Source organism: Atractosteus spatula, chromosome 5, assembly GCF_055471065.1.
Source record: "Atractosteus spatula isolate fAtrSpa1 chromosome 5, fAtrSpa1.hap1, whole genome shotgun sequence".
Lineage (NCBI taxonomy): Eukaryota > Metazoa > Chordata > Actinopteri > Semionotiformes > Lepisosteidae > Atractosteus > Atractosteus spatula.
In genome coordinates this window covers 34,514,145-35,090,860 of record NC_142710.1, presented here as the reverse complement: position 1 = coordinate 35,090,860, position 576,716 = coordinate 34,514,145, and the positions used below count along the sequence as shown (strand labels likewise).

Genomic DNA, 576,716 nt, shown 5'->3' with positions numbered 1-576,716 from the left:
CATGGTCAGAATATAGAGAATTAAGGAAAACTGCTGGAATAGCCATAAACACTGATACAAGTCAAGTAGCTGCATTTCTGTTATGTTTTACAAATAAGGACCCATAGCAGTTAAGACACTGCTTTAAATAACCAGTGTATATTTTGTGTACATCATGTGTACACAATATATTAAATGCATGTATATCAGTAAACACATATGTTACTTATTTTGAAAAATACTTCCTTGATGCACTTCCTTGATGCTTTGAATGTAATTTACAGTATATTAAACTAAATTTCATCTGGTCTTCAAGGCATGGTTACAAATTTCGTCTTGTCTTCCAAAGCGAGTTTTGAAGGTAAAGCAGAAATTTGGAAGAAAAAAACTTGTTTGTCCAAATATCCACAACTCTTACTCCTCCTCTTAATTTCCATTTCTGACACATCAATCACCAAGCAAATAAATGTAAGATAACCTTATTGTAATATACTCTAGTATTTCCAGACTTCAGAGTCTGTATAACGGAATACTGTCAACATTGCAATGTAATATTAGGGGTTAAAATAATATTGTGATACGCAGTATCTGTCACATATTATTGATTTGAGGGGTGTTACTCATTTGCTGCCTCAGTGTCACACCTAGAGAAAGACATTGTGCTGTAGAATAAGTTATGTTGGTACATTTCATCATGTTACTAACTTGCCACTTTAATTTACAAGGGAAGATAAATTGGTTTCAACTGACACCACAGAAGTATAGAGTACAACTGCTTGATTTAACTACTGTGGAAATGTGCAGATGTTCACATACACAAATACATTTATGGGCATGGTAGACTAAACAGTTTTCTATGGGGGAAATCAGACCTGAACTAAGATTCAATTGACAGTGCGTAATAATATACACATACAGTACGTGCGTGAATATTGCAATCGTTTATCTCTGCCCCGTGACGCATAAAAGTGCAAAAATACACAATAGCAGATTGTGGCTTTAATCTCTTATAATCTACTTCTTTAGCTAGGTGGATGTGGATTAGAGGTTCTACAAGGTTTTGGAACAAAGATTAAAATCACTGTCCAGTAACATATCTGAATAAATTTGAAATTGCAAAAACAGAACAAAAATGTCAGAGATTTAACTCAGTTTAAGAGGAATTTTGATATTTTACCAATAGCAATACATAATTAAAAAACAAACTAAGATCCGTTAATGAATACGATCACATTATAAAAACAAACTGGGTAGTTTTATTCAGCAAAGTCCAGAGGCTGCTATTTAGTATATGGTATATTTAGTAACTGATGGTTGAACTGATGTTTCTTTTTTTTATGTCATCCATAACTCTTTCATAGCTCTTTTGTGTCCATGTGTAAACCAGCTGAGCATTCCATTAATGTTAGTTTCACAAACTCATTTAGAAACATCTAGCACAAAGCACATTTACAAGCTGTCCGATCTGTCTCAAATAACTGAAACAAGCACAGCCCCAATTACGTGAGAAACGAGTGAAGTTGCATAAAATAATATGTATAATAAGGATTTATTTTTATGCTCATTTTCACTTGTGGTTTTGTTTACCTTGTTGTAACAGACAATTACGTCCTGGACCTCAAGATGAAGTTTAAACAACTGAGTTTATTGCATGCAAGGAACAATAAGATAATAATAATAATAACATCACTTTATTAACCCAATACAATTTCTTGCCTTAGGAATTTGTCTTTTCACATACCCCAGCTTGCTCTCCATGAGACACACAGACAGGGAGAGAGCCTGGGGTCAGAGCGCAGGGTCAGCCATTTATATGGCACCCCTGGAGCAGTTGGGGTTAAGGGCTTTCCTCAGGGGCCCAACGAAGTAGGATTCCTCTGCCAGCTGCAGAATTTGAACCGGCAACCTTCCAGCCACTAGCGCAGATCCTTAGCCACAGAGCCACCGCTCCGCCCGGATTAAAGAATTATAGGTACAAAACTTCCAGTTTATATAGCAAACTTCAGCCGTTTCTGACGCAAATTGTTACCATGGTAATGGAGGGAGGTCACCTGTGTTCGGACATTCCCAAGACCTTGAACACTTTGAATGGCCGGTCTTATCTTTCCTTAGTTAGGGAGTCTCTATCTTGCACTTGGAATCTCTTATCAGTTAACTCTCATCCCTGCCATACTGTACCTAACTCAAAAAGTGCTTAAGCATGGAATGTCTTTGTGCAGAAAGAAATCAGTTAACCCTTTTTTTCCACATCTTACTGTATATCTTTTTTCAACCTACTGAATAATTCTACTTTTGACAGAAAAAAAAATAATGTGAGAAATATTCTAATTCATACAAGGAAGAGGTTTCAGGACTTAACACGGAACATTTTGGAATGGAAATTACTTTTTCTGTGTATTCTGGGGTGTGTGGTTACTTTAAAATGAACAGAAGAATTCTTTCTCAACAACAGTCCAAATCCAAATGAATGTTAACCTAGGTTATACATTTATAGTGTAAGCATATTGCTCTGCAAATTATGATAGTTTTTCAACCACTCCATTAAGCTAAAGTAATATATAAAACATCATTCAAACTCACTGAAAATGCAGGAGTATATGTACATACTGTACCAGCTGAGGCAGCTTTTTAAAGTGAAGTTGCACATAAGCATTTGGCAATTTTTAAATAAAAATTAAAATATAGAATCACATTGTCTTTCAATAATCTTTAAAATTAATTTAAATGTTCATGGGTTTTTTAAATCTCTTTACAATTTATACCATAAGCTTGTGTGTATCATTTTTATTAATGAAAGAAATCTACACTTGTGACAAACATTACAATGGCATGGCAAATGAACACATTTAACACTTTGGTGAGATTATTTCATTTAGAAGTGGTGGTGATTTAAGAATATTTGGATTTAGATTATATCTACTGTTTTGTCAAGTTTCAATATTATAAGTACCCTTTCTTTAATCATTCTAAATAGCTGTATTTATACCTACCTTTGGTGGCACTGTTGCTGGCTTTAATGGTTGACTACATGCTGCACTGTATGATGACAGTCATTGTCAGGATGTCCTGCTGTCTAAATCTTATCAACACTTCCTTGGGCTGGCTCTAGCATAAGTCCCACATTTTAAGGACTAAGATGTTTTTAAGGACTGAGGTGGATAAAGGGTGCATGTTTGGACAGCATGTTTCTCTGCCATTAGAGAAAACAGAAATACAACTCTTGATAAAACATCCCTGACAGAAAAAAAAAAATGTTCTTGAACTTGCTAAGGATGAATTCTTGAGTATTTATTGCTCACGCATTTTTGGGCTGGGGATTTCAATTCATAATGAAAAAATAAATAGATATTTACACTGTAGCACATTTCATATTTGGCACAGAAAATTCAATTTAAATTTGTAGCTGTGAAGGAAACAATCACTGCTTTTCTGAACAAAAATTCCAAATACAGAAGCATTTCTGCAAAAAAAATGAAAACCTTACAAATTCTCCTGCGTAGAAAATGACTTTTCCAGATGAATATGCACATCTGTGAAGATTATTGTAGCAGACATAATAGAAAAGGAGACAGAGAAACAGATAGGCATTTTTGACTGCACATAAGATAGCAGCATACTCCAAATGTTGACCTGAAATTGTAACCATTGTAACCTTTGAGAAGTCTAAAACATAAACCTGTTCTAAATCTTATTTAAATGCATTGAGGTGGTCTTAGGTCTGAAATTAGTTTCTCTACTGTTATTCTGTTGAAACACAAGACTTTTTTTTCTCTCCCTCCTTCTGTAAAGGTTTTCATTGTTTAATTGATATCTGTCACACAAAATTTTGGTTATTATGGCTGCTTCCTTGTCATTCTTGGACATCAGGTAAATTAAAGCACTTACTGTAATCTTGTGTTGTGCTATTTTCACTCAACTTTAGCATTCAGGGAAAAAAAATCCAGAATAACAACAAACTGTCTTGCAGAGTTCCTTAACATATATCAGCCCACATATCATACACCAGTAATGAATAAGGATCCTTTTAAATGTTGTAAATGATGTGAGCTCCTATTCCTTAATGATTTAATAAATATACTGTTCATATGTATAACTCATTATAGAAGGTTAAGAAAATCTTAATAGCACCTCAAGATGCAAAAAAACTTTCAGAAATATGATTACGAAATTCCACATATAGTTTTAGCTGAAATGTACTTTATTTTGTGTGATGAGCCCTCTTCTCATCTTTAGTCAACAAAATCTCCTTTTAAATGTTAGGTGGAGCTTCTAAAAAGGCTATTGCAGAGCATGGTGCTGGTGATTACAAGAAGACATACTGTACATGTACTGTATGGCAAAATGTAAAGGGTTATCCTATCTTTTAGTTCACAGTCACTATTTATTTATACAGTATACTGAATTAGTGGCTAATACACTGCTGTCACACTGTACTGGCTACTCTAGCTATTCTGTTTCCAGTCACACATTTCACTGCTCAGCACATTTGCAACACATTAAAAACTGCTTAGAGTTCCTTAGTGTTAAACCACACTCAATATGTTTCTAATGTGCTGTACTGTATATCATAAGAGATATCCATTAGTCTCCAATGCTCCTATACTTAGCAGTATTTTTATTTAAGACAACATTTTTTTTGCTACAGGTTAGGCAAATAGAATGATTATTCTTGTTCGATAACAGTTTCAAAGTTTGAACAAAAAAATATTTACGTGAAAAAACTTGTCCGTGCCACAACTGAAGATTGAGGGCTGCAATGCATATAATGTACAATAAATATAGAATTGTTACAAATTGCAATTTGTTTATCCTAACCTAATGAGCTGCAATGTAGTAAAGTGCTAAATGTCAAAACTGAAAATGTATTCAGCAGAAACCCTGTCAGAAACTTGGCAAAGGGGGGGGGGGGGGGGAGAGCAAACATTTCACAACAACAGTGTACATGGAAAAGGAATAAAGAAAAACAATGCATATATTAAGAGTGTGATATACAAACAAATACTCCTGCCTCACATGAGCAAGCAATCCTTGTGTTGATCCATGGGGTGTTTCCCAGTAGGCGAACAAGGCGGTGATGTGGAACATTAGTGAGAGTGAGAGATAACAGGTTTTAATTTTGCTCGTTGTGTTTGGTGATGCCATGCTTGTCATGCACGGATTACTGTCTCTCTCCAGCTCGGGGTGAGGGGCAGGGGTTGCAAGTGTTACAGAATTATTTGCTACTCTGAATCTCTGTGGGCTCTTGGTTTTACAGTGCTGCATCAATGATGCTTATATTATCATAATCAAAATGATCACACCCTGTTTTCCAGTTATGTGTAAATGATGATCACCTTCATTAAGATGGATACAACTGAACCGAGCCATTAAGGCTGGGAAGCATAATTTGATGGTAGACACTTCTTTAATACTCAGATTCATTTATGTAATGAACTTCATGTCTCCTATTCATTTTTCACACTACTTCCCAGGCAGGGAATTGGATTCGAAAAAGAGCACTGATCCCCTACTACTGAATATGCAATGTCACTCATGACAAACCTGTGCATTAGATTTCGGGGAAAAAAAATGATCATTCACAACAGCATGTGAAAATGGGTCACTGAGCTGGGATGCTTCTAACTTACCCAGACCAACTCCTTCCCAGGTGAGAAGCAGTAACTAGGCTCCAGCACAGAATCCCATTTGTACCATCAACTGTCTGAATCCAGATCTTGTTAGCTGCTACACATCAGTGAACCTGGCAAAGCGAATGCACACGGCAGTACCAGGCACTTTAATGACCATCAAACAGTCGACCCTAACCAGAATCAAGAAGTAGGGGCATTCTTGATGTCATTAAACAAATTCTACTTGTTCACTGAGTGGCTCTTTTAGTTTATGGAGACAGGAGGCACTGTCTGATGAGGGAGTTTAACATGTGTAATACACGTATGTGTTGCACAGAAAAATGTTGAGAGTCTCACACTGAATTCTATTTTTTCATTTCCTATTAAAATGTTAAATTTTTCACTTTTCTGCATCCATTGTTTTTATATATTTGTCATTAGCCTTATTATGCATAGAGAATTTGTTGTTCACAACACTGGCTCAAATAAAGCACAATAAAACTTTTGTCTTTGAAAACATGCTTGAAAATGACATCTGATAACTATTAGCATTATTAGATGTCAGTAGCAGCTTTTAAGGGGAAGAACTGCAACTTCGTCCATACAGAACCTCAACCTGAATTTCTGAGGAGGTGAGATTTTTTAAAACTTTTTTTTACACAAAGTAGTTGATTCAGAATACATACTGTACCTTGTGATTGTCTAGGCCAAGTGTGACATTATTCCACTATAATGCTGTGTGTGATAGACGACTGATCAGAAAGAAAAAATCATCTGCAAAGGGTTATTTCAGCATGATCTAGCTGCATTTTCAAAAAGGTTCCTTCTCTAATAAACCATGCAGTAATTCTGGAGTGCTGCCCTACCTCACCCTGTCCAAAAAGCCCAGATTGCAAACCATCTTTAATGTGCTTATCAATTCAATTAAATTTGACTGCATCAAACAACTTTGTAGAAATTGGGGGCACATCTGGAAAACAATAAAATAATGTTATTGGTATTTTAGGAAGGAAGATTCACAAAATACAGAACTTCATCATGTATTGTTTCTTCATGAATCTGAAATTTCATTTCTTCTCCCATCAGTCGTCATTGACTATCCCTGGTTCCATGAAATTGAACCTAGAAATTATATTTGCATACTACAGCCATGAATGCGTGCATTTGAAGTTTGTTGTGCTGTGCAAAGACTTTTTTATTTTGCTCGCAATGGAAAATGATTCATTGTTCTTGTCTGTTTGTTCTGTTGTTGTTTTTTCTTATCTTCTTGTTCAGTTGGTCCTATTACAGCTAGCTAAAAAACAGTGACAGGAAAATATATTTCTTGACAGTGTTCGTTACTGCCACCAGAACAAAACAAAAACCATCTGTTAACAAAGTCAAACTGTGTGACCCACTTAGAAATGGATTCTAATAGGCCTTCATTCCCTACCCACATCAGGGAATATAAGTAATATTATATGACTAACGACCTTATTAATAAGACACAAAAATATATATTATCTCAGATCAGCTAATATTCCATGGCATCCAAGAATATTACACAGAACATTTTTTTAAAGCTTACTCTTCTAACATGGAGTTAACATAGATTTAAAACACTGAATTTCTTAGTGCTTAAACTGAAGAGTGTTGAGATGTGTGTGATTGCTTAGGTCAATACAATAAACCCCTGAATGAAGAACTTTATTCAACATCAAAATGGAAAATGTATCGCTTATCCTAGCTCTGAAACTGTAATTTAATATGATCTCCCAGTCTGGAGATGGGAAAGGCAGCTGCTTGTAAAACACAAAGAAAAAAAAACTGCTTTGGAAATAGATTAAAAATGCCCTCTTTTCATTGCACACTGCAAGGTTTCCTCAGTTTACAGGGTTTAGAAATCTCTAAGCACCATGCTTGTTGTTGACAATCCTTGTGACTAAAATTAATTTCTTACACCTTTATGCATTCAAGAGCATTATAAAGAGTTATATTATGAAACAGTGTTTCGTGTCTGAACTTTATCTTTTGCTTGATCAAATCATGAACAAGATTCCTGGAATGTTGTAAAAGTCTGGAAAGACACCACAATATTAATATGCAAGCATAGCAAAAAAATCAGAGAGAAACAAAGAAAAAAATGCAAAATTTGTGTCAACTAGAAAACTGATTGCTAAATAATTCCTAAAATAATTTTCTGTAATTTTTTGTTAAAGGTGTTTTGAGCCAGGCACTCACCTAAAAAGCCACCTGTTGAAAAGTAAAGAATTACAAATCAAGGCTTTAATGGGACCAGACTATTGTTATTAATATACAGCAATGTATGTTGTACAGTATGTACAGATAAAACCAAGAAATGCACAAACAGGTGTCATTATGTACTATATAGTGTGAAATGTGAATATGACTTATATAACAATGTGTTATACTTGAGATCTTGCTGCAAGTTAATTAAAGTAAAATGTTGGTATCAATAATTTTTTATCTTCATACACATACACTTGTAATTTTAAAACAGAGATTTCATGTTCTTTATCCAAAAGCAAATAACACTGAGACACAACATGAGCATTACTACTTTTAGATTTTTTTATCCAAAGTGTTAAGAATTAGCAACATAAAATTATCCAAGCAACAACATTTTTAAAAATACAGTATACAAAGAAACTGGTGGTGTCTGTTTTTCCAAGTAGTCAGAATTTATTATTTCATATTTAAATGTAATGATTATATAAATTACATTACAAATACAATAAAATGTTTTCATAGATAAGGTGTTGTCTGACTGTTAATTAAAAATTATCATTGATTTACTAACAACATCATTACCAAATTCTAATTTAATCTTGTCAGATATTAGAAGGAAGAAGGAAGATTGAGTAGGTCAGTAGTGGAATGGAAAACTACCAAAGAAAACCAGGTTACTGCTGTGTATATGGTATATGGTATATCGTGTATACAATAATAGTGGTATATATACATGTACACTTGTAATACAAAGAACAGTATATGTATATTCCACTTGTCATCAATGTTTCAGACAATTTGTCTATATTGTAAATGAGTAATTTACATTCAAAAATCATAATATCACTGATGCATATAGTAGTTATTATTTCATGAAAGTAGGCTTTGAATTAAAACAGTGAAAAAATGTTGTTGGGGTCTAAGACACAACTCAAAAAAGGGCAAACAAACAGGACTACTAAACCAGACTATGAGATATTAACCCACAATGCAATATTACATGGCTGAGATCATTACATTTGGAAGTCAGAATTTAGAAAATACTGCACTTCATTAGATAATACATTACAATTCCCTCGTTTGTGTATGCAGAAAGGCTACAAGCATATTACAAAAGTGTCCAAAATAAACAGAAGACAAAATAAGATTATTAAAAAGATGAGCAGATTATAAAAGATGCATTTGAAGGAAAGAAGAATATAAATTGAAAATATTAATGCAAACCATTGCTTTGTAATCCGTAAAAGGTTTAATAAATGTGAAGTGGCAAGTGCTGTTAATGTGATCTCCTAGGACCACACCATCACTTTTGTGATCTTCCTTCAATGCAAGGTGTGATTTTTTGCTGTTCAATACCATGTGGAATTCTCCTTCTGTTACTTCTCCAGTCTCTTTAACAAATAACAACAAAAAAATCAATAATTTTGTACCTTTGGCTTCATTGTAGCAGATCCTATTTTAAATCAGCTCTCTGGCAATGGGCCCAGTCTGTCGTCTCAGGTAATGTTGAAAGCCATCTCGTCTCTTCACTCTCGCTCTTTGGATAAAAGGAAAGCAAGCAATTCCATACTGATGACAGCCGTCTCACACAGCTGGTAGGTAAAGATCGCACTTTTTTAATGGACCAACCCTGCCAAGGATGTGCAAAGAGCAAAAAAAGATGTCACCCACATCTTAGGATGCTTTGAGTTATTTTAATCTAAAACCCTGTAACAGGACACACCATGCATTTTACAAGTCAATGAAAAGCGCTAACGATATTGGTTATTTTCTAACTACAATATCCCAAAGACTTAAAAACTAATGTCATGCTTTTTTCAAAGTTGTAAAAATGCAGACGTTATTACTGTAAAACTGGGCATGAGAATGTTTTGGAGAATAAGTCACCTGTGATTTAAATTTCTGTTGTAATACACAAAAAATGATTAGATTAACCATGTGTAATAGCCTTTATTAGGAAAATATATGATTCAGCAGATTTTCAAACAATGACAAAGCAATAAGGTATTTAAAGTGTCTTCGGTTCTTCAGACTGAGTTTAATCCCATAGGATAGTTTTGTTAAACATCCACAGACCATCACTTCACTTTTCTACCTTCACTGAAGCAGATTCAATCCAAAAATATGTTTACACATGACCCAAAATCTATTTTAAAACAATAAATTGTATAAATAATGACTCATACAACCATGTTTTTAATTGGGATAATAAACCCTTGTTAAGAATAGCAAGTGCATTTTAATAAAATGTGTTAAGATGGAATTTGTATATTTTGTATGCAGCTTTTACAAGTAGGATCAGGATCATATACTGTAGTAATCGTAAAATTCAAAAGTTCCACACTTTACATACTCTAAAAGTCACATTTTTCTCTTAATAAATGGATATCATTGAATGAAAGTTTGGAGGGAGGGTAGTCTTTTTCTTAGCAGTCACTGGCTCTATGATATAAACATGGTGCTCTAAATCACATATACTATTTTACTTACACTCCTTCAATCCCCAACTCTACCACCAATGGATTCCACCTTCTTTGTCCTATACTTTACTACTTCACATACTGTAGATGAGTGAGTTTTAAGATTAAACTACATAATCTCTGCATAATTAAACTCACCCATGTAATGATAAGACAACAGCAAAAGTTATTCCTAGTTTTACTATTATGGTATTAGTAATTATTTCACAGTGTGAAACATAAAGCAGTGTTTACTTCAGAGGTTAAATGAAAATTATACACCATAATCATAAATATAAAATGTTTCAGTATATCAGTGTTTTTATTGTGTATTTTCCACCAAACAGTTCAAATGTTCATAAGGTAACTCAAAATTGTTAATAACTTCTGTGTTCATCAGTGTCATAACAATATTGAGAAAGCAAAACATGTACTATATGCATGAGGGACTGATGTTGCAAACTTAAGTTGGTGTTTAAATGACTTCTGACAATTTCATACATTTTGCACAATGTTTTGTACATAATCCTCTAAAAGTGTTACAAATTGTGTTTTTCACACAAACGTATCAATGTAGGGTTTGTAATATATCGTATAGAAAATCTGTTCTTATGGGGACTCTTATACTAAATACAAACCTAAAATTAACATTCTCGTTTATGTTTTTGGTTCAGAGGTTTGGCTTTAAATTAAATATGTTTACATAGGGATAAAAAAGGGAAAATAAGCTGCATGTGTAAACAGAATGTACCTATTAGTCTGACAAAAAGAAGCATAGGTTTTGAACTGTGCTGCATAAAGAATAATGTAGTCCTAAGCAGATAGGAGAAATGTAAAGGACACCTGTCCCAGAAAACAATAAACTGTGGGACCCCAGGCCACAAAACGAGTCAGAAGACATTAATGTTTTATAACTGTTTGTCACTTTAAACAGCAATTATTAGTTTTGCTGATGAGAAACATCTTCAATTATTCAGAACGAATTCTGATTTCCCTGTCTAGTGAATTGGTTATCTACTTAAAGTACTGTTATTGTGAAATATTGGATTTCTTTCTTTTTTAAAACTAATAAAGCAGATAAATATGAGTGAAACACGTCAAGGAATTATTTGAAAGAAAAAAAAAATCATTCCTTCTGGAAAGCCCTTGGATCACCCAGGTTTCCCAGCCAAATCTGCAACAGTGCATAAAGACTTACATATGAGACCTGCCTGCAAAGAGACATTTTGAATCTGGATCCTTGAAGCAGATAATTTAAAATTCTCAAACACTTGGAGGGAAGCCTGCTGTGCCGATCAGACCTGATCAGACCTGAAAAGGAGCTGTAATCCTGTTTGCGCTCTTCCTTTGGTGTAAAAGTAAATAAAAAACACACACACACACACAAAACACATCAGCAGCACTTCAGCTGTAAAGGGACTTTTTCGTTTGTGGTGAGACATTTAAGCACATTCTTTACAAAGAAGAAAAAATTAGAATTTGCATATGCTCATCACATTACTTCATTTGTGTAGATAACAGAGGGATCGGTTTATTTTGACAGAAACGGCGGGATCACAGGCACAAAGCACAGGTTCTGCTCGTTCTATGCTGTTATTTTCCCAGGCTGCTTGAGGCTGAAGCCTCCCCCAGTGAAGCGCGGGCCCTCACTACGCTGAGGCTGAATTAAAGGCTGTCCCACCTGAGCCAGGCTTCTCTCTTTCTCCCTGCAAAAACAGAAGGAAAAAGAAATACATGCCCGTTTCAGTGGATTCTGGCTCCAGAAAAGTAATATTTTCTAAACAAAACATTGAGTTTGCAGTTAAGCAGCTGTTATAAACAGAAAGGCCCTTCCACATACAGTACATTACACAGTGTAACTATATTACTTGATTTGGTTCATAAGACTGCTTAAATATACAATGATTTTTCATGCATTTACATATAACTTGGTTACAAAGCAATTTGGTCCTAGTCAAAATGCATATTATAATTTCATATAACAGTAAAACTAAATACTATATTTATGTAGCTTTGTAATGTATCTCTTCACTTTCACTTTCAAAAATATCTTAAGCAATCCTGGCTTATATTTTAGTAATAAAGACATTATTTTCTTGTTCAGACATAATCACAAATAGGTACTAATTAAAAGAAAAAGGCCTTGTTGAAAAACTGGTGTTAATGTGTAACAAAAGCCATGTAAATATCTCTGAAATGTTACCCTGAAGTTTATCCAATATATTTATAACAGCTATTTATTATGTAGACACAGCAATGCATTCTCTCTTTATGTGTTCATTTAATAAATAAATGAAATATATATATTTTAAACAGTTCTGTCAATGAAGAAATATAAATATTTTTGTCTCAAAAGTTTGCCTACTCGAGATTAATTTTATTAATCAAGTCACTAGAGCATTACTGCATTCCTTCACTGTAGTAAAGAAGAACATTTTAATGCCAGTATTTTACACTGATCTTCAAATGTATCTTCTTATGTCTTTATCTAGAGGTGGTGTTGACAAAACTCTTACTTAAACAATAATTAAAGAAAAAAACATTTTGCTTGCAGTTTATAATGGATATCCACCCACTCTCACAGGTAAATCAACAGTCTATGAACATTTGATTATCTTTACTAATTATCTACTAAGCAATTTAAGATGCTAAATGTATTACTAAATTCTACATTTATGATATGTTGATACATTTGTAATGAAATGACATTTTAATCTGTACACAGTTTTGTGTGTATTTTAACTATTTTATTTTAAAATGGTGTCCTACAAATGGAGGAGAAAACTGGTGAATAACTGGGATAGCGCATGTTCAAAATTATTGCTTAATGTGTACTTATGTATTCCAGTCAGCTGAGGCTGTTTACAGTTTTTTATTAAAAATGTATAAGGTCATTGAAACAGTTTACCAAAGTAACACCATGATTGTTACATGGCAAAGACATGTCCCGTGTTGAAGCTATTTCTTTACCTACAGTATTTTGCCTATGCAAGTGGTATTGAAACAGCAAGAGTGAAATTGATCTTGAAATAAAATGTGAATATTATTGCTTATTAATCACTAGAGAAACAGCATTATGGATAACTGCTGAACAAAACAGAGTTCACATCTGTCACATATTCATTTTTTTTGGTTATTTCTATACTGTATACACATACAGTACGGTACTTCTGGTTAAAGTATATCCAAATTATAAAGACAGTATTATGTGTTTGATACTGTAAGTATCAAAGATGTTCATAGATCTCATTTTGTTTGCCTTTATTTTTATGTACTTCAGCATTGAATCGCTGTCACATTCTCTGAAACATCACTTAGCATTTACTTGTTGTTATGGCTTTTTCACTTATTTTGTACAATCTCCTTTCATTTTCAGTGCTACCGCTTGCTGACACAGCACTACCTTTTGCAGTTTCCACAGAAAACCATGTTTCACTCTGCAGTACTAAATGTTTACATGACAAGTGTGTCCTATGATTGTGATTGGGTTGCTATTTTCACAGAAATTGTTGCTCATGAAAATCTGCTGCCAGAAACAGCTGGAAGGTGAAATGGAAATCATTACACATGGCAGACACACAAGTCCTTTTTCTTTTCTCCACTGCAGACATGAAATAAAACATCCTGATTATAATACAAAAATGAAAAGAGATGCTAATATTCGGATAAACTCTCTTGGGCGCTTTGTGTGTATATCAGGAGAATAAAGAAAGGCAATCAATCAAGGAACAAAAGCAATTATACATGGGCTGGGATCCTGTAACTTTTAATTTACACATTCTGAACTAACTTCATAACCTCTAATCCATGATGTAAAATGATACCTGCTTTTCAGTTACTTATCCAAGCAAAAGCAGCCCTAAAGAGGATCGTCGTCTGATCTGCCAGCTGTCTGTAATGGAAGGTGGTATTAAACCTTTAAGCCCTAATTACATTATGAGAGAGGGAATTGGAAAGATAAAACATACTGTAACTCTAATGTGCAGACCATATACCAGAATGATAGTTCGTGATGATGGATGAAGTTAATGAATTTCAAAGAAACCTGGACATTCATACTGTTGTATCTACTCATTTTTGTTAACAGAGATACACAGTTTTAAAAAGTAAACCCATTTTTTTCTCTTACATTTTTATAAACTAATTTCTGTTTCTTTTTGAACGTCCTTGGTGCTGAAATATTTTTTTACATAATGTTTCTATTTAGGTACTTAAATCAAATTTAACCTGAATAGTAGGCAGATACAAAGCTCCCTGGATCCTGCAACAAATTGTGTACTCTTTTTCTTTACAAATCAGCAAAAACACCTTACATTTGATTACTGTACTTCACCATGACATAGCCTTTGTGGTGTTCTGGTGCTTTTACTAAAACTTGATGTTCCTACATGGAAAGGTGTAGGTTTTGTTTATCACACCTCCTACATCTGAGTGTTGTTTCAAGAATCTTATCTGAAGATGACAGATGTATAAGGCGGAGATTATTCTTTTTGGAGTGGTGATTTAAGTTATGCTTGATCACCTCTCACTACTTATTTGTGTTTGCACCACAGTCTTTAAAGAAGGCCAAAGCTGGGGTTGATGCCAAATGAAGAAACCCATGGTCTAATTTCCATACAATTTATTGAGCACTTGTCAACTCTTGCTTTTATCTTCTTGTCTCTCTCCTTCTCTGCCTATGATAGCAGCTAGCTGATATTACTGTAAGTGTTACAGCATCCTTGGAGTCACATTCGCATGTATTCACAGAATCCATAAAAAATGTATGATGCTTTTTAATGCCACCTCAAAAAGGGCATCAGAGCAAAGCCTGCTGCTCTTAGATGGAAACAGGGCCTTTCCAGATAAACACTAAGACATCTAGCATATTAACCACTCTACATTCATATATCTTTTTCACACTACTGTATGTCTTCATGGATGGTTCCTCAGGTAACTGGTTGGCCTACAGAAAATAAATAAAGCTGTTCTAACAGTGTGTTGCTCCTGAGGACACTGTTTCAAAACAAAATATAATCTATTGATCCTTTTTAACTGAATTTAAAGTTTTTAGGATGCAATTTTAAACTTCTGCTTTTAAAATATTTTATTTGTAGTCTACATTGTATTTATGGCTCTGAATTAAAAGTTGAAAATGTTCTGCAGTGATAAAAACAGAGAGAAATATTTTTTTTCAGCACTAATGAGTTCACAGTAGTTATTACAGAAAGACGCCTGTGCACTAAACACCAATTTATTCATGCAATGGCAAAATGATCTCTTAGATACATTCTGTGAAACACTGGACTGTCACTGATAATTATCCATCCAATCCCTGCATTATTTGTACTGTCCTTTTAAATTCAGTACAAGTGTTTAATCTAATCTAAAAGCTGTCATTAGCTATTGATTTTACTGTAATTGGGCTTTAAAACTCCAGGCTTTTGTGCCCAGTGATTACAAATGTAGCAACCACTGCCAGTTGCTAACGTATGTTAATAATATTATGTATCCGATTTACAAAACCAGCTACCCACACATTTTATCCTAGGTTTGTCTGACAATCTATCCCTGATTTATTGATGATATAAATGCCAAAAAAAAGAAAATGATTCAATGATGATCGTGATAAATGCCATGTCAATTCTAACCATGATAGCCATTACCAAAAACTAATATTAAGGATGACACCGATTCAGGCTGAGGGCCCTAAATTCAATTAAAATATTTAAAAACAGTAATATGAAGTTACTTTTCAATATAAGACAAAAACAAACCACATTAGAAATCTTTATAATGTGGTAATAATACCATGAAATGATAGTCCCCCTTGTATTCAGTATAATGTGCTGTAAAACAATACAAAAGATGATGGGACAGACTAATTGGTTGTTCTTTAAGTTATATTTCATCAAGTGGGTACCATAAAGATGGCTGCATTTCACTTACTTGTATTGTAGGACTCCAGGGACAATTTAAGTAGACAAGATCAACTTAGGAACCACCAAATAAGACCAAATCAGGCATTGTTATTAAAAAAAACACACTATTTTAATAAATGTCTGTGAAATAAGCAAACTTCATTCATGCAGTAGCAATGTGATCTTTGTAGAACATTGGGTATTCACTGGTAATTTTGTAGCTAGCACAGCACTAAAGATTTGAAAATATGTAGTCTTATATGATGAACACACTATTATTGCGAGCTACACTCTCCATGTGAATTCACTCGTGTTTGTCTGTCAAAGAACCAATTGCATGTCTGTCTTAAAGGGCAGCAAGCTCAATTAAAAAAAATATTGATACAGGCTGAGGTACTGTAGATGACAATGGAGGTCTACCAAAGAATCAAGACCCAATGGGTTATACCTAACTGGTGTCAATATTTCCACATCCTAGAGATTCAAACGAATTGAATGTTTATTTAGCACTGCTGGGTGTGAGAAACACTGATCAAAAGAATCTTCTGGTTTAATTGAGTTTTTAATGAAAGTTCGGGAGGAATGAAAGCAGCCGAGCTCATTCGACACAGCTGCTGCAATTCTCACTAATCCTGACGTAAGCAACCGGTCTCCATATATATCAAACGTCACCCTCTCCTCTTCCTCGTTCGTTTTCTGCATCCCTCCTCCACCCCCTCTCCACCTTTGCAGCTACCCAATTGGTCACATGGGGGTCCTATCCTCCCCATCCGACGGCCGGGAGGTTGGCCCTCAGCCAAGCGGGTTACGCCAAATCTCCACATCCCAATAAACAATTCTAATTTCTCCCAAGCTTTACACTGCCGTCATTCCTCGTGAGCCTTAGTCAATTCAATTCTGGGAAAATGATTGAGTATCAATCAACAGTCCAGAAAGAGAACATACTGTATAAGATCAGATCAAGATAGAGGGAAAAAAAGGAGAAAAGGGAAAAAGAAGGTTTTCCAGAGAGAAAGGAGACAGAAATAGTCCCTTCTTCATGATCATCCGGAAAAAAAAAAACTTGATTGGAGCTAAGTATTCGACTCTTGCTAAGAGAGCTTGCTATTCTGTAGCTTTTAGGGAACTTGGTAGCAGCCTGGGGTTTTCTTGGTGGTCCAGATGAAGGTCTCTGAAAGATCTTGTCTATAAATTTGTAAATACAGTACCTTGTGTATTGTATGTGTTTATGTTGTGTGTAGTGTGTGTTTATTGTGCCTGAATTATTACTCTTTTCACCAAAGCTGTTCCACAGGACAAAGAAATCACATGCCTCTAATTATACCAACTGCTCAGGTATATTCTTAGAAAACTAGGTTACAAGTAGAGGGTTATATGTAACATATATTAGTTATTGACTGCGCAATTCCTGATATCCATCATTTTTGTAACCCCACCATTTGTAACAATATTTTTTTTTATATGTCCTCTTGTGTTCATCTGAAAAAAATCATTTTATTGTAACTCTAATTAGCAACCTCTACCAAAATTAAGTCTCTTATCACAGGCTTTAAGAATGCTGAATCATGCTTCAAGAAGTATCATATCAATACTTCTGGTGAAGTGATACAGAGAAAAATGAAATTCCTCATATGGAATTAAGCCTCACATGTGGCAAGGTGTCATTACTTTTCATCAGGTCAATGTTTATAAATTGTGCCCATTAACAATATTGATTTGGGATTTTGTGCAAATACTGTACATTGGCGATTAGTGCTGTGTTCATGACTGCAGTAAAATGTCAAGACATTTTCATCAAAAAAGATGATAAACTGACAATAGAAACTGTTCAAAGAAACATTTCTATATTCTAAAAAAAGGTTAAAAGACAGCAATCAAGGGCTATCATTTTGATCACAATGCATTCTAAAATTTGTTTCACATAAATCATCCCTCTGAACAGTGCTGGTTAATATTAACATGTTTTTTAACAGCTATGATACATCATATATGTGTTTGTACTGTATATGTAATGTGACTGATGTAAAGTGAATGATCCTGCTTGGTAGGCACAAAATATTGGCAATTGTACAGGTTATATTCCAAAACATTGTGGAATATATTAATCGGGTTATGATCTGTAACAATATAGGTTGTATAAGGAGACTTTGTTTTGGAGAGGGGTTAAACTTCTCAGAGTTCTAAGCTGTAAATATGACAGAAATTGAAAGTAAAAATTACACATGCTTTACTTGTGTGCTGTCCACAATACATAGGAACATCCATCCATTAATGTATTCATTTTCAAACCACTTTATCCAATGCAGGGTCACAGAGGAGCTGGAGCCTAACCCAGCAAGCAAAAGGCACAAGGCAGGACAGGACCTAGATAGGACACCAGTTCAGCACATACACCACACACACCCACACACACCAGGGCCATTTATCCCAGAAGCCAGTTAACATACCAATATGTTTTTGGACTATGTGTGGAAACCACAGCACCTGGAGGAAACCCAGGCAAACACGGATAGAACAGAAAAACTCCACACAGATAGCATCCCAGGAATTGAACCAAGGTCCCAGTGCTACAAGGCAGCAATGCTAACCACTGCGCTACTGTGCCACCCCCCATAAAATCCCATATTTTTAGAAACACTGATTAATACCTTATATTACGTCACAAAGGGGCACTGTTGGTCCATGATAACCAACATTTTATTTACAGCTGTTGGGGAAACTTCTTCCCAGTATCACGTATTCTCCTCTGAAAGTAGTACTGTAACACACCCCCCTCATTGGGGAAACTCAAGGACACAAGGTGTACTACAGTATGTCATCAGGGAAAACCTCTGCATAGTTTTCTTTCTCATTCCATCTAAGCAAGAACCTACTAAGGAACCTTCGGTATCCCAGGCTCAGAGACCTGTACGCCAAGTACTGTACACCACTCCTGGTGGCATGACATAATCACTGGTCCTATCTCTTTTCATGCTTTGATCCTATCTTTCCTGACCTCCTCCCAGGTCATGTTCAAGGTCCTAACTAAACACCACTGAGACCTTGGCTCACAGTATCTCTGGCTAGGTGAACCATACACATCTTGGTCTTGGTTCTCCTGTCCCTGTTGGAAACTAGCAGTGGAAATCCCTTACCCAATCATTCTCTTTTAGTTTAACTGCCCTACCACCTTCTTTACCGTACCGGCAGTTTGACACATCAATGACAGAGGCTGCTACTATTGTGTAGCCTTCCCTTGCTCCTTGATAGACTATCTCTCAGAGCCCAAGCACCTTGCAGTTCACTCACTGCATCGCCGTTGCCGTACACAAGCAAACAGACCTGCTCACCCCTAAACACACACAGGCACCTGACACACTCCTGCTCGGCCATATCTACTGCCTCGCCCCCCATTAGCTGGGTGAACTACTCCCAGCATGAACTTACTACTTGGGAGATGCGCTTTTGCTTCTGCTGTGTACTGAGGTTAGCTTAGCCTGACATCCCTGTCTCACTCTGACTGCAGTGAAGTACACATCTGTAATACCGACCTCAGCTGTAGCTCATCAAATCACGTACTTCTTCGGCATTACTGCCTCAAGCAGCATTACTCGTATAAAACTTTACATATAGACTTCCATAGACACAATCCTAAAAGGGTGTATTAAAGTCATTGTTCTCATTAGAACTGATGGTCAAATGGGGAAATTTAAAATATTGTATATACTATTTTATAGAATGCTGCTTTCAGTTTTACAGAATTCCATTTGGAATGGCCTTGCCATTAGCCAGAAGAACAACAGGCTTTATTACATTATCATACTTGTATGACAGTAGCTCATGAACAACCAAAAGCTTTTAATATCCAGTCCAGAGTCTGAATCCTTTCCAATGGAACATCCTGTGAAGTTGAAGAAAGCTAAAGAAAGGAAAATTTACACATTATTTCACCAGATGGCTAAACTGTGTCAGTTATATGGTGCAAGCTGTTATCTTTTTCAAAGATGGACCTACTGTATGCACCACACTGATGAAATTCTACTTTCAATATTAATCTTTTAAACATATTATTTTTTAAATTTGATGAATTTCAGTTGCATTTCTTTAAATATGAGAATTCTTAATTAGTATTCTCATCAAAATATGACAGAGAACTCAGATACTGTAGCTTTTTTTGAAGAAGCAATAATAGCAGTAATAGCAATACCATTTTAGAACATACTATCACAAATGGCATGATAAAACTCAAAAAAACATTATAATGACTAATTACTAAATGTGAAGAGGGATGCACATTCCAGATCCCGCTCTATAAAAAAAAACTCTAATGATTGCTACAAATTAACTCTTACTGTTTCTCACTATATAATTAGAGCTCTCTCTTTAATGATGAACAAACTACAATTTGTACCCTCCAGCAAGCTGATAAAAAGGCAAATATTAGATTTTGTGACTCATATTATTTTAGTTTTATAGCATACGAACTAGTTTTACATTTTAATAGCCTACGAATTTTTTCTACTTTGCCATGTTGCTTAGTTGTATTAAATAAACATACTGTATCACGTTTTAAAATTCAAATTCCAAAATTTGTTGTTTCTAAGCAAAATTCACTCATTTACAAATATAAAGCTAACAAGAAAATTAAGGTCCAAAAAATTGCAAAAAATGTATTTTTTACATGAAAACGTTTTTGAAATTTTGACCATTTTATTTGGAGTTTATGTGGAGAAGCAACGCAAATTTTGGTATCAATGAGTACTAAAGATTTTTTTCTGATCACAGTACGCAGCTCTGAGCAAAGTACTTGTTTTTCTTATAAAGTTGCGAAGAAAGAATAAGAATGGTCTCAGAAATGTTTGGCTTATTGGATGGGACAGGGTTTAGAGCTTTTCAAGCACACGACTACATGAAAGGCAGTTTAGACACCATCTAAAAATACATAATGCAGCTACATTCTATTAACAGTAAGGAGATACAGAGTAATGCGTTATATAAATAAATAAACACAATCCCTGCCGAGTTTGAACCCCTGAATTAAATTATCCTTGTTTGCAGACTCCAGTTGGTAATAGAACTGTAAAATATTATTCCACAAAACCCCATCAATGACAGTGTATTATAAAGTCATAAGTAGAATATATTAAATGGGTCTGCATTATTTATTTTATTGTAATTTGCCATATTTTCAGAAGATTACTTGTCAAGTTTACCCATATGGAAAGGAAGTATGGGCAGGAATTCTCAGTAGGTGATATTTTACTTGGACAGAATTCAAAGTCATTGCTTTTCTGGCTGCCCTCGCCATTTTTTTTTTTTACTTCCAGCACCTTGTGGTGGGACAGAGCTACGACTACAGCTGGCTGAGTTTATTAACGGATATAAAATAATCCAATCAAAGAACGATGTACAAACAGAAATAAAAGTGCATTTTGTGTATTTATTTTTCTACATCCCCTCCCTAGATTTTATTTATAAACTCAACAGTCCTGAATCAAAGAAGAAAAGGCCCCAATGGCACTTTTATACAGTTCTTTACGGTCTGCCTTCCTCATCCCACTGAATTCTTTCATTTCTGCATGTCAAAAGTCCTCCCACATGGATACTCATTGTAGACATCAAAGGTCACTGTCAAGTTAAAGCATATCATACACAAACTCAGTTCCCTGCAGCCCAACTACACTTCAATAAGGTTAGTTTAAACCCCTTGAAAGATCATGTTTCAGTATGCGTTAAAAGGCTCTTACCTGGACTGCTGTTCCTTGCGCTTCTGAGTGAGATACTTTTTCTTGACATTTTGCAGCTCATGAGCCAATCTCTCAATCTCATATTTGTAATCCTGAGTTTGAGACTCATACATGTTCAGCTCTGACGATAAAGCCTAAAAATGAATCGGTACACAAGTTATAGGATTAAAGGCTGTCCACTTTGGAAAAAAATCTTTTATTTTTGTTTAATACCACCTTTCTACTGTCCTTCCTTTCTCAATATAGTTTTCAAGTGACATGTCCAAAAATATCTTGTAGCAAACCAAAGGTTTTCAAACATCCAAATCATGGATATCTGATTTTAATGTTATACAGTACTTACTTGATAATACAATACTAGATGGATAGTATCTGCTGGTATAAAAAGGCATTTAATTTTTTTTTTAAATTGATAATTATTATATATCTCCCTCATACAAATACTGTATGATGATAATCTGAAGCAATTTCTCTGTAAAGCTGGAGAGTTGAGAATAAGAATGTCAAACAGATTTGAATGAAGGGGACTGTTCATTGGAACTGTGGTGCTGAAATACTGCAAAAGGCAGAAATTCCATAAACTGAAATTGTATTTGAACTAATCTTTTCCTTTCCATTAAACATTTATTTTATGCTTGTCCACCCATAAGGGACACAAGACTGAACTGCCTATTTTTAACATTTAAATCAGATCAATTTGAATCTCAGCTTGAATAAAAAAATAAGCCTGGCTTTCAAAGGCTATAATAAAGTCACACTACCCAGGTGGTCCTGATCTTGCATGCAACTTTGATTTGTTAGTGTGTGTGTGCACATGGATAAATGTGTAATGTCTGTTTCTTTTATTTTAGACCATTTTGAATAATCATTTAAATAAAAACATTGCACTATGTAGCCATGCAAATGCCAATGTTAACCTGCTTTCTAAATATTTTATCATGTGGATAGTTCCAATGTTTGAATACTATAGCAAGCTGAATAATTAATTCATGCATTAATTCATTTAAAAAACCTACAGATAAGTTAAGGGCACATCTATTCCAGGCAGAAAAGGCCCCTGGATGCCTGGGGTAAAAAAAGGATAATCTTTTTCAAAAAAGGGATATATCTTTTATGTTTATTAGTGAATAATCTAATTAGAACAAGGGAGTGCAAAGTTATGCCTGTAGTGTACTTGAGCATCTTGTATTGTGTGAAGTAATACTATGCATATTACGAAGTGTTTTCTAGACACATTGTTGGTGCAATGATAAACACTTGAGCTTATCCTAAGCAGGATCAGCTACAACACAATTTTTTCCCACTTTCAAAAAATGTATATGTGCCAGAATTTGAGTATTGTACTTTTATTTAGAATAATTATTCCTGATATATGTATCAGTATACACTGAAATAATGTTTTTGCAGGTGTTGCAGAAAAATGTACAAAAATCAATTGCACTGCAATATCTTTGGCTATATTTTGAAATGGAAATTGTATTGCGGTCTCTTTATGTGAAAAGAGAAAACACTATGAAGATCATTTTCAAATTCATAGATTTTAATTTGTGTGCTGCAGTGTGTTTGTGAAAAGACATTTGGAAAACACATTTACAGTATATAGTTAGGCATCAGTAATTCCTGTTGCACTCTTTGCCTGTTTAGTTAAACCTGTGCCACTGGTGCCTGAGGTACAGCTAAATAAAGCAGGACTTAACTTGAAATGGCTTTTACTTATCTTTAATAGTAATATGCATAGAAAAATTGTGTTGTATTGTATTCAAAAGAATCATTCTTTCTGCATAAGTAATTTGTTAATTAACCAATTTAAACTGAAGGGTGGCACAGCTGAATGATATAAATATCTTACTGTATGTCAACTCTTTGGGTTCTGGGTTGAATTCTGCTCCAGAGAACCTACTGTGTAGAGTATACAGTATATGACCCCCCCACCCCCCCCCGTACACATATTTTTAGTTTAGGGGCTCTGGATTCCTACCACTTTCTTAAAGATGTGTTGGCTAAATTACAGGTAAATTATTCTTTTCTTACACCTTTGATGGACTGGTTGGAGTTGCCCTGACCCTTACCAGGAAGTATCAGTTTTCTGATAATGAATGGAAGATTTCAAGAGTAGTATTTTTTTTTAGAATATTCACATTCACTATACTGACAACAAAAAGGTTTCCTGGGGGTTAAATACATTACTACACATGAATTAGTTCTGGAGCCCTCAACAGCAATTGTTTGCTTGGAGCGTATTTAACGATACTGCAATAGTGCTACTTCCACATGAGCTGTTAGAGTGAATAAGTGGATATTAAATGAAAAAAATGAAAGAAAAGATGTGGAGCTAAAGCAGACCTTAAGCTGTTTAGTCTTGTCTCTCAGTGTCTGCTGATAAATCTGCAACTGTTCTGCTGCTTCAGGTCCAGGTTGTCTTGCAAGGATGTGCTTCAGTTCTACATACAACTTCTCTTTCTCCTGTGGATGAACAAATAAACATCAGAGAAAAATCCTCTCTACAGCACGTTTGCTGAATTACAAACAAAAAGGTGATTTTTGTACACCAGAACACCATGTTCTTCCTTTTCCTAAGAGGTTGTAAGACTATAGTATTGATCTGGAATCAATGATAGGCTGTATTTAGAGAAGGAGTAGAACAAATTTTGCACTAGAGTAAAAAAAATATTTCTCCCTGTTAGCCTTTTTTTTTTAACTTGGGAAGCCCTGTTCCTCATTACCTAATTTAAAAGTTATTTTTAGAAAATAAAGTATTTCAAATAAAAAAAATTTTTTACAAAAATGTCCCCCAAAATGTACACATTAAAACATTATCTTCCACTGATGTGGTCTAAAAATAGCTAAAAAAGGTTACAATTCCACAGATAATTTAAGTAGGCTACACATAAGGGATGTATTCGGACAAGTAATTATTCCTGAGGGAATCCTTTAAAATAACATGCATGGGAGCACCATTATAACTACTGTACAGGTCATTATTGATACAGGCTACAGTGTTATATTGAAACAACACCATTTCTTTTACATGGACAGTTTCACTGCAGTAAGCGAATAGAGATGGTGTATTCCAGTGCATTTCACATAAGTAAAAGTTACAAATGTTGGCAAAATAATAGGGAAATGGTAGCACTTACTGATAAAAACGCACTTTTCTAATTTCATCAACAGGTTTTAATTTAAACAAAACAATCATTTCTTACTGATGTATATACAATATCATGGGTCAAAATATGGTGTCTTCTTCACAGTGTATTGAATATACTGTACAACATTTTCAAGGGAAACTAAACTACAGTACTGTAAGTATTGTAAATGTAAGTGTGCACACTTGAATCTCATTCACAGATCTTTGCAACAAATAGCACAGCACAGTGTGTATGATAGTAACTCACAGGTTAAAGAAATTGTTTATTTTATGTACACAATCTTATATGTGGGTATATGGGTGCATATTTCTGAATGCCCACAACTGGATGGGTAAGGACAAAGGTAGACATTTGTGGAAAAAGGAGGAAGAGGACTATAGGCTATACAGTAGGGCTTATTACAGTATGTTTCCTGAGAAAGCTCCTTTACTTGTTGAACCACTTTGGGCAAGATAAAAGATGTTTTATTTGTTAAAAATTATTCTAGCAAAATAAATTAATGAAAGACTGTCAATTAAACCGTTGATGAAGGAGTTCATAGAGGGAGAAAGTTCAGCATCTCATAACAAGCAAAAAAGTTCTAAAAAAAACACCTAAAAATACTGTCGGAACAGTCAACAGGGCAAGTAGCTAAGGAAGCAAAAGCAGTTGCACAAAGGAAATAGGCAATAAATGAAAAATGAGAGACCAAGTAAATGCAAATACTGTTTGCATTTTTCTCAAATGCAAAATTAAATCTTAAATCCAACATAGCTATCCTATGGGCTTTTCACTGAATCCACAGCATTATTATAAATAAAAACAATAATCTGTGCTCTATTTACATTATGAAATAAAGGAAAGAAAACATTTTGACCCCAAGCACAAAACAACACTTTCATGTTATATAGAATATGCAATAACATAGATGAGAAAACAAGCAAACAATTGTTCAGCGAGAGATTAGGTTTGCAATAATTGCAAGATGAAAAGAACAAAAGCAATCCTTAGGGTAAAATGACTTCCTTATGGGGTTTTCCCATTAGCCAGGGCTGTTCATATGTGACTAGAGGAGAGAAACAGCCCCAAGAGTAGCCTTCCCTTCAATTGTCTCCTAATTTCTGAAATCATTTTCTATTCAACAGCATCTGAAATGATTTATCACAGTGAGCAGTGTCTTTGTTTGAGGTTTAATGTGATTGTCTACTGGTTCAATAAGAGGTAAACTGTTCCACAGAGAATAGTCTGTGCTTCAAATCTGTTCTGTGGCTCCATAATCCATTTATGTCCTACATCTTGCTGCCACATATATGTAGACTCAGATGTACATGATATACGTTCCTGAAACCGGCAGGTTACAGGTTATAACTCTTGACTAAACTATTATATATCTTTCTACATGTGTGTCTTTCGATAGTCTTGAAGATTCGGATTTCACTCTAAAACCAAATACACAAGAATAAAGATAAAGTCTATCCCAGAGCCACAACAGCTCATCAGACAAGAGCTCATCCAGGTTTCTATAACATTAAGTGTACAGTACTAAAGAGCAAGTGACTCCTTGGGTGGTTAGGGATGCTGGTCCACTGCAGGGATTGCAAAACTGGTCCCCATTAATATAGATGGGTGGACTCAAGCAGATGGGGTAAAGTACCTTATTCTAGGGTAGAACAGCAGTGTCTGCAGCAGGAACTTAAGCCCAAAGCTTTATACACCTAGCTATACTTTTTGAAAAACATAAGAAATACACACACACAAAATAACCCAGAAGTCCAAAAAAACAACAACAAAGTAAGCAGTGTTTCTGAAAAACTGGTTAGTATAATCAAGTTTTGTAAAGGAAAATATTATATTGTTCACCATTTTAACTATATAGCTTAATAAAAAAAATAATAAAGCCACTAGTAGAAGAAATGTTGACCAGAGAAAACTGGTCATAAGGTTTCAAAGAATTTAATTTTTTGTTTTTAATAAAATGTAATCCATAGCTATGAGGTGCCATGTAGGCCATTATTCAAACTTTTCCTCCCATACACACACACATTGCTCTCACATACTGTACACACAAAATGCTCTCACACTCTCCATTTTACCTCTCACACAGAAAACGCTGTCACATTCACTAGTTTTACCTCACATATAAACACAGAAAGCTCTCACATTCACTAGTTTTACCTCTCAAATACACAGAAAACGCTCTCACATTCACTATTGAGTGAATTCTCATACTTGAACTTCATACAAAGCAACATTATTACATTTGTTGGTATTTCCTCTGTTACATTCACAGCATAGACTTATTGAGCCACAAGGTTCTTCTGGAATTAAAAAGAAAGATAAATCTTGGAAAGGAAGTATCCTTGTTCAAATACACCCAGCAGCATTCACTTAAAAAGTTATCAAGGGTGCACTGTCAAGTCCTTTAATTTATGTATTTCTTCATGTAGAAAAGAATGAGCTCATGAGATTGTAAAGCTATCACTGTTTGATATGATGCTAAAAAATTAAAGACCTATGTAACCAAATCTAAATATCAAAGCTAGTTCACTTTCCTTTTCAATTTGGCCTTCCTTTACATGTACAAATAAAGTGCTCAGTAATATGCCTCACTGTATCTGAATATTACAATTCAACAAATACAAACATGTAAATATATTTGTATAATTAGAATTCTAATTCAAAGAACATGGGTTTGGGGTTTGGGGCTATGAAAAGAGGTTGCCAAGATAAGGACACAAGGAATATTAAGTATTCTCGACAATTACGAGTCAGCAAAAAAGGTACGGACTCCAGCCAAAAACACATAAAGCAGTAGATAACATGAGATTCTGTTAATAGGCCAGAGCTGCTTAAACAAATCAGGAATGATTGCATGCAAATGCAGCAGGCCTTTGCCTTCTTTGGTGAGTCATTATGCATTAAATGAAAAATGTTACTCCTGTTCCTATGCCAAAATTTCTAAACACAACAGCTTTAATATACAGTATATTTTTTATCATTTATATAAAGGGATTATGTGTCTATTGTAGATTCTTTCTGATCATAAAATAACTAGGTTCTGCCAAAATCTAAGGGAACACAAGCTGTTAAACACCTGAAACAACATTTTAGTAGGATAATTATCTATCCAAAGCAGTTGTTTCAAAACATTTGTAAGCTTCTCTAGTAAATTTTAATATTGTATTCAAAAGATGAGGTACCAAATTAAAGCAGGGAACATTCAGACCTCATTTACTCATATGTACTGTAAAATGTCTGTGTTGATTAATAAGAATTTTTTTTAAAAGTGACAAAATAAATAATAAATTAGTAGATTTTAAATTATAAACGATACTGTATATACAATACTGTATATATACCTGTATACACTAGTGATTTGCCTTAGAAAGTAACCAGGCTACCTTTTCAATAACACTATAGACGTTACACTAGTACAGTAGGTGTTCAAATAATTATGCCAGTGTTAATTAACAAAATTGTTGTGCTGCATTGATTTTGGCATTTTCAATAGCTTGTTATGTATATTTCACTACAAAGAAATCTTGCTAATCTAATAAACAATCTCCCATATTTGCAACAATTTAATGTTATGTGGGAATCAGTGATTTTAACACAATTATTAATGTGCTCATGGAAAAAGGTGTTTTGAAGTAACAAAATGATATACATGTATACAGTATACTGTAACTGGTCTTGAGACAACACTCTGTGCATCAACTCGAAAGACAAACATAATAATTTATTGACAGAGCAGCACATTTTTACTTCTGTTAAATTCTGCAGTAAGATCTTGAGTCTCCTACAAAAAAAGGTTATAGTTCATATACACTAGGTGTGTCTACCAATGTCCTGATCTTTTGCGGCATTTCAGACATCCACAGATCACTTCATATGACTCAGTCAATCTACCATCTCTGCTGCTATCCAGCTGAGTGGATGCTCTTACAGAAAGGGTTAACCACTATGTGAGTATCCAACTGATTCAGTAGTAGCAACAACATATAAAAAAGCCAGTTATACTGTATATCTGAATTTCCCGGAGTAATCACAGGTACAGTATTAGTGCACTCAAAGCATCCGTAGATTACATGAGTACAGTACATACAGTATGTAAACAGAAAGGGGTTCTAATCTCTAAATATACAGTGTCTTGCAAAAGTATTCACCTCCTTGGACCTTTTCACATTTTATTGTGTTAACAGCATGGAACCATAATGTATTTAACTGACTCATCAGCACAAAGTACTGTATAATGTCAAAGTGAAAAAATAATCCAGACATTTTACTAAATTAATTAAAAATAAAAAACAGAAAATAATTGAATGCATAAATATTCAACCCCTTGCTTTGACACACCTAAATTACCTCTGAAGTAACCAACTCTCTTCTCCAAGTCGCATAATTACTTGACTGGAGTCCACCTGTGTGCAAAGTACATTTGTGTCTGGCAGCTTCTTCACTTAGTTAGTGCATTTCCAAGGAAACACTACACCATGGAGACCAAGGAACATTCCAACCAGATCCAAGATAAGGTTCTTGAAAAATACCAGTCAGGGCAAAGGTGTAAGAAAATTTCCAAAGCATTGAATATACTGTACCCCAAAGCACAGTGAAGTCCATCACTAAAAAGGTGAGAAAATATAGAACAACCATGAATCTGCCCAAAACTGGCTGTCCTCCAAAACTGAGTGTCCAGGCAAGAAGAGCCATAGTAAGGGAGGCCACCTAGAGGCTTATGGCAGTTTTAAAGGAGTTACAGTCCTCTATGACAGAGATGGGAGAAACTGTGCGTGAGACAACAATATCATGCACACTTCATAAATCTGGCTTGTATGGAAGGGTGGCAAGAAGAAAGCCTTCACTGAAAAAATGATTGCAATTAAAAATATATGTACTGTATGTTCTACAGTTAGGCATTATAAATTCCTTTTCTTTATTTTCAAAAATGCTCCACAGTTTTGTTTTGTTTTAAATGTAATATTTCTATACTAAAAGAATGCAACAATAGATATAATTACCTAAACTTTGGATTTATTCACTGTGACCTCATCTGTATATTTTTGTTTGAATTTAAAATAGATTTACATTTAAACATTGGTCCTGGAAATTACATTCTTATTCTAGTTATTAAAATGTGACAGAACATTTGATTAAACAATAGAGGACTGTGTTAGCTAGTTATATCAAGTTTACGTAAACCATAAGAATTAGGATGTCAGTTTTGTCAACCCTATTATTCAAAATATATGTAATTATAACAATTACAGGAATGAAAACTGTATTTACAGATCATTTAGAGATTACTGCAAATCTGAAGTTCGCTTTTGGCTTTTAGCACAACATAATCCGTGCTCACAGTGAGAAAGGTTTTGCCAAGAATATGATCAACTGATGAACCTGCTACGTTGTCAGCAAGAGATCTTTGATGTATGTTTTGTGACCTCATTTGTGAGGTCACTTATATACACATACCCCACATTTGTTGCATATAAATGTGAATGCAATTATTATTCATTAGCAACTTTTAATAATGTTCAGTTTATATATCACAGCAGTCCAGCTGAGCTGAGCATAAGAGAAAGCCCTTTCAACAGGATCAGAAGTATTTACCAACATTAAAAACCCCTTATTAATACAGTTGTTGACAAATGGAATGTAAGATACCTCAATGAGCTGTTTTCAAAGCATCATTGAACTGTATTGATTAAAAAAACTATTTTTTTCTATTTTAAGTATTTCTAAATTCTTTATTTCTAAAGTTGTCATTTCTATATTATAAAAACAGAATTTATATAATAAACTTAGTTTTATAAAATCCCCCTCTATGAGTGTCATTATTTTTAAGAAAAAAGGAGGTGAAAGCCTTCATCATTTTAGAAATAGTCCATCTGATGTTGAGGAATTTGTAAATGCTTATACCAATTTATGTTTTATGCTTTCCCCTTATTCTGCTGTTATACCATAAATATGACTACTCAGGTTTCTAAATACAGTGTCCTCCAGAATTATTGGCACCCTTGGTAAAGATGAGTAAAATGGCTATGAAAAATAGCCTATGAAAATAGTTCATGAGGCTATGAAAAAATTGTTTCGCCCTATCTCCAACTTACCCTTTCTTGCAAAAATTCTAGAACGTGCTGTCACATTTCAGTTACATTACCACCTCATGACAAATAACCTTTTCGAACCCCTCAAATCAGGCTCCTGTCAACTTCACAGCACACAAACTGCCCTGGTCAAAGTCACTAATGATCTTCTAATAGCTTCTGATTCTGGTTCTCTTTCTATACTCATCGTTCTTGATCTCAGTGCTGCTGTTGACCATTTGGAGTTTCTGACACTGCTCTCAAATGGTTCAAGTCTTACCTCACTGATCACTGTCACTTTGTCTCTCTTAATGGGTATAGGTCTGAAATTGGCCTTGTTAAGTCTGTTGTTCCTCAGGGCTCAATACTGGGCCCCTTGCATTTGAGCATTTACTGTACATGTTTCCACTTGGTCAGCTTTTAAGATCACATGGCCTCAGCTATCATTTCTACGCTGATGATTCTCAAATATACATCCATACCAAACTGGACACTGATGTGGCAGTCTCTGTTCTATCTGATTGCATCTCTGACATAAAAACCTGGATGACTCTAAATTTCCTTCATCTTAACTGTGACAAGACTGAAGTCATGCTTATTGGCACCCCCCATCAACTTCGTAAAGCTAATCCTGTAACCCTATCTGTAGATGGTTCTGTACTTGAGCTTCAGTGTAAATTGAAAAACCTTGGGGTGATATTTGACCCACATGTGCAGCATATTGTCAAAACATCTTTTTTTCACCTCAGAAATATCTCTAGACTACACCCTATGCTATCACTAACTGTGGCTGAAACGCTGATCAGCACATTTGTGTTCCCTCGAATTGACTACTGTAATGCTCTACTTGCTGGGGTAAACTCCAGTATGTCCAAAATTCAGCACCCAGAATCCTGACCAGGTCTAGTGCAAGTGATCACATTACTCCTATCCTGGAAGCACTGTCTTCCTCTCAAATTCTGTGTGGACTTTAAAATTCTCATGCTCACCTATAAGGCTCTGCATGGCTTGGCACCTCAGCACCTGTCTGAACTATAATCGCCCTACTCCCCATCTCGCAACCTTCGCTCTTCTAATTTGGTCTCCTAACTGTCCCCCAAGCCCATCTACATTGTATGGGTGACAGGGCCTTCTCTTGTAATGCCCCCAAGCTCTGGAACTCTCTGCCCAAGGATATCAGAGAGCCACCTTCTCTAAACTCCTTCAAATCCAGACTCCAAACCTTATTCTTTAGAAAAGCCTTTACTTAACTGGTATCACGGTCTCCTCTGTATATTGTAATTGTGTTTTTCTCTTGTGTATTCTTTTTATTTATTGTTGTTGTCATTCTGTAAAGTGCTTTGAGAAGCCACCTTTAAAGGCGCTATATAAAATAAAGTTCATTATTATTATTATTATTATTTAAAAAATATCTTTGTTGTTTATCAGCTTGAAAATATGAGAACTGAACCTTTCAGTGAGGTAAAATTATTCAAAGAAAAAAAATCCTTATAAAAAATATAAACATTTTTCTCAAAAACACAGGTGTCACAATTATTGGCGCCCTTAGAAATTCCTATGAACAAAATCTAATTGACATATATTCCCATTCATATTTGACCTTTTTTAAGCACACCTGAGACTTTAGGAACTCTTAAGTGGTCATCCATGACTTCCTATTTCACTGGAGTAAAAACACAAGATGACATGCAGGCCAAACACCCTTAGTCATCCATCAACATGGGGAAGATCAGAGAATACAAAAATAAAATGAGTCAAAAGGTTGTTGACCTTCCTAAAACAGGCAATGGCTATAAAAAAAAGCTTCACACCTGAAAATACCCATCTCCACTATTAGGGCAATAATTAAGAAGTTTCAAACAACTGGAGCTGTTGTGAACCTGCCTGGAAGTGGACGCAAGTGTATTTTGCCCCCATGCACAGTGAGGAAGATGGTTCGAGAGGTAAAACTTTCTCCAAAGATTAAAGTTCGACAGTTGCAGGAGTTGGTTGCATCCTGGGGTCACCAAGTCTCCACAACTACAATAAGACCCCATCTGGGTCATGGTTGGATCTTCCAACATGACAATGGTCCAAAGCATACCTCCAAATCCACACAGAAATGGTTCACCAACCACAAAATCAAGCTTTTTCAGTGGCCATCCCAGTCCCCTTACGTAAAACCCATTGAATACCTGTGGGGTGAGCTTAAGAGGAGAGTCTACAAGCAAGGACCAAGGACTCTGAAGGATCTGGAGAGATTTTGTATGGAGGAATGGTCTCAGATCCCTTTATATGTGTTCTCCCACCTCATCCAGCATTATAAGAGAAGACTCAGTGCTGTTAGCTTGGCAAAGGAAGGGTGCACAAAGTACTAAATGTAGGGGTGCCAATTATTGTGACACCTGTGTTTTTGAGAACAATGTTTGTTTTATAAGGATTTTTTTCTTTAAATAACTTTACCTCACTGAAAGCTTAGATTTCTCTCATATTTTCAGTGTAAGATCAAGCTGATAAACAACAAAGATTTTTTCTTAGCCTTTTTTGCTCATCTTCACCAAGGCTGCCAATAATTCTAGAGGGCACTGTACCTATTTAACTTAAGGATAGTTTAAACCATGAAGATATACAAATCACAAGCAAAGTAAACATAATTGACTTCATTGATCAACAGGCCATTAGAAGTCAAAATGGCTAAAAGAGGATCAGCTCAAGATTTTTTTCCCCCCAAACTCATGAATAACACCCACAATCAAGACTTTTGTACAGTGGCACACATTTCAATGCTGGGTACACTGCTTGCATGATATAATTCAATATGTCAGAATATTGTGGTTCATTCTTCAATACTAATAAATATTTGTTATGAATAAAGCACAAAAAAGGAACTTTGGATCTTGAACTTTCTAACAATCAAAACTCTGCCAGGTAAATAACTTATTCATACTCATTCATCAATATTAATACTAAGAGATATATCAGCAGGAAGCATGACTGAGCATCATTTAATACATTAATCTATAGAATGACAAGAAGATGCAAGAAATAGCAAAAATAAAATAGATTTTCTGGATTTACGTCTGCCATGTTTTTACCTCCTTAGAGAACTACAATTATCCGTTCAAAATTAAATAATTAGTGAGTAAGTTAAAAAACAATTACCAAGGAAATAAAACAGTAACACAGTAACACTCCAGTACCCTACATGGTTTTCTGCCCTGGCAGTCTGGCGCCATCTACAGATCTTTCAATTCAGTTCATCTGTAAATTAGTTTCATGACTTCCTTTAGTATTCACTTTATAGGGTGCATTATAAATCCAGGGTTGTCTATCACATAAAGTATATCATGTCCCAGTGTACTGGCAAAAATTTTAGAGATAAATTCATTAAAAAATAATACTAAGACACATCTACTGTGTGCTTGATTCTGTAAATCTAAATTGTCTGGTATATAATAATAGAATAAGAGTGTGTATCAGATATCCTCTTAACAATACTTTGCAATCATACTTTGTAGCCTTGAGAAAATTACAGAAAATGTGTGGATGTATGTATGTAAATAGTTCTGGATAATGTTGTGAAAGTCCAAAAGGTATTTATAAAAAATAAATTCTTATGGAGTCCAATGAAACTTTTTGACATATGACATACAGTAACAACACAGATGTTTGCAGTATAAATTAGATTTTTCTGATGTCAGCTTGCTTTTAGATATCTTGGCACTCCATATACACAGAATGCCTCTCAACAATACTGGTATCTTATATAATCTCTCTGATGAGCTGATGGTCTGTGCATGAGTGAAGGTATGTGCCAGATAAACCTGCACTAGGAAAGGTATGTGAAGAAAATAACATGGTACAGTACATACAATATAAGGAGGTTTTGACCTATACAGACTGCTTAAATAGATAAAAGTATTTGTATTGCACAAATATAAAAATATCAATATTTATATAACTTGGAAAATATTCACACATATCAAGTTAATAATAAATATGCTAAAATTTTAAAATACTGTATACACTGCCTATATAGGCCAAATATTATATAGAATCCAGAGGATATTATACAAATATATTTAGTACAACAAAGGAAACAAGTGCATTTGTGTGTATTCTTCTTAATAAAAAATCAAACAATTCATTTCTAACTACTTCAACATCTAAATATTATATAAACTCATGACATACAATTTACTTCTTTCCAATTTTGTTAAATTCCCCACAATAGGTCTTACAATAACATGCATACTTTAGTTATAATAATCATGTGTATCATAATGCAGTTTGCAGTAGCATTTTCTGCAGTGTCTACTATTCTTGATTTGCTGCATTATTTACAGGTATTAGTATATTGTCTTTTAGTGTCAAACATAGCAGCAGTACATGTAGAAAGTTCAAAGACTATATACAGTATACTCAAAGTGCTATTCAATGTAGAGACAATCATAATATGAATGGCAATCAATAATGTTTTGTCTACCCTTTTCCAAGTTTCAGACACATTTAATACACCACAATAAGAAATAGGTGAGCTGAAGTGATCCAAATCACTGAAACTAGGCAAGACATACTTGTTTACACTCCACTGAATCAGCTAAAAAAAAAAGGGCAACAGCTTATGGATAAGAACGCATAATAATTCACAAAGCACTTCTAATATGAGCTTGAAATAAAATGCCTAAGGAAAAACAAAATTAGTTGTGTAAATGTCATCACAAGTTGACGGATAACTGAATTACAGATGTTTATGATAACGTAGAACACCCCTTGATATACTGTACCAATCCTTTTCAAAATAGTGGTGGTTTGAAACATTTCTCCATTAATATACATACCAACAGCAACCAAACAGAGGATGTTGTTCACAGGAAAAGGGAAAGAATATTTATGTTTACAAGAGTACAAAAACACTCAAATAAATTATAGAAAATGCAGGAAGAAAGGAACATTTATAGGATAAACTGTTGCAGTGATAATTACTAAATTACAAGCTAGACAATTACTGACTGCCTAATTAAACATTGATGTCTCAGAATCCTTAAATAATAATAATAATAATTGCTTACACTTATATAACGCTTTTCTGGACACTCCACTCAAAGTGCTTTACAGGTAATGGGGACTCCCTTCCACCACCACCAGTGTGCAGCCCCACCTGGATGATGCGACAGCAGCCAGAGTGCGCCAGAACGCTCACCACACATCAGCTATCAGTGGGGAGGAGAGCAGAGTAATGAAGCCAATTCATAGATGGGGATTATTAGGAGGCCATGATTGGTAAGGGCCAATGGGAAATTTGGCCAGGACGCCGGGGTTACAACACTACTCTTTTCGAGAAACGCCCTGGGATTTTTAATGACCACAGAGAGTCAGGACCTCAGTTTTACGTCTCATCCGAAGGACGGCGCCTGTTTACAGTATAGTGTCCCCATCACTATACTGGGGCATTAGGACCCACATGGACTGCAGGGTGAGAGCCCCGTGCTGGCCCCACTAACACCTCTTCCAGCAGCAACCAACGCTTTTCCCAGGAGGTCTCCCATCCAGGTACTGACCAGGCTCACACCTGCTTAGCTTCAGTGGGTTGCCAGTTGTGAGTTGTAGGGTGATATGGCTGATATGGTGATATGGCATATAAATGCCGATTGATAGGACTCGATCTATGACTTTTTGAGATCTGATATACTTTATTATAACATCATGGAGAGGAGAGATGCAAATGTATCCGTCATTTGGGAAAAAATACATCTGCATCGTCCTTCCCTGTCTGCTCATCTTGCAATCAGGTCCAATAAAGCCAGATAAAAAGGATTGTCTGTTGCTGTGGTATGCAGGTTAGAAAGGACACAGACAAGTCAGCCAGAAGAAAAGAGAGTATGGAAGATGAGCAGGTTGAAAGGGACTGAGGAGATTTCAGTACCATCCATCCAGGATTGAAGATGATGAAAGCTGGAAAATGGTACTGAGTGAGAGAAGAGACTGTGCCCACCCAACTTGTGACTCCCCAGCTGGAAGGGACATCTGGGCTATTGTTAAGCAGGGCTGGCTCTCTCTTTTCTCTCACTCAAACTCACTTCCCAGCTTTTCTGTCTTCAGCTCCCCAATGATGATGCAGAATGTTACATGCAGGTAGCAGAAACATAAACAGAGTTAAAACAGGAAACACTGAACTTAAAGAAGCTAAGAAAAGACCTACAGTATACTGCATGGTCATGTTGATAGATCATTTATATCTTCTAGACATTGTAAGGAAGAAAAACTGCAAACAGAAAGTTAAAATCAAAAGATCTAATAATAAAATATTAAAAGGCACTAGCAAAACTTACTTTAGAATATTGTATACAATTTTCTAAAGAAAAAGGATACTTCTGCTCTGGAACCAGTCCTGTATTTGCCACTATGTATGTGGCTCAAGGGAGTGCCCCATTCTAACAGACTAAATGAACTAAAACTTTTTAGTCTTCTGCTAAGAAGACTTCAAAGGGATGTGATTCAAGTATTGGAAATATAAGCCTCCACACAAACGAGAGGACACACAACAAAAAGACAGAGTGGAAAGTATGAGGTACAGTAGTGCATTTTTAGCTGGAGGCACATTTTTATACAATTGGTTGTCGGAGTCAGGAAATTCAGCCAAGATGTTAAATCTGATACCCTGGCTTCTTTCACGAAACAACTAGATGATATCTAGATAACCTAGATACTAGTAACCTAAAGATCTAGATGGTACACATAGTCTCTGAAGGGTTTGAACATCATGTAACAGGCATCACTGCAACACAGACACATACTGTAAACTTGTTTTGTAGTACCACAAAGAACATCTGTTATGTGTTGATATCATCTTTAAAAAATACAGAAAAAACAAATGTAGCAGTGATGAAAGTCAAGAGAGAAATCATGGACAACCTTGTAAGGTTTACGGGGTGGAAAATAAATGGGTTGAGCTTGGAAGAGCTGCATCGATCCCTGCAGTGACCCAAACCTAAATTGTTTACAATTACTCCAGTGAGCAACTGGTGTTAAGGGGTCTATAGGACCAGACAGATGAATCTCTCACCAAAGTGTTTACCTGTAATAACAACTCCTTTTCCACTACCTCCTCAGTCTTTGTAATCAGTCGCTTCTGTAAAGTGTGAATCTTCTGGATCAGCTCGTAGGTGCTTGGGTCGCTTGCCTGAGGAAAGTCATTTAAAAGTGTTAATATAGCCAAGGGATAGAAAACCAAATCCCTAACCCTCTAAAGCATTGACAGTAATTTGCAGTTCTTTAGTTCACTAGCAGACCAACTACTGATGGCTCTAAAAAGAGACTGCAAAGACAAAAAATAGGTCTGATTAATAAAACAGCTTATTATACTGGCATGTACCCAAGACTCTCAGTTATTATTTCATTTTAGAGTTGCAACTCACATACAAATTTTCTACACAAATTCAGCCTCCTTCGGTTAACAATTGTATTCTGTACCTTAGCAAATGGAGATTATATTGAATGTTTTGGAGGAGGACAAGCCCCAGTTCCTGCCAATCACTGGCTCTGGTGTATAAGGGACTGGGACTCAAGATAACTACTACCCAGTATTTGTCGTACTAACACTCCTTCATCACCAATGTAGCAACCTCTTGGTTTATTGATGGTGGGGATGTGGATTCCAACTTTCTCATCCATATAGTCAGTTGCATGATCCTCATAGCTAGTGGGTTAAAATCAAAATATCACTACTCTTTCCAAAATTGCATTATAAAGTGTTTTCTGTATCTGTATTTTTTACGCTTTTGTATTGAATTGATTGATATTTTTCTAAATAAAAATAAACTATTGAAGGACACAGGTAAGATTTCTAAAATAGTTTTTCAACAATTGCTTTCCTTAAGAAAGGCGATTTTTTAGTGTCCAAATCTCCAGACAGGTACACAAACTTTACAAAACATACTTCTAACTTTCTCCATCGATGGACATTCATAGGGTTTTCCAGTTCTTCCTCTAAAGCCCTGCACCTGGTCCGTTCTTTCAGGAGTTCCCTTTGCATGTGATAAACCTCTCGTCTGCAACAAAACCATCCAAATTAAAGAGAGAAAAGACAAAATCCTGTAAATAGCACTGTGACATTTAGAAAATCATTGACAGCTTCATTTTACCTTGTGCTGTTTAATAGCTATTTTGTATTTTTACATTTCCCTTTAAACTGAACCATTTTTTATACCAATTCAGACAAGCTATCTGTTTTTATGGATTATATGAAAACAGTTATGACTCACAGAGTACAACAGTAACAATATCTCAGTTACAGCATTCAAAATATCCTCCATTAAAAAAACAGTTAATCTGAATTCTTCTGTTCTGTTATGTCACTTGAAACTAGTTGCTCTGAACTTGTTGATAGATTGATCTTTTCTAGTCCAAAGGAAAACACTGTCATTTAAGCTCAGATTGCAGAGGGAAAAAATGCTTCCATCTTTGGGTTTAAATGAAATGTAAAACAGTGAGTAAGTCAAAGAAATACTGTAACAGTGAAAGCAGAAACAAAATATCTTTTTAAAATATGTTTTCTGCAAGTTACCCAACAACATTTGATAGAATACTAGATGATACTTTGACAGACTATCCAAGAATCCTATTAATCCAATTTGTGTTTGAGTGATAGGTTGGTTTGACCTGCTACTTTGCAAACTTGATTCTAAAATAAACATCTTTAAAGCTCCATCTGCTATCTTATTAACATCATGACTTGGCAACACTTGGAAAAGCACAGAACACAATGCTTTTCAAAAACTAGCTTGAAGCATGCAAACACATTTACCCCATAAAAGCAGAATGAAAGCAGAAAACAAACTGGAGAACCAAAGAACTAGTTTATGATTCACTACAAGGTCTCCTAAATGAAGTGAATACAGTAGCTAAATATCATTTAAAAGCTACCTTGCAAATATTATCTTTTTCCAAAGTTATCTTTAAGTGGTTGTATGGTAGCAGTCATCTTTTTAATACTTAATAATTTTACCACTTAGTAAATAGGAAAATATAACAAAATTGGAGGAACATAATTCTTTAGGTTCAGTGTACAATTTTTTTACATTCTCGTCCTTGGTTCAAAACAAAGAATAGAATCAATGGTTATGGTACATGGCTACTTAAACGGTTACTATAAAAATAAAAAATATACAATATTAATCCACCTAAGTATAGTCTTGTTATATGCATAAACAACACAACTTATTCTGACACAGTAAGAGCTGTCTGTAATGATGTGAAGCATCACAAAAATACTATATTCTGTATATTCTCTATTCTGCAAGTCACATGACTTTACGTCCATAAAATACTTCTATCATGAAATTGTGAAATTGCACCTGTAGAAGGGTCTTAGTAAATATCCACTAAACACATCTGTTATGCAACACACAACAGTAGTTTTAATATATCTTAATCTTAATATATTTATGAAAAGATTGCATTTCATATGTGTCGGCAATAATTCCTTAATAGCGTAAGACCAATGTCAAAATGTAGATGTTACTGTTCATTAAGTTGAAAATACATTTTTAAAATATAATAACTGGTGTTATAGTTAAACTTGTGCAGATGCATATAATAAATTATTTTGTTTAGTCTGGGATTTACAAGTACAATGAAATCTCATCTGCTAAGACCTTTGTCATGTAGCACGTTAGTATCATCTGCATTCGTCTTGAAAAGGTCCATCATTTTCTCACACTTAAAAGAGCATAAAATATCACCTGGGCATGTGGAATCATGATATTACTTCAGTATAAGGTTGTTTGGTTCAAGGTTTAGCAAGGTTCTATAAAAATCGTCACCTCATTGGTGATGACTGCATTCCTTTTCAGGAACTAAGGTTGTGAAAATCACCCATCATACTGTATGTACTGTACTGTACTGTACTGTATATAGTGATATCAATAATTAACCATCAGCAAGCAATGCAAACACTAATCACATTTATTTTATATAAAAAATATAGTGTAAAACCTACTGATACTGTTTTTGTATCTCCTGTATATAAAAGCAAATTTACAGTATGTAAAGCTAATAGTTCTAATTGTTTCTTTGAATTCTGCTAGTTAAATACCAAACCTACAGCTTACCAAAATGGTTAACACAGTGCTGTCAAAATGTTTGATATTTGATGTGAATTTCATTTGCTAATACTCTTTTTTAAAGACAGACCTAAACAGACAACAGTTCTCTAACACACTATTCAATTAAACAAAGGAAAAATGTTTCTTAAATGAAAATCTCTTAGACGTTTCCACCTGTACAGATTTTGTTATTAGCTTTTTTCTTTTAAAGGTTTATGCATTAAAATTCAGTGGCAGTAAAGAAGCCGATGCAAGCAAGGATTGATTCATTCATGATGGCAGGGTTGATATCCCTGCCTTAAAGTTTAATCAACACCTTCAGCCAGCCCAGACAAGATCAGCTCATTCAGCCTTTTCAATTTCCATGCTTCTGCTCTGGTTTTGTGTGCTGCTAAAACACTGCCATTTTTAAAATTGTCCCAAACCTTTCTGAACTTCCACAACCAGAGAAAAAATCACCCAACTGCCAGTTCTTATATAGTCCCTTGTCACAGAAAGGAAAACATCAATTAGATCCATGTGAAGGCTTTTAAAACCATAGCAGAACAAATAAAATGAGATTTAAATTATATCAAAATGCTGGAACTTGGTCAGGAAAAATTAAAGAAAAATCCATGTTTCTCAGACAGAGGCTTAGAATATAAGCAATACAAATCCTGAAAATTGACATCAGCAGGGTGAAAGTTTTCTGTACTTTGAAGATCAAACATCAGAATGTGTCGAAATGATATGTCTACTAAAAAGCAGATGGAAGGAAGCTTCAAAAAGAGTGCAGTGTTGGTAAACCAATGCAAATCAAGGAGAGTAAGAAAATAATCCATAAATTGTGAAATAAATTCTGACCACAGTCATACTACTGATACTATAGACTAAGCAGAGATTTACCTATCTTTCACAAAACATTTCAATGCTTCCAAGACACAGATAACTTGCAGGTACTTAATAAGCAGCTTTTCAAAATGACATACTGTATATACTGTACATTCTGTGTGGCCCAACTCTGATTGCTAGAGGACAATATTATAATACATACTGTAGTATAAACAGTAGTAATAGCGATATATCAGGCAGCTAATACTTATTAAAGCCATTTTAAAATTACTGTAATTTAAAATCACTGTGCTAGGAAGCATAGGAAACAGTTTTAGAAACTGCAAAAGCAGCTTTCAATCACCAGCACAGGTTTGCATTAGCATACCATTTTTGAACAAAAGTACAGTATAAACAGCATAGTCTAAAACTGTAGTAGAAGGGCATTTGAAAACACTCACCTATTTGAAGATGTTTAGGCAAGGTTTTATGGGGTTTGCAAAGAATGGAAAAATGGCTTTAGGGCTTTTACTTAAAAATGTGCATTTGGATGAGACAGATGAACAAAGATTGTTGAGAAATATTTGCACCACTTAAAAAACTCCAATAAGATAAGGCAAAAATGATAAAGTGCTTGATAAGTCCAATTGTGTGCATGTGTATTGCCTGTGGTAAAAATTAGATGATGTATCTCAAAGGTAAGCAAAAAATACATACATAACGCCATGAAACTTAGAATAAACCGAAAAAATATCGACTTTCATATTGCTGTATTACCCATACCCAATTTACTTAAGGTCACACCATCCTGCGCAACATTAAAATTAATAAGATTATCAAGAACTTGGTATTTCAATTCCAAAATGTATGTCAGAGGCCACCATAAATATTTAATTTCAGTTGTGATTCATTAAAAGGGAAAATCCTCAGATTTACCTTTTCAGGACTAACTTCAAATACATTTTGAGAAATTCAGTCACTCCAGATTGTTTTACAACTTAAAATATAATGACTACTGTATTTATAACGTGCTGTGTTTGTTTTTTCTCTGTTTTGTTTGATCAAAATTTTGTTTCTGAGTCTGTAATAAAACAAAATGAACATTAACTTGAATAGTTTTAGAAAAAAAATATATCAGCTGTTTATAAAAACAAGTTTGTAAATTTGTAACACAATCTTTAGCTTTGTTTACTCAAACCAAGCCATGTCTGTTACACCAGGGTGGGAGGTCGCTGCCCTCGGTTCTCACAGGAGACCACAACATTCCCAAGAGTGTCCGCATTCATTCCTATGCCATCTGAACACGATCAGGTAATCTATCAGTGTCCCATCATCCAATTATTCTTCTATTTTAATTCTCCCTATTTAAAACCTGTTACACCACTGGAACTGTGCTCTGACACTGAGATACCCGCAGCAGCACTACAGCTCTCTCTGAGATCAAAGAGATGCTGCAGCCCGAAACTTGAACCCTGAAAACCTGAAACTTGCAAACCTGAACCGTGTTGATTCAGCAGTGTCAATCTACATTGTTCACCATTTAAACACTCTGACTCCCGTCCACCATTATTCATCGCCATCTCTGTTTCCTTTCCATCTGTCTCTGGCAAGTCTGAGCTCCTAGAACTTTGCTTTTCTCCACCAGCAATTGAAAATGACCCAGTCCCTGCCTTTGGATTCCTGCCTGCCAGTCACTTGTGGCTGCCAGCTTCAGCCAGCCACAGGTTAACAATATGTCTCACACCCGAAGAAGGCCCCATAGCCGAAACTTTGTTTTCTTTTTTCTTTTTTTCAGCATGGAATAAACCTATTACTTGTTCCATTACATAAAAATTACATGTTCACAATCAATGCAACTTAAAAAAAAATACATGATTTTTTACAAATTATATAGATCTAACTTTTTTTTAAATATTTTATCTGTTCTGAAAACCTCATGAAGCCATGTATATTCCTGTACATTAGTGTCCAAAATCACAGGCTGTAGAACCAGGTATATGGACAATAACAAGTAATGTTGTTTAACTAGTAAATTTAGCAAATCTAAATTTAAAAAAGCAATGTTACTAAAACTATTTTATTGCCACTTTAATTCTGGATAACTTTCTATAGAGATTATACCAAAATCTATTACAGCATAATTCCATTGCCTTCTTATCTTGAAGCACACTTTTCTTAATGTTAAATTCAAAAAATGACCAAACTTGCTAAAAACTTACATTTTAAATTCATCTTTCTGTATTTTTCAATTTCATGCTCCCCATTTTAATTTGCAGGGTTACACCAGAATATGAACCTATCAGATAACATTTTAACAAGATTAAATTCAGACCATAAATTTAGTTCTCAATCGTAAAATCTGCATTATATCAAAAAAACCTCAGTAGCTGAGTTTTCATTTGATGTGATACCCATTTTTTTCTGTATGTGTAAAGCAGAGATTGATATGGACTTCACTTTTGCTCAATGCATATTTACCTAGGAGACTATTTTGTATCTCCTAGAAATATCATTTGAAATAATCTTTAACAAAAAGGTCAACCAATTAAATTTGAAATGCAAAGTTCATGCTAATTCTCCTTTTAAGGGAAGGGGAAAAATCATTTCTGCAGTTTGTGTATCAAAGGAAGAAGAGAATGTGCTTTTGCTTTGACATGTCTGCTTTTAACAAATATCTATGAACACATTAACCAAATATAATGCAGCATTTTAATGGCATACCCAATCTATCATGTGCTAAAACTAATGCAAAAGTAGGTCATTGTGGCTTAGATTTAAGACTCTGAGCAAAAGGAATATGCTAATGTATATCAGAACTGAATAATTGGTTATGTAGAAAAGAGTATTTTTTTAAAATAAAAAGCAGTGTGACTGAAGTACACAGACATATTCTTCATGCCCTCTTCCCTCATGTGTGCTTTATTTCCCTCACAGCACTGATTCTGCTTTGGTTTTTTGCTCAACCAGACTAGGTTTTTGGTAATTCTGTAGTAAAGACAGAAAAACTGCATACATTTAACTGTTGTTAAATCCAGGATTTACAGGTACAAGACATTTGTTAAATGTGCTAAACTGCCATTTTAAATGCTTTTTTTTCAAAGGGTTTATTTAGTTATTCTGTAGCACGCACTAATAAAAACAAAAAAGCCTTTTGTTAAAATGACATGTAAGATGGAAAATTAAATTTAGTTTAAAAAAAAGCATTTTGAAAGATTAACAATTCTACCAGTTTCACCTTGAGAACATTTTCTGTACATTTATATCAGTAAAGACACTTGTATTCAGGTTTTTTTTCATCGTGTTGGCAGTGAACTAAGAAAATACTCAGTGCCCAAGCCACAACATTAAGTCTCCAGTGAGACTTCACTACTCTCTAAAATGAGTCATTCCAGGATAGTGCTGTACAACATCTATTAGTTAAAGCACAGTTGAGCTGTTGGCTAAAAATACGCTATACTGGAAGAGTAGGGTTGGTGACCTTTAGTAATTGCTTCAACTTATTGGACAGATACCTGCTAAGAAAAGCCTTGACCACACAGACAAACTTTACCATAAAATTCCAGATTAGAGAGAAAATCTGAATGAGTCCCAGCCAAAATAGTACCATACATTTTGGATTATGAGAACCAAATGTTTTGTGCTTTAACTGATAAGTACATTTAAAAATTAATATTTCGGTAATTATCTGAACAACAGCAGTTATAAAATAGTGTTCTCCAAATGTATCATTCTGCTGCTGCCGCCATCACCAGTAAAGATGAGTGAGACACCTAATTTACAGAAGTTTACAGAAAAATTTTGTCTGCTGATGTAGAAGAAAATATTTCTTTACTTATTGGATGGCACTTCACCATGTAGCATGACAATAACCCAAAATGTATGTCCAATGAAAGTGAACAGGTCATCAGGAGAAAACTGAAAATCTTAGATAATAAATCTCCAGATTTAAATTTAATTGATCATGCATTTTACTTGTTAAATAAAAACATGAAGGCAGGAAACAATATGAATAGGGAAGTATTCAAAGTGACTTTAGAAAATAATCTCAAAGAATTAAGAAAATTGATAAAGAAAATCTTCACGTATATCCTCAAAGCAAAACTGTAAAGCAAATACTAATACTAATAATAATTAGCTACAGTTATTTCAAGTACACAGACTAGAAAGGCAACAGGAAAACATAATGTTACCAATGTTTTTTCCATTCTCAATATCAGGTGTTTATGGAATGGTAATTAATTTACATTTATAAAAGATTTTTAACAAAGAAATTGAGTAGAAAAAATAATAAGCTCTAATCTCTTCTATGCTGAATGAAAAACTGGACATTTTCTTTTATGTCTTAGATTATGCTCTATTTGTGTTCTATGCACATAAGCATTGCTCAAGGTAGTAGTGTTGACTCTGGTCTAGGGTTACCCTAAAATAATTAAATAATTTAAGAATGAACAAATATCATTTGCAGATAGTACAATATGTGGGTCACATTTGGTGCATTGTTATATGAAATCCATAGAGTTGGAACAATCAATGTAAAACTTAAAAATTGTATGAGGGATGAAGAGCTGTTACCTAAGATCTTCCACATTGGCTACGGTCTTGGCCAAGATGCCCTTCTCACGTCTCAACTTCTTAATCTCCATCTTGAGTAGCCGGATGTCTTCAACCCTTTGGTTATACTGGATCTCTCCCTTGTTCAGCATTGACTGCTGGATCTTAATCTTCTCATACAGGAGTGCCAGTTCATCATTGCGCCGCACTAGCTGCGTGCCCAGAATATCACGCTCGCTGATTACCTAAACAAAAAAGAGTGTTCCACACTTCTGAAACCTGCTTTGCCCTTTAAAATATAATGTGACAACATAAACCAGCTCTGCTTCAGTATTACATACAGTAGTTACCACTTTAATATTATAAATCACTATTCTCATGGTGCACCTTATGAATTGACCTAGAATTATTTTTGGTAAAAAGAACAAGATTGCACCTATTTTCAGTTCTCTGGAGATCTGAGAAAATGTGTAGTAAAATTACATACATTTTTAATCTGTGTGGTGACTTTACTGTATATGTCTTAAATGTAACATTACAATACATTGTGGCCGTTCAACACTATGAGAAAAGTCAAGAAATATGCCATTAAGAAGAATGCAGGAACAAAACAAATGTATGAGAAATTAAAAACTTTGACACATTTTGAAAGAAAACTGACGTTTGACTAAAACAAAGAGTTACTAAGTGAACAATGTATGGATCATTCCTGTTTGCTGCAAATCACGATTTTTGAGAAAGGTGCTCTACTCCATTTTAGCACAGAGTACAGCTGTAAACCACTGAAGGATCACTTCATCTTATCAAATCCTGGGTGTCGAGTACATTTTAAAAAAGACCACTTCAATTGTTTTTGTACCATTTAAGAGGCCAGTAGCTTCTGCTTCAACTACAGACAGGCTTGCCCTATGGGTTTAATGAACCTGGATTCCGACCAAGCTGTGCCCTTTTATCCTACTGCCAACAATGAGCTCATTGAAGCAGGAACCCTTTCCCTACCTGATCCAATTCCTTCTTCTGTCGGAGCCTTTCAGCATCAGCATCAGCTATGATCTTGAGCAGCTTTCTCTCTTCTGCCTCCTGATTGTCAATGAACTGCTTTGTCTCCTGAGCCTGCTGTTTCATCTTTTGCAGTTCAGCCTGTGGAAAGGGAGCATGTTTTGGTCTGCATGTGCAAGTATAATGAAAAAGGACTGCATTTGTTTTTTTTGCATCTTGACATTGCTGATAGACAAACCTCTTTTGGTATGAGTCAATAGTAACAGAGAACATCATTTGGCATTCCTTGTTCATTCTCTTGACCTCCTCTTATTTGAGAAGATTTGTTTAAAAGCTTGGTGAAAAGTGTCAAACTGATAAGAGACAGAGGCTAAAGTTCTTCATCTATACACAGGTCAGGTACAGGCGAGCTGGCTTCACTCCCAGAATACCCCAGAATGCTAAACCTTTGTAAGTTTGTTGACATTTTAGCAAAATGAACTCATGAATTCATTAGTTCATAAATAGTAGGTTTATGCACAAAGCGTAGGACCTTCATTTAATGGTAATGTAAATATGCTAGTATTTCCCATAGGTCTTCATTACTAAGCAGAACTATTTATAACTGCTGTTTAATTTTGTTATAAAAATATAACACAAACTTGGCTCAACAGTGTGCTTTGTCATGCTAATGGTACGCTGGAAACCCATAAGCCTTCATTCAATTCACTATTCAGATGCGGTATTAAAGGTTGAAAGAGAATGTGTATGAAATTCCACATGTTCTCATCTCCCAGCAAGGAGGCAGCCAACCAACAGCCAAAAGGCAACCTTCTGCAACTGTTAGTCTCTAACTCTGATCCCTTAATGTCAAGGATTGTTTTAAATAGTGCTGTATTTGTTTTAAGAAAGTTTTTATTAATTCAATAACAAACCTTTGGAGACAGGAGACGAAGCATGTAATAAGATTTCTTCAGAATCAATGCGGGCTTGTTACTACCTAATAATCAGCCAAACCTCTATTGTAAGAGCCCATAGGAACCAAATGCTATAGTTCTTACTATCCATGACCATGTTTTGTATGATTGGAGGTTTTATACCATTCATTAAAATGCTAATCAGTCCTTGGGAAACCAAGTAATTGTTTTCTTCTACAGAACGGAAGGGGTGGGAAAGGGGTGGAAAGGAGAAGGCGGTTCTAAGCAGTTTGTGAATTAATGGATGTTATTTCTACATATTCTACAAGCATCTACATTGTATTACACAAAACACAAAAAGAAAACACACAGGGCCGGGAAAAATTACATACAAAAAGGAGTTGGCCTAATAATTAAAACATACAAATTGAGTTGAGGTTTTAAAATACACTGTACATTATGTTATCTCATCTCACAACATAAATTTCATTCAGAATATAACACTAGCATTTTAATTTTCAGAAGTACTGTATTAATATTGCAGAGAAAGCTGAGTAAAAAAATAAATAAGAAAGATTTACTTCTGTAGACAGCAAATAATTGTTTTCCTATCAAGAAAAAAAGATGCCATTCAGCCCACAGAGTTTTTATTTAACACTGTGGATAGTCATGAGCACCAACTTTACTGTTTGATGAAGCAAAGGTAAAAGTGTGACCTTTGAAAATTATTTTTAGCGTTTACTTTAAGTATATACTGTATTCTAAAAAAAAAACTGCTGTCACTTCAGTCCCTTAGTCATGCATTAGTTACATGTAAATATGTAAATACATGTAATTTATACATATAAAATGTATACAGTACTCTCTTAAAATTAAAGTGTGTGATATTCGAAAGTAATCTGCTGTAACATGTTTGATATTATACTGCTCCATAAAAATGTATTTCCTACAGTTTTTTGTTTAATATGTCAGCCTACAAATCAGAAGCATAGAAGAAGGATTACTATTTGCACATTCAAGAACCAGCTTACATTATACTGTACATCTTAAATTATTTTTGTGATTAGATTAAATGTTTTGTTTTCCCAAGTATATTCAGTTTCACATTTTCAGTTTTTTACAAGAAGAATAGGCACAAAATTATGTACAAAGCTGGTAAAGACTTATACAAGAAGACTCATGAATGTAATATGTGCCAAAGGTGCCTCTACCAAATATTGACTCAAGGGAGGCAAATTCATAAGCAAACAGTTATTTTCTGTTTTATATTTTTAATTCCTTAAAGAGGGTCTGCAAAATGTTGTTTTCAATTTTACATTAGAGAGTGTTTTGTATCAATGGCAAAAAATTAAATGCATTATGATTCCAATTGTCACGGGAGCCAGTTCTGACTCCCGTGGAGTGCGTTCTTAAAGACCCTATGCGGGACAGAATAATCTGGAAAAGGACATCAGGGGAAGATACAGCATGCTTAGGATGGGATGACAGACAGGGGTGGTGACTGTAGTGATCCGGTGCACAGGGCGAAATGCGGAAGCAACCAAGTCCAGGGAAGTCGGGGCGCAGTCCGTTATCCAAAGGCCGGGAGATCCATCCAAGACAAATACACTTAAAATCCCCAGGAAGGGGAACCGAGACCAGGAACACAAAGAACTAAAAGCATAACGGGACCAGGTGCTCCAAGCCCCGGACCCAGATGGTCAGGATGCCAGAGAATATGGCCTGCACTTGGGCTACCCACGAGCCCGGGGAATAGGCAAGCCTTGTGGTGTCCATCTTCCAATACTGGGCCAGGAACTGCAGAGACGCTAGGCTTTTAACCAAAGTACAAACAAGACACACCACGAAATAATAAAAACTAATCATAACAGAAAAGGGAAGGAGCGTTCTCTAGAGGAGGGATGTGGAATGTTACACCAATAAAATGTGAAAAAGTCCAATGGGGTGAATACTTTTGATAGCCACTGTAAGACTCAGAAGCCATCTGTCCTGCAAAGGAAGCTATAGTCTCACAATAAAAGAATATTTGTATCATATACTGTATTTCTTTAGTTTCTATGACACCTAGAATGTCTAGAGTTGAATGCAGAATCATCTAATCAGTTTCATATATCTCCCTCGTGTCTCCACATGTATCATCTCTTCAGGTGTGTGTTAACTTTTAAGTGGCTCAATATAAAAAAAAAACAACAAGACTGAAAGGTTGGCTTAGGATAGAAAACATATTAATAAGGATATTTCAGGATAAAAATGTGCACAGCTGTAGACACATTCATCTCTGCTGCATTAATCTTTTGTTAACACAGGAAACAGGGTGCCTTTCCAAGAATAGGAAACAAATAGAAAAAAGGCACTATTCAGTTTCTTACGTATTTTATTCCATACAGTGCCATATTTTGGGGTTTTATCAATTATGACAGATACATCCTTACTAAAAATTCAACATGGCAAGGATTTACAGTTTAGAAAGCACAGAATAAACATGGGGACTTAAGACTTGCAATAACTTTTTTTTAATGATAATGCACCTGTTAAATATGTTTCCAGAATGTGAAACTGTACAACTAAAACAGTAAGGGATTCATATATAGTGTACAGGTAAGCAATTTACCATGCGATGTTTCACTTAGAATGCTTTAAAAAATCTCCTTCAGTAGTATCAACTTGTTTTTGCAGGAAAGCACAGTGGTCTGGAGGTTAACCCAGGCACAAGTGAGTGATACTTTACACTGCAAATAGAGTAATATCTTTTCAGGATAATTATAAAATGAGTTAAGAATCCTCTTTATGATTTTTCACAAAAAAAAGATCCTTTTCACACAGAAAGAATGGTTCATACTGCAGATACAGTATATTGTAAATTTGCACTTAGTGTACATGATAAAGTCCAAAATTAGATATTAGTGCATTACTAACCAGACATTACATTACATACCCAATGTAAAAGACACAGACAATACGTATGCACAGGTAGGTAAATAAGATGTCAAGTACTGTATCTATTTTATGACTTGCATCCAGGACTAAAAAAGAAACTTTTATGTATGACTGATTTGGAAATAATAGACAAGTCTTTGCAGCAATCAGTGAAAATGCAGCAACTCTTGATATGAGACAGGAGGCTTCCAGGGCACAAAACTCTGTGACTAATATCACATCAACCTGTGGGGCGACCTCACTGTGGAATAATTGAGTAGGTGCAGCAGTGAAGCGTTCAAAGATGCCATCTGAATGATAGTGGATGATGCTAAAGCACTCTGACAGAATGGAGGTAGTACACTGAAAATTAGACAGCAAAAGGATAATCAAAAGATGATATGACAGCTTTATGTCATGTTCATAGACAAGTCCAAATTTGCCACCAATTTCCCAAGGAGCTATTGACATCCTGACAAAGGCTTAATCTGTTGACAATGGCTACAGTAAATACTGTGGTAGTTGACAGATCATGGCTGAAAAATTAATGGAAATGGTTATGGAGCTGGAAGTCTTTTTTTTCTTTAATGTTCACTTAAGAGAAGGGTGGCCTTTTAAAGACAAGATTTTTAACTGCGGACCCTAATTTTCAAATCAAATCAAATTGATCATTGTTATTTACAACTGAAATTAGGCAAGGAAAAGTTGGTGTGCTTGGGAGACTTGTCAGATAATGAAATAGCAGTTTGGCTTCAATTCAGCTCAAAACCCAAGGTCTCAACAAGTTCCTTCTGTCTGTATTGCTCAGTCTTAATTATAGTACAAAAGTTTTTTTGTTTCTATTAACAGTCATACACTTTAGGAGGCCCAACTGCATCAACCACAAAAGATTGATAATGGGTATCTTTAACTTAGTATAATCCAGAAAGGAAAATAAATTTTCCTTTTAGCTTTTACTTAAACTGAATAAACAGAATACATTCTGGACAGCTTTTACAATATCATAGAAAACCAATGATAAGTACTGTATCTTGCATATATATACAGTACTGCATATCACATACTAATGCATATGACTATTGACTTCTATTTCTTCACAAAATCTTAAAATTCAGCAACAAATTGGTTGCATCTTATATTTCCTCTAAGTCTCTATCTTAATGTGCAAGACAGATTCTCTTTGCCCAATAATATTCATGATATTGAGTTAATATCCAGGTTATAAAACTTAGAACAAATATTAAAAATATTGAAGCACTCTCTGCAGAGCCAATTGGCTATTCATGCTTTGACAGAAATGGTAATAAACATGGGGAGAATGATCCCTGTGGGACAGGAACTGGGGGCACCTAGCAGACACAAGAAAATAGAAGCAGAAAAATAAGCATGATAAGGGGGTCTGACACTTTTACAATAGAGAAAGAAATTTCATTTTCAAGGACAGAGATTTGAGTCTTAATGCCAAGTGCCCCTTGCCCACTGCTTAGAAACCATACCAGCCTCATGTCTAGAAAGTATCAGTAAAGCAGATGCGAGAGCTTTCGCCATGTTAAAATAAGAAGTGTATTGAAAAAAAAACAGCTTTACCTCTCAATTTCATTCTCCAAAACAAAGTCTTAACAAATCTACCTCAAGATGAGAAATGAGAAGCCTCACAACTGCAGCAAGGCTGGGTCCAATCAGGGAGTAGATGTACCTGCTTTCTACACCTAAATGGAACCCAAATTCAATATGTTTATAGTACTATAAAGATCCAGTCATCCAGAATGCACACTGGATAATGCAACACATTGCACCACACACACACTTCAAGTAACTGTAACACACTCCCCGTTTTTTAAAAACATTCTGTTGTGGGACTGCACTAATTTGTAAAACTGCCAGGTGGAGCAGTGAATCTTTAATGTGCTGTGTGGAAGCACTTGGGCTGTCGGCAGAAAATGTCTGCTTTTAAAATCCCGGTCAAAGCTGAGCCCCTTGAGACAATCTTTTTCCAAATATAAAATTTAAGTTCTACTGTATACTATTTAGACTTTTATTAGTTTCAAACTGTGTATTATAGAATGTTAAATATTAAATTGATTAAAAAAGGAAGTAGAGCTATTTTACTAAACAAAATTAATATATACAGCATGTGAAAAACAAATGTTGGGCAAGAACTATTACTGTTTCTAAACTTTACATAAAGTTTAGTGTTAAAAATGTTCAAGTACTAGCAGAATTCTAACCCTTAAACTAGCTGGGGTTTAAATTTTGCAATTCTGTAATGTGCCTCTGAAGCCCTCCATTTAACACATTTAAAAATGGTCCTCAAACTAAAAAATAGGAACTTAAACAATCAAATCCCTTCATAAAATCTCTTGTAAAGCCATCTTCTTCAATAATGAACTGACTCTGAGTATTTTGTTTTTCACTCGAAACAATCTTTTATAATGGTATTGAAATGAGGATGCAGTTGAGGCCAGACTGGGGTTAGGTTTACGAGACCAATCCAATTCTTACATCAATTATACTGCTTTTCCCACTTGAAATGACAAAATTGAGAGAATTTACCCAATATAATTGATTTTCTTTACACTTTTATTTTGACGTAGTTTTGTACGACAATTCCTGTACTGTCTAATTCAGCACTAATCCAGCTTTAAGTACAGTACTGTATATATAAAAGTAGTTTAGTTATACTCTAGCTTGTGAAAACAATGTGCTTCTTTCAGGTTTCCATCTGTATTGAGATAATCTATATTTTGTCTTAATGTATATTTCAGCTGCAGGTACTCAGGAAAGAATTTAACTTTAAATTTTGAGCATAAAACTATTTCACACATATTGTACTGTAGTGACTTTAAAATCATACAGTACAGTATCATACTGTATGTACTGTGTATATAATGTATTTTATATATTGATTATATCATACTACAGTTGATTACTGCACAGTACACAGTACGATATAATGTACAGTCCAAAGACATACTGGGAGGTTAATTGTTTCTTAGAAAATTGACTCTGGCGTGAGTGTGTGTATCTCTATAAGTTGTTATAAGTGATGGTTTCGTTATTAAAGTGGGGTTTTCTGTAAGCTGAAGAGTTATAGTTTCTCTTGTGACCTGCATGCTTCATTTTAATGAACAGTAGATTAATTCTTGAAAATCTGAAAAGAAAAGTTACATAACTTTCAGCCTGGAACTAAACTTCACTTGTTCCTTTGCAGCCTATGCATGCAAAACAGCTCCCTACTCAAACTTCTTTAACAAATATTACAGTATGTATACCTACCACTGTGTTTGTTATTTTGAATAGGCAGTTTTGCTTGGGTGGTAGGGCTGAATTTACTGTTTTTTACAGTTTATTCTTCATTGTTTTTTGTGCTTTAACATACAGTAAGGCAATCAGCCATCAAATGGCCTTTTCTATAAAAACACCCATTTTTTCCTGTACTGTAGTTTTAAAACGTGAACAAAGACTACGTTCCCGACATGTCACATGCATGAATCACATGAGGTTTTATTCATAGATATACCAAATCGATAGCATACAATTAACTGAGGGTATACTATATAAATATACTGTATATAAAAGAAATACAGCTTGATGCCAGAATTTAAAGCCAATAAGAAACTTATTTGCAGTGAATATTTCAAAAATTAAAAATCTTCATATTTTGGAAATGTAATGATTGTTACACAAGAGAGGGAAACTTGACAAACTGTTACAGTTATGATATTTAATTAATTTAATTTTTCCAGTGTCCTAATCAGGAGAAAAAAAGGTTAATTTTTATTTTTTTATTTGTAGCTGCTGCAGTTCACAGCACCTTTTGCAATGACTGGATAATTAATGTTTCCAAATTACTCTGTCAGTCCTGGGGGGTTGTGGGGCTATCTCCTTGATATCTGATACTCCTCAGTACGTTTAAGTGATCATGAATGTAAAGTGAATATTTAATATTCTGTGACATACAGTATAAAATTAATAAAAGCATCAATGTAATCGTCATTATATATTTACAATTGACAATGTCATTTTATTTACAATTGGTTTAATTTGCAATTGCATTTCAAAGTTGCATCACAAAAAAATTAAAAATGGTTGTAAACTGCTCCAAAGCCTTCTTCAGACACAAACCAAAGAGTGCAAATTCAATTGTAGCCTAAACCTTCCACCACACACCCTTTCTCCAATGCGATTTGGCAACGCACAAAGAAAACTCTAAGGGACAACTTGTTAAAAGTATACTGTAATTTACATTTGGCTGGGATTACAGACACTGGCTGGGATTAAATACCATTTCATTTTAAGGCATGTTTTTACTCCTGCCATTGGCATTATTCACATTTGCTAACTCATTCATGTTCATTCAATATTAATATTATAAATAATGTATTGTGTATTGCATTTAAATCGGAATGTTCTTACAAGTATAAATGAACCAATCCATCTATTTTTTGTAACTGCTTTATCCCCCCCCCCCCGCCATTGTGAGGACACCCTCAAGGCAAGAAACACCCTCCAGTACTACATCAGAAAAGTTAAGATGAAATAGGTGATATGCCCCACAAGTGCAATTTTGTTCTTCTTACATACAGTACTTGAACTACTAGGAATAAAAAGGGGAGCAAAAAATGTCTAAAAACAAAAATGTATGTTTTAAATTTGATAATTTAAGGATATACACATTGGCATTAAAATTTGCATTTAAATCGAAATGCTGTATACTGTACATGTGAAAACTCAATTGAGATTTCTGTTTAAAGGCATTTTTAAATTCTCTTGCTGTTTCTGAGGAACCTCAAGATTGTTGGTCTGTTGGTCCGGAGGTACATTCATGTTATTACCTAATCAGAAATGTGAATATAGTTTACAAATGATTTTATTGTCAGAGAGTGATTATTATGCCCAAGGAATATTTGTTAAGAAATATAACCTCAGGTTGGAGTTGGAATCAAATCCAGACCCTTTTGCATGATAGCACAAATCCTACTGTAGCACCAATGGATTTGAAGGAGTACTGTACATCTCCAAAGTAACCACAGCAAGTGACTGAGTTAAAGAATTTGATGCAGAAAATGTTTATGAAGAAAGTGAAATATTAATGTGTACCTTATTTTTTTATTTCTAACTACAGTATATATAGATTCATCCATGATACTACATAGTGTGCAGGTAAAGTCTCATTTTAAACTGGCTTTGAAAAGGTACTGTAGGTGTGCAACCTACAGTATTATGGTACTTTTTAAAAATATTCGACTGACTTCAGAACACTTTGACTGATGTGTAAAAAAATGTAACATAATGATTGGTATGGTGAAAAAGCTATAGAGCACAGAACATCTTTTCTCCTGTCAAAATAATTGCATATGTAGTTAATTCTTTTCTGTGTAAAAACAGAAAACACAGAAGGGGTTTCAAATTAAAAAGAGATTGAACCCAATGAGTTTTCATTATTCTGCTCTATATGGTCAAGTTCTTTGCTTTTGAATAGTAATTCTCACATTATGAACTCACTTACATCAGGGATCTGCTTTATTCAAACTTAGGTTTCTAAAAATGGAACCAGGTACTAGATGTTTATTTTAATAAAAACTGTGATTTTTTTCACAAATCACAATCTTTAAAATGCCTGTGGTTTGAAGACTCTGTGCCATTTATTCACAAAGCTATTTTTTGACACAACTCAAACATTGTGTTTCAAAAATGGGCATTTTAATAAGAAAGTGAAGGTTGTGAAAACAGTGACAAATCACCTTAAACTATATACAGTACAAGCAGTTCGAATAATAATAAATATTGTTAATAATGATCATAGATGTTATTATACTTTGGTTTCAGTGGTCATTTTAATACCACTTTGTTATTTTAGATTATAATTATAATATATATGATTTTAAGCTTGTTGCAAACAAGTAGAACTGGTTTTTACTCCCACCGTTGACTGTATTCACGCGCGTTAACTCATTAATGATTTTAATTTATTAATATCATTTTAATATTTAACACATTGTGATATTTAAAAACAATAAAAATGTCAATATAGTGTACATCTAATTCACTATTTTATTTTTAGAGAAGGAGTCCTTATTTGTTAAAAATAAAATTGATGCCCTGTCCTGATATTGAACATGGTACCTTCTGGGAGATCGGCATGCACTTTTCCCACTATACCAAAGCATCACTAAATTTCATAGCTAAAATGGAGATTTAAAAATGTTTTCAAAATAATCAAAAGTAAACGAGTCAAAAAAATTGATGCAGATGTTTACAAAGAAAGTGGAATACGGTACCACTACCAGCTATATAAATATTATATAAATACTACTGTATATAAAAATACTGTTGTGTATTTTTTTAATTTTTAGCTACCACTACCAGCAATATGAAATATGTATAATATATTTATATTCCTAAATTAATATTGGTTATGACATTCAGAGATTTTACGCTTCTGTTATTTTTATGCTCATCTACCAAAATGTCCCTTTATTTGGCAAATTCCATACTAATATTCCATATTAAGTGGATGTTAACATACATGTACACAGTAGAGAAACAGATTAAATTAAGCAATTGTTTCACTAACATCTAATGCATCACAAGTGTCACCTGTCGATCTTCTTTGGCCAGTGAATTACATAATGCAATGCGCCACATTACAGGAACCACAATTGGAAGAAATACCTCATATTCTGAGTGGCTGCATCTGTGCAACTGTTTTGATTAATAACACAGTGTAAGAATGTAAGTGCAGTAAAATAAGCATTTTATTTCCAATTCTATGGAAGTCACACAACTTTTGCAGAGCAACATAATTTTCACAAAAATGCTTAAGAATCGTTAAGAATTACCGAGGTTGTAAAGATATCTCAACTTTGATGAACCTGAAATATATATATTATTAGAATTATACAATTACACTTAAGATTATTTTTAGAATAGAATACCTTATGATATGCTGTAAAATTCTAAAAAAACAGCTACAATTAAAAAGAGTACTTAAACATTTTTTAAGAATTGGCAGTAATATCCTTTATATAGTACAGCATATCAAATTGGTCAGTGTGATTTAGATCTAACATGTTTTTAGTGAGCAGATAAATATACAAAACTAATAAAGGCCTCTTATATGATTATTAGAAAGCAATGACAAGCCTGAGAAATTTCAATTAAAACAGACTGAAAAAAATCACTAAATTAATAGTCAAGCAGTAGACATGATGATGCTATAAAAGCTAAAAATCCTGATGATAAACTATACAATTAGTTTTACATGCATGACAAAAGTGATTGAAGTTAAAAATTCAAGCTGCCTGAAAATGTGCTACTACTTGAATTAAAAATCCGAAGTTGTTAATGTTCAAAGAAAACACAACAATTCTTCTGGATTTTTGTGTAAGGACAGACAGTTACAGTATGTCTTTGTTATCATGACATATTTTTCAATATAAAAAGATGAGCAACATTAATATATTTAAATAAAAATTCAGATCACTTTTCTTCTTTTATTATTTTGTATATTCAGTAAGGCATGCACAGATATCATAGTCAAACATCAAGGCATATTGATTTATAGACTTAGAAAAATGAATAATATACTAAAGAAGCACAGAAGCTGAGCTTCAATGAAATGTACTTCTGCGAGATAAAAAGCACTAAGAGACTTTTCCCATTTACAGGGGTGTCCTGTCAGCCTGTCTAGAGATGGTACAATTGATAGAGAATAAATGAAGAGGAATGGAAAAAGTGGCATATTGAAGAAAAACTGGCCTCATTCTAACTCTTGCCACTGCACACACATGAAAATAAAATTACTCAAAGGCAGTGACAAGAGATAAATGGAGACCTGATTTGTCAGGAACAAAAGAGTGAAATAAAACTGAAGCTTTTGACAGCAGATCTTTTGAACATTAAACCAAAAGGTGAAGACAGCAGTAGAGGATCGAACGAGGAACAAAAATCCAGACTATCTAGTAACCTAGTAACAGTATATTTCCTTTTAATCTGCTATTTGCTGGGCAATATCATATCCCTTGACTCCCTGGAAAATAAGAACATATTTTCTTTTTTTTTTTTGCTTTTTAAAAATGGATATTCAAAATTTCACCAATATTATACATTGAAAAAACTCACAGACACAAGAAAGATAATCACTTATTTTCCTCAGAAAGGAGCCTTCATAAGATGTCTTCAATCACTCAAATAAAATAATTAATGCTGATTATGTAAAATACTACTGTATGTATTAAATACCAAATGGAATGGCTTAAGTTAGTAAAGTTACCACTTTGGACAGGCATGTCATGAAACTGAATGTTAAATAGATATAATAATATACAAATTTTATTTTAAAAGACATTTGCAGAGCACTTTATAGTAAAAGTAAAAAACAAGTTAAAACAAGAGAAAACGGTTAACAAAAATAGGACAGCACATAGCACAAATAAACACAAGTGATTAGAAATGCAGTTGAAGATGCAAGGAGCAGACACAGACACAAATTAAATAAAAGCCTTTCTGAAGGTTTTCAGTCTGGGTTTGAATGCGATTCTCTGATACCCTTTGAGTTAGAATTCCAGAACATAACAAGAGAAGGTTCTGTCAAAATAGAATGTAAATAGAGTCAAATGTAAAAGAGCTTGGGGGACAAAAAGGAGAACAGAATCAGATGAACGAAGGTTGCGAGGTGGGGAGTAGGATAATAATTAGTTAGATACTTTGGTTCCAAGCCACGTAGAACCTTATAGGTGAACATGAGGATTTTTAAGTTGACATGACACCCGATAGGAAGCCAGTGCAAGGATTCCAAAACAGAAGTAATGTGATCACTTGCACATGGCCTGGTCAGAATTCTGGCAGCCCAATTCTGGACATATTGAAGAATCTACAGTAGAACATGACCTAATGGATAAAAGTGGAAATTACAGGGAAATCAATGTAAAACATGAGACACTTACAGTATTTACACAAAGGTTGTAGGAGTATTGAACACGCCCCCCAGCCTTGTTGTGGAAGCTCATACCCTGGCTTCCTTTAAGAAATGGCTAAATGAGATCTTTACATACAGTATATTAGGTGCTGGCAGATGAACAAGCAAGATGGGCTGAATGATTTCCTGTCATTTGGAACCTTTTTTTATGTTTCTTATCCATCTACGTGATCTCTTCAGGCTAAAAAAGGCTAAAACACTGCTTGTACAACAGGAAGCACAAGTAGAGGATGGATAAGCCAGCATCTCATGAGCAGGCACTGATCTTATGAAACAAATCACCTTTTAGAACTAGAAAAAATGAAGACTGATGAATATTGTTTTACCTTTGCCAAAATCCCATTCTCTATAACAATCCCCTATTACCCCCGAGGGATGTCTCAGAGACTGCGAAATCTTTGATATATTGGCCATGCCTACCAATACAACCTAAACTAACTATACATTCACCATGCCCCTGCCTGTAATGTACTAAACTTTAAAAAGGAAAAAAAAAGTAGAATTATCTCTACCTTTCTCATTTGAAGGGATCACAAAGGTAATCCCTGCCAGCAGCCACATTACCCTGCAACTAACAACTGACAACACACTGAAGCTAAGCAGATGTGAGCCTTGTCAGTACCTGGATGGGAGATCTCCTGTGAAAAACTAGGTGTTTCTCGAAAAGAGTAGGGGTGTTACCCCGGCCTCCTAGCCAAATTTCCCATTGGTCTTTACCAATCATGGCCTCCTAATAATCCCTATCTATGAATTGGCTTCATTACTCTGTTCTCTTCCCCACTGATACCTGGTGTGTAGTGAGTGTACTGGCACACTATGACTGCCGTCGCATCATCCAGGTGGATGCTGCACATTGGTGATGGTGGAGGGGAGTCCCCATTACCTGAAGTGCTTTGATTGGAGTGTCCAGAAAAGTGCTATATACAGTAAATGTAAATTACAGCAATTAAAGCTAGCAAAATATCATTGACCATGGTCTAACAGTGTTCTATGCTCTTACTTTTTCTGTGTTCTTTTTTTAAATATTATTATATGAAAATAGTTCATGTCTTTATTTTCCCATCCTATATTTCTTATAATTTCTCCCCTAGGACAATTTGTAGTCTATGGTTATGCAAAACATAAAGTAATCTATCATTCCTGAAAAACAGAACAGAATTTTAATGATTTTTAATCATTTGTATTAAATTATCCTTTAAGAAATAACATACCACATGTTTAGCAAAAAGTCCAAAATACTAAAAAGTAACCACTCACAATCAACTTTTTGCTTTAGATATTTATAAACCCTAAAATGGAGGGCATGAAGACATCTAGAAAATTGCCTTGTGAAATGTTTAATTTACATTCTCAGTTTTGTACAGAAGCATGCAAATTATTTCTAAACAAAAATGATTCCCGAGAGAGGTCTATGAGTGAATAAAAAGTTAAATATTAGTGGTTTGGCTCTCGGCACTCTCAGACTCAGACACTCTGGTTGTATCGAGGGACTGTTAAATGCATGAGCAATTAATCAGCTACTCATCTTATTTAGTGCTCACTCTTTCACATGCAAATTACTTCATCTAACACTTCAAATGTATACAGTACTTCTATATTGAGTAATAGGGTAATATAGTATATTTTAATTATTTCAAAATATTGCATGTATAGTTTGTTTAGGGCAAACAAGCTATATGTCTGATAGCTTTAAAACAGTCTGAAATTAAAACAGATGAAATTCAGATTTGAGTGCAACAACAGAATCCACAAGTTTGCAGGTGTGTCAGGAGCTTTTAATTCAGTCATTAATGTCATACAAGTACTGTATGCAGTAAATAAACGAAGGACACTAATAAGAACATTGCTTAGATACAGCCCAATAAATTATGAATTGGATACTGCCATTACAAATAGAATATAATGCTAAATATCTTATAGCATTAAAAAAAATGATTGTTTATGAAAAGCCACTTGTTTGTCATTAAGCTTTATAATTCAAAAATCTGTTAAATCTGTTACATTTTTTCCATTTCAAGTGGACTGTTTGCTGTTTCTTATGTTTTCTGGTCTCACCATCAGTAATACAACAATGTATTGTAAATCACAACACTACCATCTCCATGGGAAATGAAACACAAAACAGTAGTACTGTAGTTTCAGTAGTGAAGACGTTTGACAGCTCTGAGGTTTGTGATACATGTGATTACTTAAATATAATTTAAACATAAAGTACTGTGTAATGCAAAAGTACCAAGTGCAAAGAAAGTGCTGGATTATTTTATGAAAATGTTTACCAAGAAAAATATAGCTCACTCCTTTTAATACATCCTCTGCTACTTGGCACTACTTGGATTAAATATAATCACAGGAAACAAGGCCTTCAGTGTTGGAAAAACAGAGCATGTAGTGCTCCATAATTCATTCATTTAGTAATCATACTAATGATTTGGGACCCTTCTGGTTCTCATTAAACAACTTGCACTTTACTCAGCTGCTGTCACTATGGTGTCTCCCAGAACAACTGCCAAGAAAATAGCTCAGCTGCGCTGGCCCCTATGGATAGTTATTCAAATCAGAAACTGTACAAATGTGTTTCAGTTAAGTGTGGGTGTGATTGATATATATCATGAAACTTATTCTCTGGAGATACTACAGAATACGAGGAAGCACTTCCTAAAACATCTAATGAACAAAATTCTATAAATTCTCAAATGCCTTGGAGGTAAATTTGAAATTCATAATGGTGATAATAACTTTCCTGTGATTTTTTTCATTTCCATGTGGTTTCATTAGGCATATATGTTTGATGCATTTAAAATATTACATAATTCTCATCAAATTAATAGCATATCTTCTAGCACATCTTTAAGATGAAAGCAGTAGCGTACAGTAATAATTATGTGTCTGGATATGTAACTGGAAAGTTGGATAGTTGTGGCTTCAACTCTTTTTGGCTTCAACACAAGACTTTCATAGAAACCAAGGCACAGAAAACATAATATGAAGCACTGCTGTTGTATGCTAGAGCAAGGTACTTCACTCAGGTTCCATCAGTGAAATACCCTCTTAGATACATGGATATTCTCCAAATTGTGAACCCAAAATAAGAATTTGATCTCAATTCCATCTACACATCCATTTTTAACCAGTTTATACAATAAAGGGTCCTGGGGAGCTTGGTAAGCAATGGATGAAAGGCAGGAAACCCAGGACGGGATGCCAGTGCATTGCAGGGCACAGAACGACACAAACATGCAGATATTCACATCAAAGCCAATTTTTCCCAGAAGCCAATTAACCTACCAGTATGACTCTGGATTGTGGCAGGAAACCAGTTCACCCAAAGGAAACCCAAGAAAACACAAGGAGTACATACTCCAAGCAGATAGCACCCCAGGAACTGAACCCAGGGCCTTAGTACTGTATGGCAGCAATGCTAACCACTGTGCCACCATTGATCTCAATTAACTTATCTGATTAAGTAAACGTCTGATGCCAAGTCTCACTAACTCAAAACAGTGTTATCCTGGAAATATGATAAGCTTGTGATCTCTTCTTATGAATGAAGAGTGTTCATAGCTTAGTGGTTATTGAAAGTGCAAAAATATGCAGACTCAAAACCACCACCTTTAGATCTAAAAAAATACAATATTAGGATTATGCATTGACCTTCTTTATTTTAAGACCGAACTATTCTTCAAAAAGGCTTTTTGCTAAAAATATATTTCTGTATCAAGTTACATTTATGGTTATTCATAAGCATATATCTCCAAATGTATGGCTCTTCACATAAAAAAAACCTGGCGATTATTAAGATCATTTTTTTTTTATTTTACACTGTGATAAATATGATTATATGATATTATAATATTATTTAAAAAGAGATTCAAAAAGTTAGGATTCAATTCATCCATTTAATTTGAACTTAATTTAATAGTTCCTACTTCATCTTGATTGAATGATACAAAGACCTAGCATGCTCATTTCTTTTCTTCCCATGCAAGCCCTTAAAAAAAGTACATCAGTAGTTTTCTGTATTTTAGCTCACTGTATTGTTCTGCCTTTGCTCTTTCCTATTTTATATGCAGAGATGAGCTGACAACTGCATTTGTATCTCATCCTGTCTTTCAAAATTAATGCAGAATACATTAAGCTGATGTAAGCTGCAATGTAAATGAAATTCCTATGAAGGTATTGACTATGTAGATAGTAACCTTTATATTAATTTATAAAAAAATCCATTTCTTTTTGTTATGAATTAAGGATTTCTGCAGTAAACAATATAATGATGCATCAGGGTTTTCCAGTGTTTGCTATGCAAGAAGGTCATCTGAGAGTGAATGGAGGCTGTGGTTTTCTCCCAGTAATTGCGTTCTGTGAACGTACCTCAATATCCACATTATCTGTGCAACTTCTTTGTTCTTTCAAATGCTGGGAAAGACAAGTCTAGACTTGAATTATATCAAAACTTTGACCCATCAGCATACCCAGTAGCTAACTGCTGTTTATTTGTTAAATTATCTTGGCTGTACCCAACAGTATGGCTTTGTCTGGTTCTGGGCTTTTAATTTCCAACTGGTAAATACTGTAGGTGCCTACCTTCTTCCTACTACCCTAGGTTTGATTAAATACCTTGAGAGCCTCTTTTTCTTTTTCCACACGTTGAAATTCCAGATGTTCTTTCACGAGAGCTGTTTCCTTCCCATTAATTTCCTCTTTGAGTTGGTCAATCTGATGGTTCATGATCTTCAACTTTTTCTTCATTTCAGTAATCTCATCCTGCACATAAAAAATAGTTTCAACACAACCCTTTCACAACCCTTTCACAGAAAAAAGGAGAAAAAAAACATTAAACATTGAGATATGTTTGTAGTTATTTATCATCCTTAGTGATAAGAATTAAAATAATAGAAAGTGTTCTCTAATTCTCAGACAAAAACATAAAAAGCATAAGAAAATGGCATCAAAGAATTGAATGGGGAAAATGAAGCAAAAAAGATGAAATAAAGAATGGAAAACAATTTTGTCAAAAACACAGTGCAGTTATTTGAAATGTACCAGATCAAAAACTGATATGATATGTCTTTTCATAACCAAAAAAGGCTTTTATCCCTGGAATTGTCTATGTTCTGAGACAGTGATGGGACGTTTGTAAGTGTACAGAATATGTAATGCAAGATAATGCCAAAATGTAGAAAGCTATGTCTTTTGTTGCTGGTCAATCTCATCCAGGCTAGGATTCATTTAATTTGTTTCTTGCATCTCCCAGTGGGTAGACACTCTTTATCTATTAAAACAATTATCGACTTTATCAGAAAGGTATAATGCATCAGCCACATGAACTTGTTATGCTAAAGCTTATATATTATAATTCTCTTTGCAATAGCCTGTAAAGTTTTTTTACACTGTTTGTACAGTATGTGTAATGTAATGCTTCTATATGAGTGTAATACTGAATTGAATGATAGACTACAACATGTGAAAAAAAGTCTTTGTGCACTCTGTGTCAAACAAATGAGCAACAGAAATATATATTTCCACAAGACTGTTAAGATTTAATGTTTTTTTCTATGAAATTGTTGATAACTCCAGAGTATACCTTCTGAAAAGTTTGCAAGAAAACATTGAAATTAATAAAGAAAAATATTTGAAAGGGAAAAATTTGAGAGTTCAAGAACAATTGAAGCAACAAACTGTCAGCAAGTTGCACACTGAGACATACTTGAGCTTCAATGAGGTTCTTGCTGTACAGGTTCCTGTCAGATCTGACTGCCTCATAAAGGTTCTGTTGCTGTTTGAGCTTTGTCTCTCCTTCTGCAATTTTCTTTTTGTAATCAAAAATCTGCATTTCCCTCACTTTAATATCTTCCATGTGCTGGAGGACCTGCAGAGGTAGATTAAACAAAAGGAATTCCAGAGTTCATTTAAATCTTAGCCAACCATGCAATTACATGTAACTTTATCTCCCAAACACCATTATACTTGAGCAGAAAACAACTTTGTTTACTATTCAAATTCAAATACACCACCATATTCTTTGAATAAACATATAATCAGCAATTTCTAAAATAAATGACTTCCAGTCTTATGAGTGGAATGGGTTAATATGCTCAATGGCAGGCAAACTTGTGGTAGTAGTTTAGCCACAGAAGTGGGAATCTAATTAATTGATTACACTCCTTGCAACACTGAAAGGGCATTTTTAGATCGATTGTGTCTAATTTTAGCATATTCTGTGGCTGTGCTTTAGATGCAGCACAGAGTGCCTCCATTTACTTCAGAACTGAAATGAACCTGCTTACCAGGCAATACGATTCCAGCTGCACTGAATGTAATCTGCTGTTTTAAAAACAGTCAGTACTAATAATTGTAATGGAAAATCAATCCATAATTATTTTTAAATACAGTTCACACAATGGATTATCAAGTTGCAAACTGAATAATGACTTTTATTATTAGGAAATAATTTTCTTCTTGCACATACATTTTTTTCATTGTATACATATTAGAAGTAGTGGTAGCAGCTGTTGCACCGATAGTAATTTATTTGATATTTATTCTGAAGTTGACATTTAATAGTAGAGGTACTGTAGAGCAGGGAGTTATAATGTGAATATTTTCAGTGAAAAGATTGTACTCTGTTTTAACACCCATCAAATCTTAACGTTTTCAAACCGAACCACAACTAATGGAAGTTATCCTGCTGGGCTGTCAGAGAATAACTTATAAATCAAAGATAAAAAGGAAGTTTTTTTTTGATGAACTGAAGACAGACACTTCCACTCTCCCTTCCAGTCATTTTTTTTCCTTTGTTCAAGCAAGTTTGATGTCTATGATATGTGCATGGTAATAATTTTTTTCCACTAATTCCTAATTTTGCTCAGGAATTACATCTCTTCACTGATTTTCTGACAAACTCAGAAAGACGAAGAAGAAGGAATATCATGAAAATCAGTTTTATGTTATAGAGAAGACACGTCTTTCTTCATAAGATTTCACACAGGTGAAAATACTGATGGGTGTTAATTTATCTATATTTCACGAGCTGAAGATTGCGTGACAGTAGAATCATTTATTGAATTTTGTGAAAAGCTGGCTTGGCTGAGGGCCAACCTTCCAGCCTTAGGATGAGGAAGCTAGGATCCCCACACTTGGTGAAAAGGTGACAAAGGGTTAGCTGGAAAGGTAGAGATGGGGTCTAAGAGGGATTCCAAAATGAGTGAGGAAGAGAAGGGGGTGCCGTCTCGTATATATATATGGGAACTGATGCAATTACATCAGGGTTAGTTGTGAGTTGTGGCAGCTGAGCTTAATTAATTCGGCTGCCTTCATCACTGCCAAAGTTTCGTTAGAACTCCATTTCTGTCTTGCACTGTTTGTAAGGTCTAAAGATGAAAACAAATTTGAAATGCTTGTTTTTAGACAGATTTACCAAATTTTCTCAAAATACATTATCGTGTACTAAAACATACTGGTGCAAATAATTAATTTAGAGATCAGCTAGAGTAAACTATATAACAGTTCAGCTCTCTAAGTCCCTTTGACATAAAGAATGAAAGGATTTCATTCTTCCGGTACAAATGTACAAGCCTTGCCTTATGAGTGAGATCACTCGCTTCATTAATGTAGCGATCTCTCTCCTTCTCCAGTTGGTAAATGATCTTTCTCTGTTTCTGAGCTTCTTCCTTGTAGTTTTGAATTTCCTGGTCAAGGTTCTTCTTTGACTGCTCATGGAGCTTCACCAAGCTCATCTGCTTCTGAGTAGCATTAGCGGCCTTTATCATGTTCTGCAAAAAGAAAAATGTTTTGTGCATAAGAATACTATCTGAGACATAACCATAATACATCACCAAGAATAAAAAGATACCTGTATTTACATGATTTACATTTGTCACAGTAAAAATGATATCCATGTTAAAAAAGTATTCCTAAAACAAATTTAAATGCTACAATAAGTTTTGACTCTTTGGTATGTTGCACTAGGAAAAATATGCATTTCTAGATAAATCATGTGTATTACTTATGGAAAAGTGCATACATTTGAAAACACATTTTTCACTATACAAGAAAACCAAATTGGTAGATTTCCTTTGCACATACTGTACATGTACAAAGCACTGTATAAATGATATTACCTGAACCATACAAGTTGTCATTACTACAGTATGTATGTGTGTCTCAGACTGTAGAAGGGTTAAATAATATTATTAAGTATATGAACTTGAACTTGAATTTTATTGCCATATGTAACCGGTACTGGTACAATGGAATTCTTACTTACAGAAAGTCTCTTGATTGTAAAACGAGTGTAAAAAACAAGACAAAGTGCAAACGGTGCATCAAGACAATGTACAAACAAACAATAGACAATGTGCAAGTAAACATGTAGACAGTTTGAATGTAAACAATACAGACATGTAAACAATGACTGGAGATGTGCAATAGATAAGAAATCATAAAGAGGTAGATGGTGATGGTGTAGGTGTGGTCCGAGGGGGATGGCTAAATGTGTTCGCCAGTCTCACTGCTTGTGGATAGAAGCTATTGAAGAATCTAGTGGTAAGTGTCCGTATGCTCTTATATCTCTTGCCTGAGGGCAGTGGGGTGAAGAGCTCATGCCCGGGGTGGTGACTGTCCTCTGTGATGGCCAGAATTCTACCACGGCAGCAGTCCTCATAGAGCTGTTTAATCTCGGTGAGACCGCAGCCAATGATCTTCTGGGCCATATTGACCATTCTCTGCAGTGCCTTTCTTTCTCGCGAAGAGGTGTTGCCATACCACACGGTGATCCCGTTGGTGAGGACGCTCTCGATGGTGCAGCGGTAGAAGTTCACCAACACATGTATTGGCATCCCCCATCGCTTGAGGCACCTCAAGAAATAAAGGCGCTGCTGAGCCTTCTTCATGATAGAGTCAGTGTTCACAGTCCAGGTTAGATCTTTAGAGATGTGAATTCCCAAAAACCTAAAGCTGGTGACTGTTTCCACTTCCGTTCCATCAATACTGAGTGGGCTGTGAGTGTATGGCCTGTGTCTCCGAAAGTCCACTATTAGCTCTTTTGTTTTCTTTATGTTCAAGTCCAGGTTATTGCTATGACACTCATACCAGGGTTAACATGGTTATAATGCGCATGTTTATATAAATGATTTATATTAGAAAATCTAATAATTTATTGTAAACCTACTTTGTTTAAAATGTCCCTTTCTCGCATCAGTTCTTCTATAGATTTCTTGTCAATCTCTGTCTGCTTTCTTGAAGCTTCCATCTCTAAAAAAAGTTATATTTTGAGAGAAGCACAATTTTATCCCCTTTTAACAGATCATTAATGGTGCGTTCCTTTATCTTTTGCATTAGCACCTGGAACAAATATGAATTTTTTTAACATTTTGAAATATAAAATGGGTTTGAAAGCCTATTATTTTCATGTCTTAACACACAGAAAAAAAAGATAACACAAAAGTACAATGCAGAATTCTGTCCATTGCTGTCAGCTGTGAATATATTGTGTCCTAATCTATGGCACCAAAAGACAAACACGTGGATGTACTAAATACCTCCTTCTATTGTACATTAATAATTTTGGAAACATTTTAATTTCCGACCAATGGGTTTTAGTTCATCCATATTATGTTATCATACTAATCGTAAAATTATTTATTACCTGTGCTTGGTGGTTCTTAAGTACTCTTCATCTGACTCTTTATCGCACATAATCATAAAGTACATTAAATTGAATCAATGACTCAAAAACTTATACAACACTTTCATGTGTCTGTTTTAGTTGGTTCTGATGAAGCAAGACTGAACTCCATAAAGAAATCGCCCTCCCCTACCGGATGGAATAATTAAAAAAACAATAGTTGATATTGAAAGTTGTTGTGGCATTTTTTAAAACTTTTTAAAATAAACTGAAAACTGAGAATGCTCTCACAAATTGCTGTTTTTTTAACATGTGCATCTATATCAAAGAAAGCGTTCTACAATGCAAGTGTGTGGGGGCCAACATACAGTCTAAGAAAACAAATGGAATTCCTTGCCTCTCTCCATCCCAGCGATCTGGTTTTTCAGCATGTCCCTCTGCTGCTCCACTTCCACTTTCTGATCTTCAATCTGACGCAATTTCCTCTGGGTGGCTTCTCTCATCTTAGTTAGTTTTGAGATCTCTTGACGCATCTGATTCACCTCTTCTTCCCTCACCTGTCGGGAATTTTTTTTAAGTTTACTTCTTTGGGTTTGTTTCTGACAGTATGCCACGTGCTACTGCTACTCAATTCCCTTTACCTACAATATTTCTTATAGGCAAAGCACAGTAGCCATTTTATTTCTCAGGAGGTACATTTTGTAATGGAAGTTGTTCCAGCAGAAATAGCCCAGGATATTAGGTAAATTGTGTTTCGTGTGAAATGTGAAATGAAAATCAACATAATCAATATTTTTTTTATATAAGGAGAAACTTGACGGACACTTCCTATTATAACCACAATCCTTATGGGTTCATAAATAACAGGATATTAAAGGTCTTCCAAAAATAAAAAAAAATAAATCTGTATAGAACACTGTAGTGGTTGTCAGGGTATATCAGGAAGAAGTGTAGTCTTTAAAATGAATACTATTTACTGTAGCTATTTTATTCTTAAGATACAAAGTCATATTTTAAAACAATATCTAAAACAAAATACTTATTTATATGAGTGTTACTGTTAGTAGCAACAGTAGTGACACTCATATTTATGATTGTTTCTCAAAAGAAAATAAAAAACAAAATGCTCTCCTTCAGACTGTCAGACATGAAAATAAAGCAATAACACTAGACAGGCCTAACAATTCTGTGTCTATATAGTGCCCCCTAGTGCTTTTCTAGTTAAATTGCAATAGATTTTATTAAGAGATTTGAGTCTTGTCTAATAAATTTACAGCAGGGATTGCATACTGCATACGCTCAGCATTTGAAACCCTAAATTTTCAGAACAATATGTTCTACTGGAAGATGAGTTGTGTCACTTTTTTCCTCCGGTGTTCTATAAATGGTATCTAAATTTGAAAGATCCTTGGAAAGATATTCAAAGATTAATAGCTCTAGTTCAGAAGTCCTTCCTCCTCTCCAGGGGATCATTTCTGTGCATAATTTAAGATGGACAGGAAAATTCAAAAGAAGACACAAACTGGCTTGGTCAGGCAAATTGTCTTGAGTTTTTTCTTCTTTTTTTGTGGTGTAACTTTTGTTTTGTTTTTTTTTTAACCCAGTTTCACTATGCTAAAGAATATCATACAGAATCAGACATTGACACTTCAAAGTCATAGAACTACCCACAACATTAATGCATGTTCCACACAGCATCTCAAAAGATTCTGAATTCAATGACCGTCTTGCTGCAAAATGTTCAGCATGCATCATTAATATAACAAGCTTTAAGAGCTTAGGGGCCTCCAAATCTAAACTTTTTTCTCCCACGAGCCTTGTTACACAAGGCCTTCTACAACAGGAGTTTTCATAAAGCCCTCCATGGCAAACGGGATTTATGTTAAACAAAATATGGATTTATATCGGGCACTATTGCCTTTTCTCAGATTACTTTGGGTGCTCCTACCTTAAGATCTGTAGCTCTTTGCTGATTCTCTTGGGCTAGCTGCTCCATATTCAGAGAGTTCTGCTCATTCTCCTGTTGGAGTTTTGTATTCCTAACGTGCATCTGCTCCAGCTCTTTTGTTGCTCGCTCATTGAGAATCTGTGATATTAGGAAGAATAATTTATATACAACATCTTGCACTGTGATGTGATACATACAGTACATACATACACTGTATCTTTGCTTCTCAGCATTGAATTACAAACTGTTACACACCATTACTCAAGGCTTCAAGCAACTGAGACAAATGTGAATGTAAGGAAAGAAAGAAAATATGTTGTTTTATGGGAGGCATGGTGGCACAGTGGTTAGCATTGCTGCCTCACAGGGCTGAGACCTGGGATCAATTCAGGACCTGGGGTGCTATCTGCGTGGAGTTTGTATGTTCTTGGATGCTCTGGTTTCCTCCCACAGTCCAAAAACATAGTGACAGGTTGACTCCTGGGAAGATTGGTCCTAGGTGTGAGTGTGTCTGTGTGCCTACCCTGAGATGGGCTAGAATCCCATCCAGGGTGTACCCTGCCTTGCAACGGCTCCCCCATGACTCTGAACTCCTTGTCTTTTCTCAGCCATTTACTGTATCAACTAAACATGTCAAACTTGCCATGGTGCAAAAATATAACTTGTTTTAAGGCTTCATGACAAAATATTTACTAGAAGATTGAATTTAAGAAAGAATTATTCAAAAGGGGGAAAACAGGCCTGTATAATACAAAGAATGACAGTATGTGCCCTCTAAAGCATCATGCATTTTCAGTCTGTGGATGCTTGGTACTGCTGATGCTGCCAACAGCCATGGTTGGAAAACCTGATAACTCCAAGCTGCAAGAAGGCCATTTCAACAGAGCAGGTCTTAGGAGTTCTCCCCACTAGGCCTACCTTCTGCTCCCGCAGCTGTTGCTCCAGCCTCTGCTGCTCCTCTTTGCTCCACTGGCTCTGCAGATTGAGCGATTTGATTTCCGACTGTTTGGCGTCCAGATCAGCCTGCAGCTGCTTCACTTCCTTCTCCAGCTTCTCCTTCCTCCGGGTCTCACGAGAACATTCATTCTGGCGAACCTGAATGTCCTGTTGGAGCTTTACATGCAAACAATAAACCGGGGCTCAGCTTTACATTAAAAGGAAGAAATGGGTTCAAAATATGCCCACAGTTTTTTTTCTATTTGATTTAACTAAGATAATTAGAGAATGATATAAGGATTGCATATAAATATGTCAACTAAATCTGCCGATTTTTTACAATAGGAGAGGATATAATAATGTTTCAGACTTTTGATTTTTTTTCATATCAGGTATTGAGCTATTAAGTTAAAGACATACTGTAAATTACTGAATGCTCATAAGGTTAACTCAGAATTAGTGGATATTTGATAATGAGCCAGATGCTGACATGAAAAGTTTCAATTATAGACTGAATTCGTACCCTCAGGATAAAGGATGTACTTGCATGTTTTTGAACTTACTATTGATGTAACTCCAAACACTGTAAAATGTTGCTGTTATGAGAGATCAAGAAATAATGTTAAGTGTTTAAGATAATTAATTTCCTAAATGAAAACTGTGAGGATAAAGGCAGTTTAAGGATTTTTTAAATAATACAATATAAAACAAGGTTTTGCAACACATTTGCATATATACATGTATTTCATTACCTGTGAGATAGTCTCAAAGGACTTTTCTTTCAAGGCCTCGATCTCTTGCTGCTTGGCAGTGGCCTTCGTAAGGCTTTCTCGCAAATTTACTACTTCAGTCAGGAGTTCATCTCTTTCCTTTGTGAGGTCTTCTTTGATTTTCAATAAATCATTCACACTAAAAAAGTCACACATACAGATAATCCAGGATAATACAAATTGAAGAAGATACAGTATTTTTTTACTAACGTTTGTTACCATTATGTTTTTAAACTCACAAAGATGTGAGTACAAATGTAATATTCTCACAATTCATTTTTTTAAAATTCATTTTCTATATCCATCCATCCATTTTCTAACTGGTTTATCAAATTCAGGGTCGCGGGGGAGCCAGACCCTATCCCGGCAAGCAACAGGCACAAGGCAGGATACACGCTGGATGGGACGCCAGACCACTGCAGGGCACACACACAGACAAACACAAGCACACTCTCATCATACCAGAGCCAATTTTCCAAGAAGCCAATTAACCTATCAGTATGTCTTTGGACTGTAGGAGGAAACTGGAGAACCCAGTGGAAACCCACATCAACAAGGGGAGAACAGACAAACTCCATGCAGATACTGTACATGTAGCAGCAACCCCAGGTTTGGAATTGAACTGAAGGCCCCAGCATTGCGATACAGCAATGCTAACCACTGGGATACTGTACTGCCCCATTTTCTATGTTAAATTCATATTTTGTGACTGTTTTTAGTACAATTTTATCAAACTAAGGAATAAACTTTTTTTCTGAATAAAAGCGAGAGACTTACATTCCATTTGGTGAGACATTTCTCTTTCAAGATTTAAAAATAGGGATACAGAGCATGGATCTTTCATCCTAGATACAAGGTTTACAACAATGCATTCTGCATTGTATATGAGTCATAAAGGTTTATATTAATATCTCTAGCTTCTTCAGGGTATCTCAATTCGTAGGTAAAAGATGAACGAAGACATAACACTCACCCGTGTTCCTGGCCTATTGACAAGCCAGCGCCTTGTTCAACAAGCTTTGTTAGGTTAGAAATCTCCTGTTTCAGTGAATGGATTGTTTCTTTTGCCCTTTGTTCTTTCTCGTGGGCTGCATCAACCATTTTCCAGGCTTTTTCTATCTCCTAAAAGAGCACCACAAATTTAAGTGAGAAGATCACAGAACTATTATATAAAGGGTCAACTTTTCTAAACCAGCTATTCAAACCAAAATCAAACCTCAGTTTTAGCCTCAAACTAAAATAGAAATATTTCTCTCTCTCTTTTAGGATACAAGTGTTTCAATTAAAAAATGGTTACACGGAGAAAACTAAGCACTGCTCACTCTCAACAGACTAATTCTGTGTTCAAAATGAATTGCTGGTTTTAGTATGAACGCCATGGAAAAAAAACATTACCTTTTTCAGAGATGTAATAGTCGTTTGATCTTCTTGAGACAACTTCAATGCTGTTGCAACTTTGACAGAGTTGGATACTATTTCCGCGTTTAACTCCCTGCATTTTGCCATAAGCCTTTTCTCACTCTCATGGGATTTCTTCAGGGCTTTATGGAGTTTCTCATATTCTGCCCGGAATTTTTCAAGGCTCTTATCTCCCATGAGCTCGTTAAGAACTTCCTGAAAGTCCTTTTCCAGTGTCTCAAAGACATTTTCTTCAGTTTCTAGCTTCTGAGCCTTTTCCTAGAAATAAAAAGGCAGGGATTGAAACAATGTTGTCTTATTGCCAGTGGAGGATAATACAGGTGATACAGAAGTTTGGCAGTGAACACCTGTCATATTTTATACATCTCATGATTCATTTGTTAAATCAGCAATCCTATTTTTTTCCAGAGCTATAGACAGGAAAACACACGGTCCAATAAAATACTGCTGCAGTGAACAAATTAATAAACATATTCCTAATTTATTAGGATGGATTGCAAATACAGTCTTTGAATGACTGTGGTTGCTACCCACAACTTTTGAATAAAAATTCACTTGGAAAATACGAAGATGAGATGAAAGCAAATCTACATGAAGGCACACTGTCAAGGCTACAGTAGTAGTGCAACTATTTTTCAGTGCTCAGTTCTACATTTGAATTTCTTTTGACTATAATATTCATGATGGAAGTCTTAAATCGACACCTCCACAATGGTAAAAGATAGAGAATGCACACAGCCACCTACTAAATAATTCCATGATTTATACATGTAACAGATTCGTTAAGGTGTAACTTTAGATATGGAATCAGATCATCCCTATAGGGAAATCAAATTCTGAAAATCAAATGATAAATTAATTAATCAAAAACTAAATCAGTTCTTGGTGTAACCTTTTCCAGGAGACTAGTCAGTAAAAAGGTAGATTGAGAACTCAAGAATAAAGGCCATTCTCAATTCAAAGTATAAGTTGTATATTTTGGATAACATATAATAAATGGTTATATCGCTATTTTCTGGGTTCCTAATAGATAAACGATGTTAGATGATTGATAACATTATTCATTTAATAATAAACAATTGCTGTTACTAATCACTACTCCGAAAAAAAATTAATCTCTAAGATTTTTCCAAATATTAATTTTCTCATATGAAACTACTAACATCGATATAAATACAACAATTTGTCCTTGAATTATTACAATCCAAAATGTCTCGATAATTCATCTGTTTGAGATGTTTAGCTTAAACTTACCTCCGTCATTTTTTTCACTTGTCCTGTTTAACAACTTATCCAGAAACTAAAGTTTGTAATTCGGGAACTACAGAAAGATTTTAAACATCAAAGAATGTATTTTTTAAAGACAAGAGTATTTTGCATAAAAACATTACTTTCGCGTCCATAACGTCTTAAATGTCCACGTTGTGTTGTTGTGGATTCTTTGGAAACCCGGCGCGTCCTTCTCGTCTCCAAGCAACCACGCCGCTCCTTCTTTTTACGTGATGACATCACTCAATTCTCCCATTCAGTAATTCCAAATTATAACTTTTGAGTTACTTTTCCATTCGTACATACTATGAAAATTACACAAAGTGGTACAGAAAAAATATAACCCTAATTTGAAACTAAGTAGGATATTTTTTGTGAGCTCCCTTATGTGTACTTTGTTGCATCGTAGTTTTGTTCTATTTCAAAATATAATCAAAATGTTCATAAGAGATACATCAATTATTAGCAAATGAGGTGACTTTTTTTTACATCAAACTACTCTTGAATATACAGCCATTTACTAGAATAAAAAAAGGCATGAATGTAAAAGGTTTAAATATCAGATTTAGACAATTAACTAACAAACCTAAAAAACAAATATTTCTATAACACCTAAACGTTTTAATACTATATCCAAAATTGTTGCAAGACAGCGTCAAACTTCAAGCTACCTTGAAATGAAATTTCAGAATTGATGTTACATTAATAGTAAAAATAAAATGTGTTTCAAAATTAGTGAAATTGCTTGATTGTGTAATCATATCAAGGCAAGTTCTCCATGTACTGTATGTGGAGTAAGCTTTGAAACCATTGAAACAAATTTAAAAAGTAATGCACATATACAGTACAATAACAGTGATACCAGATCCTTACAGTTGAAGTACTTTATGGAAAAAGAGGTCATGCAATGGATTCCTTTTTTTGTAAACATAAGACAGTAGTCATTTTATGATCCATTTTTTTCTCTAAGAATTCAATTAAAGCCATCATGTTTGAATAGTGGTGCATATCATCACATGCAGGAGAAAATATTTTATATTTCCTTACAGAAGGAAAGTCCGCCAATGCAGCAACTTACTTGATTTGAGACAAAAATGATTGTTGCAACAAACTGCTTAATGACTTCATGAAACCTAAAGAATCAAAGTAAAGCAAAACACATGAATGGTCACCAGGAATGTGTTTTTTTTTTATTTCATTACTTATCACTTGTATGACTTGAAGACAATTTAATCAGCAAGAGTTATTCACAAGAACTGCCAAACAATTATGTGATGTGATGCTAAATTTACTTTCTGCACTGATGACACTTCTCCGACAGCTTGCCGTTTTGAGTTTTTTTTTAATTAATTTCAGATTCTTGAGAAGAAAGGGAAATGAGACCATCCAGAAACTCTCTCAAAGTCACTTTGGTGTTAATCTTGAATTGTGCCAACTTAATGAACGCATTGTCTTTAACTTGAGCAACATCACCTAAAATTACAAGTTCATAAAGGGGATAATTAGTTGATTGTAAAACTCATTAATGGGACAAATTGTTGATTATTTGAAAGGCGTTATGTTCACAGGGTGCCTGGGAAGATTTAGAGTTCTCAAGGAATGTAAAAGGTTCGCAATATGTCTACAGCACTGCCATGTGAAAGGGAAACTAGACATTGCAGGCTTGAAATGTCCTACAAAGAGCATCTATAAACATTAGACAAGAAGAAATATCCTAATTGTTATTAATGTACAAGCGTATTACTCTACTACATGTTGTGTTAGTGAACGAAGAAGACATATGATGAATTATTTATTGCTGTATTCCGAAGATCCTGAATTCAAGACACTGAAGAAGTTCAATCCCTTAGATATTGAAATGCCATTACAATGAAATCCCTGTATTTCTTTATGTTTCTTTTTATGTGGGTCTTGAGACTTTTTATATTTCTTTCACTTTCAGGAAAGATAAAAATACTGCAGATTACCAAACGTTCGCTATGGGAATGTATTCATTTCACTGTTTAGTGAAACATGAGTGTTTAGAACCTTCCAGTATTGAAGGATGTTGGCCTCATCCATATTTCTTTTAACTGAAACAATGCTCACTTTTCTCTTTAAGGTGAATATTGTTTTCCTCACCCACACACCTGCAGGTGCCCAGGGAAAACTCAGTGGTTATTGAATCTCCAGAATCTTCAAGAGCCCATATTTGACTAATGCTGATGCTGCTCTCAGTGGTCAATTATGTGTCACCACTTGTAAAACAAGAAACAGTGAATGCAATGCATTTTTAGAATATCAGGGAGACAGAATGATTTAACTAACAAGAAATAAAAAACTAGGTGCGCAGCATCACCACACAGAATATCCTGAGCCTATCCTGGAAGCACAGGACACAAGGCAGGATGAGAATACACAACTGCTCTCCCCATATTGTAACCAGTCAGGTCCACAGAAAGAGAGACATACTGTAGCCTGAGCGTCTTTCAGAGCTGGGAGACTGCCAGGGTGCCTGACAAAAGCCAGCGCAAACCTGAGAGAAACACAAAAACTCCAAGAAGTCAGCATCAAACCCAGAACCCTGGAGTCAGGGCAACCCTGGCAGCTATTCTAACCAGCATGCTAACAAGTATTCTATAATATTCCTACAGGATCTAGTAATTTTCCATAATTCCTGAAAGCAAATAAATTAGTTTATTATAAACAGTCTTTCCTGAATGAATTTCATTATCTGATTATATTTATGGATCATCCCACTGGTGATGTGTGATTTTGCTACACTGCAGAATAAACACAAAATAATTATCTAGGCCTTAAGCGAGGTACAGTATACTCCTCATTGCACACTTTAATATCTTAAACTCATGGATTATCTACAGTGTGCTCTACTTGATAGGAAAAGCATGCACTATGGATTAAATATACACAGGGAACACTGCATGAGATTCTGTTATAATCACCACCATGCTGACTTTCTGGACATCAGGAGTTTTACGATCTTTAAAAAATTGAAATGTATTGTAATATACATATATATTATATATATACAGTATCACACTTAAACGTTTCAGAGCATTACTGGTTATTTCAGAGTTTTGGAAACAATAGTAATCGTTTTTTAACAGTTTATTGTTGATGTGATACAATTTTAAGTTTTAATAAATACCATTGCAGTAAAGCTTCTGCATATACAATCTGTCCTTTTCTGACTTGCACACTCTGGTGACACACTAAAGATTTTGTATTTGTGTTCCCCTAGGATTTCATGTCTCCTAAATCAAGATTTGTTACATTATGTATTCTATGAGCGGCTGCATTGAGCTGATATGTTCAGACAATACTTATTGTTCTGTTGATGCTGTGGTTTTGTTCTTCTGTTCATCTTATATCTGCATCCACTGTTAGTTCTGTGAGCAACAACACACGTTCTGTGAGCTCACATACCCTCCGTGGAACAAGGTGTGCTCCTTTATTTTTTGCAAATGAGAATGTATATCTATCAAAAGCTTCTGATAGAATAATGCTTCTTACTGTGATAAAATTGTGTACCTCTTGCAAAGACTATTCTGACTTTAAAGGTTGATCCCTCCTTGCAGTCATTTTCAATGTTTTTCATAATTTGTGAAACACTAAAACAAGAAAATAACAAATTCCTCCTCCCAAAAAATCAAATTGTTTCTGACTAAAATCCTTTCAACAAGGACCATAATCACTTGATTTAAGATTACACTGACAACAGTTGATGGAAATCAGTCTTTAAACATGTTGTGTACTCTCTAGTTATTGTACTGTAGTAACAGAGTTGGATTTTTCTCAAACAATTAACTAAAAACTAAAAAAACATGATTTTATGGATATTGAAAGATTGGGAGCTGTGGACATGTAAAATCGTGTTAGACATTGGAGACAGACAACAGGCTTTTGTTATCAATCTTTTAATTTCCATTTCCTTTCCCCCGTTATTATAATATTGATTATTGCATATCAGTTACGAGTAAGAATTGAATCTGCTTAGATTGTCACATTCCTACATTATTGACATATTAGGTATTCCAGTAGAACAGTGAATATGTGGTGAAGACACATGACATTGCTCAGCAAGTCATGTAACAAGACCTGTACATGTCATACAGTTCTTTCATGAACAAAACGTAATATTCAGATTGAAAAGGTGATATAGGATAAAAATATATCTTTGCTGGAAAACTTAGTTATAGAGTCACAGCATCTAATCAACTCTAAATAATCACCCGCAAAATATAAACAGCACATACTATCAGAGAATAGGGAATAATATTTCATAAAATGTGCACTACATTTTTTAGAATCCTGTTGGAAATACACAGACTAAAAGTTATTACCTGCAGGGTCTGCTTTACTTTCAGGATGCCTTTTCAGAGTGTTTCTTCTTCCAGTTGACCTCTATCTGAGCCTGTGGATAAAATGCACTTGAAGGGCCTGGCTAGATGCGATCCCTTCACTACTTCACAAAGCGACCTATTTTTAGACAGTTAAGACATTCGGTTCACAGAAAGGCCTGCTAGCTACTACCTCCCATTGACTTCAAGAGTTTGCACTGTCACATGAAGATAATGCAGAGGCGTCTCCTTGTCTCGGGGTGTCTAAGGGAGAATACATAATACACTGTTTCAATACAATATTACAAAAGAGAAAAATGGAGAGAGAATGAAACTATATAGACAGTGCAGATTTCCTCACTAACTTTAATTGAAAAATAAAAATACTGTCCTTTTCACAAATATATTATGTTGTATGGACTGGTCCATCCATTTTGTTCTTCTTACTTTTTCAGTACAGCATAACCAGTCAGAGGAATTATCCTCCCCTTCCAACAGGAATTAACTTGACCCTTTTGAATAAAATCGTGTAAAGCACTTTATGAAAAACTAAATCAATGCAGGAGACAAGCTGACATCTATGCAGCTATAAATGTTCCAGTAGCACCCCATTAGCTCTGGCCCCTGCAGCCTGTATGCAGTTTGAATTAGGGTTAACATTATGTATGGGGGTGTGCAGAAATATGTGGACACTCCAGTCAGTACTTAAGACTACACAGTGGATACTTTTAGGAGAAACTTTATTGTCATAACTTTGCAACCCTGGCACAGTCAGTTCAATAGCATTTAGAGAGAAGCAATACTTATCTGTAAAAGTGGCTTAAAGCAGTGGGTGTTTGCACTGACAGCATCCAAGAATTTATATGATATCCTTTCATTAGGAGCTGTTTAGCGATTTCTCAAGCTGGAGGTGACAACCTTGGCTTATCTCATTCCTTTCCCTTGCAAGTCTTTCTTTCCACTAATCCTCAAATATCCAGTTGATCTCGAGCTCCAGAGACAAGAAAATCTATCAGGGTCAATTAAGAGATTAAAACTGAGTCCTGATGCAAGTCCTGCAAAGACATGACTGCCCTTCTTTTAACTTGTAACTCTTTGTCCCAGAGTAGACCTACTGTAGCAACCACCTCAGGTTTTTGCATTCTTCAATTTGTTTTTATTAAATAACTCAATTAAATAATTTTACTTTCTCATAGCTCATAGTGAACAATTCACACTGTCACTTCCAATTCCTGATCACGTCAGTGTTTTAAAAGTAATATGAAGTTGGGTAAAATGTTAATAATAAAGATAAAAGTGCTGACTGGATAAAAAAAGGCCTGGTTTTCCAAGGACTGAAAAACTGCTTTAAAGTGAACAGGGACAAAGAATATCCACATTAGCCAATACGTCTTATCAATTGTAAAATAAGCAAACAATGGTATTCAATAAAAAGGTACTGTATTACTTGTATTGTTTACTGATTTGTTCTGTAAATCCAATAATTTTCACAATTCATACACTGGAAGGATTTAAATAAAGATATGCCATTGGACCTAATAGTAAATCACTGCTATAATTTGTATGATGTATCAGCTCCTCAGTCTTATTGGATAAATACAAGGTCTTTATGGAACTGAAATGTCAGTTTAATAAGACTTCCCAAGAGTAACAAGGTAATAAGAATTAAACAAAATTATTGTTTTGCAAGTGCATGTCAATGGAAATGGTTATGGAAATGTTGTTTACACATGTAATTTTAACAAGTGGAGTATTTAATCAACTTCACAAAATGAATAAATCAGTCCACCTTCAAGGCATTACTGTAAATTACAATTTTGGCAAAATATTTGATTTTTTGTATATATGGACTCCTGAGAGTCAACTAGAACTAATCCTTCAAAATATATATGCATATTTTCTCCTTCAGTAATAAAATAAACTACAGTATGCCTGAACCCCAGTAGCACTCCTCATGGAGCAGTAAATTATTTATTGTTTTTATTATTTTCTTTTAAAATTTGTTTGGCAGCTTCAAAACTGACTTTATGAGTCCAAAGGTGTTTCCAAACAAACCAAAAGATTAATAAACCATTTATTAAGCTATGTATTTAGGCACTGCAAGCGGATAATACTCTCAAGTGAAACTGGTTCAAAGAAACACATTTGAGAGATTTCAAACAACTGCTTCTGATGTTAACAAAAATTCTACTGTTGGTGTGGTGTGTTCAGTTGAACAGGAAATTTCTTTCACATTTGCAAGTCACAGAGCCCCATTTAAATGTCCCTAAGGCTGTGGTCACTGAGGCCTTTCACAATGTTCGGTCTACACAAGGTGTTTTTCAGTACATTTGGTGATAAGAGTGAACAAGTGAGCATGGGAAATTACAGTATACCAGTGTTAAATTAATGGGCTGGTCTCATTCTTTTGGCAATGAGCCTAATTTAGTTTTCAATTTTTGAACGCAAAAAAAAATTTAAGGATCCACTTTCACATTGGAAATCTCACCAAGCTTCTCTTTCAAAATCAAATAATGCAGAGTTTGTGGATCTTTAAATAAAAAATGTATTAATTCTTTTATTAATCAATTCCTCAAGTGTTCCAATTGTCCTATGTATTTCATTGATATTTCCTACTATTGCTTTCTTTCAGTGATTTCACTGAAATTGATGCCTTTTATCACATTTGTGTCATCTTGCTTAACATTCTCAATGTGTAGATCACAAAACAAAGTCCAAATACCCTCAGTATACTTTTCAATTGCACTCTTAGAATTAGTCCCACAATTGTGGAGGAGGGAGAGGGATGTAAGGAGAAGACCTTGACTTGCATCAAAGTGAATTTAGTCCCTTTACACTAATCGTCTTTTCTGTTTTAAAAAAAGTATATGAAGTAAACTTTGAAGTAAGGCATGAGATGATTTGACATAACCAAAAATAACATTAAGAGAGCAAAAATGTTCTTATTTCCGTATTCTGTTGAATCACAAATATCACGTTGGTCTTGCTTGGCTTCAGTGGCACAGAAATACATATTTTTTCAATGCCAACAACACCATAGAGTTTGTGTGTTCTCCTCATGTTCACGTGGGTTTCCTCTGGGTGCTCAGGTTTCCTCCCACAGTCCAAAAACACACTGGTAGGTAAATTGGCTTCTGGGAAAATTGTCCCTGCCTTGTGCCCATTCCTTGCCAGGATAGGCTCCAGCTCCCCTGCAACCCTGACATGGAAGAACAGTAAGAAAGTGGGTGGGTGGATAATGTAAGCATTTTACCAACTGATTTTTATCACTATTTACTGCCACAATGATTGAACCAGTTCGCCCACCCATTCATTATCAGAAAGCTGCTTATTCCTGGAAAGTGCTGCAGCAACCTGGAGCTCAGGCTGATAGCACAGGTCACAAAGCGGGACTGTCCTAACACAGGGCACACGTACTGTACATACAGTACACAGGGATAATTTAGCATCACCAACAAACATAGCCAAGCATGGGTTTGGGTGGTGGAAGGAACCTTCACAGTGCCTGGGAAAAACCCACACAAACATTGGAGAACATGCAGACTCCCCACAGAATGTGTACAATTGCAAACTCATGACCCAGGAGGTGGGAGGCAATAGTGGTACACTTTCAAATTAAATGGGGGAAAAAAACATGAGAATAGTGAAAGTGTAAAACAGTCTTACTAAAACTAAGCTCATTATGAACCATCAACTCATCGATGCACATTCCCTGCTGCGTGTACTAGACCAGGGTATTGAATAGTCATTCAGAACAGAGGGAATTCTTCTTTACGCAGCACAGAGAAGAGTGACCAGATTCAACCCTTGATTTAAAGGAATGTCTTTATTCTTCAGAATTAACAGTGAAACACAGACCACAGAATTAAAAAAGTAAGGGGAAATTTTGTTTAAAACAAAGAATGGAAGGCACCTCTTTATACAGCATATTGTTGATCTCTAGAACAAGCTACCCTGCGAAGTTATAAGTTAACCCCGGTTTCTTTCAAGAAATGGCTGATAGAGATCCTCTGATCAATTAGCTACTGTAATACCACCCAGACATGTTAAATATGCTGAATGATTTTCTCCATTTTTCTAAAACGTCTTATTTTTATTATGTAACAAATGAACTCTAAAATACATGTCCAAATGACTAGTGCACCATTCAGCTTGTTGACTGCTGAATGTAACATGTAATTATATCTAATTTTAGAAACTTTCTTTAAATTACATTTCCCAACGTTAAAACTGTTATTATTACCTCTCGTAAGAATGAACTGTGGTCCAATTCTGTCACTTACGTAATATATCATATATGTCCAGAAGGGGGAGCTCTGGGGTGGGAACCGCTTGGAAGTTTCTCCTTCAACGCACTTTTAAATAAAGATTATGATAAAAATAAGGCAACAAACATCGAAGAGCTATATCTTTTCTTTTTCTATTTTATGGCTAAGTTATCAAAACGTATACTTTGCATAACATACAGCACCACATGTTCCGAAATCAGCTGAATTTGATCGGCAAAATAAATTGCTGCTCCAGTACAATTTATTTTGCCATCATTAAATATCACATCTTTTTGAAACGAAGAGATAGGGCGGTAGGTGTTATTGAGGAGGTATTTTCAATAAAAAAAAACATGCTTGTGACCAGATCACTCACAATTTGCAACATACAGTGTCATACGTGATATGGTTATATACTGTAGAATGAAATTATTATGGATGATTATATAGTGGATATGTTTTGATTATATTTAAGTAAAACATAAAACTAAGTCGATACGTTTTATTTGCAGTATATTACAAAGGTGCGCTATCGAAAATACTTTAATGAGATGTATGTTTTTTTTGTTTGCTTATATTTTTTGTAAATTCCACAAGAGGGCGCCTTTACCACAGACGAATTCGTTTGCCCATGTGTCAAGACTTGCAAAATAATTATTCATAAAGAAATTATGGCAACGCGGACACTCCGAAGTCAGACATAAAAAAAAAATTCTGCCATTTGCATTGTTCCCAGATTCTTCTCTTTTCTATGCAAAAAAACTTCTTTCTGTAATATTTTTTTTAGTAAAGAAGGGTGTTGTGGGTAGCCGAACCCAAGGTAATAAGGCTACATTTTACACATCAGGTCATTGATATTTTAAAATAATTAACATCACAAGAGCCATCAAAAATAAGTCTGATTTTCAAAATTCATTAAGATATCGGACATTTTTATGTCTCTTAATATTAAGATTTATATGCGTTTGTTTTGACCCTTTTTTTGTGGAATGATATGGTCATACTATACTGATTTTGGGGCATACTGTACAGTCCTGATTCACTGTCTTGCAACTTATTAGATGTGACTTTAAATAATGGCACACCTATCCATCATCTGTCAATTTTCTAACTGTTTTATCCAATATATGGCAACAGGGGGCCTATCCCAGCAAGCAGCAGGCAATAGACAGGATAGGACCTGGACAGGGCGCCAGTCCATCATAGAGCAGACACAAACAGACACACAGACTGGGGCCAATTAACTTACCAGTCTGTGTTTGGAAGGTGGGAGGAAACCCATGTGAACATGGGGGAGAATGTATAAACTCCACACAGATAGCACCCCGGGAATTGTACCCAGGGCCTCAGCGCTCCAAGGCAGCAATGCTAACCACTGCACCACAAAGCCACCCCACTGACAGAACCATTTATGTCATTTTATTCATTCTTTGCAGTATGGGACCAAACAATTTCTCATTTTGTTTCATTTATATTCAGGTTTCACCTGCAGACTTGTGATAGTAGTGCAGGCTGTTTTAATATTGTAATATACATTGTCTAGAGCAGTTATATAGTTAAATAAATTGCTAAATGAATTGCCTTTTAACTCATCCTATAAGTATCTTCTGTCATACAATAGCTTAGCCTACTAGCTTCTTTGATTGGCCTAAGGTATTTTGAGTGAACATTAGTCACAGCCAGACTCCCATCTCTCTTAAATGAGATGACACAGCATGAAGTGTAATAGGTTATTTAAATTATCTGACTGTTTTAGTTCTATTTTTACATTTTGCTTTGACACCCGCACATACTTTAACAATTTACAGTGTTTCTTCAAAACTAAATTTGCAGTAGTTTATAACCTACAGTTTGGAATACAGGTCTACAAGAGATGACAAGTGTTAAACAGATTTTGTCCAGATAATATTTCTGGAATACTCCCCAAACACATTGACAGTTTCAAAGGAAAATGAGTACATTTCAGTAAAACATAAAACACTTACGGTACAGTATGAGTACCACAATTAATGAAATGGCCGTAAGAATAATACCCACATTCCAGTTCACAGTTATTATCCCTTTAATTAAAGACATACAGTAGGAAGAATTGTATATATAAAATGTCCCATCAAACATATGAATGTTTTTGTGCTTGTATTTATGCTATAATTTCTGTTGTAAACCTTATCCACATACAGTATACTGTACCTGTAGATTTAAACAAACTCTCAGTGGTATGTCTGTATATTTTTTTTCACAAAGATGTATTTCCTCAAACGATCAGTGAAACTAAGAAAGCTTATTAAAGCAAAATGATTCAGTTTAAACGTAGTGCTAATAAGCTTATATACTGAAACATTAAAAAAATGTATATTATTATGAATACATATATTGTATAATCACATATCACTCTTTCCAAAATTCCTTGGTTGTGAGTTTGGAATGTCAAAAGTTAGAATTCTGAGCTGGAACTGATCCCAATCATGATGGTTTTGTATCACTTGTACAGTATATTAATTATTTGCTCATCCAGATGCACATGTAACAGGGCTCACTTGGCATTGGATAACATCAAATTCTCTTGTGGGAAGAAGCCTGGTCTTTTGGCCTTATTCTTTGTGGAGTGGTTATGTGTGACTCTGAAGTCAGTGTTGCCCGTGAATGGGCCAGAGCACACTTACAGTATCACATTTTTGCCACGACTTAGATCACAGACACTGATACCCATGAGCTGCTACTGTATGGAAGAGATGGAGGAATTAGTGGGGTAGAACATAACAGATCACTGTGTGGCTCTACAGCAAGCTGAAAATGCTCAAGAGCAGGCAAGTTCAAATTCCTGTGGGAGCACACAGAGTGAAATCTGAACTGGGTAAAATTTCAAGATTTTCAAGTTGGATTATTGGATTGAAAACCCAAGGGGTATGGTATTCCACCTTGAACTTCAATATCTTGGGCCAGAAAGGAATGTTTGGTGTCTGCCAAGACAAGCAAACAGTTTATTGGATATTAAAATTCTGGATTACCTGGATGATGATTTGTTCTTTATACTATATAGAAGGAGAAGGGTGTATTTTTATGTAATACAGTATGTAAAAATAACTACTATTTGTTTATAATAAGAAAAACCTAATGTTTATTTTCATTCTGAAGTTTGCCAAAAGGCCTAAGTAATCTTTATTGCACTATCTTGCTGATAGCCACATGGGTCACAAAGTCAAAGAGGTCATATATTTTTATGGTAATGCTTTCCTCTGCAAAAACAAATACATATTTGTGCAGTGTACACACAGTATACAGACATTTGTATGTACTGTATTTACATATGCTTGGTCTTATTTAGCTAAATAATTCAAAGATTTAAGAAACCTGGTGGTAGTATTGTACACAGGGGTTGTGGGAATATACCTGACCAGGTTGCTGAAACAATTTCCCTGGGACCATTTGAGGTACAACTGGACAAGATCTCTGGATCATTAAGAAACTAGCAACCAAAACTAGCAACAATTACAAAATGGCTTCTTCTCATTTTAACTTTTTGATTTTATTAACTTTTAATCATTTTCCTGCATGGTCAAGTAGCAATTCGTCGTTATGGGGTTACAATTAGGCACAAAAAGTCGATGTTTGTGAAAAAAGTGAAAGCACTGCTCACACAGGATAGGAGCAACATCAAAAATTGGTATTAGCAGATTGTGGTGATTTTTTATTTTTTTTTAATATTATTTTTCATTACAAATTTTGGTGGGAATTTACCACATTGCCATACTGTATACTTTATACATATAGCAGATTTTAACAGATGCCAACATTTTTAATGCATGCATCAAACATTAGGATAACAAATATTGGTGGACAGGATATTAAAAAAAACCTGTTTTTCTTAATTAAAGCTCTCTCTTTGTCTCTCAGTCTCCATTCTTTCTCATATTCCTTTTTCACACAGAAATATGAGGTAAATATTTCTGGAAAGATTCCCTCATGTTCAACCAAAACTGTTTTACCCATCTGAAACAAAAGGAACCAGCTATTAATGCTGGATTTGGTTTTCACAAGACTAAGTATTCGTTAGTATTTCATTTAATAAGGAATGTTTACAAAGCAATCTGCAAAAGGACAAAGATTTATACTATAAGTGACCATATTCAAAAACATAATCAGTGTTGGAAGACAAACCACATCTTGTTATATTTTAGACAGAAATGACAAACCACAATCTAATTTCTTTTTAAAAATATATAAAATTAAACCTTTAAGTTAGTAAGTGTTAGTTCATATATGTTTTTCTGTAGAGTTCAGACATTTAATTGCCAAGCATACTAGAAATGTGGCAAATATTTATGCTTAGAAACAATCAAAAATTCATATTAGTCTTTATACCATGACAAATAATATTCTTTTTGTTTATTCTTTTGTTCCTTTATGTTGACTTAAAATATCTGCTTACAGTGTAGGTCAAGAATCATTAAATTGATTAAGTGCATTTTTTTATCACTTTCTGAAATCCTTTTAGTTTAGTTACTTGTGTGATCACTTCTACAGAAACCCTTTGATGTTGCTAGAAAAATTAAAACTTACTGTAGTTTTTCATCAGTATTTCATCTTGCATTTCCAGATACAGTACGTATGTGGCGTGTATTCAGTTTTGTACAGCTGAAAGAAGAAAAGAAGTAACGAATTCGCTTGAAATAGATAACATTCAAAACATCATAAACACAGATCCTTGTGAGAATTTAACAGCTGCATATTTCTCACAGAGGGACAGGATTGTAAAATGTCACAGCTCTGTTTGGTATCGTGGGTGTTTTTTATTGCGGAAACGACTATAAATCATAATGTTACCAGCTAATTTAAACATTTTGGTACCCCACGCCTTGTGCCGTGTCAAGTGATTCTGGCAAGGTTAAATAATTAACAGGCAGCTGTCACCATAGCAACCGAAATTACTGTGCGGGAGGGAGAGGCTGATGAGATAGGCAGGAAACCTAATCTTCTATATTCAGGCTGCGTTAGGATTGGACACAATGGAGTAACAGCTGCGATATACAGTTCTAGGCAAATGCTGTGTCCCTAAAAGGAATGCAATGCTGCACACGAATGCATTTTCAAATGCATTTTCAAAAGCGTAAATGTGTTTTGCACGTTTATTTTAAAGGTACATTTTTCTATATTAAACGACACTTAGTGCGTTTTTATTAGACTTTTATTAGTTCGTCCAAAGACAGGTCCGTGCGTCCTTTATAATAAACACCGATTAAAATTAAAAACAAAAAACGCTGCAGTTTTGGTCTTTCGTAACTGGAACTGTCGAAGGGATATTTTTGTATGAAGAGGTCGATTGCTAAAAGTGGACCAACTGGGTATAGTGCTGAATTTCGATTTGAAAGAGGTTTCTTTTAGCAGCTGAGAATCAGACGAATTCTCACTGAGGTAAGAAGAAAACAGCAAACTGTTGAAGACCAGGATCGAACATCTGGATTTTCTGTCTTTAGCCAAAGTCATGGGCAATAGTGTCTCGAGTATCCCGACTTTGCAAAGAGGACACCCCAACAGATTTCACAGACTTCCGAGCTCCCAGAAAGGTTAGTGGATATGAGTTTACTTTCGTAGGTATATCGAATACTTTATTTATTTATTCCTTGGGTATGGTGTCATGAATAAAAATGTTTTAGTCTAGTCTAACTAGTCAATATTAGTTACAGTAACTTTTAGAATTATTCTAAACATACAGACAAAAGTTTACATTTGATATATTTTCTGGTCTATATTTTTCCAATCAGGAAGGGCGGGGGACTATAGGTACAGTATATGTTTTTAATAAAATACCATATATTGAATTATGATTATAAATAATAAAGTTTCACTCCAAAAAAATACTTAAAATAACTTTAAAAATGACGAATCAGCCACATAGCACCTCTGTTACAGTAAACAGACGTCATCAAGAGACTGTACAAAAACGGTTTCTTATGTATGAAATCTTTATATTCACTGTAGATTATAATGTATTTAAAGGCTGTTTATTCCATAGATTGCTCTGTGAGACATACAGTAAATCCAGCGTAATCCTAGTATTTACCTCTTTGTCATTGCAGTCATCCAGGCGAGTGTCCGTGGTGCTGAAAGGACAGCGCCCCGTAGTTACATTTCAGGGCATACCAGAGGCAAAAGTTTGTCAAGTTTACTGCAGTTTTTTCTACTTACCACACTTCTAAAGTCTACTTTTCAAATAAAGCATAGCTGTTTATACGTTCAATTAAATGTGTATTAATTATAGAGCACTAAACAGCTACAGGCTGCAGTATTGTGAAAAAACTAATGCATGTCGTTCTAAAGTAACTTTAAAACAGTGTCATTATCTTCAACAATTAATTTTAGTTTTCTATTTGATAAATATACCGTAATTCAACAGAGAATTTGCTATAATAAACGTTCATTTGGGAGAGATACACCTGAAGTGTAAACTTATCATCGCAAGGTTTTTTACGATCAATCCTATAAATCATAAAATACCAACGTAAGCCCCTTATTTATATTCTGGTAGTATTTGTGTTTCCCTGATTCCATTTTTTGTTGCCTGGACCCAGAAGTAATTAGCATTGCAATGAGGATCATTTGCTTTTGGGGGTGTTCTTTCTTTTTATGACATACTAGGGAAAATCATTTAAAAATAATTCAGACTTTGTTTCAGATGTTAATTCATTTAAATGAGGCAGAAGTTTCCGTTTGGGTATTTTTACTATTGCTTAACATATTTCTAGTCATATCTATCATAACCTACATCTAAGCACTTACTTGTTTGTCTGACAAAGAAAATCTATGAATGTGAATGCCTTATTTACATTGTAAATCCTTAAAGTAACCTTCCTCCTGCATTGAAAAAAATTACAGTATTTACAGTAAAATATCAGATTGTGTAAGATGTATAATATTTACTTTAAAGATCTACATAAAACAATTTCTTTTGATAGATGTCTTATAAAATTACGTAAAAATGATACTTTTATGTAAAATATTTAGCAGTCCAAAAAGGCCTGTATGGCAATCAAAACTTATCATCTGTGTCAAATTATTTTCCATACCCCTTTATAACTAATTATATTTAATACAGCTTATTTTTCTGAAGAACAAATTTACAGTATGATAACAGTAGACCACTGAGAACATTTTTCTGTAATGGTGGACATGTTCTGAGATAGCAACTAAGATAACTACAGGGTGTGAAAATGCATGTCTAACTCTAGTAAAGAACATCTCACATAACAGTGAAGTTGATTTCAAAGACATTTCCAGGTGGAGAAATACACTGTAATTCCAAAAGAAGAGCTCCAGTCTCTTTTGATAAGTATGATATATCAATGCTTAAAAGAACCATAAAATTTACCTTAAAAGAATAAGAGATTTGTTTTGGTTTTTCAGGGAAAATATGTATGAAATTCCATATATTTCTGTTATAGTCGTCCATTTTAATGGCTATTTTTATATTCATACTAGAGCTACTTGTTCTCAAATAGTTTCAAAGTTATTTATTTATGTAGGAAAGTAGGGCAAACAAATCACTTTCAAGATATTCTTTTTTAGCAAGAAGACAATATTAGGGCAACATGTATCAATGTAAGCTAGGCTGATGTACAGTATTTAACTAAATAAAGGCACACAGAGAAAAACTAATTAAGTTTAAAAATGTTAAAGAAAAAGTGTTATTTTTTTTCTAATCACTTTCTACGCAATCAAAAGACTTCCAATCACCATTGCTTGAAGTTTGATGTTGCACATTAGATTATATTTATACACTTTTATTACAAATTATAGTCAATGCCATCTTAAAATAAAAAAATTAAAGCACTTTAATGTATTAAATATGTTATGTTATTACTGAAACAGAAACTATAATATTCAACATCTTAGAACTACACTATGCTAAAAGGCCTATCTTTTTTCTTTGAAAGATTTCTGGGTGAAGCCAAAAGATTAACAATAAACTCTTCCTTAACAGCTAATTTTGTTTGAATGGTGTAACAAATGCTCATGAAGAAACTTGAATTATATTGTTTAATTAGTGAGATTATGGGGTGGTGATTAAGTCATTTTCTTGTCCTTAAATCATAAACACTGTTCAAGGTTATACAATATTTGGATATTTTATGCAAAAAAAAATACCTATAATATAAAAACACCTAAATACTATGGCATGAATAGACCCAGATATAATCATCCTGTACCCCTATTTCCATTCATCGTGATTGTACGATTGCCATGATTTATTCCTCTGCAGCTGAGGATTTTTTTCCAATAAAAAGAGAGCTTCAAGGACAACTCATGTCAGCATGAACTGGATGCCTTAGTTGCAGCTTCATAATGTGTGATCCCTAATTAATCCACAAATGCTAAACACTCTTCCACAATACTGTCCATCAAGACAACTGTTTTTTGAGAATACTTTAAAATAGGATAAAACATACTGAAAATAGCTATCTAATGTATAAACTGGCACATACTGTACAGTACATACTGACCGCACATGGACTGTTCAGGGGTCTGAACAAAAGTTGGATCTACTGAATCATCTTGAAGAAAAGGAGACACTAGAAAAATACCACTTGAAACTGAAAATAGAAGAACAGACGTCAGCTATACTTAATGGCCAAGACACAGGCATTTACGTGTGTTTCTCCATTCCAGTAAATAGTAGTAGCACGTTGGCATCATGATGACAGCACTTACAGTAGCTCATGGTTCGGCTAGTGAATCACCATTCAAACTCCTACACTCTTGAATGGCTATATTTAGTGATTTCAGAAAATTTGCGTCTTTGATTTACACATGTAAAGGAAGGAAAACAGGGGGCGTGTCCATGGTGCACTGGTGTTCGGGGGGGTGAGTCCAAGGCAAACAGTCCAAAGAGTGTCCATAGGGAAATCATTGACATGGCAAATGTCCAGAGCCGGGTGGTCCATCCAAGACGAAGACAAACAGAGTTAAAAACTGGAGCGGGATCCGGTGGAGGGTCGGGGGGAAAAAGGGGGAATAGGACCAGGCGCTCCAGGTCCCGGATTTGGCTGGTACTGGAAACCAATGCAGAGCCTGGAACAGAGTGAGCGTCTCAAATCAACTCAAATGTGAAAGAGCCGGAGCGCCCTTAAGGGGGAGGGGCTACAATTGTGACAGTTCATAAATACCTAAGCAACTTTTCTTCAATGTTAGGCAAAGAGGAGAGATAAAATGACCTTTGAAAAGTTTCATCTGAATTTCAACATACCTCAAGCAGATTATGTAGACCTACCTCTTCTTCATATAATTTTTTAAATTGAACAATTTGCTATTACCAAGTAAGAGCACAGAGCACACATTTTATGGAGAATTTAATATTGTAGACTACAAATAATGACAAAAGCAAATGCAGGCAGCTAATAAATGTAAAATCATAAATCAGAGCCAAAACTTTCTTACAGAAGAAAACATTAAATGAATGAAGGATACTAATTTTTAATTAATATAGCCTTTGCCCTCCTTCTATTACTTAGTATCTTGCATTTGTAGCTACAGTATGTACAGTAGGACTACTCATGTACATTGTTCTGTATTTGTGCTTATTTAATATTACATTATGTGCTTTCAGAGCTTTTCCCTCAGACTAATTTCCCTTGGATGTATGGATTTGAATAGTGGATAATCCAAGCCACCAAAATAAAAATATAAAAACCCAGAATGGAATCTCGAAAAAGAGAGATTACAGTGCATAATTTTCTTTATCTTTATATAACTACATTACATTTCCACAAAATGCTACTATATATTAAATAGCTAAGTAGTTTTGGATTACTTACAATTTATTTACTATAACTATTATAGCATAAAGAATTATCCCCATAGGGAGAAAAACAGACCCTTTTCCTAATGGGTATCCTATTCCTACAAAAAGTTGGGATGACCAGCTGGCTGATTCCTCTGTAATAATGAGAACTACAGAGAAAGTACTATTTTACAGTACTTCACATCTTGTTAATAAATGCTCAAAGAAAAGGATGCTTTTATTTGGATCGATTGGTATTTTGGTAGAAGACTGGTCACCAAATGGGAGGAACAAAGTGTAATTACAGAAGTCAGGAACATACTGTACAAGAATCAATGAGGCAGAGATGGTCCTGAAAATGTAAGCTATCGGAAATTATCACTCTATCAATTATCTATAAATTATCAAGAATGTTTACATTTTAATCTAAGGCCAAGAAGCAGATTTTTTTTTTCACTTTTTCTGTCATAAATATACACTGACAATTTAAAGGTGGGCTGCATTCATGCAGTATGTGTATCACTAAAAGGAGAGATACTGTACCAGCATTTGACACACACTGAAACATAACAAGAAAGGACAAACAGAAATATTTACTAAACTCTCAATAGAAATGGAAATTCAAAATTTAGTTATGAGTTCTACTTGCCTCACACATGCTTGAATCTATATTATTTCATATTATTTAACCTGTATTTTCCATCTTATTTTTTCAATGTGTAGATATTTATCTTATTTATATTTTTCACTTTTGTTTCAAGCATCAATGCAAACCTTTAATGTAATACCTAAAATCAAATATACAGGACTTATAATACAGAGACTGAAGATCTGATTACATTACTGATCACATAAATAATGCATTACTGATCAAGAGTCTTTCATTGTCTTTGGCATTGACAAAAATCATTCACAAAACAATGCAACAATTTTGTAATAGAAATAAAAAATATCAGTAATTTTTAAGGTATTGCAGGTGCATTCCCCCTTCTAATGCTACAGAAAATGTTGATACTACTGTAATCAAGTGAGATTTGGCTTTTCATTGTAAAAATAGCTTTATTGTGTATTTCCTTAAATTATAAAATACTAATATTATTGTAATATTATTTTATTTAGAATACAATAGTGCAGATACCTTCTATGCTTAGAGGTCTTTTTTAATTAATGTAGCAGTAAGAATTAAAGGATATACTTCACTACTACTAGAACATCTGAATTCAAAAGAAGTATTTTTTCTTGCTGTTCATAAAATAAAACTCCAAAGGTGCAAGAACAGCTGCCAAAGTAATTTCATTCCCACAGCTGTGAAAAGTTGAAAAGAGTCTTTGGAAATACATGTGACTTCTTTCAAAGTACATACTGTATTAGTGATGGCAGTAAAGCAGTCATTGCTCTAAAAGATACAGTGGAACCAAAAGACCATTTCGGGGTTTGTAGGATTCTAAGAAATTGAAAATAGATGCAACTGTTAATGTAATCCAGAATCTTTATCATTATCTACTGTATTAAAAAAACCAATACGGCTGTTATTGCATCTAGAAGCTTGTCTTTAGCATAGCATTTTTAGAACTGAAAGTGAAAACAGATGTCTGAGAAGTAAATCTTTAATCAAACTGAGAGCTGAGCGACTGGGTTTTGGGACTGTTAAGAGTATGAAATGGGTTACAGTCACAGGTCTGCAGCAAAGCAAACACATTTATTCAAAGCTAAGGGAGAGTGCATCCTATTCAGCTGTGTCTCCTTGACAACAGAACATGAAATGTAAACGGTTTCCATGGAAATTGCTCCTGAGTGCTATCAGCAGAAGGAGGGATAATAATAGGCAGGCACTGAATGGGAGTAAATGTTGACCAGTAAAACTGAAGAAGAAAAGAGTTATGTTTTCAGTTTTCACCGTGTCTTTTTTCATGGGACTTAAATTCATTTTCCTTGTTTTTGTCAAAACTTTCAACAGTTGCACTTCACTGATTGTTTTTCAAAACAGTTCTGGTTATTGTTGCTGTGAAACTGCAAGACTGCCACACTGCAAGCCAAGGCAGATGCACTTGTTGATAAAAGTCTGTTTTTGATGAGGCCTGAATACATACAATTTTAAACAAGTTATGTACAGTACAAAGAATATATTGAATATATATATGTATCCCAAGTATATACATGTTAATGTACATGTTAAGTATCTCTGAAGTACAGCTTCCTGTATGTTGTAACTTTCTTGGCTACACATTTTCCCTTCACAAAACCTCCTCTTTCCACAAAGTGAGTAAGACCTAAAATTGCCAGAGATAAAAATTGCAGTCTGCTCCATCTGAGAGACAGCAATCAGTGGGTGGAGATGCACCTACACTCCTGCTGTCCCTAAGAGTACTGTGGAAAAACAGAAAGATTCTCAACTCTGCAAGCTTTGTTGGCACATCTTGAGCCCACCTCATCAGGTGACAGGGGGCAAAAAGAGCAGATTATTCCCAGCATAGAGCAGGCAGTGACACTTGTTCAATGTTGTGAATCTAGTTTCTTTCCAAAACAAAGACCTGTTTAAATTATTACCACTACATTCAGCATGGTGCTGTAGGCACTTGATCTATCCTATTGCAATCTATTCTTAAATACTGTACATAAATGCTTTCTTTTCCAAAAACACACTCCCCATCTGCAAGCATAGATCCCCAGCAAGACAGCCCCCATGGTAATTACAGAAGCGGTAGCTGTTGCCAGCTGTTACCTTTAAGATGTTGAATGTAAAATGCTAAATAAACACATACTGTAGTACAGTTTGGGAAATTTTCCCTGGCCTCCTGATTTCCACGAGTTGCACAGTATGTTACTTTTTCAGCATATCATCCATTGTTTCAAGGATGTTATGCTTAAAGTTCTTAAGGTTGGTTGCAAGTTTTTGAAAGCAGGGAAAGCTTAGTCTAAAAGTAATGAACAGTCTGGAATTTACATAATCAAACATTCATCTACTGTACATAAATATTTAATATATAGTCCTGTCTGTGTCTGCCAAGTCCCTGGGTCTGGCTTGCTGCAACCCTCTATAGGACGAAACGGCTATGTACTGTATAGTGAATGGTGGATAATGGATATAGTGTGTAACATGTTCAGACTCAGTTCTTCGGGATCTAACAAACATTGTATGCAGTTTTTTAGCCTTGTATACAATACTGAAAACTAGAAAAGGACCAGGAATCAATAAGCATGAGAATACAAAGTTTCTGATGGGAAAGAAGTGTAGAGGAAAGACTCATCCTCGGGGACATTGCATCACTGTTCATTTTTATTAGTGCCTACATACACACACAGTCATACACACATACGCACAAAACAGCCTAGAACATTCTGGCATGTGAAACAAGCTGTGGAACGATGCCCAAAGGGAAATAGTGCTTTAGTTCTGGTCCACTGGTGTCTGTTTTTGATCCAAGCAAAATAACAATAATCAGATAGATCTTTTTCTTGACTGATTTGTATGTTTTAAGCCAGATTGCTTATTTACCAAAGACTTTGCCAGCAGACATTTTATATCCTTGTTCATTTAGTCTCAGGGTTGTAAAGCACCACATTACTGCTCTTTCTACCTTGTACACTTTATTCCTCTTCTATTTGAAAACATATCCCTTGTTGTTCATTAGAGGAGACCTTAAGGCCTGAAGAAAGATTTATGAATGACAATTACTTGTGCTGTGTTTGTGATACTTCAATACTTCAACAATACAATAGTTAAAAAGAGTGAAAATTCAGCCAGCAGTTACAAGCAGAAATTATGTGTGATAAAGAATGAGGGAAAGCACCAGATGCAACATGCAATACTTAAAATTTAAAAGCATGTTGATTATTTGTAACATGAACACTTTTTGAATTTGCAGAGCATGGTACTGTACATCCTGTAAAAAGTAATCACTTGAATGCATAACTGTATGTGGTCTTGGAAAACTGTCACAGGTGATGTTTTGAACACGTTCTACTTATAAGCTTTGGAATACAATAATATCAACCATCAAAGGATGAATCATTGCACCAGCCAGTATTCTAAAGCACCAAAAGATCATATTTAAATGATTGCAGGAGTACAATTTACATAACTCTTAAACCCACATCATCCAGATTAGGATATACAGTTACTGTATGTGTGTAACATCTGTTTAGTTTAAGCAATGCAAATACTGATGAAGATACCTACTGTACTACAGTTCAAAATTTTACTCATTTGCATATGGGAATGTTGAAATTATATTCTAAAATGTTATGGTACCTATAAAACTAGTCTTTGATACTGTCACTTGCCATTCTCAAAGAGAAACTCACTTGCATGCTTTACTGATTTTTTCACAAAAGCTCAATATCTGCAATGCTGTATAAAATATATAAAATCGACAATAACCAAAAAACTTTATTAAACTAACTATATAGCCTTCTGATAGTCATTGCATTTTTTTTCCTTTTATGAGCCAGTTTTAGTTCAATGCCAAATTGGAAAAACGTAATTCTTAAAAGAATAAAACTCATATCAAGATAGGGAAGATCATAGATCAAGTCATCAATCAAAGGGCATTAAAAACACCAAATAGCTCTTGAGCAAAGAAAACTGTCTGACTGTACATGGATCCAAGCTTTCAAATAAATGTATGCTGTCTTGGCACATTTCAGTCACTTTCTCCTACGCAAAACAAAAACAAAGAAATTAACATTTAATTATTAAATGTTAGACTTTGTGACTAAATCACAGCTCCTAAACCATAGCTGCTCGAAGACTTACTGTACTTAATTTTTTTTTAATGCAAATGATTTTAATGAACTGTCTTGTCCGTTTACAATTCTCCCTTTTCTGCAGTGAAAGAACTGTATTATTAAAGTGTTTTTGTAATACTTTACACAAACCATCGCATATCCAATAGGAAAACAAATCCAGATGAACAGTGTAGTGTAAGTTTGTGACCATATACGAAAGGGCACATGCCTTAACATTCCTATGATAGTCCAGACACAATTGATTGCAAAGGTTGTGATTGAACAGTATAGTATGTTGCATCAATGTAGATATGGAGTGCAAACAACAATTATTAGACATCTTTGTATTGTTGCTGAGCTTTTTTACATTTAAAAATACGCTATAATTAATTTTAGCAACAACAACAGTATAAGACCAAGAAAACATTCACTATACTGCCACATTTCTATTATTTACTGTACTTGTGTTAACCTTACCTAATCAAAATTAACACAATTAGAACTTTTGCTTTTTTCTGTATTCTATTCACACGATGCAAAGTACAGCTTTGTCCTCCTACATCCCTGTAGTGTCTCTTGTTTTTAAGGTCTACACACCTTCTGTAAACATTGAAATAGAGACTCATAAACCAGGCAAATAAATATTGGGTATTTACTTCATTGACTTACACTGTTGATATGTTATTTTGTAAAATGTTCTGATAGAAATGAAACTGAGAAAATAAACACCTGAGTAACTTGACACCTACAAATTTAAGTAGTAAATAAAAATATAACAATAAGGAATGCAAATGCTTCAGATAGTGATTCAGTATAAAACCTGTACATTACAGTATATTACTTTTGCCCTCAGCAATGGAATTGTAAGTCAGACATTGCCTAAATTGGGTGAAGTTGGGAAATATTTTTGGTAAATTAAATTTGAAAATACATTTTTTCTAGCTTCATGCAACAGTTTATTGAGCTGTTGCAGGGTTTTACAAGTTAAAATTATCACGATATATTATAATAAACATGCCAATTACACACAAGCCTTTTATGAAAAATAATCCTCATCTTTTGCATTATTCACATCTCTCATGTCTTGTCAATATTAACTGTTCCTACAGCAGGTTTCAATTCCCAGACACATTGTTGACTATTAACAATTTATATTTTTAATTTCTGTTGAGAATGATTTGTTTCAAACCCCAGCTTCTACTTTTTTACTTACTTTTACTTGGCTTCTACTTTTTCTTTGTTTAACAAAACCATTTTTAGCATTCTACTAACTCTACGAGGTGTGTGTATATCATCACCATTTCATTATCTTAAAATGGCAGCATTTCAGCTCTGCTTATTGGGTCATATCAGTTCTCAGAAGTGAGAATGATTGGAATGATAAATTTAAAAGGGCTCATTGTCCCTAAGGGAGGCAGTAGTTCACATTCTCATCTCTTTAATTTGATCTTCAAACCAGAGCCTGAATGACCTCAAGGCTGAATGAGAGAGATCCTACTCAGTGCCTTCCTATACAGTATATGGGATGTGTCCCTACTGGCATTAGACCAGAATTTGGGCTAGCACAATGGTATGATACATTCCTTGAAGTTTTGAGAAGAGTAAAAGATCCAGTCTGTCTCTAGAATGGCTGTAAAGGCCACCATTTTAATATAATTCTTTAAGAACCAACATCCCACTTGTCTTTGAAGATCCCAAATTAGAGATACCATCTTAAGGCAACAGCTGAAGAGCTAAAAGTTGAAAAGAAAACTGCTCTCTTATGTCAGTGGCATTAAAAAGCATGTTAATTTTTGCTGTTCATTGGGATATTTGTTTTTGCTGGGACCACACCAGTTGTATTTGATATTGACAGCTTTAAATTAGAGAAGTGTTCTAGTGCTGAGTAAAAGCCAAACAATACCATTAATATGTATGGAGGCCTTCCAATTCAAGCCATGATAGATGGTTTAAAGCATATGATAAATTAAAGCATGAAACATTCTCTCCTTTTTTGTTGTTTTTTTTTTTGGGGGGGGGGGGATTTAAGGCCACCTTGAACATTTGTTGAGAGCACTATTTTTGTTCAGAGGAATGCATTTCCTGAGGAATCATGATGGACCAAAATTAAACTTGGTCTTGAAGAAAGTATTTGGACTGCAACTCTTTCTTTGACTTAAGGCATGGTAATTGCAAACCTAAATACTGCCAAATTGCAGGCAGTGATAGGAACGTAAAAATGACCAATAGGATTCTAAAGCAGAAACATCCAAATTATCTGGCTAAATGTAGTTGGGTTCAAACATGTTATTATCACAATTCTTCTTTAACATACACATCAAAAACATTTTAGATTTCACATACATCTGTTTGCTTATTGTTCCATTTTTACCTGAATACCCCTCTGTTATCATTATTTGAAAAGGAAATACACTTCTTTTAGTCTTTAATGTTACAAACTTCTATTACTTCAGAAAATTGTTTTGCTTCGGATGGCATCCGAAAGTGTATTAAGAAGGAAATTGAAACTGAATTATAAAGTAATAGAAGTACAAATCTTCTGGTAGACATCGCACTAATATTAAAACTACTTTCTCTCTCTAGTACAAACATAGGGTTTCTTAACTTGCTTCAGGTGTAAGCTACTTGGGACAGGTCCATTTTGGCCTTGAAAACAGTTCACCAGCCCAGACAAATTAATCAGACTCCTTTAGTCATAAGGGAACACTCATTACGGCAAATTCTGTTTGGTCCTTTATTTGATTAAATTGCCTCCAGTGGCCTTTAAACTACTAGCCTAAAAAATGCAAATTAAATTTTGTCTTAATGAGATTAAATAAGGGAATATGTTATTACAGGGTCTGTTGAATACAAATATCATTTCCCCAGTGAAAATGGACATGACTATCACAAATTATTACAAGTGTTATTGACTTTGTTGTTTGATGTTTATGCCATATAAAGAACAAAACAAAACATCCAAGTAATAAATGCATTGCCCATTGCTAAACCTTTTAGAGTGAATCAAAGCATTTACATAACAATATCATCTGGGAAATGTGAAACTTCCAAAATAGCAGCTTCTCTTGTAACAGGAAATAATCCAGATTTCCTGACAGTGTTTTTAAAATACAACCAATTCTTCATAATACTGTATCCCTGTAAAGATTTAGGAGTTGTCATAGACTGCATGTCTGCTACTCCTAAAACAGTAAGCAAATATGATTACTTCAGATCAAAGGAAGGGACTGTACAGTATCATGTTACCTAGCATACTGAACTTGCTGAACATTCTTAAACTTTGCTGTGTATGTTGCTCCTGGACATTACCTTAGACTGGCTGTCCAGTACTTAATTCATTTATACTGGTCTTGAAACATACACCTTGTTTCATGTGGTTGATTACTCTAAACACACTATACCAAGTGTCAGTGTTGCTTGGCACTGTGTTCAGAGTTCCTCGCAACTGCAGTACACTTGCATCTAGTCACTCAGGTGCATTCTGTATTTGCAGAGACATTACAAAATGCATCAGATGAGCTTTGTTACAGCATTTGTATCACTAATTCCTCACTCATTGTGTTTCTAATGAAGTCACCTCTTTGCTCAAAGGGTGGGGTAGAATGAAACAAGCTTCCATAATATTAAAGCTGATACAATGGCTTCTGATACAAGAAACAACTCGATGAGATCCCTGGATCAATTAGCTATCAATCAATTACTGTACTACCGATAGAGCCAGATGGGGCAAATAGCCGCATCTCGTTTGTAACTGTTATCAGCTATCTTATCATTATTATCACAGAAAAAGTAACTGCATATTAAGACAAAGACAGTCTAATGCTCAGCGTATCTTCCCTTAGTGACCAATAGCCAGAATTTCCTCCATGGAATAGAACAAACATTTCATATTTCGACTGAGTCACTTTTCTAAAAGGCATTTATCTTGGGTTGGCGGTTTAGCAATCAGTCGCATTTCACTGCTTCCCCGACCTGAAGCATTGTGTCTGCAATACTAGGATTGATGGCTCACATGGCTACAGGGGGTTTAAAATGCCGGGGTCAAACACAAACACATTGCAGGAAACCCCTTTTAACAAGGATCAGAGTTCAGTCCAGCTACTGCTCTTTCTGTCATGCGGGGCTGGGTTGATTTTACAGGAAAAGTGATGTCGATTAAAGCCGTTAGCTGAACCTGTCTGTCATGTTTTGTTTTTCCTTTTTTTAACAAGCTAAGGCAATAAGGAGAACATACTGTAATATTGGTAATAGAATGCAATAGCAGGTACAGTAGCAGTAATCATACTAGGTTCAGATAGTTAAATTAACATCACAAAGTATATTTCACCATGAATAACAAATTCTAAGAGTTAGATGTATTTGAAGATGGTTACTGTGTACTGTGATATAAAATTCTTTACTGTAGCTAAACCTGCTTGACTGAGGGTAGCCCCCTGGCTATGGGACAAGGAGGTGGGACCCCAATGCAGAGTGAGGAGTTAATTAAGGGGGAGGTGCAAAGGTAAATTTGGGGTGAAAAAGGGTTGTACAGTAGTAGAATATATATGATAGATATTGTGTTTGAGAAATGAGGTTAGGAAGTAATATAGCTTGGTTGTTGTAATCCCCCTCAAACTTAAGTTAAGAACTTACTGTACATTTAAGAGATGATGTAAAAAATCATTTGAATGCATCAAATGGAAGGATGATTACAAGATTTACCTAGGCAAAGGTTCTGTAGCATTTTTATAATTTTACCATACTTTTGCTGGGGATTCTCCTGCAGGCCATGTATTACTGCAGGAAATAACAGCCAAACTGTGGTAAAGGACAAGTGCAAACATGCAGTGTGAAATTACCAAAGTAAGTGTTCAGGAAAGTTGAAACATTTCAGTGTTTAAAGCATCTACAGTGCTGTTGTGGTTCAGCTGAGATTTGGAAGGACATAATACATTGCTGTAATAACCACCTCGACAGACGTTAGCTATATACACAGATAAATTACACGTCCTGTAAAATGAGCCAGAATGGCAGTTTGAGCTGTATAAAGGCAAGTGTTCCTACATTTTTTTCAGCACTTGTTACATGTACTGTAGATACCTTGAGTTCACAGAGTCTGATTGCACTGTTACACCATAGTGGATAACCACAATAAAAAAAGTTTATTGCCTGCTTTTGCCTTCTGTTTACAGCATAATCAGAGCATTTTATTGTATTCAGTTAAAAAAAAATATGATAGCCTTTCAACTGTAACATTTCTGTGATGATTTACATTTTACTTTCTGTGATTTAAGATGTATGACTTATTTATCAACAACCTTAAAATTATGTGAACTAAAACTTCCTCTTGTGAAGTATAAAAATGATCATGGCTTCCATGAAATATGTCGTGTTAATCGATAAAGCATTATTATTTGTACGGGTACTGTATGTCATGGAAGGAGAAATTCAATACACTTCCTATACATATACAGTATACAGTATATATATATTATATATTCCTATATATAAAATCAGAAGGAAAGCTAAACTAGAAAATATATAGAGTACATTTCTCAATATCAATATGCAATAGAATTATCTTAAAGGACTGTATTATAAACATAGTCCTGATTTGAAAACTGCATCAGAAAGTGTATTTGCAATAAGAACAGCTAGAAAGTTCATTTATTTGGGGCATTAAAAAATGCAGAATGGCAATGAAGCAAAGGCCAAAATCAGACTTTGTATGGTTTGCTAAGGAGTTAAAATTCCAAAGACTTGGGTGTTATTTCTTTCTGTGCTTTAAGTGTGGGTAATAGAATGTTAAATCAAATCTGTAGCAGATCGGAAAACGTACAGAAAGTGTATGTATTCTAAAGCATGGCTTGAAAACTAAGCAAATAAAGCATGAATGTCGTGTAATTTACAAACTATGTTAGTTCAGTGACGTTTCTATCCAAAAGTGGCTTACACATGGACCTACTCAAACAGTTGGGCATTCTACGGAAGCACTATGGTGGAAAAACCTTGCTTAAGGATGCAACAGCAGTGCTCCACCTGGGATTTAAATCCATAACCTGCTGATTACGAGTCCAGAGCCCTAAGCACTCCTCTACATGGCTGCCCCTGTTCAGTCTTCCGTTAAATGGAAGCATTAACTACTCTAGCTGTTACTGAGACCCTAGAGATAAAGCTTTTGCTCTGAGTTCTGCTATAGACAATTTTGAGACATGTAACACTTGACATCAGCAAGACATTAAAGCTGAAGAAGTGGTAATGTCACCAGGTTTTGCAGAAACCTGTGAATGTACACACTGTTTTAACAAATACAAATTACTTACTTAATTCAATTCAATTTTGATTCAATTCAACTTTATTTGTCATTATACTTACATAGTATACATAGTATAATGAAAAGTGTTTCTCATTAGTCTCTCAGGTGCAGTATATGCAGAACAGCAGACAAGACAATAGATAGTAAATACAATAACAATAACAATGTAAACAACAAGTACGGTACCAGTATGACAGTACCCATTTCTGTTCAAAAGAACACAAACAGAGCAAACAGTGCAAAATAATACAGCATCATAAAATAGTACAACTCAATCAAGTACAGTTTTAAGTTCAAGTTTAGCTTACATTCGATTGTTGGAAGTATAGTGTATGTAGTGGTGTAGGAGTGCAATTGTTGTGTGGTACAGGAAGAAGTAAGGAGAGATCATAGTTTGGTGGGTGGAAGTGGGGGGATCACCAGCTTGACGGCTCTGGGGAAGAAGCTGTTGTGGAGTCTTGTTGTGAGCGACTGGATCGTCCAGAACCTTCTACCAGATGGTAAGAGGACGAACAAGTTGTGACTGGGGTGAGTGGGGTCAGTCATAATTTTGGTGGCTTTTTTCCGACACCTGGTGTTGTAGATTTCCCGGATGGATGGTAAGGCATTGCCGATGATGTGTTGGGCAGTTATGACCACCCACTGCAGTGCCTTATGGTCGGATGCGGTGCAGTTGCCATACTAGACTATGATGCAGCTGGTCAGAATGCTCTCCACCGTACATCTGTAGAGGTTGGTGACGATCCATGGATGCAGGAGTATTTTCTTCAGTCTTCTCAGCCACTGTTGTGCATTCTTGATGAGACTGGAGGTGTTGAGTGCTCATGTAAAGTCATCGAAGATGTGAACACCTAGAAATTTGAAGTTGTTCACCATCTCCACCACAGTCCCTTTGTCCCTTTGATGTAGATGGGGGAGTGGAATTTTTCTTGTCTCCTGAAGTCAATGATTAACTCTTTTGTTCTGCTGATGTTGAAACATAGGTTGTTGATTCTGCACCAGTCTACTAGTTGTTTTATCTCCTCTCTGTAGGCAGTCTCGTTGTTGTCAGTGATCAGGCCCATGACTGTGGTATTGTCAGCATACTTGATGATAGGTTTTGTGCTGAACTTGGCAGTACAGGGAGTATAACAGTGGGCTGAGCACATAGCCTTGAGGGGGACCAGTGTTAAGGGTGAGTATGTTGAAGGTAAGGTTGCCAATCCTGACAGTCTGGGGTCTACTGATGAGGAAGTCCAGGATCCAGCTACAGAGGGTGGTACAGTATCTAGACCCAGAGCCCTGAGCTTGGAAGCAAGTTTTATGGGTATGATGGTGTTAAATGCTGAGCTAAAGTCAATGATCAGCATTCTTGTATAGGTGTTCTTTTTATCCAGGTGGGTTAGTGTGGTGTGTAAAGCTATAGAGATTGCATCCTGCGTGGAGCGGTTTGTGCGATAGGCAAACTGGAGAGAATCAAGTGTTTTTGGAAAACTGGCCTTAATGTGTGGTATAAGTAGTTTCTCAAAGCACTTCATCATGATGGAGGTGAGTGCAATAGGGCGGTAGTCATTCAGCCATGTTGGTGCAGATTTTTTTTGGTACTGGCACGATGGGGGTTGTCTTGAAGCAGCTAGGTACAGTAGCCTGGGCCAAGGACAGGTTGAAGATGTCAGTACGGACATCATCTATCTGCCAGGCACATGTTCTGAGTACCTGGCCAGGGATTCCATCAGGTCCAGCAGCTTTTCATGTGTTCACTCTTCTAGTGATTTCCAGACATCTAGCTTGGATAGTGTGGGGGGTGGGGTGGTAGGGGAGTTAGTGCTCCAGATGGTTGGTTCAGGGTTTTGAGCTTCAAAGTGTGCATAGAAGGTGTTAAGCTTGTTTGGAAAGGAGGAGTCAGTAGCGTTTACAGGGCTTGTTTTGTTCTTGTAGTTTATGATTGTATGTATGTCTTGCCACATGCGTCGTGGGTTAGCGTTGGTGTTGTAGTGTTGTAGTGGTGTTCTATCTGGGATTTGTACTCTTTCTTGGCAGATTTTATACCAGCCCTTAATTGTTTCCTTGCCACTCTCAGTTTTTCCTCATTACCAGATTTAAAGGCTGCATCACGGGCTTTGAGCAAGGAGCGGATCTCGGTGTTCATCCAGGGTTTTTGATTTGGGAGTTTGTGTATCTTTTTAACGCTCACAACCTAGTAGCAGTATATACAGTATAAAGAAAATAATGTCTGACTGGGTATAGAGCTCTGAGAAATACTTCAAGTACTTTTCACCAATCCTGTTAGTGCCATGAGTGTTTTCCATGAAGCAACTTACCAATGTGTGTGTCTAAACGAGGGAAGTGACAGTGGATTATTGTCATGTCTTCTTTCTTACTTTCCTACTGTATATCTTCAGACTTCACGAATTTCTCACCTATGGAACAGACAACACTTCATTTTGAGACTGAGTTCAGAGGGTACTGTTTTTGTTGAAGCCCAGAACTTGAGCTTTAATACAGTTCTTCATTTTTACAATGCAAATTTGAAGTCAGCAAATCTCACGGGACTCAGAAAATAACACAAATATGAAAAACATTAACACATTTTTCAACCCAATCTATTTTGTTAAAAAACTGATTTTCCATTTTGTAGGATATCTGTTTATCAAAACAGCAAGAAACTGCTTAAAAAATAGTAGCCTATATTCATCACACTCCAACTCTGATTTACAGTAGATTACTCTGTAATTTTGGAAAACAGATGTAGAAATAAACAATTCAGCTAAAATTAAAATGAATAAATTGAAAGGGTGAAAAGCAGGAAAAAGTGAAGCAAATTTGGGAAAAAGCCTTGTTTGTCCAACATATCAATTAGGGCCGTGTAATATTTCTGGGGGGAAAAAAACAAATGAACAATACCAGAGCACTTCCATCTAGCCTAAAGTTTCTCAATGTTTGAGATTTACAAGATGACATTACTACAAACAAAGCGACATAAAATTTAGAAGTAATTTCAAATTCATAAAAACTTTCTGTACTGGCTTTTTTTCAGCTTTACTGTAAACATAAGCAAGATCAAAACTGGTCTCAATAAAAGTCATAAAAATTGTGTGCTTTTGCCTGAATTTTGTATATTTAAGAAAAAGCACAAAATTTAATATTTCTTGTGCAAAGCCACAAGTTTAATTGTATCGATGCCTTTGTTTTGTTTTATTTTACATCAGAAAGAATGTATACAACTTTTTTCAAATTATTTAACGGAACCCTAGAAACTGTAATATACAAGGAAGTGCAACAGAAACAGAAATATTTCCTATAATTAGGGTTTAAACAATTAAGAGATAATTTTATATCCATCCATCCATTTTCTAAACTGCTTTATCCAATAAAGGGTTGCGGGAGGAGCAGGAGCCCAATCCTGCAAGCAATGGGTGCAAGGCAGGATACTCCCTGGACAGGACGCCAGTCCATTGCAGGGCACACACTGATGCAAACATAGGCAGGAGACACACCAGGGCCAGTTTTGCAGACGCTAATTAACCTTAATCAGTATGTCTTTGGAAACCAGAGCACCTGAAGAGAACATGCACACTCTATGCAGATAACACCTTAGGAACTGAACCCAGGGCCCTAGTGTAACGAGGCAGCTACTGTATGCTAACTGCTGACGGCTAACCATGCTGTCCTTATCACCGTGCTCAAATGTCATTAAAGAATTTTACTTCCAATCAGACAATCTAACAAAAAACAATGTTTCATTGCATGGGCCTACTGTGTTTTCTATTTCCATCCTTTAACTTTAAAATAGTTTATATACCATATACTATTCAGATCTTTTCCTGGTTTTACACAGTTTATAATATATTGTAATGTCTAGCCATTGATGTTATACAATTTGTATTTATATGTAAGTCCTATCCAAAGGTTAAGGCTTCGTGCAGTGTGAAATGCAATTAATCTTGTGTATAATTAAAAGTCTCTTATTTCTTTTGAATCTACTGACACTTCATGGAAAGTTGCTGTGTGATTTGTTTCCTTTCTTCTTTTCCACTATTTTTCTTGATGGAACTGGCTGTATCCTGTCTGGTCCAGCAGACTCCTTTCTTTATGGGTTATAAATGGCCTTCCACTGATATGTTACCCACGACTGTGGAGTTATATTATGTCTTCACTTTTCTGTTCTCCCATGTTTGTATGCTGTGAGTTCAGGTTTTTTGTTGTCTTCGTTTTGCAATATTGTACTACAATTAATGCAGTAATTTAATCTAAGGTCAAACAACTACCAAATGGAAAAAAGTAGATAAATCTATACTGTATATAATTTTCTGCAAATATCAGTTTCCTTTATGGCTTTTTATTTACAGTGTTTTATTTTATGTATACAGTATTCTAGCTCTACAGCAAAACACATTATTAATACGCAAGAAGAATGCCCTGTACTGCGCTCTGGCATATATTGTCAGTGAGTGTCTACAGTATGTAAAACTTCTGGGATGGCATTCCCTGAGGAAATGCAAATAACAACCATACCATCCTGCCAGAATTTACTAGTAACTAAAACTGTACAGTATGTACTGTATTATATGATAATGTCATACCACAGAAAATGGCTAGAAAAATAGTTATCAAATACATATAAGCACTCATGTATGTATTCATCATTTAAAGTCTGAAGGTTTTGCAGGATTTGTCATTAATAATTTCTAGTTAATTTATGGCAGTGATCTAAGGATCACGTGTTGACGTGTTTGGCTCTATTCAAATTAATTGATCAAGTAGGGTTTATATACGTTCAAAACCTGCAGAAAAATGCATTATACAATGCAAACCAGTTACAGTATATAATTCATTATTACACATTTTTATTTTCAATCAATTAGATATTAAGCAGCCCCAAAAAGAAAAAACAACAAAACTTTGAGACTGTTCACATTACGTTTTCCCCCTACACTTATGGGCCCATTGTATAAACAGAGCTGTGAAGCCTCAAACACAGATACAGTAAGTGAACTACCTTGTTATTTACAATAAATCAGCCCTTACACTAGCCCGTTCAGTCTTCAGAAAGACACCTCTATAAGTTCCACTGACATTTACCAATGCAAGTCTCCGCAAAAAATGATATGGCACTTGCCAAGAAGAGTTGCAAAATCAGGAAAAAATGTGTGTCTCATTACTTTCTCCCTCAAAAACATTCCCCTTTGATGTGGAATAAATGTGGCCAAAGAAAGTCAAACAGTATAGACTGAATAAAAAAGCCTCTTTTCAACTGCATTTGCACTTTTTGGCTTTTTTACAGTCCCAGTTTTAGTTTTTTTTTGTTTCTAAGATGTACAGTATAGTGCTGTGATCTCCCTTTGGATTTCGATCTGCGTTATGCTCAGGTTGACATCATTTTGGCAGACAGGCAAGTGTCCATCTGTTAAATTTCATTTTGGAGTATACATTTAAGTGATATGGAGAGAGTCTGATTACATATTCTGTGTTTTGAACATGAGAGCTGAGTGTGAGACTGAGAGGAGGTCTGTGAGCACCTATGCTGCCAACACAGACAGAACCTTGAAGAATTAGCAGTTTATTTCACTTTGCTTTGTTTTTCCAGATTAATGGTATAATTCAGGTCCCAGCCACAATGTCACAAAAGACACAACGGTTTAACACACACAGCAAAATGGTCCTGAAACGTTTTTTGTGGGACGTTAATGGAAAATGTGCGTACCAATGCATTCTGATTCCAAAGCAACATCAGCAATCATCATGAATAATTATCGTCCAACATCCTGAATATACAGTATTTATAATCAACACAAAGTTTGTCAGTAAATGTGATTATACAATTACAACTAAAATACCTCAAAATGTAACAAGGACGCAACAGTTCACAATTTATTGTGAAGGTTATTTTGTTTTGAGAAGATATACCGCATGAGTTTTAAATGAGGCACAATTCTAAAATTGATACACCAAAATAAGTACATGTTTTTCACCTTAACTCTGACATCTCTATTGCTTGTTGTTTTAATTCATAAAAATCTCATACCTCTTTGAGGCGATTTGCAAAATGAAATTAAAGAGATTAAAGTTATTAATCTTTTTTACATTCTCTGGCACTTTTTTCAGGGGCAGCGAAAACAGGCTTACGGTAAATTAGCCACATACTGTAGCTTTAAAGAAATTATTTTAAAAATATTTAAAAATCCCAGAAATACATACTGTACTTTACATGAATTTACTTGATATACTGTACTTTAGCAGAAAAGCAGTTCATTTATAGAAAAACTAGATAAGAATTGCTGATTTTTGTGAAGAGTTAATAGTGCTTATAAAAATTGTGTTTTATCCATCAGCAGCTTCTCTGTAAATGACATTAATCAGTATTTGAATATTAGAATAAGGGCCTAAGAAGAAAGTGGCAGTGCTGTATAGGAATGTAACATATCTTACCCGGCTATTATATCAATATGTAATAATATTTATAATAAGGAGCAAGCATGGTGTGTTATTCAGGTTACTTACTTTCAGGACAGTGTTCCTGGACTGAATGGAATGGAAACTGTTAATCACAATGCTTTTTTAAACAGTAGCAAACAGTCATTTTTCATGAAGTGCTTTCTTACTTCAATGAGTCAGCCAGGGCACCTCTGTAGTTTGGTCTTTGTGTGAATAAACGTCACAAGTCCTAAGAGGAAAAAAAAGGAGTTCAGAAAGAGTCATTTATGAGGTGTACTACAAGCTGAAGCTCTGTCTCATGCTTTGAATATTAACAGGGAACTGTTTTGGTGTTTTGTTCCATTTTTGACCTTTGTCCTTACAAAAAAAATCATCCAAAGTTTCATTTTATTTGCAATATTTAATATTTAATTTGCAATAAAAGCTTTAAAAATATATAATTAAAATATTGTATCTGTTGTATTGAACTACTCAAATCTTTTACCCTAATTAGTCTGTGCCTCTGAGGGCCAAAAAGTGAATGTTTTTTTATAAAAGTGAATTTTATATTTGTAGCAAAATCCATTAGAGGGTTTCTGTCTGAAATTCGTTTTACCTTAGATCTTCAGACAATTCTTTTTTTTTTACATTTATTAAATTACAGCAATTCCTTTTGAGGTTTCTCTTTATGTTGCATCGTTTTTATGGCCTGTTACTCATACAGTATATCGTTTTTATTAGTATCCATTGCAATGTTATTTCTGTATTATACTGTATGTATTTTATTTTGTCATGTGTTAACTGTTGTGGATCCACAATGTTGTCTTGTGCCAGAAGCAGTGTTACACAGAATCAGAGAAGAACATAATATATTCACTTCACAAGTGGGCCTGAGTCTTTTGCAAAGGAGTAATACATTCACATGCAAAGCTGGTGAGCGGGCAAGATTTGCTGCTTCCACAGAGCAAGAAGTCAGTAATGCTATGATTCAGAGAGAACCCAACACCACACTGGCAGAGGAAACAAATCCTTAAGCAGAACAAATGAATTTATATTATTTACAGAAGGGTGTCGTTTGTTTTCAACATGTGCTTCACCTTTCTGTGCTTATCAGTCTCTGGGTGAGTCTGTTTAAGAACTAAACTTGTATTCTGTCCAGCCACAGCATGTGGTCCCATTTGACATTGACCTTTTTTACATTGTCTTGCATCCCTCATACCCCAGATTTATGAGGTCAAACTCAAATGATGGTCTGGACATTGTATCCTGATGATGCCAGAGATTTTTGACGATTGTTACCCTTGGGTGTGAAAATGTCTTCCCAGAACACACATGAATTATTATTTATTTATAGTTTTTCCATTACAAATTTACACTTTTTTTTATTTTTAAACTCTTATCCCGGGAATCACTTAAAACACATAATGTTTAAAATGCATTAACTCATAATGCAACTCAGTTTTGTCTATATATACAGTAGTACATCATGCATGTGTTTATTTGAAATTTATACAACAGTGGTATTGCGTCAGTGTGCACAAGCTAAAATGTTTGTACTTTAGGAATCTTAAAACTTGTTTGTAAAGCTGTAAATGCAATAACTAAGTGCCATGAAAAGCATACACTACTGCTCCACAGTTTAGATGCTTTACTCTAACATACTACTCAAAGCAAAAAAAATAGGAATTGTTGGCATTTATTTTCCAAAACATTATCCATCTATTTTCAGTAAGCTGTTTATTCCTGGTCAGATTCATGGCAACATGGAGCCTATCCTAAAAGTGAAGGATTGCACAGGATTTAGAAACATAGCCAGTGTGTCTTTGTAAGATGGGAGAAAACAGTAGCATGCAGTGAACACTAATGCAAATGCATGAAAGAATATACAAACTCCACACATTGGGCACCATAGACAAGAACCCGGGACCCAAGAATTACAGTACATGGCACAACAATAACTGCCCTTCCCTGATATGTGCCATACTTCCAAGCACTATACTGTAATTACTCTAAATCAACAAATAAAATTCAAAATACTAAGAATTATCATAAGACAATGGAACAATAAGCTATCTCAATGTAAAGGTGTGGAATATCCAACATGAAAAATGAAATAGCAGCAAAATGCACAGCATATACTGTACAGTACTATAAATACAGTATACTATTAAAGTTCAAGTATTTTTGAAGGGCCACCACGTTTAGAGTCACTCTGCTGACAGAAGGCAATTCCTTAGCTTCATTCTTTGGCCACAGTTCAAAATAAAGTTACTAAATGGCACTCTAGCATAACTACTCTGTATGTGAAGAGTTGCCTAAAAGTGTCACACAGTTGCTGACCTTGGGTGTGCCACAGCTTAAGTGGGCCAACCGCTAAGCTTAACAATGTGTAGTAAACACATTAAGTGTGCAGTTTGACCCTGAGTCACTTTATATTACCTAGATCCCCAATGCTATTTTCTCAACTAAAAAAATGCCTTAACATGGGCAGAAATAGCCTTAAATATCAGATAAGGTCATGCACATTAATTTAAGATATTTTAACTCTTCAAAACGGTTTTGCTCAAAATTAATTCGTCACATATATTGCAAAACAGACTGTACAGAATTTTATACCTGCAGCCTTTGAAATATAGTACATAGGATTTTATGAGTTATTTGGATGACAATAACTAAATAATTTTCATTATACATTGAAAATACTGCAATAAAGCTGAAACAGATGCAAGTAGGACAGCACTGGATTGAAGACAAAGAGTCATAATTCAGATTTCAACTCACTCTCTAAAGCAGGACTGTCCAGCTCCATTCCTTAAGGTCACACTGCCCTTTGGTTTTCTATCCCCTCAAGTTCTTGACTACCTAAGTAAACTCTTTAGTGGCTTTGCTTAATCAATTTATAGCTATTTTATCTAAATAGGTTTTGGTTATTTAAAACATGGTGGTCAGCATCCATAGTGTAGTGCATCTTGCCTCTTCTATAAACTGGCACAAGGTTTGTTTGACCATGATAACCAAAAATGATATTTTTGTTTCCTGTCCTTGTTCTAATTCTAAAGCAATAATAAATCAAATAAATTTGAGGCTGAGGCCAAGGCCAAAAAACATCTTCCTTACCATGAAATTACTTTTTTCTTGAAAACAAAGCAAATTTCTGGCTTAATTCTAACTTGGAATTCTAATTCTAGCAGAAAACTACATGGTTCTCAGAAGAAATATATTTTAAGCTCTCACCACTGTCATGATGTCAACATTTTTAATAATTGACGAAGACAGATGTCAAAATGTTTGCAGCTGGGCTAAGTACATGTATCCACTATTTTCTTAGTGAATAAAAGCTTTCCTTTTTCCCCATGAAGAAACAGTTTATAAATTCTGAGTATTTCTATTAATTGATTTGACTTTGGTCTTTTGTGTAGCATTAAAAATGAAGAAATAAACAATAAGATACATCATAAAGTTATTGACATGGAGACAGAAGAAATAAATCAAACTTAATAAGATCTTGATCTGTTCTATGTACAGTAGCAGTGTTTCTTATTACCCAGTCTACAATGTACAGTATACTTACAGTTGGTTCCTTGGTCCCTTACCTTTCAGAAAACTGAATAATATACATTTTCAGTAACAACTGACACATTTTAGTCTGTCTATTTTTATTAAAGTACTCTGGTTTCTTAGAACACCACTCGATTAAGTAATTGAATCCCACAATTCCACTGCACTCAATGTTTTTTAGAGTAAGAGACTTCTTATAAGGTTTATAAACAAGTCCAGGAATGTTCCAGGAAAAGCAAAAAGCAAGAAGAAAAATAATAGTTATTCTGTAGAAATAATAGAACTGGCTCCTGTAAGCACTGCAAGCACAGGAAAGGAATCAATGAACTTGTCTCATCTAAGCGATTGATATGATAGTTTTCCATATCAATATGATTTCAAGGCAGAAAACCAGAAAGTATTTCTAACTCAGGTTAGTCAAACTCAGTCTGTGTCTTTGTTCTTTACTTTGTTACTTGTCTGCAAAGTAATATTCCTATTTTAGGACAGCATTTCTCAATCAATTTATGTCATAGGTCTACACATAGATTTTTCTTTGGAACCCTTGAGGCTATGATGTAAACTGTGGTTTGATTGTGATTAAACATATGATTTGATTTCAGTTTTTATCTGAAGGAAAGTCTTGCTATAATAAATTAATTTTGGGGGCACTTGGTATAAAAATACATTTTAACTCTTCTAAGATCTTTTCGATTGAATTTCCCAACAGCATTTTCAGCCCTACTTGTTACATCTCTTTATTGATTCCTACAGAACACTTTACAAACCAACCTCCAAATAACCACAGGGTTTGATTATGCTGATGGAACTCTCCAGGCCTAATGTATTAACTGCATGCTCCCTTTACATGGCTGCTTTAATGATTAAATGATTAAATTGGCATACAGTAGCAGACTACACTTATCAGGTTGTAGCTGATAGAGCTGGTTGTAGTTTTTAAGCTTTGTAATTGTAATTTTTTTCTTTCAGTTTGAACTACTTTCATTCAATTAGAAATCCTTTAATTGTTTTACTGTTTTATACATTTTGGTAAAATAAAAACGGCTTTGGACATGGCTGACTGCTTGTTTGTGTCAATGCATATTACAGTATGTTTGAACAGAAAGTTTATTTCATTTTGATTCTCATAAAGCTAAGCTTTTATTTGGACTAAAAGGCAGGTTGTAAAAACGACAAATTATTAACCTGGTATTCTCAACAGTCTCTGCCATGCAGAAAAGAAACAAAAGTGCTGAACAATGAAGCAGCTTTAGGTACAAATAAGCTGGGTCATTCTATGTGAGCTCAACCATGCGTGTAAACATGCCAGCCCAGAAATTGATGAAGCTTTGCAGCTCTCAGCCTCATTGCTTAAGATACAAAATAGCATTTGAACTGTTAATATTGACATCAGAACAACAATAGACTTTTCTGAAAATGCAAAAAATAGTTCTGAAAATATTCTTTTTCATCCCCCTAGAAAAAGGTAAAAAATACAAATAGCAAAATTAAATTAGGCATTAGCATATACTCTCTTTTGATTCTCCTGTGAGGTGGTCCTGTCAGATTAAGTGCTGTACCAACTGTGCCACATCTTCATTCTTGGCCATTAATGACATTAAGTAACAGGAGTAGTACAAGTAGGGAGCTGTGTCAGCATGTGTAGGCTGTAAAGGAACAAGTAAAAGTTTATTCCATGCTGAAAAGAGAAGCAAACACAACATTTCAGCTGTGGAGCCTTCTTTGGGTGGCCAAAACGTTGTGTCTCCTTTCTTCTCTTTTCAGCATGGAATAAACCTTTACTTGTTCCTAAGTAACAGGTTCTGGTTGACAATCGATCCTTCTTTACATAGAGATAAATGACACTGTGGTGTTCTGCTTTGTTTTTAATTGTTTCAATTTTATTTACCTTTCAAAACAAAAGTCTGAGTTTCCTTCCTAATATATAGAAAAAAATACATTCTTCCATATTCTGAACTTTTTTTCTGGGTTGAAAACAAATACTTTGCATAATTTTATACTTGTGTAATGTTGATTAAAGTAGTGGTAAAGTGGAACAATTGTTCCACCTATACTATATTCAAAACTGAGAAGTCAAAAATCTGATTAAATGGCAAATTGTTCTTTAATGTAAGTCCTTGGATGGGTTTACTCCAAATTCCAGCTTTTACAAATAATATCTGGCAGATGTGTTATGGAGGAGTATTATTATACACAGAGATCACAATACAGAACAAAAACACTTTTCTCTGTCATCATGCCTCCATCATGAACATTGGTTTTGTAACTTGTTTTTTTGTGGTATTGCCTGTGGGAAACAATGCAATTTTTTATTAATGTGAGAGCAGAAGTTATTTCTTTCATGTTGTAAAGGGATTTACAAAGGTAAAATCTAAAGGTAGATTGTTTAGATAATATGGATACTTAAACATTTCAGACTGAGTGTTCAGGCTTTGTCTTTATTTATTTTGCCCGACCTACACCTTTTCTGACAGCATCTGACCTGGACGTTTCAGCTCTTTCAGGCTTCTACATCCTCACCTTCACAAAATACTTTATGTGTGGGGGTGAGATAGAGCTGTCACAGTATACAAGGGAGATAGATCAGGTGATATTTTATTTTAGATCCAAATTAAATCCAAAAATAATGGCCTGTGATCATATACATTCAATATATACTTTAAAGAAAAATCAAAGCATGACACTTGCAGCAGTAGATATAGAATTAGTTATTGCAACTATTCTGCTGTCTTAGAAATGATGCACTGTTCCTTCATTTTCACACAATGTTTTTCTTTTTTTTCTTACTGTGTTATTATCATTATACAGTATGTGAAGATTTTTAGTCTAGCTTTTGTCGAGATCCAACTGAGAAAGAGAATTCATCTGAACCTCCATTAACCTCACAGTAAAGTTGCCCGTACACTATACAGACAATACTCTATCACATACAGTACTTCCCCACATCCTCACACATGCTCACAACTGCCCTCATGTACAGCCGTACTGATGAGATAATCCCTGCTACAGGCCTGAGCCCATGTGAGAAGCGGATTAGATTTTTATTTGGGGAATTTCATCCTGAGCTGCCATCTGTTACTCACATACAGCCTGCAGGCATCCGCAAAAGGAACTGAATCAGGCGGAGGTGTCCCCCTTCCTTGCCAGCCAGGCACAATGCTTGTGCAGATGAGTACACCTGCAGCTGTCTTATTTTACTCTGTTCTGTATGGCCAGCTCTCTCAGGATCTCCCACGCATTGAAAGAAGGAACTTTCAAGTGATACTATTGCCCTCTGATTGTCGTAGTGTATGTTCGTATGATTCCTTATACTGCCACTGAGCTAAGATATTTGAGTTCCGTGTTCTTTACGATCCTTTTATGACTAAATGTCAGGAGTTTCACAATGCATCCTATTAGCAAGAATGCTGCTTGCAGAGACAGAATTGCCTGGAGAAGCTTTTGGTTTTACACAACTGTGAAGGACAGTTCTCTAAAAAACATTTCTAATCACGTGACAGTGATGTTGTATTGTATAATGGTTATGAGATGCAGAAGCCCAGATGGACATTTATGATCATGCCTAGTAGAAACATTGACTTTGAAGAGACATCGAAGCATTGACTATACATTACTTTCCCCCCCAATCTCATATCTTGTACGAGAGATGACTAAAGTCCTTGAAGCAAAAAGTATACAGTATTGTCTTGTGAATCTTTTTACACATGATAGAATCCCTTGGGGTACAAAACCTAATGTATTTTCTTGTGTGCATGTGTTTGTGTCTGCTGTTTCTTGAAAACTGATATCTGTCTCAGATGTCTATCTCTGTAACAAGTGTGTAGACTAGGGTTATATTTCCCTAGGTATTTTATCTGTTACCCAAAACAGATGGTTTGGATACACTGTGTGCATCAGTTGATAATAGTCTCTAGGCTTTTAGGTTTGAATTTTCAAAAACTTTAAAAATATGCTACTGCAAAAAAATAACCCCTAGTGTCTTGTATTATATAATCATTTGCAGTTTTCAGGTGTAACTGCAATATCATATATTATAATACTTTAACATTTCAATGTCTACATGTGAATCTGAAAAGAAGGAATGTAGATTAACCCTTAAAAGTCTGTTATACACATTGGGTGTGCAAGAAGAATCAGTTAGGCACTTAGCAATCATCTTGGCAAGTACAGAAAAACAACTTTATACAACATACAATCTGCATGGGCCTTACAATTTTATCTTGATAGTGTTCTTTCCAAATGTGTTACCACAGATTTCAACCCACACTGCTCTACAAATAAAGTATTATAAAAACCTATTTCTGTTGTATTGGTGAACAAAGAGAAAAAAATTGATCACGTTAATAAATATCATAGTGTGTAGGTTATTGCATGCAGGTATTAAAACCATTCTGATAGTAAATGAGAAAAGCTGAAGTATAAAAAAGACAGGCACTTATTTTGACATAATTTACAATACATCTTTGAGACAATATGGGGAAGAAATTAAAAAGGCAAACAAAAAACTGTGATGTATAGTTAAAAGTATAGGATTGAAATCAAGAGATGTTATGTTAATATTATATAACTATATAACACACTAGCAAGACCTCTTTTAGAATGCTGTGTACAATTAGGGTCACCAAGATATAGAAAAGGTATTGCTGCTCTGAAATCTGTCCATAGAAGGACAGCCAGATACAGTACAGTACATTCCATGCTTTTCCAGAATGCCCTACACTGGCATGCTTAAGGAACAGAACCTTTTTAGTCTTGAACAGAGAAGATTATGAGGGGACCCAATACAAGTATTCCAAATCCTCAGAGGCATCGACAAAGTGAACCCAGTGGAGTTCTTCAGAATGAATTGCGAAACACGAACCTGAGGGCATCAGTGTAAACTGCTTGCAGGTGTATTTAAAACCAAGAACAGGCAGGAGGCACTTCCTTACCTGTAAAGTTTGTGAGAGTAAGGAACACGCTATCCAACCATGTTGTTGAAGCTAATACCCTGGTTTCTTTTAAGATAAGATAAATGGATCAATAAACTACTATCTACCAAATGGTCTAGATGGCCAAAATTGCCTCCTAGCATTTGTAATCTTTCTTAGGTTCTTATGTAGACCCATTTAGACAGAACGAGGAATCAAGCACACCATGAATGGATTGTACAGTATATACTGTACCCATAGTTCCATAATACACTATATATATATCAAGATAACACCTGCTTAATCCTACAAGAGAGTGGAAAGACCCTGTACTGGCCTCATTAGTCAAATACAGTATGTGCTTTTGGAAAACAATCATCCTTTGTCACAAAGGACAACCAATCTAATGAAATGAAACTAAATATGACAACAGCCCTTGAAGAATGTTATTGCAGGCCTCATTGCCATATCCTCCATTACTGTTACAATATGCGTAGTTGTCGATTTTACCCAAGGTGAGTTACATTCAAAACAATCGATGAGGATCAAAAGTCATGAATACAACAATACAACTTAATATAATAGCCTAAACCAAATAAAGTATGATATATTTGTACTTGGTATATTAGTAGAATACTGAGATGAATCACAGGCTCTAAAAATACAGCCTACAGTAACTGTAACAAAAACAGTTAGGTGAGTAGGTGTTGAGAAACTCTTAAAAATTGTTCAAGATACATCTAAGGCTTGATCAACCCTCAGTTCATGAAATTTACTGATGAAAATTATTTGCAGTATATTAACTTCAGGCTTCTGAGGGATTGACATTGCTTTTTGATTAAGGAAGAATGGTACAGTATATCGTTTTTTAAGGATGAGATCAAGTTACAATTAATCTTTTTCATTTTATTTTAACATTTGTTAGAAAACATATTAATAGTTGTGTAATAAAGAAAACATTTTAAAATGTTAAAAGAAAAAATGGTATTTGTTTTTTTTTAACCCTTATGGCAACTATTGGATTTTGGAAAAGCTTGGGATTGTCAGTGTATTAGAACATAAAAATAGCATGTACCTAAATTCCACAAATAAGTTAATGTAATTAATTGTTTCAGATGTTATATCAGCAATCATTTGTTCATGCTATGTTATATCAGCCATCACTGGATCATGCTCTAGTACAAATTGATCTGTGGATGTCAAATCAAAACCTAAAAAGCTCATTAAAAGTTGTTGTTTTTTCAACTAACAAAAACAAATTTCTTCACCTACTCAGCAAAACAAATCGATGGTAAGATTATGAAAATCCTACTGACTGCAAGTATAAAATTAGACATAAAATATTTAATTAAGCCCCTAAAATTCTAAAATAAAGCCACATACTGTCCAATGATTCACATTTCCCTTTAGCTAATTTTAGGCGGAGATCTGCCATGTTTCTCTAATATTTTCTACTGCTAGCTGTATTTCTGAATATGCTCCTTTGTGGAAGGGTAGTGGGGGGCATTATGAAAAAGAGAAATCTACTGTACAAGCTATGTGGTTTTATGGTTTCTTTGTGTGTTTCGGAGTGATTTTCCACCAGACTCTCAAGACAGAAATGAGAGCTGTACAGTATATTTTATGTCAGACTGGCTATAGATCATAGAGAGTTTTTTCTGTATGTATTGGCACTGCTACACATTTGCAGAAAGGAGTGTCCTTCATAATCTATTATTGTTTATGGGGTGTAACCCATACTGATAAAGAACTCTATAATCTTTCCCTGTTGCCCTACTCACCTTCAATACTTTACCAACCTTTTATGTTTGGCATGGCCATCTCCTTAACACAGAAAAGTAAAATACACTATGTCCCCTCTTACTTTGAAAAGAAAATCATCTGACCACCATATATTGGAGTGCACACAGCACCAAGGGAGGTGGTGCCCATTATTATTAACATATGTGAAAGTGTTTATAATTAGTATTTAAAAGTGGTCAGAAGAATGAGTACCACAGGAGAGAGAGAGATTGTACCACATACACACAATAAAGCCACTACACATGCTGAGAAATAAACACTGAATAACATAGATTATTATAGTATACAAGCACTAACTGTAGGTACAGTAATGTTCGTAGTATCAGGGAACACACTGACCAGTTTCTATCAGTCCCCAGAATCCCCTTATGCAAATAGCTGGTTAATTCCCAACAAATTGAAGTCCCATCATAAAGATGTCCTCACATAATTTTATATGCCTACTTTGGCAACAATCAAAAGTAGCCAGGTCTACAACCATGTTAACTGTCAAAGTCAAGGAAGTGCCTGATCTAAGTCACCCCCAGGGATCTAGTGACTCCTCATCTTCAGTAAGGTGAGCTATATTCAAGGTCTCTTCACACCCTAAGGATTAACCTCTGACAAAAGTATTCTACATATTGGTGACAACAACCATATCAAAAGTAGCACTGAAAACACAACAGCAACTGGGATGCCCTGTTCTGGCCTGATGGACTGCCCACAGCTGGCATTTATGCTTTCCTTTTCCTGTCACTCCATTTGATTCTTGAAGGTGGGAACTTTGTATTATGTACATAAATTGCACAATCCAAAGTTCACCTTTCCAACCTAAATTGTCACAGAGCTGAGAATTCATATAGTATACACTGCGTTAGTTTGCATGGGTTTTTATTGTGCTATGACATCATGCATGTGTGCTATTGTTGCTTTAGACTTTGGATCAGCACATATTAAAACATTGCATTTGTTTTCATCTTACAAGTAACAAATATGAATGAAATTTTCGGGACACGTGAAAACAGTGAGTTCTGTGGGTTTCCTCCGGGTATGTCTAAAGACATTCTGGTAATTTTATTGGCTTTTGGGAAAACTGACCCTAGTGTGAGTATAAACATTTACATCAGTTTGTTCCCTGCAATGGACTGGTGTCCTGTCCAAGGTATATCCCGCCTTGCACTTGTTACTTTCTGGGATAGATTCCAGTATCCCCCTGTCCCTGTACTGGATAAAGTGGTTAGAAAATGGATGAATAGATATTCAGAAATCATATCTACAGACATCAATTAAATATGTTTAGGTCACTGCTCACCTCTTTTAATCTTTATCTCTCATGGCATTATGTCAGGACAGCCAACCATTGCACATCAATATTGGATGTACAATTATTCAGTAGTACATACTATTGCTAATTATTCAGACAATTACAATTCTGCTTCCATCGGAGGGGGCTTTTAGTTACAACTAGAAATATGGGACTTAAATGCAGGTAACCAAAATTATTTAAACTAATCTGTGAGTTCCACGGGATGGTGGTCAATGTACTGTACTGTACTTGGGCACAAAAACATTGCCATTAAGGAATACCGCATGGCTATTTGAATAAAATGGCTGATTCTTACTCACATGGACTTACTGCCTTAGAGGGACTACACTGTTTAGTTAATGATTAAATATGCTGGGATTTTTCAGCAGTCTAAACATTTTTACATTATGGCCCGGATCCAGTTCTAGGCCTGGGTTAGTGGTTACCATGTAAGGAAATCCCTTGCTGTTCCGTCCACACTGTTGATCTAAAGGAGAATATTTATTTCAGCAATCGGTGCAATATCACACTGTTATTTCACATATTTATTGAGATCCCTGGCCAAGGAAACTATGCAGAAGTGTTTGGTGAAGGAATAACAGCTTTTTTTCCATGGTACAAAGAACGATCCATTTCATTATTTTAATCCAGGCCTGTCTTCTAGAAATTAAAGCAGACCGACAGATCTTATTATCACCTCTCCTGCTGTCCCTCATCATCCCTTAGCAGTTGAGCCTTGAAAGATACATAAGCTGTCTTAAACTCTTGCCCTGTATGCACAGCATCAGACCTTTGTCCTTGTGATATCCTTGTGGTGCCTCTAGATAAACACACAAGACCTGGTTTAAGGAATACAGGAAAGAGGAATTACACTACAAGCACAGAGTGATCAAATCCCATTGGCAGGCCAACTTCACTATTTTCTGTATGTGATGAAGGATCAGCTAAAAAACGAATTGAGATATTTTTAAGGTGGCAAAGAATTTGCATGAACAAAAATGACAGCTTTCCTGCCATAAAATAATTGCCAGATGCCATTCTTTTAAGAAAAGTTAGCCAGAATAAAATGATCATATTTGTCAGTAAGGAAACTAAAAACCATCAAGTTCCATTTAGCAATAAGGACAGCATGTTTAGTTTGCACTGCAATACACATCTATAATCTATTATTATATTATATTAGTTTATAATGTTACACAATGTTTGGAATTGTTCCATACTCCCATAGCTCGTACACAAAGAGTTATGAGAGTGTGGAAAAAGCTACCCAGCCATGCTGTTAAAGCCAAGTATCTGGCATCCTTCAAGAAACAGCTGGATGAGAACCTTGGGTCAATTAGCTAACCCTACCAAACTGGCTAGATGGGTTGAATGGCCTCCTCTTGTTTGGAAAAGACAAATGTTCTTAAAAATCTGCTGTTTCAGAAGTTTCCAAATATTTTTGTTGTTCATAGTAAAGGAGAATGCACAGTAAATGGGAACTGCTGTATTCTATGATGAGTTTGCATAAAGACCCACATCTGCATTCCTGATTTCACCTTAATCCACAGGCCTAAGAGTCTTAGCGTTGTCACACCTCCAAAATGTGTTCATTAAAAAAACTCATTCAACGATGGTAGGGTGGCACAGTGGACAGCACCATTGGGTTGGGCTCTAGCCTGCGGTACCTTCAGTGTAGAGTGAGCATGTTCTCCCCATATCGTGGATCTTCTCCAGGTGCTCCGGTTTTCACCTTCTTCCCAAAGACACGTTTTCTGGGATAACTTCTATCTCTCGATTGTCCTTATCTAATTGTGTGTGTGCACTGCTACTGTATGGTTTGGCATTCTATCAAAGATGTGATGCTGCAATTGTGTCCTTTGCTTTCAGGTTAGGCTGAAGGCTTTGTGTAGCCCTTATGACAAATAATCTGTTTTCAGAAAATAGTATTGTTCAGTATCTCATCATATTCTGTTCATCTGCTCGTGCTAGAGTTAGCCCTTGCTACAAAAAGCACTGATGACATAGAAATGTTTGCCTGTTTTCTTTACTTGTACCATGATTTTACAATGTAGACATTTCTTTGGTACTAGGGGCTATTTCTCATTTCTTATGTAGTTAGGCTTTTCATTTTGCCTCACAATTTGGCTGGAAGGCTATTGATATTTAACCTTCTTTCTCTGTCTTGGATCATATGATGTTCTTATGTTACTTTGTAATATTTTGCACATGGCTTTAGGGCTGAGATCCAAACCTGAGCTGAATGGAGTTTTTGTTAGCCACAGGCACTGCAAACAGGCACGCTGCTCTTTCAAACAATGCTGTCAAGACGTCCACAGGAGGCTCTTTCCAATGCACCCCTCTTGGCAGCTGCTCCCATATTTTATTTCACAAATAATCAACGAGAAGGTGGCAATTTCATTGCCAGATTCAGAAACACGACTGTTTCATTATGCAAGGTCTTGCTTCTTTTTTTTCTAGTTTCTCTGGGGTTTGTTTTTCCTTGGTGATGCCTTTCATTTCAAACATACCCTTCATGGAAATCATTATATTTCTCTCCCTTTTTTTACCACAGCGAGCCCAAGATAACAGTGGAGAAATAGATGCAGTGATCCAAAAGGCATATTCAGGCATTTCATTGCTTGGCAAATGCCTTCAGCTGTATTTTGTTTGTTTCTTTTGTGTCTTGCAATGCTTACTATACAACTTAAGTTTTAGTGCTATGCACTTTTACAGAACTATATGTTCAACAAGTACAGAAATATGTACACATGTACTTCTGTGAATTAAACAGATGTTTCCATAAAACTAACAGATGACACTATTGTTTAAAATTGTTTACATTAAAAGAGTTCAGCACGAACACTGATTGTAATTCACATATTCTTACTCCAGCAGGCCAGTAATCACTTACAAATTAGTTTTATATTTCTAGGAAGATTCCCTTACCATTTAGTTTTGGGAGAATGCAGATACTGGCATAATATGAATCTTTATATGCAGTATGAAGCCAGCTTGAGGCTAGAGCATAAATTAAAACACACAGTATCACAAATGTTCCAATATGTACATTATATAGTACATTACATTATACTGTATAGTCTTGATGCATACTTCTCTGTTCAAACACATAAATAAAAAAATACACTTAAAAATATTCTATTATTATTCTATTAGAAACCTTCTATTACGTTACTGCAGAACTAGGTGCAGTTTTCAATAAAGTAGGACAGTATGACTAATCCCGTCAGGCTTCTGTGCTGCCACAGACCCACATATTTACAGCTAGTTCCTCATCTTTTCATTATCACTCTAACAGCCCACTCATTGCTTTACGCAAAAGAAAAAAGAAAAACTTACAATAAAAACATTTTTGGAGAAGAATTTATGACATAAACTGAAGTTCTAATGACTGTTGTTGTTTTCTTACATCTGCATTGTCAATGTGATAGACTATGTCTATTCCTTCAGCTCTGCTACCTGGTATGACAATCCAAGGCAACATTATTACCTTAATCCAGTTCTTACTGCACATTTTGCTTGCCTGGTTGGAGGTGAGAGCTAGGAACTAGGGCTGCTGTACCTGTTGTTGATGACCCTTTTTTCCAAAAGTAGGAAAACTGCAATCTGGCAAGCTCCATATAGCCTCGGGCTTCCTTTCTATGGAATTATGGAGTTATAGGTCCAACAATGTATTAGGTTTTTTTCCATGTAGCACAACCAAACAAGACAAATAAATAATGATTATGACAGCCATGAGGTCTGATCTGACAAAGCAGTACCATCCATTAATTAAGCAGCACATTCTTCTTTGTAGTTTATTTAATATACAGTAAATGCCTCTGCCACACTAAAGACTCATACAATACAGCAGTTACAATCATAAATGGAGTTGCTTTTTTATTTTTGTAAGTTAAATGGTTTCGAAATAATCATAAATATAAAATTATTTGGCCATAAGTAGGAAAGGAAATTGCTAAATTCAACCCTTACACTTATTATGTACATTATTGTAAGGTCACCTTGAAAAGTTACTTTGAGCTGTTTTATTTGTTTATGCAGACACTATTTTGTTAAATCCCTATATTTGTGAGCAAAGCTGTAGCTATACATTCGTACCTGAATTAATGACTGACATATATTACATAATCCATAAAATAATCTATATCGTTTTCAGTCTGGCTGAGCTGGGGATTTCTACTTTGATAATGACACTGTTACGTAATGGGATGAGCAACAGAGCTTGAGTGCTTCCCTGCTGAGTGAGACAAGCTGTTAGACTAGGAGTGAGCACTGAAAGGCAGTGCCTATAGGGGCTCCCAGAGCCAATAGGAATGTACAGTGTATGAAGATACTTGACAGAACAGACTAATGCATCCAATACAAACCTGTACGGAAAACACTGTGGGACCAGTCTACATTATGGCATTAATCTGGTTGGAGATTCAATGGCTTCAAAGAAGGAAGAATATTTGTGACGTTCATCATTACAACATCAACCACATACAGTACAGTAAAACCCAAAACAGCATATTCCATATTACTCTGTATTGTATTTCATCTGAGCCCCTGATGCTACCACAGTCTCAAATGCAGTGACAAATATAATAGAAGACATGCTGGGATTCATCAAGTACAGTGTAATGTTTGCCAGAACATAAGTCATTGCATCATTTCATTTGCATTATGGCTATATTGATGAACAAACACATTTTAGAGAACTGTATCATCTTACATAGGAACGCAAGTCTCTACATAAGACTCTACAGGTCCAAAAAATGACTAAGGAAAGAAAATATGAGTTTCCAAGGTATAATATCAGAAACACATAAAGGTTTATTCTATGCTGAAAAGAGAAGAAAGGAACCACAAGGTTTTAGCTGTGGAGCCTTCTTTGGGTGCAGCTTTCTTCTCTTTTCAGCATGGAATAAACCTTTACTCATTCCTTTGCAGCCTACTCATGTACTACTGTACCTACCTACTTGAACTATATCAGAGACACTGTGACACATCATAGAAATGTTGTCAAATATTACTGGTCAATTCTCAGTCAACAATGGTGTAATTTTCTGAGTAAAAGAATGACAAAATGTATTCTTAATTTGGTGGGTCTGCACCAGGACATAGATTCTTTGCTGCTAAATTATCATTTAAGTAATACCGGTAGTTTTTATTAGTATTTCTTTTTGCTGTACCACTCCCCAGAAACTACAAAGTGAAGATGGACAGATAGAGGGATGGATGGCATTTTGTACTCCGGGTTTAAGAAGATTAAATTGGCTGGAGGGTATGGAAGAAAGGGGATGGAATATCTAACCATAGGAACGTTTTGGCCAACTATACAATTGCAAAGGCAAAGTAATCAAGTACAGTGTGTACCAAGTTAAACAAATATGGCAGAGAATATTGTGGTTAATCCTAGAAATTAAATATAGTAAAGGGTAAAGGAGCGGAAAAGGAACCTCCTCTGAATATTTGCTGCTCTGTAAAACCTTTTGACAGATCACTGTGTTGTCTTGGAAACCTCCAGTTGCGGGCCTCCAGCTGTTATTTGAAACCAAATAAGGCCTTACAGTAAAACGAACTTACTGGTGAAGGAGAAAGTGTTTGCTTTCATTCTCCAGGGCAGTTTTGAACCAGAAGCCACATTTGCCCTTGATTGATACTACAGTATATAGGCTAGACGTGGTCCAGCTTGCACCAGCTGTCTCTGCTGCACAAACTGAAAGCTTGAGGTGCTCAAGGCCATGATTACTCATATGCCCCAATGTCAAAAACTTTGCAATCATATGTTCTGTTTTCAGCCTTCAATCTGCCAAAAGCTTTGTTTTTCTAAAGTCAATACATATCACACATTTTTTAGTTGTTTTCTCTACCACAAACATAATACACACAGGTAAATGGTCACAGTTGTTAACAGACACTTTAGTAAACATCTAATCATGGCCCAGAGTAAATCAAAACTTTAACTACCTGGTAGTCCTAAATTCCAAAGGCAGTACTCTGTAATAGCTTTACATTGGGTGGAAATGCAAGGGGAAAAAAAGTACCGTCCTCTGAATTGAATTACATTTCCTTTTGATTGTTGAGCGGAGGTTTTTGATTTAGCCTGTTTTGATTTGGTCCTGTTTCAAGAAGAAAAAGTGTTGCAATAAAATGCACATGGAACAAAAAAAAATCATTCTGAAAATGAACCCTCACATATACTTCAGATTATACAGAACCAGTTTGTCCTTTGTGTGACATACTGTAGCACTCTCTCAGAGTAGACAGGCTCAAAAATATTGAAGATGAAATGAGAGAAGAGTTTTGCTTTCACATTTTACTGTACTGTATGTGCTCTTCAACAAACAAACCAATTAAAGCGAGAAATGAAGAGGTATGAATGAACCTAAACATTATTTATCTCATATTTCATTCTAATTGCACAACTAAAACATTGTGATACAAAATAGATAAAATGCACAACAAGCCAGATTTTGGGCAGAATGCCTTCTCCATACTTACGAAAGTTTAGAAAACAAAAGTAATTTGAGAGAAAACTCCCCAACTCTCCCTCCAACAACACATTCCCAAAGGGGGGCTGTAAGGGGATAATTGCAACCATTTTTGAAGATGTGTTTTCACAAACCTCATTGCAAGCACCTTCAGATTCATCCCTGCTCATCCTAGGGACAAAATCCATGCTGGCAACGTGTTCATTGTTGTCGAATTATGTATAATTTGACATTATTATGCCATAATATTTCACACATGGTACTGTTGTTTTGTCTCAGTTGCTTTCTCAATAGTCCTTTGTTTTTCGACTGCTGTTTGTTCTATTAAGCTCAATAGCTGTTGCTTTGTAGGTGTCCATAATACAGAGCCCCTGGCAAACTTAACATCACCCCCAGAATCTTGTTTAAAAGATCTGTGATCAATTAAATGAATTTAAAGCATGCTTCCCAATCTGATCACAATTCTTTTTTTGTGTTTAAATCATTTTTCTTAGCATCATGGACTTCATTTTTATAGATACAATACCTTTATTGTAATGAAGATTTAAGCCCCAACAGGCCTGATGGAATAAAATATTATTGAAATGTTTTTGAAATACAATGCACACACCATCCATTTTCCTTCAATATCCTGCTTATATACATAAAATTGGATATTGAAGTTTTCTTACCTTTAAAGGACAGTTACCTGCTCTGTTGTAATATTAAAATCCATAGGAGCAACTTAATATTACAGTAACACTATAATTTTATTTCTTCACCAGGGGTCTCCATCCCTGGTACTGGAGAGCCCCTATCCACTGAAAACCCTGCAATTTTTTTGGTGGTTATTTTGATTTTTGTTACACATGATCTCAATATTACTTTCTGTAATTTAATAAGTTAAGTTTTACACTTTATTGTGACAATGTGCAGACATTAAACAATAACAATGTCTCCCTTTCTTATATGCAATGTACTGTGTAAAAAAAAAGGAAAAACAAAGGAAGAGAAGGAACGGGAGGGCAAATAGAAAATCAGAATAACAGATGAAATTCTGATTGTCTGCTTCATTTCTTTTACATCCCCTTTTCCGGGAGATGCTACATTACTCCCAATTTATTTAACCATTGTTTTGCAAATATAGCTTGATGATTTCTCACTCTACAGGTTTCTTCATAGATGTATTTTATTCTTTGAGATTTTCCACATTCAAACACTAGGTTTAAATTACTTGTGGAACTAGTCAGAGTTATTTTTATTCCCAGGAATTTACATATTTATTTTAGTGGTTACCTACAGTATTTGATTGATGAAGTGGTTACCTATAACATCTACTGGATGGGAGCTATCCAGAATCAAGCGGAAGACCCCTACTCTATCCTGCTCTACACATAATGCCAGCTACAATGTCAAAATTGCAACTTGACATGAGTATTTCAGGTAAAGTACTTAATTTTTAAGAATTAAGAGATGTAGGGTGCCCAACAGAACACCTGTTACAGTAAGAATGTGTGCAAAATTCTACATTTCCTCCCTACATTTCTCTACCAGGTTTAACCATGCCAAAACAAAATATAAAAGCAACTTTTTATCAGTCAGATGCAAATGGAAGCACGTGAAACAATATAGTATCTAAACTCAAAACTTTTACAGTATTTTCCTGCAGAAAGTTTTTGAAATATTTGTTACCTAACCCGCAGCACTGAACCCATTTAAAATGCAATCAGACAAACCTATAACATAAAAACCATTGATAAATTAGAGGACTAACTATGGAGACAGCCATGAGAAATGGTTTGGTGTTTAGGGTTTAAATGGTAGGTCATTATTACAAATGGTTGAGGTGAGGTGCTGTTGTGGCCAGGAATGCCGTTTGTGATACATTTGTGAAGCTTTGTGCCACATCAGGGAATGAATCAGAGGTGGTTTGTTTATTTTGGGGGGTTTGGTGGTATGTTGTTTAACAACTCCGAAGTCCAGGAATGGACCCTATGCAGGTTCCAAGGTCAGGGTCGAGGTGAGTGAAAGTCCAAAGCCAGAAGACAATTTGAGTATCAAGTGCCATAAACACAATCCAAAAGCCAAGGTCAGAAATCCAGAAGTCAGGCAAAGAGTCCAGGAAGAATTCAGCAATGGCTAGATCCAGACCTCAAAGAGCTGACAACACTGAGCACAGCTTGACCAAAGAGCAGGGTTTAAATAGGTTTGGGTAGGGGAGACGTGTTGATGTAGAGACACTGGGCAAGCAGGGATTGGCCGTCTGCTTGATCTGCGCCACTGCTGCAAAGAGGTAGGCACTAGCGGTTGAGGTGTCCATCTGGTGGCGGGATGCTGGGACTGTAACACTTGGGATTGTAGTGTTAGTGAAGCGAAAAAAGAAAGGGGGACATGCAAGACTAGTGACTGTAGCATGGCATGAACTGGAATGCACACACCTTTGCCATTTTCACATGTGTTATTTCAATACATTTCAGGTACAATTCTTCCTTCTATCCATGAGGTAAATCTGAACTAGAGCAGGTCTAGTTGATAAAAAGTGGTATCAAGTGGTAAGTGGTAGTTGATAAAAAATGGATTTTCACCTCGTGGCTAGACATAAAGAAAACCGTATCTGAACACATTCAGAAAAATGGCACTTTTATTTACACTACTGTATTAAGTTTACACTAATACCTAAAACTTGGTCATTTTACTTTTTGAAGTCTAGGAGTTTATGTTTTCTTGCTGTCAACACACAAGATTGTACTAATCCCCAGATGTTACATGGTTTGGTTTAAAAAAAAGTTTTATTACACAACAATGCATTTAATCTAAATTAAAGTTGATTTATTCCCTGGCAACTATCTCAGGAATGAATTTTACTTGTCAGCATATCCAGAAAGATATACAATGTACATACATGTCTACCTTTGTGCTTCTCGAACACACATTTGTTTCTATTTGCTTACAGTGTTTGGAGTGTAGGAGTTCAATATATAATGGATAGTGACATATGTTATTGTAAAATTACCAATTCCAGAATGAAAAAAGTAAATTCGGTCTTCCGTGAAGTTCCAGTTGAAAACAACACATCCTGGATTCTTGTGCATCATTAGTATCAAAAAACAATACCACAACAAAAATCTAAAAAGCACGAACTGTCTGCACCTCTGGGCTGAATTCAGACCTGGATCTGGCTGGCTTTTCTCCAGCTCTAGCTTGAAGGCCTCTGACGCACAGCCCAGCTTAGTTATATCTCCCAGGCTCTGCACTCCCTGCTTCTGCTCATGGTGTCTATGCTTTCAGTGACAAAACTGCTCCATAGCTGATGCTGTCAGAAGGCATCTATGTTTTGCGTGGGTGAATAGGACCAAAGCTCACTCAGACTGTCTGTACCATGTGTGCCACGTCCATTCCTCAAACTAACTTCTGTGCTGAGATGGTGATTTCATGTGTTTATCCAAGGCATTGCTCGGTGCTGTGTATTTATTGTTGCTATCATTACTATTACTTAGAGAAGACTTAAGCATCAGTGGACGATTTTCGTCATAATTTGTAATTACATCATGTCCCTTTTGAAAGGATGGCTTGAAACCAGAAACCTGAAGCAAAGACGTAAAAGTGTCATATTGGTGTCATTCCTTTAATCCCTCAAATATTGAATAATTTTATGTACAAGAAAGCTTTGGGTTGAGGAACAGAAACTTTCAGAAGAAACATGGCTAAGATTTGGATAGCTATAGCGCCATTATCGTTACCATTAAAAATTACACAGCACATTGATTGTATCACCTTTTTATTAAACTAGGAAATGCAGAGTTTAAGTTTAAGCTCATTAACATCCTGAAAGATTTGTATCACTTTCCAAATTTTTTGTATTGGTTTAGAATTATAATTTATAAAACTATATAGTATATATAGCTTATATTAAACTTACATAGTTTTTTTAAGTTTAATGAAAACAGCCAGGTATGCTTGGCAACTGTCAGAAAGAGCTTTGATTATTATATTCATTGTTCAGTTCATACATATCCTATACTGAAAATTTCTGAAAGCAAGTTACACTGACTGCAGAATTCAAACTTACAGTATCAAGGCTGTATAATCGATACTCATGGTTCAGTTGCTCAAATTTGGCATTCAAATGAGTTAATGAAATGAAAATAATGAGGTGGTTCTTTGTTGCGAATATAACATAGAACAGAAGCAGAACTATGTAAATATTTGGTATGATCACACCAATCCATAATGTGGTTAGACTGGACAAAACACACACAAATACTAGGATGATAGGACAATAAAGGTTTTAATGATGATTCAAGGAGCTTATACTGTACAATGCTTTGAAAAACTAAATCCAAACTGCAAAAGATTTAGAAGAATAAACACTACTGTATATTTCAAAGCACCCTGTTAAATAAAAAGAGTCATTTCCTATATAATTAACCTTATCAATTCTTTAAGTCCTTGAAATTAAACACTGCAAGTTCTTTTTGCAACACTATAAAAGAAAAATGTTCTACTTCCATTTGTCTTTGGGAGTAAGCCAAAAACGTTCTGAAATCAGCACACTGTCCTAACACTCATTGCATGTGTTTGAATTATGGCCGTAAAGAAGCTCTGGACAAGTCATATCATTGCAGAAAATGACAAAAGTTAAAAACCATCGATGAGGGGTTATATTTGATGTTTGTAAAAAATCAGTCTTTTCTGTCCTTCTAGAAACTCTGGGTTCATAATTAAAAAAGAATGGACATAAATATGGGAGGGAAATAAGAAAGGTGATTCTATATATAGAAAAGAAATCTACAGTACTGTACTGTATAACTCGGAGACATTCCCTTAAACGGAAAAGAGTGCAAATTGCACCAGGAAGAAACATGGCTGCCAGAAGCCCTTCCAATGAGAATTAGACCCTGCCTACACTGAAAGGTAAGCCCTGTGTGACACACAAAGGACCAGAGAAGCCGCTAGGTCATCTTGGACAAGTGTTGACAGGCAAGGTCAAGCCCTGTGCTATTCAGGGTCACATAGTTCTCCTGCTAAAGGCACGTGCAAATTCAGGACATGAACGATGAGAGAGTTCGCCGAAGGGCGGAAGGTACAGAGTGCATTCACAGGCTTCCAGTGGTGCTAAGCGCCAGAAGCGACAAACAACAAAAACAAAAACCCTATATGAAACACAGCAACTGCATTAGACTAGAAAAGCCGTTAGCAGTTTGGCTGTGTTCCAGATATACAGTATGTAGCACAGCAACATTTATCAGAGCTGTGCCTTGTTAATCTATAACTTAAACAAGCTGAACTGCATCACTCTGAATGTCTGTGTAGGGGGTCGCTTGATGGTATAATACCTAGATAGATATCTCTATCTTCCACACTGTACCACAGCAGTGTTGGAAAAACTTTTGACTGAGGCCCCAGGGAGCCTTGTACACATAACCGCCCTCATGCTTTCAAAAACATTTTGATTCAAACCTCTTGGCATTAGACTGTTGAAAGATCTGCTTTCTGAAGTACCATTGAATGACCTATTCTGAAAATACTGATCACGTTAACAGACTTAAAATCTGGCTGAGGAAGCAACTTAAATGTCGAGTTGTTAATGCAGAACCTATTGATTGACATCAGACACTGCATAAAATAACATTCTCCCAGGGCCCTGAAACAAGATTTACATTTTCAGAATCATGCATTTATGGTTTCAGAGAATAAAGTGGTTTGTTGGTACAATTTATGCAAAACAATATCAAGTGACAACAGTATTTTTTTCTTTTATGGAGCCACAAAATCTCTTTACAACAAAGGATAAGGGTTATTCAAAAATCTTTTCCAAGATATGTGTACTGTCACTTGCCAAACCAGAGATGTTTCCATCATACCGCTGATGCTCAACTCCATGTACTGTACAACATTTTAGCAGAGACGTTACGTCTGGGCAAGCAATTATTAGAATTTAACATTAAATAAATTATAATTCCAAATGTAGCCCCATTAGTCTGAGGTCAAAACTGATATCAAGCATTTGCTGTTATTCAGTAGGTGTTTTGAAGGAAAAATATTTTTCCAGTATTATTAAAATGACCAACCTTTGCATTTGCATCCTTATTCTTGCTGTGTGAAATGAGTTTCTTGTCAATTAAATTCAGCTTCCTGGGAGTTAGAAAGTAGCTGTACTGGAATAATTCCAGCATCACTTTTTACTGTCAAATTATTCCAGTGAATGTAACCATATAAACATTTAATAGTCAAACAATGAATAAACCCCCCCAAAACTACTGGTACTGTATGCTTTCTTGCCAGGTAAAACAACTTTTTAAATTTACTCCCACAATCATTGCATCTGTGATCAGCTCTAATCATCACAGCCAGTGTAATTCTGGACCTGGAAGTATGATTGAAAAACCCATGCACCCATTTCCAGTCTGCATTTTAAATAAATAATGTATTTTGAAATATTATTTTTTTATTATTGCTCAGCATTCAGCATCCATCTTGTTATTTTGGAACTAAACAGATGCACATATCTTTAAAACCTCCTGAGATATAGTATAAATCTCTTTGCTGGTATTTAAAATGATTTAGTCATGATCTTAACCCTATTAAATACAGTAGAGTACATGCTCCTACAAGGGAGCAGGGACTAGTAATCAGTATGGCTATCATCACGATGATCGTGAGTCTCTGAAATGCAGAATGTATTCAGTTATGATAAAAGGTTAGACTGGGGGCTGTACTACTTTTCACAAAATAGCTTTCAAACACGTTTTTGTTTTGGAACAAATGGATCTTAAAAAGTAAACTTTTAAAATCTGTGTAATGTAAATATTCAAAAACTATGGGCTGCTCTGAAAAATGGAAAACTTCCATCCATTTTCTAACTGCTTTATTCAATTCAGGACCATAGGGGACAAGTCTGGGTATGCACTGGACAGGACACCAGGAGGGCAGACACACACAGGGCAGACACTACACACAAACTAACACCAGGGCCAACCTACCAGTATATCTTCAGACTGTGGGAGGAAACCCACGCAAAAATGGTGAGAACATACAAGCCCCATGCAGATAGCACCCCAGCAAATGAACAAAGTGCCCCAACGCTGCAAGGCAACAATGCTAACCACCGTGCCAATGTGCTGGTTATACAGTATATGGGCAGCATAATGTTTTAAAATTAATGCAGGCAAAAGTCTAATGAAATATCCTGAACCGAACTGTTTGACTTTACCTTCATGAATAGTGCCACCTGTTGACTGTCTAAGATTTAAATTGAGTTTATCTCAAATTGAGTTATCAGACACTGTGCATGTCTGGCTAGCAAAATTCACACTTTGCCTAATTGCAGACCTTGTAAATAAGGCACCCATAATTATCTAGTAGGCTTATATTTTATTATATTTTATTTAGGATAACATTTCAGCTTGGAATTATTCATTATCAATGAAACCTTGAAAAGAAACTACCAAAGTAAAACAAGTTTTTATTGCCTTTGTCTTCAGCTAGGTGTAAGTAGTCCTATATTTCTCAGTTTAAATATGGACATGACTATATTTCTATTTTGTTCCCGTGTGAAGAATGAGTCTAAGATTATGTGTAGCCTATCAGGTGTGAGTTAAATCTATACTGTATATCTGTACGCCTATACTGTACTGTATGTAAACATTCAGCATTGGGAATTGTATGTATTTACTGTCAACTGAAAACGCCTTCTGTTTAAAGGATGTGTACTGCATATTATATCTGTATTCAATATATAAATTGAATATATAAAATCAACATCAAATGCATTAGGTATCATTTGAATTAAACTAATTAAACAGTGTTTTAAAAATACATTGCAGCACCGCAATATCGGAAATATGTTCAGGACAGGTCATTGAAACGTGAAAAACTATCGTAAGATACGAGCGTGCAAGATGTATTGGAATATAATGTACTTCACAGTACATGGACAATACAGTTTTTGAAATAATGGTACAATACAGAAGTGATTTGTTATATTACATAACATCATACAGAAGCAAGCATTAAAAGTCTTGTGTTCAAACAGATTGTTGTCAACGAAACAGCTTTGCATGACCCTCGGGTCACTTTTAGTGAGACTTTATGCGTGTGGCAGCGATGGTGTTAAAACTGCCTGCATTAGCTCCACCTTTTATGTTAATAATCAATGTGGTTTTAGCTTGTGGCTGGACGCGTAAAGTGAATGGGGAGTACACGGCCCCTGCTAGTCTCGTTGTGTGACTATTTGTATCGGTGTGTCAGGAAAGAGAGGAAGCCGTGAATGTACAATATAATGCTGTTGGTGCGAAAAACTGCTCCGTAACAAGAGACAAAAAGAGGGGAGAGGAAAGGTACTCACCTTGAATTGTACCATGGGAGGCCAAATAACGCGAAACAGCTTGTACGGTAAGGAATTGGGATTAGGATCTTCAATTAAAAATGTAAACTGTGTATTGCATATATCAGAGTTGTATAAATTTGATGCATCACAGCTTAATAATGATGATGAATATGATAGTAGTAATGCAAGAATCAAGAATGCAAGATACCAGTAATACAACTAAGCAAACGGAAATTTGAAGGGATTCTGACACTAAACGTGGAGCACTGGTACTGCTGCATTTATTGAATAAGGTCTACTCTTTATTTTCCCTCACTACAGGTATATGTTACGTGAATCTCACATTAGTGCCGGTGAACGCTTTATCGAACACAGCCGAAGATGCAAAAATAGAGCTAGTAATGCTTTAAGAATCAAATCTGTCACAAAGAATGAGGTACAGTAAATCATTTGTATAAACAGGACGTGAGTAGGGATAATGAAAGTTTGAGTATTTGTTGAAATCTGAAAATAAAGCAATTTACATGGCGAAACTACTGTAACAAACTAATGTAGAAATCAATAACATTTGTTCTGTTAATACATATAAAATGTATTTAATTTTGGTCCTTCCAGATCTCAACCTACCGGTTGTTAAGACTTTATTTTTGTGTAATTCTCTGGTATTATTAGGGTAAGGATAATAAGGATTAAAAATCAATAATCAGTTGTTGGTTATTGTCTAACGACAGCAGATTAAAGCCGGTGCCTGGTATTTAAATTGGTTTACACACCGAGAATCTCCATTGTAGCGCTGTAGTTGGCAGGTGTTGAAAGATGATGTCATACTATTTAAAGCCCACATGATTTAACGTGTGGATGATGATGATGATGGTGGTGGTGATGATGATGATGATGATTCTGTTTTAGTATACAGTAATTATCAGGAAGGCCACTAAAATGCGTCTCTGTAACGTGGTCATGTCAAGTTGATATACTGTACAGTACATACAGTACAGTACTGTATTCTTGAATTTTCATTCAGGCGTTATTATGGTACAAACATCGTTATTACAGAATAGACATTTCCTATTGTTGTGCGAACAGAAACTTTACGAACGAAGTTTTTTTTGTAATCATGAAAATGTACTCGTGTGCATTTTGAGTCCTGATCAACAGTTACAGTATGAACTCTCAATTCAGTGGGTTGTGCAGACGACAGTGAGTTGTTAATGACAATCAGCTATACAGTATGCTTTCGTGTATATATCATGTATCCATGAGAATATATAAACCACATATAAATTATCATGAAATATGATTAATGTCCTTTATTGTGAGGCTGTGAATTACAGTACGCATGAAGTACCTTTTTCAAGACTTGAGATAGATTTGTGACTGTAGGATACGGTGGGTGACGTAAAGAACTGGATACACAGCTGCTATTTTTGGAGCGGTGCACGTAATGATCTGTAGCGCCCCTCTTGGCACTCGAGAACAACGGTGAGGTGCTCTGGGAGTCAGGATTTGGACAGGTTACTTATATTTTCTGTGCAATCATTAAATTTGGATACGATATCTTGCATTGGGGAAATAAAAACAAATTACAAGGGTTTAAATGTGAACGATTTGATCTTTAAAGGTCAACACTTACAGTTAACGTAAAAGCAACCGCCCTCATCATCCGTTTCACTCAAAAAAATCTACTTTTCTACTATTGGGGGAAGAAGATAAAAGCCTACAAAACCACCAAATCATAAGCACTCATTTTTTGTTTAAAATAAACCATATACAGTACGTTTACATGAGCAGCACTAAAAAGGGAAGCCATAAAATATTAATCATAATAATAGGCAAAAAGTAGCACTGTCTAGTAACAATAATTTTTGCATTGCAAAGGACCTGATGTAGATGCTTATATTTATGCCATGAGTGAAAAGTGGTCTCTAGCAAACCAGTCAATTCATTGATATTATGATCTGCTCTTTGTAATATGGCAGGACTCTGGAGGAAGGAATTACATTTAGGAATTTCTTTATCACACATATAAGAACAGCTCATTTAATCAAGGTCAATAACTATACAAATCGTGGTAAATCAGAATTTTAAATATGCCCCTCTTTTAATCCAGTTCCTAACCCATATACTGTAGAAATATACAGTATGTACTGTATGCCTCCACAGTTCTTATAGGAGATTGGAACCCACTGTTTCACTCAAAGCACTATGTCTTTTAAAAAGACAACTTTGAGAATAATTATATCCTCAAATATTTAATTTGAGAATTATCAATAATTATACATAATTATTTCACATTCTTGCATATTTGTTCATTGCAGTAGGATAGCAAAGAAACCTTTATGAATTGTATTTTGAAAGAGAATCATAATCATTTGCATTTGTTTCCTGCTTCCTTAAACATTCTGGGAAAATAAAAACAGACGTTTTCTCCCAGAATTTACCCTGCCTCCTCCCCAGGCAACATCAATGTAAACATACTTGTGAAAATGAAGCTTCCATAAATATGTACTCAAATATTAAATATTGTGCTAATGCACAAAGTGGAGTTTGTTCAACACCAATTCAAAACCACAGTATCAGAGTGAGAATGAAAGGAAGCTGATAACATCTAAATATTACTCAGGCTGGTGGAAATGTGGCTATGCTTGTTTTGTTTTTTTCTGTTTTTTTTAGTAATGACCCCTGCCTTAACAAGGAATGTAATATGATGTTCAACATTGAAAATGAAGCCAGAATCCAATTTTATCACCTAATTTGAAAGCAGAAACAGTCTTCAGAATAGCAAAACATAGAACATTTTCAGAAAATTGGAGCTTCCTAATCAACCAGTGTGCTGAAAATCTAGGTGGATTGGCAAAATGCATCATTTTTTCATTTACCCACTGGTAATTGGAAACACAAATAAGCTCATCATTTCTTACATAGCTACTGTAAATTAGTTTTTACTTTTCTTCTTGCATCGGTTTTTGTTATCCATTATTCCAAAGAAGCTCCTTGTTGTACAAGGCATGTACTGTACAGGAAAGAAAACATTAGCTTCCCAAGATTAATCTATCATTAGGGTCATTATGTCAACCTTATTTTGCTTTAACAGTGATTTGGCATGACAACAAGGGTTTTAAGCCAACCTAAAGAGGTTTATAAATGTTTCCCTGGGTGTTGTTTGATATTGCCTGCTAGAGGTGTCCGGAAATGCACAAATGCGTTAGATTATTGTGTGTCGTCTGTTGACTTGGGTGGTCAAGTGATAAAAAGAATGTCTGCCTTTGGTGATCATCTCAGATGACAACAATGAGCATGGTGTGCAGAGTGGCACTGACATGTTGGGAACTAAAAGGTTAACATCAGAACTGTTCCTCTTTTTATTTGTTTTGCTCCATTTAGGGTTAAATTTGACACACTCACAGGATCGCCTATAAGCGTGTTCCTTTCTGTAATCTGATATTTTTCTATGCTGTGTTATAGAGTTTTTTTGTTGGTAATTCCTTACTCATATTTCTTTGCAGAAATATTTTTACAGTAAACTCTCCCTGCTCTTTGTTAAAATGTATCTTTTGAATTTGCCTAGGATAAAGTCTGCCAAATACCATTTATACTGATAATAAAATTGAGATGGCTTGTTTTCTCTCAGGTATGTTTTGCTATCTGGTTCTTCCGTTAGAAGAATTTCTTTTGAAATTCCTTCAGACAAAGACAAAAATAATTTAAAAATAGATTATCAAAATACATTTGGGGTGTTTTTTTGTTTTTGTATGGGACTCAATAGAGTGGATTGTAGTATTGTCACCATTTTATGGGTGTTTTTTCTATTGCTTCTTAGCAACACACTATTTCTTGAGATAAAATGTTCATGTGACAGTATTCAATCGTAATTTTTTAACAATATAAAACAGTGTACATTTGACCTGTATTTGGGCAGAATAATATACATAAAGCATATTCAAGACAAGGTAGCATATATAAATGTAAATGTAGCAATAATATCATATTTATTTAGCTTGGATTCTGCATGCTGTAAGAGTTGTCTTTCCATGTTTGGTAGTCAGATTCAGTGCGTCATAAATCACCTGTAGTACAAAAGTTAAGGCTGTCTCTGTGTCAGCATGTATGAATTTTTAGTTAAAGGTCTTTTCTTGTAATAATAATTTTAGTCCATGTCTGCCTGCTACAAAATGAGATCCAGTGGGCAGCTCAAATAGGCAGCCTCTTCAGTAGCACACAAATTAAGCAGACAGTAAGTGAATGAGCACTAAGCAGGCAATTCAGTGAATGTGCAGCATTTTAATCTGGCATCAAGCTCACAGCAAGGGGCAAGTGCTTTATGAACTGGAGAAGCTGTGCAAGACAGCATATCTTTGACAAAACCTGATAGTTTAGTTATGTGTGTCAAATATGGCGTAATGCACATAGTACTGAGAATTAGCAAAATGTATGCCTGGATGTTAATTGAGAGGAAATGGGTAAAACTTTTCCCCATCTGTAAGAAGACATGTTCATTACATGTCTGTGTTACAGAAAAGAACATTTACTGTACATAGTATGAGTGGGACAGAATGCTGATTTGTAGAGGCAGAAATATTATGGCCTTCTACGGTAGCTTGCTCTTGGTAGATGCTAAACAAGGCCAGGCGTGGTCAGTAGTGGGATGGGAGACCTCCAAGGATACCAGTTTGCTGTTGTTGTGTTGGTGAGACCAGTAGGTGGCACTCTTCCTCTGGACCAAAATTTCAAAACCCCATATCCCAGTATGGGGACTGAGTACTCTACTAAAAGAGTATCATCCTTTGGATGAGAAATAAACCAAGATCCTGACCAAAGATCCATGGGCATTAACTCCAGTGTCAAGGCTTAATTCCACCTTGAACTTGCACAGTCTAGCGTTTCTAATGTCTCCCCTTAATTCACCTAGTGAAATATACTGATGGAAAAAAGAAACGCAGCATTTTCTGGAATGAGAATACTATAATTATAGCTTATCTACAGTACTTTAAAAAAAAGTTGTCCATTTGTTTTAAGTCCCTTGGCCAGCAATAAGACTTGTGCAGTGAGGCATTGCAACTTGCCAATCACACGAAAGCTCATACGGTGCACTTCTGCCAAACGAGGTCCAGGTGAAACAATGCCTGATCCTGTCACCTTTAAAAAGGCTTAGGTTACTGGAAGAAAAAGGCCACACTTAGTCAGGTTTCTGTGCATTCCATAATGCCTTGAATGTCAACAGAAGCAAGGAGAGGGCCATTGGCATGCTGCAGGCAGGCATGTCATATGCCAGCGGTGCCAGATGCTATGGAGTAAGCCACTCCACTGTGTCCCGACTGCAGAGAAAGTTTCAGCAGACCGGCAGGACAGATGACCATCCAAGATCTGGTGGCCCTCGAGTGACCACACCAGAGCAGGACTGACACATCAGACTGGCCCATCGGAGAGATCGTTTCAGATCTGCCACCTCTACTGCTCCTGAAACTGCCGGCAGACACGATGCCCGCATCAGTGACAGGACAGTGAGGTTCCATGCTGCTCACCTTAGAGCAAGGGGACCTGTCAGAGACCCTCTGCTCACACCTCCTAGACATCACACCCAACTGGCTTGAGCCAGACAGAGGCTGCGATTGACTCGTCAGCAGTGGCATCAGGTCCTCTTCACGGATGAGTCACTCTTCAGCCTGTTCCATGCAGACAAGAGGGCCAGAGTGTGGAGGAGGTGATGCGTTTCTTTGTTCCATCAGTACAATCTCCAACTTCTCTACCTAACCTCTTGTGTAGTGGGATTTCTGGCACCTCATGGCTGCCACGAACTGTACTTAAAAGGGGAATTCCTGTAAAACAGTCTAAACCAGATTTAGACATTTTTTCTACAGCCTTGCTTTCAAGTGATGAAATGTCCTGATAAAGAGTACTTCGCTGCTGGAGAATGAAAAGTGAAAACAGAAGTGATTTAAGGAAGCCATTGTTCAAGTCTAAGAGCACTGAAATCCTGAATAAATATTTAAGCACCTCAGATCTCAAAAGTACCTGTTTTCGTTTTACATTGGTTGTTTTCATTTGCACATCTTAGTTTAGTAATTTTATTCTGTGCATTATTTGTTATATCTAATAACTATGTGTTCTTGGATAATAATTTGATACAAAAAGTAGCAAAAACTAAACCTTTTTTTGTTTTTGTTGTTTTTAAACCTTAAAGGAAAAAAAAACAGTTGGTATTTCCACAGTGACAGTACAAGGAAAAGCAACAGGTGGTGTGCTTGAACTGCTGGAAAGTACAGTATTTACTTTTTTAAGTACATAGTAATCAGTGAAATGATACTGGGAATATTTCTTTATTAGTTTTATTTGCATTCTACTAGTTTATACAGTAGGTGTCATAAAAATTGGCCCCAAGACAGTTTCAAATTATTGCCTTGCCTTCTGTTGCTGACAGTTGTTAAATGCAGCACAATTAGAAAAAAACACACAAACCACGCACAAATAAGTTAATAACTACACACGTCCACTTAGGAGAACACAGAGCATATGGATTATATTTAGAGCATTCTCAGTCATGAGGACACTTAGCACTCAATAAGTACATTTGCAGACTTTAGTTGCTTTCCATGCTGTAAACTGTTTAGTGTTGGTAAAAATTTACATTTCCTGAAATTGTATTGCTTTGGCCTGCATTATTATGCAAATAAATTGCTTTTTCACTCACAATTAATTGGAAATGTATTAAAAGTATTGTGGTAAGAGCTCTTCATTAATATGATCCTTTTTCACTATTGATTTTGTATAGTGATCATATCAAGAAACCTCTAGTGGTTTAACTAACAGAATAAGAGAAAATAAAATGTGCTTGGCTTCAGTTGAAAGACAGGGAAAACTAACCTGCACCACCAGGATGCTTTTGGACTGTGGAAGAAAACTAGAGCACCCAAGAGAACACACTCCCACTACTAAAATAACTCAACCCCAGTTAACACCTCAAATCCTTATATAACAAACATACTCATTAACTCACCATGTGAGAATGTGACTTCCAAACCCTCCACCAATTATCCAGTTAACTAACTAATCAGCACCCAGTGAGACCATTTATAGTTAGACTTTTAACAGTCCTCTAAAAGACCAGCCTGATACAATATCAAACTGGCACATTATCATTAAGTACTGTTTTGGATCAGCTAGAAGCAGTGAAATTTGCCACAAACTATACTACAGTACAAGATCCAGCACTCCTGACTGTAAAACCACTAGCACTTACTGTAGGCAGAATAATTACTGATACACTAAAACTGCTTTACATGATGTCTTTCTAAAAACATAAAGATGCTCAACCAATCATGTTTACAGGTTTGTTTGTGTTGTGAACATGCTTATGAACCCATCAGTAAAATAATATCTGGACTACACTGTAACTGAATTTATACCACAGGTTCAGTCTAATTTTTTGGAAAAGAAAGCACTTATGTCTTTTTAATTTGATGAATCCTGGCCAAGAATCTGGGAGATCAGTACAAAAGAAATATTTTGAAGAGGAAAATGATGTTGGATTACTTTACATTAGCAAATGTTTAAAACAATGCCAATGTATGAAGTCATCATTACACTGAAAAATGAGAGACTTTGGGTTCTTTCAATATTTAGATCCATTAGGCTGCAAGATTATATTGCCCAATGCCAGTTGGTTTTTCTTGCTGTGCTTTCATTTTTTTAAGTCACTTATAAGTCTTTATTGATGTCTGTTAATTGTCATAGACAATTCTCAAGTTTTAGAATTCATCTTAATTAGAGCTGATCACTATGAAAGACATATATAAGATTATATTATGTTGTCCTGTTGCTAAGGAATATTGATACACACCCTGAAAAAAAAGCGCTTTATACTGTAAAAAGCAAATCGGCAATGTTATGACCTACTTTTAAAAACAGATGCTTCAAGTGCGGACAGTCCTCAGACTTCAAGATGCCCAAGTTTGAATGTTGAACTGGTTCTTCAATTTGACATCCTTGATTACGAACACCAGAAAAGGCTGTTGGATTGTCTAATATAACAGAATTAGCTAGGATGAAAAGGAAGAATAAAGCCAATCGCGAGATGAGAAAAACATAGTTGTATCAGGAGCTATATTTTATTGTTTTACCGCATCAAAAATTTCAAGTTAAGGATTAAGTCTGGGTGTAGCTGTTCCACTGCATAACGCAATCTAAATTAATAAGGGAAGATGCACAGTTGACACTGGTTGCATAATCAGTTTAAGGTAATTTTTTTTTGTTGGTTTGGTTTCATTACTATTAAACAAAATCTCCCTTGAATGTCCACTGTAATGGTTAGTTAACAAACTTGCCACTTCTTCATCCCAGTGGCTACAGGTCTCGGAGACCTAGCACAGTAATAAGAATCCTATGCACAGACAAAATGAAATCTTTACATTATTTGGATGACTCGAAAGAGTTACAAGGACATTCTGTCCATCTGTTTTCTACCTACATCGTCCGATTCAGGGTTGAGGGGGAGGTACAACCTTTCCTAGCACATACAGTAACAGGCCCAAGGAAAGAAACAATACAATCTCCACTCAGATAGGGGCCAGAATTGAACCCAGGGCTCCAGCACTGTGAGACAGCAATGCTAATCACTGTGCCACTGTGCTGTCTGATGGGCAATCCAAAAATCTGCATCTGACAGACTTGCTTGGAAGGGCTGTCTTCACTTATGACAGGAAGGGGTGGGAGTAGAACACACTCTGATGTGCTGCATTTGGGGGGAAAAAAAACTGCCATGGGTATAACAGCTGGGAGACTGGATTGACCCTTGGCTTTAACCTAAGACAGGGCACAAATTGTGCATACAAATTGTGTGTATTGCCAAGGGCCCGAAAGAGACACAGTCTTACACATGACTGGTTTTAAAAGTTTCTGTAACACCCGTAACATATTGCTTTAACTCTTATGAGGGATGCTTAAGGACAAGCCCATAACTATGCACGCTCTGTGGGTTATGATATCAGGGTTTCACTCCCTTCTGCTTTTAGAGGGATGTTTTCAGCACTGTCTGGAAAATGCAAGCCCATGCTTTCCAGTAGGACCTAGAAAGGAGTTAAACACACACACACCCATAAATGTGTATTTCTGTACTTGTGAGGACCTTTGATCAACACCTTACCTCTCCACTCCTGCTTTGAGTGGAAGCACAATCAAATAATTTTGGCACCTTTATATTTTTAATCTAAAAGATGTCTTTTAGTTTTTAAAATAAAACAAGTTCCCGTGTTGGTCTCTCTTAGGACATCTGCCCAAATTCAATTTAAATTCATTACAACTTTATGCAGGGTTAGATCAATTTAGTGGAGAAAAAGACTCACAGCATAATTACTGTATACAATCTGTTCATGGTACAGCTCAGTGGGTTCTAGGAAATATTTATTGATTTACATATACAAATCTGTGGATATAAAGAGAACTATTTTACATTCTTTTTCCAGGATCTAAGCCTGTCATGCAAAAATACAGTAGGAATTGTTTTCTGGTATTTTTTCACAGTGGAATCTGGAGATAGCATGAAGAAAAGCACTGGACCATTTCCTGTCTCATTAAATTAAAAGAAACATTTCCTTTCTTGTCCTTTAGGAAACTCTGAGACATTAGCTGTCTCTATTCTGTTTCATTCAGCCATACACCATTTACAGTATATTGTTATATAAATGCATGGCTAGCTAATAGTTTTTGATCTGTTTAGGCAGTATTATTAAAAGGCATTCCAAAGTTAAAAGGACATTATGAGGAATACCAAGAAAAATAATGAGCATGAAGCAATACAAGTGCTTACCGATTAACACACAACAAGAGTAATTTGTACCAGAAAGTATATCTACCCTGTCTTTGGTACTGTACAGTACATTTCAATATTCCACCCACCATAGACAGTTCGAGTGCCCTGAGTATTCTAAAGAGGTTTGACACTATACCCCACATAATAGCTGCATTACTGGCAGTGTACAAAGACTGTTGTTTTTACAGACATGTGTTTATGTTCCAGTCATAAAGACAGTCATACTGCTCATAGTGTTCCTTACAGCTTGCTATGATTAGTTAAACATAAGCCATATTAAGAGTTTTGGGTCCTTGTATATCATTATTAGTCTCCTCTGCTGTATGCTGTCTCATTTTCAGTTAGCATATTTCAATAACCTTTCAAATGTATACAGTATTTTGCAGTTGAAGGTGAATTGTATTTTGTCTAATCTTGAACATGCAATATTCCTCTGTCATAAACCAGAGAATAACCACATTAACAGCTACTGTAGTAATGCATTTTATTCTCTTTTCTTCATTCAGTAGGAGGTTATGTCAGATTGAATCAATGACTAACAATGAGCAGATCAATCAAGGGGCTGATGAAAGTAGACGGGCGGCCTACATAAGCCTGGAAACTTTTTTTTACCACAAAATGCTTTCAAAAATGCAAAACAGCAAGCTGTTTTTTCCTTAATATCCTTTTAGCATATAATAAAAAAGATGGGTTTCTTTTAAAGTATTTCACAGTTAGTAGTGGACAGTAAAGGGTCAAATTCTTCACAACATACAGTACAGTATATATCCTTACTTCCATCATTAACAAAACAACTGACCAGTATAATGAACTGCTGTACAGTATGTGTATTTGTTTGCATAGGACACCTAAAACCACTTTCTGTTTTTGCCTTTTATTCTACAGTGCTTGACAGTTTTGACAAGCTTTAAATTTGTGTTTCTTCTGTTTGTTTTGAGTGTTGTGCTTGTTCAAACATATTCCAGGAAACAGCTCCCCTCACCTTGTTTTTCATTGGACTAATATTTAAACATGCTTTTTATTACTGTATACTGTACCTGAGCAGTTGCAGCTCATGACAGAGCCCTCTCACTGGCTACAGCAACTGTATAAGTCAATTAAAATAACAATAATTAACCAACCATGGACAATCCTGCTTGAGGATGAAGATCTCAAAGATGGAATTATGAATGACTCATTAACCTGGCCACATGGGGTGGAATTTTGACTGACAGGGATCAAGCCCTGTATATTTAAATTATTAGCCTTATATACAGTACAGTACTCTATATCTGAAGTGCTAAAACCAAAACAACAAGTAAGATTTCAAACTTCAGAAAACTGTGAGGATTGCCTATCAACCTTGGCTATCAGCATAAATCATTTAATTTAGCTCTTATGAGAGGATACTATCTTGAGTAAGCAGTAAATCATGAAGCTTGAAGCTAAAGGCAGATTCTTGTTTATACTGTAGCTACTGTACATGGAATACTATTTATCAAAGTAGTCAGGTTATACAGTATGTATTTAAAGGGAAAGAGAAAAACATCATCCATGAGGAGATATCTGACCAATGTTTAAGCCTTTTACTAAGCTTCGGTTTAAATAGTTTTCAATTATTAATATCCTCAGACTGTATAAGAAAACACACTTCATATATATTGCCTGCAATTTAAGCATGGTATACAGTTAGAACTTCAATTTAATGTCTCTTATTAAGGTATGTGATCCCAGGAAAAGAGTACTGCTTTGTCTGAAGAAAATCTTAGCTAACAATCCTGTTAGAAAAGGACTAAGGGATTATATAAATATTTTCCAGCTCAAGGTTGAAGCAGGTATGAGCTACTGTACTGTACAATGCAGAGACGTATTTGTAAGAATTAAAAATGAAACAAAATAAAAAGATATTACCTCATTCCCTGATGTGTACCATTCTGTGGATGGAATTACTTGTTCTAAAAAGTGTTGTATTTCAATATTAAAGATAATTTAATCATTATTAATGATGTAGAATCTGGAGTTTGTTTGACACTTGTTTTCCAAATGAAATTTGAGAAACATGCATACAGTACCAGCACATAGGACTTTAAGATTAGTAAATATAAATGTAAAAAAAAAACAGAGAAAATAGAAAATAGTTTTCTGTTTTGTTGCTGAGAAACAAGGATGTAGTTAATGTATTTAAGTGAAATATAATATACAAGGTAGTGCTTATCATGGTGCCTAAATTTTTATTTCCTGACAAATTGTTATTTGATTTATTTTTAATGAGACAGAGAAGGACACGAAGAGATCTCCTAACTGAGTGCAAATACAATAAAAAAAAACAAAAATCATGTGTACAGAAGATCTATGATTTCACTGGGCATTTCTTTCATTTTTTTAAGGCCTTTCAAGTAAAAAAAAGTCCTGAACTTCACTGGTTCTGAAATTGACTTCTGAAGCAATCATGCTGCTTTAGTGCATGAGAGTATCAGAATGGGTTTTCTGTACTTGATTTTGGCCTAGTTTAAATCAAACCTTTATCCCACCCTCACAAATTAATCACAAATTAGAATCCCATTACTTGATGGCAGTTTTCCACTTGGTAGATGTAAGAAGCCTCTGGAAAAACAAAAAGCCCCCGTCAAGTTCTGGGTTAATGGTTTGCAATTTGTGGGTAGGTCGAGGTTTTGATTTAATCCAGGCCTTTGTCTGTAAACAGTGATGAAGATATGTATCTGGGAGCCTGAAATAAATCCATGTGTCCAACAATTCTGTATATGCATACTATACTAAGATGTTTCCGTGCACTTTTTAAAGCCGATGGTACAATCTTGTGTGACCGCTTGGAATGAACCATGAGCAGAACAAAACGAGATTGAAGAGGAACCTCGAGTTCCCAGATCTACAGAGGCAAAGAAGGTTGTTGCTTTCGCCTTGCATTTTGCTGTACGCTGATCTTTAACCCACAACCAGTCTGAGAGTGGACTACTCTGCCACTTCTTACTCTGACTTGTTTTGCTCCTTTTATCAAATGCCCATTGGTTCTTGGGTCCAATTTATACTCGTTGGAAAATATGACATATTGGAGATTTGCTCCCTTTCCACTACTTACAACACGAAAGCATTCCAATTGCCTGGCTGAGCACTGCTTTAATGGGGAAAAAAAGTGGCAAGGAAGCCCTACAGAAGAGAACTTCTTACTATTGCTTTGCTTTTTTTTCAGAAACCTTATGAAACTTTAAATACATAATAATAGATTACCAAAACTGGCTAGTTTATTTTTTGTGTGTTTTATGTACAGTAAGAACAAATAGTAATGATAAAATTAGATCTATAAAGATAAAAGCTTAGATTGATCTAGAAAGAAAGGATCAGGTCTTCATAAAGTGGGCAATATGTTAATTATGTCTCCAGTAGCAGTTCTTGACAGGGACAGTGTTACACAACTTCAACCTGAACATTTTCTTATTTAATAGAGTGTGAGATTTGAAATGTACTTTGGTTTAAAAATTACTTTTGAAGATCTCTATACCCGCACATCTTTTGCATTTCCGTAGAATACATATTTCATAAATTGTTCACATTCCAATCCTAACCAAGGCCAAATTGTCAAAGTGACAAAGACAAAAGACGGCAGTTTCTACAGTCACTGAACTGTACACAAGATTCACATTAATCCAAAAGGCTTTACAAACACTAGGCTATTGTACAGTATGCATTTTAAAAGTTCTGTTAGGAACATATATTTTCCATTGGGTAAAAATAACTAGTAATGTTTTAACTAAAACCAAAAAGGCCAAGGGCACCCTGCAGTCTGTTCTTTCAATTTACTTATGATTCATATTCAAGACCAGGATGAAGCAGATGAATACAAATTCCAACCTATAGAGTGTCACAAAGCAAAACTTGCGTTTTTCAACTGTGTTGATTTCAAATCATGTTAGATGTCTGTTACACAAGCCCAAAACAAAAGACAGCACTGAACATTTCATAACTAAATTAGAAAACCATATGCCTTCGTAAAATGACTTGAACTGATGATTTCTGGCAGGATTTGATTAGACACAGCAGTACACTAATGCATCTTTTTGAGGTTAAAATTGAGAGATTCGTGTTTATAGGTGATAATCTTACAAACATATACATTTCAAGCCTGGAAACGTTTCTCTTCTCTCCAGGATGTAGTGTTGCATGTCAAGTTCCTTCTCCTGCTTAAAAACAGCCCTTTAGAAAAATATGTTATAAGAAATACAGTTATGAAAGAGACATACTGTACTACCATTTGGATGTACTGTGTTGGAATGAACCAAGCATACAGTATAACACGTAAGTGCTAATCAAAGCCCTGTTCTCTCCCAGATTCTCTAGGTGGTCCATTTCCTGCCAACTCTCATCGATGTCACCACAAACCCAAGCGCTGCCTCCCCATACAGCAGTGTGGTGGGTTCCCCGTCAGCCCCCTGCTCTTCCACCCTAATGCCAAGGGCTCCCAGATTGTCATGGATCTGACACAGAAGGCAGTGAAGAGACAGGCCAGCTTCTGCAATGCCATCACCTTCAGTAACCGACCAGTGGTTCTTTACGAGCAGGTCAAACTAAAGGTATTTACCTGACTTTAATCCTTTAAAGAGATTTGTTTTCAACCCTGATGTTTGTACCCTCCATAGATTACCTAATCCTGTCTGTGATACAGGTGCTTCCACTCCAGACGTAAATTGAGCACTGATCGTACCCGGTGATCTGCTCCAAAGTGAAAGGCATGGGTTAACAATCATATGAACCACAGGGTGATTTCCCCCCAGCTCAACACCATGTGCTGGATTAGTGGCTTTTTAGTTTTAATGAGTTACACACTGTCTTTTACAACAACAGGAGCTAAGAGAAAAATACATATTCTGATTTATTAAGTAATAGATCTGTTTTTCTTTTCTCATGCATAATAATCAATTTATTTAGACGTATTTAAGATATTTCTGTAAGTCCACAATTTTATGGGTTTTTGAATTCCAGAATGCTGTTGCTTGTTTACATTTTAATTCTTTTTGAATTACCTTAGAAAAATAGTCTAGGTAGCTGCTTTGATTCATCCCCAGAGTTGTTTTATATAAACAAAAATCTCCAGGACACTACATTAAAAAACAACAGCTGATATTTTTTTGTGCTCTAGTCAAGTCAAAGGGGAACAGATGTACTGAATTACATCTTTTGCACAAGAAACAAGGCAGACACATTTTCATTCATGAACAGACTTCCAATGGAAGTTAAAAAAGACATTAAATAAAAACAAGCTTTTCAGTATTGGAATAATGATCTTCTACACTACCCAACAGTTTTAAATACACTATTTTAAAAACATATTCATGATACAGAAAACTCGATCATTTAAATAAGCAGCCTATAACCTAGAGGAAATGTTCATTTGCTTCACCATGCTTGAGACATACAGTATGCCCATATCATAAGCATCTGTGTAAGGCCCTGCATGATGCGCAAAGTCAGAGTTGTATCTGACTTGTCTCTTCTGTCTGATCCAATAATCTGTGTTGTTTGCAATTTCTTTCTCTACCATCACTATTTTGTTTTAATTATTGCAAGGCTCAGGATGTGGTTGGGGGCTCACACCAGTCATACTCGTGTGTATCTGCCTGCTTTCCTCTAGATCACAAAGAAGCAATGCTGCTGGAGTGGAGCTCTAAGGTTGGGCTTTACTGCCAAAGACCCATCTCGGATTAACCCAGACAGTCTACCTAAATACGCCTGCCCTGACCTGGTGTCCCAGAGTGGTTTCTGGGCAAAAGCTCTGCCAGAGGAGTTTGCCAATGAAGGCAACATCATTGCTTTTTGGGTGGACAAAAAGGGACGGGTGTTCTACAGGGTCAACGACTCCAGCCCCATGCTATTCTTCAGTGGAGTCCGAATCACCGAACCTCTCTGGGCCCTGATCGATGTGTATGGGCTGACTCGTGGGGTACAGTTGCTTGGTAAGTTAATGAAGGGTAACGGACCGACCAGCATCTGTGTTTCATGTAAGGGTGTTTGTATTGTCCTGTGCTCTTGCAGAGAAGATGCAGCAACTGTAGATGAATAACACTGACTCCCCGGTAGTATTACAAACTAAACACTAATTTAAGCACAATTTTCAATGACTTTTCAAAGAGTCATTATGGGGTTGCTGAATGTATTTGCAGATAGTGACCTATTAAGTGAACTAAAGAAGTTCTGTGTGTACAACTTCCTGTTAATACAACACTTGTACTCTTCTAATGCTCCACTGTTTTCAGTCTTAGAGGTTCCTCTTTCTTTGATGTGCTGTAGGTTGTCCTCTAGCAGATAATTATTGCCCGTGACATAATACCTTTTCTTCCTTTTTTCTAGTGTTTACAAAAGTATGATTGTCTAAGTTACTTTTGATTGTGTAGTGCTTTCAGCTTTGTATTTCTGTTGTAGGAGACACATTTCTGTGAAATGAGGCAGCAAACAAAGATCGGAATTGTTTCATGGTAACATTGCGTACGTTTGTTGGTACACAAAAAATAGCGTCTGCAGGTAGAATTCAGGGATTTGTAGAGACAATGCAACCGTTCTGAAAACTGGACAAACCTGTTTTTACATTGTTTCCACAGAAAACTGATCAGAGTGGGCGAAACCTTGTTTACCAGTAAATGGTATACACTGCATGTGTCACATATTGATTAGAACACCTACACGTAAAGAGAGATTGGTTTCTTGGTTAAAGTGATCAATGTGAAAATTGTAGAATTTCTAATTAAAAGGCTACAACTTGAAAACGTCCATTCTAGTGTAGAAATGAATCACTCTTTGCCTCCCAGGCTTACTGACAGGAATTTGGCACAATAGAAATTAAGCTTGAGTGCACAAGTGAAACTTTGTTACATGTCAGGAACCTGCAGTTGCCAAGATCTTAATACACTTCACTCTTCCCACCACTTGAAATGATCTGAAATAATTGTGTTATCTTTCAGACGCTCTTTGTTTAACTGGGCAAATCATTGTAACGGGGCATTAAAACATTGACTTCTTAAAAATTGTCACTTTTTAAAAAATAACCATTTTCTCTGCTTTAGATTCTGATTTTGTTAAATAACTTTTTCAGAACCTTTTCCCAATATCCAAGGTTAGGAAATATACAACCCAAAACACAGAAATGTGTGATCTGGAATTGCCTGTATACATTATTACTGGCAGTTTGCCATAGTCATACAGTACATAACCCTGGGGCAGTGTTTTCCAACTATTAATGGTATTACAAAGTTTATTCAAGCAATACCACACTGAAAGACATTAAAAAATCAACTTGTATTTTCATGTTCTCAGTATAATATATACTTTATGTGTACAGTATATACAGTATGCAGGACTGAACAACAATGCACCTAACTCTTAAAACAAAATTGACCAAATAATTTGCTGACTCTCTGTTATGGAATAGTTTTAAATCACACTTTCATTGTTCACTTGTGTAGCTGCTCCTCTATGCAGCACGTGACTCTCCATTCCAGCCCAGACTTTTCTATGGTTACCCACATTGGCAACAACCCAGCTGTTTGTTCCAAAAAAGAAATAAACACAATAGAACATGAATCATCTGGTAAAATAAATTCCATACCTTGTATTTTTAGAAAACACCTGTTCAGACTCTATTACAGTACTTGGAATACCTCCTACCCAAAGAACACTGGGGTTATTTACAGTAGGTTCGATTACAATGGACTGTATCAGTGCAAATAAAAAAATGAATATGATACATAATTAAATGCAGTTTAAAAAGGAGCTAGTATTACATAAAGACTATCCTCAAAAGACTTTGGATTGCATCTGACCCATGGGAGGAAGATGCTAGAAAGAAGTGGTACAACATGATTTAAACTGGTGTATTGAAGTCTGAGGTTAAATGTATTTGGCTATCCCAAGATAAATCCAGGTCATACCATCAGTGCATCATCCATAATGTACTTTATGGGTGGATGAAATTATCAAAATTAAATGGAGAGAAATTACAGACTATCTCGGTGATTATCATGAAAAGGGAAGGTACCAATTGTACAGAAGACCTCATAAAATACCAGTATGAATGTTATTGCCTCTCTACCGCTTTAAACCTTCCAGTGATAAAAGATGGAATACATTTACCGAGATAAACTAGACACACTCTCCTTACCAATTCAGGAGTCCTGTTCTCCTACTTTTTTCTGTATACATGTAGCCTATTGTCTTGTTTATACTATTTACATTTAGTGTTTGTAATTTGGAGTGGCGATATTTGTTCTAATAATAAAAATAATGACAATTAAAATTGCTCAGGAATGTTCTGGAACTATCCCAGTACTCTCTAGGGAATTCATGTTGTCATCCCTTTCATTAAAAATAGAACTTAGCCACTTGTTCTTTAGATAGCTTTATTTAACCTAATTTTAAGCTGTGCCAGTTGACAGTGGCGTCCTTCCTATCTTGTGGTGGGATATGCTGTGTGCAACACAGGACACGCTAAGTAAGACTATCTACAATTTACTAGCCTCTGAGGATAAAGTGGTGACAAGTACCGTAAAGCTTTTGTTCCTCGACAGACTGCTAAAGAAATGGGAGCCCTAAATTTGTACGGTGACATCACTGTATAAGGCAAAAAGGCTTTAATGTAGATTTAAACAAGAACTAAACAGAAAAAAATATTTGATAAATACCTATTTTGGTTCTAAACAGAGACAGAGTTCTGACAACAGGCTTCATGAGAATGAAATGGAAATCAGCTGTCTTGGTCTGCCCACATGGTTCTGCTTGTAGGACTTCTAATGGAGAAACCATGCTGTGGTGTTTTAACAACAACAGCGGCACAAGTTTAATCAATAATACCTCAGCCATTTACAAGCAGATCTCGCACGCTTGATCCAGCCTACTCAGGAGCACTATTAATCCCGTGGGTCCCACTGGCTGCCAGGTTACTAAAGCAGAACCCACATGATTTTGGAAAGGCATGGTGAATAAATTAAGTAACTATAACATGCTGTTCTTGTCACACTGTTGCTCTGGAGGGAGGAATATTCCAGTGTCATAAAATTAAAGTAAACTGGTTTTAGGAGGCCAGGTAATCTGTTGGTGAAGGAACAGAAAGTCTTTTCTGCCAGAAGGTTTCCAGTTCAAGGTGCAGTACTTTCACAGCCTCACGCTGCTCTGAGCCTGAAATGTAGAGCTGAGGTACTTTGGTGACTGACTGCAGCGGGACTTTTTGATTGATAGCTCTCCGTATCAACTGTGCAGATGTCATCATGTGGCATTTTATTCATTTTATCATATTGCTCAATATATCTAAATAAATTATATGAATTAAATACAATTAGTAAAATATAAATTGGACCTGGGCTGCTATCTGCATGCAGTTTGTATGTTCTCCAAGTGTCCGTGTGGGTTTCAGCTCAGTTTCCTCCCACATTCCCCAAAAACCTCATACTGGTAGTTTAATTGGCCTCTGGGAAAAATTACCTGTGTTGTGAGCATTGTTGTGTTTGTGTCTGTGTTGCCCTGTGATGGATTGGCATGCTGTCCAGGGTGTATCCTGCCTTGCGCTCATTAGGATATTCTGCCTGTATTGAATAAAGTTGTGACAAAATGAATGGATGGATAATATAAATTATATTTATATGGTTATTCTTATAATAACTATTAGCAGTAATGTTATACTGAACTATTGACTTTGTTACTATAGTGGTTTATTAGATGCAATCTCTAGATCACTCCATTTAGTAAATTAGTTACAGTTGGGTATAATGCAGTGGAATATTTTGTATATTTGGTCTGGGTTGATTCTAATTCTAATATACCCTGTGCAGCCTAATGCTACCATTTTTATTTTGTACCAAGTCTTTGAAATAACTATATTTGTGTTGTTGTGGGACTTCAGTTACTTCCTTCTTAATAATACAGATAATCAAAGCAATCTATTATTCTGCATTTTAAAACATTATATACTGTAGAAGTTATTTGCAGCTAGTATCCAGTGAGAGAAACCAGATGTGCAACTCTTATGGTTCTTATTTTAATGATAAGCGAGAAAACATTGTGTACATCCTGATCCTCTTTTATTTTTATTCAGGAAGAATGTGACAATAGTGTCTGGTATCTTAGTCTCAAAACTCAAAGTCTCAAAAAGCTTTCAGCTACAGCAGGGAAAATCTTACCGTCAGCTATTTTAGCATAACTTGGGAACATGACCATGGATGAATGGTCACACTCCTTCATAATATGCAAAGTTACCATTTGGGAGTGAGGGAAAAATATCTCTGTAACAGAGATTAAAGAGGCTCTATTGTATGCAAGCTTTTAAAGGACCCCATGTGTCAAAATCTAGCAAACGCTAAACTCTCAAGAACAGACGAAAAATGGAAAAAGCCAATACTTATTAATGCAAACAACACATGGAAATGTTACGTATACTTTAATAGTGCCAATGTATCACTGTACCACTGACTGCAATTAGCATAAACAAAAAAAAAGATTAATTTTTACAAAAAACATTGTTTTGCATTTTGACTTTTAGTTTCTCGGCTGTGCTGTTCAAAAAAGGAAAGATCGAAACAGCAGCGATTCAAGTTAAGACTTTCCATTATTGGGTAGTAATAGAGATAGAGTATCTGGTCACTTTTCCAAAGTGCCTGAAGCCCTAACAGCCTTCAGTTAATCAATTTGAGTCTTGTCAGATATAACTCAGATATATCTGAGCCAGGTTGTCATTAGAACCCACATGAAACAAATAGTGCTGTACCAGTGGAGACTCAGGCGGTGACATCCCTCTGAGCAAGAACCCACACTCTTCCAGTGCAGTGCTATTAAATCTGGCCAAGTATATTATTAATCTAAGAAAGAAATACTGAACATAGTGGCAGGGAGATGTTTTACTCCTCTTGATTAATCATAGATAGTCTTTTTCAATTGGAGCAGATTTTTTTATAAATGCTTTTCACTGGGGAACCTACAGATGTCCCCACATACAGTAAATGTATATATTCCTGAAGAAAAAAAAACAGAATAAAAGTTATCTAATGAATGTACAGTATTTATAGATAGTTGTAGATTTAACTAAATTTGTAAATTTTACAACATAAAAAAATATATTCTAAAAGAAAATACTGAATGCTTGCATTTGTGTGCAAGAATCTTATCATTGATTTATTAATATTAGGTAGGTTTAGAATTGGAGACATCATGCATGAATAGATACAGTTATAACAATATAATTTAGAGGCCACGTAAGTAGTGCAATTATATTAAAACATACAGCGCCTACTTTGCAATTTTCAATCATTGTATAACAAACTATTTCAACACACCTGCATAGAGGCAGACTGCCGAACATCCACTAAAATAAACATCATCAGTGCTGCTTTCAGACTTGCCTCTTGGTGGACTTCTAAATATTCTGATGCACAATAACACTGACACTGACTCTTGCCCAGTCAGATGTACAGTATACACTATAAAATGTCTCCAGAATTTTCCTAGTTTTTGTAAAAACGTGCTTTGCCAGTACAGGGAGGGGGATGAAGATCGAATAAAATTGTTTCATTGCAGAAAATGGATTAAAATCTTCCTTGGGAATTATTTTTTTGTGATTTTTCAAAATCTAACTTATTGTATAAAATCTAATTCAACGGCATGTAGTGAGCTCTTTAAAAGTAAAGCATGTCACTGCAGATCTGTTTATACTGTACTGTATATACTGTACAGTACCGTACATATCTAACAGGCATTAAAAATTCAACAAATACTGTAACTATTGGAAACAAAAGCATTTGCTGTGTTTTTATGCCTCTCTTTATATACAGTATATATAGGAAAAATAGAATTTGGTGAATTTGGTAGTAAAAAATAAAATAAAATTTAAGAAGAAAAAACAACATTTCAGCTGTGGAGTCTAAAGAAAATCAAAACCTACTGTTTTCTGTTTACAGTACAATATTAACGTTTATTTGTTTCTTTGAAGCTTTCACACTGCCACAGATCAGCCTTCAAGTATGGAAACATTCAGTGCTGTGTGGTTCAGAGCTCAGATGTTGTTAAGAGGTGGGGTTTGAATCCTCTCAGGGGACAAGCTGTGCACATCCCATATTCACACACACATACTCAATGTGTATTTGTAATATAAAAACATAGTTATTAAAACAAGATTGTTTTTTATTTAAACAGGAGATATACTTTAATAAATGCAATTAAGGTGTGGGTACCTCAGTAAGAAAAAAAGCAAATGAGAATCTGATCATTTGTAGCTCTGAGATTCTCTCCCACAGAGTCTATCAGTCTCCATAAAGGATTTCCCTTGGTGTTTACCCAGCAACAGAATGCTGTGTTATTTTAAAGATTTGCTTAATTTTATATTGCTTATTACATAAATGTCAATACAGGTTAGTTCTGTTTTACTAGTCATGAAGGGCAGTTATATTGTGGGACAGTAAATAAAACAAGAGTGTTCACAGAGTATGGTATAATAAAACAACTACAGATTTATGATCAATTAAATTAGAGTGTACCTTGTAAATTCCCAAAAAGAGTTCAAGTTTGCTGTGGGAGCCTTTTAGTTGCAAATCTATTGTGAGGAGCAGCAAAGAGCATTTTAAGCCTTTACACTGCTAAAGAAAAATCAGTGAGAGAGGCTGAGCAGGTTTATTCTGTCTGAGGAAGAAATGAAGTAAATGTTCCATGGCCAGGTCATAAAGAAATACTTATGTAACTGATATTGCCCTGTTATTCAATTTTACACTAACATAAAAAGAGTTTCTCTCTTTTCTCCCCTAATTTCTTCCTCTAAGAACACGTAAATGCTTTCTTATAGTTTTTTAGATAGAAGTATTTATTAGCATGGGACTGCAGAAGCAGACATACTGTATTTGTCTGGTGTGTATCAGGGGTGGTAATGGGCATGGCTGGCTTAGTTTCTTCTCACATAGACAGCTGTCAGGGAATACCACACATACTCCACGGTTGTGGAGCTGCTTCACAGAGTTCCATATTCAGTTATGCATAAGACTGCAGTGTTCCTGAGTATACAGAATGGTGACAGACACTTCCATTCTCTAACCTCCTAACAGAGCACATCTTTTACTGCACAAACCTTTTTCTGCTAGATTTATATGCTTGGGTGGTTAACAAACATAAATCATCCTATTCTTCTTAAAAACAAACCCCACACATTCAGAACATGTTTTCTTCAATGTTGTAGTACTTACAATAAATATTTTGATTCTTACTTAATATTAATGGAATGGTCAAATTAATTACAAATACAAAGGGGCCTTAACTGTGACACAAGTTAATACAGAAAGGATATCCACAACAGATTAAGAAACAGTTTCTGCTTTTCCTGAAACTACACAATGCTGAACCCAAGAAACATGCCATCATCAAGGCTGAGCACAGTATACAGCTTACACAGTTACATCAGTTATTAAGGTAGAAGCAACTGTTTTTATCAGATTTATTCAGATTATCTGAATTTTCCTGAGAAGTTATCTTATTTGTTGGATATAATTTATTCAAACAGCTTTAATGCTCAGCTTCAATGTTTCGACTGTCTGATTCATAGAAAGTATTTTTCAGAACATTTCTATAACCCTCCTTAGTTTCTTTGGTTTTCCCAGTCTATAGGGTATTTTAAAATCATGATTTATCATACAGTACCTCGCTCAGTAGTAAAACCTAGACACTTGTTAAAGTTAGTTCCGTGGCCATTTACTCTGAGGAGATTACGTGAATGAAAACACAATTATTGCTTTTATGACCTTGTAATTCTTGTATATGGCTTTTACTGTGGACTTCCTACAAAGAGGCAATATATATTGTTTCAAATCATTTCTCTTTTATTGAATGTTCTAGATTGGTAGATTCATCTTGTCACATAGATTGCTTAGAGGAGTTGTATTTCTTCTACTTTAAAGGTAGCTGTGTATCCTAAAGCAGTGATATGAGTCAGGTTTCCCCCCTTTTGCTTACATTCCTGTTTTTATCACTCTTTCTGATTTTCTCTTGGGGTAGATTTGTGGCCACTTCACTGGCAATATCGCCCATAAACAAATGTCATTTTGTTAAAAGCATGTATTGGGAAAAGGTCACTCAGTTGCAAGGCTACAATGAATATGAGATGGTTCAAACAGCTTGTAAAGGCAAGACCTTGTGCTGTGTCTTGTGCTTGTGCTTGTGTCTTGTTATATAATCAGGAAATCTACATTAATCTAGGCTAAATTAAACTGTCCCCAGGGCTTCAGTACCAATAACGCAACAATGCAGTTTAATAATTGTTGCACTGCTAGCTGTTTTTTATTACAAACACTGTTTGTATGTAAAGTTGTGAAACTATAACTTTTTTGTGGAGGAAGCTGGTGGTTTCAGCTTTACTTTTGTATAACAAGAATATCTAATACTAAGCTAAAGTGCTTAGAATTGACTATGACTGTTCCGAAATAAAACTTACCAGCAACTGCATCAGTATCTGCATCTTATTTGCAATAAATTGGAAATCTTGGTGCGTACTTGGTGCATACATGCTGTAAAATACTATCTAAGCAAAAGTTTAATGTTTACTATAGGTTTTCGCAAAATTCTTGCTAGCATTTGAATCTGTTATCTGGGAAGGTATTAGAAAAGAAACACAGCAGTTCCACTTTATTTTTCAATAATTATGCAATTTTAAGTATATCAAAAATTGTTACTTTTAGATTTATTTCAACCAAAGCTGCTTAAAATGAGAATTTGAGAGTTCCCCTCACAATATCCCTCTATATTTTAATGTAACATGGAAGCCCTATCTTTTAGGCCAAAGACATTATTTAAAATGATATACCGAACAATAAATTTGTTTTTGAGAATCAGCTCTCTGACAGTAATTCCTGTATCTGTACGGGAAACAGTAGATATGTGAAAACAGTCCAAGAAGGCGCTGCAAGGTCCCGAGAGAGTTAACACTGATTGGAGGTGTTGTTTACCTGAGACTGATGTCACTGCAAGCCTGATGGTACCTGCTCAGAGAGTCCTGACTGTTTAATCCCAGCCTTACCCAGATGGTGCCTAGCCAATCATGTGCTGCTGCTTAAGGAATCTCTCTGTCGGCTAGTAACAAGACACAGGGACGAACTTTGCAATGTCAGGATTACAGAGCTTGTAGAGCCCTATGCTTACTGCCTTAGCTCAATGAGCCACAGCCCCCTGACAGCTGAAACATAAAAAGTGAAGACACTTTTAAGGAACATCCACTGTAAAGGTAGATATTGCCCTCATTGATAACATGACTAATCCAAATATAAGTAAAACTACAATCTCGTTTTTTGAGTTCTGGTCTCACAGAAATGTTCCCAGGGAGGTAAGGAACACTAGAACTGATAGAGAAAGCATCATTTCTGTAAATGTTTTGCACTTCGACCTAAAACACATATAATTTCCCCTTCTTAAATTAGTAGTTTAATTTCCTTTCCACTTTTTGTTGGCACTGTTTGTTTTGTTTATTTATAGGACTAATCACAAATGATTGTGGAATGCCGGTTCTCTAGTTTCTCATACTGTAGGTGTGATGGCTTTGTTGCAGAAAAGAGAGTGCACTTTCGTGCAAATGTGAAAGCCATGCCAAGCTTGATGGATGAGGGATGTAGAGAGCTGAGGTTTTTGTTTATGTCTCTTCAGAGAGCGGTAGAAGGCTCACTTTATCACTGACAACATGCCAGTTGGGCTGTGTGCTGTCAATTAGAGACTCATAGAAAGTGTCAATTCAGTCAAAAGGGAAATATGAAACTTGCCAAAACAAATAAAAAAACATATGTGCCTAATCATGAGGCATGCCTGCATTTGGTTGAAGCCAGGTTGAGTGAAATTATATTTTCTTTAATCTACTCAATAAGTAGTTTTAAAGTACATCCTTTTTAGAGGGAGTACCAGAAGATGCTTCACACCCATTATTGAAAATAGTGAGCTTGATGTTAGAGTGCGTAGGTGAGACCTTTTCACCATTTTAAGCTTGAAAGGTGTACTTTTGCCAAGTCCTTGTTGTGCTACAGTAAAATTTGACAAACTCATCTGGTATTATTGTAAGTACAGTATACTTTGTAAAAAACATCTTAAAAGCAGTAAATGACTTGATTTTTTTTGTATTTTTCAGCTATAATGTGAACTTTGAAAGAAACAGAAGCTGTCAGGAATAAAAGATAAATATCATCTGATATTTATCAGACCACTAAAACAGTACAGTTGTTTCTTTCTTCTAGTAACAGAAGAAGAGCATAAAACCTCTGTGTCAATGCTAGTATACAGTATATGGTACTTGAGAAAGGCACATGAGAAAGGCGTGTCCAGCTACAGCTGTTTTAAATACAAAGACAGGAGAAATGGTGGTTGAAATACAAGTGCTAAACAGTGCCAAACTTGGTGTTCGCCAAGAACAGCCAGAAATGGGCAAAATGCTTACATAATGGTTGGGGCCACTGTGTTTGAACAGCAAGATCTGAGTACACCCTCTTAGATCTTAGAACTCCACTATTTGTATCTTAGAAGTCTGCAATATAATTAGAATTTGCTGTTTTGGTGATGCACATCTCATAGACCAAGTGTTTGATTATAGATACTCCAGGCCCGTGTGGCATTTAAACATGACAAACAGTTATATTGTATTATGAATGGAAAGAAATATCCAATTATACAGTATTCTTGCCATCCCTTTCTACAGCCATCGTGTTTCACATTCACTGTGATTTACCAGCCAGAAAGAGCTCGTGTTCAAATACAGTACCTTCTTAACTTTTTATTAGTGATCAATTTAATATAATTTATACCACCCAAAATCCAAAAATAAATATTATCTAATGTTGTTGAATACCCAATTATAAGCTGAAACCCTCTCACATAAAACATGTCAAGGCAGAAAGCAGAAGAATAAAATACATCTCTTTGAATGCTGAATGTATTTGAACACACTATACGTTGATTTTCAATAGTAATCTACAGAATTTCTTCAGGGAATAAGAATTGGTGAACATATTTTTAAATCATTTGAACAACTAGTCCATAGGATCACTTTCCTGCAGTATGTAACTCTATTGATATTTGTAGAAAGATTGATATAGAATATCAGACATTAAATAAGATCCCTCTCTTCACCTCCCCTACCTATTTACTGTACATATCACTTTGCTTCCAGCTATCTCTTTCATTCCTCCTCTCCCCTGGAGAAGGCTCCACAATCAAAATGTTTTTAGTTGTCTTTGTCTGTTTAATTTTCAGTGTAGTGTTAACCTCCACTTTTTTTTTTATTTTTGCAGCTCCATAGAGCATTGGGTGAAAATTACCTTACTAATAATTTTTTTAAGGGGGAGTTTCTAGCCTGTTGGGAAATATGTGTCTGGTTCCGTTTTATACAAAAGGAACACATGTAACAATTTATTCTGCGGTTATCACACTGGATATTCGTAATTCTGGCAATGGACATGACTCAGGACCTTTAAGTATCTTTCTTTAGAACATTTGTTATTCTTTAAAAAAAATAGAGACAGTTCCCTTATTCCTGCCACAAAGGTTTGACAAATGATGGTTCATGATGGGGCAGAAGCTTTGACTGCAAAAGCAAGCAATTCCTGCCTAATACTAGTATTTAAAGTAGTGATTCTAAGCAGAAAAAACGCTTGAAATAATAAATGAGAATGAGGAATAAGTAAAATAGCGTGCCAAAGCATCTGTGAAAATCCAATATTATGCTAGAAAGAAATGTACTGTATCATGTAGCAAAAGCAGGAGAAGGCTTAAGTGTCTCCATATTAGAACATTTTGTTAATCCATGGACCTGAGGTTGGCTAAGATTGTATGGGGCATTGATTTGTACAGATTATTTAACTGGCTGCTGTTGCCCAGATCGAAGGATTGCTGAGAAAAACCCATTAAAATAATCCATCTCCTCATTCTTGTAATGCGATATGGTTATTTAACTTAATTATACCTGTTATAGCTGGGTTTATGTTTTGTTTTGTGCATTACAAATGGCCATTAAAAAGCATACTGTAATTCCTGGATGCAATTATGAATCAACAATAGTTCAAGAACTACAATCTTGTATAGAAGCCGTGAAAAAATGTGAACGTAACCACACACATCCTACTGTACGTTCACTTTATGTTCACTTCAAATGTTTCTCATATTAAAAACATCAAACTATTTAAAATCAATATAAATATGGCGACTTGATTGTAGGCTGTATTTTATTTTAGGGATAATAATGTGGAGTTGCTATAAATGCATGACGTTGTTAACTGAGATATTTTTATAAATTATGATTATAAAATTAAATTTTTCAGCTCTCTATTAGTTTATTGATTATTACAAACTTAGAGTGGAATTTAGCTAACCTTCTAACTTTGCTAGTACAGTACCTCTAGCTAACCTACTGTAGCAGTCTCACCTGAAGGATGACTCTTCCAAGAGCATGGTATTCCCAATCAATGTAGTGGTGCGTAGACTTTGGAAATTCTAGACCTGAGAGAAGATCAGGTGAAGTCCCTAATGGTGTTTTCTCAAAACATCTTCCATCTTCTGCCAAAATAACATTCACACCTAATTCTTCCCTCACCAATGTTGGGATGGTTAAGCCAGATATATACAGTAGATGGTTTTATTTTTAGATGTAGACTTTTTTACAAGGAGTTGGTAATAGATGTGTACTGTATATTTGTGAAAGATTTATTACCACTGACCCCAACATATTTAACTGATTAGCAAAACATTGCCTGCACATAGCATTTCACATCTTCCTTGATTGCAGAAGTTGGTGATATCTTACAGAAACACGATTAAATAATCATTTACTGTAAATCATTAAACCTCTTGTCAGCCAGGAGTCAAGAGAGTTTCAATTGTACATTCTGGTTTAGGCATTCAAGAGAAAGAAAGTAATTGTTTTCATATGGATGGAAATATGCACTATCGATTGAAAGCTCAATGTGCAAAAGTTTCATGAGGGATTTTCTTTTTTTTTTCCCCTGAAACAAAACAGCACTGTAATTCACAAATTGTGTTTGTGATGTGAGAGAATCATTGGAGAGCTGAAAGTGTTCCTTACCACATAGCTCCAAATGTTGATAAATAGTGTTTATTTTTCCATGTAAGCAGAATAATTCAATTTTTGGATTCAAATAGCAAGAAGCATCATACGAGAATGCTACAAAAAGGCATTTTTATAATCAGATGGTCAAATGGATCTTTGTCAACAGGGACATTTGGAGAGGGTCATGTCTGCCCCAAGCAGAGGGGAGTGTTGCAGTTGTAGTGGCCGTGGGGCATGTCTCCACCCTCCTGCCTGTTCTTCACCAGTTGTTGGGGAGACAACAAGATACTCACAGCACCTGAATGCAATGAGAATTCGCATTGCATTAGGTGGGCTTAGTCCTGCTAAGTTTCTCCTCGGGAACTGGCATTGCATCACTCTGGAACCACCCATCAGCATTTCCCAGCAGAGTCGTCCCTGCTTTCTTCCTGTTCTGTGTTTGCCTGAATCGGTCCTGTAACTCACTTGATCCTGTTCCCCTTCTTACCTGGATTTTTCCCATCGCTTGCCTACTTCCGGACCCTCCTGGACTCTGCAATTTTGCTGTACGGCTGGGTCTCGGGCTGGTGGCAGCACTACACTTCTCTATGGAAGCAGGGGCAGGGGCCAGGTCCAGGGAACTGGTCCAATCAGAGGATATGCAGAAGGGCTGGCAGGCTGAGGCAGAGTCCATAGGCTGCTGCCTGTAGTCAGTACACTCACTTCTGTTTTTCCCCTGCATCTCATGAAGTGCTCGTGAAGGGCCCACGCCACACTGTATTTTTCCCAGGCGTGCTTGCTGGCTGTGAGGTCTACTGCTGTGTCGTAGTCACAGCCCTGGTGTAGTCCAGATGCTGGCTGGGGTAGCCTGGTGGCTCAGCCCTTTAACCCTGCTCCCTATATTACAGCACAGCTTCCGGCCCTGGTGGTTCTTCACTCCCTCAGCACTTCTGCACTGCAGCCCTGTTACCTGCCGACCTGCTCACTGCCCAGATACCAGCCTATGGCGTCTGCCTCAGCCTGCCAGGCCTTCTGCATATCCTCCGCCATGACCCTGGACCTGGCCCCTGCTTCATTCCCATTCCTGCACCAGTCCTGGAGGACCCAGCACTGGACCTGTTATTCCGTGGGCGCAGCGGGTCCTCTGTAGGTCCACCCTACATGCACCTGGCACGGCCCAGCCTCTGGACTAGGCCGCCCTGATAGTGTGAGCAAAGTTCAGTCTGGTCTCTAGTGCACCTCCTACATACCTCTCCGACAGTGCATCCCAAGTTCACCTCGGTCTCCAGAACAGACCGCCCTGATACTGTAGCACGTACCTAGCTTGGCCCAGTTCCTACCTAGTTCAGCCTGGTCTCCGGAGCAGACCATCCTGACAGAGTGCCCACCTCAGCCCGGTTCCTGGCACTCCTCCTGCAGACTGCCCCAATGATCTGTGTGCCTGTTTAGCCCAGCTCCAAATGCAGGCTGCCCATCCCAGTCCTGTCCCTGTGTCTCCTCCCTGCTCTCCTTCCTGTGACGCAGAGTTCATACTGAAGTACACCAGCCACTAGCCCCCCTGGACTGTGATACCCTTGCTCTTGGATCTGTAACTCAACCTTGTGCGCCCTTGCCATGGACATCATGTCATAAAACTTTAAAAACCTTAATATAGCTTATTAAATTACTGTTTGCAGTATGCCAATACAAGTGTTTTATGAAATACAATCAAAATCAGAAATATTCAATTATTTTTTACATTTGCCTTCTGGTGGTTAATATAATATCACATTAAATTGTACTGATGTTTCCAGGTTAGATCAGTACCTCAGAGCTCATACAGTAGGGCCAGATGGACAGCCAAATTCTGGAGAAACCTTGCTTGAATTTGCATTAGAATCATACATAGATTATCATGCTAATAGTATTTCAGCAGACAGAGATGATCGGAGTTTTGCTTAAAACTGTTGAAAGGAAATCCAATTTCTGAGCAACCAAGCTAACCAGGTAGATAAATATGCATTGGCCATCATCTTGTTCAGCTCTGACATGGAGATTTTGAACATCATCAATGAGGAAATGATGTTGCTTGTTAGTAACGTGAAGAAACAAAGAGTGTGCTGTTCTGAAGCAGCCCTCCTCCAGGGGCAGAATGGGTCAGATGTTTGTGCTTTCTGTTTCACTACCAAGAAACATTCGTAAAATATTGTTCTCAACTGCCTGCTGGGATTTATTCATGCTGGATTTCCAAGGATCATATGCCACACTTCATCAGAAAAAATGTGGCATCTATAATCGGGAATATCCCTGCTACAGACAAGTGGCTCCAGACTTTAACCTTATTCTGTTTTCAGTATATTGTAATGTCTAGTCTATATGTTGTTATTCACATTTCGTTTTCACATTATTTTATTATTTTCAGATTGCCTATAGATATTGAATGATTTGGCTTTTTTTGGTCCTCATCCTCGATAAAGTACTTTCTTATGGAATAAGAGAAAGTGTGAGGTGGGGTTTACATACTCAGCTTTAATAATTCCAAACTAAGAGGAAATCAAAGGGAAAATAGTTTCAGTGAACCTTTCAGGATTGTATCAAGACAGAAATGGCTAACAAACACCTGCAGTCATACTCGCACTGCATGTAATCCTTTAAATGTCATAATAGTGAGTCTGTAACTACAGGTGTTTTTGTAAGTGAAACAGCAGTGCAAAATTTTAATGAGTAATAACACCAACGCTTGGTGAGGGCTCAGAGTAGATTCATTTGATTTTAATATACTGTACAGCTTTGCTAGCAAGTACATTATGAAGACTAGTGGGCTCTGATATCTGTGTGTGGAAAAAAGAATTAAGTGAAACCTTAAAGCAAAAATAAAATACATGGGTAATAAGTTTATGTATACATGTAAAGTACTTACAAAGGAATTTATTATTTGTAGACGCAAAAAATACTCAATTTTCTTAAGGGAAATTACAAACATTTTTGTAGTAGATGCACTGATATTTTATTAAAGAGACACTACACAGGTGAATTTATTTTTCTGATTAACATTTGTCATCAGCAGGGCTGATCAACAGGGGCAGTACCGAGAAAGTCACAAGCTAGTAGAGTGTGGCTACAAATGTTCAATGGGGCTCAAGTCTGGCACATTGGAATGTCAGGTGGAGGCCACAGAGAGGGCAGCAAGTGAGGTCTTTGGACCTGATCAATGTAATGCCATGTAATCAAGTTATCATTAACCACTACAAGTGGAGTTCTGTAGTGACAAGACCATGGGTGACTTGTGGAGAACCACAATCTAGCGGGATTATAGGTCATGTAGGGTTCCCTTAAATCTGCAATTTGCAAAGAACACATAACATTTGATCAGTTTACTTTATTGGTTCAAGTAAGTAATGAAGTAAGTAATGAATAGCCATCTGATCACCTGAATATATGATAAAAATATTTTTTCCAACTGCTTTAAAACACAATGACTTAAAAGGTGACCAGACTATTGATCTTGTATAGGTGTGATGACTCCATGTCCCAGATTAGTGCATATTAATTTGACAGGCTGTCACTGGCTGTAACCTTGCCATGCTAGAAATTGCTGGCTGTGACCACACAGTGGCAACTGACAGTGCACTAGGTCCACTATCCAATATACTGTACCAATGGCATGAAGGCATTATTCTCTTGATCACATTGGTTTCTTGCCGGGCTTATCTTTCTTGATTTATACCACAATTGACATTAAACAGGTTAAATTACCACATCACCTGTGCCCAATCTCTCACTAATGAGGCGATTAATGTTTATTCCTTGATCAAAGTCATTTGAGTGTGTTATGATGAGTCAAAATGTTGGTGAAACATTTACTCAACATCCAAATGCTGTATTCTTTATTTTTCTAAAAACATGTGTAAACAGTGATACAGTTTAAGTTTATTTTCTTTATGCTATGAGCTATTATGCTAGAAATCAATATAAAGTAGGAAGCATTTAGCTGAAATGTCGGGCTTTTTTAGGTCTTCTTTTTTTAGGCAAAAGGATGTTGTGCATTGGGAAGGCTTCAAAGACTTCAAATAGAACAGATGATTGTTGATGAACGTTGACAGATGATTAACATTATGTTTTCATTGGAAATCATTAGTAATCTTGAAATCCTGTAAAGTAAACCAGACAAGCACTTTATCAATCAGCCAATGTTACCAACACAGAGCTAGAGTATGTATCTCATTGGACCTGTGTGGGGTCTTCAGAAAATTGATTTGTTTACTTACGCAGACGCTTTTGGTTTCTGCTTATGTAATTTTTTCTGTGGCACCTTAACTTGTTTTTTCCTCCCTGTGACTCCAAAACAAAAGAAGCACTGGAATTCATTTGAGCAAGTTGAACTCAGCAGGTCAGCTAATTCAGAAAGAAATCCAGAAAAATCATGTTGTCCAAAAGTGTTTAGCCTTAGCTTTTTTTTTTATTTCATTTGAAAATGCCCTGCAAGGTCTCTTTGAGTAATAATAGAAAAAAATGTTGACAGTAAAAGTTATTCTATTTAATTCTTATAAATGTGAATAATAAATGTATCTACTGTTTTCTTACTGTCGCCTTTTTTTGGCAATTTGCAATGAAGTAGTTAACTTGAAATCTACCTCAGTAAAAAGAAGATTAATGGACTAGTATATATACAAATAGTGCAGTTACTTTAGGGCTAGTTTGGAGACTGATAAACTGTTGTAAGGCTTGCATTGTTTTAACATCCCTTTACCTGCACCAGGTTCGTGATTCTGCAGTGTCAAAAAAGTGCTCTGTTCCTAGCTGAATTTTTACAACACATACAGTTTTTTAAGAGAGAGACTTTTCCTGACTGACCACAATGACTTGTCATACTGTAGAGGATGCTTGGCTGAATTCTGAACATTTGCTGACTCTCTGTCTTGCAGTCTTCCTAGTAAAAGCTTACACTAACAAGGTTGACTGGCAAAGAGCCAGCAGATACAACACCACACCTGACAAGTCTGATAGGTTCCATTTCTTACCTGCTCCCATGCTTTTCCACAAATTGCATGGTGCAGTGCAGCCACACCTGCAAAGCTCATAGGCATGGATTCTCCCCAGAAATGAACTCTGTGCCCAGTCAAGCATAGACTAGATTGTGCTGAGCCTTGAAAGCTAGGGAGACTTATCATAAATCCCCCTTTCTCATGAGGGTTGACCTTGTGTAGAGGTGACCCGACACTGACCTAAAGCTGTCAAAGCCAGCCAAACCCAGTTAAAAATGTGAAATAAACCAGACAAACCAAAGCAATGGTCATTATTTGTCCATAAATCTAGAAAAAAAACTAAAAATATTATCAGTTGTCATAACCATATGGATTTTATTCAGAAATTAAGTAGTTAGTGCCTAATACTGTTCCAGTGAAAACATATTTCAGATCATTTTGACAATTACTGTATAATGTCTACAAGGGTGTCTGCTCCAAATACTTTTGCTTTCTGTCCTTTTTTCACGTGTGAAATAAATCGTCGAATGTACCAAGTAGCCAAGAAGAAACGACGACTGCTTAGCACTGAGCTGAGATCTTCTCTAAGAGAAATTTGATCTAAATTATATTGCTGGTTTAGATGTAATGAAGAGTCAGGGCTGATTCTTTTAAGCGTTTGCTCATTTGAAAAGTGGACATGATATTTTAATGACAATAGATGTGTGAAACTCCAAATATCCCATCCACATACTGTAGATCTATTGAACACCTTTATTCTTTGTTTTCAAAAGCATTTGGTATAGAACACTTGCATGTGAGCTTGGCTTGTTTTGAATTTATAAATTAAAATGACAAATACTTAAAAGTACTGTAAGCCTTATAATGTCCAGTAAAGAGTGGGGTCTGCCTTAAAAACTTTCTTGTGAGTAATATCACAATGAAAGTATTAAAGAAATGAGTTGTGCCATACTAAATAATGAGCAGAGAACCTTTACACCCACTTTCATGTCCTCACTAAAAAAATAAATATTTGAATACAGCTTGTAGTTGCAAATTCAGAAGATTACACCTTGAGCATGCTGAATTTTTATTCCTTGAAGCTCTATTTCAATTGGTACTTAGTAATCGCAGTTTGACAGCCATCTTTCATGCACACTTTTCAGCTATGATAACTAAGGTTCTCTCCATGATTTCCTCCGTAACGTTCATCTTGTCCTCAACTTGTAAATAAAGGTATAGTCAAACAGACACCCAAAACACACCCGTGTGTTTTTCTGATCTTTTCTAGAGATTTTAAAATCTTTAATTGGATTTCATTCTGTAAATAAAAAAGTTGAATGCATTACACCTATTGCTCATAAGGATTGTGAAAATGTCGTTGCATATCTGGGAAAAGTATAAAGTATGAGTGCAAAAAAAATGAAGAATTCAATTAACCAGGAAATAGTAACGGAACAAATTAAAACATCATGCAAGACATCTCTCTCCAAAAATGTTTCCCCGCATAGCATTCCTCAATTACAGGATGTAGAACCATTGGAACAATAAGTCCAGCAAGTGATCATGCCAGCAGTATGCAATACTTAAGTCATAGTACAGTATGTACTGTATAATATTTAGACATACAGTACACATTCTCTTTCTTTGGATCATTAATGTATTAAGCAGGCCATTTTCCCAGTTTCAGCAGTTAGGAACATGATTTACCAGGTGTCAGTCTTGCTTAAACATGTGAGCATGTGATCTGATTAAAGAGAGAAAGATGACAAATATTCGAGGGATCATCTCTTCAGCCACAAATGACATGGTCTTGCAGCATACTCTCAGTTCCTTCCCATGGGGTCAGTTTAGATTAGTTCTTTCAGCTAGTGAAACCTTTATTGATCTTTTTCAAACATAACTGAGTATTTTGACCGTTTAGAACTGACCTGTCCCAGGAGAGTGCTCAGAGCTGGCTCTGATCGCGAACTCAATTTTCTCTCTTTTTTTCCCCGGCTATCTGAAATCAGGAAAATAACAATAAATGCACAATGTTAACAACATTTATCATTCTCCTTTGCTTGGAAATAATTCCAAAATCCGTTGCGGAAGAAGAAGAGTGTCCAGTGTGTTATAAATATTTTCAATTTAATTTTCTACAGTGACATACTATTTTCATGAAACAAATGAAAAAGTGTTGTTCTTATATTTTTATATAACTGAGAAATGTACAGTACATGTACATACACATACGCAAAATGCTGCTTAAACACATAAAATCTTTTGGGAAGAACATTTTGCTAAGAAAGCAAATTACCAGTAAGTAGACCAGTAACAACAAAACATAAGGTAATACATAACGTTTCCATAAAAATCAATGTATAAAAAAAAGAATTATGTTGTCTCAAGAGTGTTCTTCCTTAAAATATTTGTCCGTTTTCAAGAGGTAAAATTACTGTTTCATTTGCAAACCATACATTCTCCTGGCTTCTATGAGCTCTCCAGAGAAAAATAATTTTATGCTGCTTAAGCTTGTAAATGATGAGAATGTTTTTCAAGGAAAAGTAAATTAACTCACCATGGGAATGTGATTTGCTCACTTCAGCCCAGATTCCTGTACCATGAGAATTCCAGTCATTATCCCTGGGAAACCTGATAAAAAAGGAAAAGTTCAGGTTTAATAAGCATCAGTACATGGTCATTTTAGTGTACATGCTTTAGTTGTTTTTTTCATGTTATCTTGTGGTAGTGTGTGGTAGTTGTCTAACACAGAATATGATGCCTTTATTTTTTTCCCAAGCTTCTCAAACCATGTTTATCTTTAAGAACAAAGCAGCACTTTTGAAAGGGGAACTGGTGTTAATAATGAGCTTACCAAATATTGTTCTGGATTAAATAACATCTTCCACCCACTAAGCATCAGCTAATTCAGAAACACTTCACTGGGTGGTGGCGTTTGGATGGACAAAAGCTATTTCTATCTTAGGTGGAAATCTCCTTTTGAATTGTAGTTTTTGGAGCTTATGGTTGGTACATGGCCCATGTTTTGTTTGAATCTACGTTGCTACTAAAAAACATTCTCATTGATTTGATCAAGTCCAGCAGATACAGGAGGTATAACTGGGAAGCTTATATGTTTTTGTATTTTTATTTATTTGTTTTATTTTCTACGATGGACTAGTGTCCCATCCAGGGTGTATCCTGCTTTGCTCCCTTTGCTTGCTGGGAGAGGCTCCGGCTCTCCCACAGCCCTGTATTGGATTAAGCAGTTAGAAAATGGATGGATGGATGTTTTAATTTTGAAAACTTTTCCTCTATGTACATCTATAGAATCGATCAGAAGAGATGAGAATCATGCGTGATTTCTGTCACATTATGCACTGTCAGAACCTTCAGAGCCATGCACATCCACAGCCATGCACAGTACCCACAGCAGAATTGACACTGACTGCTCTCACTGACATCACTACAAGCTCACAAGTATTTGACTAATTCCAGAGAACAGAGGATATTCTGGTTGACTCAAGCCCACTAAACCACAGTAGCTCAAAACGTATTGTATAGAACTGCTTGTTGATGCTGTATTCCCTCTCCAGGCTGTACAGTGTTTTTAATTGAACTAAAGTTGCATGGGGGTCTGTTGACCCATATGTTTTGCTGTATTTTTGAGTGTGTTCCTGCATTTTGTAAAGTTTCAGGGTTGAATTTAAATTAGATTAGGTCTTTATCAGTTAGTCCCAGAACAGACGAAACAGAAGTTTAGAAGAGCATCAATGGAGTAAATCTGTACCTGTCTGAGACAGCCTGTCATTTTAATGGGAGCAGAGTAACGCATTAGGCTGTCATTCTCTACGGTCAACAGAAAAAAAGCTTACCACAATACCAAAATAAAGTTGTTGCTCATTTCTGTTTAAGATTTAGGATCTTTGTATTTATCCAGCAGTATTCATGACATTGGTGGTGGAAGGCATTGGTCTGAAAATGAAACGGGAGAGGAGTAAATGCTAAAAATAGTTTGGGTCTCTTTGTAAAGGTCCTTCCAGCTAGCATCTGCAAGTTTCCCATACAAAACATGCTCTCAAATTACAGACAGGCTGCTAGCACCAATTTAATTTAAACAACATACTGTACTGTAAGTACTATCATTTGTACAGATCGCATTACATGGACAACACAGAAACATGGGATAAAGGGAGTCTGTTACCGTATGAGCATGAGCTGGATAGCTCATGTTTCCAGATCACTTAGTAGGGTCTGATTCATCATACAAAAATACAGAAAAATACAGCTAGGTAAGACACGAAAGACTTTTCTACAAACTGCTATCAGATTTGTGACTTTTATTATGCCCTGTTGATATCTGTTACAAAAATACTTGTTTGGTTATGTAATAACTACAGTAAACGTCTTACTTCCTGGTAAGGTTGGGCATGAAAGTAATAAAAAGGGCTATCCATCTTTTACAGTGAAAGTGGGAGATACATTTACTATATCTGCTGCATTGAGTGGACTGTAAGTGCGAATACACTTCATGATTACAGTGTATAAGCTACAGTTGGAGGTGCAGTAGATCTTAAAAAAATAATTTTCTGTACTGTATAAAGCCACAACTCTTTTTACAACTTACAGAGATGACTGGGACGTCAAATATACAGTACCTGTATATTGCTTACAGTGGAAATGCATAAGATATCTCTATATATTTATATTTAGATACATAGTGCAGACATCCACTACAGTATTATGTGTTTCAGACTAAATAAGCAGTAATGCAGATCTGGATAGTTCATTAATAATTCTTATGGTAGGTTAATGATATTAAGCTTAGATGTGTTTCCAAAACACATGGTTAAATATAGCCAGTGCCTGCCAATTCAAACACCCCCTGCATAGCTATATTGTGGAATACCAACAGCCTGTAAAGTTTGTTGTAAACGAATCTCCTTGGTGACCACCATGAGGATGATCCTAAGATTTTCCAGAGCTTTATGTAAGAAGCATCATGACCAGTATCGACCTGTCCTGACAGCACTTCCCCTCTGAAGGCTTTGTTTCCATCAGCAGTTGATTAAAGGTGCATGTGTGGCCCACTTGGATGAGTTACAAATGTATTGACTTGTTTACTTAAAGTGGAAACAAACCTTTTGTGACCAGGGTCTTAGAAACACAAGGTCCCTCAACCGTAAAGTTGTTGTGAATATGACTGAGTTTTATGGTAATATGTAACATCGTTGAATGCCATTCCAGAAGCATGCCTTAAAAACAGACAGCTAAAGGAGCACTTAAACGTACTGTACTGTAGCTTAGCTAATCAAGAACCGCACACAAAAAAATGCTCAGCAGTTTTGAAAATAAGGAATCATATCTAGCATTGTGAAAATCTACAGGTTTTGAGAAATCATATGTTTTGTTGTAAACTTGTACTGGATGCAGTGTGATCCAGTACATCCAATGCAATAGAGTGCATCAGAATGATGTATAAAAAATGGTCTTACTTCTTAAATATTACCTCTTACTTCTTTACTGCACATCCCAGCCCATGCTTTTTCTGGGATTTGGATCACCACATCTATCCATGTTCTAACCCCTTTGTTCCATACAGGGTCATAGTGGAGCCGGACCCTGTCCCAGGCACAAGGCAGGATACACCCTGGACAGGATGCTAGTCCATCGCAGAGCACACACAGACGCGCACACACTCACACCAGGGCCAGTTTTTCCCAGAAGTCAATTAACCTACTTGTATGATTCTGGACTATGTGAGGAAGCTAGAGCACCTGGAGCAAACCCATGCGAACATAGTAAGAAAATACAAACTCCACACAGATATCACCCCAGGTCCAGATTTGAACCCAGAGCCCCAGCGCTGCGATGCAGCAGTACTAAATTATTACTTAATTATGTGGTTGAAAAAAAAAACCTTGACTGGAGTGGATTGGAATGTCCAATGGTATGGAAGATCATCCAGCCATTTTTAAGACACAGTTTACTGCTGTGCCGTTGTTAGTAATCCATTATTACAGTAAATAAGTCTAATTATAGCAGTTTCAGTTCCATTTATAAATGCTGCTCCTTATCCGAGAGGTGATGCAATGTAAATAGCTGACCTCTGACTTCTGTAGGATATTGCCTTGCTAGAATAGAACAGGGCATCTGTCTCTTGGAAAGAAGGCTGCACTCTCCCTCTGCAATCCTGACACTTCTTTCTGCTGAACGCTGATCTCTGATGTCAAGTTAATTTTAGCACCTCAATGGAGTTAAAATTAACCCATATGGGGCTCTGATCTTCTAGGTGCGCAAAAGTCAGAACACAACAATGTTTGTTAGTTTTTTTTCATGTACATGTCTGCTTTCTGCGACAGCATTGCCTTCACAACCCCAGCACACTGTCCACCTAATCACCTAATTTAGTTACGAGGAGCTTTTTTTAGCAAGCTATAAATGGGAAAGGGAAAGGGGATACTGCAATCTCGTGGAAAGGCCATCCCTTTCTTGGTCGGGAGTGAAATATATTTAAACAGTGGTAACAAATGTGTTTCACTTGGCTACGCTGCATGCATCCCTGCTGTCATATACATCTAGTCATATAGTCCACTAGCTAATCAAGGACTGTACATAGTTTCACTTGGGTAAATATAGCTGTTTATTTATATATATGGTGTATATATATACTGTATGAGTGGAGCTTTGAGTCCTGTTGTATGCTGCTAGAGTTTTTAAACTACATTCCTGCATAATGGGAACCCAATACAGCCGGCTAAGTACACAGATGTTACCACGTTTGTTTGACTAAATGGAAACGTGGAATCAAACTTTGAGTTTATCCGTAATTTCAGTCATTCTTTTTAATCCTGGCAAAAATACTGACTTTTTTCACATAAATAGCAGATTAACAGCACAGAATTCTTGGCCCATGCAGTACACTGTAGGTCAATGTTTAGAACCTCTTACTGACTCCCCCTTTGAAAGTGTATAAATGTCACAGTACTGTACAGAATTAAAAATATAATGATAGGAGGCATAAATGACAGTTACAGACCATTTATATTAAGGTATATTTTAAAAGAATTCCATGTTACATTTTGAACAATGTTAACAAAATAGTTAAATTTTAGAACAATGCCTTTTAACATTCCCATTAGTGACATCAAACACCAGTGACGTCTATGGTGTAGCCCAAGCTGTTTTTCAGACAGTTTAGGACAACCCAACTGTGTTCAAACAGTGATTTTCAATTTACTGAGGAAATAGTACTTAAATATACAGTAGGCCTCCTTCCACTAAAGCCTTCATTCGTTACTGTAGCTGCCTTAAAATGGATTCAAAACTGACAACTATCCTTTGCAGAGATGTGAACACTGGTGTAAATTGTTCAGATAAATGAGCACATGAGTAATCTAGCATCTGCATTCTGAATTTGCATTGTATGTTTTTATTGCAGGCATTGTCCTTGATTCTTTATTTGAGGGTCTTCATTAAACTAATAATAATTAGCTTTAGTTACCTGTAGTCATTAAACATTTAAGTACTGCTACTGGAAACACAATCAGCTAGTATTCCAGCACTCACACACTTCTGTCAGTCTGCTTGTGGCCTGATGCCTTTCTCTTTCTCCACCTCTTGCAGACAGTGAGATTGTGCCACCAGACTGCCTGCGCCCACGCTCCTTCACTGCTGTGCGGAGGTCTTCTCTGCGCAGAGAGGCAGATGAGGCCCGGCTCTCAGTCAGTCTCTGTGACCTCAACCTTCAAGAGGAGCATCTGCAGCTGACTTCGGCCGCATGCCCGATTCCACAGAATTCTCTCAACTCCCAGCAGTCCCACCTGCTGCCCTCTCACCTGGACAGTGACCTGCACTTCCACCAGCTGCGGGGAGCTCACATAAAGACCCTGGACGAGCAAACAGTGGCGCGCTCTGAGCACACCCGCGAGGAGAGGACTCTGGTGTTCACCAATCGCCCGCTCCACATAGGGGAGACCATCTTCATCAAAATCGCCAAATCCAATATGGCTCGTTCTGGCTCACTGTCCTATGGGGTTACCTCCTGCGACCCTAGTGTCCTGCGGCCCAGCGACCTGCCCTACAACCCCGAGTCCCTGGTAGACCGCAAGGAATTCTGGGCTGTCTGCAGAGTACCCACCCCCCTCCATAATAGCGACATTCTTGGCTTCTTGGTTAACCAAGAGGGCGAGGTCATTCTTAGCCATAACGGCACAAACGCTGGTATGCAAGTCTGCGTGGATAACTCCCGTCCACTCTGGATGTTCTTTGGGCTTCATGGTGCAGTAGCACAGCTGAAGATTTTGGGTAAGTCTGATGAGGTCTCTATTTATGCATTTAAAAGCTCAAAAACTTCAAAAATTTCATAATCGTCTGCAAAAATCATAATTTGTGTGCAACCATTTGTAGTCTGATAAAGCTGTTTACAACATTAGAACATTTATTTTTCTTAATTCCTGAATGAGTGATCATGGCATTACTGGAAATAAGTCAGGAAGTGGAGGGGAGGAGGGGTTGGTACTGTGGCTAGGAATCAAGTTTTTCATTTGATTTCCATGCCTTTTTAAACGCCATAATCTACAAAAGCAGCATTTCAGGTTTTATTTTTACATTGGGCTGCTGTACACTGGCTCCATTGTTTTTATTAATTTGAATTGAAGCAATGTGGTGATGTATAAAACACAACTGACTATCTACCGAACTTCAAATTGCTAGTTTGAAAACGTAAGGCTTTTAAATTATTAGCACGTGCATTTTATTGTGCTAAAAGCTGGATAAACAAGACTATGAAGAATTCAAAGTGTCTATCCTTGTGTCTATCCTTTTATGGCTGTTTCAGCGCCAAAAATCATTGCACTGTTTGGCTAATGCAGAAAAACAGTTTGCCTAATGACAGTCCATTTTTGACTGTTTAATATAAGCAGTGCCTCATGACTTACTGAAACAGCTTAAAACCAGTTTAATGCTTGAACATTTGCTGAAGGGGAGAGTGAGTCAGCGCTCAGGGTGCGGAGGGAATTTTCAAGAACAAAATGCAGACTGACTTTTTAGTAAATACTGTATTATCAATATTTTAAATATTGCTATACATCCATTATCAAAAGTGGAAAGCAATTATATTTACATTTGTACCAGTCCGTGACAAGGAATAACAGGACATCTAACCTTTAAAAATCAAAGTGGAAGACAAGATTTTGGCCTAAGCCTCAAGGGACTCCACACCAACTTCCAAGGGTTGATGACAATCTGTAAATAAGAATTGCTCTCTACACTCACCTTCTGACCTCTGGCATAATGCTTTTTGCTAGTATAACAACAAAGTCACCAACACAGGTCAAACCACTTAGTGGTACTGACATCTTCCCCTCTAGTGCTGCCACGCAAGCATGTTATAGATATTCCAGCAGACAGGCCTTTTATTAATGTCACTGGCAACCTCACTGACTCTGATCTACATCCACATTTGCATCAGTATAAATGTCAGTTGTGGGTGGAAGACCTGGCCATATAATTGACAGATTGTCACCATTGGCAACAGAAACAAAAGAAAGCACTTTAAACCCCCTTTTTGACCCACGGTTTTGCATGAATCAGGTTACTTAGGCTAAAATTCCACTTTCACCTTTAATGAGATTATTGTATAGTCAGCACATTTTTTCTTGTGCCTGTTCATGGTTTCCTTTATTGTCTACATTTAGTCAGCAATGAAGTTAATCTAAGCATAAAAAACATTTTTTTATTACTGTAATAGAAATATTTTATTTCCTCCAAAACCTTATCTTAGTCATTGTATGCAAAGTGTCCTTGCTAGTTTACTGTCCTTTATCCATTTCCTAATTTCTGAAACTTAAATTGGGAAGCATCCTAACGACTGATTTCTTAAGAAAAATGTAGCTACAGTACTTGAGAAGAAAAATCATCACGTTTGTTATTTAAATCTTCATCCACTTTACAATCCTCTGCCTGTCTATTGAAACTAAGCTAAAACTACCGTTCTCAAAGGCAGGTACTATTGCATATAGAAAATGTGTCTTCTCTATAAGTTCATGATTTAAGGAAAACATGTAGTAACCACCTTTTACACCCTTTAAATGTTTAAATGGTAAAAGGTTTAAAATTAGAACCCTGAAAAACAGACTTTTCTTGATTATAGGAGCCCATTGATGTGAAGCTCATCAGGGTCACATTTTTGAGTAGCTCAAGGTGCTGGTCACAGTACTCCAATACTGTTACGGGAATCTGAGGTGTTTCAAGAATTTGATATCAGCAAAAAGGTAAAGTTAGCCCCTATGAATGATACAACAGGAGCATACTTAGAAATATGCTTAAAATGTTTCCAGAAATAATTAATAAAATCACCTGAGATCCTCACCATTAACATGTACTCTACTGTACATACACAGGCACACATGTACAGTAGATATAATACATAACTGGAATCCATGGAATCAACTGAATTGCAGTGTAGATAAGTAGTTCAAGTAGGTAGCTACATCAGCATGCGTAGACCTCAAAGGAACAAGTAAAGGTTTATTCCATGCTGAAAAGAGACGAAAAGAAAGACAATATTTCATCTGTGGAGCCTTCTTTGGGTGTCGGGTGCAAGAAAACCTTGTTTCTTTTCTTCTCTTTTCAGCATGGAATAAACCTTTACATGTTCTTTTTTAGATACTGTATGTAGTGCCTGTATGAAGGAACCAGCCTGGCTGTGGCTACACTCTGATAAATTAAGAGTGTGGAGGTTTTGTCCCCTGATGGTGATAAATATGCTAGAATCTGATGTCCAAAACTCTTGTGTGTGCCAAGGAGCACAATGTCATTCATTGGGAAGAAAGTGTCTAAAGTCACCCCTATAGAGCCTCAAAACATATGTTGTGTGTTGCAAATACTGTAGGACCAGTATGTCTACAGTGTCACAGCACTACATCAGGTACATCTACTGCCCTTTACTTTTAGGATGAGCATTTGTTCTGTTATTAAACCTTTTTAATAAAGATGCTCTTGGACCAATAATAAAGTCAACCCTGTCAATTCACTCATATTGTTAAGTGAAGTGTTTTAAGAAGACTTGATATACAGTACCCAGTAAATGTCAGAAAGGTCATTTTATTTGCCATTTTATGCCAGAAATGGGGAAACTGCATTCTGGTGATCTAAAATCACTTACACACAGAGATTAAGTTATTTAAAGTGAATTGGAAGGTTTTCCATACATGCTGTATTGGACAAGAAAATAGCATTGTTGTTAATTCCAAAGTGACAGTGTTTGCCTTTTTAGTAGGCTTCATGATCCTGTTAGCGAGATGTGCAGTAAGAATTCTAGGGCATGATGAAGCCAGTCAGTGTGTTTAGTGGAGTGCAGCAATGTAAGCTTCAGCTCCTTCAACCATGCATATTCACAACTACTGTACAGTAAATCTTTTCCCTGGTTGGTTCACTGAACTTTGAAGGTCGCCTCATACACACCCACAACCTGCACTTCATTTGTTTTGAATCTGAAACTGGCTCTTCTCGTTCTGCTCCTGAGCTGGTACTGCGGGTTAATCTTGTGAAGGGTGAAACGTGGAACCTGATGGAAACCCATGACAAAAAGCATCACACAATCTTTTTTGCTGAGACAAGTCTTTCTAGGTGCAGTATATTGTACTTTAGGACCTCTACAGGTTCGATAAGCTCTTTCTGTAAAGTATGTCATAAACAACATTCAAGAACTCAAAAATCTCTGAGTTTCTCAGGATTTGGAAACATTAGTGTGATAAATGTTTGTTTTGTCACATTTGCTCGGGCTTTATTGTTTTACATTGTGGACTCATATGTAATATTAGCATTAAAAACTGTTAGCAGTAGGTACTGTACAGTATTTGTTTCAGATAAACCACAGGTCTAAATCAGATTCCCCTGAGTTCAATCAAAAACTGACAGAGGCTTCCACACTTCTCCTTTTTCCTAAGGTTTCTTCCCCGTGTCACCCAGAGGAATCCAACTGACCTATTGAAAAAAGCTTGGTGTCTGAAGTCTACATTTTGCTAATGGAGGTTCCTATCAGGGACTCCAGTAGTCACCTTTTTGTTAACTGTTCATCTACTCTGCCTTTGCATTTCAGATTTCCAAATTATGAGGTAGGCCTGTGGTTTATGATATAGGAGGGATGCTATGCAAATGGTAAGAACACACATTATTTGAAACTCAAAACCAGTTAATTTGGGGCATGGCTTTTGTGGAGAGGATTTACACTTCTGTCTTGTATCTGGCGTCGGTAATATATCACAACACTGGAGGCAATTAACATTCAATTTGTCTAATGATTTCCCATTCAGCAAAGCTAAAGGGAAATGGCAAGAGATGAACCATTTCCAGGCTGCAAAAAAATGAACCTTCTCGAAAGCTTGTGCGTTAATTGACGCCAGATTCCTTTATTTGATTAAAAAGCTAGCATTGTAACTGTTGAGTATGGATGAGCACAGTCTGCTTGGAACACATCCATGATAAAGACAAATATTAAAGTAAATAAAATCAAAGACTAGAAAAAATTGACAATAGGCGTTATTGTTGAAGCCTATGTATTGCCAGTATGTTCATATCAAATGGTCAATTAACTGTAGAGCAGCTGTAGAGTGGCAGTGTTGAGGCCTCCTTACATTTGCTGGGCCTTGTACCAATTATTGTTGTTAACACTGTGGTCAGGCACACTTGGCTTCCTGAGACTGCTCAGTCTTAAGGGGAATATTGCACAGTATTAGTACAGTAGCTGTGTCAGCATGTGTAGACTACAAATGAACAGGTAAAGGTTTTTTCTGTGCTGAAAGGAAAAGAAAAGAGACAAAACAGTTCAGCCTTGGAGCCTTCTTTGGCTCCGCAGCCAAAAGGTTGTGTGTCTTTTCTTTTCAGGCAGTGTCATATCTCCTCAACCTGATAATAATAATAAAATTGCTTAAACTTACTGTATGAAGGCTTTTCTGGACACTCCACTCAAAGCTCTTTATACAGTAGGTAATTGGGACTCCCCTCCATCACCACCAATGTACAGCACCTGGATGATGCAACGGAAGCTGTAGTACACCAGTATGCTCACCACACATCAGCTATTAATGGCAAGAAGAACAGAATGATGAAGGCAACTCATAGATGGGCATTATTAGGAGGCCATGACTGGTAAAGACCAATGGGAAATTTGGCCAGGACACTGGGTTTAACACTCTTTCCAAGAAACACCCTGGAATTTTTAATGGCCACAGAGAGTCAGGGACACAGTTTTACATCTCATCCATAGGATGGCACCTTTTTATAGTATAGTGTCCCCATCACTATAGTGTGGCCTTAGGGCCCACACAGACCAAAGGGTGAGCACCCCCTGCTGGCCCCACTAACACCTCTTCCAGCAGCAACCTTAGTTTTTCCCAGGAGGTCTCCCATCCAGGTACTGACAAGGCTCACTCCTGCTGAGCTTCAGTGGGTTACTAGTTGTGAGTTGCAGGGTGATATAGCTGTTCTTTGTCCTGTTTCAGAGTTGAGCTCATTACATTTACTACATAAACCACTGTAGTGCTTAAAACATACAGTACAGTATATCACCACTATTTCATGCAAACCTGTTTATCATAGAAGCAACTTTAGCATATAGCCTGTAGCGCTATACATATTATCCATATATTGTTCCATCCACAAAACAACAAAATTACTTGTAACTTAAAAATATATATATATATTTAACATGGGTATTTTACTTTCTTATGCCTTCTTTATTTATTTTTGTTCTGAATTGTTAAGTTGAAGGTCCTGGCTAGTGTTTTAAACCTTATCTCAGCATGATTTTTTAGTACAAAGATTGCTGTGAGGTCTCTAACAGTTATCCTTTACTTGTAAGAAATAAGTTTTCCAGATTCATTAGACATCTAACTAAAATGTAATTTCATCAAAAAAGAGTAATGGCTGAGTTTAACTTTTTAATTGTGTCTCATAATAATACAGTAAGTGCAATGAACATGTGATTCTGCAATTTCAGTGATATGGGACAAAAAGTGTTTTGACCTTATAAAACCATAAAAAAAAACAATTAATTAGCTCATACGCTGTTGGTATAGTCAATAAGGAAAGCTTTGAAATTTTGCAGACATCACTTTTCATTGCTATTCACAGGATTTGTGTGAAACTATCAATTAACACACAGAAGTATACTTGGAGTGAGATAGTAAATGTGTTTTTTAGCCGTAAAGCACCCACTGACCTTTACAGCTTTTATTGAGATACAAGAATGTTCCCTTTTAATTTGGTCTTTTTGAATTACCCTGCTTTTTCAATCTTTGTTTTGACAAATACTGAGATAAGAAAAATTCTCATAGGGTTTTCTTCTAAACAGTGCCAATCTTTTCGTTTTGATGTTCCTTAAACATTATCTCAAGAAAAAAGAAATCATTGACAATATCCACTATGGAACATCATTAAAGGTACTTCAAAGGTCTTCATCGCCCTCAATCTCAGGCCACTAGGCTGCAGAGTTTATATCTGGGCTGCAGGGGAGGTGAGGCAAGTTTTTTACGAGGTCTTCATGGGTGCATTATGTATTCCAATCATCTTTGACACTGTCCATGCTCACTCTGCCACCTACATCTGCTCCAGAACTTAGAGCTTGTCTTACTACCTTCAGTTTTGCATCTTCGCCCACATCTCCTCGACAGCTTTGCTCTGCTCTATCCTGCACTGCGGGGGAGTTGAAGACAAGTGTGCGCCTGCTTGGCTTCCTGTGTGGAGATGCACAGCAGCACACACAAGCCCTGACTCACGTTTTCTTCGCGCTGAGATCCACTTTCACAGATTGATTCTTAAATGAAGATTAATGGGCCTGGATGACATATGAGATAAGGCTTCTAAAAATATACTAGAGGCTCTCTTGTTGATGTAAATTATGACCTTGTATTTCCAGAGTTAAATGCAGCTACAAATCAAGATGGAAAGTCCACATTTTTATTGGGCTTTCAATGGTCAAGTCCAGCTTGTGATAGTCAATTATTTGCCAAGTGTATTTAGGCATAAGTTAGGTGCCTAAAGAGATTTACAGGACTAGATCAAACTGTATTGATCAAAGTCTTGTAAATTAGGATGATGTGATGTATCTATGGCAAAAAGACTACTGAAAAGGCACATTCCTCTACAAATGGAATAGGACAAAATCTCATAAGACTGCATCTGCACCCTGGTGTAGGCCATATGTTGTGGCTGTACAGTAGAACTTGTACAGTATCATTTCCATCAGTGGCCACACATGCTACTAGCCTGTGATGTTCAGTACTTTGTAACAGATATTGTTTTTCATTGCACTGTATTTACATTGACTTTGAAAAATTGACAACATAGAATTAGGAGCCAAGTAGTTTGGGACCTTGATTTGAGAAGCCAGGACTTGATTTTGTTTCTGCCCAACACCAGAAAAGTGAGAAGGTTAGGAAATAGGAATGCTTATGCATAAAATGCAGAAGCACAAGTCAGGATTTTTTTTTAGATCTGACCAATTGCAATCACAGGGGACAGAGAAAAAGCCATGCAGCTTTGAAAGCAGCTGTGTCATGGGTACAAATTATCTGGTACATGGTCCAGAATTTGCTTGTGTCTAAGGGGCACTGTGTGGGTAGTTGTACTCGTGTGTAGATGATTGTTGGAAAGAAAAGCCCTACAGTGTTGTGACACACAGCACGCCACACCTAAAACTCGAGCTGTGCTCAAGCTTGTGTTGACAGTTTATGTTCTATGTACTGTATTTTTTAGCCTTTGGGAATGGTTACAACTTGGCAGTTAAATCCATCTCTGGCAAAGGAGTGAAAGTCTTCCAATAAAATGCCTTTAGTACATAATGGAGAAAGGGAAAGATGATACGGGGGGGATTATAACTGAAAAGAAGCATCCCAATCCAATCTAGGCAGCGGGATTTTGTTGCAAGCTTTGAGAGAGAGCCAAGGTCCCTTCAGGGCTTACATACTGTAGACCAACAGATGAATGTAGAAAAGGCTGTCAGAAGAGGACAAAGGGTAGTCACCTGAACACTAGCACTGTTTTCAAAACGTTCAAAAAAGTACCATGTGATCCCATGTTCAGCTTAGTATGCAGTTAGTGTACCCGCAAATTTCATAAATAAGTCTTCTGACACAATCCATTGGGGCATAGCACCCTAAAAACCGACCATTGGGTCTTATTAGTTAATGAGTCAATCTGGTTGCCACATGACATTTTTTACACAAGTAGCCATTAATTGTATATTATGACTAAAACAGAGACCAATCAGGTAACTAAACAAATCAGCAATACTCGTATAATAACATGTAATATGTTGGGGCATATTGGAGTGGCACAGTGGAGCAGTGGTTAGTATTGCTGCCAAGCATTTCAATCCCAGACCTGGAGTGCTATCTGAATGGAGTTTGTACGTTCTCCCTGTGTTCATGTGAGTTTCCTCCAGGTGCTCCAGTTTCCTCCAACAGTCCAAAGACATACAGTACAGTACTGGTAGGTTAATTGGCTTCTGGGAAAACTAGCCCTGGTGTGTGTATGTGTATACACTGTGATGGACTGGCATCCAGGCTGGGGTGTGTCCTTTCTTGTGCCTGTCGCTTGCTGGCATAGGCTCTGGCTCCCCTGCTACCTTGTATTGGATAAAGCGGTTAGAAAAAGAATGGATGTAACATTATAAGCAATAGCAATATAAAACATGAATACAGATTCTGCACTAGAAGACTTTGTTGTGCTGTATAGCTGCCTCTTGTTTCTGTGGAAAGCAGATGTTTAAAACTACTGTTAATTATTGAGGAATATATGTATAAGGTACAGTTTCCATCTCATGTTTTTAAAAGTTATGCTCATTTTTTTTTGCCTTTTCGTAAACAATTTAGGTAAAATGAGGGAACTTCCATCATCTGAGGTTTCAAGATTCAACAAGACAGAGCTTACCAAGTCAGTTTACTATTGATTTTAATTTGTTGTTTTGGTACTTTCATGTCCATTAGTCCAAAATAGAAAAGTTATTGTCTGAAGTTAGATGTGAGCTCTCTTTTGGGGAAACAGGAGAACATTTAGAAACAAAAAAGCCAGACAGTCTCTTACAGACTCCTGACTGTTACTAGGATCCCCTATCCTAAATCTGTGTATCAAAGCAACAAAGACAGCAAATATTGCTGTTGCATCCCCGAGTGTCAGCTGGTGTCTTGTGGGGAATGAGCTCAGCCATCTCTAAAAATATCATGGAGCCAAACTGTTTAGGTTTTTGATTTGATCAATCAAATCAAAGGCAACAAAAGCCACATCATCCATTTGACAAAAAATGGCCATATCTTTAAATTCCTACAAGAAAGTTGTTTTTGTTGTCTGCAAACCTTTATTTTTAAAGTCTCTTTCCATTGGAGAACAAGGGTTTCTATGGGAAACATTCAGGAGAAAGAAAAATGTCACCTGTGGGTTAATGCATTAAAACACAAAAAATAGCTTCAGCCCAGAAGATAATAAATTATTAACTGCAAATCTTGCTTACGGCATGCTCTCAACACATAATATTTGTGCACTCGCATGCTAATAAATAGATTATACAGCCATCTTAGTCCTCTTTGATTCTTGTGTTTTAGATTGGCTGGGAGCCACTTCCTGACTGGCTCAGTGTTGCCTTTTCTCAGGTTTGAGTGTTCACGAAATGAAACGACAGCTGTAGGCTGACCTAATTGAGGTCACCTTTGTTGGCCAGGATTAGGACAAGGCCTAGTGTAAAAATGAATACAAAAACCGCATTCAGATACAATTTTATAGTTATCATGTTACCAGAACAAGCCACATATTACCATAGGTAACAAGCCACACCCTGACTCGGCAGCAGTCAAGAAATATAAACAAAAGCACTGTTGCACTTGGAAGGTACTGTAATACCTCTAAGGGGATTACTGTATGTTCAGGAAGGACAGGAGTAGTTTACCACTTAAACTGTTCACTTGCAACTTTTCCATTAAAACTTAGAAGGCACCAACAATGTGCCCCCTAAGAGTTTGTAACACAAGGAAGCAGTCATTAATTATTGAGAAAAACATGGAATTTCTTTTTTATTATGAAGGGAAAACAGTTTGGCAAATATTTCCTGTGTTCTGTCCACCGATTATTAAAAATGAATGAATTGACAGTACCAAAAAATGAGGTAGGTTGGATAAGGGAAAGAGGCCAGTAAACCACAGTTAACTTCAAGCCCTTGAAGATACTTGAGTGACTTTTTCAAGTTATTATAGTACTATATAAATTATAGTATAAATGGTGTTGCAAGGAATGAACCATCTATCTGGTTCATTAAAAGTCTTCTCAACTTATTCTGTCCCATCATTATACCATTCAGTATTTATTATACATGTTTACTGTACATCACATTTACATTCATGCAGTTTGCCAAAACTTTAGGTGGCTTTCAGTCAAGTGAAAACACACTATACTTCAAAACTGTAAGATAATCTATGCATTGGATAAACCTACTGTATTTATTTCTTCTGTAGTTTTGAAGTCTGTCTTCAGTACGTTTTTTTATACTGTATATTTTCTTTCTGTAGGAAACACAATTGGGGGATAGAAAACCTCACCAGCAGGTTAATGCATTAAAGAAAACAGTTTAAGAGGCCAAAACATAGTGAATTATTAGTTACTAATCTTGCACACAGGGGGCTTACACTCTGAACACAACGATATTACCACATTTGTATGCTAATGAATGAGCTACACAGTAGTAGGTTAAGGTTTTTGTGGCATTTGCACACTGTTGAAAATTTGGAAACTGTGCAGTTTTGATCCATACTTATCTCGGCTCATCACTTTTAGAATAAGGATACATGTAAAATTGGCCTCATCTTTCAAAATGCCCTCAAACACATTCTACCTTAGGCACCTACTGTATGCTGTATGTATTCTTCTAACAACAAATACTTTTTCTCACCAATGGTCAATCCCTATTCAGAATGCACCTTGATGGATGTTCATAGCTCTGTGCTCCAAGTTGGACCATAAACTACTTTTTATTCCAATTTCAACTAGAAAGAAAAAAAAAACATTTTTAGGTGTATTCTAAAAAAATAGTTTTTATTTTATTTATGTAGTGTAGTGTAGTGACAGTGTTCAAACAATGTACTGTATTTGCTAAACAAAACTGTGAAACTGCCTTGCAGATCTGCACTGTGTAGCTTGAATTCAGTGGAAATGAAAGAACTGAGCATTTATTCACATACTGTAACTCTTTATCTGCTTGCAGAGCCCAGTATCAGTTTTGCTTGGAATGCTATCACACAAGGAATCCTTCATTAATTAAATCTTGTCACAATTCCAATTCATTTTATGAATATAACCGTTTATCCCCAATCAGCCTGAAAGTGCTCCGTGGTAACTTCTCCATGGTAAGACAGTTTGATCAGTCTTACGTTTCCTTTCATTTGAAGATCTATGATTCTTAGTTGACTGCCAAAGCTAAATTATACAGTAACTTCAAATAGTCATGGTCAGTTTTTCTTGTTTCACTCATACTGCACCTTAAACAACATGTAAAACTTACCCAGTGTTCTAAAATAGGCTCTTCATCGATTCTTACATTTGTGTCTTTTAGCAGTTCTATCTCATTTATTCCATTAAAATGCTCTTACTGTATAAAGTCAGGATATTTACAAGAACAAACCTGACAATCAAACACATCTGGACTGTTTTTATTGGATTAGGTGGTAGCTATCAGAGAGAGAATACTGTAGGAACTGAAAAACAATTCTGTCATTAAAGGCTAGTGCCTGAATTCCTTCTGCAAAACAAGATTAAGTTACCTTCTAATTTCCTCATATTTTCCAAAAGTAATTTAGGCAGCAGTCATGTGTCAGAGAATTGTTTCATTTCTTCAAAATCCTGCAAAATGCTACAGTGGTTGAGTAATACATAGACATACTGTATCTAAGGGTCAGCTCCTTTTCAGTCATAAAGTGCACTACGTGTGAAGGTGTTTACAAGCATGTTTATGCCAAGCCCTAGAGGCACTGCTACACAGTATTCTGCCTGTGTCAAAAAAAGACGACATGTTCCTTTGCAGAAGCCAGCAATGACTACATCCCTCTTTAATTTTACCAGGAGCTTGTAGAGAAAAGCAAGTGACTGCTTACTACATACTGTGTAAAGAACATGGCAAATAAAGTCAAGATTACATCTGCAGAAATTTGCAGGTCTGTCATACAGGAGATATACTGGGTGGATTAGAACATTCTTTATGTAGACAGAACATCTAGACTTCAGCTCTATTTCACTTTGGAGACCTTCAACTGATGTACACCACAAACCAGTACTTCCTTTTTTTATGCATTTTAAAAGAAAACGCAAATCAACTCCGTTGGACTGCTCCTCTTGGACATTGTAGCTTTATTGTACAAAATAAGGAAAGCACTACGTTCTTCAAATGTTGAACACGCAAAAAACAAATCCTTGACTCAAAGAACATTTGAACCGTGACCAAGTATAACATGAATTCAGGTTAACACACTGTATTATGGAGTGCAGAACATTGGGTTAGTGTGTAAGGCTAATTCTACATTGATGTGCTGCATTTGTGCTTCCAGGTTCTACACACTTACCTGATCCACGAGGCCCCTCAGCTCCCAGCTCCCCTTCCTCCACTCCTAACACCCCCACAGGGCTATGCAGTGGCAACTCAGACCCCACCCTCAATGCCAGTGGCTCTGGCGCCCTCTGCAGCTCCACAGGAGGTAAGTACAGCTGGTTCTCCATTTGGCATTTAGGAGGTTTTCATTCAGGTGAAGCATCAATGTCTGTAACAAGGTCATGAGTGGAAACGAGACTGATCCATGTAAGTCAAGACATGATACGTGTCACTTCTATTTTTTACTTGCATCTCTTTTTCTCTATGCTTGCCTATGATTTGCCCTTAGGGGCGAAGTTTTCTGTACACCCCAAGCGCAGTCAGATGGATTTCAGGGGCAGAACAAACCTTTTAGGTTATTATACAAACATTTAGCTGTAGAGCCACACAGTGTTAGTATCGGGAACCAGGATTTGACTGTTACGCAAGAATTACTTTTCTGGTCCATTACAAGTTCAGCTATCAAAAGTCTTTAACCTCAGTTCAATTTTCTTCACAGACTGTACTTGACTCCTCATAGATGCTGCTATAATGAATCTTGTCCCCAGTATCTGATGTGCATTTTGTCTATGGGATGCTATAGGTAACTTTTTTCACATGTTTTGGGAGATACGGTAATGTTTTAGAAACATTTACTCGTGGTTTCTTCTTCATCTGCTAGTCTAAACAAAGCTATTTTTTGCTCTCACCTAGTACACTAACCAAATGATAACTCTTCATGCAGCAAGAGAAAGATCTGGTTGACTGATCTTACTGCTGTTAAAAAGATCCCCTCCCCTGACATAATTGGATCACTCCTTATCGCAGCATTGTTCATGTGGAACATGCTACTGCTCAGATCCTAGAGTGCTGCTGTTGACACTGTCAGATCGTTATTGCACATACTCCTACAGTACTATAGCTGTCTATTTTAGGATTCCCTTTGTTTCCAGAGGGCTATCGTTGTATTGTTCTGCTATGTTTTTAGAAAATTAATCAAAATTGCTTTACAGAAAATACACTTTTTTCAGACTAAGAAACAGGATCCAAATTCTTATGGTTCTTATAACATTGTCACAATCTCCTTGAGAGTTATCAGTAGATAACTGTACTACTTATATTGTACTACAGTACATCGCTTTAAAAGATGTCCCACTGCAACAAAAAACACACTAATACACACATATAACACATTATAAATTGACAAGCACTTATAATACATAAGAATATCAAAGGGTACGAACAAAACAGCAGTACAATATTATATGTATATCAAAACAAACAAAAATTAGTGGGTGACACCCCTGGATTGTCACTTTTAAAAGAAATATCTTGATCTGAGCTGGGTTAATTCTCTGAAATGGATTGTATTGCTCCCTTACATGCCTGCCTACACATGGTATTTAGCATTTTCCTGGTAAATTATGACCAGAAGGGATCTTAAAGGATTGTGGCAATATGTTCAGTCCAATGTGTGATGTCATGATGTCGGGGTGTTTTCCAAGATCTCTTTAAAACACTTTACAGACCAGTTTCGCTAGAAAGAAAACTGGCTTAAAGGATTTGAGGACTTCTACATCAACCAGCTGAAACAAATTATGGAACAGCTCAATTTTAAGGATCACCAGATATTTTGTTTCTTAGACACTGATGTTTTTTTCAGTACCAATGCAGCAGAAAAACCTTTATGTCATTTACAGTTTTGCTAATGCTTTTGTTTTTGTAATCAGCAAAAAGGAAAGTGGTACACTAATAACACCTTTAAGCAAAAAAAATACTAACCTTTACTTTGAAACCAAAATGAAAGATATCCTACAAAAGAATAAAACAATTTGTCAGGAAAAAATGAGTAACATTTATGTATCCAAAAAGTTTTTCCAGGGTTTTTCTGTTGGTCATGATATTATTTTTGATGATTGGCATCCCAGGTACACCTATTTTGCTGGAATGCTGTCCTTAACATTTCAGAATCCTGATTTTAAAGATTTATTGTGTTTCCTAACCCTGTAGGTACAACTCCAAGCTCCCCCATCAGTCTCCCAGAGTCCCCAACCTTCCCATCAAGCTCCGGATCCTGGACTGATGAGTGCACCATCTGCTATGAGAACATGGTTGACACTGTGATCTATGCCTGTGGGCACATGTGTCTCTGCTACACCTGTGGGTTAAAGTTGAAGAAAATGTCCAACGCCTGCTGTCCAATATGCAGGAGGAGCATCAAAGACATCATAAAGACCTACCGAAGCACATAGATGTACATCACTATACATTCAGAAAGCAAGATAGAGAGAAAGACCTGTATGTTAAAGGAACACTCATCTGGTACAAGATGAGCCATTTCAGTTACTGATTTATTATTAAGGAAAATGTTCTGGGTTTGATAAGATAAAGTAAGGAATCCACTAAGGTCCTTAATTTCAGTAAGATTCAATTTCTTTGGTTCTCTATATGTTATGACCTGGAAGATCTTGGGACAGAAATGCATCCTCTTATGAATACCACCATTACTGAGGGTACTTAGTGCTTCAGAGACACTAACCAGGAGTATCCTGGTGTTGAAATGTTTATTGGTTATGCCTGGGCTGGGTGAGCTGGACAGTGGCTCTTCATCTGGAAATAGCTGCATTCTTCAGTAGGCATAAATGTTTGTGAATTCCAATGAAGTATGGATGAAGAAGAAACATTATTTTAATTCCTTTACTGAGCTATGTGCGTCCCTCCACACCAGTCTATGGAATATAAACGGAGTCTCACAGAGAAAAGGAGCTAATTGGTCAACTTCTCAGCCGCAAAGGGATACTGCCATCTTATAACAGAACTTCTGTTCTTGTGCAGTTTTGGACAGTTCCACTTAAGCAGCAATTTGGAAAGCAACAAACATTATAGCAAAGTGGGTAATACTCAACACTAAACAAATAGACAAGAGTGCTACGAATAATGTTACTTAAACAGTCACTGTACTATAGGTGTCCATAGGGTTCTGCAGAGATATTATGCCAGCTATTGTAAGATTCATAAAGAGTTGGTTTGCCTTTCATACAGCTGCCTGAGAGTGGCTTGCCATTGAATGGCACCACTGTTCATTATGGCATATCACAATGTGGCAATTAAACCTTCCTGAGTGTACCACTGCTTCCAACATTATCTGCAAGTCACCGCCAACCATCCATCCATTTTCTACATACATCATCCACTTCAGGATCTTGAGGAAGCCTGTCTTTGCAAGAAAAAGGTGCAAGGTGGGGTACACCCTGGGCAGGACACCAGTCCATCACAGGGCACACACAGACACAGAAAGACTCACACACTCACAACCAGTCTGGCCCAGCACTTCGAGGCAGGATTGCTAACCACTGCATCACTGTGCTTCTCTAAGCCACCATCTGTTGTACTGTATATCAATTTAAGACAATGCAAGCTTGTCTGTCTTGATAACATTCACCCACCCCCTAAATCTGGGAGGTTATATAATGCCTAAATGAAATGAAACCTTAGAGTCTGAATTTAAGGCCATTTTAGATCTCAGTTATTCTAAAACATTAAATAATGCAACTTTTATCCTTCACATGAGAAATGTTCATCATGGTCAAAAAGGGAACTTACTGTCATGAGAGTCTGAGTCTGAAGTGCTATGATTACACATAGACTGTGAGTGATGTGGTGAATAGACATGATGCATTGTCTGAACTCTGAATTTCTTTTTTTTCCTGTTGGAAATACATTTCTTCCATGTACAAACTGAACGTGAGCAGTTTTAAAAAAGGTTTGAAGTGCAAATCATAACAACGCTGAAGTGGACAGGCAAGTATAAAAGAACTGAAAGGAATGATAGCCAATTGACTTAAACTAAGGTGCATTTTCCTCTCCCTGCATTTACCATCTCCCATATGCTATATTCATATATATTCATTGCTTATTTTACTATTAGTGAGCTATTAAATTCATTATTCTATGATCACTCTATGGAGGCCTACTGTACTGCACATACAGTAACAATTATTTCAGAAAGTGTTGTAGTAACACAACTGGACTGTTGGAAATATATTCAAAATGTTTAGGGGCTGAAATAATCCTGATTCATTAGTGTCTAATGAGCATGTTGCAGGTTTAGGCAGTACACCATGTATTTCCAATCCTGAATTGGATCCATGCTGTAGTTTGAATGACTGACACCGAAGACTATTGCACCATAAGTCGTCTTAAAATCTGTTTCTGCCTGTATTAGACATACCCAATGAAGTCAGTCAGTGCTGAAGATTCCGGAGTGGTCTTCAAACACTCCAAGCACCCAAACAAACAATATGGTTCAGTATCTACTCTGAGTATTCCTTGCGTACTGTTCACTCCCACCTTTTCTATTAGAACATAGATGGCACCATTTATTTTTTTAATTATTGTAAAAAGGAAAAAATAATATTGAGAACCCTTTCTGAACTTGTAACATGGGGAAACAGCAATTGTTGATTAAGCCGGAAGTGTGGAATGTTTCTGTGCAATGTTTCTTTTCTTTTTATGAAGGGAAAACATTTTGCAGAATGTTTTCAGTATTGCGTTATCCAAAGTTAAAATGTATGAGTGAGTAATTATCTAGCAATTATGTTTTTAAGGGAAACATAAAAATGCTTCATATTTTACTCTAAAGTTCCATTAGGCTTGTTTTTGTCTGAAAGAAAAAAATATGATGGTCCATTACAAAACACAAACCTTGTAGCTTGATTACTTTGGTATTATGAAGATATTATTTTAAGCAAATAGGTCCCAAGGCAGCCTGGATTAAAAGCTTGATTAATTACTTTTTTTCTTGCAGATGTCTAATTATTTCAGAAAAAATAACAAAATCTCTCTTCTGATATTCTAAAGGTAGGTAATGGGCATATAGACACTGGCTTTTGGAAAAGCTTTGGTTAAAGGATTTTAATATGGTATGAATTAATTGGATTTTTAAGCACAATCTAAACTAATGTTTTACTCATAAATAGTAATAGTAATAACATCTGGAAATCTTTCTGTGTACTGTATATGTAGACTATAGAAATAATGATAATAATATCTGCAGGTGAATATACTGTATATAGAGGTGGATTTAATGCCTCTAAGTATATAATGAAAAGGACTATTGACATACATAAAATATAATGTGTGTACAGGGAACACAAATATACTCACAGGCAGTAATCACTTTTCATAGTATCTACAGTGCTGATACAAAGACATGCTTCTGCAATGTAAAAAAAGGTCAGGTTTCAGATTTCAAGCTTTTAAAATTATTTTCATTTCTGCAAAAGTTTTTTAAGTTTTGGAAGCTCCACAATCAGTGAAATATTTTCTGTGGTAAGTGCTGGTTATTTTGTCTGAAGCTCTACAATCCCTTGCCCAGCTTTATCATAATTTGTGTTTGAACGTTCTTGTCTAGACATCAGATTTTTCCACTATGAATCTGAGACAATTTGCTGTGCTTTTACAATGGCCATCAAAGTTTGATTACACCTTCAATAAATGGTTTAGTAGACCTTCAATTACTGTATGTCTCAGATTGGCTGTCACTAACGTGTAAATCAAAAGTCAATTGATAAGCAACATCTAATAGACATAGACACTCCTGGGTTGCATGTCCATTGACTATTATCTACTGTACATGTTATTGAATAGCCATTTACAGTCAATTGAATGTGTATTAAACCTTTTTCTGGGATAAGGTAAACATTAGGAGGGATAACTACAGTAGCTTATTGTATTGTATGCTGTTGAAAAGCTTTTGATTTCAATTTGCGCTGCTGAAGTTTTCACTGTCTTCACAGTAACCGATCTTCATTCATGTTCCTAAGGTTAAATAATAAAAACACAAATCTGCTATTGTGTATGTTATTTATTTGTAGTAGAATTATAATTTATGTTTAATTTTGAAGTTTTGTTTTCAATTTAAGCAGCTGCAGTGTCAGAAACTGTGTGTTCTGTAAACTTGCTTTAAATGTCTATATATTATTTGTAAAAACATGCTTAGACTATCATTTTGTAAGTGTATTACAGATTCATAGAACTCAGATAAACATACATCGATCATCTCATACCTCCTTTCATGACAATAGAATGGGAGGTCTTTTGCTTTAAAATGAATATGTAAAGAAAATTGAAACTATTTTTATATAAATATATTGTGCCTTTGGGCAGTTCTTTAAGTCTGTTGGATTATTGTACTAACACATCATGCTGGAACCTGTGGGAAATGTTGGAAACACTGATATTTGTCCAAAAGAATTGTCATTCCAATTACAATGCTTATGGTTAGAGAATATGACATTAGCTCTGATGGTTATTATACTGTACTGCCCTTGGTACAATACGAATAACCTCAGTATTTCAAACAGGTACTGTATCTTCCTGCGGTCCAGCCCACCCGAATGAGTTTTCTATTTTTTTTAGGACTCTTTAAGGGTCAACTTTCCAGCTTCTTGCCTAATTAATTTTTTAAAACCTCAAAGGTAAACCTCAACAATCCAGGACCAGCTGATCCAAAGCTGCCTGTCTTGTGTAAATGATGCCAAGTCACAACAATTCTTTAATTCATACAAACCATTTAGAAAATTATTCTTACCATGCTGGAATTAGATGATTTCTAAAGTATAGTCACATATTATCTATTAGTTCTCCATTATCTTTGATATCTGGTTGTCTAATTTATTATTTCCTTGCAATATTCCAGCTTCCTAAAGCGTAATCATTTCTCTACATGCCAGAGGGTGCTATATTGGCTCAGTGTGTAAGTTACTCATTTCCATGATGATCTGGTTGTCAGGTGGGTGGATACTGGTTATGCCAATAGCTCTCTTATCAATCAATATCCATATCACCCCTTTCAATATGTCATTCCTCCACAGCACAGATTCACAGTACAGTTATTTGACTAGGCCAAATGAATTCATAAGCACCCTTTGGTTTAATGATTTAACACAAAAAAAGCTGTCTGAGAAATTAGCAAGAGCATGATACTGCAGATATGGAAAGTTGTCTTTTCAAAGTGGTATAGTTTCTTTTAAGAACATTAAGTGGTCATTTTTTTGTCTCTGTAGTAATTTACTTAATCAGAATTGAGACCTTGTTCATGTACACGTTTTTTAGATGAGATTTACAGGACTTTTTTCAGAATATGACTTATATTGCCCTTCTCAGAAATCATCTAATACTGTTTACAGATGAAAAATGTTGTAAGCTTGACAATCTGTAATGTAAAAAAAAAAAACTTTTTTTAAAAAAGCCCCTACATACCCCGCCCTGCTGTTAGTTCCAATTTAGTTAATTGTTCATACAATCTGGAAAAAAGATGGGACCAAAACAGGATTAAGCCACCAGTGCTGTAGGCAGCACTTACATTGTGTGTTAGAGATTCTTTTCCTTTAAAAGTAAGGTGAATGTTTTTTTTCTTGTCTCATATTTTAGAATACTGTTTAGCTTGTGTTTATTTATGATTAGTTGTAAGTGATCTGTAAACTCTGTTCATTGTGCAAGTCCGATGACTGTGGCTGTCAATAAACTTTTAAGATGTGTTTCCATTATGTCAGTTTTATGCGAGTGTTTTTCTGTTGCACTTGAAGTTTCATTATGAAATATTAGTTTCAAGCATTGGACGAGAGGTTCTTCTTGATACTCTGGATGTGCAGTGTAATGGTATTAATAGTATGATTTCACCCTATACAATCTGTTTACAGCCTATATCTTGAAAGGTTGAAGCTGAAGCTGAAATAAGAAAGTGAAGGACATTGTTTGCACCAATTAGCAGAAAACCTAGCCTTCTTGTCTGCTTACAGGAAAGAATTGTACTCACATACTGTATGATAACATAGCTTTGGATCCAAAAAGATAACATGAACTATGACTGTTTAATGGCCCACGAGTTTCAGTGTCAAATTCTGAGAATTATGCTTGATTAGATAAACTTTTGAATACTCTATACTGTGCCTAGAATGAAACTGAAAGGAAGTCCTAGTAACTTGTTGGAAGCTAGGGAGCACCACCTCATGGAAATAAGTGGAATAACAGGCAACCTCTGGATTTTCACCCTAGAATAAATCCTGACACTTTCTTTGTTTTTGTAGATTTTGTAGTCAAAAAGCACCTTATAAAATATTTTTTTCTTAGCAGATTTTGAAACTACTAGGACCCTGTGCTTATATATGTAAGAACTGTGGCCACTTCACTTCACTTGAGTTTATTTGTGATTAGCACACTTTTTGTGCAAAGAAGCACACAAATGTAACAAGTCTTAAGAACTAGGAAAATGTTACAAGGATAAATGAGGAAAAGTTTCAACTTCATCAGCATGGACAGTATTTCTTGCATTTATATAGTACTTTTTATACTATCCATTTTCTAACCCCTTTATCCTATACAGGGTCACCGAAAGATCCAAAAGCACTATACGTACAGGAGGGTACTTTATCCACCATTGAATACCTACTGAGGAATGCATGGCAGCAATTATGTGCCAGTAGGAACACATACAATACTGTTACAACACAGGCTGAGAAATGAGAAATTGCCCCAGGCAAGTTAGAGTGGGGTTACTATCCCTACTCTTGACTGTAAGTGGTTTTCATCCAAAGGACAGCACTTCTTATAGCCCTTGGTCACCATGCTGGACAGTCCTGGTTCAGAGGGAAGAGGGTCATTAGTGGTCTACTTGCAGCTGCCTGCTGGTTTTTCCTTGGAGGTCTCCCATCTGAGGACTGGCAAAGACTTTGCTTAACTTCTGAGATCAGGAAATAAAGCAATCTCCCTGCTGCCAAAGTACTTAAGCAATATATTATCAAACTGAATATCAAAAATATATCAAACCGAATACCAGAAAAAGATGTCCCTCCTATTAAAAAATATCATTGTCCCCAAAACCAGAATTATGTCATAAGTATATCTGGGACAAATAAATCATAGGTATTGGTAAGGACCATTATTTGTCTCCAACACATTTCGGTAGGCAGCTTGGATATCTAATTGCATTCTGCATTATCTAGTTGAAACTGGAAGATAAATGAGTGAGATATGCTCCTCAAGGGAGCCAAAAATTAGATTGTTGGGTACTGAGCTTAATATGGTGTCCTACAGATATAATGAATGGGAAATGCATCCCATAATTGAATTGAGCACCTTCTTGTTCAGGGATTCAGGGACTGTTTGCTTATCAATGTATTATTTTCATTTAAGTGTCAGTCGAGAACTGCTTGTTAAGCCACTCTGCCAAAATACAATGTAATGAAAGTTTTGAGTTTACACTGCGTGCCGACATGGACACCGATATTCAGTGTTAAAGCAGCCAGTGACTGTCAAGCCACCATGCAAATGTCTGCTCCAGCAACTGTGTGTAATAAAATATGTGACATGAAATCATGACATCATACCTGTTCACATTCCTGGAGGGTTATGGTGTTTGTGGTTCTGATTTTCACCTAAGAATAATGTCTGACACTTTGTGACACTGTGTGAGCACAAGGAAAGTCATTCTGGTGAAGCAGAGTGAGGGATAAACTGGTGGAATAGAGCTTAAGCACAAGAGGGACTTAATAAAAGAGGTACTGTATCTTCACCTGATTGAACTCTACACTATTCAATGGTTTCATACAGGAGAACTATCCAGGCTATTTGATAATGAGTACACTTCTAGAATCATGTTGAATAAGTCAACATCATGCTTCAACCTCGTATATAAATGGTGATTGTATGCAGTTCTTTTTACTCTGTCAAGGTCTCGATGGATAAAAAATAATTCTAAACAACCATTTAGGTAACTCTACACTGGATTTACAAAACCACCCTTGAAAATAAAAGACATAAAAGTAGAAGTTACCATTTTTTTCACGATGTCTAAAATGTAGCCCCATTAAGAAAATAACGTTCAAATCCTGATTTCCAATTACTGGAAACCATAGCAACAAGACAAAAAGATGGAAATAAACTACCATGACAGCCATACATTTTATAGTGTTTTTCATTAGGGCAATGCAAGATACAATGTAAACATTAACAAAATATAAAAAAGAATTAAAAACAAAACAAAACAAAAAGATTTACCAAAGCAAATGAAAAATGCAGCACACTGTTTGCAATAGAAAACCTTCCTTTTCTTGACCATTAACTAACTAATTAATGTTCAATCTACCCATCATTCACATACCCAGGAGAACCAAGAACATAATTACAGTATCAGGATTAACATTAACCAAAATTATATTGAAGTGTTACTAGGGTAACAAATGAAAGCAAAGGCTCCCTTCAAATGCACTGATTTGTACCCATGCCCACTGCAAGCCTTGAATGAAGAGAGGCTTGAGTGAAGTGTTCACATAACTTAAAATGTCAGCTCATGCTTGTGAGATGTTCACATGCGATTTTGACATTATTTATTGAATGGGGTGTTGTTTTTGGCCTCTTTTGGCAGTCTTTAATTTTTTTCTTCTTGGACTTTCTCTTAGAAACAGATGCTGCACATTTAACAAAACATTGCATAAGCATAGTCAAAAACTTGAAACATTTCTTGTCATACAAATATGATAGCACCACATTTGGTCCGCCTTGAGTCACATTGCACGATGGTATATGGAGCTGACAAGCTGGGGAAGACCACCATGAAAAATGTTTTGTTTTGATTGAGAGTGAGACCTGTGCTAGTCAGGTTTTGACCTTGGTTTCTGATTAAGAGTAACTGAGACTAACTGTACTAAGAGTAACGGAGGCTAAAAAGGCACCACTCCTACAAACAATCTGGTGTTCACATTGCATTTTCAAGAGAATTCATTTTTATTAAAAAATGGATATACTGTATGAAATGTCTAACTTGATGACTAATTGATAAAAAAAAACTTGACTGACCGCTGTAATGTTTTTCAAGAAGCATACTGTAAATGAATTATGAAAGTCTACTGAAAAGGAAAGGTAATGGTTGTCTAACTAAAATATACTTTTCAGAGGATTGGTAGTCCTTTTTTGGCATTAGTTTACAGTTGAGAAAACAAAAATAGTAACCACAGAATGAACACGAATCCCTTCTAAGACTAAAATGAAACGAAAATTAATCTTGCCACACAATGTTTTGTAACTTTAAATTATCTAGATAGTTGTGACTCAGTCACACAGAAAAAGCAGCCTAATAACAGCAAATCTGTCAGTACTGCTCAGGACAAGAAGTTAGCCTAACCACCATATTCCTTTGCTTAGCCTCACACAGTCAACATACTTTCCATTTGCAATTGTTTAAATTCAAACAGCTTAGCACAGTTACATTCCAGCGACAACTTTTTAAAACAATAGCGCTCATTTAAGCTTTCTGTCATCTTTCTTACTTCTTTCAACAATTACCAAATCCCCTCAACAGCTAAAATAGAAACCTGCAAATTCCCTCATGCATCTACGACTACAGCCAGACTTACTATAAACTTTCTACTTACAGTACTCCCTCCTACTGCCTGTCTCTACAGACACTTGCTATCCTTACACACTTCAAATAACTAGGATAGAAATTTCAAATTACAAAAGGCACATAAGAATTTTGAGATGAGCACACATTTACACTACTTAAACTTTGTCAAGCAGGCATAAAACCTTTAATTTAGTAAGCTATAATTGAGTTATTTCCAGAAAACAATGCATTTAAAAAAGCTCTGCCTTAGGTATTAGTCTAAATGTTTTAATTGTGGGACTACTAAACTATGTTACTGCATGCATTACTTCCAAGTGGGTTTTCTTCTTTTAAATGAATGCCCACTCCCCACTAAATATATTTTTGCATATCATTTGCACAACACATCATCAAAAAGCCTGTCTCTTCTCAGAATCAGCACACAAACCATCATTTCACACTCTCAGACCACTGCCTCATACACAGTCTCTCTGAATCTTTTCCACTCTCTAAAAGGAGCAACTTGTGTGCATGGATTAAATGACTAAGCACATACATTATGTGGTTTTCACAAAGGAACATGGTAGCATAAAGCACAGGAACTTCAGAAACTACTAGGCAAATGTAATTTGAAGCCAACTGAACTTCTACAGTAGAATATTACCTAAAAGAAGAAACCATGACATATACTGTACTGTATAATGGTGTTAAATGAATTTTGTGTCTGGCAAGATCTTTAACCTACAGTTTGCTGTGCAAAAACATGGTTACTAGCAATATTTTTAGGATCAATTGGCAGAACCTTGCAGTTTTTCAAAATGAGTAATTTATCATTCAAACAGTTTCTTTGAAGTATCTGTGACTTCATATGGCCCAGTGCACATATGACAAGTCCTCAAAGAATTTGTCAAAATAAACCAAAGTCAAAACCTTTCATCAAGGGCACAGTTTGTAATACAAGGTTTTCCTCTTGATTGTTCAGCTTAAATAATAGAAGGCACATACAATCTAGCCCATCTCAGTCTGGCTTCTGGGCAAAATTGCAAGAACTTAATGAGAGACACTAAAAAACTTTCTATAACAGAGTTACTGGGAATCAAGTCTACTATTTATAAAGTATGTTTCATATGCCTCACCCTACACTATGTGAGCTTATTTCCATCAGTCCCATTTTTGATGAGACTCATCAGTTACTTGAAATTCCTCACATTTGAAGTGAAGTTGGAATTATACACACAAGGTCAGGACTGATCAGGCAACAACTTCACACAGAATCTAATTTCCTGCTACAGGTTTGCACATGGTTATCTCACCCCAGCTGTACAGTAATACCAAGAAACCAAATATTCATGTTGAACAGCTAGAAATCTCACCATTGGGTAGTACTGGCTTCTGAGCACTACGGAACTAAAGTACACTCTTGTCAAAAGTTGAAATAGGAATTGTTTGGGAATGTTTTGGAGCTTTTATACTAAAAGAGAAAAGGATAGCTGGATCTAACTATTAGTATACTGTCTACTCCATTTTGATAGTTAGCTCTACCCCAATTACTATTGCTTGACATTAGTACCCATACATTTTGCTTTTAAATTTAGCATTTTTGTCTTTAGTAGATGTGTTCTGCAATTCTAACAAATTTTAAAATATTTATTTTAAAGACTCCAAGAATCTCTTTAAGATACAAGATATGTGGTGACTTTCCGTTATGCACAAAAATATACATATACTGTGTCAGCAACACAATACATTTTTCCAGAAAAATGTTTCTCGTTCAGTGTTTGGGCAATCGTAAGTGCCTTTGTTCTGCAAGTTCAAGCTTTCCTATTTTACCTTTTTAAGTTTAATTGAAAAGACAGACATATTGTCCAGGAATATGTGATACAAGGATATTATTTTTCAAAATATATATTAGAGTAATCTTAAAGAGACTTAAAATCATGGGAATTTACACTGGTGTGTTGTGTTCAAGAAATCCAGTCATTTTCTTTTCCAAGAAGCCAGTGCTCATGTTGTGTTGAGAAGCCAGTTTCCTATTGCACATTTCCTCATCCCTATGACTTGTGGATTATGTACATTACAAAGGGGAAAAAAAGTAACATATTGTGATAATGCATCAGAGAAAACTCAATTAAGAAAAAAAATCACTACCACTACATTATAACTAAATAGTATGAAAATGTCTAGCATGACTACTTACTATAATTCCCTTGTGATCTTAGAGATGCAAATAAGCAAGTGTTTTATTTAATTAACAAAAGCAATGTAATTACCATTAATATGTGCTGTACTAAAAGAGTGATTTAACACTTTTACATAATGCCTTCGTCTGGATATCAGGGGACAGGGAGTGGAGGCAGAAACAACAATTTTTAAAACAAAAGTAATCCCTTATAAAACACTGTGAATACACACCGTGTAGATTAATTTGGAACCAGAAGACTTTTGGGAGAGTCTTCCAAATTCCACTTGTAGGAATGCTCCATGGTAGTCTTGCACATTTCCGGTTTCTCCTCAGTTTTCAAATATTAAAAGCTTTGTGCAATCTTCTTGTTGTTGTTGTTGTTGTTTTGCAATGCCTGTTTCACAATCGAATTTTTCTTTTATAAAAATCATTGCTCATTAGTGGAAAGGGAGGATTTAGAAGATGGAAAATGATTGTCTAAACCAAGTCTCATTTCTGTTATAAAAAAGTATACATATCAGGCATTATATAAGTCCCAATAACGACATAGGAAGTGTCCATTATTGTTAAAGTTGCAGTATACAGCATTAGAACAGTAATTTCATGTTTTAAGGTGAAAAAATAAACTTCTTGTTACATGGTCGCCAAATCAAAATATACAATATTTGTAATAATTATAAAACTAATAACGATAATTTAATTGCATTGCCATTTGGAAAACATACAATTTCTGTACAGTTGTTTTGTTACAGTTTTTTTGTTTTGTTTTGTTTTTCAATGGAAACACCATCAGGGAAATTACAAGCTGCAGTAACAGCTGTCTATCACAAGAGGCCACTTTTGCTAAGAATTACAGCAACAGATAAAGATGTCAAGATTCAGAACAGCACCAATGAGCAGCTTTTATCCAATTGTATTTGAGGTCGTGACCAATTGGTTGTACAATCATTATATTTAAAAATTGTGGACATTGTATCTCAGCCCTAAGCAAAACGCCTATTCACTAATGCTCTCACAGCACACATGCTTCTCTTGTGACGGACAGTGCTATAATTCTGTATAACAGGTAGACGAAAAATGTATTTAAATAACTATAAATAAAAAAAGATTTTTTACTTCAATAAATAATGTGCTGATTTAGAGTTATACTGCATCTTTAAGTAATGCACTCAGGTAAAAAAAAAGTTTTAAAGTGCATTAATTCACAAAAATGAACCACTTCATTCATCATTATTGTTCACGTGTTATCACACCACAAAAACTACTTTCTGCTAAATATAATATAACTGCAATCTAGCAGGTACTTCTTTTACTAATACTACATGTAATACTGTCCAGCAGAAATTATAACAAAAGTTAGTGCTTAACCCAGTTGCAGAGCTCACACTGTTCGTTAGAAAAATATTTCAGCAGTCTTGAACATCAGCCATTTGAAGTAGTGAATGCTGTTCGGTACCTTGGCAGAAGGCATGCCACTCTTGAGAAAAACACATCTTTTATGAAAGCTTTCGACCTGGCTTCAGTGGGGCTCTGTTAAAAGCAAACCAGTGAAACCAGACTCCAGTTGATACCAGTATAAGTCCAGTTTAAAGCAGCTTTTACTGGAGTCTTCTGGACCTTTCAATCTCAGTAAGGGCAAGAACTGGCTACTTTTTTAGAATCAAGAAAAAGTGTGCCATCAAAGTAATATCAATAAAATAAAATTAAAAAAAACTTCCCTGGTCTGAAAATTCAACTAAAAAATAATACTGCGCAGCAATATTATTAGTTGTCTTGAAATGAACCCTGTGCGACAACATGTGCTTTTATTTGTCTAGGGGTAAGAATATCAAGTGCTTTCAGATATCAATACTACAGCAATCTTTTTTATAATTATACCTTTTCTTTCCTACAATTGCCAATTGCATTTGGATATTGGAATGAACAAGTTCCATGTACCCTCCAATTAAATACAAAAGCTATTACAGCATTTCCTTTACAATGGCATTCATCTCTTTGGTTTAATCACATTTAGGGCTTAATGCTATACAGCTACATCCCTGGGTTTTGTCGGCAGTTATCAAGCCTTTTTTTTCCAGTATGGTTTTGTTTTCCTGGAAAACTAATTCCCACTATCCTTCCCCACTGCATCAGCAGATGGGTGTTAGGAGAACACATAAAGCAGCAATATATACAAATGTATTTTTTTTTTTTATCTGGAACTACTTATAAAAAAAAATAAAGTCTTTTATACACTGTAAACCAATCACTGCCCAAGGGTAGAGAAAGCTCAGATTAATTTCACCAAGGGACTAAAATTACTATCCCCAATGTTCTCCATGAGAATTTGTCTTTTGTTTAGAAAATTTGAGATGAAAGAATTTCAAGTTTTTCAGACAGATTTATTCAACTGGATTTGACACTGAATTTTTAAAACATATGCACTGAAAGAAATGAGATAAATGGCAAAAACGTAAGCCAATTGTGACTTTCTTTGCTGCAAATTTTTCATAACAGAAAATCTGCCAGAGGGGCTAAATAACTTCAGGCTGACAATGCAGAATGGATGTCACAAGACTAGAGCAGAAATACATCTCTAAGGAAGTCATGAAAATAACATACAGACAAAACGTACAAGAATTAAGAGGAAAAAAATCTAAGGTGTTTTTTCTGATCTCAATGGGTGATCACTGAGTCACTAATACCCTTTTGTCATTGTTGTGTTTTCTTAATGTAAGTTTTAAGAACCCAAGGCTTATTTATAACTCCTTTACTTACTTGTTTGGGTCACTTCTTTTCCTTTGAATTATTATTGAAACACAGCTTGGATGCTGTTACATACTCATATTCCTATGGCACCAAATTGAATAGGCTGTGATTTTTTTCCTTCTTTTGTTTATTTTTAAAACCATCTCGAAAGGCATTCTTTCGGCAAACCCAAACAGTTGGGTGAACGGGAGTGATGGACAAAAGTGACAGAAAAGGCCCGCACATTTTTACCCCTTTCACAAGATGCAATCATCTTCTTTCTCTTTTTATCAAAATTATCAAAATAAAACCCAAATGTTGTTTAAGACACTGGGGTGGCCACCCCAAATCTCTTGCCAATGTTATTTTTTTTAATCGTAACATATCACTGACAATTTATACTGTCTTAATGTATTTCTTTTGTTTTAGCAAACCAGCACTAAAAGTGTCTCGTTCATAATACTACATTGCATTTAGATGTCTTTAAAAAACTGTTTTATACAAACAGGTACAATGCTAGTTCTTCCTTTCCAAGTAATTAGAGGGCACCCAGCCCTTTTGGGGTCGCCCACTGTCAAGCACCTGACAGTACCACCACCCATTGGGGTTCCTTTCAAGAACTTCCAAGTTTGTCCCTTCTGGGAATCCCATGGTCTCTTCATCGCCATGGTAATCAGCTATGGAAACATAAACTTCTCTGAGGTTGTTCTGTATCAGCTGAGATTTCTCAATGGGTTTGGGTTTGACTGTGGAGACCGGGATCCCATTTCTTTGAGAGACCCTTCCCAAAGCTTCCGTGCTGCCCATTCCCACTTTATCTGGCTGCCTCAGTTTGCTGTCAACCTGCGGCCTCACGGAGCTGAAGGAGGAGTTACGGCGGACTGTCACTCCAGATCTCAACTGGTCAGTGGAGTTAAGGGATTCATTTCTACGCAAGGACCCTGAGAGAAGGTTGGTGTCTTTGACAGGTGCTGAAACAAAGACCGACTGAGGTCTCACTGCTAACTGGCGCACCCCATTCCTCATTTTCACAGAGCCATTCACCATTCCTGTTGGTTTAGAGAAGCCACCAGGAGGCTTTGATGGAATTGGGGGAGTAGTCTTTTTCATACTCTGGTTGATGCTGTTCAGGGCTAGAACTCTCTGTTCATTCTTCTCTAAGCTGTTGGATTTACTTCCACTGCTCTGTTTGGACATGATACCTTCAGACTCTGATCCTGCTCCATCTCCCTGCTTCACAGGCTCCAGGTAATAAGTTGGAGCCCAGCCTTCAGCATCTCCACACTTGATGTACCACCATCCACTTTCCTGCTTCTCCACCACTTCTACTTCCACTCCAGCAGCAAAGCTGATCTCAGAATCTTGCACTTTTTCATAGCTGTCTGTGGTCCTGTAGATGGTGGTTTCAAAGTCTGAGTCTCCTCGGCTGCCCTTGGAATAGATGCTGGAGAGATCTGAGGTGCTTCGAGAGGACACCGAGTCCTCTGATGAGATCACAGAGGCAGTTTCTGAATCCTCGCCTTTGGAGGCCTTTAGCCCATGCTTCAGCTGTCCTGTTGGTCTCAGCTGACGCCTCAGGGTACTGATATCCATCTTTTCAGGGCTCTGAGGCTCCGATTTGGTCAGCAAAGGCTTGGGTCTTACCAGGGGTTTGGGTTTGGTAGAAGGGCTTTGTCCAATTCTCTGCTCTACTTCTTTCCTAAGGCCTAGCTGTTTACTTACTCCCTGGGTGGCATCTGAAGAAGACCTCAGCTTGGTGTCTTCAGTTTTGGTAAGAGACTGGCTTCTGGCTAGTTCTGGCTGGACTTTTTTCACAGTCCTTGTGTTTCCCAGAGATGACCTGGAGGATGAAACTTTGTGGGCCGTTGACAGGGTGTTGCTCTTTGGAGAGTCTGAGTCACCACTCGACTCTTTGCTGGATGCCGTATCTTCACAGTAAGGCCTGAAGCCATCGTTCTCGTATATAGTTTCCTCTTCCTGAGCAACGTCGTCAGTAAACTCCCCCACCTTGAATGAGGCTCTCTGGAGGGAAGAAACAGGAGAGGGCTTGGAAGACTGCTGGGAGCTTTTCCCAGAGGATGCATCATCATTCTTACTATCAACAGACGTTTCTCGCTTGACATGGTCTGGCTCTGGCTCCAAATCAAAACCAATGGCAGGGACATCATATTCTGGCTCCTCATACTTGGGCTTTTGAGGGGAGTCTGTGGCTTCAGCTGGAAGGGTGCTGCTTGTAGGGCCAGCCTCTTCTTGATCTTGCTTTTTGGTTGGTGGAGCTGGGGGAGGGATCTTTGGCCTAGTCAGAGTGCTGGTTCTTCGGTTTAGATTGGGTTTCTTCCTTTTGTCAATGTAGGAACAAGGTGCCCAGCCTTCCTTTTCCCCAATCTGGACATACCACCATCCGCCAGAGTTCTTTTCAATGACCTAGGAGTAAAGAAAACTGGATTAGACAACTTTGTATCTGTTTAATGTTGAATGATCTCCCTCTTTCTTAAATTAGAACATCATTTTTAAGTCATACCAAATATTAAGATTTAAAAAAAAGGTATAGGTCCAAATAGTCCTTCAATATAATTTATAATATTATCTAGACCAGTGGTTCTCAAACTGTGGTACGCGTACCGGGAGTGGTACATGGAGTGCCGCCAGGTGGTACGCCATATGACCCTGGAACTGTGTTGTGTGCGCTGAAAAAACGGGACGGGTTTTCATATTTTCTATTTTAATACGTGTCGAATACGCAGCCTACGTACTACGGTACAGCGCGTGCTAATATTTGAGTGGACAGAGTTACGATGTAATTCTATACCACTCTATAGGAATGCATGCTATGAAGTAAGTGACCAATTGTATTTAAAAAAAGCTATCTCCAGCAAATAGGGAGGAAGGAGAACGTGCGTGATCTTGGAACACCGCCAATCTTGTAAGCGTGGGAAAGTATAGAAATGCATGCTACGAACTTAAGTGACCAATTGTATTTAAAAAAAGCTATCTCCAGCAAATAGGAGGTAGAAGAACGTGCGTGATCTTGGAACACCGCCAATCTTGTAAGCGTGGGAAAGTATAGAAATGCATGCTACGAACTTAAGTGACCAATTGTATTTAAAAAAAGCTATCTCCAGCAAATAGGAAGGTGGGAGAATGTGCGTGATCTTGGAACACGCCAATCTTGTAAGCATGGGAAAGCGTGATAGATAACAGAAAAATATTTAAGGACTGTTCTGGGTTAGTTTGAGAAAAATACATCAAGTATCTCTGTTTCGCATCCATGCGCATGAAAGAAAAACTTCTGAGACGGACTTTTGACTGCCTTTAAAGGGGAAACGGGAAATATTTCTCCAACAGCGCCACATTCGTCAACAATTGATTGAAAATGAATACCTCGCAAAAATCAAGTATTATGTCCTGGCTGAAAGGAATAGACACCAAGAATAACGATGCCAGATCCGACAGATCACGCACACCTGTTGAGATTGAGGAGGATTATACATCGGCCACCGACACAAACTCTGCTGCTGAACCTGCTAGTGTTAGCAAGCGTCGGAAGATGGCTACAAAGCGGTACGATCCAAATTATCTAAATTTTGGATTTACTTACACCGGTACAGAGGAAGAGCCAAGACCACAGTGTGTCGTGTGCTGTGAGATTCTCAGCAATGAAAGCATGAAGCCAGCACATTTAAGGCGGCACTTTACCACGAAGCATGCGCTCTTGAAGGATAAGCCTGTTGATTTTTTTCAAAGGAAACTTAAAGATCTGAAGCAGCGCAAGTCCACCATAAGGAACAGTGCCACTCCAATTTCCAAAGCCCAAGAAGCATCTTACTACGCAAGCTTGTGGATTGCTAAAGCAGGTGAGCCCCGCACTATCGGTGAAGAACTTTGTTTACCGTTGGCAAAAGAGCTGATACTTATTATGTGTGGAGAAAAAGCTGCTAAACAGCTCGACCTGGTGGCCCTTTCGAATGACACAGTCACTCGTAGAATTATTGATATGGCGGATGATGTCAAAAGTACGCTGATAGAGCGCATTAAGATGAGCAGATGCTTTTCACTGCAATTAGATGAGTCTGTAGATGTCATCAATTTGGCAAATTTTCTTGTTTACGTTAGATATGAGTTTGAGGGCATGTCGCATGAGGACTTTCTGTTCTGCAAGCCGCTACCAACAAGAACTACAGGAGAGCACATATTTCAGCTTCTGAATGAATTTATCGAAGAGAAAGGCATTGACTGGAAAAAATGCGTCGGAGTTTGTACAGACGGTGCTAGAGCGATGACAGGCAGACACAGAGGTGTAGTCGCACGAATTAGAGAGGTTGCTCCAGATATGAAGTGGACCCACTGCAGCATCCACTGAGAGGCCTTGGCAGCCAAGAAAATGCCTGAGGATTTGAAATCAGTGTTAGACTCTGCTGTCAGAGTTGTGAATTTTATCAAGGCTCGACCAATGAATTCACGCCTGTTCAGTTTGCTTTGTAATGAAATGGGCAGCGAACATGTGCAGGTTTTGCTATATACTGAAGTGAGATGGTTATCAAGGGGCAGAGTGCTCACGAGGCTCTTTGAGCTGCACTCTGAGGTACAGATGTTTTTGCATGACCAGCAATCTCCCTTGACAAAATCTATTTGATGATCCAGTGTGGCTGGTAAAATTGGCCTACCTGGCTGATATATTCTCACGCTTGAATGAGCTGAATATGGCACTGCAGGGGCTCTCTTTAACAATTTTTGATGTGTCTGACAAGATCACTGCTATGAAGAAAAAGCTGCAACTTTTTGTTAATAAAATCAACGCAGGTGATAAACAATGTTATCTCCAACTGGTGGCCAAAGAAATATTCCAAATAAAGGAATTAAAGGTCAAATATATATATATAATCTATATATGGGTCATAACCCATTGGTGATTGGGATTCAGTGAGTATTTGTCCAGAACTATTTCAGCATGGCCAGGCTCAAGTGGTTTCCAGTGAGCCTCATTGTGCTTAGCTTGCTGTGGAAAAGCAACTAAAAATTTTTTGGATGATCTTGAGGTATTGTTAGTGAGTTACACATCTTTAGATGCTAACTCTGCTGTTGGTGCTGTGGGACTTTTAGCAAGTCAGACTCTAATGCTGCAGATTCTGGAGGAAAGTATAAACCATTCTCACCACTCCCATAATGAGAGTGACAGCAGTAAAACTATGTTCATCAAAACTAACCAATTCCAATTTCCAGACATTTCCAGACATAGTCTACAACATTAACTAACTAAAACATCTGACAAGGGATATTAGTTTCACTTTGTCAGTCCTGAGGTGCAGGGCAAAGCAGTTAATATTTCTAAGTTAACATGTTTTGGTTCTTTCCTCAAAAATATTGATTTATATAAATTAAGATTAATTCATATCCAGGATGGTTCTGTTATAATAAAAAACGGGAAAATTGAACTAATGTAGATAATTCAGCAGATTTTCAGGGTGGCACAGTGGCGCAGTGATTAGAATTGCTGCCTCGCAGTGCTGTGACCCTCAGTTCAATTCCCTCACTTTGTAATGACCTGTTTCTTGTTTGACATTTTTTTTTCAGTAATAAAAGGGTTCATTTGTTAGAGACATAATGGTTTCTTGAGTCATGACAGGAGGAAAAAAAATGACTTTTCTAATAATTGTCAACTGCTTCATTCAAAAATGGTAAAAAATAGCTGGAATGTGCAAAACATAGATGGTTTAAAAAACTTACATCAGCCTTCTGTCCTCCACGGAAACTGATTCCATCTGATATACATGACTGGAACTCTGCTATGGTGTAGTATTCAACTTCAACAGTAGGGGGCTCAGGAGGCTTTGGCAACTGGAATCCCTGAGAAGGAGGAGGATAATTGAAGATTCAGGAGCCCATTATGGAATCTACAAGGCTTACTAAAATGTAAAATTAATTTGCTTTTGTAAAATATTCAGAAACTAATTAACCATAAATGGATTTATTACTATTTGGTTGTTGACTTTCTCCAAAGCAACTTACACTAGTACATTCATACCCGTTTATAAAACTGGGAATTTTACTGCAGCAATCTGAGTGAACTACCTTGCTCAAGGGTTCAACAATAGTGCCCCACCAGGATTTAAATATGCTGCTTCCGGTTGAGTGTCCAGAACCCTGACCAATTTCCCACACCTTATTTAAAGGGTGAAGTTAACATTCTTCTGCGTGTAACTCTTTAGAAACAAATGACGGTAACAGATATTTTATGTAAATAAATCCTGACCTTTAACATGTTCCTCTCACAAATATACACAAACAATTTTAAGTAAATATCAAAACACTTATAAGAAAAGCACTTCCAATCCAATGCTAGAAAGTATCACCAGATGTAACTTGATTATTTCCACACAAGCAGCTTGCGTAAGGCATTGTGTTTTTTACCAGAATCCACATGACTCGATATTGCCGAGTCTTTCTTCACAGTAACATGGAACTGATGAACTACAGTGGAAATGAGTGGAATGGAATGCCATGTTGTGACAAATGGAGGGTAAAAAGAATACTGTAAGTAACACTAACCAGGCTGGCCTCTCTCCTAGGTGGGGGTTTCTGTCTCAGGTTAGGAGAACCTAGGAAGGAGAAAGACAACTATGTTTGCACTATACAGTATATTAGCACTTTGCATGTGTATCATGTGAGAGCCTAAAAACCTTCTGTACATAACAAGCAATCACAGCATGTTAAAATATGTTAAAATCGTACAACACTCTAAATGAAGCATTTCAAATTTAGTTGCAAGCAGAAAAACAGAAAAGAAGCATTATACAGTATCGTGTTTACTGATGGCTGATTTTTTTATGAAAGGGTGATGAAATTAAGCATATATCAAATATTCACTTCATTCTTTCTTTGTAGAAATGAAGTCTGGCAATATTATTTCAAACCAGGGTTATTCATTCTCAAAGCCTGGCACAGGGGCATGGAAGATACCACTGATGCCTCACAGTTCTAAAGTGCCAGGTTCAATTGTGGCTTGGAGCACCTTCTATGTGAAGTTTGCAGATCCTCCTGGTGCTCCAGTTTCCTGCCAAAGTGCAGAACATGTTGTCTCTACAGGTTAATTGTCATTTCCAAAGTGCACCCTGCATGCATGTATGAGTGGTGTGTTCTGCAATGGGCTGGCATTCTGTCCTGGGCGTAGTCCTGTTTTGCACCCTGTGCCACACACCAGGCATTTTTATATGTACAGACTTTATCTCGGTGATAATCATTTATGGATTTTGTTTTAATTGAAAAGGATATGGAATACTTTTCCAGTGTAACTAGTTATATAAGTAGTCTAAGAATATAAATACACTGTAACAGTTACCAAGCCATTGACAGCTGGTACACTGGTACACTGAAGGTTTGACATTAGCACCCATATTCAAGAGGTCCTTATTAACATCTTTAAAAAGAGTTTTTAAATTCCTTTCCCAAAAAATCGCCCGTATTGAATTTTGATTTGAAACTTCATCAATCTGTGCTATTGTTCCATAAGTATAATGAACTCATTATGCCAGTTGAAACTGCTAGGGAGTTATATGTAATGAAACCAGTCCCAAATCCTTTGAACCCAAAACCCTAAACAATGAAGCCTGTGATGTTGATTTATTAAAGGGAGGGGAATTAACTTGGTTTAAAAGCCATTATCAATCAAGCTTTTCTATCTAAATGGGATTTTGGCACACTTCAACACAAATCATTATGTATGCAAGGTTTAAACATGCTGAAGTTTAAATGTATATTAGTTTATAGATGAGAAACTTTATTACTGACAACATTTTAGAATAGTATTCCATAAAAGAAATACATAAAGTGTACCTTAACAGAGATACAGGAAAAGACACAGGCACTGACTGCATTAATTCATAATTCCAGTCAAAACTATATAGTATGAGCAAAGTAAGCATATATAAAAGGATTTATAAGCCTCTAATAGGTCTTCTTATAAAGGTAGTCATTTTCAAATGACTTTTGTAGCTTTGACACTAATTGTCAGTAATACAAGGTATTATTATAGCTCACAGACTTCCTTAAAAACTACAAATAATGGGTACAAAATGTCAAAATATAGAACTTTATAATTTACTAACTCTTAACATCAAAATAAAAATTGAAAACTTAATGTGTTCCGAAACTGTGGAAACTTGGAAATAGAAATAATGAGCTAAAGGTACTGGAGGACAATTCTGATCATGCAGGGAAATAATCTAGTCCAGGGATACTCAATCTGTGGTCATTCCAATCCTCTTCCAAACCCATTACAAAATTTCAATACAACCAACTTACGAATTCCTGAACTGATAATTAGCAAAGTGAATACACCAATTAAGTAGATGTTAGCCTCCATGTACTGCAATGGTGCAGATTGACAGGGCTGCAAGGTGAGGTAACCATAAAAGAATTTTACTAGGTCTTTGAAATTCCCTTAAGTCATCATCTAGATAGACAAGTAAACAATTTCACTGTAGACTAATGTGGTAAATCACAGGCTTGGTCATGTAACTGAGCCCTTAATTCTTGAAATAAAACCAAAAGACAACGAGGTTGTCAGGGACTAGCCAGAGAGGTCACAAGAGGCAACCATAACATTGTAAAGAATCTGGGACCCGAACAATGGCTGTTAGGCAGACTCACCGATCTCTGCTCTCTGTGGGGCGATCCTGGCCACAGCCGGAGAGCCCTGCTCCGTTTTTCCCTTGCTGTCCTGCAGGGTGACGCTGCTTCTCCTTTCATCGCAGGGGATGGGCAAGCTGATCTCCTTCTTGGCCATGTGGAGCTCCTCGGGCTCGTTGTCAGTCTGGACGTCCTTCTCGCTCACTGCTTTTTTGTTGAGGAGGTTGCTGATCTCCATGATGTTCCCAATGATCTCCACAGGGCCGGTCAGGGTTTTCTTGCGAGGGGAGAAGTCGTCTTTGGCCTTCTTCAGGTATGACGCAGGAGCCCAGCCTTCTTTGCCCAGGTACCTAGAAGAGGAACCAAAGCCAACTAGTTAGTCAGTGGACATCAAGCTGCAATCAATGTAAGCAAGCATTTCCTCAGAGAAAGTGGATGTAAGAGCCCACTTTAAAACCAAAGAAAAACGGCTGCATCAGCTTTTGTACTTGTACAGGACTAATATTTATATGAGCAGAACAACCAATTCTAGTGAAACTATTTTTTTCCACTTCATGTTAGTACTTACGAAAACTTTTATTTCTGCTGCAACTAAGGCAACATGTTTCCAAAAATGGTTTTCATACGTGCTGTGTGTATGTTTTTAACACGATTTAATATTGACAACAGAGAATATACAAAGAAGAGAAATGTGTCTATACAATATATACATGTATAGGCCATGAACAATGAATAGTAAATGTCTATTGTTTCCTATGTTTTACATTTACACACATTGCACAGTGTTTTAACACTGGAAAATCCAGAAGTCATCCCTTCTGCACATTTTCTACAAAGCCAATGTCCTTGCAACCCCAGCAATGTAATGCTGCAACACAATGTATGACAATCACTTCCTCTGTCAGACCCATGTAAGATACAGTAATAAGCAATCTGCACCACACCTGCATCAACAGCTCAAATACAGTAGGTGCCATGTATCATATACAGTATACTGAGAAGCAAAGAGAGGTCTGTATGCTTCTCTGTATATGCTATATGTGACAAGTATGCTTATTTTACTTTTACAATGCACTGTAAGTTTAAAGAAGCAGAATGTTGATGTTTGTTGCAGATCTCATCAAAAGAAAAACTGTTGTGGAGCAAAAGAAGTGAGGTGACCTAAAGGGGAATATTTCATGAAAGAGAAGAAACAGGAAAATATTCTCCATTTGATCATCTACACTGATTACGATCTACATCTGTTTTTTAATTCTACATCTTTGGAGATACTCCAGGGATGAGCAAACTGAGGAGAGAAAGCATACATGAAGGAAAGGAAATGAGGGCTCATTTCAAAGTAGGTATCTGGGGAGACAACAATGCAGAAGGAATCATGATTATGGTTAAGGAGAAGCGAAATTTTCTATCAGCTAATGGGCATGTGCACTAGAATCTTATGAGCTGATTTTTGGAATAAATGTCCTTTTGTTTATCTCAGCTTTAAATATTTAGGATCTCGAAGGGTGTAAAAAGCTACACTGTCAATATAATGTATTTTCGGTTTTGTAATTTGTCTCCTAAGCACAACCACCACACAGAAAAAATTCCCGTACTCAGTATCACATTCCAGAAAACAAAGTGAGATTTGTGCAATTTCTAACAGACAAAAAGCAAATTTAGTTTGGCAAAGCTAAAACACTGCAACACATAAGCAGAGGCTTAACATCAGCATAAAGTATGCAATAATACAATTTTTATAAATGTTTCTTTTTATAATACTCTGATACAAATTAATACTTAAACAAAAACTCTTCTAATAAACAAATGTTTCACATAATACCCAATATAACTTTATCCTTTCATGAAGAAATGACAACTTAGTGCTGAGCCCTGAGACTGACACTTGCTGTAGAAGTAAAAGTCAGTATTGTGATGCACTGCTTCTTTCTGTTTTCATTCCTTTAGCTGAGACAGTGAAAAGTGAAAATCAAAATGAATACTGTGGTGTGTTTGGGGATATTTTCTTTCAAATGTTTTGTGACTCCAGGCGCATACATTTCATCCTGGTTTGCTGAGACATAGTGGATGGTGTGCAGGAGAATTTCTGCAGAAATGAAAGGGCTACAGAACCATGTCACACATATCATGAACTATAAAGCCCACAGCCGTACAGATAAAAAAAGTGACTGGGAACGTCTACAAGGACTGATCTGAAGGACGCCTCACCTGATGTACCACCAACCTTCCAGGTTCTTTTGGATTACCTCCACGGTGACCCCTTTCTCGAACCCAATCTCGTCCTTGCCTTGGCTGGTGTATGGCTGCACTGTGATGTATTTCTCCTCTTTTGCCAGAAAGAGAAAGGTAAAAAGAATATTATTACTGACTGCAATTGCTGTATAGCAACTTTCCCTTACTCCTTTCTTCAAATCAATCACCTGTTAGCATTCAAATTAGAAACTGCCATATATGAATTTGCCCAAAAAGCAGCATTTACATCCATTTCTCACACCTCGTATGGTATGTTTTATGTAATATGCATGAGTGGTACAGTACATGAATCCAAAGCATTATGGTAATGCAAAAAACATCTTGTGGTTAACTTAGGTCAGCAGTAATGTGAAGTAGAGGTTAGGGTTCTGGATCAACAGCAAAATCTAAATTGATCTAAAATATTTTACCAAACTGCTCCAGTAAAATACACAACTGCATAATAAAGTAAATGTAATTTACTTTGCATAAAGGTTTAAGTCAAATAAATTAGTGATAACTACCCTGTTCTACCTCATCAAGTGAGGCTGCTTTTTAGAGTGGCACTGTTTAATGTTGATCCTTCTGTTTGACTTACAGTATATTGGTGTGGTAATTGCATAATGCATTTGACAAACCTACAGACAAACAATCATGACAATTGTCCCTACAGTACATCTTGGGTAGTTCTTGTAAGTACTTTTTTCTTTGCCTACTGAGCAGTTACTGCAGCTACAACCCTAAAAGCACATTTCCTGAAGGCAGACATAAGCAGATCTCTATCTTTCCAGAAGCCAGGCTAGTTTTTACAAAGGTGCTGTGAAGAAAATTCTGAACAATTTCAAATAAAATCCAATCTAGAGAACCTATAGTAGCTGTTACACATACTGTACATACAGAGAATACTCATAAAGCTAGTTACAATATTTTTGCTGACTATACTCCTTACATAAGCACTGACCAGATGCTAAAAATCAAGAGAAAAAAATCATTGTGTCTTCATTAGTATGATGAAAAACATATGAAGCAAACTAAAATATTGTGACTAATAACTAAGATCTATGATCTCCTGTGTTTCTTTTGATACCTGGCCAGCAATGTATTGTGAAGGTAGGTTTGAATAAGTTAAACATTTGCATGAATCCTTGTCGTGTACTCAAGGGTGGAGAAGACTGCTGGACACTGGGGCACAAGTAAAATATTATTAGATTTCAAAGTAATACATCACATGGCTTCGGAAGGCTGTCACATTATGTCACAGGGAAGATGCATGGTGGGGAGGGTAGTTCTTTACTCAGATTAAAGTTAAGGAGTGGCCAGATTTCTAATCTCCCTGAAGACCAGACAGAGCCAGCATTCGTCCACCTGCCAGTTTAAGGAAACTGAAGGAAATTATTTGTGGCTGAAAAACATGGACAAAGCCCACTTGACAACGCAGGATGGAAAAACATTGGTATCTGCTTAAGTTCAGCTCAGCCAAAGAGCATACTAACAAATTGTCATACTGTATATCAAATTATTAATCAGAAAACCAATGCAGAGTGAAGAGAAGGAAAAGCAAAGGGGAAAAGAGAGCAGCGAGAACAAGCACACTTGCATCATGCTGTTGGAATCATATGGTAAAAAGTCTTAGCAAACATACTACCTGATAGCACCGTCAGAAACTATTCTGCACCTGTTCCAACAAGCTCAGCAGACATGGCCATGGCATCACAACATTTTTTAATCACTAAGATGATGTGCTCACAATCTATAAAACACTTGTCTAACTCAAAATGGCTGATTGGAAACTAGGTAGGTGATATCCTTCTTAAAAAAACAACTGCCATTTCATTTAAAAATAATCTAAGAAACATAAATGACAAAAAAGTTACAAAAAATAATGTAATTAAATTACAATACAATACCATATGTCTAAAGGCTAGGGATAGAAGTATTACAGGATAAAATCCCTATATACAGTAAAACAGCAACTTCAAGAAAACAAGTCTACATTTTTGGCCAACGATTTACCGAAATGCATTCTTAACTAATTTATGTTGATATGTTGATAATTGTAAGGAAATTCATTAAGTTCCCTAGCTTTATTGAGACCTTTCTTGGATTAATCTACCAATGACTGTTGTAACAACTAAACAAAATGTCAATTCCTAACACAGTGTACAAATTTTTGTAACTAATTGGCTAGGTTAAAATTATTTTGGTCTCATTTCTTAAAACAATTAAAAAGCACCAAAGTAGTGGAAAGACCTTATGTTTTACAAGTATTAGTCAAAAGAACAGTTCCAAATTCTGTATTTGTAACTTCATTTGACTGTGGCATATGCTTATTCCCTGCAAGGATACCTACAGTACACAGTGTAATATAACAACTTGTGATGTTCACCCATCCAGTTTCGATTTCGCTGTTTTGCTTCACTTGTCTGGTCTGAGGTGTCATTCAGCTTTATCACCTTCCTCTTTATTCAAAGAAATCAAATGGTGATATCAAGAAATGGCATGCACCACTACCAAGAATTAAACTAGAAAATAGTAAGATTTCTAATATTGTATAATATGAGGCACCTAGAACCTCCCTGCAGATTTTAAATTTTTTTGTGAAAGAAAAATGTGCAAAAATGAGACCAAGTTCACTTAAACACAACATCTCTATCATCAACCCTGTACTCATCTAACATTTCATCATTCATGTATTCCCTACTCCATGAAAGACAGTTTAGTTTGAGACTTAAAAGTCTGAAAGCAAGAAAATGAACAATCATTAAAATCTGAATTACAAAAGAATATCTACCAATCTGATGCTACTGCAGAGGAAAAAATCAAATACTGCATATGTAAGAACCAGCACCCTGTAACTGATCACATTGTCTGAATGATAAGTATTCGGTTAATTTATTGATTGGTCATAGAAAGCTTTTTTAAAGATCATTGGACATTAATTCTAGAAAGTGGTAGATGAAATGTCCAAATGAATAATTTTTAAGTCACAGGTTGTTAGGATGTTTGCAACTTACAAAAAAAATTCAAAATTGCAACAAACTGCAAGTATGAGCACCTGTTGCAATTAATAAACTGGTGAATAAACATGTAATACCCCAAAAATTATTTGTAAATAGTAAAGATAGGGGAAATGTTGTTATTCTAGGGGAAAGGTTGTTATAGTTTCTTCAACCTCTATTTATGCTGTTCCTGTGCGGTTTTAAATTCAACCCTGTAATATACAAGCTATCATCCCTTATCTCCACAGTTTGCAGAAATAAATGCCTTTGAAAAAATACAGCAAAGGCAGATATAACAATATTTACTTTTTACTCCCTCTCAGGAAGATCTGTATCTGGTGCTGCACTTTGTGTCATGTCACGACAGTAATGAGTTACAGCCACACCAAAGCGTTATCTACATCAAACAAAATGAGGCCTGGGAGGAGACTTTATATAGTATCTGTACTTTCCTGTAATTTAATTCCACAATTGTTGCATATCCCATTATAGATGTGGTATAATTTTCTCTTGTTTTTGTCTGCCTAGATGTCATTTTTGCTTTATGCTAACCATTGCAGTTAAAACAGCTAATGAAAAAGACATTTCAAATCTCATCACCATGAAACACATAGACAATGCACTTAAAAGCTAAAACCCCCACTGTTCTTAGCACAGCACTGCAATGATTGGACATGTTTAATTCCTACCCAATTTATGATTGCCAATTGTTTCTGTGTCTCAGCTCATATAGCATCAACTCCTGCATTGCACAGGAAGAAGCCATTTACATTATCGGTGCAATGTGAAATGCTGAAAGATCAATGTATTTCTGACTGACTTCCCTACAAGTCCACAGACACCTGTGAAGTCACAGGGGCTGGAAAGCCAAGAGCCAGCTGGCTATCTAATCCAGCCCTGTCCTGGCAGCACTTTGCCAACTGCGTGCTGTCACTTGGGGTGTCCTGGTCACAGTCAGCTTGTGATGTACAGTAACTTCCTCAAGGGCCTGGATCACTAGCTATACAGTATGAGGCTGGTGACCAAGGCTCTAACACAAATCTCAACCTGCAATTGAACCAGGTACCTTTCGGGATGCCCTTTTTTCCATTTTCTTCCAAATTCTATTAATTCTTCATTAAATTGGATAGTTTTGTGTGAGATAATATTGGACAACTAAAATACTAAAGTAAATTACAGTAGTGTACTCATTTCTTACTGGCACAACAGGTTATATATTGTAACGCATACGGCCATCAGGGTGTGTAAGAGCCGGCTTACCAGAGCAGGTGACGTCACCGCCCTTCCCTGTGATAGCAGGACTACAGCTACTGGGCTGTGGAGAGCTCTCTCTTTAGCTCACCGGGCTGGGTCCCTGTTGAGTGACGTGGGAATCCCCGGTTCGAGCCCCCGACAGTGGGGGGCCGACCTAATGCGGCAAGGGCACCCACCTGAACCCACGTTGCATTACAATATATATCTATCTATAAAGCTTTTCCTCCCCCTATTATTTCACAAAAGAGACTTTAGATTAACCAAGGAGCACAGTTTGACCTTGGAATCCCTGTGCTTTCAGTTTTGCCTTGTCTTTTTAGGAATGTTTTCCAAAGGGGAAATTCTGAATAGGTTTCATGTTAAGACGAAACATGCTTGAACTGGCACATAGCAAACTTTCTCATCTTCTTGACCGCAAGACAGAAAAAAGAGGAAAGAAATCCTGTATAAATAATTTTCCGAACATCAGCAGTATTTTCATGGTTGGATTATTTTCTATGGTGGAAAATGTCTCTTACATCCAGAAGACATTTGTTTTCATACTCTGTGGTCAAAGTTGCCAGCAGCAACTGTGAGCTGGAATTGAAATGTCTTCACTTCCCCGTCTGTTTTATCTGCCTCCTTGAAAAAAAATAGTATTTTACAACTTAGCTAACTACAGGAGTTAAGAACGTGTATAAACAAACACTTTTCCCTTTGGTTTCTTAACTGGATGCATCACACCATGTGATATTCCAAGGAATTTATTGGGGTCGCCAGTCAAGAAATGGCAGCTACCTTTCCACACCTCTCTTCATTATCATTGTAAAGCTCCTAAAAATCTCTAGTCTGAACATTATTACAAATTTGTACCAGCTGTTTCTCTCTCATTCGCTCAAGATATGTGCCCTATAAACTTTAGACACTTTTAAATAGACTTCAGAGCACCAAAACTGCTGATTTTTCTCCTTTTTAATAAAGGGTAATGCCTGTTATGTGACGCATTCAAGCAGATTCAACAGTAATGAAACATAAGTTTTATGTCCCTCCAGTCAGAAGATCACAGAAATCTGTGGACTTTCCACCACTCGGTTCCAATGGCACATCATTAGCTCATGAAAACTTTGCTGGGCGTTTTGTGAAAATGAACAAATGCCTTGCCCTACTATATCTTTGCCAGAGTGTATTTAAACACCAGGGAATTAGACTTAAAGATCAGAAGAGAAAAACATTAGTTGTTTCTGCTTTACTTCAGAATTTGGCTTTTAAACAATGTTATTATTGTGATTATTCTCTAACAGCAAATTGAAAAAATCATTTTTATGTTTAGCTATATTTGAAAGGGGTAAAGATGGACATTTCGAAATACTCCATTAATCCCTGCCAGTATGTTTTCATAGAAAATAGTAAACAACACATACAGTAACACATATGAATGCCACCTGGAGCTTGACATGCTGATTTAAAACAGCCATAGCAAATTATCTTACTGGGTATTACAAACTCCATGCATTTACTAAGCATGCTTTTTCCCAAATGTCTATGACCTGTTTGATTTGCGAGTTCTGCATTGTGCCAGACTGATTATGCAGGGCTGTATTCTAAGTTTCAAATTAGTTAGGTAATGCTTTCAACTCTTATTCTACTTTCACTTGTTCCAACAAAGCAGAAGCAAACCACCGGAAACTCAATTTCCTAACAAGCTAAAAAGGGCAGAGGAATGAGGTTGTTCTTGTTCATATTACAGGGAAACAAAACTACATCTCAAAAACTACCTGTTATAAAAGCTAATGTTACTCAAAAGGGCAATGATTCTTTGCAAATTTGTAAGCCCATTGCATTAATCTATTTTTAATGTGTGCATAATGCAAACATGGCCTTTTTATTTTATGTGTCTTTTTATTACTTATGAATTTTAAAGTCTTGTGAAAAAGATCTTTGGGGGTTACAGTATATGTCAAGTTTTTTTTTTACTTTTCAGGGACCACCTGCTTTTTACTCAAAGCCAGGCAAAGAAGAAAAAATGTGTGTGTGTGGGGGGGGGGGGGGGGGGCACATTTAAATTAGCCATGTGTACTGACCCAGTGGGATTCCTGTGCAGTATACTGTGAAAGCCCCCAATCTGTTCACATGTAAAGAGAACCACTTTAAGAGAGATAATCCGTGTGTCCTCAGGTTTGACGTAAATGGATAATGCATAAAGCTCTTGTTTACAGATGGACTGTGCCTGTTTTTTTAATGCTCTCTTAAAATGCTGTCACTCACACTAGCTCATATAACAGTTATTTAAATACAGGCGCTCTTACTATCTGCTTTCCATACTCCAAATGTTGAAACCTGTATTTGTATATTAAAACCTGCAAATAAATCTAATAAAGCTTTATCCATCCATCCATTTTCTAACTGCTTTATCTAGGGTGGGTACACCCTACACGGGATGACAGTCCATTGCAGGGCAGACGGACACAAACACAGACACGCACACAATTTACCTGGAAGCCAATTGACCTACTAGTATGTGTTCGGACTGTGGGAGGAAACTGGAGTACCCAGAGGAAACCCAAGTGAACATGGGGAGAACTTACAAACTCCACATAGATAGCACCCCAGGAATAGCCCCCAAGCTCCCAGCCCTGTGTGGCAGTAATGCGAACCACTGCTCCGCCATGATGTCCCATTAAGGCTTTATATTAATTTAAAATAAATTGTGTCAAGTACATGCCCCTCTCCCCAGAAAGCAATGAGCAACTGGATCAAATCATTAGTTTGGATATTCTCAGCTACTTGTAATCATTTCACATATTTTTGGCAAGAAATAAACCTGAATGTGAGAGGAATTTAGGTCAACTGCATAATAACTGACAAAATTCAAATACAAAATTAACGTAGCTGCCATTTCCAAGTTAATTGTGGCTTCAGGGGAGCCACTTGTCCATGTTCGTTCATTAACATTTTTAGCTACAAGCGTTGTTTTTAAATTAGGTGGGTAGAGGTCTTACGAACATTCTCCTGAATCTGATTTGACAAAGCAAATTTTCTTCTTTCTATCCCTTTTCCCTGAGTTTTCCTTTTACTTTTTACAGATCTTTCTGTGCATGCAACTGCTTTCTATAAAATAAAATCTAGGCCAGTGCTAAAAAGTAGACCCGGTCATTTGATGTTCTCTAGCTCTCACAAGAGTGGTCCCCTGACTCTTAAGCAAGACACATACAAGAAAGGAGCATGGTTGTTGTTAAAGCCGGCGTCACACTACATGACTTTTCCTAGGATTTTCAGTTGTAGCCTTCATTTACATAATTGTCAGAAAATCACAGCGAGTTGTAGAGTGTCGCAGTGCGCGCCCGTTACCGTCAGGTGTGTAGTGTGACACCCCCAGCGACTAAGTCATAGTGCTCATGATAGCCACTACGACTCTCTGCAACTCGCTATGACAAAATCAAACTTGTTTGATTTTCTCGTATCGAATTGCAAGTCGTAGGGGTGAGCTCTTGTGTCTGTGACAATCAACAGCCAATGAGCGCTCAACTGGAAGTACAATGCATACAATGTAGCTGCAAGGAAAGAAGGAAAGTGAGTGTTTTGGACTGTGCAAATGGAGGAGAGGCTCGTCAAACTTTGGAGCCAGCACAAATGTCTGTTTGATGTTTCATGTTTGTTTACTTGTGCTCCACGTTGATTGGCTGCCAAAATGAGGCAACATCATGGTACTTTTGCGGCGCAATATGAGATCTGGAACCGTGATGAAAAGTCCTGAGGGAATTGTGTAATTAGTCACCCCCTGCGATTCCTAGTCATATAATTAGACACCCTCTAGGACAGAAAAGGCAGCGAGATTCGGCAACTGCAGTCGTTAAATTTGACATGTTTTCCAACTAGAAGTCGTGTCGAGTCATGTAGTGTGACAAAGGCTTTACTGGTAACATGGACATTCACAATCTGAAGCCGTGCATGCAGAAGGCATTTGTGCAAGGGGATGGGGGATGGGGGATGGGGAAACGGGGTGGGGTGGGGTGGAGAGAAGTGAGGCCTACGTCTCTCTTCACCTCGACTCTGCTGCCGGTTGACAATCCCCCCCAGCGTCCATCGCCGGTCCAGCCTCTTCAGGTGAGCCTTGCGCCTCTTAGTGACTAGTGAGCACGGATGACGATGAAACAGAAATATGAGACAAATGGGGGAAAAAAACATGAGTAATGAACGGGGGGTGAAAATAAACAAGAGACAAAACCAATATGGCACTTGAAAGGGTTAATAGCAATAGTTGTTACGTGAAAAGATAAAGAGTGATGCCTAAAAATGGGCGAAATACAATGTTGACCCTTTGAGTTCAAGAATTGTTAGGATTTAATTAGTTAAAAATGTCCAACCATAAGTATACCAAGCATGGGAGCCTTTTGCTAGTGTCTAAAATGCTGAACTTTCCCTTCATTCCAACATCATTGCTAGCCCTAATTAGTGATTAATTTGATAATTCAGTTAATTCTGAATATATTTTTTATAACAAAGCTTAAAACTGCAATTGATTATTTGGAAGTCCTGGTCTAAGGTCATGAACAGGATTCTCTCAAAATATTGAACACTCATTGATATGATGGCTCTCAAAGGGTTTTCATTGTTGTATACCAGTTAAAATTTAGAAAAAGCTTCACCTTGCGGTTTTTCATTACAACGCAGCACTCTGATGAGAATTAGAGGTTTGTTAGATTGATGAAACAGTAAAGATGTAAGTGTAAAATGCCTTTCACATCTGCCATCACAGTCTAACGACAGGGAACAAAATAATTACTTTATCTCTTGTGAAGTGATCAACGGGATCTTTTGTGTAATTATATTATAAAAGTTTGATAGGTATTTTAATCTAGATATTGCAACTTTCGAAAAAATAAAAAAGTAAATATACAAAAAGAATAGTTTCTTCAAAAAATAATGAAAAGAAATCCATAAAAATGATATATCTATAAATGCATACATAAAAACCCACAGAAAAATGGGTCGGGCTTCCAGCTCTCAGTTCCCATCACATTAAAAACAAATCACAGTAAAAATATTCATTATGGCTTCTCTGTGAAGAGCTGCACTATTAATGTTCTTTAAACACTCTCCATCACAGGATGATTTGGGAAATAAAATGCAGCACTTAAACACATATACAGTAAGAGAAGGATTCAGTAGTTGAGCGCCAGGGTGCCTTTACAGACCAGTCACATAAATACTAATCACAGTGACAAATCATTCTTGTATTGCTGTGGGAATCTGTCTGGGAGGATCAGCAGTGACAAATACCCATGTCTGAAAATGTCCAAGTCCAAGTTATTGTCCTGTTGATCACAGATCATCTGCCATGTGAGACTCTTATACAAATAAGTCTATTTAGACTTGAAGTTTACAGTTAAGGTTGGAAAGGTTAACAGACTTAAAAACTGGTGAGCTAAGCATCATTCATCCTAAGTTATCCTTCTGCTCCTCCAAAAAAATGGACCCCTCCCTTTGATTAGCAATCCTTAGCTGTCTGAAATTTCCGATGTGTTGAGGTTACTTCTTGGCCTGGATTCTCACTTTTATTTTGGACTTGAAGTCGTTTTGGACTTATCACTAAAACACAGTCTGTCCCAACTGTGTGATCCTGACTCATTTTTTAAATGGAGGAATATTTTGTTCCACTTGACTGAAATTAACGTTTATGGTGTAATTATTTTGAATGTTTTTAACTTAATAAAACGTTCTTGGTGAGCAAACATATTGTGGTTTCCAATCTTTGCAGTGTGACATACTGCAAACGTTTGTAAACAAAAATTAGGTTGTATACTTAAATTGATAACCTGAGGCCAAATATTTACTTTGAAAAAAACACTATCCAGGCAGAAAAATAAATACACCAGTAAGTATCTGCTTTAAAAACTGGAGAGAGAGAATGCTGGTTTCTGTGGTTTGGCCAACAGCCAACATAAATTAGTGTACCCATTTACTTTAAAAAGGGTCTAAAAAAAGTTAGTTTTAACTTTTGAACGCATACAAAATGTTTGAACATTTAATGTACTCTACACTGTGGATATTTAATTTGAAATGTATTAAAGTATTAAGTCCCCTTTTCAGCAGTCCAGGCTTTGCTTCTAATGTTTGTTTCGTATTTCTTTATCAGCGCAAAGTAGACATGATTATCCTTTTTAAAATTCAGAAAGGTACTCTACATTCCAGCATACAGAATGCTATAGAATTTAATAACAAACACATTCAACCATTTTAACTTCAAAATGGACAAAGAAATCTTCCCTGCTGTTCAGGTAAGAAAACACTGAAGTACATTAAAATTGCTCTCAAATGCTGGACCATTGTGGTTTATACTTCTGCTTGATGGAAAACCAAATGACATTGGGCATACTATTATGCACGGTGAGGGAATTAAGGGAAAAAAATAGTTGTAATGAATAAAGACAGAATGAACTCATTTTAAGGTTGCTTTTTTCCTCCTTGCCCTCCATAAGTGATATCTCAGATAGGTAATCCACAGAGGAAAATACTCCTTAATGACAAACACAGAAGGTCCTTTTGGTTTACTTACAGTGAAATGTATTAAAGCGAAAAAAGTAATAGCCAGAGATTGCAATGTGCTAGACTGCAGACATAAACACTAATGCAGAGAATCCCTGATATAAAACCGGTGGTGCCACTGAGAAAGGGCATTTGGGGGGAAACCTCAGAGCATTAAGGACACAAGAAAGCTTTTTCCATTCTGCAGAAGACAGATGCAGGAGATTCTAGCACTGACGGAATGAAAGAGAGCTGCAGTTTGCTCCTATCAAAACTCAGTCTGGCTCCTGATCACAAAAAAATAACAATGAATTACCTTGAAGCAGTTGCAGCTGCAAATGGTTTATCGACATTTAAAGCACAGCTGAGCAATTGCATGCAAGTTGCCATGTGTTGCTGGCAACTGCATGGTCTTATTAAACCTCAATGACAGAGAAAGGCCAGTAATCCACTTATAAATCCCTTTTTTTTTACTCCAGCTTTCTTTCCATCTGCCACAGTCTGGATAGAAGAATGTGTTATTTCCCCCCTTTCTTTATGGATCTGTAAAGATTCCTGCCATTAGCTCTTCAGCTACTGGAAATCATCCATAAATATCATGGGGTCCATATTATCAAGTATTTACAATGGAAAAGGTTCAAACCGCCCTAGCATTAAAAATCTGATTTTGGTACCGGCAAAATTAAACAAAAATCGTATTTTCAAAACTGAAAATAAACTTCCAAAACATCTTAAATGTTTAATTATGCATATTGAGCATCAGAAGAAATGTATCACCTTATCAGTATACAGTTTAGAGATACTCCATAAATAGACGAACATTCATTAAAATGAAACTTTGGGCGCAGTTTTGGATTAACTGATGACTGACTGTGACACACTCATATAACCTATTATGATGGCCACAAGCGATGAGATCAAAAACAGAGGAACAAAAACGCCCCATTTATCACTTCCACACCACTGTTATTTTGGAGGCTAGTCTAAGTCACGAGCAGTGGAGTCAAGCCTTTGTTCGTGGGAATTTGTGTAGATCATTTTGATTGTCAGAGAGTGTGTTATTGAGTGTGCAGAGCTATAAGCTAATTGTTGTATACAACAGATCAATCAATAGGAAGGTTCAAGTGTTATAGTCTTGGCAGGGGCATCTAGTTGCTCCTGAACTCCACTTGTAAGGATTGATGGCAAACTGACTTAACAGCACTTCATCGATCAAGTCCTCAGACTTGCAGCACTTCCTGAGGGCACAAGACAGCAACTACAATCTGGTGCAAAACATGCATCACAGATGTACACTTTATATTGCTTCCAATAGTGGCTGCATGGCTATTAACCTGCAACTCACGTAGTTGATCATAAATGTTAATCAGCATAATAACTGATGAATTCACCTACGTCTTGTCAGTGCACCTGCCACACACAAAGATGGTCACTTTGAATCAGAAAATGATATATAGTAGGACTGATGAAAAAAATCTCATGTGAATAAACTAATCCTTAAACAATTTAAAACAGTTTTAGTTTGAGCATGTTGCCATGCAAAGATGATCTCCCAAAAATCTCTCAATAATGTCAAGATTGCACTGTACAGTTTATCACATTCTTAAGAATGCATCTCAAGAGAGAATACAGGAGTTTAATGGGTTTTCTCTTGGAGATGAACTGTCTGCACATAGAAACACTCAGCTGGGCTCTGAAATGAAATTTTATTGTATCATCTCCTGGCTTCAATCTGAATCCCAAGGGAACACAACTCAGAGTGTCCGGGTCTGTCTAGAAAACATTTCTGGTGATTATGATTAAATCCAGATATGCTGGCATGTTTCTTCTCAAAAATTGTTCTTGGATGATTTCATAACCTGTAATATTCTACTGCTTGGGCTGGACAGTTAAACTGAAGCTGCCATTAGTTTTGGTCCTGATGATGATGTCATCTTGACTATTATCATTTCTAGTTTGTTAGTTTTTATATATAATATTTAAATACATTGGGCTCATTACTCCAAAGCATACTTATCTGTGACAAAATATTGTGCAGACTAACTAAATTGTATTCCATTTACTAATTTGGTTTCTGTTAACAAAATCAGTGTTAGATACTGTAGGTTCTGCAAAAGGCCATTTGGATTTATTGTTTTTTGCAAAGGAAAAATTAGAATAAAACAGAATAATTGGATTTGGGATTTGTTTCATTAAAGTTCCTACCTTCTCCAGTCCTAGAAGTGCTCAGCTCCAAATCATCTCTTGTTCCATTCTGGGAATCCAGGTACGTCGCCGGTACCCATCCCTGCTCTTCCGCTGTGCTCACAAACCACCAACCTGCAAGATTGAAATTTACTTCAGTCCTTTAATTCCGAAAAGACAACTGGAATCTGTTGTGACCAGTCTACTTTTGTCTGTACTGTGCTGCACCAAAAGAGCTTACAGCAATACAACCCATCGGAAAATGTACAAGCTTGTCAGTTCAGTGATAATTGTGTGAAATAAATCAGTCAGCAGTACTTTTGTTTTCCACAAGGACACTTACAAACCACAGCAAAGCTGAAAAGGCCAAGATACAGTATCTCTTTTGCAAATGTCTTTTTAAAAGTATTTGGACTTCTTTTTTTAAATGGGGAAACCCCTTGTGGACCTTCATAGCTTGATCTCATTTCCACTCATAAAGAGCTGTGAAGACCACGCTATATTCTTATGCTTCACGTGGCTCACAACACTGAAAACTATAGAGTGAAAGAGCAAGACTTATTTCACCGCAACATTTTTTTATTTTATTTTTTTTAAAGAAACAATTCTTTAAAGGAAAGAGCCAGTCAGGCAATGTGTTTTTAGCCTCTCAGAAGCCTTAATTACACTGATATACAGTAGGTGATAATGGACAATAATTCATTTAATTTAGTTAATTTGCCTCCACCATAATACAGGTAACTTATATGTCCCAGACTCATCCAGATATGTTAGAGAATAAATAAACAATTAGCTAAATCAATAATAAAATACCCATGTGTTTTCATTCTGTGTACATACAGTACAGTACAGTGTATACACTGTATATACAGTATATATCAGATTAGCGCCTTGTGAATTACAAACAGCAAATATCTGAGGTATTTGCTTGCTTCAAATTGCTCTATTTGTGAGAAAAAGAACAACCCTTTCTCTTCTATGAATGAGAAAATATAACTCAGAATTTGCCTGGTCTTTCCTGATTTTTTTTTTTACCATTTCTGAAGAAAGCCATTTACACAAAGCCTGCTTCCCTTTCTGCTAAAGGCTCCCTGAATAAAGTGGTTCCCAGAGACAGGCATTTCCTCTGTCATCTGTGTTGGTTGAGGAAGACTAAGCCTTGATACAGCAAAAGGCTACGAACTGGTATTTTTGCTAAAGTTATTTGCTAAGCACACAGCCTAAGATTTTCCAAGGACTCACGTGTTGTCTAAATGTGTTTACAGTTATTAATGGAATGGCCAAGATATTATTCACACTTCGTTTTATGTGTTTATTTTTGTTTGTCTTCTTCACATTTCGATAGGGAAAGGGCCTGGAAAACAAAAAGCACAAGGACAAAAATGTCAGTCCCCCAGAGATCCGTCTGAAACAGAGACATCTGCTCGAGTCATAAATGAAAAATTCCTCAGCTTGGAGAGAAGAGACATTTCTCCCAAAAAAACAGAGACACCCACAGAAATGTGTTCAGCAAGCAGAGCCTTCAGACAGTTGCAAAGCTATTCAGACATTATATGAAGAAAATATTTCAAGTTGGGAATCTTGGATGTCTTCAGGGACAGCAACTGGGGGAGCAGGATATTTAGACTGCGATTCATAAAGGAGTTGTAGCTCAGAGCTGCACGGGTGGCGATTGTGAATTGGATTGGTACAAGGGGGTGAATAGTGGAACTGCAAAGGGCCCAGGTGTTTAGACTGGGCTTCTGAAGTATTATAAAAAAAGCAATGAAATTTAGTTTGTATACATCTGGAACCACTGAGGAGTGGACACTGAATGCCTTCATGCAGTGATATGGCTTGTCAATCCATGCAAGCTATGCATTAAGGACATAAATGGTCGAAACATCGAGACAGCGTAGTGACCTCTGCTGTGTGCCAGTTGCATTCTGTTCTCTCGTTGAATCTGTTAACAAACTGTGCACTGTTTTGTAACTACTTTTGAAGCTAATTTAAAAACCACCTATGGAGCAAGATGAAAACAGTAATTTATCAACACAGTGGAGACTTTACATAAACTTTAGTTGGCACTGTTGTACTTGTATGCTGAGACCACTGTTTATAACTAACGTCCAGTGTAATATAGTGCCCACTTAATTTGTTTTTTAAAATATTTTTCTCTTTTTGAAACAGATTCCTTGTATAGAGGACTTGAACTGCTGTGAACAGCTGTGTTTCTGTGTATTTGGATAAAAACCTATCTAAATATCCAATAAGAGCCTAGGATACAGCTCAAAGGCCCATTTGAACATAATATTTAAAAGATCAAGTCTATGTTCTTTTTAATTCAGCACATTGTTGATAAGTGATACTTTATTTGCTGTCTTCTGGACATTACACGCACCTCTGCTCTACTGAAGTCAGATGCTGAACATTTACTTACACTACAGCAGAGAAACAATAATTTAAAGATACAGTTTATAAAAAAAACTGAAGAATGTATTATTTTTCTTTTCTTTACAATAAGAAACTACATAAAACACAATGATTAACATTGTCAAGAATTCAAAGTTAACTTTCATATCATATACTGTATGTATTAGTTTGGCTACCAGGCTTATTTTTCCTGTTTGTGTTTTAAATGTATAACAACATTTTTCAAGAGGACAGAGTATTGTTATTTTGTTAAAACACTATTCCAAAAATGAGCTCAAAAGCAAAATAACCCCTTCCTCCAATTTGTCTGATTGGAGACAGACAAAAGATCAAACATAAATATTGTCCCCACTGTATAAACAACCTGCTCCAACCACAAGGGACAAAACTCAATGCCAGAAGGGAGAGGCTAAAAACATTCCATTTGATGGAATTCAGATTTCTTTCCAATTACTCTTTCTACATTTGTTAGAAATCAATTAAAAGCATCAGCTCTGCCCATCTAACCCAGTGCAACCAATGAGCCTTGCCTGATGCTGATGGCCTGAAGACAAAACGTGGATGCCAACAACGGCCAAGAATACCTCTGACTTTGTTGTCAGAAGAAAGCAAATATTTGAAGTTTTTATTTTGGTCTTGAAACGTAAGATTCTTCTGTTTCGGCTTGGTTTTAACGTATACGAATTGAATTACTGAAACGTCTTTTAATGTAACTGCAAACACTATCTAGTAGGCAAAAAAAAAACTAAATACGGTGCTTGTGATAAGAAAGTTTTACTCAAACTGCAGAAATTCAAATGAAAATATCCCAGCAAGTATGACAGAGAGACACAATCAAGGCGGAGCATTTCAAGTTTAAAGATGTCATACGTGTAATATTCACAAAATTACAATGGCAGGAAGAGTAACACAACACTCCTTTTGTTTTGGCTTCAAATTTTATTTTGAAATGGCCAGAATTCCCTTCACCTTAGAAATGGGCCAAAAACATTAGAAGCAGATAAACTATCGAGATGAAGAAGGCCAAAAGCAGCAAAAACCCTTGTTATGCACAAAAAAATGTTAATGCACATACAGCACATTGCACATTTATCAAGAACACCATGTAAATAGTTGTACTACAGGAATCCTGTCATAGTTCCCAACAGGCACAACCGGGTGGGGTTACAAGAAAAAGACTGGCTCTCAAATTCCTTGTCCTGACTGCACAAAGAAAGTATAGATGTTGGGGTGTAGGAATTAATTAGAATGACATTACAGCAACGAAAATCAACCTGTTGTCAACACAATCAACACAACAAAATCAACACAAACCCCCAAATATTGCCTTTTTTAGTACTTTTTGTCCCTTTGTCCTGATGTTATGGGCAACCAGTTGAAAGTTGATGGGACAGGAGGTTAAATTATTCAATATTGGTGCATTTTAATTGCTGTGATTCACTGCCAAATAATCTACCATTGCATTATGTATTTTCATAGACCTAATATATGGGATATTGTGCATTACAAAGAATACAATTAATTTACAGCTCAAATTTCAGTTTAGTGATTTCTATGTGAATTCAATAGGCTGTTTAAATCTATGTCTTCAAATATCAAAGATAGAAGGGAAAATATGATTATACCATATATTGGAAACTACAAACTAAAGAAACAATCACATAAAACCCTTGCTTCACCCAAAAAATAATTTTGAATATGTTCTCTCTATTTATTGTGACAACACCAACCATCTAAGTGATTTAATATGGACAGTCTTTTCCAGCTAACATTTTCAGAAGGACAACCTTTGCAAAATAGAGATTAATTGAGTAATTACCTCGAGAGTAAAAACTACTGAAAATAAAAATAACGCTGCCATATAAAAAGACTATACCATCATGCTTTCCATTTCAGAAAATAGAAACACACTCACTAGCACTAGAAACAGGAATCATGACCTAGAAAAATCAGGGAATCTGGCACTTTTACAATTTCACTGCTGACTGGCTCAAACAAACGACACTGAAGGAATCTGGTTACCACAACAAACATTCTTCACGGGTATATCACTACACTGGACGCCTGGATAGAGAAGCTCAAGTCACTTGCTGTCCAGAGAGATAGAGAAATGGCTTCAGGCAGCTGGGCAAAATAAGGGAACGATGTTGAAAGTTTCCACATAAAGTAGAGCAAAATACCAAGGGGGCAGAAGTTGTTACATAGAATCCCTGACATGTGTTGAGAGGTACCTGAGTTAATACAGCTATTTATTTTAACTACAAGATACTGCAAATGAAAATAACCTAAATGTTAAGGCATTTTGCTTTGTTTTGTTCAGATGCAGTCAAAAAACTAATGAGGCTGCTCTCTTATTGATGTAAAGACTTTAAAAAAGATTACTAGAAGTAAAAGTCCAACATATATTGGAACAGTCAGCGTTATATTGACCCTGAATAGGAATAAGTGACTTTTACGTGATGAACACAGGGATGCACTGATGTGTTTGTATAAGATGAGAAATATATTCTAAATATGCATATGGAGTATCTGAACAGAGCAAGGGACATTTTCCCAGTTATTGAACCTCTATTTATATTGTTTATGTTTATGCAATTAGGAACTTTTAAAACTACATTTTGTGGCTAGTGATTCTTGAAAACTCTTTTTAATTAAATCAGTACTGGTCATACACCATTCACATCACTGGAGTGCAAAGGGAAGAATTATGATTAAGCAGAAATGTCACATATGAAATACAAGCAACAATGCTTTACCTGACATTTAAAAATAAAAGGTTCACATAAAATGTAACTCCCTTATTTCATTTCAGATTTCTAAAACTCTCAATGACTCTAAAAATAAATCCGCACAACTAACCTGAGACATCTGCCAAGCACAGATTCTTAGAAATTCACAAAAAAATTCTAATAATATCTGATACGCACAACTAAACAGGCAAATAGGAACATGCAAACTAAAACTTTGGCGACAGAAGTAGTGAGATAAAAAATGATTTAAAAAAACTGACAAGGACAGATGACAATCTACAGTAGCTTCAATATCCACTGAAGCCATTACCAGCTCTCTCATCCTAATGAACATGATGAGACATAATATGTATTATATTATAATTTTTATCATATAGTTTTATTAAACTACAATCCAAATACAATGATTCAAATACCCCTCTTTGTTGCAATAACCAAACTGAAATTCAATTTTTCAACATAGCAATTGCTTTCCAGACCATGCCTGTTTGCTCCATTATACAGAACTTCAGATATTATTAGTTTTTACTTTGAAAGATGGTCAGGTTTATCATAGTACCGGTTTTATTACCTGCAAAATGATTTCAAGCATTTCCTCCATGTAACTCTGGAATCAATGAGCCTTGTAATTTTTTTATTGTAAATACTGACAAACTGACTTTGTCCCTCAGGTTTTTATCAGCTAGCTACCAAAAAACATTTGAAATGGACTAAATTATAATAATATTTTGTTATTTCCTATGTGTCCCTTTAGTAGCTGGAAGCTGCCAAACCTGACAGTTTTTGGGCCTGGAGGATTAAATTGAAGGGGAATGAGAGTGTGTTGAAAGATTGAATAACATGTCCCAGATCAGATTTTTCTAAGTCTTCCATCATCTCAAGTCCAGTTTTTGCTTCCAGTTTCATTCAATGACAAGTATATTAAACGAAAAAAATAAAAAGCAGTAACTGGGTTCATTTTTCTACAATGAAGTGAGAGTGGGTTCTGAACTGGATTATGGGTAAATGGGATACTAAAAATAATGCTGCTTAAAAAAGGGGGAAAAAAAGTTTACCTGAAATGTGATACCTTCAGTGCCTTACTCGGAAAGTACCATCTGCATTTTCATGAATATAGGCGTTTAAGTTCTTACTGGAGAGCTTCACAGACTTAAAAGCACGCATACATCTCTGAATACTGTATAGTGATTAAGCTTAGATTAGTTTGGCCTTTTTTCCTTGCAGCTAAAACATTACTCTCTAAGATTTGTATTTTACATCTAATTGAAAATTTCAAATATTAATTAGCAATTTTCACACAAATTACCAAAAAATAAAACATTAAATCAGGACAACTGCTTCTGATCTTTTAATCATCTTAGAGTTGCATTCTCACATTAACATGTGCACTTTTTTAGTTTGTTCACCCAATAGATTTTAGACCACATTACACTCAGCACACATTCTGGTTCCATATAGTACAGTAGGTTACATAAATAGAACAGCCAGGTGTTGGTGCTAAAGAACTGTAACACAGGCAGCATTAGTGAAATGCTAGTTCTAAAGCGCATGAAATATCACTGCTATACGTCTATAATTCTCAGAGCAACTAAGGCTAAGAAAAATAGAAATGTAAAATTCCTATCCCTCCCAGAAATCTAGGGCCAGCCTCCAGGTCCAGACACAACCAGACACATTCATAGTCATGCCACCCTGAATACAGCAAATGTTGTGATCTCTGGGGGCAAACCGATGCAGACCAAGTCTGTAGTTCAATTGAAGACTGTCTGCAAATGCCTACATCAGAGTACCCTAAATACACAGAGTCTTGTCTGTATACAGAGTTCAATTCAATCAAAAGTAAACCAAACTGAATTAATTACCATGAGGACGATTTTCTTTTTCCAGATTTGCCCTGATTGCTTCTCTGTCTAAATAATTGCTAAAAAGAAATTTCCTGTTCTCCTGCTACTAGTAACAACATTTCTGGAAAATATTTGGACGACATAACTGGACTTTAGGAAATAAAGGAGATTTTACTTTAAAATAAGTATTATAATTATCATTATAATCACAAGTATTATTGCACTTGACTATTACACACTACCTTCAAATTATATCCTCAGCAAATTAGCATAGTTTCAAACAAGGAAAGATGTTAAATACTCTGAAAATATGGAAGATAGTTTCAATTCAAATTAGATATCATCAATCCATTTTCTATCCTCTTTATCCAATATAGGGTCGCAGGTTAGCTGATGCTTATCCAGGTAATCAAGGCAGGATACACCCTCAATGTCCATTGCAGAGAGTGCACAGACACACAGACAACAGAGCCAATTAGCCATAAATAAAATTATAATTACTGATGCAACACTCAGCAATTCTGGAATAAGGGTAGAAGTTAAAGTATTGTGAAAGGCATACACTGCAATATGTATCTCTATGGACACATTTTTAGAAAAAATAAGACCTTGAAATTAATGCTATGGCCATTTAACCTGTATTTCTGGTGAGATTATGTGTTCCTCTCATTTTAAAGCAAACTGAATGATTAAAGTATTTTCACCCAGTCTGGTCCACAATTATTTAGCATACAAATCAAGCCAAGCGGGCAGGCTGGAAAACATCTCAATGGACTAAGCCTTCTTTCGCACTTTTCATAGCTATCACACTCATTAATAGGCATTGGCTAGTGCCTAACTTAACCTTACAGATAGACAGAGTTGAGAAACCACACTCTGTCTACAAAGACAGATGACAAGAACGTTGTGCTGTTCGTATTTGGCACTTCGTCAGTCTCTGGCATTTGGTCAGGGGCCTAACAAGCCATGTAATGTGTTCAATCTTTCTGCATTAAAAGAGAAGACTTGGCAGTGTTGGGCTTTCAGAAAGTAAGTCTTTGAAAAAGGTGTATTTTTTTTTTTTAAAAGCAAACCACGCTCACAGCTCTAATGTACCAGGGCTATTTAACCCCTCTCATTTTTTTGCTTCTGTGGAGTTTCCAAGGCCTCTTGCTTCTTTGAGAAGTTGTCTTAATTTTACATTTGGTAAAAAGCAGAAATTTAAGCACATGGGACTCTCTACAATTTTGGGGATTTTGTTCCTCCACACGGACAGAATACAACTTCTTTTTTCACAAGGATATCTTCCCTGTATATGGCTAACGATCAGATTTTATATCTGTTTTCACAGCAAATCTTTGAACATTTTGGGGAAAAATGTACTTTTTGACCACACACACACTGAGTACCTTGTCTGTATATACCCATTAACAGTATATAGTTCTTTAAGTGTTAATGCAGTGGTATATATATAAACATCAACAGTCCATACCAATTTCACAGTCATGAGATCTCAACTCCATCGTAAAAGCTGATCTTTTCATTTACTACATTGAAATCCAATGAATGCTTTTTATGTTTTTTATGTGTTTTGTGTTTTCTGGAACTGATTTGTTTACAATTGTAATCAACAGTCAATTAAAAATATTTTTGTCATTTTTATTATAATTATTAGCTCTTTATTTCGTGTTGTACTGTAGATATACTGTATAAAATTTCCTAAAGCATATGAAACACAAACATCCACTGTAAGCAATTGATCTTCCTCCACGGGACAGAATTGATATGTAGTATTTTTTACTGTGTTTTATTTTTGGTTGGTTTTCCCCATCATTGCAGAGAAAGTCTGGTACTACTGATTTTATAGGCAAAATTACCGTTCGGCAGACTTTGTCCGTTAAACCCGAAGTCCGTTAAAGTGAAGTCTGTTAAACCTAGGGCTTACTATAAATTTTGCTTGCTGATGGTGACATACTCTGTCATATGACCTATAATGTTTTATTTCTGCTTATAAAAACATCAGTAAAGGCGTTGTTATAGTTTTGGAGGTTGGAGGAGAGAAGCATCCCCACCTCGTAAAGCTGGTTTGGCACTCTCTGACAATTCCATTGAACTTCGCTGATGCAGATGTAGACAGAGCCTCGTCTAAACACAGACAAATATGTTCACCACAGCAACAGAATGGCGAAAGAAGCCATTGCAGAATGATCTGTGCTCCGTCCATGCTGAAAATACTGTGACCTGCTATTAACAAATATTTCCGAACAGTTGCATGTTAATGGCAACAGAAACAAAAAAAAGTGTTTACAATTCAATTTCATATTTAGATTTTGATACAACTTCATGCAATTTAATATTTAAACTTTGTAATCCATGTAATTCAGCCATTTTTAAATGCTTTGATTGTGAAATTTCCAACAAATACACATGAATTTGATAGGCTCTAATTATACCTATGTATGTAAATATAGAGAGCATGAAAAATTAAACATACCACTTCTGAAATGTACATTTTCTTACATAGTTCTTAAATACTGCATGGCTTAACACCTATTTGCATTACTTGCAGTCATTAGGATTTACTGCCTGATACTGTATGCTTGCTACCACAAACGTTTTAAAAGCTCTCCAAATGCACACATTTAATCACTGATACTGAAACGTATACATGAAAGAATTAAATATTTTATCCTCAGCTCAATGTGCTTAATGCACCAACATATAGAATTTGAGGACATCTTTGTTTCAAATAAAAATCTTCCATATTTATTGCCATATTCACTTGGTGAGGGGTAAACTACCCAATTTTTATTTTCAAACTAGTTTTTACTATATTACTTGCCTCCAGAAGAATAACAAAGGGACTCTCGATTGGCTTCTTTAGTACTCAGGTAATAGATTTTAGGATGCTTCACTCCACAGCTGTTGTCAAGAGCTACTGCATTGCAGGGGAAGTTAGCCAAGGGATGGACTTTCTGAAACATCTGGCACTGCCTGTGAATCTGTATTTGTTAGTTGCTGTGTCTGTCTCTCAGCTCACACTTCAGCTCTATGTTTCCATGCTGGAATGTAGTGTGAATTGAGATGATCTAGAAACTACTGCTGCTTAAGTAGCAAACAACAAAAAATGTATGAACACATCCACATCTGATTCCCCAAAATGACATTTTTTTAAAAAATGACAAGATAGCAATTGTTGCTTCTGTGTTTCATGGGTTTCATTGCTTAAGAGTTCAAACTTCTTGCTCCACGAAGTACACTTTTGACAGAAGTGAGTCTCATGCTATTAACACTAAAACGATGTAATATTTCTGTGCTACCTGCCTAGTCATTGTTCTAGCTGAAGGACTGACAACGGTGTGCTTCTATGTGTAAAAAAGCAACTCCAGTATATCAGTGTAGCTTCCAATCCGTGTCCCATTGCCAACAATAACCTTAATAAATCACATGGATGTTTTCGTTTCCTGCTGCAGTTATTAGGATGCTGAAGGACAAATGTGAAAAAAGAGGATGCCTGTCTTTGCTGCAGTACAGCATGTACTCCCATCTGAATCACAGATTAATATTTTGTTTAAAAGCAAGATAAGTCTTTCAGAACAGGCTGTGCTACTAATTTACACTGCTCACATCTATGCCATTGCAATTAGCATACTGTTTGAAAGTGAAACAGTAAAAATAAAAAGATAGTTTTTCTGCTGGCTGAGACAATGGAATGCTGCTCAAACATTAGAGATGACTATAAATCAAAAACACATGAATTGGTAGCATTTACTTGTATATAGTGTTTCAAATGGTGCTGCTGAGTCAAGAGAATTTAAGGACTTTCACAGCACACTGAGCCTAAAGACAAGGCATGCTGTATATGAGGCCCAACGTAGTCTCTCACAAATAAAATGGAAAACATGACATATCTGTGAAATACCATAAGAGAACATGACTAAGCTTTCTGCTCCCATTCTGTTCAGTCAGTACAAGGGCTCTGAAGTCCACAGTATACTTGTGCTTTAATGTCAGTTTCTTTCCAAGAGATATTAAACTGAATTGAGCCAAGTTCAATCTTTTGTATTCACTACGAAAATATAAGATAATGTACTGTACATCTTTCTGCTGATAAATGTCTAAATGTGTTAAAGAAACAGTATATTATTAATTTATATAAATATCATAATGTAGAACTACCTATCCATGTAACGTTTTTTAATTAAGTATGAGCACATACTGTACTATTTAATTATAAAATCAGTCTATTTAATTATCTAAAATCAGTCAAATTTCACAAAACGTTTGAATCTTATAAACAGTACGTCTCCTACCAGATCATCAATTTAAAAAAAACACTGAGCAATGTGATTTGCCTTGTGATGTGTGCTTATATTTTCACTGAATGTTACTGGAAAGGAGGGATTCCATTCTCCATTGCTGTCAAAAGCTTAAAATGAAAACTGCATATGTAGCAAGACATGATAATGAAGCAAAACTGATGATACTGCTGACTGTGGAAAATCTGCAGTGCACTGAGCCTTTGGTTAGGTCTAATGGCTAAAGCACTCCACACTGAAGTAGATATTTGTAAAAGCAGAGAGCAGAGAAAGTCAACAGATGTTTGGCATAGACATCAAAGCTGGAGTATTCCGCACACAACCCCCTTTCCAGGGAAGAGACTGGCAAGAAATCTTTATTTTACATTTTTTAGTGGAGAATAATAGATACTCAATTTTTCAGGAAGGCCTAGATGCAATTTGTTTCAACTTCCCACCATGTGTGAATAGCTATATGAAAAATAATCATTCTTCATACTGTATAGTCTATAATGTACAACAGCTTTGCTACCGACAGCGGAGTGGGGAGCTGCCATCTTGGCTTCACATTCACTAAATTTCCATATTTACAAAGAGAAAACTGCAATAAGGGAAAAAAACAGTCATTTTAAAAAACATTTTGCTTTCAAAACCATTTAAGATGAAAAATCATATGATGCCCACAGAACACATAAATGGAAACCAGGTCTGTGGAAATTCATTAAAGTTTAACCTAACATTCAGTTTCCAGTTCTTTTAATACAGTTTGATATAAAGAGACACATTAAAGAATAAATATGAATTTACTACTCATTAGCAGCTTTCAGACAATGGAAATAAAAATGCTAGGTTTTAATTGTCCTGACACCCCCTTAAGTTTCTTGCTATTAATTAAGTAATTAATTTTGGATTTATAAAAATCATTTTCATCCTGTGATGTGTGGCAGCCATTATGAACCAGTAGACCCCCAGCACAGTACTGTATATTAGGTAGGGATGTGAGACAGTGATTCATCAATTAAGCTTTAGGCAAACCAGAATGCATAATCTCCAGGTGACATTTAGCAGGAACATCAGGTTCAACACATCGCACTGAAAAATCAAATCTTTAAAAAAAAATCAGGACTTGTTTCACGTCTCATACATAGGACAGCATCTCCTAAAGCACAGGGTTCTAGGTTGCTATAGTGAGGCATTTGTTTTTGGAAAAAAAAAAACAGTAACCACATTTCCAGAGGGTAAAAATTGTTACTGGTCTACCAAGAACACTTACAGCAGCAGTGTGGTGTTCCCCAGAGGTCTATTGTAATGACCAGGCACGGCCTTGCTTGGCTTTAGAAATATGACAAAATCAGGGTACAAGGTGGCAATCCTGTTTCCTGGGCTAGTTGTAAGTAGGTGCTCACTTGGTCTTTCCTCCAAAATTTTTAGGGATAAATAAAGGAAGTGGAAACATGGCCTATTAATGATACTTTAACTTGCTGTTTTCTTGAGCACATCCCCCTAGGCAAACTCATTCTTCATGGAAATGGATTTGAACTGTTTTAGCACCCATAAAGTATCTATTACTTTTGGATTCGTCAATTTTCATGTTCTGTCCCCCTCTCCCCCTGTTGAGTGCACCCCTTTCTACAATAAAACTGCAATTCCATTGGCCCTGCTATTGAATTTCAAGCCATTCATACACATCTTTCTGGCCAATGAACAGGACGTTTTGGACTGCTCCATACAGCAGAAGTTATTTTATATCCATGCTTTATTTTTGTTCAAAAAAATTTACATTGCTTAGAATTGTTTAATGTAACAAACAGGGCTAAAAAGCAACTATATATACCCTTGTTGAATCTCAGCTCTTTCAGGTTTCATAAAACATTGGATAAAGTTACCTTGATTGCTCAATACCACTGAAAGGTGATATTGCTATATGTGATTTACTGATTAACTGTTATGTGCAAGCCATCCTTAACATCCTTTCTGCTAATAAGAGGGTATTCCCAATGTTCTCTTTGCTCCTGGCTTATTGAATCAGGCTGTTTTCTTTGTCTTTGCACAAGGACAAGACTATAGCTCAGCTGGCCAGGGGTGGAAAGATTCAGGCTTCCTTTTTAGCAGGGGACATTCCTAGAGTTCATATGGCCCATACTAACAATTTAAAGCTGATTCTAAAATGGATTCAGTGCCAAAATACATCAAGTCCAGTCAGGAAAGATTCAAAACAGATTTCTAAAAGGGTAGTTTGGCTAGGGTGGCAAGGTCAATCCAGCATTGAACTTGCAAGGGGGAATAATATTTCTAATTCTTTTTGTTGAACACTGCGAGCTAAATTTAAAACGTCTTGGACATGTAAAAGCAATGTAAACTACAACATTTACCTTTCAGGCTACCGAACACTTTAGCACACACATGTTAGTCTTATTACTCTTTTTATTACTATCCTTCACCTCTCTGCTCAGGAAGCATATTTCTGGAGTATCCATTATAAAAAGAACACCAATTGTTTTTTAAACTAAGTTTTGGCACAAATCATTTTTTCCATATTTTTCCTTGACTACTTATATGTATTTGGAGTGCCAGAATCTCCTTCCATTTGGCAAATCCTTCTCTCATTTCAATTGTGGAATTTTACCAATACTGGCTCCAGAAGTGGTAAACTCTCAGTAAACAAGGATTTGAGTCAGTGGTTAAAGCAGTTTATTACAGAAAGGAAGCACTGAAAACAGAAGCACTGTCTGTTATGCAGTAATCAGTTGCTGATGTGGAAATGGGTATTTAGCATTACCAAATTAAACGCAGCTCGAACACTGAAAATGTCAGACCAGAAACTACTGTGTAATTCAGCATTTCCCCCAGGTCATAAAGTCGTAACCTTAAAATTCAAGAAACTTTACAACTGCCAAATTAAACCTATAAGGTTATGACTTTTAAATGGAGAATATAAGGGATGCATTCAGAGACAACATTAAGTACTGCTGTTGTGCACCTAGCATACAAACACCTGTTGGAATCATTGTGTGATTCAGATGTAGTTTAGGTACTAAAAGTGTGTTGCTAATGCTGCTTAGGAGTGAATGAATGTAACAAACTACAGTTTGTACCACAAATGAGATCCTTTATAAATCCATAATATAAATGCAGGCATTTATATTAAAGAAGAGACGACACATTGCTGTCACAATAAAAAATGAAACCTATGAATTTATACAGTATTACTGCATATATCTATGCATTAAACATGATTAAGACTAACTGCTGGTATGTGCAGACGCTCATAGGCCAAATGCACCACAAGAAGATGCCATCACTAATGGGACTATCAGATGAACTCATCTGCAGTAGTGAATATTATAGGATATTTGAGCACCAGAACCACATTTTACAAAGACTGATCCAAGTACACTCAGGACGAAAGAAAAACAGTTGTTGATTTAATTTTTTCGTTTTGGTTTTAAGAAAGAAATGTCAGATCAGTTTCATATCTGTATTCAAGAAAATGTCTTTTTCAGTTCATTTTCAATGTAATGCTTTCTCCAGAAATGCAGGTATGTTCCAATCCAAAGAAACAATGGGTTAAACCTTGATCAGGGCTATGCCAAGGTCTGGGCTTATGTGAGGATCTGGCTCAGTCTCTCTTAGTTTTAATAGTTCTGGCGCTGACACAATTCGGTCCCTTATAAATTTTATTTTACTAGATGGTAACTCATAAATCCCTATAGATTTGTAAGAAAAATAAATACTCTGGGCTAAATGCATTCACATTGCATCAAATCAGTCTTACTGGCTTCTTCCTTTACGTTTTGTTTTAAGAAACAACCCCGGGAAGTACCATTCAAAGGGCTGGAGTCTAAAGGATATAGTTTTTATTCTTTTTGTAATTAAAGTCATATGACATGAAATTTTAACAATAAACAAAAAAACAGTAAACCCATAATAAAGAAGGGCTGATTTTTTTTAACAGAAGCCAATTAACCAAAGGAAGAAGCTGACCAAAAAGGCTCAATTCACTCCATTACAGTTACTGAACTGAACCAAAAGTTTGCTTACTGCAGTTACACAAGACTCAAGCACTTTTTGACTTAAGCTAATGTGCAGCCTCTGCAGAACACAGGGCATTTGATTTCTAGAGCTTGACATTGCTGGCAAATCACAGAACTAATGCCAAAAGGGAGGGAATTTCTTAAAAGAATGTCAGCACAGTGCCGTGTTAAAATACAAACTGTTTACCTCACAATTTGCCAGAAGAAAAAGTCAGTTACACAAGGGGTGACAAATACTGTGTGGATTAAATTTCAATTCATGGCTTCAGGATTTTTGGGTAAATATCTTCCCAAAATTCCCACATCCTTTCAAAAGGCAAATTTTAGATGTGCTAAATTAATAGATAAAACTACTATGCTGTCACAGTTTCCTTAAACTCGTCTAACTCAATTTTTCAGAAAATAATTAAGTATCACATGAGCAAACTTAAATTAATTTTTACTTAAATTAGACCATATATAAACAGGAGATCAACATTGTTAGAGTCACTATAGGGACAAGTTCAAGAAGCTGCCAAATAACAATAAATGGATGCTGGAAATATGGGGGAGATCCAAAGTTTTTTTTTTCTTGCACCTGGGCTTGTTTTAATTGGCATCAACTTTAAGAATTATGTCACTAATGTTCCAGCTAAACCTACCTCCTGCCTAGCACTGAGGTGTTTCACTTTGAGCATCTCTTTACAATAAGCTTAACGTTTTGGCAACACAGCATTTTTTAACATTAAAGTTATTTAAATGTCTTTAAATATTTGAAAAGTTTCTCCATTCTCTCACCCGTGGCGAGTGCTTGAAACCTATGTTTTCTTTAACTTAAGTGCCCCTACTGAATGCAAATTCCAGTCCTGACATTTTCCATTTGTAGAAAACTGATGACGTCACTGTTATTGCATATTTCTAAGTGCCAAAACCCCAACAATGTCTACAGTAAACGATAATTTGGGGCTATGTAACACTCAAACCACACATTTTTAAGTCAAATATACTAGGCTGCACACCTCCATCTCTTCTCATCATGTCATGACTCTCTGCATGTTGCCAAAAAGGCTTTGGTGTGGTAATAAACTATGGGCCTAGAGTGCTTAATTTTACACTTCTACAAAGTCACGTGTGGTCTTTTTAATGTGTTTGTTTTAAACCAAAACACATTACCATTTAAAACACAAGGGAGCATAAATAACAATTTAATAAATCTTCAAGATTGTATTTGTTGTATTTCTAATGTGCAGTTATTCTACTTATTTGTATTAGGATTGACAGTGATTGGTGAAGCTTTCACGTTAAATAAAGTCTAAGCCCTGGAAGAAGGGAGTAACAACAAATGGTACAGCCAGGTTGAGGTAACAGCCACATCATCTAACACTGTCAAGTTGTTCAGGACCAGAGCATTTTTCATTTTGTTGTGATGTTAGATATTCTGAAGGAGGGTTGACTTGCTGTTCTTATCATTGTAACAAAAGCTTTCCAGTTATCCTCAAAGTAAAAGGTCAAATACTGTACACATTAAATACAATCTGACACATATTAAGAAACTCATTGAACTTTAAAGTGTAGCTGTCCTCCAGATTTCTAAAACGTATTGTCTAAAAGGACATTTTCACACACCGCATGTAATCACTGTTTAATCACTATGGCAGTTTTCACACAAACTTGTACATTGGGAGAAAAAAATATTAAGTACAATTCTGGTTATATCAATGTATTAAGTGGAAAAATGCTTTTCTGTCTGATGTTCTGCACTAAACAGACATTAATTAACATCCCTTTTAATAAACATCTATCCATTAAAGGTAACGTTCCATATTTATTGACTTATTACCATTTCCACAGATGATCAGTTTTCCTCATCTTTTCTCTGCTTCCCCTCACTCTACTTATCTTATCTCCAACATTACTAATGATCTTCAACTTTTTCACTTTCTCATGTGTCTGGCCAGGATATACAGCTGATATTCAAGCCAAGGGATACAGAGGCCAAATATTATGCCTCACCACCTCATTCACTGTGTATATCAGTGAAACAAATATACAAAATCACACTGATATACAAAAAGCAATAAAGCACAGTTTTTCCCCATCGTGCTCCTTCCTGGTAACATTTTGACCGTTCTCTTATTCTTATACTAAGGTTATATGAATACTTATAATCATTGACAAATACAACAAAACTGCTCAAGGTTAATGACAATTAACAATTAACTCGACAAGCCAAGTGACCCAATAGATTTATAGTAAAAAATATTCAAAGATGAGGAAAGACAAGGAAGAGCTGTTTATCACATCCAAACTCCCACAAATATCCTCCAAAAATCTAGAAACTATAGTCTCATACAAGCTATTGCAGACTTCAACTTGGGAATGCAATGATATAAAATGAAAATCTGAATTTTGGAGTTTTGGAGAATTGACAACACTTTGTTGAAATATTTTACCCAGCTTGCCCAGTATTCAAAAGCCAGCAGAAAAAATGGGAAACCTGCACATCTAATGGAAATCACATGTTTCTTCTCCCCCCCATTCTACCTACTATAAGTTATTTTCAATTTTTTTCAGTTTCTCATCCATCAGAATATAGAACAGAGTGACAAAGCCAAGGAACAAAGAGGCTGAATATTAAGCTTCGCATTGCATTCACTGTGCCTTAAAAACAAAAAAGCAATCCAAACTGTTTGCAGGCCACAATGAAGCACAAATAAAAGTATCCCATAAGGATGAGGAAATCATAGTTAATATGCATTTACAGCTGTAACACAGGGGAGCACAGAAAAAACAAGAAATTGTGCAAATATCTCTCACTTTGCTCTGTGTGTATCTTATCTCAAAGTAAACAATGGGAGAGTGGAGGCAAGGCTCAAGGTGAACTAATATTATTTCCTTCATAAGAACTTACTGAAACCATTGAAATAAACAATGGTTTACTGTAGTCCAGCCATATTTATTACTGTAGCCATATGCTGAACACCTAGCATAACATAAAAGGTTTCAGGAGAATTATGGCACCTGGAGAAACGTCTGTGTGTTAGCAGTGCATACAGGTTTATACATAATTCTTCCAAACTGGTGGCACAAGATGCTTTTAAAACTGTTTTGACAAATTGAGGTTTTAGCTTGAAGTTGCTTCTGGCTTATGCAGGTGAAGCCAATTCATTTAGCAGTCTGCAGTCCAGTCTGTTTATCAGTGGTTCGATCCAAAGTAACTAGGGCACCACTAAATACTGTACAAATTCAGACACTTAGAAATTAAGACCCTGTAATTTGTTTGAAAAGTTGAGTGCAGGATGTTCTACCTTGAACATTCGCTTTCAACCTTTCATTCAAGAGATAAAAAAGATAAATCTTTACTACAGAGCAAAGGGAAGATTTAGCTTTTCTTACATACCCGATGAATCTGTCGCAATATTCTTTTTTATTAGCAGTTATTGACTTACCCTTACTTTAACCATATTGTGCTCGCTTTAGGGGTTTTCACTGTTCTCTAAGTTGTTAATTTTAATGACTTACAGTACAACAGCTGCATTTCTCTAGACCAGTATTATTTATCCTTACACTAATTCTAAGTGTGGTTTTCCCCTAGGTATGCCCCTTTTATTACCCTTTCCAACTACAATAAAAAGTATCCTGCAAAAGACTGTGAGTGACTAGTCTGAGAGCCTAGTTCAGATATGGGGCTCGGTATTAACCCTTCATGTGCTTAACTAGTAGGAAAATCTATCTGGCCCCCACTTTTCCAGCAGTAAATATCGAAGAAGCCTGCATGTAGAATCCAATCAGAAATTCCATCCCTCTTCCAAGTCCACATTACAAACCTGAGCTAAATAGTGACTTTTTTGTTTACATTGGCTTCTTGCTACTACACAAAAAAAAACCTGCCACCGTGTCCTGGGTGTGGAGTTTTTTGATTGCCAGGTGGGATAACGTTTTGATTAATGTGGGCAAATGTTGAACTAGTTCAAATAGGTAGCTGCGTCAGCTTTCATAGGCTGCAAAGGAACAAGTAAAGGTTTATTCCATGCTGAAAAGAGAAGAAAAGAAACACGTTTCAGAAGAAGGCTCCGCAGCCGAAAAGTTGTGTTTCTTTTTTTTCTCTTTCCAGGATGGAATAAACCTTTAAATGTTGAACTTGTTTGTTTTGTCGAGAAAGAACATTTGCTGTTTTGTCATTTAACTGACATTTGAAAAAAAACAACCTTTTCCATCCAAGATGATGGACCAGAAAACCAAACGCATTTCAGGAATGCAATCAAAAACTGGGGTCAGTAAAGGACCGAAAACAATTTTGAAAACAATTTCCAGGAAGGAAGTCAAATGTTTAAAAGACAATGCAAATCATATCTCAAAATAGCTTCCCCGTGTGCTAATATTCCAGCTGCTGTACAAATTAATGAGGTTCTTGAGAACACTTCAAAGAAATCATGTTCAATAAGCTTTGCTAAGGCCCCAAGGTATGGAGTTTCACTTGCAGACTGACATGAAACAAGACGTCTCTTGCTTTCCTAATTCTAGTCTTTCTCTAACGAGGAGGTACAGGAATGATGAGGTGGAGTTACATAGATTAAAACATGATTATATAGTATTTGGATTTGAATTTCAAACACTTTAATTACAGACATTCTTTTCTAGACCTGAGCTTTTGTGTTTTGTTGTAAACTTTTCCCTATTTTAAGATGTATGTTAAAAAGGGAAGACTGTAACACTGTAATACAGCTCTGAAAAAAAACACAGGTGTCTAAGAGTATTAAGTAATGCAGCCTAATCTGACTGCACTGTAACTTGAGCAGATGTTTAATGAACCATATAGTGTATGCTTTCATGAACAGTATTCATACTGGCTAACATTTTAGGGATAAGGGGTTGCAAATTTACACTTCATATCTGGTTAATAAGCCAGTTAATATACAGTAATTATTACAGACAGAATAAGATCTAACCAATCTAAAGATCTAAAGAAACCATCTAATCCAAGGTTTAGAGTTTGATTATTGGCATTTTCATGACACTACATCAATACTTTATTAATATATTCCTTGGAATACAATAATTAAGAAATGGAATCTGAAATCCTTACTAAAAAGTGTTATCTTATTTCATTAGTAAACTGAAATCGTTCCATATTTTCTGTATTCATTTTCCCATGCCTGGCTTTCCTGTATCAAAATTTTATGTTTCTTCCAGGAAAAGTCTCTGAATAGCAACATATGGTTTCATAATTGACAGTAACAATTCACAGCAGCTTTTGATCAGCACAACATACTGTAGCATTCAAATAATGAAGCCAGTGGCCAATCTTAATGTTTTCTCTTTGGAAGGCACATTTTTTTCATATGAAGCTGCAGCTACATCCCAAATACAAACAGCCTTCCAAACATTGTTGCACACAAGACAACCGGACTGTATACAAAACATAAAAAGCCTAAGGGAAAATTAATTTAAATTCTAGAAACCATAGCAAGTAGGAAGGAATTACGAAGAGAGACAAAGAGAGAGATCCTCAATTCCTGAAAAAAATACTGACTGTAGAAAATGTTAGAGCTGGTGGTTAAATTCATCCAAAAACGCAACTAATGAAAACCTAGATTTACTCTGAACTATGAAAATTGCTGAGCAATCTTATCCTGGTTCTTGCTTACAAAAAATGTTCTTCACAAACCTGCTTTCTGTGGCTAGTCTGCCCATGTATAATGATTGTAAAAGCACAGTTCAGCAAATAGAGGAGTGCAATATTGCTCATATATACAAAAATATCACTGCAAATAAAATACTTAAAAGATTCTAGGTAATGACTGAAAAATCTTCAGCTACGATTCACGAAAAGCGTGAATCTAAAATTGTAGCAACCCAGACACACACACATTTAGACATGGAAATGATAAACTTGGTTCAAAATGTCATCAAGCTTTAAACTCAGAGTTTACTTTGAGAGTTTACTCTGAAAGTTACTCTGTAAGTTACTTACAGAGTTTTCTTACTGTGGTAAGAGAGTTGAAAGGCGTTTAATGATGTGTCCTTACCAGAACTTCTATTTGTATGTGCAAATAGCACCTTTTTCAAATTAAAAGTAAATTTAATGTTTTAATTCTAGATCTTTTGGGCCTTCCAAGCAATAAAAGGCAGACATTCACAAAGAAACAATACAGACTAATAAATAGGCAATAACACACTTCCTTTTACCAAATATCTGCATAGCTCTAATCACCGTACTGTATATCAGCAAAACTCCTTTGTTTTGCACATAGAATGAAAAAGAATAGGCTAACATTAGGCAGCTTCTTTACTCTGTCATTTTATTAAGAACACAGTTATTGATAGTATCAGTAGACATGGAATACAAGCTGCTTCCACACAATTCCAAAGTGTCCTTCTTTCCATTAAAGTAATCTGGATAATTAATATACAAGTCTAGGAGACATTCTTGCTGCAAAAGGCAACGCTCTGGCCACTAGCCTAAACCAACAGGGGGAAAAAAAGGCATGGATTGTTGGCCAAAGTGAGCCCCCAGATGGAGCTAATGCACAGCTTCGGGATTGCGGATTGTGGAAAAGGAAAGGGGGGGGGGGGGTTGTTTATAGACAAGGGAGAGCAATAAGAAGACTGAATGTGCAGCACAGCAATAGGAAGATGAGGGTTTGGGGGGTACTCACCACTCTCGTTCTTCTCTATTACATCCACCACCTCTCCGGCCTGCAGGCTGATCTCTGAGTTCTCCTGTTTCTCATAGTTGGCCACCACCACATACTGCTCCAGCACCATGGGATCTGAGTTGTCGGCTCCTGGGGAGGGGAAAAAGCAAGCCGTCAGCCAGCTTCCAGCCATGGCTCCCCGCGAGCGACCACCGGGCACCCGACACGCCATAGGCCAATTCGTCAGTGGACCCCAGCCAATCAGAACACAACCTCGGCTCAATGCATATTCCCAGGCGTCTGGCCATATAGCTGAATCGTCCTCTGGCCCACACTGAAGCACAGAGGAACATTTGAAGAAAGAAAAGAAAAAAGGGTGAAGCGTTGAATTATCTGGGATTCTTTAGCTAAAGGGGTTCCATGTTGGCAGTTTGGCCTCCTCCATAGTCCAATGGGCGGCAGAGAGAAAAAGAAAGAGTGAGCCACAGACAGCTGGGGATGTGACTCTGGAATGGAAGAAAAGAAAAGTTTCCCCTGGAAAATAAACAGCCTGCTAAAAGGCTCCTTCTCCTTTCCGAGGCTGGAGCTGGAAAGCGAGTGGGGGGTTGTGTACGCCAATCATAAGAGTCTACACTACAGCCCTTAAATAGAAACATATGAGTGGGACGGAGTTCTAGAGAGAGAGGCTGGGCCTCTGTTTATATGAAACACAAGAGGAAAGCATTTTACTCGGGTTAGCCAGTTGAGGGCTTTTTTTCCGTTTCATTTTTAACCTTTTGAGTGCTGGGAATTGATCTAGCCAGTTTTTGTTCTTCACTGTTACAACTCTAAGATCAGTAGCTGTTTTTTTAAGATAATAACAAAGGACCTGTAGGATATTCAAAGGATTTTTGTGTGCTTGAAGAGGTCTTGCCTGCACACTGGAGGTTTGAAAGAATGGATAAAGACCCACTGTGAAGCAGACTAGTGACAACTGGGGTGAAGGAGCACCTTTGTAATCTAAAATAACTCAAATATGACAGCCTGAGATTTGGATCTGATTTCTATATTTCTATATTTAATAACCTGCAACAAAGCTTGTTCTTAAACTTAGTTATCCAGCAATCCGAGCAAAAGAACATCAAGTGCAGCAAAAGTAATGCTCATATTAAATCTGCATCAATATATTCCTAAAACAAAACAAACAGTTTTCACGCACTTTTTGTGGGAAAATTTCAAAATGTGTGAATTGCATCAAAATGTCTTCAAAATGTATACTTTACCTAGAGAGAATACAAAAGAAGTCCAGGACTGCACATGTGCTTTTTAAAAGAGTGGAGAAAATTGTTGAGAAAATTCATATAAAAAATATTGCTGGGACAAAATTGGACAAGCTTTAAACCAATTATGTTTTACCACAGTCACACACTTTTTGGGATTATCAAAGTGCTCATCCTTCTCAGAGCTCAATTCAAATAAAACTGGCAAATGACATTCATTTTGTACATTCATTTTTTCCCCATCACTAGACAGCAATCTAATCACAATTCCCATCCCAAAAGTAAGCAAAAACATATATGCTGCAAATCAAATGAATCTGAACTAAGATATGCATGCATCCAACAACTGGTTGTGGAGGTGTGAAACACTACATTTTGTGCATGTTTTTTATGCAGACATTTATGAGAGACTTTTAAAGCCGCAAAAGGAAACTCTTGTGTCGAAGCTCTGAGCGTGAAGAGCTGTATGGAACTTCAGGCTATGCCTTTAACAGACTAAGTCATGTGACACTATAAGATCATGTGAGACAGTCAGAGGATTGAAGACATTTTGACAGTCTGAAATATGTCGTGGTAAAATATATTGAACATCTTGAAGATCTTGAAGAAATATGTCTCGCACAGAACCTTTTAACAACTTCTTGTAAACAGCTGGCCAAGATCATTTGGAATTTTTGACATTACTGAAGCTTGTGAAAATTCAATTCCCTTCAGCTTGGGTTAAAAAAGTGTCCTACTCGTCTAAACACTTATTATAAATACCACAAGAACTCACACATTGGGCAACATCAGGGTTAAGACAAGCCACAAACTGGGCACAAATATTAGGATCCAAATATTTTCCATTTGGGCTGGGATTTGAAATGTCCTGTTAACAAGAAAAACACTAAGCTAAGCAGCAGAAAGAAGGGAGACAGCTCCCCTTTAGTGGTACAGTATATCAAACATCCTGTAGACCTCTCTGACTCTACCTCAGGTCTCTACCTCAATAGGAGGCAAATGTGCCTTAGTCACTTTAAAGTAGGGTAAAAAAAAATCAATACCACAGTTCCACTTTCTTTCCCATAATTCAAAATTATTTCAATAATAATACATCATAGTAACAACGATGTGTTGCAAAGTACCAGGATGTTCAATAAGAAGACAGAGAAAAGATTAACCTTTAAAAAGGATCTGCTTGGAATATGTTAGATCTAGATTTCTGGCTCCAGGAGCCAGGCTTTGTAAAGTAGCTTGTGGAAAAATGTGTTCATTTACCAAACAGTGATGATTAGCTTAGATTTTATACTTAAGAAAGACGATTGAGAACATTTACAATTACCACAGGGTTTTTAGTGGGGTAATTGGCATTACAGATCTTACTCGAGGAGACAACAGCCGTGTTGCAACCACAAGGTTAGGTGTTTAGAGTCTTACTTTCTTCTGTCCTCGGTCACCACTAGACGGCAACTGCTCTCCCATTTTCCAGATACTACCATACATCTAACAGCCAACTGCAGAAACATCAAGAGAGTTAGGCCCCAGTTCAACCTCTTCACAGCAGCAAACGTGTGTGAGTTGTGCAGTCTTCATCATGCACAACATATCAGGATCACCTCATCAATAAAAAATCCTGGCAACAAAACTACTTACAAGCTTGGAATTTCATACAGTGAAAACCCAGCAGCTTACTCATCATCATCTTACTATACATCATATTACTATACATCTAGTCTATTACTCAGACTTTTCCCTTGAACTTAAAGTTGTTTTTTTAGAAAAAGGAAGGCCCCATCATTTCCTTATCTGAAAGCCATAATGATGCATCTTTGGGACTGGATACTATTTATTAGTCCAAAGGCTAATTTAAGTATTCATTCACGAAAACAGATGTGTGAAGAGAGGTGTTTTTCATCAGTAGGAACAGAAAGTTGAACATCCACATAAAATAATTGAGAATAGGATGAGGTCAGTGCTTAAGAATGGTTTTGAGTACAATGTGCCAGACACTATGAAATGTCTCCAGGGAGAGAACCTGAGATCTTTCAGTCCAAAAAAGCCAATTCCAGCCACTCTTTAATTAGTCGTGTGTCACCCTATTTAGACTGGCAGAGTTCTCACAGACACAAGCCTCCTGAGAAAACCATGTCTGTTATAAGAAGCCCAGGAAAATAAAAAGCCCAAACAAAACTGCCTGTGGTGGATTTATAAACTCTGCTACAAAGGCAAGCTCAAAACGTGGCCAGCAAATTAATGCACAGACAGCAGTAAACTTCACACAACAGAGGGGCACAGCTTTGACATTTTATTTTGATTTACATTTACACAAATAAACAGCTGCTGTCACTTTTAATTTCCAATTCTTTCATATTTACACTTTTGCAGTGTACATTTTAATTTGTTAGCTTTCCACATAGAAGAATGACTCCGCTTCCTTGAATGGCATTAATTATTTTTTAGTCCAAATCTACCAAGCACTTTGAACACATTATTTTTATTGACCCTTCTGTTGTTATTATCTTCAGGACTGTAGTCATACTACATTGGCATTTCGCAATGGAATCTCCAAGCAAAAGGATTCTGCTTAAAGCAGGGTTTTGGATCAAAGAACAACTACAATTACAAAGCTTTGTAGTCAAAAACAAATAATTTACTGCACTCAGTCTTTGGAAATTGTAAAATAACAACTATAACTACATCACCATTTTTAAAGATTAATAACTTTGATTATTACAAGTTAACATTTCAAAGGCTTTCAAATTTTACAGTATTTGACCACAACCTGGGTGCCAAGTCACTTCTTATAAAAAACATGAGAAACAGAGATTATAGGCAATGTGTAATAATACTGGACCTTCAAAGTACCTCTTTCCCATTATGGGCACTCTGAATTCAAAAAGTACATTCTGCTTTCTATACAGCCACAAAAGGTTGTAAATTGAGTCAAATATATTTTGTCCAGAATTGTCTAATGACAGGAAGGTTCTTCATAAAATCTATAAAATCTCATCATGGCTAATGTCTCTAGCCCTATGCTTACATTTAATTTCTGTGAATTTTTCAAATTATTAGTTATAAATCTATTTCTGCTAACCCTAGACTGTCTCTCTTTATGGTGGCAATCTGCTTTTTTGGTCAAAAGAATTCAGCAATGTGGGAGAACGTAAATTATCGTCACAGCTGACCTGTACCTAGGCCTGTACGGACAGATAGTAAAGGAAAACATCTGCCTCACTCGTAAGACTTGATGGTGTATTTTACTGCAAGCCTTCATTCACATCGGCCATCTGTTTCATACACAACCACAATTTTTGGCTGTCGCCATTACATATTAAAATTCCATGCACTATTAATCCATTCACAGGTGGCTATAGAAACAGTCTATTTGGCAGGAGAATGGAAACAGTCTTTGATGTGAATAATAAGTAATTGATGTTTTTTGAACATTTTCACCCCCCACAAGAAAAGTTTAATATTATATCAATGTTTCAAGCATAGCTAGAGTCAAAACATTAAATGTATTACATTCAAATCATAAATGCTACAAAAATCATGGGTTTTAACTCTCTTTACGTGTAAGTAGCTTTTTTGACCTGTTACCACATGACTGTTTTCTGCCTATGAGAAATTCGGAAGGATTCAGCTTTCCCAGAAATTGCAGCTTATGTTGGGCTTCTCAAAATCATTTGGAAGCTGAGTGAGTGAGAGAAGCGAAAGTCGACGGACATGTTTGTATTCCCACTGCACTCGATCCCTTCCATCCTCTCTTTCAGAAAGTGGAGAACGTAAGTTACTTAAGTACTTAAGAACGTAAGATGGTCACAGTCAAGCGGAGGCCACTGGGCCTATCTAGCCCATTAGACAGTTAGCAGTTAATTGATCTGAGGATCTCATCCAGCCACTTCTTGAAAGAAGCCAGTGTATCGGCTTCAACAACATGGTAGGTGCTATTCCAGACTCCCACAACCCTTGGGGTAAAAAATTGCCTCCTGATCTCAGTTTTAAATGTACGGTACTTCCACCCCCACTTCCTCGTCCAAGTACTCTCTCCAAAGGAAACTGTTGAGACCCACCACAATGGAGAACAGCCAAACAGGCCAATAACTGACAAGTGCCCACGGTTGCAGCAACAGTCAATGCAAAGGGATCCCTGGAGGATGCACAACAGCTATGAGAGGTGTAGCATGCCAAGGCCTTGCGTAATAGCCAAAGCCTGCCTGGCATTTCTTGGAATTTAAGCTCAATTAAACATTGAACATGTTTAGAGAGGTTTAAATTGAGAAGTATATTAAGACTAGGCAGGAACAAAATTGTATATGCTGAATACTTGAGAATAATATAGCCATAAAAAGCTACATTACTAGTAAAATATTCTAACTAAATGGAGGACGGTAACAAAAGATTCAATGCCAACAGATACTCTCCGAGTTTGTTAGTGAGAATTAGGCTTACTTCTTAATAACTATGGCCTGGATCCTCACATAAGTGGTTCTACAGTTATCTGCTGTAGTTATCCATTACAAATTCATATATTGTGTAGCTGTACTATATATTCATAACACTAACGTGTAAACAAAACCACCTGACTCAGCAAGTAGAAAAAATGAGACCCATATTAATTTTACCATACAAGATATAATTGCTCACTTTAATATGAAAACTATTAATTGCAAAAGACAAAAAGGTTATCAGTTGTGAAATGAGCTTACCCAGTGCATTGTACTAATTAGTTAATGATCCATGTCTTTAAGCTGTGCTTAATGAAGCAATTTAATGCTGATTAATGTCCTATGATAAAGAAAGCGCAAAAAACAACAAAAAAACACCAATCCACTTCTTCATTTACAATCTATTGGAGTTCTGCTTGAGTCACACAGGCAGACTCTGTGGAGCCAAAGACTAAAAATTCAAGAGTTTTATCACTCATTCCTTCTGGAAGAGTTGGCAGGCACTACATTAGAGTTTAGTCTCTAAAATCAACTGCTATCTGTTTCAGAGAATGAGGACTGGAGTAAAAACAGGAGCAAATATGTTGAGTGAAATCTGCATATACTGTAAAAACGTATTAAAAAAGGGCTTGTTTATAGACAACATTAGACAGCAGCCAGAGGAGCCTGGAGCAGAATCAGACTAATCATTTTGTGACCTAGTTTGTGCTTGTTTTTGAATCTCACTCAGAACTGCAGAAAACAAGTGTTGGCTTTTTTTTTACTGCTTCCCAGGGTTTCTGCTTTTTATTATGCTCTGACATCAGTAAGATCCAGCAGGAAGAGCAGCTCAGCTCTCAGTTCATTGTGGTCCTTGGGCTCATCTGACCAGGCACGTGCCCACAGCGTGTGAGAAGACAGGGCAAGCGCAGATCCAGGATTCAGGTTGTGCAAAATGATGAAGGCAACAGCATTGGCAAGAAACGCAAAGACTAAAATACAACTGGATTAAAAGAAGTAGAAACAAGGGAAAATATGAGAGGGATGGCTGGCAACCAGGAGGCAGGTTTATGTTAACAATATACATGTAAATGCCGAATAATTTAGCCCATACTTAGTCAAGTTATATCTAATTCTGTCCTCAGACCTTTTTATGATTTTTGAAAAGGCTTTCTTCAAACTTGAAAGGCTTTGTTGATTTACAGTGTTTATAGTTGTACTAGCCCTCTCCTTCGTTTCCAAAGAACTTTTGTTTTTTTTGTTATTCATTCCCCTTTTTCAAGTTAAGCAGCATGCACACAAATGCTAGACTCTAGATGAAAAGTAGCCAGGTTAGATCAGGTCATCTCTTATTCTATAACTTAAAAATTCACAGGTTTAATCACTACCAGCGAAATCTCTAGAAGCCTTATAAACTAGTCGTTTCGCACCTAGAGACAGTTATACTGTTAGGCTTGGCTTGGAGGAGGGAGACGGGCTTTAGTCATTCCAATTACATAAAACATTTTGTGGATTGTATATATACAGTACCTGTGATAATCTGTGGTGATTACATCTCTGTCACAAATATACAGCATGAATGATATTAGTGACTTCAGAGACAACTGTTACAAAAACACACACCAGAGCGTATCAAACCTAAACATTCACCAGGGCACCACTGCTCATATGCTAAGCATCACCTAGTTTAGGAACAAACCATGGTTTAACATAAGGAATTCAGCCTATCTGGCTCATTGCTTATTTAGTAAATACTTGATCCAAAAATCTCATTCAGCTTTTTCTCTAAAAAAAGTCATAGTTGACATATGTGTTCAATATTGACAAGAAGAAGTACAATTGTTTGTGTGTTATTAGTTCAAACAGACAGTCATCATATTATTGTGACTTAGTTGAAGATCAGACCACATTTTTATGAGTAATTTTATGAGTAATGCCGAAATGCAGGTAATTCCAAAGGGTTCACAAACTTTTTCTTGCAATTGTAGAATACTTCAAAAAAGCTTGAAAACTTCTAAGTCTTGCTATTTAGAATGAGATGAATCTAAGAATTCTTTCAAAGTTTTTTGTCCCATTTTTAAATCAATTTCTTTTGTTAAATTCTGTATTTATCCAGATAAGTAAATTGAGAACAAAATCTCATTTACAAGCTGAAAATTACCCATTTGTATAGTGGGACATTTAACAGAGCAACTTAGCTAACTTTCCTGGCTCAAGGATACAATATCAGTACCGCACCTGGAACTTGACTCTACAACTGTCACACCCAGGCTGGGAGCAGCTCGCAGCTCGCAGCTCGCATAGGTAACTGAAGCATTCCCATGAGCACTCGCATTCCACCCAAGACTGTGAGGACCAGGACAGTCTGCCTGTCTCTGCAGCCGTCTCCCCTTCAAGCTTCCAATCAATTCTCCAATTAGGTACTGCATTTAATTCCCGGAACCCCATTGAACCAGTGCTCTAATATTTAGCTACCTTGAGTAGTGCAATTCCCTGCCTGCTCTAGAAACCTGCTTTTAAGAGATTCCAAATCTCAGAGACGCCGCTTGCCTTCAGCTTCCTGATCTTCTTCAGCAGTCTGCACTGATTCCAGCTGCATGCCTTGTCCTCTAAGCCTCACTGTGCCAGGCTCCCCAGTCAGCCTCAATTCTCCAGGCTCCCCAGTCAGCCTCATCTATCCAGGCTCCCCAGTCAGCCGTAATTCTCCAGGTTTCAGCCTCTCCACACCATACTTCCCCATCTGTCTGCCTGCATCAGCTGGCTCTGCTTCTCTCACCCTTTGGATTTCCAAACCGTCCTGAATCAACCTGAGTCCCGCAGTTAGATCTCAGACCACAGCAGCGTGCTACAATCGGACACAGTGACACGACAACCCTCTGATCTGGAGTCCAGAGCCTCCACTCCACTCTGCCGCCTCATTTCAGTACTCTCAAGAAGAGAGGGGCAGTGTAAACAGAGCAAAGAGAAAATAAAATAACCCCCCCTACTCCCACCCCCCGCACAAACCATCCACTTAAGTATAGTTTTGCAAAATCCAAGCGAACACATCTGGAGTGAGATGAAGCAAAACAAAAACTGCAGTGGAGCAAAAGAACACAAAGCTTTGACAGTCAGCCTATCTACGTATCCTGAGAAAACATGCTTCACGCCAGTGATGAAAGCAGTTATGATTATGTACATTATAACCAGGCTAAGAAGTGACAACAAATGAATCACACACTGCAGAGAAAAAGAAAAAGGTGCATGCTGAGTGCGAATGGGTTACAAATATGAACGCAAACCACAAGAGCCATGAATATACCTGGTGCCCCTTTCTTCGGACTCTGGGACAGACTGTACATCCATACTGCACAGCCCCAAGAACAGCAGAGGGGAAAGAAAATAAACAATTATTGGCCCATTCAGGTTAAAACACCTCATTTGAAACATGCATTAAAATCTGCACATATCCAGGTTTCGCAAACCAGTCAGAATGCTGAAAATGCACTACAAAAAAGTATTCATGGTAAAAACTCAGTTTTCAAAATGTTCTGCACTCTTGCATAATGCTCCCAACAGATTTTTTTCAGTACATTGATATTCTTGTTAAAGAGGTTTCATTAGGATGCATAAACTTAACAAGCACATTATTCATCTAACACCTGTAACATTTTATTGCTTTGGTATGATGACTTTTGATGTCTAAATCCATTCTAGAGATTAAATTTGTGTGAACGAGACTTAATTAAGGAGTGTGTAGTGTATTTATAATGGCTGCTTTTTTCTACAGATGAAAATGAAACAACAATGGCATAAAACCATAACAACAATGAATTAAAGCAGGAAAATTTAAATCTAAGTAAGAATTCAGAATTTGAGATGATTACTTTTAACCACTTTCACAATGGATTATTGTTTTTATTATTCTTTATGCTATATCAACAAGGTTTATATCATTTTTCTATTGTGAAAGGAATGCTATTTTTGTGCTGTGCTGAACAGGAGGATTAAATTGGGAAAGAGTAAATTAATATCACCCAAAAGGGTACTGATAGAATCACAGCTGTCATCTAAACATAATGACCTATAAACTATGGCAACTCTTGCAATTATTGTACAGCAACCGATCAAAAATAAATTAGCGAAATGAGATATTCCCTAAAAAATAGTTTGACATCGATTCCAACATGGGACAGTTTAGTAGGCGCTGAGATAAACTTGATGCTGAATTAGTCCTCGAAAAAACATTTCAGTCTCTTGAAATGTTTTACAGCTGCTGAAGAACCTATGTATTGCCATCCTGATGGATCTCCTGAGGCCCAAGCTGAAAGGCTGCAATTTTTCAGGCCAGTTCAGGAAATCAAACGTCATACATCAGCATGCAGCTAACACAGGCAACGAGAAAGAAAAACACTCGTGAGCAACGCATGAAAACTATAAGGAAAGTGGGGCCATCTACTTCCACAATGAGGCATGACGTCGGAAGAACAGGGCTTCAATTTCTAGTGCTTACCATTTGTCCGCTTTCTGAAAGCCATTACAGTACCAAGGCAGTTCTCCAACACTGTTGTCAGCAAGTTTAATTAAATTAATGATGAGAGATAAAACAAAAGCAAAATACAAAAACAAAAATAATTCTGGCCCGGTTGTCTTTTCGAATATTTGATCCTCTTGCTCTCCCTGCTGCCCCCAACTGTGACCAAAGTAAACAAAAACTACATTTCACATTACAATATGTTATAGTAGTTTTAAAACAACAAACAAAGCTATAAATATTTTGGCAAATTCTTTAAATGCCTCAGGAATGTAAACAGCTTGTTGAAGGTGACTGCAGTTAAACTTCTTCAATTGGGCACACAGGCCTTTTTTTCTTTTTGTACAGCTCTCGACATCTGATTGATATTAGCCCAGACCACTGCACCCATACTGTTGGCTAATTCCTTCCAGGTTTCTCTGACGACCAAAATGTCTCATAAACGGCAATGTTTTCTCGTCTGTTTTGTGTCTGCGTTTTGATTTTTTTGTTCTCGCTTCTTAAACACACAAGCTCTCATTCCCCCTCACCTAGGAATGTGGAGATGGCGAAGACCAAAGTGCCTGGTTTCACAATCCCTGTTTGTTTGCTGGGTCTCGTTTTTCGGAATTTCGACTTCAAGGCACTATTGAGCCAGCTTCCTTTTTTTTCATTGGCTTAGATTTAAACTCCAGCTTCCTGTCTCAACCCCCACAGCCTTCACTGCTTCATATCTACAACTAAATCCCAGAGTGGACAACAGTGAGGAGTTTTGCAAGAATGCATTTCTTGGACAGAACACAAGAAAGCATGAGATTTATGACGGATGTTGGTGTGCTTTAGAGAGACTTTTCCTTGCTGACAAACAGTTGGTAACAGCCATGGGCTTGAAAAACATTTATAACAGCAGAACTGTAAGGTTTCTGTCAGAGCTGATGACAAACAGGAAACTAACTAGCAGTTCATTTCTCTGTAGCCAGTGACCTTTGCAAGCTACCTGTGACAGGTCATTGAAGAATTGCATTTTGAGATTTAGTGAGAATATGCAACACGGTGACACAAGAGATTAGTTTTCTGCAGCAATGGTGTGGGTGGATGTCAAACAGAATTTAAGATATTCTACAGCTGTTAAAGCAGCGCAGTCTTTTTTTGTAATTCACCATATTCTGACTCACACAGAGAACTGTTTGCTTTCTAATATTTCTCATTTTATGAGGGTGGAGTATGAATATGACATGAGAAGAAAAACTGGCACCTAAAGTGATAAAATATTTTAGTCAATGTTAAACATTAAAAACAGATTTTTGTATATGGGTTATCTCCTCATTTTCCAATTGGCTCAACTTTTTTAAATCAAAATAATAGTTTGGAGATACATTTTTCTGTTTACTGCCACATTTCAATAGTGTCAAATAGTGTTATTTTATATCAAAGTATTTATTCCACCTTAAGATGTCTAGAAATACAGTTGTATCTCTATTTCTGAAAAACAGAACACCTACGTAGTGGACTGAATACAATAATCTATATGAAAAGCTACTACTTTCCATTTCAAGACTTAAGAGAAAAAAAATACATATTTTTTTTAATTTTAGAAGAAGGTTCAACCAACAGGAATATTCATAATCATAAGAAACTGGAAACATTAGTGTCCAATGTTAAAAGTTAAATGTTAAATGTTAAAAGTACAAGTAAAATTCTGTATATTTACAATGAATGTACAGTACAGAATAAAAAACAGTTGAGCAATTTGGTAAAACACTGCATTATGTAACTCTGACTGAGAGGAAGAAAAATGTTCCATTAACTTAGGAACTATAATAATAATAATAATTGCTTACACTTATATAGCACTTTTCTGGACACTCCACTCAAAGCGCTTTACAGGTAATGGGGACTCCCCTCCACCACCAATGTGCAGCATCCACCTGGATGATGCAACGGCAGCCATAATGCGCCAGAACGCTCACCACACATCAGCTATCAGTGGGGAGGAGAGCAGAGTAAGGAAGCCAATTCATAGATGGGGATTATTAGGAGGCCATGATTGGTAAGGGCCAATGGGAAATTTGGGCAGGACGCCAGGGTTACACCCCTACTTTTTTTTTTTGAGAAACGGCCTGGGATTTTTAATTACCACAGAGAGTCAGGACCTCGGTTTTACGTTTCATCCGAAGGACGGCGCCTGTTTACAGTATAGTGTCCCCGTCACTATACTGGGGCATTAGGACCCACACAGACCACAGGGTGAGCGCCCCCTGCTGGCCCCACTAACACCTCTTACAGCAGCAACCTTAGTTTTTCCCAGGAGGTCTCCCATCCAGGTACTGACCAGGCTCACACCTGCTTAGCTTCAGTGGGTTGCCAGTTGTGAGTTGCAGGGTGATATGGCTGCTGAAGTAGGGAAAATAATGGTCCATTATTTTAAAAAGTGGAATTAACTCTTCATTTGAATAAATTTGTGGAAACTAATGTATGAGTAACACATCAGTAAGCATTTTGCTTAATGAAGAACAAACACTTTTTCCCAGAAACCTGAAAAGTGTAGAAATGAGCCTCCAGTTCTCAGTTTTAAATACACTCGCCCATAATTGCCACTTGTATCCACTAGTTGTGTTTTGCTGTTTGAGGAATCTGAATGGGTGAATTGAGTTCCCTTATAGTCTTCTCTATTCAGGACTAAGAAGGGTAGTCCTTCCCCCCAGGAACGTATCTGGTCAATCTTCTCTGGACTAAGCTTTACCTTGGTAACTAAAAGTTTACACAATATTCTAAATTAATATAATTTATCAAAATAATATATTATAATTCTTAATATAATATATACATAATATATATATTGAGATATACATGACACCCGGAGAATGACATAAATTGCAGACGCAGCTATAAATTCAGAAGGATTTAATGGCAGGTAGAGAGAGCAGAAGTCTGTTTTAACCACTTTGTGGCTCTGGCAAAATTTTCACGTCAAAGCAGAGTTCCATTAAAACTTTTAAGGCAAGACCAACAACATATAATTATGGAACAAGTAATAAGTTTATTCCATGCTGAAATGAAAAGAAAGAAAACACAATGTTTTGGCTGTGGAGCCTTCTTTGGCTGTGACACAGCTGAAACGTTGTGTTTCCTTTCTTCTCTTTTCAGCATGAAATAAACATATTACTTGTTCCTTTGCAACCTACGCATGCTGACACAGCTACCTGCTTGAACTACTTCAGCCTACTTCTGCTGCGACCCACTATGCCTTCCTCTAAATCTTTTTCCAGATCTCTCCATCATTCCTCCTCTTCTTCCCTGGGCTACTTGCCTCCTTTTCTAACTAAACCAGCATTCCGTCACAGTGATCTGTTCTAAGACCAGGCTTTCTAACCACCTCCTATATATATAATAATAATAATAATAATAATAATAATGATGATGATGATGATCAAAATTCTCAAAAAACCCTTAAACAAGTGTCAGTGAAATCACAAACAACCCCCAGAATGCAGGGGTAAAGTTATCCAAATCTACATTTCACAGAAGACAGAGAAAACAGAATTACAAAAGCTATGCCTCAAAACGTAGATCTCTCATCTGAATCAAGAACACAAAAGCCAAATAACAATTTGCTCTGAAGTTCAATTTAAGCCAGGAGAGATTTGGAACAGTAAAATGGACAGATAAGCCCAAGATAAACCTTTACCTAACTGATGGAAAGGATAAGGTAGAGACATAGAAAGGAACTGCGATACCCCAAAGGACATAACCTTCTCGGGAACTGGTTCATTAACCTTTATTGATGATGTAACTTATGAGCAGCAGAATGAATTATGAAGTCTAAATGCTTCCATACTTATTGGCCAGTAAACATATGCAACACTTCACCATGTAGCAAGACCCAAAACATACAGCCAATGTAACCAGAGAGTACTCAGAAGGAAAAATGTAGAAAATCTTAGACTGGCCAAGTAAATCTCCAGACTGACATCTATCTGGGCATGCTGAAGAATAAATTGAGGTCAGAAAACCCCAAGAATTGGGAAGAACTCAAAGAGGATGCAGAAAAAGAATCTCAAAGTTTTATACAAAGACTTTAGTGAGGTCAATGAGTCACAGACTTCTGCTGTTACTGTTACTCAGAATGATATATTCAACCAAATACGCACACAATGAATATTACTTAACATGCTTTCCTAGTCACTTGAAATCACTAGGCTGAACATAAAGTATATTTATGTTTGAATATGATAACATGTATGAATGGAATTAACCCTCCTCCAGCCAAAAACATACATTGTACTTAACATTCATATTAATTTAATGATTGCCATGTTTTGACATGAAAACATACCAAATGTTTTGCCCACACTTGTGGAGCTCTCAAATCACCCATGTCACTTGGAAAAAATGTTAAAGTTATGTATTGTTCCTCCTACATTGTTTTTATGTACTGTATATATTAAATATATAATTACCACATAAAACCTGCAAAATAATGATTTTCTCCAATAAGTGCCTCACTCATTCCACTGTAAAAATACACTGAGTTATAAACAAAAGATTAATGAAACAAATCATAAACAAGGCCTCATCAAAAGGAAATTTCATCCCCCATATGAGTCCTCAATGATTACTTTACTATTATAATAAAGTGGAATGAGTCACACAGAACAAACTTCTCCTGGACAGCAATATCTCCAAGAAATTTTTAAAGGAAAAAACAAATGTTAAAGAGTAGTTTAATAACAACGCATTAGGATGCATAATTTCAGACCAAGACAGATTACTAGTATTTCCTTGTAGAAATGACTGCTATCTTTTCATGAAAAAAAAGAGGTAAATATATTCACTCCATGTAATAAATACACCTACTGTCTTCTAAACGGCAACATGAAGAATTGACATTAGAACCATTGTGTTTCGTGTGAACCGTCTCAGAGATGCCATCTCTTCAGGTTTGACTCTGAGCATCATGTGACTCAGGTTTTTTCTGCTGAGAGGCTTAAACTTGGGCAATTCCCAATTGGAAGTAAAATATACATCGTTCATGAGCGAATCAAGACATGGCAAAGAAAAAAAATAAAAAAATAAAACTGAGGTTCAAAGAAAAAAACATTCATCAATAGATAATTTTAAATAGAATACAATTTAGAAGAGGAAGGGTTTATATACATCTGATATTTACAAAATTTTCATTGATTTTACTACATAGACATGACTTTAGACTCGGAAGACAAGGATGTTGGCCAGACTGAGCTGCAGTGTATGCTAGAGGCATTCTAAACAGAGATTTTCTTGAAGAAAGATAGAGAGTGGGTGGTGAACTGTGGATAAGACATTATAGCCGTCAGAAAAATACCTGTTTGCTCCCTATTTGATGCACTATAGAAAACAAAAGCAGTGAAGAAAAATTAAACTGCTCAAAAGGGTGACTGCATCCTTAAATAAGTGTTCTATAATTCAATATACAAAAGATGACACTCTTTGACTAGAGTAATTTATTTATTTAAAATATAAATTACAATTTATTTTGGCTGATTAAATACAAATGGATGGTGATTTTTGGCTAAAGACACCGTGAAAAACGTATTGGACTTCGAGATATCACCCATAATAGATATACACTGCAATGGAATGCAAAAATAATGGTATCCAGTTCTACCAGAGTACAGCATTAAGAACATTTTTTTCAGTGCATCTGCTCCTAAGAACCACACTGTCTGTGCAAACATTGTCTGTCATTTACAGCCATTCATTATTTGACATGCAGCAAACTCCTCAGCACCTGACGGGAATCCCACAGGCTGACTAACCCTGCCCCTGGTGCTGTGCTGTCTATATACCATTTATGGAATCCTAGGCATGATCAGCTAATGACATGATCTAGGCTCAAACTAGCATATCTAGGCAATGTCAACTCGATCAGTGCACTGTGTTCCAGTAAGATCCTTTATGATCTCTCCACAATTTGGAAGCCCAGCAAGGCAGGGATAAAAAGTTTTATGAACAATTCCATACACTACAGGGGTTCATTTTCACAGTAAGTGTTTATTAAAAATAATTACTGTATAATCATTTACGTTCAAAAGATGCCATCAGAACTGCCTCTGAAATCCTGGCTCAGGTTTCAGCACCAAAACAAACACCTGAACTTTATTTCTCACATCTCCAACAGCCAGGGCTTTGTTTATTAAAAATCAGTCTCGCCTCCCCTTGTTGCACAGATCCTGTCAGCTTTCCCACCAAGTGCTCTGATACCTTGTTAACACTCTGATCTACACTCGCCATGTATCAGTCTGAAATGACTTCCACTTGCCACGTAAACATCATTGCCTGACTCTCTCAACCCCCACCAACCCAGTTCACATCTGGCCTTCACATGCACAAAGACCAATGCACGCAGAAGTATCTGTGCACTGCTCCTCTGCAAAGACAAGTTACAGTCTATAAAAACTGTAATGAAATGCAACCTAAAAGACAGGACTTGCCGAGTCCCACTATAAATCGATTGCTATTTTTCCAGTGCTTTCAGTCGATACAGGGAGTCTGATCAGAGTTGACAACCTCTGCCTCCATTCCTTGGGTCTTCTGCCAGATGTTTGGGCAAATGTTATGATACAAAATGACATGGAAGGATCATTCACTGGTCTCACAGATTATCATGAACTTTTATTGTCATTTTAAACCTTAATGCTCAAATTGCTCTCCAAGGACATCTTTATCCTTAATCCCGGCAGTGACAGCGCTCAGATCATATTTCATTTTCCAGATTAAATGGAAAAGACTGAAACTGAACCTCTATAGGGTGCAAAATAGAAATATAAGCACACTGTGCATTGAAGTGCACAACATTCCAGTGGTGTACTATATTTCATGTAAGGATTGCAAGCTTTTGTCTTTTAAATCTGTAGTTTTACCTCAATATAGCTAGAACAGCACTGTATCTCTGACTATCAATACAACATACTGTAACAGATGTTTTCTCTTGTCACATTTTGCTTTTCTTTTTGATCCAAAAGAAAGAATATTTAGAGAATAAACAGCCACCTCACTCTAGAAACAAAAGTGGTGATGTGTTCCAGTCAGTTCTGCTTAGCACCGACAAGTAAGGATTCATTAGAGTTCCAGTGAAGCCATAATGCAGTTTTAATGTATGAAATAAATGGCATAAATAGCAGACGCAGCTGTAACTTCAGAAGGATTTAATGGCAGGTAGAGAGAGCAGAAGTCTGTTTTAACCACTTTGTGGCTCTGGCAAAATTTTCTTGTCAAAGCAGAGTTCCATTAAAGCTTTTAAGGCAAGACCAACAACATATAATTATAGAACAAGTAATAAGTTTATTCCATGCTGAAAAGAAAAGAAAGAAAACACAATGTTTCGGCTGTGGAGCCTTCTTTTCAGCATGGAATAAACCTACAGTATTACTTGTTCCTTTGCAGCCTACGCATGCTGACACAGCTAGCCACCTGAACATATAATTATTGTTATCCTAAGTCGAAGCTATAGCACAATATCCCACAGATATACTGTACAACACTTCCCTGTTTCCCTGTCATTGGTTTTAAATGCAGTGTGCAGTGATTTCAGAGGAACTGGACTTTTTGTGCTGTAAATTATTAAATTAGTTGGTGGTGGGAAGTAAATTAATGAATAGGTTTTGAATCTGTACATATACAGTATACATATATGAAGCTGCATATGCCTCTTTCAGATCATATTTCTGAAGACATATTAACATGACCTGTAAAACAGAGGTGCTCCAGTGGTATACAACAGTAGACAGTCTGGGGACAGGGAATAATCTGGAAGTTCAAGTTCAAGTTTATTGTCATTATACTCATATACATGGTATATGGTATAACGAAATGCTATTTAGCTAGCTCTCGGACATAAGTAGTACAAAGAAAAAAAACAGAAAAAAAACAACAACAGCAATACAATTGTGTAACAAAAGAAAGACAGAGACAACAGGCAGTGTGCTGGTCACAGCAACAGTCTCCATGGCAGTGCCAGATGGACTTAAGTTACTTAATGAAATTGCAGGATCAACTTGGTCTGTTTTTTGCCAGCCAAGTTCGTTCCAATTAGAATTAATGTCAGCTTGATGAAATGCCACCACCTGTTTGAGAGCCAACTGCACTATGAGACAACAAGTTTTCATCTTAATCTACAGTATGTGGACATTTAGAGAAAAAAAAAACCTTAAGGGCAACACAGAGGCCTATCATGTGCTTGTTAATTGCTTGTTTTACAACTTCAGTATTTTAGGATTTATAATATATGGCCAAAACCAGTACATTTGCATAGTGGCAGTACAATGTGTTCCCAGTGTTATTGATCTCTGCAATGACTCAAAGAATACAAAAAACATTATAGTCATCAAAAAGGACTGATATGTTAATTAGTAGTGGTCTCACAGACTGATCTTAATAAGTGCTAAATAATTTCAGTAGCCATTAGGCATTTTATATTACAAATGCTTGAGGCATTTGTATGACAGAAATATCCCTATTATCTAATTAAAGAGTATTTTTATGATACTACAAACATTAGGTTTAATTTCAAAACCTTGTTTTAAAATGCAGCAAAAACTAAATACATTTTATTTCATTTTTTTCATTTATTTTGTTTTAATTTCCTTAAATTTTTTCGAACTCAACCATGATTAACGCATTTTATCTTTGGGAGGCAAACTGAATCATTCAGAAAAATTAAACCTGTAGGTGATTAAACATAACCTAGTACTGGATTGAAAAATCACAACTACTCATAGACATTAATGAGTCAGTGGAAGGTAAAATACTTTATCACAGCAATAGTCACTCATTGTATATCAGCTGTGATAACTATTATTGAATCGAATATCCTCGTAGATTCTGATTTATTAAGCAGTTAGCCGACGCCTATTCCTTCCTGCACTTTCATCTTTACTATATAAAGATCAGCATCATAAACTCGTGAAAACACAGACCAGAAAAATGTATTTGCAATAAGGAACAGTGCTCAACTGGGAAGAGAATTATGATTACAAATTGGTTTAGGTCCAAAAGTACCATATCACAGTTCTATTGCAGTGAACAGAAGGAAGAATGTGTTTTTTTCAAAAAAAGAAATTATGAGACTGAATCACTTTCAACATTCTATTCATCACAGAATGTGAAGTTTGCAGCTTGTATCTGTACATGGCTGTAGAATACTGACAATGGCCTTTTTATCCCAGTAGTTCTTGACAAATGGCCTTCATTACACTATCATTGTCAATAAATCATATTTATATACATATAATTTCTAAAAATAAGCTGATCCTTTGTATTACATTATTGTCACTTTTAAACAGACTACTAAATAAAAGTATTAGCAGGAAACTGTACATACAATTTACCCCTCTAGACATTAAAGACAGACAAAAGACAAGGTAAATATACAACTACAGAATGCAGAATACAACTGAACTAGTATTTTAAGTCTGTAATTATTTGAACTCTTGCAGTTTAATGGACTAAAAGCAGAACTGACATTAGTCCACTTCCTCTGACAATTCCTTTTCAAAATCCATCTAGCTAATTGCTAGAACTTTCCACTCCTTTCATGCAACCTTCTGCATACAATGGAAAAACCTATTAATATTGCCTTGCGCCTAACGATTGGTAAGACTGAACAGATGACACCCCCCCACACACACACACTCACATACTGTACAGTGCATACAAGCACACACCCAAACCCTACACCCACAGCAGTTGTCAATATTATTTCTCCACCCATCCCTGTTTTGACCCAGTGGATCAACACTGCATAGCTGAGCAAAGCAGGTGCAGTTCTTTCACGCCCTCCTTTCTGTTTAACCCCTTCCTCTCTTAAAGTTTTGTTCATGACAAAGCACTGCAGAGTGCTTTGTAACTGCTGCTTCTATGGCTTTGGCATACCTTTTAAAACATTCCTCAAGCAGGCATTGTGGAGAAACTGAACAATACTTCGGTCAAGAATATATTAATGCTGACAGATAATGGAGGACTTTCGGTCCTTCAGAACTGTGACTGCATGTCTGATCTAGAGACTATAAAACAGGACTCTGATTGCTCCCCTGATATTTGAATTCCAAAGCCAATAATGTGGGACATCACAGTACAGCAGCTTGTGGTGAAGCAGAGTGCCAAAGAATATTCCTTTTAGGGCGGTATAGTTTCTGAAATAATGTAATGCCAAGAAATCCAAAATGAAGATAAAACAAGAAGCAAGTGCATCCACAGGAAGAGGGAGACAAACAAACACCCATCCACATGCAACAGGTTACAGGACTTTAAGGCTGCCAGCAAACAGTAGCTCAAATGTTATGAAATCCAGTTTTCTTACCTGATTTCCGTTTCGAGGTGCCATAGTCTCTGAAAAAGAAACAACAACAGAAGGACATGGTTAGTGGAAGACAGAGGGCAGGATGAGGAGGGTGTGCACCCACGCTGGGATCCTATCGTCCCTATCCCTCATGAAGACACGGACCCAGGCAGCAGGAGAGAGAGAGAGGCACTGCTGTGAGACAGAGAGACCAGGAGATCGGGGGAGAGAGAAAGAGAGAGAGAGATGGGTAGGCCAGCTGCTGCTGTAGCACCAGACACCACCACATCATGTGACAACACACCACCACTTCCACCGGCTCCCTCTCACTCACTCAAAAAGAACGAGCCTCCCCTAGCTAGAAGAGGGAATCCGTAAACTCCCCACACTTAATGGATCGTTATTGGATTAACCCGTTAGCCACGGAGAGCATGGGGCTGGCAGGTGGTGCACTTGCTGCTAGGTAGGTAGGTGGCTGATCTGATGCAGTCAGCAGCGAAAGGGAGGTAGCAAAGCAGAGAGGCACAGCTCCAGTCTGCAGGCTCTATTTATAGAAACCCCTGCAACTGCTGCAAAGGCAAACCCCTGCGATGTGCAGCAGAATGACGGGCACCCAAATAGCTGTGTTCTGGGTGCTGGAATCCCATGTGGAGGAGGACAAACATTTCAGAAAGAAAAATGTTACATAATCTCTAACTAGGTTATAGCAGTACCAGCGACATGCAGCAAGGAAAGGCACCTTCTGTTTCTAACACACAAATCACACAGAAGAATATCTTAAGATCTGTTTAAACAAAATAAAATGATCACCTCCAAATTATTAATTGCAGCATTATACTGTGCAACTCTTATTACCTTGTGTTTTTTTTTTACTTTTTTTAAAGCTTTCAAATGGAAGCATCAACTACTATGAGTCAGCTATTCATGTTGGAAGCTGCCTATATTCATATTTTCTGTAACTACAGCTTTCACGTACATATATTGATACAAGAAAATTGTATGAGCTGAAAGTCATGAGCATGACAACCTGATTTTGCATCATATACATCAGATAAATAAATACAACAGCCACTACTTTACGACCACTGACATCTATTCTATTGCCTCTTGTCAAAAGAAGACAACAGTGAAAGTCAAAAACTCAGAAGATGGTATATAGCTATACTGGTCACAACAAGAGACATTTTACCACTCAACAGTAAATTCTATTGTCAAATTTTCTTGTGAAACATAGGAGTGTTTATATATTTATTTGCAGATCACAGTTACAGTACCTAACTTACCCCCAAATTGAAAACTCTTCCTAACATGTTTTTTGGACATAGAGCGTAAATATAATTTTCCCGGCTAGTATCTACAATGACAGACTTGAAATGTGTTTGCTACCTTCATAACTTTGTCTTGTGTTTGTCTACAAATATCACAGGGATAAATGTCCAAGCCCAAGAGACAGCAGCTGTAAAAGAATTTATTTGCTCCCAGTCCTGAGAACTATACTTCTCCCTCAGCATAAACAAAGCTGACAATTCTGTCTGACATCCACTGGGGTCATCTGATCAGTTTACAGATGAAGCGTGCTCTCTCTCTCACACCTAAACTCAAACCCCTCCACTCCAGGATTTCAAGAATAGCACATGGTGTAGACACTGCAAGACAATGGCGGAATATGTCCAGGCATCTCATTCTAAGCTGTGGATACAAATGGCCCTTTCATGTTAAGCTTCACCTCTTTTTCACTCTCCCTTGTCTTTTGCTCAATCTCAGTTATTGTGGGGCCCTTGAAGATGAATGATGCTCTTTCTGCATGCGTCTGTGAGATCATTCTGGAGACGCGAGAATGAGCTCCATTGTGAGAAGGAAACAGGGAGAGAATCAGTCCTGTGCCATCACCCCAGGGTTTACAACTGGGCTGATCTGCTAGTGAGGGAACACCAGCTAGTGCTGAAACAGGGGGCTTTTTTGTGAGATACATCACACATACTATTAGGGTAAAATAAAGTACTGTGCACTCACACTCTTCTCCAGACATTGTCAAGACTGCTGCACAAAACTGCTTCTCAGACAGATCAGTCTTTAGCCCCGCATTTTGAATTTTAATGCTACTGCTTTTCTTTATCAATTGGTTCTTTATTTATCTGAATGCTTTGAGACAGTCTCACGACTAGAGAATTTTAAAAAATAATAATCTAATTTTTAGATCATAATAATGATCTAAAAAAACTCAAGTTTTTTTTAGCTTCTATCACACTTACCCTAAATGAACTAAGATATTACAAGCATTGTCAAGCATTTTAGTTTCAAAATACCCTTCTTTAAAACACACTATCAATAATAGAAATGGAAACAATTAAATAAGGTTTCTTTTTTGAGAAAACTCCAAAAAAACATTAAAACATTTCATCAAAAGAAAAATGAATCTCTCCTTGCTTTATACTGAGCAGTAAAAGGCCGGTATATCTATCTACACTGTAGAAGCTAGAGACACCGAAAAATCTCTGAGAGGTTACCCACTGCACTTTCATTGTTTTTGAGGTCAGAAAACAAAACATCTGCCAGATGAACCAAATTCTGCAGCACAGGAATAAACAAGTAAACACTGCAGTAAAGAATGCTAAATACACTGCACTATGCCACAAGATATAAATAGAGCAGTTATGATCTCCTTAGGCCTCTTTAGTGCTGAAGTGAACTATAATCCTCCATCTTTGGCTATTTTGAAACCCATTGTAGAATATATTTAAGAAAACAACATAAAGAAAGCTCATTTTTATGAACTCCCCCAAAAGACATTTACATTTTCTCCCATGTCTTCAACATCTCGTGGTTTTGTTATAGCTAAAGGGAAGAGCAGAAGCTGCTTACTGTATATGGCAACAAAAATAAAATGACATTTTAGCATGGAATCTATCTGGCTTCTATGTAGCACAAACAAAACCAGGCAAACTATGAAAGGTCATTTCCCACTTTGCAATGTTAACTCGTTATTTTGCAAACAAAGCTAAGTATTGTTTCCATATTTTAACTGTGCTGGTGGAGCTTTGAATGTGTGGATGTGTGCATTCTCTAATACTGCTGAAATCAAAAGAAATGACAATAAATTGTAACCGGTTACTTTTGCTATGCCATAACGCCAGATGACTATCTCCAGCTGAGCAGAAAATAAAAACCTCTGGCTGAGCATCACCATTAAAAGTCAGGATGAAAAGAAAATAAATAAATGGGAATATTTTAATCATAAGTATTTCTTTTAAAATATGTAGAAAAAAGAATGAAGTCAGACCTATAACATTTTGCTTAGCTAAGCAATTATAAAAATGCTCTGAAAATGAATTTCCAAAAACTACTGTGGGATTAATCCTTTATTGAGAGAAAAACACTTTGTATGGGGGGGAAAGTGAATATTGAGCAGAATATGTACATTAATTTCAACTAAATTAACTTCAGCCTAACTCAGCTTTAACCAATTAAACTTGAGAGCAACAAGTGAGATATGTGTTGTTATTGCTGGCTATTTACTGACAATGGTTGGGAAGCATCTGAAAGACATTATAAAGGGGAAAAAAAAGAAACACAACTGATGTGTCCACCCCTTCTTGCAAATGACCCATGTCTCTGAGCTGAAATAATACTGCACCCCTGAGAATAATGTGCAAAGTTTTGGCAGTCAGCACTCATCCTATGTCTCGTAAAGAAAGATATGTGGTGTGAAGGAGAGGGAGGAAAGGGGGATAAGCCATATACTGTAAAATATTTAAGAGGATGTGCTTTCATAGGTAGAATTGCTCTGTTAACCATCTGAAGGCCACAGCGATTAAAGGAAAAGAAATGGCACAGTACATTTTTGCCATTTTAAAGCTACTTTAGCTAATGCCAAGTTAATTTGATCAATCAGAAGTTAATTTGATTCCAGTGATTCATTTAATTATTTCAAAATGGACGGAAATTAGATTATCCAATGTTATTTTGTCGCTTTTGCTTTTTAGTCTCAGATACAAGAGTCATTTCTTCAGAACTATACATATGGACTGTGTATTAATACATTACCATCTTTATTTGTGCAGCACCTTTAATCATAATGAAACATGCCAAAATAATTGGTTACTTTATCTCCTTCATTAAAAAACTTACCACCGTGTTTTTGGGACATTTGTCTAGAATCTGGAAGAGTGCTTGAAAAAACACCAAATGAAGAATCCAAACCTCAGCATAATATTGTGGTATAAAAAAGAGGATGCTGTTCATACCTACTCAAGGAAAATATCCATTAACAATCTAAGCTCAACATCAGTGAACCTTCAGGTGTGAAGATACAATCTACTATCACTGTGGTGTAAGAACACCAGGATAGAGAATTTGGTTATTGTGGTATTTGGGTCTCAGATTCTCTCCAGCCTACTAGACTAAAAAGACTTTTACTCCAATTTGAAAATTTCTCAGAATGGAAACTGTTGACAACACTTCTTAAAAGTAGCAGTTCTAAGTTGAATTGAATTTGCTGATAAAAGCAATCTTCTCATACTATTATTCAGACATAAAAACCCACAAAAAACAATCTAAGAGAGGGACTCTTCCAGTCCAGCTGGCAAAAATTGGACATCGTCTGAATGACCCCCTTCAATTTGTTGAGCGACAGCCGTCCCAGGAGAGAGCTGGTAGGAAAACAGGCATGAACTGCTGATTGACAAACAGGCTCAATTTACACTACACCTCACAGGGAGGTCTAAAGCTCAACTACCATCAGATCCTGGAAAACGAGAGTGGCAACTTTGATCTATTTATTGGACATCAAGTTTCTGTGCTTCCTATTTCATCAGAACACTTTAATTGAGGGAATAAGCTATTTAAATATAAGCTATTTAAATCAAGATCCTTGACATAAAACTACCTTCATCCAACCAAAAACCCCAAAACATTACAGGTCAAAGAAATGCAGCCTGATAAAATACTAGGTCACATATTAAACCTGTAAAACGTATCTTATTTTAAAGAAACAAAGTTGGTTAAACAGTACTTAACAGTCATCAAACCATGGTAATTCAGATATAATATGACAAACAATGGAAAACATCCAATATTTGCTCAAACTGCCTCTGAAATGACTGAACTACAATCATTTTTTTCATTAGAAGGATCCCTTTCAGTTATTAATGCGCATTAATATTATTCTGAAATGCTGTTTAAAAGCAAGAAACTTGGATGGAGATCATTATGCCAAAACACTGAACACAAGGGTACTTTGAAAACTCAGATGAAGCCCCCATTGATATTTTAGGTGGTTTAAAGGATGTGGGCATGGTGGCTTAAAGCTAATCTGGATTCCCAGAGTCCCTGCTGATGGTTATTAAGAGCCGTCTCCAGGCCCACCATCACAGCTGCAGACCACAAGCTGATTAATTCCTCACAAAGCCAGTCTGCACTTAACTGCTCCCCACCAGCTCAATCTACTCCTCCTCTTCTTGGCCTATGACATGCCTTCATTATCTGAGATACTGGGTACTAAGGAAGCCAATGACACCCTTATTTGCAAGCAGATAAGAGCCTTTGCAAGAAGCTGCCAAGGTTCACATTAGTCTAGTCAGAGCACACAGTAAGATTTTTGTGTCTGCTGCCAGTTGTTTAAGATTTAGTGCTAAGATTTAAAGCAGTTTTGGTCTAGCGCACAGCCACTTTCTGTCCGTCATCATGCAACACCATTCCCTGTTTGAGAGGATTCCCCTATAAACTACCTTACCTACCTATACATCAGTGCTAATTGCAACCCTTTCAGGTTGGAATGTGAAAAGAGGAAAGGAAAAAAAGGCCAGCAAAACAGTCACCAATGTAGAGTTCTGCAGGGCAACTTGCATTTTCCTGGGTCACCTTGTGACAGGTGGCATGGTGGTATGACACTCAGGAGGGCTCCAGGTTTGATTCCAAGTTGGGGCCGAGGAAGTGAGTGAAACTGACCTCAACTCATATTTCTGTGCTTTTTCCTTGGTGATCCAGCTTCTGTAGCCTTTCCAAAGAATATCTGGCGAGATGAATTGCCATTTCTACATTGCTCTTGTGTGCCTATGTGTATTTGATGAACAGCTATCTTGTGCAACTTGTAATTCTGCCTTGTGCCCTGTTTGATGGATTAGAGTCAGACAGGGATGAATTCTTCACAGGAGGAAGCAGCTACTGATATGGGATGCATGGATCTTCTGACACTGTACCAACATGATATTTGAATGCAAGCCTAAATGGTGAAAAACAACTTTTGAAAAAAAAATAGTACCTTTGGTCAACATCTAATATTAATTAGTTCAAGAGGGTAGCTGCGTCAGCATGCGTAGCCTGCAAAGGAACAGGTAATGGGTTTATTCCATGCTGAAAAGGGAACGCAACGTTTCGGCTGTGGAGCCTTCTTCAGGTGTTCCCTCTTCTAATACTAATGATCAATATGTTAGCAATTGGCACTCAGAAAGGACATGTAAAATATGATAGACACAATATAGCACAGAAGACTATTTTTCCTTTCAGAGTTCAGTTTCCATGAAGTGCAAGAAGGAAAGAATAATATAGCTCAGGAGTTCATTAAAATTGTTAAAAATGCACTGCTAATGCAATTAGTCATCAAAGTGAGATATTTCAGCAAGTTTCAGATGGTGTCAATTTATTTTTCTTTAAAAAAGCAAACTGGTATAACAATGACACGTCTGAATCAACATTCAAATAAGAGTGTGAATGCTTTTTGGCATAGTCGTGCTAAAAGTATGTGCAGAACTGAGGTCTAAAGTTTCCTATATTCTGTAATGGACAAGAAAACCACATCACAGGCCTCTCGGTGTGATCCAAGAACTAAACATGTACAAGTTGTGCATGACTGGAGCCATTTCAGACTGAAAAGAAAAGCTTACAAAAGCTTACTGATCTACACAACGCACCATCACATAAAACACTTTTAAGTATGGATACCCAGTGTTCCACTAGAACAAAGTGTTTGGGGAAATTCCATAATGCAGAAGAAAGGCCTGCACTTGCATGCACAAAAGGCTCTGTGCCTCCAAACTGGGGCATAGAACAGACCATTTATGCTCTGCATTTCCTTTTTTGCAAAAGATCGGGGTGAAATGATTGTTGATTTTCAGTGCAAGATTCTGTGGGAAAAAATAGTACCATCATCACCCTTATTCCAAACTAATATGTTCTCTTTATCTTATTACTCTGATAAGGAATTTAATTTATTACAAAGAGAATATTCTTGTGATGAGTCTCGCCTTAAAGGATGGCCTCCTCTCATTGGGACTTTCTTATAATCAGACAGGGAGAGTGAGCTAATGTGGAAAGTATAATTAAGCCATCAACAAGCCTCAAACTAAAGAAAGCTAAGAAGCAAAGGACTCCATCAGCAGCAAATATGCACAGAACATCTGTCAGTTAACAAAATGTTAAAATTTTTAAGCATAATTAAACGAAAAAACAGAACAAAAATATATGAAAAACGGAACATAATAACGATGCAGATAGACCCAAAAAAATAAAATAGTAAAGTTTTAGCAAATAAATAGAACAAAAGCTGCAACCAATTAAAAATGTGGTTGTAATCAACATAGTAACTAAATGGCCAAATGCTGATGCTAACAAAAAAGAAAAGCAGTCTGAATTCATTGGGAATTCATGGAATTCACTCCACTGGAAATCTATGATTCACAGGAAAAGTGCTGGGCCAGAATGTATGTGTGTGTGTATATATATATAGAAAAAATTCCAGACACTGGACACATTTATCTTAACTCTAATCTCCATATGAGAGCCCTCTCTTCATGCAGTTATTAACACAGGAGCATTGTCCTCCAGTCTACTGCAGTGCTGCCCCTTTTGTACATCCGGTATAACTGGATTCCAGTAGGAAAGGACTGGCTCCCCCTAGTGGACGCTTTTAGACAAGCAAGTGCTCTGTGCGCAGCAGGAAGGCAATCGTTTGGCTGCTCAGTCTCTCAGGCTGTCAAGCCTCTCAGGCCTGTGTGGAGTTGGTTAGTAGCAATAGTGGACTGAAAAAAATCAACACTATGGGAAATTCATGCTACCAATCAGTTATCATCATTCATAAAAGAAAAACTCATTTTTTGGTTTTGTGATCTTTATCATTCAATGTCTCTATGGTGCAAATCCAAACCCAGCTAAATGTAAATGATTTAATGTGTTTACCATATTTTTGCAGATCTAATTAAATCAGTGAATCTGATCCACTGGGCATTTTGAGTTGAGTATGGTTGTATTGTGCTTTACATATGTCTTGGTGCTACACAATTGCTAAAAAGAGAGTAAAAAATAGCCTTGCAATTTTATAGACTGCCCAAAACATACAATCAAATTCATGCTGTCATCCTTCAATAGAAATAAAAAGAAAAGAAATGTAGAGAATAAGGTAGAGAAAGGAAGAATAAGGTTGGTAGACTAAAGTTGATGAAAACCTGCAGAAGCCAAAAATAGATCTTGAAAACTGGGACTTTTAAAATGCACTGGACAGGCAAATTGTATTCACTCTAGCAAGCCGCGCTTTTAAATCTGTTGAAAAGTGCCTATAAATAAAACGTAATAATAATCAGTGGATTTTAATTGACAGTGAAAGAGTCTGTACAGAACTGAATCACCTGAGGGAGAGTGCTATTGAAACAATGACATGAGAAAGCTGCAGAATGGTGAGTGGGCACTAGGACAGCTGTATTGAGTAGTAATTGGGGATTTACTCTTGTTACTGGGGCATCAGTAGGAATCTGTTGCTTGACCAATGTACTACACTTGAATATATGGGTACAAAAAGTAATTTTGGATAAGAGTGAGACATTAATAATAGCTTTGAGGTACAATACACAAATCTGCCAGGAGGTGTCGCTAAATGCAAACAATTTCACTTGCAGCTTCTTTTAAATATTCCTTCGCAACCTAAAGAATAGGACAATATTAACATTAAAAAGTTACAAACAAGAGCAAACCCATCTAGCCCGTTTGGTAGTTAGCAGCTAACTGATACATTAAAGTGACAGGCTGCAACATATAAAGCCTGCAAGCTTTGAGCTGTGAGGCACATAACTCTTGCCTTTTTCTTAATACAGTACATGCAAAATTAACAACAAAGGTGAAGGAGAAGCAGTAATTGGTAGAAGTGAAGAGTAATTCATAATGTGTGCATATTCTCACATATGTTTTTTGAGTGAATTAACTACTCTATTGAACAAAGGTTTTGAGCAATATGCTCCTGCATTCTTGCAAGGATTTGCATTACACTGCAAAACCCATGTGTTCCCAATGATTCCATAAAAGAAACAACTTGAAAAATGCAAGATATTTTCCAAAATACACCATTACATTTCTTTTTATAGCATTTTTGAAGAGAAAGTGAAGGGACAAGCTTGTAACTGCTTTTGTTTTAAAGTGACATTTACAAATAAACTAAGCAGCCAGGTTAACCCATATGGGTTTCAATCACAATTCAACAAATTGTGTATGTTTAGCCCCCCCAAAAAAATGTAAAAAAAACATTAGTAAAGTTAGTGTTCCCTTATGAAAACTATGAACGTAATGAACTTTCTTTTTTCTATTTTCATCTTATATCTAACTTGAACTTTTCTCATAAGCGCTCAGAACTATCTATAGAAAATCACTATATACTGGAATTGCCACATGGCTACAAAGGCCCAAAGAAGGTTCAGAGTTTATCAACAGACACATCCGGAAAGACTCTGTATCCAAGGACTGATGGCATCTGCAACTCTGGTATCTTAGACTACAAGCCAGACTGAAACAGCAAGCTTTTCACAGGACCTCATCATCCTACTTCACTTAGACAAGAAAGAAGAGGATTCTTGTCTTGACTCTTGGAAGAAAACCATATTTAACATAACCTGTAAAGAAATGAGTTATGAATAGTTCAAGTGAAGTCAAGAGATTTTAAAGACAACATGTCTAGGTCATTTTTAAGTTACAAGCTCAGTTTAAAATTGCTTCTTCCTTCTGATAGCTTGCTGGCAGGGTAGAGGTTTATGCATTTAACAAACTTCACATACAGGAGATTTAATGGGACAAAACCATTAGTTCTGCAGTTTATTCTGAAAAACTCTAAAAGAGCAATCAACTGATGGAATAAAACAATTCAGGACTTAAAAAAGCAGTGACTATAAACCAGTTCATTGTGGACAATTTTCCACCTGTTATTTTTTTATACTGTATATTTCTTCTTTCTCCACATTTTGTCCCCAAATTACAGAGACTTGTTTCTTCAGATCATATCAACTTTGATCTACAACACACATTTCTCATAGACCATATGCTGGATAAACTAGTGATCATTTTTCAAACTGCAACCTGGAACCAATTCAGGTGAGTGTAAATGGGAAAAAAAGGCACTTTCAGCACTGCGCTTTAATGTTCATGCTTTTGCCAATTCCTCTGCCCTCAGTCCACTGGCACTTAGCCAGTTCAGCAGAAGTCCCAGCCTCACCCCCTCTATGGGTCACAGCTATTGAGACTCACAGCCTTAATTCAAAACACTGGCATCCGTGTTAGATTTCCCACTACAGGCAGAACAGAGGTCTGATCACAAAGGCATTCATTTCATGTTTTCATCTATCAGCCTTTTTTGGCTGCCCCTAGAATAATGTATGTTAATGAAAACAAAACGCAGTACAAGTGTAAGCTATTATTTGTAATTGAAAATTAGCTGCTATTGGTCTCTAGCGTGAATGAGCACTTTTTCATTAAATATGTATAGAGTAATTAATTGATGGAAATGTACACAAAATGATCACATTTTATCAAACAAGTTCAACACAAATGACAAAACTTGACTGATTTTCTTGATGCTGTGTCACACAATTAGATGGTCTCCTTTCATCAGCAGACCTCTCAATGCTGCTTTTAAAGAGTTAATTACAGCTTCAGAGGCAATCCCATAACCACAAACATTGTTTTCAATCCACCCACTTAAAAAGGCCCCAGTGTCTGAATATCTATGGTTTGTGCAGTAAAACTGTGCCAGACATGTTTTAGAGGTTCAAAGAAGTCAAGAATCTTCTGGGAGTTTTGTTAAAATGGCTTCATCAATTAATCTTCTTTCAGTATACAGCATCATTAAAGGAACTGAGACGGTCGAAAAGATTTTTTTTTCTGTTGGCCATGTCTTTATCACAACATTTTAACTGTTTAATAGCTGACAAAAAACCAAGTGGTTAAAACGGTTTCTTACATTTAAAAATTGTAACTACAGTTTCTACAATCAAGGAATAACCAATTTCTCAGTTAACTTCAGTTGTAATTTCTGTTCAGTAAAACATAAAATAGCAAAGAGTTTACATTTCAACCTGATTTACACGCAACTGTAAGTCAGAGAATGAAAGATATCCTTATATTTATGTGCAGCAAAAAGGGGAAAACCTGCAAAGAAAACCTACGCTGCAAAGTTGGAGTTAAGTTGAATTTCTGGCCACCATGTTAAAGTAATTTGGAAGCAGCCAGCTGAGAGTTGGAATGCTGTTCAGAGGCTTGTTATGGTTCATTTTATGAAAGCAGCAGCATCAGTTCCCCCAGGACTATTTATATACGGGCCTGGTTGTAATTCAGCACACAGGCCTCAGCATCCACAACCATATGGTATACTGTCAAGCAGTCAAAGTTTTACTGATGCTTTGTAGGTGTGCATTTGCTTCCATTAAAAACACATTTTCATATATTTTATCCTTATTTCATATATATGTAGACAGTATACATCAGAGCCTACATCAGAGGTAGGCACCAATACCTTTCTTAAGCCACACTGGCTTGGATTTGCTTATGCTATGGATACTGAATTCTATGAGAAACTCTTTTAAATGCAAAAATATATTAATTTCAAACATTAAGTGCATTTCATTAGGTGTCATTCCTTCATACTTTTTTGAATCGCCTCTAAAAAGTGTCCTGTCTAAAGTAATACAAAAAAAAACTGCAGAGAACAGAATTTAATTAGTAAAACAAATATCCACTCTGAATCAGTTTGTTATAAACAAATGGGCTGCTGCAGGAATTTCCCTAGATGGGGGTGTAGTAAAAACAAGAAGGATGGCTCAATCTATTTAATTAACGTTAGTATTTAATTCGTATATTTATGGAGCATGGTGGTGGAGTGGTGCGCTTTGCAGTTTCATAGCACTGGGGCTGTGTGGGATTTGCTCTCACTGTGCTCTCGTGGGTTTCCTGCCACAGCCCATAGACATGCTAGGAGTCTAACTGGCTTCTGGGGAAACAGGCCCTGGCGTGAGTGTGTGCTCTGTGAAGGACTGGTGACGAGTCCAGGGTGTACCCTGCCTTGCTGCTTTTGCTTGCCTGAAGAGGTTCCCGGCTCCCCACTACCCTGAATTGGATGAAGGGGTTAGAAAATGGAGGAACGCTGTATTTACAGTATACTACTGCTTAGTAGACCATTATAAACCACAATATTTTGATTATTTATTTTACATGAGAAAAATATAAGCATAAAGCAACACACACATGCAATACCCACTAAACAAACGGGCAACGCAAATGAGGTCAGCGTGTCTGAAAACACACCTGCACCACTGCCTTGATCGCTCACTTTCCCCCCCCCCCCGATCCTCACAGTGGTTTGCCTCTCCTCTGGGGAATTCAGTGCTTTTTGCAAGGAGAGACAGCTGATCCTGCCCTGATTGCTTCCTCTGCAGTTCAGCACACTGAAGTCACATACTTGCTTTTGATCAGCGGTGACTGCCAAGGGAAGCGGGCTAGCCTTCACTTTGTTATGGCTTGGACACTCCTTTCGTCCGGAGTGAGGAGAGAACGGCACACTGGGAGATGACTTTCAGGGTTAAGAGAGGGAAACCACCACGCACAGGCCTGCAAATTTCTGCTCCCACTCAAAAAAGGTTCCCCCACTGGACTCGGCTTACATAAGGTGTAAAAAAGTCAAATTAGCATTTAAAAAATGCCATGTCTGCCTGGTCCTTGCATGAGTAAAAATGAAAAATCCCCTCCAGATAAAAAAAAAACATTTTAAGACTGAGGTAAAAGCACAATAAAATGAATTCACCCAAAAAAGAAACTGCTGTGTTAAATGACAGATGTTTTGTGACTGAACGATAAATTTGAATGCATACTCCACATTAAGTAGCTCAAAATGTAAAAATTCTTGACTGTGGTGCAGTGAATAGTACAAATTTTAGGTTCATGCCAGTGTCGTTGCCCTTATCCAACATCAAGGCGTCAACTTCTAACTCCTCAGTTTTTCTAAATCCAGTGCCTCTGCAGCTCTCATGTTTCAGACACGTTTCACAATAGCCTGCTTGTTCATTGATTCAACGATTGAAGTTTCTGTTGTTTGCTTTCCTGTTTATGTGGCAATTACTCTTTTATTGGCATTTCTTGGCTTCAGTTGGTGCTGAGCCTGCTGGAATGGATGTTTTCACCAAGGTGAAGAGATCTATTGAAATCCTGAGGAAAGGGGTTGAGCAGGCTGGCCCACCTACTGGAGCTCAACACTCCACTTCCTTGCCATCAGACAGGCAGGAGAGGTGACTGGAAGGCTTTAGCATGCTCATACCCATTTTACGACACACACCACAGTCAGTTTGTGACCTGCATTGAAACTCATTATTATCATTCACAGCAGTCCCCCTGGACCACAAAACTTAAAGGCAGCCTGTAAAATCTGCCAGCCTCAGTCCAAATTAAATGCTTCCTGTTTTATTTTTCTTTTATCACCTTAACTTTATATGAGGGCTGAAAGTTCTAACCTATCTCCTTTGTAGGAACTTTCAAGTCTTGCCATAAATGCCATGTTTTTGCCAGGCCAAGCTTGTGGTAAATGGCCAAGCTCATTCTATCCAAAAGCAAGCCCCTTTTTAGCATTTGAAAATGAAACCTGCACTTTAGTATAGTAGTATCAGTCAGAAAACTGGTGTTCTTCCACAGCCTGTCTGTGAACTGAAAAGATTGAGTAATCCAAAGGGAACCTGAATATTCCCAGAGCAGCCTTTTCCACCAGCTGGACTCTGTACATCAGCACTTGCTTACTAATATATCTGCCAGAAGATGTAATCAGGGCATGAATGGCATAAAAAAAGTTATAGCCAAGTCCAAATTTCATGCAACAACATGTGGTTTATCTGCTCCATTTTACTTGCAAATCTGATGCAAAAAATTACTCAGGTCATTGCAGCTTTTACTTAAATTAAGTTACTTAATTTATTGTGTTAAAAACTAATGTGCAAGCAAGCTGAAAGGTAAGAATTCTTCGTGCATGATTGAAATATTACTGAAGTAAAGGGACCGATTTTAATCCTTTATTAAATCAAGGAGCCAGTTTCAAAATATTCTTTTAACACTTGTGTCATCCAGCACACCGGTGTCATCTCTGGCTAGAACCTGACTTCTTTTACACGTTTGAAAAATGCTCGAAGCACAAATGACATCAGCTTGTGAGAGAGGTACTCCACCCCCGTTAAATTAATCTCGTAAATGAATCAAGCCAAGACAGCCATCATCATTTGCTTGATTTTCAAAACTCCTCCCAGCTCCTCAATCCCAGAGGCTGATATCAGCCTTCAGCTGATGAGAAAGCAGAAACAAGGTCATACACAAATATGCTAACATAGCCATGAGATTTAAAAAAAAGGTGTCTCAGCTGGATAAAATCAGTTTTGAAGGCTCTTGGAAGGGTGTCTCTCAGATGAATTCAGAGTGTATCTAAACACTGCAGTGAAAGTGTTATCGCCAAGCACTACCATTTGCTATTCATTGGGCGTCTGTCCATAATTCATCTTAAACTTCATTTTTCTTCTGTTCCCAACTGCACAGCGAAAGAGATTACCAACCTTGCACACTGGTTCTGAATCTGTGCACGCACAAGTTTCTTCATTTTCCCCAGCTGGGGAGTAGAAGAACGAATATCATTTGCCAAGATCAAACTGGGTAAGAAAGAAACATTTTAACAATTCTATTCTAAAATTTGTTATTGCACCCCCAACACCAAATGGAGACGTTTAAGTGCTCGCAAATTATACCAGAAGCAAAATAATGGAAAGCAAGAGTTCAGTGCAAAGAGCATTTTGGTTGTATGCATTTAAGTCTGTACTGGTATGAAAGCTAAAAACACTGTTCTAGTGCTCATAAATTCCTAATGGGTCTCACAGCTTCAAAATGTGTTGTGCTCAAGTAAATGTACACAGAGACCACCTATGTTGTTATTTGTAAGCCATCTGTGTTTGAGTAATAACTGATGAAAATTAGCCTGCAAATCAAATTAATTAGCAGGTTACTAGTACAGAACATCTTTTCACTCTAGCCCAATTACTGACAAAGCTGTGCCATTCCAGAGGTGCAATGAAAACACGTTTCTGACATCTGACATGTTGATATGATACTGATAAATTCAAGATGGCTTGAATTGAAAATAGGAGGAAGAACTTATAAGTTGAGAAGAAATGCGGTCTCTATATGGTAGGGTCACAGTCCTTGGCAATGTCTCTGAATTGCATCATTACTGGTTACATTATGAATAAAGACTATTTACACTCATTTGATTGTTTTGGTAATAAAATGCCATTAAAACATCTGCAGCTGGTTTTATATGAAGCTGGAAAATGCCTTCTGTGATGTCATTTATTACACTTGATTTTCCTGGCTCAGGTTGAAAACACTGACTTTTTTCCTTTCTGTTTAATGTGGGTAGAATAAGGAAATGTGGAGTGTTTAGCTAACATAAAAAGGCTGAGTTATATTTGCAACATTTGCTGCACAAAAAGGAAGAATAAGCAATACAATTTGATGTTGAAGCATATATCCACCTTTTTCTCTGTGTAATAAACTGATTATGTTGTGCACACCTGTAGTAACATTCCAATATAAAGCACAGACAAGCTGCAGAGAAGGACAAATTACTTAATGAGAGCAACAACAACAATTTTTAACACTATTAATATAATCACATATACTGATCCATTTTAAACTGAAATTGGATTTTTCCTTCAATGTATTATATATGTTCTTCAGGCTTTCTTTTGGAGTACATCAATTTAAACTTTTATTCAATGGGGTTTTATGTTTCCATATAAAGGATTTTCTTGTCTTCTAGCACAGACTTTACAGGCATATCATAGAAGCTGGCCACCATCACACTTTAAGAGAATGAATAGAGGCTTCTTTCTTTCTTACATTTTGCTTAAATACTACAATTGTGACTGTCAGATCTTCCTTAGTAAACTGAAACATGCGTTAGTGCTATCACATGGCACTGTAACAATATGTTGCCCAATTCTCATTTCATTTTTTTGTACCACCCACCTCTACACACTTCTCCAAGAAGCAGAACTCGTCTGCTTTTTTTTCAGGCAATGCAGCACTCAGTATGAAGCTCTCCCTTAAATATGATGTGTTTCTACCAGATAACTCCCAACTCTTACATTTTAATCTATGCCTTTGAAAGCAATACAGTTTGCGTCTGGAAAAATCCTAATTTTCAGAGGCCTGAAAGGCTATCTTTGTCTGGAGATACTTCTAAAGCCCCAAGCCATTCCTCGATCCTCCTCCTGATACTGTAACTGATGAAGTGGATAGATCTGAACACAGAGACAGCACTGTTCTCAACACACCAGAAAACACACTTGGCTTAAATGCTCACTTTCACCTTCCAGTATTACCAAATTAAAGTTATAGTCCATCAGAGTGGGTGGGATTCTTTTTTCTGAGTTCTGCTGCAAATCATTTTTTGCTCCCTTGGAATAAATTGATCAGTATAAGTAATGAAATTCAGAGTGAAAGTCAGTCTTTTAAGCTGGCCATTTTACAAACGTGGAAACCATAGAACTTCCAACTTTACACTAGTTTCTTCATTCACTAATCATACAGTTCAGCCTGCTTGTTCTCCTCTTAGTGCCCAACTTTCCAGAGAAGAGTCAAAAGATTAGAAGGTAACTGATTTAATTATGGGATTGTTCTCTGAGCATTTCCTGTAAAAAACAATGACCATACTTTGCCCACTGCTTACAAATAAGAATGGACGTCTTCTTTTAAATGGTGTTCTCCTGAAAAGAACATGGAATTACAAGTATTTGTTTTGCAAATTAAATTTACCCTGCCTTCTTTTTTACACTTGTGTTTTGCAAAGAAAAATCTTGAATATTGCGGAAACAAAAATGTTAAAGGAATGGAAAGTCAAGTAACATTTCCAACTATAAAAAGTTTGAAGGAAAAAATGCTTAGCAATAGGCGACAATCAACACTTTATCATCAGAGAAATAAACTTGTAAGAGCAGCTATCTGAGCCTTGCCTGATCAACAATACCTTCTCATAGTAACATAATGGAAACAGTGCCTGGAGGTGGCAGGATTGTGTGAAAAGGTTTTGATTTCAATTGATGTGAACCACATTCACTCTGCTATATGCCAGCGAACAGTAATGCAGAGCTCCTTTTACTACTTAACACTGGCAAGAATTCTAACTTCATGAAAGGCTGAAAGCAAGATGCTATAATTATTTCATATATACATTTAAATAAACATCCACCAAGTACAGGACCTCCAATGACTTTTGAAATAAACCACATTTGTCTTGGTTGTTAAGTATATTTTCTACAAATGAATTAAAATTGATACATGATGATGACAGTCTTAGAATTAATTCTTTTTAATAAGAAATGAAATAAATAGGATCCTTGGGTTTTACAATACAGTACCACAAACACTCCACTGTGCTGTGTCTGATCCATCACTGACATTATACTATATGGCCAGGTACCCAAGCTAGCGGTCCTATTTTGAATGGCTTACATTGGGTCACAGTGAGGTCATAATAGTCATCCATCAAGATGAATACAGCACAGCTACTGGAAGCCCAGCCTTCCATGCGTTGTTTTACCCCTATCGATTTCAGCAGCGGTTGGGTAAATGAACAGCAGTCATGTCAATGGACATGATAATCGCAGTCCTGCAGCCACTACAGCCCCGCAGATGCTATTGAGAAAACGAGTGCTGACATCCCCGTCTCTATTTCAGTAGGTGTTCTCTCCTGCATATCACCAAGATCAAGCTGTCTTATCTAAGCTGATGACAGCTATGCATCTAAAACCCCATCGTATCTCCTCTTAATCTGTGCCCCCAATGTTTATTTTGACTGTGACCTGTAAAATGATCAAGCACATATATCCAACAGGGAGAAAAAGATGACGCTTTGTGTCACTCTTCAATATTGTGGTTCGGGTTTCATAAAAATGTTGGAAGAAGTAGTTTAGCTCTTCTGCCTGCTCTGCAACTTTATTTAGTCATTTTTGCATGCTTTACAATGTCTTCCTTACTGTTATCCATCTTTCTTTCTGTGTTTCTTTCTGTGCTTATTAATTGGAAATGTTGCCTGTTCTGTTTTAACTAAAAAAACAAACTTAAAAATTAGTAAAATTGTGTCTTTTTTACATTAATATTTTGTTGTGACTAATATTTGGATGCAACTATGTCAATTTTTATTTATTTGACAGTCACTTTCATACATTTTCAACAGGCTGAAAGACCTGGAATATGCAGTGATTGGATTTGTTTTGCAGATATGAACCATTTGGCAGCTCCTGGTAGACCAATGAAACTAAAATGAATGCTCAAAACGAATTTTTGGCCCCAACTGTTTGTTTATTTGTACAATAAATATCTTACTCCTTAATACCAAAATAGAATTATCTTCTTTCCTCTCCTCCAGCGTTAGGCCTGAAGAAGAGAGAAAGCAACTCCATTTACTCTCTCAAGCACAAAGGAAACATGCAGTGTGAGAAAGGTCACTTTTCCCAGGCTTTCTCGTTTTTTTCTGACTGTTTTGTTTCTATTCTCAAGTCCTTTTATCTTCAAATGCAAAGTTGGGAAGAGACCCTAAAAAATTACATCAGGCCCAAGATGAAAATGTCCAATTCCATGCCAATGTGTTACTTTTTTGATAGCAGCTGGAATCAAAGATGATCAAACAAGGCCTTAGGGGATCTGGCAAAATCATTCTTTTCATGATGACTCAAAAATAACAAAATAACAAAAATTTCAATATTTGAAAACAATCTTCAATCGTATTCTGTAGTTAAGAAATCCACACACAAAAAATGAAAAAAAGAACATATGTATTTACGAAGATTTACACTCTGGCTCCACACGTTGTGAAGTTAATTCAAGTCTTAATTAATTGGGTTTAAGTGTTTTTTTTCAGCCTGTCTCATACATATTAGAACAATATGCAAAAACATCTGAGTCTACACACAGGACAAAAGAGAAAGTGACTGAGATGTTAACTCTTCCAGAAATATTACTTTTTGAGAGGTTTATAAGCATTACTAATGCAGGAATGGCTTGCACGTGATTTTAACTCTGAGGAGCAGTTCAGCCATGCCGTCTGGTGCAATTTATCAAAGCCAGCAGCTGATGTAAGTGTAAGTTATACAGTACGTGTTTAATTTGATTTATTGTTCATAAAGATAGTGTGGCTAATACATTACATTAGCTATGCCTGGAGGTCTCTGGTCTGCTTTAAACATGCAAAGTCAAGCAAGGCCAGATATTTCTGATTGTACAAACTGAAGAAAATGAATTATTTGAATAAATTACTAAAATAATCTTTGATGCAAATAAATGCAAACTCTTTCACCTCACATGAGAAGGAAGATGCTAAAATGCAATTAACTAGGAGTAAAGACCTTTCACTCACTCCTACATTCCTCATTTTTCATGCTAGAAATTGTTCTTTAGAAACTGTCACAAGTAGCCAAATGTCAGCTGAGTGCACTGCACGGAGAATCATTTGTTTGGTTAAGACATACTGATCAATGACTACAGGAAAAAGAAATAACACACCTATTAATACACAAGTAGCATGTAAACCTAATCATTAAAAGGTGCATAACAAAGTGTTATAATTTATCAGTGTATAAGTGTTTATAACACTTCACATTTTCTTATTTGTTAAGAATTAAATAAAAACAATGTTTGTGCTACATGCTGTCCAGCTGAAATAATTTGGAAAGTACTCTCCAAACCAAACATCAATAAATATCTAATGAAATCAATATACTGTACATTCTTGCCTCATCAGTTCAAAGATTTGATTAACACATTTCTCCACATGAAACTTAAACAAACAATAGCATTTTTGCTTTTGAAAGAACATTGGTAAGTACAAATTCAACTGGCCTCATACGCAGCAAAACAATAAACAACTAGAAACAATAACACAAACTAAATATATTGTGTGTTAGATGTTAGACATTCTTACTGAACTTCCCAGTAGCACAGAGTAATATTTCATCAGCATGACTAAGGTGACTTTTGAAGATTATTTACCCAATTAAAAGTCACTTTTCAAAGTCTCAACGATAGTTGATCTTGTTTGGCGGTAGTATTCTCCATTAAGAGAACATTGTTTTACTTATTTCTTCCCCATCTTTTTTCTATGGAATGTTAATCATCCAGGTGGGGCTGCACATTGGTGGTGGTGGAGGGGAGTCCCCATGACCTGTAAAGCGCTTTGAGTGGAGTGTCCAGAAAAGTGCTATATAAGTATAAGCAATTATAATAATTATTATTATTATTATTATTATTATTAATGTCATTCCATTATTGGTGCAGATAAACATATTTATGTTTTTTAGCTAGCTCTAAGATATTCTTCACTAGATATTTGTTATGAATAATAGTCACAGTATAATTACATCAAGTGTTTAGATTAGGTTGAAGTACAGAGTACAAAAAATAACGTAGGATAGGGATGTTAGGCATTTCAGATAACATTTACGTGCAGGAGCAGTTTGCAGCTTTACCTGTAAAAAAATGTCACCAACAGCACATTCAAGAAAGCAACAAAGGTTTAGCTGATTACTTTGTGCAACATACTGTACAGGAAGCAATAAAATAACTACCACAGCATTTCCAGGTGCCTAACATTTCAATACCAACAATCACACTGCTGAAGACATCACCATCTGCTGAGCAGTTGAGCGAGTTGATGTTATGGTCAAATGATGTGCGCAGACCAGGAACAAGAACTGATCTTCAAACAGGAAAAGTCTACTGTACCATGTTTACATTTCTTTCTCAGCAAGGGACATCCTAAATGTCCTGAAACTAATGTTTTTTTCCATCAATTGTGTGCAACACATAAATGTTTCTTTGTAGATGTGCAGGGTGGTGCGGTGGCTTTGTGACTAAGGATCTGCGTTGCTGGTTTGAATCCCGCGGCCAGCAGAGGAATCCTACTCCACTGGGCACCGGAGCAAGGCTCTTAAACCCAATTGCTCCAGGGGTGCCGTATAAATGGCTGACCCTGCGCTCTAACCCCAGGCTTCTCTCCCTGTCTGGGTATCTCATGGAGAGCAAGTTGGGGTATGCGAAAAGACAAATTCCTAATACAAGAAATTGTATATGAAAAAAAAGTGATCTTATCTTATCTTAAAGTGTATATCACATGCATGGTTGGTGAAGATAGTCAAAACCCTAGGTTATTGGATTCTTCATTCTGTTTGTCTGCTCAGAAACAGGTTGAGTTCATGACAGTTCCACCTCAGCTAGTGTAGCATGAGGAACACTCACTCTTTTAGGGGGTTCAGATCTTCAGGTCTGGTCTCAAAGAAGCGCAGTACATCTTCACTCTGAGAGATCTGGGGAGGGAGGCGCACCAGGGCCTGTGGAGTAAAATGAAGCAAAAAAAAGCTTTGAGAAATTTGTGGGTAAACATGAGAGAAAGTACCCATTTATACAGCCTCAGTTTCCAACTAGCTACTTGGAAACAGGATCTGTACAGCCAAGGGCTAAATGAAATTAACTTGAAATACTGTATCTTTAAATCCATTCTTCTCAGATAATCTGAGATGTGCAAATAAACCAAGCTTAACTACAGGAGCTGTTTCTCTTCTCAAGAGTATTGTGTATGATGCGCTGTTTTACTTGCAGTGGGGCTAAAACTTTTATGTCTTAGGTTAACATGTTGTTTCACGAAGCTACCCACCTGAACTACTACAGTATGTTGTTTAGATGCCATCTTTAGTAGTAGATATTCAGTTGCTATGGTATTTGCAACACAAAAGGACTACCATCAAAATAATAAGGAGCAGAAAAAATACACAAGCCTAACTAGAGAAACAGAGGAAAGAAAAAAAAGGACAAAAGTTAAAAATAAAGAGGTTCTGCATGTGCCACATGTAGCATTCTAATCGCAGGAAAGAAATCTGTTTACACAGCGTGGCAATCTGAACGTGCACTTCATCTCCCATTTCCCGAGGCCTACAGCCAGCAGGCACAGAGGGGAAAGAAAAATGTGTTTAAGGATGTGATGTGATCAGAATGAGTGTTTTCTTTAGCAAGATGATTTTAGATCTTTAACTTCGCACACTCCAGAAGCCCTAAGTAACACTTTTTTTGTGTTACTTAGCAGCAAAAAAACAATGAAAGAACAAACATTAAAATGTTTTTATTGTGTGCCTAATAGGGAGCCAACATAAAGATTTGAGAGTTTCTACTTCCCAGTACTTTTCTAAAAAGGGCTAACACACAGTATCGGCTGCATCAACTAAAATAATCAGTTTATATTGGTTCTCTGAGAAGCTGGCAGCATTATTTAAAGCAAGACTGCTCTGCCATAATTGCACAATTTTCTTTTACTGAAGTGGTTGAAGAATTCAGAGTGTGTTGGTCATTTTTCCCTTCGTAAGACAATTTTCTTCATGTATGCCAGGATACTGTCTTTAAAAAAATGCAGGCAATTGAAGTGGCCCACCTTCTAGACTTAAAGCCTGTAGTTTGGTTTTTTTTTGGAAGAGTCAGACACATGCCAATTTGAAAAGCAAAGACAAAAGATGAGCGAAAGTCAAAATGTCAATGGAATAAGGTAGACATGATATTTGACTTGTGCCTTACAACCCTCTAAAAGCATTCAACACCCCAAAGCATCCGAAAATGGAAGGAGCAGTTTTAAAATCCTTTTCTAGTTAGAACACTACCTGCTCTTCCTTAATCACATTATTGACCTGAACAGCAGTTGCCTTTTGTTCTGTTTGAAATTTCCATTTGTTCTGCAGTCCTATTAAAAAAAGAACTGATTGAAGATCATGCCGCACTTAGGTACTGTATAATCTCATGGGCATATATTTTAAAAGCATGAGGGCTGTAGAAAACTGCCTCATTTTATCGATGGAGGTTCTAGGACATTAAAATTTGAGTCTGCTGTCACCTGCACTCTAACAGCAAGAAAAGAAAAATGGCAAATACATTCAGATTAATATTAATAAGAAACATGATATGCATAAATTAATTGGAATGAACCAACTAAATTAATCAATTTTAGAATTTGCATAACTGTAGTGGGAGTATGGTAATGCTGTGTACCCAAAAGCAGAGTCGTTAATTTCAGTCTTGGCCACAAGTGGAACTTAGGCAGCACATAGGATGAAGACAACGCTAAATTTCATTACTTAATGATCTCTGTCCAAGAGGCATCCAGAATCAGTAAGGCACTTGAAGCTGCCTTTCCTTCCTGTGTCTTTTTTTAAAAGTGCTGCATGTCATGATACTCTGCTTCTCAAGAAACTGCTTCACCAGCTGGCCTGCGCTGTTTGTTGACGTTTGTTTGCGTGTATCTTTAAGGATGACACGGAGTAGATCTTGGCAGGGTGTCTAGAGGAAAAGGGGGTGCCTTCAAGGAAAGCAGGGAGAGGAAGAAGCACAAGAGCCTCAGATAGATACAAGACAGAGGAAAACAGATGGTGGGTGATAAGACAATAGCTTGCATTCGTTCAGCTCTTTAAAATTAATGAAATGCACTTTGTTTTGAACATGTACATACATTTGGCCACATAAACCGTGTTTTAAAAGCAAGAATAATACAGCGTATTGTGTTAAATAAAAGAGAATTGAGTGATTATTTAGTAGTTTAGAGGACACACTTTCAAACCAGTGCAATTTGTGACTGAACCCAATAATTCACTATTGTGATGGGACTGAAACCCAGATAATCACAATTTTGTCACAAAATCACACTGCCAATGCAAAAGCAAACATCTATATGGCTATGTTTCTTAAGACTGAAGTTATTACTAGTTATTTCTTTCTGGACATTTTCTCATTTTTGCTTCTCTAAGGAAACAGAAAGTTTTGCATCAGTCTGTTCACATTCACAGAAGGAAATTACAGTTGTCGACACAAGCTTGTTTCCTTTTGAAAAAAAGAGTTTCCTATGAACCCTGGTGCCTCAGATATCACTCAAAGCCTGATGATAAAAACAGAAATACTGGTCCATTCCATTTAATCCATCTTCACAGACCAGAGAACATTTTACCCTAACCACTTTCAATTCTTTAAGGAATTGCTCAAGTCTTTTCAAAACAACAGAGGCTGTTGAACTTTCATTTTATTATTTTCTCCCAATTGAATTATTTGGAGTACAAAATACTGAATTAGACATACCAAATGCTTGCATGTCTATAATATTTTCTGCCTGGTATAACACCAAGGTCCTTTACCTTTTCAAAGCATGATGCTGTGAGTGTTAAAAGCATAATTGTATACTTATACATAGACCTTTTAGAAGATTGGCAACTATTTTTCTAATTTTAAGAAGCATTTCTGGCATTGATGTAAGTGATGTATATTTGATTAAATAAGTTAAACAAAACATCAGAACTCTTCGGATTTGCTGAGTACTCAGTACAGAGTATGCTGTCCTTTAGCAAGTTCTTGGACCAGTTCATCATCAATACACAAATACAGTTAACAGGGCTGTTTCTAACACACAAGTGTTAATGAGTTTTTAACAGCACACATCTGATTGCTGGCTAGTAAAATTTAATAAGCATTCCTCACTGCCTTGTTAAAATAGAAAGGAACCAAGGGAGGGTTTAATCAATACCATTTGAAATCAGAGGCATAAATCTAAAAGAAAATACTGACAGTGTTCTCCACCCTAAAGGTTAGATCATTTTCCATAATACACTGGCCTCTTATATTGTACAGCGGCCTGAGCTCATCAGTCTTGCAAAAAGCATGAGAAATGTACTGTACATCATTAATTACTGAAAATCTTTTCCTTCCAGTTACTTTAAGGCACCACCAAGATTCTGGGAGCTCCAAAGTCAAGTAAATCATGCACAATGCAGAAAACAATCTATGACGAGTGTCATACACAAAATCATGTCAGTAACGTGTGTCTGTAAATAAAACCAAGATCTATGTACTCTGTGGTGTGTGCCTTCACTAAACATTACCCACAAAATAACAGTATTATGATTTCCTTTATCTTTGTTATTATGTTATTTATTTTGACTTAAATTAGTTGCAGATTAATTAGGTATTAGTAACTGTGTTTCAGTATTGACAGATGGAGCGTACTTTCTTGTTTTGTCTAAATTTCAAATACTTGTGGGTCTCTATGAAAGCATGAAAAATTTGAGTGAAACCCCCCATCCTCTCTGGTAAACATTAAAGTTACTTTTTTGAAAATCCTGTTTGCTTGTGGCAGAACTGGTGTGCGTAGATCCCAGGAGGCATTTCATTCAAATGGGTGGCCTAAGCGTAAAAAAACATCCATCATCTGAGACACTGAAGGATCGATTCAATTAGCCAATATATCAGCAAGGCTAATTTCACTTCAAGGGAATGATCTGATTCCTGTAAACAGAAATCTGTTTTAAAATCACAGTCTATTGAAAGATGACCAAATGTTTTGGGAAGAACAACCTATTGCAGTTTTTGCTAACAATCCAGCAAAGCTGAGAAATTTAATTCACTGTGTAAACAATAGGACATTTACATCTTACCCAGTTTCTTTTTAATCTTCAATAAGATGGTTGGAATTTAAGGTTCAAACAAATTTCTTTAATCCGACATTTAAAAACACAATTGTGTCCACAGGCATCATACCGAGCAGGTCTTATTAGTTGGCTTAACATAGTAGTGTATGGACTATTTATTTAATCTACAAGAAATATCATAAATTTTCTTCTTCTAAAATAAAAAGTAACAGAAGAGGCAAGAAAAAAAATATAAAGGAATAAGTCAAGGCTAATTCCATGCTGAAAAGCATGATGTTTTGGCTGCTAAGAGTACTTCAGGAGCTCTTAAGTGAAAAATAAGTTTTTTTTCTTTCTAACCTTAATGAACCTTTAATTGTTCCTTTGCAGCGAACACAAGCTACCACAGCTCCTCACTCTAAACAAATAATAATACAATGACAGACTTTGAAGATACTGGTTGTTAAATCTATGGTTAGTGAACTGAAGATGTACAGTATGAAATTAAACTTGCATACAACAGCAGGCTGGTAGATTTCTTCAGTCCATGATGCTGTAACCTGTTTAGAAGTACTTGCACAATTAAACAAGGCTCTAAAAGCTTTTTCAATGCAAGGCTTAAAGCTGGCAAAAGGATGGGAAAAAGGACTGACAATTCAGCCATTGTATAAGGCTAATGAATGAGATACCATTATGTTAAAAATATCATTTCTCAAACATTGAATCATTCAGAAGAGAGCAAAGAATGGCCAAGTAAGATGAGCCCCATTGCACAGATTCACTTACAAGAAGTACAGTGAAGAAAGGAGATGATGAGGTTATGGGGCCATAGGTTAATGCTGATAGACCCAAATCCCAGAATGAATTATGGTCTCCACAGCAAGTTGTCTGTCTGATCACACTGTGATATTAATATTGTTTCTTAACTATATAGCCTTTAAATAGGGCATGATCTAGGTCTGTAATACAATCACATTAACTTTCATCAGAGAGGTGAACAATGTAAAATGAGAATGACATCATAGCAACCTCAGATCATTACCCCATCTTGCAGCATTGAATTATGGCTGGAGAGCAATGTGAAACACAATCACACAAGGTCCACATGCTTTTATGCATCAGTGAACTCCTGGAGCACCAGGAAACTGGGCAAGTAAAAGCACACTAGCGAATAGCTTATTGGCACTCTCTTGCCTTTTCATCATCTGGGAGGCTGATGAGCATAATATGGTTTACAAAAGAGAGAATGCCATTCTGCCCATCTGACTTGTTTTTTTTTGCTATTAGCTAACTGATTCAATCATTTTCATGTTTACCCATATACTCAATTTGAAAGGGCAACTTGATCTAGGTAGTCTTTGGGTGGCACATTCCACTTCTTAATTCACTGTACTCAAAGGGAATCAGTAACCTTCTTCTGATCAGTACCTCTCTACCACTTCCTGGCCAATTTGTTTCCCTTGGTCTTCATGGTAGATTTCTCATTTCACTATGTGAGCTGTGGCTTGAAATTCAAGGTCTGTCTGAAGGAACTGATGGGGACAGTGGCATTGAGTTCACTGTCCAAACACAAAAAACTCTTGGGTAGTTAAACATAGCAAAGGGGTTCAAATATTTGCAATTGAAAATGTCACAATTTTCATTTATTGACAGCATTCTTTAGATTCCTCAGTCTGGAATGAAACGTGTAGATTTGAAATATAAAGTCCTGCTTGAAAGCATCAGGATTTTAACCTTAGACAGCGACAAAATGTAGAACCTTTGTAGTGGGGTAAATGCTTTTGCATTTTTTTTTATGTTAAAATATCTCATAGGTATATATGGATCCTAACATTCAGTTTGCCTTATTTTTTGTATCCCAATATTGCCTAGAAGATGAAAATTGTACTGTATGTCAATTGTGACATTGTGTTTTTCCTGGGTAGCTCAGTGTTGCCCCTTTTATATTTGTACTGTTATATTTTGGGGGGTTTGAAAACACCTATAGGAATTAGTGCCCATTTGTATTAGCAAGTGACTCCCCCCCCACCTCCCAGGCAATTTCATTGGGAGGTACAAAAGTGATCACTTTTTTCAGTATCATCACACACCTCTTCGCCTTTGTCTTTGCACAATGTCTACTGTACTGATGATTTCTTGACCACAACATTGGACTGGTTTTAAAACACCATCAAGATCCGCACACCATAGAGGATGCCAATGGAGATTTTAGCACGCATAGCACACACACACTAAACATCACTTTGACGAACTTGGATATAGACTACCACTTCATCCATAGGTACTGAGAAACCTTTTAGATCATGGTTCCTGGAAATTACACTATATTTGTTTGAGACAGTCAGTGGTAAAGATCAGTCAATGTGTATACACTACAGTAAAGGCCAAAAGCTTGGAATCACCCAGGCATTGCAGACACTCTCTGTGGAAGATATTTCCTCTTACCCTGCAGTAGTCATCAATGGGCCGCAGTCTTTTCATGGCAACATCTCTCACATGACTTCGTCGAAAGAGGATTTTACCTGCCAGAAAAATTAAAATCGTTCATGCACCTACGGGTTGAGACATGATTGACTTGAAGCTTGACAGAATAAAATTTAGATCTCTGGATTCATTACTGGAAGGATGTGGTTTCAAGTCCAGACAGCAGACAATAGAGTTGTATCCTTGAACAAGGTACTTTACCTCAGTTGCCCCAGTTCACTCTGCTGTACAAATGAAATGCGAACATTTTTGGAGCAGACGCAATGATGGATTTACACAATCTCACACTCATTAATGGTCTAGGAAGTGGTGTAAAGTTGAGTTTAATTGATCTCTAGGCTAAAGTTCTGACATTTTCCTGTAACAAATGTAGCAATGTTAGTGTTAAATTAAGAAAGATTTTGAGTTTCTACAAAATAGAATGCACTTCATCAGCACTTTATCATACAAATCATCTAGCTGCTAATTTCAGTCTGCTGGGGGTTATATGCGCTTAAAAAATGAACGCGACTTGAGAGTAAAAAGCTTTTTCTCTTTCATCAGCAGCTGCATTAGCTCAGGGCTGGGTTTGAATTCGGGCAGAGAAGTGTTTTATCTTGTACCAAGCGGTGAGCCCACCACAGCTCAGGTTAGAGCACTGATGCCAGGAAAGCAGAATTCTGAAAGCTGAAAAGCTGAGTGACTGAATCAGTTCTTCAACTGAGATGTTTAGTTTTGAAGCACTGCCTCAGGAGCTCATGTGGGTGTCCAAGACTAAAATTTTTTGAACAAGCAAAATGGGTAGCTCAATGAAGTGATGCACTTAACAAAAGAATTTAATTTTTACCTTTCCTAAAGTTAATATATTTGGTAGGCTAAAATAGTGTTGAAAATTATACAGTAAGAAGTATACTTTAAAAAGATGAACGTAAAGAGCTGAAGGGAATGATGCTTCCTCGATCAAGACAATTGTTTGATATGAACTTGAAATCAAAAGCATTATGTAGTGAAGTCCATGATTATTGCAGTGTTGTAAGGCAAGGATACGGTGGTGGCAGAGGCAGCAATGAAGATTTCTCTTGCAGCTTGAATTAGAATAGTATAGTGTCCTGAAGCAGCTGGCAAGTGGTTCATCCAGTTAGAGTGTCCTCTTACATGGTTTTACGTGCCCTATAACCTGGAATTTGTAGATGTCAATCCAGGCTGTGCCACTACAGTCCAGATGCCTGCCTGTGGCTAGGTTAAAGGTGGCTGAGTGCTTATGTATGCATTGTTTCTTTGTGCTTTTATAAGTGATGTTACTCCCAAGCTGCTGTGCTCACTAACAGTAATGGTAATTTTTTCTATTCCAAAAGAAAGAAAGATAAGAATATCTCTCAGTGAGGGCCAGAATAAAAAGGAAAAAATAAAAAGTGATGGCCAGAATTAAAAAAAAAATATGTGCAGAGTCTTTGGGCAGTGAACACGTATTCGTCGGATATATAATGCGGACAGTTAAAGGAAATTAGATTTCCACCTCACTTCCTCCCATCTGGGGGATGCTATGCTTTTGCACACCTTGAGGCAGCATGACATGTTTGAAGTGTGTCCGCCCCTTGCTGACGACTGAGCCTGCTGATTCACACTAGAGTCAAGAGAGGAGCAGGAAGGAGCAAGCTCACAAGGGACCCCTCCTCCCTGCTAATGGCCCTGCTTGGAATCCAGTTAAGGAAGAGACAGCTATCGAAAAGAGATGAACAGAAACGTCTGTGAAAATGAAGGAAGAAAAATGGCCTTGGGAGTTAACATAAGAACTTGTTGATTGAAGCGAGAACTCTGTAGGTCAACTGACTGCAATGGATAGTGCAGCTGAAAACAACATTCCACCCACATGCATAATCAGATAAAATTTCCATATTAAAATATGATCAGTTATGTCTAAGTTTGCTATTAAAATTGTTTAACAACTGTTTATAGAGTGTAGAGTATAAAATTGTTTTCTACATATATTATTCAATGTTGGCTGCATGTTTAGCTATTCTGGCACAGTACCAGGATACAGAGTACATTTTGGAAATTATTTTCCAAACAGTACAAAACAGAGGCTCTGATTATCAACAGAAGAAAGAAACCGGAATTTGTGCTACACTATGCTACAAATAATTGCCAAAAATAAAATACAAGTGGAAGACGACTTGTAAGTACTGCAAAGTTTAATGAAATGTCGAGGGGGTGCCAAAACTAGCTGCTTGTTTGTAGTTAGTTAAGCAGTACAGAAAAACGTAACATTTGTCACACTGTAAAATCTTACTTATGCAATGTTTTAGGCTGCCACTAGATGACGGTGAAGAGTAGTATTAACTTCAGCTCCTGATACCAGATTTCATAGCTGAACCTGTTGCTATGGTAACGAGAACCTGAGAGGGTGAAAGCAGCACAGTAAATTTTAAACTTTAGTTTATTTGTAGTACACACTTTAAAACTAGTTTTCACTAGCTTAGAAGACAATGACTTTTTTTTTTTACGGGCAAGCACCTAACAGCAGCCAGAAGAAAAGGTACTGAAATAAATGCAGTAAGGCAGCTTTAAAAGAAAATTAAGAAATTAACATACCTTTCTCTCAATGTTTTTTTACATCATTTGAGCTTTTAAGCTATCTTAATATTCAAGTTGAAACCATTGCCCGTCTCTGTTGTACAGTAACAATAAAGCTCAACATTCAGCTTGCTGGAAACTAAACATATTTTATGTCAAAGTTGAAAAACATCACTTGCATTTCATAAACTATAAATTAATATTTAATTACAAGAAATAAATATTTAAGTGGGGTTTCATGTGAGTAACAATTTCATAAACTTGCCAAATCCACCTATTTGTATTTATTTTACAGGGAGCAGATCGAAACATCAATGCTGAATACATTACGGCTTTTCCCCCTTTTCCACTCTAGCAGGACAGATTCCTTTCCTGAGAGAACACCACACCCTTTGCGGTTCAGAAGATCCAGAGTGAAGCAGAAAGCAATCTGGATCCACACAAGACAAAAATAAATCCCTGATGCTGCAATACAGTAACAGCAGCACAGCTGGGGGAAAGGCTCATTCGAAAGACACTTCGGAAAAGTCTAGCAATGACTGGCATGTCACTATTGATAGTGGCAGATACTAGCAGACAGCCAGGGCCAATGGAGATATGAAGCCTGACAAATAGCATGGTGTATATTAAACAGGCATCCAAAAATGTATTTAGGTGTGTATTTAGCATTACATTAAAGAGCTTACTTAGCATGCAAAATGCATCCCATATTCAGGAGAAGTAAATATATGACATCTATAAATGTATCACTACTTCCACAGTTTGTCTTATTATCCTAGTTGTCAGACTCGTGGCTCTCTAATTAAAATTGGACTATAGGCATTTACTTGATGCCTTGAATGTATTCATTTATTTGTAACACAGAGAGTGCAAGTGATATTTTCTATTTAAAGCGAATATTTGCCATCCATACTGGCTTATCTCTTGCTTTCAAAAAGCATACCAATTAGTCTTACAGATAATAGTCTAATAAAAGCTTTTGATTAGTAGTGTCACTTTCCTATTCTGTACATTTTGTACAACAACTATTTTTTTTACAGATTCCATAAGCAGGAAGTTTTAAATGGTGGGTCTTTTTGTACTTAAGCTGAAAAAGGACTGACTGGTTATATTAGTCTGTAGCTTGTATCTGTGTAAACTGTCTTTGCAATTCCAGAATCAAAGATGGAGTTAACAGACAAACCCACAATACTTAAATCATTTGTAAGGGTATTAAGCTATTAATTTAGCCTTTTATGCAATCATTAGGTCTTATTCATTCTACATAATATTGACAATTAATAACCTAGTGGTAACATGAAACATATGTGGCAGACCTTAATCATTTCCAGCTGCAGACAGTCTACACAAACAACCATCTTCCTAGACCTTGGCTGTCTTGATGTAAAGATAATTTGAACATATATGGAAGGACAGTGGAGCCCTGAAGCAAGCCAGTGTCCTTCCAGATCCCACTTCGTGACAACCCAGTTCAAAACAAGGTGAGCTGAACAGGAAACAGACACAATACAGCTGATATCTCTGGTGGTTTCTGTACTGACGAAATACCAGCAATAACCTCTCACCCCAGCACAGACCTTAGAACACAAGGACATGAGAAATGTTACAGAAAGAAGACCATTTGAACCACCTAGCTTGTTTGTTTGTTATTAGTTATTTAGTTATTTTGTTATTGTTATTAGAGCTTTTTATTCAGCCTTTTCTTGAAGGAAAGAAGAAGGGTATCAGCTACAGGACTGGGTAGATTATCCCAGAATATCTTAATTCTTTATGCAAAAAGTAACTCCTGTTCCCTGTTTCTAAAGCACTTTCCCTTAGTTTCCATTAGTGACCTCTGGTACTTTTTTCACTGTTGATTCTGAAGACGTCCATGATGGTGTCAGTGCCTTTGAGGATTTTGAGGGTAGAGTCGAGCAGAGTAGAGTCTTTATTATCCCCAAGGGGCACATTGTTCACCCTACATAAAGTTATCAGCTCAAGACTAAAAAGATTCAGTTATTTAACCTGTCAGAGTAGGACTTTAAGCCCAGAAACTGGTTGATCTTCTATGGACTGATGCCAAAAAAGTAATATATTTTTTCAACACAGTGACAAAAATTATACACAATTTTGTAAAAAAAAACTGTTTCATGTTTTTGATACCTACATGTAACTCTGCTGCTGTCTATTTTAAATGAACTACCCTGTTCACCCAGTTTTGAACTTTGTGCAATTATATCTGTATTTCTTGTTCAACTTCTATACAGTTTGTGATTCCTCTTATTTGATATTGTGACTAATTAACTATAGCCAGAATCTAGATCATTGATAGAAATTTGGATCCCTGAGGTACTCCATGAAGTATGTCATCATAATTCTTGTGGTTATAGCTTATCTGTACTGTTTATGTTCTATTTATTAGCCAGCTCTCAATCCACCAACATGCAGTACCTTGAAAGCAGATTAATTTGACAATTAATCCCTTGTGAAGAATTTAATTAAGACTCATTGGTGTAAACTTATTTGATTCAATGATCAATTTAGTCATCCTTCTTACGGATTCTGCACAACCTGAAAATTTCTGCTCAATGGATTTGACCCAGGATCTGAGTGTTGACACTACTATTTCAACTCTCCATTTATCTTGTATAGAAGTGGCAAGATTCAGATATTCAAGCAAAACTCTAAAGTTAGAACCAAGAAAAATGATGGGCACCGAAGTATGCAAAATGTCCACAGAATGCAGGAGCATATTGAGACTGTAATTAGATCAGAATACTTTCTCTCAGCTCGAGCCAGCAGTGCAGGAACTCTAAAAATATATCTATTGAAGGATGTTTGGGAGACATGTGATTGGGCATGTATTTGGAGTGCCTTCTGGAGTGAAACAAAGCATCACACACCACATGAAACAGCCACTCCTGATTGACAGACTAGTACCAGCAGGGAGAAACACTGACAGCTAATTCCAAGGGCTCACAGAGAGGGAAAGGTTTAAAATTCACCCCTTTTTACACAAGATGCCAATATTAATGACTGGCATTACAAGTGGGCGTGTCCAATATAGAGGCGGAGCCCTGGTAGAAGGGCGACGCCTCACCTTTGTATTCCCAGCTGTCCTGGCTTCCAGATGATGAGCCCCAGCTGGGCAGGGCCTATAAAGGCACACTGGACACCCTCCAATGGGACGAGCAGGGCCACCCCCAGAAAGGAGGAGTTTACATCGACAGTCCCAGAGGGAATTGCAACTGCGTAAGGTTTTCTTTTTCTTTTTACCTGTCCCATCACGCACTTTCACTGGGGCAGGCATACACACGCATTTTAGTTATGCAACAGCTCTTGTTTTGTTATTCCCTAACGTGCCCTGCTCACCAGACTGGACCCCGCTAAATAGGGTCAGTCCAGTCGGGTCACCACTGCGCTAGCTGCTCTTTTTTTCCCCCACACTGAACCACTTTAAATAGGGTAAGCCCAGCCTGGAGAAAAAGCAGCACAGCGGTACTCTTTCTTTTTGCATTTTTGTTAGTTTTTCACTCTTTTTGTATTATTTCTGGTCCCTGCTAAGCTCCCACTGGTGCTTCTGTCCCCTGACCCAGGGCTTTGACTTTTTACCGGTGCTCACCGCAGCGCCTCCCATTACACACTGTCACAGGACATTCAGTACTGCTACAAATAGCAGGGTTAAGAAAATAGAGAATTACTGAAAATACCAAGCGGAACAATCAATAACTAAAATAAATAATCATAACCTCCAAATTATAAAGATATGCCAAGAATATATCAGAGCACTTGGCATAGTTAGAGGCACCTGAGATCTCTGTTCTCTGGCACAGCTTTGGCAAAAAAGTAAGGCAAAGGAGTAATACATCAGAGGCAAACTAAAATAATTTAAACTAAACAACATACAACACACTAAACAACATATTACATATGGGATACCCTATTTACAAACAAGGTGTCTCAGACGCCTACATCCTGACCAACAGGAAAACCCCAGATTGCTACCAAGTATTCAAAATCCTCTATAATGCCTAGCCGACCAACAAGAAAGATAAACCTCCCTTCTAAATAAACAGAATACAACCAAGTTAAATCTCTCTTCCAATAGACACTCCAAACTGAATAGGACCCTATCTCCCTATTTTAAAAATGTATCCAAAAACCAGGAGAGACCATTTGTAATCTAGGGATTCTTTAAAAAGGAAATCAGAGTTTCCCAAAACAATGAATGGGAAGCTCTCTTAAGCTTCAAATACTAAACTCTTGAAGGTCCGAACAAGGACCACTCAGCTGGCATATGCTTTCCCTCCCTCTGTGAAATTCTCTATCTTTTTATCCTGTGTTCCAGGACTGTTGATGACTCTTAATTATTTACTGGTAACTTAATTAACTAAGATAAACCAGAGGATTCCTTTTGAGCAATGCATCTCAGACTACCTACAGCTCGGCCAACACCTCAGTTTCTGCTTCTTGCTTTGAAGCAGAGAACTGCAAATACTGACCCCCAAGATTATTGTCTCCAGATCCTCAACTAGCAACTTCAATAGCTGTAATGATCAGTAAAAGAAAATTAAAGAGGTAGTTTTTGGTACTAAAATCATTATACATTTCTAAACATTTCAAGATATCCTGTCTTAGAATCTTTATACTTATTTGAGTTCTGTAAGCAGGTTCCAACCAGTCTAGAGATTTCAAAGTGAAGTACAGTACTTATTTAAGGTAGTGACTCACAGGTAGGGTGCTCTGAATCATAAACTACGAAACTTCATGGAGTACAAGGACATTACAGTGTCTGTGACTCAACATATTCCTATTAAGGTGTTCAGTCATAGCTTCAGTGACAGAAATTTGAAGCCAGACCTTGAGTTTTAACAAGTGCCTGATTTTCATAAATTCATAAAATAGCAAACTTATATACACATGCAGTGTCAAAGCCCTTAGGTTAATGAATTCATGAGTCCTTAATGTCTCAGATTTAACAATCACTTGCCAAAGACAGAATTGCTAGTACATCTTGCAAAAGTCTTTGGTTAAGTGCAAAAGTCTTTGGTTTAGCTGATGTGTGGTGAGCATTCTGGTGCACTAAGGCTCATCCAGGTGGGGCTCCACATTGGTGGTGGTGGAGGGGAGTCCCCATTTTACCTTTACCTGGACAAATCACAGCCCCCAAATAAGTAAAAAAAACTCAGTGTTAATGACAATGATTTAAATGACAAGATTTCTGAAAAAAAGTATTTCAATTAATGATTGGATCCTTCATGTGCATACTAAGGTGCAACAAACTGTTGAAACTATGTTTTAGTGTATTCACACATAACAACAGGTGATAAAAAACACAATTGTTTTAGTGCAATACAGTCTTCAACCATCAGTGCAAGAAGAAAGTGAGCAACCACCAAGTTCACCACAAGGAAGCCACAAAGGAAATCATTGCTGCGGTCTGTGTACTTCCTCACCTGGCAGAAAAGGGATGATACGCTGCTTGGGATCCTTCTGGCCTCCCTCAATGGGGAATTTATCCAAAATCTGCATCTGCAGAAAGAAGATAGATATACAACAACTTTTTAAGAATCGCTGCACGAAAGTCAGTATTTTTACAATTTCCATGCTGAAAATGCATCACCCTACTCATTTTTTAAATCAGAGGATAGATTGTTGCAATAAGAACTCAACTCAGAAGCTTAATGTATTTTTTCAAGCTTTTTACAGAAAACCTTCAATGTATCAATTCTTTTCAAGACATCACGTCCACACGTTCTATTTTTTTGTTTTTCCGTTTGACATGCAGTATAAACAATTTGATGAGACCAAAGCGTATGCTTCAGAATAAAAACTGATACCAGCCATGGTCACAAATGGAAAAAAAGGCTTCCTTTTAACAAATACACGCAAGAGGGGTTTGGTCCAGTAAATGCTTTAGTGGTTGGTGACAGGGCGGAAAAATTTGCCAACACTCTTCTGAACTAAGACAAAAGATCTACCTGAGTTGTATTAAGGTTTCTGTGGTGCTACCATCACCTGCCCCCAAAGAACATGATTATGTATAATAAATAACCTTAAGATATTTGTGACCTCTACATTACCTCCTCCTTAAAATACTAACACTATAGTTAAGTGCATGGATGGCAATAAATCTTCCCTGGACACATTTCAGTTTTCATAATGAAACCTTTGTTACAGGCTGGCTATCTGTGCTCAGAATAAGGTCATGAACCTTATTCAATTTGCCAGACTTACCCCTCTCCCTTTGTAAAAAACTACTGTAAGGCGCCTAATTGCAGAGGCAGAAACGTAACCATGCAGAGCCCCCACTCTGAAACTACTTTAATTGAAGATGGTCAAAATGGATTTTAAATCGGCAATCGGCAGCTAGGCTTCTAAAGTGACATACTTAAAAGCATTAGTGTCTCTTCCCACTAATGTCTATTGCCAAATATTGTTGAGTAATTTCGGTTTTTCCAAGTAAATCAAGCTAAAAGTGCTGTCTTTAACCACACTGTTGAGCTTAAAAACAAATCTGCCAATCTTTGTTATACTTTCACCACAGACGTAAAAGGTATGGCTTAAAAAACAATAGTTTATAAAATAATAACAAAATATAAATTGAATTATGCAGGGCAGCTCCAACAGATTGACAGAGAGCTCACAGCATACCCACTCAAGAAACACAATCCGAGAGAATGAAAATATTCAGAATCAAAGCTAACAAAAACCATCCTGCCTGGAGAAGGCTGAACTGATGTTCCCCATGACACATGGAGGTGGAAAAAAAAACAGTTTTTTTTATTCCTATAATTATTTTTAACAGATCTGACATTTAAAAATCATTAAAACAAGCCAGGCAAAATAAACACAAATGACAGCATCCTCAGTGTTAAACAGCCCTTCAGAGCTTCCCTCCCAGTGAGCTCTGCTAAGTCATACGCTGAGGACAGCCCCATGGACACACACATCTGGAGACAAGGCGGGGAGAGAGATCCAGAAACCTCACCCAGCGATGGGGAACCAGGTGAACAAACAACCTGGGTCCTTTTCAAGAGCAAAGTGCGACCCACTCTGTCTGGGGTGGGACATGTTTGTCAGGTTCCTTCCCGAGCGCCACTGGGTTTCTCTCCAGAGGGCAAATTTGCTGTTTCTTTCTGCTTTTGCAGCTAAAAATAAAAAGCGAGAGCTCCGGCTTTGGTGTGGTTTTGCTTTCTGCCAAGGTTTTAGCTGAAAAGAGGCTTTGTTCCCCTTCTTCTGCGTGCTTGTGCTGAAGAAATGAAGTACTGGACATCTGGTTGTGACTTGATTTTCTTGGGCATTTTTAACAGCTGTAGTGCACAGGGCCGTGTTTCTGATCATCTGATCAGTTTCATCTTGACAGAGCCATGGGCTAGAGAGCAATCATAAGTTATTTGGGAAAGCTAACAGTAAAAGTCTTTTGCAATTTGTGTGAGCAGCAGAAAGAGGGGGTAAGAGATACTGTAAGATGCGGGAAATATTAGGCAGGCAGATATTAAGATAGATAGAAGAGCAGACAAAAAGACACATTTGACAGATTAGTTCTGGGACGAAGTGTAAATAAACCCATCGTTCACAAAAACATCAGACCCTTGTCTTATTACAATCGACATTTCATTTCCATGCCAGTTACAGAATTTATATTTACAATTAATAAACACCACAAACCTCCAGATTCCCACCATTTGTGAGAAGACAAAACAGCAAACCATGGAACTATGGGTAATAGGGAATAATAAAAATGCCTATTGCATTTCATATGGTTGTAAAACTGTAAGTGAATACTTTGTGATGGACTGTGTATGGAACATATCCTGTACTGCTCGAGGAATTAAGCATCAGCCCATACACAGCTGGAAGTTTTTTACTCTACAGCTCAGACAGATTCTTGGCAAACTAAGCACATTCTGATTCAGGACAGATATGAAAATTTGCACTGGGCCACTCAGGCTCAACATCAAGACAGGTGGATCGAAGAAATTCATGGAAGCAAAGCAACAGGTGGGAATAAAACCTCCAAGTCAGAGTAGAAATCCTTCCTAAGCAGCACCCCAGAGGCTTAGATCACTGAAAAAGCCTCTAAAGAAACTCTATAGTTGTCAGTTGCTATGAAACCCAGACCTCATTAAATAATCTCCGGGACCCGACGTACTTTGTTTTGAAGATCAACTGGGAGTCTTTTTTTTTTCTCCTTACTAACTGTTGTTACAATAGTTTCCACTGGGGTGAGAACAATTTTTTTTATTTTCTCTGTAAAAAGGGGAAGGTGGAGAAAAATTTAGTTAAAATTCTGGTCATATTCTCCTCACAAACCCATGGAGTGTATATCCTTTGTAATATGCAGTTTTATGTCTGTGGGTTTTTTTTATTTATTCTGCATTTGAGAAAAAATGAAGTTCACCCTATTACTTAAATTCACCAAACATGAACCTAGGGCAAGAAAATAAAGCATACACACAAAAGAATTTTTACATGGCAAACAGAACAGGTAAAAAAAGTGTCTTCAGACATTGGCACCAAGGTGGCACTAAACACATTCAGAGCTGTCAGATTTAAAGCAGCAATTCCTTTCCTGCTCATACAGTTTACTTCCTCAAATTTACAAGTCCCTCTCGCAGTTAATGAAAAGCACGAGGAACACAATGAGCAACATGCAGTTATTCCAGGGACTGCCTACAAAAGGAATGCGTGACAAAGGATCACAATCACAAGACACATTCCGTTTTTGTCTTAACAAGGCTCCAGCTTCATGATTCACATACTGTGCCGCCATGGTCACCTAATTTCTCCTTGTTAGGAAAGTAACTTCACCTGGAAACTTCACTGGAAATGATCACCACCAAAGGAGCTGTGAACCAATACAGAGGTGGAAAACCAGCAGTGGATTCCAGAGTTTTGGGGGTTTCAAAATTGTTAGGTGACTGAATTTGAACAGCTTCACTTGAAACTTAGGTACTTTAAAAATTGGGCAAAACAATAGACTCCATTGAAGAAAACCTGCCTGGAGGGGGAGTAGAATGCTGGGATCTGACTGATGGCACTGAAACCATAGCAACACAACTACTGCTTAACTTTGTGTTGTGTGTCCATGTAAACAGTTTAAGAACAAGGGAACAAATGGACTCTAGGAATCAACGCAGGCTTTATATTAGTAACGGGAGTATTGTATTTCAATACACAGTTGGATGACAGCCATAGAGAACATAACCATATTGGTTTCCAGCTGTGCAGCATTAATTGACATCTCATGACATGGCCTCGACAACTCCTATGCTAACTATTCAATGAAAAAAGCACAGCACCACAAGGTGAATGACTTCTGAAAGACGTGAAAGACTTCTATTTTTTTAAAGAACCAGTTTTCCCAAACCATTAAAGAACAGCTGCTGCAAGCTGCTTTTTTACTGATATTGCACTTTTTTACTGATTATTAGTAGGATTACATGGCTAACAATTACAGCAGAAGAGTGACTGATGAACACTTGAGTCATTACAAAACTCCTCTGTAACAGGTGCAGCAATGTGGTCATGTCTGCCTCTCAGCTGCTGAAGACGTGAAGAAACCTCTTGACAGACATCCCACAGATACCAGGGAGAAGTGTTACTTTTGAAACATCAGCCTTTGCATTAGCCACATTACACAGGGGAGTTGAGAAATTGGAGGATAATCCCTGGGCATTGGTTCAGCAGCCAAGAGTGTCATTTTACCAATTCTCAAATGCTGGGGGAACTTTTTCCCCTTGTAATACTCATTTCAGTACAGAATAAGAATTTGGAAGCTTTTTGATTTTGCATGGCAAAACAAAACTTTGGCAAAAAGTTAGAACAAGTAGAGGCTCTGTAACAAAACCAGCGTGGGAAATGGGGAAAAGCAGCACTTCATGATATAGATTTTGGTAACAGGAGGAAAAAAAACATCAATTTGTTTTTTGTAGTGTATCAATGCTAGCCCTATATATGTAAGAACCTCAAACCCTTCATAAAATGGGTACTTTAAAATAGATTTTGTTTGCTAAATGCTTCATCATGCAGTGTGTATGAACCTCCCTAGGATCTTAAGTATAGTTACTACGTCAACACGTCAAAAAACAATTTAGTACACAGAAACAGTTTTCTCCCCCACTCTGCTTTGACAGGAGAGGTATAAATGACTATAATGTCCTGGGTCATTTTAATACAGTTCCTGAAAACACACCTCATTACTTGTTTCTTCTCAACCAAGCTAGGTCACAATCCTGAAGCACAAGTCTTAAAGAAGGCCGTTCTTTTTCTTTTATGTATTTGCTAGTTAAACTGCTCATTTGCTATCCCAACCTCCAAACACCAGCGACATCTCATGTTATTTAACCCTGTCTGTTCTTCACTACACCTATAGCAAAACATATGCTTTGGGGAATGAATGCAGCAAATTTATAAACGGTTGTAATATTTAAAAGAAATCTATTTTGCAATACACACCCAAATGCCACACAATGAAGATGCGGGAACATGTATTGAGAGAATCTGTACAATCCAATCTAAACCGACTTCCAAAATTAAATGACATTGGTTAGGCAATTCCTGATTTTCCATTCGATGAGCCAGAGCAGATGAGCACATGCCCTGACCGCAATCCCACTTTGGAACGGCCTCTCCCATGTGTTTATCATAGTGCTGAGGGGTGGGGAGGGAAGATGGGCTCTTGGACAACAACCTTCACTTGACTTTCAGACTAAGTGCTACTTGTAGTCAAATTCAACAAAACAATAATTAAAATACAAAATATTTATCAGTTATTAATAATATAAAAATAAAGATGTTCAAGTGGGGATTTGTGCCAGCATGTGTCAGTTGCAAAAAGGAACAAGTATCAGTTAATTCCAAGCTGAAAAACCGACAGGAGAAACACAACATTCTGGCTGTTGAGACACCAGAAGAAAGCTTTTGCTTTATATTTTTCAGTGTGGAATTAACCAGTGCTTGTTCCTTCTCATATAAAACTAAATGCATATCTTCTTATATGAAGTATGTTGTCCCTTTTTATTTCTCAGAGTGCAATCCAAAAATATAAAGTAAAGTAAAAAAAAAACATAGGACACCTAAATGTGAGTTATACCTTTTTTGGCTGTGTTTAAGAAAAGGGAAGGTTTGCAAAGAGAAAATTACTGAAACTAAAATTAAACAAGTAAATGACTTGTTCTGGCCTTTTAATGTCATAGAGCCTATTCCTGTTGCTGTTTCACTCCTTTCAGTTGTTAGTTTTGACCTATGTGTTAAGGAGCAGCCAAGAACACCCAAGGTGTCTGATGTGGCCCACTGGTGATAATAAGTCTGGCCTCGTTCTGTGCTCCTTTCCGCTGTCAAGCAAAAGAGAAACAATGAAAATAAAACACATCTTGTACTATGAAGGAAAAAAAAATCCTGTGGTTTAAAAATAATATTCTAAATATTCATTCATCCAATAAATAGCCTAGTTTATTTCTGCTTTTACAACTGTTACAGTTTTTCTTGGAAGGCGCAAAGAAAGGAAGACTTAGTTTCACCAGACAGTAACCATTTGGACAATGACTTTTCTTCCTCAGAATATGCGGTGTGAGGGGGAAAAGAAGTGGAAAAGACAGAAATCAACATCTTTCATCAATACTGTTAAACTCCCAAAACCATTAATGTTGGTTCAAACCCAGATGTTTTCATCAAGTTTGGGCAGCTTAAGCCCAAGTAAGCTGAGGTGAAAACTAGCATCATTTGGCTTGTTACTGAAAAATAGTTCTCAAAGCTTCAACCCTGAAGTTGCAGTGCTGTCAATGTGCCATAGGAATGACGCACAGGAGTCTTTGCTCTGACTCGCTGACCCAGGATTAGCAATTCCCAAACTGGAAGGGTACTTAACAAAAAGGAAGAAAAAATATTTCAGTTTTAGTCCATGGAAAATGAAACGACTGTTACTACGTGAACAATCTAGATGCATTTCTCATAATTCTTTTTCCTCTCAGTTATGCGTTTCGCTTCCCTCAAAATTGCAAAGCAAATCAAAAACAAATTTATAGAATAATCTAAATTGAATTTTCTCAATAATCAGCAGGTTGCTATGCATAAATTTAATTAATTCCGCCTTTTAATTCATAATATTAAAGGGATGTTCCTCAGGAAAAGAGGAAAACTAATCGAGAGCATAAATGAACGCTGTCCCAGACAGTGGAAGAAGCTTTGTTTGGGAAGAAGCTGCACAAATCTGGAGACCTCATTGGGATCAATACTCTTTGTACTGTAAGTGAAGATTGATCCCCGATCTGGACATATCACAGTCACAGTCTGGGGCTCAAAGCATTAGAGTGCAAACTCTCCAGGCAGTAGCTGGATAAACAGACCTAGCTTAATACAAATACGAGAATCCAGAAAAAAAAAATAGAAATTCAAGTCTTAAAAATCCACATCTCACCTTGTTGGATGGTGACATCAAAGCAAGTTTTATTGTCAAAGCCAAATGCATACACCTCCTACAAGAAAATTATGATTTGAATAGTGATGTTAAGAGCTTCTAGTTGTATTTTAAGCATTCATCAGTTAAATATTATATGCTCTGCTAGACTACACAGGAGTTTTGCAAATGAAGACAGTCAATGTAGTGCTGCTGAAAAATACACAACAGATATTTGTTATGTTATGGGGGTAATTGTTTGGAGAAACAGTGATGGAAAAGCATCAGGAATTTGTAACTCCTGGGGATTATTGCTTCACTTTTTTCTTCTGCTCTAATAATTGTGTCGTTAGAAGCACAGGAAAAGATTGTGTTGTATAATTTCTACTTTAGCATATTCATTTCAGAAAGCTTGTATGACAGTTCTACAGTACTGTATGTGCACTCTCTCTGAATTTGTTTTGGGAATATTGAAAAAGTCTTGCACACTTTTCAGTAGGGTAGGTAATAGTGTAATCTATCAGAAACATTACATTATTTTTTCAAAGTAGGATAAACTTTATAAGCATTCACTGAAAATCCAGACAGTGGTCAGTATAGAATGCTCATATGACATGTTATTTCATAAACATCATCTGACTGCTGAAGCAATTGTTAAAAAGTAATGAGCAACAGGCTACTGTACAACATGGTTAATTTCCCAATACACTTCCTCCCAAAAACTTCCCAGAGGAATATTTTTTATAAGCATTTTTTTGTTGTTGTTGGTGGTTTTGTTGCCAGGAATAATTCAATTCGCAATTAGATAGAACACAAGCAACAGGATCTGCAATAACAAGAATATTTCATTTGAATTACTTACCCCTTTTCACCTTAGTGAATTTTCAGTAGCTTGATGTGAACCTGCGTAAAATGGTCTGGGCCTCAAGCAAAAGTGGAGTGACTCATACAGCACAAAACAGTTTAAAGCAAAGGAAATATTTCATTGACCATATATCTTCAGATAGCAGAGAGAGAGATTATTGAAGCACGCACTCAGGAAGAGCCTACTTGTTCAGGAACAGTCATTAGAAATTTATTAACACTTCAAAGTGTTAAAAAGAGAGACTGTGAGCTTCACGGGTAGGGGGGCTGGCACAGACAGACCTTGAGGGAAATTCCCTTTATTTTGCAAGCATTTAGAGCTAGTTGTTGCCACAATACCATACACACCAGCATTTTAAATTTAAAAATTAAAAATTTAGCTTATTGCTTTACATGTGAGAAACCGCACAGGTAAATTTGGACAGGATATGAGGGATGCTTCAGTCCCTACTACTCCACAAAAAGTAAAGACTGACCGAGTCCTGACTGGAAACTAATACAAGCATATCAGCATCAAAGGTATATGGCTGCAGGAATTTGAGATATCTTCAGAACAATGCAGCTTTAATCTGAAATATGGTATCCTAACTTGCAGAATACGTTGGCATGGTCATTCTAAAAACTTCACTGCAGAAAAGTAAATAGATTAAAAAAATGCCAAAAAGTGTTGAATATAAAGCTTAAGAGGTATAAAAAACACAGATAATCCCATTTAAAGCAACAGTTTTTAGCACAACTCTCAATACTGCTTACAATAAAATTGCTCCTCTTTGAATTGCTCCCTATATAGAAAATAAAACCACAAAATCAGCTAAAAATCTAATTCTTCCAGGGTCTCTGGTATATGGGGAAAGAATGAATGAATGAAAATCTTACATATTTCATAACCTTCCCAAACGTTTCTTAATATCAAATAACATGAGGAAAGTTAGCAAACTTGAGGTGGATAATCAGCTCACCTAGCTTGCTTAAGAGTTTCATCGCTAATCATGAAGGTCTTATTCAGCAATTTTTTAATAGAAGTCAAGGCACCAGCTTAAAAAACATGCCTTTTATCTTGTTCTTGGGTCCCACAGCTCTTTGTGTAAAAATGTTCATCCTATTCAGTGTTAAATGCACTTCCCCCTTAGTTTGGCTTTGAACAGTTTGAAAACTGTTCTCTGATTCCTATTTCACTGCTGGTTCTGAAGAGCTCCTTCAAGAAAGACAGTCCTTTTACCCCGACAGCATAGGACATTCTTTCGAGAAGGAAATGTTTCAATGTCTTTAGTTTAGAAAATGGGAGATTAATAGGAATTCTAATGGATGCTTCCCCCTTAGTGGTGATTTTATTTTATTTTTTTATTTGGAATCACAACTGTTTTTCTAATACAGCCAACGGAATATGGATTTTAGCTGTCCAAAGCTCAGCTTTATGCTTAGGACTCTAGTAGTGCAGGAGGAGAATGAGGATCTGTGTACACGCTTATCTGTGAAAGCCATTCAACTTTAAACACTGCGAGTTTCTCAGCACCAGATCGAGGTGTGGCACATTTCTCAGTCATGTTATCACAAGACCAGGCACAGTGGTTGCGTGTTTTACGGAAAGGTGAGAAGATACTAAATAATATCCAGCTTACATTGGGGTGATCTGTCACATGAAGAATGCAGGTTACAGTCATAGCAACACTAGTGACATCTAAGCCATAGCCCTGTGCTCTGAGCAAGTGCTTTTACTAACTGAGCCACTCAGCAGCCCCTGAAATTTTTTATTATCCAGGGAGTGGATAAATAAGGGAATATAATTAAGAATAAAAAGACTGGTATTGATCTACTCTGCTGGGAAATACAATGAGTACAATCAAAAGTGCAAAAAAGTGTCTTCTTCATCAGTTAGTTGTACTGGGGTTGAAATGGAAATTGGATTTCAAGGCCAGACAAAGAGGAACTATGAGCAAATACTGACCTGGAAACAGTATTTGGTATTTAGTATAGCAGGCATGAAAAATGAATGACCTCCCCATTAATCTGCAAATATATTCCGTTTAGATTCATTCATATACATACAATACATAGTGAATAATCGTTTGCTTTAAGAATGTGCTCAGCACTCTAGTAAAAAAAAAACTTTAAACGATAGCAAAACCTAAAAAGAAAGCAAAACATTACAACTGCAGTAAAAAATATGTATAAGTTGAGTCTTTCTGCTGCTCATTCACATCACTCCATTGTATAACACTAATGTTATTATGCTGCCCTAAAGATGTACACTATTCTTACTTTTATTAAACTGTGGAACACTGCTCTTTCACTGTTGGAACTGTGCTCTTCTATACAGCTACAGCTGGGAACCAAAAAGACCTCCAACCCCCTTTAATCATGTATTCTTTCATAAGAAACAGTTGGTTTTTTATCACCTGGCCAGAACTGTGGGTATAGCTAAATATTTCTCAGTTTCTTCTCTCAAACAGAGGATTGTGCTCAGGGACAAGAAAAGAGCTGTGTTTGAAGTGTGGGTGTTTGGCTCCAGCCTTTCTCTATTGGCACAGACATTAAGATATGAATAGAACAGTATTTTACAATTTGGCTGAACAATTGAACTCCTAATAAAAGGCACAATATAGTGCTTTTATAATAGCATGTTTGAGTTAACAGGACAAGGCTTGTTACATACAAGGACAATATGCTACAAAAACAGTAATATGGTAATTATTTTGAGATAAAAGGTGCAAGCAGCAGTAAATACAATAATGATTCAGTTTTCAACTGATTTAGAGGATAGAGCACAGAATCTCCAAAAACCCGTTCAGAGCATCACATATTACATTTGTAATATAATATGTTTGTCTTTTAGAGTTTTGATGAAAACATGAGGCTGTATTAATCTAAACACAAAACAAAAGTGTAGAATAAGAGTAAGAACATTTAAAACTGTGAACAGGAGGATGTTCTTTAGACAATAGTTTAAGGGAATCTGGAACAACCTATCTAGTCATGTTATTGAAGCTGGTACCCGACACTGGCTTCTTTCAAGAAATTACAGGATGACATCCCCTGATAAATTAGCAATTAGGATTTAAATGAGCTAAATGGACAGAACAGCCTTCTCTTGTTTGTAACCTTCGTAATGTTCTGCCTTTAATTATCACGGTTCTTTTAAGACACACGGATCTTCCAGACAACAATAAACACATGGACCAAATTTAACATTGCTGTTATTCTGTCAACACGTCAATTACAAGAGCATCACATTTAAATTGAGACACTCCTGTCTTTACATTGCAGAATGAAAAAAGACCTAAACTTTCATATTAGATATGCAGTTCATAACACAATATAAAAAGTACCCAGGTTTGAGTCTGCTGCTTTCAAGGCAGACAGATCCATTGTACCTTTCCAAAAAAAGGCAAATATTGAACAGTGTGCTGTTTATTTTATCTTGTCTGTGACCAAGGTTGCGCAGGGCTGTAACGCCTTCCACCTTCAGTTTGCTTTCAGAAAAGGAATTAAACAGCTCAGCCTTAATATATGCTTGATTAATACATCAATAGAAGATGAAATAGCTAAGATACATTATTTGAAAATATAAAGAGAATAACAAACAGGGCTGAGGTAGAAATCTGAAACAGTGAGTCAGTTAAAGTATAAACTAACCACACAGAACTCACACATTTATTTAAATCAATATAGCCTGATGTTGACTTCACAGATGTCTTTGTGTGGAAAATGTTAAACTGCAGCAAATTTGGAGAGAAGTATTACTTTAGGCTGAAGATTCCAAACTAACTAACATGTGGCCTGACTGTCTTAATTTCCAAGTGTACAAAAAGTGAGTAAGAAACTGAAGGAAATTAGTCAGAATGTCCATGATACTTGTCAAGTTGCTTCAGAACTTTTTGGATTGAAACTGCTGCTGATTCAAGTGTCTATCATTCTCTAACGGAAACTAGTTTGCCAGAGCTTACAGTTATATACTCTTTGATTGAGCACGTGTATATTTCCAGTGCTTTGACAGTAACAGTATTTAGTTGGAAGATTTTTTGTTCTTCCTCACACTTGGAAAGCTCAGCTCAGTTCTCCCTTCACCTCTTGTTGTACCAGTCGATAGTCCACTCCATGAGAAAAAGGGCTTCACTTATAGATAACAATTACACAAGTTCAAAGCAAGATGTCTAATACTGCCTTTCATTCCATCAAGAAACTTAGAAACATTTATAGTTTCGACCTCAATGAGAAATGGTCATAATAAATCACTGCCATCAGCATTATGTGTATTTCCATGATTTGTGCTACTTTCAGATTTGGTCAGCAGCCATATGATATTGTTAACTCTGAAGAAAATAAACACTGTTGTCTTTCTTACAAAACATCTAAATCATATAACTTACTCTTCAGCACTTTATTATTAAAAAAAAACTTAGTATTGTTTGCCAGGTATCAAGACTTCTGAAAGAGACAATAGCCATAGTACCCAGACATCCAAAGGAAAATGAAGCACGTTTTACCTGCTTTTGAAGAAAAACTAATTCAGTTTTTCTTTTCTCTTCCTTTTGTTTTCTATTAAAATTATTTCTTCAGAAACAAGCGTTTATATATCAGGAAAACCTTTAAGATGGGGTTAAGTAAATAAAGGAAATAGGAAACTTCAATTTCATACAACTCCTTTTTGGAAAGCACATCTTAAAGGAATTTAATTAAAGATTTAACAGTTCCCCTAGAGACCACAACATTCTCAGCCAGCACATAAATTGGTCACATCTGAGGACCAATACAAACTCTGTGACACTTTAATGACACTGAATATGGGCCAGTCTACACACCAATTCCTTTTTTTCCTCTTTGGAGTTCCGATGGATGGAACTAAATCTTGTCTGGATGCCACTAAACCTGTTGTGAAAATAATTGCAACAGGAATACATCAGAAAAAAAGGAAAAAGGTAAATTTACCTACTGCATGCAAGTGGGGTGAACATCTGTTTTTAATTAGACATTGTGCTAAGTAAATGTCTCTGAAACCATTACAATACCCCCAAAAAGGATGAAGCTAAGTGTATTACAGATAATAATGAGCAACATTTAGATTATGAAATAGAAATAACATCTTACAATGATAAGAAAAGAGTAGTCAAAAATTTGGCAGATGACATTTAATGTGGACAATTGCAGGGTGTTACATTCAGGAGGCAGAAACACTATAAATATATAATGAGAAATGAAGAGCCTAAAGAGGCCATGTAGAAAAAAAAGTTTTCTATGTAGATAATGACGTTTTAATCTTGGAGAGAGTAGAAAAACAAAATGTTGGAATATATAGACTTTAAATGAAAGAATGTTAAGTTAAAGTTGTACAATGCAATCGTAACACTAGAGTATTGTATACAATTGTGGTCAACATATTACCAAAAAGATATTACTTTCTGCTCTGGAATCAGTGTACAGAAGATCAACCAGATGCATTCCAGAGTTCAAAGGAATATCCAGCTCTAGAAAAGATAAGATTACGAGGAGACCTAATATAAGTATTCAAAATCTTGATATAGTCAAGCAATTAAATTCTTCAAAATCACACTAAAACATAAATTATATGTGGAAACTATGACAAAGTTAATTTATAAAGGAAAACAGGAGGCACCTAATACAAAGGGTTGTGGGAGTATGAAACTAGCTACCTAGCTATGTTGTTATAACTGAATAAGATGTTTAATCACTTACCTAATAGCAAGCAAATGAGAGTCGTTTTACTTCACATACCCTCATTTTCTGGAATTGATGATTTAAAATTAACTCAACTCATCACAACAGCTGTCATGTCAACACCAAAGAGATAAACAGAGCATTTCAACATCTAACAATATGTGTTATCTGCACTAAAATATCCGGGTGTGTCACTTGATTTCTAACATCAACAACAAGCAATAAATCAGATTACTACTACCTAACAAAAGTCCACATAAAAAAATGCATTTTAACATATGAGAAAATAGCTATTTAGGAACAAGTTGAGGTTAATCCCACGCTGAAAGATTTCGTATGCAAAATTTCCTTCAGGTGTGACACAGCAAAAGTGTATTTTTTCTTAATTTTTACTTTCTGGCAAGCAATCAACCTCTGCATGTTCCTACGCAACTTGCTTGGTGATGCAGCTCTGAATCCAAAAGTTTACTCAGGTCTTACTCTGAAACATTTCTTATTGACTTTAAAAAGAGCCAGAACAAATGAGAAAAAAACTGTAACAGCTACTATGATGTCAATGAGAGTCATATAGGCTTGGACACCATATAAACTTGAGTCATTCCTTTACCACTTTAGGTTTTTACCCACGGTGCTTTAAAAATGTATATTTTGTTCCTCTCCTGGTGACTAGAATCATAGATTCCAGAAAAACTCCTTAAAAAATGTGAATCTATAATTAAGGATCGGTATCTTTGTATCTAGGCCTGTGGCCAAATGTTCCAACTCATTGGTGTTTTCTCAGTTACCTGGCAATAGGCTGGTGATCTAAGAATTTCCTGTGTTAGAAGACTAGGCATTATCAAATGACAGACCATTCATCCTTGTAATTGACTATGTGGAGGATTAAACACTTTTGACGGCACCGTCAGCCTTAAAAATAGAATGACAAATTCTATATATTTTGAGATCTTCAGAAGAAAGAATAAAATAAATACCTTTTAAAATTTTGCAGCAGAAAACACAATGTTTCGATGAATTCAATTTAAAAGAGGTCAAATGGCACAAATATATCCACAACACATTCTTCACTGTCTTCCTCGGCACAGAACCCATTTATGGGATATTTAAAAAGGAGGTTGATGTATTATTAAAGCTCTCAAACAAAAATAGAGAGACAAGGTTCCCCCCCCCCCCTCAACATCAGCAACCTACATGCACTCCAGTGCACTTTTCCTATACCGCAACTGGAGCAGCTTAATTTTACAATTAAGCTCTCTTTCTACTTTCTGAATCCAGGGGCTTGCTTGATTGAGCACACCAGAGATGGTATTAATCTGCTTTGTTCAGGAGAAGGGATTTCCAGAAGCCTCAATCAAAACACTTGTCAGGGGTGAGGTGTGAGGTGGGGGGAGGTGCAGGGGGAGGGGGAGTTAATTTCAACCTACAACAACCCCGAGCAAAGATCTTCACTGGATTGGGGGTTGGAGAAAGGGCAAGAAACAGTCCTAAACCAGTTATTTCTACAAAAAAGTAGTCCACCATTAGCATGTTTTTGAAAAAATGTTTTCTTCCAGAATAAATTTAACACGCATGGTCTAAAAAAGGGGGGGGGAAATAATTACAGACTTAAAGGGCTTAATCTCCCTTTCTTGAAATAATAATGTAATATGTCAGAAGCTTACTCCTTGTCTTTTTTAAAAATAAAAAAGGATGTTAAATGGAGTGCCGTGATATTCTCTTATGAATCTTATGAAGTGTGATTAACGTTATTAGATCTTTTCCAGTTTTTCCATACCGACTCAATTAAAACCACATAAAAAAGAACAGAACCTTAACAAAGCTTCTCCCAAAAGGTAGCTTTTCTTCAATCCATTTCTCCAAATGCACATATTTTCACAACAAATGTCTTGTGGCCAAAACGCAGGTGTTGAATCCTAAAACTTAGGAGTATCGCAAATCATGCTTGACCCACCCAGTTAGTTCTGCTACGATGGAAACCAAGACTTAGGTCTTCCACGGTACAATACAAAACCTCTGTTACTCGCAGATCACAAATTCCTTGCACTATGATTATACTGGTTTGTGGGGACTATGGTTATTTCCTGTATGTGCTCACTCATTTTCAGTTACACAAAGCATCAGAAGGATTTTGTTGGTAACAAGTAAATTATTAATCTGGAAATATAATGGCAAATGATTACAGACCTACTGCAAAATGATTCTCCAAGTGAAAAGTTATCTACCAAAGTGCTCGATGAATATAATTAGAAGCATACGAAGAATGCTGAGGTTTATCATTTCCGGTACTTAAACAATTAATGGTCCTCTTTCTAATTTGGATTGAAATGGTGTTATTTAAACAAATTAATTAGGGGAGATTAAATCAAGTACAGTCCTACGGGTCCGTATAAGCATTTAAAAAGCCCCATCCAGACATTTTTAAGAGAAAAGTTCTAAGGCAAAAAGTTAAAGATTTTTTTAAAGTTATAACTCTACAAGAAAAAATACACATATACACTACTTACGAATCTGTGTTAATATATTAATAAATAATGCACATCACCAGTTCAATTACACTTTGGAATCATGGGTACTGCCTTCAAATTAACCTGTTTCTTTGACAATTCCTTTGAACTTTTGAAGAAACAAATCATGTTTGACCAGGGATATTTTTGTCACAACCCCTAATCTCTGGTTCAGTGCAAATGACACACGAGCCGGGATATCCTGAATTATAAATCTTGGTCGTGTGCAGGCACATATTAAACTTGGGCATGTTTTCCCCACAGCTCAATGAATCTAGCTAATAACAGGGACTGCAATGAAATGAGACAGTGTTGCAACTTCTATTTCTTACAAAGGAGTGACTCAGCCACCAGCAGGGACTCTTTGCACTACAACGCGTTTACAAAAGTGCTGCTCCAGTTCCATCAAATAAAATGGAATGGAAATGGAAATGGAAAAAGGATGTTTCCTGCAAATGCCTCCACACAGCCATAAAACAACCCTGAATGCCTCATTAAGTACCTACAGTACAATTCCTCTTCTCCTTAATGGATAAAGGGAACATGGGATGGAAATCCAACCTCCACTCATTAAAGGCTCTTCTTCTTCTTCGCATTTTCCCACTTATGTGGGGTCTGCTTGTTTGCACTGATTTTTCCACTTCGAACGGTCTGCAGCATCTCGGCAGGTGACTTTTACGAGGCGTATGTCGTCTTTCAGCCGATCCAGCCAGCGCGTAAATGGTCGTCCACGGGGCCGGCGGCCTTCCACATTCAATTTGAGGGCGGTCTTTGCCATTGATGTGTCATTGCTGCGGAGCACGTGTCCATACCATCGCAGGCACGATTCTCTCATTTTCTCAGTGACTGGGGCGACTCTGAGTGTTTTTTGCACCCCTTCATTCATGACATGGTCTAGTCTTGTCAAGCCGAGGGTCCATCGCAGCATCTTCATTTCCATTGTATGGAGTGCCTGTTCATGTTTCTTTGTCGTTGGCCAGCATTCAGTTCCGTATAGGGCCACTGATCTGACCACTGAGCGGTAGACTTTGGATTTTAGGCGTAAAGGGATCTTCTTGTCACATAGTACTCCAAGGACCTGCTGCCATTTCATCCTAGCGGCGCCGACTCGCGTCTTGGCGTCTTGGAGGGTAGTACAGTCGAAGTTGACACATGAGCCTAGGTACTTGAACTGTGTCACTTTGTTCAGTTGGACCCCACCAGCTGCGATTGTGCCATCGGTTTGATCACCGCATTCCAGGTACTCCGTCTTCTTGATGTTCAATTTCATCCCGAATCGTTCAAGGCGCGTCTTCCACTCCTGTACTTGTTGTTCGAGGCCGTGTCACGTTTCACTTGCTATCATAACATCATCAGCATACAATATCGTCCATGGATGCCTCGTTTGGATATCTTTGGTCACTGTATCCATGCAAAGTATGAATAGCAGAGGAGACAAGGCTGAGCCTTGGTGGACGCCAACATTGATCGGGAAGGTGTCTGAGGTTCCAGCTGCGCAACGTACTGAGCTAGTGGCCTTTTGGTACAGGAGCTTTGTCCAGCTGACATAGGCTTCGGGAACGTGGTGCTGTCACAGCGCCAGCCAGATGAGATCATGCGGTACCCTGTCGAATGCCTTTTCCAGGTCGAGAAATGCCATGTGGATCGTTTTCCTCTTCTCGTGGTGCCTTTCCATCAGTAGGCGGGCTGCGTGTATGGCGTCTGTTATTCCACAGTTTTTCACAAAGCCGCATTGGTTTGGCGAGATATCGACGATGGTTCTTAGTCGTGCGTCCAGCACACACTCGAAAATCTTCATTGTATGGCACAGCAGCCAGATCGGCCTGTAATTGGAGCAGTCATTAACGTCGCCTTTGCCTTTGCAAATTGGCACTGTGATGCTGGTTTGCCACGTTTCCGGGGGTGCCTTTTCCTCAGTGATCTTATTGAAGAGGTCCGCGAGCCATGCTGCTCCTTGTGTTCCAAGGAGCTTCCATACTTCGGCTGGGATGTCGTCTGGGCCAGTTGCTTTGCCACTTTTCATCTTGTTGACGGCGGTGGTTACTTCTGCGATTGTGATGGTGGGTACTGGGCCGGAGATGGTATCGGCTCCTGGTAGTGGAGGATGCGGAAATTCCTCATTGCATATTTTCTCAAAGTAGTCCTTCCAGTGCCGGAGGATGTCTTTTGGCTTCTGCAGCATCTGTCCATTTTCATCTTTGATGTTGATAACGTGTCCTAGGTCTTGTGTGGCGCGGTCGCGTGCCCGGGCGAGTTGGTAGATCTTGTTTGCCCCACCAGGCGTGTCCAGTTGATCATAAAGGTCCTGGTAGTGTGCCGCCTTTGCAGTCGCCACGGTTCGCTTTGCGGTGGATTTCAGTGCGCGGTATCGTACAAGATCTTCTGGGCATTTTGTCTGCCGCCAGGTCTTGTAGGCGTCCTTTTTTGCCTTGGTTGCCTGCTGCACATTGTCGTTCCACCACCAGGTCTATTTGTCAATAAAGCGCCGGTTTGTCTTGAAGCGGCGCATGTCTTGACGCGTTCAGCCAGGTCGTTCCAATCTTTGCCGACTGTTGATCTTGGATTGGGCACCAATGGTCCTAGTGTCGCCTTCACGACAGCTCGATGTTCTGGTAATTTCCACCATTTGATGCGTGGTTGGTCGCGCCGGGGTTTGGACTAGGCGGACTAGACGGACTCCACTCATTAAAGGCTAAAAGCACTAAACTCCATAATGGTGGAGAAATACCTATCTGCAATCACTAGTCTTGGGTACTTTAAAAACCTGGTTTAATTAACATTGATATTCAGTGCCATTAACCGACTCAGAGGCTTATAATTACAGTTTTTAAACTTTTAAAATTCATCAGAGATATGACATGGCATTTTGTTTAAAGAAGGGGCAAGACCAGGTATAGTAAACTACTTTTGAAACATGTTCTTAACCTTAACACAGATAAGCCATCAAGCTAGTAACAACAATAACAACTAATCTAGTAGAACTAGCAAGCTTTAAACTCAAGACAAAATAGGACAACCACACAAGACACCACTGAAATAAGAAAGAACCAAAAAGCAAGGTTGTATAAGCAGTAATTGTATAGCAGTATAGCAAGACCTTTGCCAAGCTAGGAGACAAAATGAAATAAGGACACATATAAGATGATGGTTTCTTATGTTTGATTATTTTCACCTTGCCTTATACCTCTCTAGGAGTAGTAAGTGAACAAGTGGGGCTTTTCCATTCCAGTCAGGCCCCTCAGATTCTCAATGGGACCTTTCAGAATCGGCCTTCCGTGATTGAAACATCATTTCCTGTGGAGCACACTGACCCCATTGATATTCACTTCTCCTCTGCAGGCTGTTCACGTTTACCAGAAACACCAGGAGACCCTAAACACACGCTAACCCATACCTGCACACTAATTCCCACCAAAAAGAAAAAAAAAATGTTTATACTTCAGACTCCCTCCCAACACAAAAAATGATCAGGAAACATTTTGAAAGAGACAACTGACACAAAGTGGTCAATATCTGAAAGCAGTTACTGTGATTCCATTATATCTGATACCCAATTCAGAACCCACATGAAACTGATTTATAGGTAAGTCCAGTGAAGATTCTGCCATTCTGCCTGCCATTATTCCTGCAAAAAAAATGCACAACTGAGAAAAGAAAAATATAAAGATGATTGGTTTTGACAAGGGAAAACGATACCATATTTACTCAAATTTCAAAGACCAAGAAATAGATGGATTTTGTAGATTTGCCGATGAGAATTTCAATTTTGCCAGCTGATAAGTTGTGGAACAAAGGCTGAGCATGTACAGTTCTATAAAGAGCAGACACGTGCTGTGTTGTGGGAGAACTGTAGATCTGAACTGTTTGCGGGATTCTGAAATGCTGCCAATGTTTTTCTTTACCTGCAGGTCGAAGAATTTACTGTATCTCCTGTAGATTATCTGGGAGGTGGAATCGGAGTATGTGACATTGATGAGGTACACCTGCCAGAGAAAAGAGACAAAAAACATCACAGTTAGCCATTTAAAGCAGTTCCTGTGACTGAAATAAAAAAAGAAAATGTTCAAGTAACACCTCATGTTTCTACAGCCATAATCACACAAGGTGTACTCAAAAATCTCACAGAACCAACTGACAGATTAACTCAACCAACTGATTTCTAACAGAAGTCATGAGAGTACACACCATTTGACGGGATTCACCTCCAAATGACCTGCTCCGAGTATTGTTCTGTTACTTGGACAAATTTCAGAGGTAAATTTGCAATGTCAAGAATTAAAAGAGCTAAAGGAAGCTTCACAGCTATTACACAAAAGATCTCCAGAAGACATCAGGTTGAGTTAAGTGGGACAGGATTTTTCCTTCCCAGGAATGGGAATGTTGACAGTTTTGATTGGCAAAATACAGAAGTGGCATTATAAAAAAAAAACTCTACAATACAGTAGAAAAAAAATATAATGTTTTTATTCCCAAATCCTCCTATAAAGACAGATTTTATGATAAAGTAACTGCAAATAGATTTGACATCAAATGATGAAATAAAGAAAATGAAAAATAAAATCTTATGGTAATAAAATTGCATTCAAAATACTACAGGATTGGATAGACCATTTAAGTGTACAGATTTTCAGGGAATATTTTTAAATTATAACAACAGCATCATGTGACAGCAAAAAAAATACTCTATATATATTCATTCACTTGTTAAATTCCTTCTCCCTAGAGACTGTAGTTGAACACAATAAATAAGGATATTATCCAACTTACTTTGATCATATGTTTTTCCTGTACTGAAAAAGTTTAAAACTTTATAATAGGTCTGAATCCTTCTACTGAAGGATATTCCAATTTAAAAAGATCAGGTTTCAGACACCAGTAACTAATTTGAGTAAAGTCGATATTTAATTATTTGATCATCTGATTTCACCAGTCTAAAATCCCCTCCCTTTGTCTTCTTTGCAGCTTTTTTGTTGGGGTGGGGGTATTATAATGGAGATCAAAGCCTGGTACATTCCTAAAAGCCATCTGGAAAATGCTACACTATCACCTTGGCCACGTTATTTTTACAAACACAATACTGTTAGAAAGTTGGACCTTCCCAAAAACTTATCCACTGACTGAAATATGAGCACTAACATTAGTGAAGATACAATAACCGATCATCTGGACAGATTGGGGGGACAGACGTTTTGTGAGACTCTGTCCATCACCTTGAAACTGATACCTAGGGAATGATAGGGACACAGACGGTCACTACAGATCTCCTTGTCAAACATAAGCTGAAAGGTGTCTGGGACCTAAAGGCAGGCATTCAGAAGATTTTGCAAGTTTTTACAACACACATGTGCCTAAAAACAGAATTGAGTTCATATCTTGTCAACATTGTTCAAATAATTTTAAGACTATTCCCTCATTCAATAAGGCGTAATCCACTATATGCCTGTACCAACTTCCATCAGTTAAACACACCTGTTTAAGATTTTTTTTCAGCTACTAAGGTGACCGTTTTGAAGGGATGGAAGTTGTTATAGTTGTGACTGGCAGATCACATCTTATTGAATGGGGAAGAATAGAATCTTAAAACTAGCTAGGACAAGATATTCCAAAATCTTGCCAAATGGGAAATTGTAGAAAGAAGTCATAAAATCGTCATCAAAGCATCCAGAAGTATGGCAATGAAGATAAACAACCATGTTTATTGAGCTGCATTTTGGCCCACAGACTGATAACAGAATGGTACAATATGAAAATTCTTCCATCATTAAAAATAAGTGCATCAAGATCTCTGTTGGGTTGATATCTTGCAATTAATGAACGATTATGTTGTTAAAGTGCTGCCACCTTCACAACAGGAAGAGCACCCATAAAGTAGAGGATGTTGACAGTTCTGATAGGACAGGTGGGTGCAAGTCAAGGCCATTAGACTTATGAGTCTTGACTAACTTCCTTTTCCTGCCTCAAACTTGCTTTTGGGCTAATGAATGGAGGAATGATAGAGCACTATATTATAAATCACTGCCATTTTAGTGTAGATGTTTGTAATAACTGTAAGAATTTTGTATGTCAGAATTTGGAATGTATCATCCACAGACAACCATGGGAACACAGCTGAGTTTTTTTGTCAATGCCTTACATCCAGGGCCATAGGTTTTACTTTTATAAGTCATATAGTCATTTGATATTCCATTCATAAAAGGATTATACCATCATGGGGTTAACATTTACTCACATTAACCTTTCATCAATCTTATTTTCTCAAGATAATTTTGTAAGGCATATTTTCAGCTCACTTCCTATTACATGGCCATGCAAACCTTGGTATCCTGACACATGACTGCATTGTTTCTTTTCCTGTCGCAGCTGTGTGTTTTCTGTTGCCTCATCGCTTGGCATTAGCACGGTAAGTGAAATTAACATTTTGATGTCAGTTATCTCCCTCAGTCTCTCTCATCCTAGCGTTAATCCCGCATCAGCAGGATTTGGTGGTTTGAACAAAATCTTTGAGCTGACGCTGCCATTAAATGCAACCGAGAATACTCCAACCGGCGCGTCGCTCCGCCTGCCGTCAGAGTAGTTATCTCCCTCAGTATAGAGCACAAATCAAAAAGCCTGTATCCCGGGGACAGAGAAACCCAATGCATGGTAAAAGAAACACATTAAATGTTTAGTAATAGTCATGGATCAGTGCAGGAGGTTTAACCATACACATAAAAAGCAGAATTTGACAGTGTCTGACTGAGTGACCATTATTATTAGTCTGTACATCAAAACTTAATTTCCCATTTTAGTTAACAATCACAGAAACAACTGAGAACAACTGTAAGAAACAGTGCAGACTGGCAGTATTCCAGGTTTAAATCAATCCCATCTGACATGCTGGCTGCCGATTCTCCTACGTGACGCGCAAACACACAAGCCACTGCTTCAGCTCGAAGTGAGCGGGAGCTTGAGTCATAGGTTTCAACAGAACATCTGCACACAAACACTCACACAGGACTTTTCTGAGACTTGTTTTCAGTAGTGAAATGCCAATGAGCCTTCTTTTTTCTTAACAGCTTGAAGCTTCTAAAGACATGACTCCTTATTATGTGGGAAAGTTCAGTACTGCAGGCAGGAAGTATATGCACTGGAGGAATATGACCATAAACCACCATATTCTACTATTTTTTTATATTAACTCTGTTTTTCATATGCACATGACCATCTGTGTTTTTCCTGTCCTAGCTCATGGATATGAGCACTGCAAACACACACAGGAGAGAATGTGAAAGTGTAGGCAGACTCTTCAGACCTGCCCATGTTCGAGATCTTTTAACCCATCACAGGAAACATAGGTTCAGCACAGCTTGGAGGTCAGCAACGGCCTTCACCAACATCACCACATGCCTATAGGCACCCAGGAAGCTGTGGTGGCCTGTGTGTCATGAGGTGCCCTTGCCAAATAATCCCAATCTACCAGTCACAGTGCTTAACTTAAAAGGAAGCATGTAGCATGTGCTCTGAATTTTTACTGAACAAACGTAGTTTAGGGAAATTCATTGGGTTCATGAACATTTTGTCATCAACAGGTCTCATGACCCGACCTCGATGTCTACCGTAAAAGCCGCCAGCAAGAAGCTTGTGTGGCCACTGCTGGAAGCAATACAAACTGTACATCTGCCATACCAGGATTGCACCAAGCTGCCAAGGCCCTCTTGCGGACATTTGCCACATTTCTCCTGCAGAGCCTGGACAAGCTCGTGCTTGTTCTCAGACTCTGAGTCCTAGTTTCCAAACATCTCACAATGGTTTAATGGGGGTCAGGTCTGGCAAGAAGGCCTTCCACATGGCATAACTGTCCCAATAAAGTCTTTCAGAACACAACCATCTTGTGGATACGTGCTGCACTTCTGCAATGTTGCTTAGTCAGGTTTACCCAAGAGGAAAGGTAGAAAGTAGAGACTTGGTCAATGCAGCACCATGCTATTAGGTTGCCATCAATCACTACAACCACTTCTGCAACACCTAGACACTGACATTTAGACCTCCTAATTGATTGAGCTGTTGTACACAACAATTAATGTATTACTCTGCACGCTTTGTCCAGCACCCAAAATGGTAATGAGACAAAGGCTTTTTTTAAAAAACAAAAAGCTGGGCTGTTTGATCCATTTTTTGGGTGTTTAATCCTTGATTTTCAAAATGGAAAAAAATCAACTAATCACAATGATTGACACCCAAAGAAGGCTCCATAGCTGAAATGTTGTGTTTCTTCTCTTCTCTTTTCAGCACAGAATAAACCTTTACTTGTTCCTAATCACAATGATGCACACAATTAATTAACTAACTAGAATGACACAGAAACATTAAATTAATTTCAAAAATCAATTTTCTTCATAACACATTTCTCTACACATGGCTTATGGACATTCATTTGTTGAATGATCAAGAGAGTAAACAAATTTTAGCACAGAAACACCCAAAAATGATTTTTCCTCATGACTTTAGTATACTTTTAGAAAGAATAAATATCAACACAAAAGATGCACTTAAAATACTTCAAGTCCTCATTTAATATTTTTATTCAGTTTAGACACTTTCAAACTTTCAAAGCTCAAAACAATGATGGAAATGTGTTGCTGTTACTTATATAAAACAAAACACCAAAGGAAAAGGAAAAGACTGTTCAGCCCCCAAAACCCAGACCAAGCTTGGCGAGTTGTTTCACATTTCCTGCTTCCTCTTTGTGCCCTCCAAATCACCAGATTGTATTCCCGAAATTCAGAACCCATGATCTGTGAGCCATTGCTCTTACCATCTGTATAATCTGTACTAACGGCACGTTAGATTATTTACAGATAATGTTTCCAAATGCTAAAAAAATACACCAAAGTTCCAGAAGCAGAAATACATTGCAAAATTCCTGAAAGTGCACTTATCCATTTTCCAAGTTTATTCTGTGCCATAAAAAAAATGCAGGCACATCTGAAAAGCCTCATAATGGAATTGTTTTAAGAAGTAGGTATCTGAAACCAGGAGCCAAAAGACACTGAAGTCAGGGCCAAGCGTATGTCAGTCCCACACAGTATAACTTTTATCGCTTGTTTATTTAAAAATATGTTTATAGTGGTAGACCACCCTGGCTCCCAAGGAAAATGAGACAGAGTTGTTACAGAAGTGGTCAACAGTTATGCTCCCTCTAGCTTTTAACCTCCTTTTTTTAAGTAAACGCACTCCTTCTTCATCTAAAGAGAAAATAAAGTTTCCACTGACTAAATGGATCTGCCCATTTGTTTAATTAGAGATCACACTTTCAAGCCCATAACCACCAGTTCCACTCTGTACCGTAGGTCACAGATATGTTATTTTAAATAAAAAGGTAATCCACCAAAGCAATGACTTACAAACAAAAAGTGCTGCCAGGATAAAGCCTATTGTCAGAGGGGCTGTTTCAATTGGAGAAAGACCAGCTATTCCTGGCTGACCTCCACAGGGCAGTCCAGTGTCATTGTAATCTTCTGCTACTGTGGTCTTGATGAAGGATTATTTATGTTATTTGAATTTTCCATTTATGTCCCTTTGTATTTGCAACATGACTTATCAGGCTGCCTCTGTTCCCCTCTGAGCTCATGAGAACTCACTATTGAACTTATTTGAAAAGAAAACCACAGGTGTATCACATGTTAAGTCATAGAAAAGCTGTAGGCTAGGAAAAGAAAATTGTAAGAAAAATCACATATAGATGGAAGGAACATAAGGGAGAATTACCATATTTCTGTTGAGATCAAACCTTTATCAACATTAAATTTTGTAGCGGCATTGCTTATCCAATGGCACTGCACAAAGAGGGCTATACAACTCTGTAATTCTGTCTCTAAATGTATCTACATTTTAAAAGGTTTAACTTAATAATGAAATGCATTTATAGAGTGCTTTTCATTCCCAAAGTGCTTTACATATAGGCATGGACCTATAGTACTTCACACCCACCTGGGAGCAGCACAGTACAAGTCAAGTCAAGTATAGAAATTAAAAATTACTTCACCAGTTGAGATTAAAGTAACTTTAGGTAGGTCAGTTTGCACAATCCTGGGGTAGTATTTAGCCAGGACACAAGGTTGAACAATCCTGCTCTTACAAACAGTGGAGCCTTTAATAAAAGAGTAATGTAGACGTCTATTTAACATCTGAAGTATGGTACCTCCTACAGCAGTGTCCCCAGTCACCTGACTGAGACATTCGGTTTGGGGGAGGAGTGCCAGCTTCTAGGTGATCAACAGCACCTACAGATTTCCATTGGATGTCTCTTCCACCAGTACTAATAAGCCAAGGCTCTGCTTAGTTTCAGAGGTCTGCTGAAATCAAACTGGGAAGTGCAATGTTGTTAATCTAAATCTTTATGTACATTTTTATTTATATATCCTACAACTTGGACCTCTGCCCTGCTCTAGCCAGATACTTCCTAGGCTGTTGGGTTTTGTTCTATTGGATAGTTCCTTTTTTTTGGCATTGTTACTGTTTAACAGTACAGTGACACATAAATAGTTATAACTATATATAGTTTGAACTGAGCAGATGATGTATTTTTGCAAAAGCCTGATGAAGTGCTCGGTTGTGAATTTCAGAATGAAAGCCCTGCAGTTTATCTCGTTCAGAGCATTGTGGGTTCAAGTCCCAGCTATGCCAAGGTCTCCGTTCTTGATTAAAAAAAAGAGGGACCTAAAACTGGCAGGGGTTCAGTGGCTGGAAAGGAGAGAAAAAAAATCTTTTCAAAGCCAGCCAACTTGCGCACTACACACAATTTCAGTTGAAAGCTCAATAGCTATTGCACGTCAAAAGAATAATTTTGTTTAGATGGCGTTGAAAACATGAAAATGATATGTATGCAAGTCAGTAACCCAAATCCAAACAGATATGATAAGAGCCATTGTAGTTTGCTTATTAGCACACCTTCTGAAGCAGCTGAAGAGCTGCATGCAGGAAAAGGCATTCTGGCACTGTTCGATCTAAGATTATATGCCAGCTCTAGTGCCAGGGTTATAAAAAGACTGTTGACCTGAATGGCATGCTGAGATGCCATGTTCTCTTCCTTAGGCGTTTCACTTCTACAGCTGCCTGAGGTACCAGGGAGACAGACACTCTAAGAATAGAACATAACACACAGCTCTTTACTTATAGCACCCACTTACAGCAGGGCGTTTAACAAACTACAAACTGACAGCGTTTTCTCTCCTGTCAAGTAAATAGGAGCTCATAGTAGCACTATAGACAAGCAGTCCAGACACACATCGAGTTGCTTCACTGGTGCCTTTATTTTAACAGGAGCAGAATGGGGCAAAGACCCTTCTATCTCTTGACCTCATGACTCTCATCTCCTATTCTCTTGAGGCACTGGCCTCCTGAACCCCCACCCACAATGCTGTGAACTCTGATTGCCTCTCAGTGGTCTTCTGCTGCAGAAAGGACAAGGATAAGGCTGCACAAAGCTTGCCACTGACAGAAAAGTCCCTGGGATTCCACCAACAGCAATGGGCAACCAGCGGCTGTTGGCCAGACAGACCCATTTACTCTCCAGCACCGCACTCAGCATTTTTTTCACTGATCTATGGTGTAGTCCACAGTAGTAGTTTTTGTTATTTGGATAGGGAATGGTAAAAAAAACATGTCTTATGACACATACTTGAAGGATAAGGCAGAATGAGGCTCCCCAACATACACACCATCTCTCCAGAAAGTAAATAAAGCACAAACTTTCTTCACTTCTTATGCTGAACTTTAACAGCATGCCTCAGCACACTGTAGAAACCGTAGATTCTACACTCAAAGTCATTTTGTGGAGCTCTAAACTGAATGCTGGATGATCAGTGCTGCACAATAACACCATCTGCCAAGACTTTGAAAACAGGGCAAACAGAGAAGGTAAATGGTGTTTTTATAACAGCCAGGTCACTAGGTTAGATGCAGCTGATATATTTGTTGAGACAAGATGCGAGAATGAACAGGCACTTCAGCCAGGTATTTAACCTCAAATTTAACAGATGAAGTTAAAAGAGAGGCACTGGATATAAAGCAAACATTTTTCAGTTCTGTTCTGTGCATTCTGTGTAAACGTACTCTACAAGAATGCACAGCTGTTATTATTCATAATAATATCATCTCAGTCAAAGTCTGGTCCACTTTAATACGAAAAGGGTGGATTTTGTTTTTTATTTTAAAAATAACAAAGATGTACTTATCTCAAACAAGCTTAACATAATAAAGATTAAAGTAAAGAAACAAATCCAGTGATTCAACAGTTATTGTACAGACAGATTAAACAAGTGTCTCAAATGTTCTACTCCTTGAATAAAATAAAATAACTTGCAGCTTGAAATAAAATACATGGAAGGTTCAGTCACAGGACTTATCTTAAAGCACTAACTTTGAATCTATTTATGTTCCTAATTCAGTGGAATCTGTTCATTTAAGATGTGTCTGATCACAGTTCTTCACACAGTGACATCCTACCCACAGGGCCTCCAGTTTATAAATAACCCAGCTCACACATCCAAAAGGACCCTTTTAAAGCAGCTGTTCTCGGATCAGGGTGAATATGAACACAGAAATTGTGCCCCAAAAGAGACCACAAAAACAAAAATAAAAGGCTTAAGATGTTTTTTAGAGTCTCGCAATCTAAAGATTTTCAGTTTGAAAGGAGACATCTACCTTAATTTAATTTAAAACCACATTTTGAAATATCCAGCATGTCATACAGTTTCAACATAGCTTATCAAGTACAGGCTATGCCATGAAATGCTTTAATGTAATATTTAGAAAACTAAATAGCACATGAAGTTTATTTTCCCCATTCTTTAGAAGAGTAGTGCATATCAACCATAATTTCCTGCTATTTCATTCTGTAACCATTGAATATCAGCATAACTGTCTCCTTCGTCTATTATCATTAGTATTTTTCAGTGTTCACACAAACGAATTCCAGGTTTTGCTTTATGCTAAAGTGCTTATAGTTAAAGCACTAGTGTCATAGCTTGCCTTCATGCAACATCAGAATTCACTCTGGTGTAACGCTTAAACACTTCCCCAAGGCACGTCCTGTTCCTTAGGGTTTACAATGGACAAATTTCAGTAGCACGTCAAAAATGAGCACTACTAGAAGAAGAAGAAGAACACTTTATTGACCATATACAATTTCTTGTATTAGGAATTTGTCTTTTTTCACATACCCCAACTTGCTCTCCATGAGACACATAGACAGGGAGAGAAGCTTGGGGTCAGAGCGCAGGTCAGCCATTTATACGGCACCCCTGGAGCAGTTGGGGTTAAGGGCCTTGCTCAGGGGCCCAACGGAGTAGGATTCCTCTGCCGGCCATGGGATATGAACCGGCAACCTTCCAGCCACAGGCGCAGATCCTTAGCCACAGGGCCACCATAAGAAACATTTAAACAGCACACATATAATATGCTAAATGGAACAAAATGGAACTTGCATGTTCTCTATCAGAAAAAAAAAAATTAAAACAAATCTTAGCATCTGGAAAGGTCACACTGCGTACCAGCAGTAAAGTACTCTCCTGTCAACAGCAGTATAGTGCTGCTTCCTGTATTTTATCACATGGCAATACAGCTAAAACTTCTTGGGTTGTTTCATGTTTTAGAATTAGAAGCTGTAAATCTATAATTGGAAAGGCACAAAACTTTCAGATTTCAAAGAAACAACTACTGTACCAATCCTTTATCCAGGGACTGTAAATGCTTTGGAAAGTATGTGTTACCAATCAGTCCTCAAATGCCCTAAACAAACACTCATTATAAAGCCACCTCTTGCTGTAGACAAACAAGGCACGCCCCTAATTAGCCCCATCTGCTAGTGGGCATGTTACAACACCACACAGGAGACATTGTGATTCTCTGCGCCATACTCCTCGGCTTTTCTGCCCCACGGTGTAATCAAAACCCTAAGCAGAGAGATTGAAAGCACGTCAACAGGTCTCCACATGGAATCATGCAAAGATAATTGCTACAAAATAAGATATGAGTTTGTCTTCCAGCTACCTACATCTAATAATTACCTGATCACATTGAAGAAGAATACCAAAAAGTAGTTAAGATAGATACAGTACATCTAATTGCCAAATACCAGTCTAACTACCTTATGACATGTATATGGTACATCCAAGTTTTCCTTTTAAAATAAATGTTTATGCTTTTTCTCTGCGGTTTCCTTTCTTTATTGTTGCTTATTTCAGTGATTAAATGTTGCTCTTTCTTGTTTGGATTATTGGTAGCGATGAAAATGATTAACTGCAGGAGGTATCAATTTACAGTGCCAGCAGGCAACGTGGAGAAGATCAATGATTTAAGTTCACAAGCGTAAGGCAAAAGGAAGATGCCGAAATGTTTTCCCAGGACACTGTAAATCAGATCTGAACAGTTTTTGTTTCCCCCACACTAATTATACCACCTCTCACTCCTTTTGTTTTCTTTTTTGCCATGAATTCACACATAAACATTACCAAAAAGATGGAGCAAAAATAAGATCCACGATGAGATGGATGGATCTGTACCAATTAGTGAAGTGGAAAAATACTTTTTTGTGTCACATTTTTAAAGCAGTGGGCTTCCTCTGGAAATATTTTGCGGCACACCATAGCTACCTCTACTATAAGACTTAAAAGTCTTTTAAGAACATGTTTTCAAACTAAAAAAAATCACTAGAAATCAGTTCAGAGTGCAATACAACTAACATCAAGACAATGAATACAGATCTTTGTAGCTCAGAGATTAAGTGAATCTTTTTGAGCCAATTCCAATATTATTATGCTGCATTTACATCAAAATCTACAAAAATAAAAAGCCATTTTTGTTTCTATGCACTGGAATAGAATAATAGAATATAATCTAGAACATTACGCAGACTTTCAATTTCAAAGGGCTATCAAGCCTGACTTCACAGTAAAGCAAAGAAGATATGAAGCAAACAAAATAAGGCTTCACTTACACTGTATTTGCAGAATGTCTGTCCACAGGCTCTCCAGCATGCAAAACTGAACAGCCTTTAGCAAGAGAATTGGCAGAGTATTGTCTGTGGGTCTTTAAAGCTTTGAACCCCGCCTAAAATACTATATTCATGGAACTACAGATATAAAAAGAACATGAAACAGAAAAAAACACTTTGTGTGCATTAAAAAACAGTTGCAAGAGGGCAGAACAGCCCCTATTTGGAAGTTATGTTTTAACTTATCGTGTTTTAACACTCGTGTTTTAACTTATGTTTGGTAGTGCTGACGGGGGTGGGGGAGTGGGGGTTGTTGAAATAACTAATTTATCTTTGTTACAGACATTTAATTATCCCACAGCTGTTCAGGAAAATGTAAATTATACAGTTAAACATTCCGCAGCTACATTGTGTCACACCTCCTGCTCTTTATATATCTGGGGTCTGATTGTATCAGAGTTTGCATCAATGTGGTATGAAGAGGGTGTTTATAAAGTTAGCTTCCTGATTTAAAATCTGTAATGTAACCCAGAAAACGTATATAACCAGAGGGTCCTCAATGCTTTCACTGTTAGTTTCCAGAGGCTTTCAAGTGAGGAAGTACATGGCCCACAGATATTCAGACATGGCAGTCAGTGTAAGTCCCAGCGAACTATCAGGGCCCTGCTTTATTTAATTTTAGGAAACAATGCTATTAAATAGTTATAGGTTTAAACAATAACATTGTGGTCATTTAAAGAAATAAAATTATATTTGCAAACAATAGTGATGACGAAACAAGTCCCATTTTGCCAACTCAATTGTTGCCTTCCTATTTTAAGAGTCGTCTATCAGATTGCCTTTGCCGGCATTATTCAAAAGGAGCATATTCACAGCAGCGGAGCCCAGGACCAATTCAATTAGCTTGTATCCTGCCAGCAAAGAGACTAGACCGCACCGCATCAAACACTTTCTTTTAGTCAGGTCTTCCTATCTTTCGGGCCAATCTGAAAGATAGGAAACTGGGAAAAAAACACTTTGCTATAAACACAGGTGACAGCAGGAGGGCGAGCCTGAGGAAAGGTGGAGGGCACTCTCCTTTTGTCAAGCACTCGCCTCGACTGCCCTGCCCCTTCACACACGCAAATACGCTCCTTCTAATTCCGCTGTGGTCATTTCCAGCTCCCAACCCTCCCCTCCCCCTCCTGCAAAACGGCACAGGAAATATAGCCTGACGAGCAACATTTTCCTGAAGGGGGGTTTTAAAAAAAAAGGCGATTCAGCCAGGACTTCCTCTCAGTGCCCATTTGCTTTATCATGTTAAACACTTAAAGGACTCTTATTTTGCCCTCGTTCACATACATCTCCTGCTCTTTAGCCTCCACTCTGTTGAAGGCTCCAATCTGAGTTGTCCATCGGTTTCCATTAGGTGCATGAATTTTTAAAAGCCAATCTGTCTTTGCTGCTGTCACTCTGAATAATGGAACAATGTTACAGTAGCTCAGTACCACTCCACTGCTATCTCATTTAAAAAAAAAATCTCCTTAAGATGCGGATTCATCTTTGGAACTCTGCAAGATGTCACTGGATTGATCTTGCCTAAAGAAACGAAAAGAAATTCTGAAAACAGAATCTTACTTCCTTATTCATATTACTTAGATAAAGTAATTCCCTACAAAAAATATTGTAAAACAGTATACAGTGAAATAAATAAATACATGCAGGGTAGTATGAATAAGAATACATTATTGCACAACACATCTGACAAGATGTAATATTTTGGAATAGAAGCCTTAAAATAGACATTAACCCTAACTTACCAATTTATACACAAGTGTATGTTCCTATCTAGAGTTAGTCTGGGTAGATTACACCATCTGTCCTTAGAGTATTAACAGAAATCTATATCATCTATAGATGCAGACTTCTGTCTGTAATATCCAGACATCATAGCAGGCATTAAGACCCTGTGAGCCCCCTTTTAAAATGATTCTATTTTACTGAGATAAGGAAATCCAACCTGTTCTTTCACAACTACACTGCCACGTATATAACGAACTGCTACAATATTAGTTCTGGCTTGCCAGCTAGGAGGATTCTCAGTTCCCATTCATCACAGTTCCTAGCAGAGCCGCTTAGCACTGTTTAGATCGCTGCTTAAAAAAAGCAAAACAACATTGCCTTCGTGGGAAATTGTACTAAAAAGTTCTCATGAGAAACACATCTGGGTCAGATGCACTGCCGTTTATTCCAACAGAGTGAACAAAAAGCATACGTCACAGAAGACAGCTGAAAAAATTACCCGAAGTGGCATCCCCTTTTTAACGGAGGGTGTGCAAGTTCACAGCATCGCCCTCCTGATATTACGAAATCACAACTCTTCCCAAAAGGGAGCTTGGCCGGGTCTCTGGCACGGGCCTTGTTTTGACAGCGGTGACGAGGGAGATTGCGAGTTCAGTACATGGACTTCACTGGGATGAACGTCAGGCCTGGTTCTGACTCACTGATTTACCTCACCTCCCTGGACCCCTTCCAGCAGAGCAGGAACTGGCCAGTCCCCAGGGACAGTAGGCATCCAATAATTAACTAACATCAATCTACCAAACAGGGCTTTCCCCTTTAAGGAGGGAGCTGGAGCCTTTTGCCAAATTAGGAACATTTTTTTTCAGCATATGGTAAATGACCTCATTGCAAGGCCAGTGTTAGGACATAGAGTACGTAATATGGGATAAAGAGTTGGCTATGAGGTTGAATATAGTTATATGTACCAGAGACCCTGCCCCCATTTTAATGTTTCACCATCATTGACTTGATGCACGGTTCAAGAATGTGCTCTTCTATCTGTTGCTAAGTCTGGTTAGAGGAGTGACTGGAGGGGGACTAACTGGAATCCATTAGGTAGATGTGGCCTCCCTGTTTCACGCTGATGGCCACACACAGCCTCACTGCCTGTTTGAAACACATTCCGAAAATAACAGAAAACTATGTGAAAATCAAACTTGCAGTTACAGATAGGACTGCTTAATGGAGTAATGACATTTTAATTAAAGATTGTAGGTCTGTAGATCAAAGTAACCTGTTTCGATATACCCTGGGAATATTCAAGATTGTGGCAGTGCAGTTTTTGGATCATTAAGTCTCTAACAGCTCAATCAGGAATCTGGGCATCATTTCATATGTTCTTCATATTTTTAGAATGCTACTTAAAAATATAGCTTAATCCTGCTGGAGCTTGACCTTTTCACTGCTGTCAGTATAGGATGGAACTAATTTGCAACATAAGTGAACATAAGGCCTGTAATCTAGCCAATCAAAAACAAGTGCAAAGACATGCATCACATTAATCATATCTGTTTCACCAGTGTCCACGCAATACCCTCCCGAAGCATTTCTGCCAATGAACAGAAAAGCTCCCATGGCTTAATGTTTTCAATTTGGGTAAAAAGTTCTGCATGCGTCAGGAGATTTGTTTCACCAGTATAACAATTAGGATTTTTTTTCTTTTAAAAGCAAAGGACTGTGGCTTTTCACTCTCTCTCCCATAGGATAAGCATTTCCAGCTGTAGGAATAGAAACCCCAAATTAGTTTGAGAAAAGAATGGATTTTGCAGGCTGCTGAGTTTCAGTAAAGTAAGAGCTTGTCTCACTCCTGCCTAGAACATGGAGCAAGGAAGCTGACAGACTGGCTGTCAGGGAATGTGACCTGTCTCTTTGTAGCCCGAGTTAAGTCAGCAGTTCTTTCCACTTAGCCAGGAATCATGAAGGACATTAATCCAAATAATTTCTTTGTTGAAGGCACAAAAGCCCATATACAGTATATATATAGTTTAAAATACTTGTTGGACAATTAGATTTAAAAAAAGTCTAGTACATTGCTTGCTTGAAAGTGTGTCGATATCTGTTAAATAAAATTTTGGTTATCGAACCTGATAAATCACATTCCTGAGACGTATGTAGTAAATCAACTGAAATACAAAAGAGGATAACAATTTTGTTATATGTGAATTTTTCATTTTAATTCTCAACTTTACAGAATCCACAGTGTGTTTAATGATAATTACCTTTAAAAATACAGTTTTATTTAACACAGAAGCTACAGATCTTCCTAACCTGGCCATTCCAAATGGTAGGCTGATACATTGCATTTGAAGGGGCAGGCACATTATAGGAACACAGCCCTTTAAATTAATCCATTTACTCATTCTTCTGCAGCATATCAGCAATAGATATAAAGTATAAAACAAGAACCCACTAACCAAGATTAAATCTTCTTGAGTCAGGAGCTTGTTCAGAGAGCCACAGGGAAGGAATTAAACCAGACATCAGCATTTAATGACCCACTGTATTGGAAAAATAACCTGGAGCGTAAGACGTGTTGCTAACAGCTGTGTGAAAGCACTGTGCAGTAATCTGGGCAACTTTAACTTGCATTTTAAACACTTATCTGCTCTTCAGAAAGATTAAGAAATATGAATTCTTCTAAACAAAATCATGTCTGTGGTGTGAACTTTACAGGATAATTGCTCAATTTTGTAAGAAAATTCAATTTCTCAGATGGACTAACCGACTGCTGGAGACAAGACAACTCGGATTCATGTTCAAATCTCCGCTAATAAAACAGCTTAATGATCACTAGCGTGCATGATTCATGAAGTATGTTTCTTTATTTATCAGTTTAATAAATGCTTCAGAAAATATTAACATGATATGACAAAAGTAAAATAGTTATAAACGTAATTAAAACAGGATACTTATTGCTGAATTTCGGCAAAATATTAACTCCTCACCTCCACAGTCCCAGATTAAACATGGTAAGTACATTTTTTTAATGGATGGTTCTAAGATGGAATATTTTTCACTTTTTTAACCACCCATCCATCCACTCTTATTCCACTTCTTCCACTTCAGGGTTGCAACGGCGCCAGGGCATATCCCACCAAACAAAGCGGGCTACACCCTGGACAGGACACCAGTCCATCACTAGGCAGACAGGTGGGTACAGCCACAAACACTCACACAAGAGCCATTTTCCCCAGAAGCCAAACTACCAGCATGTTTTTGGACTGCGGGAGGAAACTGGAGCACCTGGAGGAAACCCGCGCAAACACAGGGAGAACATACAGAGACTCCACGTAGACAGAACCCTGGGTCTGGAATTGAACCCAGGGCCCCAGCGCTGCAACTCAGCAATGCTAGCCACTGTGCTAGCCTCACATTTTTATACACTGCATCATTTTTAGACTCATTTTTTTTGCTCACTAAGATATCCTTAACTGTCAGAAAACCAGAAGGAAACTTAGTAAGCTATAATGATACTGTAATGCAATCATACAGAGGTCTGAGTGGGGTGATGTGAACATCACAAAGATTCCTTCAAAGGCCTTATGGTTTACAGTAAGCAGAATGTTACATTACATGGGTCACAGCATTGCCTCAATGTAGAAAAAGTAAACGTGGAGCTACACACAAGAACCCACTTCTAAAGGAGAAATGTACTGCACTGTTAATTTAATCCCCTGAAGTGCTTTTCGTAACAAAATGGAGTTTCAATAAAGGAAATAGCTGTTTTTTCATAACTTCTAAAAGAACAAAAACAGCAGATAAATCCCATCCTTTTGATACTGAATCTGAGATAGATGCAGACTTATGAAAGTTTTAATTCTCAAATATTCTGTGAAAAAAAGTCTAATTCAAGATATCCATCTCCCCCTGCACAATGTCATTATTATATTAATTATTAATCACAAAGCTTTCTACATAGCTATACAAATATATAATGATAGTTATTTTTTATACAGAAACAGAAAACAGAAACACTGCAGAGTATATGAGAAAGTTGAGGAATCCAATATACTGTTCCTCACCAGCTAACAGATGCAAATTGTTTCCGTCTCACCTTGAACTCATGCTCTACCACTCTTGTTTACTGTACTGGCTTAACATTTTTTTCTTACAAAGAAGGTAACCAGTTTCCTCATAAGGTGTACAGTATTACTTGATTTCTGATTCGTGACAAGTAATGAATCATTTGTGTGCCAAACCTGACAGGTTAGGAATGACAAAACTCATAAATGGAAATAAATAAATTGAATAAGTGCTCTCCGGGATATTTCCTGTTGATTCTGACAGTGCACTCCCTAAACATGTTCCATTTACTCAGACAGGAGAAATGTTTCTAGATCTGTTCAACCTACAAAACACTGTCACTCAGTACAGCATGCAGGGTAAATTACTAGTAAAACCAGAGTTTCAAGTACATTTAGCATGATTAAAGGTCTTTTCTCCATTAAATGGCACACAACCACTCACTGAACAGAAACAGAACTCCATTCTTCATCATGTTTATTATACTGCTGAGCCAAGCCACCAGGAAGATGACTGCACCTACATTACTAGTGTTACTTAGTAGGCCTCCTAATGATATTATTGCAAACCTCTCCTGTCTGTCTACTGCACAGTATTTCCCCATAAAACTGGTGTGTGGTTCATTGAACTTGACCAGACTTATGAAGACTTGACCATTATCTGCCTAAAGAAATATAAATGGGAGTAAAATGATCTTAACTTTTTTTGTTGCCTTTTAAAGGAACTTTATGTTCTGTAATAAAACATTTAGCGCCATCTATTTAATAGTAAAACACTCAGAACAATGAAACCTTAACTGCATTCTATGTTCTTCTTTGAGTGAAAAACTTTGCCTTCTTGGTGTGTTTCTTCTAAAACACTGTAGACAAGTCCTGTGTGTCTGAAGTGCTACACTCTAAATGCCCTGCATTTTCAGCCTGATGCATAAAGGTTTTTTTATACCAAAGCAAAATGTACAAGTATCTGTGGTACACAGACATATCATTGGTATACGTTATATCACTACCACAAATACTTCTGGTTCTGCAGGTCTGTTAGCTGTACATTAACACAAAAAATAATGTGATTTGCAACATGCTACAACAGATCTGGACCACAGCATGATGCCAATGAGAATTGTCTACTGCAGGGCTCCCATTCTGCACAGCAGGGATTGCAACAAAGTGGCCTCTAATCATAAATTGCCTATTGCCTCCTAACAACATGCTCTTATCTTCTATATCACAGGTTCCCAGACCAGTCCTGGAGGGCTACATTCCTGCAGGTTTTATAGGTCTCTTTAAATCAGGAGTACTTGAAGACCAGAGGAAAAATGCTAAATTGCTCTAATTAAGCCACTAATTTAATTAGATTAAGACTTGAGTTGTAATGAAAACCTGAAGGGCCGCTGTCCTCCAGGAGTGGATTGGGAGCTCCTTTTCGGTCCTTTAAGCCTGAAAAGCCTTCCTAGAACCTAAACTGAATATACTAAATTTTTGGAAATAAATGTTAAGCTAAAAGAATGATAAACACTGAAACATATTAAATATTATCTTTGCAACAAAGGACATTAAGCAAAACTCAGACTGTAGAAGTTGCTATCCAGTGAGCAAAAAATCAATTATGAAGTCTTTACAAGGTTTTTGACCATATTGACATATTTGTTTGGGATATATACATTTCTTCCAGTCCAATATTAGCAAAAACGTGCTTTTAAGACTACCTAGAATGTTTAGTTCTGTGAGTGGAATGCACTCAAAGAACTAAACATGTTTAGAAAGTTAATGCTTGAATATTGTTACAAAACCATCATATCACAGCTTGACAATATAGTAAATAAAATAAGCAAATACGGACCAGCGCAAACATGTTACTCTCTCAGTTGGTCAGGTCTATAACATGCTGTTGAGATGGTAGTAGTAAGGGAAATATTAAACTACAGAAAAGATGACAAATGAGAAGAACCCAGGCTGTCCATCTTGTCTGTCCAGTTGCTACTCCCTTGCTGAATATTAAATCAGGCTGGTTTAAGAGGGTTACCGGTAAATGGACACAAGACCAACAAAGAGCGCTTTTAGCACCGAAATCACGGGGCATTTTTTTACACAAAGGCTTGTGAATTGAGAACAAAGCGGCGCAGCCACGTCATTGAAGCCGATTATCTGGGATCTCTCAAGGAAGTACTGAAAGAGTTCCTAGGATTAGTAATCAGCAATCAAATAAACACTTGACGTTGTTTTTGCTTTTTAAAAAACTAAAGTTAAAAGACAAAAACAAATTAAATTGTGATATGGTCTGTAGCAGTGACAAGTTACCAACAGAAGTGTGAAGCTGTAGTATTCAACCTATAACCTGAAAAAAGGAGGAGCGTCTTTCGTATACTATCTTTCAAAAGGATGCTGTTATTGGAAGCAGGCGGGCTGCTTCTTGAAAAGAGGTATTGTTTTGAAAGTGGAGTGAATCGTTTTTTAATAGCACTTAACTCCACTGTTACTGTCTAAAATGCAACGCCATCAGTTTCTAATTTCGAGTCTTTCCTTTCAAGTTAGGATTATTTTGGAGCTGTACGGCCAAGACAACGCCAACATAAACAAAGCTCCGTTTTCGGTACAAGTGCGACACGTGTCTTTCATTTGTTTTCTTGAAGTAACGAAAATGTTGCACAAAGATCTTTAATTAGCACCGAGACAGTTCCTGCAGACTATACTCACATAGTGTTTGGAAGGATTTCGCCTCTTCTCCACATCCACAACTTTGACATCCACTACAGTCCGAAACTGCATCTTCAAGCTCACTGGATAAATGTCAACGATTGTAAATGCAAGGTATCCACAATAGACGTTTGTAAGTGTATAATCCAATTCCCCAGTGCTCGTTGACGTTACTTTTCAATTAATCCGATTCACGAGAAGGTTAGTCTTTGGCAAGTTCCTCTGCGAGTTAAAGCCCTTAATTTAGTAGCCAAATTTAAAAAGGTGTAAATTATGTTGATTTCGGATGCAACTGATTAAGAGGCCATCAAAACGTGATCTACTTAAATCGATTTAAAGCTTAATTCCAACAGTATTCACGATCCATTTGCTTGCATTGCAACAATTCTCTAAATTTACGTCACTTCAATCGTAACACAGCTGTGAACATCACCTTCACGATCGAGTTTCTTTCTATGGATAAAAACAGCATGCTCCTGTGAGTTAGCCTGAAATATGCTTCTTTCAAACAAGTAAAATAAAAGCCGGGTTAAGTGGACTAAAGTGACTAAAGCAGGGCACACTGCCTTTGTAAGGCAGAATGACCACAAAGCGGTTTGGCCAATGGGATGGGCTTCGTCGTGTAGCTCCAGCGAGTACAATCAAACGGTTTTCCACCAGGAATGGCACAGAGGTCTTAACCAGCGACAAAAAGAGGGGTTTTCCTCCTCCCAAGAAGGGCGGCTCTTTTACAGGGAGTAGGTTGTCCCTTTGTGAATCAGGGAGGCGGGGGATTTATACCGTAGCGCAAGAAAAGGGTTGGGTCTGAAACAAACTCGGTTTGAGAAGGGAGGGATTTCTGAAGACCGCCAGAATACGAACACGGGAATCATTAAGATTAAATTATCCAAATAATAAAAAAAACCTCATTAGACACCTACAACAGCTGTAGTTTTGTGCTTTATTTTTTTAACGGACTCATGAGTAATTTCTCCCTTTTGTAGCTCGGTTTGCCAACTGGCACCGATTCCACCGGACAACTTCAGCCAGGGAGATTTCTCACCTCGCCGATAAACGAAAACTTAGAATTGGAACAAGAACTGCTTGCTAATTACCGTTAACTTAACTATCACTAAGTACTATTAAAAGTAAAACAGTTTTACAAAAATATTGACACTGTAAGAAATATTTTGGATTTCCATTATTTCTTACTTTTGTTGCTCATGTTTGCTCTGTTTCCCATATTGAACATGTGGTTGTTGTCCGCGGTTAATTCACACGATGCTAATTTGCACGGACTCTTTGCAAGACGTCTGTAAAGAGGAGCAGATGTCTCGACCGTCTGATTAGTGAAAGATTTGGTTGACAATAAGAAAAACCAACAACGTCATTTTGTTTATTTAACAAGTCACTTTGTTTCGGTTCAGCAATGTAAGGCCTGTCCTCTCAAATCGTTTTGTTGATCTGCAACTCTACTTTTAAGGGTAAAAAAACGACCTTTTTGAAATCTTACTTCAAGATATCTCTCCGTAGATATAAAACCCCTTGGGTCTACACATTGCGAAGTACCATTTGACAGGATAGCTTCTTATTTTATAGAGGTTCTCAAGACGTGAATAGGTTTGCTTTTAAGTAAAATCTAAAATGACACTACTTGGTGTCGTTGCATTTTCCTGCATTATCCTAATTTGTACACAGCGTATTTCATAAAGCTTGCTCACAATCCGTTAATTCATATAATAAATTAATGATGCCACACATGTATAATCGATGTAGCACTGGAGGGAAAGATGATGAATTCTTAGTCACAACAATTTAAATTCTGGATGGAATGTTTAATAAATGATTGTATAGAACATAACGGGAATTAATTAAATTTAGGTCAGTCTTGCTGACAAATCAGAGCTGGGTACATTTTGGGATTAATTTTGTAAAGTGATCAATTTAGCTATTTTAAAAATAGTATTAAAATAGTACTATTTTACAAATATTAAATATTATTTCTCCATTTCAACTTAAATATAAAATCGCGACTTTTACAAATATTTTCTGTCAATTTATTATTAAAAATATTTAAGTACCTTTTCCTTTTTCAAAGCCATCAAGACAAAAATACATGGAAAACCGATAAAGATCACATAATATTAGTTATTTTATCCTCTTTCTAACCGCTTTATCTAGATTACATTTTATTACATCATAAGGTAAGCATAAAATATAATGTAACTTGAAAATACAAAATAATTTATACAAATAAGCATATTAAAAAATTAAACAAAAAAATCTATCCACCAAGATCGACGCTCTTTTCCAGAGCCCAAACGTAAAATTCGCTGTCAAGCAGCGCCATCTAGCGTCCCAAACCCTTAGAAACCTGCTTCCTGTTGCAGGCTACGTTTAACGTAGTTTATGCACTGTTAACGCATTGGATGCACTGATTTCACTTAAATGAATGACCAAGCTTTGGCTTTCCCTCGATTAACAATAATAATTTATACTCCATGTGTTATTTGTATTTTGCACAAGTGATGCCATTATTTGAAAAGCAACAGGTTTAAAGTGCAGAACAACTCTGTCACAGTAATCTGTCTAACAACCTATGGATCTTCTACAGATAGTCTTTACTTTCAGGAGTGGTACTGCATGATGCAATAAACAGAAACAAGACATAAATCACTGGAGTCATGAAGTGGGACATGCCCTGTTTCAGACTCTGCTGCCTTTGTGCTAGTTTGACTTACATCTCCACTGGACCATTCCCAGTCTCTTATTCTTTGTACCTTGGCCATGGTTGTCAACAGGATACAGATTTGAAAAAAGCTCATTAAAGGTTCCTCTATGTAACGGAGAACACTCCTGTCTGACCATCGCCCACACAGATTCATGAGGGGTGGTGTCCTGTCAGAGGGCTGTATAGTGGCTGTCCGTGGTGCTGATTATATCACTGTTGCACTCCAGTGCGCTCAGGACCAGGCGCATGGCAGCCTCGCTGATATTGCGGCTATAGCTCTGCCTCACACAGGACAGGATATGCAGGAAATGGCAGCCCTTTTCTGCATCTGGGAAACAAACAACAGTAAGTTTTTCCAAGTCCTAAAATTGTGAAGTACTTAGGATCTTTTAAGTTTGCATCCTGAACTACGGGCATGTTCTCTGTCCTGTGCTCGACGCACATTAAGAAAGGAAATACTATTTCAATGAATGTAGGATATATTTCTGAATTAATGCATATTAAAATAAATGCGTACAAAAAAATACTGAACTATAACATTATTTTGAATTCTTCTGTACGTGCTAAAACCCTGTTGTTTTTGTTTATAACAGTACACCGAGCACGTTATCTTCCAGAATTACTATAAAGACAAGCACAACTGTGCCATCTCGTGGTTTGACTAGATAGTACAACATTCACCTCTGATTTTATAGTACGTATGCCATAGATAAAGCAATCCTCACTGAGACCAGTACACTGGCACGTAATCATGGGAAACGTTGCAGAAAAGGTGAATGTCATTACTCAACCGGAAAACTATTAGCAATAGTAATTAGCAATGATAGATATAATTGTTCACTACTTCCAAATCTTTCATGTTCTAACATTTTACGACTTTTCTCAAAAGACTCACATTTCTCTCGCCTAGAGTCCTCACAGATAATTTCTTTGGTCACCCTGTGTAGATCCTTATCCTGCTCAGTTACCTATTGGCAAATTAAAAACACACTGATTACAGCATCTATTATAATGATAAAATGTACTACAGTATATGGCAAACCTATTCTTTTACTTTATATCAATACCTATAACTGACTGATGATTTATACAACACAAAGTAAAAGAGTTCCATTTTATGGATAACAGTCTTTATCATACAACATGAACGTCATTTGCAACACTTCTTAAACTTGGCCAGTGTAAAATGTGAGTTAGCATACATTAATATAGCGCCTTTCATCATAACTAAAGCCAATTTCAAATTTATTTTAAAATTAGTTAAAAATATGGAAATACAAAAATTCACACTAGCAGAAAAAGAACAGCAAAAAAAAACACATCTAGGCTCTAAATTTAGAAGGTGAAATTTAAAGTAGTAGTCTCAGAAATCCATAACTTGCCAATGAGATTGCTTTAATCCTGTGAAGGCCTTTTTGACCAGCCCATATTCAGTGATCATTTCTGCAGACCAAGGAATTCTTACACCCTGGGACAGTGGAAATACCTTGTACAGAGAACACAGAAGTGCTCACCTGGTAGACCTCCTCTTGAGAACCAGCTTTCCGGAACAACAGCCCTTCTTCCTGCAGAACCTGAATGGCCTCTCTGAACACACTGTGTATTTGTTTTGAGGTTGACAGGGATCTGGCAGCTTGCTAAATCCAAGAAACATAACAAATAACAAGAAATGACAGATACCAAGCCAATTTCTTTTCACCTTTCTGAACCAATGTTCAGAAAAGACACTGGTAAAAGGTGAGCTTCACAAGGTAAATAATGTATCAGTTCATCCATCTTTGCACATTCATCCTTTACAGGCATTAAAACTGGAATTCTGAAGGTGATTGTGACTGACCCCTACGTTAAAGTTAAATTCCTAAGTTAGTGAAAAAATAAAACACAATAATAATAAAACAAAAAAACACATGGAAACAATTCTTACTCAAAAAGCTTACAGGGCAATTAAAATGGTAATCAAAACTCACAGACCTTAGTTTTATTAATTAACACAACTAATCTTTATAGAGCAGATCTGCAGAAACATGAAATTCCTACAGCCATAAGAAAGAATGTGGATTAATCAAATCTTTTTTTTTCTATGAAAATTCAATCAAATATCACAGACTTCAACATTTAACTCAAGGGAAAGATGTTTCATCTTATACTCCCCAAGCCTCTCTTTTGTTTTTCTGTTTGTTTGCCAACAGCTTTTCTTTTTGCCTTACAGCATACAAGGCCTGATTTTAATTAGGCACAAGTTTCTATGCTGTTTCCGGCATTTTAGTACTTGGTCCTGCTTATTGGAAGAATATCTCTAATAGTTAGCAGATGTGACAGCCAAGGGCAGTGAACCCTGTAGGTGGTAGTGGGCTGAAAGCTTTGAGAACTGCAGCACTGGAGAAACGATAGTGTTATGAGAGTCCCAGCAGGTCAGCAGAGGTTAGTCCCCTCAGCTACAAGCTCACGTAGGATTTCTTTCCAAAGGGCGATTGGAAATAGCTTTAAACCAAACATAACACCCAGAACAATGCCTGCCCTGTTGCTCTATCCACACTAATACAGTTTCTGTAAGAAAAAAAGGCCTATGACTTAACCTGGGAACTACTCCACCGCTGTCCCCGAGCTACCATTCAGATTTCAAACAGCCAAACATGAAAAGATCACAAAGACTCTGCCATTAGTTCTCTTGCTGAAGAACGTATGGCCAACCTTGATATACTGTTGAGGATTAAAACCTGCTTACCCATTACCCATAAAAGGACACATTTTTTTCCAAATATGAAAGAACACAGTACAGTGAATATATTTAAACATTTTAGTCTATATTCACAAAGCATTTCCAACAAGCATAAGAGTTTGTTACATTTTAGTTTCTGAAGGCACAAAATCACCACATAAGCTGTGAAATAAATGTAGAATGACTTATGTGTAAACTGCGCAACCTCTGGAACATAAAACAAATGAACAGTGGCTTACAGAACTTTAACTTCCATTTGCATTAAATTGCTTTTTATAAAACAGCACCAGTAATTACAATTTGATGTAGAACCCATTTTTAAAGTAGGACCTTACATGTTATTCACTCTTATTCCAAGCTGTTTTCACAACAACAATTCAAGGAAATACTAGTAAAAGTCTACTTTGAAACAGAGATACTGTAATAGGTAGATTTCCCACACACCCCTGCTAACTATCACCGTTTAAGAAAACAAGTAGCTCCAGCTGCTCACCTGCTGATCTGGGCCATTCTGAAGAGCGTGGCTAGCTAGTGACACGAGTGAATTCACTGTCTCCAGGTCGCTGGGGTGGAAGCTCTGGACAGCTTCCTTTCTCAGGAAGTCTTTCAGGCTTAAGCACACCTGTCCAAGCAGGCTGGGAAGTGACGTGACCCCCTCCAAACTGCAGAGAAACATCAAGTAACAACAGCAACCCAATCCAGTCAGAGCAGCAACCTTATGAAGAACATCCACATGGGACACCAATTATGTGTTACATTTGACAAAGTACATGTTTCACATTCACCCTCTTTATTTTCTCCTCAAATCTGCAATTGGTTGCTGGCAAGGAAGACAACTTGCATGCCACAAGAATACATGTGCAAAAATATATACTGATGAAAAAAATTCCCACAGTTGAGAGCAGAGATAACATCAAATTAAGGAAAATGTGACATAAATCAGACTCAAACTATTGATATGTGCATATCAGGATTCTGAGCCTAACTTCTGAACAAATGTCTTTATTAAGCCAACTGGAAGCCCGACTGTATTCATTCTAATACTCTTGTTGTTCTTTTCAACCCTTATTAACTGGGTCACTAAAGATGGAAGCCCTGACAGCATTTGCTTTTATTACAATGGCAACATTGGAGTATTCAAGAGTCTAGAGATGGGATATCCCATTGATCTTAAGATGTATAAAATACATGTGGATATGTGTCTTGCTTTATGCGCCCAATGCACTGTATGTTCAAGGGTTAGAAAACTGATAGTTGATATATGTTTATTATTTTAATAAAATAACCTTGTTCCTTGTTTTATCAGTGGAGGCCAAAGTAAAGGCATGATATTCTTAGACCCAATGTCCTTAGAACAACATTAGTAAAGCACATAAAAATGTAATTTTTTTGTTTGTTTTTGATTTTCTTAAAGAGGATATATGACACAGACACATTGCTACTTACTCACAGTCACTTGATCTCTCCTGCAGACCGTGGGGCACTTGGAAGGGTTTGTCATAGAACCTCCGATAGAGCTGGGGAACTTCCATCATCCGAGAGATCTGCACTGCCAGCACTGGGTCTTCCACTTTATCTGGAGAACCAATGTTTAAATTACTCTAATATCTTTCAAGTTACAAGACAGGGAAAAAATGTATTATTCTTCAACTTGTCTGATCACTACATTCCTGTATTACTCAAGGAAGAAACTTTTTTTCACACTGCAAAGCAGAACAGAAGTGTACAGCACCTGTCAAAGAATAAGCAAAGCTGAACAGGTGCTCCACACTGTCTTGTAAGTGTCTGAACAGAAACAATTGGCATACAATGAGAAGAAGTCCCCCTTAATCACACCTATCCCAGAAAGCTTTACATTCAAGAACATTCAGCGACTACTGGTCACTGCTATTTGGTGCTTCTAGCATAAGCTGAACTCTTAACCACACAATGAAAAATCACAAGAAAAAAAGTTCAACCTTGATCAGATACCAGTAAAAAAATAATACAAAAACAGAAAAATCACTGATTCCGCATTAGTAGGTATAAATCTATTATGGATACTGTATATAAGAAATTCAGCGAATTAAATGCAGATCATATGGCCTTGTTTCTCTGCAAATCTTAAGTTGTGAAGTTGTGTCCCTCACATAATGTAGAGACTGTGTTTCTTCCCAAGTCACTATTATAATGACATTTGCTGATCCAGTGGAAAATGTGCTTCACTCTTTCATGCCGGTGGTAAATACCAGCAGATGTTCCAAAATGAAAGTTCATGTTAGAAGAGTATTCTCTGAATTTCTCTGTTTCATCATCTGTGTTTCTTTACACAGTTTAAACTATAAGCTTGTGTGAAGAAATCATTTACCTTTGAGCTGAGTTTTTGAAGATAAGGGTGGGAGTATGAATTCTGCATTGGAAACAATACGTGGTACATGACTGAAGTGTGACATGCTTTTGATCAACTGTTCAGATGATTTAAATAACTATTTTCTCTTACCAGTTATTAAGCAAAAAATATTTTTTCCCTGTTGCCTTCTTAGATGTTTCTGAAAATGTAATTTTACCAATGGAAAAAAAATCCCCAATACCCATGTACATTTGATAGAATTAAAGAATCTGTGAAATAAAATAAAACGCTGAAAGTGTCATTGGAAGCAAAAGCTCTTAGTTTGAAATGCAGTAAAAATAACAGAAAGCCTATGTGCAAGCTACTATATGACATCTGTGTTCTACCTACAATACACAGTAACACACTGCAAAGAGCAAGTGTACCTGTAATTACTGGGCAATGCATTTGAAACACATACAAATGTAATACATAAAGAAACTGACAGAAGAGAAAACCTGCAATGTACCTAAAATATCAAGGTACAATTTTCTCTTACAGTAGACGGAGGCGCTGATTTCCCTCTGCTGTCTGGAAGTCTTGACAGGGCCTCTGACCCTCAGAAGGTCTCCAATCTCCAGATGGGAGCTTCTCCGCTGGGCCAGCTGCAGTTTCTGGAACTGTTCTGCCAGGTTAAACCCCCCCAGTGTGGGACCTTGTGGCTTGGCTACTGCTGGAGGCAAACCAGAGAACACAAAATCCCTCAGGACCCCTGATTCTCAGTGCATGGCAGCAGGTTTAAGAGCCCTGTCATGTGTAAATCTGTTGCTTATGTATGAGGGGCTCCCGAAGTTGAGGCCACAGAAATACAGTACATACAAGAATCAATGTTTTATTTTCATGGCAGTCCCAGAACACCATTAAATATAATTCACAAACACAGTAACACAGTAACTAACAAATTCAAAATGAAACAGTTTCACTTTCTTGGCAATTGCTTGTTTCACTTTTGTTTTCATTTGCTAGTTACTGTGTCATAGTCACATTGAGGAGGTGGTACAGAATCACACATGGGTCACACAAAACAACACATAGACACTGGTCACTTACAAAGCATGGCTCATTAAAACTTTTTATACTCCGCTACCAAGTTGGCAGCTTATTCTCAGAGAAAGGTTACATCTCCTATCAATTCACCTCATCCTGAAACATTAATGGAAACACAGGATATAGGATTTCTAGTGCTAACATAACAGATTTAAACCTGCAAACATGATCAGTTGACATCAGATTTCATTTACTTAGCTCCTTTAATTCTCAGACCATTTCATATAGTTAAAAGGTTAATTTTAGTTTCTAAAAAGGGCTTTTCCTTTAAAGCCTCAACCACAAAACTCAGCCAGGCCTATTGTCCAGTAGCTGATTTACTACTGCACAGAAATTTTCTGAGAAAATAAACAAAGTGGGGGAAAAAGAAAAAAAACCAACGAAATGAACATTTCTAGGTTATCCAGCTAGACAAGAGGGGCTGTGTATAGTATGAAGCTGAATTTTATTTTACAGTATTTCAGTAAGAACTTCCCCCAGGTTCTTTTTACTCTTCGAAACACAGGTTTCAATTAAAAATTAAAGCAATCTGACTACTAATACCTTCTCATATACACTCCACTCTATTATCTGATCTAACAGAATATAGTAACCACTTATAGCACATAATCTGCTCTTCTTTCAGACCAGACATGTAGCTAAAATACCCTTTCTAATCTAGAATGAGGATGGTGGACCATAATTCAGCACAAGATAATAAGTACTGTATGCAAGTCTAAGATTCTTATTGCTAGGTTTAAATTTCTCTTTGTTACAGATGAGTGATCTTCGACTCAGACATTAGGGGAAAACTATTAATGGACCACTTGCAGTCTTTCAAATAATAATAAATATTATTAATATAATTTGGCTGGTAATTATCTACCAAGGAGGTGATAATTTTAATTTAACAATTTTAAGCCATCCTGAATTGTACTGTTCTGTACTTAAGTCTGTGAAAATGTGGAAAGATAAATTGTAAAAAAAAAAACGTGAATATGCTTAAACTCATATATTGCCGATATAATGTAAGGCAGGTATTTTCTGAAAACAAACAAGCACATTACTGGTTTAATTTGTATTTCTGCTTCGGATAGTATACCTGATATGAATGTTACACACAACAGAATACACATTTTAGTTTAATGAAAATGGACAAAAACTTACATTTAAGAGCTTCAGAATCCTCTTTCCATTGCTCATCCTTCCAGCAGAGACAGTTAATGACCCCAGTGCCATCATCCACTACAATTCAGGACAAAGACCAAAGTCAGCCTCCCTTTCGCACACTTAGACTGAACTCTAAAGTCAGGATAGACCCATACTTGGGAATTATGAAATAATTGTCACTCATCCTGTTATTCTTCACACTGTTTTCAATCTGGCACCTCACTGCAGCACACATGGTGTGTTAACTTGGCAATAAATTAGGTTAACAATAGGAAAATATTGTTATTAAAAATAACTAACCAAAGGTTTATTGATATGAAGGCTAAGGTAACTTGGAACAGCTGTGCTAGCTCTTCAAGATGTGGAAATTAAAGAACCCTTTTGTTCTCAATCACTTATTGTTATTACCACTTGTTTCTTACCGAATCACACAGGTCCCTCTCCAGACCTGGACTGAAAAAGGTTTACAGAATTCCATCAGAAGTAAAGACAGGAGACTAGCGATTAAAACTTTGATTTCTGCTTTCATGTTTTGGCCTGCTGACTCATCACTTTACAGGAAATTACACAGAACACGCACTCAGTGCTTCAGACAAACTTTTTTACCTAGAGCCTCTTACTCCTGGATTAAAAATTACAGCTGTCAAATACATCATCTGGGGAGCACTTTCATTCATTTGTTGCACTTGTGCCTGGTTTTGATACAGGAAGGTCTTACCTATACTAGTGATCCCCAACCATTCCAGCTGAGCTCTTAACCTCTTTAGATTTTTATTAAACTTTTTCTTCAGTCAAAAATACTCTCCTTCAAGTGTACCATTTTCAACAACTTCACAACTTTCAACCTCTCTTCAACGTGCTTGCTGTTATTTCAGACACAGGTAGGAATGACACATGAGCCTTCTGCAGAGGTCTAGTTAGTTACATTGCAGGTAACACACACAAATAAAGGCAGTTCTGAAACTGCAACTGACAGAGAGTTGACACCAATTACAAATCCAATATGACCTTTTAAGAGCAAAAGCAAGTGTACAGACATTGTCCCGTTGAAAAATTCTGTGATTAAGAGCTTGGCTGGAGTAAAAACCAGAAGACACAATGTTCCTCCAGGACCATGGTTGGGAACCACTGGCCTATACTGTAATTACACAGAAATTCAGAGCAACAGTAAAAGGAAAAAAAAACATATTGAATTAATTTGACTTCTGTTGCATGAGTATTATTAAAGGAGTCCTAAGATGGCTACAGTACCATGCTATATTTTTTGACAGTACCATGCCATTTCTTAGCCTGGGACAAAAAGCCTATCGTTCCTTACCTCCATAGCAGAAGAAGTCCTCTCGCTCTCTTTTATACACCACAGTTCCTAAAACATCCACTTTGCAAATTGGGTGTGAGCAGTAGAAAAATATACCTGTGAAGTCCAAAAAGACAAATTGATTTTTAAATAAAAAGTCTCAATTTGAATCAAGCTTGACAGAGATTGATTATTTTGGCAAAAAAATCCAATTTAAAACAGTACTGTAGTGACAGTATCATCTGTCTGCCTACAATAAAATGTCTGTGTCTTACCTTGCCTTATTGTTCATAAATGTATTGTTAAAAATACATTTTAAACCAGAATTGATTCTTAAGATTAAAGATTGCAATGTAATGAAAACTAAAATCACTGCATACAAAATGTCAAAACCTTATTTTATAGATAGAAAGGCACTTTGCTTTTTAAATAATACTTTATTGATGTTCTGTAGAGGTTTCCTTCTGAAACGCTTTTCCACAGCTACAACAAAAATAGACCTAGCTTAACAATCATTGCTGAACAACTGTATCCATATAACAGGAAAGATAGAAATAGATAGGTATAATAGATATGAGAAATGTTTAGCAAGGGTGTTTAAATAATGCAGAATACATCTGAACTGTTCCTATATTTTCTTTGGTTTCTTGAAGAAAGGACACGTTTGTGACAAACCCTGCAAATTCTCAGTTCTGTTGATGAAAATGCACCAAAAGCTATATTTAAGTATGATGGACTGCAGTGCCATGTATAAGCTTGCCAACAATTATGGAGTACCGCAGAGGAGGAGGAGTGGAGCTCCTTGAACTATAGAGTATTTATGATTCCCATCTCAGACACTCAAAGTGCCTGGTGATTTGTGCTTATTTTCCCTCATGCTCACATGTTTTGGTGGAAAGAGGGAAACCTGAAAGCAAATACATTCTATTAACTAGGAAAGCAAGTACGTGAAATTTAAATTTGTAAGCCCTGCTGAATGAAGCAAAGTTCTTACCTATATATTTAAGCCCCCCTGATTCAGCAATGTCAATTTAAAGTGTTAATCAAGCTGACCGCTGGAGACCCCATTTCACTATTATTATGAACAGTACTGCAAGTCAACTCTTTAATACTGGAAAAAGAAATACAGTACCTGGGACCTGACAGGACTCCTTCATTTGCAAGATGTCTCTGATGTACAGTCTGGCAAACGTAGAGAAGATGGGATCTAGACCCCAGAGGAGAGAAGGGGGCTCCTCCTCAGAGCTTCCTTTCTCTCTCTGCATCAGATGGCCCTTCAGATTCATGCTGCAAAAACACAGAACACAAAACTAAACTTCTATAGGTAAAAGCTTTTGACTAGGAAAAGGATATGTTTATTTATGGGCTGTGTAATATTTGTCATAAATGTTGTAATATGTAAGCTTTTTTTCCAATCGCCTTTTATTCTCTTGTCTTTGAAAGAAATACAAAAAACAAAAATCCATTTTTTTGCTATAATGCTATAATAACTTGCACTACAAACACCAGTTTAGTACGCAGGCAGCAGTCTGGAAGGAAGATTCTTACACAATCCTGGCAATGCAGTGTTCCTACTGTCAGGCCTTGGTAAAATACAGTTGAAACCTAAAGATGTTCCTTAAAAAAGAACTGTCATAAAGACGAAAAAATCCACGCACTTTAATCTCACCGGTTTGCAAGGCGTATGCAATGTTATTTCACCAGCGTCATAGATTGCATGTGCTCCAAATGTGTTTAACATTCTTAAACACGCACATATGACTTGTAAATAAGTACATGAATTAAAAATGACTGACATACAGGGGTCAACTATGTACCCCAAGTTAATACAAAAAGCAGGTACTTATTCCTCAGACTGAAAATACTGACAGGCGTTCAATTTCAAACGTTGAAGAGAACCAAGATCTCGCCCAGACGACTGTATTCAAATCAACAAAAACGAATCGGTGCGATCTTTATTGCACTCAGATGTCTAGAAATACCTTTACATAAAACTACGTTACTAACCATCAACTCTTGCTTTCGGAGTTAACGAGTATTCTAAGGAATGATAAATCTACCTTTTATTGTACACTGTGAAATCCAAGCCATCACTTCTCAGTGTTGCTTTAGTTTAAATCAACAGGCATGCGCAAGCGGAGAGTGGCCAACCAACGTCATTCCCTGGGTTGACAAGCCCTCAGCCTAATCTTCCTGTTGTTGTATTTTGCTGTAGCCTGTTTTATTTTACTCTTTGTTCATATTAGAAAAAAATAATGCATAAACATTGTAGTATAAACGCTAAAGGGTTAATCGTGCTTTAAGTGTGTTGCGATATATACATACAGAATGTGTGTGCATATATGAACTACAAATTTGCATTCCTTTGCATGTTGTCCCTACATTTGAAAGAACAGGGGAAAGGTATTTGTTTATCCATTCATCAATTTGACATACATTTATTTTACACGATAGAAACAGGAGTACAGCACTTGCTAATTTTCTAGCAAGGTATATTGTACTATGTTGTATAAAGAAGTATTTGAAGTTTCATTCCCTTTTTTAAAAAGAGTTTCACTGATTCGAAAAATAATGTTAATGTTGCTTTAGAAACTAGATGACAATAATTAAAATATCAACCAAAATGACTGTTTAAATGACTGAACGACTCGGATCAAGTCATTCAAGACAAGGAGCTGCAAATGGTTAACAAGGTTGCCGTGCGCGTTCCCGAGTAACGTGTGGTCTTAATAAGAGGAGGAGAAGAGGGGAAGCTGAGGACTGCGCGGCCGCCCCTCCCCGCCTGGTTGATCAGATTTAAACTTTTTTTTAAATAAATGAATGTCCATGGCTTTTGTCTCACAATTCAGACGGCGAGCTGTACGTTTTGAGATTGTTACACGGCGGTAGAGGGCCTGGGTGATGCACAGCCTTCTCCATTAGCTGGTGGTGAAAGAAGGTACAAAGACAGACACCCCTCCTCTGGAGAAGAGGAGAGCCGTGGCCGGCAGGCGTGGAGCTGTGGCGTCGCAGCACGGCTGCGCGAGCCCGAGAGCGCGCCTCTCCGCCGAGCCCGAGCGACCAGCGGAGCTGAACTTGTTGTCTCAGGAGAGCGAGCGAGCGAGAGAGAGGAAACACCGCGGCGGAGCTGCCGATTCTGTGGGTGCGATTTTGAAATACACCGTCCGGTGAGAGCTGGGAGAGGAACGCGATCGCCGCTCCGGAGTTAAAGTCACCTGGGAACTTTGTTTGCCCCAGCCTGAAGGGGTCGAAATCACGCGAGCGGCTCTCGGGTTGGGTTTGGGCCGGAGCGTTTCCTTGTGTGGAGTCGGAGGGGCAGCAGCCGCTCCCCCGCCCGCCTGCCTGCCTGCCTTTGACAGCCAGAGCCAGGGTAGCGCCGACCGCGGACTCCAGATCTCTTACCGCTTTATTAATCGTTTGGGGAACTTGCGAAACGGGGGGGAAGGATAGTTTGAGCTGTAACGAAGAAGGGGAGTCTGTTATCATCGCATTTAATTTCGCCATCCGTAGTTCAAAACCGACGTCCTTTTGCCTTCTAGGGTTTTATTAAAATGAACATTTCCATTCGGGATTTCTGTTATCATTGTTGTGGATGATTGCGTTTTGAAGTGGACGGATCAATCGTCCGAAGTGATGCGCTGAAGAAAAGCCTTTTCGGATGTAGTCACACGAAAATGGTATTATTACTAGTTCAATACATTTGCCAATATACTGCTTCGGTTGAGTAATTTACACGTAAAACCCCGTTTCAGTGAATAAGTCTGGGCTGCGGGCTTACGTTCTAGCGAGAGGACCGTGAAGAAGGGCACAAGAAAATGTCGTTTTTTAACTTTCGTAAGATTTTTAAACTTGGGACGGATAAGAAGAAGAAACAGTACGAGCACGTCCACAGGGATGTGAATCCGGAGGAAGTGTGGGAGATCGTGGGAGAGCTGGGAGACGGAGCCTTCGGGAAAGTGTACAAGGTAATTGAGATTTTCTTTTCTAAAAAAAAACAGGTTTCTCCGTCTGGAGCTGGGAGCCGCGATCACGTCTTGGTTGCAGTTGTGAAGAAAAAGGGATCAGATTCTCGGAACTGGTTGACCTTTAACTGCGCTGCGTGTCCAGTGTCCATACTTTTCAAACCTGTCTCGCTTGTCCCTTTTCATTTAGCGGCGTTAACACGAAAACACGTTGAAATAATCGTTTTGGTCTTTGTTGTGTGCGACCATCCCCCCCCCCCTCAGCGCGCAAGAGAGGCCGTTCCAACTGCTGGGTTTTATTTTAAAGATCTTCTGACTCCGATTCTTGTTGTTTAATGTATCTTCTTAAGCACTAGCTATATCTAAAAAAAATCCGTCCCCAATCTTAGGCTGCTGTGAGCAGACATTGCCTAGCTATGTGGCTACTCAGGCTTGTTGGAGTTTCAGATTTATGTACTGTGGTCAAATGAAGACGTGCCCTGATGGCATCTTGAACGCCCTGTGAAACGCAATGATTTTCCACGGACAGGTTTTCCCCTTACAGTACGCCTTGAGAATGAATAACTTTTGTATTGGAGTTTTTCGTGCTCCGGGTGCAGTAACCCCAGGGTCTGGGCCGTACCCGGTGTCCGTTCGGAAAGTTTCACACGGTGGGCAACGCGGGCGCCGTGAAAGTGCTACTTCAGTAAAAGTGATGCATGTTTTCTGCAACGACAGTCAGAATCGCGAGTCCTGCCTCTAACCGCGGTTAAGCGTGGTAAGTATTGAAGCACCGCTTAACTAAACATAAGTACGCATTCTTCTAATTTTAATCACAAGTGACTAACAATTAGTCTAGCTTACCAGTAGACGTTTTTGTGCTCTAACCGCAGTCAGACCTGCTCATCGTTCATTGAGTAGTAGGATTCTGTTAACACTTTCTAAATCATGGTTAACAGTTTTTCACTCCATGATGTGCAGCCCAGTAATTAAGTTTGCTGCCCCTTCTCTTCCCTTATACGGTTCTGACTCGAGGTGGTTCGATGCTGTTATAAATTTATTTTTGATCACGATGCACTGCAGTACCTCATATAGCAGCATTAGTATCAAGCATCAGTAAATAAGGTGTTCATTGACGTACAGCACTTGTTTGCATTTGTTTCCGTCTGCTGGAATGTGTTGCTTCGGTTTGTAATAATTATTCAGCATATAAGGAGCAAATCTTTATAAAAAAAATATGGGCAGTTGTATTCCTTTCAACTTTTTTTTCCTGGCTTGTTGTATTAATGCAAATCGTTAAAAAATGTTAAACTTTTCCTAAATTAACAGTTCTTTTCTTTGTCACGCAATCGTGTTTTATCATCTGCTCTTTAACTTTCCACCTGATAAGACTGATTTCCTTTGGGCCCTGCATCAGTGCTGCAGTATTTTACAAACCCCTTTTAAATTGTGCGTTTCTATTGGTGTGACTCGGCCTCGCACCTGTGTCAATGCAATGTTACCCAGAGCTGCTCTTGCACATTTGTGCTCTGGTATAAACCTGATTGAAACTGGGAGAAATGTTTGTCTCCCAGTGGGGAGGGAAATTCTGCATGGTAAAAGTATATTGTTTGTTCTGAAAATAATTTAATCCTAAAGAACTTTAGTTCTGCATTTCACGAGAATTGTCTGACACAGGGTTATCATTTGTGAGCTTGAGAAGTTATTGGTTGGATGTTATCTAGTCTGCAATGCTAAACATGTTGTGCCTTTTATTTTTGTTCTAAACCTCATTGCCATTTGCTCAAGACTATCTTTGAGTTAGGTATTTAACAGCTATTGCCGGAGGACGACGTGGGTTTGTGAAAGTGGCTGGAGATGTTAGACAACAGTGTTGAGAATGCAGTGCAGATCATAATGCAGAATTACCTGTTGAATGGGATAGCCTTGCTTAAAAAATCACAAGGTTGTGAAAGGTGAGCAGAAAAATTGATCAGTACCCAAAATGTGTAGTCTTGGAAAAGTGGGATGAGAGTTTTGGACTTTGTTAAATACTGTGTGATCCTTTTAAGGAAGGTGTCTTTTTAATGGTTTGGATTTTTAAAGCATTTTGTATCAGTGGTGGTGGTGCTATGCACAATTTTCAGTTGCTTATGTGCATGTGGGAGCACAGCATGGTCATCATGTTTACCATAGAAATTCACTCTGGCAGACCTGCTGAAACAGAGATTGCCCAGGTTTCTTGATCACTTTGTGCCACATAGTAGCACGCAAATGTATCTCAGATGCTTGAGTGTGAGTCTGAACAACAGTGTTTGCTTCTAGGAGGTTACATGTTGAAAATGTTGAGATGTAATGGAAATAAAGTACACTTTGGAGCTCAGTATAACTTACGAAAAGTTGAAGGAGTGTCATGGTTTTACACGGTTTAATTTCAAGGTTAGACCAAGTTTACAACATGCTGGTTTCCCTCTAAATTCTGAAACTGACATCCCACTCACCCCTCTTAGTAAGTGTACCTTCTGCTACACTAGCTTTGCTGTGCCATGGAATATGAATAAAAAGTCAAGAATCTGCACCCAGCAAAATGTCTTGAGGTTTTATTTTTTGAAAATTACCATGGTATGTTTGGCTTACCACACAGCAGTGTGCACTGTCAGTGTGATTAAGATACCTCTTTAGATGTGCTGGTTGTTGCCTGGTATTTGATGCTGAAATTTTTTAGATTTCACCACACCCATTTTTATCATTGTTGGTATTAGGTTTTTTCCTTCAAGATCTTGTTAATCAGCTTTGGTTAAGTCTGAGTAAAAGTGATTAAGTTGCAGATATTACTCAACCTCTGTTTTATGCTGTTGCTTGATAGATTAACCCTTTTTAGATGCGCCTGAGCAATACTTTGTGCACTGTCATTGTTTTTATATTGGTTATATGTGGTTCATTTTGGCGTAACGTGCACCACAGTGGCTAGAGTAGTGATTTACATCTATTGTTTTCATTCAGGTATATGTTAGTAATTAATTTGACTTGTATTCAACATGCAATGCGTTGCTTAGCAAAATCTATCAAATTATTATTTACAGTTGATTCGTGAGTTATGTCCAACTGTATTTCATCCAAGTACCTGTCAGTAATTATTTTTGCTCGTGTGCAACGTGGACAATAGCCAGTCTAAATCAAACCCATTGCCTGGTTGGGAAAACATTGTACAAAACCACTTTTTTTTTTTGTTTGTCATAAACTTCCAGCAACCCTCCCAGTACTGTATGAGTGCCGTTAAACCTTCTGGCTGTCACCTGTACCAAAGATCACAGCAGAGATACAAGTAGTGTGTGCATTTTCATTTTGTGTCTAGCTTTTATGTGTAGTGTAGGTCTTAGACTTAAAAGGTTACCTGAATGATATCGACTGTGAAAACAGATGAAACTGACCTGGACCTTCAAATCTCAATGACAGTATAGAAAGGTAGTCAGGCAGTCCCTGGCATGGAAAGTTTTGAGACACAATGTAATAGCGGACCCTACTGAGCTTTAAACACCACAGGGAAGGTGTCCAATTGCAGTAATTGTAGCTAATTATTGACCAAGTGGCACATACTCTTTTTCATGACCTCTTACTGTACGTTATGCTCCTTAGCAGTCTGCTATATGCTTCACCTCAATATAAGTATCAACGCACAATAGTATACCCGACCACATTTTGCAATGTTCTTGAGCTAGTGTACAGTAATAGTAAATTTCAACTGTTTGTATTTAATTGAAAACATTAATGACTACAAGAAACTCTTCAGAACATTTTATTTTAAAATCGATTGGATCTTGCATTGTTCTTCTAAATCTTTGAGTTTGAGAGCCTATTTTAATGCAGGCAAAAACAGACATTTAAATGTTTGTACAAAGAGTTGTCACTGTTTTGTTTGTTTTCCTCTTCTGACATATGGAAATTCTTCTTCCCTGCTAGGGTCAGCTGAGTTGTATTTCTTGTTCTGTTCAAACTTCAGCCTTCCTATAAATGGAAGCAGCCCTGGATGTCTAATTCACGGCGATTTCTTAGTTTTGTGTGTTCATACGGTGTAAAAAAAAAAAAACAAATCTGAAGCTAGGAATAATAAAGTAATCTGTTTCCATGTTTTTAGTAGATTCCAGACAGTCCCTTGTACAGCAAGGTATTTTATCAAGCAGGGTGCTGTTGAAGCTATGTGGAGTTCATTTACAGTGCTGGCAGTACTCATTTCACTGCCAGTAATGTTTGAAACAGTTTTTTTTTCACCTGTATTAACTTCTTTGGCACTTTCAAGATTTTCCTCAGTATGCGACTTCATTGTCATGAATCATTCTTAATTTAAAATGTCTGTAATAGGTTTCAGTAGTTGATAGTATGTTTCATGTGCCTAGATTTCAATTTAGCACTCTTTTCCACTTTGCTCGTCTCTGCTGCTCTGTTTTGGTCTAGAAGACGTGTATTTCCAACACCTTAGTTCCCCGCAGAAAGGAGTTTGAGAGACACAGAAAGCGTCAGGGATGGCCGTTGCGCAGAAGGGTGAAGAACTGCTTGATTCTCTTCCAGGCCAGCCTGGCAGGGCTGTGACTGGTGTCCTGGAGATTGGTTTCTTCGGATACCCTTTGCAGCTCAGCCAGTAATGGCGCTCAGGAGAGTGCAAGTCCAGGAATCACTGCTTCAAGTCTAGGTTACACACAGTTCCACCCTGAATTTCTCATGCGGAGGCACACAGCAGGCCATGTGCAGCGCTGGGTGTGTCTGCCTACAATCTCATAGCCTGGGCACACAAAGCAACCCCAGAGACATGCCCAGTGAGCCTACAGTGCAGACATGCAAATCGATACCACCTTGCATGGTTCTTATCTGTGTTGGCATTTTGAAGCATCATTTCCATAAACCAAATTGATTAAGAGCTGGTGATCGTTAACGGAGGGGTCGACAAAGGAAAATCTCATGCCTGGTGATTCCAGATTTATGCAAAATCACTCAAATTTAAAAACAGAAAAGCATTTCTTGTGATCATACGATTGTAACGGCAGTAAAAGTTGTTTGAAAATGTACCTTTGGGGGTCATTTCTAACATTAACCTACTGTTTAGGGAAACATGAAATGGTAACTAAATTTAACATTTATCAGTATTTTCAGTGTTACTTGTAATATTCCTAGGTAAGCATGGTTTTTTTTCATGAAATTTCTTAAAATGTAGGTTTTATAAAGCATTTTTAATTAGGGCCTTGGTTGAGACTAACACTCCCTCTATGGATATACAGTATTTAAGACTTGTGCATTTATGTGGGCTGTTCTGAACATTTTGTCCTCCCCACATGCAGCTGTTCATATGTGAAACTGTTGGATGTGTTTCCAGGTCTTTCTTGTCAAAGCTTGCTAAACCACCACAACATGGTGAAGGAAGATGCTGGCTAAATGTCGTCCTTATGTAATGGTACTGTAGTCAGGCCGTCTAGCTTACACTTCACAGAACTTCACTAAGCCAGGTTATTATGACTGTAGATTAAGTACTTAGTTTCACAGCCTATCATTCTTTTCCAAAGGCAAATCTTTCAGATGAAAAGCCTGTTCTTGCAATATTGCTATTCCTCGGGACTTTTGCTAACTCAGATCACATGTTATGAAGATTCCCTTCAGGCGTTAATGTGACATGGGACCCTTCAGTTTTTCAGATGTGAAGGGTTCTAGGCTCTGTATCAACATACTTTGGCATTTATATTCCAGTTTAATGCTCCCTATAAAAAGTAAGCCCCTTGTCTCCATTTTGAGCATCTGGTTTTATGTTTTCATTTACAGAAGCATGATTGCTGACGTGTGATCTTCTGCTACAGTGGTGCTTGTCTGTTTAACTCCTTTTTGGAACATGGGAGGCAGGGTGAATTCAACAGCAGTACACTTGGCAACAAAGTGTTTCTGCCAGACTGTCAGTAATTTAGAAAAGGTGGTATTTTAAAACTAGTTTTAAATGGTCATTGGTGGTTATTGCTCTGGTGTCTTTTTGTGCACAATCATATACATTGGTTTAAAAACTACACCTTTTTTATGGATTGTATTTTCAGCTTCTCTTTAGATTTTATGTAAGTGCATGTGTAGTTATGAATCTATTAACACTGTTTTGAAACATGATCAGATCTCTTTATTGAACAACAAAAATAAGTGTGGAGAATATCCTAATAGCTGCTGTCCCATTGCCTGGGTGTTTTTTCTATTTCTTGGTATGGTCTGTTCTGAAAATAGACCACTTGATTGTGATTTCATTCTTAATTAAAATATCTAAATGAAACCAATAACTTTATTTTTTTATTAATCCACACTGACGTTCATGCAAAACCCAGTTCTCCGTTAGTCAGTCAATGTAATTGAATTTCATGTCACATTTTAGCAGTTAAACTCATGGTCTTTTTTAATAGAATGAGCTGCATGTTTCCAGTTATAACTGTCTAATGCCAGCGTCTTTTGAGAGTTGACATCACCAGTCTGAAATTGGCATGCTTTGCAAGGGCCTGCCACTGAAACCGACTCCCCCATTAATTATTATTTGGCATTCACATTCCAGAATGGGGTTTGTCACATTTTGTTTCTTTGTTCATCGCTCGCGTCACTTAAAGTTGCTTTCAGAGGAAAGCGGAATCTGTTTTTCCTAGTTCCACCAAATATATCGGGGAGTGCATTCCTAAACCATTTTGTCATTCCTGTACCGGGGATATTGCTTTAACCTGGTAGCTTTCAGGAGATGGGTGGGTCAGACAGGGAGTCAAAGCGACTGGTAAGGTGGAATCTCGGTCTCAAAGCTGTGCCCCCGTCACCTTTAGGGGTATCTCCATTCCCCTGACCCCTGACCCACTGCGGTCCAGACCCCACCAAGTCTCCTCTCCTGCCTCAGCCACGACCGAGAGGCCTGGGAGCCAAAGTCTGCCTCCGACACTCATATAGTACTCGGGGGCTCAGGTCCGATAAGGAATGTGTGTTGCGTGTCTCGCTTCCATTGGAGGATGAGGGAAGAGCATTCCCTCATCACCAAAAAGAGCCGGACTCCCATTCTCCTCTCCTCCGTCACCCCGGGGGGCTTGTCCTTTACAAAACCTAGAAAAGCTCAGCAACCACGACTTAATCGCTGGAGTGGTTCATTACAGTGACTGTGGCAAAATCGGCACTCAGCGCAAAGGTTTGCGCATCACAAGTTGTTTCAGAAGTAGAGCTAACTTGGACGCAGGTAAACGTTACAAAGTCTAGAAGAGCTCCTCATACAGCAGGTCTGTGTGCTTGGCCATTGCCCACTGTTCCTGTAAAGAAGACGGTTTCAGGCCGTGAGCAGCACGGTGTGGGTGGTGACACTGGGATGAGGGCAGGTCCCATCCCCGAGCACGCGGGCTTGTTCGGTACAAGACACTGGGGGAAGCAGTCAGTACTGTATGCATAACAGGGGTGCGTCCTTTACTGCTAGGAGGGAGCTGACTGGTAACCGACATAAATCAACATCACCCACCTGCAGGCGAGGCAGAGAGAGGTTTGTTTTGTCAGCAGAGCAGCGACGCATTTTTACCAGTTTCTTCCTACTCGGCGGTTAACTCCACATTCTTGTCGTAACACCGCTCAGAGCTGGAAATCCGATATGGTCACGTGGCAGATTGCCTTTTTTCACCTGCACCCAGCCAAAAACAACAACATGAGTGTTTCCTGTTTTAGGGACCCGTGTCTTATTCGAATGAGGTAAATCATTTTGATAAGGAAACCTGCAGAAGGATTTTGTTTTAATAATAGTAGATTTAATAAGAATCTCAAACTAAAGTATGTGAAGACCTGTGGTATTTGCATATATTCGGTAAATTTTCTTGCAGATTAATCCTGGTGCTTGTTGTCACAGCTCCTATCAGCAGCGATGCAGCTGACTCAGTCTGTAAAGCCACTCTTCCATCACAGCCGGTACTGCTTCTCTCATCTCTCTGTGAATAGTAAGCAGGTCTTTGCTTTTGCTCCACATTGAATGAAGTAATCTGTGTAATTTTTAATCTGTGAATGTACACGAAGTATACTTTACAAAGTGTTGGAATACAGCAACTTCATACTGTCATTTGCATCCGTTACTTAATGTCATCCAGAGCAACATGCCCCAAAAAATCTGTGAAAGCTCCTTTGACATAGTCAGTTTCACATCAATAGCTTTACCAACTGTAGCTGTTTAGCGTAAACAGGACAGAGTGAAACGATGTTTTTCAGGTGCGAAGGTTGTATCTGCAATATTTGAGAGTCTCATGTTCTGCATCCCTGTTTGTAAAACCCATATTAGGTAAGGCATTAAAAACATTTGACCTTCAGACTGGTGCCTTACTGTTGATAGCTTCCATAATTATGACTTTAAGGCTGTAAACCATGTTCATGTAATATCTAAAGTTCCAGCTCAAAAACTGACATGCAAAAAAAAATAAAGGTTTGAATTGGGGTTTTTGAATAGAATAGATATTTTTGCATGTCAGTGCTGAAGCAAGTACTTTAGTAAACAAAGGATCGAACCTTATTTGATCTTAATTACTGCAGTATTATAGTGACCGTGGCAAAATCTGCACAAGTTGTTTCATAAGTAGAGATGGCTTGGGAGCAGGTTAATGTTAACTGAATGTAAATCCTGTTTTACAGAAGTTATTTACAGCTGGGTTTACTTCTATCATTAATAAACTGCCATGTACACCCCCCTGAAGAAGCATATTTGCACTCTTCTGAGCCAAGCTTTCGTAAAGCATTGCTGAGATTCTTCTTTTCTCACATCTCGGATAAGGACATTTTTATTTTAGTACGTTTTAATTTAATAAAGGCTTGTGTGTTAAGTGTTTATGCATTTGTTAATGACTCTAATGATGTAACCACTCTACTGGTAATGAGCAGGAGTGTTTTTGTTTTCTTATCCATTGTTAATGCATCAGCTAAGGTCAGTTAACTAGGATTGTTATTGTTTTAATATTTGGGTACCATTATGGGCTGTTTTGAGGTGAAGTTTGGGTATTTGAGGAAACATTTTTGAGAATACAGGATTACTGTATATTGTGCTCGCATGTTCTACTGAATCTGGGCAGTTTGCATCAAAGCCTTTTTATTGACTGATGCTCTGGAAGCAGTATAGCTAATGTGAATACAGCCTCTCCCCGGGTTACAGTTACAGGTCTAGACATATGCAGTTTTGCCTTATATAAAAAAAACTCCTTCAGGCCCCATAATAAAGTGTTTGAGTTTCAGAAACTGTCGTGAGAAATGAAAAGGAGTAAGTAGTGCAGGGAGAGTTTGTTCTGTGCACGACTAGTGCAGAGTACGCATAAAGCAGTCGCCTCCAGTTTCCAACAGGGCTCCATTTTATGTTCCGTCTCGCAATTTCACGCCCTTTTGACAACCTCCGCGTATGATCTTGCGCTTTATCCCTGCAGACTGCGAGTGTCCCATAGTGCCGTCATGTCGGGCAGGCGTCCGAGTGAAAAGAAAAATATACCAAGAGAAATAAGTTCAGAAAGGCTTTTCTGGTATCGCCCCCTTTCCCTCCAGTTCCTCCTCCTCTTGCCACCACACACATCCGATTCTGAACCTCGTGTCTGGCCTGTTGCCGTCTCGAGCACTCTGCTCCTGCCTGGCTTTGGCCTCTTATCTCTCCTACACTCCTCTTGCACTCTCTCCTTTCCTCCTCTTCTGCCAGAATTTCTGTAACCCCCCCGTCCTCCGCTCCCTGCATTCTCTGGCACCACATCCTTTCGTTCTCCGCCCTCGCCCCTCAGTACAATGAGCTGCCCGTAGAAATCTTACCCGCTCAGTCCCAGCCCACCTTCTGGCACCTGCTCAGAACTCATCTGATCAGACCACGCCTGTAACCCTTATAGCCTTACATTCCAAATCTTTTAATCATAATGTTATTGGATAATTGCCTGTATTTACTATTAACGTTGAACACAAGCTGCTGTGTGTCCACTCTACCTGTATCCTGCTTTAGCTCTTGTCTCTTGTTTTGTACAACACATTGCAATTCCAGTTCGTCATTTCATTTATTTTTACTTTCATTACTGTTTTTCCTTACAAGAACAAACAATGTGAATTGGATGTGTTGTTTTATCCTGGATTATGGTGTTGGCTGTTGCAGTGGGCGTAAAGTTTCCATAACTATTTGCTTTTCACTTTCAATTAATGGCCTTTCTTTAGGTCTGTATAGTGATGGTTTTTCTGTTTTTTTATCCATGTAAATGGGGAAAAGGCAAAAGTGTTTCAAGTACGTAGCACAGGAGGAGAAAACATTGTGATTGAAACATGTTTAAGTTTCTGAAAAGCCCTTTCTTTAGTTAGCATACACATTTTATTTTAAAGTTTTTTTTCCATCAGCCTCAGTTTGAGTTCCTGTATCCTCTAACAGGAAACACATTGAAGTGTTTCCCTAATAATTGCAGGAATGAATTTGAAAGCAGCTGCCATGTCTAAACAGCCCACAGATAAAATGTTTTTTAGCTGGCTGTATGGCAAAAAACTCCCTTGTTTAAACAACTTAACACTTATTTACACAGTTTAGTACAATGTAAAGGGTAAATTACAAAAAAAATGGGATTTTTCTGTAATTTAATTGGTGAATAGTGCTGTTAACCACTTAATTACTTGCTGATGGAAAAGCATTTTTTTTAAACATTCCACATAGCTGAAATTATTTCTCTAGTTTTTTTGTATAGCTTTCCTTTCAGGTATGTGCAAAATGCTGCCTGGTACCATTTGGATACAGCAAAAGCAAATAAGAATACTGAGAGAAATAATACATTGGATGTCATGCTGACATGAGCTTCGTGGACTGGAATGAAATGCTATAACAGTCACAGAACATTTAGTTTTTAAGGACGATCAGTGTTGGCTTGAGATCAGATTAAGTTCTCCCTTAATCTGTTCATTTAGGTTCACTGCAACATTTTGCATCTAGAACTGGGGCTCAGGAGATTTCTGTGCACGGGGGGGTTGGCTTGTGTTCTGTGTTTCTAGTTTTTCTCCGAAACCAGTTCTTATCTCATGGTCTCTTGGAGCAGGGTCCACTAAGAGAACTCGGAGTCTAATTAGGCCAGAAGCTGATGCCAGCATCAGCCACGGTTCTCACGGTTCGGATAGAAGGCTCCGGAGACTGATTCTTGTCAGAATTCGGGGATGCACTTGTCTTTCCGGACATCTTCGTTTGCTTCTCCCCCAGGGCTGGGTGGCATGGACGGAATAGGGCCAGACTACTAGATTAAAGAGCAAGAGGGTAGGTCAGGAGTTGGCTGGTGTGATATGTAGCAACTGTTTATTTGTCAAAAAGTTGTGCAAATTTGGAATCTCTCTGGAAGATTATGTGGAAAGTGCGTTTTGAACTCCAGAGTACTCTTTCAGCTTCATAGATCTTTTTGTTTTTCCATCACCACAAGATGTTTGTTGATTCTATTTAAAAACATTTCTTACATGTCGGACAGGCAGCAATTTAATTATATGAAAGGGCCTTGTATGTGTTCAAGGCCTTTTGTCGCACTGTAGCTGGACTTTCTTTGGCTTTTCATGAAAACAAAACCTTCCGGTTAGTTCTGCTTCACTGAACTCTTTTCCCTTTTCTGGCATTTTTAATTCATTCTGAATTATGTGACCTTGACTGATAACAGCGTGATGGCTAATTGAAATAACGAGCTCCAGATGCAGCACGGCAACTATGTTGCCTCGTACCAGCAGGCAGTTCATGTCGTGCACGTGACTGTGAAGTGGCCCAGACTGGCCAGAGCTACCGGGAGGCGTTGGCCGACACAAAGGGAACGCCATAAGCCTGGGTAAATATAAAGTTGGATAAATATAGAATAAGCCAGAGACCCTCCCCTTCCTTCACTCCATTGAGTGCTCAGACTCTCCAAATAATAAGCCCAGAGCTTCGCTGAAAATAGCTACAGCTTTCTGCTGTAGATTTCAGGAAGTGAGAGATGGAATAATGTGTCAGTGAAACCTTGTGCAAGTTCCTTTCAGTCGTGGTTCCGGAAGATGAGACTTATTTTCTATTAAGGAAGACCTGCACAGACCTAGATCTGTTTGTATGAAATTTCAGTTTATTTACCAGGTGGCACAGTTCATGCATGCCCGTGTCTTTAAGTATCACTTCCAGTGGCGTAAACAGTGAAAAACACAAAATCCTGATGACATAGATAAAGGGCAGTGGGTTGTATCTGACCAGCCACTCGGAGTGTCATGGGTTGGCAATAGCTGTGGCATCTTAATGAAAATGTCCTCATGCATACTGGAATGCCCCTCAAAAGAATCCTTATTTTTTATAAGCCTGAGGAGATTTGCTTAACTCTCTTCTCTTAACAGCCGTTTGAAGCACACACGTTTACTGTGTTTTACAGAACTGTCTGATATTTAACTCTTTATATCCATACAGTTTTATCCGTTATACTGTATACGGATATAACTCTTAGTGATTGCCTTGGTTTCCATCTGCTTAAGCTGTTGCACCCCTGCACTCTGGTGCAGTGTTGTGCAATATTATAATCTGTCCAGATGCGCACACCGGCAGCCTCCAGGAACAGTTTGTAGAGCTCCAGTTCTGTACAAAATTGTTATCCTTTATTTCAAATTGTGACTCTTCTTAGCTGTTGTGAGGGATATGATGCAATGCCTTCCTCCTCTCCCTAAAAGAACATAGAGGATGTCTGGCTTCAGCAGCAGCATGGGTTTGGTTGGAATGGAAACATTTATCCTTTGATCAGGCAGGAAACTTGAATGGTATTGTGTTATTTGGAGTTCCGAGTGTTAAAAAGGCCTTTAACCTAGCTCAGTTTTGAATCTTCTGTTCATGGTTCAGTAATTATTTGCATGCCTTAGAATCGTATTTTCCTTCATAGAGACCTTGGAAGCTATCAACAAATAATATTCTGCATTTTGTTTGTGTTAAAGGAATTTCAGAGACTGTGATTGCTTTCATTTTAATGTTTCCAGATTCATTTCAGTGCAATCAAGTCCACATTGTTATATGTCCTTTCTGAAGCCAGTCACAAGGATAAGATTGTGATGTGTAAGCTTCCCTGTTGATCTCTTAAAACTAAACGCAATCTGATCAACCTTCACCTTGATTTCAATTTTAAATTGATTCAACATTTAAATGTCAAATATAAAAGCCAAATCTTTCACACATTTTAAATTAATTCAGTGTAGTTAATTATCAGAGTAATAAACTGAGTTTGTTTGAATTCAGTGCCTATGTGAACCTTAGATACAGGGTAGAATGTCTCATTGCCCACTTAGTTATGAAACACTTTTTCATAAGATTTAAACTGATCTTAAAAAAAAATCATTAAAAATCATTTTCTATAAAACTATTTTAAATGAAAAGTGTTGCTCACTAGCAAGGTATGCCATGCTGTATTGTCTTAACAAAGACACTTCGTGGTAAAAAAAGTGGAAGTACTATCAATTGCAGAGTTTCTTGTTATGCAGAGTAACTTTCAACTTTAAGTAGAACAATTTTGTAATATTTTCATAGCTAGAGTGTACAATTATAATTTTTAACTTTTTAACAGTTTTCCCATAAACGATGAATAATCCACCTAATTATCTGACTGTGACTGATCAAAAATGAAGGTTGACTACTTAGGATAACTGTTGATTTGGTTTCTTAATTCCCAGTTTTTTGCTCAGATATAGATCCTGCCTATAGCTCTTTTAGTTATTTTGTGTATGGTATAGTTCTTTTTAGTTTATTGATGTTGAGATGCTGTCCCTCCCTTCCTTCCAAAAAAAAAGACAAACCTTTATTTTATTTTTATGTATCCCAATAGTAATCTTTGAGAAAATGCTTTTAGCACATAACGGTAAGATCTCGCTCCTGATTTAACTCTTGACTCCCTAGATGACACTGGCTTCATTGTTACTTTATTTTAATTTTCTTTAGCAGCATTATGTTCTCTCAGCAGTTCAATAAGTTGTTATTTTTATTTTACAGGCTCAGAATAAACAGACGGGGATCCTGGCAGCCGCAAAGGTGATCGACACAAAGTCGGAGGAAGAGCTTGAAGACTACATGGTAGAGATTGATATTCTGGCATCATGCGACCACGCTTACATAGTCAAACTGCTGGATGCCTTCTATTATGAAAACAAATTGTGGGTAAGTACTTGTTTCTGAGAAAACCCTCCTTGTACCGATTTTGTCTACTCACATTCACCTTTTAAACAAAAGGACAGTAGAGCATTGAATGTCCCCTTTCAGTGGATGAAATACATTTTGAGTGAAGTCATTTTGCAATATCCTGTTCGGGGAGCTAAACTTATGAGTAGAACTGAGATGTGTCTTGAGAAGTGCATGTTCCTGTCCTTGAGAGTTGTAGAAAGTGCCACCTAACAATGACACAAGATTTCCGGACATTGGGGAGTTAACAAATTTCTATGATATTGCAGTTCTACTGTCTTTTCCTTCTAAAATAACTAATGAACCTGGCAGGTCTTAAATTTAACCAGGTCATTCTAAAAACAACACAAAAAACGGATATTAGCTAATACATTAACAAATGCTGTATTACCTTTTTAAACTGTAAAACATACTCTAAACAGTTTTCTGTATATCATTTCATTCAGTCATTCATATCATTTAATCATTTTTAACTAGATCATTGTAAAATTAGGTTTTGCCCTTGTCAAACTTAATCATGGTAGTTAACTTAAATTTCCGATAATGTCTAAAAAAGGATTTGTAGTTGAGGTAGTTTTGTTCTGAGGAATGATGGCATTATTGTTTTTTCAATTGCTCACATAATTAAATGCTCCCAGCAAAATCCAAGATTTAAGTTAAAAGGTCTTATCGGTAATATACTACTATGAAAAAGTAAAAATGTTTGTGACTTCATAAACTGCAGGCAGAAAAGCTTGCATACCACCTCCCTCTCTTCTCTGCCTGTCAAGGTATTCTTGCACAGTGCATCAAGATTTTATGCACATCATCATCACTTTGTGGTATCATTAGTCTATATGAATATTTAAGTACTTTGTATAAATTATGCAGGCCTCTTTTGAGTGACTGTCATCACTACTTAGTCTTCTATTAAATTCTCTTCCTGAAATGTTGCATACCAAATCGCAGGCAAGTTTTATACAGTGCTTACTAGAATGCAGTTCATTAGAAATGATTTGCCAAGAATGAGATTGAAATAGTTTCTGTTTTTGCATTACCAGCTTCTTGTGGTGTTGAATATGATGGTTTAGGCTTCTGATAGCTTGGTTTGCTAATGTTTGTAGTTTAAATAGAATCTCTTTAAAAACAAAATCCAATGTCGTGTTGACCAAGTGGTTTCAGGTAACGTCCTCTCTGGTATGCATACATGAGAGACCATGAGAAGATTATAAAAGGTTTGGGGAAAATGTTCATGAATAAATTAGCAGCACATTCAGTGTTTCATTCCCAGCTCAGCCTCGGAGTAATTTACATTTATCATCCAGTATTAAGAGACGTGATGAGCACACAGAAGTGTTGACAGTATAAAAATGTAAAGCCATGGTGTAGTTATCAGTAGGAATGTATCCGTTTACCCTTTCCTTTTACTTTTTTTCTTGTGTGCAGTTCTCAAGTAACGTTGTGCTTCACAGTGTATTCACTGCTGGGGTGTGCATTGATTTTGATGTGATCTGATACCCGAGGCATTGAATGGATCGAGCCATTGGCAGTGCTCCTGGGGATGTCAGGGCACGGGGATGACCTTGAACCCCTTTATTGCTTGCGCCTTTTGAAAGACTAGTATTGCCAGCGTAGAACAAGTATCTAACCTTATTTTCTTCAAGGATTGTCTTGTTATTCACAGACGTCACATTTTTAACTTTTCCAAGGAATGATTTTACAAACTTTAAACCACATTTATAAGTGTTTATAAGCATAGTGTTCAAATGCCCTTGTTTCATTTTCTGCGCACTGTAAAATATGTATGTTAATTGCTTTCATCTATCCTGCAGAGTATGTATGAATTATAACCTACCTTAGTCACTTTAAGACAAGGAATATACTGGAAGATGAAGGGTCTTTGTCACACTGAAATGTGTTTTTCTTTCCACTGGACACGACAGTGTTATTGTAAGTGATTCAGTTTTGTTAAGATGTTCAATAAATTGCAGTTCCAGCTATGCTGAAAAATATCTAATTCAGTCAGTCTTTGTGCCACCTGCACAACACTTCGATGAAAAGCTTTCTTATTTGTTGGGGGAATAAAACATACCTAATATGACAAGCTGAAATGTGGTAGTAAGAACATTGCAATGTTTACAATAAAAAGTGTCGATTCCTTCAGAGGAATTGCTAATCTACAGAAAATGGTTTACAAATCTAAATCTTTATTTTGAATTTAATGTCAGTTACAAGCATTAGATATTTTGGTAATTGCAGAACAATGTGTACCTTTCATTATAGTTTGCTTCTGGTTTCTGTCAGCTGAATAATTGAATTTTAAGTTTTATGTACTTAAGCAGAGGATTCACTGTCGCTTAAAATAAAGCTAGATAAAGTAGCAGTAGTTGTTTTTAAAATGCATTTGAGAAAGCAGTCGTTAAATCTTCTATGTCATTAAAAGTAATCGTGGTCAAATTATTTTTAAAGTAATTTATCATCGTTTCATCAGATACACCCTCAACGTTTAAGACTTTACAACAAAGTTTATTATTCATAGGTACAGGATTTTGTTTTAGGAGTTCTCTAGTTCTAGTTCTCAGTGGTGGTTGGTACCAGTATTTTAAGAATGAAAAATGTTAGGATCTGCAGTTTGCCTGGGGGCTTTATGTGAAACAGTTGTCAGTATTAGTCCTGAGGCAGCCATCTGTCTGATAAAGAGAACCTGTGCATTACTTTGCAATGGAAGTTGAACTGGAACTACTGTACCTTTTTGTACATTTGCCGCTGTGGGAGTCATTAGTGAAAAGTCTGTACTAGTTTTGTTTTTTAAGTAACTTGGGAATAAAAAAGCCTTTGTGCACAAAAAGGGTGAAAGAAAGCTTGAATGCTAATTAGACTTCACTGAGCTGTAGCTGCCTTCCCAGTACCACATGAATGGGTCTTAAGAGGTTATATCCACAATGTGGGTGAGAAAACCACAAGCTTTTCATTTCCCAACTTACTGTTGTGATTGAACTGTGGGAGCTATTGTCAGTGAAGTCAGTCTTGCTTATGATAGCTCACCCCATTGAAACAACAATGGGGAGCACCAGCATGAATAATTTGCCTGTTATTTCCTCCATAATGCTTATTACTCACATTTCCAAGAACCCTTTAAAACGATTGCATGTGGTTGTGGATCGGTAGAATACACAAGAATTGGTGGTTATTTTTTATTTCCTTCACAGTCCTATAGTGTGATTTTGCATATACAATTTCAGTTTTCTAGAAACATGTGTTTTTAAAGTACTGTATTTAATTTCCATTTTTAGTCACTTAAGAATATGTAGTTCAGTAGGTTGTGATAATAGAAACTTGCAATTTTTGTAAATGGAAATGCTATATACACCAATCCATTTAATCAAGATTGTCGTTGAATTTACTGCTTTGTTGTACTACCAGTTAATTCTTATCTGTTTTTTTAAACACTAAAGAAATTGCCTTCCTTCTTAAGAAAATGATAATTCTCTGAGTCACTGTGGTGATGTATCGGTGAGTCATAATGTAAGGGTTCAGAAAATATAAATGAATAAGCATGATCTTGGTTACCATTCTAAACAGAAGTGAAATGCAATTCTGATACAGATAAAAAGTGTTCATTATTTCCGTACACATCCACGAAAATAAAGAGTAAAATGAGTTCTGTTGTAAATACATTGTATAGATTACACTGCATGCCATGTTGGAGAACATTGCACATTTTCTCATTTTCTCTTTAGGACTATACTTTTAAAAGGAGGGAAATCAACTGCATGTGTTGATATTATACAACTTAAGCAATGCAAATACTGTCCATGGCTAATTTTAGTCTCCAGAACGTAAATAACTAGACAGGCACAGACGCAAGTAATCCCAAGACACTGAATTATGGTTAATTAATTGCTTGTTTTAATTTGTCAGGAACCTCTTACATTCTATCCTGACAATTGGTTCCAGCTATGGTATTTGTTTTAAACTTTTCTTCAAACAGATTGTAGTTATCTTCTTTGACAAGCCATTGGTATTTTAGTTAGTCAAAAGGGTGCATCTTGTGTTGAGGTTTATTATTGTATTGTTCAGGTATTAGCAACAGTGAGTTGGGAATGACTAACTCCCTATCTATATACTATTTTCTATATACTTCCAATGTTACATGTAAACCACATGGTATGCATGGAAAGTCTAATCCTATTTGGAAGCCTAAGTTGTGGCACAGTATGCTTTGTTAAGGAGCCCTCCTATAAACCCTCTTGCGTCATCAGCCATATTGAGAGATGTAAAATCTTTTAATACCCAACATGCTCCTTTCTTAACTGTCTCGGTCTTTAATCATTTAGAAAGCTTGTAAGGAAATATAATCATTAGAGTGGGCTGTTTTGAAAGAGGTTCCGCCACAATGCAACTTTAAATTCGCTGCTCAACTACTATACCCTTTTCTTACAAGGCATACCATGGCCTTCACATACATATGTGGTTTTGCATGTTTACATGCTGCTAATTGTAATAAGAAATTGATATTTTTTTGTAACTGGTAACTACAATCTATAGTTCAAAATGCAGTCATCTGTGCCTCATAACCTGCACTAATCCTGGTAGGGTCTGTCTTGGATTCTTTAAAAAAAAACAATCTAGCTGTATAAAGGAACGGCACTGAAAGAAAGATTATGACATAAAGTAATTTAATGTTTAATGAGTAGTATTGTTTTCTGTCCTGCAGATTTTGATAGAGTTTTGTGCTGGGGGAGCCGTAGATGCAGTTATGTTAGGTAAGTATTTTCTGTCCCAAAGATTCCTAGCATCTGAAATCATATGAAAATAAAATCCATAGAATTAAAATCTATATTCTCACACATCTGAACTTTTTGAACTTTATAGCTTCAAAATTATTTCACCTTTACACTTTATTTGAAACGCAGTTTTACAGACTAAGAGACCACCTTTTATCTATATTCCAGGAAATTCCTCACTGCCTTTTTCTAGACAGCTACACTTTTGAAAGTCTCCTTAGTTGTGCTTATGAAGGACTCCATATTCTGAGACTTCTCCAGTTAGGAAATGCATCCAAGGATTGTGGCTTTTCCTGCCAATGGATAAAGCCCAATGCTCCCAATTAGTATGATTCAAAGACATTATTGCTACCACAGAATTAAAACAAAAATCTGAAGCATTGCCTTTTCTTGTTTTTTAAACACATCAGCATTTTCAGTAGGTTACTTGGAACAGTCTAGAAAAGTCTCACCACAGCCTTTAACTGCTTTTTATTCTGCTGATGTTCACCGCACTATTTAATAACCACTTGTAACTAGACCTTGATGCCTGTCAACTGCCTGTATACCAAGATACTCAGCTGTCCAAGGTCTGGTGTTTTTCCCCCAGTGATAAACTGAAAACAAGTAACTGCATTTGTCCCAAAGGGAAAGATTTCTAAATGTAATGCATAGCTAAAATAGTGTAATGCAATGAATAATGAATGTTACTGTTAAACTGTATTTTGACGATAGATTTTTGAAGTAAGGTTTGAAATATTTCTTTTTTTTCTAATTGCAGAGCTAGAGAGGCCTCTGACGGAGCCCCAGATCCGGGTCGTGTGTAAACAGACTCTGGATGCCTTGAGTTACCTTCATGAAAACAAGGTCATTCACAGAGATCTGAAAGCAGGGAATATCCTCCTGACTTTAGATGGAGATATTAAACTGGGTATGAGCTCTTGGCATGTACTGTTTTTTTAATTTTGTTTGGGAAGAATCGCTTTTTGTAGGCTGTTCCATTAAAATTAATAGTTCCATGACAAGGCTTTTATTACAGAGCCAAGAAAAGATTTGTGAACCCCCTAGGCTAGTCCTTATTCTCATATTTTATACCAGAAACATGACTCAATCTTTGTGTAAGTCTTAATAAAAGTGGGATAACCTGATTAAACAGATGTAACACAACCACATAAGATGTACTTGGATTATTTAATTAACAAAATGCTACAAAAGTAAATCTCCTCCTGTGAATAGGAATGTAAACTCTTGCCATCTGTAAGTGTTGGCACCTCCTTCAGCAGCACTAACTTGAGCTAGACGTTTCCTCTAACCGTTTATCAGTGACTCGCATCAGCTTTTAGGAATTCTGGCCCATTCTTCTTTACAGAGCTGCTTCAGATCAGTGACATTTGAAGGTTTCCTTTCGTGAATAGCTTGCTGTAGTTTAATGGGGTTTAAGTTTTAAGTTCTGGCTTAACCAATCCAAAATTTTATTTCCTTCAGCTATGTTTCAGATCTGTTTGTATGTATGTTAAGGATCATTGTCATGCTGAATGAACCACTTTTGGCTCAATTTCAGCTGAGAAATTAATAGCAAATTCTGGAGGAAAATGTCAGGCTGATACAGTTCTGAATTTATGGCTCCATCAATGATGCCAAGTTATCTTACACATGAGGTAGCAAAGCAGCCCCAAACTGCAGTGCTCCTACTATTATGCTTGACGTTGGCAGGTAATTGGCCCTGGGTCGAGTCAACATGCTCTTATGCATTTTTCATCTGTACACTATCTATGTCACAGTAGACTGATGGAGCTCTAAAAGAAATGGTGTTGTAACTCTCTCCAGACTGAGCATCAACTACTCCTTTCTGGGATCCTTTGAAATCTTTACACAAAGTGTTTCCACTAATCTGTATAGTGAATACCAAACTCGCAAAGTTTCTGACCCTTTTTTGTAAGATGGGGCTGCCCAACTTTAGTCCTTGTTGAATTCAGTCCGGTTATTTAACCCTATTAATTTGTACTGAGTAAATTAGGGGTTCACTTTTTTTCTTTCACACAGTCTGATTCTTCCATCCATCCATTTTCTAACCACTTTATCCAGTACAGGGTCACAGGTGAGCTAAAGCCTATCCTATCCCAGCAAGCAATAGGTACAAGGCAGGATACACCCTGGATGGGGCACCAGTCCACCACAGGGCAGACACTCAGACACAAACATGCACAGCTGTACAACAGAGACAGTTTTCCCTGGAGGGGTCAGCACAGCTAATCATTGCACCCCCATGCCACCAACTCAGCATCTTAATTATTGTTTTCTACTTCGTACACCATTGCAGAAAACAATAAATGAAAAAAAATTATTTTCTTTAAGCAGAAAGAAACTAATTTCCATAATTACATTGGGAGTTTGCAGACTTTTCTCAGCACTGTACATCCACTTCTTCCCTGGACTTCACCTTCCAGGTGACTGTGCTTTCTATTTTTCTAATTAAAATTGAGCAGAAAGAGTTCAAATCCTAATGTTAAGTGATTGTTTTGAAACTTTTTAAGCTTGTCTGGGGTTTGTGATTTGTTTTATACCACCAGTTTGGAACAGGAACTAATTTTGATGTTAATTGGCAGCTAACATCAATTATGTCGTTGCATTGCAGCGATGCTTGCAAATATCAAGACGTTCTAATCTTTAATGTTTTTTTTATTCTCCAAAAAATTAGTTTTGTTTTCTGTTTCTATGCACATGATTATAGACTTCTCTTGAGATTTAAATAAATCTATTCACTATTTCATGAACGGCATCAACCATTTAACCAGGATCCTAAGCTTTGAATGTCATTCTTTCTGTATCACAGAAGTATCATGGCACACAAAACAATTGGAATAATTGTGTCTGTGCCCTAGATTACTCCCAAAGTTCTTCCCTTCAAAAGCTTGTGGTGTTTGTTTTCTGCTTTTTAGCCAAACTTGGCTCTTAAACAAGAATGATTGTGCTTTTCAGCTGACTTTGGCGTGTCTGCTAAGAACACAAAAACACTACAGAGAAGAGATTCTTTTATTGGGACACCATACTGGTAAGCTACATTTTTATTTTACATGATAGTTTTAAAGCGGTGCATTGAAACCTTAAAAAGTTTTGTTAAGCCTGAAGTAAAACTTAGTTGTTTAAAAAAGGCAGTTGTTTTTCAGTACTGTATATAAGCATGTGCAGTTGTTTATGACCTACTGTGTATATAATGTCTTTATTCACAGGATGGCTCCAGAAGTGGTAATGTGTGAGACTTCCAAAGACAGGCCCTATGATTACAAAGCTGACATCTGGTCTCTGGGAGTCACTTTAATTGAAATGGCACAGATAGAGCCTCCTAACCACGAGTTGAATCCAATGAGAGTTTTGCTGAAAATAGCCAAAGCAGACCCTCCCACATTGATGCAGCCATCACGATGGTGAGTTTTTCATTATAAATAAAGCTAATCTTCTTCTCTAAGTTAACTATTTGCTATATGCTGCTGTTGGTGTAAAAAATACTGTCGGGCTTCTCCGTCCAGATCCTATAGACTCCAGTGTCTGAAGGTTTTCATTGCACCTGAGCTCTTCATTACTTAATAGAGCCTTTCTTGAACTAATATTGTGATTAATATGGACCATTATTTTATTATCGGTGAAGCTTGGAATTTCTTACCATTTTGAAATGATCTCTGTGGTCTTACAGGTCTCCAGAGTTTAGTGATTTTCTTAGGAAAGCACTGGATAAGAATGTGGATAACAGATGGAGTACTTCCCAGCTCTTGCAGGTAAACATCAGACTTTTCACGTCCCTGTGTTTCATTTCATATGTAGCCTTTGGTATAACTTGTATGGTCAATTTCAAACATGCCAATTGCCCCTTAAGAAAATTAAAAGTCTCTTCTTTGCACAAAAATGCTCCAAGCATTAAAAACGTTCAATTTCCTGCCTTCTAAAATTAAGGTTGGTACTAGCTTCTCCTTTGCTGGAGCTAACTTTTTTTTGGTTAGGTAAAAATCTTGTAAGTGCAGTACATGCAGTGTTTTGTCTTCTCACTCCGAGTAAACCATGTTCTGCCCCCTGGTGTTCAGTGTACAAGATGAAGCCATAGATGGGTAAAAAATAAAATAGGAAAGCAGATGTTCCTGTTGGCCACCTGCTATAAAGGTACTGTGGCTGTTTACAGCAGATGCCTCTCCAGTGTGTCTGTTGTCTAAGGTCAGGGAATGTCTGTGCTTATCTACCTACGTCAGATGTAAGGACCCCTTATGCTCAGGGGTTTATATAGCCCTAGCGAAGTATACCTCTGCTTTAGTTCATTACAGACGCTGCAGGGAGACGCGGACTTCTGCACATTGCTATAAGCACAGCTGCTTAGAAGCAATAAAATTTGGTGCTTTGTAAAACAATTTTATAGCTCTGTGCAGAAAGATCCATTTATACATGGGCTGGAAAATAAAGCAGAAAAACTTACCTACAATGAAGATTTTGATATCCAAGAAATTTCATCTTCTTAGACCTGCCATAGCTTTTGTCCATCGTGTTGCTAAACACAAAAAGGTTAGTATTTGTTCTACATTTGTTTTATTTAAAACAAAATATAGCCTAGATTTGCTGCTAAGCATAGCCATTAATACAATAAATTAATTGATAAGTTTAAGGGAAGCAAAGCAAGAAGTAAAGGTTTTAATTTAGAGTTGCCAAGCTCTCCTGATCTTATATCATCGATGTGTTGTACAGTACTAAGATATTTTGTCTTTATTTACCTTGGGAATGTGTATGAACCGTCTCTGACAGGATGTGTACTGCTGATGTTATTTTAATGTTTTTGTTCTGTTTACTCCCTGTAACTATGTGCATTACTAGTGTGTGATTGAAAATACAAATTATTTTTCCCTTGAAGGAAATCTTATAAGTTTAAGAACATCTGTGTAAACCATGAAATTAGTATCATTTTTTTAATGGTTAAACAGCAGCTGCAGACATAGACCAACAATGTCTCTTCAGCTTTAGCATCCTGACTGACACAGATCTTACTGAGTTTTTAGGAAGGGTGTACAGTAATTTTAAAGGGCATCATTTGCTTTCCAGATTTTCTTGTTGAGATTTTGTTTATTGCTGATTCAACAAATAATGCATTATCCATTCACTTTTCAATGTGGTGCTTCAGAGAACATTTTGGTGTCATTTTCAGATCTTCTCCCATTTTCTTGAAAAAAACTGTGATAGACATTTAATTTACAACCTGAATATTTAAAATAAATATGTGCCTATTTTGGCTAAGTGAAAAACATTTTTGTAATTCACTTGTATTTCCCATCATGTATAAGGTAGACAAACGAAGGGAAAAAGACGGACAGGCAGCACATGACATGTACAGTATAATAAGTATCTGCAGGGCAGCTGGGGTTACCCAGGATTACTTGTAACAGTATGTTGATTGTGTATTGTGAGCTGCTTATTAGCCCATTGACAAATTTAGAAGGCATGATCTGTGCTAATGTCCATGTTAGATAAGAGCTTGGAAGAGTGGATTAATATCTCATCCTTACATAAAAGCAGTTATGTCAGTTGCATTATAAAAACACCATAAACTGAGTCATGGAAACGGGACTATAAGGAACAGGAAAAATTACCAAGCCTAGAGAAGACATGGAGGAAGAATAGCATCCTGTAAAAGGTGTGGAAGCCCATTAGAATGTAAGTATAGTAGGTGAGAGGGCTATATACAGTAGTAGTATGAATACTTAACGGGTGATTGACATTTGGCTTCAAAGAATTGCTGGATATCTGGAAATGTTTAGTATTCTAGCCCTTTTTTATGACCTTCCTCATGTGTAGCTAACATTCTTTAAATTTCATTTGACAGCATCCATTTGTGGTGAATGTGGCTGATAACCGCCCTCTTCGAGAGTTGATTGCGGAGGCCAAGGCAGAGGTCACTGAGGAGATAGAGGAGGGTAAAGAGGAGGAGGAAGAGGAAGAAACGGAGCCAGCACAAGTAAGTCTTTCGGCCCCATCAGAAAACCTCCACACAATCACATGCAGAGAGGACTTTGTAATTTACAGGGAAACAATTGATGAATGAATAGGTGTCGGATAACCTTTCAGTCTGGTACCTGTAAAGCATGACAGAAACCCCTTTGAGGAAAATTTAAAGAAAGTTGCACATAGTTTATTGAATGTATAATGGAAACCATCTTCATGATTATAAAACCATTCACTTTTAATTTTAAACAGCACGTGTCTGGCCACAAGAGAGCCCCTTCAGACGCCAGCATTGCAAGTTCTGAAGATGAGAAGCTCTCACAGTCTGCTTCCATTCTGGAGTCCGTTTCCGAGAAGACCGAGAACACAGAAGACCGGGCCAGTGACAAGCTCTCGGATGAGGGCATAGGCACTAGCGAGGCCGACAAAACGGAGAATGAGAAACTTAACGAGAACAATATTTCTGACACCAGCAATGAGGACATAGGCAGTGGGGAGGAGCTTCTCGTGGACCAAGAGGAAGCGCCGACAGAAAGGAAGGAGGAAGATCTTGCGGAGACACCAAGCGCATCGAAGGAAGATGACACTACGATCGAGGAGACCAAAGATTTGCAAGATGAAGAAGAACTGGAAAAAGAAAAGGAATCGGATATGAACGAAACGGCACTAGAGATCAGCACAAAGGAGGAAGGAGAGCCTGCAGAAAGCACAGGTGAAAATGTTCCAAAGGAGCCTGCAGTTAAAGAAGTCCCCTCACCAGGGCCAGATAAGGAGGCAGCTGTTTTGGTGGAAGATGGTGAAAAGGAGGAGCAGAGTAAAGCCTTGGAGGCGAAGACAGGAGAACAGGGCGAGCCAGAAAAGGTATTGCAGGAGAAGGCAGCTGAAAAGGAACCAGATACAGTGGAGAGCTCCACTGAAACTGTCCTGGAAGAGCACGGGTCCATAGAGGAGGCTTCTCAAGAGGCTTCTCAAGATAAAGCACAAGCTGCAGATGGGGATATCCAGCCAGCTGCTGAAGAAGACCAAACCATCATTGTTACAGTGACTGAAGCTGAGAAATCCATGGAGGAAACGAAGCCTCCTGTACCTCATGCTGTCAGAAGTGATGATGAAAAGGAAGAAGAGGCAGGGAGGAAACCAGAGGATTCAATCCCTCTCAGTGCTTCTGAAAAAGAAGGAGAGAAGGACAAAGATGTACCAGTGCGGCCTGACATTGAGAAGATTAAAGAAAAGGATTCTGATTCTGGCAGCAGTTCTGCAGCTGAAAACAACAGCATTGACCTGAATTTGTCCATATCCAGCTTCCTTACCAAAAACAAGGATTCTGGATCGGTCTCCATCCAGGTGAGTTGAAGAGACGAGGAATTACATTTTTCTGTTTGCCGCTGAGCTTGTTTTTAACATTTTCTTAACCAAGAAGATTTAACATAAAGGGAGACAAATTTCATATGCTTTCTCCAAAGGAAACAAGGCGACAGAAGAAAACCTTGAAGAAAACCCGAAAGTTCATGGTTGATGGCGTGGAAGTCAGTGTCACCACCTCAAAGATAGTCACTGACAATGACACAAAGAATGAAGAAATGAGATTTTTAAGGTACGGAGCTGTAGAGGGGATGTTGTTTTTCACAGGTTATAAAGCCCTGCAGGTATCTTGTTTAGGTTCTATAGATATCATTCTTTTTCTTTATTTTTTTATAAAGCCAGATCCCAGGTAAGGGTATAAAATTCTTAATTTTCAACAATGAAAATTCATTTTCGTTTTGTACAATGAAGTGAAAATTAAATGGTCATCTATTTGAACAACAATAGAAATCCAAGTGGGCTGTATCTCAGAGTTAAGAAAACAACTGTTTCTAATGTAGTTCAAGTAGGTAGCTGTGTCAGCATGCGTAGGCTTCAAAGGAACAAGTGAACAAGCTTGTTTTTAATGTAGTTAGTTATGTACAGCAGTGTTGTTGGGTTTTACTACAATGTGTATGTAAGCCTTTCTATTAAATAGTCACAGTACATGACTTGGTACCACTCTGCATTGATTTCCTTTCCTAGACGCCAGGAACTGCGTGAGCTGAGATTATTGCAGAAGGAGGAACAAAGGGCCCAGCAGCAGCTGAGCAACAAACTGCAGCAGCAGAGAGAGCAGATATTCTGCCGGTTTGAAAAGGAGATGACGGTGAGTCAGCCGTGACCCATTCACGGCCTTTCAAAAGTTAGCACTTACTGGGTGGGTAAGTGAAAGTCGATACTGTTACATCAGAAATGAATGGCCTTTCCCATGTGGTCTTCCTGCCTCTCCACGAGCAATATTTTTTTTAAAAAAGATCCCTGCTAACAATGTCAAAGAGTACATTCTACGTAGCTTACTTTCATAAATTGTAAAGCTCAATAATCTTGTCCCATTTTGACTGTTCCATTGTAGACATAATAGTTCTGATGTGTTGACAGGGTAAAAAACGTCAGTATGACCAAGAGATTGAAAACCTGGAGAAGCAGCAGAAACAGACGATCGAGCGCCTGGAACAAGATCATACCAACCGCCTGCGGGACGAGGCAAAGCGTATCAAGGCAGAACAAGAGAAGGACCTGTCGAAATTTCAGAACATGCTGAAAAACCGCAAGAAGGAGGTAGGAAAATTCAGGCTCCCCTAGTAACCATCAGCTACACATATGTGTACAATGGTCTGTAGCATCCCAAACTCGTTGCCATATTGATAAGCTCTGTATGGTGTCCAGTCAGGCAGTGTTGAGCGGTTTGCTGTCTGGTGCTGGTGGTCTAACTTGAACATGGATCAGAAACGCATCTGCTTATGCTTTTCTTTCTGGTCTAACAAATCTTGTTCTTTTGTTGGTAGAATTTTTTTTATAAAACTTTTGTGCATTTATTTCTTAGTAGGAGCACTAATATTCCAAACGACGCCCATATATTTGAACATTCAGCTTGCAGATATGGAACTAGAACTGCATGTGTTTTTATTATTTCCCTTACTGTGACATTTGCTTCAAATATTTGTATCGTTAACCTAGAAGCAAAGCTCAGACATGTTGATTATTTCCATTTATAAGCCTGCTTAGAACTGCATCTCAGTTTAGCTCATTTTAAATATGTAATATATTTTCTCATATTTAAAGTTTTCAAAGCCCCCCAAAAATTTGCAGGGCACTTGCAAATCAGGATTATATATTAATGACTTTTGTTTCAGTTTATTTAGTGGGAATCTTGCATAAATGTAAACTGTTCTCTTTAAAAACACGATCTAGTGCTCACAGGTGCTGGTGTTGTCACATTTTTCTCGCTTTTCTGGTAACTCTTCCATATCTTAATTCTGAGAACGGTGTGCTGAAGGTGGAACTTGGTGGTGCTTGATCTTAACATCTTTTGCTTCTCACTATGGATTTGATGTCAGTGTATTTCTGGATGCATTCAGATTCATGTAGATCAGTGGTCATATTTGCTATTGTGATGTCTGTTACAAGGTGTCTTGTCACATTTATTGAACATACCTTATAATTTTTTTTCACTTAAACATTTCCAATCTATTCAAATCTATATTCAACAAAATTAATTTGATACAACTTGAACATCAATTGCTTCAAATTTGCCATAGCAATCATTTAGATACTGAATTATTTTATTATAGTTCTTATTGCAATGGCACATTAAAGTAATGCAAAGAGTGTAGGTATTTAGCCAGTAAAACCGACCCATTGCCACAATGTTTTCTATTATTATGGCTTTGTAAAATTGTATTCAACCCATCCATGTTGAAAACACTTGAAAGCAGTTTTACTTAAGCCATTTGATGCAGAAAAAAATATCTAGACCATTTAATTAGAGTTTTGAGGCCAACAGGCATATTGCTACAGCATTTCCAGGATCTCTCCTCCAGTGAGAGTTTTGTCATTCTTCTTAGCATGCTGTATCCATTTCACGCTTGGCTCCCCTGCTCTGGAATGGCTCGTATCTTGCATTCATATGAATATGGCAACACTGATACTATATTTTCCATTCAGTTGTAGTTGCTCTTTCAAGCATGAAAGGTTTAATATATGAAATTGTGCATGATTTTATTGATTTTCCTTAGAATTTGGATTCATTTGTTTTATTTTACCACATGTTTAAAGTATAGTTTGAATTCCTTATCATATAGTCTGCATAAGGGAGCATTACTTTTACTGAATTGCCAGTCCTTCAGAATTGTAAGTATTGTTTTAAAATATTTGTATCTCAGTGTCGGAATGCTTTCATCTTTGGTTAAAAAGTATATTTCACATTGCCAACAGGTTTTCCACACCTGATTACATGCAGTTACGTATTAATACATCTTTTCTTCAGTAAGAAAGCTTATGAATGAAAGTGAGACCATAAATGCATTAAAAATATAATCTCATATCTGAAATAAGGGTTCTGTAAAGTTTTCAACATGCCGAGAAAATCATTTTCGCATGCAGCACATTAACGTTGTGCTAGAGGTTTCCAGCTTACATTTTTTTTAGAAAATAAGAAAAATTATATGAGATGAAGACAGTGACACATGTCTCCAAAGAAAATTTCTTTGTCTCCTTCCTGGGCCCTTTCCAGGGAAAATATTTCTTAACTTTTTCTCTACAATTATCAATTGTTACCTGACAGACAGTGAAAGTAATTTGAAGTGTCATAACACCATTATAAAATAAATACAGCTTGTCTGCCACATATGATAATATTTTGGTAATTGAATTCTAGTCTGTATTTTAAACCAGGACTGGCAGTTCAGTAAAATATTTTTGTTGTCTGTTATGAAGGCCAATAATGAAATGTTGAGTCTTGACTGAGAAAAGCAATGAATCCTGACATTTTATGGTTAAGTAAAATAGAGAATAACTGTTTTTAGGAGAATTAGACAAAGCCTTATTATTGCTATGTATTTTTTTCAACACGTTTAGTCCTTGAAAATTGCTTAAAGTATTTGTTTTCTAATGTACTGGTATTTGTTTTGTTTTTTTTACTAATATTTTGTGTGTGCGCAAGTGTGCAGTTTGATTTTGGTGGTGGAATACATTTTGAAGTGCTGGTGTGGGTTTTGGTTCAAACATTGACTTGAAGAGCCTTTTACATGAAATAAATGCTGTCTTCACATTGAGTTCATTTTTCTAGCTATCCAAAGGCAATTTGTGTTACTTGATGCACGCTGTAATCCCATACTTGCTTTAAATGAGGTTTGAAGTATTTCTCTCTTACCTGCCATTTCATGATGCACAGTCTGGTTTCTGCAGACTCTTGTAAACCTTATACAGTGTTTCATGCATTAAGGAAGATGATGCATGATTATAGATAATTGTACAGTAAAACTGTTAGAAAATGTGGCTTTGTTCATTGTTTTTTATGTCAGTTTTGATATGGACTTTACATCATAAAGCTTTTAGTAGGTAGCAGTGCAAGTTGAAGTGTGCATCAGATAATACAGATTCATTATATGATTGACCTATCTCATAAGGATGTGGATTTGGGACAAGCTGTGCTGGGGTTCATTTTAACATATTTTTCCATTTCTCCTTTCTGTCTCATCTGGAAACATCACTATTCTTTATTTCAGCACTGGGTCAATTAAAATCAGTTGCTTTATTTTCCCTGGCAGATCTTTTCGGGAAGTGCTATAAACCTTTAAATGAGCATGTTGGGGTTTTTTTTTTTTCAAATGGCGAGAAAAGATTTTTAAAATCAGACATTTTAACTTTGCATGCTTTTGTGACACTAACAGAAGAAAACTGGCTTTAAAACAAAACGTCCTCTAGCTTTCTGACTCAAAGGCTTGGCTGCCAATTTTCGGAGCGCGTGCTTGCTGTGAAAAGTATTAGAGAGCATTGTTTTCCCCATCGTCTGCATGCTTATACTGTAGGTGAAAAACGAAGTGGAAAATTCTCCCAAACACATGAGAAAAGAGCTCATGAAACGCTTGAAAGAAGACCTAGCACAAATCCAGCAGGAACAGGTAAAATCAGACACCATCTATGAATATCACTGCTTAGGAGTTTGAGTTACTGGTATCTCCAGCTATTTTTTACAGAGAATCACAAATCTGCACATGAACCTGTTTTATTTTTTTCAATATTTTTCTTAACGGTGGCCTTTCGTCAAGCACTTCCAACTTTTACAAAACAAAGTTAAAACCATGTGTGATATGCCTGTAAGTATGAAATTGTACAGCCTACACAGGACTATCTTCGCAAGTACCTTTGATAAGGTGCTATTCATTCCCCCCATATCCACTTGCCTGTTTCTAAATACAGCTGCGACACCCGGGTTCTAAACAATGCATGGACAGAGGTAAAGGAAGGCCCTTATTTTCAACGTACAAGGAAAAAGCTTTGGCATCTAACGTGAACCTGACAGAGCTTGGGCTCCATCCATCTTCTTTCTGTGCTCCGCTTTCCTCTCTTTTCTGTTAAGGACCATTTTTCAAACTCTCTTCACCCAGCAGCTCCTTGCAGTGTCCAGTGCGTGTGCCTGTGTGCTGTTGTTGGGGATTTTGCAAGTCTGCTGCTGTTGTGCCTTTTTGCTGACCTGGGAAGTGCAATCTGCTTTAATCCACAGGGTGTCGCCCAGGTTATGATACAGTCTTTTCAGTTGTCCTCATGTACACTCTTCAACGCTCAGATGCAGGATGTAAGTTTCCCTTCCCTCTTCAGCCTTTCTCTTGTTGCTCACATGTGCTGTTGTGGATCCATCACTAAGTTCACATTTGGAGTAAAAAGACACAATTTTCCTGTTCAGATCTGCAGGTTTGCCCCCTCCCCCTTTTCATTTCCTATTTTCATGCGTGCAGTAAAATGATTACTTTCGAATACAGTGTTTTAACAGACTTGAAATGATCACGTCCGACACTACAGTTTGCAAATCTTTGTTTTGTAAACAATAAGGGCTTGCAATAAGGGCTATAAAAAGTGTACAATTTTTAACCTATTCTGAGTACTTATATAGCAAATTAAATATAAAATATTGTTTAAACAAATTAATATATACTGTACATATTTAGTTCTGTTGGCTATAGTAAAAATGCAATATTTTTGTTGCAAGAGGAATATTGAGTTTATTACATGGTTTTTCTCCAAAATTCAAGTGTAGTTTTTTTTTCTACTGTCCCATTTAAAACAACAGCTTTTACTTTTGGTGAAAGAAAAACTTTGACAGCCACTGTTTCATAAAGGCTGATAATCAATTTTGATTTAATTTAACATACTGAACTGGAACCAAAAGATATTTGTGTTTATCTGGAAAGTAAAGCTAAAAAGTCACAGAGTAACATTTTTTCATTTAAAATGGAATCGTAGGATTGTGCTAGTTTAGATTGCTGTTAAGATCAAATACAGCATTAAGGAAACATTTAAAAAATCCCTTAGCATACTGAATATTGTATTAATTCCCCTGAAGGAAAACATGAAGCAATTACTCCATTGGATCTAGGAAATTACAGGAATTTTCCACTCAAAATTCTGTTTTTCATACTTCTGGAAACGCCTCCTTTATGTGCGTTATCTGTGACCAGGAAAACACTCTAGACATATATTATGCCATAATATTCATATTATAATGGACATAATGCTGGTCTGTGAGTTGGTGTGATAATAGTAATAATTTACAAAACAATGTTGTATCATTCTACATAGTGTTTACAAAAAATCCCTTATCTTTATTTTTCACATTTAACACAACCTAAAAGATTTCAGGATATTATTTCTTATAACTTTATACAGTACATTAACTTTTTTGCCCATAACAGTCAGTCAATATTTGAAGAAACTTGAAGCCCATTAATATTGATATTAGTGCTTGGAGTTTTGTGAGTACTGTGTTATCTTTACTTTAAATTGCCTGTGTACTCTGGAACCTATGACCTACTGTCCACAAGATTAAAGCCCGGCAGCAGTTAAGCGCTGGTTCAACGGATCTGTTGTATCAGTAAGACCTCTGCTTCAGTGATGTTGTCTTGAGTGGTTTACACGTTTGAAATTGAAGACCAAATTGAAACAAAGGTGGCACATGTGAGCATCTCTGTGGGTCTGTTTTGGATTGCTGTCACTCTGTTGGTGCATTAGTCTTTTTATTCAAGCTTTTCTCCTGTATGGTCCACTTATTAAATGGCTGTTCTTTGTTCATTGGTTTCACTGTTTACCAAAATGAAGTGCAGTTTAAAAAAAAAAGTGTAGTCAACCAGGGCGCTATAAAATAGCTTTGCATGTGATCAAGTTTTCTTTGAACAACAGCACCTGTTAATTAACAGGACAAGAATGGTAGTGAACATGAAGAATGTTTGACTGAGTATATAATTCTGAGGAATTTGTATTTTTTGAACTGTCAGCTCCTAATCAATTCAAGCATTATTCTCTAGAACCTAGTTTGAAGTTGGTCATTCGGCTAATTGATCTAACCCAGATCAAATCAGTTTTTTTGAAAGAAGTAATGGAATCAGCTTCAATATCATGGCCTTGTTTGCTGGTTCCAGACTCCACACCCTTCCTATTTTTCGTTTTAAATGCACTTCCACTTAGATGCCATTTACATCCTCAGATTTTGTATTGCTGTGTTGAGTCTGAGGGGGTCTGTGGGAGTGACTTTTCATTAAAGTCTTTGAGGATTTCAGTACTTGAACAGGTATGACTGCAAGAGACCTGATTCAATTTAGATATTTTAGCTGGTCAGTGTAAGACAGTCCTTTGAGTTCAGGAAGGTACCTGGTCGCTCTTTTCAGGACTGATTCTGAAGCAGCAATATATTTTTGTTTTGTGGTGATCAGAGTTGTACATAATATTTTAAATGAGGTCTGACTAGTGCATTGCGCATAAGCTGTATCCTACCCCATAATCCCAACCTGTGCACACACTTCTCCAGCCTGTCTGTCAGAGAAATTCATCGTTTTATATTCTGTGAGCTTCACAGTAGGACCGATGGGAGAAGTGGCACGTCGCTCTCTGACATCATGGGGAAACTTACATTACAAGTGCCTATTTGATCCCAATAACTGCTGTTGATTATGAAAACCAAGGACACCATAGCTGTCTGAAGCCCACTCAACTCTGGTCAGTCTACTAGTGACAAAAACCCAGGTTGGATCCCACACCATGATTAATCTGCACTCTGAGCAAGAGGCTTTATGGGTTAAGTCGCTCAGTTGTTATTTTTACTCTCATTGAAAGTTGTTGATTGATTTTAACACATAATTTAAATGGAGTTTCAGAGCAAAAGGTTTAAATGCTAGGAAAAAAATCAGTCAATCAAATTAATTTAAACCACAAGATTCACTGTTGATAATAAACCATTGCTTTCGTTTAATTCAGCAGTGGTGGTTATGAAAGGTTAGAAATAAAGATTTCTTCCTAAAAAGAAACAATGTTCTTGTTTTCCCTCAAAGACTGTTCTGTGTATTTTACATGTTTAATTCAGTTCTTCTCGATCTACATCCATATAGTGTTTGGTCTTTCATCTTTATTATTAAATGTGTCAGATGCCTTTAAAAAGCTGGCTCTTCTAGCTAGACTGATATTTTCTCCAGTTTGCAACTGTTGTTTTTTTCCAAGTGCTTGCGTTTAATGTTGCATGGTTCTCTGTTTGCGGCTCTGGCTGTCCCTGTCCCTTTGTGATGTGTGGAATGGGAGATTTACAGAGCCCTTTCTGTGCTTGGATTCCTATAGGAGCAGGAGTTTCTGCAGAAGCAGCAGCAGGACCTTGACAGTGCCCTGAAGAAAATTATTCAGCAGCACAAGCATGAGATTGCTACTATTGAGCGGGACTGTTTGAACAGCAAGCAGCAGCTTATGAGAGGCAAGCCTGGCTAATCGGAGAAAAACAAATTCCCTGTGTTTTGCGCGTTTCATGTAGTTACTCTAATCTTAATTTAATTGTGAAACTTTACTTTGTTTCAGAAATGTGAATGGGTAACAGCAGCAGATGAAAAGTTACTGTGATCACAAATGGAAGTTTAAATGGATTTTAAGATGTTATTTAAAGGCGAAAGAAAACAAATGGTTTTCCTTAATAATATATTGCTCAAATTGACACACAGTTGTCACAAATAGGCAGTTCAACTTTATTACATGCTGAGTCTTTTTTTCTCTGGAGGTAAATCTAAATTGATCACAAATTGAATAAAAGTTTTAAAGTTGTGATACATTTATTGGTATCCCGTAGTTAAAACACTGCAAAAATACTAGAATTTAAAGGCATTACGCAGATCGGGATACCATTTTAGCACTGAACTGTGTTTACTGTCCTATACTGTAGCTCGGGAAGCTGCTATCTGGGAGCTGGAGGAACGACACCTGCAGGAGAAACACCAGCTTCTGAAGCAACAGCTAAAAGACCAGTATTTCATGCAGAGACACCAACTCCTAAAGAGACACGAGAAAGTAAGAAATTGAGACTGCACCCACAAACTGTGTTCTGCTCAAAAAAATATCCTTTGTAGTGTGTTGCAGGTTTTTTTTGCCCATGAAGTATGTTCGCATTTTTCTTCCTAGGAAGTGACAGTTTCATTTGACACAACTCCTGCAGGTGTAGTGTGATTAAAGCAAGATCTGTGTGTTTTCAGGAAATGGAGCAGATGCAGAGATATAATCAGAGACTGATTGAAGATCTGAAGACAAGACAGGCACAGGAAAGAGGCAGGCTGCCCAAAATTCAGCGTAGTGAAGCCAAGACCCGGATGGCCATGTTCAAAAAAAGCCTTAGGATCACGTCGTCTGGAACTCCGGAGCAAGACAGGGAGAAGGTCAAGCAGGTAAAGTGATTTGAGGAAGTACAGCCCTTTTTCTTTCTGTATTAGGAAGTGCATAGTGTCACCGGGATTAATTTATGCAAGTTTCTATACAGACAACAGAACTGCCCACTTGAAACTTCCCTGCCCTCTCCCCCCTCATATCCCTTTGAGCTGCTCATGGCTTGCTTCACATGGAGTTTCTGACTACTTTCTTCATGCCAAAGCTTCAGTTTTGCAGCTTTGAGCCAAAGAATGTCTATAAACCAGATCCAGAACAACTTGCTGCATTACATTGGGAGGATTTAAGTTTGAGTCTCCTGAAAACATGGTGTGGTATTACCAGAAATTCAAAATGGCTTCCTCTCAGGACTTTTAGCACATCAGGTTTGTTTGGTTTATTTTTGCTAAAGTTTTAGTACTGACTGAACTAGAAACAACCCCCCCTTGTAAATCTGAGTTGTTATAAACAGGACTAGATTCTTTAGTCTTCTAGTAACAAGCCTCAAGCCTAACCTGTGTCTACACTGAATAATAATACATAATAATGGAGCAAATCAAATCTCTCCTTTGACTTTTTCATCACAGGTCTAAACACAAACTACCTTTTCTGTTGCGGATGCCTAAAGTCTAAAGGTAAAAAGAAATCCATCTGCTTATTTATGTTGTCTTTTTGTTTTATATGAACAGTTCGCTGTTCAGGAGGAGAAAAGGCAGAAAAACGAGAGACTTCATCAGCACCAGAAGCATGAGAACCAAATGAGGGATCTCCAGCTGCAGTGTGATGCAAACATTCGGGAACTGCAACAGCTTCAGGTAGGGTGCATACCTGTGTATCCACTTAACAGATGTGGCAAAGTCATTCATGAAGGGACATTTTTAGAGTTCAGAATCCTCAAAACTGTACTGATTCAAATTTACACTGCTGTACAGCAAACAGCCACTAGCTGGCAGTCTCGCTATACTGTAGCAATTCATGTTAGCAGCAAGGGGATTCTATTAGACCTAGGCTAGAGGTATAAGACTTACAAGTGCAAAATCATATTGGTGCACAGTTGAGGTTTAGTTACTTTTCCCTTCTCCAAAAATGAGTTATAAGTGAATCTGAGGTGAGTAAACAGCCATTTAATTGCCAGTATGTTGTACTAAGATTCTAATAGTAAAGTACTATATTTACCAGGACAGTTATCATCTAATACCCATACTTTGGATACTTGTAACAGAGCTCTGTAGAGTAAAGAATACAATTAATGCTTTATAAACCTGATTTTGGGGGCTTGCCCTGAAATTATTCTCAAAAACTCTTTGTGAATGGTGTGAGAATAGTGGCTTTGATGGCCTTCTCTCCAGCTTGTACTAATGGGCTACCTTTGGTTGTATCAGAATGAGAAGTGCCACCTACTGATTGAGCACGAAACCCAAAAGCTGAAGGAGCTCGATGAGGAGCACAGTCAAGAGCTGAAGGACTGGAGAGAGAAACTGCGTCCCAGGAAGAAGGTAAACCGGTCTTTTTTAAAGCGCTTTCACATTGATGGCTGTGCTGCAGCTTTATTGAAGCGCTTTACGAGATTTGTGTTAAAATTCATATTATAATATCTGATATTCAGTAGTAGGCATTCCAATGATTAGTCTTTGAAATATATTTCACATTGAGTTGTAAGTATAGTAATTTCAGAAGACAAGAAATTTTGATAGTTAGGAATTGAATAACACTTCATGATTGTAATCTTAATTTGTGTGTTTAAAATGTGATTTATTTGGCTATTCCTTTTAACAAGATACAAATTTAGAATTATTAGAAAAACAATTCCATGTGCTATTTACTTAGAATTTTAAACTGTTTTTAAGTAAATCAGTCCTCAAAATTTCTACACTAGGTGGTATATATGGGTGGGCATTTTTTAGACTTCTTGTTCAACAAAATCAGTTTGATATGTCATATTTGAATACGGATTCCTATAAATATATTTTTGTGCATGCGTTATGTAGTTTAATAAGGTCAATTTTTACAGTTAAAACATGTAAATAGCTCTTCACATCTGACCGTCCTTTTCTGGTGTGGTGAATCCCAACAGGCCCTAGAAGAAGAGTTTTCTAGAAAGCTGCAGGAACAAGAAGTGTTTTTCAAAATGAGTGGTGAGTCAGAATGCCTTAACCCTTCGGCACAGAGTCGAATTTCCAAGTTCTACCCTATACCAAGCGTCCATTCCACAGGATTCTAACCTGGGTCATGTTCTAAACCACACACAGACTCCTGAACACAAACTGGAAGGTGCTGGTTGCATCATGGAAACTTTTCTGCCTTTCATCTTCTCCAGTGATGACAATCGGCATAAATATCTGAACACTTGAAGTCACTATCTGGTCCTCTTTTTTGCTGGAATAAGAAAAGGCTACAAACTGCGGTCTGTTTTCCACAACATGTCGACAGTGAAGTATAAAATGGCTGCAGTTTGGTTTTAAAATGGTCTTTTACCATGTGGAACATATTTAAAATAAATCCAAGTGAAATGGGTTATGAAGGTTTTTTTTTCTATGGGTTTTGAGGCAGCAATTGAAAAAAGTTTGAAATGCAGCAGCATATTGGCACTATTTGAACTTTAAGTATTTAACTTAATCCTTCCAAAACAGCTCAGGCAGTTTACTGTTTTGATCATTGTGATTAATTTACAACAATTTAGATTTTTTTTGTTCCTCATAAAAAAAATCAGTGCCTAAAATAATTTGTTCCCTTGAGCTGGCTTTTTATACAAGATTATTTAAAAATATATATATTTGCTGCTTATATTTCCCTGATGTTATTTGCACTAAAAGTAGCTGGGAAATTGTATAAACGGTTATATACAGCCTAAAAATACATATATAATAGATCAGGTGGTGCTTGAATTAGTTCTGTACTGTCGCAGGCCTAATACTTGTAATTACATTTAAGAAAGAATGTACTTTTGGTAAGCTATAAAGTGCACATTTCTAAGATGAATCTTGAAATTTATTTTATATACTTTGTTTCTCATGTGTTCATTTGGTAATGATACATTAAATTCTATCAAAAGATAATGAATGAGAAACAAAGCAGTACTGGTATATACTGTTTGCCTGTTTGAATATTATTCAAAATGACTGTTCTGTTTCACCGGTTAGATGCATGTCTGTTTAATTTTTAAAACACTTGTTTCTTTGTATATACTACTGTGGCAGTTTTCTTTCACACTGGTGAAGGTGAACCTTTTTTTTTCCCCATGGACGTGTAGAAAACAAAAAGCCTTTTACTTATAATTTAAAACAAAATAACTGTTTGAATTAGAAGTTCAAACTTGCTGTTACCTTGCTGTAATGCACAAGATGAGAACCTTTTATTTCTGGCACAAATTAAGGTGAGGAGACAAACTAGTTTATTTTAGAGATATGGCACACAACCCAAGGGGAATTTCTTTCTAATGTAAAGAATGTAATCTTTTAGTCATATCATGCTAGTGTTCAGCGTCTGCTATGAATATGCAGTATAAAACAGTTTTGTACAAGAAAATCAAACTTGTGGCCTGCTCTAATAAGGACTTGCTTCCCCAGAGATCATTGGTACCTTTTCTGAGATTTTGCTTCTCAATTCAATTTTTTTAAAATAAATACTTAAGGAAACCTTTTGCAGGAAAATAAAATACCAAATGTGATTAAACTTTGGAGGGGCACTGCATGTTTTATTTTGTATCTATTTAAATATAAATGACTTTACAATTTTGCGGTTAAGATGTTACTAGCTTTTAACCTTAACTTTACAAGACTGAACATATATAGATAACACAGTATCAAGAGTAAAGTGATATGCTATCATTTATGCTTCTGTCCTTCGACATTTGTTATTTCTATTTCGGTCTTTATTTTGACAATTTAGATTTTGTAAACATTTATGGAGACTATCTTCCCTTTATCACTTGATAACTCATCATTATTGAAAACCATGTGATCTGATCTTAAATCTGAAGTTAAATTGTTTATTGATGATTATGTTACTAGATCTTTAAAACGGCGGTGTTCAACTGCCTTTAGTTGCTTGTGCTGTATGTCCCTCTCAAAACAGTGATATTATCAGAAGATATATCTTGTTCAATGAATAGATAAAACATTTTACTAGTTCTTTTCATGAAGCTTTATTGGATGGGCTATGGTTATTTCATTTTGCAGATTAAGAAATGCATTCTTCATGCCCTAATAGTCCTTTAAAATAATTACTGGACTCGGGCAAGACACAAAAGAGGTTTGCATGGCTTTGTCAATTTGATCCATAGGATCGGTGTACTTAATGTCCTAATAATCTGTTCCATTTAAAATGTTTTTTCCCCCATATTTAGGGTAAACCTTTAATAAAATTTATTTCGGACCTCGAAAAGAAAGGCAATGAATTTAAATTTGACGCATTATTCCTTAAATCTAAAATCCTTGCTGCTGGATTTTCCCGTGAACTGTGGGTAATATATCAATAGTGCATGTAAAGCATTTAAAATGTAGCTTGAAACACCTTGTTAAATTACTTGAATTTAACAAGTATTACTAAACAACCCGTTTGAGTCTGGTTTGTGAACGCAGCCACCTACAAACAGCTAGATGGACCATCTAAATCTGTTTGCCCTGAGCTATGATGGTGTCTGCTGTTACTAGATCATGGTGATGAGCTTATGGGTGTTGTGCCTCCAGGCTGTCAAATGTTCTGTTGAAAAATGATTTTCTTATGTTCCAGTCTGTAAACATTACAATGATGTATAATCTGAATGTCTCGAATTCAATGATTTTACTATGTAGATCTTTTGCATTTTAAAGGTCAGGTGATTTATAGAAGAAATATGCTTCTGTAGATTGACATTTTGCTGTAAATAAAATGTTTACTGTATATTTTAATATTGCATTTTTTATATAACTGCACCACGTGATTATATATGCTATTCTTTTCTCATTAAATAGTATATTTGTTCATTTCAAAAGAAGTTTTGAAAGAATGTGAGTAATCTCTCCACCACCAACCCACACACCCTTAATTACAAAGTTTTGTAAGAATTTAATAAATGAGTATAAAAAGACTTCCTTGATCTTTTACTTAAACTAGAATAAACCATATATTAAACAAAAAGGTTTATTCAAAATTTCATATTAAAAATACATTTCCATTATTTCTTGCATACATGAGTTTTATGAAATTTGTGTAACATGGCAGTGTCAGTACAAAGAGTAAAACTGACCAAGACTGATCAAAACCTTTTTAAAACCTAAAATGAGGATTTAGGTTTGAAACATTTTAGAAACCAATTTATATATTGTGGCAAATGGAACAAGTTAACAATTTGGCATTTACATTAAAAACAATCATCATAAAATAAAACAAGTGCAGAACCTTTGAGAAAAACACATTGCTTATGCTCAAATATAAAAAAAAGTATTGGAATGTAAGAAGAATATAGGTTCTACCCTAGTTATCTAGGGAAGGGAAGATTTTACAAATAAAAAGTTAACGAACCTCTCAAATTAAACTGAAAGTTATTGACTTCAGCGGGCAGGCAAATTGACCGTTTTCACAAAGTACAAAATTAGTCACAAAAAAAATGTTTTGTTCTGGAAACATTTTATATCATTAAGGCACGATCGCCAAATACTGCTTGGATCTAAGGAGTGTGGTAAAACAACTTGTAAAAATAATATGACACTTAACCAAATTCATGTTATACGTTTTTTGTATTTTACGTTAAGCATAGACCTGTGAGGAAATGGTGTTGTATTAAGGACAGTTACATGTGGTACTAGTTTTTACCTTCTAGGCGTATACAATTACTAAGAATGAAATATTAAGCCAAGAACAAGTTGAATATTAAAAAATGGTTTGTTTAAAAAAAAAGTAACACTTGCATACTATAAAATCTCCCCAAAACTGCATTTAAAATATTAAATGGAAAAACTTGCATTGCATGTACAGTAAGTATGATGCCGCTGAAAAGCAAGTAAGATTGTTGCTCTCTGTTATTCCCAGTTCCCCCAAGAGTTAGTTTTCAAGTACTGCTAAATTTCTTTAGATAAATTAAAAGAAAGTGAATTTTGCAGTTTTCCTTAAACGCCTACGCTTCTCTTTCTCCGACTGACGACAAGTCGCTCTCCTACAATAAAAAAGAAAAATGCAGTGGTGAGCTTGACGTCTTCCAGAATGTTCTTTGTCTCATGTTCAAACCGTTTTCAGCACTGTCCTACCTTTTTCACCCTTTTCTCCCTTGGGGCCAGGAGCAGCTGCGATTCCTGGCAGTCCCTGTGGGCCTATTTCACCTGCAACAGGAGATTATCAAAATTACCAGCAGTTGAAATAGATCTATGATGTTAAGGAAGGAGAAGCTGTGTTTCTGAAAAATTAGACTAGGAGCAAAATTAAGTAGATCCAATTGTCTTCCAAGGAATTGTTTTCATGCCAGAAAACAGATATTCTATAAATTTACACTATCATCTTTAAAAAATGTTCAACAGTCTAGTATGGGCATAAGTTAATATTTATAATATTAAACGGTACTCTCCAGTGATGGTTACACTATCCCTGATCTTGTTGGCATTATTCTGAGTGGGTCTCAATTCTCAAACTGATTGGAGTAAGACTTAGAGGGATGCCAGTGTCTACAGCATGCTAGCCTGCATCAAAATGCCTTAAAACTAGGTTAGTACCGAAACTGATGGTTGCTTGATGAAGCGCCACTTGGCTTATATCTGAAGTAGTTACATACTGGCAGATGATGGAGACACATTTTAACCAAACACTGCACAAATGTAAATTAGCATGTTCTCCAATACATACACTGTAGATAACAATTTTAACCAGGACTATGTTAAGTAGAACGTATCTGTAATGTTACTTTGTAGATTTAAAGCCAGTTCACATGCAAATTATCACTGAAATCTCTTCAGGTATCTATTTGTATATGTTTATATCAGTTTCATTTTATGTGTACTAAATACAAAGGGGAATGTACAGTACCTCGGTCTCCTTTTGGTCCAATGTAGCCTCTCTCTCCTTTCTGACCTGGCCTACCCGGAGGGCCTGGAATAGTTCCATATTCTGCAATGAAGTTGAAAGAAAAAAATATATTTACTGTATGTCAAGGCCTTTAATGAAAAGGTACTCTTACAGTTTCCAATACAGTCCTTCTAATTAAACTGACTTCACAAAACCCCCATTAAAATAATCCTATTCAAACACACACAAACAGGGAAGTGGAGAGGATGAAACCATCATGGTATTGTTTTAATGGTTTATATTTTAACACCAAGAATCAATTAGAATGAGAATATAGAGTGGGCTAGGGTTTCTTAGCTTTAATCATGATTACTAAAATAATTTAAAGTTATTAACCAGTGAAAGAGAGGGGAAAAATGCCTTTCTGTTATATTATTGAATTCCTCCAGTAAAATAAAAAATGAGCAGTGAAGAAATCCACTGTATAGCTCTAATCTATCATCCACTATAAATGACATTCTCAATCTCTCTGACTTCCTAAAAACATTTTTGTTAAACTTACATTGACATTTGGACCATCTGCTTTCAAGTTAAACAGCATTACAGGTTTCAAGTACAGGATTAACAGAAAACAAAATGTAAACAGCGAAAATGAATAGCTTGTCACAACTCCTCGCAATGAAGTTTCTCCAGCAGTCCCACCTCTGAAGAAGCTCATCAGGTCTGCGGTGACGTTGCCATAAGCTCCAATGACCCGGCTGTATCCTGGGGGCCCAGGTGGACCCGGAGGTCCGGGGGGCCCTGGATAGCTCACGCGCTCAATCACGTGCTCACTCGTGGTGTGGGAGATGTCCTTCAGCAGGCCCTGGGCTGAAAGAGGACGTGCAGTTAAGCTGTAGTTCTCACCAGCACCCACCTCATGCTGTAACAAGTGAGAAATCGCTAACATTACTCGATTCTATGATGTAGCTCAAAATGAACGGATACCTGACAGCTTTAAAGTACAAAGTGACTTTATATTTTTAAAATGGAGGATGTAATTCCAAAGAATGGCCCGAGTCAACAGTGTGCCATTTAATGCAGCTATCGCCAATTACAAACGTGATGGCCACTCAGTTCCCGCAAGGAATGCAAAACCCGAGGACACAAATGAAAGGGAAGTACCGTCTTTAGGTTTCAGGGTTGAAAGAGTTTTCTCCTCAAAGGTATCGGAGGAAAGCTCTGATAAACAGTATGAGAGCCGCCACTGTTCGGTCTCGTTTGAAGAATTAAAATCCTAAACATTCATTCTCTTCACTTTGTGCTTTTGTCTTATATTTTAATTGCAGGTAATAAAAAGCTATACCTAGTTTAACAAATCAAAAAAATGAGTTGTTGTCCATTAGAAATCTCACAAACGTCTATATTATGCTGTCTATTTTTTAATAGATTTGCTGGAATTTACCAATCTTAAGATTTGTTAGTCTTGGTAAGAATACTCACACTTTATGTAGTCAGACACTTTCACTGCCATAGTGGAGTAGTCTAGCGTTCCAGACCACTGGCTGTCCACACCCACACTGTAGCCGGGGTCACCACGCTCTCCTTTGAATCCACGTGGCCCGGGGGGTCCTGGGGGTCCCGAGATGTAACTCCGCACACTGTCACCTGTCCACAACACGTCTGTTATGACACTGCCAGCAACTCGATCCCATGTCCTATACTGTACTATTTTATATATAATTAATGCAATCCATATACAATGTTGAATTAAAAATATTGAATGAACCTTGGTTCTACAGAATTTGATCAGGACACTCAAAGTTCCATATTTTACCTTTCTCATCCATTGTTATAGAGAGAATCTTTTTTTTTTCTTTTAGGAGGGTCACAGAGCAGTATTTGAAAGAGGAAAGCTCTTGTTACAGATTCACCCAAGTACTTTTTGTCCACCTTCACCAACTGGATTTCTACTCTTCCAATCATCTGTTATACAGTGAATGTATGGTTGTTATGTGCTCACTTACAACTGCACTGTGCATCACGGTGCACAACTTCGATTCTAATTCTAACCCTACCCCTCGACCTTAAAATTAAGCACAACGTTCATCTTCTCGCCAGAATACTGTTGGTGTGGACAGAGTGCAGCAGCTCCAGTACATCAACACCTCTATGAGAGCTGGAAGTGCTGCTGCCCCCTGCTGTTAGGTACAGTGTATTGTAAGGAATAGAGAAGTGGAACGTCTGCACTCACTGGTGAGGTACTCGATGAGCTCTGTGCGGAAGCGGTCTCGTTGCGTGTTCTCAGCATACGACACCAATCCTCCAGACACTCCTGGAGGTCCCTGAGGGCCAGGGGGACCAGGAGGACCAGGGGGGCCACTGAACCCAACATCTGCCGAAAGAGGCGTAAGTCAGCAGCAGTATGTGACCGCGACACCAGGAGCTCAAAGTGTGAAGCAACCACTTTCATGGCTATACATTAATGTGGTGTATCTATTTATTTAACTATACAGGGAATATCAAACTGCAGTATCTGATTGGTTAACAGCCTTATGCATTCTTTTGAGATATTTATCTTTATGCTTTTGCTACAAAAACTGACACAAATTATTACATAGCATATTTGTACATAAGTACTTTCCTGTGGCATTTAATAACATGTTCTACAGTCATGTACTTATTTTCATTTTATTTTCAAGTTTTTGTGTAAATTACAGTAATCGTGACAGAAGTCCGCTATCCATGACGTAGCGTTAGATGTGGTTTAAGGGTGGTCGCAGTGTTACTCAGTTTCATTTGGAAGTGTTTTATTAGTAGTGTTTATTCAAGGGGTTATGATGCTACCACCACACAAAACGCAACAAAAACACGAGTACAAACAAAGCAGGAGACCTCCAAAGAAGAGAGAAAAACAGGAAATCAAAAGCTAGTCGGGACATTTTCCAACAGTGTTGTACTTCACTCAGAATAACCCCCATCATTCCAATAAGCTTGCTTCTCTGTCCAATATAACAAAGTAGTGTTAAGCCAGGCTTACTGTGCAGGTAGGTTCTGATGTCTTCCAGCCTGTAGCCTGAGCCACTAAAAGTGGCTGGTCCTGGGGGACCAACTGGCCCCTGGGGGCCCTGTCTTCCAGGAGGTCCAGGGGGCCCTGGTGACCCAACAATCCCACGAAACTCGGAGTCTTCAGAAGAAGAAAGCAAGAGAGAGAACACACCTTCGGTGTAAATACCACCATGCAAGAGTTCTGGTATTTACACAGCACCTCTGTGCACTGTGCCTAGGTTATCATTACATGTTTGTTTTCTATCAGAAATTGACCTGAACGTCCACACTTGAAGGGCATGTCCTTAGCATTAAGAGATTATAAATGAACTCTGAAGTGTTTTTAATTACCCTGATTTAGGACAAGTGAAACGTTAAGAGTAAAAGACCTCAGTGCTTAGTCCTTATTTTCCCTGTAGACAAGACTTCATAGTCAAAGAAATTAGAAAATGTACTGTATGTTTGGCCTCAGAGAAAACCGAATTTGGTTTTAGGATGAAATGAAATCTGGGAACATCTTAGGGCAGCTGAACACTCTGGTATTTCTTCTTCTTACGTTTTGCTTCCTTGGAATGATTTTTATTCAACAAAACCTTAAAATTAAAGAATTTCCTTCAAAGCTGGAGCTGCCATTCTGATAAACGCTCGTTAACTGTGGGATGGTTACTAAAACAGAGCGTCCCATCTTCAGCCAGGTTTGAGAGAGTGTTTTTTACAACCAGGATGAACATGAGATGAAGCCAGCAGGAAACTGAAGGTGTAGGGAAGCCGCAAGAAGGGAGAGCTGTGTGTGCGTCTTGCCAGGATTATAGGAGGGTTGGGGAGGATCAGGATTCAAGGGCAAATACGACTGAACTTCTGAGCAGAAATTGTACCGAGCATTAGAGTTGTGCAAACATAAAAAGGAAGGTAATGGCTGATTTTATGTGAGATTTTGTGGACTCAACCCAGTTGTGCTAAGAGAATACAAATACATTTTTCTTCAGGGTTTACTGTCCTTGAATGTGCCCAATTAGGAAATTGGGAAGATGGATATTTTTTGCACATCTCTAATACAATATTTATCAGGTGCTACAAAAGACTATGGATGAGGTGCTTACAAAAAGGTGCTTAAGATGGATTTAAGATTTAAAGTTGTAGGAAGCTTAGCAAACAACAGGACAGACGTGCCATAGCAGTGAAATTGTTGAGACATGAGGAAGCCATCAAGTGTTTAGTTAGACAACATAAAAGAGAAGGAAAAACAAGCTTGGGCTGTTTTTCTGAAACAAGTAAGAACAGACTGACAAACCAAGGCTTTGATTTCCATTGTAGTATTTTTGACAACATTGGTTTCAAGATTTCTAGATGAACCTTGAACCTTCCTCCTTGATTCAGCATCAAATACAACATTGTTTCAAAGAGCTAAAAATGCAAGTATAACATAACTACATAACTTGACCTTAATCATCACAACTTTATTTTAACCTGGGAAGTGATGAATAACAACGATTACCCTTAGATTAAACCTGCTACAGGTGTCCTCAGAATCTTTCAAAATGGCTTCTCATTAATATAGACAATACTAGCAACCATAAAAGAATTGAAATGAAGAAGAATCAAGTCCCGTGTTAATTCTTCAATGTCACCAGTACACATTTAATCTGCCATTGTATCATAAAATCTGGTATGTTCCAAAATGCTCAAGGAATATCACATTTTACAATTTTGTGTTGGTATCAGAATAGCCTGTGTGAAGGAGAACCATGTCAACAAATTATTTCCAAGTTTTCATTTTGTTTGGAAGATCCAGACCATCTTACCTCATAACTCCAGAATGCAAATCTAACAGGTTAAATCAGACTTGCTGTCTGCTGTCCATAATATCACATTGAAGCTGGCCAGTGAAAGCAAGATTTTATCCTTTTTTCCTGTGGTTTTCATTCTGTCTTTTATCTTCATTACTTAGCTAAAATTATTATTTGGGTAGGATGTCAGATCAAATAATAAGATCAGAGTATATCGATCATCAGATCAAGTCTTTATCAGATACGAATAAAGACCTTTAAAAATGGAGTGAGCAGTTTAAGATGGTATTTCCAAAGCGTGTCTTGGGTGGGAATTTCCTGAAACTTCAATACTGTCACCCTGTCTCGTGCCTCTGAAATGAGAAAAGGGCTGACATAAGGCACAGCTCTCATGTCTTACTTTGCAGTATGGCTGATATGTCTCCATATGTCGATCCTGGCAGTCCTGGGGGTCCAGGAGGCCCAGGGGGTCCCGGCAGACCTATTCTCACCCCCATCTCTGTGAAAAGGGGAAATTGGCGTCAGTCAACAGCCAAGAGCACGGTGTTTAAACAGACATTGATTCAGCAAACCTCCGTCGTTTTGGGACGCTCTCAAATAATTGAATGTTAGCGAGGGCTTCATCTCAATAAAGCCTTGAAAAGCCCTGTTGCCATCAGGAATTTATTTGGCACCCTAAGATTAAAATGAAATTCAAAGTGAATTTTCAACTTCAAAGGTATATGCTCTGCAGAACCTCTTTACATTCAAACTATAAACTATAAATGAATCAATATAAATATATTAATATAGACATAATTATATATTAATATAAACATAATTCTCCCATTTCAACATAAAAGAACTCCAAGTTTATATAACAAAACCTTTTTTCTAATTGCATTATTAGCAATTGCCTCCACAGGGCACATCCATATAAAGTAGACAAACATTATGACAGAACTCTAGTTTTCATTCTTAATGTAGTGGTACAATGAATTGTACAGTAGGTCTGTGCTGTTTCCTCCTTGAGAATGAAGATGATGTAAGTCCTAGTTTTCCCCTCTCTTCAGTAGAGCTCTGCAGTCGAAAGGTGGGCTGTTGTGGGAGTGTTGCGGTGTGGGAGCTCTGAATGTTGGAGACCTCAGGACTAAGATAATATCACTTTATTGGCCATATACTGTATTATTTCTTGCATTAGGAATTTGTCTTTTCACATACCCCATCTTGCTCTCCATGAGACACACAGATGGCAAGGGAAGCTTGGGGTCAGAGCGCAGGGTCAGCCATTTATATGGCACCCCTGGAGCAGTTGGGGTTAAGGGCCTTGCTCAGGGGCTCAACGTTGGAGAATTCCTGTGCCGGCCACAGGATTTGAACCAGCAACCTTCCACCCATAGGCGCAGATCCTTAGCCACAGTGCCACCACTCCCCACTGGATTAGCTGTGTGTGTAAGTGTAGCCCCTACCGGACATGATGCTGACGACTCGAGAGGCCAGCTCCTGCAGGTTGTAAGAGCCGGGGTCCCCAGAGCCCGAGGGTCCAGGAGGGCCTGGGGGACCCATCAGGTACTGCCGCACATCCTCCCCTGGACACAAGCACAGTGGAATCACATTGCTTCCATGTTCATTGTCACTGTGTTCTTTTTAAAGTAACAGCAGGGTGGGATTATATGCTGTCTCTACTGTAGTCTAACTTCCCCAGGGGGCCAGGCATCATAGCAAAATATCTTTTTTATAGGCAGGTCCCAGGAAAATAGACACAAATGCAGCTCTAAGGTTAAAACAAGCGCTGTTTATTTACAGGACAGTGAACTAAAACCTAAGCAAAACAAAAGCCTAGCTCTTCTTTAAGCTTCGCACTTAACATCTTCCGATTCCTTCACTATAACACAAACCCTTAAACTGAACATGTCACACAGACTTTCCAGTTCCTCACAAGCTCCTTCAACTTTCCACACTGGGGCTCACATCCCATTAAACTCACAATCCCACACAGATTGTGAGTTCCAATCTGTGAGTTCCCTCAGAAGACTCCTCCTGTGTCTCTGGAAGCCTCAGCGTCCTGGTTTTTAAATCATCACCTGGCCAAATGCCTTCCAGCAACTGGTCAGGTGACTGAAAGAGGGCGGATATTACCCACGGCTTTCTGGGTAATTCAGTTCAGAACACAGCTTGTCATTTTGCCTGTCCCTGTTGTCCTCACATCACTTAAGGGGCATGTTACTAAAACTAATGGTAGGAGGGCAAAGAGTTTATGGGAGGGGTCATCTACTATATTGGAGGCCCTGTGTAAGCAGCATTTATGATAGGTGACAGAAATGGAAGGGAGGGAGGCTCCAATGATGTTTTCAGCTGTTTCCACAACTCGTTGCAGGGTCTTGCGGTCTGCAACGTTGCAATTCCCAAACCAAACAGTGATCCAGCTGGTCAAGGTGCTCTACACGGTGCTTCTGTAGAAAGTGGTTAGAATGGGCAGGGGAAGGTTTGCCCTCCTCAGTCGCCACAGGAAATAGAGATGCTGCTGTGCTTTCTTGGCTAGGGAGGTGGTATTGAGGGACCAAATGAGGTCATCTGTAACGTGTACACTAAGAAACTTGGTGCTTCTAACTGTCTCCACAGGGGAACCGTTGATGTACAGTGGGGAGTGATCAGCATGGGCCCTCCTGAAGTCAATGATTATCTCTTTTGTTTTATTTACATTAAGAGATAGCCTTTTGTTTGTACACCAGTCCACTCGTTGCTCCACCTCCTCTATGTATGGTGACTCATCGTTGTTGCTAATGAGGCCCACCACTGTCGTGTCATCTGCAAACCTAATCTCCAGTTAGCAATTGGACTCCTTTAAAGTACCATAGACACTCTATTACACAAAAGAGTTGCACAGACTTTGCAATTTCCTGATGTGCATTACAACAAAATAATAAGAATGCACTTTTTCAGTTCTTGCCAATGCAGCATGCTTTTTAAGGGCTACTCACTCTGTAGCACAGCCAGAATATCATTGACAGACACAGACCCTGAAGGCCCTGGCAGGCCACCAGCATCTGAAAGAGGAACACAGTAATAAACACTATTAGAACAGATGCACAGGGTACCACAACTCCATGTCCTCTTGCAAGCAATCTGCAAGGTCTGTAGATACATGAGGATTGTTTTTAAATATGGCAGATTGTGGTTTATAGAGGTGGGATTAATGACAAATAATGACTACTTTAATTTCAGAACATTTTCAACAATCATTATATATATTAATATCATTATACCTTATATATATATCATATATACTGTATAATTAATGTAAGCAAAAGCTGTTAAATTACCATTTTCTGTGCTTATTCAGATTGTTTCCTCCTTTGATTCATTACTCACAGTTCAATCATAAGAAGTGTATATTTCCTTTTCTATATAGTATACTGTAAGATTATGAAACAAGTGTTTTATGAAGTAGTGAAGTGATTTAGCACTGGTTTAAGCCAGAATTGATCATATTTTGATGGCTTCTGATGTCAGGTTTATGTTTGCTAGAAGCTTTCTGACAAAGACCCATAGCTTTGTAATTCAGATCAAAGTTGTAACATAATATTCATGTAACCATAATCTTAGAGGTAAGCAAAGAGACTATTTGAGGGAACTTCTCTTCAGCGAATAATGCTTGCTGCTCCACATTTCACTAATCCCAGTTCTCCCCCAGTACTCACTCTGTATGTAGGCAATAACCTGAGTGGCCACCTCATCCATTGACAGTGGACCAGCTCCTGGAGGCCCAGGTGGTCCAGGTGGGCCCTGGGGCCCAACCATGTAGCCCCTAACAGAATCACCTGTGAAGACACCACACCTGAGTCACCACACTCACACGCTACACCAACAGAAGACATCACAGCACCAGTGTCATTGGAGTTTCCTCGCAAAACACAAGTCAGTGGAGTATTCCGCAATAGAGGAGGACAATACAATAGAGGAGGACAAGGCACATGATGACAGAACAGCTCTTATCAGCTCCTTTGATGTGTTGTCTTTGAAAAACCATCTCTAACCCTCATGACCTCTCTGGGAAGGCAAACGGCTTTTCAAAAATGCAATCGGGTCTGACAGAAATTTTCTGTGTTGCCATTCTTCTGTTTTTGTCCACTTACTCTGAAGGTATTCTGCGATGTACCCACGAACATCAGCTCCACCCGAACCTGGAGGGCCTGGAGGCCCAGGGGGCCCTGGTGGCCCAGGAGGGCCTTGATAGGCTCGTCCATTACCTGTACAAAAAAGCAAAAAAAAACAAAGAGGTTCATAAGACAGGACTCCACAGTTACAGGCTTCCTATCTCAGAAAAAAAGAAGTAGGAACTAAAAAGGAAAGGCAACACAGACTAAAAACAACTACAGATTAAATATTTAAAACTGGATGTGTCTTTTTTCATCTAGGTCATACTGTCGGTTTCATCACTTACATGGAAGCATGTCATTTTAAACCACAATTAAAACAAGTGAAGCAATTCCTTTTGGGTTTACTTCAGTGTATAAGCACAAAGAAATGGTAACTGTCAACAATCTGCAATCCTGTGCTTCACAAATGACACATTTTCCCTATACGGGCAAACAGTGTTGGGAGGTGCTGTACCTCTGGAGACTGTGGAGCCGGGAATTCCAGGAGCTCCAGGAATTCCAGCTTCACCTGGAGGGGTACACAACGAGAGGAAGGATACGCAATGAGAGAAAGGATACACAACAGGAGGGAGGGGTACACAACAGGATTGTAGAAGCTATTAATGCATAGTGGCCTTTCACCACTCATGTAGTGAAGACAAGACTCAGGGTTACTGTGGTGTGACCTGACGACAAATGAGCAAGTGGCAGGGTCTGTCAGTTTGCTGAAGACGACCAGGAAGAGCTCGACTCAGAAGGAGCACAAAAAATCTAGCAGAAGCAAACAAGGAGTGAAAGCAAGAACACTTCTGGCTTTATATTGTTTTGCAAATGTCCTCTATTAACATTAACTCTTTTACATTTCTGAAAATATAGTGTATTATACTAGGTAGCTGAACTTCAATAATGCCAATACCAACACCTATTAGTTTATCTTACTAATATCCCCACATACAAACAGGCCAGAGGTGATTTGTCACTTATCACTAGATCATAAGCAGTGAAAGCATTTTTCTGGAAAAAAAGGAGAACGTAGGGGATTTGGGGGCTCTGTGTCTATACCTTGATCTCCCTTGGGGCCCTCTGGTCCTGGGGCTCCTGGAGGGCCTTGGGGTCCTGGAAGTCCTGTGGTCAAGAAAAAAACAGCAGTAAAAACACTGAAATACAGCCAATGTTAGTGGCATGAACTTCAATACTTTGGCTGTTACACAACAGTAGGTCTTTCACATCTATCTCAGGTCCCATTTCTTTTACACTATTTAATAATATTCCCATCAGCCCCGCTGCTCACACAGCCTTCTACTCATACTGATACTTTTTGATCTTTCGTCATCCTCACTTCTGAACAGTGCAGTTTCCAATGAGAAACATTTGACTGAACAAAAGGATTTCTATAATTCTAGAACTCCTCTATACTTCTAGATCTCTCGAGCTCACCTATCCCAGCATCCCCAGGGCTGCCAGGGCTGCCAGGGCTCCCAGGTAGACCAGGCTGACCAGGTTCTCCTGTGGAATTAACACAACAGTAATTACATTCTGTCAGGCAATACAATTCCATTCCAACCATTGAAACCACTCAGAACCTCTTACACTTCAGTCAAGTGTGAAACAGCCAGCAACACTGCCAGCCTCATGTCACATCTGCGATTTGACATGCCCTGACCTGGGGTCACCTTTACACATACATATCAGTTTGCACGTGTCTGAAAGCACAAATTTCCATTTGTTTTCTATTCAAGAGATATCAGCAAAGGTAGCCACTGGTCATCTCAGTAAACAGTGGGTAAGAAAAGAGGTCATAGTACAATGATTGCACAGTTCATAGGCCTAAGGTTGAATTCATTCTTTATTTAACCAGCTAGGCCAGTTGAGAACAAATTCCCATTTACAATGACCCCCTGGAGAGTACCCTTTTATGTAGCAGGGCATGACTTACCTGGGTATCCCCTGGGTCCTTGGTCACCTGCAAGAATAACACATAAATCACATAAGACATCCATACAAGCATATATATAAACTGTCATGGTGTGTATTAGTCAAATTGTCAGATGAGTGTGGTTTAGAGGCTTTAAGATGTACTGGAAATCAAGTGTGCAACTGATGGAAAAATAGCTCTTTCATCTTCTCTCCTCCGTTTATGTTCTTCAGTGCTTCTAGTCTCCTAACTTAGGCAGTAGTGTAGGTGCACACAGCATGAACTCTCTGCTCCTACCATCATTTCCTTTGGTCCCAGGAGGTCCGGGAGGCCCAGGAGGCCCAGCAAAGAATGTTCCTGAACAGCACAAAACAGAAATGAGCCCACAGAGATGAAAACCCACTATACAAGTCAGAATCAGAAAGCCCTTCATTCAGAATTAATGACCACATCTACAGTACCCAAAACAATCTTACAGTAAAAATAAAGTTATTAATGTTGCAGATAACCTAATTGCAGGCATTGCGTTAGATAATATCATACAGCATGTTCCTCCTGAGAAAATACATGACAAGAGCATGAGATTTGTAGAAACGTCCTCTCCTGAAAGAAGATTTACAATGGTGAAAGCAGGTAAAAAGAGCTCACCTGAATTTGGCACAAAGCTCCCAGGCTCTCCCTTGGGACCAGCAGGTCCAGGTTTGCCAATGCCTGAAGAGAAACAATATAGGACATATAATGCAGATATAGGACACACCACAGCTGAATCTCACAGCTAGGGAGGTATCAGGGTAAAGGAATATTACAGTATATTTACAGTTCACAACAAAAGTTCTGGAGGAATAACAGGAGACAAAATGTCCTAAAATATAGTCATTCTTGGCGTCATTTCCTCACACCATGAAAAACTACAACATACTATCTATTTATAAGCCCCTTTTTCCTTTGCTTTCAACTTTTGCATCCCTGCTCTACCTTCGCAGCAGCCCCATTGTCACTCCCTGCTCCACATGGGAATCCTAGTCTCCTCATAATACAGTTATGTCCAGGGGACTGGCCCTCAGCCAAGCAGGTTAAACCAGATTTACTATGTCTACAATGCGCAATAAACATTCAATACACTTTCAATACACTTGGTGTTTTAATTCTATGTAAAGATGATTTTTGAGGAAAGAGACATGGATGGAAGAATCCTAATTGTAGTACAGTTTGGATAGCTATACACATGCACTAAACCGGATCTGAGAAAAGCTTAATGCCTCATCTTAAAGTAGCTTAGAGTTACTGTTTTAAACACTAGTATCTACAGCCTGCCTCTAAAATTAAGAGCTAAATACGGACACCCTTCTACTTGCATGCACCCTGAGTTCTAGCCAGTTACCTGGCTCTCCCGGGGGTCCTGGAGGACCTGGAATAGAGACACCTGAAAGAAAGAAGAGAGCTCTATAAATATCTTCATGTTTCTCCAGTCAATGAGCTGAAATTCAGTGCGGAAATGGGCACAGCTACTGCTAATGTGATCGCAGCTGATTTCTGGTTAGGTTTGTAAATGGTTAATTATCCCTTATTTTGCATGAAATTTCCTTTAACCTGAAAAATCTGAACTGCGCTGAAGTACAGGTGAAAGAGAAAGTTTAGATTTTGCTACAGTACATGCGGAGCTATAAATTATCATTTGAATGTCACTTACTGAATGGCATTTATTAAAGAATGAAGCTTTAACCCTCACTTGTCTTCGCCCTTGCCCAGCGTGAAAAAAACCTAGACCATGTAACAGATTAAGTTACCTGGGGGTCCCGGAGGCCCAGGTGGCCCTGGGGGTCCCTGAAGAACAGTATCAGAGCTTGACTGTTGCCCTGGGGAAAGAAACATTAGATCAGGACAGGTCTCTTACGTAATGATTTACAAATGGTTTACATCATGCCTTGGTACAAGGAATCTGAATAGAGTTGAGGTACTGTAGGTATAATAAATGCTTTTAAACAAAATATCAGGTGTTCAGATTTGCTGCAATCACTGGAACTACAAATACGTTTCTAAACACAAAACACAGAAAAGTAAAAAACCTCTTCTGGAACAACCAAAGTGCAAGATTTTGAAATTTAGGTCGAATTTAAAATACAAAACAAAGTACAAAATAGTCAAAATTAGTAAAGAAAGGAATATAATTAGTAAAATTTGCATCCTTTAACCAGGAAGGAAACATCAACCTCGCAGTTGTACTGGTTAGATTTGCAGGTAAAGAGAAAGTAAATGAACACTAACTCCCGGTGCTTGACAACATAACCCTGCGTGACGATTCCACAGTGATCCCTGGCTCTCCAGGTGGGCCTCTTTCTCCTTGGGCACCCTTAGTACCTTAAGAAAACAAAGAGGAGAGTACTGACATTGTATCCATTTAATTTCACTTCTGACTAATTCACCTCAGTGACACGGCCACCCTCTCAGTGTAGGACACTGCAGTCATTTTCTTTTCTGACTTCAACAAAAAAGTATTTTAGTCAGAGGTTGTTTTTTGTAGCTCAACGGGTCCAGATTGTCTGTGTTTTGTTTGTGTTGTGCATAATCCTACCAAATTCTGCGGCCTAGAGTTGCAGATGAAGAGCATAACTCTCTCTCTCTCTCTCTCTCTCTCTCTCTCTCTCTGAATGAACAAAAACTGGACACTCAACATGGTGCTCATAGTAGACGCAGAATCTCCTGGATGCAATGTACACCTGACACCTCATTCAGGGCACCATAAAGGGGGTTCATGATAGAGCGAAGCAAACATCACCCTGCTGTCTGTGCGGGTCCTAATGCCCCAGTAAGAAGTGTAAGAAGGCACCGTCCTTCAGATGAGACATAAAATCGAGGTCCTAACTCCTGTGGTCATTAAAAATCCCAGGGCATTCTCGAAAAGAGTAGGGGTGTAACCCCAGCATCCTGGACAAACTTCCTGTTGGCCTTTACCAATCATGAGTGATGAATTGGCTTCATCACTCTGTTCTCCTCCACACTTGATGTGTGGTGAGCATATTGTGCACACTATGGCCACCATCGCATAATCCAGGTATGGGCTGCACATTAGTGGTGGTGGAGGGAAGTCCCCATTTACCGTAAAGATTTTTGAGCGGAGTGTCCAGAACAGCGCTATATAAGTGTAAGGAATTATTATTATATTGTTATTCCAGCATGTCTTATCATTTGCACTATCTAATGGACATGAGTTACTTACCTGGCTGTCCTGGAAGTCCAGCAGGACCAATGGGACCTGCAGAGATACAAGTACAACAGAGTTTTTTGGGGAGGAATAAAAATAAAAGCATAAATTATCAAATTGCCACCCAACAGACCAGGGATCCAGTTACTATATGAATAATCTGAATTGAATCTATGTAATTGGAATCTGTTTTCTTCTTTTAACCCAAGACTATTTTGGACAATTCTGTATACATAAAGTGCGTTGTAGTAACTGAGGTGAATGGAGTGATGTTTGCTGGACACAAACTCAAGGTCTCTGTCTCAGAGTGTGAAGACGAGTCCTGCTCTCACCTGACAGTCCTGGGGGACCAGGCGGTCCGGGAGGTCCAGGGATCCCTGGGGATCCTGGGATAGCCACAGAGGAAGATCCCGCTGCAAAAAAGTCAGGAGCTTCTCAAAATCAGAGCTAACATTCCTGAACCATTCCCGAAGCTACATTAACTGCTACACAGCTGGACAACAAAAACACATATTCCTAAGACATTGGCGTGACACTGAGCCCTCACTTCCACCACACTAATTACTGAACAGTGCATCAGTTAAAAAAATGCATATCATAAAAACATATTTAACAAATTCTGTATTCCACTGTTAAAGTACGGGGACTAATCTGATTTTTAAAGTAGCTGTGAAGCATAATAATCATCATCATAATTGTAAAGCTGCATTTAAAAATTAAAAAAAATGTTACAGCAGCTACATTTGGCAATAGGGCAAATACAGCTAATTCTAATATTGCCGCTGTGGAGAATAATGAAATGGATTCATGGGAGGATAAAAACTATTTAGAGTCACAAGAACACTTCATCACTTATGAAGCGAAATGGAAACATGCCCATGTGTTCTCGATCGTCAGAACTGAGCCCCACACTGTTGCGGGTTCTGTTCTGTCCGTACAATTATGAAGTAAGATTTAAGTACTGTATATTCTTTTCTCCATGTGTCAAGGTGATGGTTTCTCCTCTCACAGTAATTCTGACGTCTGAGGTTTCTAGTCACGCAAGATGAGAATTAAGCTGCTGGTAAGCAGCCCTTTTTTCTTACCTGCATTAATGACTTTGCCTGGTTCACCCGCATCACCTAAAAGAAAGCATCAGTCTAGTCACATATCACAGCCAGTCTGACATTGACCTTGGCAGCCTTAATAACATTGTTGTGCTTCACTGATAAACCAGCTAACAGTGGACAGCAGGAAAGCACTGTGCACTTCCCAGTTAAAAACTGTTGTCTATTCAAGACCTCTGGTCATCTGGTAAGCCACAGCTTCATGACACACATACTTAAAAACCCCCAAAATGACATTCTGTATTAAGAATTTAAGATTAGCCTGTATATTATACACAAGTTCCTGGCCTCATTGAACATATAACATTTTCTGTATCATTATAAATATTCATTTGTTTTAAAGAATTGAGTTTGATAGAATAATTTAGGACAGCATAGGATAATTTCACATACAGTAAGCCACAGTAAAATCACTAGAAGGCTACAAAAATGTTACCACCACTAACAACAGTAATAATCAGCAATAATTACTCATATAAATACAGTAATTACATTAATTATCACATTACCTTTAGCTCCGGGCTGGCCTGGGTTTCCTGGTAGTCCTGCAGCAAGAAGTCATTTTCAGACTTGTTTCTTAGAAACATCAACCCTGAAGTACTCATTTAACCTTAATTTAAAGGTTAAATACCATTTTGTTTTCCATGGCAATGTGTTATTGTATATATACCGTACAGTGTGTTAGTGGCACTCTTTACTCTATAAAATCTATCCACATTATCCTTCTCTGTACACTTGATCACTCTGAATATTAATCTGCTAATCTGGTAATGATGATCTTACTGAGCCACATATATTTTACTTGTCTGGCCATCATAACATGTGATGAGGAATAACCCCTGTCAAGATCAAGGTAGGGACCATTCCCACTTCTTATGTGTACTGTTGTTATGGGTATTTATGTACCTGGTGGTCCTTGTAATCCAGGAAGGCCTGGCAGGGAAAGAAAGCAGTATCAATAAACAGATTCTCGAAATCACAAAACTAAGTACTGCTATAGAACTTGAAAACTATTGTCTCATGTGGTTATGAAGTTTTCAATTGGTCAAAATATACACATTGCTGTGTTTGCTTTAGAGTAACTCCTTTTTCATTCCTCAGCTAGAATTAAAACAGAAGATTCTTCTGTTTGTCTTTAGATGCTGTCAGATCAGTTTGCTTTGTTGGTAGAACTATTAAAAAAAGTGAACATAAAAATATTTTTAAAAAGGTTGCAACCAAGTCAATGAACGCAAATCTTCAATCAAAGCTGGATGAAGGATGGTTTATATACTGTATGTGTGGAGCTTATTTCAATTGTACAGTAACACCTTAACACACACAAAGGCTTGTGGGGCCTTTGGGCTGAAAACAGTAATACACCCAATGAGATGAGCTGGTACCTGGTTGGCCCACATCTCCAGGAGGGCCTGATGGTCCTCTGATTCCTGGCAATCCGATTGGTCCCTGGTCACCTACATGATGTATTTTAAAAGCCCATCAAGCTGTGTTCATGTTTCAGAATGTTGAGATTTTTCCAGTTAGCTTATAAAACCAAGTCTGACACAGGTGTATTTTCATCTAGAGGAGTTAAGCATAAAGTCAAACTCCTTTAACTTAACACATTGACACACCGATGATTAAATATTCTAAAAAGCAGACAGAAACATCAGTGTCCCTTACTGTGGGCACAGCTCACCTGGCAATGCAGTTCCTATCTGAGCAAGTCAACTGTGGTACTTTTGTTTTTAAGATCTAATAATATGATGCTCCATGAAACAGAATTTGTGCTTTACCTCTGGAGCCCTTGAGTCCATCGTTACCGGGGAGACCTGTGTGAACACCACAAAGAAAAAAAATACAATTGTGAAAAAAATCCAGAGAAAACCACAGACATTTCACACCATTTAGCTGTGGTTGTGAATAGTAAGTACTAACTGTCCTCCTTACATTAATTCAAAGAACTTGCACCAAAGTGTAAATTAACTGTATGAGCTGTTGCAAATCAGATATAATGTAGTTGTTTTGAGCATGACAACGTTTTCTTTTTCTTTTTTTAAATGTAGTTATTTTATTAGCACTACCTTTCGTATTTTTAGTAAATCAAAAATACCAAATTTAAGCTGCTTTAGAAGTATTCTTCTTAGCAGTTCAAGAATTAAACAAAATCTAAAACATTGCAATGTGGAGTCAAGCCATACTGTACATGCAGGTACTGTATGAAAGGCTGACTCAGACTCTGTGCTCTCAGTATTGGTTCAGTTCTCTCTTCCTCTTACTCACCAGCAGATCCTTTAGGTCCCGCCTCCCCAGTTGGTCCTGGGAGCCCTCTCTGTCCCGGGTCACCTGAGGGAAAAAAGACCACCGGCTCCTTTAGAGCTCAGCCGAAGTCCCAGTGAAGCAACATTATTGTGCAACACATTTTCCTCCTCACATCCGTGTTCAGATAATCATTCTGATTCTTGCTCAAAAGGTTTGTTTGGGACATCATGCAAATGATTTAATGGAAAAGGTTATTTTCTTGATTCTGGCTGTATCTCGTGTAGAATCAAATTTGGAGGCAATTCAGATAATTGGTGGAGTTTGCATTCTCTGTCATGTCTGGATTAGGACAAGCCTAGGATGGCATCACAGAATAGCTGGCATCATCACTACATCTTAAAGGGCATCACTGCATTTGTTTTGAGGTTAGGACTTAAAAAATTAGAAGCTCAGAAACAATTCAAGTTAGACTCTCCGTAGTTACATTCAAGTAACAGCTTTGAAGGTCTAACAATATCTGACTCACTGCCTCTGGGGGAGTGCTATCTCATGTAACATGAGTGCTTTATAATACAATATGAGGACATAAAATAACAATAGTGGCTGGCAGCACCACTACACACCTGTAGGTCCACGAGGTCCCTTCTCACCCTGATCTCCTGCACAAGATAAAGACAAATAAAGATTGCAGTAACAGAAATCAGTTACAGCAGGGAATTACTTCATCGGATCAGCCATAGCGTAAGAATAGCAAAATCAAGATAATACAATGGTGCTCAGAGTTCAACAAGCCCGGGTATCGTTTTTGAACCCTTAGGGGGGAAAGTGGGGATAGAGAAGGTCAGGTCTCTTGATACTTCATTTACTCATAGAAAGTTTATTCATAAATATTATGGCTTTGATTCAACCCATTGAGAATAAGGTCTCTTTCTGAGGGGACATCTAGAGTTCAGGGGAAGGAAGCAGATGTCAGCCTTACTTAAGACTTATTATTACTTATTACCAGATGCAGCACTGCAGACTGAATCTGGCCCATTAATTACACTAATACTCAGAATGTGTGCACTAATTCTTCACATATTGGAATGTGACCAAAATCCATATAGGATGTGCCTTAAAATGCTAGGAGACTTAAGAAAATTGTCAGACTTTTTATAATATAAACGTTAAATAGTATAAATTAACACTGACTGTAGATTGAGTTCTGAATATTACTGAACTGATCCATAAACCTGAGATGGGATATGACTGTTTATTTCCATCTAATGAACATACCCTTTTGTCCTGAAGGCCCAGCAGATCCCTTTTCTCCTGCAGAGAAAGGCAAGGATTTATGTTAGAACTGTACAAAATACCAGGACATATTCTCTCCTTTGTATGAGATACATATCACATTGTGTGTGGGATTTATTTAGGTATGTAAAAACAGAAATGCTGATATCTGGGCTTGTGGTTATTTTCTTCTTTAGCCAGAATCTCATTCAAGTTAACAAAGTATATTATTTTGTGAGAGCTTTTGCGTTTCTGTAAAAGTTTGAGTGTGGGTGAGAGACCACCAAGAGGGAGTAAAGATCATCTGAGTCTTTAAAACAATGTACCAACTGTACCTGCAGTAATTTAACAATCATTGGAAATAGTGCATGGAGTGCTTGGATTCTATGGCCACTTGAAAATGTATACTAAGGGAAAAGTGTCAAGAATGTGTGTGCAGGGCATCAATTTGGTGTGCAGAGTGAAGTCCAGTAAAGAGGCCATTAATCCCAAAGGAAATTGGATGGCAATTGAACATTTAGAAGTAACTGGATATTTGAAAGACAAAGGAGTTAGTTCAAAAAGGGCTGCTTAGCCTTGTGATACAGAAGATGTACTAGGTCCAATATCTTTATTAAAGAAAGGTCTGATATCCAGGCCAGTAATAATAGCATATTTTTCTTTTCCCAGAAACATGCTCTATGTGCACACAGCCCCTTGAAGGCTTGTATCAATGACCAACCTCTGGGACCAGGCATTCCCGCCTCACCACGGAAACCCTGTGGGCCTGGTGAACCTGAGAAAAGAGCAGTGCAGAATGTACAGGCAAACTGATAACTTTCAAAATATCTTCAAAATGAATTCACTAACAAATGAAGGAAATGAACATTTCAGTCACTCACCTGGCACTCCTGGAGGACCCTGAGCACCTATCGAACCTAAGATGTTGGGGAGGAAAGTTTGTTAGAGCAGGAAAATGTAACAAACAAGAGGAGGGCACTCAACTTATCATCCTCTTGAAGATGAACCACATGAAGATTTTGTTTGAATGCAGGACCAAGAACCAATTTTGACAGCTGACAAATAGCTCCCTTCTTTTCATCACCCTGAATTCATCAAACGTAATTTTTGTACATACACAGCTTAAGTCTTGAAGCTGTTTGAGCCTTGTCTTTATCCTTTGTGAAAGACTTACTAAAATATCTCAGAAGCTTGTTGTGGAACAAGAAGTGAATTCCTTTTATATTATAAATCCTGACAACACATACCAAACTTGTTCCTCGGAAGAAAATGATCAACTATCACAATGGAGAAGGTTTTACCTTTCTGTCCCATAGGACCAACTAATCCAGGAGGCCCTGGAATTCCTGGTTCACCAGTCGAACCTGTGAGCACAGAGGTAAGATGAGGAGCATTCTTAAAAGAGCAAAGGTCAAAGTTCAGAAGCCTCATGAAAGGTTCTTCTATATTTCCAACAATTGTGGGTGAAGAGCTTCAGAAGAGCCTTAAAGGGTATGAATACATTTCTGCTTTCCCTAACGGTTGTGTCTTGATAAATATCAAATCAAAACCTGCATGAATCTGCACAGATCGCACATCAGGTGTCAACAAAACCAATCAAGTTTATGTAAGTTTTTTATAGGAAAACCAAACACATCTGACATAGTGCTGTATCAGCACCAAACTAAGGCTTCCAATAAAACTGTACTGCATTTTTTAAAGCTGTCCAGTTGTTTGCCACTTTAAGTTTTAAGATCTCTTTAAAGTTGAAAAGAAGCATAAGATGAGTTGAGAAGCAGAATCATGATCCATGGCTTGTTCTTCGAATTCGAAGCTGAATGACAAAATAAAAACAACATGATCTGAAGAGCCTTCACGTGTGTTTGCATGTGTGAAATAATTCAAAGGAATATAAATGACAATGACATCTGGAATGGAACCTGTCTCAGAAAAAAGCATTTAAAAGTTGAGGACATGGAAATTGGTCAAGGAAATAAAAATTTGCTTAAAATCTCAAAATTTGGAAAAATACTTTGGTATGAGTGACTGTTCCTCTTTTCAGCTCCAGATGTAGTGTATCAAGCTCCCACACCATGCTCTATTAGTACACAGAACCTGTAGAAGCCTTTGAGAGGTCCATCAAACTCGTACCCTTGTCTCCCTTCTCTCCAAACCCAGGCAGTCCTGGCTCTCCACGGGGTCCTGCCGGCCCCTCACGACCCCTCTGTCCAGGTGGGCCTTCTGCTCCATGTTCACCTGCAAACAGGACAAAGGCTTGCTGCTTTGACCAGAAATGGGCTGCCTGGGATAAATCACTTTTTGGAATTTATTTACACTATGTGACTGAGACAAAGCTATTAGATCAGTACCAAAGTATGGCGGTAGGTTATCTGGAATATTTGGAGAACCTGCGAGATGTATTCATAAAATGACAGTTTTTCAAGCTAAAACCTCTGTGGCAAATATGGTAAAGGCAGTTATTTTTGTGGTTAAAAAAGAGTACTTTTAAGTTGATTCCTAGGGTGATTATATAGGTGATTGTATAGACTTTGCTCTTGTAAGGAACTCTATTAAAATGTAAGGTGAAAATAATGCACATTACTATACAGTAATGGTTTACAACAAAATCTGAAACAGACGCTGCCCTTCATTAAAGCATCCAGCTTTGCAGAGACTGGCAGCCGTCAGCTGTCAGCGTTCACCCTCTCCCTTTACCTGAGTTGCCTTTCTGGCCTTTGGGCCCTTGTGGTCCTGTGTGTCCGATTACACCCGGAAGACCTGGACATGAGATATAAGAAGTTAAATTTCTGTAGTCAGTAAAATACATCCTTGAAAAAATAAGCATGTTTCAAGCATTTCCATTGTTTCCGGCGTGTCTATAAAAGAGCGCATTTTAAATAAAGTCCAATATCAAGGCTAGAACTGACTGTGATGTTCTCACCTGGTATGCCAGGGGAGCCAGCATCACCTGCGGAAGACAGCAATATGGTAAATTAAAGCATACAATGCAAGTTAAAGTTAAAGGAGTTTCTGTAAAACAACTAATGCTGTACCTTAATACTTGTAAAAACTATACAAGCATGTTTATATTAAACGTTTATGTTAAAAATATCGTGAGTGTTCCTCCTAATACAAATGTGAGTAAAAAGCAAAAAATAATAGCCTTCAAAGAGGACTTTCCTTCAAAAGTTATAATCATTGCCTCTTATTTCCTCTTCGGTTTCATATTGTTTAGTTTTCTGATAAAAATGGTCAGATTTAACTATGCACAAACACAGCATTTGAAACTGACATACTGTAAGGCGGATACTGCACAGAGGATCTACAAGCAGACATACACGAAGCTGTGCTTGAATCAGAAGATCCCCTTTGGTAACAGGAGTAAATTAAAATGAATTAGCAGACTGGTTTACACAGCAGACACCTTCACTGGCCAGATGACAAAGAGAGAAGCAACACTTTAACTTTTGTGAAATGTGAACACAAACATTAACATTAGAAATAACTCACCTTTAGGTCCTGGGGCCCCTGTATCACCTAAAAATTTTTAAAAATGTAATTAAAATACTGATATTGTTTTGGAAAAAAGAGTTAAGCCATTTAGCTAGCTTCTTGTAGTAACAATAAACTCTAGAATACCTACTGCCTCTGTCTGTTACACATTGTAATTAGAAAAGCATCTGCGCATTGGAAAATCTGTGTGTCTTAACATTGCAGAATGGCAAAAAACTTATACTTAACATCTCTAACTTGCACTGCCACTGTTTCTTAATACTGAAATGTTATATTAAATATCTTCTTACCTTTGAGTCCAGGTTGTCCTCTCTCTCCTTTGACTACGGAAGCAAGTGTTGCTGGAAAATAAGTAGAGAGACCGTCAGCACGCATAGGCAGAACAAGGGAAAAGGACATAAATGGACTCTATTTCAGAAAAAAATGCTTCGATCGTTTACGAACTGTCAGCTCATATTAACAGAGGGGCAAAGCAGGCAGAGACAGACTGGATACTATACACATGGTTAGCGGCAGTACTTGGTTTTTGGAAAATGTGTTGCCAACACGCATATAAAAAGTTGTCCCCTGGTTTTCAGAAAAGCCATACCATTGTTAGAACAGCATTGTTAGAATAGTTGAACAGCAGGAGCAAGAAATGTCATGCGATGTGCTTGAGAACATCATAAATGAGAAATTATATTAAGCCAGCTGGGTCAAAGCAAGAAGGCAGGCCCCGTACGTACATCTCATTGATTCGGACTGCAGCTCGGACTTCAGCATCTGCTGGACTGTCATCTGCAATGACATACTGTCGGTGCTAGAGCCAGCGCCAAGGTTGATGCTATTGTCACGGTTGTCTGAGTAGGCCGGGTCTTGAGGGTCGATAACATTGACGGACTTCAAGTAGTTGGTACGAGACGACAAACCCTCCAGGGCATCCACGCGCGACTTCAGTTTCTTCACCTCGTCCGCTGCAGCACACCATCAGGGATACCATCAGCAAGGAGGAAAGTAGGGGAATTAAATCCCTCACAATTTCATGGCATGGAACCCAAACAATTATGCATATAATTGAAATTTTAAATTTTAAATCTGCTTACATTTTCTAGGAGCTGTTGAATGCAGTTCTATTCAGTTTCTTTGATCTGACCAACAGACGCAGCTGTCTTACCCAGAGCAATGAGTCCAAAGAGCAGACCGAGGAGCAGCAGGAGCCCCAGCAGCAATCCCAGCAGCCACTTCCACCAGCTGCAGCAGTCACCTCCTCCACAGCAGCCACCGCCACCTCCGCCTCCGTCATCATAGTCCTTGTCCTTGCGGATCTCTGGGAAGCAGGAGAGAGGGGGAGAGGGGAAATAAACACTATGTCATACTTAAAACGTGGTGCTGGCTTTGGAGGTGTATTTAGAGCTTTAATGCTTTCTGTAATACTTGTCCTTCAAATCTATTCCTCTACATTGCCAAAACCAAACGTCTAGGCTATTACTTAACTGTGAAATGTGAACTCTATTGAACATTAAAACAGCAGGTTGTATCTAAGACCTGGTTAGCAATGGATAGTAGGGCCCAGTGTTTGACTCCCTGGTTGAAGGTGTTGGATACTGACACATTGATCCACAAATCGGATTAGCTTTCCTTTTCACGTGGCTAAAGACATTGTATTCTTCACTCTATTGTTTTTTAGGTTTATTTGTCTGCTTGCTTTCTCAGCACATTACATCATTTAAATTATTTCTGCCTTCATCACTGCATTCAACACAAAGAAAACGTACTGAGCCAGATTTTATTTTCGAGAAAGAGAAAAACATAAAATTGTAGTGTAGGAGAAGTTTGTAAAGGAAATCATAAAGATGCAGGGAATTGATTTTGGTCTTGTGTTTAATCTTGCTTTAGTTTTCCTTATTGTTTTGTCCAAAATTTTAAAACAACAGCATTGTTATAGCACTTCATGTCCATAATTTCTGTTATGTACCTAGGAGAGACATACCTGCTATATTATCGGGTGATTCTATTATAATTATTGAGGACCATTTAAAGATAAAATGCAGGTATGTTCATAGCAATAAATAGTGTTCTTTTTAGTGACAATATCAGGTATTGCATGTAAATCATAAACCGATACGGGAATACAATCAACTGAATTTCAAACACCTTGCCTGAATCTCAAAAATATATATAACACAATACTGTATATTACATGATTCTCTTCTATAAAGGGGAAAATGTATATACAGTTTATATAAATTTGTATATATAGTAAGTGTAAGAAATAAAGTACTTTCTTCATGCATATATTGATATACAGTAGACAGAACATTCCTTACCTGCATATGTTGCCTTGTCTTTGGTTGATACTTTATGAGACCCATCTGAAAGAAAAAGTGTTTTCCAGAGGTTTACTAATGTCTTGTTAATGTTTTACTATTATAAACCAACAAATCCTTAACTCTAATATGAAAAAGGAACCTTTTACGGTAGGAAATAACCACCACACAATGCAGTGATTTTATCTGTAGCTCTATTTCAGTTAGTCCATTTTGACTTGCTAGAACATCACCAACTCTCTTTTAAAACACTGAGCAATTTGAACGTGACATGAAGTTCTTTTGGTGATCTTTACATGTAAGTTTTCCTTGCGTTAATGGGTAATGTTGTGCTTACAGTATGCATTTGTGTCAGCTTTCAACGCGGCAGCATCTGACGAGCTGGACACTACCATCTTCTCTTTCTTCAGGGAATCATCTGAAAAGGACCCTGTGGAATAAGATTGGCTGTCATTATTATCCTATTTCAGTCTTTATGTGTGCCTCTGAAGCAGGCAGTGCCCGATGAGCATACTAGTCTTTGAATGTGTGTGGCACACACATTTTCTGGATTTTATACCTGTCTGGTTTGGTCCAATTAAATAAAAAATAACACCTTGCTCTGACAGTCACCAAAAAAAAAACTCTCAAAGGAAAAACATTGAACAATTCTAAGATATGTATTATATGTAAAATATATTATATTTTTACGGAATGTGTTACACTGAATTAAAGCTATGAAAAAAGCATCATAAAGTATAAAGTCAAATGACTATCAAGAAGTCATAAGTAAATTAGACACACTCAGCTCTAATTAAACTTGAGTAAGATATAAGAAAGTAATAGCTGTAGTGTTCAGGGTCCCCTGTTTTACTTGACGTTTCTGAACCACAGTGAACAAGAGTGGGGCCGCAGCTCGTCAATGGCCCGTGGAGCTGTGCTCACCACCGCCTGCGATGGAAGTGCTGGTGAAATGCTTCCCGCTGTCTTTGGTCATAATGAGGAGCTCCGTGTCCTTCTTGGAGGGCACATTCTCCTTCTCTAACAGCAGGAACTTGTAGTCCTTCCGGAAGACATCATCATTGTGGGGACTAGCTGGAGCACCTGGAGGACAAACACAGGGCGTGAACCACTGTTCTCTGGGACTGCGGCCTTCCCTCACTGGCTGCCTGCACATTTTGGACTGACCTCAAACAGCAGTTTCCGTCCACTGCATTCTCCTCTCATTAAATACCTAACCATACAATACAAATGTGTGAGATTTGTACCTGTATACAGTAGTTAGTTAGCAACATTAACTATTCAAAGAAAATAACACCTTTTAAAAGAAGTTCTGACAGAAGTGTAGACATCCACAAGGGATATAAACCAGCAATGAATCCAGAGAGGGTTACATGCGGACGTGAAAAGGTGCACCACTCAGATGCTTCCCCATATTAATTCCTCTCGTTCAGCTACGCAAAAAGCAGATTTAACACAGGGACCACAACAGAATTAAACACTCTGCATAGCTTCTGACACTAACAGGATTCTTCCACCAGGTGGGCAATTGTTCTTCAACAGACCTACACTCAGTGCCTATGCCCTTTCTTCAGACTCACCAGAGGATGTGGAGACTCCAGTGCTGACAACCGCAGAGCCATTGGCTGTCTGCGACACATTCTTCTGCACCCCGTACACTGTGAGACAAGGACACACACAGCACCCATGAGAACAAACAGGTTTGTTCTAGTACTGCTGCACATTGAAGAAGACCTTTTTAATGGCGGGGCTCTTCTTAATACCTCTAGATTTTAATTAGCTTTGGAAATGTACTTTAAAGCAATGTCATATCACGCTTATTTTCAAATAATACTGTAGATCTTCATTCTTCTCTGTATTAGAAGTTAGATAGAGGAAATCTTATATAAGGATTTCAGACTAAAATTTTGCATGTATGCAAGAGATCTGTTGTTCTCACAAATGACTGCATTTAAAAAAACAGCATTTCATTCCAATTTAATGCATGAAAATGCAACATTATTATTTTATTTATTATATTATTATTATATTACAATTACATTTAGCATTTCACTCATTAACAAAGAAAATATATCATCTGGTGGAAGAGGACTTGAAAAAGATTTGAATTTTTATTTTGGTAGGCATTTACATGCATGATTTTCATTTCCATAAAGGAAAGCAAAGCTTTGTGTGGCTTGATCACTGTGGAAGTGTGTCAGTCACATACCTGGTGTTCTACAACTACAGTACTTCATCCCAACTTTACTTATCTCTACCCTAAGTAAGAGTAACTGAACAAAAGACAGCCAAACTAATTCATTTTCACATGTACTGTACCATTATAAAGTGAGAATGGATCATTTTGGAACCTTGCTTTAATTTGTATAGTATGAGAAAGCCATATTTGTTAAGGCTCAGCAAATGGCACTGAATCAGAAACTGAAGCTTGAAAATGTAACAATATCTACCTCACTATATTTTATTGAAAATCAATGAGACCGTACCTGGCTGGCTGTGTGGCCCATTGGAATTGGCCAGGACACTGGAGCTGTTTGTCAGGTTATTCTGAACACCATACACTGAGGAAGGATATGATACAGAAAGAAGAAAATGTGAAGGTGTCTTACTATACATTAATACAATTTTAGAAGTATATTTTACAATGTAAAATTACACCTAAACTTTTAGGATCCAGTAGAATATGGTTATGCTTTTGTCATAAACACTATTTTTTAACTTAATTATTTAAGTGGTTTGGGGAAGTCTACTTCTTATGCATCCACATATAAATTAATGACCTGACTGTTGTGACATATTGATTTTATCTTGATTTGCATCCTCCAGTTTATTCTGAGATATTTAATATTAGGTTTCGTGCAAGTTCAAACCTTAGCGATTATAGTTTAAACTTTAGTATTTCTAATTATCATTTTTAGTTCTACATAATACAATTGCAAATCCCCTGCATATTAAAGAAATCAGTCATATCCAACATAAATTATTTTAATGTACTGTTAAAAAATGAACCTTTTTTTTCCCCAACTGTGATCATTCTGCAGGTCTGGTTTTAAGCAGAAAAGTTGTTTTGTTTCTTTTTATTCCTCCTTTTTACTTTCAATGGATCCTAACCAGACATTAAGCTTTCATTGTAGGGGTATATAAGTGTATATCATTTAGAATTTCTCAGTTGAGAATTCTAATTGGAGCATAAGACCTAGGCAGTATGTGCATTCAATAATGTGTTTCTGCTCCAATGCTCTATTCTTAGGAAAAGCAGACGCGACTGAAAAGGAGCTCTTCAAGATCCCAGCGAGCTCCAGTGATACAGAGCTGGACACACGGTGGTTCTGCCAGGGTACAGAGCAGCAGCAGGACTGACCTGTGCTGCTGGTGGTCAGACTGCTGCTCAGCTGGGGGCTCAGCGCCAGGTTGTTCGGGACACCATGCACTGCAAGGATTCAGGCAAACACACAACAGAAGGAAGGGGAGTCAGTAATCCTATATGTTACACCGCGGAAAACCAGGCACTGAGGTGGACAGGTTTCGCGGACGTCTGCTCTTTATTTGTGCATAACTCTTCACTGACACAGAACTGAAAACACCCCCCAAGGTACCTAGGTGCCGTAAAGCGGTAACCCCCAAACCAAAAATGCAACAGCATCGTAAACCCCAAACAGACACTGTGTGCAACATACTGTAACTGTATGTATTGAAACCCCAAAGCCTTGCTCTGCACACAGAAATGCTTGGAAGAAGAACTGAAAGTGCAATTCACAGCACATTTCAACACGTTCCGCTGAAGGAATTGATTACTATGCGTGCATTATTTAGTTAATGAAACATATGAAAAAATAGTGGCCTAGGATTAGAACATTACAATAAAATCCTACTATGGAAAGCAGGATTCATCTATCTTCCTGCAGTCTCCAGCTGGACACTTTTAGTTTTCTGATAGAAGACCACCAATCACGAGACCCTGTTAGATTACAGTGTGGTGGGACTGACCGGATAAAGAGGAGGGGGCATTAGTATTCAGAAGCGACGATCCAGGTGACAGGTTGTTCGGGCTGGCCTGGAAGCCGTACCCACTCATGAGGGATGAGCCAGTGGGCAGAGTGGAGCTCGTCCACGTGTAGGAAGGCAGGGCAGATTCCAGGATAGTGGTGTCATACTGTCCTGAAACTGCAACACCAAGTAAAGCCATGTAGTTACTCTAGCAAATAACAGGCCTGCAATTTAAGAAACATCATGTGTTCAGTCAGGATGACCAAAACATCTGTTTTACTCTTGAAATAAAGAACACTTTCTACATTTTACAGGCCTGTTACACCTGTTCCTGTCTGAGCATTATGAGGACCTACTGTAAGGTCTGTTGGTTTCTCAACAGGAGCTGTGATCTTGTGGGTATTTGGAAAACAATATAGGAAAAACACTGGTGTTTTCATTTTGTATTCCTTGTAGATGCCAGCCATTTTCTTTCAATTTTCAACTTTTCTGAGTTAAGAACAGAAGAAATGTTACAAATGAGAGGAAGCCATTCAGCCCATCTGTGCTGTTTAGAGTTTATTAAAACTGATTTTTGTGGGTATTTTAAAAACATACCCCACAACCTTACCATGGATCAACCTTTTTTACATCCTTTGCTGTGCTGGGATTTTTTTCCATAGAATGAAATGGTTTCCCAAAGTTTTAAAACACTGATTTACATGGATTACATTGTACTCCACTGTGCTTTGCTCTGCTGCGACATGATGATCCACAGCAACCTTCATAAATGTTTTAAGGGTACTGAGTGACCTCCCAGTGGAAAAGTAGATTGAATTCAGTGCTCTGTGATCATGTGGAAATATCCACCATAAAGCCCTAGCTAAATTAGATTAGATCATTTTTCTGTCTCTATAAATATCAGAGGGTTCCTTTGGTCTGTAAAACCTGTTATGTGCTCACATTATTCCTATATAAAATCCTATCAAAATGTAACATAATCCCCTGGGCTAGCAAGAGCAGTAGGAGCCATTCCCTTCAAATGTAAAAGAACACACGGAAACAAGCTACTGCAGAGTTGCTGTTGTCAGTCTCCGAAAGACAAATTTAAAAAAAGCGAAGCCTGCTATAGTATGTTAAAGTCTAACAATTTCCAAAAAAGGAAACATAATTTAAAGTGACAATAAAGGAAGATCCAAATAAACTGGAAACTGAAATGTTTTTCAGGAGTTTTAGCATAATTCAATTCTAGTTTCCTGACCATCAAAAATATCATAGCAAGAGGGTTTTTGTAATATAACCAACACTCCAAATTTCTTCAACTGGCCCTCTAAATATTACCCTCCGTTCTCAACTGGGAGTGCTGCCTCAGGTCCTGCTTGAGACACACCTGTCTGGGAACCTTCAGTCACGATCCTTGTTTCCACAGTTGCCTTTTTGGGGATAGGCAGGGTGTTGGAGGGGGAACGCGTGGGGCTGACACTGGCGGACCGGCTTCCCCTCAGCAGCCTCTTCACATCGTCTAACTCAGTCCCTGAAAGACAGGTCCCGGAGGGGGGGAGGGGAGGGTCAGGCACACATGCTGACCACCCTCACTGCTGCCCCTATCTTCAAAACTCCCTTTCCTTATTTTCTCTGTACTTACATCTAGTAGATGGAGAGGCACTCTGCAGCCTTGCTCTGATTTCACTCTCTGAAAAAGAAGAAAGAGTTTCTGAACGCACACAATACGGGCAAACAGTTCGAATAAGTGTGCGGGTGGAATCCGTAGCCTCTTACTGTACATCCTTACAGCCTCTTACATCCTTAAATGGCCTTGTACCTTCCTTTACAGAAGAAAAACTCTGGTATGTTTTTGAAAGTGGGCAATTAAGCATTTTAAGTTCCTCAAAAAATGCTAAACTAGTAAATAAAACAATGAAAGTATTGGAAGATAGAATTATCACAGCATATTCCCTTTTCAGACTTACTTTTCAGGTCTCTTTCATTTATATCAAATATTTCTTCACATATAAACCTGTTTACTGGGGGAGAAACACTCCCTGAATATTATTCAGGCATATTATTATGTTATCACTGTGGAGACAACACCACATTAACTGAATTTGTTTCAGAAATTACACAATACACAAAGCTGTTTCGAAGCTTAATATCACCACCTTTACCTCTGCTCTGGCTCCTCCCTCGGGTGGCTGAGCTTCCTGTGGGTAAAAACAACGAACAGGTATATGTTACAATGGTATGAAGCTCACCAGACACTGAACATTGCACTGAACATGTAATCTGCCAGCTGCTGAAAACTTTCAATGTCATTTGACTTGCAGGAAAGGGAAACCACACATATAAATATAATACTAACTTCACTCATAACCTACATTTTTTTCTTAAGATTAGTATATGCATCATATTTGGTATACGATTTAAAAATGTAACATATCTTAAGTTAATATAACCTTTATATGATTAGGGATGTACGTTTAGAATACAAAAAATACTGTTGGTTTTAATAAAGGCTTACTAAGATTTTGTTAATATTAATATACTATCAGGTCCATGAAGTGGGTGTCTTTAATGCATGTCTGAACTCCTCCACAATGTTTATAGACTCCCTGTCTACACACAGGTGATTCTGATCCATGCTGCAGAATGCTTGGACAATCAATTTGTTCAATGTTTGATTGATTGCTAATTGATGCGTTTCTATAATTAAAGAGCTGTAAACAAAAACAACTGCAGTGCGAGGGACAGGAAAGGCTAGAGTCAAACAATACCTTTTTAAAAAACCTACTGGTACTGTTCTATTCCAGGTTAGCTATCCGTTGTCCATGAGATAACCAAATGGTCCTAGTAAGGGACACCTTGGACAGGATACACACATACATAGACATAGGGACAATCTGACAAACCAGTTAACCTGGTAACCTGGTAAGCACCTGGAAAAGGCTCACACAGACACAAGGAGAACATGCAAACTCCACACATAATCCCCCAAACAGGGAGAATGTGCAACCTCATACAGAATGGTTCCCAGGCTAAACTGAACATTGAGGCAGCAGTACTTACTGCTGGCCACCACGCCACCACACTGCTGTTTCTAATAGTATTGTAACGCAACGGGGGCTCAGGCGGGCGCCCTTGCCGCATCAGGTCGGCCCCACACTGTCCGGGGCTCGAACCCGGGACTTCCGCGTCTCTCTGCAGCGACCCAGCCCCGTGAGCTAAAGAGAGATCTCTCCACAGCCCAGTAGCTGTGGTCCTGCTATCACAGGGAAGGGCGGTGACGTCACCTGCTCTGGTACGCCGGCTCTTACACAGTGCCTGTCGGCCGTAAGCGTTACAGTATATACTGTGGTTTGTATAGTAGAAAATTCAGTATGTAAGATGTTTTTTGGAATTCTTACCAAACTCTTTTCTTGTGTACTCAGGGGAAGAGTTCCCACTGGAACTTCCTATAAAGAAATGTTAAAAAAAAACATCCCATGACAACCATAAGAAACCTCTTTTACAAACCATGTGGTTCAAAAGAAACACAAAAAGATTAAAGTGTAGCACTAACATCCTACTCAGTAATATCTGTTTTAGATTAAAGCCTGATATTGATCACACATGTATTTAATATTAATTAAAACAAACTTTAAAATTAAACTCAAACCCTATAAAAGGAAACAGAGGATGGGGTTAGTTTAACTTGTCTGATTTCACCAGTGAGTCACAGTGCATTTCTTCAAAATTCATGTGTGAATACTCCACCAGTGAATTTTTGATGTCATGTTGTTTTTGTTTTGCTTTAGTTTTTGTTTCATATTATCACAAGCAAAAGGACTGAGATACAGTCAGAATCACAGTTTTCCACACACTATATTATGATTTTATATACATGGAAACTGCCTTTTTAAATCCTAAAAGTTATTTTATTACTCATATTACTTTATTTTATGAATAATTCATTCTTGTACAATTAAAGTTAAAAGATGGGAAAAAGAAGCCTGACCTAAAGAAAAGTGAGTAAAAACACTTCCGCGGAGAAAATTCGAATTGACCGGCTTTTCTTATGCAGGTACCGCATGAAAACAACAATCCACAGAGAGGATAATTGTCACGATCGTTACTCCTCCTCTTAAGGGCGCTCCAGCCCTTCATCGTTCTGTCCCATTCCCCACACCAGTTCCTTATTCCAGCCCCTCTTTAGTTCCACCTTTAAAGCCAGACGCAGGCGTTTGCCCGAGGCTTCTCATTGATTTCCGCATCGTGAGATCCCGGGGTCCTGCCGCGTCTGGCTCCGTTATGGTTTTAGTTTCCTGTTCCTGATTCCCTGCCCCGCCGGTCCCGACCCGGTTCTGGTTTTAACTTCGGATGGATCCCCTGGTCTTGGACTAAACCTCCCGTCTTGGATTCCCCCTCTGGATTTACCCTTGGATTGTTTGCCCTGGATTCACTCCCCCTGGACACCTGCACTCCTCGGACACGCCCCCTATCTCCTGACCCTTCTCCTGCATGACTATTTTCCCAATTGTATCCTCACATTCCGGATTGTGTCGTCCGCATAGGGCCCGGAAAGAACTGTTCCTGATAATAATACAGATAAGTCCCAATAAGCCCATGAATACACTGAATCGGAAAAACCATGGTGTGCAGGAAACATCTTTTCAAGCAATTTGGTGTCTCTTCTTTGAGTACAGGTATCAGTGGGATAGTTCATTCCACACGTGTGAGGAGAGTCATGTTAACTGGCCAGCGAACAGAGAAGCGTCATCTTCTCTCCTTGCGGCAGGAAGCAGCAATGCGTAGCTCACCTTCATATCCTCCTGAGCGACTGGTCATGCCCCTCCTCTCCAGGGTGGACACAGGGGAGTAACTGAGGGACGAGGTGGAGCCCTGGGCTCTGCGGGAGGAGCCTGCATTCCCCCTCGAGCCGCCACCCCCTGAAGCTGAAGGGGCAAAGAGGGCACAGCAGGCCAGTCAGCCGTTGGCAGCAGCCAGCCTAAAGCACTAACCACAGCCAACAGTACTGAAATGGCTAACACATCTTCTGGATGAAAATCCTGCATACAGTTCAAGGTGAAAACTAAAAACTTATGAAACACACAAAACTAATCGTGACAAGCGTACATGCTTTTACCAAACTTTGGATTGGAGTCTGTGGAGTTAACTGGATGTTTACGCCACAAACCCGAGTACTAAGCTGAGGTAGAAACAGCTGTGAAAGCTTAGGGCTGTTTCTGAGGTATTTTCCCAAAGGGGGCAGAAATAATAAGATGAGATTTGCCACTGTGTGCTCCTCACATGATGTGACATAGCTGGTGCTGCTCTGTGTGATGAACTTCTTTTCCATTCCCAGACCCCCAGAGCTGCTGGAGAAGCCACTCCTCTGACCTCCGCCGCTGCTGGAGCCCTCTGACGGGGTGAAAAACAACAGCGGCAAACACTCAGTTACTTCTGTCCGCTGGGAAATCCCCCTAACAAAGACACCACTGATCTTGTCAAGGCAAACATATTGTTTATACATGAGCAGGCTCTGTAACAGTCAGCTGGTGACAAGACCAAGGCTTGAGTGCCTTTACTGTCTCAGCTGTTCAGGAGGCCCCTCAACTGCAAATTCAGCAAGTTTACAAATTATCTCAAAAATCTAAATCACTGATATTGACCAGAAAGAGCAAGTGAGCTCACTGCAAGTCTGAATGCCATTACTCACTTGGAGGTAGGGTTGTCAGTCTTGATGTTGTGGTTACAGACTCTGTCAGAACTGCAATAAATAAAAAAAACACTTTTTTTTATTGTCGGGAACAGTACTAGTTACTAGTACTTAAAAGTGTCAAAGAGAGGAAAACATGTATCTGAATATTGAAATACCACATGGAAATGATCAGTTGTGAAATTCATTAAAACTTCTAATCATCTAAACATTTAAAAAAATTATTGTGTACTTGGTAGGTTTCAGTGTCTCTTCTGCTTGTAGAATTAAAAGGTGTCAATTAGAGAAAAAATCAATAACATGATTATGTATGTCAAGAATGAAAGATTACTTTCCTTATTTTTGAAAATAAGCACCTATAATTTATGCTATTTTTATTTAGAAAGTAAACTGCTTTAGTAAACTGTTTTTGGTTATGCTCTTGCTGGTTCTTACTGGACGTGTCGCGCAAATGTTCACGTCTATTTAGAAATCACTGTTGCCCTCTAGTGTTTTACTGAAGTAATGCACAGGTCGCAAAAACAGCAAATTGAATTCCTATGGAACGGGAAAACTCACCTTTCCCAGATAATCCAAAACTCCCACCTGTATTGTTACTCTTTCTTGTTGTTAAGCTGTCCATTCCATGTTATCTATTCAGAAAGATAACAGAAATACTTTTAGAAGAATAAAACAATTAATAAAGGTCATACCCTATTGGTAATCATGTTTCGCCTGGAATTGGTCAGGGCTTCAAAAAAGACATTTCAGCAGCACACACATCTTCAGGAAATTACATAAAAGCAGTGTAAACAAAAATACTATTTACTTTTCTACTAACATTCAAAAATGACTAATAGCGAAATAATTTTGCCACAGTTCAGCAAAACCTTTTTTGGTTCTTTTCCCTTTTTTCACCTTTTGTTACATAACATCACCTTTTCAAAACATGAGCACTGCCCCCAAAGTATTTTTCAAGGAGACATGTTGCAGGAGAGAGCAATGTAAAAACAACACGACGGGGCTTGGATTCAGAAAGTACACACAACTATCGACCAAGTGACATATTTCATGCACACAAAATCTGAAATGGTCCCTGTGGAGAAATGGGCTATCCTAATGACCTACTGGAACTGGACTCAGGTAAGGGTGATAGAGCTGGGAAACAAGCCATCAGGGGAAGAGTAGCTGCAGTCTGGTCTCAGAAACAGCTAAATTAGTTGAAATGAACCCTGAAATAAAATCAAACCTGATACTGCTTTAGATCTATAGGGAGTTTCCAAAGAAACTTAAGGAAAGGAAAATACTGATATAATATTGGTAAATATAAAATTACATTGAAGGGATCAATGTAACACTGTAAGAGGATACTCTTCTATTAAGAGTTCAGGACAAACAATATTTCAAGAAATAACGGAATTATTTTATATCATGTAAGAGTGAAATTGCAATAGGAAAAAACAGTTCTTAAGCCTGTTTCCTTGGGACAGAGATGTCTTCCCAGACGGAAGTAGTGTAAAGTCACAGTAGAGTGGGCCACACTCCATAATGCTGTTCGCCTTCTTCACCACCCTGTTTGGCGAGTGCATTCAGCTGAATCAAATTTGCCCCAATGGCTTTATTACATATGTTTCCTTTTCTAGCCTCCTGCAATTTGCAGTACTGATGTTACCAGACTGTGTAACAGATAAGACTGTGTGATAAGACTTTCGATTAATAATTAGTAGAAAAGTGTTAAAATAGTTCTGTCACAATTTAAGAAGGTAAGAAAAAATTTGAGACAAAAATTCAAGATAACATAGGCAGCTACCAGTTAGTGCAGTAAATCCTGTGAGTATCAAGCTATGTTGCTGCTTGGTTAATACTACTCTTTTACTTTAGACTATGGCCCTGTTGGACACTGGACACAGGGGGAGCAGTTGAGACAACCTGTACAGAGTGTACAGGACAGGCAACAGCTTTCTGCAGTTCTCTCCAGGATAATTAGGAATCACAGTTTTTAAAATCTTTATTAAAAGCGTTTAATCTTCTTATTCTTTTCTTACTTATTAAAGAGACTGATGTGAATCATATGGCCAAGATTTGAAGGGATTATGACATATTCCTTTGGCTGACACTGATATCCACGGCAACTTACATTTGAATCCATTTAGACAGCTGGGTGATTTATTGGAGCACTTTGAGCAAAAAAACCTTTGAGCTCAGGTGTACAACACCAGTGTCCCAGCTGGGATACAAACCCACAGCCTTTTAGTTATACAGTAAGTCCACAACCCCAACCACAGCTCCACACTATTAGTGTGGAAACACAAAATGAGCCTTGTACAGAGCCTTTCACATTGTCGTCATGCCTTCTGTCTTCAGTCATTTCGTTGTCAGGTGCAAGAGCCAAATAAATTGTCACCATATTCCCACAAATTAACTTCAATTCAAAAATATTTTCACAACCAATGTTCCTAACAAAATGTTTCTTGTACTTACTAATGAATTACTGTACATGATGGCTTTATTCAATCATTTGGTAATGCCCTACAATAATGGTTTGTTTTTTAATATAATTAAATATAATTATATAATACAAATGACCACACAAGTCAAAATACAGTATATACATGACAAATTAAACATCAACAACCATACATTTCAAAATGCTATCACCCAAGTCACAAAAATAATTCAAACATGCCACAATTGAACGAGTACAAAAGAGCAGTATGGCTCTACTATCACATAAAGAAATCAGAAGAAGATAAAAAGGAGTGAAGATACCACACAATCCAAAACAGAGGTTGCCAGTCCTGATCCTTAGGACAGAAACTGACAGGTTTCTATTGCAGCTGATGTCTTGACTTAAATGGATGTTTGAATGAACCAAAAAGCTGCTTGGTTAGGGCCTTTGTGAGGTAAGGTTTTAAAAGTTAAAAAAAAGGCAAAAGGTAAAAGGCATCATCCTATGCTGGAATGTGTGAGGAACTGAAAACAATTCAATAATTCAAATTAAAGTTATTAGTAGGTCTCTTAAGGGCCTTTGATCCAAAGACTGGCAGTGTTTATGGACATTTATGGAATATTTCAGATATGTATTTAATATTCGGGCAGACATTTAAAATACAGTATTACTAAAATTATTTAAATTGGTACCATTTTAATATTGTGTAAACCTATTAATCCACTTAAAGAAACATTAAACACCACTAATCTGAAATGTTATCTACTACTATACTTCACAAGTGTAATTCAAATGCTCCTATAGAAATGTGAAACGTGTTCTCCCAGCGTCTAAAACAGTTAAAAAATGTTAACAAGTATTACGTACAGGTCTTTCGGTGTAGCAGAGACAGTTGTCCATTAGTGGGCAGTATTTCTTTACATCAGTGTTTCACGGTACAGCTCCGGGAGCGCCGTTGTGACTTCTGTTTTTTTTTTTATAACATGGGAGCATTAGTCTGAATAATTCAAATTCTTAAATTGATTGTTTATTTGTGGTTTTACAACCGTTTACGTTCTTATATGATATAATAAGGTAATAAATGAGCATGAATCCTTTACCAGATACTGAACTTCAGCTCTTGTCTCTCTCCATTTTTTGCAACGAATATACTAAAGAGCTGATTTATAACACTTATTAAGACAACGTGTTATACGTCTACATGTCATTAACTGACAAATTACTAACAATAATTGCTGTTTAAAAAAATATGACGCAAAAACAATTGTAAACCAACTTATTTCTGCTTAATATCTTGAAAATGAGTTTACACTGTATATAAAGTTTATAATGACTTTAAACTGTATGTAAAGATTATTTGTCTGAGCTGAATGCAGAGAATGTTTCAAAAAATGAATTGGTTCAATTAAGAGTTCAATGATATTAATTGATTAAACACTGTTGGAATTAAACCACTACAGAGAGTTATTTAAGGACCAATCTTGGAAAGCACTTTAACCTAAGTACAATGTTACCTTAAGGTCTGCTGCCTCGTAGCTCTTAGATTAAACTTGATTTAGTAAAGTGATTGATTTTTTTTTTTACTTGACTGAATTTCATTTCAAAGCCAAAGGTAAACTGAAACCTGCCATTAATCCCCTGTAACCTCTCTAATCCTGCACCACTGACTTGCATGCACACAAAAACAAGTTACTTCCAAGTAGCAGGGTTTACAGTATTTACCGGGGATTATAATGTTTATTTAGCTCAATCTCAATATGACGGGTATTGATGCAGTTCTATATCAAACCAGATTATCACCCATTTACACTCAGGTGAGAGTGATCTGTGAGAGTAATAGTTCTCAAAAACTCAAATACTCAGACTACTCTAAATTATTACTAATGTCAATTATTAATTATATTACTATTAAAGGGTACTCTAAACATTTCACTACATCTACATTATTTAATCAAATAGTATTGCAAATACCATTGCTGAGCATTATGAAAGACTGTATTCTAATGTATGCCTTATTCCTCTCTATTGTATGCCTTATTACTCAGCGGTTTTTAAAAGTGCAGCAAGTAACATTGCAATAAATAGACGATTAACTTCAGCATAAACCTAATTATATACTGAGTTCTTTCAACTATTGCAAAGATGTTTTGAGAGAACATCAGAAGATGTGAACTAGGACTCCACTGTGTATTGTAATACAATGTACACAGCAGGAAAAGTTCATACAGTAAACATTGTTATTTGCTCACTGTGCAACACTGTGTTTTTTCTTGCAGTAGCACAAAGCAGTGTAGCAATCCACCAAGACAAATAATTGTGTTTTCCCACTGTCTGGAAAAATTAACCACACCGTTTGTCCACATTGATTCAGGTGCACACCAGGTCTTCTCAAGCTAGCTTTTGTGGTTAACCTTAGCACTGTCCTGTCTACAGCAGATCTATAAGAATTGTTGTACATTATCATTACATACTGCTGAAATGTTCTTACCACTGTTATGGGCAGCCATAACAAAAAAACAGTTTGGAATGAATGTTCTTATAATAGCATTATAGCAACTCCACACTATCAAGTGCAGTTTTCCAGAGGAAAAAGATTATGATTTGACTTCTAGAAAATTCCTGCTGCTAAAGCACCAGACTTAAAGCATTCTTTAGATGTTGTTTTATCTCTGTTCATTTTTCTTTCATAAAGCACACAAATTATTATTTCTCCAACTTGTTGAGGTTTATTGGAGGTAATCAGTAGGTAAGGCACTTTTTAACAATCTGGATGGGGTTGGTATATTACTAAAGATATGAGACCAAAAGTCTTTGAAAACTTTGTTCTGTCTGTACTGAATTACAAGTCCCTTTGGACTTGTACAACAATAGATTGCAATTGTACTACTGGTGTAGTGTTCCAGGACACAAAGAGCACCACACCCTTATTTCAGATCTTCAATTAGATCCACAGGCAACCAAATGTTGGCATTCCATTAACCCAGTAATAGAAAATGTGAGCAGACATTTGGCACTTAACCAGTTCTTTCCTGATTTTGAAACCCAGCAGAACATTTAATGTGCTTTAGTACAGATGAGTCACTGATGGTCCCTTGCTTGAGAATGTGATGGAACTGATTTGAACAGGTTGTCACTGTGAAGACAACTCTGACATGTGGGTAGATGCTAAAAAACATTCAACTACTTACAAATCAATTAGAGTGTCATGCCATTCTGTGACATTTAAACTCTATAATGGTGTCACATACTGTACATTCCTGTGCTTCAAGAGCAAAAGGAAGAGTTAAAATGTTATATGTGCAGCATGCAGTATATGTATTGGGCTGATTTATTTATCCAAATACATTTACATTTACATTTGCACCCTTACATTAGCACCCAGTTATTAAGCAGGAAATTTTACTAGAATAATTATAGAATAATTCAGATGAGGGCCCTTGCTCAAGGGCACGACACCGGTGTCTCCCATGGGATTTGAACCAACAACCTTCTTGTTACAAATACAGTATTTACCTAGTTGCCTCTAGCAATTGTGAGCAAAATAAAAAGTGCCAAGTCAATTTTAGAAAGTTAATAGACTTTTTAGTGTAAGATTGCAACGGATCTTGAATAATGTGGAGTTTTTTTCACTCTGTTTATCATTTGTGGACAAGGGAGGGGCTCATTTTATGTGTGTCACTATGGAAATATTTTTTATTGTCTTCAATAGAGTTCTGTCTGGAGAACAACTGGCAACCAATTATTCTTTATAAAAAGAAGGCTTTTTTCTTTCCAAGACAAACTTCTGAGAACCGTATTCCCAGTGGGCAATCTTTCTGTCTCAGAATACCAGGATAGGAGGCTGGAGGCATACCCACACCACTTCAAAAGATGTTGGTAACAATAGTACAGAACAATGGATGCAACCCTGTAAAGTATTCACAGTACAAGGATTAAAATACTCCAAAAAACTGGCAGGGAGGCTTTCCAAGTGTACATGCAGGGACACTCATAAAATCCCCTTTTTAAAGTGAATAAACTATATATTATAGGACAAAATATAAAACAAAACGTCAAAAGGAGTGCACCTGGATACTTGTACTCCTCAAAATGAATTTCAATACTAAGACCTAATATTTGCTGCAAAGGCCTGTGGAAAATAAAATCATGACCAAAATGCTCTGAACATCGTTTTCCACCATTGCATTTCCAGAAAGCAGATTTCATGAAGGAGAATCTATGTGGCAACTGCAATTCCAAACTTATGTCTCACAAAATTTTGGTTCCCATACAAAATATCATACGATTCTCAGTTGATATTGGAATTCCAACACCTCCTTATAATGTGTACAGCACATTAATGTGAAAATATATTTTTAGAAGAACAGTACAATGAAATCATCATTTCCTAGGCAAGCTGTAGTAAGTATGTGATTTCATAAAATTCATTGCAGTGTGTTTGCAATACTGTATACATGTTAGTGTCAGAACAGATGACAGGTTTTAAAAGCAATCTATTTTGTGAAACAAACAACAACTGACTATTCCATGCCTTCAATGGCATCTAAAATCTAACAATGCCTAAATATACAGAAAAATTATTGTCTCAATCTATTCATTAATAAGATAAATCATGACATTATCAACATGGTTCCATCCAGTCCATCGCAGGGCACACACAGACTGTGTGCACACACACAGCCATACCAGAATGTCTGAGAGAGAAAACTGGAGCACCCAAAGAAAACACATGCGAACATGGACAGGACATGCAAACTCCACACAGATAGCACCCAAGGCCCAGAATTGAATCAGGTGCCCCAGTGCTGCAAGTGGTGTCGAGTTTGCATGTTATCCCCCGGTGGGGTTTACTCCCACCTTACAAAGGCTTGTTGGTTAGGTTAATTGGTGTCACTATGTACATCTGCGCGTGTCCCCTGTGATGGGCTGGACTGCTGTCCAGGGTGTGGTCTCGATTTGTGCCCAAAGCTTTCTGGGATAGACTCGGTGTTGCCAGGGCATTTCTTGGAAGTAAGAGGCCTTCTTGTAATGGACGAATGGCTGAACTTATGTGGTAAAGTGGATAGAATGTGCCTCAAGGTTATTTTACAATTTAAAAAATGTGCACAAATATTGGTGCACTGAAACGGTGTTGAAAAGGTAATTCATTTTATTTAATATCATTATAAAGAATACCTGCTCACATTTTAATAGATGCTACTAATCTTCTACTCCAGTAATATAAATCCAATTTCTTAATAAAAAGACACATACTAACACTGGAGATAATTGTGAAGTTCTCTAATTGTGCAGGGAGACAGTTATCTGCTCATATTGAGTTACAAGCTATCAGAAAACATGAACAATAGAGCCCCTCTGCAAAATACATTCTATAGTGCACATAAGGTGTTCTTATTTAGATTTATTTTTTTGTTAGTAATTATTACCATTCAGAATCACTCTTTTGAACCAATTTTGCACAAAGGGAACCTTTAAGCATTTGAGTAGAAACAAAAAAAAACATTTACTGTATTATGAATGGCAAGTACAAAACATGCCAAAATAAACAAGAAACATTATTTTGTGCTCATAATCTGCGTGCCTTGAACAGCTAAGAAAAAATTAGATGGGTTCAAAGCTGTGTGCTGAAGTTAAAGTTTTTTTGTAAATAAAAAATAAAACAATAGTTCTGTCATACTCTGGAAAATGTGTCAGTATTTTCCAGGTTTGGTATTATTAAGAATTTTTCAAGGATTTGTATACACCAAAATTAATCACTTATTGGATCAGAGCATATTTGTTTGGCATATACAGTACATTAAATTAATTTGACATACTGTACATTATCCTAATGTTTTAAATTAAACAGTAGAAAAGCTTTTGGTTGTGCTTCTTGTTTAGAATAAACAGATTTTAACATCTGTTTGCAATCTGTATTTAAAAACAGAAGAATCACAATTGATACAGTAATTGATACAGTACGTTTCGCACTACAGTATACACAGTATAATATAGTCACATAACGTATTATGTGACTATGTGACAAAACTCAAATCAAAAACCTCGAATCAGCAAGTGCTATTATTTCCCAATTTTCTCAGATGTTTTTCATAAAGTTTTATAATCTAATAAACCTATTCCCTACATGGGATTTCATTTATAGGTTACAGTATAGAAAAAGTGTCAAAACGTAATGTATAGGCTTGTAATCATAAAAATTAAAAAGAACAGATGAACAGCAAAATATCTACAGAAAGATTACTCGAAAAACCAACGGCTATTCAAGAAGCGCAGGAGCTACAGTTTTAAACAGCGTGGCAAAGAGCGAACAGGTGGACGACGACATTCAAAACAAGTCAGGCTGAGTAAGGCATTCTTCAAGCGTTTGGAGAGTAATGATTACTAAATACAGTACAACCAAAAAAAACATTAATCTGTAAATGCATAAGAGGAAACACAAATAGGCGCCACAAATCAAATTTCCGAAGCAAAAACAAATATTACATGAAAATGTATAAGTATATTGCTCTTTGGGCATATAATTAAACGACCTACAAAGTGCAAAATAATTCATACCTTTATCGCCTTAATAATCCAAGAAAATGCGTCCGCAGATGTCCGTTCCCCAAACCTATTTTATTTCTTATAGATAAAGATCCCTTTCCCAGCACTTTTTGTATCCCGTCCGTGGAAAGGTGGGCTGCTGCTGACTGATCTTGCAGGAATGCTGGTGCTTTGCCGTTTATTAATTACTTTTTCTTTTTTTCACTGCGCTTTCACCAACAAGTCTAAACGCAGTGTGGCGAGGTTGCGGTTACAGCCGCGCCCAGTTTTTTAGCTGTCAAGGTGTGCACAAAACTTAAATAAATGCCCTCGGGAGACCAACTTTAGGTAATAACTAAATCTGCTAGAGCAAAGGGGGGTACTGTATTTACTGAGATGCTGTAGATACGGTAATTACTTGTTTTTACACGTTTGACGTGTGACGCTTGGAAAGTGTCAATGTCCCAACAGTTTTGTTGTTTATATTGTGCGTCTCAGAACTTCTGCACAGTTAGAAGTTTGTTTTTTCCCGGAATGAACCGGTTGTCATAGTTACCTTTTTTTCCCTGCAAGACATGAAAAGTTGAAAAGTTATTTCGAATAATTTCGACTTGTGCTGTATCTTGTTAAACAGAGAAGAAATATTTGCTGCCAACGAAAAACACAAAATTAAGCTCGTGATATGCTAACCCAATAACCTATGTTAACAATAAGGTAGATGTTACAAAAAAATAAAACAGCTTTGCTTCGGTAGTAAATTTTCGATTTGTTTTCTAAAATACAAACTATGATTTTTAGAAGTACTGTATAATATCTGATTTTATTTACTTATTAATTGCATCTTTATTACAATAAACGTATCGTTCAATTGTCCAAACTGTATTCTTTAGGAAAAAATGTTTATTACATAGAGAAATAAAAATGACCTGACTTTCCCTCTGGGTAAATTGCCCATCTAATACAGTATGCATTGTAGAGGGGGGCATTTGCCAAACGGGGGGGAAAAAAGCAAGGGGTGTGATATTGCTACAGTGGTAACCACCAATGTGTCCATCCCAATAAGGAATACTGTATGATAATTTAAAAAAGAGCAGTTAGCATGGGAACTTCCGAAACGCTTTTAAGTATGTATAGCGAAAATTAAAAAATAATGTTTCTGTTTGTAAAGTGGGTGTAACTGACTTCAAAGCTTATCTATTTTTTCTTGTCAATTCTCCATTATCAGTTGTACCAAGAAAAAAAACTTTGCGTTGTTCTGTTCTTTTCAATATTACCAACTCGTAAAAACATTCCTGTTGTGATCTTATTTTAAGACTTTTCAGCTAAAAGTTAGTTCAGTACTTTTTTGTCATGCAAAAAGAAGTCTTTACGTTTATAATGTCAATGGCACGAAACACCTGACAACTAGACAATTCGATATTACTATTAGAAGTGATGGATTAGCTACTGCAAAACATAATTCTGTCTGATCACATTTAATTTAATTTGTATATGTTGTGATCATGTTTTGGAAGCTACTGATCAATATGAATTTAGAATGTTTTAAATCGCAGCCATGGTTTATCAACCCATACTAAAGTTTTCATAACAGTCAAAACACTCGTGGCAGCTTAGAGTCAATTGATTCCCATGCATACATTGTAACTATAGATTGTGTTTAACAATTGTACATACCAGTTTCTGTCAGTTTATTCTATATATACATATACAGTATACAGATACTTCTTAAAACCTGCTTTAGAAGCAAAAAACCTGCTGTGAGTTTTGAGTCTCATTCTTATCTAAATAAATGGTCAATACTAGAATCCCTTAAATTACATTTGTTACATTAATGTTGACAGTACTAAGTCCTACAGTGATTCTATTTCTTTCAAGAATATTACAGACCTTAGACATTTAATTTTCAAAACAAAGTTTTCTCTTTATGCATTATTGTGCATATAGTTAAAAAATCCTGGGCAAAGCCAGACATTTCATTTGTAAAGCACAGAGTTTGTAATGGCTAGTCATTTATGGGAATGCACATTAATTCAGACAGCACAGAAATGATATAGCTGCTTCAAATTCCACACTACATATCAAAAGGCCCTTTTACAGGATTACAGTTTACAGAATAAATTCAGTCCCAGAAAAATCATACAGGAGCCATGCTGTCTTATCATATCTGCATTCACTACAGGTAGCTAGACAAACAAAACCAGAAATATGTCATTTCCATTTTACATCAGACAACATCGTTTCCCAAATAATCTTAACAATCTTTATGTAGTTTTTTGTACTAAATGTAGTAGTTTTCTGTAGTAAAATCACTACTTTATGTAGTAAATGTAATACTTTTATGTATCACAGTTTAAGAGATATATTTAAATTGGATCTATATCTATATCTTTAAACCAATCTGTATCTACTGTATGTCTTGAAACCTGAATAAAACTTTATTTCCTATTAAGAAATGTACTTATTGAACTCTTATAAAAATAGAAGGATATTGCTGCCATGCAGGAATGAAGGTATATGAGTTTAACTCTTCAGATACAACACCATTACAATCAATCAACACAAAAGAGATTAAGAGTATGGCTTTTGTCACTTTCATAGCTAAACATTCTAAAATCCCACTTTGTAGCGCATATGAAAGTTTACATTTTGGCTTACGTCACCGCAAGAAAGCTAAATACAGACTAAATCTATATAAGAAACAGCAATGCAATTCATTCCTACAGAATCCTACTCATTATTTAGTAACACCATTTAACCACTTAATTTTATAATTAATCACAAACACCTTCCCCAGGATACAATTCAAATCCATGAACATGATCACCACAGAGATCACCACACCACCAATACATTTAGAAATGTATTTACTCAAGGCCTTTTACTACCTACAAGCTCTTGGGTCCCACATATTTAGCATACATACTGTAGAACACAATGCAGCTCTGTTTTGAGAAGATGTTCTGCAGCAGAGTACACCCAACAGTACAAAACAATTGACTACAGTACAATGAATCTTACATCCGCACAGACAGAACAATTGTCACATTCACTAACAACACCCCCCAAAAAACTAATAGCACCTAGAAAATATTTTCCACTACAATTGGAAATCCACATGGCAATTCAATTAGCACCACTTGGTGCCACTTTAAATAGCTGGAACTCAAAACTATATTGTACAGGGCCAGGTCAGTTCATATCTGCTTGATGTTGCTTGGCAATTAATTTAAGTAAGAAAATACCAGCAGTCAATCCCAGTGTGTACATAACTTTCATTACATTCATTAGCAATAAATTGGAATCTATTTAGGATGAACTGCTCCTTTAAGGTATGGTTGAAAAATTAGAATCCGAGTGTTTCTCTAACCCCACAAAGAAATTGTCTTCTCACAGCCCTCTGCCTTGCTTTCTTTTGTTTTATTACACCTTGCCTGTACATGCTCATAGCTCCATTAGCTGAATCTGACATGTTATATACAGTATATAACAGGAGCCAGTCCAGGCTCCTGTGAAGTGTAGTTCAGGACCCTATGCAGACGGTATAATCCGGAAGTAAGTGGAGAAGGACATCAGGGGAAGGTACAGCAGGATAGGATGGGTAGACAGACGGGGGGGGTGACGACGGTGATCCGGTGCTCGGGGGATGTGACAAGGGCAAACAGATCCAGACAGTCCAAAGGGGGAATCCAGGGCGCAGTCCAAAGTCCAAAACCGGGGGATCCATCCAAGATGATACAAATAAGGTTAAAATCCAGAACAGGGACAGGAAATAAAGCTAGGGTAAGGAGGTCAGGCGCTCTGAGCCCCGGACTCAGATGGTCAGGATGCTGTGATGAAGCCTATGCCATCGGGTCACTCCAGGACGTGCTGGTAGGCGGGCTTCCGGGCGTCCATCTCCCAGTGCTAAGCCAGGAATAGCGAGAGCATCAGGCTTAAATACTGAGACAAAACAGGAGGCAGGTGCACATAATCAACTAAATACGAAAGGGCCGGAGCGCCCTTAAGAGGAGGGATCCCGATCGTGACAATGTAGTCATTTCATTAGAGGTGTCAGTGCCAAAAGAGTTTTTGGTCAACAGTTGTCCACCAACAGGGAGGGCTGCTTCCGCCCAGTAGGTGGGTTGGTGTAAAGGATCTATGGATGCATGAGTAACATTGTTTATCGGCTTTATTGTTGTTTGGTTTATGGTATCTTTGACATTTTACAGTACATACTGTATACTCACATGAAAAGAACATATGGAAGGCAACAAACAAGAGAAGGCCATTTCTCCAATCTAGCTCATTTTGTTTCTGCAAGGCATTTTATCAGAGGATATCATCCAGATATTTCTAGAAGGAAGCCACAGTATCGGCTAATGTGTTCCAGAGTCCCACTTGACTGATGTTCATGAGAACTAAAACTCTTCAGAGTAGGTTAAGCATGTGGAGCTTCTCACTCCTGGTGGAAATGGGTACAGTTCACATTCCCAAGAGATTCTGATATAACAACTCTGCCAGGTTAAAATCGAGAAAACAAATAAATAAAAATAAAATTTAATTTTTTTAAATAAACAGATCAGACTCTGATTACTTGAAACTCACCACATGCCCTGAAGGATGACTCTGTAGACTCAACACAATAATTTTAGAATATAACAGGCCCATGGATTTTTCTCAATAATTTATTTATATGTAGTATAAGTGTGTGTGAGTCTTTCATGGTATATATTGATTAGATCATTAAAGTTTTGCAAATTACAGTAAATTATTGAGACTCAGTAATCATCAAGATACTGAATAGCCAGGTGAGATTTCAGTCCAAAATCACATCCCATATTGTACAAGGAGTACAACTGCAGTAAATTTGTGCAAACCTGTGACACATATATTTATGAAGCACATGTGTTCGGGATAAAATATTTCAAGCCCTAATCGGCCAGATAACGTGAACAAGGTCATATCCTGAGGGGAGAGTTTAGAGAATCCAATCAAAACTAACCTGCATGTCTTGTAAGGTCTTGGAAAGGGGGAGGAAACGTGGGTATTTGGTGAAAACCAACAGGGGTACATGGGGTACATTCCACATAGAAGATACCAACCCAGGAATCGGACCCAGAATCCAAGAGCTTTGCGGCAGCAGCAACTATGCCATCCACTAGGCACTAATACTGATAAATATACCCTGAGGCTGTAAATGATCAGTTTAATAATACCACAACATTTCTGTATGTGAGATTCACATGATGATGAACAATTCACTGCTGCTGTTGGTTTAAGTTACGGTAATTCCTCAGGCTGAGTCAGAGCTCTGTTCAGCTGAAGTCGTCAGTTTTTTCCACTTTATTTACAGGGGAAGAAGTTATACGTCAGGGCAAACATGTCCGTGAACAAGTACTGGCACCATTTAGGTCAACTGATTTTTATCCCATTTACAGCAAGATTCACACTCACAGAGGAAGTCTCACATGCAATGGTTACTGTACTTGCATGTTTCTTTAACCCTTATCCTCACAATGGGTGAGGATGATTTTCTAGACTATTATATATTTTGAGTAATTATGTAAGTGGATAATAGTAGACGTTTGAGGATGCTGGAAAAAATTATTAGAATTTCAATTCTACTTTATAGCAGAAAGTGCAAGTAACCATTGTGTCAAGGTTAAGTAAATAATTCCTTCAGCGACTATTATACAAAGAGATGTGGTATTGCTCTGGAATAAAATCAGTAGTACATTTGTTTACAATTATTTATTTTGTGGTAGCATTTCAATGTTATGAAATCCTGCTCACAGTATGAAATGGTCTCTTAAACTCATTTTAACATTTCACTTATGTTCCAAACCAAAGTAAAACAACAAGCAGTTATGCTGCTGTATCAGGAGACACATATACAGTAGACTGTTATTACTGTATATCTGAAAGGGTCAGGTAAATTACAAGGCACTCTTCCCAGTTCATGATGTTAGAATAAAAATGGTTCAAAAAGTTAGATTGCCTCTCCACTGCTATCTAATATCCATCTCTTATGAAAATGTCTAATTTATTGATCAAAGAGACACACTAATGAGAAAATGTCATTGCTGGAGAAGCACCGTACCATCGGGAAGTAGTAAATTATAGCAATAATCACTAGCACTGGAGGATAAATATCAGTTCCACCTCAGCAGCTAAACAAACAAGGAATCCATACAGTATCATTACAATAATTAATACATACTGTAGCTGTTAAACCAAACCATAGCGAACACAGTAGAACTGTTCTCCCTCTGCAAACAATGTTTTACCACACAACAGTGGAACATTTCACTATTAAACATCTACTGCCCAGAGACATTTAAGAAGCACAGAGTCATGTCCATAGAAAACCTAATAAAATATGTTTTTCAAAACGTCCGTAACTTTTCAGGATTCCTGTTTTGAAGGTCTCTGTGTGTCTTGGCGATACCAGCTCTAGGACATTTAGGGAGAAAGAACACCATGATGCTGTCTTAAGCCAGCTCTTCCATGCAGCTGATGTTCTTGACTAACATCCTCGCCCACACCTCCCTGAGAAACAGAGCCCCTACATCTGCCTTCCTAAGGCGCTCACAGGCTCTTCTCTACTCTTCCAACAGGTAGTGGCACATCCCTTGCCACACCCTGGCTAAATATCTGCTCGGGGATTAAAGACTGCACAAAGCTCTATTGGCAGTGTGTCCTCACATTACTAACTGCGTGATGAGGCAGGAGGGGAAATCACAGCTGATAACCGCATCCCCTTAGCTGAAAAAAAAAAGCTTTGGGGTAAAAAAAAAAGATTTTTCCTTTTAAGAAGTCTGTTTTAAAGCATTTTAAATGACCTCATCTTCAAGGTGTGTGCTATTTATTTAAATTCACGGAAATGAATATATCAAAATTGTTCCGTAGTAAAAAAGGTAAAGGTTTTTGACACACCAAAAGCTATAAAGCATCATAGTCAAAATATGCAACTGGGACACAGTGATTCATACTGGCACGTTTGGCTTGGGTGGATGGAATAATGCTTCTCAATGAAATTCCAGAAGGACATCCATCTCGCTTGGGTAATAAGAAAGGCAAAGTATTCATCTGAGAAACTGCAGGGTATTTCCTGGCATTGTGTGAAAATGGCTTTAAAGACCTGGCAACCTTTTAGTAGTTGGTTTTGTTGCAGTTTAAATGAGTGCACCACAACTGTGCATGTACAGTAAATGTGAAAAAATAAGTACTTTAACATTGTGGTATAGTTAGGAAGAACATTTCAGTGTATGCTCACACATCTGTTACCATTTTGCTCCTTTACTTCCACAATCATGCCAATATGATTTCTTACTGTATGACACGGCTTTGCCAGTACAGTGAAGACAAGAAAGCTTTTCAACATCTGTTGCTTTCAGCTGCCTAAAAATGATTTTAAAATGCCTTCAGTCAGATTTGAAAAAAGTAAGCTTTTTCAAGCCCTAGGCTTTCACTGAAGGACTTCATCTCGGCAAATCTCTTATTATTATTGTGGTCTCAAAGTATTGTGTAAAGAATGTACAGAGATGTAAAATTGAATACCAGTCCTGGGTTTCTATAAGGGGTTTGACCAGGTCAAATGAAGATAATTTTGAAACTGTACTACAGCTGGTGCTTACACATTGCTGCATATAACTTAAGAGTGCTTACGGGAGCTCCCGTGAAGGGTAATTTAGGACCCTATGCAGACGGTATAATCCAGAAGTAAGTGGAAAAGGACGACAGGGAGGAGATGATGTGGATCAGGAGGGGTTGACAGGGGGGTATGACGACAGTGAACTGGTGCTTGGGGGGGCATAGCCAAGGTGAACAAGTCCAAGGAGTCCAGGAGGGGAATCTGGGGCGAAGACCAAAACCGGGTGATCCAACCGAGACGTGACAAAACACTAATAAAAACGGGATGACAAGGCCAGGCGCTCAGCTGGGTCAGAACCCCGATAGGAGGCCTATGCCATCAAGCCGTGGACGTAGGGCAACTTGATGGTAGGTGGGCCTCAGGGAGCATTTAGCTCTTCCAGCACAACTGTAACCCCTTTCAAGACGTTTAACTCAGCCGGTTGAATAATCCTTCACAGACATTCTAAAGACACCCTCAAGACTTCACTCTGCTTCTGTGGAGGCAAAATAATATTATTGGAACACATTTACACTACTGGTATAGTATTACATTTTAAACAACATTCAAGTTTGTTATGCTACAGATTCAAAACTTGAAACATCGGGTAAAGGGACTTTTTGTCTTTAAGGTATTTATTCTACCCTTCAATATTTTAATAAAAGTAATAAAATAATGCATCAGGTAAAGGGACTTTTTGCCTTTAAGGTATTTATTTCGACCCTTCAATAGTTTCATAAAAGTAATAAAAAGTTATCCAGCTTTGTAAATCTGACGCATGAGTTTGCAAACCCAAAGCTGTACCGTAAAGTGCCTGAACAATTGAAACCTTTCTCCTTACACAGATTCATTCCTGTTCATCTCATCCCACCGCCCCCAGCATGATAACTCATCAGTGCCTTTGTTTCACGTGGCATCACATCAGGGCAATGTCTGGTAAAATCATGCGAGGTGTGTGATTATTTAACAGCAGGCCATGATCGGACCATTGCCCTCGGGTGTGGTGCTATCAGTATTATGCAATGTACTAGTCAGAGATGTTTCGAGAAATAATTAGCCCTGGGGAAATGGCGTGGCCTGCACCCCTGCATCCGGAGCATACCAGCAGAACCCTCTTCACTAAAGAGCCCAAATTCCAGGAACGGTTCTGTTACGTATAGTACTGGAAAACTAATATATAATCCCAGACAAGTGTATATTCACTATTTTGTACCTGTTTCATGCAAAATTGTACAAAAGAAATGTGAAGAATATGCCCCAGTTCATAGAAAGAGCCTCAGTTAATGAGTAAGTATTTTTTCAGTTTTGAGTCGTCTGGCACTGGGTTCCTACAAGACTTTTTCAATTGTACTTAAATGAGAAGTCCAGAAAAAAGGAAGACAAAACTGAATCAAGAAAACCCAGACAAATGAGGTTTACTTTGTTACTGGGAAAGTTCTGGAAAAGATAGCTTTGGTAGTATCAGGCGGTTAAGGGCACGAACAATTCAAGATTTGGATTTAGCTTTAACCCGTTTGGCTGAGGGATTGACAAGTTGGCCACACATGTGTGAAGATGCTGGACTCCCTCATGTCTCCACTAAGTGGTGTGAGCCAAGCAGCTTCTGTACGGGCTGGGCAGAAGGATCCGAAATAATGAATGCTGGCAGAGGGGGTGTTGTGACCCATATCTATACAAAGTCAGTCTGGCAGAAGCCTCAGTTATAAAATCCATTTATAGTTTGGAAAACTAATCCTCCAAAACTTAAAGCTGCTAGAATCTGCAAAACCTACAGTATTGGTATTCCCCTAACCATCTCTTCTTACCCAGTAGTTTGTTTTTGTGCGCCATTTTTATTCTTAAAAAAATTAATAGTATCACTGCAAACAGGGCTACAGTTTAAAAATAATCTCGTGACAAATAAGCCCTGGAAGCAAAAATAGGTCAAGAATTAATAAAATGTTTGTTTTAATCTTCTCCTTTCTTATGTACTGTATCCAATACAAGTATCTAAAACATGTTGTAATCAAGGGTAGAATAGAGACCCTTCTTTCAGCCTTAGAATAATAGTTACACTTCTTGTGGCAGATCAACAGCACTAAACCTCCCAGTAGAATAGAACCCCCTCAGTGTTTTGGTGTTCATCCCAGTAGTTTTCAATTGAATCAGAATCAGTGGTGCAGAAAGCTTCAGGATTCTGTCATTTTTCTCTTCTTTGGTTTCAACTGCCCAAGCAGAAACTTCACCGTGAACAAAGCAGTGTCAATATTTCTGAGCTTAATCTTTGAAATGTGTGCTCTAAATACAGTATTTTGATTCTAATTGTTTTCCTATTATATACAGATTAATTTTTTTTAATCATCTTTGTTGGTTATTAATTTAATTTTCTAGCACAAGAAAGCTTGTTCATTTATGAGGTGAAGTACAGTAAATGCTAGATATGAACTCTTAAATTCCATTGACTGAAAACTTGCCTTTTGCCATAGCTTTTCAGAGATCTCTGATACTTTTAACATTCATTTTTGCAGAACAATACTGTACATCTGAACACCATACAATACAGACCATAACAAGGAATTATGCAACAGGACGAGGCAATATTTATGATAAAAAATGTAAAGAAAAAGAAACTTCCAAGTTCTTTGAAAGTCCAAACAACATTTGCTTCTTCTCCAGAAATGGATTTTGACGTATGTTGTTTGGGCAAGATGTGTTTTGTGCTGTTTTGCTTTTGATTTTGGGGAGTGGAGGGGCTGGGCTAGTATACTTTTGAGTCTGTATAACATTCTGTACGACAAGATAACAATGTTTTTTCATCTGAGTGACCATCCAGAGCAATGGTTCACGCCTACTGTACATGCACGCCCTGACAGATAATAAACACTTTGCAGTTTTTTTTTTCTAATAACTCAAGAAACCTTTTCTGATGCCTAAGAAACAGTTGTCTCAGCAACTGGTTCAATAACATATCATTATTCATAACTTGCTAACCAGAAATGTACCACAAATGCGTTTTCTAGCCCTGTGCCAGATCAAATGGATCCCAGGTGTTCTGGTACACACCCAGTGCTGTAACAGGAGTACAGTCAGGAGAATGCACTCTGAAAATGCTTTGTGTTACACTCAGTTCTATGGCACCACAGTATGTTTATCATAAATTAACAGAAAATCCTTTCAGATTGTAGTGACTCACTGAACAAAGGAAGCCTTTGTTGGAATGTCTGGGACAGTGTATAGGTCAGCTGCAGTTCTGATTTTTTTTTTCCTGCTGAATAGGAGTTAGGAAAAGAGGCAAGAGTTTTTTTAGAAGCTCGGGGTGTCCTGAGCCTTTTGTTAACCTAACTTAATTATCTGGATTGATTTCAAAGATCTTGCTCATGGTACTGTGACCTAGAAGTCAGACTGGTTCTCAAGTAGAACTGCACAAAATGAAAATGTATGTAGAATAATTATTAAGGTTGTTTGAGTGTAAAATTTATATTTATGGGGATGAGACTGAAAACATTGCTTCACTTAAAGACACTGAATAGCCAATAGGATGGCAGACCAAACGTACATTAACTTACGTCATATGGCCACCTAATTCTCACAATGTCTTGTCCTGTTGCTGTTCAGGGTAACAGGACATTAGCCACTGACAATGGACCTGAGCTCCTAACAGACCAGAAGGCATGATACTGGGCTATAACACTCTTATTTATCCATACCACACACAGTCTGAGGCTAAGCCTTGACTTTAAAATGAACAGTCTGTTGATCTGTGAGCTTTGAAGTCTGCAAAACCTTCTATCATGTCTATGCAAATTGCTTAAATTCACACTTCACTTAGAAAATGAGCATGTCTGTACTATAAACTGTATTATGCTGGCAGTTTCTGCCATAAACTTTAATCTAGTTGCACGACATACAATTATAACACAAATGTTAAGAGGTAAGAAAAATAGATTTGCAACAATTTTCACAATATTTTTTTCTTTAATAAACAAGAACTAACTGCATAATAAGGAATCACATTCATATCCATGTTTTCTAAATCTTCACAGCATTGGAGTGTTTTAATGGAACCTATACTACATGATCAGGGCAGAAAGCAGACTGGTGTCCTTGAATGTTGTGAACAGCCCACATCGTTTCCCTAAAGCAGTTTGTGTGGAAGACAATAAATCCTTGCAGCATCATCATCATTTCATTCCTGGAATGGTTCTTACATCCTGGAGTGCCTGTATCTTCTGGTTTAGTTCCTCCCAATGCTAAGAGGCACTAGCTTCTGGCAAGTGGATGCCTTGCCTTGAATAACACCTCTATCACTTCAAGTGGTGTCCAACACCCCATCACCTGCATATATCGACCTGTCAAAATCGCGTGCCAACATTACACACGTCCACAACTGACTAGTCATCATCATACCATCCTGTACAGATGGAGAACTTAATATTTAATTAGGTGAATAAAAAAAATAGATTTTTATACTTACAGGAAGAGAGGCAATTTACACTTAAAAGGTTAAAAAAAACAAATTGGTAGCTGAAGAAAGCATTGCTTTCATTTTTTAAATAAAGATTTACAGATCAGTGCTTTCAGGGTTTTGGTATTCATATCTGGCAAGCTGTGACTTCAAGTGTCTTCAGGTGAAATGATTATTTATGTCAGCCTTGCTGTTCTTTTACTAGACAGGAGCTGAAATAAAACTTGTAAGAGCAGGTACTGAATACCAGGACTTGGAATTTACAGTTCAGTAATAAGAAAGCCTTCACATTTCATCTGACAATTTTTTTTCAGCTGTTTGTCCTATTTTCACCTGATTCACAATTTCGAACCTGCTTTGTGTAATACTACTTTGTAAAGAGGCTTTGCTGTCAACAGTTCATGAATTCCATGTTACCTTCATCCTTTGCTCACCCTCTAATTTTTTAAAAGACCACATTTCGGAGACTATCTCAGTATTGTTAGGAGAGCAATACTGTTCACATTTCAATTATTTGGTGTAATTAATGAACGTTATCTGTTGTGTTGCACAGTACCTGTTAAAATATATGTACATGTAAACTTACCTGCAAATGAAAAAGCATAATATGCAAATATAAAAATAAATAAACTGAAGAATAGTATAACTTCTCAATTTTTTCTGCTCTAACACTAATGCTATACAAGCACCATGTCCCCACCAAAGGAATGTAAATACTGTGCATAAAGACGCTGCACTCAGTATACAGTACATACATGTGTTCAGTACACATACAACGTTTTATGTACTTTTATGATTTGTTGTTCCATTCATTAGCAGATTTCATATTAGGTACATATGATATAAAATACTTTTTTAGTTTTTTACATGCAAAATTATTATTTGCAGTCATGGGTGAGGCATATGATCATCGACCATAACCCTAACAGCCATGTGTCTTGCAGAAAGTAAAATACAAAAACCACCCAATCAGATGGGTGAAATATGTCCATTCAGTTTCACTGAGCCTGACCAGGAGTGAAAACAAAACAGTGAACTGGAACCTTGCATTCAAGTGCTTCACTTTCCATTCATCACACAAAGATGACTCATTGTTTTAGAGCGAACAGTAGGAGTCTACATGCATGAACACCTTTTTTTAGTCATAAACTAGAAAACTCCAAGCAAGCACTTTTGAAGCCCTCAAACCAATCCCACAACACAGGGTACCTTTAAACCTGTGTAACCCTGCAAGAGCAAAAAATGTAGACTGTGGAAGAGCTTGAAAGACGAAGGCAACAAGGAGATAAAAGTCTTACAGTATCTTACTGGTACTAGCTAGATTTAAAATATAAAATGTAGCACATGTAGTAAAACTGAAGTCTGAGATGAAGTGGCTCAACAGCTTTTGAGTAGTAGTGATGGGTGTGATGGGTCATGTTTCTCAAATGACCATATCAACTTTTCCAGGGAAAACTGATAAAGCTATACTTGTTTGTGTCAATAGGTGCTGCAGCACATAATACTTAATGGACATAACTGTCAGGCCATCAGCTGTGTTGACACAGGTAATTTTTGTCAAATGTAACAGCTGATCTGTCTCTGTATACTTCACTAATATGAAGTGGCTAGTTCACCAGGCCTCCGAACACTAGCAGGTGGGAATTCTAAATCCTCATACTACCTGATAGCCTCATAAACAGCCTGTCTACTTTCACACTTAAAACATGAATTAATTGGTACTGTACGTGCAACACACCATAAAATACACAAAGCTACATTCAAGCTGGTTTTAAAAGGAAAATGAATAAAAACAATAAAATCAGACACCCCGAGGTACTGTAGGTAAAATGAGTGTGTTCAAACTATGAAATTCAAGTCAAGGCAGGGCAAGGTTCCGATCCCCACCTTTCTCCTTCAGGGTATGAAAAAAACACTGACTGTACCACAGGAAAACAGCACACTATCATTGTGAGACACACAGGGTGTAAATCTTTTGGCGTGCAGCAAAAAGCAAAAAGTCACTCAAGGCAAAGAACAGGCAACAAGTCTTCCTCTCCCACCGATTCTCAAAATTTACGAGCACAAGAAACTGTGAACTTGGGAGCTATAAAATTGATCTTATTCCTTAATTTTTTACTATTTTCTAGGTAATTATCATATACATACAGTATTCAAAAAATGCCTCTTAATAAGGCCCATATTATTTGAACGTATATTTTAATTTTAAGAAAAATTGCTAATGCTGGACCAGTAATGGTTGACACCGAGGAATAAATGTCCCTCTTTTGTAATTCTCATCAATTTTGAATTTTGAAGATAATGCTTCTGAGAGTTTTCCAGCTATAGAGCACTAATTAAGAAGTCCAATATTTTCCCTTTAAAGAAATACCTGTGGAATGCGTTTTAATTTTCAACATGTTCAGACTTTGCCTTTATTTTAGTTCATAGGCCCATAACTAAATTACCACTCTGTGCATTGAAATAGCATGGAAGCAAAAATTTTTTAAATTAGAAAGTGTAATAATAATAATAACTGCTTACACTTATATAGTGCTTTTCTGGACACACCATTCAAAAAGCTTTACAGGTAATGGGGACTCCCCTCCACCACCACCAATGTGCAGCCCCACCTGGATGATGTGATGGCAGCCATAGTGCACCAGAACGGTCCCCACACCCAGCTATCAGTGGGGAGGAGATTGAAGCCAATTCATAAATGGGATCATTAGGAAGCCATGACTGGTAAGGGCCAATGGCAAATTTGGTCAGGACACCGGTGTAACACCCCTACTCTTTTCAAGAAACACCCTGGGATTTTTAATGACCATGAGAGTCAGGACCTCGGTTTTACATCTCATCCAAAGAAGTCCCCGTCACTTACTGGGGCATTAGGACCCACATGGGCCACAGAGTGAGCACACCCTGCTGGCCCCACTAATACCCCTTCCAGCAGCAACCTTAGTTTTCCCCAGGGGGTCTCTCATCCAGGTACTGACCAGGTTCACACCTGCTTAGCTTCAGGAGGCTACCAGCTGTGAGTTACAGAGTGATATGGCTGCTGTGTAGGAATCCCTTGTAATTGTTTTTTGTTTTAATTATATTTTTTATCGAATTTCTATTTTTTAAAACGTTCAAGAATAAAAATGCATTCCAATACTTTTTTAACCAAAGGTGCAATTGTGACGTCAAACTAAGTACAAAACCAAGTCTGATTTTTACAGTACATAATTCAGTTTAAAGTGATATATAATAATGCAGCATATAAAGATACCATAAAGTACTACTGTATTTCCCTTATAAAGTAAATTATGTGGATGGTCTTGGTAGCAATGTTTGGTTAACAAGCGTATTGCATTTTGTGAGGCACAATCATGAAACAATGCACCTCTTTTTTTTATAAAGGGCACTCAAATTGTAGACCAAAAATATTTCCGGTTGGGTGCTGTCATAAACCAGGTCGCTTCACTATATTGTCAGATATCGTAATTCTTGTATTTTCTCACTCAAGGGATGGCTTGTTATCTTAACCCTAACGAACCACAGGTGCAGTGAGATTAATGTTATTTTAATGACGATTTTAATAATATTCCAGATAAGGAGAAAAATTTTATGGAGAGTAGAAAATGTTTGCTCTTTTCTTGAATCTGTATAATTATTAAAATGTTAAATAATTGATAAATACATTGTATTTAAGCTTTTATAAAATTATGTTATTTTATTTTTCTTTTTTGAATGAGAATATTTGCCCGAAACAGTTTTCAAGGAGAAGTGCTTTTACTGGTAGGATAAACCAACGTCTGTTCTACACATATTTTTCCTTTCAAATCTGTCAAATACATTTTACCAATTAATAAAGCCACCAGCTACTAAAACATTAGACGTTTATTAACATTCGAAACTGAAAACTATACAAATGTCATAAATAATTACAAATATTATAATTGTGGTGAAATGTTCGAAAGAAGAAAGTAAAAGTTTCTGAGTAGTCTAATCTGCGCCAAACCTTTTCAAATAAAAACTACAATTACCACAGAGCAGTGGTATTTGGCGCATGCGTTCCCTCAACACCGGGAAGTAGCGGCTAATTTGAAGGAAGTTACCTTCGGGTAAACAGTTGAGAGTTGGGTTTGTGTTTTGGATTATCAGTGTCACGGATAAGATGTGACATTTCTAATTATTGATCCACTAAATCAATATATGAATAGTACTGTACGTATCGTTTGTGATAATACCGACTTTGTACTCCATTGATCGTGAGGAATATGCAGAAAACTATCCTGTTTCCCAAGGAGAAGCACAGCTGCTGGTGTTTTAACGAGTAAGAACGCAAGTTAAAAAAAGAAATATTAAAAACGTATAATAGCACTTATTTACAAAAACTTTACAAAAATCAGTTTATATTATATTTATATTACCTTGAATTACAACTTTATAAGAAGGGCATTCGAGGGGAGGTAGCAAGTGGTAAATTATATTAAGATGAGTTGCGTGTTTATAATCTTAGTGTAACACATTTTGTATGTAAGGCGGGTAAGGTCTTATGTTATTAATGTCAGTACTTCAAGTAGAACAAGAGAATTTCTAGGTTTATTCGCAAACTACCTGCAAGGTTTCCTGGAGATAGAACATGCCGTGATATTTTGTACAACAACTTGGGTTATTAAGTGAGGTTTTGATTGTCAACTGTGGTATTGTAAGCAATCTTATAATTTGACATTTGCTTTTTTTAGGTAACCTTGTATAGCTCAGCATGGAGACACCAAACACAAGGAAAACAAAGCCTGTGTTCTGCACGCCAGCCAGCACCTTGAATTCCACACCCCATGGCCTCACTGTAAAACAGGTGCCAGACCTAGACAGACGTGTGCGGTTTTAAACTCTTCCTATGAGACTCTATGCTCCTTACACTATCATACTGCCATGGCTGAGGTATTGGTAGAGCTGTTTCCACCAACTTTATTGTCCCAGAAACAGAATTGTGGCTTCGTGTCAATGTAGGTTTAAAGGCAAACCACTATTTACTTAAATTGGTGTCACTCCTTTGTGTAACATCCATTTCAATTATTCTAAAAGCTTACATTGATCAATACTGAGACAGAAAGGTCTCCCACCTTACTGGTTAATATAGAGTGAGTCTGTATGTTGTGCTGTTGTGATCCATTTAAATCCATTTTACCTCTGGATTTTCAGAGGTAGCTGTTTTAAAATAGTCTGTTTAAATTACATTTGAACCAGCCCTCCTCAGTCCTTTAATATATTGGTCAGTTTGTAGGTCTTCTTGTCAGAACACACTGCTGAAAGAGTCTTGAACAACTGGGTTAGTATTTACAGTATACAGTAGGTCCCACACTGTTGTTCATTTTGACAGGTCTTGTAAATAATATTTATTCACTGCATTCTTTTCTGAAACGATGTCTGCCTTTAATGTTTTTCAGCAGCGCTGACTACCGAATGTAACTTGAAGTTATTTTTGTTCTGGTTTTAGCCGATGAGTGCTTCACTGAAAGAAAGACTGAAAAGAACAAGGCGCTCTTTTCATTCCCCTTTTACGGTGGCAAAACGACTTAAAATCGATCCCCCCGAGGAAGAGAATGACTCGAAGGTGAAGGAAGTGTCTCCAAAGTCCGTACGTGACCTGGACAGTGCCAGCGGGAACACAGTTAGCGTTAATAAAGGGGGGCCCTGGGAGAGCCCAGAGGTGACCGATACTTCCAGACATCGGGATGTGCGCAGAACCTGCACAGAGAGTGGAAATGAAGCAGCACAGGGCAGTTCCTCCAGAGAAAGAGCTGATCCTCCCGCACAGATAGATCAGCTTCAGCTGAGAGACAGGCTAAAGAAAGAAGTCAGAGAAAAGGAGGAAATGCTGCGGAGACTGAAGATGGTTAGAATGTACAGAGCAAAGGTATCTCAAGCAATATGTCAGATAACCTTCGATGTACTGTTCTGTAAATTGATCAGTGAGTGGATGTACTTTCTCATTGTGTGAAGTCATGTAATAACATGACTGAAAACATGACATTAAAATATGCTATAAGACTATAGTAGTTCAGGTGGGTAGCTGCGTCAGCATGCGTAAGCTGCAAAGGAACAAGTAAGAGGTTTATTCCATGCTGAAAAAAAGAAAGAAAACACAATGTTTCGGCCGTGGAGCCTTCTTCAGGTGAAGGCACCCAAAGAAGGCGCCACAGCCGAGATGTTGTGTGTCTTGTCTTTTCAGCATGGAATAAACCTTTACTTGTTCCTTTGCAGCTTACGCACGCTGACTCAGCTAACTACTTGAACTACTATAAGACTAGAGATCTGTATTATTGCATTTAAAATGAACTGTAATTGAGAATTGGAACTAAAAAATAAAACTTCAGGACATTTTGCGATATTTATCCGTGCCGGTTCTGTAGTAATAACTACGCAAATTGCACATAAAACGTGGAAAATATTTCCATGGTATTTGATCATGTAAATTGTTTTATTTCTTGCCATGTGAATTAGCTGAAAATGTCTTTTTTCATGTTTAGAATGAAAAATCAATTTCAAGTGAGAGGAATTCAAGTTATGGTGACATGATAAATCTCTGTAGAAGCTGAGGAAAAACCTCAACAGATCTGGCGCATTTTGTACACTTGTGAAAATGGAAGTATTTACAGGCCATATTGTATTTTTCTTTCCAGAATGACCTGAATAAGCTACAGTTTCTAATCAACAAGTGGAGAGGCAGCAGCCAGGCAGTACTATATGAGCTAAAGTCAGCCTTCTGCACTGATGGGAGACAGCTGAGTCTCACACAGCTTATAGATCACTATGGGCTGGACGACCGCATTCTGCACTACGACAGGACAGAGGAAGAGTTCTCAGACCAATAAACTTTACAACATGGAACCATTTTTTTCTCCTGAAACACTTAACCGTTTTCTTGTACTTTACATGAACGTTTACTCTCTTTAAAGAGTCTGGTTTATCAATTCTGTGAAAAAAACAGATGGTTTTGAGATTGATCCTATATTTTTCAATGTTTTGTTGACTGATTAGTTCCACTAAATCTTTAAAGACACTATATTAATGTTTATATGTGGGTCAAGTCTATTTCAGTTTGTTATAATGTAGGCAGTGTTGTTGAAATTATATCTTGTCTTCCTAAAGTCAATATTTATTTTTTTATTTGAGAAGTTAATAAGCACAGTACTTCATTGTGTACCTTCAGTCTTTATTCTTAGAAGTACCCATCTCATGCCCTTTAAGATATAATAAGATTGTTAAAGCAGTCAGTTACAATTAAGATTTACACAAAAAAACTATTGACATGTTTAATATGTCTATGTATTTATTTTATGAAAAAAAAATGTAATTGAAGTGTTTGGCTTGAATGGATGGGACTGTGCTGATGCTGTGATTTCTAGTAAAGCAGTGGTGTAAAAACCCAGTGTCCTGTTTTGTCATGGGCTTCCTCCCGGCGTTCAGTGTTCCAGCTGGACCAGGGCTGGGAATGTCTTCATTCTCAGTCTCTCCACCTCTGCTCGGAGGATGGCCACCTCCTGAGCTTGTGCTTTGGCCAGATCCACCAGCTTCCTCCTCTGGATGATGTCTTGATACCGCTCTTCTGTGGTAGTGTCCTGGTTTTGCTCCACAGCTGTTAAAGTTAAAACCGTCTATAAAGGAACTGAATTTCAAATAAACAGGTAGGATACACAATAAGTGAGGGTGCGACAGGGGCTTACAGAGAGCACAAAATCTGCTGCCACATACCAAAAGGAAAGGCCCAAAACTATTAGATAGTAATCCTCATTGTACAAGTGCCAAATTAATGAAAAGGAAATTATGTGTGTCATGTTCATAACAGAAGAAAACTGGAATAAATGGGGTAGAATTTCATTGTGTGGACCTTTTCTCTGAATATCATACCAATCCAGTGAAGCCCTTATGGGTCCTCAAAAGGATCAGTGTTACCTCACCTATAGCGTCGTAGATGTGTCTCCTCTCTGCCACGGTCACCATCATCTCCTGCAGCTGCTGATCCAGGATTGCATTGGCCTTTGCCTTTTGTGTGGTCTGCCTGTTCAGTTGTTTGATCAGCTTCTTGGTATTTCTCACATTCTTCTTATGATTCTACAAGGTGACATGATTTTTGTGAAACCGTTTGCATTTTCTGTGTTAATCAGGTCTCTTTCCAGTTTTTAAAAGAAGCATGTTAACATTATTTAATTCCTGTTTAATACATACTGTATGTGGATAAGTAAAAGTTTCATATTTTCTTTCAAATCAGAGGTGATATTTCCTAGAACATTCTGAATATAAGTTATTACAGATCCACGACAGATATGTTTTGAAAATAGATTTGCAAAAATAATAATGGGCTATATGGAATTGTATGTGCTTCATGTGTGTTATACTGGTTAACGAGCTTATTTATAATGAGTGCTCACTGAAGGGACAGTCATTATAGAGAAATGGCGGCTGAGACATGGCATGGCAGTAACTACCAACAGCTCCTCTCTGAATGACCGTGAGCAGTCTGTGCTTTAAATGATTTAAATACATTTACAGGTAGCTTCCCCCGCATTAACTTGCAATAACAGCCATAACATCTGGAGATGATGATAGTTAAAGATTTGCATGTTTACCTTACCTTTTCTTGCACAGAAAGTGTTTTTTGCAAAGTTGAAAGCTGTGTGGACAGACGGTTGTCATGATCTGTCTCATTCAGGTACTGAAAAAAGAAAACAGCAAAAAAATATGGTCACTGTTAAAATGGAAATCAGTCAGACGTCTTTTTACCATGCCAATACTTTTTCTCCCAAGCAATTTCAATTTCAAAGCTGCTAGAGGGATGAAGAATAGCTGAATCGGTATTTAATTTTTCTCACTAGAAACTGTGGTTTAGACTAAGTGTAGTCTAATGATAAAGTAGTGGCTGCAGCAAAATCAGTTAGAAGTAATTATTTCATATCTAATGCAGTGAGTAGATCAACACCAATTAGACTGGCATGTATTTTGTTTACTAACGTCAGCTCCTCAGTTGCAATCTTATAAGGCTTTATTTTAATTAAAAGTTATAATTGCCAAGACTGATGGTCATTAAAGTAACATACTGCCTGCAGTTCTTGGGTGACCCGCAGCATCTGGATATCCCGGGCCTTATTGTGCAGGTCTTCCATCTGCATTCGCAGCTTCTTGTGCTCCCACTCCTGCTGGATGATGCCCTTTCTGAATTCTTTACTTTCCACCATACTTGCAATCTTCTGCTCTCCTAAAGTCTTAGTGAGGAGACAGAGATTGAGACATGAAATGAATCACCCTCAACCTAACCAGTCTGTTCAGGCTGAAGGTATTTTGTTCCATTCTGTTCTGGAAGACCAGAGTGGAAAAATACTTAATAAGCCCTAATGAAAGCATAGCAAAGTAAAACTATGACATTTCTGTAAAGCATAGAGGGATATACTACAGTAAGCCATGATATCAACCATGAGAAGCCATCACACAGAAAAGTCAAGTGAGTATGATGCTTTAGAACTGTAGTTATCACCTGGGAGAAATACAGTTACTTTTGGCAGCTCATTAAGATTTACTGTACAGTATTGCTTTTTTGCACCTGAAGAGAAGAACTTTAATTAAATTGTAGAACCAGGATATTCCAAAGCACAAAGTAAAAGAATGTGCATATAGATTTAAAGCATTTAACAATTTAACCAAGTCTATTGATATCGATACATTTACTGTTGTACATGTGTGATTGGTGCACAGAAATGCACAGTCCCTACCTTGATAGTTCCATTAAGATCTTCCACTACACTCCTGTGCAGTAACACAGAGTCCGAATAGTCTGCAATGAAGTTCCCTGTCTCCACTTCCACCTGGCCTTGCTTTATGAGGAACTGGACCATTAGATCCAGCTGGAATCTCATCTTCTCATCACGTGTCCTGTGTAGAAACAAGTCATTCATTTGTCAGGAGGTAGAAGTTCAATTCTCAATCAATGTGCACAATCTAAAACTTTCTGTGATTCTTTTTACACAAAATTAAGGTATTTTAAATCCAAACAACATGTCATGTGGTTGTAGTAGAATAGCATGGATAGTATTTAAATACAGTATTTGTAAAACAGAACAAAGCCTGGCAAGTGAAAGTTTAGTTGTTCCCACTCCTGTCACAACGTACCTTCCCTTCAAACTGTAATCTTACAAACTAAAACATAATGCTTGATAACTATTTTTTGGGGAGATCTATGACAATAAAAAGGGAATCGGTGAACTCTATACCATAGAAATAATGAGGTTCCCATTGCTTTACAGTTCCTGGATCCTGGGTTGGATTCTGAGCTAGACAACTTTGTGTAGAATTTGCGTGTTAGTGTGGCTTTTCTACAGGTGCTCTACTTTCTTTGCACTTGGCAAAGATATGCTGGTCAGGTTAACTGGTGTCTCTAAAAGGTTCAAGTGTCTGTGTGCCCTGGTGTGGATTCGTGTCCAGTCCAGGGTACAGTTGCACATTGCACACTGTGTTTGCTGGGACAGCCTGTAGATCGCTGTGACTCTAAATTAGATGATGTTGCTTTGGAAAATAAATGGATGGAAATACAATAAAGTACACAATGCTCCAGATATCTCATTAACAATCAAAATGACTGATGCTGAATAGTGAAGTAGAATCTAATGTTGAGGATTCTATGCAGACTTCATAACAAAAAAGTTGAGTCTCATCACTGAAAAATTCCAGCAATACCATATGAAGACACATTTTATATGTAAAAGGTTGCTAAGCCACTTGCAGCTTGAATTGAAAAAATGTAGAAAATACTAGACGTTTAAGAAATTACAATTACAATTTTTATTTAATTATTTTTAAAAGTAATTAATTGAAACTAGTGCTACTTGACAATGTGTCACACTGAAAACGAATTGCCTAGATTTACTGAGGTTGAAGGGGCTTCATAATTAAATAACTGTACGTGTTCACAGAGAAAAGCATAGGGTCCAATATAATACATTATGTATTACACTATATTTCATACAATATATCCTTTACGGAGTTAAGTTAAAATGTGACCTTCAGTCATTCTGGTAAAAAATATTTCATTATAGCCCACCCCTCAGTTTACAATAATTGGTATTATTTTTAATAACTGCATTTCAAGGTCTCACCCATTAAGCTCATCTATGATGTTTTTAATATCCTGTTTCACACTCTCATCTTCTTCAGTTCTCTTTTGCAAAAAAGCTTGCATCTCAGCAAGTGTCAGAGCTTTTTGTTTCACCTGGAAAAGGAGAGAAATATGTGAAACATGGTAGCTTCATCATTATAATATACAACAACAATCTTTGGTTTTCAACCAGAAAATCTGTCTTAAGTATGAGATTTTTTTTTTGGTTTACTGGGGAAATATTCAGATAATGCATTTGACCTCAAACACCCTTATAATTTTAAAACATACGTTTTGGACTACCTGAGCTAGATAATACGAGGCTACAAAACTGTTATAAAGGACTTTTAAATATTTTTATAAATTAAATAAACTGAATAATAAGTTAATAGATTTTTGCATTTCATATATCTACATTAAAATGGTCTTGTATATATACAGTACTTTTCTTATGCAGAGGTAGATGTTTTGTATGATACTGGAGTAGGATCTTGTGCACTAATCTGCCCTTCAGTCAGCTTTCAACTAGACAGCAAATGGACTCCAGGCAATAATCTGAGAAAGCCATGCAGTACAGATCCAGCAGCAGTGATGGATCTTCATTGGCTCATGTCAAGACCAGTTGTGGCATGTTGTGTGAATGCAACTTGCTGATCCAGCGGAGAATCCTCACCTGTTGTTCGCTCTTCACCTTGGCTCTCCTGGTCAGACAAAAGCGTTCCCACACTGCAAGGTCTAGACCCTCAGGCATGTTCTCTACCGCGTCCAGCTCATCCATGGCCTTCATCAGCTGCGACTGACCTTCGCTGGCTGCTCTAGCTGACTCTGGCCGGTCTTTGAAAGGACTGGAGTTGTCCGTTTGAGTCCTCATTCTCTGGACCCTGTAAAAAGCATTAGCTCACATGAATCAATTCACTTACAGTACTGTATGTCATTGACTAATCCACACATTGGCTAAATCTCCAGCTGCATGCTGACCAGTTGCCAGTACCCTCTGGCAAACACAATGGCTGCAATACTTATAGGCCAAGAAGGGACTAGTGTATATGTACATTTCATAGGGAATTTCCTGCAATGCTGACTAACAGGATTTTTTTTTCTTATTAATTCAGTATTTTTGCATATTGAAATCAATTATTTAAAGGTTCCACTGCTGCATTGATTGGGATTCAGATTTTATTCAGATTATGAAACCAAGCAACCAGTGATACATATATATTTATCACAGTGTTTATAGACAGCCAAAGATAACTTTATGTTGGTGATTTTCAAAAGTGACTGATGTGAATTTTAAGCAAACATATCAGTACTAACAGAGACAAAACTTCTATACTGTTCTGTTATGTTTTCACATTCATACACTGCAGTGCATGGTCTATGATTAATTTATGTCTCATTGCGCATGCAATTGAATACTGTCTGATATTTCACCTGGGTCTGCGCTTATACAGCTTGTACAGCTGGTCAACTAAATGGGCAGGTACATCACCAAACTCCTTCCTGAACCCGCGATCAAGCAGCTGAGTGGGAGAGAAGAAAAGATATTTTCATTTTAAAACAAGGATTTCCATTAAAATGTACAACTAATCTACAGTTTAAATACATATTTTCTACTAAGTAAAAGCCAGAATCACAATGATATTTGACTCAACTATGAAATACAGTGACTTTGTTTTAAAATAATACATTGATATTCCTTTTAACAGTTGTCAAAACTGTTGTTTTAATAGAAGGGATTGCACACAAGCTTTGATGTCTCAGTACTGTTGCAGTAAGGAGTCTTGTGGCTATCAGATCCATAATATACAGTACCAACATATTTCAGGACAACTTTAAGGTAACTTGAAGAACCTGGCAGTAAGTCATGATTTGGTAAACCTGGAATAAACTCAAAGTCTTACTTTGTCCTCTGCAACAACATTATCATAGTTTTCTCGGAAGGCATCAACGTCTTCTTTGCATTTCTTTACTTCTTCTGCAATTTCGTTCTGTCAGCAACAAGAAGCCCATATTTTAGCTATGTCTCCATATAATAGCCTGCATTTTAAATACATTCAATCAAAGATCTGGAAAATTGACATGCAACATACTGTAGTTTAACATCTCGTTAAAGTTTACATTATAATATGCAACATAGCTTACCATCATGTTTAATGTCTATAAGAGATCACATTACTGCTTTGCTAAGCAATGTTCAATAAATATCCAGTGTTCAAAACTACAGAGCTAGCTCATACTGTATAAGGATTAAAACTAGCTTATGGAATCAGGTCTTAACCAATAAAAGTGAAGGTTGTTCTTCAAAATAAGGGGATACAAACATTCTTGCATCCAAAGGTGATGTAGGTTACACAAGTTTGTTCTTGCTAGAGGTGACACACCCTTAAAAGTATAAGAGCTGCAGCACAACATGAAACATTTATATTACTGATCTCTTACCACCGTTTTTCTCATTTAAACATCCTTTCTATCAATTATTAACGGTTTTCAATGAATTCATAGTATTAATGAGTAAAATTTTATTTTTTTTAAATCTTAAAACAGATGAAGTAGAGACATTTGAGGTCTCTGGTGTCTGGTGACAGATTGTTACCCTCATTTTCCTTGTTCTTTCAAGTTTGTAGTTGAGTTCTTTCTCTCTGTTCACCAGCTCTTCCTCGATGAGAATTGAGTAAACCAGATTTGCAATCTTCAGCTCCTCCTGAAAAACACAGTGGAAGATTGATCGATGAAAGGGAATTTTAAGCTTAATTTGCCCTTTGTGGTAAGCGAGACTTAATGTACTGTATTTGATCAAACCTCCATCACGAAATTCATTTTTACCTCCTTTTAATATTTTGTGATGTTCTTCTCATACTTTTATGCAACAAGATTATAGCTTTAAGTTAAAATGTTCAAATGACACTAATATTAATTATAAACTACACTTCGGCTTTGGTATTGCCTTAGCCTTTCAAACAGTCAAGACCCAGAAAGTAAAAATGCTTAGCTCCTGGAAAAAGTGTTAACAGCTAATGCATTAACCAGCTCAATAAGCAGTGATTTAACTGCTTTAAATGATGAATCACAACTTTTGTCAAAGCTTTTTGTATCATAATAATTCAGGAACATGCTGCAGCACACAGTGTATATATTTTTTAAGACCTTACAGTCACAAAAAATTTCCCTGATAACAGAGTGGGTGTAGACACTGGCAGGTGCTCTATAAAGTTCTTCCTGTTTGTTCAGAATTTTGTGGTTAGCCACCTGGTATAAAACAGCTGTGCAGTTGTGTAAGACTACTTAAATACTATTTAGACATCACAATTTAGAATTGATTTTCACCTGATAAATCACCATTTCAGATTTCACTTTCCTCTCAAAAAGTCGGGTTAAGGCTTCATCAAAAGCCTGTGTGGAATCCTTGATGGAGGTCTGCAGTTTCTTCATTTCTGCTTCCAAAGCCTTAAACCAATCAGAAACAAACATGAGATGTATGTTAAATCTGTAATTGAATATATCCGTTATTGACTACTTTAATGAGTAATAATATTTTTGTGATATCATTAAAAACAGCTGTAGTTTTAGAAAATTACATTTATTTCTTGAATTTTCTACCGGATTCCTACAATCTGGAGAAAGTGGGCTATGTTTTTTGTTTGAAGAATAGTATTCAGTGGCATAAATCAATACTCTGACATGTTTAGAAGACTTTGTTCTTTCACCAGAAAAGTATGCCTTGCTGTTTCATATAAAATAGCCTGACGAGTTCAAACCTTAAATAATTAAGTATTTCAAAATAAGGCCTATCTGATGACACAGATTGCTTAGAGGCAAAGAAAACTGTCTCTTCAATATATTTTCTATGTAGTTTGCTGTTATATATGTACAGAAATATTTAATGTGCTCTTAACCCCACATACCCTGAAGTATATGATTTATAATATTGAGACTGTGTGTGATTTTTTTTTATTTTAACCTATATACGCTGCACTGATTAAAACAAGCCAGGTGTCAGCCAATGGATTCAAATTTCCTATTTAAAAAGCTCAGATCTCTAAATCCTAGCCCTTAGCGGAAACTGTTATGGGTTCTGTAAGTTTTATACCTTGCAATATTTTTCCTGTTCTTCATGCAGCTCTTTCACTTTCTTTTCATACTCTTTAAAGCACTTCTTCTCCTCTTCAGTCCATTGCAGGTCTGGTTTAGACATAAACTCAGGCTGTGGAATCTCCTGGGACATGACAGGGCAGGGAAACCATGGAATGAGCAAGAAACTAGGGAACTTTCCCCCACCAGGCACTATGTTTATGTCATGGTTTACTACTAAAAATAAAAAATTGTTTTCTTTATACAGTTCTGTTAAAAGTCCAAAAGCAAATAATCTTTTTCTGCTCATTAACAAACAATCTATACAGTTGAAAATACACAGATAGCAACCAAAACCTAAAACGATATAAAGATTAAAACCAGAAAATAAAACTAATTTTATTGAGCAATTTCCAAGAAAATTAGAACAAAGAACTGCACTGTTCTGCATAAATATTTGTATCTATTATGAAGATCATAGACAAAGAGCTTAATATTTTTAGACAATATCCCTATACTTCTAGTATCATCCACCTTGGCCTACGTAATCACTAATGAACAATTGTTTGAGTGTTCTTTCTTAGCACCATGTTTCAAAGAATTTGGGTTCCAAGGAAATGAAAAGATAATGCTCACTATGCAACACTCTATATAAATAGTTAGTAGGTCTTAAATATCTCCCCCTTGTGAATATAAAGGTTAAGGAATCCTTCAAGGCCTAAGTTGGCAACAAAATTTTCAGCTGCAATTTCACAAGCTCACAAATTTAAAAAGAGTGCCCATTTTTCAAACTAACAGTCACTAAAAACAACATCACCCCATTCGAACAAACGTTTGAAGCTCCTGACCATTTTCAAAATGTCCTCTTTTTTGACTTCCAGGACTCCTCCCATCATGTCATCCAGGGCTCTCTCTCTGGCATTGTCACCCTACAGGGAGAGAGGATTGTCTTCAGTTCTGCTTCACCACTCAGATCCTACTGCAGAATCTGTACCCATTCACATCTAAGAAAGTGCCAGCAGGCTTTTTAAAGCATTATATATAACCTAGGGTTATTTTTATTAAGAAAAGATTGTGCTAGAAACTGTCTTCTCATGTTTCACTTTCCAAAATGCAAAACAATGTATATTGTTCTGTGTTTGGTTGGGTATCCATGAAATGCAACAAAGGACTGGTTTTTAAAATCTAAAATAACTAAGTGCAAGTGTGAGATTGTTTTATATAATTTAATTCCTTTTCCCTTATCAATTTAAAATGACTAACTTTATTTTTATCTTTCTTTCTCATTGGAATTCTGTGCCAATTCCTTTTCTTTGCAGAAAATACTGTAATTGTAAATGTAATTGTGAACATTTGCCTTTGGATTTTCCAAATGAGACCTTTTTTTTCCAATCTAAAAGTTCCAATCTAAAAGAAAAGCTTCTCTGTACTCCTAATTCATATGTGGCTTACCTTAGAAGCCAGTCTTTTTTGTTCCTCAGTCTTGGCTAGCTCCTCTTCTTTCTGCTTCTGCTCTGGGGTGAGGTATTTTTCAACTTTAATCTGGAAAGATAATAACACATCAATTTAGATTAGTCTCTTCAAGTACTATAAATCATAGACCGATATCTGATGAACCCCTGAAGCTAAACCAACTTCAAAACACTTTATACAATATTTAATGAAATAAGACTTTTTAAAAGCAATATTCAGTTATGTCTTATATTCCCATTAAAAATAAGATCAACAAAGATCAGAAGCTTATGCTTTTGGTTATGTTTTAATCATATGAGTGTTACTGGCTAACTCTTGCTCAATAGATACAGGAGATTAATCCCCTAATCAAATAAAATTGTTCTGTTTTGTGTACTGTGAAAATTGCAGATGAGAAAAATATAATCTGAGTTGAAATTCTGATGATTGAAAAAAATGGAGTTAGCCTTCAACAGTTCCCTTCCATGCCTCATACAGCAGGTAGGATTTTGAGATCTTTCCAGACTAACCAATGCAAAGACAATGGAACAGTGGGTCAGCATTTACAGTATGTGGCATTCCTTGTGAGTACACAGACAGTCCAGTCCTGCCTGGGAAAATGAATGATCCAGCTGACTGGCAGAATTTGAGGTTCAATTTAAATCTTGATTACTCAATTACAGCTATCAACCCTAATTGGCTACTAATAACAGGCTAGATTCCAACTACAATTTTCAAGGTATAGGTCTGGCACAGTTCAATGCCAAGGACTTACCGGCTGCCAAGTGGAGTATTATTTTCTGTGAATAACATTTGAGTTTGGAATCAAAAAAGAAAAACAGCTGATTCCAGCTGTGCTGTGAACTGGCTAAACTGAGTTGGCATTCTTTAAGAGGTGGAAATGCACTATAAACAAAACCAAGTTTAACAGCACACAACTTATTACCTCTGCATCCTCCACTGTGAGAGCCCTCTCAGGCTTCTCACTGTAAGACAGGGTTGGTTCCCACAGTTTCTCTTTCAGGTCCAGTTCGGCCATGATCTCCAAAATCCTCTTGTTCCTGTCCTTCACCCGGTTTATCTCCTGCTCCTTCTGTTTATACACAGCACTGAATTCCTTGTTGAAGGCAGTTTTAATATTGTAAATGACATCCTGGGGGGCAAAAAATGGATTCCAGTAAAATATTTGTCTTTATAAAACCCCAAATGCTAAAACATTGGAAACATTGAACTCCTGAATGGCCTTCTTGCAGTGAATTGTGCTCAGATAAAATATATAGCCAAGGCTGACATTCCAATTTATATTTTACTGGTGTGAGATGCCGTGATTGAGTTCTTTGCAAGAGGATCTGAAGGCCGGTGGTTCATTGCCATACCTGAAGGAGAATGATCTGGTTGATTTTTTGCTCCCTGGTGTGTAGTTCAAACTGGCTGTAGAGGTGAGGGTTGAGGCCGCCATACAGAGCACTCAAACTGCCCATGAGAGCAGGACTCTCAGCAACTTTCCCCCCCTCCTCATCTCCCTCCTCCTCATCCCTCTCTGATGCCCCCATAGACCGGCTCTCCAGGATCTCCTTTCGGATCTGCATTTATGGCAGTACATAAGAGAACATCAGATCTATGAGTTCATCTCTCACGAATGCCCTTCAATTAAGTAAAGGCTAACCAAAATTGCACTACTTGTCCCAAACTTGTTTAGTGATTGAAACAATGCTTTTGAATAACAGTTTGCGCCGTGACCAGACAGTACAAACTGGTAACTAGTTGACATCATAAATAATAGCCTTTAACTTAAAACACAAAAATGGAAAATGCCAAAATGAATGATAACTTGTCGTTGGTTTGTAAGGTTTTTAAAAACTGTTGGACATGAGCATAACAGTAGTAAACGTTCTATCTGATAGAAAATTTTATAGTTACAGGATTGCAATTTTAAAGTTGGTGGATCCTCTGTATGCTATGTAGGGGTAAATAGTTAATGAGGGTGTAAATTACACTGAGGTCAGCCTGTTCAATCTTTCTCAGACATAGAACTCTCTCCAACTCCTCCACTTCTTTGGGTGTGCGCTCCTTCATAGGGTAGTTCTTCACCTCATGCTCTGTGTGGAAAGCCTAAAGCAGGGACCAGGACTGGTTAAATTACACCCTTATCACCTCACACAGCTTATTCTAATACATTCAAACACATAAAGGTTTATTCCATGCTGAAAAGAGCTCCACTGCCGAAACGTTGTCTTTCTTTTCTTCTCTTTTCAGCATGGAATAAACCATTACTTGTTCCTTTGCAGCCTATGGATGCTGACGCAGCTACCTACTTGAACTCTATTCAAACATTGCCACTTATTTCCTCTGTTCTGCTCCCATTAATTTTTATTAATCTGCTGCTTTGCCCACAAAGGTAAATGTTTTGCTTACTCATTCTATGACGTCAGAAACCCGGTCAAACTGAAAAACAATTTAAAGTCTTGAAAATATAAATCCAGCATAACAGATTTGTTATAAGAGTCAAAATAACTTCAATATAAGAGTAGGTTTGAGAACACTGTACACTGTAACTTTTCTTACTCTAAAGCTCTTCTAGATACCTTAATGGCCTGCCCTTTGACCTTCATGGAGTCCCAGCATTCCTTTTTGATTACATCACGTAGGTAGCACTTGGCTAGGTTCTCCAGTTCAATCTCATTACGGACCTTACAAGTAGAGAAAGGAACCAATAAAATTTTCAAAACAAGAATAGTTGAGCGGGGACCAGAAAAACAAATCAATCCTGCATTGTCATTTAGAATTACATTAGTTTAAGGAATACTAGTTTATGTTTTTTATGTACTGCACCACTTATCAAAGCAAAACTACAGTATATAAATAGGTATAGAAAGTATTGATCCCCATTGTATGTATTTTGCCACATTTTGTTGTGTTAAAACTAGAAACTTGATAGATTTACATATTTTTTAAATATGTACATTTAAAAATAAAAACCCTAAAAATATATTGACCTCTTTAGCATTAACACCCCTTAATAAGCTCTGCCTCAACCAGTTGCCTTCAGAATTTGTACGATATGTTGATTGTGTGCAATTAAAGTAGTCAACCATCCAGGTTGAACGCACTTGTCTTTGTAAATTTAAATGCACCTGTCTGTGTGAGTTCCCATGGTTGGACTTTGCATACAAAGCAATATGAAGACAAAGGAGCTTCCACAGAATTGTAGACAGACACAAGATAGATGTGGCATATAAAAAGATTTTAAAGGCTCTGAGTATCCCCCAGAACACTGTTAAATCAATTCTCAGGAAGTAGAGGACACATGAAATTACTCAGAATCTTTAACGACCAGGGCTTCCTCCAAAACACAGCAGCCTGGCAAGAAGGACATTGGTCAGCAAAGCAGCTAAGACACCAAAAACAACCCTCAAAGACCTACAATGTGTCATAATTGAGATGGGAGAAACTGCGGGTGAGTCAACAATAGCTCAGGTGTTCCAGAAATCTGGGTGGAGTGGTAGAGTGGGAGGAAACCATTTTTGAAAAACACTCATCTGGAATATGCAAAAAGGCATGCAGGAGTCACTGACTGGAAAATGGGCATTAATCAATGGAGCAGAATTAATAGAGCAAAATATAGGCAGACTGTTCCAGGTTATGCTCCAAAGTCTACAAAAGATGTGAATAATGGACAGAGCATACATATTTCAACAGGACAATGACCCCAAACACAAAGCCAAAGGAACCTTTTAGTGGCTTAAAATGAAGAAGGTGGAAGTGCTTGAGTGTCCCATTCAAAGTCTAGAGTTAAATTCCATAGACAATCTGTGGGATGAACAGGAACTGAAGTTTGCTATACACCAGCGCTCCCCCAGTAACTTGCAACAGCTAGAGTAATTTTGCAAGGAACAGTGAGTGAAAATCAAACCTCCAAGACGTGAAAAGCTGGTTACAGTATATGGCAAAAGACTTGAGGCCATAATAACTGCAAAAGGGGAAGCAACTAAGTGTCCTCATAATTTGCTTAAGATCTCAGGGGGGGGTGAATCCAAGTTGCAATTTTCTTTACTTTATACTACTGTAAAAGCCAGTTACAAAGGTGAACATGAGAAAGGTTACAAACCTGCAGAGGCCATTCAGCCCAAAAAGACCATCGGGTAGTTAGTAGTTAGTAGTTAATAAGAACATAAAGAAATGTTACAGATGAGAGAAGGTTTTGTACATGGAAACTAGATGGAAGCCAATGAAAGTGATCTTCTTAAAAGGAAAAAAAAACATGTAATGCCAAACTGCATAATTCTGCAAAGCAGTATTGGTTTCAGTCCTTTTGGCTTTCTTATATAATTTAAGCCTAGATGAACATGCTCATCATGCCTCACCATTGCACAGCTTATTTTCCTTTTACCTTGTTGACTTCTTCCTCTCCCTCGGCTTGCAGCCTCTTCTGTTCTTCCACATCCAGGTTAAATTCTTGCTGCTCCAGCTTCTCTATCTCAGGCAGGGATTCATTCTCACGCATCATTGCCTGTATCTGCAAAAGAAAAAGAAAAAGATTGTAAAACAAGTTCTAAATTGGAGTGAATTCTATGTACTGAGTATCATACAAAACATATTACTTTACTTATGTAATTTCGATTAATCAATCATTAATGACTTATTATAATACATTTAAGTGACTGTGTTGTAAAAGCACTAGATTACTTCATTAGTGAGAGAGCTGATTGGGTATAGCTGATGGGGAAATTTAACCTGGTGATTTTTAAGCTTGGTGAAAATCAGGAAATAAATGCACAGAAAAGAACGAACAAAAGCTCCATCATCATCAAGAGATCACGGTAAGAGAAATGACATGAGATGGCAAATGGCATCCCACAAGGTACTGTAGCATCTGCAACCTGATGTAAAACATGCATCACAGATCTACAACATACTGTATATTGTTTTGAAATGTGGCCACATATGCTATACTAGTTTTCTAGTCTGCCTTTCACAGTAGACCTTCTGTTCATTATCCCTGTTGATGACAAATGATAACCAGCATCCTGAGTTTACTTGTCATGTCGGTTTAATAAAATGTTTGTGTACCACAGTGTACCAGCTTTACAAAATATTTAGTTATTTTGCATTCATTGTTTTGTGTAAATTTGCTGCAGTTCCAAATGCTAAGCTTCTTGTGATGTTTGATATAGTACCATGAGAAGACGAGCCTTGGAAATTAACAAGGAGCAGTGCTCACTGGAGTGCTTGCTTACTGTTTTGCGCAGCTGCTTGATGCCTTTTCTCAGACTTTTTTTCTTTTCTGCAAACTGCTGGCTCTCCTCTTTGATTGCCTGTAAGAATATAAAATGTCTGAGTAAATCATCAAGCATGGATGTGACACAAGAACTTCCAACAGTTTATAACTTTTATCAGTTTTTAAACAACTGAATTAGGTTTTGCATTGATCAGGAATCTAGTAAAAGCTTATCTTTGTATAGAATAAACCAGAGGGTTCTCTAAATTCTAATAATGTAGTCACCTAGTCAAAAAGAGGTTAACTTCTTTTTAACCTCTGTTCCTCATTTGCACTGGTCAAGCCACCACTGCCCATAACTTGATAAATACCCTGCAGTCATCTACTGTTGCAGCCTAGTTCTAAGGAAAATATCTTCACGTGAAATATCAGATGGGGTTCTTGATAAATCTCTGAATAGTTATGCAATCAAAATATTTAAGTTTTTGATTTTGTGTTCAATTTGAGCATTCAAGATTTAATTAAAATTATTCATTTTAAAAATATGTATACATATTGTATACATTTTTTTTATGGTAAAAATAGAATTTCCAAGGCAAACACCCTCTGTCTTTAATCGTGTAATTTTTTTCTCATGTTTTTCATATGCAATAGTATAACATTTACGAGTTCTGCAATTCCATACTCCTGTTTGCTTTCCAATCTCAGGAAAATGGTATTCTTTTGCTCCAGAGAAAAACGGATCCTGTGTTACATTCAGTACAATCATCCTTACATTATTCTGTTTCCCTACATTTTCTAAGGAAGCCTATCAAACTATGGTGCACAGTGTGAAAAGTCAATATATCTTTATTAGTATCACAGAGACTGAAAACAAAAATTGTTTAAGCTTCTATTTTGATATCGTTTTGCTATTTTGCTATCAATACAAAGGTTTCCAAATCACTATATCTAAAGGTTTTGAAATCACTATATAGGCAACACAAAGGCTACAGAAAGAAGAATGGAGCTATTGTCAGGCTGACCTCCTCCAGTTTTTGGTCAAGCCAGGTAGCATCTGCAGGTGAGACAGAAGGGATGCTGGTGTAGCTCTCGTCCTGCTCAATCAACTCCACACTCAATCTCCTGGAAGCGGCCTAATGAACAAAAGTGATAGAATCAAGGCTAATCAATATGGCAGCTTGATCATTAAACCACATCAAACAATGTGTTGTATTAGCAGAGGATGTACAATAATGATGATCAAAAACTTTCCATACTTATGGAAAGTTTCTGTGTGTTTCCTTGTAAGTGTGGAGCTTTATAAGTGTAAAGAAAAACAGTTGCCTTTCCATGTGTTGCTTTACAAGTGTGGTAAAGTGCTTCAGAGTGATTTATGCTCTGGGAATTCCCCATATCAGGTAATGCCTCAGCCAGGAGCTTGATTTTCTTTTTTTATGATGCTTGAATATAATTCCATTAGTGACACACTCAAATGCATTAATATAATAGGCTGCTGGTGCACAAACACCCATAATTTACAAAGTGAGGAGTCATTAAAATGTTCACAGCAGATGTGTTACTTTGTGCAAGCTGTTTTAGGGCGTGAGACAACCCGTTAAAGACGAACATGTACTGTATACTTACAGATGTGTGACATCCATTTACAGGATGTAAGCAACACTTTCTTCTTGAATGATGTTGCATTTCAGTATAGCACATTTTGTATTATACCACACGATGCTGCAGCGACCAGCAGTTTACAAATAAGCCAGAGCACATACTGTTTATGCAGGCATAAAGATGCTGCCCTCAGGCTCCTTGAATGCACAGTGTTATACCTCTTCCTGCTGCTCCTGAAGTGTTATTCCAGTGGGTGACTGGGACTCATGGATCCATGCAGGCAGGTCACTGAGAGCCGTGTTCTCTGAGGACATCGTGCGCTCCAAAAGCGATTGCATGGAACGTGCATGCTCCGTGGCTGTAGTTGCTTTGTTCATACCGGCTGTCTTAAAACTGCATTAAACATAATAAAGATACTGTATTATATAGAGCACTGATTAAGGTGAGGGCTGATGTTACTGTAGGAGCATGTAATGGGTATGAATGGGTATGAATATTGATTAGCTCTTTGTCCTATCACAATGCTAGAGGAGACAGAACTGTCTTACGCCTTCTCTTTCTGTCATCTGCACATCTAAAATGAAGCTGTCACTCTAATTCATATATACTGTATGTACTCTAGTGGCACTAGTCACAGTTACAGTAGCTATGCAATGCTAATGACCCCTAAAAAGAGGCAGCTGTCCTTGTCTGGTATAACCTTTAACTTTACATTTGTAAAAATGTAGAGTCAGAGATCATACAAAAGTCTGCTTTCTGGGGAATTGAGATTGGACAGACTGATAAGTAATATTCATAACCACAATAGATAGACAGATGAGTGGATAGATGTAGAGACAGATAGATTGTAATCTGCTACAAGAACCTCTGTGCTTCCTTCAGACATTTACACAAGCCGTCCTGTCAGCACCTGCAAGTAATTATACTACCTATATAAATATTTCATCAATTTAAAACAATGTATTTAAAAACAGAACAAATGCAAAGTATGTGCTAGTAAACCTTTTAACAGCACTGTGTTTCTAGAAGAGTTGGTTCTTTTAATAAGTATTTTAGATTTGCTTTCCATAATAATGATCAAAAGGCATTTTCTTTTTTTAATAATACAAGCAGACCAAAGGCAACATATGCAGAACTTGCCCAGTTCATTTAACAGAATACAGTGACTCCATTAACAGTAATCCCGTAATGACAGAAAAAAGGTTATAGAATGTTTTTGATGAAAATTTACAATATGTTCACTATGGATGTGATCAACAGGAATGCATTGTTTCTCCACTTCATTCATTCTCTGGCATGTGACCAGGTCTGTGCTAGTTAAACATGGGTTGAAATTGCATCCTCCTTGTGAAATTATTATTATTAATTCTCTGAAGTGCCAACTTTTTAAAAACATCTTATTAAAATGCTTCGAGGGCCTGCATCACAGACGTACCTGAGCTGGACACAGACAAGAGCCCCGTCTGTGAGGCCTGTGGTAATAAGGGTCTGACTGTCTTGAGAGAAGGAAACTGCCCGAGCCCCAGCTGTCCAGCAAGAGTGGCACTGCATCTGGAGGTACTTCTCCTGTTCACACATAGACATACAGTATTAAAAGCTGGAAACTCCAAGCTACTTTATAAATGACTTAGGAGTCTGCTATTAGACCTGAAAATAACCTGTTATTATCATAACTGCTAGCAATCTATCATATTACCTGCCTGTCATTATTTTCCCCTTTACATAGACATTTTTTTTGCAGATTGCAGTCTATCGTTTGAGCATAAAAAGTCAATTTCTCAATCACTGCATTCAGCTCCCAGCCAGCCCCGTATGCTAGGAAAGCAAATTAAACTTGCTCTTTAATTGCTTCTAAATTCTACTTCTAAATTTGGATTTTAGAAACCTTATTAATTCCAGTCATTGCAATCATTTTAGCTCTCTCTAAATGTTCTATTATATCTGTAGGGTCCACAACTGTCGGCTAAGTTGTTTTACAAACTCCTACCATTTGAGATGTCTCCCGGATAAGCAGCAGTCCGTCCCTGCCTACAGACGCCAGCCATTGCTGGTGGGGAGACAGGAGGAGAAAAGCCGGACCAAGAGGATGTCCTTCAACTTCCTTCTCTGGAGTCAGTAACACAACATCTTTAGCTTTTGCACTCCCCTAAGAAAAGAAAACGTTCCTAAATCAGATGAATTAACTGTGAGGAATTTCTAAATTGTATTTATCTTCCGTGAATAAAAACTATGTGCATAGAGATGTCTTCAGTACAAAATATTTACTTAAATAATTACATCTTAATTAAAATAAATCAATCTGGATGCTCCAGTAAAAATGACAAGGTTGATTACAGAATAAAGAAAATCCCCATGTTAAACAAACAAATAAAATATATACCACTGATTAACAGGTACCTCTGTCAAGAGGAATTTCTGAATGGACTTAGTCCTGTTGCAGTATCCATAGGCCCTATTGTTAGGTCCCAGGACTACAGAGGAGAGAGGTTTGCCGACTTCATAATGACGTTTTTGCAGAATCTCATCCTTTAAGCAGCCACGCCGGTCAGCACAGCCCACAGCTCCTTATAGGGGGACAAGTAAAGGGAGTGACTCACTCCAAGATGTGCATTGGTAACTTCAAAAGGCTAAAAAAGCTAAGAAAATACTTTTATTCTTTTATCTCCCTTTTTATTAATTAATGGATTTTAGCAAAAACCAGTTAAGAAAAAAACTGTCATTAACTTATTATTTATGGTTTAATATGTAGGGGTTTTGTCTTCTGGGGCTGTGCACATATTTGTGTGAGCCTTGAAGATGACATTTGTACTTCACATACTGTACTATTAGTTGAAGGTGTGTAACACTGAAACATCAAAGTTTGGTTTTTCAAGGATGCAAGTGTTTTGTAAAAACTTCAGCTGAACCCACAGAAAGTGATGAGATCATCCATGAACATCACCATGACTTACAGCACCATGCTTTACATTTAGACAGGAAGCATATGCAGAGGTTTTACTGTATTAAAGAATGTTACAAATGAAATGAATAACAAAAAAATTCTAAGGAGACACACTGCTCTTTTCACACGTGAAATCAAAGAAGGAATCAGTCAGAAATATCTGTCTTTACCTATCATGAGTTGAGCTTGTAGTACAAACATTTCCAGGTGGCTCTCTTCCTTCATGCCTTCTTGTTTATTCACAGCAGACAGCACTAGGACTTTCACGTGCTTGGTCTCCTTGTTGTAATGAACAGACAGATCTACAACAGAGCCTGCTGCCTCTGAAACGGGATTGCACAGCTATTTAGTTTTTCCAGAAGTGGTCAGATTTGTTTTAAATGCAGATATTCTAAAATATTTTCTACATTGCATTACTATAGTGATGGACCAATAAAGTTGACTTTTTATAGAGATTTGTGTTTTACTTAATCAAATAATTGCTTTTTACTTTGTTGTGTTGATTGTGAATAGAATAGAATAGACCTGTGTATCCAATAACTTCGAACATTTTGGATGGCCTGGCATCCAACACAAATATGTACGAGTCTGAAGCTCCACTGAGAAGAAAAGTTCCTCCCTGGTCATACCTGTAAAAAAAGAAATAAAGACTGGAACAGGACTCATCTGTGAAGGGTTGGAAATCTGTGTATAAGATGTCTTCATAAACACACTATTTACTATACTGTACACTTAAGTTACTGTAAATCTTACACAAAAGAAGCAGAGAGACTGGAAGACATACTTTTGTATCTTGCCATATTATTTCAGAGCAAAAATTATTATTTGGCTGTGTTCATTCACTAAGGTCTGGATTAAACCACCCACCAATTACAGTTACTAATATAAACCCAGTATTGTACCTGGATTTGTCTTTTCAATGGGTACAAGCAAGATACAGTCCCTCTAACAAACAAAAAGACCCTACCAAGGACTGGGTTTGTGTTTTGTACCTTTGGTGAAAGTATTCACTAAATCTAATAAATAAAACTTTATGAAACATTGCTTGTGCTTTACATAGTTCTTTAGAAATTTTCATCATATGTACAGTAAAAGTAAAAGTAATATTCACTTAAAAAATGGACAATCCTCCATTAAAACATATAATTCAGCATCATTTAAAGATATGGTCCTTTATTTTCTCACACCACATTCTTACCTGATACATTAATATGTATAAAACATATAACAAATAAATACTAAATTATAGGATACTAGATACTAAATTAAATTAAAAGTAGCATTTCTTTACAGCATTCAGATAAAATATATTCTGATACAAATTAGGACATGAATGTCTATATTTTAGATCAGTAACACAATGGGCACATACATTTCATTTCATTTTTAAATGAAGAGCACATAACTTTGCTGATTATTTGTGTGTCACTGTTCCTTGAGACAACAAAATACAAATCTCAAGTCATGTATTGTATACTCACAAAAACACCATGTGCTCAGTGCATTGTAAAAATTGTTAAAATTGACAACATAGGATGATTATGAATCAGCATAAATAACCCTTCAAAAATACATCATTTTAATTAATGCAAGAGTAGTAAAAGATAAAATCATGTCCCAGCTGAGAAATTAACAAGCAAGGCGAAGTCCAGGAAGAACTGTGCATTCATGCATGGAATGACTGTATGACTGTAGTTCTGTAGAGTGACAGACTGTAGACAGACTGTAGAGGGACCAAATGACTGTAGTTCACCACCTGCATGCTGGAGGGCATTCAGCTTTCATAGAACAGAAGATAAAGTATGTGGGGATATCATTGTCAATGTTGTGCTGATAGTTTTGTTGTTAAACCAGCTGGTGGAGTGGTGGACATGTAAGAGTACACAGCGCTAGGATTACTCAGTTCCACTGAGTCATACCAACAATACTGAGATCTTGCTGTAACCAGCTTTTTCACCTGTGTCTAACAGAACATCTGTAGAACCAACCGGCCAATGCTCTGAACAGGAGACCACCACAACCAGCCAACCCTCCCTAGCTCACTGCAGCTGCACAGAAGCAATGGCAGAGTGTAGCGGAGCTAGTTCAGACACGGTGACGTCATCGCCCTCCCTGCGCATAGCAGGGACCTCAGCGACCTGGGCTGAGGGAGGTCTCCTTAGCTCATGCGGCTGGTTCCCTGTTGCCTTCCACCAGAGACCCGGGTTCGCGCCCCAGGTGTTGCGGGACGAACCAGCGGGATGGAGCGGCAAGGGCACGAGCCCGCGCGGAACCGCGACGGTCATAAGAGCTTCCTAACAGCTGTCGAATCACACTGTACATTTATACCTCAAGGCTGCCAGGATTGTGTTCATGCTCAGATCATACTCAAACTACTAACTATACTATACTTTATAAACATTTTCATTTTGACAGTATGTCATGTTAATCCCAAAAACTTATAATGATTCTGTGCTCTGTATCTGTGTTGACATTTTCAGGGTTTTTTTTTGTTGAATACCAATCTTTAAAATACAAGATTTAATTCCTTAGACATAATAGAGTTTCTTCATGAAAAAGGAGTCACCACAGATAAAGACTTACTGGAGGTGTTCCACAGGCACATGGTAGAGGTGAACCCTGTGAACTAGGCGTGGAAGGTGCTCCTGGGTCAGGTCTATGAAGCAGATGTGCCCAGAGGCTGTCCCCACAGCAGCACACTGTGCAGCTGGGCAGCACGCCAGGCTTGTTGCCTGCATTCAGAGTCAGAAAGAATAACACGGAGTGTCAAAAGAGCAGACTTGGAATGAACCACAAAAACACGCAGATGTCTGTGTCATATTTTAAGAGCTGACTTTTATTTTGCTGTTGTTTTCTATAAACAAGTTTCTGATTTTTCCAGACCCTGATCTGGATTCATTATATATAGCAAATGCTATGAACTCATTAATAATATTTAAAGATTTTCTTTCTTCATATACTGTTATAATTTTGCATTTTTTGTATTTCTTAAGTAGGCCTTTCTAATCCATGACACTGCTACATGTTAATATTAATGACACTGTACGTAGCACACTTTTAGGATTTTCTTTTTTAATTATAACAATTTTTTTTAATTTTAATTATAACAATTGTTTTATTTTAATTATAACAATTTTTGAGGTTGGATTTTTTTTTTGCTTTTATCATTGTATGTTATCTTGGATAAAGATGTTTAATTATCATTATCTTTCTTCTGATTGTTGATTATTGTTATTTAAAAAAACACTATGTACCAAAAAAGAAGTTAATGCAAAAAGTTTTTACTGACTAGAAATAAGAAAGACTGGGTATTTAGCTTGCCTGTGAATAAACACATGCCATGTTGAAGCTCTTAATTTATATGCATGATCTGTAGTTAATGCATGGGGAGTTGATACTGTTACAGTTAATGCAACTGACTAAATAACAGTTTAAATTGTTTGCTCATTAGAAATTCATAAACACCCTACAGTACCATACTCCTACAGAGCAAAAGAATGAAACGGGTTCTGTATGTTGCATGTAGCCGAAATCTTCATATAGTCTCAAATTACTTTTTGATAGATTGGCCCTACATGTTAAAGCATGACTTCTAACAGTTTTTTTTTTTGAGTGCTCACAATTTAAAGCTTAAAAGAAATGTTTTTAATAGAAGTATCTGCTAGGCACACACATTTTTTAAGCAATTTAACTTGCTTCAACAGATGTTGCTAAAATGATCTCAAGCTGACCTAATAAATAACAGATCTTGTCATCTGATTTAAGATCCATCAGACTGAGTAATACCTCTGAGTATGTAAGGCTCTAATTTTTGAAGGATTACTTTATATACCTTGTACGGGTAGTAAGATACTCAATGTTAAAGGTTATTCACATGCCTGCTAAAGTCTGTTGATGCAAGTTTTTAATTATACCCCTGCCATCATGGGGAATTCCATTCTGAAGGTTTTCAGAGACATACTGTAAATTAATATATTGGAAATTTTTATTCCTTACTTGTAGTTGTAGGGAGCAAAATGATTTTATCTTCAAATTGTACTTCTGCATTTATACTTCAAATATGTACTGAGATGTAACTGAAACAGTTGTCATATTTTAACACTTTTATTTTCTTTAATACACAGGCATTGAAAAGTCTGTGTTTTCCTCCTTATTCTTAAAAAATAAACAATACATACCTGCACTTGTAGACTTAAAGAGCTGATGCAGCTGCCATCTTTCATTGACCAAACCTGCAGCAGCCCGGAGTCTCTGACTGACTACCATTCAGAAATGAGGAAAAAAGAGAGGAGGAAAAAATATTATAACACAGTAACATCTTAAACTGAACAATGAACATTCTAGTTTTCACACTAAAAAGCCATAACGACATCATACAAAAATCAGACTTTTTATATTTCAACTTTGACTCCTGACAGATCATTAGAAGCAAACGCCTGGGAATTTTGCTTTTGAGCTGTTTTTTTATTTTATTTTCTGCAGCTCATGTTTACCAGTTTGTGTTCAGTTTGCTTGAACAATCATCACCTTCTTGGCCCTATAGTGTAACCATAAAGCTGGGGTCTGGACAATGAGAGGACAAGGATGTTCCTTATTAGCAAATTGTCTTTCCACACGCTTGTGTTTCAGCTTCTGAATCCCCAACAGATGTTGCCTAAGATGATGTTCTGTTGCAATATAAAAAGGGTTATTTAAGGCACGTCAGGCAGGATTGTTAGATGAAGGCGAGAGAAAAAGAGATAACTTTGCTGTGCAGATGTTACCACACAGAATTTGCTGCTTGGATACAGGGAGGCTGCAGCCACAAAGTCTCCAGTGAGAACGTCAAGCACTCTGGACATCTGCCCTGGTTGGCTGGGGCTGTACCTGAACAGATAACCCTGGAAATAGAAGGAATGAGCATTTCCCTTACAATGCATTGCCCTTGTCAAGTATACTATAGGTTTACTACATAAAAGCACACTACCTTGGAACTAGAGCAGGTCTCACCTGCAACACTGAGAGAACTTACCAAAGCTTACCCGATCTTGCCAACGCCTACCTGCATCGTAAGCAGATTGTCAAAAGACTGAAATAATACCTCCACCAAATTTGTCTGCTTCCAGACAAACAGGCAGGGCACAGGCCACTCTTGTCATGAATCTACAAACCCAATCCATTACATCAAAAGAAAATGTCCTACTCATATATTATAATGTAATATATAAGTACGGTGTTTTCCTATGTAATTTATTATCCTCATCATTAGAAATTAAATCATTTCTGTAAAGAAAAAAAATATTATTTTTGTCCACTCTAACACTGTATGAGTCACCACCACAATCAAATGCATGAAGACATCCTTTTTCAGCAGAAATAATCTTGTTGCTTTGCTAATACTTATTTTCACCACCAGGAGTCATCCTTAGACTGCTAAAGTCAGTTGAACTGTTCAGTACTTTACTCCAGGAAAATAACCGCTTTGTTATATCATACAGAAATATATTCAATGTGTATCAGTAAGAAAATTTATTTGCTACAATTTGTTTTAGGTAAAGTTCATTATACTTACATTACTTGTAGTCAGAACCAGAGACTCGTAGTCAGGGGAGAATTCAATGGTTTGTATTGGCTCCTCAGTTTTGCAGCACTGGGTGACTTTTACGGTTTTGCCTTTGATGTGTAAGCAGCGTAAAACACCATCCTGTTAGATAGGTAAACAATAATATTTATGTGTATATTGAGAAGCTCATCAAACTTATCCTTAACATAGAGTTTGGCACAGACTAAGACTTGTTTGTATTTAACATACAATGACATATTTCTGTCACTGATCAAACAGAAAAAAAACAATCGTCAGGGATACCCTAAGCTATCTCTTATGAGAATGCTACTGTATATCATATATCTTTAACAAATATTTCCTATGTAATATTCATATCTTTCTGCCGACATCTAAGGCTTAATTTCCAATGATTTAGTGGTACTGTATAGAAATATTCCCAACCAGAAGAGGTAGCGTTAAAAAAGAATTAAAATAATCAATGTCCACATAAAGCCCCATTCTTACATTTCCTGCTGCAAACAGGCCGTCTCTGTATAAAGCCAAGCTGTTGAGGTCACCTTCCTGTAGAACTTCGCTTTCTTCACCGTCTAGATCATGAGAACAACAGCATGGCACATGAGAAACTCTGAGAGAAAGCTAAAAGACCGATATCACCTACGTTCACATAGGAGGGATAAGCAACATACTGCAAATAAACTAGGCAGCAGCATGGAAACGTACTTCCGACTCCAGATTGAAGGCTTATGTGTCCTAATCCTAGTTGAGATGTCTCTTGGTTGTCACAGTAAATTGACCTACAGTACATGTACCTAGTGAAATAGATAGATAGATAATACTTTATTAATCCTGTAGGGAAATTGATGATAAAGACCTACAAGACTAAGTGCTGTACATATTAAACATACTGTATAGTATGAATATTACATGTGAATATTACATATTAAATAGATATGTTTTTGGAGTTTTCCAGTTGTTTATTAGCATTTCATGTTCCCCCCCTTTCCCCTCCATTTGTCTCAAAATGTGAGAGTTCTGTGCTACATTCCATCAGAAATATGATTTCATACCTCCAGCAGAATTAATTTGCTCGGGCCTGCTGAGCACAGTGACATCCTGAGATTCAGGATTCACCAGCAGCAAGTGACCTTCTTCACAGCCCACACAAAGGTCAGAGGTGGTGATCCAGCAGAAACAAGAGGGGTGTACCAGGGCCTTCATTTTCTCTATTGGCTTTTGAAAAAGAAAAACGTGTTACTGGAGCAGGAACTACAACTTACCCAAAAAAGCTTTATGTTCTACTAAGCCCAGCAACTACTGTTCAAGCTAAACAGGATACTATAATGTACAGAATTCTCCAGAAGACAGAATGGTGCTATTCCAAGATCAGTAAAGATTGAATATATCCTTGACACTTTCTAGAAGCATCAAAATGCACTTCCTATCCCCTTTATTTTGAATGTCTTTCTTAACCAAAGCAAAACCACTCAAAACATTGGAAACTCAAGTCCTAAAACTGGAATAGTTCTTTCTCCTCTAAACGTTAATAATGAATACTAGAGATCTGGGGCGTGTAAATGGTTCAGTTTTGTCTCCTGGTGAAAATGTACCACAAATGTCTCCACTCTTTCTCCTGTGAGCCTCCCCATGGATGAGACTGGCATCTGAGGTCCATAGTAAGTCAGTCTGCCACTGGGGACCAATGAGGAACCATCTTTTCTCTCAGGAAGACTACCATCCAATGCTGGAAGGGGGATTTCTCTAAGGGACACATACCAGGTAATGAAAATAAATACCATTGGGAAAGATCATTCACTCATATCTTTACTGACATTTTAGAAAATTCTGCTTGATCTTCGGTATTGACATCAATCAGCCATTTTAAATACAATTTACATTGTCACCTATGTCAATTTGATGCTGCGAAACCTTGTCAGGGAAGTTCAAAAATAGTACATGGCTGATTTTCCAAAGCAATAGGGTGTGTTTTATGGATCTACATTGCCCTGTGCACTTCAAACAAAACCGCCCCTTCATTATTCAAGAATTATGTGATAAGAAGAGTAGATATTTTATCTCATAGTGTTTAGAGATTACAGAGTAAATACACACTGAACATGAGTACAAAGCATTGTGTCAGTAATGGTAAAATGTATGGAGTAATTGAGGCTAGTTCAGCAAAGAAATATTTCTCAAAGCTATACCACAGGAAATGACAAGAGACTGCTTTTTGTTTTAGGATTTATTCCTCACTCTCCTGTGCCAGCAATAAATTCAGCAGAATCTTATGCTCTTATAATAAGTAATGAAGCAAATAAAACAAAACATTTAAAAAACACTTACACAGGCTTCATTATATGAAAGTCGTCACTTCTCTCAATGTTCCATACTGTAAGTGAGTTCTGGTTTGCTGCACAAAATTGGTGCCAGTTCATGGGATTAAAGATCAGACTGGAGCTCTCCTTTCCTGCCTGGGGTTTGCTGCAAAGTGCAATTCCATCTTCCCAGTTCCTGAAAAAAAAAACAATGCAAAAAATAATAAGATCCAGTACAGAAATTGAATCCATTAGATACAATCTTTATGTTTCAATAGGAACATCTGCCATTTTTTTTATGCTGTGCTGTTTTTTGAACCTGAGTAAGAGATAATTGCATTGGGATGCATATACTGTACAGTAATAATTTGTTATTCCTTGATACACAGCCTTACCACATGGGCTCCAGCTTGGCTATTTTGTGTACTTTCAGGAATATGCTTCACATTTGTTTTGATAGGCTAACCTTATAGAAATATTTGAATAATTAAAAAACAGCACTTCATTCAAAGAAATACAATAACTACTTCAAGAGTAATTCACGTTGAAATTACTACTAGAAGATTTTATAGTATCTATGCAGACTTTTTACGATGGGAACCTGAAAACTACCTGAACCATATACTGTACATACAGTAAATACCACATGTTTATAGCATATAAACATTTCTAAGAACAAAGAAACAAGAAGGAAAAAAATATAAACGGAATGTACTCCTGAATTTTGCCACCTGTAATGGCTTTCTATACAATTTTAAAAAATAGCAGAATATCGCTTAGAAAAAAATATCGCACATATCTTACCATACTGTCAAGGTGTAGTCTGGAATAGAGGAGCAGGTGGCCAGATAAGGACCTGAATAGCTGAATTCAAGTGCTGTGTACTGCAGCTGGGTATTACCTACAGGCAAAAATTAGATGTTTTGCTCAAGATATGAATTAGATTTATATTGTGTGTCAAATACCATTCAAATATTTACACAGAACTACTTCAGTTTTTTTAGGAATTCCAAAGATTCCAAATTAATGCATCACTTAGGTCTACTCAAAATTTGCTATTAAGTGCATATTGCATTTAATAGCAATTTTTTCTGTCCTATAGTTTTTAGGAATCTGTTTGATTTACCTTAAAGATAAAGCACTTACTACACACATTATCATCTGGCAACTGGTATTACCCATCTAATATTAGTAGCACCAGCATTGTCCAGTACTATTATTGTAATGGTAGGTTTAAAGTAAATTAAAACGCTAATGGCACAAGACCGCACAGGTTACCTTTCATTTTGCTCCTCATGACCAGCTTGGGGTAGGTGTACACAAAGATGGATGGATTAAGCCTCGTCTCGGAGAAGGCAACCACTCTGCTGTGGCCATTGGCTGTGAAGGCCCCTATGCCCCGCCCCGGGCCCTGCAATATGCTCTTCGACTTTGACGCCAAGTCCAGGAAAATGATGAAATTCCCACAAGGGTAGCATACTGTCTTTGTGTCCACAAATCGCATGTGTTGACTGGTGAAACCCTGCACCCATCTACCATTGACACATAAAATAATATTATTGCATTAATATTTTTTGGGGCATACACTTATTAACATGCCTTCAGGAGTTAAGCTTTGTATCCATATAAGTAATGGCCATAGTACTTACAGGTTCCTATTGATAAGGCATATGATTTTTAAAAAAGATTTAGTTACACATGTGTAATCTTCAAGACTCATCTGTAATGTAGACGATTCGTACACTATTTTGTTACATTTGTCACTAAGCTTCTGTCTAAGGATTTTACAGAGGGCAGGCATTTGAGCTGGTTCTAACAAAGACCTATCTTGGTTGGTCTTTTAGTGACTAATTGATTGGTTGATCTCATTCAGCAGTTTCTTGAAATAAGCCAGTATATTAACTTCAACAACATGAATGGGAAGCTTGTGACTTGTTCCCTACTCCCACAAACCTTTGTGTAAAGATGTGCCTCTTGTTCTCAGGCACTTCTCAGCAGTGACCTCTGATTGGTGTTTCAATTTCTAAATTCAATTGGGCTGATGATGTCAATGTGTTTAAGGAACTTGAACAAGGTCTCCTTGTAGTATTGTCTGCTGAAGACTGAAGTGATGAAGCTGTGAAACTGAATAACTGAACTTCAGGGATCATTGTGAAAAAGTATTAAATGTACTTTGTGATGCGGACCCAAAATATCAGTTATTATTGGTCTCTTAAGAGTGAAATTGAAGCATGCTGAAGTGACACTTTCAGTACTGTCCCAGAACTATTTTAAATCAGCATGCGTAGGTTTCAATGATTGGTTGGAATGTCAGGAGTAGAAGGGCTTGAAGTGACAATTACAGTGTTGGAGCTATACAACATATTGTAACGCAACGGGGGCTCAGGCGGGCGCCCTTGCCGCATCTGGTCGGCCCCATCCCGACTGAGGCTCGAACCCGGGACTTCCGCGTCTCTCTGCAGCGACCCAACCCCGTGAGCTAAAGAGAGATCTCTCTACAGCCCAGTAGCTGTAGTCCTGCTATCACAGGGAAGGGCGGTGACGTCACCTGCTCTGGTACGCCGGCTCTTACACAGTACCTGTCGGCCGTAAGCGTTACAATATAGTTTCAATACTGTATGTGACACACACAGATGCAAGAAAGGAAGGCATACAAGCCCTGCGCATTCTGTTCTGCTCTTTTTTTATAAACGATGGATTAGGGCAACACACACTTTTCGTCTCCGAATGCTTTTATTTAAGTAAGAACATACGTTTCAACCTGGTATTACGTATTAATTACAAACGACAGTAGTAGTCTAAACTAATTTAAAGCTAGTTGAAGCTTTTTAGATGTTCATAAAACACGCCACGGCTTTTTATTTTGCCAAATGGCTAATCTCACCTGGCTTCCAAGGACCCGTAGACTTCCATTGGACAAAATTATAAAGTCACTGCAGTCGATGATATTAGAGAGTCCCCGCTGTACGGACAAGGCGATTGTCATTATGCCCTTCAACGTAAAGTTTACATGCGTTTCCTTGGTTACCAAAACATGTTTTTCATTGGCTGTTTTAAAAAAAACCTATATTACCGCCCCTTCATTCTATCAAGCCGATTGGGTCAATACGATTAGTGACGTGTGTATTGAAGTCGTCATAAATAAAGGGACAGTTCAATCATGTTAGATCAATGTTTTACAAATAAATAAATTTGTATGTGTCCGCTTAAGGTTTTATAATTAAGGAATCCACGAATAAGGTTACACATTAATGTATATAAATTGTAAGAATACTTAATTTAGCTAAATTTGTCTATGTATATCAGGCACGCACTAACCAGCATATTGCATACACTCATATAGGCAGCTACAGTATCAAAGCAACGTACGCGCGCCTGATTCAGTCCGCAGCTATAATTGTATACACTTCCGCTTTAACAACAATGACGTTACAGTGGGTGTGTTTAAAAATATTTTGCACATTGAAAGGAGCATGCGTCACCCTTAGCTCTCGAAAGTGCATAAGAAAAGATTTAGACTCTGAATCGAAGCATTATTCAGCTTTCGTTGATATCACTGAACGTTTTGGTTTTTCACGGTTGAAGAAGGTGTACTGACAAAATGGCTACATCTGCAAAGTGCCTCAGCCAAGGTAATTAATATATTCATCTTAAACCCCCAGTGTAAGATTTTGCAGTACAATGATATTAATTAATGTAGATTAGTAATTAATGCATTTGATCTTTCTAAATGTCCAGCAAAACCTCTGAAGTTTTTTATTTATTTTTTAGAACAAACGGATATTTCGTTTTTTAGTTGTATTATCAAATCTTATGCAATTGTAGCTAGCTGTGTATACTGAAGTAGTTCAGGTGGGTAGCTGACACCTGAAGAAGGCTCCACGGCCGAAACGTTGTGTTTTTTTTCTTCTCATTTCAGCATGGAATAAAACTATTACTTTTAGCTGTGTATACTGTTAGGTTTGGAGACTATAAATTCTAGTGGTCTTAAAATATAAAAGTGAAAATGAAACTCTGTTCTATATTTTATTTAGGCTGTCTTTGCAAATTAAAGATCGACTTTTAAGACAAAGGAACGTTGCAGGCTAGAGTCGTTTCATGTCACTATGGAGTTAAGGGCGAGTAGCCACCTGATAAGAAAAAAAGCATTTTTGCTTAGTCACTGTAAAAACAATGCATGTGACTTAAACACGCAGACCAACGACTGTAACGATGCTGCTGCTAAGCAATTGCAAAACAACTGGTAAAAAATCAGCATTATCCTTTAGTTGTGCAGTAATGACTCAGCAGAGCTTCACCTGCTACAATATTCTGTATATGAATACAGGATCAGTTCTCTGTTTACTCTCAGAAGAAGACTAAATTCTGTGTAAATAATGTAGATTCATTAGGCTCCCAGATTCTAATTTTGCTGTTCTTGAGGTGACCCTGCCACAGTTTCACATATGACATTAGTTCTTGATTGTGCTAAGCTGTGCAGCCCTGGTGCTGTTGAACATGAACTTGAACACTGAAGACATGACAACAGGCCGTTTAGTCCAGTCAGGTCTTCCTTCAAGAGCCCCAGGGGTTCAGGTATTCATTCCAGCTAAGATCCGAATGAATTTATTGGATTAAGTGATTAAGTAGTACTGGCTGACATGGTTTCTAGGTCTGTTCTTAATAACTGTTTTAAAGTTACTGTATGTTTAAATTCTACTGGACTGCTGCTCTTCAGAACATTTTATTGTATCCTCTGTAATAAGAAGGTCAGTAACGCTGCAAAGCAGACGGGACCATTTGAACTAATATGCTTGTTTGAATTTTGATAATTGATCCCAGGATGTCATCCATCTGATTATTTAAGGCTCCCTGTGGAATCAGTTTGTACAACCTGACCTGGCAGATTTTTCCAGACACACTGGGCTCAGTGTAAAGATGTCCCTCTTGTCCTTGTTCTAAAATGCCACTTACTCATCATTTCCACACCTGTGCCTCTGGGTCCTTGCTTTGTTGCCGAGCAGTCTGATTTCAGTCTGCCAGCGCTGCTCAGTATCTTGAAGCCACTTGTATTCAATCTTAGGTGAGTTAATGGCCTGGTGTGCTCTGTGGCAGCTCTTTTGTTAATACAGATAGATGCTGTGCTCCACAGGAAGCCCTGCTCCTTGTCCTGTGCCCAAGGGAAAGATTCGGCTGTACAGCATGAGGTTCTGCCCCTTCGCACAAAGGACCCGCCTTATCCTCCATGCCAAAGGCATCAAGTAAGCACGGCTGTCCAGTTTCTTCATCATTCACCACATTCCTGGATCTCTCAAGATTGACTTATATCTAGGGACTCCAACCCTGGTCCAGGAGAGCCTTAGTCCGACTAGTCTCTTACATCTGGGGTTCCCAATATTTTTCCTGGAGAATCATAAATCCAACTGCTCTCAGAGGTCAGGGTTTGCCATCCTGGTGATAGAGACTTGCACACCAACTTGTTATTGTTCCAGCAGAGTTCTCAGCTACACAGCTGAACTCTTAAAAGGCATTTTTTTATAAAACATTTTTGAGCTTTTAAACTTGTTAAAGGTCGCTTTTGAACTATTGCATTTCCTAAGTAAAATAAAATCCCAATCTTTTGAATAGAACAAAAGGCAATTAAGGCATTAATTAGGTAAATATACTCAGGTGTAATGAAAGCCAACTTTTTGTGTTGGGAACCACTATTAAAGGTCATGCTTAATCGCCTGTTTATTTAAGGATTAGGAACACTTGAACTTATTGAGTGCTTTAGTAGGCGTTGTGCTCAGTAAGAGAATTCTCGTTCCTGATATCTGAAGTATATTCTCATTTTTGTCGGGATTACCCCAAGCGTCTCAAAATTTACTGCATTTAATAAAATAACTTCTTTTAATTGATTAATGTTTAATTGTTGCAGGTCTTTAGAAATTGATGATTTAGTAGTGATCTATCAATTCTGCTGTTGGGGAATTATAACCTGTATAATTTGTGTTATTAATAAAAATTGGCATAAACACAAAAGTGTGAAGTAGAACTGACCTAATGACTTTCTGTTTTTTGTTTTACATGTGTTTACAAAATGTGACCTGAATTTATCAATCACAGGCAAATGCTTTCCAAGTACTGTATGTGTTGGCATTTTTTTACAAAAAATTGTTGCTTATAAGTTTACTTGGAGAAAAGTCAACCTTCTGTGAACCCGTTGCAGAAAGTGCAGTTGACAAAATGAAGTCTTTTTTTTATAGACATGACACCATCAACATCAACCTGAAGGACAAGCCTGATTGGTTCTTGGAGAAGAATCCCTTTGGTCTTGTCCCAGTGCTGGAGACTCCTGCTGGCCAAGTGATCTATGAGTCACCAATCACATGTGAATACCTGGATGAAGTGTACCCTGGGAGGAAGCTGATCCCTTCAGACCCATATGAGAAGGCACAACAGAAGATGCTGCTGGAGCATTTCTCCAAGGTAGACACAGCCCTGTTACTGGACTTTAAATGAGAGGCAGTATTGTAGGCAGAACTATATTGTACACCCTTACTATTTAAAAAAAATACAATTCTGAACTAATTGCCTGCCTATTTGTATGCAAATTTGTTGTGAAAATTTACTTTACTTAAAAAAATGACCTTTTGCTTGTCTGTATAAACTTGTGTATATATATACTGTATATCAAGAGGATTTCTAATTCTAAGGCAGCACTGATATTAGAAATTGAGGACTGGGGCTCTCTGGGACCAGGGTTGGAGTCTCCAAATATAAGAGATCATGGAAGATGTTCTGTTGTGGCATGTGGTATATGATGAAGAAGCTGTTTGGACTCTATTTAATCAGAGTTCCCTTAGAACTAGAAATCCCTTTGATATACATATACAAGCTTTACATGAAGTATAAAATTCTTTAGTCTGACAGATTTTGTATTTCTGTGATAGATTGGAGTAACCTTATATGATACGTTATTTGATCCCTACCACCATTATATGGCTATGGATACTTCGATGCTTTGCTCTTTTTCAGCTCACCCCATACTTTTACAAGATTCCGATGGCCCAAAAAAATGGTGAAGACACATCCGAAATGGAAGGGGAACTGAAGCTGAAGCTTGCAAAATTTAATGAGGCAAAAATATTTAAAGCTTTATTTTCCATGTTGGTGTTGTGACCAGTAAAGGTTTTGTGCAAAACAGCTAGAGGTGAAGACACCTGATGTCTTTTTTGAACCAGTGAAAACCTTAGGTGTGAGACTTGCATAAGACGGCAAATTTGCTCTTAAAGTCACAAGCAGTTTAATATAGCAGGGTGTTTGAGAAAAAAAGTGCGTAGTGTGTTTTTCATTTGCTACACCAGAATAACTATGGTAATGAGGGATTAGTTCAGGAGGGTTGCGACTGATTTTTTTTAGCCTAATTTATATGTTAACCCAACATGTGTAGATATGACACAATATTTGTCTATAAAATACTTTGTAAAATGTTGCAGGAGTCTATTGGATTCCTATGAGCAAATCACCAAATTGTAGAAGCAAAAATAATGTTAGTCTTGTAACATTATACTAAAAATAGTGTTAGTCTTGTAACTGTATACTGTTGCTTAATTGAACTGTTTTCTATTGCTTATTAAGGAAAACTCTTTTCTAAACCAGATCTCTTTTGTGTAATATACTATATTATACTGTATTCACTGCACTTATAATAGGCTACCCTGCAAATACAAATAGATTACAAAAGACTTATTTAGTCTTGTCAATATAAGAACAGTGAAGTATTCATGCATTGCAAAACTGTTACTCAGTGTTTGTGATGGCAGAATGTTATCCGATGTGGTTAAATGTTTCCAGGGCATAAGAATGTTTGCGTGGATACTGACAGGCAGTTTACACACAGCTGCTTTCTATTAAAGCAGTCTTTAGTGATGTCATTTCCTGTTTTGCCAAAGAAGAATTCCTGCTAGTTGGAAATTGTTACCCTGTATTAACACACAGTTCAATTTCAAGGACCAGTGGTTTAGAGAGCTCATTTGAAATTTAAATATTTAGTAACTGGAATATAAAGCCCTGCTCTTAATACATTTGCAGGTTGCATAACCCCTTGTAGGTGGCCTTTATAAACTTCTAGCTCATAATCTGTTCTCTTCCTATTTATTTTAAGGCAGGATAGAAACTAGTGAAAATGGAAATGCAATTATCTAATTAAAAATGAGAATTTTTAGTATGATTTCAAAAGAGAGGAAACAATCTTTAACATTATTTTCATACTTCAAGCACTGATGTATTTAGTAAGGAGGACCACTCAGGGTAAGAAAAGGAATTAAAGTAGGAGATCTTTGCATCAACAAAACAGTAACAGTCTGTAGCTTAATTGCAGTGTTTCTTCATGTTCCATTTCCGTTTTATCTTTCAGATCCTTTCCAAAAAGAAGAGCAAGTTCTTTGGAGGAGATGCTGTATCTATGATTGACTACATGATCTGGCCTTGGTTCGAGAGAATGGAGATACTCTCCTTGAAGCAGTATGTATCATTAGCATGTCCAAGGCAATCTTCTCCTTAATGATTAGTCTTCACCTTAAATTCTTACTCCAGTCAGTGAAAACTTTGCCATCTGGTAGAGTAGCAAACCATGATCCAAATGGGGCTTTTTACCCTGAGTGTATTTTCATCTTTGCAAAATTGTACCATAAAATGCACGAACAACTGCTTTAGTACAAAGTCTCAGGACTGTTTCTTGCTTAATGATGTTCTTTTTCCTTCAGCTGTCTCGATAGCAGCCCGGAGCTGAAGAGCTGGACAGAGCGAATGATGGAAGATCCAGCAGTGAAGGCTGCCTCAACTGACACAGAGACTTGCAGGGGATTTTACAAGACTTACACTGAAGGCAAACCCAATTACGATTATGGGCTGTAGGGAGGTGAAATACCGCTAGAACACCAGCTTTAATATTTTCTGCGTAAATATCCGCTGTGTCAATATTTTGTGTGTCACTTGGTTAAAAGAGATGTCTTGTGAAGGTATACTTTTTTCATTGTAAACCATCAGATGAAAGTCCGTTTACCTGTGCAGGACTATGAAGTTTATTTCCCCTTTAAATCTTTTGAATGTATACATTTTCAGCTGGTTCACAGAGTTGTGATAAAGGAATACAAGGTCATGGATGAAGATATATTTGGTATTTTGGAACGAACAAACCCTCTACATCTTAAATTAACCCTAACATGAAAAATATACCGTACTGCTGGCAAATTTTAAATCTGTGGGAAATGTATAATATACTTTAAAACGTGGGCAAATCAAATGACATGTGATAACTTGAGGAACGTGTGCAAACAGTCTATAGAAATGATCTCCTTTGTTAGTCTTATGGGTGATTTTTTTGTGATTTTCTTCTGCATCATTTGAGTAAAATTTTTGATACACTGCAAAGTAAGTTCTTTGAGTGTTTGTTTTGGGAATTTGGTGAAATAAAGTCCTTATAAAGGCCTTGCTATTTGTTTCATTTCCTCAACTTACTAAAGATTTTTTTGATTTGAGAAGCAGGCCTCTAGGTTTTTGTTGGTTTGAATTTAAATGGATTTAACTTTATTGATTTTCTATAGATATTATTTAAATCTGAACATCCTTCCAGTTTTTACTCTCCAGGATATTTACCTACACCTTTCAATGTACTGTATGTATATTGAATGTGTTTTTCAAATGTTTTTTTATTAATTACACTAAATGCTCAAGGTTCAAGAATACTCAAGTTTCATATTTCATGAGTCAGAAAGTTGAAATTATCATGCACAGGATGTGTATACACAATTGTTTAAAAAATCTACAGGAATTGTATGCAAACAATAGGTATCTAGTTTTAGAAGCTAGGAAAGAATTTTACAAACAAATTTCAACAAGATGTCCTAGTCCTAAAAAAAAATAGAAATGCTTCCTTCCATTAGTGACAGTCTGAAAGGAAACTGGCTGTATTTCCAACTGGACCAGAAGGGTAGTACCCATTGAGAATTAAAACAATGATGCAATCAGAGGTTTCCAAACTGAAGTATTTCACTTACTGAAGACAAGACTGAAGGCAAAAAGCCCCCAACACAAGCAGCAACTGAAAATGGCTGCATTACAGGCCTGGCAGAGCATCACAAGGGAAGATACCCAGTCTGGTGCCGTCTATGGATCGCAGACTTCAGGCAGTATTAAATTACAATGAAGTACTAAAAATTACAATTTTATTTATAACATGACAATTTTATGTAAGATTATGTTAATGTGTCCAATTACTTTTGGTCCCCTAAAATGGGAGGACTATGTATAAGAAGGGCTGTGATTCCTATATGGTTCACCCAATATAGATGTAAATACCCTCGAATTAAAGCTGACATTCTGCACTTAGTCATTGTTTCGTTTCAAATTAAATGTGCTGGAGTACAGAGCCAAAACAACAAAAATTGTGCCACTGTCCAAATACGTATGGACTGCACTGTATGGTGGAATATCTGGTCATCTTAAAATACCTTGGTGAGGTTCAGTGATGTCATTTATTTCTAATTTATTTTTAACCAGCGCACTGCAAGAAGGGAACTTGAGCAATGGAGGCTCCCAAACAGGTGGCAGTTAAAGTAGAAGTGCCTTATGATGTCATTTCCTGTTCTTTTTCTTTTTAAATGGAAACACAGTTACATTAATGTTATAATTTCAATTATGGTACAGTTCTAGTATCCTAGCCTGAATGCATAAGAAATAAAAACTGATTATGAATTAGTATTGTTTTGTTGAAAAACCACCTACAGTACTGTTGTTATACATTGCCAAATACTAGCTGTATGAAATATAAAAAAATTCCTTGGACTTTTTACATTGTGTCAAAATCACCGCACTTACATGTACAGTAACTGTTGTTATACTTTAAAATATCTTTTTATTTTGGTAAGTTTAAAACATTCATTTTTAGTACAAAGTTCTTTCACATTTCATATCACACATCAGGTTCCTAGGTGGGAAAAATGAAAAACAGATATCTACAAGAGGAAAGCCATGAAACTTATACCACTGTACCTGGAAATACTGTATGCAAACTGATGACTACAAGTGGGGTTTTATCTTTTGGGAAATGGGTTTAGAAAAAGACTGCTGTACTGAATAAATGACCATTTTCCAATACAGGTACTTGAATACAACGGACACCATACAGATTTGTTGTTATTGCACTTGTTTTTAATACATACACTTAATTGCATTTATACAGTGTTTTTCATTGCACTCCAGTCAATTGCTAAGTGGAATTTATCCAGGACAGCAGGACTAATGCAGGGTCAATAGCCATAATCTCATAATCTTTAATAGCCAAGTAGTCAGGACCTCACAGTCTCCACTGAAGGATGACACCCGCAGCAGCAGAGTGTCCTTCTTCACTACACTGGGGCTTTGGTTTACATTGAAACCTACAACACCACTCACCACAGCAACATGGCTTTACTTGGAGGATCCCTATCCCACTACAGACCAGGCCTGGTCCTGCTTAGCTTCTGAAATCACATGACACCAGGCTAGAAAACAGCAACACAGCAGTGTCAGGCTTTATATTCTGTGTTGCCATCACTACATTGGCTTCTATGGGCTACAGGTTTAATCTGGTGACCAAGGAATGAAAAACAAATATTCCAGATAAAGTCCAGAAACTCACAGAATTACAGAATATATTATTTCAGAAATTCTATTTCTCATTTTCTAAATGAGGTGCAGCATAAAAAACAGTTCCACAAAATATTTTTTTATGTTTACACATTCCCATTTCAGATGTTTCTGGCTGCTATTACTGTACACACCATTTTTGTGAAGACTATCGGTGTCACAGAGTTACAGCACAGCTTTTAGGTACTACTGTATGTGCCTTTATGTCATTGTTCTCAAACCGAAAGCAACATGAAAACAATGCGTGTTCAAACAGAGAAGGGGTGGGAAACTGAGTACCTGGAAAAAAACTCACATGGACACATGGAAACCTTGCAAACTCCACACAGACAATAACCCAGGACCCAAAGATTTGAGGCAACAATGATAATTGTCTCACCATCTTCCAGCACAATACCTGTACACTGTAGATAAATACATTACAGTTTTTCTATAGTCCATATTCTGAAGACTACAATGAACTTGTCACTTATGAAAACAAGCACAAATGTGTGCTTTAACTATAGAATCTCTCAAATTTCATCATCTATTACCTCCCATTTCTGAAGCAAATGAAGCAAACAGAAAAATCAGGAACTGATGGTGCACTGCAAGGAGGGAAATCACCAAAATGAAGTATGTTAATTGCTATGAAGACAGCAGTCTTCACAAGAGAACATTACATTAACATTCCCACAAGAGAAACATTAAAGCCCCCCTTCTCCTGTCAAAGATCTATCTGATAGCTCAAAGTACCTTTTAGATAACAAGGTACTGATCAGACACTAACCCTTCTCAAGAGAATAACACCATGCCAGCAAAGTACAGTATATCATGGTTACATGAGAACAAAATACTAAAAAATGTTACAGTGCACAAGGTTTAGAAAAAAAGCATACAGGAAAAGTTTAAATTGTCACAGCCTTTCTAGAAATGATATCTACTTGCAGGAAAGAATTTTGTCTGAAGAACAGTTTGGTCATATTATAATATCCAAGGCAGATCACATTTACAGAAATATATTTTTCATGATTTATTCGGTTTGGCATCTTCCCTATTATTTCAGGGAATTGTCCTCTTGTAAAAACAAACATTGTCCATTTGATTATACAATATTAGAATGTAAACGGAATGAAAGTGCCATTGTCCTTTTCTAAAGTGACACAGAAGACCACCAGTTTAAATTAACTGCTTGTTTTTACTTTTTAATTATAGAATAGAACCTTGGATGAATGAACCCGATTGTATGCAATTGGTTCACAAGTATTTTTTTTACCTGTGTACGGCCAGTGAACACAGGACACAGAAAACGTGAAAAACAGTGAAAACAATAAAAGCAAAATCAGAAAAAAACAGAAATCACGTAAAGGCATTTCTTCCCACTTACACTATACCAATGACAATTAAAATGACCATTTACAGTGCTTAAATACTTAAATATTGATTCATAACCATTCTATACAAATATAAAATGTACAAAATCTTTCTTTACTCAAGCTCTAAAAAAGAAAGCTAACATTTTTTTAGATTTTCTAAGGTTAAACACATTAGCAAGTATAAAGCGCCTTACCAGTTAGATTTATTCATTAAAGTAACTGGCATGTAGTCCCTTCTGAAGCAAAGCTTAGAAAATACCTACTCTCAGTGCAAAGAGAATTCCATCCTAGTTCATCACTGAAGGGTCTGATGTGGGGTTATCAATTAATATTTTACACAAAAATAAATGTTTTGTTACTAAAAAATGCCTAATGTTCACATATTGGCTTTTAATAATTAAGCATGGCCATGAGGCATTTGGTTTCTGCACTTCTTTCTGGGCCATTATTCTTCATAAATCTTAAATCTGTGTGCTTTAAAATGCGCAATGAAAGACGTCAGGATGCAAAATATGAGTCAGATGGATGTGGACCTGAACACTCTTAGAACAGATGATACAAGGTCTGTTTCCAATAGTTATATTTACACAGAGTGCCCTTGGGCTTTTCTTTCTTCCAACAAGTACGATAGCTCTACAGTGTATATTTAAGGTACTTCTTTCTAATAAAGTTGTGTTATAGAGGAAAGGTTTAAGACGCTATTTTTGTCTAGCTTATGAACTAAGGCTACATTTTGGCAAACAGCAAACTGAAAAATGTAATATTATTTATTCAGAAATCATCCTCATGGCTTTAGATCTGTCCTTGTCTGGGACAGAAGACTGAAAATGTACATTTCATGTAATGTCCATGTGACTGTGCTATTACTAAGAGTGCTATTTACAGACATTTCAAATCAAGCTAGTATGTTTTTTTTTCTATCTATGGTTTTAATTCATTAAGCAAGATTCCTTGGATCAAGATAACTAGAATGCACTTAAAGTCTCAATTCAGTATTATTTAAATATCAATTTGAGATCTTGGAATGGTGAATACCAATGAGCTTCCTTCTCCTTATTGCTTTGCTTTCGCCACACTCTTTATGTGAATGCAGCTCAACCGTCTTCTGTATGTTGAAAAAAAGATCAGATCTGAATCTGATGCAGAATTCCTATGAATTCAAAGATCACTGTTACAATTTAACAACAGGCTCATGTTCTATACCTAAACTAGTAATACTTGGCAAAATGTTAGAATTCCATTAGAAACCTGTAAGAAATATTTTCTTTCAGCCAAAAAGATAGCTTTTGCCTGAAATTCCTTTCTAATTTCAGAGGTCATTTTTAAACTTCACCTTTCAAATTCCCAACAATGCAAACAGCAGTTTTTTGCACAAATGAAATAATAAACCTGGTGTTGTTATTTTAAAAATAAAACAACACTAAAAAGCTTTAGCTGCAGCGTATACTGTTTAAAAATACTTATCACGTGGACATATCTTGTTTCCTACAAAATTCTCCCATAATACATACAGTATCAATTACCTTCTGATGTGTTATTTAAACTTTGTTGGTGGGTTTGCCTCCTGATTTTCTTTTCAAATTTCCTGTAATGATTTCAATACGTGTTGTATTTTTTATACTTTTGCAATGTTGGTTTTAGTTAGTTTGTAATCATTTTTCACAGAAAATCCTTGGACAACCCAGCAGCGTGTATAAAGTTGGTTTTTGGTCCCCATTTTTAAAAAGGGTTGTGAAAATATGTGTTCTCAAGACATGACATGTATTAACACAACTGGGGAGTAGAAATGAAAAGCCAAGTTTGTAATAAGCATTCCTTCAAAAGTGTTTGTTACAGTAGGTTTGTCTCTTCAAACTGTGCTCCATGGTTGAAGTCAATGCGATGCTGAAGATTAGAAACTTGTGTTGAGGGAAGAATGTACACTTCCGTTTGGAAAGAGTGGGGTGTACTCCTGTATCAGCACAGGGGCATTTCTGACCATTTCCTGAAAGTGCTCCACCGTTTTGGCATAAAGATCCCGCTGCAGCACAAGGGGGCGGAACAGATTCAGAGGTTCTGCAGCTTGGAATACCGGTGGAAAGTTAATGTGCTTTGGAACTTGCTTGTTCCCAATTAGAACGTGATACAGCTTCTTCTCCTGAAGGCATTTCTCCAAGAACCTAAGGACGTCTCGTAGCCTCTTCTCCAGGTATTCAGCACGCCAGTCTGAAGAAGGTTTGCTCAGAAGCAAGTGCAGCAGAGCCGTCTTCAAATGGTAGTTAGTAAGGGCACTTTCACCAGTCAGGCTCGTTTGCTTCTTGTGCAAGAAGGAAATAATCTGAAGGCAGCAGATATGGCAAGAACTGTCTGGCAGTCTCTTGACTAGAACTTTCATCAGGTTTTTCTCATAGACAGCAAAGGAAAGGGGCCAGTAGATATCTGAAGGGTTGTCGTTATTAAAGGCAAAGTGCGAGACAAAATAAGCATCTGTATCCCCGAACTGAACGACAGGAGTGATGTTGAAGATGATGGTATTTCCTGATCTGAATTTTACCTTTAGGGCTCCTGGAGAATCTAGGTTACGGAACATGAGCTCAAAATCATACTTATGGGAGATGCAGTTCCATGCCTTGGTGATGGATATCAGGAACCACTTCATGACCTGGTCTTTGGCCAGGTAAGGTGTGTTTTTGGAGCACAGCAGGTCATCCATGGCATCACTGACTTTGGGCCTCTCGTTTTTGCTGTGCAGCAGGCACAGCATGTCCTCACCAAGGTCCGTCTTTCCACACACGCAGCCAGGTCCATCTTCGTTAGCTCTCACAACTTTGATTCGGCCGTAGCCCTGTCTGTCGGGGGGGATGTCATTCTGGGAGTTGCACCAGAGCTGAAACGTGAAGCAGTATGGATCTGGAGGGGCAAATGAGACAAAGAGATCGCAGATCAGAGGTTTGCTCACCCTCCAGTTCTCGTACATGCTGCCCACACCAATGCAGTCCTCAACCTCCATGTCCGCATCCCTGTTGCACACACTCCGTAAAGCTTCCAGGAGGTCGTCCGCAAAACCCTCCACAAAGTTCTGCACTTTCCAAGTCTCGTTGGCCGAGATGCGGATGCACCTCTCGTAAAAGCAGTTCAGGACAGCTTTGTCCGGAAGAGGGATCTTCAGAGAGACATTCCCAAGAGGCAAATTGTCCTCCTCCTCATAAGTGGGATCCTGAGCTGTGGTGTCTTGGTAGTCTTGTCTCCAGATCTCAATCATGAGGAAGATGATCATGGACAGAGCGCTCCAAAGGTCCCAGCTAGAGCTCTCCTCGACATCCGGGCTCAGCTGCACCCCCTGCTCCGCCTGTGAGGCCTCCCGCTCTAGTCGTGCCTTCTCGGCTAGCAGCTTCTCCTCGTGTTCCCGCATGCGGGCAATGACCTGGTCGTCCCGCTCCGGGACGGTGGTGTTCTCCCTCGGGAACAACAGGGGGTGGTTGAGGATGGCGGCTGCCACCACCACGCATACCCGGACAACAGTCCCCTGCATACTGTTTAATCTCTCTGTAAAACAAACAAAAACAAGTTTAAATTGTCAGTAGGTTTTTAACAAACCTATTTTTGTCATTTACTGCAACCATACCTCAAAAGCCTTATCAAATGTCCTGCACCATGCCTCTGAGACTGAGCTACAGTGCAGTGCACTCTGCATTTCTACCAAGAACTGCAACCCAACTTCTGGTAAGCCAGATGTACAACTGTGTGCTAGCAAGCATGTTTTTTTTAAACCCTGTGCTAGAGTTATTTCAAAAGAGTATGCAATTTTGCAGCAATTACTTATTTTCTGAAGGGATTTATCATAAACCAAATATGTTGTGCTCAAAATCACACAGTTTAAAACTGCTATGCTATGCTATGCTATGCATTAAGAAACATGGAGGAGTATAAAAACTTGCACATCTCCTAAAGACATAGATTCTTCACCTGTATTCTATTCACAATGCTGAGTAATTTTGCTCCTCCAAACAAAATATGTATGTCAAGCAGTATCACTGCTCTTCAGGGAATGACTTTCGCTAAGAAAATACTGAGAATTGTTTTCTGATCATAAAATGTAATGGAAAGTGCTTTAAAATGAATCGGTTTGCGTATTTCACTCTTATTCAGGAAATGTTACCAGGTTTTGATTAACTATGAATTTCTCTTCTAGCTTAATTAGGTTGTGTCACGATCGTAAACCCCTCCTCTTAAGGACGCTCCAGCCCTTTCTAGTTCACCTCAGATTTCCTGCACCTGCCTCCTGTTCCAGTCTCCCCTTTAAAAGCCAGACACTCCCACCATTCCAGACTCAGCTTTGGAAGATGGACGCCCGGAAGCACCGCCTACCAGCAAGTCCAGAAGAGGCTCGGCGGTATAGGCTTCGCAACGGCTTCCTGACCATCTGGGTCCGGGGCTTGGAGCGCCTGGCCCCCTTACCCCTTTTTATCCCCCCGACCCTTTGCCGGATCCCGCTCTGGCTTTTAACTCCTGTCTTGTCTGTCAAGGATGGATCACCCGGCTCTGGACATTAGCATTCTCTGGATTTTCTTACGGACTCCCTTCAGACTTGTTTGCCTTGGCCACGCCCCCCCCCCCCCCCCCCGAGCACCAGCGCACCTTGGACAGGTTCTTGTTCTTCCAGCCCTGATCCTAGTCCTTTTTTCCTTAGTTAGTCTCACTCCACTCCGGATTTTGCCATCTGCATAGGGTCCTGAAAAACGCTTCCTGACAGGTTGTTTATGCAATTCAGTACAGAACTCAATTTATGTGAAACTTCACTTCTTTTAACATAGAAAGTTGCATAGCTTCTATGAAAAAAAATATTTACAGTCAATATAGTACTGTGGTTTCATGTTGTGAAGAGATGCAAAGTTCACGTTTTTTTTTTGTTGAGACGCATGTCCAATACTAGTCTTAGTAAGTGTCACCTGAGTGTCGACACCCAAGAAGAAAACTCTCAAAAACAACCAAAACAATTCTTAGACCTGCTTAAAATCCAAGTGAAATATGAATCCAACCTCAGATACAGTAACATCTCCTTGGTTCTTAGGGGTTTCTTGTAAAAACTACAGCTACTGTTAAAAAAAATCTTTATTTACATCTGAAATCAGCTAATAATTGAACCTGATTAACTTGCTGATTTCTTTCCCTTAGGGAATTCAAAGAAAAGCAAATCTGCATAAGAAGACCCATAGCACTTACAATTGTGTCACTTTAGAGTTTATAAATAAACCTATTCTCATTTTTCCGCAGCTGATGGAAAAAAAGTATTTCATTGCAAACGGTTGGGTTTTCAGGTGTTCTGAAGGGTTTGTGTCTGATCTTTCAACTCAAACTTGATGCACTATGAGGGTGCAACTTACAGGGGAAGTGAATATCGCCTAGGCCTACACTTTTCCTGTTGCATATCCTTTTCTACAGTTTGTAGTATTCTTTCTTTTCTGTGCGGTGTACTTTGTCACACTTGCAATGTCACTCTTTTGGATGTGAGGTCGGTAACTGCTCATGCTCCTCTGCATAGCTCAGCTCCTGTCTCTCTGCTTATGTTACCAAAAGCGCTTATCTTAAGGCACTTATCACAGTGTGTTTTTTTATAGACACTAGAGACTCATTCTGCGTTTTGTCTCTTAAAATTCCCTGGAAGTATTCTTGTAGGTTTAGGTCTGGAAAATGAATGATTAGTTGACCAGCGGAGGTAAAGTTGGGCGCTGTACCTCATTTACAACAAGAAAATTCAAGGTTTAACAAACCCCCATCAATCAGACAGGTCTCAAACTGTAATTGTACAGGCTACAGATGTTTCCAGTATCACATACTGTAACTGCTCAACACTGATTAGAAACATTTTTGTATTTTTGCACATTCTGCTTACACAGGCTGTTAATAACCTTTAAGTGCACCTATAGTTAAGTAAGTGCAAACCAAACTGAAAATGCTGAGCCAGAGAGTAAAGGAACATTTTCAATGTTTAATGCAGATAACCTGGAGATCCAAGATGTACTGTACAACACTACAGTATGTGAATGTTATGAACCACAGATAATATTGTGCAAGCACAACTTTAAGTAGAAATTAAACTATGAACTTGGAGGTTTCATTTAGGAAGTTAAGATGTTTTCGGAAGCATTTCCAGATAAGACTTGTTTCACACATTACCATTTAATCAGAAAGACATAAAAGATCACAGAGAATAAATTAATTAATTGATTACCCCGTAGGTAGTTGCTTGTCTCCCTAACTTCCATACCATTTGATTCCACATCCATAAATTTGCTGTCTTACATGTTGAGGCAGCAGAGCTTTTATCTAAAACATTTAAACAGAAGCTCAAGCCCTGCATTATTTATAGAACGCTTACAACGTTACACAACCCTCTGGTCTCAGTACAGACTCTATAAGGAAGTCAGATAACCTTTTCTAGCTAGTTCCTGAACTGCTATTTCAGGCCTGCTACACCAAGTACACCCTGACTTATGATGCACATTACACAATGATTAAATGTTTAATATTCCAGCAACTTCTAAAGGTGTTGCAGATCTTATTGAAATGTGTACTATTTATTATATTTACAGAATACTTGATGTGCTTATCAGATGTGAATACCAGATTAGAGACATTGTGTAGAAGCAGAAAATACCTGCTGGACTGATTATGCAATAGTGGGTCAATTTATCAGCTTTATAATGATCCTTTCATTGAAAGGCAATTAAAAGCTTTCAAGATTGTGAGTACACAAACAAAGCATAATCTATTCTGAAAAGACTGATGAATAACATTTCCTACACTTACTAAATGTAACAGTGTTTAAACAAAGATTTATCTTAATGTATTGTAGGTGGTTTCCATGTGTCAATTTTCTGTCTAATCTACTAATTAAATGTACTCTATGCTTGAATATTTTATAAAGAAGCACATTTTGATAGAATGCTCAGCTGACATTATTATTCATTACAACAATGCAACAGATAATAGTTTTCTGAAGGAAAAATAATAGAAACCATTTTCTATTATTTTTCCTTATGACAACTCTATTTCTCTATTATGACTAAGACATTACACAAGCATTTCACAGTATACACAGCAGCTGTCTGTACATGTATTATCTGTCAGCAGCAATTTTCTTCTTTTATTTCTAGATACAGTACAATCTAGACATAGATAGTATAGTCTTTTAGAGTCAACACTTTCTCATCATCTCAACTTGTGTATGAGAAAAGTTAATTAACAAAGTTAATTAACTTTTGTGGGAATGTAGGTCCTGGATAAAAACTTTACTAATCTTTGACAATTATATTAAGCAATTTGCTGTTGCTTTTTTACTGTTCTTATTTCAATGTTGGGCTGGACTCTTTCCATTTCTTAGAGAGGAAGGAAATTGCATGAAGACACCGTTTTACCTAGTTAAGCAGTGGCAATTAAAAGTGAAAATGGGAATTTTAAAGTTTGTGTTGATGTTTATAAGCTGGATTTATACAGTATACTGTATATCTCTGAACACAAACTTGTCTCATTTATATAAAATACTGCAGATTGACCAATGTTGCAACTGATTCACAGAAAACTGTTGAATCTATATGCATAAAGTTCAAGTCCACATTCAATCCTTCAGTCCTTACCAACCCCTTCTTATTTCCCCTCTGAGAGGCTCACTGGCTTCACAGCAATCGCTCTGGTCAGCCAAACTCAAAACAAACAAATTAAGGCTGCTCTCTCCGGTCCTACATGGTTGCCAAGGTTTCTATATACAGTATGACGCTGCAGACTCTCATTGGACATAAGGTCAGAAACCCTTGGAATCCAAAAGAAATATGATTAAGCAGGTCGAATTTCCTTGGCAGTGACTGCATAGCTTTTGCAGGCATGCTTTTTTCCCATGACTGTGATGTCATTCAGCTGTTCTCAGGCAACACAGTAAAAGTGGCCAGGATATGGAGAATTGAGCACTGGAGGTATTTCTGTTTTACAACTCATCTTAAGTAAGACGACCTCCATATTTCCAAAATCCAAGTCTCCTTGGAAACTTGTTCTATCCCAACTTGAACATGCACGATTCTGTACTTTGCAATATACAATATCAGTGAAAATATTGTTTGTAGTTTAGCAGTGCAATTGGAACGCCCAAAACAGAAATGAAACTCAGTTTGGTTTCATCAAAAGCGGACAGCCTTCCATAATCTCAAAGAAACGGTTAACTAAAAAATAAACAAACCAACAAAACAGCAATAATTATATTTTTACCAAATATTTTCTTCTACAAAAGGGAGTAAGTGTGTGATAAATAATAGTCGCAAGGTAAAGCGTGCGTATGAACTAGAGCTAAGGTAAACGTCATATAAACCATTTTGAAGCAGAGGAAATGCACAACACGCCAAGCATATTAAAACGATTAAAAAGACACAAAACGCCATGCAGTTACCCCTGGGTAAATATCACAAGGACTCTTTTGCACCAAACTGTATTTGTGGCGTTTTCTTCAATATGTTTGGAAACTCAACATGTCATTTGTAATTGGGGGTTTTACTCCTTACAACGATATGAAACGGTTAAGCCATCGCTAGCTTCCTGACATTGTGAAGACAAACGCACGTGTGTGCTGAGCACCTATTGTGACTGTTTATCCGTTTTAGGAAAGTCATCTGGAACAAGACAATCTCTCAGTGAAAAAAAAAACGGTTCTTTACTACTAGGAAATGGGAGTTACGGATACCAACACGTGTTAAAATACTTAATTCCTCCAAAATGAAAAGGCGGTAACTCGTGAATCGACGATTTTGCACGTATGCCACTGTACGGGCGATTAAAGCATCCGATTCTCCTCCAGGTTATAACGGTACAGGTCTTTCAGCATGTATCCACTTTCACCCATATTAAAAGAACTAAAAACTACCGGAAATAAGAATATTTTGTGAATATACTAACCTGTGAAGATATAGCACACTCGTTCACATATAAAATCCAAATAAAAAGTGCATTTTCCCCGATATTATTCAACCGACAAAGATGAGTGATGAAAACAACATTTAAATGATACAAAAGCCCGTACCCAAACAAAGCAGCAGCTTCTTCCTTACTTTCTGTTCCTTCCTCTTACTCGTGTCTCTGAGGGTTGGTTTTTACTCATTTCCTGAACGTTTTATGCCCTCTGATGAAAAACTTTTTCCTCCCATCTCACCAAGAGCTTACGCTAGCAGTAAAGACACCCTAATAACCGCTGGGGACTTTCCTTAAAAGGTCGTACGTTGTTTTGCAAATAAACTTGATCGCTTCAAAACATCCTTTTACTCGAAAACATGTTAACAGTAACATCCATCGTTCGTCTGTTACCGCTACCCTTGTGTCCAGTGTTTGTAAGTGCTTGAGCACTGGGGTTACAGAATCTATGACATTGTTAACGCACATGAGAAGGGGCTGGGTGTTTCTACCGGTTCAGGCGACAGGGAAGTCCGGGTAGATCTCAAAGCAGCAGTCGCTCAACACACAATGCCTTATTATCTCATAAAATAGCGCGCCGCACAAACAGTACAATACAGTACGTGCACTTACGCGGTTGAATAACGGTTTTCACAAGGTTAAATGAAAGTCACTTCATCTCACAACACGTAAAAGGTACCGTGCAAGAAAAAAGAGGACTTCACGGAAAATAAAACCGTGCTATGTTTGGCGAAACCATTATGCCTGGGGAAGTCACTAGGATAGCCATGTATTAAGTATAGCTAATTGAAAATGGTATTTTCCTGAGATGGAATTTGCATGTGCTAATTGAGATACAGTGAACACAACTTAAATAAAAAAAACTATATTTTTTTATTCTTTTTGTTTGGTCTTTTAATATTTATATCTACTTGTTTCCCTCAATATTAAAAAGTCAATAAAGCCATTATTGAAAAATAATGTTAAAGGATTATTTGGCGTTTTTCAAGTGCTTTATTAAAAAATGCAGCACTTGACCACAAAAAGAAACATTTTGTATAGAATGTCAGGTGGAGTACTACTCAGCATTTCTACCTGTAAAGGAATTATATTCTACTCTTCCTCCATATTAACCAAAAAAAATAAGAATCGCTGCTTTTCATTAAAGACTGAAATCTCGTTTCAACCGGCGAACAGTAGGGTACAGATAAGGTCTTTAATATACTGTAGGAGTTAACAGATGACTGTCAGTATGTTATTAGGACCAGTAAAGTAGTCCGTTTAATTTATTTTCCTAATATTTAAATTCTAGTGTGTAATGAGATCCTTCGGGCTTTAACAATGGTTTTGCCCTTTCTTCGAGTCCTACAGTATCTTGATTATACAGCAGTTACTTTTCTGCCTGCTTTTTTCTTTTTAACCACAAGGGGGAATCGTTATTTCATTCTTTCCACAGAATGTGCGCCTTTGATCACAGCATACAAGAAAATTCCACCTGCATCCTTAGCTGTATGTTAATATTGTAACGCAACGGGGGTTCAGGCGGGCGCCCTTGCCGCATTAGGTCGGCCCTGCACCGTCAGGGGCTCGAACCCGGGATTCCCGCGTCACTCAACAGGGACCCAGCCCGGTGAGCTAAAGAGAGAGCTCTCCACAGCCCAGGGACTGTGGTCCAGCTATCACAGGGAAGGGCGGTGACGTCACCTGCTCTGGTAAGCCGGCTCTTACACAGTACCTGTCGGCCGTAAGCGTTACAATATTATAGTTTAATACAACTATTTATTATAAGCCAGTACCGCAAAAAATAATATGTGAATATGATCACAAATCTATTCATTTTGACTTTAAAATATTTTCATGTTTTAAATATGCAAATATCCGCTTCTTATTTCCAGTTTTCTCCCTATTTTTCTCGAAAGGTGGAATGAAATGCGGCTGTCAGTGAGAATATACGAGAGAAAATGAGATGGTACAAGGTTTACTTAACAGTATAAAGTGTATGTTTTTGTAGCTGTTACTCTTTATTGTTTGACATATTGTCTATCAAACCTATATCCATAATTCATGTTACAAAACAAGTTTAAAAGTTGTACTTTTCAGATCAATTTACAGAACGTTTTAGTGTTTGCGTAACTTTTTTTTTGCTCAGAAGAATAATGAGTAACGGTGCATAGTAATGCGTTTATAACATTATATGCACAAATCGCATTGGATTTATTGACAGAAATCCTACCTTTTATATGACACTTCCTGATCAAAAGGACGTTAGCATTTATCACAGGCTCGCTTTGTTTGAAACGCGCAAGATGACATTGCACTTTCCAGACAAAGGCATGCAAAATGTATTCGACTGAGTTCAGGAAGAGTGAACTTCTCAATGAAATGGAAATCTCAGTTTGTTGATCCTTGTATTGATGTGCTTCTTTGAGCAGTAGGTAATCCAGTGAATGGGAGGAATTTGGGTGGCGCTTCACACAGCTGGTGCGCTTTAGCTGAGATTTGTCTGGTTCATTGACACTTCGGAAGTCCTCGGTAAAGCTTACTTTGAAATAAAATCAGAAAAGATTAGTAATTGAGGTTAATTGCGCAAACCTATCCGTCACAATTCTGCCGACGAACTCTTTTCAGAGGAACCTGTTGTTCGAACGTTAAGCTGACATTGTACTGAAGAAGTCTCCGTTTACGGTACAGTAACAACATCAAAACCCAGCTAGATTGTTTTAAAAGTTTCTTTACAAACTCTAGGATATAATATATTTCTATTTTAACGTGTTTTACACTGAATAATTAAGTTTTTATATATCGGCATCTTATAGTGTTAGATTAATAGTAAAAAGCGAGAAATAAAATAGCCTAGAACTAAAAATAATAAACTAAAAAAAAGAGATCGAGTGCAACAGCCTCTGAAGACATTTGCCAGTATTTATCTCGTAATATTTTTTTTCAACCTCATTCTCTACTGTATCATCCTCAACTGCCGAAACACCTATGGATCGTCTCAAACTTGTTTTGCAATATTTTCAGTCAAATTCGGAATCAATTTCCAATGGAATCTGTGTTATACTGGCCTTGGTCAGTGTGAAGTTGTACACCACCTTCGACTTTAACTGCCCCTGTCTGCCGCAGTACAACAGAATCTACGCAATGGGAGTCATGTTCGTCCCGCCTATAATACTATTTTTCTTGGGGGTCCTAGTAAATCGACATACAGGTGTCATGATGGAAGAGTGGGCGAGACCCGTCGGCAGGAGGTCGAAAAGCCCCGCTATTGTCAAGTAAGCGCACCCTTTTCTTTGCGAACTGTAAGATATCTCACCCGTCTCTGCTTCCGACATTCTCCGCTCAGAACTGCATACATACAGGAGCAGATTTGTTGATCTTTACAGTAGGAGAAGCTACACTTCTGTGGGGATATAAACGTGCTGATTCTGTAGTCTACTGATTCGGGATATGCAGAAGGAAATCGCCATCTTCAGTTTTCATTCAAGTCCCTTCACCAAAAAAAAATGCAAATCGTGATGTATTTGTTCTTTAGTCTATACTGTTTATACTGTACATACGTATATAAAATAGACCCATACAATCTAACATTCTGAAATATTGCAGATGCTGGTTGGAGATTGAAATGACTACCATTTCTTTTTTTGTATCATTATATTATTTAGAATCTCAAAATGGGGCCTGGTAAGTCCCTGAGCCTAAGTTTATGTCTATAATAGGAGTGCACAAGAGTTCCTGGAGGACTGCGGTGTCTGTAAGGTTTTATTTAACCTAAGACTGTAACTGATCTAATTGTGTGGCTTATACTGGACCAATTGAACACCTTTGCCCAGTTCTTTAGGTACTGGAAACCTGTAAGACCTGCTTGCACAGTGACCTTCCAGAGCTGGAGTTGCATGTCTCTGGTGCAGAAAAGTATGGAAGAACCTTCACCTGTAATCTTTCACATTATCTCTGAATCAAGAAGCCTTACCGTTCATTCCTTCTCAGTTGCATCCATATTACTTAACTCATACAACAAGAATGAATCATTTATGGTGTGAATTATTCTCTATCACTGGAGAGATGTACTAAATACTAGTTACATCTCTTTATTAGGGACTATAGTCACCTGCCATATGATGACAGAGGGGCAAAGTTCATGTGAAACAGACTATAATGGCTTAAATCAATTGACTCTCTGCTTAAAGATCTTTGCACCTATCAATGGACATGTTTCAATTAATCCACTGTGAATCTGTTGCCCTTAACCACTGCTTTTAATTCCTTATTGATATCACACATTAGTTATTATTAATGTGGTTATGTGAATCTGCATTGGGGAGGGCATGAGGGTGGGAAGAGACTAGAGCACCCAGATAAACAACTTGAAAGCACCCCAGTCTAGAACTGAACCCAGGAACTGAGGCAGCAGTCCTAACTAACATGTGGGTGTGCTGCCCTTCTAGTACAACGTTAAAGAAACATTGATTAGATTCTACCAAACTCTCAACAAAGAACATCTAGTAGAAAATCTAGTAGATTAGAACAGTATAAAGAATAACAACCTTGTTTATGTTCTTGAATACTGTCATGAGTCTTGCACTTAAGAATAATTTGCTTGTCCGAGTCACCCTGGGAAGCTCTTTCAGCAGTTGGTGGCTCTAAACCTTTGCATTTTTCAGGGCAATTAAGAAAAACTGAGGCACCATTAATAATCGTTATGTTCCCAGGTGACTCATTCTTTTGCTCTGTAGTCTTTCAATATGGATTGTCTTCACTCATTAGTCATGGTATGATAATGATCTCTTTTCTGCTGCATTGTTTTTTATTCCTGTGCATGGTAGGGGGTACTTTAATATGGTAAAAATGTAGGTTATCGCTTTTTTAATTGAAGGGGGAGTGGGATGATCTATGGCGTGTTCATCTGTTAACTGTACAGACGAAATGGATTCTTAAGTATTATCTTTAGATCCTCAAGTATTTATGTTACTTTTCAACTGTACAGAGGGAGTCATGATTTGTCTAGGTCTGTGACCAAATTATGCTGAAGAAAATCAAGCATAAATGAAATCTACTGTAATATGCAAGCATGACGCCATCATCGAAAGGAAATATTCAGATTAACAAGGTAATCCTCAATGTGTTGTGTGTTTTTAAAAATGGGGGAAACTTTCAGGACTGTTAAGTAATGGGTTTGTTGAAAGTCCAGATATTTATTCTATGTGTTTACAAGTTAGTTTAAATAATTATAAAAGCTAATTTTTCACTACTGGGGCTGCATGTGTTGCCAGTGCAGTTAAAAGGGAGGTCCTTCAGTAAACATGCATTACCTTCTTAGTGATTGAACAGTAGAAGAGTGAGGAGGAATTGAGATGGCCAGTAATACCAGCATACAGTAGATCTAATATGATAATTAAAGCTCTTTGTGATAATGGTGTACTCTCTCATTTTCAAAGTTCAGGTGGCACCAATCACACAACATGCTCTGAAACAAATACTGCCAATTGCCGATCCTACTTTCTAAAGAACTCCTCTCTAACATTTGTAAAAATACAGAATGGGAAGCAAAACAGCTAGTTCTATACAATTGATACTGATAAGAATAGCTCTATGAAAAACATCAGTGAAATAATGCATTGCACATTACAATCTCTGAACTCCAAGGCTTTGTTTCAGCCATTCTTTTCAGTTAAATCTGCTTCCTAAAAAATCATCATCACCCCTACTCTTCTAAAAAAATATTAAAACCGCTGGCCACCCTTCAGACATGTTGCACTGTTCTCCTGACAAACAGCACTGGTTCTTAATTCAGGTTGGATACACCTTTGCTTCTTCCCATGAATTGCAGCTTTCAGCTGTCTAGGTATAAAACAGAACCCTCAAACAGGTTGATTGAATTCATCCGTAATATTTCTAAAACTGCATTCAGTGCCTGTGACCCCAGACATCATGGGAGATGGTGATGTGCTGCTTTTGCAGGTTCATGTTTTCGGCCATGATGCAGAGAGCCATGCTTGCCCCCATGGTGTGGATACTAGTCACACTCCTGGATGGGAAATGCTTTGTCTGTGCCTTTAGCATCAGCGTGGACCCCAAGCATTTCTCAGGCATGCCCAACAACACAGGTCTGGATGTCATCCGCATTTTAGCCAAGGTGCCGTGCAAAGAAGATGTTATTTTCCAGGACAACACGTTTCGCAAGGCTGTGTCCCGCTACCTGCGCTGCTGGTCACAGGTGAGCAAAGTTCTTTAGCCGTCCTACAGAGGCTATTGGCTATCTTACCTTGACTCACACTATGAAATTTAAGTGCCATAAACGTGTTAAGTTGCAGAACCGTATCTGAAATTGATTTAACATAAGTAGTTGTCCTTCCTGTGTTAAAATAAAGACACGCTTCTTCTGCCATCCATTGTGAAAATAAGGCTGAGGACCCATTCCAGTTACTAAGCTTTTGAAATACAATGAAGTATTAATGAACAATTTGGCAGAAACACTGTTCAATAACATACAACAGTGCATTTTAGAAATACACCTGTGATCTCCTTGGTCTGTGTAATGGATTTGATTTTAGCTCTGCTTTGTGTCCCAGTTTACTCTAGAGTTTAAAGCCAAATGTATTTATGAAAAGAGAAGGTAAATGAAGAGCTGAAAGTTTTTTTTCTTCTTGCTATATATAAAAGAACTGACGGGCTGTCTGCCATGAAGTCCCCATTAAAATTCATCTTTGTAGTAAACAACTTGTGGATAACATTCTTTAAGTCCTACAGATGTGTGAGGAATGCCATATGCTATTCATTACCATCACTTATGTTGATCATATACTTACCATTGACATTTCTGTATTTGCTGTTTTAACTAGCTATCAGCTCACATGAATCAAGACATTTCTATATTACCTAAGCAAACTATGTGTATGGTTAGGCAATAAAAACATGCAGTTCTAACAAGAACGATAGTATCTTGCATTATGCGCTTCAGGAACTGATAAGAATTTATTATACCCTTAACTTTAATATAGATCAACAAAGGCTTCTGTACCACAGTTCTCCATTGTAGTAGCATGAGCTTGTAGCATAAATAAAATTTAGGACAACAACATTCTGGTGTTTATTTTCTTTTTTTACTTGTTTCACATCCTGTTATATATTTAAATATTTAAGCATAATATTGTTTGTTGTTTTTTGCTTGAATAAAAATAGGAAGTCTCAGGAGTGCAGAAGAATGTTTGTTTTGTTTTTGGTGTTAAAAATAATCCCCAACACTCATAAGCTTCCAGTGACTGTGGGTGAATTGGTTGCTCCTTCTTAGTTACGCCTTTCAAGCAGAGCAGAGCTCTCTTGTCCTCTTCCCTGCAGGCCTTCGGCTGGAGTATACTGCTCATCCTCATCGTTCTGGGGGCAGTGGCCCGCACCATCAAGCCCTGCTTTGACCACGCCACCTTCCTGCAGACACGCTACTGGAGCAACTACCTGGACATGGAGCAGAAACTCTTTGACGAGACCTGCTGCCTGCACGCCCGCGAATTTGCCCGCCAGTGCGTCATCCAGTTCTTCGAGAACATGAGCGACGAAGCTCAGGTTGGTCTGCCGCCGCGTCCCATCAGCAAAGATGAGGACGAGGAGGACTACTTGCACGGCGTCACAAAGCAAAAGGAGGTGAACAAGGTACTGGAGACCTGGTACTTCAGCAAACCTGAGCTGGATGTGACCAAGATCGCCACCCGCTCCAGGAATGGCCTCACTTGTGAAGATGCCAAGGGAAACGCACAGAATTCTGAGGTCTAGTTTTGTGCTTTTAGATATGTGTACTCTTCCTGTAAGCTAATGCCAAGACCTGGACTTGTTATTGTTCCAAACCAAAAGGACTGTGTAAAGAGACTAATCATTACTCTGATTCACTCAATTCAGTATATGCAGTAGTGCTAATACAGTACATTCTGCATTCAAAACTGGGCTGTGGAAGTACTTGGGAGGTGTGGAAATTGGTTCTTAGGAAGTGGCACCAGCTTGACTAGCCATCCAATGTGGCAATATTCTCAGAAAACAAAACTTAAAAACAGGATATTGATGATGGCACAAAAGTATTTCAAAGATCCAAACAGGACACAAAGCCGGATGTGTAGACAGAGTTGTGAAGTTGAAGCTGTGAACTTCTTGCTTGATGCAGACAGCAGTAAATGCTACTGCTACTTGAAAGGCAAAGTAATAACAGAGAGTCACAACAAGTACATTTTTAAAGAAGCTGCAGCACTCCAAAGGATTAATGGAGCTGGTGCTTACACCATGTAAACATGCAGTGCTCCTGTCCCGTCCATACATCTAATATCCAATAAAGAATGAAACCCGATGTGGAGTAGAGGCAGGTCAGTCCGTACTACAGCTCAATGGGACGGCTTTTTTTAGCAGCTTTAAACTCAGCATCTGAAATCCATCTGACAGTTAGATTAATATGAAACAATGTGTGGTCTCATTACCATGGATTTAATATAGTCTGGAGAAAGTAGCAGTTTCCATGTTGTCTTTTGTAACGCAGTAGCACTACTGTTAGATACAGTATAAGATGAGTAAGCATTTGATTCAGCAGGCATTCATATGGTTTCTTAGGAAACTGTGATCTTTGAAATCATAGCATCTCTGAGCACTGTCATAGTTTTGTGTTTTAGGGAGAACAGTAATATAATAGGCAAAAAGCTGTCACAAACTCTAAACTACTCTAAAATTGACATTTTTAGTTTCCAGTGCAATGTGAATGTGTGCTTCTTATCATAGGGTTTCGTGATGATCTGTGTATAAAACCTATTCAGTCCAACTATGCAGTTATATTGTACATAGCGTACACTATTTTTTAGATCTCTTTCTAGGATCACAGTTCTCTGAATTTTATGTCTGCCTCAGCAGAGCAAACTTTATTTGGGTTCGACTGAGGTCATTTGTTTGTTCCGTGATTTTGCTTACCTCATTTTGCATAGCTTATTCACTGTCCACTTCTCTAATCTAGAGAGACAACAAGTTTGCAAATGAGGGAGCCAGCATTTTTTCTAGAACGAACAACTCAATATCTCATCATGAAAAGTGTCTACAGAGAGGTAACAAGTAATTCATTCTTCAGGGGAAAATTGTTCATGTACTGTGTCTTGGCAAACTGTAAACTGTAAAACTCATTAACTGGCATACATTAATTTGTTCGTATTAAAGAACTATTTTTGGTTAAAATCTATAAAAATGAATGTTGTCAGCATTAACATTTTTATAGCTTATAATAGAAAACACTATAAATCACACTAAAATAAATTTTGTGTTTACAAATGGTAAAACAAAATTGAAATAGAACAGTAAAAGTTTATTCCATGCTGAAAAGGGAAGAAAAGAAATACCTTTCTGAAAAAAATGGAAATAAATACTGGGTCTATAATGAAGTTTTGCCATCTCATATTTACGTATCCAATAAGGAATTATGAATTGTCTGCATAGCAAAAGTTTTAATTAACTTTTAAGAACATACAGATAGCATACAAATCTTCATTCCTTTTGACAGCTCATGTGCTAGGAATCCACATTTTAAATGCAGTAAGAGCCCTAGAAACAGATCACAAGAATCTCAACAGACACGAAACATCACATTCCAATGTATACCATTGCAGACTCAATATTCAGGCAAAATGGAGTTGTCATTGTGTTTAAATACATTGGGTAGATACAACTAAAATGCAGGTGGGTGATCACAGCATATTTCTCCCCTGAAATCACAGCTTTGTTTCTTCACGAAATAACTTCACTTTGAAAAGACAGTTGCCCATCTGGTCTGGTGTGCTAGAATCTGCTGATGCATACCCACCAGCGTGGGTGATACTGTGTACACTACTGTTTGACAAGATGAGTCTCCACCTTTATGAAATATGAGATCCTTCTGGAGGAAAAGCACGACATAATTGCATGAAAATATCACAAAGCTCAAATAAATATCTCAAATAAAAGGAAATTTTTATCTTATCCTTAAAACATTTTCAAAATAAATGTCAAATGCCATCCTGTTGGTTTTTTTATACCCTCAAAAAGAAAACTATTTTCCCCCTAAAACTGATACATGATGTATGCAAAAACATATGGGAATATCTGCTCACTAAATGCTAGTTTTCTATGTGGCTGTATGTACAATTATACAATTACACATATACAGTACAATTACAGTCTTTTGCTTGGGTAATGGATTTAATCTGTTGTGTCTTGATCTAGAGTACAGTACAGTATAAGTCAATGTATGGAATTAGTTCATACAGTATGTATCTTATGTGTACTAGATATTCATCATGTACAGTATCATTATTATCTAAGACTATTTGGAACACTGATTTATGGGTTTTGCCGAAAAAGAAAAGCAGAAAAACAAAGGCACAACAATGAAAGAACAGCAGGCTTGTATGACTCACGTTTCATTGTATACACAACAATTGCTGGACGATTAAATATTGCCACAGTCAATTCGAACTGAAGTACTGATTCTAACAGCAAGGAACAACTGTGCAGGATGTAGCACAGCCACGCCCAGTTTCAGAAAATTAGGTAAAGCTGAGATTCTTTCATTGAAAAGATGGAAGACTGTCCTGTGAGTCACCCAGATCTAGATGAATCACACTTTTAAGTCAATGGAATTATCCATCCTAAGTACAAAGGAAAATTGTTTAAATATAATAATATATTATTTTATATAATATGTACTGTATAAAATGATCCTCTGTGATAACATAAAACTAACCGATCTGTTTGACATTCCCAATATATAGTAATATTCCAATATGATGTGAACCGTGTAATAATAAATCTAATCATGGACATGAGGTAATAGTGCGCGTGATATTTCGGATATTTGAAAATCTTTTGAGCACTTTATTTGGATTCTCAGAATGTTTTTGATAAACCCCAGGATTTTGTGAAAAATCTGATATGGCTGCCAACCTGCACGATAATTCACTCTGATCGTTCACTTTGTCCCTCACAATGCATGTGCTTTGGTTCGGGAAAAAATTCGGACACCTTCATTGCTTGGTCGCCTGATAATAAAGAATAATGATTAATTATTAGTCTGTACTGATTCTAATCAGTAACGATATTTTTTTAAGCATTCTAACTATACAGTACGTGTACCTCTTCTATCAGCTGTTAGGGTGATCTGCAACCTGATGATTTTAGATTGCGTGCGATAAAATATAAATTTAAAACAGTACGGGGCGCTGGTTTTCTGTCTAAGGGCACATACAGTACACATTGTCATCAGAACACTTACTAGCCCGCGGGGACTTGTGAATGGTAAAATAGCACATACTGTAGATTTCAGAGGGAGGAGCGATGTGCGAGGTCAGGTGCTTTTAAGTGTTTTCCGAAGGTGTGCCATCTATCATCATTTTGTCTTGCCTATTTTTGTGGAAAGAAAAATAAACGAATGACACCTGGAACTGCACAGAATCAAAGCGGACTCAGAGAACACCTGACAAATTGGTTAACAAAAGGCAAAAAAATAAAAGTGTTATGGATTTCCTAAGTAGTTTATTGTTTCTACAAGCAGTCTACAGTATATGTTTGCCAGGACTATTCTGCAAAACAGAAGTCATATAAAAGGATAGATCCGAAGGTAACATCTGGATCACTGCCTCGCTGTGCCTCTCCTTATTGAATGAAGACAAGCATAAAATAGGTGAGATTTTTTATCTGGTGGTACGTAAAATATTATTAAGCTGTAAAGAAATTGATCCATGAATGACTCATATCTCTCGTTTTTTTCCAGAGCTACGGGAAACCAAATAGTACTTAACAGGAAATAATTATAAACCTGAACAATATAATCAATACGGTTTTAGAAACCAGAACATTAAAAATCTTTGAAACAGCACCGATATATAAAATTTTAAGATTGGAAGCAAGAAGAAGTAACAAAACTATTATAATTCTTAGCTTGTTTGTTTTTACAAATATACCTCTAAAATTCAGACTTGGAAATATCACCAGAAACGTTATTAAGTTTAATTTCTAATGTGGTGCTAAAAAATATTATATATTTTAATTATATTATATATAATAAATATTATATATTATATATTTTGGAACGCACATATAATACATTTACATAGCTAGCTATTGTAACCGCCGTATATACAGTATATATATTTCGCGATCATTTGAAGAAAAACAAATCCGAGCAAAATGGATAAATTCCGTATGATGTTCCAGTTTTTGCAGTCTAACCAGGAATCTTTTATGAATGGCATCTGTGGGATTATGGCACTGGCCAGTGCGCAATTATACACAGCTTTTGAGTTTAACTGCCCCTGTTTACCGGAGTACAACTATGCGTACGGGATTGGGATTCTCCTTCTTCCGCCAATCATACTTTTTCTAATTGGATTTGTGTTGAACAATAACGTGTCCATGCTGGCGGAGGAGTGGAAGCGCCCGACGGGGCAGCGGAGAAAAGACCCAGCGGTGCTGCGCTACATGTTCTGTTCCATGACGCAGCGCTCTTTAATCGCTCCGGCTGTGTGGATATCTGTGACTCTGATGGACGGGAAGAGTTTCCTCTGTGCTTTTAGCATCAATTTGGAGTTAGAAAAATTCGGAAACGTCAGCGACCACGGGCTTTCCGAATATGAGCTCCAAAGATTACTAGCCAAAATCCCCTGTAAGGAGATATTTAACGGAGGCGCAGTGATTTCCCGCGAAGCAGCGGAGAGGTATCTTCGCTGTATTTCACAGGTAAACCAAGATTTTCATACACACTATTTAGGAATATACCGTTATTCGAAATCACTTATAATTAATATGTTTGTGTAATCATTAAACTAGAAATTTCACGGCATCACAAAAATGTTGCCTTGGGCTTTGGCGGTTTATGGGCATTCACTACACTGCTTATTGTGGTTTGAGAACTATTGGAATGTTTACTTAGCAATCCAGCTTGAAGTTGTCCACATTTGTTCTAAAGAAAGACAAATTACCTGGTTACGTTATGAAATCAATTCGTTTGATAACACAGTTACAGTTATTAAAACACATCACTTCTCCATGATGGCATGTATGGAAATAACATTATGAGTAATAACATTATTTTGTTGTCTGAACCTGTAATTTGGAGAGACCTGTCCAAAGTGTTAATAATTCTGAAATGTGAGAACTGTATTGATGTCCAGGCTCTTGTAACAAATGGAGGCCATGAAACCGTATACAAATCCTGCTACATTTACACAGATAAAATGCATGTTGTTCTGTAGTAATGGTTTACTGTGAATTAAGGACAATATAAAATCAGAACATCAATAAGGCTACACATGAGAGGAGGCCATTGGCCCCTTTTTAACCCAAAAGCAAGTACCGACTGAACAGGTACCAACTCTCCCAAAGTGTCCAATACCCTTGAAACCCCTCTGGAAAGGGAAAATTTGAGAGTGACCCATCAAACCTCACCTTCATGTTTTGGGAGATGGGAAAAAAATCGAACAGCTTGAAAAAATCTACACAAACACAAGGGAGGTCATGCAACCTTCACACAGACAGATGCCCCTAAAAGTGGTAAATCTATGTGGGTACTGTATGGCCCAAAGCAATTACAGCCAGACCGGGATTTGTGGCTTCAGTATTTGGAGATTCTGCTTTTACCACTTGACAACTGTGTGTATGGCTTCAAAAGCACAGGGACATATAGTAAGAAAGGTTACAAACCAGACAAGCTATTTGGATTATCATACTTGTTTGGCTTGTAGTAGCTAATTGATCTGAACATCTTATCTTGTCTTCCTTGAAGGAAGTCAGAGCATTGGCTTGGATGAGTCAGAGTTCCACAGCTTTTTGTGCAGTGTAAATAAGTTCATTCTCTTCTCAGTTCTGAATACACTTTCCATTAGTGTATTTGTCAGTGACATTTTGGGGTGTTTTAATACTTGACTCATGTATATCAATCAGCGTAGGACGTTCTTTTAGGTCTGTGAACATTCTCTGAACCAATTCTAAAGGAGTAATGTCTTCTTCAGAACATGAGGATCAAAATATCACACTGAATCATAACTACAGACTTAGTAATACATTGTGCAATTTGTACAAATCTTTGCTTCATTTGAATTTTACATTTTACATTATATCCAGACATTTTTGGTCTACTTATTACTTCTTATTTTCACATTGGCACATTAATATTTTTAAATAATAAAAACAAGCACCAAATACAAAGGATAAAAATTAAATAAAATACAATTATATTAGATTATTAAAATCACATTAGAGTTTCAGAAAGTCTGATAAAGTTTCCTATGAAAGGGTAATAGGAAACACAGAAAAGGCGACTTATAAAAAGACTTTGGTATTAGATGTTGACACACAGTAGCCATAAAATAGGCCAACAAAATGTTAGATGCTATATTGACAAAAATGTAGAAATAGTTAGGCCTGTTTAGAATACTTTGTACACTTTGGTCACCATATAAAAAAATGCTAGTGGAAACAATGTAGAATTGCATTTAAAAATGAAAACAACAGGCACAGTTTTACCCAAAGGGTTGTGGGAGTATGGAACAGTCTACCCAGACATGGGGTTGAGCTCAATACCTAGACTTCCAACATGAAACACCAGGATGACATCCTGGGATTCCGAACCAGAGGGGCTGAAGGACTGCCTCTCACTTGTCATCCCAGCTCTGCTCTCTGTATGGCTGAAAGCAAAGGGATAGGAGAATTCAGTTTCCTGACTTCTGCATTATGCACATAGTACTAATCTGACTTTATCTTTTAAGATCATCATGCATTATTGCATGCTGAAGTTGGTATTGTCCAGTTGGAAACAGTGTGGTTTAAATCACCCGTTTGCCTCTGATTACCCAAGCTGCTTTGTTTTGCCTTAAAATCGAAATACCACTCAGTGAAGCCCATAATACTGCATATACTGTAGTAAACTAATTGTCTGTGGCCCTTAGAATCTCTTGTAAGAGAATTGAACCTGTCGTTTGCTGTCCAGTCAGTGTTTCATGTTTCCAAAAAAAAAGGTTAAAATACAGTTTAAACAAACAGTTCATTTCATTTACTGTGAAATTGTTGGGTGCATATACTGTAGTCAAGTGCTCAGAAGCACAGATGTTCATAAATGGGGAACAGAAATCCTGTGTATGCAAATCTGTATGTAATTTGTACATAATTTACATGGTTCAACTGGAGTTCAAGGCTTTGCAGAAATGCGAATGGTGCGTTTTTTCTTTATTATATGATATTATATGAGAACAGAGAGACTTTGCTGCAGTCACTTTCAATTAATGACCAGTTCTGTAAAGACTTTTTTTTCATTTTTAAAATCGGTTGTTTGACATGTTTAAAACCACAAAAATCTATGCTATGTGAATGAACGCAGATCTTTGGTCCCAAAACCTTGATAATTCAGATCCATTTTTGGGGATATTGGGGATATTTCATTTTTAAATTTAAAAATGAAAATGACACTAATCTATCACAGTGTACTACATGAATAGATAACAATGACTTTTTATGTTTCATTAAGCATAGTTAAAAGCTATCAGTCAGCTTAGCATTAGACTGAACTATAAATTTGGAGGCAAGAAGAGCTGTTATACTACTATTCACTTATTCATACTTAGAATCTGTTGACACCTGCAGTCAACTAGAAAAATATCTGAATTTTTTCAGATATATATTCAGATATCTGAATTTTTATGAATTTTTAGTAAATGATTCTATTATTGTTATAAATATGTTATAATAGACTAAAATGTTAGTGTATTGTGTTGATGTGGGTAAGTTATATATACTGTACAAGCAAGATATACACAGTGACAGCTATTCTTTGCTGGTGAACCTACAATGTATAGTACAGTATGTGAATCTAAGATGTACAGTATACAGTAGATTTAGATTTTGCCTACTAACTGTAGTTTGTTTTTGTTGTAGCAACATAATTGTTGGGGCTAAGGGGTTTATGACATGCAAGAATAAAGTTCAAGGTCTCTGATATTGATACAGTGATTACAAAGGAAATATTTATTTTGTATCCAAAAATATAAACACACTTGGATACCAAGAATCAAAGCTGGTGAGCCCATTCCTAATCCTTGTCTTATTTCCCATGAAATCAGTACACCCCTGCCATCTCCACTGTCCAGTCATCTCATTTTGTTTTGGAAACAGGAAACGCTGGCTGGACAGAGAAGTTCAATACAATTTGCACAGGACAAAATGACTTGTACAATATTTGGTGTGAATTGGTCTAAACCGAACCAGCCGTCCATTCTGGCTGCCTTTACATTACATAGACCTATTTCAAGCCAATTTGTAGTGTTTTGGTTCTAGTTTTTATTGTAGAAAAATCATTCTCTAAATTAAATATCTGATTCACTTATAATAAGTATATTTCCCCCTGGTGGTTTCTGTGCAGAATTGCATGCATATTGAAGAGGTGAAAAGAACAAAATCAAGGGATTTCATTCATTTGTTCATTCGTTCATGTTAAATGAATGAAGTGATAAGTCTGCTGCCTGTGTTTCAAGAAGAAAGTCAAATGTAATTACACGTTTTCAAAACCCCTTGACAAATTTTAAAATAGAGATACTTTCAGCTCTGATGCATTTCCCTCTTTTGGTATAGTTTATTCATTTAAAATCACATTCGGAGGAAAGGATCTTTCAGAATTAAAAATGAGCTAATATGCTATTTTGTTTTGGTTTATATGATCGTTTAAGTGAGCCAGGCAAATGCCCTGGCAATGAATTCTGAAAGACCTGTTAATCATCCTTTAATGGTTCTAACTCTAAATGCCTGTAAATCGTTTTCACGCTTCTGCTATTCCAAGATGTGCTCTAAAACATCTATCTCCTATTTCCAGGCTTTCGGCTGGATCTTTTTGCTGATGATCACCTTGCTGGCTTTCATGGTGAGGGCAATTCGACCCTGTTTCACCCAGGCTGCCTTCCTGAAGACCAAGTACTGGTCTCACTACATTGACATTGAGCGCAAGATGTTTGACGAGACCTGCACGGAGCACGCCAAGAGCTTCGCCAAAGTGTGCATCCAGCAGTACTTTGAGAGCATAAGCGGAGAGATGCGCCAGTTCCATGGCCACAACGGTAAATACGACGACGACGACAACGATGATAAAAACGAAAGCGAACAGGACAAACTCCTGGGCATCAGGGCCCAGGACGAGATGAACAAAGTGCTGAGGAACTGGCACACCTGCAAGCCTCCTCTCAACCTGAAAAAAGAATGCCAGAACGGAAATGCCAACGGTCACGCGGAGATGAACCACACAAATGAACCCTTCCCGCCAAAGAAAGAATGGGTGACTTACTACAGCAAGGTGTGAATGTGCAGGGCAGGTCCAGTACAGTATAGACTAGGCACAGGTATAGGCCCAGATGGAGAAAGCCCCTTGACTGGGAGGATTTCAGCATGGCAGGTCTTGGCACTGCGTCTTGATGCCAGATGTCATTTGTCCTCTGTGTCCTAGCACAGCAGACAGACAAAGAATAAATGTGGTTGTTTCCAGTGCCTGAAGCACTGACTGCCTTGTAGATCTGAAAGCCACCAATAATTGAAAAGCAGCTTCCCATGGATGACAAGGACGCATTATCATGGCAATAATATAATAATACAACACTGATCCAAAAGATACAAGACTGAATAAGACATGATACACAAGTAGGTTATCATTTTCTCTCTATATATAATAATTCTCCTTATTGCCAAGGAAGAAATACGGTTCACTCTCCATTACTTTCTTAAGAAATTACAGACATTGAAGGTCAAGAAAAGTAATTGGGAAACATCGCTAGTCCTATGGACTGAATTTATGGAGGAAAATATATATATAAAAAAGGGACAAAAATAGTGTTAAGATGTCTTTAATATTTAAATGTATTTGTAGAGGTTGGGTTGATGTATTGTCTTTTACATTGTATTCTGATGCTTTTTAATACCAGGAATGAGACTGCAAGTATAGGAAACCATACATAATCATTAATGTCCTCCACTCACTTCTGTAGATATACAGGTATACCCATGAGCCTACCCATGAGCCTAACTGCCTTATAATCCTTCTTAACCACTTTTATAGTTATTCATAAGATCCTTTTTTTAAATCATACTATTATTATTGGTTTTCAGTTTCCATGATTTTGACATTATTTGTATTTATAGATGATATCTGAGAATTGTTATTATATTACATTATATTATGCAATCCAATAGAAATTTAGAAAATGGTCACACCTTTTCTCTACTCTAGACCATATGTTTCAGATCTTAAACCAACAAAGGCAGTAAACACAAGAATCCAATAGAGAACCCATTTGAGAAACTGCATGTCGAACACTACTGACAGTGTGCTGTACATATACTGAGAAGCAAAAAAACATTTTTTGGAATTTGCTTTTAGTTCCAGTCCCCATTTTTTTGCCTTTTAATGCCTCTCAGTATATTAAGAATAAATAAATGTTTTAATTTCATTGTTTTCTTACTATCTGTCCCTCTCTAACGTCAATCCTATACTTCAGTTATTTTCTTTATGAGAATGTACTATAGGATGGGGTTTAAAACTAAGAGCCCAGGTCCCAGTCTTCTCATGTTCTATCGTATGAAAAGATGGTATGTGCCAAGAGTTTCTGGAGGTGATGGGGAATATCCTATTAGGATCTGCATTCTCTATAGGAAAGGAGTCACCCCAAGATGTTCATTTTTAAGTAAGCTGTTGCATTTTCCATGAAGAACCATGAAGAACAGTTTAGTATTCCTTATTAGCCATGTTAAGATTGTTTTGCACCTCAGGCTTGTATATTTGTTAATTTATATAATTTATTTGTTGTGATATGAAAGTCAGACAGTCCTCTTCCAAAATTGTTTGTATGGAAAATCTTTGTTTCAGAAAGGCTTTATAGATGAAAGAAAATCTTCTAGTGCCTTGTTTTTCAGTGTGCAGGTTTCATGTGATAGAAAGCATAAGGTATGTAACGTGTACCTTTGACGTTTTTAGGTTTTAATGAAGGAATAATTAAGTGATACAGTATGTTTTGCATGTAATAAATATTTTATAAGTACTTTTCAAAGTGCTTTCTATTTGAAAAATGCACCTCTCCCTACCTAGTGATAATGTTAAAACATATATTAAAACGGTGTTTATGTTACAAAACACAATTATTTAATAAAATAAAAAATAACAGCACTACAGAAAGATCTGATCTATTTTACTACTCTGTTGGGCCCCTAAGCAAGGCTCTTAACCACAGCTGCTCCAGAGGCGCTGTACAATGGCTGACCCTGCTCTCTGACCCCAGGCTCTCTCCCTATCTGTGTGTCTGTGTGTCTCATGGAGAGCAAGCTGGGGTATGCGAAAATACAAATTCCTAATGCAAGAAATTGTATAGGGTTAATAAAGTGATGATGTTATTATTATATTATGTTACTTGCTGAAGTTTTCTCATGAATGATCTTCCTTTATGACAAATGACGCATTCCATGAGTACAGATTATTATTGAAGTGAATGAATGGAGTTCTTTATTACTGCTTTTCTCAATGTTTTTTTTTGGGTCTGGAGGATGGCAACCAATCATGAACAGCTCATATAAAAAGGGATCTTTTTCAGGTCAGATGACACTCCATCTCGGATAAACAACAAAAAACACTTAGTAACACAAACAAAATGGCAACTGCCCAACTGAAGAAATCTGTGTAATGAAATTTCGTGGCATATCCTCAGACAGGGACTAATTGTGTAAAATGAATTAGTATTTTGGAGATCTAGGTCTATGCAACAAGAAAACTGCTGAATAACTGAGTCCATTCTTTTTAGTCATGAACTGGGGTTATACAATATCAGATGGCAAAGGTGCAGATTCAAGTAATAAATAATAAGATCTCTGGTATGTTCTAGAAGCCTCCACATATAAGGGTTAAGACAATTAAGACATTTATAACTTACTGGGACAGTTTGGCTTGACAACTGCTTTTGTAACATTCTTCACACACAGAGCTACCCTAAGGCTTCAGAAGAATGCAGTTTTTCCAGAAAGCATGTCCCTCATGCACTGCATGATTGGAAACACCTGTTATGACAGACAAACAGTAGAAAAGCATGATAATTGTTTACTAAATCCCTTTCTAAAAGATGTTTTTGCTGCTCGATGATTCAGTACAGTTCACTGACCTCTTAAATGTTGTTCTTCCTAATTCTCATATTAGACCCCACTACAGAAGACGCCTTTAAAAGGCATCACAATGGACCACTCAACTTCCACTGCTCTGTACAAAACGCTGTGCTTTTATGAAGACAAATACATAGAAATAATACTGAAATAGTGACTTAATATCAATTCTAGTGCAGAATGTCTAAAATGAAGCCATTCTTTTCAAATAAGTAATTGCACCATTACTTGGACTGGAGCAGCAAAGTTGAGTGTGATGTCTGCAAGAGACTTAGAGCAATGTATAATGAATGGGTGCTGTAGTCATCAATAACCCTGTGTGTTGAAGGAGCCAGGCAAAGTCACAGTCTTATTATTGTGCAGTTAGCTTGCCTAAGAGACAATGCACAATTAACTGAGCAGTGGCACTCAGTTAACTGTGCATTAACTCTTTCAGGACTCGAGGTTACAATCAGAAGATGACCTTTCCCATATTCGAATCAGTGATGTTTGGGCTACAGGGCTCAGCCCGTTACATTGGACACATGAGTCAATGGGGTAGTTCATGAGATTACTACAACCTTGGCCTGGGACTCCAACAGCCAGTCCTGGCCCTGATAGACCCGTGCACATGAAGCAAAAGATAAAAAGGCTGTATGGCCACCCTGAAACACCCTGAGGTGGCTACATTTTGGTATCCAAGAAGCATGGTTTGTGGCACTCAAAGAATGAAAATTACTTACTGTTTTATCTTTTCTGAAACTCTTTGTAACAATGTCCAACAATCCTTTGTTTTAGCTATTATCCTTATTATTTACTTAATCGTCAGAACCCATTATGATATAATGTCATATCTTTGCAACACAAATTAACAAAAGAAGCAAAAATGGCTTAAAAAAAAGATTCCTGCACCTTCCCTAGTAAATATGATTGCTATGGACCGGTACAGGAATACTAGAATGTAAACAAAAGGGCCTATAATGTTTGCTGGTGGACATTTTATGTACACGATTACAGTACACTGAAGAAATACTTACCTGCGGCATCCTCTCTCATCATATCTTATTCATATCTTCTTATGCAGAAATCATCAATGCTTATCCAAGTTAAATTAGAAAAATGCATCGGCAGAAACAACATGCAATAACAAAATGCATTACAACAGTTTACATGTCCAAACAGTTTAAAACCAGCACATACCTTTAAATACTACACCTATCTAAAAATGTCAATAGAGATATGAATGCAATCCATCATGTATTTTATGTGATATTTGTAAATACTGGAAGATATTTTCCTAAACACATTTCTACAATCTAATTCTGTTCCATGTGGACCCCTAGTGAATTCTGGAGCACAGGCTGTGTGAATGCCTTTTGAAAAAGCATTTGTATGGTTTTTCATATTACAGACCTACTGAGTTGATCTCTCAGCCATTTACCTTATTTACCCTAGCCATTCCCTATCTGGCTTAGTGTTCTTCACTAGTCTACTTCTCTATTAATTACTTTGCCTATTAATACAGCACTTCCCCATCCCTGTCTGTGTGGTTTTCAGGCACCTGGTGAAAGTGATCCTGACAGCTACTGTATGTGATTGTTGCCTTTAGAGAAAATCCAGAACATTCTCTAAATCAGAAAACACACCTCCTAATTTACATAGACGAGGGGAACAAAATCATTCCTAGTCACGCAAATCCATGTGCTGGAAGAGAAACAAGGTCACTATTTGCATCTTTTTAAACTTGTTTCTCAGAAGTTCTTTTCTTCTGTCTGCAAACAGACATAAATTCCACTCCAAAAATGTGAACATGAAACGCTCAAAAAGGAGGTCAATGGTAAGACGTTAATCACATCAAATTGCAGTAGCTTTAAAACTAATAGAAGTGTTATACAAATATACCTCAGCTTTTTGTTTGAATTTCCTTTGAATTTGTTCAAAGGCTATAATAACAAAAACCAACAACAGCAATATCATAATAATAATAATAATAATAATAATAATAATAATTATTATTATTATTATTATACACCCACAGTACAAATAACACACCCACAGGTTTTTTAGTTGTTATTTGTCCTTCACTTTGCTGCTGTTGAGATATTAGGGTTTTGAAATGAGGTTTTACTCAGTAATCCAGATCACAGGGACAGCTGGGAAATCCCTTTAGGCCTTGCAAACAAAGAGATCCTTCAGAGTGGTTATACACTTCTGTGAGTCAGTACAGTGTCAGCATGGTTTCAGCTTCCAAAGAGAGAGGCCTACATCGGCACCCAAAATTCATATTTTGTTAGTCTTTACGAGGGCTGAAAGTACCTTTTGTCAAAGCATGTGAAATGAACATCCTGAAAACTACTTGAAGTGTTCCTACTGTATAGTGTGGCCATATGTGTGAAACAGATATCAGCATTTTTCACTACCATTATTTAAGGCAATTGAACTTTTGTATCGGGCATAACACCAGGCCAATTACCAGATGTTAATGGGTTTGAGTCTGCTCCATTTTGTGCCTCATTGGAGGTAATAATTGGATCATGTGTTAGACTGAGTGGTATAAATGAAGATTTAATGGATACTCTGTATATAATTTCCTTAAATGAGGTTCTAAAATTGTTAACAAACTTCCATAAATATTCAGCAGAGGTAAGGTTATGGTTAGTTTATAGAAAACTTTGTGTGTTTATAGATCTTTTATCAACATCTAATAGAACCTAACTTCAATACTAAACTAATCAATTAATAAGAATATCAATTAAACCCTCATTTATACAGCTTAATCTAAGGCATTATTAATGTTTGTTACATTTAAGCTAAGGCTGCTCACTGATGGTCACTGAAGAGCACTACACATCTGTTTCTTTTAAAATTCTAAATTGTATATTAACAGAACTGTAAAAAAAATCTTCCTTTTACTTTGATTTTTAATGATTGTGCATCTTCCTATTATAATAACAATTAACATTGATAATACAACCATGCCGTTACATCACACAGTTACGGAGTTGTCCCAATATATCACAGGCTGTGAGAAACCAGAGTTCATACTTTTCAAAAAACAAATGTATTCTGTCCATGTGATGTTTGCTTTAAAAAATAATCAAATAATTTGAAACAGTTAAAAAAGAATATTTGTGTAAGTATTTCCAGTAATTATCCAATGATTTAACAGTAAAAATCCAATAACTAAAGCCTACTAAAATGCTTCCTTAAATAAAAATGTTACAGTGTGTTTTAACTGGAGTTAATCATGTGAATACAGCTGACTGATTTCCAAATGGCACAGAAGAAAAGAATGTTTATTCAAGCAGATTGTTAGAATTCACATGGGGGAGAAGAGTTCACAGTGATAGACGTGCCTCAAGAAGCCATCTAAAGAAAAATGAAATCCTACTTTTTTCAACATGGGCTCTTCTCTGTTTGAAGAGACCAGGCTTGGTCACATGTGCTGTGCAGATAAATGTGAATCAATCATTTTCATCAATAACTAAACATATGGCAAGCATATAAATCAATAAAAATAAATAAATAACCAGAGCCTGAGTAAAACTAAGACAAGAGGCTGGTGTTTGTAACCTATACTTTTACAGTGCAAAGCCGCACTTGGATTCTCCAGGCCAATTCAGCTTCTGCAGCATCTCAGAAGAGCCAGGGAATTTGATCAGATCTACAAAGGCGTCTGTCAACAATCAGGTGAAGTGTGGGTGCTGGACTTTTTTGATCTGTATAGTACATTTCTTTGAAAACTCAAGGGGAGAACAAGGCTGACATTAGGCAAGGCTGCGACATGCTGTGTTGTGTACATATGAATTGTATCACTATGTCAAGAGTCTGGATGCAAGAAAGGCACTAGAGAAGAAAAATGTATAATGCTGAGACTGAAAACTATCGGATACAGACAGGGTCAGGTCACTTTGTTACCTTTACTTCTTTAAGTTTAAATACAATTAAGGTGTAGGGCAGGTGGGTTTCAGTCTCTAAACTATGTATTATTGGTAAGTTTTGGAGTAGCTGTATGATCATGTCAAATGGAAAGACTTCTTCACAGCTACAGTCTAGTCAACTAACAGCAGAACAGGTATACTAGTTTCCCATGTAGACTTCAACTGGTTACGTGCTACAATACAGAGGTCCTCAGGTAAGTACAATGCTTTTGAAAAGATTAAAGGGAAGTAGTAGAGAATTTAAATATGTCTATTTAATAGTCTATTTAATCAAGCAGCTACTTGGAAACAGCCCAGAAGGTCATGTCAAAGACTTTAGTACATGATGCCAATTCAGTATCATTGCAAATGTATTGAAAAGCATTCAATACTGTATGTATGCAATGTCTACCTAGAGTATCTGTCAAAAAGTAGTTCCCTGCTATATATATATATGTGCTTTTTTCATACTCTGGCAATAAGTACTGTATTTTGAAAATCTTTTCAATATTTTTTAAGCATTTCACAAGTGATTTTCAATCACTTCTCCATGCAGAATTTAAGGCAGTTGTGTGGTTTGTGCCTGTCACTTGCTTTCTTTAATTCATGCTAGGAATATTCAACTAAGGACTGTGAAGACTAAACAAGAGCAGTGATTTTTATCATCTCATAACCATATGGTCATTAACTTTATGCAGGCTTTGTGATGTTATCATATTATAAAGTGCATTTGCAGCCATGCTTGAGCTTCCTGACAGAAGGTACATGTTTGACTTTAAAAGGGATGGCATTCTTCACCTTACTGTGCTAATCATACTCCTTGTTAGACAGTCCAAAACCTCTATTTGTATTTCACATACAGGAGTCATTTAGGTGTTACTTGGCAAACTCATATAATTTCATTTTCTGCTTCATTGAAACTCTACTACAGACACCATATTCATGAGGTCAACTTCAGATGGTAGTCTTTGAGACACTGAGTCTACCAGACTTTTTTAACATTCCAAATGGTTCCTTTTGGTTTTGGGTTTTGGTTCCTCCCAAACCTGTACTCGGACTATTAATTTAGGTAAACCTTTTTCTTACAACTTCATACTACCACAGTGTGGTAGCAAACATCCCCTTAGACGTCTTCATTATGGACACCACAGTCAAGATCGGGATGGCCTACTGTATGAAGTTAATAACTGTCAGTTATTAAGCTGTCAGCTGCTGAGGTCATTAATCTTTTACCATAGAGCTATACTGAATATCTCTGGTTTTTCTCCTGATGATGTAATATTAAGTGTTGTGCTTCTCTATTTATTTGCCTTCAATATCCAGTGGTAATCAAGGTGACTTCCAGAAAGCATTCTAACTGTTGTGAAACTACCAGATGAATTACAAACATCCACCTACCCAGTAACAGGAAGCCACTTGTTTCAGGTAAGTGCTTTGGCAACCTCAAACCTAACTGGAAACCACAGGGTGACTATGACCTGGGTGACTAAAGCAATTGTAAATTGCTCCTCTGTGCTTTTAACTGCCATTGCACACAGGGGCAATTTAGAATCCCAATTAACCTAGTCTGCATGCCTTTGGAAGTTGGGAGGAAACAAGAGTAATATAAAATGTAACATTATAAAAGTTATGTTTACCTTTATTTTCCACGTATTTACGAGGTATGAATACTTTTGAAATACTTTTAAAACGTGTATGTAGAATTACATTGAATTATTTTAAAGGTTTTGCTCCTTTTCATTCATTCATGTTGCATTTAAATTCATAAATACTGAAAAACATTTTCTTAGCTAAATATAGTTTTAACCACACTTTAACAAGGTCATGAATACATTTCGAGGCAGCTGTAGAATCAATGCCTTATCCCAAACCACGAACACTCTTTGGCTGAAGACATTGAAGATGGTCTTTGGCACCTTTGCAGAAAATCATCTCTGTCAGGATCAGTGCACCAAGAGCGTAAAAAAACAAAGTGATTTCTTTTTCTAAATCATAGACAGACTTCAAAGCAGTCAGTCTTACAGAAAAAAATCTGTCACTCAAGAGCAGCTGTTTCTCATGTTATGTTGCAGTCAAATATTAATATGTTAATGACAGATTTTTTTTAATCTAAAAAACATCCTATTTCTGTTGCATGCTTGACATAATAAATATATGTAACTCTTATAACTAAATACCAGTTATTTTAACTTGTCTGGAAGGAATGTTGAAAAGGTTTCAGCAGCTACGTAGCACAAAACCCAAACAGTCTAAACATACAACATTGTCCAGATTTCATAATAATAGGGCTTATTTCAATCCAAAGGTACGTTTATCAAATAAATAGAAACAAGCTATTGACTTTGATAAAACTGTCTCTGAGTTGATGAGAGTACTGTTTACTTGGAGTTTGCACCAGCTAAAGTGTTGCAAATAATGGATGCAATATAATCGTTTACGTGAAGCCCAGAGATATCCATCATCAGAAAACTGCTTATTCCTATAAATAGTCAAAGAGACCCAGAACCCATCCTATACTTTGGATGTGACGATCCAATCCAGCAGATGCACACCCAAGCTCAACGCGTGGCAATTTTCCACCCAGAAAAAACTCACACGGCTGTGTGGAAACACATGAACTCCACATAGACAGACCCAAGAGTTGTGAGGCTGAAATGCTACCAAAACATTTTATAATATAAAATGTTTTTTTGAAAATTCCATAAAAAATAAATGTCATTTCAAGGACCAGTTTTGTTCCTTAGTATTTAAAATACATTAGCATATACAGTATAACCAATTAAATGATGGCATGCCATAATTTTAAAAAATCATATATATAAATGAACAACTGAATTTAAGAAGAAAATAGGAAAACTGATACTTGAAAAAACTTAAAACTTGCAATTGATCAACATATATATCCAAATGTGATTTCTCACATGTCTTTATTTAATTCAGTTTCCTAGTGTATGACATACTGTAAATAGTCAGCTTGACTGTACACTTGGGTGAAAAATATTTGCCACTACAGTTTCCATAGAGACTGCAGCCATGTTTTCAGTTCTGGTCCCTGCCACATGTTTGGAGTAGCAGTGAAACTTCCTGATTCTGGAAACTTAAATTAAACCCAGACTGCAGAATTCTTCATGAAGAACCACAGCCTGCTCCCAGAGGCGACTGAAAACAGGAGCTGATGTATAACTTCATGTTGGTGCTGACAACTTTCGTCATACTCAGTAAGATCTTTTTCTATTCTATACAAAAATACTACATTTTTAGTCACTAAAGTCACTATGCAGGGCTAAAACATACAGAGTGGGAGTTTTACGCAAGTTTGGTGGAAAAAAAAAACAGGATGAAAAGAACCGCTTTTCCTGACTAAAAATAGTACCATTGCATGACTCTTTCCTGCTCTACAACATTCTTTATGTTGCTTTTTCAAAACAGAAACATTGTAATGTAACTATATCTGCATTTTAACCTAAACTCCATTAAATTATTTCAGGTAGTGTGCCTCCAAAGAAAAGCACAACATTAACCATGGAAAGCATGTCAAGACATGAAGAGATGAGGCGGATGGCTTTTACAAGCAAGGATTGGAATTCAGTGCCTGAGCAATAAACAAAGCACAGGAGATACAGTATTCCAGTCCACCTGGAGTCAGGGAAGAGTTCCTTACAGCCCCTCTAAGACTGACCACTTTCATTTTAAAGCTAGCTCTACTTTTAGGGTTTCTAAAGTTGGGAAAGTATTGGGGGTTTTATTCAACAAGAAGGACACCTCTGAGTGGGCTATTTTGGCTGAAGCAGGTAAAGGAAAAGAGCTGAAAATGGCTACCCTCATTAGAGAGAATTTCATGTTTGCATCTTTGTTCTTTAAGAGCAAGGATGTGATGATCTTCAATGGGCTGATTGCTCTCGGAACCGTGGCCAGCCAGGAAGTATACAGCGTCTTTGCCTTCAACTGCCCCTGTTCTCCGGAGCGGAACTACCTCTATGGGCTGGCAGCCATTGGGGTCCCTGCCCTGGTACTCTTCCTTATTGGCGTCACGCTGAACAAGAACACCTGGAACGTGATCTCCGAGTGTCGCACCAGGGCCTGCAAGAAATTCTCGGGGGCGGCAGCCTTCGCATTGCTGGGGTCCATCGTGGGTCGGGCCATGGTGGCTCCCGTGACGTGGTCAGTCATTTCTCTGCTGAGAGGGGAGGCCTACGTCTGTGCCCTCAGCGAGTTCATGGACTCCTCTTCGCTGGAGAATTTCCCAGTTGGCTATGGTCCCCTGACATTTGCAAGGTTCCCCTGCAATGATGTCCCAGCTGATGTGGCGAAATTCCGAGGGGAGATTGAGCGGCAGTTGAAATACGAGTCTCAGGTAATGTCTCTTACCTTGAATAAGGGAAATCAAGGACAAGTAGAACACTGTGTTTATTTGGTGCAGCAGTTTGCCCAGCAAATTGAGGTGTGTGTGTTGACTGTAATGCCAAGTCAAATCACTGAGTGATTGGTTATCTAGAGTGTAATATCAAATCAGACCACAAAAACAAGTTTTTGTTTTAGTTTAAACCTTCTGATCAAGGATTCATACACTCTGCATACTACTACAGAAAGATATCTAAAGGTTTCATATTTTACAGCTTTTTTTACAGTTTTTCCTAATACATATCACAATTATTTATGCGAGTCTACAGTTATTTGTCAATTCTGATTGTTGGCCTCAAACATTCATTTTCTGGACAGTAACCAAACAGCAACCTGCACCCCTTGCCCACCACTATTGTTCTAACAAGACAGTGACAAGGTGATAACTGTGGTGTTTTCCTGTCCAGAAAGTAAATGCATTTGGATTTTCTTCCATTGGATTTCTACATTTGTCACAACAGAAATTGTGTTCCAGTGTAAATGGTAATATGCAAATGCATACTGTAGGTTTGTTTTTTTGGCACTATAAATCCAGTAAATAAATACTGTGATGAGGATAGGCCTGTTCTCAGAAGAATATAAGAAAAGTTAAGAATAAGATGTCTTTTAGCGCATCCAGCTCTTTTGCCTGCTAAGAAATAATTGATCTGAGGATCTTATCCAGATATTTTTTAAGAAATCCAGGGTATCGACTGCAGCAAAATGGCTGGGTATCTTATTCCAGACTCTTGAAACTCCCTGGGTAAAGAAGTGCCTCCTGTGCTCAATATTAAGTCCAGATCAAATTGTATGATCTACTTATATGTGGATAGAAATAGAAAAACAAATGCTTTCAAGGGCAAATTTAAACTCTTCGCTGTACGTTTACATGATAAAACATCCATCCACATTGCACAAATAAATGTCCACAGCTGTAGCAAACAAAAGATTTTTTCAAATTCAATGATCAATCGTTCAATTAAAAAAAATAGATCTTAATAATTGGTTATTAAAGAGCCCACAAATTAATTGCAGAACTTGTTTTTTTGGCAGTCCATGCACATAATAAAAGCCAACAAAGGAACACCAAAATACCAAAATGATTGGGTGTGTGAATATTTTTCATATTTTCAGACAACTATGAAAAAAATTGGACAGGTGTAGTTTTGCTATATCCAGTACATGTAATTATTCTGATATTCTTATATTTTTTTCATGTTTTCACTTATTTAGACTGCGAATACTGAATATGCATATAATATGTATGTAATTGATAAAAGCAACTTTTGGTTCCATTATATCAAGAGTATGAATACATTTGAACAGCTGTATTTGCAGTTCTGGTCAAGGCTTCTTTTCTCATGTTGTTTAAATTATTTGTATAGACAAGAGTTTTCCCTGTGTCCCCTTATTCTTGCTGTGGCTAAAATACTTCAGCCCCAGAGTTCAAAGCCAGTCCTGAGTCTTTTCAATATGTTTGTGAATTTCTAATGCAGTAATGTCTGGTATCTCCCTCAGCTCCTGGGCTGGCTGATGGTTGCATTAACTGCCATTGCCGTTTTTCTGCTGTTGTGTCTCAAGCGTTGCTGCTCTCCACTGGGCTACCAGCAGGAGGCGTACTGGTCCCAGTACCGCTGCAGTGAGAATGAGCTATTCCAACGCACTGCAGAGCTTCATGCCAAAAGCCTGGCTGCTGAAAATGTCAAGCAGTTCTTTGGTTTTGTGGCAATGGACAATGAGGATAAGGAGCGGCTGCAGGAGCACCCAGTAAAGGACTCCATACCCAGCTCACAGTGGAACCAGATCACTGGGGTCTACCTGTACCGTGAGAACAAGGATGTCCCCCTCTACAGCCGTCTGAACAAATGGGCCAAGGGCATGATAGAGGACTGCACAGGGGCGAATGAGAAACAACAGGGTGGCTATGGGATTTGATAAACACCGTCCAATACTGTTTTAGTTCCCGGGAAAGACTCAAAGACAATTTCAGCCTACAGTCCTTCTTTACCTCAGCTGTTCCATTTTCCCCTCCAACTTGGAATTTTAAATTCCAACCCACCAGTAAGAGAGGCAGGTTCAAAAGTCAAAACTCCTCCTCCTATTCCAACCCCAGCTCAGGTCCACCTAAGTGACTTGGTGCTCTTTAAAGCTGTAGATTCACGCTACCTAAGGAGCACCTACAGTCTCAGGGCAACAACTCAGCAGCAGGAGCCGTGGCATTCTAAGGCAAACCCCCATTCATATTTTCCCCTTAGCTCTACCACGCACCACCATGGAAACATGCCAAGGTTTTGCAGAGGTCATACAAATATCCTAACACTATTAAAAAAGAGGGGAAGCAACATGGATGCCCTGTATCTCCAAATCCTATGTGAACTCAGCCTGCTAAAATGTTGATTATGCCACTTAACATGCAGCTTGACTTTTCTACAGTGAGGAACTCAGCGGCAGACCGTAAAATCGTGGAACGCAAAAGCATTGCAAAGAAAACTTCTGCCATCTGAACACGGCCACCTGACTACTGTTCACAGAAAGAAGTGCTTGGCTTCTGGAGCCTTGGCGTGATACCCCTGCACCCCACCTCCTCTCTGACATCACAGCATGTTACCCTGCCGTCCCAGCTGCTGCTGTCTCGATGAGGTAGCAGATTCTCAATATGTGTCCACGGCTGTTCCAAGTGTAATCATAACAGGATCCATCGCAAATACCATCTGTCCGCTTTTGATACACAATGAAGCAGAAAGCTTAGTTTTGAAAGAAATGCACTAAATTACACTTTTCATTAGCTGTCTTGACGTTACAAAGTTCTGTTATCACACCATTTGTTTCACGATTGATTGATGACTCAGTAAACAGAAAGCCCAAATCAAGTCTCAACCGTGAACTTCTCCATTACAGGCTAAACAGATTCAGTTCCCTTAGTCTGTCTGGGTATTACACTCTGTTCAAACCAGGAGCTATTTTGGTTGATCTCCTTTGTACCGCTTCTAGAGACAGCAATATTTTTCTTGTAATATGATGACCAAAACTAATACCAGCATCCCAAGTGAAGTATAACTGTGTAATGTATAATGTTATCATGACTCCTTGGTTTAAATTTTACACTCTTAATGACAGAAATAAGTCCTGTATTGACAGGCCTTTGTATTGCTTCCTTGCACTGTTGAGGTAAAGCAAGTGACAATTTAACATAAATACTGAGATCTTTCTCTTATATTGCTTTTTCTAGTTCAATACCACCCATATGGCGTGAAAAGTATATTCTTCCATCTTGCATGTAATACCTTGTGCCTATCCAAATTTAATTTGCCAGATGTCTGTCTAGCCTTGAATTTTGTCCAAGTCCACTGGTTTTGATTGTTCTGCCATTCTACTATTTGGAAATCTGACAATTGTAAAGACTATATCATTTATATTGATTAAGAATTACAACCGCTTTAGATCCGATTCCTGTGGTAAACTATTAATTACCTTAGTCCAACATGAGGTAACTCCTCTTTGTTTTGTCTTTTAACCAATTCTTTATTCCCACACATTAATGTGGATTCCTACACCTTTAGATCTGAGGATTAGTCTTTCTTGTAGTACTTTGTCAAAAGTTTGCTTAAAGTCTAACTTATACTACAATATATGATGTCATATGGCCTCAGGTTATCTATTGCTGAGGTTATCAAAGACATACATCAGGCGAGTCAGACATATACCTTTTTTTAAATACCGTACATGCTGGCCTTCTCCTAAAAATTTAATTTAGGAGTTCTTGCAGTTTTAGGTATGGTTGTTTGGTCTATTATTCCATGACACTTTTTTAAGTTCTGATTTTTATGAATGGGAATTTCAAGTGTGATTTTACACTTAGAACGTACACCTACAGTGTACAGGCCTCAGAGTTTTTCATGTACAGCTCACTCAACAATCTCTCCCCTTCCTTGCCATGTTAGAGCAAATGTCCAAGGATGAAAGCTAATAAAAACAATTAACATAACCAACACAGTTGTATAGTTTTTGGAGTATACTGCTACTTCCCCCAAAAAAGAAATGAAGGTTCTCAATTAATTCTTTACTTTTAAAGCCTACCTTTTTTTACCTGATGGTCTATCTTGAAATCTTAGGCCTGCAATTAAAGAACTAAAATCCACCCTACTGAGCATGTAAAGACCATTCTGTAACGGTTGCTGGATTAGGCTCCCATGGAAAGTGTAGTTAAGACCCGATGCGAGGTGGCAAATCTGGAAAGGAACTGGAGGCGGACTTTGGGGAAGACACACCAGGTCTATTAGTGCTCACAGTGGTAACAGGGAAGTCCGAGAATCAGTGAAGGGAGGTAATCCAAAAGCAACCAAGTCCGGACAGGTCTAAAAGGGGAGTCGGGAATCAGTCTGTTGATGCAATACCAGGGAATCCCTCCGGAAACAGACAGGAACGAAGACACACAGGGAACAGGATCAAAGGAGTACGGGGCTTGGCTCCATGCCCCAGGCTCAGGTGGTCAGGCCTATGCCCTTAGACTTCCCCTGAAGCCTGGTAGTAGGCAGGCCATCAGGCTACCATCTTCCAAAACTGAGCCCTGAAGGCAGGGAGGGGTAAACTTCAATAGGGGATCTAAACTAGACACACCAGGAAGTAACACGGGTAATAATTAAAAGGACTGACACGAGAGGATTGGAGCGCCCTCTGGAGGAGGGGATGCCAACTGTAACACATGCACTCTTTTCTCAAGCCTTGCTCATCCAGATTCAAGCTCAGAAATGAGTAGTAATCCTGTAAACCATGATTGTGGCTCTTGGTCACACTCTCCGCAGGTCTGTTGCTGCTTTTGTGTAAGCAAAATACCAGTACCACAAAGTAATAAGCCCATTATTATTGTGCACGTGCCATTCAGGGTTCCAGAATAAAGTAAAATAAAGGACAAGCTCTAACCCTGTGGAAAGTTCAATCCCATGAAGCATCTTAATCCTTTGTTCATACATGAAATGTTTGTACAATCAATACATACAGTCAGTTTAACTTTTGGAACCTGGCAATGATAGATCCATGTCTCAAGATATCAACAATGAACAAGGGTGATATAATCCTAAAAGGGCCATGTAGCTTTGGCCTGTGCTCACAGCCTGACAGGTTTTGACTGACTGACCTTAGTTATCTGCTAAGTTATTTTTTTAAAAAAGCTTACAGAAGGGGTGAAGAACTCCAGTCCTAAAGGGCCTGTAGGTCCTGTGGTTTTTGTTCCACCTCTGATCAGTGTAATCAGTTTACGTCTTATTTGACTAAGAACTCAAATCATCTGGTGTTTAAGGTCTAATTGCTAATTGAAATATACAGCATGTACTGTAGATCCTTAACAGACTTTGCCCTCTAGCACTGGTGTCTCCATTCCTCGTCTACATAATAAAGAATCCCCAAATACACTTTTACAATAATTCTTGCTGATTTCCCAACTTTATCTGAACATTAGGGCTATTATAAATAATAAAAGTCTTGCTTGTACTTTCACATCACTTTGCAAAAACACTTTCACATTGAAATATGTAGAAACAGAAGGTCCCAGTAAGAAAGGAAAGCTAAAACCAAGCTGCTGCCTTCTAGCTTAGTAAACAAAATCAAACTATGTGAAATGGATTAACCTATTCTGTTACAAGCAAACACAACTAACACTAAGGGAATGTACAGTACCTCATGAGAGAAAAGGTAGGCTACTGTATCCAGACAGGGGCACATTTGTTTGAAATACAGACACATATTTCATTTGATTGCAATAGACCGTATATTCCCAAAACACTTGATAGCTATATCTTTGCTATACCTAATTTTCACTAGGGCAGTGTGCCACCATATTGTATTAAATGCATTGAAACCAGTGATATAGATTGCTTGTGGCAGCCCCCAAAGGATTCTTCTGTGATATTACATAGCTTCTAACGGGCCTGTGAAACACATTCACTGTAAGTCGAGCAGCTGCTGTTTCTAAAGCTGGCAGAACAAGGGATGTGGGGGTGATGGATTTCTTTGTCGCAGCAGTGTTTGCCTGGCCTTGTCTTTATTCACCACTGTAATAAGAACGCATATATGTCCTTTTTAAAAAAAAATGATAATAATCAGGTCGAAAAAATCAACAGCCATCAGCCTACAAAACCACTCATTGGCTTACGCCCAGTGTTTCAAAAGGGTGCTATTTGTTGGCCCTGATAAGCAATGCTTAACCTTCCTCTCTCTCTCTGCCTCTCTCTCTCTTTCTTTGTTTTGTTTGTCAGTGCTGCAACACACATGTGATAGACCTCCCATCCCTCTCAACACACAGTCATTCGCATATTCCATTCGGCAAGGCCTGGCCTGCCTGGATTGCCTGCCTGCTGTCACTCCTTAATAGTTTACAGCTGGAAGGGGAGGGAGAGGGAGAGAGAGAGAGAGAGGAAGGGGGGAGCACAGGGCTGTGATGCAGACGCAAATCACATGAGCAAGGATCTGTTTACAAACTGAACAGGAGCAGTCACATCGGCTCAGTTATGAGGAACCTGGGCTGAGGACTGGGAATCTAGCTGGGCGTTCACTGCTGGAGGTTGGTGCACCTTATCAGTCTTTTCAGAATAAGCAGAAGCAGACGGCAGTCACCAGCAAAACATAGCACAATTGCTGTCACAGCTTGATGCCTGTTTTCACAGGGACATACAGACCGCTGCGTGGCAGCCAGTTCAGTCTTTTGTTTCTGTTTTGGAAGCAGCAAGTTGGCTCTGACAACAAGGACGATCCATGTGAAAACAGGTATCCAAAGGGGAAAATAAAAAGGATTTGGGAGTAGGAGGCAGTGGAGGAGGAGGGGTGAAGCTTGTGAAAATGTTTCTGCGTGAGACAAAGCAGTGACTACATTCAGTGGTGAGCTCAAGGAAGAAACTGTGGAGCTCTGACTGTGTTTAATGTGGTTTCATTTCTGGTGGTTGGAATAGTTTCTACCCCGCCACAGCTAAGGACGGGAAGACTTTTAGCTTTAAAAACAAATGGTGCGAATGTACTTGCAATCTATTTGATATCTGGATAAAAGGATACGTCGCTGAAATGATATTTGAACTGAAATCCTGCTCTGCAACACCCACATAAAAATACTCCAGGAGTGCAGTTTTTTTTCTGTGCAAATAAACCAGAAAAGTATATAAGGAGACAGTCCAGGCACGTCCAAAATTCAAGCACTCTGTGGAAAAGAAACCCTGTGAAGATGTTACAGGAAGAACGCTGCTTCTTCAGTCCTTGAAAGTTAGGATAACCAGTAACAGAAGAGGTGGTCTTGCATTTTTTGAAGGCCTTTTATAAGCAAAAACCTGTGTCGGCACCGATCTAACCGGAATTGGAAAATACATTGATACTTTTGTGTGATAAACAGTGGTATTTATTCACACATCCAGCAAAGAACTACAGCTGTATTTGTAGAGCTGCCAGCATTCACTTCAAGTCTTTCAGTCTGGCTATTCCCCTGGAGATCGACCAGGGTTGGCCTGCTGGCTCGGCCACAGCACCACAGCGTGATCCTGGAGACAGCTCACTCTGCAGCGCCTTGCTGAATTTGCCATAGCTCCTGCGAATCAGATTTCATGCACCCATTCCAGTGGTGTAACGGTGAGTAAAAATAAAAAAGCTAGCCCATGCAGACCATACAGTCTAGGTGGTCTTATCTTCTTACTGTCAGCACTAAAGGTTGTTCAAAGGGGTTTCAATGTTTCAGGGGGTAAAAGGCCAGGAATCAGCTCAGGCTAATCTGGTTCTTCCCCACAGTGGAGATAAACAGCCACAGTAAAGTTAAGTGGAAACCCACTCCAGTTGAACTTATTTCTATTTTTTTCTTATCTGTGGATAAGTTTCAGGGAGGTGAAAAGGGCATGAAGTCAGACATTGCCTTCAATGTAGCACGGGGTGTTATAGGAAGGTGATATTGGATCTTGGCATTTTAAGAATTAAGCAAGAAAAAAAAAACTGTCTATTTTCCTTAATTTATTGCTGCCAACCAACTGGGCACTCTTAAGCTTTCTCTTTCACCCCATGTTCTGAAACATGGTTCCTGCCCAGAATGTGACAGGAGTGAACAGCAGTGATTTCAGATGCACCCCTCCCCTGTAACAGATGGAGTTATGGCTTAAGTGGCCCTGCTGTCAACTCTATTTGTTTTGTGTATGGGCAATGGAACTGACTCTTCTGGGAACTGAGGATGGGAGTGCAGCCATGTGGTAATTGCTCACAATCAAATATTTGCTCTGGGTTTTACAATATTATGCTTCTAAAAGGCACAGCTTTCTGAATGCGTTATATTAATTTCCAGAGCTCTGAGCTTTATTCATTAAACTGACCTTTCAAAAGACCTCCCTTTGCTTCTCACTTCCTGAATAATATTCTTATTGAAAGCTGAGAAGGGTAAAACAAACATAGGTGATACAGAACCAAAGCAAAAGGCATCCTCTCCTTTTTTCTGTACTTGGCAAGCTAGGACAAGTTTTAAAATCCTTTTTTGTAAAAAGCCAACAAGGTACTTTTCCTCACTGGCTACGAGAGTCCAAGCTGAGGTACCAAATGTAATTTGTGCATAAAAAAGCAGATATTTTAGTTCTATTCCCTGCAATTTTTTAAAAAATAAGCAGCTTCATACTCATTATAACATTATACTGACTTTCTAGGGGCTTCTTCAAGACTAGTTACATACTGTGTCAATAACTGTCAAATCAGAGGACGTTCCTTGGTTTTATAAGCTGCTGAAGCTTTTATAAGGTATAAAATTACTTTTTGGTATCCATGTTAAGGGAGACAACTGAGTTACTGGATCTATATATTGTACTCTTTTCGGAAGATTTGTAGCCCATATGATTGTGTGTTCTGAAGGGTCTTATCAGACCATCTGCAGGGTTTGGTTTGAATGCTAAGATGGGGGAGGAGAGGAGGGTAGTAGATAGGGATCTCATCTGTAGGAGGTTTATTTCCTGCAAGTTTTCATTTCACAGTATAATGGACACAATTACTGTTATTTTAAATGTAAACTATTTATGGGAAACCTTATGGGAACATTAACACTTAAAAGTCAGCCAATCATCTGTTTCTTAGTTGTTTCTATTTGAAATAGCCTTGACTTTAAAATAAAAAGCAAAATGGGTAGACGACTCCACCATTATATTTCAGAATGCCCCAGTCTTTTAGAAATGTCATATTTAATTCATGCAGCACCCTGTAGTTTGGGGAGTGTCCCAAACCTTTTTTTTAAACCAATCTGTATCTCATTTCAGGTACTACAACAAATGTTCTCTAAAAGAACCAGATGAACAATTTCTTAAGTGAATTAATTAGGCAAATTATTACAAGCTGCCACCTGTCTTTCTATCTCTTAGTTATGAATAAGCTCATCTTTTTGCAGACTTATGCTCTTTACAGTCTGGCATTCATTTTAGATTAGAATCAGAAGCCTTAACCATAGCATTGCAGTTGATAGGAATCTCTTTTGGACTACTGCATTTTTTCACATGGAATGAAGACAACCTGTAGTTATAAGAGTCTGCGTTTTGTGAGGTTATTTAGGTTAGACTAGTGAACACTGAAGCAGCTAGGAAAACATTATATGAGATTTTTCACAGGTCTGGTCTAATTGTCTAAAAGTAGTGTCTTCCTTCTTGACCTACATTCTCTATCCCATGATTACGTTCTTTATATTACTAATTGAGCAAAGAAAACTGCTTTGTAAATAAAAACTTACATAATATGTATTAACTCCTAAAAACCTTGTTGTCTTTCTGAGAAATACATTTTCTACTCTGTACAACCTCATTAATGTGAATCATATTACACATTAGCTCTAAGAATCTGGGAAAATACAGTACTTTCTTGAAATAGTAATATGGCTGTACTACTGGAGTGAAAATAAATGGAAATGTATTACTTATTTCACAGTTCGAAAAACATCCTTCACCATCAGCAAAGACTCGTGTCAAAACTGCTCTCATTGGCTGAAGTGTACCATTGAGACTGAGCAATGCAACAGCTCTTCTGTGCTTTAAAATTCCCAAACAGGCTGCAGTCTAAGAAAAATTAAAAAGGAGAATGAAAGGAAGCATGGCAGTAGGCAGACAGCTTGCACAGAAAGACATACACACCACCCAAAAAATGTGAACACATCTCAGAAAATATCTCCGGCTGGTACAACACAGTCTTGTGTTTGGGTAGAAGTTAACTATGGTAAATGTCAACATACAAAATACTACTGCAGATCTTGAATGAAGGAGAAAAGCAATAGTCCTGTATCCAGCTGTGAAAGGATAAGTGACTATGTACAGTATAAGTATCAGCAAACTATATTGGTAAGTTAAATCTATTAGAGAGACAATTGTCAACTCATATTGCCAACAGAAGGTTTTTGGTTCCAAATCAGTGAACTATAAATCAGTATTACAGACATCCCAACTTTGAAAAATTAATTTCCCCTTGATGAAAATGACAGCTATAATTAAGTAATTTGCTGATACATACTATAATATATATGCAATACACTATAGATACTATAGCTCACCAGTCCAGATGAACAATCCCACTTTCTTTGCAAACTCTCCTTGTACAGAGATGCGGCTTGTTTAGCAGATTTGAGCAGATTCTCAGATGGCTCAAGGTCGTATTATATAATTAAATAATACACTGATGAGTTTTTGGACCAGGGGTGTCGCCAACACAAAAATTTGGTAGCAGGCTGGTGATTTCCGGGAGATTCTGGATCACTTGTGGGAGTCAGGGAGGAGGCACTGATTTCCGAGAGACTCCCGGAACTTCCAGGAGACTTGGGATGTCTGGTATCGAATCTTTCCATTATATGTCTACTGTTGCATAGGTCTATTGCAATACTACACATAAGTACTGGAAATACTATAAGTACTGTCTACTACTACACCTATTACAATACCACACACATGTACTGTAGATGACCGTTGCTTTATACAGATGGACAACTTGGATGGCAGTTGCATGTCACTGCTAGTCGAAATCAAGCAGGATAATAAGCAACCGTCTATATCTATCTGCAGCTGGAAAAGATGTGGGCAAATAAAATGACCTTTTGGAGTTCTCTTGGCATTTTATGAAGCTCCGAGAATTGGAGACCCTACAGCGGGGAAACTGTAAATGCAGCCATGCACACAGACAGGGTGGAGGGCACATGATGTCTCTGTTCAGAACAGATCATTGTTTCCCTAACAATGAAAGAACGAGGGCCAGACTTTGGCAGCCTATTCTTCCCAGTTCTCATTGATCCTGACTGGCAGGTCATCTGATCACAGCGGTCACTGACAGCAGGGACTCTCTGAATGCCGCCCAGCCTGCCTGGCCCAGAGATGGCCTGACTTTGCTCCTCAGACCCCACAACCTCAGCGGCAGTCATGTTCCATCTCTTGGCTCACCTGGGTTACCTGTGATGTCGGGCAGGCGTAGGTGCCTGTTAGGTAAGATGGAAGTGGATTTTTCTATCTCAAAAGATGTAGTCATAGCACATCTGTGGGCAGGAACGAGGGACAAATGCTATGTAATGTATAGCCTGAAAGAACATATATGGTGGAAAAAAATAATTAGGTATTTATGCGTTAGTGACTTGACAAATACCACTGTAGGACGTTCAGAATGTGATCCTGCACAATGTGGAAGTGAAGTGTCACAGTCCTGGAGAGGACTTAATTTTATAGACCTAATCAGAAAGTATCATGGACAAAAGTATTATATCCTCTGAAAGAGCACTTTCACCTGAGGCAGATCTATGAATATCTCACATTTAAAACATAAAATATTCTCCAGGGTGAGCATAGCTATACAGACTGGTAGCCTGAAGAACACAATAAAACCACGGCACTACCAAAAACACACAAGGTATGTTTATAAACAGTGTTTGGAAAGTTTAAATTATTAAAACATAGACTAATCGCTAGCTAGCAGTTGACTGTGACAGACTACAGTACATGTACAGTAAACATACATGGACCTCACAGTAAGACTCAATATCATTCAAGGAAAAGGAGAAAAACATTAGAATTGAAAACTCTACAGAGATATTTATGGATATGGATTTCAGATACAGATGGATATTCAAAAATTGCTGACTTTGAATTTTTTTTGTCAAAGCACTTTAACCGAAGGAAAACACTAATTTGAGACTGCAGTTCAACTGCAACTGACTGCAATTCAATTGAATTGCTTTTCAATGTCAGTCAGTGTTACTCTATCAGTTTGGTCATTACTAAAATACAATCAATAAAAAGCTTTCTAAAATAACAGTGTTTAGGTTGCCTTGGGAAACAAATACAAGAATGGTGGCTATTCAAATAGTCCACCAGTCAATTAAAAAGACAGTGATCTAACCCTCTTTGTAGACTCTAAGCCTTTGTCTTACAGCCAAATAAGATAAAACTGTGATGGATAGAAAGGATATGTTGTTTTCAACCTTGCCTTTCCTTGTCCAAAGGAATCTCATTACTTTAAATGTTTTGTGTCCATACTTATTTAATCAGCACTGTAATGGCAGTGATAGTCAGTGGCCATTGCCCTGTTTGCTGGAAAATTGAATTAGAAATAACTAAATTATTCTCACAGTCCTCATAACGCACACATGCAGAAATGAGTGCACAGTATAACTTAAAATGCAAAAGCAAAACACAGAAGAGGAGTCTGCAAATGAGAGAAGACCATTCAGATAGCTCATTTGATTTTCAGTACCGAGTTGATTCAAGTTTCTCATGCAGCCATTTCCTTGAAAGAAGCCAGGAAACTGTCTTCAACAACATGGCAGGATAACTCATTCCAGACTCCTTTCACACTTTCTGCAAAGAAATGCATCCTGTTTGCAGTGTTAAATGGACTTGTCTTAGGTTCTCTTTTTGCCAGGTCCCATCAGGTCCCTCGCTGTCTGAGACTAAGATTATTAAGACTTTCTTTGACGTCCAGGACTTGCTCTTCTCTAGACTGCTTCCAGAGCAGCAATACGTTTACTGTGTTGAGGTGTTGAGAATTTGTTTGCAATATTCCAAATTAAATGTATTGTACAATTTCCACATAACATCCCTTAATTTGAATCTAAGATCCTGATTATTATATACAATGACTTGCAAAAATCTTCATACCCTTCCTATGATCTTCTATTTTGTCAAATTATGATACAATCATTTTTAAACTTGATATTTTATTCCAAACCCAGATGCTAAAACTGAAGACTTCTAAATGTAAGATAAGTTGCAGTAAATGTCAGCAAAACTTAAGAAAAACAAACAGAAATATGTACAGTAGAATGCAGAAGTATCCAGGGGCGAGAACTCAATATTTGGTGGGAACACCTTTGGCAGTGATTGCAGCCACAAGTCTTTATAGGTTTGCCAACTTAGTGTATTCCAAATCGGTTCAATTTGTGACCATTCTTCTTGACAGATTTGCTCAAGCTCTCTCAAATTCTCAAGAGTTTTCAACTCTATCCACAGATTCTCAATAGAATGAGAGTCAGGACCCTTCTAATTCTTAAGGCTCTCCAGTGTTGCTTTGGCCTTGTGCTTTGTCCTGCTGAAAGATGAACCTTTCTCTTAGTTTTAAGACTGAAGCAAATCTTACTCTGGGATTTGCCAGTACTTTACCCCATCTATGTTATCACAGGTCTTGACAATCTTCCCAGTCCCTGCTGATGAGAACTAGAACATAATGCTGCCACCAGCGTGCTTAACAGCAGAGATGATGTTGACTGAGAGATGCACTATATTGGGTTTGCATCAGCCGGAACACTTTGCATTTAGTCCAAAAAGCTCCAAGTTTGTCCTGTGAGACTATAAAACCTTTTAAGGAATAAGTAATAGGTTTATTCCATGCCGAAAAGAGAAGAAAGACAACACAACGTTTCGGCTGTGATGTCTTCTTCAGGTATGAGGAAGGCTTCACAGCCAAAACGTTGTTTTTTCTCTCTTCTCTTTTCAGCATGGAATAAACCTATTATTTGTTCCTTTGCAGACTACACATGCTGACGCAGCTACCCACCTGAACTACTATAAAACCATTTTGCCACATGTTTTCAGTATCAGGCACTGTGTTGTTCAATGTGGAATTCGAGATGTATTTTTATCCTGTTCTATGCAAGCCCCCTTTGAAACGTTATCCCTTTGACTGGGATATTGTTGTCCCATGGAGACAACTGAGCCATTGAACTCTGTAACTCTGTAACTCTTTCAGTTTGGTGGGACAACCTGATTTAGGCAGTGTGTTCTTGATGATCTGCTTCATCATGCTCAAAGAGATGTTGTAGGTCTTTGAAATGTTTTAGACCATTCTTACTGGTTTTTATACAGTTTTATCCCTGAGTTATTTTGGAAACTCCTTGGTCTCTGTGGTGGAATTTTTGTTTGAAATTCATTTAAGTTTGCTACTTTTATAATAGACTAAACATATAATAACTTGAAAATATTTATATTATATATATATGTATTTTTGAAAATATTCATAAATAATCCTTTGGCAAATCCTGATGAAAATGAACATGCCGCTGATTTTCAGGAGTTGATTACAGAGTGAAAAATCAATGATTGTTGACGACATCTGAAAGGAACTCCTATAAAAAATAAAATAAAAAATAAAATGTTCTGGTTAAACATCAGATATCAACAGGCACGGTATTTAAAACAATTATTTGCGGAATGGTCCCTTATTTGTATTTTTAGTATTAAATTTAAAAATTAAAAATATCTCTTTATTTGTTTTTTTTTTCTGTACCAGCTATTGATGTTAGGTTCGTAGATGCCAGCATAGATGCATAGATTCCCAGCAGCTGGTGAAACTGACTCAGTAGTGACCCAACTTTACAGTAAGACTAAATTTCTCTGGTGTGTAACAGGCCATTTTAACACTACACTGGCAAACAAAATAGGGAGGGAACATTAACATGCAGTCTTAAGTGATGTTTTATTGGGCTCCCAAGAGAAAAAATCAAAACATTTCCCATCCTAGAAATGTATTCACTTTGACATATTTAATGAAAGGAAAAGGCACTGAAAGTCTATGACATAAATGCTTTGAAAGCTAACCTGAATTAGTAATGCATTAAAAATGAATCAGACGTCAGACTGGCAAACAAACTAACCTCTGGCCACAAAGCAATGTTATATAATGCCGTGGCACCTGGGGACAAAGTCACTCTCAAAAAACCTTGCTTCTGGCACCTCAAGAGTTGCATCTTAGAAATTTGTGATGTGGTGGAATGGTCCTAAAAGATACAATATGAAAGAGAGACAGACACATCGCTGGTGAGAAAAAATGTCATCAACCTAAAAATTAAAAAGCCCTGAAACATTCCATTCCACTACTGGTTGTTGTCAAGTGAGCAAAATTGTTAAAAAGCTTTTTTTAGATCAACAGTCTACATTACCTAGTAGATATAGGATCTGTCTTTCCAAAGTTTTTTTTTATGTTGGGATATTAGCTATTGAGTTTGTGCATCCTAACTCTCAGTAATATCACCAGGACGGCTTTCACTTTTAGGCTAATTAACTTATATCTACGTATCCTTTCTAGATCAATCCAACATGACTTGCATCTGTCCTCACAGTATTTTTATTGAAATCAAAGAAAGTTGGTTGAAATTAATGCCTTATTTTTTATTGGCCCTAAACTCTGAAATTACCACAAGCTCTAATCTACTGTCGCCATGTGATAAGAATTTGAGCGTCATTCTTGACCAAGAATTTTCATTTGATTTACATCTTAGTTCTGTGCCTGGAAGAGATTTATATCATCTCAGAAAAATGACTGTGCTCATAACGTGCCTGAACAGGAAGGATGCAGAGATGCTGGATATTTAACTCTTTATTTGCTGCCTGGCCTGACAGACTCAGAAGGCTTCAGCTTGTTCAGAATGCCTCTGCTATGTTAGTGATATGCAGTTGCCTGTCTAATCTCATCACTCCAGTGTTGAAGTCTTTACACTGGCTGACTATGACTAGGACTTTTTTAATTGACATAACAGCAAATGAAGTCCTCCATGGGTCAGGGCTCTCCTGCCTTCAGGAATTTCTCAGTCCATATGTAACAGCTCAATAACTGAGACTTAAAAATGTTCAGTAGATTTACTGGCTCAGAGCCTCAGCTCTGAGCCTTTAGCTGTCCAATGTTTTTGGGAAATCCCTCCCAGTCCACGTCAGAAATGAAGAAATTCTCAATTCTTTTTGAACTAAACTGAAAACCTTTCTTTCTGAATGTGATTTTGAGCTTTTCTTTTCGAATTTGCTTTTGCATAGTGACTTGAAGTTGTATTTCATTTGTAATTACTTATGTTTGGTAATTTGGCATGAAGACCTTCATATTCTGTAAGAACAATTTTACATTGTGTTACAGTGCCTGACAAGTCCATGTACTGTAGAATAACAAGATAGCACAATGATGCATGTAAAACACAAATATTAATTAATTCTAAGTTTTTAAGTTTTTTAAGAATTTAAGAACTCTAAATTCTAAGTTTGATCATAAGAGAATCAATAAGCACCTCTTTATTTAGGCACTATATTTCAATTCTGCCTAAAACACCTCACTATACTGATCCTGTTCCTATTCAACACAAAAGGTTAATGCTACAGCCCGATGCTATCTTGATGTCTGACCTTATCAGATCTCAGACTAAGCCTCATTAGAACATAGAAGGAAAAATCTTTAGAAGATTAGATAGGTGCTTGAAGTGGTAGTGGTGGATAATTATGGGGAAATGTTTCCTGTTCCAGCACAGTCACAAGGGACACTGTATTTTAGATGGTGCTTTATTTTCAATGGAATGTAATGCAAATCTCTTTAATGAGTATCAAGGCTGCAATGGCATTAAGGTAGGAGAGTAAACCTTTTTCAATCAAGATTTCTTTTAAAGAGGGCCTTTATTTCTTGCAAGTACAAAGAAACATGTTACAACAGGGTTTAATAAACTACAGAAAAACTGTATGGGTATGTGGATTTCTCACTAAATCTGACTATAGACAGTATGTAATTGTGGATACATCTGTGGCTTATAGAATTGCCCACAGAGCTCATTAGTCAATAGGAAGAGTACCATAGAAATATCAGCTGCCATTCTCCTAGTGCAGGCAAGCTGGTGTGCTTTGTTTGAACGACAGTAGGTAGGAAAAGGAGTTAATGAGAACAAAGAATGTGTCATAAATGCAGAAGGAGCCTGAAAGAAGCAAGCAACTGAATAATTTGATTTCTGTGTTTCATTAAACTTGGGAGTCAAAAGGCACCACCCGCTTAGTGAGGATTTACGTTTTCTAAGGTCCTACATTAGCATATTGCCATTCAAAAACCACAAAAACCATGACAATGAGACTCATTAAAAACAACCTGTGACTATATCAAACCTACTGTACCTGACTAGACAAACCACAAAATAATAATAATGTACATCTAATCCTAAAAATGTCTCGGAATTTTTGCAGGTTTTTCATTGCATGGGGGAGACTCCAAAATTACAGTAATCACAGTAATCCCGTAATCACTAGGATGAAAATTGGTAATACAAAAACAGTTTTATTGTAAAAAAAAGTCTGATCTCTTTTGTTGACTAGTACCATAAAAAGGTGACTTGCTGTGGATTTCCAGAGGCAATCCACACATGACTGGGATACATGTATTGCACTGAAACTGAAACACAGAAAGACTGTAGTTTCACATAGAGACAATCTCTTTTGAGATTAAATTTCTAGATGATGCTCTTCATTAGCCTTGTTACAGTGTTTTGTGTATTCATTGGGGTCTGTATCTTTGTAGATATCCATATACATATAAACGAGGGTTTTCCTTTCAAATCTGACAAGAAAAAAGTGGAAAACATGAATATTTGTTCGCAAAGACTTGGTATGCAAGTGTTTGAGAACATTTGGTACATTTTAAAAATAAACCTTTTATTCAGCTTATCTTTGTAAGCTTCATCAGAGACAAGGAGCTGGCTGAAATGCGTATGTAATCATGTGCCATGCTTGTGTCCCTACAGGATGTGTGTGCGGCCTGGGATTCCAGAATTCTGACGAGCACTGTAAGATGTCTTCGGCGGAAATCTATGACCTTCCACTCAATGTGTACGTCATCATTCTGGGCATCGGCCTCTTCATTTTCATGCTGAGCATGATATTCTGCTGCTACCTTTTCAGGTAATGCATAACGAAAAGGCAGAGAACTTCAAATGGGTGACATGTCAAGCAGCAACTGTGATATTCTGCGCTACAGAAACGTTATCCAATGTGCTATAAAACCCAGGTCACCAGCAACCTTTTCATTGTTCAGTTTTTCTGAGGCATTAGTTCAGGCTAGGTGTAACCTACTGTATCTGTTTTTTTTTAATGATTTGGTTTTAAGTCCACAATAAATCCTGAGAACCCTTCCAGTCCTAGTGTATTGAAATGGTGCTCATTTATTCAAATAATTGGCTAAGTAATATCAGACCAAACAAAGGCCTTGAAACAGTGTTTCGATTCAAGAATTGCCTGTTTGCCCGTGTGTGTGAAAAGAGGCGTAGCGAAGTGTCTCTGAAAGCTGCTGTTCGTGTCAGGCTCATTTGATCTCAGCCCTGCCCGCTCTGACTCCCTCCATGAGCATGACCATCCCGTGGCTGTGCCAAATACTGCTATAAAAGAATTACTTGTGCAGACATGTCATTATTATACAGTACAGTACAGATCCTCACAGTATCCTGCAGCACAGTAGGTATAGTGAAGCCCTATATTTCACATGAACCTACACGGTATATTAATTCTTTAAAACTGTATGAGGTGCCTTGATTCTGTCCATTCTCAAATGATTAAAAAGACTGGTCTTATTTCCTGATAAAAGTCGAATTGCAATTCTCTTTATATTCCCTTTAATTCCCTTCATACTTTATATTGAAATACAATTCATATAATAAGTTTCTATTTCAAAAGTTTGGACTGTAAAGAGCAAAATGTTACATTTTTAACAACATTTCAATTCCATGCTATTCCTACCAGCCAATCTTTTGTATAATCACCAGATTTCCAGTATACTGTCCAGTATACTGGACATAAACAAAGTCCATTTGAAGAACTTTACCTATTTCGCTTAATACTCAAATTAATGAAGAACCGTAAGCTACAATGGTTTATTACCTGCAGATGACTTTCGCAAAATTTTCATAACGAGATATTGTCTCTTTAAGTCTATTTGCATTTTTTGATACTATCGAATAAGCGATTGAACAAGAATATATTCGATGGTATGTAATAAATGTATACTAAATATAAGCTTTGTGAAAGGTTGCATTCTGAAATGCATGCAACGTTCCGTTACAACAAATATCGTCTTTTATTTTTTATTTGGTTCTAAATTCAGTTTATTCCACAGTATTCTGTTGATGTTAATGGACCCACGGTAGCTTCTGGCAAACGACTGAACCCCTTAAATGCGTTTTCAATATCACTAAAAAAATGCATTAAAAGCAGAATTTGCTGAGACCTCGTTCAGTTCTTTGCACTGACAACAATAATAAGCAGAAGCATCTAGTGCAATAAAACAGCCTGCGAGCCCGAAGAATTGCGGATAAGCTGTCGTACTTGAGTCACTTCATAATAAGAGCCAGGAGTCAGGACACGGTCTCAGAGAACACTCTTGAATCGAGGTTTCTAAAAATTACAGAAGCCTCCTACAAACATAAATTAAGCATCTTCAACAAACATATTATGCTCCCTGTTCCACTTCTTACCTTGTTTAGTTGTCTTGTCCCCCTTATCCAGAATGTCCCAGCTACAGAAAGAGCGCTGCGTCCCTCTTAACAGGATGGAGGAAAAAGCTATAATGCTTTCTGGGTGAATCTGATTTTTGACTCAGAATGGTGAACTTTTAAAATAAATTATAAACCACACGTTTTGTAATTATTTCTGAACAGCATTGCATTTTACTTTATTGCATTATCATCATCATCATCCTCATTATTATTATTATTATTATTATTATTGAAGGGAAACGCACATTTTACCTATGTACACCCTTCAGTGCCCTGCCAATCAACTGAGAGCCAAGTAAAGAAAGGAATCATTATTTCATACTGCTTTGTGTGGACTGTTCTACACAACCAATAGTGCTCTAAAAGGCTATAATCAGAAATGGTTTTAAGAGGAGCTGTTATATTCAATCGCTCTTACTTCTATAAACATTTCCACAGCACCCACACAACCTCATTTGCAATTAAACAACAACAACTGTGAAAACCATTTGCTAAAATGCTCCCTTGCAGCAAATTAGCCCAGTGGGGACCCAACCACATCATCACAAGGGATTTATCTTTTCTCCTGATACTTAGATGGCAGAGGCTGCTTGCAGCAGTTTTGCAGAAGAGCAGGAAGACAGTCAGAGAGGGACCTGAAAAGGCTGAAAACTCACTGTTCCCCTTCAATACTCAATGGGGATGAAGCAGTCAAGCAGCAATGAATAGGCAAATGGCTGCATTAATGATGAGCTGGAAGAGACACATACAGTAGGTGCTGGTCACTCTTAGGACTCCTGAAAGAGGAGCAAGTTGTGTTTAGCACAACCAAGATAATAGAATTTGGTGAAAATGAACATAGGTGACTATGTAGTTTCCATATGGAGCCGTATAGAACAAAGAAGATGAACAGGACTCTAATGAAATGTGTCAGGAGGGTTCCTGGAGGAGAGAGACACAGTGCCTTGTTAGCCAGCTGAATGGTATATGTGATCCAGGGTGCCACGCCCTATTAAGAGATTACTGATCCTGGCTTTTTACCTCCGAGGATAATGAAGAGGGAACCATAGAACTGAAGTGGTGCTGTGTGTCAGATGTAGATATCCAGGGTTGAGCAGGAGCACATACTGATGGAAAGTAAAGAGGTGACAGTAAAACCTATGACAGAGGAAGAGCTCTCCTGCTGATGGCTAGTGGAAAAGCAGTCTGGAGGACCATAGATGAGATAAACTGACACAGCTGTTGGTTTGGTGACTAAAGAAGACATTAGAGGACAGGTGATGTGAGCCTACTGTGTCACTGTGATTCTGTTGTAGAAAGCTGATATTACTGCCAGGACGATGTTTAGTGTGACAGGTGATTTTGCCTCATTGAGGACCTGGAGGACTGTAGAGGTAGTGGAGATCAGGTCTGTGATCTGAGCCATGCATCTGTGTACAAAGAGGCCTGTCACAGAGATGCCTGGTAGAGAGTGCACATGTGTGCTCTGGAGAATATGGAAACAGTATCTAATCGCCACTGGCAGTCCCTGCATACAGGTGAAAGGCACTGTTAGACCCTTTTCTCAGTAAATCACAGGACTCTGGTGAATCAAGCTGTAGATTTCTTTATTGCAATTAAGAAAGGAGGACAGACAAAGTTAACAGGTTAACCTTGTCTCTCACTCACGTTTCTAAGGACAGCAATAGGCTTTTATTCTTGAAGATGAGCAAAATTTCCTTACAAAAGCTTACATACAGACAGAAGCAGTTTGTTACCACATAAGGTGTTAACAAGGTCAGAAAGTTAGGCAGTTAGATCAGCCTCAGGCAATTAACCAAGACCCCTAATTAACTAAGACTCTGTTCCCTTTCATGTTGCTGAATCAAGTGTAGGATACATGAGTTACACCTCCCCTCAAAAGAAAAGACCTTGAAGAAACATAGTCCAGCTGGGAATGCACAAAACAGTAAAACAGTTCTTGTGGGCCTAATTGTAAACTCCGACCAGACACAGATTCCTTCAGCGCCATTATAAAAGGAGAGAGGAAATAGAAAGGTCCAGAGCCAAAAAAAAGAACAGTAATACATGGAATGTTTATTTTAAATACAAAATATACTAATATTTTTTAAATGTGTGGCATTGTTACATTCAGGCACCCATTATCTTCTGGTGTACCTTTCTGAAAAAAAACCCACATTGTCTTACCAGTAATTAAGTGATATTTATACTTGTACTGGCCTCTTTGTGACTGAGGCCTATAATGTCTTTGGTCTGCCACTGTGAAGGTGCCTTAAGCCAGGAGATCCCATTCCTGGGCCTGGACACCCACACACATGCAGGCTTTTTCCAGGCAAGCTCTTTCCTTAATTGCATTAACAAGATGCTTTGTAGGAATGTTTGAAAGCTTATATTTTCTTGCGTTAAAGCTGGAGATTATAAGTGAGGTATGAAGTAATTAAAAGGCAACCTCTGACATGTTTAAGAACTGAAAACAAGTAAATGGCTCAAATTAATCCTATTACCAGTTCAATTTAGAGGTTACATTGTGTAACTCATGGCAGCACCACTGTAACAAAGCCCATCATGTTTGTGGGTCTCCAGGACTTGAACAAGGAGACCCTGCCTTATGCCATAATAAGATATAGCAGGTTTCACATGAGATTGTGCAATCAGGCTTTATCTACAACATTGCCATGAAAAGCTCTGATCTGTATTAAAAGCCTGGCCCTGCTTTAACATAGAAACGTGACTTTAAAGAGACGTGCTTTTCTTTTCCAGGTTAAGAAGACATGGCAGGAGGGAACAGTATGGATACAATGAGGTAATGTGTGATCATCTTCATACCCCACACCCCACCCGTAACCAGAAAGCGAATCTTCTCAGTGACCACTTTTAAAATATACAGTGGAAGCTGAATGTTTAGTCTTTTCTGTTTTTAAAAGTGATGTGTGATAAATATGCTCAATTTGAATGATTAAACAATTGTGTTCAGCAGCTGAGAATTGTGCATAAAAAGAATTTCATATCTTCGTGTTCCAGTTATTTTCTTATTCATCAGACTTAAGTGGGTGTTAGGAGAGACACTCTGTTATTCTGGCTTCATTTCATGTTCTCCATGCTGACTATTCTGATAAAAGAATGCCTTCTGGAAAAAACAAATCTCAGAGGTGATTGTCAGAGATTTACAGCTACATTTGCACATCATGGAAATATCCATGAGAGAGCCTTGTATGTAACACTGAAATTAAAAAACAACAATAAATAGATAAATCTTTCTCAGGCTTAGTAATCTTGTTTAGAATTTCTGAAACGGTTATTATGTGAATACTGCCCAATCTAGAATCATAATATTACATGCAGTCACATATTTAATAACTGAGAAAACATTGTATAGTAAGCCTGCTAATGAAAGCCATCATATTAAACAGCATCAGTGAACCTGCAAACTCTGCACTACTTTGATGCAACCAAATCTTCAACTGCTATAATAATCCTTCCAATTAACATTGACATAATTAAATAACTAAGGAGCTGGTTGTTTTAAATTCTATATTTATGTGGATTGGATAAGCCATATTGACTAACCGTGCAGTAAAGAACAATACCTGACTCATTTCCATTTCAACTTGTCTCACATGCAGTTGTATGAGCCCAGCTCATCCAGTTTAAGATCTCACATTTGTAGGCCCTGGTGATGTGTTTCACATTTAAAAAAGTGGTGGCTTATGTTAAAATCAAAATGCTTAACTTTTTTTTTGTCTAAACACTTCTGAATATCACTGTAATTACAAACATTTGGCCCTTAGCTATACTGCATCATCTCACTAGTGCTTCATACCAAGATGTACATCAGCCAAGTAACATTCATTTTAACTCCTGCGCTGAGTAAGGTGTCAAAGAAGAGAAATAAGATTATCATCTTGGGAAAACACTTTCACCGGCATCTCAGTTTAGCTTTCATAAAAACACAATTCAGATGAAGTCCTCCCTTTGGTTGCTTAAAACATTAAGAAATAAAATATTTAACGCCTAAGATATTAAATGTGGAAATTTCTCTTAGCTGTGATGGGGACTTAAATATGTTAAGCTTCAATGTGCAAAAACCTTGAACTAAAAAATGTACAAAAGGGCAATTTAACACTTGTTGGTTTGTACACCTGGTCATTTGACATTTTTGATGTATTTTCTTGTTTACAGGTGGTTCTGAAGGGGGCAGGAAAGAAACTCAGCCTTCTTGGAGTAAGTTACCCTGGGGCACATTAGATCTAATATTAATTTCACACAGTGAGATAAATGCCAGTTCTTTATTTCTAATTGCTGTGTCTAAATGATGCCATGTTTCATGAGCTACAATTGATTGTTATAAATGATAGTGCACCTGGAAAGAAAAGTATGTAAAGGTCAAGCGAAAATCCATTATACATCATTAGTAAGTCGTAACTATACATTTCATACATGCTAAAGTGCAACAGTACCAGTCTGGCCAGTGAAATGGCCAAAGCTGGACTCATTTTATAATTCATAAAATGAGTTGTATAACCACAGTGATCTCTACAAGCATTGTTCCAAAGAACACCAAAAAGGCCCATTAGTAAAGAGAGGTAGAATTGTGACAAAAAGAGCCATTGTCTCCTTTTTCTTAGTACAGTACATGTTGATTGACTTTTTATTCCTTTTAGATGTTTACGCAAAGAGAAAGTGCTCCAAATACAGTATAAATGGAAACAAAAATTGAGCTTCAAACTCAGTTTGGTTTTTAGATATTGTCTGAGGTAATACCCTTCTTTATTTAAGGCCTGGCCCCTTTAAATGTCCAACCTACCTGTCCAACCTGGTACTTTTGGGATTTTGGAAACGTCACTTCTATAGTAGTTCAAGGGACATCCTGATCATAAGATTCAGATGGTTTTCATATTGGCTACTGTTAAACGGTACGATGATGCTTCATGAGTGAAAGTACCACCTGGCTGAAAAGCCCTAGCTAGAAGGGACGGGGTTAACTGGTAAGCAGCCACCTTCTCCAATGTAAACACACCACCGCAGCTCACGAAGGACCTGTCCGTTCTTGCAGCAGATGTGCGCTGTGTGCCTGGAAGAGTTCAGAGCCAGGGACGAGCTTGGGGTCTGTCCTTGTTCGCACGCATTTCACAAGAAGTGAGTCCTCCCGCATTCTCAGCCTCTCTTTCTGTGTCATTAGGCATGGTACACATCATTTCCTCAAGGAAAAGATGGAAAAGGCCTTGCACCAAAAAAAAAATGAAAAGGCATCAGACTCTAATTTTGGAAAACAGTTGGCTGTTAGTATCTGTTTTTTTCCCCCAATGATGTACAAACAAACCTGGCCAATTCAATCCTCTGCATGCACTTCAACTTGAAGAATGTTATTTGCAAGTGTTGAAATTTTTGGCCATTCACAAGATTAAAAAAAACACATCATTTCTAACTATGTCAGCAAAAGGAAAAGTACAAAATAAGTTGAAATTTGAGGTAAACATTTTTTTAGTTAAGAGTTAGTTCATTGATGTAAATTTAGGTTTTGAGGCCTCACAGAACTTATTTAGTGCCATATTACAAATGGGTTATTTTTCACAACAGCAGGAAAACAATGAGAGCAGAACATTTTCGGATATATACATGTTCAAATTCTTAGAATCTTCTACCATTTTCTACTGTCAGTGCATCATCTCCTTCATCTGAAAGATTGCGGGTGTCTCACTAGAGATGCTTGTTCCTCTGGAGGACTCTGACCATCTTTTGTCTCCTGCCCTGTGACTAGGTGCCTAGTGAAGTGGCTGGAAATCCGCAGTGTCTGTCCCATGTGCAACAAGCCAATCTGTCGGCTGGCAGACGTGCGCCAGGGGGTGGAGGTGGCACAGAACCCACAGGAGGTGTGATGGGAGGGAATCTGCCTGGTAGACATCATGAAAACTGGAAAGGGCTGTTCCCACTGGAGGATTTACTGCAGACTGCAGGAAGAGGGCACACCCCACTTATTGCCTCTCCAGCGTCTCCCCACAAACGACTTTGACACCAGATGAAGTACTACTACTATTGCTGATCCTCCGCACTGAAAGAAATCTTTAAAAAATATTGAAATATCCCTGCTTAGACCCAGAAGCCCATCACATGAGGCAGCCCAGGGACACAGGTCTGTGGCTCTTCCCCTGCAGACCCTGGAGAAAGACTTGGACTGGGAAACCCCTTTCATTCCAGGATGGTACTGCCAAGAGCCACAAACAGTGACTGAGGCAAGATGAAACAACTGCTTTTTAGAAGCCTGCATCAATAGACTTCACGTTTATCGTTTCTAGTTATTTTCTATTGTTATTTGATTTGAAATAAAGTGTATCAATGTTTTGGTGGTACAAACCACTTGCTTCTTCTTTTGTTGCGAGCCAAATTCATCACTCAGGACGATTCAGATTTCATGGCTTCCCATTGACATTTTCTTCTGGTACCTTTTGTATCTGCTGCTGAATTCATGGGGCAAATGAGAACTGATTACAGGTGTGGCAAAAGAGTATTTTTTTTATTGTGAGCTACTATTATGTTAACGGAAAAATATAACCATTAAGCACAGTCTCAGTTCAGGCACAGCCAAGAAAGCTGAACAGAAAATGTACATAAAGGGATGAGCTGTGCCAGCATGCAAAGAGAAAAGGATTAAATACAAGTAAACTCTACGCTGAAAAGCCAAAAGAAAAAAAAAAGCATGTTTTAGCTGTCAAGCCTTTACCTGAAGAAAGGAGAGACATCTGAAATATTGTTCCAATACAATATGCAGATTTGTTTCAAGTGTAATACCAGAAGGTTTATTTGAATGCAAGATTAAATTGTATGGTTAAATTATAGTTTCTCACCAATAGCAAACATAGCTCCAATTGCTTCTTCTTTCTGCCAACACTAAAAAACTGTCATTGTCATTATTCTAGGACTCACTCATTCAAGGGTGGCTACTGTACAGATCAAAGTGTCATTTTGACTTGAGAACTTGTACTGAAAGGCAAAGTAGATTTACTTTACATAAAGTTTCTTTTATGAGAATACATAAAAAACACCCACAGCTGGTAGAAGACTGGAGTAAACAAGTCTGGTTGCTTGGAGCCACAGTTTTTGATTTTCACATACCCTTGGCTTGAAATCAATATGCTGAACCTGGCTTATACTAAATTTGCAAATTTACATGTTTGCCCTGGTCTGGCTATATTGATGTAAAGAGATGCATGAAATCATTTGGACTTTGGCTCCCCAGGGAACACAGCTGTGCAAGTATTGGGTAAGCAAACCTCTTCTCTTAACTCCTGCATAAGAAAGCTTTCACATGATCTCTTTGGAGAAAGCCATCACGCAGACAGTCCAACTAGTCCACATTACATCTAACTGTTCAAGAAGGATAAGATTACAGGAAATATGACCACCGTTGTATACCACTACATTAATTACTGGCACTACTGCCCTATTTTAAGAAGCTGAAGATTACATTAACCTTCCCTTCACTCTCAGACATGTTTACCCATGTCTACACAATGTACGCACCTTTTTGCCTTTAATTAAGAATGGGGAAATGCATTTTCACCTCTTTCAGGGTCAGAGAGGATCAGAAATCAGTATGTCCTCCACCCACACTTGCGTACGAACATCTTCAAAATAGTGCTTGTTATTTACTGTATGAGACAATTGCAGTGACTTTATCCAGACTGTTGCATAAGGCATACAAAAGTCTCACAGAAAGCTGTCTCCCTCTCTTCAAGTTCAACACAAGTGCAGACGCTAGACCACATCTATTCTACATGAATATTGTAGAACCTGAAAATTAAACTGCTTTTCTACAGTTCTGTATTTCTTACTGTAAGGTTTTTTTCTACCTTGCTTTAAGTCAGGATTGACTTAGTCAGTATCATCAGTAAGTACATTATTAAAAACACTTTTGTCAAAATGCAGGCAATTAAGCACCAGCTAAAGGCATAAGGTGAAAAGCACAATAAAGTCTATGGTAACAGCACAGAAAACTCAAATTCATTTAGTCAGTTCCGTATGTATCCATATATAATATATGTAATCCATTTATTTTGTTTTTAGGATCCATTTATAAATTTGTGTCCTTCATTATTAGTCATGTAAACTACACTTACAAACAGATCATATTGTCGAAAAAGAATATCGGAACACATTTATGATGCATTTGGTGGAATACCAATCTATATCCTAAAAAATGTTGACCTTGTTGAGAAAATGTATTATAACAAGATCTTCTGAAAGGTGAATCCTCAGCACTATTTTAGTCAAGAACTGATTACAGGCTCCACACCCACCAACTTACAGCCGTGACTTATCCCCCTGGAAAAGTTTCAAATCTGGAGCATTCCCATATAGCTATGGGTGGTGCACTAAGAACTAAGTCATGTTAGTTTGGATAAACAAGGAAATTACAGAAAATACAATTCCAACAAAACCATAAAAAACTCTCTCCACGGAAAAA

The 576,716-nt window shown here is 37.2% G+C and overlaps 13 protein-coding genes across 28 annotated transcripts; 7 read left to right on the top strand and 6 right to left on the bottom strand.

The window, feature by feature from the left end:
• Positions 1 to 10,938: 10,938 nt before the first annotated feature.
• cfap58 (cilia and flagella associated protein 58) lies at positions 10,939 to 76,311 on the bottom strand. The gene is made up of 18 exons (XM_088915788.1): positions 76,303 to 76,311; positions 75,025 to 75,306; positions 74,603 to 74,751; positions 73,612 to 73,768; positions 72,842 to 73,036; positions 71,924 to 72,061; positions 70,373 to 70,532; positions 69,520 to 69,602; positions 67,931 to 68,122; positions 66,058 to 66,219; positions 64,968 to 65,114; positions 47,562 to 47,702; positions 46,584 to 46,807; positions 39,035 to 39,146; positions 38,174 to 38,278; positions 24,246 to 24,365; positions 21,903 to 22,036; positions 10,939 to 11,982 (listed from the first exon to the last, which is right to left on the bottom strand). The coding sequence occupies exons 1-18, from the start codon at positions 76,309 to 76,311 to the stop codon at positions 11,862 to 11,864; spliced, it is 2,631 nt and encodes an 876-aa protein (XP_088771914.1). The 3' UTR covers positions 10,939 to 11,861.
• Positions 76,312 to 138,381: 62,070 nt separating this feature from the next.
• neurl1aa (neuralized E3 ubiquitin protein ligase 1Aa) lies at positions 138,382 to 200,359 on the top strand. The gene is made up of 6 exons (XM_088917587.1): positions 138,382 to 138,521; positions 152,585 to 152,826; positions 153,885 to 154,206; positions 179,831 to 180,511; positions 192,793 to 192,939; positions 194,823 to 200,359. The coding sequence occupies exons 1-6, from the start codon at positions 138,488 to 138,490 to the stop codon at positions 195,062 to 195,064; spliced, it is 1,668 nt and encodes a 555-aa protein (XP_088773713.1). The 5' UTR covers positions 138,382 to 138,487; the 3' UTR covers positions 195,065 to 200,359.
• A 9,029-nt stretch (positions 200,360 to 209,388) lies between these two features.
• Positions 209,389 to 351,709, bottom strand: sh3pxd2aa (SH3 and PX domains 2Aa). Of its 6 annotated transcripts, XM_088917584.1 has the most exons (16): positions 351,028 to 351,058; positions 331,422 to 331,502; positions 331,086 to 331,144; positions 311,535 to 311,610; positions 303,508 to 303,584; positions 296,873 to 296,964; positions 275,333 to 275,361; positions 263,803 to 263,847; positions 254,858 to 254,986; positions 232,924 to 233,037; positions 228,237 to 228,320; positions 219,938 to 220,055; positions 217,751 to 218,079; positions 215,651 to 215,700; positions 214,829 to 214,948; positions 209,389 to 211,528 (listed from the first exon to the last, which is right to left on the bottom strand). In XM_088917584.1, the coding sequence occupies exons 3-16, from the start codon at positions 331,137 to 331,139 to the stop codon at positions 209,621 to 209,623; spliced, it is 3,225 nt and encodes a 1,074-aa protein (XP_088773710.1). In that variant the 5' UTR covers positions 331,140 to 331,144; positions 331,422 to 331,502; positions 351,028 to 351,058; the 3' UTR covers positions 209,389 to 209,620. The 6 variants fall into 6 exon arrangements, with proteins under 6 accessions (XP_088773710.1, XP_088773707.1, XP_088773709.1 ...); XM_088917581.1 differs by lacking the exon at positions 331,086 to 331,144 and having other exon boundaries at positions 351,028 to 351,709; XM_088917583.1 differs by lacking the exons at positions 228,237 to 228,320; positions 331,086 to 331,144 and having other exon boundaries at positions 351,028 to 351,709.
• A 1,111-nt stretch (positions 351,710 to 352,820) lies between these two features.
• stn1 (STN1 subunit of CST complex) lies at positions 352,821 to 365,821 on the bottom strand. Of its 4 annotated transcripts, none has more exons than XM_088917576.1 (10): positions 365,160 to 365,821; positions 363,450 to 363,604; positions 362,339 to 362,434; positions 361,018 to 361,095; positions 359,324 to 359,497; positions 357,903 to 358,032; positions 356,950 to 357,118; positions 355,252 to 355,374; positions 354,633 to 354,705; positions 352,821 to 354,065 (listed from the first exon to the last, which is right to left on the bottom strand). In XM_088917576.1, the coding sequence occupies exons 1-10, from the start codon at positions 365,819 to 365,821 to the stop codon at positions 353,908 to 353,910; spliced, it is 1,818 nt and encodes a 605-aa protein (XP_088773702.1). In that variant the 3' UTR covers positions 352,821 to 353,907. The 4 variants fall into 4 exon arrangements, with proteins under 4 accessions (XP_088773702.1, XP_088773703.1, XP_088773705.1 ...); XM_088917577.1 differs by having other exon boundaries at positions 359,324 to 359,494; XM_088917579.1 differs by lacking the exon at positions 365,160 to 365,821 and adding an exon at positions 364,378 to 364,448.
• slka (STE20-like kinase a) lies at positions 365,053 to 406,721 on the top strand. Of its 4 annotated transcripts, XM_088917574.1 has the most exons (20): positions 365,053 to 366,282; positions 380,204 to 380,368; positions 385,086 to 385,134; positions 385,916 to 386,065; positions 388,114 to 388,186; positions 388,365 to 388,559; positions 388,826 to 388,907; positions 390,989 to 391,120; positions 391,360 to 392,451; positions 392,571 to 392,701; positions 393,154 to 393,277; positions 393,550 to 393,729; positions 396,981 to 397,073; positions 400,771 to 400,900; positions 401,360 to 401,484; positions 401,667 to 401,855; positions 402,522 to 402,647; positions 403,215 to 403,328; positions 403,907 to 403,967; positions 404,082 to 404,189. In XM_088917574.1, exons 1-20 carry the CDS (start codon positions 366,133 to 366,135, stop codon positions 404,087 to 404,089), a joined length of 3,369 nt encoding a protein of 1,122 aa, XP_088773700.1. In that variant the 5' UTR covers positions 365,053 to 366,132; the 3' UTR covers positions 404,090 to 404,189. The 4 variants fall into 4 exon arrangements, with proteins under 4 accessions (XP_088773700.1, XP_088773699.1, XP_088773698.1 ...); XM_088917573.1 differs by lacking the exon at positions 396,981 to 397,073 and adding an exon at positions 397,676 to 397,747 and having other exon boundaries at positions 403,907 to 406,721; XM_088917572.1 differs by having other exon boundaries at positions 403,907 to 406,721.
• A 218-nt stretch (positions 406,722 to 406,939) lies between these two features.
• On the bottom strand, positions 406,940 to 452,105 carry col17a1b (collagen, type XVII, alpha 1b). The gene is made up of 57 exons (XM_088917571.1): positions 451,912 to 452,105; positions 443,487 to 443,560; positions 442,929 to 442,979; positions 442,520 to 442,630; positions 442,030 to 442,164; positions 440,638 to 440,685; positions 439,402 to 439,437; positions 438,882 to 438,929; positions 438,627 to 438,770; positions 437,258 to 437,434; positions 436,632 to 436,700; positions 435,757 to 435,831; positions 434,851 to 434,928; positions 434,195 to 434,353; positions 433,608 to 433,700; positions 433,271 to 433,315; positions 432,118 to 432,270; positions 431,690 to 431,917; positions 431,255 to 431,305; positions 430,962 to 430,988; positions 430,393 to 430,419; positions 430,167 to 430,229; positions 429,603 to 429,707; positions 428,774 to 428,836; positions 428,354 to 428,389; positions 428,194 to 428,247; positions 427,476 to 427,511; positions 426,824 to 426,859; positions 426,222 to 426,284; positions 425,735 to 425,770; positions 425,342 to 425,413; positions 424,866 to 424,892; positions 424,469 to 424,504; positions 423,939 to 423,974; positions 423,186 to 423,266; positions 422,869 to 422,904; positions 421,917 to 422,009; positions 421,439 to 421,507; positions 421,033 to 421,074; positions 420,300 to 420,362; positions 419,949 to 420,008; positions 419,673 to 419,699; positions 419,174 to 419,242; positions 418,799 to 418,861; positions 418,212 to 418,265; positions 417,734 to 417,847; positions 417,299 to 417,418; positions 416,579 to 416,644; positions 415,067 to 415,186; positions 414,019 to 414,117; positions 411,824 to 411,970; positions 411,038 to 411,178; positions 410,287 to 410,451; positions 409,507 to 409,674; positions 408,826 to 408,906; positions 408,057 to 408,128; positions 406,940 to 407,965 (listed from the first exon to the last, which is right to left on the bottom strand). Exons 2-57 carry the CDS (start codon positions 443,548 to 443,550, stop codon positions 407,919 to 407,921), a joined length of 4,479 nt encoding a protein of 1,492 aa, XP_088773697.1. The 5' UTR covers positions 443,551 to 443,560; positions 451,912 to 452,105; the 3' UTR covers positions 406,940 to 407,918.
• Positions 452,106 to 468,135: 16,030 nt separating this feature from the next.
• sfr1 (SWI5-dependent homologous recombination repair protein 1) lies at positions 468,136 to 470,816 on the top strand. The gene is made up of 4 exons (XM_088917739.1): positions 468,136 to 468,234; positions 468,647 to 468,759; positions 469,402 to 469,821; positions 470,588 to 470,816. Exons 2-4 carry the CDS (start codon positions 468,667 to 468,669, stop codon positions 470,777 to 470,779), a joined length of 705 nt encoding a protein of 234 aa, XP_088773865.1. The 5' UTR covers positions 468,136 to 468,234; positions 468,647 to 468,666; the 3' UTR covers positions 470,780 to 470,816.
• A 291-nt stretch (positions 470,817 to 471,107) lies between these two features.
• Positions 471,108 to 501,101, bottom strand: cfap43 (cilia and flagella associated protein 43). Its single transcript, XM_088917303.1, has 38 exons — positions 501,073 to 501,101; positions 499,467 to 499,720; positions 498,993 to 499,089; positions 498,217 to 498,384; positions 497,484 to 497,634; positions 496,944 to 497,106; positions 496,381 to 496,463; positions 495,883 to 496,014; positions 495,095 to 495,211; positions 494,510 to 494,590; positions 492,915 to 493,063; positions 490,857 to 490,960; positions 490,502 to 490,654; positions 489,788 to 489,954; positions 489,378 to 489,536; positions 488,826 to 488,956; positions 487,609 to 487,783; positions 486,814 to 486,924; positions 485,808 to 485,885; positions 484,961 to 485,086; positions 483,156 to 483,260; positions 482,566 to 482,682; positions 481,947 to 482,153; positions 481,517 to 481,723; positions 480,571 to 480,660; positions 479,967 to 480,047; positions 479,138 to 479,263; positions 478,375 to 478,494; positions 477,644 to 477,751; positions 476,952 to 477,038; positions 476,482 to 476,570; positions 475,724 to 475,931; positions 475,052 to 475,164; positions 473,672 to 473,831; positions 473,003 to 473,167; positions 472,540 to 472,620; positions 471,866 to 472,019; positions 471,108 to 471,543 (listed from the first exon to the last, which is right to left on the bottom strand). Exons 1-38 carry the CDS (start codon positions 501,099 to 501,101, stop codon positions 471,371 to 471,373), a joined length of 5,019 nt encoding a protein of 1,672 aa, XP_088773429.1. The 3' UTR covers positions 471,108 to 471,370.
• Positions 501,102 to 501,658: 557 nt separating this feature from the next.
• LOC148835011 (glutathione S-transferase omega-1-like) lies at positions 501,659 to 507,642 on the top strand. Its single transcript, XM_088917304.1, has 6 exons — positions 501,659 to 501,820; positions 503,320 to 503,428; positions 504,416 to 504,638; positions 505,188 to 505,289; positions 506,569 to 506,675; positions 506,918 to 507,642. The coding sequence occupies exons 1-6, from the start codon at positions 501,790 to 501,792 to the stop codon at positions 507,066 to 507,068; spliced, it is 723 nt and encodes a 240-aa protein (XP_088773430.1). The 5' UTR covers positions 501,659 to 501,789; the 3' UTR covers positions 507,069 to 507,642.
• A 1,445-nt stretch (positions 507,643 to 509,087) lies between these two features.
• LOC148835010 (inositol 1,4,5-trisphosphate receptor-interacting protein) lies at positions 509,088 to 520,518 on the bottom strand. Of its 3 annotated transcripts, none has more exons than XM_088915194.1 (2): positions 520,239 to 520,518; positions 509,088 to 514,720 (listed from the first exon to the last, which is right to left on the bottom strand). In XM_088915194.1, the coding sequence occupies exon 2, from the start codon at positions 514,704 to 514,706 to the stop codon at positions 513,087 to 513,089; it is 1,620 nt and encodes a 539-aa protein (XP_088771320.1). In that variant the 5' UTR covers positions 514,707 to 514,720; positions 520,239 to 520,518; the 3' UTR covers positions 509,088 to 513,086. The 3 variants fall into 3 exon arrangements, with proteins under 3 accessions (XP_088771320.1, XP_088771321.1, XP_088771322.1); XM_088915195.1 differs by lacking the exon at positions 520,239 to 520,518 and adding an exon at positions 520,115 to 520,226; XM_088915196.1 differs by lacking the exon at positions 520,239 to 520,518 and adding an exon at positions 515,813 to 515,849.
• Positions 520,519 to 523,321: 2,803 nt separating this feature from the next.
• On the top strand, positions 523,322 to 538,572 carry calhm1b (calcium homeostasis modulator 1b). Of its 2 annotated transcripts, XM_088916786.1 has the most exons (4): positions 523,322 to 523,380; positions 526,067 to 526,322; positions 527,444 to 527,752; positions 536,952 to 538,572. In XM_088916786.1, the coding sequence occupies exons 1-4, from the start codon at positions 523,322 to 523,324 to the stop codon at positions 537,429 to 537,431; spliced, it is 1,104 nt and encodes a 367-aa protein (XP_088772912.1). In that variant the 3' UTR covers positions 537,432 to 538,572. The 2 variants fall into 2 exon arrangements, with proteins under 2 accessions (XP_088772912.1, XP_088772913.1); XM_088916787.1 differs by lacking the exons at positions 523,322 to 523,380; positions 526,067 to 526,322; positions 527,444 to 527,752 and adding an exon at positions 532,270 to 532,831.
• Positions 538,573 to 547,275: 8,703 nt separating this feature from the next.
• LOC148835008 (calcium homeostasis modulator protein 2-like) lies at positions 547,276 to 552,531 on the top strand. Its single transcript, XM_088916471.1, has 3 exons — positions 547,276 to 547,382; positions 547,652 to 548,518; positions 550,063 to 552,531. Exons 2-3 carry the CDS (start codon positions 547,976 to 547,978, stop codon positions 550,477 to 550,479), a joined length of 960 nt encoding a protein of 319 aa, XP_088772597.1. The 5' UTR covers positions 547,276 to 547,382; positions 547,652 to 547,975; the 3' UTR covers positions 550,480 to 552,531.
• Positions 552,532 to 554,935: 2,404 nt separating this feature from the next.
• On the top strand, positions 554,936 to 574,606 carry LOC148835007 (RING finger protein 122). 2 transcript variants are annotated; one of them, XM_088915669.1, is made up of 6 exons: positions 554,936 to 556,149; positions 566,534 to 566,690; positions 571,016 to 571,058; positions 572,435 to 572,476; positions 573,309 to 573,391; positions 574,014 to 574,606. In XM_088915669.1, exons 1-6 carry the CDS (start codon positions 556,125 to 556,127, stop codon positions 574,129 to 574,131), a joined length of 468 nt encoding a protein of 155 aa, XP_088771795.1. In that variant the 5' UTR covers positions 554,936 to 556,124; the 3' UTR covers positions 574,132 to 574,606. The 2 variants fall into 2 exon arrangements, with proteins under 2 accessions (XP_088771795.1, XP_088771796.1); XM_088915670.1 differs by having other exon boundaries at positions 555,024 to 555,100.
• Positions 574,607 to 576,716: the final 2,110 nt, after the last annotated feature.

Coding starts and splice junctions, on each gene's coding strand:
- LOC148835011 (XM_088917304.1), top strand. CDS start 501,790: ATGGCTACATCTGCAAAGTGCCTCAGCCAAG. Junction 501,821..503,319: donor TGCAAAGTGCCTCAGCCAAG/GTAATTAATATA, acceptor TGTGCTCCACAG/GAAGCCCTGCTCCTTGTCCT. Junction 505,290..506,568: donor AGCTTGCAAAATTTAATGAG/GCAAAAATATTT, acceptor TTTATCTTTCAG/ATCCTTTCCAAAAAGAAGAG.
- LOC148835010 (XM_088915194.1), bottom strand. CDS start 514,706: ATGCAGGGGACTGTTGTCCGGGTATGCGTGGTGGTGGCAGCCGCCATC.
- sfr1 (XM_088917739.1), top strand. CDS start 468,667: ATGGAGACACCAAACACAAGGAAAACAAAGCCTGTGTTCTGCACGCCA. Junction 468,760..469,401: donor ATGGCCTCACTGTAAAACAG/GTGCCAGACCTA, acceptor TTCTGGTTTTAG/CCGATGAGTGCTTCACTGAA. Junction 469,822..470,587: donor TTAGAATGTACAGAGCAAAG/GTATCTCAAGCA, acceptor TTTTCTTTCCAG/AATGACCTGAATAAGCTACA.
- sh3pxd2aa (XM_088917581.1), bottom strand. CDS start 351,099: ATGCAGTTTCGGACTGTAGTGGATGTCAAAGTTGTGGATGTGGAGAAG. Junction 296,965..303,507: donor CCATTGATGACTACTGCAGG/GTAAGAGGAAAT, acceptor TTTACTCCACAG/GCCCTGGTGCGCCTCCCTCC. Junction 211,529..214,828: donor GTGGAGGACAGAAGGCTGAT/GTAAGTTTTTTA, acceptor CTTTACTCCTAG/GTCATTGAAAAGAACTCTGG.
- calhm1b (XM_088916786.1), top strand. CDS start 523,322: ATGATGGAAGAGTGGGCGAGACCCGTCGGCAGGAGGTCGAAAAGCCCC. Junction 523,381..526,066: donor AAAAGCCCCGCTATTGTCAA/GTAAGCGCACCC, acceptor CTGCTTTTGCAG/GTTCATGTTTTCGGCCATGA. Junction 527,753..536,951: donor AGCAAAAGGAGGTGAACAAG/GTACTGGAGACC, acceptor TCCTATTTCCAG/GCTTTCGGCTGGATCTTTTT.
- LOC148835007 (XM_088915669.1), top strand. CDS start 556,125: ATGCACCCATTCCAGTGGTGTAACG. Junction 566,691..571,015: donor TTCTGCTGCTACCTTTTCAG/GTAATGCATAAC, acceptor TTTCTTTTCCAG/GTTAAGAAGACATGGCAGGA. Junction 573,392..574,013: donor TCGCACGCATTTCACAAGAA/GTGAGTCCTCCC, acceptor CCCTGTGACTAG/GTGCCTAGTGAAGTGGCTGG.
- col17a1b (XM_088917571.1), bottom strand. CDS start 443,550: ATGGACAGCTTAACAACAAGAAAGAGTAACAATACAGGTGGGAGTTTT. Junction 442,980..443,486: donor TTTTGGATTATCTGGGAAAG/GTGAGTTTTCCC, acceptor TATTTATTGCAG/TTCTGACAGAGTCTGTAACC. Junction 430,230..430,392: donor TGGCTCCCCTGGCATACCAG/GTGAGAACATCA, acceptor TCTCATGTCCAG/GTCTTCCGGGTGTAATCGGA.
- slka (XM_088917572.1), top strand. CDS start 366,133: ATGTCGTTTTTTAACTTTCGTAAGATTTTTAAACTTGGGACGGATAAG. Junction 386,066..388,113: donor AGATGGAGATATTAAACTGG/GTATGAGCTCTT, acceptor TGTGCTTTTCAG/CTGACTTTGGCGTGTCTGCT. Junction 388,187..388,364: donor TTTATTGGGACACCATACTG/GTAAGCTACATT, acceptor CTTTATTCACAG/GATGGCTCCAGAAGTGGTAA.
- neurl1aa (XM_088917587.1), top strand. CDS start 138,488: ATGGGAGGCCAAATAACGCGAAACAGCTTGTACG. Junction 138,522..152,584: donor AACGCGAAACAGCTTGTACG/GTAAGGAATTGG, acceptor GTTCTCTCCCAG/ATTCTCTAGGTGGTCCATTT. Junction 192,940..194,822: donor CCTCTGCAGCTCCACAGGAG/GTAAGTACAGCT, acceptor CTAACCCTGTAG/GTACAACTCCAAGCTCCCCC.
- stn1 (XM_088917576.1), bottom strand. CDS start 365,821: ATGGCGAAATTAAATGCGATGATAACAGACTCCCCTTCTTCGTTACAG. Junction 363,605..365,159: donor TACAGCTCGCCGTCTGAATT/GTGAGACAAAAG, acceptor GTGTTTTTGCAG/CATGAATCTGAAGGGCCATC. Junction 354,706..355,251: donor CTCAAGAGGAGGTCTACCAG/GTGAGCACTTCT, acceptor ATTTGCCAATAG/GTAACTGAGCAGGATAAGGA.
- LOC148835008 (XM_088916471.1), top strand. CDS start 547,976: ATGGCTACCCTCATTAGAGAGAATTTCATGTTTGCATCTTTGTTCTTT. Junction 548,519..550,062: donor AGTTGAAATACGAGTCTCAG/GTAATGTCTCTT, acceptor TATCTCCCTCAG/CTCCTGGGCTGGCTGATGGT.
- cfap58 (XM_088915788.1), bottom strand. Junction 70,533..71,923: donor AAAGAGCTACAGATCTTAAG/GTAGGAGCACCC, acceptor AATTCCCGACAG/GTGAGGGAAGAAGAGGTGAA. Junction 68,123..69,519: donor AAAGGGACATTTTAAACAAA/GTAGGTTTACAA, acceptor TTCTTTTTGCAG/AACATGATAAAGGCCGCTAA.
- cfap43 (XM_088917303.1), bottom strand. CDS start 501,101: ATGGAAGTCTACGGGTCCTTGGAAGCCAG. Junction 496,464..496,943: donor GCAAATTAATTCTGCTGGAG/GTATGAAATCAT, acceptor CTCATGATCTAG/ACGGTGAAGAAAGCGAAGTT. Junction 477,752..478,374: donor CTGAAATGGTGATTTATCAG/GTGAAAATCAAT, acceptor TGTGTTTTTCAG/GAGGAGCTGAAGATTGCAAA.